The sequence below is a fragment of the Vespula vulgaris genome, chromosome 14 (assembly GCF_905475345.1).
Source record: "Vespula vulgaris chromosome 14, iyVesVulg1.1, whole genome shotgun sequence".
In the NCBI taxonomy this organism is placed as follows: Eukaryota; Metazoa; Arthropoda; class Insecta; order Hymenoptera; family Vespidae; genus Vespula; species Vespula vulgaris.
This window is the reverse complement of record NC_066599.1, coordinates 877,309-1,372,500: the sequence shown is the minus strand read 5'-3', so window position 1 is coordinate 1,372,500 and position 495,192 is coordinate 877,309. Positions and strand designations below refer to the sequence as shown.

General features: G+C 32.8%; 44 protein-coding genes and 3 long non-coding RNA genes across 87 annotated transcripts in view; 25 read left to right on the top strand and 22 right to left on the bottom strand.

Annotated features, from left to right (window-relative positions):
* LOC127068894 (dentin sialophosphoprotein-like) overlaps positions 1 to 16,139 on the bottom strand; it is a 16,827-nt gene extending 688 nt beyond the window's left edge. Inside the window, exons 1-7 of one of the 3 annotated variants that reach the window (XM_051005265.1) lie at positions 15,795 to 16,139; positions 8,176 to 8,379; positions 3,625 to 3,873; positions 3,301 to 3,449; positions 2,678 to 3,222; positions 838 to 2,598; positions 1 to 575 (exon numbers count right to left, since the gene is read on the bottom strand). The exon at positions 1 to 575 is cut by the window's left edge and continues 688 nt beyond it. In XM_051005265.1, the coding sequence (XP_050861222.1) occupies positions 512 to 575; positions 838 to 2,598; positions 2,678 to 3,222; positions 3,301 to 3,449; positions 3,625 to 3,862 (2,757 nt within the window). In that variant the 5' untranslated portion in view covers positions 3,863 to 3,873; positions 8,176 to 8,379; positions 15,795 to 16,139 and the 3' untranslated portion in view covers positions 1 to 511. Of the gene's footprint in view, positions 576 to 794; positions 2,599 to 2,677; positions 3,223 to 3,300; positions 3,450 to 3,624; positions 3,874 to 8,175; positions 8,380 to 15,794 lie in introns of all 3 variants that reach the window. The other 2 variants (XM_051005266.1, XM_051005264.1) reach the window with 2 other exon arrangements.
* An 18,712-nt stretch (positions 16,140 to 34,851) lies between these two features.
* Positions 34,852 to 36,831, bottom strand: LOC127068907 (uncharacterized). The gene is made up of 4 exons (XM_051005293.1): positions 36,785 to 36,831; positions 36,329 to 36,473; positions 35,620 to 35,720; positions 34,852 to 35,268 (listed from the first exon to the last, which is right to left on the bottom strand). Exons 2-4 carry the CDS (start codon positions 36,426 to 36,428, stop codon positions 35,014 to 35,016), a joined length of 456 nt encoding a protein of 151 aa, XP_050861250.1. The 5' UTR covers positions 36,429 to 36,473; positions 36,785 to 36,831; the 3' UTR covers positions 34,852 to 35,013.
* A 4,409-nt stretch (positions 36,832 to 41,240) lies between these two features.
* Positions 41,241 to 47,136, bottom strand: LOC127068902 (uncharacterized). 6 transcript variants are annotated; one of them, XM_051005284.1, is made up of 5 exons: positions 47,002 to 47,136; positions 42,773 to 43,470; positions 42,091 to 42,372; positions 41,582 to 41,999; positions 41,241 to 41,452 (listed from the first exon to the last, which is right to left on the bottom strand). In XM_051005284.1, exons 2-4 carry the CDS (start codon positions 43,023 to 43,025, stop codon positions 41,611 to 41,613), a joined length of 924 nt encoding a protein of 307 aa, XP_050861241.1. In that variant the 5' UTR covers positions 43,026 to 43,470; positions 47,002 to 47,136; the 3' UTR covers positions 41,241 to 41,452; positions 41,582 to 41,610. The 6 variants fall into 6 exon arrangements, with proteins under 6 accessions (XP_050861241.1, XP_050861240.1, XP_050861242.1 ...); XM_051005283.1 differs by lacking the exon at positions 47,002 to 47,136 and adding an exon at positions 43,998 to 46,160 and having other exon boundaries at positions 42,773 to 43,851; XM_051005285.1 differs by lacking the exons at positions 42,773 to 43,470; positions 47,002 to 47,136 and adding an exon at positions 46,852 to 46,981.
* Positions 46,912 to 53,397, top strand: LOC127068895 (uncharacterized). Of its 2 annotated transcripts, XM_051005267.1 has the most exons (4): positions 46,912 to 47,057; positions 49,583 to 51,820; positions 52,176 to 52,557; positions 52,633 to 53,397. In XM_051005267.1, the coding sequence occupies exons 2-4, from the start codon at positions 50,064 to 50,066 to the stop codon at positions 52,756 to 52,758; spliced, it is 2,265 nt and encodes a 754-aa protein (XP_050861224.1). In that variant the 5' UTR covers positions 46,912 to 47,057; positions 49,583 to 50,063; the 3' UTR covers positions 52,759 to 53,397. The 2 variants fall into 2 exon arrangements, with proteins under 2 accessions (XP_050861224.1, XP_050861225.1); XM_051005268.1 differs by lacking the exon at positions 46,912 to 47,057 and having other exon boundaries at positions 49,559 to 51,820.
* On the bottom strand, positions 52,897 to 54,889 carry LOC127068905 (coiled-coil domain-containing protein 124). Its single transcript, XM_051005291.1, has 4 exons — positions 54,737 to 54,889; positions 54,224 to 54,388; positions 53,820 to 54,094; positions 52,897 to 53,732 (listed from the first exon to the last, which is right to left on the bottom strand). The coding sequence occupies exons 2-4, from the start codon at positions 54,380 to 54,382 to the stop codon at positions 53,537 to 53,539; spliced, it is 630 nt and encodes a 209-aa protein (XP_050861248.1). The 5' UTR covers positions 54,383 to 54,388; positions 54,737 to 54,889; the 3' UTR covers positions 52,897 to 53,536.
* On the top strand, positions 54,510 to 55,641 carry LOC127068908 (UPF0235 protein C15orf40 homolog). The gene is made up of 4 exons (XM_051005294.1): positions 54,510 to 54,716; positions 54,981 to 55,071; positions 55,208 to 55,335; positions 55,427 to 55,641. The coding sequence occupies exons 1-4, from the start codon at positions 54,609 to 54,611 to the stop codon at positions 55,520 to 55,522; spliced, it is 423 nt and encodes a 140-aa protein (XP_050861251.1). The 5' UTR covers positions 54,510 to 54,608; the 3' UTR covers positions 55,523 to 55,641.
* Positions 55,642 to 55,790: 149 nt separating this feature from the next.
* On the bottom strand, positions 55,791 to 60,617 carry LOC127068901 (arrestin domain-containing protein 4). The gene is made up of 7 exons (XM_051005279.1): positions 60,537 to 60,617; positions 59,870 to 60,006; positions 58,531 to 58,655; positions 57,841 to 58,058; positions 56,792 to 56,938; positions 56,348 to 56,569; positions 55,791 to 56,259 (listed from the first exon to the last, which is right to left on the bottom strand). The coding sequence occupies exons 2-7, from the start codon at positions 59,980 to 59,982 to the stop codon at positions 56,068 to 56,070; spliced, it is 1,017 nt and encodes a 338-aa protein (XP_050861236.1). The 5' UTR covers positions 59,983 to 60,006; positions 60,537 to 60,617; the 3' UTR covers positions 55,791 to 56,067.
* Positions 60,618 to 63,853: 3,236 nt separating this feature from the next.
* Positions 63,854 to 117,021, top strand: LOC127068904 (neuromodulin). 2 transcript variants are annotated; one of them, XM_051005288.1, is made up of 4 exons: positions 63,854 to 64,018; positions 92,479 to 92,784; positions 93,840 to 93,973; positions 112,739 to 117,021. In XM_051005288.1, the coding sequence occupies exons 1-4, from the start codon at positions 63,946 to 63,948 to the stop codon at positions 112,889 to 112,891; spliced, it is 666 nt and encodes a 221-aa protein (XP_050861245.1). In that variant the 5' UTR covers positions 63,854 to 63,945; the 3' UTR covers positions 112,892 to 117,021. The 2 variants fall into 2 exon arrangements, with proteins under 2 accessions (XP_050861245.1, XP_050861247.1); XM_051005290.1 differs by lacking the exon at positions 63,854 to 64,018 and adding an exon at positions 91,416 to 91,488.
* An 857-nt stretch (positions 117,022 to 117,878) lies between these two features.
* Positions 117,879 to 119,120, top strand: LOC127068906 (zinc finger matrin-type protein 5). Its single transcript, XM_051005292.1, has 3 exons — positions 117,879 to 118,239; positions 118,388 to 118,525; positions 118,596 to 119,120. Exons 1-3 carry the CDS (start codon positions 118,113 to 118,115, stop codon positions 118,829 to 118,831), a joined length of 501 nt encoding a protein of 166 aa, XP_050861249.1. The 5' UTR covers positions 117,879 to 118,112; the 3' UTR covers positions 118,832 to 119,120.
* A 403-nt stretch (positions 119,121 to 119,523) lies between these two features.
* Positions 119,524 to 162,427, top strand: LOC127068892 (pleckstrin homology-like domain family B member 1). The gene is made up of 13 exons (XM_051005261.1): positions 119,524 to 119,896; positions 142,483 to 142,614; positions 149,235 to 149,408; positions 149,747 to 151,073; positions 151,144 to 152,215; positions 152,321 to 152,694; positions 152,784 to 152,934; positions 153,035 to 153,260; positions 153,380 to 153,545; positions 156,465 to 156,594; positions 160,645 to 160,809; positions 161,024 to 161,281; positions 161,406 to 162,427. Exons 2-13 carry the CDS (start codon positions 142,485 to 142,487, stop codon positions 161,592 to 161,594), a joined length of 4,362 nt encoding a protein of 1,453 aa, XP_050861218.1. The 5' UTR covers positions 119,524 to 119,896; positions 142,483 to 142,484; the 3' UTR covers positions 161,595 to 162,427.
* Positions 162,428 to 163,694: 1,267 nt separating this feature from the next.
* Positions 163,695 to 167,934, bottom strand: LOC127068898 (probable glutamate--tRNA ligase, mitochondrial). 2 transcript variants are annotated; one of them, XM_051005274.1, is made up of 9 exons: positions 166,724 to 167,934; positions 166,231 to 166,465; positions 165,941 to 166,136; positions 165,653 to 165,867; positions 165,338 to 165,557; positions 165,086 to 165,246; positions 164,819 to 164,979; positions 164,584 to 164,741; positions 163,695 to 164,506 (listed from the first exon to the last, which is right to left on the bottom strand). In XM_051005274.1, the coding sequence occupies exons 1-9, from the start codon at positions 166,818 to 166,820 to the stop codon at positions 164,426 to 164,428; spliced, it is 1,524 nt and encodes a 507-aa protein (XP_050861231.1). In that variant the 5' UTR covers positions 166,821 to 167,934; the 3' UTR covers positions 163,695 to 164,425. The 2 variants fall into 2 exon arrangements, with proteins under 2 accessions (XP_050861231.1, XP_050861232.1); XM_051005275.1 differs by having other exon boundaries at positions 166,645 to 166,785.
* A 15,298-nt stretch (positions 167,935 to 183,232) lies between these two features.
* Positions 183,233 to 184,971, bottom strand: LOC127068819 (uncharacterized). 2 transcript variants are annotated; one of them, XM_051005100.1, is made up of 5 exons: positions 184,663 to 184,971; positions 184,262 to 184,457; positions 184,119 to 184,156; positions 183,958 to 184,034; positions 183,233 to 183,754 (listed from the first exon to the last, which is right to left on the bottom strand). In XM_051005100.1, exons 1-5 carry the CDS (start codon positions 184,715 to 184,717, stop codon positions 183,734 to 183,736), a joined length of 387 nt encoding a protein of 128 aa, XP_050861057.1. In that variant the 5' UTR covers positions 184,718 to 184,971; the 3' UTR covers positions 183,233 to 183,733. The 2 variants fall into 2 exon arrangements, with proteins under 2 accessions (XP_050861057.1, XP_050861055.1); XM_051005098.1 differs by having other exon boundaries at positions 183,233 to 183,854; positions 184,663 to 184,961.
* Positions 184,972 to 186,499: 1,528 nt separating this feature from the next.
* LOC127068818 (transmembrane emp24 domain-containing protein 3) lies at positions 186,500 to 187,699 on the top strand. Its single transcript, XM_051005097.1, has 3 exons — positions 186,500 to 186,846; positions 187,031 to 187,276; positions 187,355 to 187,699. The coding sequence occupies exons 1-3, from the start codon at positions 186,676 to 186,678 to the stop codon at positions 187,580 to 187,582; spliced, it is 645 nt and encodes a 214-aa protein (XP_050861054.1). The 5' UTR covers positions 186,500 to 186,675; the 3' UTR covers positions 187,583 to 187,699.
* A 94-nt stretch (positions 187,700 to 187,793) lies between these two features.
* Positions 187,794 to 189,151, bottom strand: LOC127068821 (uncharacterized). Of its 2 annotated transcripts, none has more exons than XM_051005102.1 (3): positions 188,741 to 189,151; positions 188,438 to 188,659; positions 187,794 to 188,366 (listed from the first exon to the last, which is right to left on the bottom strand). In XM_051005102.1, exons 1-3 carry the CDS (start codon positions 188,748 to 188,750, stop codon positions 188,293 to 188,295), a joined length of 306 nt encoding a protein of 101 aa, XP_050861059.1. In that variant the 5' UTR covers positions 188,751 to 189,151; the 3' UTR covers positions 187,794 to 188,292. The 2 variants fall into 2 exon arrangements, with proteins under 2 accessions (XP_050861059.1, XP_050861058.1); XM_051005101.1 differs by having other exon boundaries at positions 188,438 to 188,664; positions 188,741 to 189,149.
* Positions 189,152 to 190,279: 1,128 nt separating this feature from the next.
* On the top strand, positions 190,280 to 219,542 carry LOC127069121 (uncharacterized). 6 transcript variants are annotated; one of them, XM_051005837.1, is made up of 10 exons: positions 190,280 to 190,423; positions 197,227 to 197,492; positions 200,291 to 200,375; positions 200,983 to 201,106; positions 208,164 to 208,820; positions 209,895 to 210,086; positions 210,172 to 212,854; positions 213,033 to 213,213; positions 213,295 to 213,568; positions 213,653 to 219,542. In XM_051005837.1, exons 2-10 carry the CDS (start codon positions 197,306 to 197,308, stop codon positions 218,006 to 218,008), a joined length of 8,739 nt encoding a protein of 2,912 aa, XP_050861794.1. In that variant the 5' UTR covers positions 190,280 to 190,423; positions 197,227 to 197,305; the 3' UTR covers positions 218,009 to 219,542. The 6 variants fall into 6 exon arrangements, with proteins under 6 accessions (XP_050861794.1, XP_050861792.1, XP_050861796.1 ...); XM_051005835.1 differs by having other exon boundaries at positions 210,172 to 212,914; XM_051005839.1 differs by lacking the exon at positions 208,164 to 208,820 and having other exon boundaries at positions 210,172 to 212,914.
* A 115-nt stretch (positions 219,543 to 219,657) lies between these two features.
* LOC127069123 (WD repeat-containing protein 61) lies at positions 219,658 to 221,917 on the bottom strand. Of its 2 annotated transcripts, none has more exons than XM_051005841.1 (8): positions 221,804 to 221,917; positions 221,258 to 221,367; positions 221,012 to 221,181; positions 220,692 to 220,930; positions 220,509 to 220,602; positions 220,291 to 220,384; positions 219,999 to 220,170; positions 219,658 to 219,805 (listed from the first exon to the last, which is right to left on the bottom strand). In XM_051005841.1, the coding sequence occupies exons 1-8, from the start codon at positions 221,807 to 221,809 to the stop codon at positions 219,713 to 219,715; spliced, it is 978 nt and encodes a 325-aa protein (XP_050861798.1). In that variant the 5' UTR covers positions 221,810 to 221,917; the 3' UTR covers positions 219,658 to 219,712. The 2 variants fall into 2 exon arrangements, with proteins under 2 accessions (XP_050861798.1, XP_050861799.1); XM_051005842.1 differs by having other exon boundaries at positions 221,461 to 221,898.
* Positions 221,918 to 222,127: 210 nt separating this feature from the next.
* LOC127069124 (uncharacterized) lies at positions 222,128 to 294,698 on the top strand. Of its 2 annotated transcripts, XR_007783335.1 has the most exons (4): positions 222,128 to 222,278; positions 222,389 to 222,436; positions 230,840 to 230,955; positions 294,335 to 294,698. XR_007783335.1 is itself a non-coding variant. In XM_051005844.1 (3 exons), the coding sequence occupies exons 1-3, from the start codon at positions 222,270 to 222,272 to the stop codon at positions 294,605 to 294,607; spliced, it is 330 nt and encodes a 109-aa protein (XP_050861801.1). In that variant the 5' UTR covers positions 222,128 to 222,269; the 3' UTR covers positions 294,608 to 294,698. The 2 variants fall into 2 exon arrangements, 1 of the variants encoding a protein (XP_050861801.1); XM_051005844.1 differs by lacking the exon at positions 230,840 to 230,955.
* LOC127069125 (uncharacterized) lies at positions 259,623 to 271,214 on the bottom strand. Its single transcript, XR_007783336.1, has 2 exons — positions 271,066 to 271,214; positions 259,623 to 260,035 (listed from the first exon to the last, which is right to left on the bottom strand). It is a non-coding gene; the product is annotated as an uncharacterized LOC127069125 (long non-coding RNA).
* Positions 262,291 to 266,055, top strand: LOC127069126 (uncharacterized). Its single transcript, XR_007783337.1, has 3 exons — positions 262,291 to 262,521; positions 263,472 to 264,104; positions 265,731 to 266,055. It is a non-coding gene; the product is annotated as an uncharacterized LOC127069126 (long non-coding RNA).
* Positions 294,699 to 297,979: 3,281 nt separating the features above from the next.
* On the top strand, positions 297,980 to 332,246 carry LOC127069064 (G1/S-specific cyclin-D2). Its single transcript, XM_051005740.1, has 5 exons — positions 297,980 to 299,774; positions 306,609 to 306,824; positions 323,464 to 323,626; positions 328,982 to 329,127; positions 330,346 to 332,246. The coding sequence occupies exons 1-5, from the start codon at positions 299,574 to 299,576 to the stop codon at positions 330,583 to 330,585; spliced, it is 966 nt and encodes a 321-aa protein (XP_050861697.1). The 5' UTR covers positions 297,980 to 299,573; the 3' UTR covers positions 330,586 to 332,246.
* A 4,341-nt stretch (positions 332,247 to 336,587) lies between these two features.
* Positions 336,588 to 358,546, bottom strand: LOC127069059 (DENN domain-containing protein 5B). 5 transcript variants are annotated; one of them, XM_051005731.1, is made up of 20 exons: positions 358,121 to 358,546; positions 346,263 to 346,372; positions 345,960 to 346,180; positions 345,660 to 345,854; positions 345,106 to 345,577; positions 344,870 to 345,006; positions 344,594 to 344,781; positions 344,126 to 344,513; positions 343,828 to 344,034; positions 343,712 to 343,720; positions 343,361 to 343,535; positions 342,995 to 343,259; positions 342,366 to 342,401; positions 340,974 to 341,238; positions 340,615 to 340,882; positions 340,222 to 340,534; positions 339,924 to 340,100; positions 339,614 to 339,824; positions 339,294 to 339,531; positions 336,588 to 339,224 (listed from the first exon to the last, which is right to left on the bottom strand). In XM_051005731.1, exons 1-19 carry the CDS (start codon positions 358,236 to 358,238, stop codon positions 339,342 to 339,344), a joined length of 3,945 nt encoding a protein of 1,314 aa, XP_050861688.1. In that variant the 5' UTR covers positions 358,239 to 358,546; the 3' UTR covers positions 336,588 to 339,224; positions 339,294 to 339,341. The 5 variants fall into 5 exon arrangements, with proteins under 5 accessions (XP_050861688.1, XP_050861686.1, XP_050861690.1 ...); XM_051005729.1 differs by lacking the exon at positions 342,366 to 342,401 and adding an exon at positions 341,900 to 342,010; XM_051005733.1 differs by lacking the exons at positions 342,366 to 342,401; positions 358,121 to 358,546 and adding exons at positions 341,900 to 342,010; positions 357,641 to 358,064.
* A 634-nt stretch (positions 358,547 to 359,180) lies between these two features.
* Positions 359,181 to 362,069, top strand: LOC127069062 (coiled-coil domain-containing protein 22 homolog). 2 transcript variants are annotated; one of them, XM_051005737.1, is made up of 8 exons: positions 359,181 to 359,343; positions 359,633 to 359,804; positions 359,932 to 360,232; positions 360,300 to 360,532; positions 360,640 to 361,074; positions 361,136 to 361,576; positions 361,653 to 361,839; positions 361,929 to 362,069. In XM_051005737.1, exons 1-7 carry the CDS (start codon positions 359,291 to 359,293, stop codon positions 361,770 to 361,772), a joined length of 1,755 nt encoding a protein of 584 aa, XP_050861694.1. In that variant the 5' UTR covers positions 359,181 to 359,290; the 3' UTR covers positions 361,773 to 361,839; positions 361,929 to 362,069. The 2 variants fall into 2 exon arrangements, with proteins under 2 accessions (XP_050861694.1, XP_050861695.1); XM_051005738.1 differs by lacking the exon at positions 359,181 to 359,343 and having other exon boundaries at positions 359,656 to 359,804; positions 359,884 to 360,232.
* LOC127069063 (28S ribosomal protein S27, mitochondrial-like) lies at positions 361,867 to 364,140 on the bottom strand. The gene is made up of 2 exons (XM_051005739.1): positions 362,946 to 364,140; positions 361,867 to 362,853 (listed from the first exon to the last, which is right to left on the bottom strand). The coding sequence occupies exons 1-2, from the start codon at positions 364,011 to 364,013 to the stop codon at positions 362,569 to 362,571; spliced, it is 1,353 nt and encodes a 450-aa protein (XP_050861696.1). The 5' UTR covers positions 364,014 to 364,140; the 3' UTR covers positions 361,867 to 362,568.
* Positions 364,141 to 364,265: 125 nt separating this feature from the next.
* On the top strand, positions 364,266 to 367,817 carry LOC127069061 (phenylalanine--tRNA ligase alpha subunit). 2 transcript variants are annotated; one of them, XM_051005734.1, is made up of 8 exons: positions 364,266 to 364,872; positions 365,013 to 365,353; positions 365,425 to 365,646; positions 365,801 to 365,916; positions 366,006 to 366,190; positions 366,259 to 366,620; positions 366,713 to 366,814; positions 367,035 to 367,817. In XM_051005734.1, the coding sequence occupies exons 1-8, from the start codon at positions 364,732 to 364,734 to the stop codon at positions 367,684 to 367,686; spliced, it is 2,121 nt and encodes a 706-aa protein (XP_050861691.1). In that variant the 5' UTR covers positions 364,266 to 364,731; the 3' UTR covers positions 367,687 to 367,817. The 2 variants fall into 2 exon arrangements, with proteins under 2 accessions (XP_050861691.1, XP_050861693.1); XM_051005736.1 differs by having other exon boundaries at positions 364,272 to 364,872; positions 367,014 to 367,177.
* A 738-nt stretch (positions 367,818 to 368,555) lies between these two features.
* Positions 368,556 to 370,190, top strand: LOC127069065 (partner of Y14 and mago). The gene is made up of 3 exons (XM_051005741.1): positions 368,556 to 368,799; positions 369,155 to 369,251; positions 369,353 to 370,190. The coding sequence occupies exons 1-3, from the start codon at positions 368,769 to 368,771 to the stop codon at positions 369,825 to 369,827; spliced, it is 603 nt and encodes a 200-aa protein (XP_050861698.1). The 5' UTR covers positions 368,556 to 368,768; the 3' UTR covers positions 369,828 to 370,190.
* LOC127069058 (xanthine dehydrogenase) lies at positions 369,970 to 378,716 on the bottom strand. The gene is made up of 25 exons (XM_051005728.1): positions 378,468 to 378,716; positions 376,835 to 376,979; positions 376,667 to 376,724; positions 376,489 to 376,585; positions 376,155 to 376,390; positions 375,838 to 376,082; positions 375,585 to 375,726; positions 375,339 to 375,506; positions 375,177 to 375,253; positions 374,894 to 375,100; positions 374,634 to 374,818; positions 374,418 to 374,531; positions 374,193 to 374,334; positions 373,793 to 374,089; positions 373,569 to 373,691; positions 373,079 to 373,434; positions 372,807 to 372,981; positions 372,529 to 372,720; positions 372,309 to 372,454; positions 372,048 to 372,225; positions 371,839 to 371,967; positions 371,509 to 371,751; positions 371,101 to 371,355; positions 370,807 to 370,974; positions 369,970 to 370,704 (listed from the first exon to the last, which is right to left on the bottom strand). Exons 2-25 carry the CDS (start codon positions 376,973 to 376,975, stop codon positions 370,660 to 370,662), a joined length of 4,119 nt encoding a protein of 1,372 aa, XP_050861685.1. The 5' UTR covers positions 376,976 to 376,979; positions 378,468 to 378,716; the 3' UTR covers positions 369,970 to 370,659.
* Positions 378,717 to 379,819: 1,103 nt separating this feature from the next.
* Positions 379,820 to 380,918, top strand: LOC127069066 (60S ribosomal protein L36). The gene is made up of 4 exons (XM_051005742.1): positions 379,820 to 379,940; positions 380,287 to 380,413; positions 380,499 to 380,633; positions 380,776 to 380,918. The coding sequence occupies exons 2-4, from the start codon at positions 380,288 to 380,290 to the stop codon at positions 380,860 to 380,862; spliced, it is 348 nt and encodes a 115-aa protein (XP_050861699.1). The 5' UTR covers positions 379,820 to 379,940; position 380,287; the 3' UTR covers positions 380,863 to 380,918.
* A 306-nt stretch (positions 380,919 to 381,224) lies between these two features.
* Positions 381,225 to 385,151, top strand: LOC127069154 (uncharacterized). Its single transcript, XM_051005899.1, has 7 exons — positions 381,225 to 381,854; positions 382,046 to 382,270; positions 382,424 to 382,635; positions 382,744 to 383,066; positions 383,163 to 383,411; positions 383,529 to 384,470; positions 384,643 to 385,151. Exons 1-7 carry the CDS (start codon positions 381,726 to 381,728, stop codon positions 384,837 to 384,839), a joined length of 2,277 nt encoding a protein of 758 aa, XP_050861856.1. The 5' UTR covers positions 381,225 to 381,725; the 3' UTR covers positions 384,840 to 385,151.
* Positions 385,152 to 385,421: 270 nt separating this feature from the next.
* On the top strand, positions 385,422 to 388,360 carry LOC127069157 (uncharacterized). 3 transcript variants are annotated; one of them, XM_051005903.1, is made up of 5 exons: positions 385,422 to 385,579; positions 386,658 to 386,877; positions 386,946 to 387,033; positions 387,124 to 387,354; positions 387,420 to 388,360. In XM_051005903.1, the coding sequence occupies exons 2-5, from the start codon at positions 386,663 to 386,665 to the stop codon at positions 387,531 to 387,533; spliced, it is 648 nt and encodes a 215-aa protein (XP_050861860.1). In that variant the 5' UTR covers positions 385,422 to 385,579; positions 386,658 to 386,662; the 3' UTR covers positions 387,534 to 388,360. The 3 variants fall into 3 exon arrangements, with proteins under 3 accessions (XP_050861860.1, XP_050861862.1, XP_050861861.1); XM_051005905.1 differs by lacking the exon at positions 385,422 to 385,579 and adding an exon at positions 386,089 to 386,169; XM_051005904.1 differs by lacking the exon at positions 385,422 to 385,579 and adding an exon at positions 386,249 to 386,381.
* Positions 388,361 to 388,439: 79 nt separating this feature from the next.
* LOC127069152 (calcineurin-binding protein cabin-1-like) lies at positions 388,440 to 401,785 on the bottom strand. Of its 3 annotated transcripts, none has more exons than XM_051005895.1 (20): positions 401,213 to 401,419; positions 398,874 to 400,453; positions 398,629 to 398,793; positions 398,363 to 398,551; positions 398,147 to 398,290; positions 397,869 to 398,049; positions 397,668 to 397,792; positions 397,401 to 397,593; positions 397,139 to 397,292; positions 396,891 to 397,038; positions 396,043 to 396,810; positions 395,542 to 395,926; positions 394,550 to 395,461; positions 394,180 to 394,456; positions 393,827 to 394,080; positions 391,961 to 392,124; positions 391,534 to 391,804; positions 391,022 to 391,150; positions 390,797 to 390,938; positions 388,440 to 390,373 (listed from the first exon to the last, which is right to left on the bottom strand). In XM_051005895.1, exons 1-20 carry the CDS (start codon positions 401,294 to 401,296, stop codon positions 389,265 to 389,267), a joined length of 7,374 nt encoding a protein of 2,457 aa, XP_050861852.1. In that variant the 5' UTR covers positions 401,297 to 401,419; the 3' UTR covers positions 388,440 to 389,264. The 3 variants fall into 3 exon arrangements, with proteins under 3 accessions (XP_050861852.1, XP_050861851.1, XP_050861850.1); XM_051005894.1 differs by having other exon boundaries at positions 388,441 to 390,137; positions 390,273 to 390,938; XM_051005893.1 differs by adding an exon at positions 401,704 to 401,785 and having other exon boundaries at positions 388,443 to 390,938.
* LOC127069155 (pyrimidine-specific ribonucleoside hydrolase RihA-like) lies at positions 391,653 to 393,832 on the top strand. Of its 2 annotated transcripts, none has more exons than XM_051005901.1 (6): positions 391,653 to 391,793; positions 392,359 to 392,439; positions 392,532 to 392,736; positions 392,817 to 392,988; positions 393,092 to 393,348; positions 393,422 to 393,832. In XM_051005901.1, exons 2-6 carry the CDS (start codon positions 392,378 to 392,380, stop codon positions 393,731 to 393,733), a joined length of 1,008 nt encoding a protein of 335 aa, XP_050861858.1. In that variant the 5' UTR covers positions 391,653 to 391,793; positions 392,359 to 392,377; the 3' UTR covers positions 393,734 to 393,832. The 2 variants fall into 2 exon arrangements, with proteins under 2 accessions (XP_050861858.1, XP_050861857.1); XM_051005900.1 differs by lacking the exon at positions 391,653 to 391,793 and adding an exon at positions 392,208 to 392,224.
* Positions 401,786 to 401,809: 24 nt separating the features above from the next.
* LOC127069159 (uncharacterized) lies at positions 401,810 to 403,694 on the top strand. Of its 2 annotated transcripts, none has more exons than XM_051005906.1 (4): positions 401,810 to 401,952; positions 402,880 to 403,014; positions 403,196 to 403,284; positions 403,379 to 403,694. In XM_051005906.1, the coding sequence occupies exons 1-4, from the start codon at positions 401,937 to 401,939 to the stop codon at positions 403,490 to 403,492; spliced, it is 354 nt and encodes a 117-aa protein (XP_050861863.1). In that variant the 5' UTR covers positions 401,810 to 401,936; the 3' UTR covers positions 403,493 to 403,694. The 2 variants fall into 2 exon arrangements, with proteins under 2 accessions (XP_050861863.1, XP_050861864.1); XM_051005907.1 differs by having other exon boundaries at positions 401,816 to 401,952; positions 402,677 to 403,014.
* LOC127069153 (nuclear pore complex protein Nup160 homolog) lies at positions 403,688 to 409,463 on the bottom strand. 2 transcript variants are annotated; one of them, XM_051005897.1, is made up of 13 exons: positions 409,161 to 409,463; positions 408,588 to 408,901; positions 408,376 to 408,487; positions 407,759 to 408,285; positions 406,850 to 407,653; positions 406,340 to 406,773; positions 406,041 to 406,262; positions 405,277 to 405,959; positions 404,804 to 405,148; positions 404,461 to 404,643; positions 404,192 to 404,358; positions 403,859 to 404,092; positions 403,688 to 403,788 (listed from the first exon to the last, which is right to left on the bottom strand). In XM_051005897.1, the coding sequence occupies exons 1-13, from the start codon at positions 409,243 to 409,245 to the stop codon at positions 403,690 to 403,692; spliced, it is 4,209 nt and encodes a 1,402-aa protein (XP_050861854.1). In that variant the 5' UTR covers positions 409,246 to 409,463; the 3' UTR covers positions 403,688 to 403,689. The 2 variants fall into 2 exon arrangements, with proteins under 2 accessions (XP_050861854.1, XP_050861855.1); XM_051005898.1 differs by lacking the exons at positions 403,688 to 403,788; positions 403,859 to 404,092 and having other exon boundaries at positions 404,421 to 404,643.
* A 75-nt stretch (positions 409,464 to 409,538) lies between these two features.
* Positions 409,539 to 411,373, top strand: LOC127069156 (solute carrier family 35 member E3-like). Its single transcript, XM_051005902.1, has 5 exons — positions 409,539 to 410,285; positions 410,641 to 410,793; positions 410,873 to 410,955; positions 411,030 to 411,168; positions 411,268 to 411,373. Exons 1-5 carry the CDS (start codon positions 409,794 to 409,796, stop codon positions 411,334 to 411,336), a joined length of 936 nt encoding a protein of 311 aa, XP_050861859.1. The 5' UTR covers positions 409,539 to 409,793; the 3' UTR covers positions 411,337 to 411,373.
* A 664-nt stretch (positions 411,374 to 412,037) lies between these two features.
* On the top strand, positions 412,038 to 413,879 carry LOC127069213 (ruvB-like 1). The gene is made up of 3 exons (XM_051005994.1): positions 412,038 to 412,352; positions 412,556 to 413,231; positions 413,320 to 413,879. Exons 1-3 carry the CDS (start codon positions 412,212 to 412,214, stop codon positions 413,871 to 413,873), a joined length of 1,371 nt encoding a protein of 456 aa, XP_050861951.1. The 5' UTR covers positions 412,038 to 412,211; the 3' UTR covers positions 413,874 to 413,879.
* Positions 413,880 to 414,027: 148 nt separating this feature from the next.
* On the top strand, positions 414,028 to 419,141 carry LOC127069212 (glycine dehydrogenase (decarboxylating), mitochondrial). Its single transcript, XM_051005993.1, has 10 exons — positions 414,028 to 414,804; positions 414,888 to 414,966; positions 415,620 to 415,755; positions 415,834 to 416,224; positions 416,334 to 416,854; positions 416,956 to 417,238; positions 417,328 to 417,977; positions 418,061 to 418,524; positions 418,598 to 418,743; positions 418,818 to 419,141. The coding sequence occupies exons 1-10, from the start codon at positions 414,604 to 414,606 to the stop codon at positions 418,923 to 418,925; spliced, it is 2,979 nt and encodes a 992-aa protein (XP_050861950.1). The 5' UTR covers positions 414,028 to 414,603; the 3' UTR covers positions 418,926 to 419,141.
* A 229-nt stretch (positions 419,142 to 419,370) lies between these two features.
* Positions 419,371 to 422,091, bottom strand: LOC127069214 (HMG box-containing protein 4). 3 transcript variants are annotated; one of them, XM_051005995.1, is made up of 6 exons: positions 421,947 to 422,091; positions 421,733 to 421,876; positions 420,540 to 421,075; positions 420,406 to 420,481; positions 420,117 to 420,302; positions 419,371 to 419,847 (listed from the first exon to the last, which is right to left on the bottom strand). In XM_051005995.1, the coding sequence occupies exons 2-6, from the start codon at positions 421,863 to 421,865 to the stop codon at positions 419,435 to 419,437; spliced, it is 1,344 nt and encodes a 447-aa protein (XP_050861952.1). In that variant the 5' UTR covers positions 421,866 to 421,876; positions 421,947 to 422,091; the 3' UTR covers positions 419,371 to 419,434. The 3 variants fall into 3 exon arrangements, with proteins under 3 accessions (XP_050861952.1, XP_050861954.1, XP_050861953.1); XM_051005997.1 differs by having other exon boundaries at positions 419,371 to 419,778; XM_051005996.1 differs by having other exon boundaries at positions 420,540 to 421,069.
* Positions 422,092 to 422,253: 162 nt separating this feature from the next.
* On the bottom strand, positions 422,254 to 423,476 carry LOC127069215 (U3 small nucleolar ribonucleoprotein protein IMP4). Its single transcript, XM_051005998.1, has 2 exons — positions 423,374 to 423,476; positions 422,254 to 423,219 (listed from the first exon to the last, which is right to left on the bottom strand). Exon 2 carries the CDS (start codon positions 423,187 to 423,189, stop codon positions 422,254 to 422,256), a length of 936 nt encoding a protein of 311 aa, XP_050861955.1. The 5' UTR covers positions 423,190 to 423,219; positions 423,374 to 423,476.
* A 1,168-nt stretch (positions 423,477 to 424,644) lies between these two features.
* On the bottom strand, positions 424,645 to 434,540 carry LOC127069073 (uncharacterized). Its single transcript, XR_007783283.1, has 7 exons — positions 434,391 to 434,540; positions 433,261 to 433,392; positions 431,734 to 432,392; positions 431,517 to 431,566; positions 430,976 to 431,309; positions 429,981 to 430,518; positions 424,645 to 428,599 (listed from the first exon to the last, which is right to left on the bottom strand). It is a non-coding gene; the product is annotated as an uncharacterized LOC127069073 (long non-coding RNA).
* LOC127069070 (zwittermicin A synthase ZmaJ) lies at positions 429,170 to 439,614 on the top strand. Of its 3 annotated transcripts, none has more exons than XM_051005749.1 (13): positions 429,170 to 429,886; positions 431,301 to 431,433; positions 431,539 to 431,817; positions 432,711 to 432,866; positions 433,201 to 433,427; positions 433,676 to 433,738; positions 434,463 to 434,673; positions 435,282 to 435,449; positions 436,818 to 437,014; positions 437,193 to 437,388; positions 437,630 to 437,990; positions 438,200 to 438,650; positions 438,903 to 439,614. In XM_051005749.1, exons 2-13 carry the CDS (start codon positions 431,301 to 431,303, stop codon positions 439,041 to 439,043), a joined length of 2,583 nt encoding a protein of 860 aa, XP_050861706.1. In that variant the 5' UTR covers positions 429,170 to 429,886; the 3' UTR covers positions 439,044 to 439,614. The 3 variants fall into 3 exon arrangements, with proteins under 3 accessions (XP_050861706.1, XP_050861705.1, XP_050861707.1); XM_051005748.1 differs by lacking the exon at positions 429,170 to 429,886 and adding an exon at positions 431,077 to 431,187; XM_051005750.1 differs by lacking the exons at positions 429,170 to 429,886; positions 436,818 to 437,014; positions 437,193 to 437,388 and adding an exon at positions 431,077 to 431,187.
* A 577-nt stretch (positions 439,615 to 440,191) lies between these two features.
* On the bottom strand, positions 440,192 to 461,820 carry LOC127069069 (uncharacterized). Of its 2 annotated transcripts, none has more exons than XM_051005745.1 (4): positions 460,728 to 461,820; positions 450,060 to 450,195; positions 443,907 to 447,226; positions 440,192 to 443,612 (listed from the first exon to the last, which is right to left on the bottom strand). In XM_051005745.1, the coding sequence occupies exons 3-4, from the start codon at positions 446,143 to 446,145 to the stop codon at positions 443,167 to 443,169; spliced, it is 2,685 nt and encodes an 894-aa protein (XP_050861702.1). In that variant the 5' UTR covers positions 446,146 to 447,226; positions 450,060 to 450,195; positions 460,728 to 461,820; the 3' UTR covers positions 440,192 to 443,166. The 2 variants fall into 2 exon arrangements, with proteins under 2 accessions (XP_050861702.1, XP_050861703.1); XM_051005746.1 differs by having other exon boundaries at positions 460,732 to 461,820.
* Positions 461,821 to 462,123: 303 nt separating this feature from the next.
* LOC127069071 (DNA polymerase interacting tetratricopeptide repeat-containing, protein of 47 kDa) lies at positions 462,124 to 463,908 on the top strand. The gene is made up of 6 exons (XM_051005751.1): positions 462,124 to 462,570; positions 462,643 to 462,814; positions 462,886 to 463,078; positions 463,164 to 463,444; positions 463,529 to 463,693; positions 463,771 to 463,908. The coding sequence occupies exons 1-6, from the start codon at positions 462,306 to 462,308 to the stop codon at positions 463,862 to 463,864; spliced, it is 1,170 nt and encodes a 389-aa protein (XP_050861708.1). The 5' UTR covers positions 462,124 to 462,305; the 3' UTR covers positions 463,865 to 463,908.
* Positions 463,909 to 465,077: 1,169 nt separating this feature from the next.
* Positions 465,078 to 470,013, top strand: LOC127069072 (uncharacterized). Of its 2 annotated transcripts, none has more exons than XM_051005753.1 (5): positions 465,078 to 465,203; positions 467,705 to 467,974; positions 468,185 to 468,373; positions 468,445 to 468,580; positions 468,705 to 470,013. In XM_051005753.1, the coding sequence occupies exons 2-5, from the start codon at positions 467,752 to 467,754 to the stop codon at positions 468,841 to 468,843; spliced, it is 687 nt and encodes a 228-aa protein (XP_050861710.1). In that variant the 5' UTR covers positions 465,078 to 465,203; positions 467,705 to 467,751; the 3' UTR covers positions 468,844 to 470,013. The 2 variants fall into 2 exon arrangements, with proteins under 2 accessions (XP_050861710.1, XP_050861709.1); XM_051005752.1 differs by lacking the exon at positions 465,078 to 465,203 and adding an exon at positions 466,905 to 467,044.
* On the bottom strand, positions 469,998 to 476,468 carry LOC127069068 (eukaryotic translation initiation factor 3 subunit A). Of its 2 annotated transcripts, none has more exons than XM_051005743.1 (5): positions 476,256 to 476,468; positions 472,597 to 475,284; positions 472,080 to 472,261; positions 471,849 to 471,997; positions 469,998 to 471,112 (listed from the first exon to the last, which is right to left on the bottom strand). In XM_051005743.1, exons 1-5 carry the CDS (start codon positions 476,302 to 476,304, stop codon positions 471,046 to 471,048), a joined length of 3,135 nt encoding a protein of 1,044 aa, XP_050861700.1. In that variant the 5' UTR covers positions 476,305 to 476,468; the 3' UTR covers positions 469,998 to 471,045. The 2 variants fall into 2 exon arrangements, with proteins under 2 accessions (XP_050861700.1, XP_050861701.1); XM_051005744.1 differs by having other exon boundaries at positions 469,998 to 471,109; positions 476,256 to 476,467.
* A 328-nt stretch (positions 476,469 to 476,796) lies between these two features.
* Positions 476,797 to 481,244, top strand: LOC127068834 (ATP-dependent RNA helicase DHX8). The gene has a single exon (XM_051005125.1). It carries the CDS (start codon positions 477,423 to 477,425, stop codon positions 481,008 to 481,010), a length of 3,588 nt encoding a protein of 1,195 aa, XP_050861082.1. The 5' UTR covers positions 476,797 to 477,422; the 3' UTR covers positions 481,011 to 481,244.
* A 249-nt stretch (positions 481,245 to 481,493) lies between these two features.
* LOC127068845 (dnaJ homolog subfamily C member 1-like) lies at positions 481,494 to 484,374 on the bottom strand. Of its 2 annotated transcripts, none has more exons than XM_051005152.1 (8): positions 484,209 to 484,374; positions 483,876 to 484,098; positions 483,653 to 483,754; positions 483,360 to 483,578; positions 482,913 to 483,157; positions 482,534 to 482,837; positions 482,233 to 482,451; positions 481,494 to 482,162 (listed from the first exon to the last, which is right to left on the bottom strand). In XM_051005152.1, exons 2-8 carry the CDS (start codon positions 484,029 to 484,031, stop codon positions 482,100 to 482,102), a joined length of 1,308 nt encoding a protein of 435 aa, XP_050861109.1. In that variant the 5' UTR covers positions 484,032 to 484,098; positions 484,209 to 484,374; the 3' UTR covers positions 481,494 to 482,099. The 2 variants fall into 2 exon arrangements, with proteins under 2 accessions (XP_050861109.1, XP_050861110.1); XM_051005153.1 differs by having other exon boundaries at positions 483,876 to 484,031; positions 484,209 to 484,367.
* A 733-nt stretch (positions 484,375 to 485,107) lies between these two features.
* LOC127068835 (NADPH oxidase 5) lies at positions 485,108 to 494,118 on the bottom strand. The gene is made up of 19 exons (XM_051005127.1): positions 493,230 to 494,118; positions 490,985 to 491,079; positions 490,765 to 490,876; positions 490,595 to 490,692; positions 490,323 to 490,443; positions 489,821 to 489,971; positions 489,483 to 489,693; positions 489,020 to 489,246; positions 488,666 to 488,854; positions 488,317 to 488,510; positions 487,862 to 488,183; positions 487,420 to 487,567; positions 486,911 to 487,071; positions 486,699 to 486,834; positions 486,393 to 486,607; positions 486,097 to 486,287; positions 485,792 to 486,001; positions 485,521 to 485,724; positions 485,108 to 485,397 (listed from the first exon to the last, which is right to left on the bottom strand). Exons 1-19 carry the CDS (start codon positions 493,368 to 493,370, stop codon positions 485,200 to 485,202), a joined length of 3,324 nt encoding a protein of 1,107 aa, XP_050861084.1. The 5' UTR covers positions 493,371 to 494,118; the 3' UTR covers positions 485,108 to 485,199.
* Between the last annotated feature and the right edge of the window lie 1,074 nt (positions 494,119 to 495,192).

The following is a 495,192-nucleotide window of genomic DNA, read 5'->3' as shown; positions in this document are numbered from 1 at the left end:
AATGTCAAACAAATGAAATTAATCAAAGAGAATCACTGTCAACGAGGACAGTTAAATGATATCACAAAACAAATCAAGTAGAACAAATTTAGAGCTACTTGAGTTTTCTTAAATAACGCATCTTTAGACAAAAACGATAATAACGAGGATTGATTTGAGAACAATCCAAAATAATAAACACTAATCGTCACACCAATTGCATAAAAGAACAAGCGATGAATACTCCTCGAATATATTTGATAAATAACGAAAGAAAAGAAAAAACATCCTATGAGTTTTATACATACATATATACATACACATGGAGAATCTGAACCTTCTTTGAACATCTCCTAACACAAAGTTCGATAAGAAATTTGACCGATCCACGTTAATCGAGAATAATACAAGATGTAAACACCTCCGATCTTAAATAATTAAGGGAACCTATCCGTCTTCGTTAATATTACCTAAGAAAATATAAATTATATATATATATGTATATAAAAATATTTTTTTCTGTAGCACATCTTCATTCGTATCCATCCTCCGTTAATTTACTTAAACAATCGCAAGACTTCGATTGAGTTATGTACCTAAAATAAAAAATGAATTCGTTAAAACTTCAATGCCGTAAGAAACGAAACGAAAACAAAACGAAAAAAAAAGACAAACGATAGGATAATGATAAAATAAGAGAAAGCTCTTAGAAGCATTAAAAGTCAGCAAAGGAAAGGAAAACAAAAGTTGTCGTCTTAACTAGAGGATTATCGATAAGGAAGAATGTTAATAAAGCGAAAAGCGGCGTAACTAACCCAAGATTACGTTAATATCTTGTTTTATCATTTGTAACACAACCGTTTATTCGTTGGATCCCTTCGTCCGATGCAGAGAATCATTTTGCCCGGTTTGGCATTCTTGAAAGTCTGGAGGGCCTTCGTGTGGGTTGCCCCGTCCATCGGTATGCCATTAATCGCCAAGATCTCATCACCGACCCTAAGTGTACCTTCCTCAGCTGCCTGACCACCTTCCATAATATCCTTTACGAAAATACCCATGTAACCCTTCTTGCTATCGGATCCTCCAACGATCGAGAAACCAAGTTTCTTCGTAGCTCCTTTTTCCAAGGTCACGGTCAATAAATCTTTCGAAAGGCTCGATACTCTTCTCGGATAACAAACCGGATGCGAAGTACGTTTCTTGATAACTTGAAATTTCCTCATACCAGTCATCTTTCTACCGGTATCGTCTCTCGCGTCGTTAATTGATAATTCACTTTTGGGTCGCTTTGTTGGAGCCTCTTCGTTCTTCGATCGATGATCGTCACGAGAGGATTCAATTTTGGATAAGGTGGTAACTCCAGGGTCAGATTTACTCTCTTGTAACGTCCACGCGTCGGAATCGTTTCGAGTACGAGGGACTCTGTCTAAATCGGCCCAAGTATCACCGATCTCTTCGCCAAATGCGAAAGTTGGTTCTCTAGCGATTTGTAGCTCGACGTTTCCTACACAATTACGTAATGCGTTTCTAGCCTCGGCTATTGTCATCCCACGTAACCTGCGACCACTAACTCGGACGATCTCGTCGCCGATTCGGAATAATTTAGATTTAGCTGCTTCGCCGTTCGAATCTAATTTTGATATCACGTAAAACGGTCTGACAGCTTCTCGTCTTTCAACGGAGATACCAAGATTGCCTGATCTTTCAACGCTGAGTTTCATGGTCTTCAATTCTCGACGTACCAAAGTTGACTTAGCCGGCGTCGAAGTTGTTATCGATCGTGGATTATCAGCGAAAACTGTTCTCTTAACCTTATTGATTCTATTGATCGATTCGTCTGAAGATGTTTCGGCCTCCAAAGCAGAACGAGATCTCTTAGGACTATAATATTGAATCGGACTCTTCAATAACAACGTCGACGAATTAACCTTCGTCGCCGGTGGACTGTCCTTGCAAGGAGACGAAGCGTTATCGAGAAGAGTCAACACGCTGGCGCTTCCAAATTTACGATTCCTCGAAGAAGAAGAAGAAGAAGAAGAAGAAGAAGAAGAAGTAGTTACGGGTTTCGTTTGTATCAATGAATTCTGAATGATCTTATTCGCCTGAGAAACAGCCGAAACGTTCTTCGAAGTCGTTGGAAATATCTTCGAGTATCGACTCGAGTCCATCTTTGAATCGTTTCTACCGTTAGAGTTGTCGAAGAAATTTAATTTGGTGCATTGCTCGTAATCCTCGAAAGTGTCCTCGTCGCAACTGTCGGTGTCATCGTCGTGTTCGGACATGACCAAGGTCGATTCAGTCTTGTTAGAATCGTTCAAGAAATGACGTGCCTCCACGACGGTATCGTTACCATTCTCGGAATCTTCGGTATCCTTCGAAGGTTCAACTTGGTTGATAATGGGTGGCAACGATAGATCGATACCGTGATAATCGTCGGAAGTTATCGAGAAGCTACGAGGCTTCGTCATTCTCTGAACGCATTGTTCACTGTCAGGAGAATCAGCACCTGCTCGTGTGCTATCAGAATCGTAACCACTCTCGTCGCAACCTAGACGAAGATTGCTCATAAGATCCTCCAAACCGGTCAAGGGACAAGATCTTTGTTGATCGTTCCTAAAACTGATGTTACAGATCATTGTCGAGAAATCGCAAAACATCGCGAAAAGCTGACAACGATTGATCGATATTTTTAACTTACCTATCCCGTTCATTGATGTTACCGAAAAGATTCCTACTCTCCGTTCGACTAAGTGTACTCGTTTTCAATGAGACATCGCTCCTTCTATTAATCCTAGACGTCGACGAAGAGTATTCCGACGTATCCTTTGAACTACTAGCCTTCTCCAGCTTACTCAAAGTCTCCTTTACCAATGCTGTTCCCTCTTGAGTCTTTAACACCTGCTGATTCATTAGAATAAAGTCGATGACGCGTTCCTGTTCCTGAAGATCGTGAATGCTACGACTGAGTCGTCGCTGTTTCTCTTGAAGCAGAGTCCCCCTTAATCTTTCTTCGTTATTATTCTCAGACTTGACTTGAAACGTAGCTACGTTTTTAATGGCTCCCTCGCTAAGAGCTTTCTCCATAGGATAATGGCTCTCCTCGTGGATCGTCACGTTTCTCGAGGTTGAATTCGAACTTAAAAAGTTACTTCTCTCTGTCGACCGGAATAGATTCTTCAAGGATTCCACTCTGGAGACTCTTTTTGGCTTGGGGAATTCCGGAAAGGAATGTTCGTTCGATCCCTAAATGAAAAAGAATTCTCTTTAACCAGAGCCGAGACTAATTGCCCTGAAAATTAGCGACGTTCTTAAGTTAATTACATTTTCCTTTTCCTCCAAGCTATCCTCGTATCTCTTTCGATTTGGACTCCAGCGACGTCTTCTACCCGAAACCGAAAGTAACTCCGAACTTTCCGATCTCTTCAATTGATCTAACCTTCGGCCTACTTTCCGACCCCATGTTGAAATACCTAGAAATTAATCGCGACTGTTACTTCGTCGTACTTTGAAACTTTCACTCTTACAGCTTCTTCCCTTAACATCTTATTATGACCTCTGATGTGATCTCTTTTTTAATACCAACTCCATTCAACTTCAAATCGTATTTTTAATTACGCTATTTACGATTTCGTTTTAAATTGATACCTTTACGAGTTATCATGAACGATTGCCCAGGTACAGTTTTCTCAGACTCTCCAGATTCTCCGCCATCCCTATCGAGTCTCTTCGATGAATCTTTCTTATCAACAACCAAGGACTTTTCATTCTGCTCGATAGTAGTGCCATTTGCGACCACTGTCTCGGATGTTTCATCTTGCGATATCGGTGTAGCTGATACCAGCTGAGGACAGGTATCCGATGCTTGTCTTTTGAATAAACGCATTTTGACGTATTCTGGAAAGAAAACCAAACTTGAAAAAATTGAAACTAATCCTGAATAAAAAGAAGAAAACGAAGAAATAAACAATGATTCCAAGATTATGATTAGAGCGTCAGAAGATCATCAGACTCTAGCTATTCCAGGCAGACTACGAAACAGCATAAGTTTGATGAAATCCTTATAAATGAAGAAACCACAGGTGTATCAGTTCATCGGTTCGCTTCGATCTCAAGTGGCTAAGATTGATAGACGATCACTTTCTCGACATTCCATCGACGTTTAGCAAGATAGCAATGGTAGCAGTAGCAGCACCAGCATCAGCATCAGCAGTACCACCACCAGCACCAGCACCAGCACCAGCAACAGCAGCAACAGCTTCCTACGAGCTCCGCCTTCTCGATTGGAAGGGCAAAAAGAAAACTTTTCTCTCGCTACTCTCCATAGCAATCTTATCACTATAACACGCTTACCGGTTTCATGAGTTTCGTCCTATTTTCAAGTCGCCAAGAAGTCGGAGAAGGCGAGATGATGATCGTCTTTATTATTAAACTAACTTAGCAGCTACACACAACTTGATCTAACATTTGATCGTAAACTACCTTCTTTACATATAAACAAATAAAAAATAGTCCTTCTATCTCGACTCGTCAAACTCCTCCTCCTTCTCCTCCTCTTTCGTGGCAATGTAAAAAAACAGCTCCAAGTGATCTTACAGGCCAGGCAAACTGGTTGCCTGCCGGTAAGCAAGTCAGAATTAGACGTCCTTCCGAGCTCACCTTTCCTCTGTGATGTAACAACGTTCGCTTTACGGAGAACCCTAATGCATTCTCTCTTAATCCTTCCCAGCATTTACTTTAAACCTATTCGAGACTTGATTTTACATTTTTTCAGGTATATATATATTTTTTTTATTTTATTAAATTTATTATACATGCAGCATTTTTTTTGTTTTAACAAAATTTACAATATGCCAAATATTTTAATCCCACTGTACGATTTATCGTTAGTTGTATAATCATTTTCTACCAATCTGTATATCTTGTGTAATTGTGTAAAAAAGAAAATAGATCTTAAACAAAAAATATTTGTTAGACATTCTGAAGCATGTATTATTGGTTCAGTTAATAACGTGACACTAACACCCCGACACCCGGTATATCGGTGGCAACAGACTCTCGATCCAAGAAAGGAAAAGGAGAGAAAGAGAACGAACAGGGTGTGGAAGCTGAGGAAAAAGTACTACTCTCGTGCCCACGTAGGACATATATATATATATATATATATATACTTTGCGGACCGTATAAGTGTATATCGCGAATATTCAAGAACTCTTATCGATATTTCCAATCGTTTTCGATCTCTTGCGAAGCGTTAAACTTACGAATAAAAAGCTTATTCGTTTAGATCGACTTGCGACCATATTGCCCATACTTGCTACCATTTATGGCAGTCTGCTTTATCTTAAAGAACGAAAGAAGAGGAGTGTCGCCAAGTTGCAAATGAAGTGTAAAATCGTAGAAAACTTGATCTTACCATATATGTATATATAAATATATACATATATACACACTAAAAACGAGACTATGTTAATGCGTAGTCAATGATCAAGTTCATTGACACCATTCTCATTTAGAGGATACGTCAACGTCTATACTATATACCGACCTACGATCCTATCGATCAAAAAATTAATCTTTACAATACCATTAATTAATTGTACGATATATCGATAATCATGATTAGATATAAAAAAAAAGGAATATCATTATTATAACAAATATCAAAGGAATGATATTCTTAATAAATTTTTGCAATAGATAAGTAATATAAAAAGAAAAAGAAAAAACATAGGAAAAAAAAATTACATAAAACACATTACCAAGATATCCAACTGAAAATTTAAACACGAAGGGCTGTAACAAATATGACGGACGAAAGAAAAGAAAAGAAAAGAAAAGAAAAAGAAAAACAAGAAAAAATAAAGAAAAAATGTTCACCCTAAGTTCTGAATCAATGTTCTCGCAAAAGATTATTAATTAAATCACGCAGGATATCCTGTGTAGTTGGTCGTGGCCAACGTTTAACCGAAGTTTCGCGATAGAAAAGCACGACGTTCACGATCGAGTGGTATCAATTTACAAGAAGAAGGTGGATGCACCCACGTTGTCTTTGAGAAAACGCAACGAGTTGGAACGAAGCCAAAGCCATGACGTGCACCGTAGAGGGGAAATTTTAGGCGTATTTAACTTTCCATTCATATGTTAGTTCTCCCTTCTTTCTGTCTTCCCCCATCATCCGATTTTTCCCTCCTCCATTTCATCGCTTCCATTTCCTTCTTCTTTTTCTTCTCCTCCTTTTTTTTTGTTTAAACGCCTGCACTTCTTCTTCTTCTTCTTCTTCTTGTGCTTCCTCCAGAAATAAATGTAGCGCAGGATGTTCGTCGTCTCTCATCGGCGGAAGTGCCCGCTTCCGGTCGTTGCCGCGTTTCCGTCTTTTCCACGGTTTTTTTTCTTCATTTTTTTTTTTTTCCATAATATCTCCCTCTCTTTGGTGCTCGTAATCGTTAACGGTTCTAAGGCTTGTCGACAAATTTTTTTTTAATTAATATTTTCGTCAATATTCGTATCTTCGCATGCGTGTTTTGTTAACGTGTCTTCGAAAAAAAAAAAAAAAAAAACAACTAAGTACCCATATTTGGATCACGATGCAATATTTTGTTTTCATTAAAAAAATCTTCCAAGTCATTAAGACACGAAGTTTTCTGTATTATTTAAATCTGATCGAAAAAAATATACAAGTAATAGATTAATGCGTTTTAGTGAAAATATTAAACGAAAGAAGAAGAAAAAAAAACAGAAAAAAATACGTTTATGGGACTTATAATACTGAAAAAAAATTACTCGAAACCTTCTAATAAAACCGTCACATAAATTTTATATCCAAGCTTCGGCAATAATAAATAACCTATTCCTATACTGAATGTCAGGACCCGGATTGACAGATATACGAGTTAATAAATCTAAAACTTATTTTCCTAAAGAATGATCGTTCTCTTCTAATAGATATAATAATTCCATAGGAAATCATACTTCCGTATTAATCAACGGTATCAACGTCAAGCTCAACCTACAAACAAATCAACCTACAAAATAAGCAACCCACGTAACTCGTATGATATTCGCTTCTATTAACGCGACGAAAAAAAAGTATAATGATGGAGAAAATATCAAAAAAGGATGAACTAAGCGTAGAGAAAACTGAGCGAAGGACTCGCCTAGTTCGAGATAACGGTACGAGATCATAGGTGATGCGTTAGATGCATTACAGTTAAGCCTTCTTATTTTATTCGATGATACTAATCGTTCTTCTATATTGTACATGTACTTATTATACTTAAGTAAACACACGTATACGTACGGTGATATAGAAAGAAAAAAAAAAACAAAATTACAAAGTTACAAAAAGAAACAAAAACAGAACACGTGCAGATACGCTTTGAAACTATCTACACGTTGGAGGAACTCGTGCAAGCGTTCTCGTGTTCACGGCCGAACACGATTCTCTTATTAGAACAAGGCAAGAGAAGGAGAGACAATGAGAGAGAAAGAGAGAGACAGAGAGAGACAGACAGACAGAGAGAGAGAGAGAGAGAAAGAGAGAGAGCAAGCTGACCGTAAAATGTAGGTGATCGGGTCTCGGTCTTTCTTGTGAACTTGGAGGAAAAAAAGTTAACCGAGTTGTTGCTACTACCTTCGAGTCACGCTACGTTTCTTTTCTTTTCTCTCTTCTTCTTTTTCCTCTTCTTATTTGCTCTATCTTTGATATCCTGGATTATTCTAATCACTCGTAGGAGACCATATTTGCGATTTAAATATCGATTGATCAAATGCATCACACCTCGATACGAGATATCTTACATTTTTTTTTTTTTATTATTATTTATGTAAGATCTTTCATATCTGTTTACTATTAGTATTTAAGAAAATATATATATATATATTATCAGTGGTATTTAAAAAAAAAATCGAAATTAAAGAAATAATCTCTTTCTCTCTTCTGTACACTCATATCGAGTAAATCCACGCTATCGAAACTAATGAATTCAAACGAGATATTTTATAATAAAATAATTGTTATATAAAAGATAATTGTGTCATAAAATTATATGTATATATATATATGTGTGTGTGTGTGTGTGTGTGTGTGTGTGTGTGTGTGTGTGTGTACAGAAATATTATATATAAATAAAAAAAAAAAAAACATTACTACATTTAAAATAAATCACACGAGTAAATTCGTAAAATATACATGTATACCTTAAGATATTCCCAAAGTGAAGAACGACTGAATCGATTTTTTGACCAAATTGGTAAACTCGTCTGGACTCGACGAAAGATCCTTTCAAAAAGTTTCTCGAGGACGTACGTACATACGAATTGGCCGAATGTATGTCAGACAAGTACTCGACACGCTCACGCTCGTGATTTTACTTTCTACGAGACATCGATCGAAGGAGACCGCTAAAAGAGAAAGAGAGAAAAAAAAGAAAAAAAGAGTTTATGTATAAGAAAAAGAGAAAGAGAGAGAAAGAGAAACATAAATTTTTATGCGTTCGTCCTGGTCAAGTGTGTACACAACCTTAAAAGCATTTACGTTAACGAGATGCAATCGGTACAACGGTGCTAGCTAGCAAGACAAGAGGAAACAGCTAACATAAGTGAGAATTGTACGTAATGTTAACGATGTTTAGTCAAGTAACTATGTACGTGTGTGAATATATACAAGTAAAGAGTGCAGTTTAACGGTCCCTGCATTGAAATTTTCTCAGATGAACGTGCATTTACTCGCAAGTTGCAGAGAGTATTCAAATCGTTCCTTCGAAAGAATCGATCTTTAAGCTTATCGATTTCTTTGCTTTAACTTTAATAAAAGTTACGAATAAAAATGTTTTTTGCCTATAGCTGATAAGTTCGCATATATAAAACTACCGGTCATTAAAATAAATAAAACTAAACTTGATAACTATAAAAAGATCTAATAAAAAAAAAAAAAAAGTTTATAACACTTCATATAGGATATTCTGTATTAATTTTTTATTTTGCTATTTATAACAAAACCCGACTATTATTTTTTAACGTGATTATTTCTATATTTACAGTTTTCTTTTTTTCATGAATAATATACATATATTAATTTAATTATTATATACATATATTTTTTTTCCATATCTATATACTTACTTCAAATGATTATGTATTATTTAAATGTAAATTATTTATATGAACGTGAATATAAAAAATAATGTATCTCTATGATCAATGAACTCCTATTCCTTGCAATAAATTTTTTTCCTATTCCCATAATCAATTTAATTGAAGATATATGCAGGTAATTCGTCGTACAAGCACATCGTATTTTAAAAAAGTAGTCGGCGTTCACGCGTCGCACGAATCCCGGATGGTATTTGAAATTCCGCGTGGTAGGAATCGTAACGTTAAAGATTATTACCCTTCTGCTCTCAATCGCGTTAATTAGAGTTAATTAGCATTCACGGACGGGTAAACTCGTAGAGAGGAACGGTTGGCTCGCGATCTCGATTGGCCGCTGCTGCGTTTCCTCGATGAAAAGTGCGAGCCATGGACTTTGAAAAGCATTCGTGGAATTCGCAGCAGTGCCCAATGAAAAATCCTTTCCTCTCGAGCACCACGAGTTCGATGCACCGATCCTGCACGATCGAAAGTCAACGTTATCACTCTTTCTCCGCTTCTCTTCTCTTCCCTGCTGATCAAATATCCTCATTGACATTAATTATTAATTAAAAAAAAAAAATGCATTCTTAATACACCCGGATGCAACACGTACGATCTTCTAAATTATTTTTTTATTATCGATCGTTTCAAACTCAAATCTCAATGAATTAATTCCCCCTTACAGTAATACTAACAGTAAAAAAAAAGTAAAAAAAAAAAAAGAAAGGGGAGCCAGTGATTAAGAAGAAACGATTTTAATGCAGTTGCATGCAATTCTTAAGACTTAACCTGCAGGTTAAAGCTCGAATAAAAAAGACCTCTGTCCTTTATATTTTTCATAGGAGTTCCTTAAACCAGAGAATTCCATAGTCGAATACAGGCATCTTATAATCTTTTGGTGGGTGAGGGAGAGAAGAAGAGTAACAATGCCGTTCGCAAGGAAGACCGTACTAAAGCGTGGGAGAATCGTATAAACCGAGCAAAAGGTATATAATCTAGAGAAGAGTACTATCGAGTAAGAGAAATACAGAAAAAGAAGGAGAAAGAGAAAGAGGAAGGAAAAAAAAAAAGACTCTAAAGGACAATCGACATCTGCTTCTGTGCCGCATCGGAAACCTTAACCAAGGGTTTTACGAGGGCGAGGGCAGGTTCCCATGGTTGGTAGGGCAGGTATATATACCTATACATGTACGTGTGTATATGTACGTGTATGTATATGTATATATATATATATATATATATATATATATATATATAAACTGTAGAGGCTCTATCAGGTGCACCAAAGCCCTGACCCCTGGCCGTAGAGAAACCTCTCATAAACTTCATCTTTTTCGTCGATTTTATCTCTTACCATCCACGAATGATAAATTTACTTTTTCGTTAATAACGATGAAATAAAAATTACTCCGTGTGATATAGAAAAAAAAAAAATTGATATCTTTCGCAAATGTTTCCTTGAAATTATACCGATTATATAGATTCATAAAATCATTTCGATTCGAAACGTACGATGAAATCAGTTGGAATCATGCATTTGACGAAATTATTTACATTTGATCATTCGACGATATGATGATACGATAAAATTATTGGGATTGTTAGAATACAAGGATTTTATCGAAGCTAATTTTAAGAAAAAGACGATACAAGTTTTTCTCAAAGAGCGCAGTAGATACCGCGTCGGGTAATTAGCAAGGTGTCTTAATTGCGCTCGTTAATAAAAAGTTTTCTTGAAGAATGAGAGATTTCTCGCTTGCGATGCCGACGCAGTTGTGTTCTCAAAGTTTTCATGATGATTTATTAACGATCCAAGGCAATTGACCTGCTTCTCGATCATAAGTCTCTTCTCTTCTGTGTCGCATCGTACTAGATTTTGCGAAGGTATTATGTTTTGCTAATGAGTATAAACCGATTTAGCAAAGGTTTTTGCTTTAACGATTATTTCACACGAAAGCAATTAGCCGATCGTTTGCGTTAAGTAACGTTTTACGTTAATCAATGAATGTAGATCTTTGTCGAGATGAAATTCTCTTGATCAATACGCTTCCTTATAAAATCTTATTAAGAGTTTAGTAATACTTGTTACTTGCATTATCTATTTTCCATGCGATATACTATGATCGATATATTTTATGGAATGATTAAACAAAACTTGTATGAATTACATATTTACGTACGTAAAGAACATTTTTTAATTAAAAAAATATTTTTCTTCTCATTTGAAACCTCTTAGACATTTTAAAAGAAATGCTTTTAAATAAATTTCTTCTTTAACAATTATTGAAATCATAATTGTTACAAAAAAAAAAAGAAAAAAAGAAGTGAAAGCTGTTATAATATGATTACTTATTATTAAAATCGAATAAACTAAAAACTGCTTTCATAGATCTGGTAAAAATAGGTCGACAGTAGCAATGTTAACGATTTCTTAGAGAAAGTATCATCGACCGGTATTTATAGTAAATTAATCGTTGAGAGGGAGGAGGAGGAGGAGGAGGAAGAGGAGTGCACGCGAAAGGGCAGAATTTTCTCACGAAATTTCCAACCAGTCGGAGACGAATTCACCTTTCGAACGCATCGTCCGCAAACGACTAGCTAACGAAAATGAAAAAAAAAAAAAGCTGCCAGCTGTAAAAAAGAGAAGCTTTTATCGAGCCAACCGGAAACGTTGTCACATCATACACAAACACATGAAATAAATACGTACACGTGGACACTGCATGTGCACGCTGCATGTGGACGACATTTTACTTTTATAAAACTCGTCAATTTCTTGACACACACGTTCGAAGGAAGCATCATCGACAAAAAGGAAGAGAAAAAGTGCAAATGAAGGATCGTACGAAAGAAAGAAGAGAAAAAACAAAAAGATGATAGACAATGAAGATCGGTCGAAAAATCTTTCCAAGGTGGTGATGATAGCGTCGTAGAGAATATTTTGTTTAATAGAGCCTCCCCTTCGAGTCTTTTATCGGTACGATTTATTTACAATTGTTCAATTTATAAGAAGGAGAAAGATACACTGATAAACAAAAGGGAAGAAGTATAATAATGAAAAGAGAGAGAGAGAGAGAGAGAAAGAGATGGATTAATAAAGCAGAAAGAAAGAGATACAGTTAATGAATAGATGGAACGAGATAGACTAATAAAGAGAAGAGAAGAGAAAGAGAGTAATTAAGAGCAAGAATGAGATAGAGTAATGAAGAGGAAGAAAGAGATACAGAATAATGAATAAAAGATAGAGAAAGAAGGAATGATAGTATGAGAGGAAAGGAGAAACAAGGACGCAGCAATATGAAAGGAATTGCAGAGAGAAGAAAAGAGAGGCAAAGAAAGAAAGAAAGGAAGAAAGAGAAAGACGTAAAGCTGCGAGGCAGAGTTCGTTGGCCGATTGTCTACCTTTGCCGTGAGCTCCTCTCTCTCTCTCTCTCTCTCTCTCTTTCTCTCTCTTTCTCTCTCTCTCTCTTTTCTTGCGGTCCATTTCGTTCGCTTTATTCACCACTATCCTTTGCCGTGGGTGTGAGTTTCTCTGTGAGAGTTTACGTATGTGTGTGCTAAGAAAAGACGAGGAGAAGGGAGAGATAGATAGAGTGAGAGAAAGAGAAAGAGAGAAGGTATATACAGGGCCTCCTTTCGTAGAGGGTGACGTCATCGATCGATAAAACGAGCAAGGAGCGCAGGTTGTCTCACGGATCCTCTCTTTCTCTTTCTCTCTCTCTCTCTCTCTCTCTCTCTCTCTCTCTCTCTCTCTCTCTATCTGTTTTTCTCTCCCTTCTACTTTATAAGGAATCTTGTATAACCGACGCGTGATTCGTCCAGAGTTTGTACTCTTTCTCTCTGTCTCTTTCGCTCGCTCGTTCGCTCGCTCGCTCGCTCACTCACTCACTCTTCTTTCTTATTATTATCAGAATCTAGTTTCACGATTATGTTCGTCGAATTAAAACACTATTACCATTTATCTTTTTCTACAAATACCTATGGAAAAGTTTGGATTTTCTAATGTTGTGTTGCATTACAAAGAGATCGATACAAAGATTTTTCTAATCTACAGTCATTTTCTTATCTAACGGTAATCGTATTAATCTTTATTAACGGGCACATTTTTTAATTATATATATAAAAATTGATTTAACAAATATATTAGATATTTACGATATGTATATTGTAACGAAATTATAATGATCCATAAGTGAACGTAACCTGATGCTCGCAGACACGTGCCTAACAAAAAATAATATATCGAAAATGAAATCGTCTCTCGATTATGGCCTTTCTTCCAAGAAAAATACGCTTGCAAGCTGTCAGCAAAATTAACGACAGGGATGAATGATTCGAAAAATACGTGCTTCAAATATCATCAACGTCCATGTGCTTTATAATCATTTTTATTACAAGTCCGATCATGCTAATATTAATTTCTCTAAAATAAAAAAAAAACAAAATACGTTATATAGAAAATAAAGATATTTATCTATTATCGTAATAGAATAATCAAAATAAGATTGAATTCGTGTGATCTCTCCGAGCCAAGGTGAATATACAGACAAACATTCGTATCGAATGTAAACAAACCAAATGCGTTATCAACAGCATCAGCTAATTCTTAAAAGGTCAGCTACATTTATCACAAATAATAATTTCGCAACACTATTTTAATTAACTATTGAATAAAATTATTTCGATCCGATTTATTCGGATACGAGAAAAGTTATTTTTCTAATGTATTTATCAAAGTTTCTGGTTTTTTAATGAAAAGTTTTCTACGCGTAAATAACTGCACATCTTTTTTTATACCTAGATACTACTACCTGAATATTACATAGGTATAATGAGTTGAATGATACAAATAAATCTTTGTTTCGGACAATGTTCAGGTAAAAGTAATATATCAGGTAAAGATCGTAAATATACTTAAAGTACTTTACGTAGATATACTAAATTATAGACGGTCGTAAAATATACCCATTCGTCACATTTAATCCCTTCGTTAATATTTCTTCGACATTTCTTCCAACAAAAAATTTCTTTTATTACCATTATTGAACTTACAATTGTAAGAGAAAGTGAAAGCTCTTTCTGTGTTACTTATTATTGTAAAATTAAATAAACAGAGAATAATAACAAACACATTTCTTTCGAGTTAACAATTTCTTTAACTTACAATTAAATAAAATCAAGGTCAAATTCACTGTTCGTAAAAATACAAAATTGAATGCAGATTTACCAAATAATTTTTTTTGTTTTCTTCAAGGAAAAATATTTGAATTTCCAATAGGGTCGTTAAAATTTTACTTGGAAGAGATCAGCCCGAAGGAGACTTTCTGAACGGACAACTTTTACATTATAAGGACGTATACCAACGGAGAAATGCAAGATACTTTTGAGGTCAGTCATTTTTCGTTACGACACGAACGTAATGACGGATTCGCTTCATCGAATTTTTATTTATCTTAGCATATAGCTACGATATAATTAGTATAACAAATTTACTAATTACGCATATAATGATGATGCAGAAATTCGTTCTTTAGATATATTTTGCTTATGGCCGTTTCAACATCGACAGTCTTTGGCAACCTCACGCTATTTAACAATAATTAAACACGATTAACATAAATTTACACTCTGACGTAAATTTCATTTAGAATTTTGGAGTATGTCAGTAATTTTTTTATGTAGATTATTTAAATATTCTCTAAATATATTAGTTAACGCTCTATAAAGCAGGCGTTTCATAGAAAATTAACTCGTTACATTGCGATCACAATTGAACAGAATTTTTACTAATTGGATAATGATACAGAAAGAAAGAGAGACAGCTCGTAAAAAGATCTTTCTTAAACACATTACTTCTTGAAGTAGAAATGTTGTTAACTTCGGCCACCATAACAAAAATTATACGAATGAAAAAACCATAGTCAATCGACGGAAAAAAAAACCGTAAATGAATGTCGTTGCACATATTGTTAATAGAAAAAAGAAATGAATAAAAATAAGAATAAAAGAAGGAAGAGAGAAGTTGTAACAAAGAAAAGTTAGTCGGTAGAAGGCTGACTTCGCGCGTGGCAACCACGCTCTTGCCATGAAACAAAGGTTAGAGCCGCGAGTTCCTCGTAAATCCTCGGCATCTCGAACTTTTTACGTTCATCTCGAAACAAGGCTCTCGAGCAAAGTTGTAAAATCGAGAGAAAAAAAGGAATAAAAGAAAAAAACCGATGGCCAACGACTGCGCTCGTTAAAGAAAAAAAAAAAGAAAGATTAGAACGAATCTATCTTCCTTTTTTTTTCTCTGATAAACGACGCTAATAACTAACCCAAATTAAACTAAGCGTACTTAGACCGGTTAAAAAAATTATGAAAATAATCATAAATTATTCATAGATCTTCATTAACAGAAAAAAAGTACATCATCGATCGACGTAACTTATATAGCGAAATAACAAATAATAAAAAAAAAAAATACGAACTAACAATAACAAATATTATTATTAATTTTTACAAATTTTTCGACGAAATTATAATCTCCACAAGAGAGAGAGAGAGAGAGAGAGAGAGAGAGGGAGAGAGAGAGAGAGAAATATATATATATAACATCATTATTAATGATAAACGTTTAGTCTAATAAATCGTTAAATCAATCGTACCATGTTATCCTAAGATCAAAATCCAAATATGACACTCACCTTCGACTTCGGGTCGAAAGAATCCTTGAGGGGTCTCGACGAGAACTAACGCATGCTCCGATCTAAATAACTCTTCTCTTTCTATTTTTCTTTTCGATGATAGAACGATCTCTGCCGCACAGTTAAAATAAACGTTGTCCGAATGATAAATGATCTAAGCAAGCTAAAGATCGACGATATGTAATCGTTTAGTTTTTCCTTAGAATTAAGTACAAACGAACGATCCGAAGCGCGCCACGACTTCGTCGAAACTGCTGAATCGAAGGAACTCAACCGGCCACGATGGCGCTGCTAGCGACATCGCGCACGTGTGTCCAAGTGGCGTTTGGGTGGGGGAAATGCATGGGATAGTCCCATCCCTCCTCCTCCTCCTCCCCCTCCTCCCCCTCCTCCTCCTCCTTCTCTTTCTTCCCCTCTTCTTCTTCCTCCTTGCTATTTATATTTCTTATATTGAAATTGTTTTTCTCTCACTTTTTATTTCTTTTTTTTTCTCCTCTCTTCCTTGTCCTCGAGAGTTCCTCTTTTTGTAACTTTCTCGAAAATCTACTTTCTAATTATTACTACTTCGAGGAAATGAAATTATTTTCTTATCGTTCACGAAAAAATCATCAATAACTCCGATAAGAGAATTTTAAAGCGTTATCAATAAGTTTTCCTTTTTCGTGTCCTTGAGTGGATATCGCGATGAAGTGTTCTGATATTTGGACCGTGAAACTGCACGCTTTCTTCATCTAAAGCTGATTTTAAGATGCAATGAAGTCTTCATTAAATACTGTTATATATTATGTTTATTAGGTTTCCGATGAACAAGGTATATAACCGTGAGTTTTAAGATAATTATATAATAAAGTATAATATGAATCGACGAGGACGAGTTAATTCGTTATGGAAATGTAATTGTTCTGGTAATAAAAAAAAAAAAATAAATAAATAAATAAATCATTTGGCTAGTTATGTCAAATATGAAACTCAAGTTTTCTACATTTTCTATTATCTTTTTAAAAATCTTCACGTCGCGTTAAAAAGTCTACTTCGTTTTTTAGAACGAAAGCTTGTTCCAGTATTAATTATCAAATAAACATCTAATATACATATGTTAGATAACATAGTAAAGACTTAAAATAAATAAAATAAAATAAATAATAATATATTTGGATAAAATTTCATTCCATTTTTTATGAGTGAACCCATGAAGAAAATCTAAAACTCTTCTCGATTAACAGGATGTAAGAATGAAAAAGGAAATCGACCTTTGAGAAGGAAATCGACGACATGATTTGATTCGATTGGCCAAGTCAACGTAGTCTATTGGTACTGGGACTACTCTAGCGCGAAAGAAGAAGATGAAGAAAAGGATGGAACAGGTTCTACATTCATTCACATCTCGCCGGGGACCTTGAACAGAAGAAAAAGCATTCCGTGCAGTTCCTACTACTATGGAAGAGAGTCTCATCCTGTATTCGACGAGCACTGCCCTCAAGCTACGAAAGAGCTGTCGTAAATGTCCAACAAGACGAACCAATAAGCTCGTCCTCTATTGGAAAGCTCTTTCTCTTCTTCTTTACAAACACAGGTAAGAAAGGTTCATGAAAAAACTATCCTAATGTGACTAAACAGAATTATGTTGTATAAAACTTTCTACTATTGTTCTCCTTTGTTTGTTATGTTGAATACGTTCTACCTATGCAAGAAAAAGAAAAAGAAAACAAATATCAAAACCGTTCGCAAATACAATTTTTAAAGTGTCTAAGCTATATCCGAGTTGTAAATTATTGTTTTTATCCTTTTTAATTTCTGTCATGTTGGTTTTTTCTAGATGAGTAAACGTTATCACAAGTTTTGAAGTGGGTTTAAAGAATTGTATTTATATATGTTAAATACATTTCGTGTGTTGTCCTATTACGAATGAAGTAAACAATTTTCATGCATTTCGATCACACAACGAATAAAGAACCACGATACAAAGAATGATTATTCTTCCACTTTTGTTGATATCCTATTATCCAAAGAAAAAAATGGAAGAAAGAAAAATATGGAAGAAAAAAGCAATAGAGAAAGAACACTTCAAGGTATCCAATATGACACGATAATCGTGAATGCTCGTGCGTTGCTCATTATTTTTAACGAGTTTCTCCGTTGCTCCACTTTACCAGAGTACAACAGGTGAAGTACACTGCGAATAAATTTCAATGCATCTTAAAGGGGAAGAACTTACGAATCGAGTATTTACATTATTCATATTCGAGCACGTGCGTACGCTATACATAATTTCTATCTTGATATAACGTTAAGAAAATAGGAAAGCCATACAAACGTATCAAAGGTACATATCTCAAGAAAAAATTCTGATATCTAATCGACTTGCACTTGAAATTTTCTTCGTACGTAAAAGTTGAACGAATGCAGTTCTTAGAAGACATGATTAAAAAAAAAATTAAAAAAAAGTAAAATAAAATAAAACAAAATGAATACCCTGTTTGTATAAACGTCAAGGATGATTACAAAAATACGACTCAGAACAAAATGAAAACAACATAGTTTACGTTGTTGCGAGAAAGAAAAGACAAACACGATAAACAGTTGTACGTAAAAGCTTATAATTAGTATACAAGAATAAAGACAACATTTATTCACCTGCCTTTCAAACCTAACTACATATGTATATACATATATTCGTATATTCATGGGTAGATGCATAATCACATGTGTACACATATATACGAGGAGAAGATTGGTTTATAGGAATTAATAAAAGTTAAAAGCATACAAAAGGATGACGATTCAGTCGTCGTCGTCGTCGTCGTCATCGTCGTCGTCGTCGTCTAAGGATAAGAATAAGCAAGTCCTTCGACGATTCTCTCGAGTATGGCTTAACGTGTGGTAAGCGTGTTATCTGGGGGCACTAATCTAAAACGTTTCAACGTGAGATGCGTGGGCACGTGTGTTCGAAGATCGGTGCTTAAGAAACACCTCTCATGAAAGAAGAGTGAGAGAGCCTACGCCTTTCTCACAAGGAACAAGTAAGTATGTATATGTAATATACATATATGTGAAGGACTATGATGAATTAAAGAACTCCAATGATTTTGACACTCTTAACGAATGTACTTGCACGAGCTCGACATTAATAATAATCCATTGAAATCTTCAAGGAGATCTTATATATATATATATATATATATATATATATATATATTTGTTCTTTTTTATCGTTCTTCTCATTCGACTGAATTTGTATGGATTCGCGATGAATCGAGTCTCGAACGATCGAAGCGATTACGAGACACCCTTTGAGACTTAAGACTCGCTTTAAGAGGATTCCCAAGGAGAGTTGTCAACGGGCACGATTTTGCAAGCGAACGATACGTAAGAGAATTCGAGAAAAAAACCTTTGATCTCCTTTTATAGCGAAGCCTTATAAATTTGATCAGCAAAATAAATCGATTAGAAATCCTACGCTTTGACTCTTTACTACTGTCACATTTTAATCAAAACGAAAAGAATTAAATTTAGATGGTTTCGAAATCGAAATTGAATTTTTTTTTTTCTATATCTATCTCCGATTTCTTTTTTATTTTATTTATTTAAAATTGCACAAATCTCACGAGTTTGTTAAAAAATTATCCTATATAAAAATTTATTGTCTCGTGCATATAATTACGTACGACAAAAAATACGACTACATAATTAGAAATATGAAAAAAATATACTTATATAATTAGATTTAAGAAAAAGAAAGAAATTACTAGCAAGAACAATAGGCTTTTAGGAACGACTACGACGATCATCACTTTGCTACTTGAGTACCTCGCAACGCCCTCTTATTTACCATAATTGCATGGAGTCTCGTGTAGGTTTAATTAGTCTGGTCATTTAATGCACGAGAACAATGATTGGTCGTAATGTCGCAGTTTTTCTAATGACACGTCATTATGTTACTTTCTTTATAAGGACTGCTTCGAAACATCAAACGCTTTGTATTAGGATAAGAAATGACACTTGATCGATATATTTGATTAGAACCCATTTGATTTTATTTCGAGGTAGGCTGAATACGTTTAACGTATTTCTCTTTTATCCGTTCAACTAATTTTCTTTCTGAGAAAGAGAGAGAAAGAGAGAAATATTAAGAAACGTTTGAAAGTATCTTACAGGGAATTTCTATTCTTTAGAATATTCTTAATCCTCTTTCCTTTTTCCTACAAAATCATAAATATTAAAAGAAAGTTTCAAGCAATATCCATCAAAGAGAAAAAGGAACGTTCTCATACCTGGTTCGAATTTTCTGAAGACAAATGAACTTTACCATTTAATCCTACGATTATCTCAATTATTTTTATAATCGTCGTGATTAATGATCCAACAATTAAGAGATTATATGACAACAAAACGAAGCTTTATAGAAATTTTTCTGGATGAATTTCGTCGACTTTAACATAAAAAAATTATCGTAACTTTCAATCCGTCGATTTTATCTGTTTTCTTAATCCTTTATTTTTGAAATAATTTGCAATAAATTTGCTAAAAAAAAAAAGAGAAAAGAAAATTTGTCGGGTCGATTATTTTTAAAAATAGCAATAGAAATTAAATCGTAATCCCTCGTGTTTTCGAATAACCTGTACATAACGAAACTTGAAATCTTGAAATTTTCTAACGGAATCGAGTAATCCTTTTATGAGCGAAAGCGATTATCCCTTAACAACGTACGCAACCTGTCGTTTCACTCAAGTACGCTCGTACGGTTTCCGTTGGCACGGCAGACGAACTATCAAGACAATTAATTTGTGGCTTTTTTCATGCAGCTGAAGCGCTAACCGCACTGAAGCACACGCACGCACCGGGTTAAAGGTGCAATGTAGAAAGAGGGTGTCACGAATGTGCACGTTACCGTGTTACGTTGCACGTTACATCCTGATGAACATTCTCACCTGCTCTACATGTAACGTCTGCTTGAGTAACAACATCTAAATGTATCGTCCCCGTTATGTTAATAATATTTATCGATGTAATTACAACCAATTCGTTTGATCATTCTATTCTATATTATCTCTCGAAAATGAACGATTTAATCGAACGGATTAAGAATCCTATCAGAACAAATTTGATTCTTTATTGATTATTCAAGATCGACGTATTTAAGATAGCAAGTATCGAACGTTGAAATAAATAATATATATTCTATACCGAACAAAATCTAAGATATATAACACGTTTTATATTAAATAAAATATATAAAACATCATCTCTACGTACATCATTTGTTTAATGTCAAAGATTTCAATCACGAATCGTATCTTGATTTCACTGAAAAAGGAAAAAAAAAATATTCGCGATAAACTATAATGTTATTTCTACGATCTCAAGAGCCGATCTCAGATGACAAATTATTAACGATCTAGCTCGTTCGGATTGATTTTCTTCACCGATTATGAGTTCTAATTCATTAGGACGATTATCCGAAGAAAATGCAAAATCGTAATGGAAACGATCTTGACTCGTACGAATAATTCAAGCGGAACGAGAACTCTTTACGGACGAGTTCGTGAGCACACGAGAGAGCTATCGCTTTTCTTTCGGAAAGTCTCGACTGGTAACTGTTCTCACTGTAAGAGGTGGCCTGGAGAGTCGCCAATCCGAGGTTGCACCCAAGCACGTTCAGGTAGCAAGGAGGCCGAATTTACATTTTATTCGTATTGCCGTAGCAACCTACGATGCATATTCCTATCGACCACACCTAGGAGAGGCGTCCCTCCGCCATCTCCCTTCCCCTCTTTCCCTTCCTTCCTTCCTTACTCGTTCGCTTGCTTGCTTGCTTGCTTGCTTGCTTGCATGCTCGCCTGCCCTACCCTGCCCTCCTCCAATCGCATGGCTAACTGTGCTTCTGCTAGAGAGCTGTTACTACTGCAACCAGGATCCTACAGGATACTCGATAAACGATTGTGAGTTTCGAGTCAATACTTCGAAACTATCGAAACTTTTCATTCTAATTTAGTTAAATAATTTTATTTTCTTTACTCAATCAGTACTCTAATACTAATATCATTCTTGTTATTTCTTATTAACGAAGTGAATAAAATTTATTTTTCCTTTGAAAATTAACCCGCTATTTACTTTCCTATCGTTACTACCATTTCTATTATCTCGTTCCCCATTGAGATTAATGATCAAAGTTTATGAACATAAGGATAGAAAGAGAGAGAAAATTGCCATTAAAAATCAGTACCTTATAAATACGAAATAATTTATGAAATGAAGATGACATATATGAAAGGATAATCGATAGAATCATGCCTATTATAATGTCAAATAGAAGGAATAAAAGAAAGGAAATAAAAGAGAAACTAATAAGATATCCTACTTCAGGGACTTCGCCTAACCGATCTCTCCTCCTCGAAAATATTTTCAGAATCTCCGTTTGAAGAAGCACTATATCCTATGTCTTTTGCATCCTACACATTTAATGGCACCCATGCGTTACTCGCTTCCTATCGTAAACTCTCCTTTCGAGATAGCCTCTAGACGAGGAGAACGGAAATCGTTACATTTAAACGATCGACAATAAAATTAGCGGAGTTCATAAACAATGAATTTCGATGAAACTTGAATGCACTCTATAGCTCGTTTCATTAATCTACCCCTAACATCGAAACGATCGTGTGCATAATACAAAAAAAAAAAACAAAGAAACTTACGATATAATTCCATTTGAGAGAACTACGTCAAATAATAACGGATATTCTCATACATATATTATATTCCTTCTCCATACACGTACGTATATACTTTGTCGAGTTTACGAACACTCGCGGAAAATATTAACGACCGAATCCATTGACTCGCGACGCCTTGAAGCAACAACATTGTAGCAGGCCGATCGTTTTCCGGGCGAGTGGATCTTCGATGGCGTCTCAGACACCCTGAGGGCCCTAAGACCCAGCACGAGCAACATTTGTCCTTGACTTCGCTGCACTCTTAAAGGGCTTCCTCTCTCTCTCTCTCTCTTTCTCTCACTCATTCTTACATTCTTTGTACCTCACACATTTTTTATATTCTCTTTCTTTTTCTATCTCTCTCATACATTTTTACAATCTTTTCCTCTCTTTTTCATATACATTCCCTCTCACACACATTTATTTTCTCACTGTCTCATTTTCTTTCTTTTTCTATCTCTCATTCATTTCATCGAAGAATAGAAAAATTGGCGACGTATAGAGAGAAAAGGTAGTGCTTAGTTGGAAGAAAACGAAGAGAAAAGCAAAAGGCAGCACATGTGCATGCCGCTTAATTGGGGACCTCCATGAAAGAAGAAGTCGAGGAGCGCGTGCCACATGCCGCGCGTGTCTTCGAAGGGGCCCTGCTTAAGGCCCCCAAGAGTCGACTTTACTCATCGAGAACGTCCTGCAACATTCGTATTTGACATCGTTGAACCGTGAAAATTTAATGTCCGGTCTTAGTGGGAAGAGGAGAGGTGGAGTGGCCTGGAGAACCAAGGAGGCATCTACTGTTACGATATGACGTGGCGGAAGCACGAGCACGAACTCAGTATTTCTCAACCGTTCTTCTAACCATTGCAAATTTATATCTTATTAGTATTTATGAAAAAAGAAACAAAAAAAAAAGGAAAAAAGAAACAACGAAGAAAATGTTTACTTTCGAATAGGCTATAACTTAAATACTGACTTTTATCTCCCTCTACATATTTAATGTATTTGTAAAAAGAGAAAGAAAAAAATATATATATATAAATATTTTTAATGAAAAAAAATCTGCCAGCTTGAACAAATTATATTATATTTTTCTATCCCTCATTCTGGTCCGAATCATTCATTCGTTATCTTCTCCTACTACCTTTTACTATCCCGAATATAATTACATGGAAACAAAAAGTAAATTTCTAGAAAAGTTCATTATTCTCTTTCTTCTATATCAGAGAGACACACTTCCTTTATTCTTCTTCTAATTTCGTAGCAATTTTATCCAGCCGACCATCTGCCAAATGGTTTCCACATTTTGTGGCTGCTTTCAGTCTCGAGCAGAACAAACGACCACATCGATCTACCTTTTTTAGGTATTCTCGAATAACCACGAGATTGTCCTTTTCTTGTAAATACATCTTCTTCTTCTTCTTCCTTTTTTAGGATTCTAACTTGAGAGGTTTCGCAAACACTTGTTTACAGATCGACGATGTTTCCAAGAGAAAATTTGAGAGACGCTGCACTAGATATCGCCCAGGGCCGTACGAATGCAACGACTGGTCTTATTCGTGGGTGGCCTACGGCGAACACGTTCCGTTTCATTCGCTAAATCGAATAAGTTCGAAAGAAGGGAGCTTCGAACTTTGCTAATTATGTCTCATCTTTGACGGTTAAATTCTATTATAATAATCGCTAGTCATACCCAATGAACAAAACTTATGAAACGATAATACTCTACGTTCACTAATTTTCTAAGCAAGGATATCTTCCAGTATATATGTATATCTGTATATACATCTTTCAAACGTTGATTCTTCTTCCGTTTCTCACGAAGATTCTAAGAAAAAAATCATCAAGGAAGAATGACTTTCGTAGAAATTGTAGACTGGACGAAGACTTTGCAATAACACCTATCACTATCGTCCATCCCGTTTTCCACGAACTCAGCTTTAAACAATACACGCTGGTATTATCTGTAGAACCGACCTAGACACATTCCGTGTTATCGCAAAATTGACGGCCGTGCCTAGCTCTCCTAACCACAGTATTTACCCACTCTTAAATCATGTCTGTCGATATTATTTTCAATTCGTTCGGATTTTCTTATGTTAGAGATTTCTCAAAGCACCTGACTTCTTCTAGAACAAATTTCGCGTGACATTGAAGTATCCCAAGTAGAATCGATTTTCAGTTTTCTTTGTTTTCGTCTTTTCTTAGAAATAAATAAAAAAAAAAATACAGTAAAGATCTTTTCTTTATAATAAGTTATTTTTATCTATGCATTCTATAGATATCTGGTATTTTATTATTACATCTCTAATCGTAGAATATGCCGACAAAGTTTCAACAGAAAATTCTGAAACACCGTATACAACGATATCTAACTGTTCTATAATGATCTGAAATACCGATTGCTAACGACGAATCGTTATTTAGTTTCACCTATGTACACATATATATGTAGGTGCGAATGTACCAACGTAACCTTTATTAAGTGCATCAATAACGTTATGCAAAAAGCTGCCGGAACCCGAATAAAATTCTTCATCCCACACTAGAATTCCAATGAACGACGAGATGTATAAATGCTGGCTTTGCATCGATATCATTGCTGCATAAAGAACTTCGAAATTTATATTATATACAGAAACATCAATATTATATATAAAGTATTTGAAAAATTACAAAAAATATATATATAAGCTTTTGTTTTTTTTTTAATAATGATAAAAAATATAAATCTTTAATCAAAACCTCTTTAAAAAAATAATAATATGTACATTTTTTTAATCAGATTAGTTCGGATGAATCCTGTAAACATTATAAACAAAATACTTCTGAAATTGTATCAAAATAAAATTATGATGTATATATAATGATTATGATAAAATTATGATAACTTAAAAAATGCGAACAGCTAGTGATATAACAGCAATTTTATTTTACGATATCATCGGATATTTAATATCGAAGAGTAAATTTTTGAGTTGGCCAGAATGTGTATATCTACGTTATAAATCAGCAATATTATATTTTTGAAATGCATCGAAAAGTGCAGCCATTAGCTTGGTAGTACTTACGTTACGTCATTCGATGTATCGAAAGTAATACCCAGTGCCCAGGTCTCACCACTTGGAGGTTGCTGCATACGGAGACCCACGGGCTAAAGACTCTACTATTAATATTGATTACTTTGAAACCAAATATTTATACAACAATTATATTATTATGGTTCAATAATAATTATTATAATTTGGAAAAAGAAAAAAAATCAAACGCGAAACGGATCAAAAATTTTTTTCTATTCAATCGTGATTAGACGAAAATTTATGAATCCGTTTGATATCGACCTGCTTACCCGGTAAGGAATAGAGCCCTTTGTACGGAATTCTATTCCCATTAAACTAACATAAACATATTACACATCTCTTGATGTATATTATGTTGAAATAAAAAATAGAAAGAGAAAATACCATACACATAGCCTATATAAAACTACGTAGTTTATTCAATATTATTTCATGATAAGAATATATAATATTATGAAGATATCTGTAATATGGTAATGTGAGAATTTCATACCATAAATCGTCAGTCACCTGTGAACATAAAACATCAAAAACATTTTATAATTAAACAAGAAGAAATCGAACTAATGTGCGAATTTCGTGTAAGGTCATCAGTCACCTGTGAACATAATTAAGCAACAAACAATTAAAATCAATATGCAAATTTTACATAATGAACAAACAACCTGTGAAAATAAGAAATTTATAATTTTATTACTTTCTGAAAATAAAACATATATTAAACATCGCATATATCACCTGTAAACATAAAACATTAAAAATATTTTATAATTAAACAAGAGGCAATCGAAATAATGTATGAATTTCATGTAATAAGTCATCAGTCACCTGTGAACATAAAACATTAAAAATATTTTATAATTAAACAAGAAACAATTAAAATCAATATGCAAATTTTATATAATGAACAAATAACCTGTTATTAATAAAATATATATTAAAATAAGAATTATTTTACACGCACGTATATACTCACACACACACACACTCTCTCTCTCTCTCTCTCTCTCTCTCTCTCTCTCTCTCTCAAACACGAAAAAAACACCAACAAAGAATGGAATCGAATCTTGCCAATTTAGATGATATTTCCTGAAACAGAAATAAACTCTGTTTAGATCGATTGAAAATTTTTTACATAATACGTTCATAATCTTCATCAATTTATTTTTATGTCATACACTATAAGAGTACGACAAATCTTGAAATAATATTTTCGTTAATATCCACTGATATATAAAAGGATATTTTGCAATATTTAATCTTGAAACGTGGAAACATCTTTCTGTAACAAAAAACTATATAAAAGGGCATGTGTGGAAAATTGTATCTACAATTCATAAACAAATATTTTCATAATTTTCATAATTCAATAAATAAAAAATTATATATATATATATATACATTTAGCCATAAATTGTAATACTGAAATAAAAGTAAAAAAAAATGTATTAAAATGACCATAAAATTAACACGAAATATGTCGAATCCTCGATGTATCAAAAAACTGTTTTATAATTGAATAAAAAAATGTTTCATATTTAAATAAAAAAAAATGAAATTATGTGCAAATACTTATATACAAACATATATATAAATATATATATATATAAATATATATAAAGAAAGAATTGCACAATAAATGGTGCATAACAAACTATTTAATACAAATACATATTGCAAATTATTCAAGACACGTTATGAAAAAAATTAAAAAAAGAAATATTTCACAATATTTATGAATTAAGTCGCGTAAAAAAAAAAAAAGAAAAAGTGAAAAGAACGAAAGAATACTATATCCTGTGTCGTATTATAAAATACATACACAATTTTGTATACCACCATAAACATATCCATAACGAGATCAAATCTATATTTAATCAATAGATTACATATATCTTATATAATTACGTTTATACTAACGCGAAGTATGCAGTTACATTGTATCTGTTGTATACATTACATCGTTTATATGTAAGACATTTTTTTATCTATTAACTTAAAAAAAATATAGTAATACAATTTCACAATTTTAAAACCATGTAGTTTGTATATGTATATAAAATAGTAATTAAATATGAAATCTGAAAAAAAGAAAATAAGATTATATATAAAAAGATTACACAAACATTAAAAACAAAATAGTTTTAATACATTCTTGCAGATTATTCTTATGAATTTGTTTTATCGCCACTGTTTGCTTTAACAGATCTTAACTTTCCTAACTACATCAAGTCTTATAGATTTTTAATCAATAATTAGAATCTATATAAGATGATGATTATATTCATACAAGTCATAAAATGACTCTTACAATAAATGAGCCATCCTACAATTTGTGATAAGACTATGTTGGCATTGAATACAATATATATATATATATATATATATATATATATATATATATAAATATATAATCATCAAAAAGTGAATATATATATACATAAAAAAAAGGTACAGAAAGAATTATTGATTTACTAATAATTACATAAAAAATTCAATATTATTTTGAAATAAAAATCTATATGCTTGAGTATCCAGGTGCATTCCTGAATGCAAACCTGTCCCTATTCTGATTTTCGCTCACACTCCTGAGTGTGATCAGCCTTTTCATTCGTTTCATTTATATACCAAGACATATGCATTTCTATTCGAAAAAAAAATGATATATATTTCTTATAAATTCAAAAAATAAATATTTCCTAAAAATTCATCGTCATATCATTCATTCTTCTTATTTCTTATGAATCTGTCATATATATGTATTTATAAAAAAAAAAATATATATTTCTTATATATCTGTGAACCATTTTATTTAATAATCATGTTTAAATAATTTGGAATAGAAATGTACATCCTTGACATATTTTGTGCACTCCTGAGTGCAAGGCTGTTATTTTTGTATCATATCGCTCGCTCAGCAAGATTTATACATTCCTAATTTAGAATGATTCAAATTTTCCTTTCATTCACTTGCACTCTATTTAAATATAAATATATTATTATATTAGGAGAATTATATGAAAAATATTATATGAAATAATCTTCATTTATTATTAAATAAATATTATTTCTTTAAAAAAAATAAAATAAGATTGGAATATTTAAATATTTATTGATTACATACTTTCATAAGTGCATTTTCATTTTGATCATTCGGAACGAGAAATGTATATCCTTACTATAATACGTTCATCTGCATTCCTGAATGCAGGTATGTACTTACTGTGAACTATCATATGCACTCCTGAGTGCAGGCAAGCCATTTCAATCGCTTCATTTATATACCAAGCCTTATGCATTTTTATTCCAAAAAATATTCATACTTCTTTTAAATACGTATAAATATTTATTAATAATCTTTCTATCATTCATTAATAATCTTCTTAATATTTCTTATAAAACTTTCATATATATATATATATATTAAAAATACTCCCTCTTCCTCTCTCTCATATATATTTATTAAATCTTTCATCTCATATTTATTTGTTGATAATTTTGGAATAAATATGTATACCCTTGACATATTTTAATATGCACTCCTGAGTGCTGGCTGCCATTTATATCGCTTCATTTATCTAGCAAGGTTTATATATATTTTTTATCAGAATGATTCAAATTTCCTTTTGATTCATTTGTAACATTTAATTATCATTCATTTATTATATATGGAAAAAAATAAAATTTTATTTATTTATTGTTACACAAGTTTAATATATTGAAAAAAAAAAAATTTCACCAGAGATCGACGTATTTTATATATTTCTTTGTTTAGTATCCTTATTAGCGCATTCATTCATTCATCTTTGATCATTCCGAATGTGAAATATATATCCTTACTATAATATGTTCATTTGCATTCCTGAATGCAATTATGTACTTACTATGAACCTTTCATATGCACTCCTGAGTGCAGACAAGCCATTTTATTCATTTCATTTATATACCAAGATGTATACCTTTTTATTCCAAAAAATATTTATATTTCTTTCAAATATGTAAAAACATTTATTAATAATCTTTGTATCATTCATTATATTTTCTTATGAAACTTTCATATATATAATAAAAATACTCCCTCTTTCTCTCTCTTTCTCCTCTCCCTCTCTTTTTCTCTCTTTCATATATATTTATTAAGTCATTCATCTCATATTCGTTTGTTAATAATTTTGGAATAAAAATGTATACCCTTGACATATTTTAATATGCACTCCTGAGTGCTAGCTGCCAGTTTATATATTCATCTGCATTCCTGAATGCAGGCATTTTGATTTGTCATCAAGTCTTGTAGATTTTTAATCAGAATAACCAAAATAAACAGAATAATCAGAATAATCAGATTAATCAGATTAATCAGAATAATCAGAATCATATTGGAAAAAGATAATGAGGGTGAAGATGGGGATGATAACGATAATGATTACCACATAAGAGTCATTTTGCAACTCGTGGTAGAGCTGTGTTGACATTGAAATATGCATATATCTCGTATATATGCATACGCATTATGAAATTATGAACATGAAAGAGAAAAAAATATGATTAAAATATGATTATTCTGAATTAAAAATCAACATGCTTGGGTATCCAAATGCACTCCTGAGTGCAATGCTGCTGCAGGCCACGGACGTCCACACAATATTTAACGAGCGTGACTCTATCTTTGTAACTAAAAATCTACTTCAAGAAAAGACTCTAAAACTTTAAAATGCAAGGACTCGACTTTAATTTAAAAAGAAAAAATGCAAGGACTCGACTTTAATTTAAAAAGAAAGATGCAAGGACTCGACTTTAATTTAAAAAGAAAGATGCAAGGACTCGACTTTAATTCAAAAAGAAAAGAGGGAGGGAGGGCTTGACTTTAACTAGAAAAAAAAAATAAAAATAAAAATAGAAAACGCAAAGGGCTTGATTCTACTCTGAAATGAAAAACTGACTCTACTTTTAAAAAGTACAATGACTCGACTTTACTTTAAGAAAAAATTGCAATGACTCTATTAATTAACAACTAACTGCAAAAACTTGACTTTAATATAAAAAAAAAAGAAAAATGCAAATTTTCACGGACGCGAGTGCGGAACACCGTAGCAAGGAGATGGAATGGTCCATCATCTCCATCCAGGAACAAACTACTACGAGCATAAGTGTCAACGTGGTAAAGGGTAAAAGGGGTTTTGATAAGACCACAAGCCATTAACGAAGGGTTCGACATATCGACCACCTTTGAAAAATGACTTATAGTCGATAGTTGCCCTCTTGAGCCACAAAATGTGGGGGCCTCTTCAGCACACAGCCACTTCTTGCTTCGTGCCCTAACCACTGCATTGGAGCATTCCTTACGTGCGACGCAAGATAAGTTTACGCATCAAAAAACGCCCTACCGTTCGAAGCAACGCACCCACAAAGATTGACATACTGCAGTGGTTGCTACTACAAGAACGAAATCGTCCCTGAGCTAAACCGACCTAATCCCGACCTGATCTCACTTTACGCAACAAGACTCAAACCACTCGTGTAAACGCACGCATCAAACGAGACGCAATGGTCGCAAGCTAAGGAGTTGGGAAGTGAAAACACATTTTCGCACGCAGGTTTGTTCTGTTTTTTCTTTTTTTTTTCTTTTTTTTTTTTTTCTTAACCTAACGAGCGGTAAGCGCTTGCGACGTAAAGTATCGATTTCTTCTAAATAGTATAACCACTGTAGTATGACAAAATTCGCGAATGAATCACCCCAAACGGCACTGACGAGTCCCAACGCGTATTCTCAACTGCGTTTTCTACTCTGCCTAGGTGCGTCTCGATTTTCTAACGATTTCTATTTATTTATTTATTTATCCGATTAAAAAAAATAAAAATAAAAAATAAAAGTAAAATATTCTTATATAAATATTCGAACTAAACCGTAAAGCTATCCTAGCCTGTGGACAATCAATGGACTCGATGAATCCACCAACCGTACACAATAACACAGGCACATTTAATCGAATGCTCCAGCAGATATAATATTCGTACTATTCGATGAACCTATTACAAACTAATATTAACTCGTTGCACTTAAAAGATGAATATAGTTTCGGTAAAATGTCAAGATCACAAGAATTGTAATACTTCCATTTTACTTATGCAGGTATATTCTATTTCTAAATAAGAAATATATAGATAATAAATATTTTAAGAATCGCGAAGTGCAAGAATTAATTTAAAACTAAGTATCGAACAAATTCAAAATCCTTTGCTAAGTTCAAAAGATATGGGATGTATCTGATGTTCTCATTGGGTGCAAAGTTTTTCGAACTGTTTGATACTGATATATCGCTTGATGCAAAGTGTCAGCAAAAAATGTAAGAAAAAAAAATTAAAAAAAAAATATATAAAAAGATGAAGTTCAGCCATGCTGAAGAATCGTAAAATTTGCTGAAACTTCACAAATCCCCGAAGTAAGGACTTCCCACTCCTGAGTGAGAATCGTATCCTTACCCGGTCCTTACCTACTTAAAATTATTTGAAACATTCGCTCAGAAAAGTATGCTACCTGCCTGCCTATGACCTATATTTAAAAAGTGCAAACATTCACACCAACACACACACTCCACGGTTCTCTCACACTCCACCAGGGTGCAAAAGCCTACACTAGAGAGCATGCCCCGGGGCACCTCCGACACCCTAGTTCAACCGCGTATTTTTTCTAATATATTTAGGAGTACGTACCAGTTGCTGAAATCGACTGCCAAGGCTAATGATTATTGCACATATGACTAAAGCAAAAATACTAGTATACATACTAGTATACATATAAATACTAGTAATATATACGAGTATTTAAAATTTTCCACAAGAATGTGGTAACTATTATGCAAATCGATATTAATATAATTATATATTAGATATATAATATATTTATTTAAAAGTTATCGCGAAACGATGTACAATGCACTTCCTAAAACGCACATACAAGTGCAAGGTACACCGTGCAATCACCAGCACAATGACAGTCGCTGAAAAGGAAACTTAAAACTAAATCCACACTGACCGTTTCTCACCCATACGAGTAACACCTGGGTTAAACGCATGGATGAGAACGCAGAAAGCATGGGGGGAAAAGGGGGTATTAGTATATTAGTGCTGAAAATCCTGAGCTAAAAAATGATTAATTTATAATATATATATAAAAAAATATATAAAAAAATATATAAAAATATATATATAAAAAATTTAAGCGGACTGTGACTCTAGAGTCTCTTTGCACGTCTTATTAGCAAGAGCTCAAGCAAGGATGGATGAAGGTAGGCGGTCACCACATATGAGTGTGACCACCACATATGGGTTTTACCACTAAAAGTGGTAAAAAAATAATAAGTGGCAAAAATAGTTTTGCAACCCCACCTGTATGCACCGCTTAAGGGCCTTTGAGCGACCCGCGGTAGGCAGTCGTTGACATGGAGGGATGAAATATGCACATAGCTCGTATATATGCATACGCATTATGCAGTTATGAAATTTCATTATTAAGAAATATATAATTTTAATAAAAAACCTCGGACGACTCCTTTCATTAAATGGCTGTTCTAATGAAAGAACGGGATTATAATCCACCACTTAACTGCCAGAATCTATCCGTCGCGGAAGGGGTTTGTCTTCTTGCTCATTTGTTGATAAATCGATATCTCGAAATATCGAAGTAAATCGCGATTAAATGGACTAAGTACGAAGCAATGCATGTAACGTAGACCACGTTATATGCTTTATACGAAATCGGGTAAATGAATGCCCGATTTCATTACTAATATCGCGAGCAAAAACGAAGAGAGAAAAAGTGCTAATAAACAGCACTGTAAATTAAACGACTTTGAAACAAGAAGACCCTGGCCTGAGCTATATATATATGCATATAATAATAATAATAATAAAATATTCACAAGAAAATATCTAACTAAACATAGGGACCACTCGTGAATAAAATCAAAGATTTTAATCACGGACACTTTTGCTCGTTTCGGACATGGGACGTCTACGAATACAACCAGTAACCCGTGCCGATAAGGACCTTTCATCCTCGGCATGATGGGCACCAGAGGAACTTTAAATTTTTTCACTTACTACTTAAGAAGTTCTGCGATGGCTCCAAAACACTCGTCCCCCTCGTAGGAGGTCGAATGATGTCGTGAAGTTGGTTGAAATTATTGTTGAATCGTTGATTGATCTGTAATTAATAAAGCACAAAAAATGATTAGTTATATGTTTCATATTAAAAAGAATATCTTCAATGAATGAAAATAATAAAAAAAAATATATAATTTGGACAATGAATGAGAAGTAATGATTACAATAAAGAAAGATACTTACGTGTAATTGTATCCAAACGAAGCTTTACATTCGTCGGTAAAGATGAAGAGGGTGAATTTTTAAATTCACACTTTCGACCATTACAATATTTATCGCAACGCAATCCTCTTCCACCGAATAGGTCGAAAGTGTGTTAATTATTCTAACAACGCGGCGAACATATGATTTTAACAAGAATATAACATAAATTCTTGTTTTTGATTTTACTAACGCGACCGAGAAATTCTAAACGGCGAACAACACTGACTCTAATTCGCGATTTTATTTTATGTTATTTTTAAAGCAACCTATTCGGTTGCAAAATAATCGAACTGTTTCGCACAAGCACTGACTCTAAGATCGCATTGCGCGCGATCTACAACTGAAGACCTGTTGAATAAAAATTGTTAAAGCAAGCTGTGGCGTTTACTTCTACAATTTTATATATTAAATATTATATATTAAATATTAAATATTGAATACTAAATATCATATATCATATTATACAAATTGTATGATCTAGAACTATGAATTTGTATTACAACTTGTATATGTTATAGTAATAATAATAATAATAAAAAAAAAATTTTCAAAAGATGTAACTGCAAAACTTGTGAACTATATTAAAATAAATGAATAGAATAGTAGAAGCAAACGAATCAAAATTCACGTTGTATCTATCTTTTAAAAATAGATATGATCGCGATAGGGATATGTTTAAAGAAGTATACTAATTGTATTGACACCAATAAATTAAATGGATATAGTATTATAATTCAACTAAACAATTATGATTCAGTAATATTAAAATATGATAATCTAAAAAATTAATTAGACGATCGAACGTATCTTGAATTGTATACTATTTAAATTTAAATCTATGTTACATATATATATATATATATATATATATATATATATATATATATATTTGTGTATACAGTATATAATAATTGCGACACATTATTTATTACCTTTCCTAATCGTTACCATTAATTAAAGATTTTTTAAAAACTTCCAATTTTTTAATGCATCGAAAATTAACCATTAACTTTAGATAGTGCTTACGTTGTTTAATATATAAACATCGTAAGCATTATGAATTACTGAATCTCATTGCAAAATTCCCGTAAAAGTAGCTGTATATGGAGATTCTTTCTTAAATTGAGAAAGAATCTCAACGATTAAAAAAAAGAAGCGAATACTTGCACGTTCTGAAAAATTTTCCGTATTACCAATCCACTCCTTTACTGCAACGATAATGTGATCGTCTTCCTCGAACCAAGGAATAATGTGAGACTTTCTCATTCTATTTAGATATCTTCTCTTTTTATTCCCAAGTTGTAGATTAGGTAGAAGGAATAACATCTGCAATTAAATTAAATTTCATTAAGTATTAAAACGTGTTATAAAATATTTTACGATAACGTGAAAATATATTCTTACACGCTACGCGAACACGTCGTGACTAGTCTCGACCGTATCTTATATTAAATTGTTAGAAGTCACCTTCCTTTCTCGTTCGCTTACCCGAGAGTTCGACCGTATTTTATTTACGTCTCGTTAAAGGACGAAATTCTTGGAATTCAATAAACGAAAACATAATATATACGTAACGATGTATTTACGATGAGTGTTATCTCTCTGTCTCTTTCTCTCTGTCTTTCTCGGGCTCTCTATTAAATTACTCATTATGTTAGTCAAAAGAAATAAACTTACCTGTATGTAAGACGAAGAAAAACAGCTATGTGTATCAAAAGCATTGTGTCTGCCTCTGTGTATGCGTAGGGCTCTTCTGAATTCGTAGAATTCTTGAAAAACTGAAATACACAAATGTATTAGTCGAGTATAAAATATATCTTATGCGTATATGGGTATGGGATGGATGACATTGTAAGATGATATACATATGTATATGTATATGAATAATGATGAGTATATTGCGTATATATGTACATATATGTGTATATATATATACATGAATATAAATACATAATGTATATGATGATGTATATATATGTGTGTGTATATATAAATGAATATAAATATATAATGTATATGAAATGTATATTGATGTGAATATACGATATGTGTGTATGTGTGTGTGTATACATATATGCGAATAAGAAAATCGAATATAACACGAAATACGATCAATGAAAAGTAATTAATAGAAAATTATTAATCGGAGCGTCGTTAAAAAACAATAGAAGTATCAATATCACGAAAATAAAAGCAGAAAATACGAAAAGAAGATATTACGTAATAGCTTCCTTGGGAACGCCGAGAGACCGATTTTATTTTCGCGAATATCTCTTACACGCGACGATGCCTCGACTTGCGAACACGGCTACGAATAAATCGCGTGTCCGACAATCGATTGGTATATTGAAAGAAGTTGTACGTTAGAAAAAATTATGCTAATTACCTGTAATTACGAGGAGCGAGACGCTTCGTGCAACCTGTCGACACACACAATGCAAAATGGCGACGACGCTGCCGAAAAATAGTTCCTTGCGCACGCGCATGACGTCATCACGTAATGGCCCAGCAAAGGATCGTAATTTTTCGATCTATTATTGAAAAATATCAAGATGTTAAAAAGACGATAAAGAGATACAAAAACTATCAAAACGTGTAGTTTTTAAATCAAAACCACGAAAATCAACGCTCGAAATGGTCTACTTATAAAAATAAAGCCAAAAACGAGCAAGAAAATTGAAGACGTAATACACCTCGAACGAGGCATCATTTTTTCTATCGCGAATATTTTTTAAACGACATAATACCTTGCATTGAGAATAACACACCATGTAAATCGCAAATTCCACTATCGATTGGTATATTGGAAGAAGATGTAGGTGAGAAAAAATATGCTAATTACCTGCAATTAAGAGGACGACGTATTTTCCCTGTCAACTTGATATCGTTTACGCAGCGACAACGAAGCTAATCGGATCAGCCAATCACGAGCCGCGATTATCGTATAGAAATCCTCCCGACCAATAGCGTTCCTTGCAATGTAATTAATAATATTTCCATTATTATTTTTAAATAAAAAACTTTATAAATACGATTTAATGGGATATAAATCAACGCGACAAATAGATAATTGAATTAAATTACCAAATAAAATAAAAGGATATTGTAATTTACATAAAAAAGAAAGGTTCATAAAAACTATCTTTATAATTTTTAATAAGCGGAAGTAATTGATTTGAGTTTACGTGGTATCCGGAAATAGGCAGGATCAGCCGACAGTAACCAATTTATATAGATACAAGTTCACATAGCAGTGATTAGAAAAAACAGAAAAAGACGAAATAATGGAAAAAGAAGAGAAAAAAGAAGAAAAAGAAATTAAGGAGATCATTAATGAGCTTCTGTGTACCATGAAAAGGTAAGCCAATTGTTGGGAGTATAAAAGCATTGCTCTCTCTCTCTCTCTCCCTCTCTTTCTTTTTCTCTGTTTTTGTGTTTTTCTCACTTGAAGTAGAGGATGTTATTCCTCGCCTATTGTTGGCAAGGCGGAACAGCCCACGCTGTCCGGTCCGTGACTTCGCCTCCTCGAACAAATAAATTCTTATCGTTCAAGGAACTCGTGTACGATGACGAAGTCGAGACTATTGGCTGGTTGTCGTCTTTCTTTCTCTCCTTCTCTCCTTCTCTCTCTCTCTCTCTCTCTCTCTCTCTCTCTTTCTCTCTGTCTCTCTCTCTCTCTGTCTTTCTCTCTCTCTCTCTCTCTCTCTCTGTCTCTCTCTTTCTCTGTCTCTCTCTGTTTCTCTCTCTGTCTCTCTCTATTTTTCTCTGTCTTTCTCTCTTTCTCAGTCTCTCTCTTTTTTTCTCTCTCTCTCTCTGTCTTTCTCTTTCTTTCTCTCTGTCTCTCTCTCTCTCTCTCTCTCTCTGTCTTTCTCTGTCTTTCTCTCTGTCTCTCTCTTTCTCTCTTTTTTTTTACTCTTTCTTTCTCTCTTTTTCTTTCTTAACGATACATTGTAAAACCATTGCATCGCCGCAAATTGATATTTATCGCTTTTTCGTAAAATATATGTAAATGGTACGATCCTAGGAACACATATCACAAGTTATTACCATTAAATGTTTCTTAAGGTAAATCAAATTTTGTTGAAATGATGTCAGATTTGACAGAGATTATGATAACAAATATACATACATGAGATAATATAGTTAATACATCGCTCAGCAGTCGACACGATAGAACGTAGTAAAAATAAAACTGAAAAAATCAGTGGTCACGATGAGTAGCTACCATCAGTCGCTACTGTCAGTCGTGAGTCTGCTCGATTTCACGTTCGTTACAAACGTCTATCGATAATGGCAGAGCGTGAAATAAGTACAGCACGATGTCCTGCCTGTCATTAGTCATTACATGTTCTTCATTCATACGTCATAAATACATACATACATATATATATATATATATATATATATACACATACACATACACATACGTGCATACAATCGTGCGTTTTCGTTCAAGTAAATTCAATGACACGCTTGTCGAACGTGAAATTCGAACTTCATCTTTTCCAGCCTTTCTTGTAATTCCTATTGCACGTGCAAATATAATAAAAACTACAAATAATAGTCGACACGTTTGTATATCGTCAAAGAGGAAGAACCTGCCTAGATTTATTCTTGGATAAGGGAGAAAAAAAAAGAGACAGAGAGATATATATAATATAAGAGAGAAAGAGTTGGAGAGAAAAAGAAAGAGAAAGAAAAAAAGAAAGAGAGAGAGAGAGAGAGAGAGAAAGATTTAGATAGAGAGAGGTGACTTGGATATATTAATGGTTGGTAAGAAGATTGTAATGTCTCGAAGGCAGCTAGATCGAAAATATCTATACAGACACGAACCTATTACCTGCCTTTCGCAATACGTCGGATAAAGTTGAATAATAGCGAAAGTGGTCGTAGCATCCTGCCGTGGGAATGCCAACTCGTTTCTCCTACTCGCGTGCTTCGGAAGCGCGATCGAATCCTTTTCTAGCCATGAAGGGTCGTTCTCGAGAACTATCGATATCGTTTCTCTCTCTCTCTCTCTCTCTCTCTCTCTATTCCTCTTCCTCTTTCTTTCTTACCAATTTTATATTTCCTTTTATCAGATAATAGTTAAGCAATTTTACTTCGTAATAATCTTACATCCAAGGACATGCACGTCTTGCTGATGTTGTTATTATTGTTCTATTATTTTATATCTTCATTCTTTTTCATTATATTATATTTTATTACATTATACTTACTAATTAGTTATCTTGTATTCGATCTGTTTTTTTTTGTTTTTTTGTTTTTGTTATGTCTCATTGTAGATATATAATTTTCTTCCTCTCTTTCTTTGTGTTTTTCTGAAAATTCATTTGAGGATCCATGATCGTCGTTACGTTATTTTCTTTCCATTTCATTTGAGATAAATTTTATTTAAATTAGTTCGTATAAAATCACGTTTCCACGTGATTGTAAAAATCTTCTTAGTTTCAGCTGCTCGAGGAAGAAGTTAGAAAAATAAAGAGAGAGAGAGAGAGAGAGATCTCAGACTCGGAAGCAATATTCCTCGTATTTCTCGGCCGTCGTAAAACGTAATGGTGGAACATTTCGCTGCGGTACACCTGAACGGAATACACTCTTCTGTTTCTCGAGCACCTGTTTCCTAACACCTGACATCGTCTTCGTCGTCTTCGCTGTCGTCGTCAAGATGGTTTTCTATTCCATAGGGGGTCCAAGAGGACGTAGCTAACCATTAAGTATCTTCGCTAAAAGAACCGATGCCTTCTTTTTCTCTTCTTCTAAACAACACCGACATCCTCGATCACGATAAACAAAATAGCGGTACTAATGTCTAACAGGTGTTTCACGTCCTCGAAGCTTCGATTTTATCGGGACTGTCATCGACGTGACCACGAACACGTCGGAGATGCTAATTTCTTTTCTTTATAAAATCTATGAGAATATTTGAAATTCTATGGTCTTATTCGTTGTAAATAAGTTTCAATGTTGAATTAGTTATTTTTATACATTACGTTTAATAGGTTTTGTTAGGTTTATAAGTATGAAAATCAAGGTGCTTCTTAGATATCAAAGAAATTGATATACGTAGATTATTTTAAGTAGTTTCAATCTGTTTCAAGATCTAAGATAATATCAAAAACACTACAAATTATAAGATTATAAGAGGGAAGTACGTTGTGTAATTTGTAATAAATGCAGTATTAATTACGTCTTGTAGATTTAGTTTATCTATTCAGTTTCAATGCAGTATTAGCAATATCTTATCTGGTCTAGATCCGATTTATTTTTTCTTTGAAAAATCTTCAATTGAATAGCGAGTTAATAAATCTCAGAATAAATTATATTGAATGGTTCTCTCGGTCCTAAAGAAAATATATTATAAATATCAAATAAATAAATAAATAAATAAATAAGTGAATCATAAAGGGTATCAGGACTTTCGTTAAATTTGCTAATTTCTTTTCTTTCTCGTGACTTTCAAGAACATTACAAATTCAAAATACATTGCGTAATTCGTAATGAATAAGTGAATAATAGCGTTAAAAAAAAAGTACCAGAAGTCTCGTAAAATCGTTTCACTTGGTGGGAAGCTGATTATTCCGAGGAAGATATTTGTAAATTAGTAATATCTACGTAAAATGTATGGGTCGAATAAACTGAGAGAATAAACCGAAAGGTCAGTCTTTTCGCGTGTAGGATGGAGAATGAGCGTGTGGGAAGAGAGTCATACTATTCTTATGTATACTTACATACGAGGAAAGACCTTGCATAAGTGTCGATGTTATTAAATGCTCACTTGCGTTGTATATAAACGTCGATGAGTGTTTAACGTCGCAACAAATCGTTCCACACTCTAAAGATGGCATTTCCTTAAAGTCTTTTGTCTCTCTCTCTCTCTCTTTCTAAAATCGTTTTTTTTATTTATCGGTCGACCGATTAAAAGTTATGATAACAAATTTTTCATGATCTGATCTTCAATCGTTAACTATCATTAATAATTGTATTTTTAATTAACTTATATTAACTTAAACGATGATAGTTTCAATTTTTATCATTAATACAATCGATATTAAATAATTAATAACTATTATTATCGATCAATATTAATCGTTAATCGAATGAAATATTAACCGATTGACACCTCCATTGCGCCTGAACTATCCGCAATTTCTCATTTCGATTTGTCTAGAGAATTGCATCTGCCAGGGGCACAAGTTTTGTTCTGCAATACGAATTGTTTTATTACACATCTGATTACATTATTTTATTACACCGTTATATTAACGATTTAATTGAGTCAAACAACCACGTAAACATATTCTTCATAACGTTCTCTTTTCTTTTTTATTACATAATTTAGAATATAAATAATTTATATAACGCTCGACAATGATCTTATATTACTATATAAATCGTAATATGTAGAAACTATAGCTTGCGACCTATACCTCTTTTTTTTCCACAACATTAAATAGATTTCTTCTATTTCTATCCAGATAGTATGACAGTATAGTGATTCATTCTACTGCTGGAATAAAAAAATCTAATGTTATCTCGCTGATAATATCATCAAGTTTTCCGATCATTCATTATTATGACCTCACAAGAAAAAAAAAAAAGAGAGAAAAAGAAAGAGAAAAAAGAAAAACAGACATACCTAAGTGATTATTTAATCATCGAAACAAACTAAGTTCCTCCGATACAATGTGGACTTTTACAAAGTTGTTCATCTCTTTTCATCCGTGGAGTATATGGAAAACTATTTCCAAGCTGCATCTGACAAGATACGTCACATTTGTATCGTAATACTGGATTATAGCATACAGAGCAATCCTTTTCATGAGGGTAATGATAAGGCGATGGCTGATAACAAAACCAATGATAAGGAGGAACACAACCAAAAGAGGGACTCAAGCCTAATCCCAGACTTAATTGTGGTACCAAACTTAATTGGAAACCTCCACCGAAACCTCCACCATAACCTCCACCATAACCTCCACCATGACCTCCACCAATATTCCCTCCATTAATACCTCCAGGAGGACAACAGTTTGACGAACATCCTTTACAGTTAGCTGATATCATTCAAAAAATTCAATTAGAACATTAACGTTGAAAAAGAAAAGAAAATAAATTAATCTTCGTAAAATTTACTTATTTACTTACTGCAATTACAATTGTCTTGACTTGGTGGAGTCGCTCCACCATTTGGACGCTCTGTACCAGTGTTGATGACATTGTTTAATTCAATATTCGTTGTAATATTTGTCGTACCCACGGCAGGCTTCTCACTACCTTTACAATCTCCATCTATACACTCGGTCTCGTACTCCGTAATGATCTGATGTTTATGTTTCGCTCTTCTTATACAATGAGAACACTTTTGATTGCATTCATGACTTGAAATAGCTTCGCAGGACTTAACACATATCTCCATGCAATGATGATCTGTTCGAAAACGATACGAGAAAAAATCATTTCAAATATTTTGCATCATATCGTATTTCATATTTTTGACATAAATAATAATAAAGTTGTAAGAGTTATATTTTGTTTTCTTTTTTCCACGCTAAAGGATAAAGGACAATAATTTTAATTAGCCTCGAATATAGATTGCAATTATTCGATATGACATGTTCGATAAAATTTAATTTCACGTAATTTTCAAATAACACACATGTGATATACATATATATATATTTTTTTTCCGATTAGAAACAAAAAATTTGTTGACTTAATTCTTAAATATTGAATATCTGACCAATTTGAAAAAAAAAAGAAAATTCTAATTCTAATCATTCTTTTTTGATACATGTAGATATATGTAGAAACAATTAGACATTTCTACCCATTTCCGGTGATATTTCATGATGATGCCTCTTCACTTTGTTCCCTTTAAAACTCGGATACTTAAGACACTTAATATATGTCCTGTAATTAGGATGTTGACAATCGAGAATTAACTTTTGTTCTTCCGATGTATTTTCTTCGGTGGTAGTAGCCTCAGAATCGGCTTTTACCGTATATGACTCGTTCCAAATGATACTCGAAAATATAACGAAGATTAAAGAAACAAGTACGAGTGCTCGACTGTTCTCCATCGTGATTTTAACAAAATGGCCTGCAACTCAGGCTCACTTGTCCCTTTATACTTGTATTTAACTCGAGACTGTGTAAACGAAGTTCGCTGGCACCATCGAGTCACATACAGTACCTGTCAGAGCCTTAGAAATGTTTGCACCGTGCGATGAGATACCAAGGAAAACGCGTTGCGTTCTTTGCTAATATTTTAGCACGTAAATTTTTCACTTAGCTTTAAACGACGTGCGCTACGACAACAAATTTGCACTGCTTATCGCGCATTGCCCAGCTTGAATCCACTTCTAATCTCTTCCTCTCTCTTTCTCTTTTTTCTACAACCTTCTTTCTGCTCCTTCTCTCTCTCTCTTTCTCTGTCTCTTTCTCTCTCTCTCTTACTCTCTGTCGCAAGTTCTTCGTACTTGAAACATCGTCTTTGGACATGTTCGATCGATATCATATTATTATCTATAGACATTTAATTCATTTTTTTTACATTACAAATCTACCGAGGCTAATCATTATCAAAATCATTATTATTAACGTTTGTCACATTTTGTAAATAAGGTCCATTACTGGAAAAGTCAGTCATTATCAAATTATTATTATTATTATTATTATTATTACTACGATCTATTTACGTATATTTATTAAATAGGTGATTAGCTTATATCGGTGATATCGGTGTTATTTTGTTACATTTATGTATCGCGTCAATGCTACTGAATTCTTTTCTATCCTCTTTTTTCTTATCAATAAGTGGTCTTCGTAGGACAGACAAGATGCAAACCAGCCCAAAGATATTTTTACTCGTTACAATGTACACTCCGCACGATGCGATAATGATACCTTTAACATAATGCGTTTATGGCATAAACACGAGCGACGATATTTAACGTGCAAAGTGCGCGATTAAAATCATCGTGCGTCGTATATTTCACAAGGACGAAAGTAGCAAGCACAAGTAACTCTCGGTACTCTCGAAGTAACGTTACCTTCTGTAGCTTCCCAATGGAATTTCAAGAAATATCAAAGAGATTATTAGACTCGTGTATTATTTATGATCGCATAGAATGCAATTTACAATCATTTACGACTACTGCTCTTTTAATGTAATGTCATTAAAAAGAAATTTTATTTTTCTACCGAATTTCGATAAATTTCTTTCTTTCTCTCATATTAGTCATCGTTTTTTTTTTTTTTTGAACATCGATCCATACGATGAATCTGAAGAATCTAAAAATATGTATTGAACGTAATACAGATAATTATTCAATTGTTAATCTCTAAACTTGTAAAAAATTCCGGCTGTCTTTTTATTTGTTTCTTGCAGAAAAAATTAATCGAATATACAAGTGTCGATTAATATTTACGATATTTAATATCGAATAGGTCAGTGACACAGATGTTCTTATCGCGATCAATGTAAACGAAAGGACAATGATCCGCTCGATTAGTAAATACAAATATGATAACAAAAGGGTTATATTTTACTTTCATTCCTTTATTGATATTACTAGCGTTTAGAAAGAAAGAAATAATATTACAAAAAAAAAAAAGAAAAAAGAAGGAGAGAAAGAGAGAGAAAGGATAGAATCTAATCCTTTGTGCAAAATGATATACTTCTCGAATGTACTCTTGGAGATATTAAATTGCAAGTTTAAACGAAGGCAACGATAATATTCTTAGGTGACCTAAAAACGATCCATCATCATTCGATCGTGAATATAACGGCACGAAACAACAGAAGTTACTTTGATAAATCGGTCACGTTCGTAACATATTCTTATTGGCTGGCTTATTGACCCTTCGATCGATGATATAACGTTCTACTTTTAAAAATATCTCATATATAATGATACATTCAATAAATAAATTTGTTTATTGATGGATAACGAAATAGATAAATACATTTTATGATAAAACAAAGTTGGGATTATTATCTAGCTCGAAGTACCGTACTAAAAGAGAAAATAATTGTCATCGTCACCTACCGGTACAAGGATCGTGATCAACATCTTGATCGTTTTAGACGACATCGTTTCTAAGACGAACAAGTCTTCATAAGGACAATATGATTTTAATTGAAATATATATATATATATATATATATTTAAAGAATCCCATTTTTCTACTTGAATTTTTCTAATTTTACTATCAGAGATTAGTATTTATCTTTCCAGATAATATAACAATATTGATATCTTCACAATATTTTGTTTATCGGCTAAATTTAAAGAGGATCAAAAGTTCCGAGATAACCCATAGATTTTAAAGGTGACAACAATTTTTTTAGAGAAACCAATATTTTCTGCATGAATCAAAAAATTCTGATATGACTAAATAATAAGGGAACGATTCGATTAGATCGTAAATTTCAAAGCTCAGCATTCTTCCAATATGTTACTTCAGAATCTTCGGGAATTAAGTTCAAATTCGAATGGTAATCATTATTGTCTCAAACGGCTTTCGTTTGATACCGTTCGAGCACAGGAAGTTCGTGCATACGTGTTGACATTTCATATCAAGCAACGGAATCGTAATAACATTTTTACGCGAGGCAATAATCGATACTGATCGATAGTTTTCGAGAGTTTTCGAGAAATGTAAAAGAAAATTCGATGAATGTTGGATCGTTCGATTCGACCAATAGATTTTATAATAAAAATTCCAGAGTATTTTGGAATCCACTTTTCCCTCGCACGAGTTGCGAGTTTCAACTGGAACGAGAATGAAGAAGGGGTGTGAGGGGCAGGATTGAGTCCCTCGATGCGAAGAGGAACGAGAAAGTAACGGGTTCCGAAGCAAGGAATGACGCGAACCATGCTTATGTATATTTCACATTCTCTCTTTTTCAGATACCTGATAGATACTGATCTTTCTTACAAAAAAAAGAAAAAAAAAAGAAATAAAAGAACTAAAAATATCTATAATAATTACAACGGAATCATATTTTTAAGCAAACTTTGTCATTTTTAAAAATGAATCTGTTCGATATAAGAAAAGATTTCGAAAACAGAAATGTTTCGAAGAAACAAGTATTATCTGGATTAAAGGAGCACAGATAAAGGAAACATAAAAATGCTGTAAAATATATTATATACTTAGATGATATACAAACGAAAAAAAAAAATGATCGAAAAGAAAGAATATATCATTTCAACTTGTACATTCAAATTTGGCGGTCAGTCCCATCGCTATATCGAAGATAACCGAACACAGCCGAAGTATGAAATCGGGCCCTCGCGAAGTCGAAGAGTGGGGTGGCGCACTCTCGCGTTCGATGCACGTTAGCAAGAGCGAGCGAGTGAGACGCGCAATGGCCGCCGTGACCCGAGGCGCGCGGCTCGTTGCCGATCGTCCTTAATTTTCCCGTCTCGATATCGTGCTTCCACGCCCACGAAAATGCGCGCTGTTACTTCGACGTTGAATCAGTCGGCACGTCTCTACGACGCGGTGAGCTTCCAAGCGTTTTTGTTTAATAATTTACACTCGAGATTATAGTTTTCGCAAAGAAAAGAAAAAAGGAAAAAAATATTTAGAGATCCTGATCGTCGTTGGTGGTCCAAGAGCAAGTATCTTCTGATTGGTCAAACGATAACCGACTTATCGATTTCTTTTTTCCTTGAAAATGATTAGATCGATCGATCGTTCGAGTGAAAATAAATATTCACAGTGTATGTGTATGTGTGTGTGTGTGTCCTTGCGTGCTTTTTTCTCAACGAACTAGAATTCTCTTGGTTTATTGGTCCGTTTAGAAATTGTTAAATATATATATATATATATATATACATATATATTTTATATATATATATATTTAACTCGATTTACGATCAGTGTGACACTAACCTTCGGAAACTGTTAATGATTTACTTTCCGTTACTTTCATTGTTACTCTATGAACATAGTATTACTACTACTATTACTATATACCACTACTTTAACTACTACTACACTACTCTACTACTACTACTACTATTACTAGTGGTACTACATTACTCCGTTAGTGATGTTTGTGTCCTCGTCGTCAGCGTGGTTGCCATTCTGGACTCAAGGTGTGTAGAAGGTTAAGTTTCAGTTTTCTTAAGCAATAAAAACATTGAAGAAGAGTACTTAATCATTCTAAAAGGGTTGCTATCTCTCTCTCTCTCTCTCTCTCTCTCTCTCTCTCTCTCTCTCTCTCTCTCTCTCTCTCTCTCTCACTCTCTCTCTTTCTCTCTCTCTCTCTATTTCTTTCTTTAGAGGTTAAGAGGGAAAATACTCTTATGCGTTTTACTACAGTCGCGTGAAGGTTCTCATAGATCACTTGACGTTCGTAAAAATTTATATTTGAATAATTATTTGATGGAAAATATTAAAATAAACAAAGGTAATTGAATAATACGTTCGATCTTTCTAAATAAGAAATTAAGGTAAACAAAAAAGAAAAGGAAATATTCGTATTATATATCGTAAAGAACTTGTAGTTAGTTCAAGTTGAGAACCAGTAATCGACGCAACAAGTGTCCGACGATGAATGAAGAGTGAGAAAAGCTCCCGGCGGTCAACTTTGATATCCGACGAGCGTGCTTTGAAGGTCGGATGCATTTACGAAGGGCAAAGAGGCTTAACCCTTCTCTTCGTTGCGAACAAAAAGCACGTTTCAACTCGAGCAACTCCAATTTACACACATATTACATCAAAGATTCAACTTTGACACTAGATGCTATCAAAATAAACAGTTTCAAATGTCTTATTTTATTCTATTCATAAAAACTTATTATTGTTATATCAAAGAAGTTTTCCTAATCTTGCTTATTCGTTTATTGTCAAATCGAATAAATTATATTATCTGATAGATACTGATCTTTCTTACAAAAAAAAAAGAAAGAAATAAAATAGCTAAAAATATCTATAATAATTACAATGGAATCATATTTTTAAGCAAACTTTATCATTTTTAAAAATTAATCTGTTCGATATAAGAAAAGATTTCGGAAACGGAAATGTTTCGAAGAAACAAATATTATCTTGATTAAGGGAGCACAGATAAAGGAAACATAAAAATGCTGTAAAATATATTATATACTTGGATGATATACAAACGAAAAAAAAAATGATCGAAAAGAAAGAATATACCATTTCAACTAAACAAAACAATTGATTTATTGAATATTGGTAATATATTGAAACTATGATATTGTATCTTCAATGAAAATAGATTTGAAAGATAGAAAAGTTATTGTAAAATTAAATAAACGCTAAGAGATAATAAACTGTCGATGATAAAATTGTCTGTAAATTACATAATAATAATTCTCATTGTTGTACGAAAAGAAAATATTCTTCAATGGAAATAAATTTAAGAAAGTTCGTAGAAAAGATTATGATAATATATCTTAACGAATATTAATAATTATATTAAGAATAAATAATTATTTATTTTGATTTCTATTCGTGTGACTAGAATTTTCTAAAATGAAAGTCGATCCATATGTATGTATGTATGTATCATACGTTTGATAACTGCAATATATATGATATGAAGAATTCAAGAATACTAATTCGAGACTCTCACTAGAGAACGTTAGAACCGCTAGTTCATATAATACGAGATTTCCAACTTTCTATTCTAAAAACTTTTCTTTCGTGAAAATGTATCTGATATGATTACAAGTTATTTATGTAAAGCATATTCGCAAAGTAGTATCGATTTATCGTAATACGATTTGATCGACTTGATATGGAGAAATCATTGATGAAATAAAAAAAAGAATAGGAATTCAATAGACGACAAAATTATTCAAGAAAGTAAAACGAAATAATTCATTGACGCGGAAGAGATCGATAATTAAAAAGAGAATTATTCGATTAATTGATACAGAACGAATCATTGATCGAAAAAAAAGGAACCAAGATAATTATTAGAAAATAAGTATTGATTACTAAGTACGATTAATTTACTAGAAATAATTATTGCTAAAAAAAAAAAAATAGAAGTAGAAAATGAAATTATTATAAATACTTTCTCGATTAATTGTCAGCCAAAAGGACAACACGTAAATTCTCGTATTTCAAATCTATCGTTAGGTAACCATTCATTCACTGTGCAATTTATCGATATTTTGACTACCTTTCACATAAATTTAAATACATATATACGCACACGTATCGGTATTTTCAAACATACGAAACACATAACGTTAATATTACATTATACGCGATACAAATATGAATGATACTTTTCACACACGATAAATACATGAATATTAATTTTTATATAAACGAGTTACGTGAATTACTTTTCAACGTGCTCGAGCGATAGAATACGTAAGAAATATTTAAAGTCTATTATACAAGAGAGACTATCATTTATATCGATGAGTCGACGCTTCTTTGTAAGAACAGCTACTAAACGTTAGAATACACTCAAACGATTATCTATTCATTTACATTAATTACCCTACTGATCACATACATGTATATGTGTAATAGAATATATATATATATATATATCACTTTTATCTTTCAAATTGACTATTTACTAGTGGAAAAATAAAAAGAATAATAATAATCCCTCTTTTTTTATTTTTTTGTTTAGACAGATTAGAAGACGAAGATAAAAGGCAAGAAATTTACGTCTAGATAAAATTTGAAAAAACTTTCAAACGAGGAAGTTTCTTTTTTTCCGAACGAACAACTGCAACTTATTCTTCGTGGAAAAGTTGTGTAAACTCGTTTCTTGCGAAAATATCTCTTACTTGAGTAATTGAAATAACAATAATAATAATAATCAAAGTTCGAAACAAAGGAACGGAAGAGCCTAAAAGATTACGTATCGTCTTATATATATATAAATCGCAAAGAGAATTTCGAATACCAATACCATTTGCGAATAAAAATCGTTTTCTCCGATTGGCCGAGCTGTTCGTTCAACGTAATAGGAATACATTAATGAATTATTAAGGATGTACGAACGATTCGATTAGATTCCAAATTTGGTCGTCAAATCAGATAAATAAATTCGATTGTGTTAATCATCGATCGAGCACAATGATCTTGACGATTTGAAATCATTCGAAATGAGTACGAAAGAGCAACCTATCGAACCAAGATGGTACGTGAAATTTTTCGAATATTGGAAAAATCGTAATCGAATTGGTCCGGCTACGGTCGAATTAGCAGATTGTGATTTCTTCATCGTAGCGCCACGTCGAACTTTGAGAGTATTAAAGCCAAGTTTAAAAGGTGAATGGTATTACGAGAACACGAGCGACAGACCTGAATCGATAAATGATAATTTTTTTGCTCGTTGGTCGAGAAGACCGCATTCGTCCAATCATTGTAGATGTTCTTTTCGACAATCGAGTAGATTGAGTACGAACGACGAAGAAATAATATCTACGGAATTGAATCGTATCAGAAATAGTCTTTACGAGACTCCGGAAAAATCAGCAAGAGATATCGAAGAACTCGAGCAAAGGGTATCGGCTAATCTCCAGAAACTTCAAATACCTGACGCGAAACTCGATAATAACAATGAGAGGAAAACGAAGGACGAAGTCGTCCTTGATTCTTCGAAAAATTTATCTTCGATTCCATCGACGAACGAAGAACAAAGAGCTAAGAACAAAATTGTTAAGGATCTCGAAAGGTATATCAACGTATTGCTCGAGGAAATATTAGACGACACGATTAAATATGTTGCTAATTCGAACGATCGTAAACTTACGGAATTAGAAAGATCGAAATTAGACGATGAACAATCGTCTTCGGAAGCTAAAAGGGAGGAAATTTTTAATGAAATTAGTTTCTCCTTTCATTCTGACGATAAGAAGATTCAAGAGGATGAAAAGTTTACCGGGGAGAGAACGAAGAACGAAGATGGATATATAAATCGTGCTTTCATTGGTTCGGCACACGATCCTGATTCTCTCGACTTTTATTTACGTACTCGTACGATCGGTACGGAGGTCATTTTAGAACAATTAGATTGTATAGATTCTGGTATAAACAGCGTAGAAACAATAGAATTTCAACCTGATCAAGAACCGAGTCTCGAGCAATCTCTTTTACGAATAATCGATGAGAAATTAGGTAGGACCCCTTTGAGAAATAGTTGGGAAGATCTGAGAACCAACGAGGATGAGAAATACAACGAATCTTCCCGGAAAATCATTGAAAACGAGGAAGAAAATAAGTTGAGCAAGTTGAAGGATGTAATCGTATTGGATGACAATGAAATTCAAGACGAAAAAACTATGGTCGATATCAGGCAATTAGAGGAATCTATCGATGATCCTAAATTTGAAAATGTACGATTGGAATTACAAAACGACGATTTGGAATCTTCGGAGAGGAAGGAGACGACGATCGGGATGAAATTGTGCGCAAGGTTTCGTACGAATATTGAAAGAAGATCGAAACGTAAGAAGAACGATGACAAAGTAGAGACAATTAATATTAGAAAAGAGACTACGCCTTTGGAGATGGAGGATTACAGAAAAAGATGGCCGAACTTTGAAGAATCGACGAGATTGTCTAATTGCGAACAAAATCCACATGATTATGTGATATTTCGAAGAAATCGTAAACCAACGTTAGTCTTTTTACATGGGTTTGGTTCATCAGCAGAGATATTCGAACATCAATTGGAATATTTCTCAGCTATGGGCTATCCTTGCATCGCTCCTGATCTTTTAGGACATGGTATGAGCTCTGCACCTGACCGCTCGAAGGATTATATGTTTAGCAAATTATTGAAGGATTTGGAGACGGTACTACATTATTACGCTTTTAAACCAGGTCAAAAGTGTATCCTGATAGCACATAATTATGGGTAAATTCTTTTAACAAATTTTCCTGTGTATGTATGTGCGTGTATGTGTGTCTATATATATATATATATATATATATATATATATATATATTCACACACATACGCGTGCAATATTTATGCTAAATAATGTCATAATTCAAAGAACATCGTGGACTTTCTTTTTAAACCGTTCATGGCTAGCTAGGTAATTACTACCTACACGTGCGTAACGTTTGAATAATTTTTGCGTGACTACTTCGTGGGCTATTGGAATTAATGTTTGATGCAATAAGAAATTTCTTCTTTTTCATTATTATCATCGTCATCGTCGTCGTTGTCGTCGTCGACGGCGGCGGCGGCGGCGGTTCTTTTACAGATGCAGTTTTGCAACAGCATTGGCTTGCAAATATGACAGCAATATTCATCAGCTCGTTTTAATATCCGGTGGTGGTCCAACACCATTGGCACCGCCTACGAGAGAAGGTGCTGGCCGATGCTTTCTAAGAGCTATTTTGTCACCTCTTTTGATGTGTGGCCTTCATAGAGATATACTGTATTCCGCAAGAGGTCGGCAACATCCTTATTGTGGTCCTGAACCAATCGAACAATGGCCATCTCATATGAAATACGTTTTGGATGGGATGGCTTGGCCCGAAGGAGATTATGTTTTCCATAGAAGGATTTTTACACCTACTCTTCTTATACATGGATTGAGGGACAACAAAGTATCACTCGTACAAGAGTGTCAGATGGAAAGGGTTAGTTAAAACACCCATAGAAATACATCTTTACTATTCTTTACTTCTTTCTTCTATTTGTTTGTTCTTTTTTAGACTATGCTGAAGGCTTTCCTCGAAGCTATTCCAAGTGCAGGGCACACACCCATGACGGATTGTCCTGATCAACTGAATCATATGATTCACTGTTTCATAGATTTATGGAAGAACAAGAACTGGTAGCAATATTAGTATTTCGATATTGTTAGTTCCAGCAGAGAATATAATCTCGAGTAAGCAATGGTCGTGCTGAAATATCAAGTTCTTTTACGGGTATCAAGCTCGTAGTTAGATGAAAAATTAGATAAAAGATATCAATAGTCCTCTTTCCCTTTTTATAATTTTCCTTTTGATTAAATATTTAAAGTGTACATACATACATACATACATACATAGAAAAGTTTCACGTGCGTTGTTGTTTCTACTATAGCTAATTTTACATTTTCGAAAAAAATCTTAGTTTGTGTAAGAGGACAGATTTCTGATAAAACTGAAACCTCTTTTTCGAGCTCTACTTTGTGATGCTTTTATTACTTCTCATCGAATGATACGACAATTGCGAAATTGTAAAAATACTTTTTCTACACCTACAGCATGATAAATGTGCCAAAACATATATATGTTAAGATATTTTGTTAGAATCTTTCCGTAAACTTCGACAAAGGTCTCTCTGTCAATAAGCAAAGATTTAAGATACCGAACGGAGGCTATTATAGATTCGCGCATAAGTTGCACCAAAGATGTTTTATATTATGTTAATTTTTTATATCCTATAGCATTTTGGAATATAACTTATTCGTTTACAATAAAACTGTGAACCAATTTTATCTGTTATACTTACACATATTACTTCTTTTTCTTTTCTTTTCTTTTTTTTTTTTTTTCTTTTTCAGACATTTAAGATAAGAAAGTTATATTCAGTCATGTGAAAGAACGCAGACTATCGATGAAGATACTAATATCAATTATTAAAAAGCTTTTGATTGAGTGGATTTTCAGGAGATTTCATCCACTCCTTTTTCAAAATCTGTTTCAATTGACTGAGCCTCAAAGTAGGATTTTGTTCCTTGATAATAGGCATCATTTTTTCTTCAAAACTTGCATAAGCAGCTTTCATACGTTTCTCGGGATGACGATCAACTTCCGAATCTTTCACGCTATGAAAATATAAAAATAATTTAACATAGCACGCAAACAAATATAAACATTGACGATGTCGTAAATTATGAATTTCCAACACTCACCTTAAAATGGATAATGCCTCGTCTATACCATGTGCACTTTCCCCTTCGATAACAATCCTATTCAAATTTTCTTCTATCGGTTTTTCTTCTTCCTTCTTTTTCTCACTTTTTGCAGCTTGATTGCGCTTCTCCATAGCCGCCATTATTTCAGCCTTTGTAATCTTGGCAGTAGGTTGTTTGCCTCCTACTTTTATAGTCGCCATTTCTTTTTCTAGTAAAGCTTTCACTTCAGCCTTCTTTTCTAATTGTTGCTGTCTTTTCTTCTCTAGTTCCTCCTATGTTCAAATCGATACAATATCGCATAGTTATTATGAACGTTTGTATCTTTTATGTAAACATTATTTTAAACAATTATTGAGAACTATTTCTTTTAACATGGAATATAACGCTATCAAAATACATGCCTGTTTCTGTTTCTTCTTTAATACTTGTTTGTCGTCATCTTGCCAAGCTTTCTCTTCAGCTTCCAAAGCTTTCTTTGTATTTTCAGCTTCCTTGGCAGCAGCTTTTCTAGCTCTGGCTGCGACAGCCTTGCTATTCTCACCGACGAATTTCTTAGGCATGATGATCTAATAGAAAAAAGGAATTACGATGACAGTTTGAAATTACGCGGGTAAAAAATTCAATCGTTGATAGGTTGGCAATACTGTAACACGCGCAGCTGCAGTCACCAAAGTTGTTGAGGTTAGAGAACGTATAATATCGAAAAGCATTATTTTTTTAATATCGAATATAACATATCAATGAATTAACGAACGTTCAATGAAATTTTATTATGAAATTACCTGAATGTGGACTAAATTTCTACGGTACGTGATTGTTAGCCGAGAAATGTCGAAACAAGGAGGCAAGAAAACTAAAAAAACTCAGAACATCGTTGGCGATGTAAATAATACGGTAAATCGTTCTTTGCTTACCAATTTAACACGAAGAAATCAGGATAACAAACTCTGATCGAGAATTGATCACCTATTATGACAATAACATAACATTTTCTGTAAATGCACCCGCCAACTTGAGCGAAAGTAAACTGATTTTACCAGATGTCGCTCGCGAATCTCTCGCAGAATTATATTTCCGCACTGACACGCGTTGTACTTGTAAATGTAATTTAACTTGTCAATTAAGAAATTTTATAACATTTTTTTTCTTGTTTAACAGATCACCACAGGACCTATAACCGTTAATAAAGATGGAAAAATATTAATAAAAATTCAAGCGAAACCCGGAGCTAAGCATAACGGTATAACAGGTAATAAATATACAATCAGGTTAGTTAAATGACTTACAAAGTTAAAATGTTTGAATATTCTGATCCTTAAATATGTTCATCCCTGTATAACCGTCATAAACTCTTTTTTCTAAACGATATTAATTGTGTATAACAGATATTTCAGAAGAAGCCGTTGGTGTTGCAATATCTGCACCTCCTGTACAAGGCGAAGCAAATACCGAACTCATCAAATATTTAGCCTCTGTATTAGGTTTAAGAAAGTCAGATGTAATGTTGGATCGAGTTAGTAATTGATTCTTTTCTATTTCTAGGTTACTTTTTTCTTGTGTATATATATATATATATATAATTTATGTAATTTATCTTTTTTAAGGGATCTAAAGGTAGACAAAAAGTGATCACTGCGACTGGGATTACAGTGGATGAAGCACTGCAAAGGTTTAAAAAGGAAATTGGTGATCAATCTTAGATCAATGTTAGGACTTGACCTGTCAACATTTTTTATTATATTATTTTTCTTTCGTCAATTCTATTCTCTATATAATTCATATCTGCTGTACATACAATATACTGCAATTTAAAAAATAGCTTAATTTATTTTATTAAGTTTAAAAATGGACGGATTTTGATGTATCTCATATATTTAAATACTACCTAAGTATTTAGAATATTAATAAAAAATGTATTAATATATAAAACATCTTTAGTAAGATTTTGTAATTAAATATTCAATAAAATTAGTTAACTATTTCATCAAGATCTCGAGTATTCCATTAAAATGAATCCAATGTTTGGATCAAAAAAATATTAATTTGATAATTCAGATCTTTCAAAAATAAAATTACGAAGCATTGTTATAAGCGTATTTCACCTTCTTCGATATCTCAAACGTCTAGAAACCAGAATCATCGTATTTTGGTTATTGCACACATTTTGATAACCTTCGCTTTGCATCCTGATTTCAAATTGGATAAAGGCAAAGGAATGAATAACATTAACGTACATTTAATACATTCATTCCTGTATCTCAAAAGCTTTGTCGTCGAGCCATGGTCTAAAAATTGGCAGCGTTGAAGGATAATGAGCTCCTCGTTTAGAAGGTGCAGTACCAGCTGGAGCTCCTTCCTGCCTGAGCGGATACGTGGCTAATACGATCGGTATCTGTAGTTTTATCTCCTTGTTCAAGCTCTTCGGGCTTATAACGAACTAAATTCAACAGAAAAATATTACATAAGATTTATAGCTTGAATCATATACCGAATATCATTTTATCCATAAGTATCTCGATACATACATAAACATGATACAGTACGTTGATCAAGTGACACCCTCTCAAATTAGTAGGTGGTAAAGGTGGAACATACATTTGTTCGTTCAACCATTCCTCGCCTTCGCCTGGTCGGATTTTTCCCCTTGAAACGCTAGCTAGTTCTCGAGTTTCACTCGCAAGTACCTTGCCACGACATAGATACTGAATCGTTTCGGTTAGGGATGCTTTCGTCGATTTCATCGTAACCTGTTAAATCATTTGATAATCGTATCAAGAAAAAAAAACGTGCGAAATAAAAATAGAATCATATTATTCCAATTAATTCAATAAATATCATCAGAATTTGTTTGTAATCATGATAATAATTTCGATCATGGAGAGAGTTCATTTTCATCATGTGCAAGCATAAAAATGAGGTTAGCTAATCGTTAAAGAAATAAATATTGAAATAATTATATAGTTACGTACCTTGCTACGATTGTTGACGGTAGCAGAGATTCCGATGGTTTCACCAGGTACATATCCGCCACGATCTAAACTTACTCGACATAAAACTGGACCACTCGAGACACAGGAGACGCCTACGCGTTGTTCGATCTCTTGCCTGGCAGGTTGCTAAACCACACGGAAAGAAAAATGTACTATTACATTTTTTGTTTCTAAGATATAGAGATCTCGTAAGTTGGTAACACTGGTACGACCTTATGGCGGGATATTTTGAAAGTTCATCGCGTTACACAACTAGAGAGAGCGCTCGAGGATCGAACGAGTCAACCGTAACGAGAAATACATAACAGTAACAATAATGCGGCTACGTTTCATTCTCAATGTCATGTGCCTACGTAACTATTATCTCATGTTGCTGCTGCTTATGTATTATTGTCGTTGGAACATAAACGGTGAACGTCGTTCCCTTTTCATATATATATACTATATATATATATATATATATACATATATATAGTACATTCTTGAATCGAATTTTTATTTGAATGACCCCGTTAACATTTTCAAAATAAAGTCTAACAATACGAGACAATAGTTTTACGTATGAATCAATAATGGATCAATTTGAATTAATTCTTTTTTTTTTTTTTTACATCAATTCTCATTTTGATTACCTGATTCGAATAAGTCTAATTTCTAAAATATCCTTTTGACTATTGTAATACGAAAGTAGCCGTATTTGCTTGTTTATAATCGCTTTCCATAAAGGTCAATGACCAGTATTTGAAACTCGGTTATGTTAATACGCTTGGAGGATTCGTTTAATCTTAAACATGCGAAAGAAAGCGTATATTTAATGTTACGAGGTTATCGACCCTCTTTCCAAGAAAATATTCAAGTTTTTCCTGCTATTAAGAGCGTAAATCATATCGGAATACTTTTATGGCAAAGAGAAAATAACATTACGAGAAATAACAAGTCTTTACGTCGAAGTTTATCATGTCATTTTGTTTTATCTTTATCTAATTGACGTTAACGAAAATATCTTTCAAATAAGATAACTAACTAACCGCTAAAATCGGTGGCTCGAGATTCAAATCGATTGGATTCATAACGATGAAAACCTGTTGATTTTTATGAGTCAATCCACCTGGTTCTCGTAGTGCAGCTTTGCAATAATATTGAACCCAGCCATGTTTACCCAAGAAGGTTGATGGTAAGCCCAAGGGTAAGCCCAATTTAAAAGGAAAACTGTGAATCCCTGGTGATAGAAGCGACGGTCCTTCGCCTGAATATTAAACACGAAATAATAATTAATACATTTCCAATTGTAGAGAGCTAAAAAAGAATAAATAATAATAATAAAAAAAAAATAAAATAAAATAAGAAAATAAAAAATATTAAAAAAAAAGTCCAATTTTAAAAAATTTCCTATTTTAGATAGCTAAAGGAAAATAAATAATAATAAAAAAAATATAATCAAATAAAATAAGAAAATAAAAAATATAAAAAAAAATCTTGAGCATTATATTGGAAACAGTGAATATTTAATGAGGACGTCAATCAATCCAGATTTATTGTATAATTTTGTTATTATTAATTCAACATTGTAAACATTTTAATTGCTTAAAAATTTAATTTTTAAATTCTGTCAATAAACTATAAAAAAAATTTCCAATGAAGCGGTATCCAATAATTCTATTTATTTATTTATTTTTTTTTTTCTTTTTTAGATGATTGATGGAAATAAATAGAATTACCTGGTTCGCCCAGAAGTCTCATTCGAAAATCTATATAGTTTTCTTTATCGTAGACCCTTTCAGCACGTTGACTACGAACACGAACGACCCCTTCGCCAACAACGTGAAAATGCAGTCCGGAGACGCTGAAATAACGCAATGAGAGAGAGTATGTTATTAAGAAACCTCGTATTTGTATGTATGTAAATAAGTACAATGCGTCGTCGAGTTTATTGTACCGTAAATTGCAAAGGAAGCATATCTTGTACGAACGTTGGCATAATATGCCGTCGTCGCCGGTAGTCTTATGCCTCTTTTGCTGAATGAGAAATTCCGGAAACGAGAAAAAAGAAATTTTACGTCATACGAAATCAAGTTCACGCTCCTTTCCGTTTCCGTTGTTATTTCATAATAATTATTATTATAACATGTACGTGCTCGTATACGATATAGTATACATTTTACGTATATATATAAATATATATATATATATATTTCTTTTATTATTAAATAAGTGAAGTATAGTAATGTGACGTCTCGATAAATATATGTATATATATATATAAATATTTTTATTATCAAATAAATAAATAATATCACGAAGTCTGACGTCACCGTATACGTATGCAAATATATATATATATATATCATAAATTTTGTAAATGTATATACCATATTTTTTTATTTTTAAATAGTTCGATAAAAAAAATTAGATAATTCTTGTATTAGTAGATCAAAGAATGACATTGCAAAATATCGTAAAGACGCAATAGAATTCGAACAAGAAACGACCTTTCACCCTAAAACAAAAATATTCGATCGAACATATCTAATTAAGATGCCAAAGACGTTTTCTATGTCTTTTAAACCGTTGTTGTACATACAAACGTATCGATGGAACGCGTGCAGGATTTTTAAAAAAGTTTTGGAAAACGCCAAAGGCATTTTAATGTTACAAGAAAGTCGCATTATACTTGGACGTTTCGAACGTTTCGACCAATCGTTCGCTTTGTACTTCATTTACATACATAAATACATAAAACATGATCGATTAAAATGTCCTTAGTATTTTTATTATTAACAATAGAAATACCACTCCAATTTGACGTGCATTTGGATATTTACTCATAACAAATAAAAGCAAATAGCTTTACGTTCGTTTAAATATCTCTAAAGATTACGATTATAATAATTAAAAACGAAGAAATTTTGTGTACGGATTTGATAGTTCTAATGTTAAAAAAATCGATTATCGAATCGAAGTTGTGAACAACGTCACATTGTTTTTCTTAGGATTTTTGAATTTATTATAGAAAAGCATGCGTGATAGAAAGTGAAACATATATATGGTATAACTTACTATGCCTCATCGTCAAGCTCGATAAGCACACGGCCGGACAAAAAATGACCAGGGAAATAAAGCAAATTGGTATTGTCGAAGAGTATTAAGAACTTGCTCAATTTACGCGTCATCCTTCTTATCGCGTTTCCTTTTTCCTTTTTTATGTATATATATATATATCTATATATATAGAAAGAGAGAGGAAGAAAAAGAGAGATAAATAGATAGATAGATAGATAGATATATTCTCGAGGGACGAATCAACACACAGGCGTTTACGTCACAACTATTTCTACGTCAAACATCAAGAATCAACGACATCGAAATAAACTGGTACGAAGAAATAAGTTTCTTTGATATGTAATAGAAGGACGAGTGAATGAGAACCACTGGATAGGAATCCTCCGAGCACGCCCATAACCTTGCCCACGTTTAACTCTTTCTCTTTTTTTTTCCGATGATTTTTCTTCTTTCAGAATAATTTACATTGTTTTATTTTTCTTTGGGTAAATGTAAATTCAATGAAATTTTCTTCAAAATGGCCGACATTTTTGTTAATAATAACCGTGTTATTCTCTCTCTCTCTCTCTCTCTCTCTCTCTCTCTCTCTCTCTCTCTCTATCTCTATTTATCTCTCTTTTTTCCTCTCTCTCTCTCTTTCTATCTCTATCTCTTGATCTCACACGATAAACGAAAAGAAATTGTATGCGCGTTCGTTGGAAATCTGTGACGATATTGAAACTTTCTGGCTACGGACCCAACTCGTAACACTCTCGTATAGCACACAACACGCACTCCTGCCCATTCTTGGTACTCACTGCTGTAGCTCACTTTCGCTCCCTACCTGTTCACGATCTTAGTTTTCAACCAATCAGCGAGCCGATCGTTCCCTTCAGGCGAATCCGAGCCCGATCGAGTTTCAACGAATCCGATTGCATGATTTTAACTTGATCGATATACTCCTTTCTTTTTTTTTTTTTTTTTAATAATCCTTTATTTTATTTAGATAAAATGTTCTTTTTATTGCTCGTCTTTGAAAAGATTTACAATTGAAACATTATATTCGTTTTTAATAAATTTGTTCTTTTCTTTCTTTTTTTTTTTTTTTCGTAAAAAGAACTACCAAGTTGTTGCTGAAAATTACAAAATTTGCATTGTTTGCAAATTAAATACACCGTTGGATGCTAACGTTACTCGATCATATATTCAAAGCTTATATTCGTTATTTTAGTAACCATGAAAAATAATTGTACGGCTATTTTCGAGTTACACGATGCGAACAAATTTAACAAGAGAGCTATAAGAAAAAATTATTTCGAATCGCTGAACTTCTTCGTCTTGTTTTGATAATTGATAAAAATTAGAAAATTAAATTTGTTGCATATTCTTTTTATAATTAGTTGATACGTATAAAATATTTCTTTGTATTTGATAGAATGAATTATTACATTTTTCTTTTGAACAAATCTAGTAGTGATGTGTAAAAAAGAGCTATTTTAAAGTTACATTATATATCGCGCATATAAAAGGAAAAAAGTAAAACATGCGTGATAAAGAATCGCGAGGGATAATCAGGACGAGGAGAGGTCGATATTCGTTCCAGAAAATGTGAAGTATACGAAGGAGCTGGCGCCCGTCTGGCAATAGTCTAGCAGTCTAGCCAATAACAAAGCTTCTGACGAATTATAGGTTAAAAAGATCTTACCATTAAATTTTTATTTGAAAATTTAATCCTTCTTATTTTTGCATTTGTTTCATACACAAAAAATGAATATATATATATATATTGCATTGATCAATAAGTAATATAGAAATTTTTAATAGTTTATATTTAAGTAAATATCACCAGCAGATATTTTTTATTGAAAATGTTTAATACTTTATATTTAAATAAATAATACTATTTTATATACAATATTTTGTTTATTAAAGATTCTGACATTACTTATTGGCCAATCCTATATATATGTATATATATCATATATTTGATTACATATTATTTTAATTTACACAAGTATGACGAAAATATAGGTTATTTTAAATAATTTGTATTACAAGCATCGTAATGATTGTCGTTGTTTACAATTAAACACAGCATTATTAATAATTCTATTCGTTTCCATTAAATACAATTTGAGGACTTCATAATTGGATGGATTTAATATAATAAATCGAAATGATAACAGTCAAAACGTACTATCGATTAATGAATTCCTTGACATTGCACAGCTTCTCATTCCTTTTTAGAAAAATAAATCGTTCTAAATCCTGATACACAAACTTCTTTGTTTCTGATCTGCAGTTCTATTCGCTCTTTTATTTTTTCATAACAATGAACTCCAAGCTATAAAAAAAGAAATGAAAAAATAGAATGAGAGAATCAGAACGATTATAAAATATTCCTTTTAACGATCGACGTCTTTCTAATATGCAAAATATTATTAAAACATAAAACGTAGAATAAATTATCAACAATCAATTATAAACGATCTTTCGGTATTACAAAGCTTCTAATTACATCAACAACAATAAGAAACATCGTTACGTTAATTCAACATTATCTAACCTTTTCTCTATTACCTTTTCTCTTCTATCGTTCTACGATCGAATCGCACTCATTCGTTCTATATAAAAATATACGTAGGAAAGTTTTAGAAACGTTTGTAAAAGATCGAGGTAGAAAAAAAAGGAAAAAAAAGAAGAAGAAAAAAGAAAGAAAAAAGAATTCGAAGAAAACTTTGCAATAGTAAAGATGGCGCCACCATTAACGGACATGGGAGAAAAGCGCGATGTGTATGTAAACGCGTGTATATGTGTACGTGCGTGCGTCGTGTGTGCGTACGTGTAACGGAAAAGAGAAAGATAGAAAAGGATAGAGAGGGAAGGAGTATAGGTTAGAGGAAGACAGAGAGATGAGCGCAAAACCGTTGGCGCATACACATAGAAGGTTATAACTTTTGAGTAAGCCTGTAGGACGAATCGGAGTTTGTAGTAGTGGTGGTAGTAGTAATAATAGTAGTAGTGTAGTAGTAGTAGAGAGTATTCGTGCAACGAAGGGCAGGGTCGTCGGCAGAGAGCGTCGTCAGTACGCCCCGTGTCGTCGACGTGAGTCCTTCGTGCTTTCGGGGGTTGCTCGTGAAAATTCTCTCCTCTCTCTCTCTCTCGCATACAGATATAGATAGATAGATACATAGACGTACACACATCCAGATCAGACACATATATATGTATCTTTAGCTACTCGTGTTCAGTCTCGTGCCGGTGGAATCAACGTACCTCCCCCTCCTCGAGTATGTCGGAGCCGATCCTGTCTCTCCTATTCTTCCTATAGTTGATCATATAGCTTGAATAAGATAAAAAAAAGAAGTGTGATAAAGAGATAAGCAATGTGTTAGGATCGAAGGTAAAAGAAGACGGGTTTTGAAGTATCCTCGAAGTCAAGAAAAAAAAGAGAGAGAGAGAGGGAGGGAGAGAGAGAGAGAGAGAGAGAAGACAAAAGGATACGAGGAGAGGAGACAGAACAATATAGTAAGGGGTAGTAATATAGTAAGCTACAGACAACGTCCTGGCCGTTGACCTTCGAGGACGAACGAAAGGAGAGGAAAAAAAGGAAAAACAATATCGAGACGGAAGATCGTCGTGTATCCGAGACAAGGAGAAAGGAGAAGGAAGGGGGGAGGAGGTACGTTCGTCGCATCTATCGTCGACATTCGTCGTCATTCGTTGTCGTCGTCTTCCTGGCTGTATATACTCTTCGATTCGGTCCGATCGAGTTTAGGATATTTAAGACGTAGATTAATATTTATCGCGCAGATAACAAATTGTTCTAGGTGATCTTATTAAGGCATATTATTATTTTTATATCATTATTACATCGTGGATGTTAACTGGTGAGCCGATTTGACGAGGAGTCGAGGGATAAAGGGGGAGAGTACAGTCGCGAAACGGGGAGTGCCGCCGGTAGTCGGTCGAAAGGGAGGTGGAGGGGGAGGAGGAGGAGGTGGTTGGTGGTAGTGGACGAAAAGAAGAGAATAATTTGAAGGGTGAAGAAAGGAGATAGAAAGAGATAGAAGAAGAAGAAGAAAAAGAAGAAAATGGGCTGCAACACGAGCAAGGAAAGCGTCCAGCCAGCTGCGGAGGAAGCGAAGGAGGATGTCAAGAATGGAGGTGAGTACTTCATCTTTCTTTTCCTCTTTCTTTTTCTTTTTCTCTGTCTGTCTGTCTGTCTGTCTGTTTGTTTGTCTCTCTCTCTCTCTCTCTCTTTCTCGTTTTTTAATTTCATTATTTTATATCTTTTCATCGCGAACACGCAATTTCCTCGTGGAGAGGTTAAGTCTGGCTTGCGTCTAGATTACTATCCCCACCACCTACCCACTCTGTCTGCTCCAACTTTTTTTTTTCTTTCTTTTGACTTTCAAAGCTCGTCTCTTATTTATCATCGAGATATTATTTGATAAGGGAGAGAGAAAGATAGAGATAGATAAAGAGAGAAAGAGAAAGAGAGAGAGAAGAGGAGAAGTTGTATAAATCACAAGGACGAATCGTTTCGTTTTATCGTTTTTGCTAAGTGTTCTTAGAAATGGCGACTATGATAGATCGTAATCGAAACTATCGATTCGATGCTTTGCTCGTTCGTTTTAACCTGTTTATTGAAGAAGAGGAATAATAAGGTTAATATACATATGATAATATTCGTACGAGGTTAATCGATATAATTCGTTGAAGAAGAGGATGACCGAAGTTTTTTGCTTACTCACTTTGTTAACAGAATTTTGTATGTAGATTTGCTAACACACACACACACACACATTGAGTTGATCAATAAGCAACAATCTTGAAATTTGTTGCAAAAAATATCTAACGTACACTGTTGTATATTTAGAAGGAAAATTCTGATATTATTTATTGGTCAATCATAATATATATTTGATATATAGATATCATATGTGCATGTATGTATGTATGTATGTATGTATGTATGTATGTATGTATGTATGAGTTCATTCATATATGTATTAACGTAAGAGAAAAAAAATGTTGGCGAGGAATACTAATAAGAAGAATAGTAAGAATAGTAATAAAATATAGTAGGTAATATATAAATCAATCTTAAAGAAAAATATCTCACTAAGAATAAGAAGAAGTAAGGGAATAATAAAAGTCGGAAAAGTCCGAAGGTCGTTGAAATAGGAAGAGAAGGTATGAGGATATATAGGGTGTCTGAAATCGGCGTGTCTCGTTAAAACGAACCTTAGCTCTGTCACGTATGACAGAATGTCGATATAAACGACGGCACGGTTCACAGTTCGTGGCACGCTCGTCAAGCTTCGTGATCAGCAGGATGCGTTAATTTAGCTTTGTAATTTTAGACAAAGAGACTAACACCTACGTATTATAAATTAAACACTCCGATGGACGTCTAATTGAAAGGTATTACTTTTCAACTATTCTAATCGTTAATTTAATGAGTGTGTAGGTATTTGTATATTTTATGTGTAATGCCACGTTATCTATTATTTTTGAATATTTCAGAAATTATACGAGTTAAATTCGGATTTTGTTAAATAATTTTTGATGTATAACATCCACATTTTAATGCATCTAGAATAGTCCAATGGTTCTTGACTATCTTAGAAACTATGAGAGTTTCTACGAGAGTTTCTATGAAAGTTAGGTTCAAGTTTTACCCCGAGAAAATTTTTATTTAATATATTTTAGAGTATCTTTATAATTATTGGGTCAATCTGTATATTATAAACGTGGGATTCTATTTGACGAATTTAAATTATCATTTGAGCTGTATTATACAATATGCTCCAATAATTATCAACGTTTTAATTAATTTCAGAGAAACTGATAGAAATGTTTAAGTCTTCTAAAGCAAACTTTGGTATATGATAAATAACAAAATTTTCTTATAAATAGGCTTTTACAATAATTTTAAAATATATTAGAAACTATGAGAGTTAGGTCCAAGTTTTATTAAGGGAACTTTTAATCCGATATATTGAAATTTATTTTCACAATTATTGAACTACGATGTATATTATAAATCCGTGATAAAATATCTATTAAATCATATATATATATATATATAGTTTCATGAATACTCATTATATAAAATTATATAAAAGCTTTCAGAGAGATATATGAAAGAAAAAAATGATGATAAGAATTTCAATATTATTACCGAAACATCTCAAAATTATTTTGGAATAAAATCAATGTTTTTAACTATATGTACTAATTCGAAATTTTTTCTTCGAAATTTTCTTTATTTAATTTTTAGAATTTTACCGATCGTAACGAAACTTGAATGTTTTTACGAGCCACGGGTGAATTACGACGTAACGCAATCTTAATGCGATCATCTCGTGAGATAAATAGCACGGGTGAGCTCTTCTACACGCTCGTATGGGGCTGTTTTTTCTTCTTTTTTTTTCCTTTTTTCTTTTCAAGAGAGAAAACGTTTCGATGACTCATCCCTTCACTCCACGCACGAACTTTTCCTTCTCGATCTATCGATCGCATCTCGATATGTATTCGTTTATTCGTTCAAAGAAAATCATGTAAAAAGTGTATTTTGTAAAACGTATTTCATGTGAGACACCATAGCTAGATATATAGCAGAGTTTCAAATTTTCCATCAACGATATATCCAAAAACATAACGTTTGTTTGCAAAGAAGATTGCATATAGTAACGACATATATATATATATATATATATAGATATATAGACACATGTATGTATATATATATATATATATATATATATATATATATATATATAAACATATGTGTATATAGATGCATCTCGAAAATGTATTGACATGAGAGTAATTGCGTTTGCGATTTTGATGCACGTGCACTGATTTCAATTACTTATTGACGTTGAAATTGAACGAACGATAACACAAAAATGTTATAAACGAAAATATCTCGATCGGATTTGTTAATATCTCTCTCTGTCGAGTGTTGGATTCGATGGAAAAAAAAGGAAAAAAGAAAAGAGAAAAAAACGTTGCACCATTACTTCGAAACATTTCAAACAAATTCGAATAATCGATTAAAAAACGAATACCTTTCATGAAAATAAATAAATAAATATATATATATACATATATATATATATACTATAGAAATATAGGGGGAGCCAAAAGTTCCTAGATGATATAAAAAATGTATCAATTTTTTTTCTAGCATTTTGAAACTAATTTCTTTTTTTTTTTTTTTTTTTTTTCAAATTGTTCCAAATTTTTTTTCCAACTTTTTTTTTCGAAAGTACAAAACTATAAGAGTTTGGAAATATTTTTTTCGTTCGTTCTCCTTAATATTATTCGATTTACGTACGTATAAGTCATTGCTAAGAGTGTGTAATAATGAAAGGACATTCTTGCATTCTTACAGACAGAAAGTTCGCGTGACCATCGAACGTATTCTGACTAAAATAGGTTAATGACCCAATCTTACACTTGCTTGACTATATAACACGTGGTTTGTCAAGAGTGAACAAGGTGATTGTGGAGACATTTACTCGTTTGAGACATCGTTCTAAGTTAGTACAGGCGAATCGACGAAATCCTGTTCGTCGAACTCGTAAACTTTAGCGAATCCTGCTGACGTTCAAGATCCTATTGGATGTATCCAACACGTTCATAGTATATACATAGTAAATACATAAATAGTACATATATATACATAGATACATACATACATACATATATAGAAACGTAGAACGTTTTGTGCTAGAACGACTTTTATCCAGGAATTTCCTCGTTGAAATTGTTATCCTAGTATAGATACCTACATATCGGCATATCGATTTATCGACGTAATCGTACTACACTTCGAGATTGAAAACCGATAGAGACACTTTATTCGATATGCCGAGTAGAAGAAGGAATTTTTTCTTCGAAAATCAAATCCTTCCTTGACGTTTATATGCAAAGAATAATAATCCTAACGGCGTTCGCAGAAATTATATATTGGACGTCTTATTATCTTATTTTTTTTATTCCTAAGAAAATTTCATTTTCCACGTAAATTGTATCAATCGAATCGTGCTGATCGCTAAAGAAAAAATGCTGAAATTTTATATCAAGTATTACATGAAATGAAATGTAATACTTGAATTATAACAATATGAGAAAAAATTTCCATAATGAAATTTATATTAATAGAACGATAGTAGAATAGTATATATATCGAGTGTTACACAAATGCAAGTACATAGATCGAATAATATAATATAAAAAAAAAAAATTACATTTAATATATATGAATAGATTAGATCAGATAATGTGCGATTATTTGAGTAACGGAGAAGACAAATATCTCGTCTCATCCTATTCCTCTTATAAGAGTCACATATAAAACATTAAACGTCTCTTCTGTTCCCTTTCAAAAGTACTCACGTATCCTTGAATAAGTAATGATTTCTCGTAAGTGCAAGGCTAAGAGTACTAGAGTACTAGTTAAGCTAATGAAAAGTTCTATCTTTCGTGCTGATTTCTTCTTTTTAGAACCGACTTTTCTCTATTTCTCTCACTAAAACTTACCCTATCTTTTTAAACCTTGGAGTTTTCTAATGAAAGGCGATTATCATGAAACAGTTTGCTACGATCTATAGTTCGTAATTACAACGTAGAAACATTAAAATAATTATATCATATCGAGAAATATTATCGCGATTTGAAATGAAAATTCTTTTCAAAATTAAATTTAAAATATTTGAGAAATATTTTTTATTGAATTGGGTGCATCGAAATAAAATCGATGAACGAAGCACGTATTACGCAACGAAAGAATTTTTTAAAAATTTCTGATCGATTATACATTGAAATGTTTATATATATAAAAAAAAGAACTGCCATAAAACGATTAAAAAAATGTTCTAAATCGAAGGAAAGCTCTTAGTACGCTCGGTTAATCCATTGTTCGGTAGTAACATCCATCAGGAAGAAAAACCATAGGAGAATGTTTATTCGATAAATCTCATTATCCGTAAATCTTTCGTTTACGTAGACATTTACACACACGAATGGACACTCGAGGAGAGTTTCCTTTCGATTACTTTGGAAAGGAACTAGTGCATTGACAAAAACATATGTATGTACGTTATCGTCGGTGAGTAAATTCCCGAACGAGCTCTTTTTACGGTTATTTACGTTCTCCTATTTGCGCTTCAATATTACCTACTCATTTATTTCTCATCTTTTTTTTTTTTCTTCCTCTTCCATCATTTTTAATATACCACAACCGATAATCCATCGATATATCATAGGTCTACCGAAAAATTTTCTTTCGCAATAAATAAAAGTAATTTTTGTTTCATTATTTTTGAATTAAAACGATATATTTTTACGTATAAAACATTAATGACGACGAATCAATTGAAACGAAAATTTTTATGTTATTTTTGTATATATATATTTTTTTTAGTTATTTTTGTGTAACAGTTTTCATTATTAATCGTTGATTAATAATCTTTTTTTATTATTATTATCTTCACATAATTTATATTTTAATTTGATACAAAGTAATGTATCATGATATATCAAAACCGTATAAAAATCGACCTCTAGAAATAAGAAGATCTAACCGATCAACGTGCGTCATAATTTAAAAATAACTATTTCATATTTTATGAGGTGAAAATATAAACGTGATCGATAAGAAGACGATTCGTTAACGAGATCTCAACGACAAATGGATCAAATGGTCTTGGCAAAAGACCGATAGTACTGAATTTAAATTAGCGAGAGGATATCAAGGCTCGAGAGCTGCCAAATCGGTACGTGCGAGATTTGTTTCGGTAACAAGAACGAATCGATCGGTCTCCCACGTCCTGAGCAATTTTCTCTGAGTTAGGAAAAAGCCATATCAATTTATCTTTCCTAGACATCGTTGACCAATAACATTACGTTTACGATATTACCCAACTCATACATAAACATATTTGATCTGACATACAACATTAACTTTATATAACATCACTCTATTTATTTTTTAAAGTTATTTCAATATTTTATTTTATTTACTTCTTTTAAATATTTTAATTAAAATGATACCACGTACATATCTCGCCATGTTCCTTTTCGATAAAAAATTGGAAAATATAAACATAATATTATGTTTGATCTTCGTTCGAAATTCATATTCGTGATAATACGAGGCGACGTTTACGTCGAATATGATGTAAATAAATAATTTTCCGTGATCGATCATATGACCTTTATGAAAATTTTATGACAAAATTGTCCTTTCGAAAGTCGAATTAAAATTTGTATTCTTTGATCATAGGATCAATTTTACAAGGATAACATCTCTTCTTTGTGTGTGTATATATATAAATATATATATATATATATATATATATATATATATATATATATATATGTGAACGTGCATAGCATCGTTTGGCACGCATACAATCATATGTATTTCGCGTTTAGATTGCGTGCATTCATGACCTCCTTTGCGACGTCTATGAAATACGTCGGTAAGTGTATGAATCCGGTAATAACGTGCCGGCATGCCGCCTTTTACGGAGTCCTCGTCAAAAATAACCGGAAGTCTGTCTAAAGGAAACTCGTTACGAGAAGCCATTTTTATCGGTTAAAGTACAAAATAATAAGGCAACCTCAAAAGCTTAAGCTTTTCAATTAGATTTAAACGAAAGGAATGCATATACATTTTTTAAATCATTTCTTCATTAATGATATATTGTATATTATTACATAAATATACAAATAAGCGAAACGAATTTTTTATTCCAATAAAAGTATCATCTACAAAAAAGAAGAGAAAGAAAAAAATATGAAATTTCATCCAGAAAATATTGCATCAAGCTTTAGTTTCAAGAGAAGAAAGTATAAAAAAGAAAGTATAAAAAGAAAGTCATTTGCGGCAAGTATTCGAGCATGGAAAAAAAAAAGAGAGGAAAGAAAAAGTGTAAATTACGAAAATAAGTGACGCATACCACGGCTTAGAAATGTTTGCGTTCGACGTGTTGCACCAGGTTCGAAATTGCAGAGGATAAGTACCGTCAGGTGGTTGCAACTGTTGCAAATGTGCACCTTTCTCTCTCTCTCCTCTCTCTCTCTCTCTTTTTCTTTTTTCTTCCTTTCTATTCATCATCTATCCTTCTTCGGTGGATCGATAGACGAATCGCTCAAAGCGTCTGCGTTTGAAATTCTATCAATTCTATCTTAAAATATAGTCGAATAAGAATATTCTGTTCGTAAGAGAATATGTTTCTTGTCGTTGATCGAGTAATCTTCGCTTGTTTCTCCTTAATTGTATTTTAATGAGAAAATCGATTAGAAATGTCATTAAATTTTTTTTTTTTTAATCATATTATATAGTAATCTTTTCGTACATTACATTCTATCCGCACAGAGTGGTTTAGAAATACCCTATAAATTTTTTTTTCCATCATTTTAAATATAAGTTTTATTTGAAATTGGATTTCAGTGTATGTGCGCTTGCGGATTACGAACACGTTAGAAACTTTTTAAAGCATTATGTAACTTTTTTTAAAAATTATATTTCAAACACATTCGTAACAATTTATCACATAATTCCGACACTTTCATGTTTGATATGGTTAGCAAATATTAGATGAAGTTTCGTTCACTCGATTGGATTCTAATCGGTTTACTTAATAGCCTTTTCCAACAAAATTGAGAACACGGCAAACTTATTAGTGCACTAAAAGAGATAGAGATAGAGAGAGAGAGAGAGAGAGAGAGAGAGAGAGAGAGAGAGAGAGAGAGAGAGAGAGAGAATGAGAGAGATGATGGTTATATCACAGGATAGAATGAAAAGTTATCCTAGTCGTCCTGGCTTCCAGTTCGTAAGTCGACTCTACTTAAGTTTCACGTTCACACGAAGAAGTCGGTGCCTACCTGTTTCTATTGTAAATAATATATTCAACTTGATATGTATATTTCGTGAGAACATTAATATATTAGATGTATAAGAATATATAGATATCTTTTCTTTGGGAAATAATTATATTCCAAAGTGTAATACCAGTCAATTTCAAATGAAGTTACACGCATATAATTTTATAAAACAAAGCTTGAAGCAGGTATGCATTTTTTATCAACATATTTATATATTTATTATATCTTATAAAAAATATATATATACTATTTCCACAATTGTGTGAAAGATCCGAAACGTCTAACCAATAATCTCCTCATAGATCATCACTTTCAAAGAATCCATATTTCCCCATAGTCTATTGAATGAAAGAATATCTTTTGAATTACTATATCTATCAATTTAATTAACCTTTTTTCTCATACAGTTTGGATTAATCATAGCTTGAATAGACATATACACACATACAAACTCACGAAGAGACAGTTTTATGCGATATATCTTATGATAGATCAAAAAGATCGAACGATCGATCAACGGACTCGGTCTGACAATAAGTAAAGTGAAGGGTCAGGGGTTAAAGGACGTTCACCCTGAACCACTGGAGATTCAGAAGTGTTACCGGCTAGTGCCGCCAGTTGGTAGATCAATAAACGAATGCCTAGCGAGCAGACGGTCTAAAGTCGAACGCCATTTAAATTATTTTAATTGTTCGTTCGCTTCATCTTCTCGTTTTATATATCAGATATTTCATTTTTATTTTTATATTTTTATATCTATATTTGTATATTTTTATATCCATTATTCTTACTTCTTTTTATTGGACAGTCGAAAGGTTCGAGTAAACAAACAAATTATTTTTCTTTGCTAGATGCGGTATAAGCTGATTTATAAATCCACGTAATCAACGATAAAGATCAACGTCAAATTATCTGAAAATAAATTTTCATTTCCTTAGACTTCCGCACGATTGCACGTATACGTGTGTATGTACATCAATGAACTCTACGGTAATGCGAATGTTCTGAATGCAAAGTAAGTCGACATCTCACGGTTATATACTTGAGAAAATTGCTTTGTGTTTGTGCACGCGTGTGCTTTTTAAGTTTATCGCGTTTCTTCGGAGTTACTAAATAGAATTAATTTCGTAAATGTCGAGATTAATTCTGATTTTATGGGATTAGTCGTTTAATTTTCTAACGAGTTCAGAAATGGATAAATGGTTTACAAATAATTCGTAATTATTCAAAGAAATTTTATTACCAATTGTATTTTTTTTTCTATCTCTTTCTGTGTGTATGTGGGTATGGATTTTTTTTTTATTTATGCTTGTAATTGAATAACTTTTTTTTTAAGCTTGACGAAGTGTTATAAATTTTTAATTATATAGAAAGAAATTCATAAGATATGTGAAGAATTGAAAAATAATGATTTTTGGTTCTTAACAATGTTAAAAATATAAAAGAAGAATTTTTGATTTAGGAAAAGTTATTTAATTTTAAAATATCTCAATATTTGTATGACTCTCTGTATGTAGGTATATATATATATATATATATATATTTATATACCTAAATTCAATTGGCGAAGGACATTCGATCGGTGTAGGATTTTTATGAGACAAACAAAAGCTCGAGGGAAGCCTTGGATCGAGGAAAGACGACTTTAGACCACTCCTATGTTTGAACAAACGGAGGTGTGGCATATTGGAACGTAGCAGTGAATATTAGAAAAAAGGAAAAGAAATGTATTGTTCAGGGAATATAAATCCTTCAGGAGTTTCGATCTTTCATATTCGAATTTATCGAAAAGAACTAGTAGATCGATAATTTAATTGCATGTCTCATGTGAAGGTTCTTATTTTGATCTATCTAATTGTATACTTGTTTACATTCATATTCCTATTTTGTGCAGTTAATTGGCAGAGAACTGTCGACATTTTTATTGTTCTTGCGTCATTCGTTAAATATCTTTTTTATTGATCAAACTATGACAATTATAGTAGGATGTTCATGTTAGTAACGTAATAATGGAAAGGAAAAAGATTAGAAATGATATATATTTTATAAGATAGAGACAGAGATAGAGACATTGATGCATCGATAGATGCATCGTTTGATTATGTTCGTACTCGAAATATACCTTCATTTTCATATATAAACGACATCTCATTTTTTATATATAAATAACTATTTTTTAAATGGCAGAAGAGAAATAATTCATATATGGCTTATCTTTGTTTTTTTTATTTATTTATCTATTTTTTTTTTTTTTTTTTTTTTTTATTCATTGAGGAAATACGTGCGAGATAAGTTTTTTTAGGTTATCTTTATACAAATTTAATATTATCAAAATATAATACGAACAATAGAATGTTGAAGGATCTATGATATGATTTATCATTTATGTATATATATGTATCATAGTTTTATATTTTTCGCACATGCAAATAAGAAGATAAGACGTAATACCGACCTACGGTAAAATAGAGCACGATAGTATCGAACGAAGTCATGGGTAAAAAGTTGGTTTTCTACCTTATCGGCCGTTGTTAAAAAATATTGACAAAAGTGAACAGAGATGTATTTCTGGTAGATGGTAGCATATATTCAGGCGTCTTCGAACTTGCGAAGCATCGACCGAGTTTTCGTCAATATTGACACAACTAGATTGCACCGGAGCTGCAATTTTTTTTTTACTCCCACAGTCTGTATACAGAATCTTTTTCATCTTAATTAGCCGCACCTACTGTCTTTCTTTACTTTTATCCGACGAAACAAAATCTCGTTTGGTTCGTCTTTGTTTCGTTTACTTTTCAAATTTTCTGCAAAGGCGACAAGAGATGAAATCGAAGTTAAACTTTCAATTAAAATTGAACGAATGTGAAAAGTAGTCAAAAAATATTTATCTAACTTCGTCGATCTCGTTTGAAGTTCTTGTTAGAACGTACACGCGATACATCACACTTTTCGGTTCAAATTCATTTGCCATAAATTTCTCCCGCCGAACTTCCTCTCCCAAACCGATTTTAGTTCCACTACTTCTGAACCCCCTCTCAGTTTTCCTAAAATGGCTCCCAGAGGTAACGTTCGAGCGATCGTTCTTACACCACGTATACTAACAATTTGCCACAACTTTCCTACGCGAATACAGCACTTAGCGAGAGTATCAAGTATAAGTAAATTGGAGCGTAATTATCGTGCTGAGGCCAACCTCTTCCACCGAACCTTCTCCTTCTTTCTTTGATAAAAAGAATCTTAAAAAGATAAAGAATATAATTTTCATGAAATCCAACGAATAAACTTACGATTACGTAATTTATTTTCAATCGAAACAAATAAAAAAAAGAAAGCAAAAAAAGAAAAGAAAAAGAGATTAAATAATCCTTCAATCTGAAGAACAATAAAAAAAAATATGGAGAAAAATAGAGTCGTTCTTTTTTTAAATTTCTTTCTCTCTTTTTTCTTTTCTTTTTTTCTTTCTTTGACACAAATAAAGATGAAAAGAATAGCTCGTCGCAATTCGTAACAATTCTTTTTCAAAAAGAACGAAGCAATATCTTTGCAAAGTGAAACGTATTACTCGCAAGATACTCGAAGTATATATGAACCTCTTCCTTTCTTGAGAGATAGAGAGAGAGAGAGAGAGAGAAAGGAAGACAGAGGGAGAGAGAGAGAGAAACATAGAAGCATTCATAGAACGTATGCAGAAGGCACACACGCCGTCTCCTTCTTTACACTCCCAAATTCAGTGAGAAATTTCAGGAACTTGAGAGCCAGAAATTCCATGCCTCCAGCGTCTGTGTATGTGATGTCGAATAGAAGGGGCTGAACTCGACCGCGGCATCGCCGATAACATTTCGGTTAACAACCATCGAGTAGATATACACACCAATCGTAAAGCGTATGTACGTAGATATATACAGACAACACATACACAGATATATATATATATATATATATATATATAGCTTCAAATACATTATTCAACTTTTGTGACTCGTCTAACAAGGCATAACTCTCATCTCTTTACTCATCCTTCAATAATTTTAATAACAGTTATAGTTACTTCGTTTAACTCATTATTATCATATATAAATATATAGTTTACGAAATGTTATCACGTAATTGTATACATTCTTAAAATGTAAATATTTAAATAAGTAAAGAAAGCCAGCTCATTTGTGTAAATCTTATTATTAATTTATATTAATATCTCCATTTTTCGTGGAAAAGATCTTATCGGAAAAATAAAATTTGTATTCCATAAAAACGTCTAGCAACTCGTATCGTACGATGGTATCGAGTCACCGTTAAAAGCTGATCGACACTATCCGTAATAGCCCTAGTGTGTCTATAATATAGGCATCGTATTTTTTTCTTTTCCCCGTTAAAAAGCATAACGATAGTTATCTTTTCCATGCGAGAATTAATAAAATTTTCAAGGAGAGCTATAAGGTATAAGGTTTTGCATGAAAAATGTCGGTATAATAGTTACGTAGAAATTAGCAATCACCTTCGAACGTCAAAGCATCGTCTGTTATCGTCTCATTGCATTATGCAAGCTCCATGGATACGTGATTGTTAAAATCACATTGATCGTCCTATCTCACAATCGATATAGATTTCACTCGACGATTCTCCAATTTTTAATATAAATATCGACGTTTTCTCATTTCTCTTTTCTTTTCTTTTCTTTCTTTTTTTTTTTTTTTTTTGTTATCGTACAAAATTGATATTCTACTTCGAATAATAACAAGATATTGACATATTGACAGATCATGCTGCTTTTTCTTTCTACTTATTTATTTTTAAAAATGCATAATTTAAAGTCAAAATGATCGACAAGTTGACTGCTAATGCAATCAACTCGAAACAAATTTTCCAATTTTTACCATATATGCACACGTAGTGACGTCGAAAAAAAAAATCTGATTGATGAATTATCAAGAAAATATTCTATGCGTTGTTTATTTCGAATAGAAAAGGAGGAAAAAAAGAAAAGGTAAAAGAAAATAAGAAAGAAAGAGAAATCGTAACATTCCAAGGCAATCAGAGATTCTTTTTACATTTCTTGTTTTTTTTTTTTTTGTTTTCTTTTTTTCCCTTGTCTTTTTTCTCTTATTATTGTTAACGTTTCCCCGAGGTCGACTCGACAAAATGAGAGGGTGAAAGCTTTGTGTGCAGAGCGTATTGCGATATGTGTCTGTGTGTCTCTCTCTCTCTCTCTGTGTGTGTGAGAGAAAATGAGGGTGGGGTAGGAAAGAGAGAGAAAGATAGAAGCTGCGTGGTGGTACTCGCGCGCAGGGTTGTAAGCCAGCCCGCTTATAAAAGGGGAGAGGGGGTACCTGCGATTCGTCAGTCTCATATCGGATCAGGTGCGGTTAAGGTGTACAGGTGACATATCGCTTTGGACTGCGTCTATCTATCTATCTATCTGTCTTTGTCTCTCTCTCTCTCTGTCTATCTCTCTCTCTCTCTCTCTCCTTTTTCTCTGTCTTTCTCTGTCACATCATCTTACATTTAAATCACGTCAGGTGAGCTTCGATTATCATTAATATTTTTAAATGTGTGTATATATATATTTTTAATGTAACTTTTTTGTTGTCTTTTATTTGAAAAATAATACCTAGTATCTAGTTGAGTCACGAATGGTGTTTAAGCCGAAAGGTCGAAGTTGAAGTTGATAAGGTGCTCTTTAACATGCGAAATTTTTATTAAGACTGCTACGATATCGATCCTATTTAATTAATTACTTGGTTGTGTACTTGCTTATTTATTTATTTATTTATTTATTTATTTATTTATTATGTTGTTTTTTTATGTATATGTGTGTGGGTATATATGGTGTCGATAATGAATATTATTATGAGATGTTAGGAAAGTATTAATTTTTTAACATTTCTTGAGATTTATACGTTATTGTAATATATTTTTTATAGTTTATAGCTGTAGTACGATATTAAATTTGTTTGTCGAGAAAGACTTTCTTAATGCATAATATCGTTTTTAATTGTAGTGTGAGATAATGAAAAGGATATTTTAGGACCACGTTAGAATTGAAGTTAGAACGATATCAGTATATGTATATGTATGTATTATATATATATATATGTACACATATATTCATATATATATATATTCATATATGTATATTTATATATATATTTATATGTATATACATATATATGTATGTAAGTTACGAGTATTGTTCGAAACTTATACAATTCGAAAGTCCTTGGGAGTGAACTTCACTGTTCAAGCAAAGTAACTTTCGTTGAAACGATCGATATATTTCTATTTCTATTTTTTTTTATTTTTTTATTTTTATTATTTTGTTAAAATTTAAAAAAGTGGAAACAATAGTCATAAAAATCGACGAGCCTTTCGTATTAATATAAATTTTCTTTGGTATTCTCATAATCTATATAAAAGGTGTTCCGTTTTATGGGTATATGTATATCTTAATAAATATAATAGTTAATGTTATAAAAAAATATTTTATCATCAATTTATATTATATAATTACAGATTATATAAATATATATTTGTTGGCGTTTTAATTTAAAGAACAGACTTTAAAGAGACTTGATTAAATTTCGTATCAAATAATTATTTATATTAAATCTACAGAATTCGAATAAAAATATTTTTTAATATCTTAAAAATAGATATAAATATGATAATGATAAGATTTATGTTCAGGCTGGTCATATATCTACAGATAAGTGTACAAATCGTAAAATCGTTTCATCTCGTAGTAATACGATGAGAAATTTTTCGTCGTCTGTTTACTCAGAGAATTGCTTCTCCTTGTTTGTATTTACGGCTCTATGGTTTCTCCAAGTTCGAAACGAGTTGGAGTTCGTGCCCACGAACAAGGGAATTAGTTTTTAACGTAATATTCTCTCTCTTTCTCTTTTTCTCTCCTTCTTTTTGCAAAGATTACCGAGAACAAATGGGATCCTCGTGAAGTTTACTATTCAAAGAAGCACAAAGAAAGTTCTGATTTTATTATTTATGCTCATTCTTTACCGATCGGCATACACGTTTAATATTCAACGATCATCGAACAATGCTGAGCTTTATGTATTATATTTTACAAAAAAAGAACAAAAAAGTACAATAAAGAAATTCCTCTTTTTATATGTAATTTTATGTTATCAATATTAATCGAGAAAGAAATTTTATTAAAGAAATGTTCGAATAATAGAAAAATAAAATCATACGTTTAGGATATTAGAATTTTCATAGAATGAGAATTTGGATAAAGATCTTCAATAATAATTCTATATTGGTCGATTATTAGAAATTTCATTAGAAGGACGAACTGGAAGAATATTCTTAACGGTGAGACAATCAAGGAGGCTCGAGAAACACGATCGTTCTTTGTAATGAAAATTGGCTGAGCACTCATCCCGACCTTTCAACGACCTCTCGAGCTCGATTTAATTGCCTTTTTCTCTCTTTCTTTCTTTCGTTCTTTCTTTATTTCTTTTTTTATTCCTTCATCTTCTTCTTTTTCCAATTTCACGACTCGAACGAAGTGACGGTTAACAAAAGATCGCACCTACGTAATCGAGAATGTTCGCGCGAAATTTTTTCCCCTCCTTACACTTCTCTGAAAAAGTTTTATATCGTAGATCAAAAAAAAAGAAAAGAGAGAGAGAGAGAGAAGGGGATAGGAGAGGGAGAAAAAGGTCAGTCGATTTACGATTAAACTTTAGGAATTATTTCGCATGGCGAATGTTACACATTGAAAACGTTTTACTATTTCCTACACGTTCTGCTAAATTGAAAACTTATTATTTATTTATTTTTATTTTTATTTATTAGACCGGAGTAATCGTTTAATAACAGAAAATATAAAAATTGCATATATGCATGTACATGTATCTAGATATATCTGTCTATGTATATATATATATATATATATATATATATATATATATATATATAAGATAAAAAAATACACAAAGAAAGAAAATGGCAATATATATATATTTTTTTCAAACGTTATAAAAAAGAAAATAATGGAAATAAAGTTTTTTAGTATACATAAAACTCGATCAAATGGAACGCAGTTTTGCAGTTTGTTGTGTGTGATATGTAAAATGAAAAGTAAACAACATAATATATACTATTTCTATCTTTATTTTTCTCGCGACAATATCGAAATACACTTTTCTGCAGTTTTAAATTCGAACGTCCACATACGAACGCGTACATATACGCATGCATATACAAATACACACATATATAGTGCGATGTTTATCACTGCTGCTTTTCGAGACTCGTTATCTCGAAATTTTATCTTGTAATTGGACGATAATATCGAACGATAACACGCTGCTAAACGAACGAATGGGCGGATGAAAGGGATCGTCGAGAGAGAAAAAGTTTCTCTCTATTCGCCTTTGACGAGAAAATTTTGAACAATCGAACCGTTTACTTTTTCAATAGTACCAAAGCTACGCTATATACAACGACACGTTTTTGCATATCCAGCTGACAATACATTATTTTAATCGACTATGTCTCTCTCTCTCTCTCTCTCTTTCTCAATTTTTTATATTTTTATAGTTTCTCTTTTATTTGTTGTGATCGTAATTATTACTATTGTTAGAAAATTACAATATTTTTATATTTGTCTCTCTCTCTCTTTTTACAAATTATTCTTCTGTAGTTCATCTTTTAAAACTCTATTTAAATTCAAATATTTCTCAAACTCGTTATATCTTGTATTTAAACTGCTTATACTTTACAATTATCTTTGCTACATTCACATGCTCCAAAATAAACAAATAAATTCTCTTTTCTTCCTTATCGTTGATTTTCGACAAGGTAGATAAAAATTGTAAACTGTCATGAGAGAGAAACTGTCAAAGAGAGACAGAGAGAGAGAGAGAGAGAGAGAGAGAGAGAGAGAGAGAGAAAGAGCTTATTATTCGAGTTAAGAAGAACAAATTGAAAACAGTTCCTTTGCGTGCTCGAAAATCGCTCGCGTGTTTTTAACGAGTGTCGAATGGATAACAAGAGAGAAAGAGAGAGAGAGAGGATAAAGAAAAAAAATGTATAATAAAAAAAAAGGAAAATTACGCTTTTAAAACGGGCCGAACAATTTTTGCAAGCTCGTTGCGGACGATATCAACAGTAACGACATACAACATACCACACGCAACACATCGGCTCGTTCGCTATTTTTATTTAACGATTTCACGCACGAATACGCTCGATCTACCTGAGACCTAATCGAGCTCGAACGACGTTCTTCGAATATGCACGACTTTTAATATCGTAATCGGTCTTTTATGTTTGTTGTATTCAATGAACAAGAAGAATGGAAAATGAGAGAGAGAGAGAGAGAGAGAGAGAGAGAGGAAGGGAGAGAAAAAGATTAATAGTTTTTGAAAATTAGTTTGTAAACAAAATTGATACAAGATGTATCGTTTTCTCTTTCTTTTTTTTTTTATTTATTTTCTTTTTTTTTTTTTTTTTTTAATTTTTACGCAATCAGGGTCATAGAAGTATTTTCTCTCTACGAAATGCGAGATGATCTTTAATCTCAAGGGAATATCGTAATTCTTTTAATATCTGATATACTAGATTTAATTAATTTTTGTCGGTCGTGAATGTCGCAATTTTATTTTCGAGTGGCAACAATAATTGTCGTTTAATAGCGAATTGCATATATTTTCTTATGATTATACTTTTAAATGCAATAAAAAAAAGTAAACTGGTAGATATAAAAATAATACTGATAACAATATCGTCAACTTGGGAATAACATTATCATAATATAGTTTAGTATAGCTTTTACATATCTATAATCAATCCAACGGACAAAGAAAGAAACGAAAGAAAAAGAGAAGAAAGATAATGTGTTCCATCGACTGTGAATCACAACCTGTGTGAAAGTAAAAATTTCTTTTATTTCTTTTTTTTTTTTTTAACTCGTTCTCTCATTTTTTATTTATTTTCTCTCTTCTTCCAGAGTCATAAACGCGATCGTAGATATATTCTTTCCGATCGCTTTTTTTTTTCTCGTAGAAGACGTAGAGAGCAACACGACCTCGTTTTTACGACAAAAATAACGGAATATCATGAAAAAGATAGGAAAATCGATATCTAGCTTCCCGTTTTCCTATTTCCCTTTCCTTTGTATCGTTCCTACGATAATACGCGCTATAGCCATTATAATGCGACATAACTTGCTTTACATATTTCATATCCCCTCGAGTCTTCTCTTCTTTCATCATGAAGCAGATTTCGTTCCTCCGAAAGAAGCTTTGTCACTTTTTAATAGGATTCTTCTTCTTCTTCTTTCTTTCTTTCTTTCTTTCTTTTTTTTTCTACGAAATCACGTTAAATGAATTAATTATAATCGAACGAGATAATTGCGGAACGACAATCGATGTTTCGGTACTATTCATCCAAATTTCATGAAATAGTAGTAATTGGCATGTTGAACGCGACGAATTAACAAGTCATAAATTAGTTTGAAAAAGAGACCTACTTTTTTACGAACCGGTAACGTTTGGGAATTTGTTAAATATATTGAATCGATAAGCGTATGGTTCGATTAACAACTTGTTTTCTCTTTCCTTCTCGATCTCTTTCCTCTCTCTCTCTCTCTCTCTCTCTCTCGTTTGGTAATTAACTTATATTTCTTTGAGACTTCCTTAAAAAAACCTGAGTATTTTATTATATTAATTATACTTAAACTCTTAAAAGTTATCATAGAGGGACAAATAGAAAAACGCAATATAATATTTTAAAAGTTCGTATATATCATTGTCTCGTTATTATTTAAAATGATGATAATTAATTTTTACAGAATTATTATGGAAATTACAAGCGTCGAATCAATATTATCAGTTGTCGAATCTTGAAAAAAAAAAAAGAGAAAAAAGACAATATTCGACGTATTATTAATATGAAAAAAGAAAAATTATATGTGTACTCGTATTAATCACATTAAAAGTTTCATTTAAATGGTATTCGAGATCGTTGTCTTATCACAGACATCATTTTAATCTTTTAATTATACGAGAAAAATATTAATGAATTTCAAATGATTCGAATATAATTGTCAGAGCTTATTATAAAACTTCATATGTACATATACACACAGTCGTATTTTGTATGTTCTTCTGTATACATATATGTATATATATACGTTCATAGAAATAACCTAAGGGATAAATATAAAAGAGTTTTATATTAACATTGATTTCAGTGACACATAATGCGATTTTCACTTAATTTCCATAACAAATACTAATATAGAATATTTTTCAATGTGTTGAGTAATAAATGAGAATATCTCAAAAACGAACGAATAATAATAATAATAATTATTAATGGCGTATTATTATTATTACTACCATTGATTAATAATTATTATATTTCTTTTAATAACATGATATGTATATATATTGATATTAGTTTTGTTCATGCTCATAATTAAAATAATAATAATAAAATTTATATATATATATATTTAAATATGAAATATAATAATTAAATTATTGAAATTAATATAATTATAATGAATTAAAACGAATTTTGAGTTCCAATCGGACGTATTTATTTGTGTGTGCGAACAAATATATTTTTAATTAATTGTCCATCTATTAATCATAGCAAAGTTAGTTCGTTAAACTTTCATTTCCAATAGACGATTGAAAAAGTTTTCTCCCTTGAGAAAATTATTTAAATAACATAAAAAAAAGTAAAGAGAAGGAGAGCTTACGCCTCTTCGAATAACGAAAGCAATTGAGCTTCGGTCATGCTCGATGCCTGTCGACCTTTGGATAAACTTTCTAGAAAAAAATCTTACTATAATAGTAAGTATAATAACTAATCTCTATAAGGAAAATACGGTAGACTTCTTTTCATATAACTCGAAGAGCTTATATTAGTTCTTGCGAATGAATAAACGTGTCAACTGAAATTGCAATATGATTTACAAAGGAGATTAAAAAAAGCACGATAAAAATTCATCCGAAGCAAGGAAAAATATGTTTGTCATTGTATAATACATTGTCTAGAAAATGTGTTATTATTGATTAAACGAATCGTAGATAATGACAATGTCAAGGATCATTTTATTTGTCATATTGTGTTTGTACGATGTTTTCGAAATTTTTTATTACGAATGCAGGAATATGACGTCGTGTCGATTAAACGAATCACGAGTAATAATAATAATGTCAAAAGAAAAAGGATGTCATTGATAAAATAATAAGTAGATTATTAACAATCTTTATTTTTATTTGTCATATTGTGCATTATCTTTTACAAATTTTTTATCTTGAATTCTCGAAATCTATATCACATTATTCATCTAATCACAGACAACTGAATAATCATAAGATTCTTATCATTGAAAAATGATCAGTAGAATAACGAAACATATCTATTATATATGAACTGACTCTTGTTCTCTCGTCTCTTATCAATCATTCTTTTTCACCGCTTATCGTTAGAAAGATCAAACAAATAAGAGAGAGAGGCAGAGAGAGAGAGAGAAAAGAGAGAGAAGAGAGAAAGAAAAAGAAATCATTTCTAATCTTGATTCAAATCGTACACGAGGGAGTCATTTTTAACTTTTACACTCTAAAATGGAATCAATCATTCTGTTCTTTGATTGACGTATGTCGCAATCTATCGAAATTTCTTTTTCTTTCTTTCTTTTTTCTTTTTTTTATAATAGAAAAAAAAGCTTCAATTTTTGCGTGCACTTTACTCGCATGAGCTCTTCGTCAAAGTACCGCAGAGCTTTCGCGGTGCTTTTAGAGTAATATCGTTTTGAGAATTTTTCATTTCTTTTTTCTATTTTCTATTTTCTGTACTTTTTATTTTTTCCTATGCAAGCCAAGCGGACGCTAGAAAAAAGAACAACAGAAATTTCACCTCTTCTCTTTCTCTTTCTCTCTGTTTCTTTTTTTTCCTTTCGTCCTCTGCATATTCATACATGTTTTTTAACCTTTGGTCATATATTTGCGTGCGTGTGTATTTGTGTGTGTGTGTGTGTGTGTGTGTATACGTGCGTGTATAGTAATATCGATAAGAGTTATCTTACGTAAGCTCGATATTGCATAAAAGAATAAAAGTTCATTTATTAATGCACCTTTAAAAGATTAACGCACGCGATTGCATTATCGAGAGATCGATTTATAAACCTTCTTTTCTATTTTTTTTTTTTCTGTATTATAGTGCAGATTCAACGACAAAAGAAAAAAAAAAGAGAAAGAAAGAGATTGCTCGGGGATATAATGAAGTTTAGTAGATAAAGTATCGATAACGATCTTCGAAAAGTTTAGAAAAAAATTTTTAATATAGTAATAGTAATAATAACAATAATAATAATAATAATAATAATAATACGAAAGATCACTTCTCGAGAATTAAAAATATAGTTGAAGAAAAATGGGATTATTTTTTTACGGTTAAAAATAATCTAAATCTTTATCGAGTCTCTTCTAAAAATGAACGAATGACCCAATCAGAGATTTCATTTCTGTTTTTTTTCTCTTTCTCTCTTTTTTCAATTCTTTTCTCTTCGTTCATTAATTAATATTGAAATAATAGAAGGATTAAAATATCGAGCGTTCGAAATATTCTCGATATTGCAGTATAGATTCTCTTTCTCTCTCTCTCTCTCTCTGTCTTTCTCTCTGTCTCTCTCTCTCTCTTACATTAAAGAGAGATTGTCGAGCAAGTCCTTTGTTCTCGAAAGATTTTGAGAGTCTCCATGTCTTGTTCGTGGGATATAACTCGAGATGTGTAGTGAACCACTAGTAGAAGACGAATCCACACTTGGTGACCACAGGATGGATAGTTTCGAGTAGAATACACGAGGGAATGGAGAAGAGAGAGAGAGAGAGAGAGAGAGAGAGAGAGAGAGAGAGAGAGAGAGAGAGAGAGAGAGAGAGAGAGAGAACCAATGTAATCCGCTTTGGTATAGCGATATAAAAGCTATCGAAGAGTAGAGAACCTTCCTAAATTCTGTAAAAACATTATCTTCGATAAAAATAATCGAATTTTAAAAGGATCCATTTACACGCAACGTTGCATTTCTTTCGTAGATATTTCATGAGACATCTTTCTTCTAAAAAAGAAAAGAGAAAAAGGAAAAGATGACAGATACTTTATTTTCAATAAATATCAGAATCTCTGGCAGGTGTTTAACGAAAGTTGGTCAAGCGTCGATAATGAATTTACACCGAAGTCTAGTAAATTTAACCGATTTACTCTCTAACAGTTTCGATTTATTCGTCCGTGACGAGTTATCGTGGTGCATCCCAAAACGATACTGTTGCGGGCTAATATGTTCGGGTAATAAATTTTTTTTTTTTTAGAAACATAAAAAAAGAAATAGTCGGAGACAATTTGACCCAATAAAAATTTTCGATAGGTTGATATCTTTAATATCGTTTTAAATTTATCCGAGATAGATTTAATCGGCATAAGTAATTTTCTTCGTTATTATCGTTAGTTGGAACGAGCAAAAATATTTCTTTTCCTAGTTTCTCATAATTTATTTTCCTTTTAAAACTTGTCCCGTGATACGTATATGCTTGGGTAGTTCGCAAAAAGAAGAACTTCATTTTGAGTTAGAAGAACGAGCAGGAAAACGTTAAAGATCGCGTAAAGTAAAATTTTCATTTAAAGTATTTTCTCTTTGAAAAGATATGCAAAAAAGAAAAAGAAAAGAAAAGAAAAGAAAAGAAAAGAAAATGTATTCAACAACAGACCACTAAGTCTTTTACCGTTAGAGAGCTACTAAGATCCCTTTTTAACTATTTACGTTTTATCTAGCTCGTTCGAAACTCCTTCCTCAAATATTTTATGTTGATACGGTGTATTATCCTCTTTAAGATCTTTTTTTATACCAACTGCATATGCATTCCACGTATCAACTTACATACGTACGTATGTATGTGTATATATATATATATGTAGGTACTTACGTAAGCGAACCCCTTTAGTGTTTATTAATAGCAATGTGAAACGACTTTAGATAATAGATATCTAATATAAAAACTAAGATTACGTAAAAACATGTCTACTGTATATATATATTTTTTTATCAAATTTTTCTTGTCAAACTTGTTAAACTTTTTGATATACCCTAAAGAAAAAACTTGGTTTTTATAAATTCGTTTGAAAGAAAGGATAGAAATGTTAAAAGAAGAAGTTGAAAGAATATAGAAAAAGGAATTGTTCGGAATTGTAATACATCTTTTCGATAAACTATGTTAAGTTCTACTACAAGGTCCTCCTACGTGAAACGTGTATTTTTACTTCCCGCTTAAATTCCGGATCACTGAGGTTGAAAGTGTCATCGGAGCGAAAACATTTCATTAAAATTCATAGCTATCGAAGTGAAGTCCGCCGGATTTCACGCAACGGCCGATCTTCCCATCGCGTGTTGTTGTGTTCGTCGTCGTCTACAAAATTTTCACGCGTTCCCAAAAATCTAGAGAAGAAAAAAAAATGTTCTTCCTACCGCGTTCTTTCCCCTTTTCTTTATGAATATTCATATGTATATTCTTTTTATTTACTCGACATGATTTCACATTCGAAAGGAACAAAGTTATTGTTTTGGACAACAACAATTGAAGAAAATTTATTTTCGTAAAAAACGAGATCGGTAAAGTTAACGAAGGAATATAATAACGATTTGCGAAGGATTGCTATTAAGAAATATTCCAAAAAAATTGCGATTTTGTAACACGTTTGACACGAAGTAGAAGAAAAAGGTATGACGAGGAAATCTGGATCAAGAGCTGACTTTTTTTTCTATTTTTTCTTCTCTCTCCTCTCTCTCTCTCTCTTTTTTCACCTTCCAAAAAAATTCGCTTATGTCAGAGACACTCGAGCACAGTCGCTTGGAGATTTTCTTCCTTTTCTATCTTTTTTTTTCCTTTTTCATTAATTTTTTATTTCTTTTTTTGTTCCATTTCTTTCGGTTTCTGGTAGTACTTGCACAGTATTTATGTATGATAGAAAAAGAGAATGGAAGTTTGGGTCGATTAATGGCTTTCGTCTTTAACGTGGCATCATAGGTTTTTATTAAATTTTTCAGTAAAATTGGAAGAGATCGGAAGAGATAAAGGGAGAGAGGGTGGAAAAGGGAGTTGTAGGGAGGAAAGCGAGATAGGTAAAAATCTAGGAGGATGGAGGAAATTCAATCGACGTCATTCCGACGAAACAAACGTCGCAACCAATCGAAATATCAAGTATTGTCGACTGTTTCCCCAGTGGAGAAGGTTTCCTGCAATTGGACATGACTCGAAATGTTTCGTTTTCCAAAATTGTCTGCTTCGTTAATTGAACCGAATCTCGATTGAGGGACGGCAAATTAAAAAAAAAAAAGAAGAAACATAAAGATAGAAGATATTATATTTTTTTAATATTTTCAATTATGTTTTACATAGCTTGTCATATTATATTAGATAGACGTTAGCGTGGGTTATTAAATAATGGAAGGGACATGGAGTTGAAAAAGAAAAGGAAAATAAAGGAGAAAGAAAAAAAATAGAAGGACAATCGAATAATCGTTCTAATCGATTATCGTCAAAATGACTGAAGTTTGTACGTCGTGACTAATTTGACTAGAATGAAACTGGAGATAATTCGAAAGGTCAAGGCTTTCTGTTGGAAGAAAGATGTGAGCGCGCGAGCGCACTCAACACGTCAAAAAATGGGGCTGTTTCGACGTTACGTAATAACACGAGAGAAGATAACTGGTGAGAGCTTTCGCAGCTAAATTCCAAGCTCTAATAGGAGATTCTTGATTGATCCACGAAGAAGAAGTTTCCTTGGTATATCGCGAGAACTATGCCAAAGAGAAATTCCAAAGAGGGCAAATTGCAAAGGAAAGTTGCTATATACCTGCGTGCCGATCTTTTTATACGTATTTGTATTTGAAATTTCTGGAACCTCCCTGAAAATTCAAAAAGCTTTCGTTCAATATACCAACATCGAGAAATCACTTTGAGATCATTAATATTATTTAATGAATATTTTCATTCTATGTGTCTGTGTTTCTGTGTGTTTAATTTTATTCAGTTTCCTTTTTGAAATAAAATTAAAATTTATGAGAAATATTTTACGATCATATACACATACATGCATATGCGAATATTTTCTAGAAAATATTTCTCTCTCTCTTTCTTTCTCTCTCTCTCTCTCTCTCTCTCTCTCTTTATCTCGATATACAAATATGTACATAAATTTTTTGTTATTATCTACTATTGAGTTCGCTCAAAGTTTATGTTGTAGTATCTCACTGGACATGTTATTGCGTCGAATATAATATAAAATTAATAAAAATATATCATGTTATTTAAAAAAATCATCGATGATCTTTATATTATTTCAAGAAAAAATATATTCACGCGATATAACTTTTTGTTACTTTTCGAATTGGACATTGATTTATTCAAATGGAATCTCGGATATATAAAATACATAGATGATACTAGGTACTTGTAATATAAACATTACCCACTAGTGATTTTTAAAATTGCAATTTTCCAAGGAAACTTTTCTGGTCCTTTGGCTATAGCAACCTATGTAATATTTTTCTGAACATGCGAGAGATACTCTACATCGTTTATTTAAGAACGTTACCTGTCCGTGTAGTATTAATTTTTTCGAAAATATATCCCAACGTGAAAGTTGCGTCTCCGTCTCGATAGACAAGGAGAAACTATAAAACAAACAAGTTTCTTCATTTTCCTGGAGGCTTTCGAAACTTATAACTATGCCAAGTGTTCGTATTCGCTCTGGCGAATATTAAAAACTTGAAAATTCATCCTACGAACTTTTCCGAGCTTTTCCGTGGTGACCGTTGTTTATTCGGTTACTTTAATGCCTCTTGAAATAAAGAGAGATAAAAGTTATAATAAATAAATAAAAACAAAACAAATTTTAGATATAATAGTAAACGGATTCCGGCTGAATGATAATCGGAGCAAGTTTTACGTTTTAACAAGCAAGCAACCTCCAATACGATAATCTTCTAACGTCAAAACAATTTTATCCTTGACTATAACTTCGTGTTTATGTTATATATATGTGTGTGTGTGTTTGTATACATATTTATGTGTGTGTGTTTATGTTCACACCCTATCCTGACGTGACTCGACCCTATAAAATCCATGAGTTAAATGCGAAGAAGGTGAAGGTGAACCTCGTTAAAGCGAAAGATGATTTTAATTGTATAGATATCACTTCTTCTTTATATATATTTATATATATATATATATAAAATTTGAAAAAGGATAAGGATCTTTTTAAAAAAAAGAAAAAGAAAAAGAAGCATTAGTCAAAAATAAAAATTTCATTCATTTAATTTTATAGATTTATTATGTAAATATTGTTATTGGAAAATCTATATGTAAAGTTTGAATCGTAGTCGATCGATCGATTATAATCGATAATCAATGATCGATCGCATAAATCGCTATCTAACGACAAAATAATCGAACTAATATAGAAAAAGTGCCCCTAGCAATAGGCAACACTCCAAACACGAATGTTAGTTGTGAAGCCTAGTCGTCGATCGATCATGATCCATAGTAAATGATCGATCCTGTACATCGCCATCTAGCGGTTAAATCGTCGAACTAATTTTTTTAGAAAGAATTGCCCCTGACGACAGGCAACACTTATTACGAGCGATAATCGTGAACTCTTATTTCATATCATTTGTAATTGTTAATTTTTTCGTACGTATAACGCAAATATAATTATATACTTTTACTTGAGGCACGTATTGCTTTTCTAATCTAGCAAGAGCCGATGGTAAAAGAAAAAAAAAAAATTATATTCAGTTGTCGAACGTTACTAAAAGATGAACTCTACTTATTTTCAACATTTTCATCTTCGAGCAGTTCAGTGCAAGTTCAGTCGGTCGAGTTCTCGTTCCCGACTGCCATAGTTTCACGTCTCGTGAAAGCAATCAAAAGATTGGGGTGGCGAGTCACTTGACACAAAAAAGAAAGAAAGAAGGAAAAACGAAAGAGAAAAGAGGAAAGAGATGGGAAAAATTCTATATTGCCTCTCGCTTTCTAAGAGAAAAAAATATTTGAACTCGTAGGCGCAAATGAGTTGAAAAAACAAAGTAACAGGCATCTTTCTCTCTCTCTCTCTCTCTCTTTTTCTTTCTCTTTCTCTCGCTCTTTCCCCTATCTCTCTATCTTTCTTTCACTTCCTATGACCCGTCGCTCTTTCACTCTTTTTCTTCTTTACACTCCATCACCACACCTCCGACATAATTTTATCTCGTTTTTCGCTTCAGTCGTGTGTCGTTCAACGGCAAATATAGTCGTAATTATTAACGCAAAATGTTGAATCGTGTCGAGTGAACTAAAAGCTCGTCCATACGGTCTAAAAATACCTCTCTCTCTCTCTCTCTCTCTCTCTTTTTCTTGCTCTCGTGAATAAATGCTTCTAAGTTAAAAAAGAAAAAAGAAAAAAGAAGAGAAAAAGAGAGAAATGATAAAGTCACTCGATATCACGATCGATAATAGCTCGGAGGTTTAAGTTTCTCACGGAGGAAGAAAAACGAGAGAAACTAGACTTTGGATTCTGCAAAAAGATCGAGAAAAAGAGGATAAAGAGAGAAAGGAAGGAGGAAAGGAGGAAAGGAGGAAAGGAGGAAAGGAGGATAATGAAAGGAGGAAAACGATACAAAGAAAAAGTCTCGTGTGAATTATTACTGTCGCACTGTAAGTGACACACGTGTGTATATCTCTTAAAATATACTTTGGTGTGCGTCGATGCATATGTAGGTGTATAAGCATACGCTCGTAATTACTCCTTTCATCTCGTTCTCTCTCTTTCTCTCTCTCTCTCTCTCTCTCTCTCTCTCTCTATCTCTATCTATCTCTGTTTCTATCTCTCTCGAATTGTACGTATTTTGGCGACGATATTTTACGAGCATTCGTATTGTGAAGCATTGAGAAAGAAAGAAAGAAAAAAGAAAAATGACAGAAGATACTCGAGAATTGGAAAGTACGAAACGAGAAGCAATTTGTGTCAGGCTCGATTTTTCTTTTTTCTTTCATAGCTCGTTAAGACGAGTAATTAACGACCACTGCGTACAGATTTCCCTGTTGATGAAGTTCGCGTTTATGACAAAATGTTTAACATGTTCCCTTAATGAAAACTTCACTCTAGTTTCAGCAAGAAATATAATTGCCTGTGTATATTAAAAAAATTTAATTGTACTTTCTACTTTTTTCTCTTTTTTCTATTTTTTTTTTCTTTTAATAAAATAATTATAAATTGATACAATCTAAAGTTATATGTGTTTGTGTATCAGCCATGTCTATGATTAATTACTTATTTAAGTTTGTCTAATAATTATCTAAGAAATTAACGAAACAACTATCAAATATCAAATGATGATAACAATAATGATAAGGAATTGTTGTTTCCCTATTATTACTTCTTACATAAGAATCTTATTGAACTTGTGTTTTATTAATTTAGATGTTACAATATTGTTGGTAATGAAGTTCAAAGTTAATATAATTAAAGATAAATAGTATGTTGGATCATTATGAAAAATAGAATCTTATATAATTTTTTTTTATATAATACATATATATATATATATATATATATATATATATACGAGAGAGATAGAGATAGAGATAGAAAGAAGAAGTCTAATATAATATTTATTTTAACTGATATAATATTTATTTTACTAGATATTCCAAAAGTAAACGACACTGAAAACAGTTCGAAAGAAACAAAAGCGGAGGAAACTTCGAAGGGAGATAAGTCCGAAGATAAAAAGGAGGAGGATAGTGAAAAAGTAGAAGAGAAAGAAGAAGACGTTTCGGATCAACATAAGGTTGAAGCTGCAACAAGGATACAAGCAGCATTTCGCGGACATCACGCGAGAAAGAGTATGAAAGAGACTGATACCTCGAAACAACAAACGGGGACCAACAAATCAGAATCCGAGCCGACCAAGGAAGAATTGCAACAGGAATTCCGTGCCGACGATAAAGGTAAATATTTTAATAAAAATATCAATAAATCTTCAATTGATTTTAATATTATTTTTCCAATTGTATTAACTATTTAAACTGTTAACTCGTTTTCTTTTTCCTTTTTTTTCTCTCTCTCTTTGTTTACCGCATAAGAACTTTTCCATGTTTTAGTATTTTTTCTCTAGAAGATAAAAAAAGTGTGTCTATGTATATATGTATATGTATGTATGTATATACGTATATACAGAGCGAGTAAAAAGTTTGTAAGTGGTTTTAAAAATCAATTATTCTTTTTCGTAAACTTTAGCTAACCCTTGTAGTTTAGCAATCCGAAAAAAAGGAAAACAAATTAACCTGAAATACCTCGAAAAAGAGTAATTGATTTTTAAAATCACTTACAAACTTTTGGTCACACTTAAGAACATCTGTGACCGATCTTGTATATTATTTCACATAGTTTATTTTGATACGGCATGATTATGCGATCATATGATAAAACATTTTTAATTAATAAAACATTTCTTAAAAAAAAAAAAAATGTATTTAAAATAAAATTGAAGAACGTGAGGTCAAGGATTGCTTATTTATTATCAAGAAATTCTTTCTACGACTTTTAAAAACGTATATCGATAAACCCAAAGGGTCGCTTTAATATCACGATTCTAAATCATACGATCAAGAATTCTCAAAGCGTGCTTTTCCTCAACACATTCGGAATCGAAGGAGAGAATTCAGCGCATCGTCGACACGTAGAGGTATAGCTATTGAAGATTCGAATCACGAGAATCGAACTAAGAAAGGACGCTCGATTCCTATTTCTAAACTCGAGCCAATTCCACCATTAAAAGATAGCTAACCGCAATTTCTTTTAGATCTTTTTAATTATTTATTTATTTAGAAATTAAATCTATACGTATCGATGAATCATTATAATAAAATAAAAAGAAATGTTGACACATTTAATATATAAAACAGAAATGTAGTATAAACGAATAAATTTTTGTTGAACTTCATTTTTGTTTACTCTCTTTTTTCTGGTTTTTCAATTTTTGTTTTTTTTTAATATTTATTAGAACTCTGCGACGCAGCAACAAAGATACAAGCATCTTTCCGTGGCCACATGTCGAGAAAGGAACAAGCCGCTTCAGCTCTCGTCAAGTCGGCGGGAGAAATCGTTGAAAATGCTGCTTCCAAAATAGAAAAAAAGGTAAGTAGTATTATATAGGATACATTTTTTTATTAATAATTTTATTAATTTATTTATCTGTTCCACAGCACATTTTTTAACGGCACGTTTGTTATTATTATTATTATTATTATTATTATTATTATTATTATTATTATTATTATTATTATTGTTATTTAATATTTTAAGTTGAAATATCAAGCAGATATTACAGGTATATATGATACGACATACACGCGTGTACAAAGGTTGCCTATCGTCAGGAGTACGAGAATTTCAAAATTTATCGCACTTAATATTTTAAATTAAGTTATATAAAAAGTTAAAAAATTAGATTCTATATATTTTTAATATATCCAATTTAATTGGTATATGTATATAAATATAAATTTTTTAACTATTAAAAGTTTATATATTACAATATCTCAAATTAAGTTGTTTCTGTTTATCAAATTACTTTATTATATTTGATGAATTATTTTTTATATTTTCATTATTATTATTATTAATTATTATTGTTATTGTTACTACTGTTATTACTATTACTATTATTATTATTATTATTATTATTATTATTATTATTATTTGTTATTATTACAATTTATAATTATTAATTTTCTTAATATCCTTTCTATATGCACAGTATAATAAATATAGGTATATTATATACTGACGTTATCACGAAGTTTGATTTATAATGAACAAGATCTTTATCGCCTCGTTAATTCAACGAAGACGCTCAATATATTCCACGCCCTCGGCACTGAGAAAATAGAAATTGCAGGGGAATCTCGTATACGAACTCGCTCTCCGTCTGTCTCTTTCGATCGGTCGATAAAAGTCTTTTTCTATGCAATCATAGAACGATATATATCCTCACGGAGTTAGAGCAGTTATTCTTCGTTTATTGTGAATCATTCATTTTCACATACAGGGTGTTCTATAATTTTCAAACCGTCGGAAAAAAGTTCACATTCGATTTCAAAATTTGTTCCAAGTGTTCGTATAAACGTATCACAAATGATTACTAATTTTTTTTTAATATAGAATTTTTGTAAATTAGAAATATTCAAATTTTGATACTGTTTTACTATTATATATAATACAAATAAAAATCGAGGGAAAAGAAAAAAATAATATATATATATATATATATATATATATATATATATATATATATACACATATATAAATCAATTCAATTCCAATAGATTGAGATTTATAGGACACTCTATATATAAGGGGCATTCTTAAAAGGAACGTATCTACGAAATGGATCGTATCTAGGATGCTGCGAAAACGAGCCACTATAAAGAATTGTGAGTCATTGATCCAATTTTCATTTGAATAATTGAAGAGAAGAGGAATGTGAATCGTATCGAGTTGAATAAATTAACGCGTACGATCGTATATTTTTTTTTCTTTTTATTAACGTAATTACGATTTCAATGATAATTTCAATGGGTTAGAAAGAGAAGATGAAAAGAAAATGAAAAGCTGTTACCATGGAAATACCTTCGATGCTCGAGCCAACAAATATAATAATGGGTACGTACATACATGCATATATGTATCTCGGGAAAATGCGTTTGAAAAAGCTCGGAAAGTATCAGCCTCGTGTGAATCGAAGCGTGTTGCTCGTCAGATAGGGAATATCAAGAAAAAGAAAGTCTCTGGAGTCATACGTATGCGTACAGTGATATCAAAAAAATATTTTTGAAAAAACTTAATCATTTCTCAATGTACGAACGTAACGAGGAATTTTAAATTTGTAACTGTTAAAGTAATTTGTTAATAATTGAAAGGAAAATAAAATGTACTTCTTTTCTTTTCTACTGTCTTAGCAAAAAAAAAAAAAAATGCGAAGCGAGTTTTGATTAAACTTATTATTGTTATTTACATTAAAATTATTTTCACGTTTCGTTATATGAGTTATATTTAAAAAAAAAGGAATATATATATATTAATACTTTTTTGACAGACTGTACATGTTCTATTTATCAGACTCGATAGTTTTAAAGCTCGTCGTCTTGTTTCCCTTGGTTATCATCATCCTTAGCGTGCTTCGAAATGGATAAACCAAGCATCTCGACTTTTTGCCCACTGCAACGCCCTTCATTTTCTAAGTGCTTTTGCTCTTAAATCGACGTTAATACATTCGACCTTACTTTTTTCTTTTTTTACTATTCTCGTTCTTTTTAACTCTATTTCTTTTTCTTATTGGACGGTAGACACGATATTTCATTCACGAACGAAGCAGCAAATCTCACTATCGACCTTTTCGTCCATTTCGAACGTGATCGGAAGTACTCACCACACATACCCATACATATATGTGTGTGTATGTGTGTGTGTGTATATATATATATATATATATATATATATATATATATATATATATATATATATATATATATATATGTACGTACACACGAGGATCGATCCCATCGAGAGAGACCAATAACGAGCAATGAGGTTTTCCCTTGTAAATTAGCTAATGGAAGCTCATTAAAATTTATGTCACTATTCAATAATTCTGTTCGAAGGAGATCATTTCTCCTGGGAACATATTTTCTTTTGTTTGTTTCTTTCTTCTTTTTTTTCTTTTTTTTTTCTTTCTTTCTTTTTCTTTTCTTTTTTTAATTTCCGACAGTTCTTCATTTTGATCCAATTTTTTTAGAAGTATATATTTTAGGCCTTTCTGCTTCACGAAATATTATCATTAGATAAAATCAGCCGATGATTATGAACGTGACCTAAATCGTACTCGTATGTATACATGCATATATCTAAATATAAATCACTTTCAACATTGTGAGCTTACGTTAGCTTATGTTTATGATAATGGCATTAATTGTAACATAACTAGAACGTAAGAGAAAATGTGTTATAAATTTACGATTTGTTTTAATTTTATTCATTTTTATAGTCGATCACAAATATTCATCTTTGTTGACGCGAAGTGTATGAAAATGCTTTTTTTTTTTCTTTTTTAAAAAGGATACTTTGTGGTCTAGTTAAAACAAGGAAATCACTTCGATTATCATCCTCATCGTCGTCTATCTCATATTCTCTTTTAACAAAGGAAATTGTTGCTCTCTGAAATTTCTTCTCCAAGCGAAATCATTTGTCAAGGACTAGAACGTGATCGATAAGGCTTCTCGATGCTTCCAATAGATGTTAGAAGAGACGTTCGTGATATTCCTTCTCTCACCTCTATCTATCTGATAATGGATAACACGAGATTCCTTTCCTGAGAATGTTGGAAAATGTATGATGAAAAAACGAGATGTCGTAATAGGATATCGAACAAAATAGTTCCATCAGTGCAAACATCTTCTCGATGATTTGCATAATGTCAATTCGATGAGATCCATGTACTTTAAGAGAGATTCGAAATATATTATTCGCATAGCAAAACGTTCGGATGCCTGTATTAATGATGTCCTTCTTTGCATACTTGTGTGAAGGTTGCCTATCGTCAGGGGCACACATATACAATGATACAAAAATTTCCCATAACGTAGAGTTGATGTCAAATGATCGATCCTACATATATATATATATATATATATATATATATATATATATATACACATACATACATATACATATACATATATGCATATATACACGTATGCATTTAGACCATTTGGAGATATTTTTTGAAGGACGAGTTCGAAGGACCTCGTTGCTGATATCGACCTCGTTCTCTCCAGAAAGAGCGAAGAGAGCACTGAAATATTCATGAACCATCCGTTTCGAGTTCCTTTTTTGCATCGCCGAGCATAGAAGCCGTTCGACAAGATTTCTAACGATGCCGAAAATGCTGCCTGCATAAAATCCCAATAAGCTTTTCTCGAGCTCTTTTACTCCTTCACTGATTCTTTCTTTTTTCATTCTTTGTCTCATAAATAAAAAGTTCTCTGTCTCGGAAAAACCTCACGAGATTTATACTCTCTTTTCCAAATTAATGTAATTAGGATCGATGTCCGTCCATGTTTCTTTTCCTACAGGAATGATCTTTACTATTATTCTGCGTCTTGAGGTAGATTTTCTTGAAACATTTTTCTTAATTAATAAACCTCTTTTTTTCTAAGAGAGAGATTAAATTAAAAAAAAAAAAAAATAGCTAAATAAATAAAATTGTTGTGGAAGACACGTTGATGAATCTATTACGTTTATTTCTAATAATTTTTATACCACAATATTGTTGTATTATTGTTGATATAATTATTTCAAAGATTTGAAAATCCTTGTGTCTTCTTTTTCTTTTTTTTTTCCTTTTTTTGATGAAACGTCATACTTTCCACAAATTTTCAAGAATATCAAGTTCCTAGTAAAAATATATCGATTTATGTTGATCTTAAATTTGATATTATAATTTACGATAAATTTTACTTAGACACGTATATTTCGTTTAAATAGTCGATCGAACGCCGTCTAAAATATTAATAAGTCAAGATTGATTATTCGAACAAATCTTACTTAAAAGTACATAGCTTTGACATAAAAGACAAACAATTTTTGGTCCAACACATAATTTAAAAGTTACTCGAAGCGGGTCTTTTAGAATCTACCACAGAGTGTAAAAAGAAACACGTACGAAATGAAAAATAGGCAGGTAGCGTTGTATTCAAGCTTGCAAGCTCTTTTCTTCTTTCATTTTGTCGATGTTAGTATGTATTTTTAAAAGTGCACGCACGAAGCGTGCTACGAAGATGAATTGCTAGATGCACGAATCTTTTTAAAGTGGCGAGAACGAAACGCTGGGATCCGTTCTCGTAAATTCATTTCATATATTTTTTTTTCTTTATTATATATATGTATTCTTTAATTATTTTTTTTGATTTATATCACGACACAATGCGGTGCGAATATAAAAATGTGGGTCACTCGTACGTTTTCGTCGATTAATTTCTATCAGCGTCGATTTTATCCACCTCGCGATCGATCGTTAATTCTCAATTTTTATTTGTTTTCTGATTTGTAAAAGTCAGTGGTTCTCACCCGATCAATCGCGTAAATAACGAAAAAAAAAAATTTAATAATTGAATTGATAGAAACGGAGCAACCAAATGAAAATTCTGGAAAGATTGGATCTAAATTATAAAAGAAAAATATCCTCTTTTAACATAATACTTCCTTCGCAATTTAAAGTATATACACATAGATAAATAATTCCCTTTAATGTACCACAAAACTTCTCTCGTATTCTATATTACGTAGAAAATTACTTGAAGTTCGGAACCACACGCACACAATCATATATGTATATATATATAGATATATGCATACTTACAGAACTCTAAATGAATACCAGAGTTGATTCTGCTTCTAAAAGAGATTAAGCTACGTAACCGAAATTATCGAACTACGCAATTTCCGAGAGTGTTCATGAAATTTACAAGTAAATTAATCCTTCGTTCAAAGTGACTTAACGTTCAATATATTCGTACTAGTAAGTAGATGTCGATTGGTTTTTGGCTTTCGAAATTTTTCATAAAATATTCATTTTGAACGAAAACAAAAGAAAAAAAAAGGAGAAAGAAAAAATGAAAGGACGTCCTGATAATTATCGTTTGTATTGTGATTGATAAGATCTTCTATAGCGGACGTTAACGTTATCGTTAACGTAGGTCTTGCAAGTATTCAACGAGAGAAGATCATAAATCATGCATCTCTCAAAGACAAAGACAAACTCCGTTAGGATCTTCTAATTTGCTTTGATAACGTGCCGCAGCAACGTTGATTGCGAACACGCTTCGTTATACGAACGATATCCCTCGTTGGAAAATCCTAAACTTTCCTCCTCCTTTACATTCTACAACGCTCGGAATGACAAAACGCTTTATCCTTTCTTGCTTCCTTTCACAATTTTTACCGTCTCGCGTCATCACGAAAATGAAAATGTTGATAAGATTATCACGGTCCTCACTTCTTTACGATTCCCTTTTTTTCTCTCTTTTTCCATTCTTACTACTAACGTTTACGGAACAAAAAGGATAGTTGAATATTATTTCATTTCCCTTGTTAATGTAAAATCGTTCTACCGAATTTTCTACCTTCTTTTTTTCTACTTTCTTTTTTTTTTTCATTCTTTTCTCCTCTTCCTTTTTCCCTTTCTCTCTATCTCTCTATCTCATTTTCTCTCGTTAGGACGTAATATAAATTCCATTAAAAAAATTATTATTATTACGATCAAAATTTTTCCTCCATTATATCGAATATATTTACTTTTAGGTTAACTTTATTAGGTTAACTATTATTTCTCTTTATAATAGAGTTCATGAAAAAAAAAAGAAAAAAAAAGAAATAGAAAAAAGAATAGAATAATTATAATCTCTTATATTTTTCGTCTGTAGTCATCATTTTCGATCTTTGTTTTTTTTCTATAACAATTATTTAATTTATCTTTTATCTCCGTCGAACTGTAATAATAAATTCGATAGAAAATTGATAGATTTAGTTTGTTTTAGATGGCGAATGTAAGAGATTAATCTGAGGAATTTAATTGGAAGATTAGAACAAATACATTAATATTTATTGCATCAAACGAAATGTATAAATCGTAGAAATCAGATATTCGTCGATATCAGATATCAATGCATTGAGAAACATAATCCATGGCAGGTATATATATATATATATATATATATATATATATATATATATATATAGAAAAAGATAGAAAGAGATAGTACGTAGAATTGAGAAACAACGTCGAACTATCCCATTCGAATCAAAACTTAATTGATACGCGTGCTCTACAACCGAACCGAATCTGATCGAATTCGCTTTTGTGGTCGAACGTAAATTGAATTTCTCTGTATATCGGTATTATTCAGAAGCAATATTCCTATTCAAACGTAGCACTACTTGTATATATATATATATATATATAGAATTTTTTAAGATTTTTCTCGAACTAGTCATTTATTTAATTTCATTTACTTTGATTATATAAGAATCAATATAGAGATCAGAATGAGTGTAATCTTTACTCATTCAATTATAAAATTTGGATATATTACGCTCCCTAATTATAGGCAACCTTCATACATATATGTCCGTAAGGAAATTCTAGGTACAGGCACCAAAATACTTAACAATCAAATCATAAATTTGAAAATGATTACGCCCCTTACAATAGGCGAATTCTCGTACACGTATGTATATACAAAAGTCTTTAATGCAGGCGCCTAAATTGCATCGTAGGCAACATTGGAAGGTACAGAATCAAACAGGATGCGGGTAATAAGAAACTTTTCGAAAACAAATCTGCAAGACTGTTCGCATGTCGACGTTAACTTTATTATTAAATTATCATGGCTTCCATGAAAGATCCTTTTACCAAGATCGTTACAAGGCTGTTCGTATTTTCACGCAAAGCTTCGCTTTGTAACTACTATTTCGCATGCAAACAATCCTTCTCTCTTTGATTTACATTGTCGATTGAAAATTTGATAGTCCTTTCGAATAGAAACAACTGACGAATCTAGTTACAGATTTTTAAGAAAGATTTCGATTGAATAAGATTGATTGTGACAGTAAATAGAGAAAGAAAGGAATATTAAAAAAAAAAAAGAAAAAATAGTGAACAAGTAACTTTAAAATTAAATGCGAACGTGCAAGGTACTATGTCCCTTAAGTAATCGATATTTCGTTTGAAAGTTCATGGAATGGAACATTATACCATCGAGTCGTTCTACAAGGTGTCCTAACATTTATCACTTTGCTTAAAACATTTTCTTTTGTTTTTAATTTCTTTATGTCTTTTTATCAAATTAAAGAATTAAACTGTTATCTCTTGAACGCATTACTGTCTTACTGATAATTTTTCATTGAACAAAAAACACCATTTATCTTGGAACAGCATATACTCGACTAAGGTAGAGCAAAATAAATGATACGATGTCTCTAATAATAATAACAACGTAAACATGTGTAAAAAAATCAACTCTTGACACAGATTGCAAAACTTCTTTCCATTTACTTTTGTAGAACATCGAAATGTCATTTAATCGGCAAACAACGTGTCCGTCACGAACTAACTTCGTTCTATTTTAAAAAAGTAAAGTCGAAAACCTAAAAGAGTGGTGTATCTCTATCTCTCGAGGGAAAACAGAGGTGAATCAATAAATAAATAAATAAAAAAGGAATTATTTTCTTATGTGAAACAAAATAATGTTATTATACTCTGGATAAAACGATATAATATCTTTTCGAAATATTTTGATAATTTCAGTTAACCGGTCACTTTTTTAGGGTAAATTTTTCAAAGAACCTGTTTGGCAATTTCGTAGGTTACTAGCTATTGCACTCCGCCCATCGAACGACGGACAACTTCCTCAAACATTGGTATACTTGACACGGGTCTTTGCTTGGTTACGTGTTTCTACGTAACCTCGATAAAGTGTCCCTTGAAAATAGCATCATAGGGCTGGCTATATTCCTTCAACGTAGTCGATATACATATATATACACATATGCTTGTATATATATATATATGTGTGTATGTATGTATGTATGTATACACATATACCTCAATATGGAATTAGATCGAGACGTATGTATGCGTATAGTACGTCCAAAAACGATATTTCACGTTACTCTTGTCACACGTGTGACTTTTTCGAGTAGGATATAAAAAGTTAGAGGGTAAATGTACGAAGATAAACTTCTTTCTTATTCGTCCGTCCGATAGTTTTAGAAAAAGTACTCTGTGTGACATGGAGGTCGTGATGTGAAAAAATATCATAGAATATTTGTTCGAATGAAGTAAATAATATATAATGAGAAAGATATTTCCAATATTAATAAAATAGAATATATATATAAAAAACAATATAAAATGAGATATAAAATATATAAAAATGTATAATATAAAATAAAAGAAAAGTAAGATAAATAGTAGTAATTATAAAAATAAGAAATCTAGGTCATCCGAGAATATCTATAATCATCGAATGATTCGAACGTTATTGAGGTTGTTTGATATTCATTATTTAATCAGGATAATGATCGTGACAAATTTGCGGACATTTCGTTAGCGTTTGGACGTTCGAACGAGTCAGAAACAATTTTGAGTTTATAATGAAAATCCTTATCGCGAATAGTATCGTCCATAATCGCTTTTAATTAATTATTATAGAATATGAAATTATTTAAAATACGAGCGATTAATGTACACAACGAAATCGCGATGAATATTTTCTTGAATATTTATCTAGTTGAGTAGCCACCATTTTTAAAAACTTTTGCACCAAAGCAAATGGCTTAACTTTTCGAGGATTTCTCTTGCCATGGAGAATCGAAAAGTTTGATATTATTTGACTTCAAAATAGTGTCTTCGCCATATATATATATATATCCGTGATAAAAAGAAATTAAAACTTTCATCGGAAACGGAATATACGCACATTCGCGTTTACGAGTTGCCATAAATTTTGAATTGATGTATGTCGAGAAAATAAAAAAGAAGAAGAATGTAAGAGAAGAAAAGAAGAATGGAATGATAGAAAAATTTTGATAAATTTACCGTCAAAACGTAAGCTTACCCGAACGAAACTCTGTTTGATTTATTATTCGGGCGCCAGACCATTTAATATTTTCTAATTTATATTCCCTCAGTGAGTATAACCGAATTCGAGGAACTTCTACTATCGTCGATTTATTGATTTCGATAAGACCGAAAAGGATCTGGCATATATGCATAATACAGCACGCTAAGGTAAACTCGTATAATTTTGTTTTCAAATCGGATACTCTCTGAAATCTTTCATTAATGGTCGTATCGATCTTTTCGATGATAATATTGCATAATTCTATTGTTTATAAGAAATATAGAAACCAAAGTAACTAGCAATTTTTTATGGAATTATTTTTAATAGTACGTATAGAACGAAAAATTATTTTTTTCAATCAAAAAATTCAAATTCTCTTTCAAAGATATATATATATATATATGTGGTGTATATACCTTTGAAAGGAAAGAAAGATCTAAGCCAATTTTTTTCTTCGACGCGTTCAATATCAATAAAAAGTCTAACTAAACGAGAGACATTAACCGTGAGCCAGTAGGATAAAGGAATAAAGAAGATAAAAAGTCCAAATGGGGTAGTTCCAACTGGCTTTAGCTCGACTAACAGAATAGAAAATTCCAATTTTCATGGTGAAAGACAGCCGGTAAGATCCAAGGAAGGAACGCCTCTAATTTTCCCAGAGACATTTAAAATCCTTCCGTCGTAAAATAATATTTATAGTATATCTTCTTGAGTTAGTCGATAAATCTTTTGAAACATTTCATGCGAAAAATTGGCTATTCGTAATCCAAAAAGAAAAGAAAACAAATAAGCAACAAATTTACTTTTTATTTTCAAAAGATTGATCAAACGTGTAATTTAATATAATTTAAAAAGGAGACAAATAGATAAACGAAATTTCTTATAATCTCCAATCGATTTTTTCTAATCAATTTCTTAATAGATCTTTTATAATGGAAAAAAGTTAACGATCGATCGATTAAGTATCAATTTCATCAAGTCATAAATTTTGAAATTACTGTGCCCCTAACGATAGGCAACCTTAATACACGTATGTATACGGTAAAGACATTACCGCAGGCGCCTGAAATCGTCCTAATCCATCATAAACTGTATCGAACGAACAAAATCAAAGAGAATGAAAATGAATGAGTATAATTTTCGAAAGAAAATTTTTCAATGCGTCACGTGCAGGAAATATTCGAATAGATGATATATGAAAAAAAAATATTTGCAAATAAGAAAGTACAATTTGCGATATTTTTCCTGCAAGAATGGTATTCGAAACAACGTGTAGAAGGAAAACAAGGGAAGGTAACAACGGTAAACGAATACGTACGAGACACGTTTGACTCTCTCGACCACTGATATTGCGTGCTACTCAGGACTACGTGTATATTTATACATGTGCATATGTATGCATCTGCATAGGTGTGTTGTATATTCAAAGTTTATCCGTGTTTCTAGCATTGTCCACATGAAAATGGCTTCTATGCATAAAGTGCGTACTAACGAACACGACTATAACCCAGATTGTATACATATACACTCTGCAAAATTTTAATCAGAGTAGAGAAAACAACGTAAACGTTGGCAATACGACTTTTCGTAATACTTTCTAGGCAACAAACATGAATTTGTATCATTAACATGTTTTACTATCACTAACATGAAAATTTATTTTTATTAGATACTAAATTAAATTTTACTGCATACTAACTTTCCTGATGAAAAGCGAATTTTCTTTTTCGTTTCGATAAACAGAAATAAAAGTGAAAACTTTTTCAAAGGGAATAATTTCCTTTTGGTTCAAACAGAGTACACCGAAATTTATTTTGATTATCATTTCTTTACGGTTCATAATAAGATGGAAAATAAAAATCTTTTCATTCAAATTTTTGACGAACGAGACTATTTTCGTAATCAAATGGCGTGCGTGATTAACATAAATTGAAGATGAAAAATTAAAAAGGAAAGAAAAAGAAAATCTTTTCAACGTTCGAATTAGATTTCGCGTATATAACAAATAACAGGTTTTAAATTTTCTGAATAAACGATCTGATGATAATAAGCGGAAAATTAATAAAATCTTGAGGAGTGAATAGAATAGCTTCTTGATTTGTGAAATCGTTTATTAAAAATGGAGCAGTCGTAGGAACACATTGCCAGGCGTGGGAATACATTAACGCTCTTTACGAATAGAGGAAAAAAGAAAGAGAAAGAATGAGAGATGTAGTGGTGAAAGAGGAAGGAAGAGGAAGGTGGAGTTTGCGTTAGTGCAACAGCAAGTGCAGTGGTCTCGAATCGACCTAGTTCAACCTCGTGCATTTACAGAGCTACACAGAGGTATAAATAAACGAGTACCGTGCATTACAAGTACCTACCGACAAGTAAAAGGCACCCCTTCTCTCTCCCCCTCTCTCACTCTCCCTCTCTTTCTCTCTATTCAATTGGTTTTGCACACTGCTAATATGTATTTTTAGTTACGTCGGGTGTTAATTCTAATCGCAACGTTGAAAGTCAAAACAATCGTACTTTCAATTCGAAGAGATTCGTCTAAATCATAAATAATATTGTGGGTTATTTATTGAATCGATGATTATGATTATGCGACCTAATTTATACAATAATTACATATATATATATATTTATATATGTATATATTCGATTGATAATTAATGTGATATGTATATATAATATTGATATCATAAATAATATATATACATACATTATAATACATACATACATATACATATACATTCCAAATTCCAATACCGCAAAACGATGCTTCTTGAATTTTTCTTCTTTTTTCTTTTTATCGACGTCGTAAACCAAGACGAATCAACGAAAATACGTCGATTGATCTCGAAACGCAGGAACCATTTCCTGTCACGTAAGGCGGATAGAAAGCTATGAAAAGTCGTGTACGTCCAAGCGATAGGATATCGGTCTGAGTAGAAGGATGAAAAGAGTTCGTCGTCGGAAAACTAAGAGGATTCTCTCTCTCTCTCTCTCTCTCTCTCTCTCTCTCTCTCTCTCTTTCTCTCTTACACCAAAGTCCGAAAGTACTCTTCGTGTCTCCTTTATCTAACGTCGCTTTCTAGATGCTGCACGAGCGCATTGCATTCACCTCCAAGCATCTCTACCTTTCTATAATATATAGTCCTTTATCTTTTTTCTTTTGCTTTTTCTTTTTTCTTCTTCTTTCCTCTCCTTTTTTTTCTCTTTCTCTCTATCTCTCGCTCTCTCCCTCTTTCTCTTATATTTTTTTGGCCGATACTCCAAGAAACCCAACTTCAAGCTTAGCTTTCTACTATCACTTCAAGCACGTACCTCCTCCCTCTCTCCCTTTTCATCAGCGAAACTACTCTAGTAAAAATAAAAGGAAAGAAATAAAAAAAGTTCAGATAAATCCATTGAATTTCTTTCGAACTATTCGAAATTCGTAATATATAATATATCGTTTTATCATATGGCAAATTGTGAATTATTATTTTTTCTTCCTTCCTGTCCTGCAAGATTTATTTAAAGGAAAAAGAATCTTTTCGCGTTCTATCTCCATTGGCAATCGGAAAGTTCGCGCTTCTTTTAAATAAATAATACGTGGGTAATGTCATTGGCGAATAAATTTAATATATTTATACGAGAGAGATAATGAAAATGAAATTCTTGTTTTCGTATGAAAATCCAAACGTAACCATCGCTTCATCGTTAGATTTATTATAAAAAGAAAATCTTTTCTTTGTCTCTAATGCAATCAAAATGCACGTATTTGTACAAATTAAATTTTTAAATATATAATAGCATTGTGTGATATTATGAAAGTGAATAAATTTAACATATTTATGTACGTGATAAAACAAATAAATTTTTCTTCGCGCGTAATAATTCAAACGTTGCCTCATTTTATATAAAAGATCGAAAAAAAAAATTTTGTCGCAATTTGAATGAATAATAAATAAATTAAACGTATTTATATACGAATAAAATTTCGTTCACGTTTAATATAGCATCGTAAAAAAAAAAAGAACAAAACCAAAGGAAAAAAAAAGAAACAGAAAAAGAATGAAACAACGAAAACGACATGTAAGAGAAACATTTTTCATACATTTTTTTTTTCCCCTACCAACAACAGTTAATGCAATTATTATTGCCGTAAATATTTAAAGAAATGTTATATGAAGGAAAAAAACGATGTAATGATTAAAGGGATTCCGTATGAGAGTCATACGACAAAGAGAATTTCTCTAATCTGTCGTTGTGTATACAACCAAGTGTAACACGAGAAATTTCTCGTAGCAACTGGGAAGAGAAGTGACGGGAGCTTGCGTGAACAGTTATCCTAACAGAAACATCGATGAGAAACAACGTTGAGGGCCATGCATGCAGCTGCAAACGCAACCTTAATTAATATAACAATACAGGCGAGCTTCGAAACTGGAGACTTTAGTAGATACCTAACAATTCCGACAGTGTAGAGAGAGAGAGAGAGAGATAGACCGATATATAGGAGTATTGTTAGGTCCTTCAACATCATCCTGTGTTGATCCAACGCAGGACGTGGTACGACTGTGAATCTAATGCGTATCTGTGTTCAACCAAATCCTTTTGATCAGTCGTTATTTCTCTAATCTCTTTGAACATGCTTTTGTCATGCCTTTTGTAATTGTAATCTTTGAAGGATTCTTTTTGTCATTTCTTCTTTGTGTTCCTTTTTTTATTTTTTTTTTTTTTTAATTAATCTTAAAACGTTCCTTGTGAGTTTAGATCATTCAGGGTGTTCAGATTTCATTCTTTGCGATCTAATCGGTTTATTAGATTTTTTTCTTTTTTTTTTTAATTTTTTCTCTTTTTTTTTTGTTTGGTTGTTTCATTCTCATATCTTTTATTATCTCAATCATTTTGAAAGATTTGCCTTGACTTAATTCTTAAAAAAAAAAAAGAAAACACCTGTGATCCGTCTAATGATTCTAATCACTTAAAAAATTCATTTTTTTAGAGCACTGTTTTGCTACAAAAGTCTGATTAAATTCCTGAAGTTTTCTTTACTTAAATTTATTTTCGTTTACTCGATCCTCTCGTTTAAAAGATTTGGAAATATTAATTCTCTTTCTAAGATACACTCGCAGCTATTCATTTTTCATTTTATTGCTACTTCGCTTAGAAAAGAGGATGAGAGGAAAAAAGTTAGAGCTGAACGTGGAATCGATCGATCTTCTATCAAAATGATTGATCGATCGTATAGACGACAAAATTTCTAAGTCCTCTTGCTTCCACAAAATACTTATCTTCTCCTCGTCCTTCGAAGTTGGAATCGCTTTTCGAAAAATATCTCGAGTAGTTGAACGTTGAAAAGTTAAGGACAGTTGGGAAGGACATGAAAGATTTTGTGGTAAAGAAAAACGTTAGCAGTCTCATGCAGGAATCCTCGGGATTTCTTTGACTGTTCACAGACAGCTGTCCTTGCGAGATGAAAAATTGAGAAAGAATTCGAGAAAAGCTAAAAAGATGTACATTATTATATTATAATAATTATTTTTTTCTCTTTGTTTATACATAATCCTTAAAACTTATTAAAAACAAACACTATCGTACGATAAAATTAAAGAGGAAGTTAACAGGCGACTTGTTGAAGGAGTTTTTGTATTCAGAAATAAATAAAACAGTGAAATAATGTTTATTAGATCGAGTGAAACGTGTCAGTGAATAATCAGACAATATTCTAGATATGAATGAATCATTTTTAATATATCTGTAACGTCAAATTAATCATAGTAGATCGAAATATTTTTGTGCGATACGCTGCTGATAATTCCAAGTAGAAATTGTCGATGTATGATTCGACAGTAGGATTTGATCGATTCAATGAATTAAATATTTAACGAAGATCGATAATAATCTATATTCTAAGATTCATAAATACTCTTTAAAAAAGAACTCGTAATCGTAATATCGTTAATAATAATTTAAACTCGATGTGTTAATTTTAGCAAACAGAATGGACAGTGCGCGTAATCAATATTACTGATAATTTTAATGTACTTAAATAGAAAATGTCAAAATATATGAAGGACAATGAAATTCGCTATTAAAGTTTAATATCAAATGTAAAAAGGATAATATTAGAGATTTCTGACGTGCCTTATCAAGAATCTCTCAGAGCTCATAACTCGAAGCTTCATTCTCCATTCTCAACGTACATCCTCAGCGTGTTTCGCCAACGATCGATCGTATATTTCGTAATGTCGACTCGAAACATTTCGACACGCGAAATCCGAGCTAAGCTGCGATTTTCATTTAAGTAGTTCCTCGCCGATCTAAAAATCCTTGCCGAGGAAAACGATGAATCCTCGATAAAACTTCATCTCGTTATTCGGCCATTTTTATTTTCAGAAGGATTTTCTTCACTGAAAGAATTCTTTTAACGTAATTAATTAAAATTCTATTAGACTGATTAGACTAATTAATTCCAATTCTTTCATTTATCGTACATTTATCGGAGATAAAATAAATGTAAAAGAAAAAATATCTGACGAATAAAAAAAAATATATATATATATATGTATATATTTTAATGATCGTTCGTTAAATATATTGCACGTTAAAAATATTTCATTTCTGATACATTATCCGGTTGGTTGACATTTCTGGAACTAGTTGGTTGACATTGACTGAAACTTAATTACCACGATTTCTTTAGCTACCAGTCACAATTAAACTCAAAATACGTGTTCGAAGGAAGTTTTGTTTCTAGGTTACCACTTTTCTTTCTCTCTCTCTCTCTCTCTATCTTTCTATCTCTCTATCTCTTTCGTAATCCAGTTAAAGAACTCGGATGTATTAGGATCTTCTTTCGATTCCTTTAGAAAGCTACGTAAGTTTCACATGCGACTTATCGTAAATAAAATATAGAAATTCTGAACTCGTTGAAAAGTCAAGTTCCTGTTTCGTACTTGTGTGACACACAGTATATTTATAATTATACCTAGATAACTACCCGTATGTGCTATACATTCTCAATGTTCATGTTCATTCTCGTTAGTTGCTTTCGACTCGATAACTCGTTCGAGAATTTTCCTTTCCTTGTTCACGTTTTCACGACGGGAAAGTGAGAATAGGAGGAAATAGAAGAAGAAGAAGAAGAAGAAGAGAGAGAAGTAGTGTAACCTCCAGACTAGTTGCTCGAATTAATTAAACAGAATTAATTGGAACCTCTTGAAGTTTCCCGAACTCAAGTTTTCCTTTTCCTAGGAGATTCGATTCGATCCGTTAACAAACCAAGCATCGAGTCGAGTCTTAAGTTAGTGTTAAAGAGAGTCGTTGAAATGGAACGTGGCCTTAAAAAAACAAACAAACAAAAAACGAAAAAAAGGATATAAAAAGAAAGAAAGAAAGAAAGAAAGAAAAGAGAAATAAAAAAAAGGAGGAAAAAAGGGTCACTCGTTGTGCTTTGTGCGAAAGCATGAAACCTTTTCAAAGGATTTCCAGGCTTCGCTTTCAACGTTCCTTCTATCTCTCTTTCAATAATTGCACGGCTATACAAACTCTATCCTTTTCGTAAAATAAATCTTTTTTTTTGTTTGTTTGTTCGTTTGTTTGTTTCTCTATTTTGTTCAAATTGATCGGACCTTGATGCATTAACGTCGTTTACGTTATTATGTAAACTTTTAACATTACGATCGTTAACGTTATCGTTGTAATATAATAGGATTTACATCGTCACCATCATGATCGGCATAAAAATTATTGACGATATTGAAAAATTATGATAGCGAGCATTATCGCCGGGGTATATGTCGTGATCATTAATATTATCGACAAAAATCAGAAGGTTGATAAAAAAAAAAAAAATAAATAAAAAAGAGAGAGAGAAAAAAAATCAAAGAACGTGAAGATAGGAAGATCATCGGCATTATCGTACATTTGATCATAAAAACGTCATATTGAACGTAGAAGAGAAATACAATAGACGATATAAACTCGAGAAGTGATTCTTGAAAATGATGAACAAACAACTCGTTTCCAGAAGAAGAAATCTAGCACAATTGTAATGCACATGACCTATAAGATAACTGAAAGAGACGAGGTATACATAAAACGTGAGCTCGGTTCACTTCGATCACCAGTTCAGTTTGCATTACAGTGACGAGAAATAATAGAGGAACGTACTAAGTCTCTTTCGATAGTTTTTCTTTCTTTCATCTTTTATTTGTTTCGTTAAAAGCTATAGATACATATATAGATATGTATGTGTGCGCGTGTATGTAGTTACTTACTTACTTACTTACTTCTTTACTTATTTACCTACATATTTCGAACACGAATAGGCCTGGCCTTTTCTTTTAAAAGAAAGAAACCATCATGTTCTTCCGACGAGAGAACCGAGAGAAGATTAATGCCCTTTTGACTCGTCGAAAACAGGGGTTGGTAAAGGGACGAAGGGAAACGAGAGGCAAACGAGTAGGGTAGTACGACGTGCCGATGCAAATGTGTTAGCGTAATTGTAATTTACATGTTTATAAAGCTCGTTTGCATGTGACTCGTCTCTCTCTCTCTCTCTCTCTCTCTCTCTCTCTCTCTCTCTCTCTCTCTCTCTATCTATCTATCTATCTTTTTCTCTCACTTTCTCTTCGTTCCTTCCTTCTTTCTCTTTTCCTCTTTTTTTTTTTTTTTTTGCTAGACGTCTTTTCAACGGAAACTCGTTCTAACGGGCGCACGCTATGACGTCGGCCATACTTCGTCATAATTAAATCTAAAAATAGAGGGAACGTGTAAAGGTAATGCGAAAAAAGAATGCCGATAAATTGGATGGCCGAAAGAGGAGGACAAGATTTTCATTAACACGTATCTCTCATCTTTTTTTAATAATACACGAATCCTTTTTAATAATGCAACCCAAAGTTCGTGTATTTAAATGATGCACGTATTAGAACAAGAATCCTTTGTAAATATGTACCAAGTTTTCTTTTCTTCTTTTTATTTATTTTTGTTTTTTTAGAAAGGATTCAAGCTCGTTAAAAGGATTTCGTTCTTCATTCCAAAAAAAGGGTTTTTGATGTGAAAAAGAAAATTGGGATCGTAATTTCGTCTTGTTAGATCCGATCCGAAAGGAAATCTTTTTAATTTGACGATACAAACGTTTGATACAATTTTATGACAACAGAAAAAAGAAAAAGAAAAACCTCGTGAATTCTTGTAATTCGATATAATTCTCTTCTTTCCTTTGTATTTTTCATTTTAGGTTGAAGATGCTGTGAACGAATTAGAGGGTATAGATCTAACGGATCCGGATTTGCACAAGGCAGCGACAAAAATCCAAGCGAGCTTCCGAGGTCATAAGGTTCGCCAAGAGGTTTCCGTTGCTCCAACCACCGAAGCCGAGGATAAGAAATAAGATGGCGGCCGGGCGTGTCGGCCATCTTGGGAAGAGGACCGAAAGTGATTTTTTCGTATATTCCCAGGGAGCGACGAAGGCAGCTAGTTTCTTGAAAAAGAAAAAAAAGAGAAAAAAGAAGGGAGGACAAATAAAAAACAAGGAGGAGGAGGAGGAGGAGGAGGAGGAGGAGGAAGAGGAGGAAGAGAAGGAAGAGAAGAAGGGAAAGGAGAAAGAAGAGAAAGAGAAAGAAGTAGAAAATGAAGAAAACCATGCTACAAGATCTCCTCCTTTAGGCGAATCGAGGACGACAAATTGAGCGGATCATTACGCGAACGTCGGATTAGTTTCACTTTCGTTCCTTCTTTTCTTTTTTTCTCCTCTTCTTCTTCTTCTTCTTCTTCTTCTTCTTTTCTTTTTTTTTTAATCTTTCTTATTCTCTTTTTTTTCCTCGCTCTTCCTCGCGAACGTTCGAAGATATTTTTTTTCTACCTGAATTTTCTTTTGATTTTAAATTCTCGAACTTTACAAAAGAGAAATTTCTGATTGCTCGACATCGTAACATGTCTGAAACAGGCAAAGAAAGAATTATTCAAAGGGAATAAAGAGATCGATGAAAAGTAAATGTTAGATCTTTCCTTTTCGTATTTATCATCAAAATAAGATGAAAAAAAGGAAAGAAAAGAAAATGAAAGAAAATGAAAGGAAGATAAAGGTAAAAAAAAACAATAAGAAAGAAAATATATATGTGTGAGCTTTCGACGTCCATATTTTTTCCTTATCCCTCTTCCTTCCCTCTGCCCCTCTCTTCTGTATCTACTCCCTAACGAATTCGATGCTGTACTATGTGAAATCAGTAGAAAAGCATGAAATACGTCATTCGAAAGGGTCATTAAAAGCTCGAATGTGATTCGACACGATCGAATACCGAATCTCCGTCTGTCTATCTGCCTACCTCTCTTTCTCTCTTATACATATATACATACAGTTTCAAGCAAACGTAAACGTCGTTGTCGTCTCTTTCCCACTCTCTACCTAACCCTCTTTAGTGGGCTTAGAGCAAAGCACCGGTATAATTATCGGAAGCGATTCTATTTCGAGCAAGGCTAGCGTATATATATATATATCTCTCTCTCTCTCTAGATATACATATTACATATATAGATGCATACATAGACACATATATGCATACATACATCCATACATACATACACACATACATACGTATGAAACCAGCCTAAAGGGATATGTGCTTACGCACCTAGAAATTTATCACAGCGATCTGTGTACGAGATGTAACCCGGTAATTGATTTACGCTTTGACGCGTGCAATCGTAATGCCCATTAATTCCTACTCTTCCTTAATCCTCTTCCACTTCAATCACTCAATCCCTTTTATAAGGAAACTGAGAAGGAGATATCCCAAATATTTTATCTGACTTATCGAAAAATTGCCAAAATATGATGAATATAAATGAAGGATAAGGAAAATGTAATTCAAATGACGATCGAAGCTCACCAAAATTTATTATTATTATTACTATTATTATTATATTATTATTAATATGTTGTTAGTACATAAGTGTACATCGACGGCAGTTATAAAATTTTAAAAAGCACAACAATCGGTCCTCGTATTCACCGAGCCAAACTCGAGCTTGAGAACAACATATTTAAAAAAAAAGAAGTAGAAAAAAAATAATAAAAAAAGGGATATATAAAACTCCTTCGAAAATAAAAAGTTTCTGGTCGGTCCAACACCACGTACGAATTAATTAATCGCGAAACTCGTTATAAACTACCGAGTTACGGTGTATTGCGAATTATAGAAACGTTTGATAATCCATTTGAAAGTTAATATATATATATATATATATATATATACATACGTACATACATACATATATATATATATATATATATATATATATATATGTAAAGCGTAATAAGCACCCTCATCTGGCTACCTGGCCATCCCTCTCTTTTCTCGACGAACTTATATACTCTCTTTATCGTATATATTATGTACGTATATTATTATTATTACCTTTATTATTATGATTAATATTATTATTATTATTATTATTATATTAAAAAGATAAAACAATTAAAATAATAATAATTAAGAATAACGACGAATTGATAACAAAAGAAAAAAAAAATAATAATAATGACAAACTATGGGACGCGTACGTGTGGAACACATTTTAATCGGTACATATTAATTTCGATAATTCATTGGATACTATTATAGGAAGAATTATTCGTAAATTCATTACTTTGTAATTTTTCTTCTGATAACTTTAATCGTTTACGAATAACGTATGTGTATGACGGGAAACATTGTAAAAAAATTTTCTTCGTACACGCACGTACGAACAATTGCCTATTATAAGGGGCTCTTTTTATCGGAATAATTCACCCGTTTCTCCGCTAGTTGGCGCTCCAAGCAATCGTTGACATCGATCACTCAAGATCGTAATACTTAACTGGAAACCACACGCGATAGACGTTTGAAAAATAAATATTAAAGCGAACGAGCTCGTTGCCAATGATCTATTATCACGAACAAATTCACGAATAATTCTTCTCGACGTATGTCCAATGTTTTTTATCGAGAAAGAAAAAAAAAGGAAGGAAGAATTGAAGGAAATAAAAGAATAATATTTCACCTGCGAATTTATTTTTCAACGACGAATAACGAAAAGCATATTTTTGCGTATTTCAATGCGTTAATTTAGCATATCTCGTTCCGACAACCACGAACACACACGTATATATACATATATGTGTATATCTATATGTGTGTGTATGTGTGTATGTATGTATGTGTGTTTCAAGCGCTTATAAATCCTCCCTTTTGCTGGATTCGACTTTAATCGTAAAGAAAAAAGGAAAAACGCAATTTACGTTAACGAGCGAACGTAGGTCGTACTGCCAAGCAAGCGATAAGAGTCAGTGTCATAAAATTTAATTCATTCTAGTCCTATAGCTTTCCCTATTATTTGTAGATAAACGAGCATGTAAATGATCGAGCAATGAACCAATGTTTTTAGCAGGCCTAAAAACGTATAACGCTAATTAAAAAGAAACAAAAATAAGAAAAAAGAAAAAAAAAAGCAAGCAGCTTCTTCGTTTCCCGAGCATTGAGATTATTTTTTTAATAATAATAATAGTAATTAACGAAAGAAGAAGAAGAAGAAGAAAAAGAAAAAGAAAAAACGAGAGATCATGGAGCCTTTCAGTGATTGGGCCCATTCAGCGCGTTAAATCGTTCTCGATTTTTCTTTAAAACCGTATTTATCGTGATTAAAGATTATACAGAGATGCACGAAGCGACACGATTACTTTTGAACAATTGTATACGTACATATGTATTTAACGATATCATGCTCGAAAAATAATACATAATGCGTCGTTAGTATTTCTGTATGTACGCATGTACAGAGAATTTCTTAAATATTCTCTCATCTCACGATGATGCTTCATCAAAAAAAGAAAAAAAAAAAAAAGATAAAGAACAGGATATTGAAAATTTCGTGGATTGAAAAAACTTTTTTGAGGTTAGAAAACGAATAGGAGAACGTACTCCGTAAAGATATTTATCGATATATCATCTTTCGAATAACGTTCTAAGCTTAACAAGAACGAAAAACGTGCTGAACTTTAACTTTCAAAAACGTACTCGATGTTTAGAAGTTAAAATCCAATTAACATGCATATTATAACTCTTTCTGTCTCTCTCTCTCTCTCTCTCTTTTTTATTCTCTCTTCTATCATGATTACGCTTTGAAATTTTTCATTTGATTTTTCTTATTACGACATGACGATATTTCGTCGTTGTAAACGAACGATTCAATAGGTAATCAAAAAATATCTCCGTAGTAATGTGTGTACGTGTACGAATCCCAAAAGTGCGATCATGCGAAAAATGGGGATTCCAAGTATATAACAATAACGCGACTCGTGACGCTTGATAAGAGAAAATACACCGAAGGTATAATAAACTTAAACATTTTCACACGAACAACTTCAATAATCGCTTATCTCCGACACGAATTACGAACTTGTGAAATGGGATTGATCGATTCGTTTTATTTGAAAGAAAGAAAGAAAGAAAGAAAGAAAGGAAGAAAGAAAGAAAAAGAAAAGAAACATTGCGATAATATAGAACGATTCAGCGTAATTTTTGGCTAATTTTATCGTCCTCGTGTAGCGAGATACACGATATCTCTCGACTTTAAATATTTCGGCTTTCTTAAGGGAAAAAAAAAAAATTCAAAATACATTCTACACATTTCACGTTATTTATAAATTATTAAACTATCGCTTGTGTAAGAAGCTAACCAAGAAGTGTTTGACGATCGTCGAAGATGTTTGTCACGTTAATCGATTAATATCGATATTGATAATATTTCAACTGTGAATTCTTGTACTTCTTAACTACGGTCGGTAAGGAAGTTAGCTTGAAATTTTCATGAATTTTTAAGATATTTCTCATATAACGTTAATTAACTTTACTCATTCTCTAATATTAAACGCTTCCAATCTTAAACATTTAAACAATTTGGCAAATCTCCCATCGAGAGGAGTAATGTATTTGTTGAAAAAAATAGTTGAGAAGGATTTCTTCTATCGTTGATTATGTACAGCTTAGATAAGAAAAAAAAAGGCAACAAACATTTTCGTCGATACGACGGCATTATCACATAAAACTAGATTAGCTACGCACAAAACGCTGCAGTATACATATATTACAAGAATGTAAGAAGAAAAAACAATTGTAATGTTTAAACGAGCAGTATCGTGTATGTAATCTGTTTGTGTATAAAAAATAAATATCCATTAAATGTATTATCTAAGGGCACGTTGATTATAAGATTACGTGTCAAAATTGAACTGCTTATATACGGAAACATTTGTTTTTGCTTCTTTTTTTCTTTTTTACATATATATATATATATATATACACATATATATATATATCTTTTTAAAATGCAGACTGGATTATTATAACGAAGTAGTATATTATTCGCAAAATTACCGTTAGATGGTGCTTCAAACGCTTCCGAAGTATCAATAACGCAGTTTTTCAACGAAACGTGTCGATGTTTATATATGTTGTTTAAATGTCGTGCATGTGATTCTAAGTACATTAACGTTTCATGTAAATAATTTAATAGCCTTAGTATATACATACACTTATATTCACTACTTTTGCTATTATAAAAAATTCGATAAAATGGGTAAAAGATATTACTGCGATTATTGCGATAGATCGTTTAAGGACGATCCAGAAGCCAGGAGAAAACACCTCTCTAGTTTACAGCATGCCAAAAATCGAGCAGATCATTATAGTTTTTACAAAGGTATTTAACATAATTTGGTAATATGAAACTTTTTCAAGGAATATTATTATCAAAAAAAAAAGATCATGGAAACTTAACCTATACGATCTTCCTTTTATTTTCTATAATATTTATTATCTTTATTTGTTTCGAAAATGATTCCTTTTAGATCCTGAAACAATATTGCAAGAAGAACAAGGAAAAATACCTTGCAAAAGGTATATGAGCAGTGGTAATTGTGCTTTTGGAAGTAGTTGCAAGTTTTCTCATTACGCACCGCCCTTGATATGGGAACTTCAACGTATCGGTATATAATAATAATAATAAATGCTAAAGAATGCAGAACAGATGATATTGATGTCTTTCGTAATTTAAAGTTGCAGTTAAACAAATGGCAGCATCACACTTCAAACCGCAAGGTGGATGGCCCAATTCAGATGACATAGTTAAAGAATTTTTTGTAGATATTACCAATCCGGATACAACAGAAGAATTTACTTATCCTATATGGGATGTACCACCAGAATTACATAATTATCCAAACTTACCACCGTCATTATGGCCTGTCACACTGGAAAGCGTTACCGATTCCAATTTTGAAGAGTGGAGTTAAAAATGTAAATAGCTCTCACGCTCTGCTTCCAATACATTGTATATATGCGATAACATATTAATTTAAGCGAAATAAGTTTACGTAAACAAGATAAAATAAAAATTAATTTCACTTCAATAAGCATCATCACCGTCATAAATCTCATATTAAAGGATTATTATAAAACGAAATATATGTAATTATAAATAACATTAGTAATTAATTACTAATATCATAAATATTATAAATAATATCAATAATATTAATAATGATATATTCAAGAAATATATTAATTTATCTCTCTCTCGAATACTGGTCGCATATATTTTCTCTTTTTTTTTTTTTTAAATAAATCTTAAACCCATTTACATGAATATTCATAAACTTAACAACTTCGGTGTACTATGTAACAAAAAAAAATCAATGAATCAAAATCAGTAAAAAAAAAAAATATATGTATATACATAAAAATTCCTTATCCATATTGTTCATTTATACAATACTAACAACAATTTGTTACAATAACATTAATCGTTAAAAAAAAAAATTGTGATAGTCTAGTGAAAACAAACGAATGACGCGCCATCTTACGTAACAAGATGGAAGAAGATCGGAAGGAACATCGGGATTGGTCGATAAGTTTCGCGTTTCCCGAGCGTCTACCCCCTCCACCAATCGCCGAGCGAGATCGGGCCGCCGCATAACGACTATGCGTCGCGGCACAGTAGCGAAGTGTCCGTTGGCACGAATGGATTTGGCGGTTCGTTGATATTTCTTAGTTTCTTCGTTGGCGCGTCGTTTCTCGTCGATAAAACTTGGTTGATTCCTTTATCCTTACTTTCTCGTACGTTCACCGATCACGTACATTAAGATTATGTGGTCGAAAAGTACGACTCGGTATTCGAAGAAGCGCCGATCGTCGTCCATCGTCCTTCTTCGTTTCTGTGTTTGAAGGAACGCATGCGGTGCTTCGATTCGTCCTGACGCTGCCGGGGCCCTTTCGCCGATTTTGCCCACTGGATTTTTTTTTTCGATCGTCTCTTGCTGTGTCCACTATCAGCTAACAGCTACTCTTCGTCATTGTCGGTGAGTCTGTCCTTTTTCTTTTTTTTACTTACATTTTTTCTCTCTTTTTCTTTCTTTCTCTTTCTTTCCTCTCTCTCTCTCTCTCTCTCTCTCTCTCTCTCTCTCTCTCTCTCTATGTTGCTCGTTCGTTCGTTCGCTCTTTTTTTTGAAAAGCACATGCGTCAACTTGTTTCTCGCGCGAGTTGTGTTACTCGGACAAAAAAGAAGATGATCGGGGTGGTTCGACGCTCTTGAAAAATAAAAAAGAAAGAAAGTAACAGCGTACGAATAAACGACCAATGAGAAACGTTCGAAACGATTCTTACAACTAGGTTATCATTAGATTAATTACTTTATACGCATGTGTCGTTTTTACGAACGTTTTTATTTTTTGTCTCTTTTAAATTTGCCAACGTTACTGACGAAGGAATAAAGGGGAACGTTATCTTGCATCAAAAGCGTTCTGTATGACGTCACACTTTGTTACCTACAATTATCTCATAGAATTTGATTGACGTTTTGTTTATTATAAATCGTTTGATTTGATTTATTGCGTGTACGTGTTATAATAAGAAAGAAAAGGTTATTTTATTAAATCGACGTGTCGTATGACAATAATCGTTACATAATCTATAGATATCAGTAATACAATAGAGAGAGAAAGAGAGAGAGAGAGAGAGAAAAGAGACAGAAGAAAGAAAGAGATAGAAAAAAAAAGCTCGAAAATCATTCAGTGTGTTCTCTTTTATGACGCATTAATCGTTGGTATACAAGATGGCGGATAGTAAGAAAAATGCATTTTGCGAGAGAATATTTATGAAAAACGATCACGTTTCTTAACAATGATCACAATATTTCGTGAGAATAATATTGAATGATTTGAATTGTAATTGAATCGTACGGTTCGATCGAACAGGGATTTACATGTGATTTTCGTACGTAACTAATTTAAATGCAGAATACATTCTGTCGTTGATTCGTACAGAAAATGGACATATATGTGTATAAGTATTTAATTAATAATTAAAGAGAGCATATTTTATATAACGTAGTAATATTTGATATGCTCAAATTATACTGTAGTTAAGAATAATGTGCTCTGTGCGTATGTGCATATATATGTGCATATTTCTTGCAATTAATATACTTATATATATATATATATATATATATATATATAAAATTTATATAAATGCATTTTATATGTACATATACATACACACACGTACATATATATATATATATATATATATATATATATATAACTATTATCACAAGAAAAATATTCAGTTCTCGTGATATTTGATAAAATGACTAACCATTAAGGAAACACGTGATAAAACGATATCAGTGTATCGATTGAGAATTTGTTCTGTCTTCTATAAACTTCTTCGTAAGGTTTAAACGAGTTATCGCACGTTTTTTGGCTCGAATACGTTGATCTGCGTCCTTGCGCGTTCCGTTCCGCGTGCTCGCGCCACGCGATCGAACGATTCCTTTTCGTAGAGCTTTACTAGGCGCCGATTTGAATACAATACCGTTCTTGGATCTACTGCGTTCACTGTTGCGGAACGTGTTACGAGCTATGAAAATCCAACCATCTAGACGTACACATACACATACACACACCCACACACAATGGGGAGTATTATATATATATATATATATATATATATATATATAATATGTTGAATATTATGAAAAACTGTCTTATTACATATACGTATATATATGTATCTTTTATAATTAATCGTCAAAATTTAATATATAAAACACACAAAATATGGGTGCGTATGTGTGCTTATATATACATTTGTAAAACTCGAATATTAAACCAAAAGTTGTTCAATATACGTACTTACGCACACACATACATACATATATTTCCTGTGATTAATAATCAAAGCTTAATTTATAGAAAACGAATTACATAAGTCATGATATATCGGTAATAATTTATCATAATCGTAATCGATTCGTTAAAAAATAAACGACAGAACAATTTCGTTTATTCGTGACTCGTTCTCCAGTCTGAGGGCGAGAGGGTTGGTAATAATAATCGTATCTAAAGGAGATTCGTATTAAACTAGGGGAGAGGAATGTAGTAGTAATAGTAATAGTAGTAGTGCTATAAGAAGAAGAACAACAACAACAAGACGAAGAAGAACTAGTAATAGTTCTAGTAGTAGTAGAAGAAGAAGAAGAAGAAGAAGAGAAAAAGAGAGAGAGAGAGAGAGAGAGAGAGAGAGAGAGAGAGAGAGAGAGAGAGAGAGAGAGAGAGAGGAGGAAAGAAACTTATATTGCATCGAAAGAAAGAGAGGCAACGACCTAGCAGGGAAAAGTAACATGCAGTCCGGTCACGATTCTTCGAGAAGGTCGTGACCTTGACGATATAGGCTACAATGCTACGTTTACCAGCGTGCATCGACGATATTTCGAATTAGTTTTCGATATCGAATTTATGATTGCCTTACCCCGATCCTCGATCTACATATATATTACTTGCGATACACTTACTCTTACATTTTCCTTTATCATGTAAATTAAATCTAATGGAAGAATTGAAAGGAACATCTGATATAGATGTTATTCTTATTTCTATTTTAATTTTGAAATAATTTCGATTTTATATGGATATCTATATAGAAACTTTTTAATTGCCATGTATTAGGATATATTTTTTATATTTAATAATTAAGGATTCAGAAAAGTGTTCATGTGCGTGTATATATATATATATATATATATATATATATATCTTTTAATTTTTACCTTATTTCAACACATTGATTATTATATTGTATGTGTAATAATATATACTGATAGAAAATAATAATGATGTATAATAATATTATTGAGACTGACTCATTAAATTTTGAAAAGATTCTCGAGCTTTTTTCAAAGAAAGATTTTCGAACATCTGTGATCCCCTTCACGATACAACAATACAACACGCGTGCACGATATCCTGAATGAAAGCGATTTCACTCTCGACCTTTTGTCCTCTCTTAGCTCTTCCTACGATCGATTGTCGTGTCGACGTATGACACACGCCATCGTTTCTCTAATTAATGCCATCAGGCAGTACGATTATTTACAACAAAAAATTCGACCCATTTACAGAACTGATAATCGATTATGAGAAAAATAGTCATATATAAATCATATATATATATATATGTATCATAAAAAGCAGGTCGATCTAAAGTTTAATTTCTTACAAATTTTCATTTATATTATTAACAATTAAATTAAATATATATATTTATGTGATATAATTGTTGAAAATAGTTTCGTAAATCCATGCTCGAACTAATCAACGATATTCTATATTAGAAATAATACTCAAGAGTCTACGCACAAACGAATCAATGATTTCGTTGACAGACTCTTGAGAGACGAAGAGAAAGAAGAAAAAGAAAAAGAAGCTGCTAAAAACGTGTCGTCTAGCAATTTAACATGATTTATTTCGATTGCCTTTATGCGGGCCTTATTACGTCACACAATTTCACTGTGCTTTTGTGTTCATTCCATTGGAATCTCTTTTTTAGTTTTTGCCATAAGTTAGGATGATCGAAATGGATGGAAAATTAAAAATTCGATTTAAAAAAAAAAATTATAATTTTTTTTAATGAATTTTGTAAATCTTTTTTTTTTTATAAATTCCTACATGCACATACACGATTAATAATAAAATTTCTATTATTTGTACATGTAAACGAATATTTAAAATTTTCTAATTCGATGATGTCTTATAGACAATAGTAAAATATCGATATATATATTGATCGACATAGTTTCTAATATCTTTTAAGGATAATCAAAATACATATACGGGAGGGTTAGTATAATAGAAGTTCAATTAAAATCAATGACCGTCAATGATTCGAAATGTTTAGTCCTCGTCGTTTGAAACGACGATCGTTGCTACGAATCTATATCGTGTTTATACGAAGCCATTTTTATTTTGACTAATGTGACAGACGTCAGAGTTGTATTATCAAGAAGAAAAATAGAGTCGTCTCTTGATCTTCTTCTCTTTCCCAATCGTTCATTGACGCTTACTAATCACCCTGCGATTCGTTTCTTCGTTTTTCTTTTTCTATTTTATTTTACATTCACTTCAAACTATTATAACTTTTTATTTTGCAATTTTTGTACTTCGCGAGATTTGCTCTGTCATACAACAATAATAATAATAATTATTATTATTACTATTATATATAATATATTTAGATTATATTTTTAACATATTAATATAACTATGATTATTATTTTTTCTTGTTTAATATTTTTCTAATTACGATTGAGAATCAGCATAATTGTCTTTTATTCGCAAAGATTGTTATTTTCTTCTTTTCAAATATTTTGTTAATCGAGATAATGGAGGAGAAGAAATAGACAAAAGGCAAAGAAGGAAGTAAAAGTTCAATATTTAGAAATCCAAATAGAGTCTATTAACGAATACTCGTTTAAAATTTGTTAGATAAGATAAATTTGATAGATTTCGGAGTTCCCGTATCGTTTCTTTAGAACTGCCGACGAATTCGTTTATTGTCCGTGGCTTTTAAAAGTGTCAACTCTCTTCGAACTTTCGCGGTTTTCTTTCGCAACACGACATTTCTGCGGTAAAATCTGTCAATAACCGTTACGCTGCGGTTTCAGGTGTTTAATCGAACAGGTTTAAACCCGATATGTCTTTCCTCGCCATTAGCAACCGAGGCCGTGCGTTGGTTGGATGGATACAACATCCAACGTTCCATCGTTGTTCCTTTTTCGAAATACCGATCGAACAAAGGACAAAGACATATTCCTAGCCCACTTTTTCTTTTTTTATTCTATTTATAATCATTGTCTTTCTTCGTCGTCGTTGTTATAGTAATAAAATAGTAATAAGAAAAGAAAAGGAAAAAAAACGTAGAATTTTTAAACAGACGCCATTATTATAAGAAATGATATAAAGTCATCATCGTTGTTGCAGATCGAAAATGAATCGTATCGTTTCATATATGTCAGGTTGAGCCAAAAATTCTTAGATTTGTATTTTTACGATTTGATAAAAAAAAAAAAAGAAATAGCCTGAGAAGTCTCGAGAAAGAGTAATTTATTTTTTTTTTTTAAATCGTTTAGGAACTTTTGTCCTAATGATGAAGAAATAGAAATGAATTTACAAAAGAAAAGGATATTTTGTAATGTTAATGAAAATTAAACACAAAAAAAATAAGAAGGATGATTCGTAAGTGATAAATCATGTTCGTATTAATGTTAAAAATCGAGAGATCGAAAATATTCTTTTTTCTTTTTATTATTAGCGTTCGAATAAGATACTTCATGAAAAAAAGGAATGAACACAATTTGAAGTCGTACGTTATGAGAGAAAGCCGAGTTAGTTGGACATCGAGAGCGAGCGTTCGTTGCAAATTTATTACGCGTCCGGGCCCGTGTTTATGGTGGTATTAATCAAAAGCAAGACTAACGGACACGATAAACAATGGCCTATTAGATTTTCAAGTTGAGCCTTTCTACAGTATATTAAAATTCCATGGATCGATCTATCTCGTCAGGTGCACGGGGATTAGTTTACAATTTCTTTCATAAACAAAAATAATTAGACAAATAATAATATAAAAAGGAAAAGCAATTAATCTTTAGCAAGATCAACGAAATAATATTTTTTCTAGCTCGCATAGATTATCAATGATCTTTTAAAAATATACTATTATAATTTGAAACTTGGGATAATTAATTGAATTAATTTTTTACGACGAATTTATTATTTATTTCTTTACGTGATCGTGACATTACGCGAATAATGTCAAATGTATTCCGTATGTGTAATATAATATTACTATGTACACGAATACATCACTGTTTGTATGCACTTTCGACTAGAATTATACAACTTGGCGAACATCCATAGATTTTCTATACGTCACCAAAGCTAACACCCACCCATTCATAACTTTTACCTACGTAGATACATATGTGTATGTCGGAAATACCTGTAAATACCATCTCGACGTAGTCGGCATAAGCTGATCTCCCCTTTTATTCCCTTCTTCCTCGTTTAACGCGCTAATAATTTATAGCTTCAGTTTTCTTTTTTTTCTTCGAATTATCAAAGGAATTACATTCGCATGGAATTATGTAATCATTGTATTATAAAATTATCGATGATTACGCTCGTTAATTGTCATCGTTTTCATTTTAATACTATCGTCTATATCATCGCAATAATATTGATGAATCCTTTATATACATATAATATGTGATTTTGAAAATTGAATTTAATTTTTAATAATTTTTTAATACAATATTTTCTTTTCTTTCTTTCTTTTTTTTCTCTCCTTTCGACAGATTGTAAAATTAGAAGAAGAATAAAAAGAAAGAAATAGTAATAATTATAAAAGACAAACAATGTTTAGTTGAGCGGGTCAAGATTTGATGTTGAAGTGCGTGCCATCATCATGGCACGTACAGAAAACAAGCTCTAGAATTCTTCGCGGACGTTTCCTTCCTTTTTCCCCGTTTTATTTCCCACACCAGCACCGATCGGCGATCACTCTCGCCGTTCGGAATGAGATCCAGTTTCGCTCTTCGTTAGTTCACGTTCGTGGCATCGGCAGCCATTTATGGAACGCCGAGGAGCGTGTTCGCTTAGTATTATGAGAGAGCTATGCATCGAGTCTACCTTGTCTTTTTTCTGTTTCTTTTTCGAAAGGAAACACGACTTTTTACTCTCATCTTCCTTTTTTCCTTTTTCTCTATTTTATTAAAAAACAAAAAGAAGATTCGTGACGTTTATATATAATATTAGTGATAACTGATTCTTTTCTTCCCTTTTTTCCTTTCTAGAATATAAGTATTTGATAAAAATTAAGAAAAAAGAGATTATGCAACGGAGGTAGTAAAAAAACTAAAGAAAAAAGATAACGTTCGCATAAAATTATTCCTAATCGAACGTAACGAAATTGAATTCTTCTTTTTCTTTTCTTTCTTTTTTAACATACGCATACAAAAACAGAATCGAAATACTTATATAAAATCTAAAGTATGTAGTAACGTATATATATGTTATTGATTAAATATATTACATTCATTCAATGTTATTTTTTTTTTTTTTTTTTTTTTTATTAACAGAGTTTCAGGATAAAGAAAACTACTTCGTATACGATAAATATGTCGATCGAATATATCGAGAAAATACATATGAACTATAGAGAATTAGTTATACTTGTGGTAGTACTCCTAGAAGCAAGTGCTTTCGGATATAAGCGAATATAAGCTTGGTAATCGAACCGAAGGAGATTTTTCTTATTCCGCATCGTGTTACGTGAACGGTCGGTCACTCGTAAGTCATCTCGCGGATAATGAAGCAGAACGATGGCGTAACGGTAACACGCATCGATTCCATAGTTATAAACGCGAAAGTTTTATGTGTTTACGAGCTCAACCTCCCCCACTTCGAAGTTCCTATCTCGAACAGATTGTTATTAAAACACATAAAATATATATATGGTGTATGTCTGTATGTGTGCACATATATACATTTTCTCTTTTTATTCTTCCTATTTTTTTTTTTTTGACACATACATGCATACATACACTACTCGTTTCTATTGTTTGTAAATATCGATCTTTTTCATTTGTATTATTCTTGCTACTTCTGTTTTTTATTATTAACTGTTTACGTAAATGAATACATACAAACGCCGCATATTCGTCTATTGTAAATTTTAATCCTTTTATTTGATTGTTTTTGTTTTCTTTTTTTTTGTGATACGTATATATACATGTATACAAGGAACTCTAGGAAATAACGAGCTTCTCGTATTATATATTTTATATATATATATATATATGTGTAAGATAAAGCGTGACTACAAAGACCTCGTGTTTCTGCTGTCCAGCTCGTAAAGTTTCTCTCTCCTCTGGTAGCGTGAAACTACGAAGTATGGCGATAACGTTGATATATACTTACATAGTTATGTATATTTCATATATATATATATACACATATGCACAACATAGTTTCGGTATAGCAAGAAAGTATATGGAACACACAATGTATATAAATCTTAACTAAACAGAGAAGTAATACGTGAAAGTACATATATATATATATATATATATATATATATATATATATAAGCAAACCATTTATAATATTTTCTTCGATTCTTGGTATTGAGATATGCTCGAGAAAGATTAGTAAGGAAGTCGAACAGCTTCCGATAGAAATGGAATCGTCTGTTTCATCGATAATCGATAATCGTTCTTGAAAAAAAAGAAATAGAAAGACGTTTTTCAATCAACAAACAGTCAGATATTTTTAATCTCGAAAATTATATAATTATACATCTCCCTTACGCGTATTACATCTAATAAATCGATTTTAATATTGATATGTCGTTATTAATACGATAAGATAATAAACTGCTTTTACGTCGTTACATATATATCCTTATTTTTATATTATGAATTTTACACTTTCATTAAGATACATATAGTAAACATATTTATCGTAATAAGTATAATACAAGAAGAAAATTTATACCGATCGTTCGTCGAACAGGTTAGCGATAAGAAAATTATCATGATCTCGTGTAATCTTAAGACACCATAGACAGAAAGAGAGAGAGAGAGAGAGAGAGAGAGAGAGAGAGAGAGAGAGAGAGAGAGAGAGAGAGAGAGAGAGAGAGTATAGTTTTAAATTTCTTAACGAAGAATTTATATTTATATTATTTTCATCGGAAGTTTTACTTTCAACTATGTAAATATATCGTATTATTGATGTGATATTAATTCTAACGAAGTATATCGAATAATATCGTATATTACGTTTATCGAACTTGGCTGAAATGATAAGAAAGAGAGAGAGAGAAATTATTAGCATAGGTATGGAATGAGTAGTATAATAAGATCGAGTTTTAATAATAGTTGTCTATCTTTGAATGAGTTCTTCTCTTCTTCTATTATTCTCTTGGAGAGTTGGACTTTGATTGGCTTTTGTTCGTTTAATATGATACGAGAATTTATGTATAAATATATACACGCATATACATACATACATATATACATACATACATATATATATATGTATGTATATATAAAGATAATAATTTCTAAAATAAAAACTGTTCATTATAATTTTTTAGCCAATAATTGTGTACTAATGTAATAGCTCATAATTGATTTATTATAATTTCTCTCGTTTCTTAATACAACTAATACATATTTCTAAGGAATAAAACGATATATGTACATATACACACACACACACACACACAATCTGTAAATATCGCTTTACCTTGAAGCAACCGTACTTACGGAATAATGGAAAGTCATCATAAAAACGGAAACGAACTGGTCGGAGAGAGATATTATCTATTAGGTCGTTTCTCGAAACAAGACTTGGAATTCTAATCACGTGGTTTAGAATAATTACAGTGAAACACATAGACAGAGAAAGAAAAAGAGAGAGAGAGAGAAACTCCATTTAGTTCTTTAAACGTTCTCATCGAGAGATTTCGAGATATTTTTATAATTACTTTTTCTCTTCTATTTCTTTCTTTCTTCTTCTTTCTTCGATCAGAACAAATTTTTTATTTTTATTTTTTTTTTATTTTTTCGTAGCGTATTAGAAAAGAAAATGAGAACAAATTTGCAGGATAAAGAGTAAAAAAGTGAGATAGAGAAGATAAAAGGAAAAAGAGAATATCGAAATACGATTCGTTGGTTCTTATCGTTCACGTCAGATCGCAATGTCAATTTGCGGAATAACGTTAAACAAACACACACGATGAAAAATACACTGTACGGGTCGAGCATTTTCTTTTTTTCCTATCTCATTCGTGTCTTTTATCTGTTCTTTTTTTTCTTTTCTTTTCTTTTTTCTACTCTTCTTCTTTTTTTCTTATACCGTAAAGATAGCGATTTGATTTATGATTTTAGGAAGCACTTAGACCTTATACCTGTATAATGTACTTATTAATGTACATATCCATATGCACTAATGTATTATGTACGTAACTGTGTGTATAAATATATGATTTGCGTAAATCCGTACGTATGTACATATGTACGTCTACATGTGCGGTATGTTTACTCTTATGATCTACGTAAATGTCTACAAATGTATGATTTACGTAAATATATGTATATATATATATATGTATCTATGTATTTATGTACGATGTGTACGTATGTTTATGTTGCTGCGGAGATCGATCATATGATTATCTCTCGTATGCTATATCTACATTGTTAGAATTGAATAATTCATGGAATAGGACAGGACAGAGACAGAACGAGTGTCGTTTCAAAGTGAAAATCTTTACGCGTGCGTCTGAGTCAGCCAGGTCGGTAGCATATTCCAAATTTCTAACGTGGTCTAATGCATTCCATTTTCTCTGAGGAAATAACGTGTAAAAAGAAACTTTCGAAGCGATGACACATCGTAAAAAATCTTTCTTATCTTTATCCGACGTCTCGATCCTCTTCATTTTGATCTTCTCTTGTATCTCTCTTGGATCCATTTCTACATGTAATTGTGTTGGTAGTTTTTAATATGAATTTCGAAGAGAGTGACGTCTCTGTTCTTATGTTTACACTGAATATGTTAAGTAACTATATTTATCGTGATTAACACTTTTCGTGAGGTTTCTTTTCTTTCTTCTTCTTTTCCTTTTTCTTTTTCCTTTTCATTAATACCTAATTATCGTAACGTAGTAATTTATCGTATTTGCGATGCGCGATTTCATGTTTCACTATTTTATTAAGTGTTTCTATGAGTAATTATAATTGTTATCGATAGTCATTGATTTAGTTTCTAATCTCTGATATTCTTAACTTGTTACACAGAGTAACCTTCTCTTTTCGATGTGAAATGATATCAGTTATAAGAATGTTAAGAATGTATCGAGGTTTGCTTGATGATTAATTATCATTGCTATCAGTTTTTTGATCGAGCAATCTGAGAGGTTAAAAGAAAAAAAAAGAGAGAGAGAGAGAGAAGTAGCGATAAAATGGAATTATTATAAATAGATTTGAGTGTTGTGAAAAATGAAGAATACTCGATAACGAGCATAAATTCTTTGCTTAACTCTTTGAATAATTCTTTCTTTTCTTTTTCTTCTTCCGTTTTTTTTTGTTTTTTTTTTTTTTTTGAGGGAGGGTTTCGTTTATACAGATTGAAAAGACGTGTGTACGAAAAGTTCATTCGGAACAAAATTAATTTTTGCATGAACGTTATCGCAAAATATTTAACGCGATACGCGATCCTCTTTCTCTCTTGTAGATTCTTCAACAGAATGTAACTGTTGATAAAGCTGTGCAAATATGTATACCAACGATCTCGCCTTGTACGACCTCGTTCGTATTCTGATAATTTCAATTGTTAAATTTCACCTTCTCGAAGGTGAGACCGCATGTTTTTTAAATTTTTAAATCCAACAAATTTGCATTCGATGTAGTACTTGCGTATCTACGTTTAATCGTTAATAAAAAGTTATCATTAAAAAATTATGTTAATTCTACGGATAAAATTTTACCGTGATTTTTATTAACCTTTATCTTTAAGAATGATAGTCCGAATGAAAAGTTTTGATTATTTGTTGTTTATTACGCGAAAAGAATTTTTTATGATCATTGCAAATTGTTGGACGAAATAAATCTATTATCTTTTATTTTAGAAACTTATATATCAACAAAGAATTTCAATTAAAATTTAATTCTTTTCCTTATTATTTAATATTAGATGAAAATTATACGAAATTAATGTGTGCAATATAGGCAGTAAATAAAATTACGGTGTTCGTTAAATTTTATGCATTTCACTTCTGAGTTTCTTACTTTCCTGAGGTGAAATTTCATTTGATAATAATCTTTCAGAATAAATTCGTAACCATAATCGGTGTTGAAAAGATTACAAATCTCATACAAGGCACGTCGCACGAATTACATAACAAATAAATTCTTTCTCTGACTTTATTTAAACAGCTTTTTTATTAAACGACGACCTATATTACGATAATAATAAAGTAATATACTGCTAAGACCGTACACGTGTTTATTTCGTACGTGGGATACCAGATAGAGAGTTATTACTTATAGTTATGACATTCTACGAATTAATACGATCTATAAAATTGTTAAGATCACAATTTTACATTTGGGCAGTTAGAAAATATCAATAAATAATATTGTTAATTGGTCTGATCTATAAATAATAATTATGATTTATTTTATATTATGATTTATTAAAATATTTATGCATGTTATTAATTGAACAATAATAATTATATATATATATATAAATTTATATTACTTCAGAAAAGTTTTTTTTCCAACGACATACGAGGATCAATGGACGATCGATGAATATAATAAATGACGATAACGTTAAACTCTTACGATCGAAAGAATGCTGTGGTCTAAGCGCCACAGTTATGCGAATCGTGTCGTATGCATGTCGAATCTTTTTTCCCGTGGTTGCACGTAACCATCACTACGTTTACGTTCCTATCACGAACGTCTAGATCGTACGGTGCCTATCACGGAAGTGGTCGATGATGGTTTAATAAGCCAATCCATATGCGAAAATTCCGACAGTTATCGGTATCTCGATCCGTGTGAAAAATCATTTGAAAAAATCCACGCTGATATCATTCGAGAAGCCATTTTGAATAGGCTATTTATATCAGTAATAAATAAAAAAAAGATTTACGTATATATACGTTCATCGTTTCAAGATTTTTATTCATTCATTCATTTATTCATTCATACATACATTCATTCATTCATTCATTCATTCATTCATTCATTTCTATTTATTACAATTTGTAGTTATCGTTGATCGTTCACAACGAAGATGAAATAATTTACATGTGCCTATTATACGATTAATTTTATAATTACTGTACACAATCGATTATTATGATTAATCGTAATGTAATGAATATGAAGTATTTAATCCATATACATATTTGATCATTACGATTAATCATATATACAATCAAAACCGTGATCTTCGTTCGTAAACTTCAAGTATCATTTATCGATCGATGATATTTTAATCGATTTAGAAAAAAAAACAAAAATTAATAAAAAATTAATAAAAAAAAAATCGATAAGATCTTATAATACTATGATACTAACGAACTGCAATAAGATATAAGCGTCTCTACTTTAGTGGGTCAACGCTCTTTTATTATTAGCACCAATTAACGCCAATACAAAGTTTTACGAGTGACGACGTTATGACGTCATCACCATAGACAAGTGCGTCGACATCACATATAAAGTAATAGTTTGTTTTGTAGTGGTACTCTTTCGTCATGAGTCACAATTAAACAAACAGACTATGTGCTTACGTATCTATGTCCATTCTTGTTTATAAATCAGCCCTCTGGCATTCTGATCGCTATGCGTTATCATCGCTCGTCTGTCTCTTATCGTTCCACGATTTACATTTTTCTATTTCGTTACAAGATCGATCATTTTCTTATTCGATCGATTATTTTCTTTTTCTTTTCTTATTTTTTTTGTTCCTCGATATTTAAAATACTTGGACGATCAGTTTAACGCTATCAGATCCGACGATCATCATTCTCATATTTATCTTTTGCTTATAAATTTTCTATGCAATATGGTTAAGATCAAATATTTCAATTAGATCATCGTTATATCTCAAATACGTATGTATAGATCATACGTATATAAAAGGAAGAAAAAATTACTCTTCCATTGGATATGTTGGAAAAAACAAAAAAAAAATAAATAAGAAATGAAACTTATGATGACATTTCCTTTCTAACTTCCCGCAGGATGCGAGTGTAATTCATCGACAATTATAATACGGGTATTAGCACGCATACGGGTGCAATACGTTAACCAGGTCAAGGCGTTTTCATTGTCGATCGAAGATGACTTTCGACGAAAGATCGTGACGATCGAGACGATCGAAAAACTTTCATTAAACGTAAAATATAAGAGATTCTATCGAATGATTTATTATGAGTATCATTTTTTACATTCACCTGTGCCTTGCCCATCATTAATATTTATTATATTGCATTATTACGTTTAATATACTTTCGACGTATTTAAATATTTGTCAGAATTTTTAAGTCGACGATAGAGATCGATCTTTTCATGAATTTATACAATTTTTATATTCCCGTCGTATATCTAAATAATTGTTGACAAATTTTATTAAATATAAATATTGAAATAACTGATCGTTCATTCGTATTTCTTACATTTGGAATATGCACAATTTTTAACATAAAACGAAAATATATTTTCTTTATTTTTATCATATTACGAGTTTATAGAAGAAAAAAAAATATATATATATATTTAAATTAAAGAAAATTGATTGGATTTAAAAAGAAGTTATGAAAATTCTTCTTTTAGTAGAAAGCATTTGCGTGTACGCCTACACACTCTGCCATGACATCCATTCGCACGCGCGTGTCTTTCTCCGAAACAATATAAAAGGGCTAGGAAGTAAACGGAAGAGAAGAGAAGAGAAGAGGAGAGGAGAGGAGAGGAGAGGAGAGGAGAGGAGAAGAGAGAAGAGAAGTAACATCCTCTGTTCTTCTCCTTCGGTCTATACAGATTTATTTACAGAAACGGTTTTAGTGCATCGGTAAGGCGTCAGGTACAACGCGTGTCGGTGCGTCCGGTTCGCCGCATATAGAACATCCGCTTCAGAACCACACACACACACACAGACAGACATATACACACACATATACAGAGAGAGAGAGAGAGAGAGAGAGAGAGATCATACATAAATACATCCTCTTTCTATCTCGTATTATGTAGTCTTTCTCACATCGAAAGTAATTCATCGTTTCGAGAAAAGTGGTTTCCATTATCAAAGGATTTATCAATCCATGCATTTTTTATTCTTGTTTAATTAATTAGAATGTAAATATTCAAAGATTTAACTAATCAATTCTTTTTCTCTTTCTAAGTTTCTATGAAACTTAGATCTCATGATCTTTGTTAATTTAGTTGGAGTTAATAGGATAATTGATGGAAATTCTTCTGAAAATTATTTCCTTCTTTCTTTTAGATATTTCTTCAATTAGATCTTACGATGAAAAAGAAAAAAAAAGAGAAGAGAGAGAGAGAGAGAGAGAGAGAGAACATTCTTCTGAAACTTTACGTAATATTTAAATAAAATAGATTCAGACGAATCTTTGAGAAATATCTGAAGGATATAAAAAAATAAATAAAATATGTATGTGGGATCTATTCGGATGGATCGTGATCTTTTTCAAACGTGACTTTGAAATCGTAAGCGAAAAATACCATGCGAAGAGTAAAGTCACGTAACGTTTCGATTAACGGATCCCCACACTTCTTTTCTCCTTCGTGATAAAACGCGTGTCAATTTTCTTTACACTTTCGGATGCATTCGATGCATACTAGACGCTTTCGCGTTCGTTTGACCGTCTCAAGTGCATACGCACGTGCAACCACGATCGGGTTTAGCTTAGAATATGTTAAAAGTGCAACGGGAAATGTTTCCTTTGTGTAAGCTAATATGCATACGTATAAATATGTACCTGTTAAATGCAATAGTTGGCATAATATTTAATTGGTAAATAACTAATATCTAATTAATTATTTAATTATCCTTTATTTATTCATTTTCTTTTGCTACAATAGAAATTTGTGAATTTAAACAAAATATATTTATTTATTTCATTCGCGTTTGTTTACTCGCTTTAATATAATACGAGTAATGTAAAGGAAAGAAATTTTTTTAAACGGAGTATTTATTTGTTCTATTAAAAAAAAAAAGAAACAATTAAATTATACGTATATAATGAGAGAATTCGTTGTAACTTGTCTAGAATCTTGATCTATGATATCTTGATCTATTCCTCTAATATCTTTTCTTTCTTCTTTTTTTACTTTTATATTTTTTCTTCTTGTAAAATTTATTTTGCTGTCGTAGATCTTCTCTCCTTATTCGGAGAAAACTTATTACGTAAACGATGATCGATATATCTCGAGTTCGTCGATGATCGTTCCAACTCATTTCCAAAGGAAAACGATTTTTAATGTTTCTCATTTGGTAAATGAGTTTTTAACGAGGCTGGTTAGATATCTGATTTTAGTGGGTTCAGGATGTTCAGATAAAATCGTGGAATACCGATGTTCCTTTTATCTGTTATAGAATAAGATGATTTATTTATTAATCGTACGAATAAACATGAATTATTTCAATGTCGAATTTATTTTTCTAAGAACTTCATATTGAAATATAAATTTATACCAAATAAAATACCTTTCTTTTTTTTTTTTTTTTTTTTTTTTTTTAAACAAAGTTTTTCTTTCTTCTTTAATACCTACTGATATATAATATCAGCTAAAATTTCGTATAATAATTTCTCTAAAGAAGAAAAAAAAAGAAAAGAAAGAAAAAAAAATGGAACATATTAAAATCGAATATTATTCTCGAGTTACAAAGAGATAAAAAAAAATGTCAAAGGACAGCTTAATTATATCTTTCTTTCTTTCTCTTTCTCTCTTTCTTTATCATATCACGTAACACTTGTTCGTGCGAAAGTTTTCTTGAGCCTTTAGAAACGAAAGGCTGTCGCGTCGGCATCTGCTTAGCAACCGTCTACCCTTCTCCTTTTCTTCTTTAGGTTTTTACTTAGCTTCCTCTTTGACTTCTCATTATTCTTATTCTCCTTTTCCTCTTTTCAACATGCCGCGTTGAACTTAACTCACGTTTAGTCTCACACTAACGACATGCAACGAATGCAATCGAATGCAAGCTCCGATGCAACGCATTCTTCCCCTTCAATTTCTTCGTATAAATAAATGATTTTTTTTTTAAATATACAATTATTCTTTTTCAACTCTTAACTGATATATCGCGTTGCACAATGTTTATATTCAAAAAATAGACAATTAAAATATATTGCATATTTAAAAGAAAGAAAGAAAAAAAAAAGAACAAGATAGGAGGGAATTACATCGTTGTAATTTTCGTTTAAATTTAATATAAAATTAAATCGTCGAAGATACACGGAGAATTATGACGGTGTAATTTTTGACGTTATATTAGATCGGTGAAGTTTTTCATTAAAAATTTCCCAATGAAATAAATTATTGAGGGATTAATTATAAAAAGTAATTATCATATGTCTACAAAAGTTAAAGTCTGTGGCAAAAGTTGTCAAACCTGAAGAATTACGTAAAGTTCGTGGCGACGAGAACGAATCAGCGATTACCGTTAGAGGAACATGTTCTGAGTTTGTGTATGTATGTACGTACCAATTAAGCTCACTTAATTCGGTGCTGTTTTTCAATCCGGTTTCTCGGCCTTCGTGATTTTTATTATACGCTCGCCAACACGAAAGTATTTTGCATTCTCTGAACTTCGACATTGAACTTTTCGAAGAGTTAAAAATCTTGCTGATGATTGTAATAAATAATGATGATTATAGGGGAAGAAAAAAAAAAAGAAAAATTTCAGATTTTTTCGTTTTGGTCCAATGTACTGAACGAAAAGAAGTAATTATATATATGTATATGCGTATGTGTGTGTGTATATATATATATATATATTTAGTTTACGTAATGCAAGGAGAACCAGTTTTTGTAAACATATACATATGTTTTTGTGTGTACATATATGTATATATACATCTATGTATATGCAAAATAGCAGGACAGTAAGTAAGCAAGCAAACGATAAAAAATTCGATAGCGGTCGTAGTAATCTAATGAGATAAAACAAAATATATCTAACGTAATAATTAATATGAAAATATAAAAGCAAATATACGTACGTGGAAGGAAATTTGGAGAGAATCAAAAAAAGAAACAAGAAAGAACAAAGTTTAGATGATAGTAAAAAGATTATAAATTATAATTGAAAATCTGATTGAAATGATTAATCATTGTCCAGTAGTAATCTAAGAGATCATTGAGACGTGGAATCGTCCATCTCCTTGAAAAATTCCTTGGTAGCACCTGCGGTGTGACTCCTCGTGCTCGGTAACTTCTACGCTTAGGTATGCTGCATGTCGTCTTTGCTTCGTCCTCAAAGGTAATTCCGTTCATCGTTCACCTGCGAAGCGGCAGGTGTGTCCCTCCCGAAGGTTCCAATTGTACCTCTACGGTTACGTGAAGTTATTACGAACCTTTTTTCATTATATTTTTCATCCTTGAGGATCCTCGAGTCAAATTTTAACAAAAAAAAAAATCAAACTATTGTTAAAAATCAAACTATAATTTATTTATTTACTTATAACATTTTGTTCTAATAATATTTTTAATTCCAATATATTTATATTCTGATAAATTTATATAATAATTTATAACAATTTATTGTAACAATATACTTATATATTATATTTTGTATTACCTAAATGAAATCATCGTGTGTGTGCGTGTGATATAATACGGGGTGAGCATAAGTGATTTTAAAAATCGATCGCTCCTTTGTCGATACCTTTCAGACTAATTTTCTCTCCAACAGATTGGAGAAAAGGTCACCAAAAAAAAAGTAATTGATTTTTTAAATTACATGAGCAACTTTTCGCCCAAGATGTACAAAATTAGGTATTGTGTATTTTTCTTTTAAAGTTTAAAGAAATAGTTTTAAGTTTTAAGAATAAGTAAGCATAATTAAAAATTTATAGTGTTCTCTAAAATCAATTAGAAATTATGAGAAAGCATTCAATCTTTGTTACTATAGTAGAATTGTATAAATATAAAAAAAAAAAAAAATAGAATGATCAAATTGGAAGATCTATGGTTTACGTAGAAATTGAATTCAGTTAGAAAGAAACAGAGAGAGAGAAGAGAATAATAGATTTATCGAAAAGAACGATAGATACGCGTGATAGGCACGTAATCGATTGGGAGGAACGAATGGATCGTGCGAAACGTATAAACGATAAAGTTTATTCGTTCCATCGGTTTACAACGATTGTCTTCTTTGCTGAACTCTTGGAATTTCATTGGGAAGGGAAGAGGTTTATTGATCCAACGCTTTTAGTTCATCGATCGATCAATAAGCTTTTCTCGTGGTCTCGATTTACAGATTCTTCGATATTTTACACATATACATACGCATGCGTGTATATGTGTATATATATATATATATATATATATATATATATATATGTATATGTATGTATATACGTAATATGTAAATTCGTTTTCGTTGAGAGATTTCAACTTAACTAAGAGACTTTCTAAACGACACGATTATTGATAACTCACTCTCTTTCTCTTTCTAATCTTTTTCTTTTCTATATATTCGCGCGTGTGTGTGTGTTTATGTGTTACCATATGTTCGATTCATCGCATATGTCCTATCTTATCGAGACATTTCGCACACACACGAACACACAACATAGATACACACAAGTTCGTAACAAAACGCGTTAGGAACGTGTACACGTTTGGAATTAATTTCAAAGAAGAATTGTGCTTTTCCAACACGAAGACACACGTAAAAGTACGTGCTTCAACCAGTACAACTGTTTTTACACTTGCAAAATTTCTTCCTTTTTTCTCTTTTCTTTTTCTTTCTTTTTTTTTTCTTTTTTTTTATCCTATTCAATGTCTCTGTCTCTGGCTAGCCTATTTCGAAAGGTAAAGAATACATAAACAGCGTGTTCTTCTTTAGAGATAAAAATGAGTACGCGTATTCAACCAGACAGACGATATTGCATAAAAGATGCATTTAAAATTACGACAACAATAAAAATAGACAACGAGAGAATATCAAATAAAAACAAATGCAATTGAATGGAACAAAGAAAAGAAAATGGATTAGAAACAAAAATAATATAGAATAAAGAGAATGCAATTGTGCGAAACGTGCGATGAAATGAATCAAAAGAGATTTGCTTTTGTAAAAAAAAAAAAAAAAAGGAAATCAAAAAATTGTTGAATGCAGCGAAATAAACAAGGAAAAAAGGAATAAAATTAATTGCTAAAATGCATTGAACGGATCGATTGAAAAGAGAGAGAGAGAGAGAAAATAAAAATGAAAAGAAAAAAGAAAAAAAAAGAAAAGTAAAAAAAAAGTAAAAAAAAAAGTAAAAAAAAAGTGAAATACAACGCGAGAAAGGAAAAAAGAGGGAAAAAGAAGTAAATGCCAATGAAAGCGACAGAAATCGATAGAAAATGAAATTGAAACGATGTTGATTAAAGGAAAGCGAACTTTCGCGTTCGGAACTAAGCGAGCTCTCTCGCGTTGCCAACGAAGTACGAACTATGCACGTCGTTTTATAGGGTTGTTCATCCCGTGTGAACGATCTTAACGAGTTGAAACAACTTTAATTAAGCGCATTACGCTAGACCGACCCGTTGAATTTAGCCTATCGCCGGTCTGCGCGACGAGGAAATATAACGTCTCTTCGTTTTATACGATAAGATCAATTTTCTAGCTCGCTTCTGTAAACGAAAAAAAGAAGAGACAGGCAAAGACAAACAGACAGAGAGAGAGAGAGAGAGAGAGAGAGAGAGAGAGAGAGAGAGAGAGAGAGAGAGAGAGAGCTTTTGTGTGTGTGTGTTTTAATAATAGAGAGTGGGTCAAAAAAAGAAAATTGGCCTAAAGATTGTCTCGAAAAAGAGTAATCGATTTTTAAGATAACCACTGCAAAAACTTTTGGTCCGTCCTGTAATATATTAAAAAACAAGAAAAAGAAGAGAGTATAATAACGAAAGAAAAAATAAGAAAGAAAGAAAGGAAAAAAAAAACATTTGATTTCATCTCGTCGAGCATAATAATATGATGATTGTGAGGCAGAAGAAATGTAGAGTTCAACGACAAGAAGACGTCGACTTTTGCAATGTTTGCAAGCTCACGAGATAAGCACCTGTTATCACGAGAGACATGAAAAAGAAGTTGGAATTTATGAGAACGAGTTGCCCTCTTTTTCTCTCTCTCTCCCTCTCTTTTTTTATCCATGCCGATTACCAACACTCTCTGTGTGTCTCTTTCTGAAACTTTACACATGTGTACATATGTATACATACATACACATATATATACACACACGTACATAAGAAAGTTAAAGACTCTGAGATTTACCTTGATGAGTTACGGGTCCCAGGATCGAGCATACGTCTCGAGAAATCGACCTAAGTTGTCATTTTGTTATATGGTCATGTAGGGCACGTACAGTCGGTCTCTTTTTTTCTTTCTCTCTTTCTCTCTCTCTCTCTCTCTCTCTCTCTCTCTCTCTCTCTTTCGCTCTCGGTTGGATTACGTCTTCTCGTATTCCATTGGCGGGTAATTTAAGTCGCGCGATTAAGTCAGCGAGCTTCGTTGGTATATCGATGTAAAAGGTACGGAGATGTACGAGAAGGAAGCCGGTTTTACTAATCGTAAGTACGTACTCGATAAATCGACTCGTTCGATCGATTAGTCCGAGATTTTATCTCGTAAATCTCTCGGCATTTTCTTTTTTCTTTCCTTTCCTTCTTTTTCCCTCCCCTCTTAAAAATGTCACTTCTCCTATCATTTTTTTCTCTCTTTCCTTTTTAACCGCTGTTTTATAGCTTTATTTATTCATTCTTTTCTTTTTCTTTTTCTTTTTTTTTTTGTTTCTTCTATCGTATATACATACGTATATCTTTTTTATCATCCCTCACGATAACCTCGAATGATTAATAATAATTTAATCATTCAAAGATAGAAACTGTCCGATACAATAGTTTAAACGTGTGAAACGAATTTAGAGATATGATAAAAAATTAACATAAATTTCAGTAAAATGAAATAAAAATAACGATAATAAAAGTGAGAAGAAAAGGAAATATTTCGATCTTTCTCACGTGTCGATCGGGGGTTGGAATTCTTACACACGTTCATGGCACACGCGAGAAATACCTACACGCCTTCTAATTTATCGTGACCCATGACTCCGAGACCAAAGTCTGTGAAGAATGGAAGAGACGAAGAAAAATAACTCAAAAAGGAACGACCGTCTATCGGTTGTGAAAAGAGAGAGAAAGAGAGAGAAGACCGGTTCTTCGTACCTTCTCTCTCTCTCTCTCTCTCTCTCTCTCTCTCTCTCTCTCTCTCTTTCCCCATTTGTATTCGCTTAACCTTTTTTTTCTGTCTCTCTCACTCTCTTTTCCCACGAGCCTGGCATAAGGCGCGGGCGAAATCGATTTGACGAGACGAGTCGTGATTTCGATCGAGACGTAAACATAACAACAACAACGATAGCAATAATGATACCAATCCTGATCGTGCGATACAGAATTTTTTTTCTATATGCTCTTTATTAAAAAAAATATATATATAATAAAAAATAATGTATAAATAAAAATTAAAGCGCTCATAAAGATTTTTAATAATTAGAAAACAAAATGAGAAATATTTGTCACGCAAACATGAGATTAATGAAAAAAAAAAATAATAATAATATATTATATAATTAATAAAACAAAAATAATTTTGTCTCTTTTAATAAAATTATTCTTTTTCAAACTTTGTATCTTTCTCATTCATTCTCTCTCTCTCTCTTTTATTTTCGTAATAGAATAATTTGCACACATTTTTATTTTATTATTAATAATTTATGTTTTCCTCGCATTTGCAGGCATGGCGAACGCCGGTCTTGAAGTACGAGAGGCTGGGCGGGCCTTGCGAGTTCAAACGGAAGCACCGCATCTTGTGTCCATGGGAAGCGGACGATTGTCGACGGCAGTGACCTTGCATCCTTTACCCGAAGGTAAAATCAAGTCACACACATATTTATATCTATATGTTAACTATATACATTGCACGCAAGCTATATACATTACTATGAAACAACAATGAAATTATAAAATAAAAAATTAGCCATGCATTCACTTACGTGACAAACGATTTACATATGTATATTCGAAGAATCGATATTAAAAGAAAAAAAAAAAATAGAAAGAAAAAAGAATAAAAATTAGAGTCAACGTATACGAAATAATTACAAAGCAATGATTAATTTTCATCGTATAATTTTTTCACGCAAGTCAAGTGTTTTTTCATTAAACTCGTGTATAGGAAGTTTTCGATTAATATCGATAGTACGATGATTAAACCAAAGTGTTATCTTTCGAGGTAGGGATGATAATGTCTAAGGAAAACGATCGCTCGTTTTCTAAAGAGTCTCGATGACGCTGCACATAAAGAAAATGAAATTCCATGGTGTTACTCGATTGACCGTCCATATCTCACTTCGGAAGGCGTGTCGTCTAGAGATAAATTCTCTCGATAGGAGGATCTATTCGAGAGGGAAAAAAGAATCGCGAGGAAGGAAAGGTGATATCATCTCGACCAGAAAAGAAACTAAAGAATTGAGAGGGTGGGAGGGTGTTAGAAAAAAATCCACATATAATAGCGTCGGCAGATAAGATTAGCTTTCATAATCGTGCGTGGATGTTTGTGCTCACGCACGTGTTGCACTTTTTTCTTTTTTCTTTTTTTTTTCTTTTTCTTTTTGCCTATCACGGATATAATTGCAACAAAAATCCTGATCTGCGGGTCTAGTTTGTAAATATGATGTCATCGGAAAGTGACATCATCTGAGATATTACGTGTGTATTCGAGTTTATTTTTGCGAATAAAAATATAAATAATAATAATAGTAATAATAATAAGTTCGTGGTTCGTTAAGAAAAATACAAATCTAAATAAACATTAATGGAATATTTTAATAATCAAAAGAAACATTGCATGTATATTACGTGAATAACGAAAAATAATAATTTTGCATATTTTTGTTCTTTTTTTTTTTTATATAAATGTCATATATTATACTTCTCTTTTCGGATAAATTTGATAAGATTTCGGAATTTCATTTTCGACGAAAAAATATTCTATTCTGTTCCATTCTAATCTATCTGTTTGATAATTTTTGATATATATATTTTTTCACGGATTTTCATGGACGTTGATTTAATTTGAAACATTCTAATCTTTTCTAATCTATCATCGTGTAATATTTTCAATGACAGATAAGTAATGATGGAGAGAAAAAGAGGGAGAGAGAGAGAGAGAGACGAATGAAATTTTCATCGAGCAAAATTAATTAGGTACTATCAGAGAGATTATACCCAGAAGGGAAAAGATTTAATTAGGATCAAATTTTCGAGGGACGATGGGATGTCCAATTTGTTAATCAAATTTTTCAGTTCACCGCTAATATAGCGGATGGTGAATTGTTGTACTTCGTAAAACGCGATTAGATTCGTTAACTTGATCGTCTAGCATAACCAACCGTAGCTTATTCATACCGCCTTCCCTTTTCGTTCGTGCTCGACTACATATTCCTGAAATAATCGGGCTTGCTAGAAAGGCCGTGCGTTGCTCGTCGAGTTCGTCTCATCGTTGAAATATTCCCTTTTAAAAATACATCGTGTAAGACGTTACGCTTTCGTCGTCTAGTCGTCGTATACTAGCACGACGCATTCACGTCGAACGTCAAAGCCGGAAGGAGGTTCCTGTCGAGAAAAAGGAAGAAGAAGAAAAAGAAGAGGAAAAAGAAGATCTCGAAGAGAATTGTTATTGAAGTCGATTTTGTTTGGGTCGAATATTAATTCAAATTTTACAAGAAATATCAATTATAAGTTTTTGATCTGATCGTTCGTTTAAAAAAAAAAAAAAAGAAGGATCAAATCGATTCAAAAAAAAATCTCAAGATACAGCGAGCATCCGAAATAAGTCCGTGATAAGACAAATGAAAATATCGAGAGAACGAACGAACCAAGAGAATAATGAAACAAGTTGATTTGCAAATCGTCAGTCCGACTAGCAAAAAAGAAAGAGAAAAGAATGTCGTGATAGAGCGAAAGGCAGCATTTAAAAGTGCGATAGAAACAATCTGCTATCTGGAAATTAATTTCAAAATTAATATACCTAATCATTCGTATAAAAGGGATGAGAAATGAAAGAAGAAGGTAGTATCCAAAATGTCGTCTCAAAGAAGAATATAAATCTCATGTTACTACTGCGATACATTGTATTCGAAGAAGAAAACAAAAAAGATGGAGAATCAGAGAGAGCTATAGAAAGAGAGAATGAGAAAGAGAATGAGAAAGAGAAAGAGAAAGAGATAGAAAGTGGTGTTGAGTTAGAGTTAGAAGGAGAGGGCGCTTTATGCAGCGCGCCATTTCTGAAAGAGCGTTCTTCTATGCACGTGCGTTTTCATGCGCGCGTATAAATTGCTCGCATGGAGGGTATATAAATGGCGTAAAGACGCTTCTCCGGCCAGAAATGAAGGGAAGAAGCGGAAGAAGGAGAAGAAGTAGAAGAAGAAGAAAAGGAGGGGAAGAAAATGGTGGATGGAGAAGAGGAAGAAGAGGAGGAGGTGGTAGTGGAGAAACGGAGGACACTAACCCAGCAAGAGGAGACCATGCTGGCTCATAAGTGCATGCCTCTTTCTCTCTCTTTCTCTTTCTCTTGCTCTTGCTCTTGCTCTTTCTTCAAGTTGTACAGCAGTACTTAAATATAGTCGCTTCGTGGAGAGCAGGGCACTCGCAATATAAATTATTGCATGAGTCAATCCTCAAAGTGCGCTCTTTCTTCCTCTTTTACCTCTTTACTTACTCATTCTCTATCCCTATCTCTCTTACTTTCTCTCATAATCGCTTATATGCACTTTCTCTATCTCTGTCTCTACATATATTTATCTTTCGTATCTAATTTCCTTCATATCTTATGCTCTTTTATAAATTATTATATCTTATTTTTCTTTTTCTTTTTTCTTGTTCTTTTTTTCTTTTCCTTTGGAAATTGTTACGATTATAAATTAATGCATTTTTATAAATTATTATTAATGTGTGTGGATATATATATATAATTTTCTTTTATATAAATTATTAGATAAATTAATTTGGCAATTCAATTTATTTGCACGGATGAATATTCCATTCATGTTTTCATGTTTTTTTCAATCTCTCGTTTTATTTACTCGTAATCTATACGTCCTCTTTTTTTATTTTTCTTTTTTTTATTTTTAATATGTATTTTCAGAAAAATCCAAAGATGTATATCTCCGATCTATTCTTTTCCAACACTTCCAAAATCGTCCAAGCTCGCTTGCTTCTCGTTTCCTTGGAAAAACATTGGGAAATGGTAACGGGGAATCATGGAGTAGTTACGAGTGAATCATCCTAATCCAAGAAACGTTTTCTAGTAGGGGAAGAGAGGTGATTCCTCAGAGATATTTCATTCTCATTTCCTTTGAAAGATTTATCGAATATAATCATTTCTTCTTCGGATTCTTTTTTGACTTGACCTAATTTCTTACTCGCTACAATTATTTTATATTTTTATACCGGATATATGAAAAATGTTAATTACTGATTTAAGATCTGGTCAAGTGTCAAATTTCTAAAGAAAAGATATAACACAAGTGAATATTTCAATGATTATAGACGAAGGAAAAAATATTTTAAAAAATGCATATTCGTGAAATGTTATATTACAATTATATAAAATCAGAAATGATATTTTATAAAAAAGAAAAAAGATACAAATTTTCTAATACACCCTGTACATTGAAAAACTTATTATCCTTCCTTCGAAGATCTAATAATCGTTCCTCGGCTCACTTTTCAAGTAATTCTTTCTTGTTATCTGACAACCGTGTCGTCCATCCATCTAGAGTCGTCTTTATTACGCAGCCCGATGAGATCCAATTGCGTTGAAGTCATCACAGTTTCGACGAGACGAAATAAACAAGACGACAACGGGTTAGAAAGTCAATTAATAAAGTTTTTCTAAGAAAAAAAGAAAGAAAATAAATAAAAGAAAGAAAGAAAGAAAGAAAGAAAGAAAGAAACGAGGACATTTACAGAACAAAAAAGAAGAAGAAGAAACTTGAATGCATTTTTCAGAATCATTAAACAAAAAAAGAATTATTACCATTAAATAACGTGTATTATCAAGTAAATATTTAATAATAATTTTATGAATGAACGTTATAGATAGAAAAACATTGCCATAATTTTGTTATTAAGTGACTTAATGAAACGACATGAATTATTGCAGATATTATGCGTTGAGTATTGAATATAATATGATTTAATATCGCAATTTTTATGAATTGAAAAATTAATTTCATGCATAAAAGAGGAACAGAATAAACTCAGGGACGAGAAGTACGAAGCTCGTTCGAATACAATAGGAACCAAAGCGAATTGGTTTGTCAGGAAGTAGCTTCCTGTTTTTAATGCTCTTTTTCTCTCTTCTCATTCTTTCTGGTGTTCACCTCGCTCATTATCGTATACATACGTATGTTGTTTGTGTTGTTTGTGTCTCCCTCCTTTTCTTTTTTTCTTTTTCCCTTCATTTTTAGTAGAATGAATAGAGCTTGTAACCTATGCACGATGCACCTTCGTGTTACACGATGTTATATGTATCTTCACATGAATCGATAGATAGATGGATAGATAGATAGAGATAGAAAGAGAGACAGAGAGAAAAAGAAAGAAAAAGAGAGAGAGAGAGACTCGTTGCTAGGTATACATGGTCTCCATGTGTATTGTGCAACCAAGTGGAACTTGTCCACCCCTTTTACCGATAGAACAATGAACCATCGAAGTAAATATTCAATGCGGGAAAATGAGAAGATTAAAAGCTTTCGATTTTATTCTACTGCTACCCTTTCGATTATGTCGGAAGATCGTGAAGATTATATTGTCAAAAGGGATGTTCCTTTTTCTTTCATCGTGAAAGAAATATTCTTTTTCAAACGATCCTTTTTGATTAACTGGACAATATATATATATATATATATATCAAAGAAATAAGAAGCATTGGAATTCTCTCGTCTTGTTTTAATAACTCCCAAATAAGCAGTATGAAAACAGTCGTGTATAAATTAAAAAAAAAAAAAAAGAATGTATAAGCTTACTTGACCGAGAAAAAAAATTATTAGCATTTTAATTAAAGGATAATATAATGCAAATTGTAGGAAATGTTTGAATTAAAGTTATTGAATTAAAATGAGGAAAAAATCATTCGAAGAAGAAAAGACATTGAAAGAGCTTGTCTCGTCAGATTCCAAGCAACTCAAAGATATCTTTCATTTCGTTTTAATCTATAATATAAAAAATAAAAGCTTATGAAATTGAAAGTATCGATCGAATTGATCCAAGAGGAATAAAAAAAGATTAACTATGTTTACCTGCATTTCGATTAAAAGTAAGATAAAGGTGTACCTGTGCGTACCCAAGGAATTTGTTAATTAATATTAATTATTTCAGATAAGAAATGATATAGCCCGAAGAAACAAAGACATTGAAACGAGTTGTCCAGTCAGATTCCAAATAACTCAAAAAGGTTCTCCCTTAGGTACGGATATATTTTAGACATGGTGGAGGACGGGTTTCCAAAAAGACTGAAAATGCTTGGAAAGGGAAGAAGAGAGAAAAGAGAAGTTGGAAAGAGAAAGAGAGAGAGAGAGAGAAAGAGAGAGAGTAGAACCCCGCCAAAACTAAATATAACTGCAGTCCTTTGTAGAATGCACTGCGATTTACTCGCGTCTTGCGAGATCGGAATACGCGCCGTGGACTCTGAATTATACCGGGCACCGAACGAGAACGAGATTTTTAATTTTTCTCTTTTCTCGGACGATTACCGAACGAAAGTAAGTGTAAATCCTCGGCTGTAAAGGCGCCGATCTAATCTTGGATATCCAAGGAATAAGATCAAAACGTATAAAGAAAAGAAATGTCTGAATCAACGTTTGCACGACGACGTTTGAAATGAGACAAAGAGTAATCGATTTAGAAATGCAAGGATTTAGAAAAGATATACGACCTTGATATTAATTATATAAATACATTCCGATAACTATGATTCAGTTGGTTGAGAATCACTGACAGACAACGATTAAAATCTATCATCTTTAGATATGATATATAAATAAACCATTAATTCGAAGAAATTATGATTTTGTTGGTTGTAACTACTGAGCTTGGTTGAGAACTACTGGGAGACATCGATTACGGTTAACGCGTGTTCCTCTCCGTGTAACGAGATGTAATAGAGCCTACCTAGCTCTATATAACTATATAGGTTCCATCGTGCCTGTAAACGGTGAACTCAGAGTTCCAAGGATTTGTTAATTTAGAAGGGAAAATAAATTCGAGTGGATAACTTTGGTTCTCGTTTCCTTTGAAAGATTTTCCCGTGAAAGAAAGAAAGTTTTTCATTATTAAAATTCTCCTGTGTTTTAATTAGAAATAGCTTTTCCTTTTTTTCTATTTTTTTTTTTTCGTATTTAAAAAGTTCTTTATAAAATGCCCTACTGAGAAAATAGAAATCTTGTGTGTAATTGGATTCTGATTGGTTGTTACTTCGATACAGGTAGAATTACTCTCGGCTCGAACAGGGATGCTGATATTCCAGTGGCTGGTACCGGAGTCGAACCCATTCATTGCGCGATCGAAAACAATAACGGCGTGGTCACTCTTCACCCCATAAATGGAAACACGGCTATCGATGGTGTCCCGATAAATTCATCGGTCAGACTTGCTCAAGGTAAGACCTTGTACCGATACTATTACACATATGTATATAGATATACATATATTCGAACGAGCCAAATTTGTCTTGACCCAAAAGAAAGCCTGGAAATAAGGGTACTTATCAAACGTTCACTTTTACTTTTTTTCTTTTTTTGTTTTTCTTTTCTCTTTTCGCGATTACCAAAGTAACACACAAAGAACTTAACTTACTCTTTCATCCTTCAAAATTTAATTATCTTTCAAACACACGCACGCACACGCGTATAAATTGTATTTATTCTAAAGATATTATTAATATCGACACATGACGATGTAACTCAACATCAATTTTATAATCCTTCTACCTTGTAGGTTGCATGCTGTCGATAGGGAGATCGAATTACATGCGCTTCAATCACCCTGCCGAGGCCAAGCAACTCCGATCGGTACTGCCACATTCAAGAATTTCCATGGCACCCATAAGCTTCTCTCTACCCGATAATCAACTTCAGGAGGGCTGTCACTTGGAAAGAAAGCCACCGGTTGCTCCAAGAAAGTCACCGAGGAATTCTTGTTCGGACGACGAAGTTGGCTTCCTTGGGAAGTTAACGAAATTTGAGATGTTGGCAAAGCAAAACAGAAACAACTGCGTTTCACCGAAAGTATTTCCAGCTGGTGGTATAACGACTAACGTTCCGGCTGATCAGATTTTAGGACACTCTAGAACGCCGAACTCATCGGCAAGAAACAGTTCGAATTTATCGAGCAACAACAATTCGCCACTTCAGAATCTAACGAATTTGGAGAGAAGTCGTTCTAACACGCCATGTTTCGTAACGTCATCCCCGAATCATCATTGCTACGAAGACAATCGTCAGTCAACTGATAGTAAGAATCACAGTAGATCCAACACACCGAATCAAAACTCGCCTATGCTCGATCACAATCGTTCGTTGCCTTATCAGAACTCGCCGACCCTAAATCGTAATCAAATACAGATGTTCTCAACGGCGGAGACTTATTTGAAGACCTACAAGCCATATTATCGGGACAATAAAAGCGAGAACGAACAAGGCAGTCAGAATTTCGTAATGCCGCGAAACTCGACGTCTCGTACGGATTTAATGTCCCGTAGTATGACGTGTCAGAGATCAAACGATTTAGATGATCTCGGTGTTGCTAGGGAATTCGACATGAGCCAGAGTCTGATCGTTACGAAAACTACCACAACGGAATACTTGCAATTGGAGAAATTTGGATCGAATTCGAGCCTCTGTAATGGTTCGGTGACGTCCAATAATCGTTGCAACAGTAACATTAGTAGTACCGGTGGTGTAGTTAGGAACGCCGTGGGTCCAAATTTTGGCTCGAATCCAAATATCAAGAGGATTCAACCACCTAGTCCAGCGTTTAACCGTAACCCCAAGTACAATGGAGAACAGAATAGGACCTATGGTCGAGTCAAGAGTCCAACGCCTAGCGTAGGTAGTGGTTGCTCGTTGGAGGAACTTCGTGAACGACAGATCGATGCCGAGAACAAACGTCGTGAGGCTGAGAATAAAAGAAAGAGGGCACAGGAAGAGAGATTGAGAGAGCAGGAGATCGAAAGACAGGAGAAAATGAGATTGGAAGAAATTTTAGCTATGTGCGCGGAATATGAAAGACAAAGTACCATCGACAAACCGAGACAGCCTAACAGGTAAATTTTACCGATGATTCTATCCTAACGATATATCCTTCCTGTTTAAACAATTCTTTTCTATTTGCAGAATCAAAACGAACGGTTCCCTTCCACGAGACAAGCGATTAGGAGGTGGCTACGTATCGCCGTACGAGAGTCCAAAAAGTCCATCGAAGAATCAACCGCACTTTTCCTTCGAAACCCCTAAACAACAACCGCCAACGAATAACTACGAAAATGTCACGGTACAAAATTCAAAAGTGATCTTTCAAAACAATACTTCACCCGGCGATCAGAAAGATCAAATCCCACAAAAATTGGAGAATCCAATGGTTCAAGATGCAACAACGATTCAACAAGCTATACCGAATAATAGCAACAACAATAATCAGGCAACCAAGTGGACGAACAATACGGGTGGTCATAGCTTTTCTAATTCGATTTCCCAAGCTCGTACACCCAATTACGAGAATATCAATTTCGATCGCGCCGGAGCTAATAATAATATCAATAACAATAATAACAACATCAGCGACGAACGAGAAAGTACAAAAGAGACTTCGACTTACGGAACGATTCAGTTGAACGGTACTAAGATTCCGACCCAACAACAAACTGCTTTGGCACAAAATTATGAAAGATTCGTCTCTTCCAATGGTAACTTGAGTTTATACGAGAACGTAATCGTATCATCGATACCACCACCTCCATCTCCAAACATCAGCAATACCAATCATCATAACAATAATAGTAACAGTAGTAATAACAACAACAACAATAACAATAATAACAACAACAATAATAATAATCAAAATCATTCCATGCCAAAGAAAAATGGTCAGCTATCGAATTCCTGTGAAATGATAGAAAATAAATTGACGATATCAAACGACGATCTTCTCGAGGCGATCGAGCAATTGTCTATGTTATCAAAATCCAAAGAAATTTGTACTACACCGAAGAGAAATAATTCCGAGAAGGATAACGCGAAATCGAACGAGGCAAAGGCTGATAAAGAAAGAAAGGAGCTGGAAGAGGAAGACAGAAAGAAGTACATCGAATTTTTGCAAAACGAAAAACAACATATTCTCAGTAACATGGATGCTTTGAAGAGAAGCGTTGCTGATATTGAAATTCAAGAGGAAGAAATCAGCAGAGAGGTGATTTTTTAAATTAATAAAATTTATTATGAATTTTTCTCTCTCTTTTTTTCTTTTTTTTTATTTTCATTACACCTTCAGAGTTGATAATAATGATTATTATAGTTGGAGTTGGAGAAGGCACTCTTATCAGCTGAGTACGAGTCTGAATCTTTAAAGTTGACACAAGAGGAGAGTGAAAAGATAAAGGTCCAGATGAGGATCAATGAACTCGAAAGAGAAATGGCTGAGGATAACACGACCCAAGCAAAATTACAAGCAGAGGCTAAGCAAAGAGTACAGAGAGCTCAACAAGCTTACGCCAGATTGGAAGAAGAATTAACACGTTCCACGGATGAAATGGGGGAGCAGGACATTGCTGAAAAATTGGCAGCTCAGCAAGATATCCTTGAGACTGAGAGGAAAGCTTTCGAGGATTTAGAATTTCATCATTTGGAAGAGGAAGCAAGTAAACTTGCTACCAGAGAGGAATTGCAAAGGTTGGAAAAGATTTTTAATTCTTTTTCTTTCTTTTTTTCTAATTTTCTTGCTTAATATCTTTTTTTTCAATTTCTTTTTCTTTTTATAGGTATTTGAGCGAGCTAACATCAAGAATAGAAGCCAAGAAAGCTCAGTTAAACAATTTGGAATCTCAACGATCAGAAGCTAACAGTATGGCGACGAAAGACGCCAGAAGTCTTGAGAGACAAAAGTTGGGTCATTTGAAACGATTGGAAGAGGTAAGAAAGCAAATTCTAATGATAACTCTTCTCAAAAAAAAAAAGAAAGAAGTAAATAAGTCTGTTGATGTAAAAACTTATTCATGTAATATTCTTTCAGGGAAGAAATAGATTGCGAACCATCAACGACGAACTCGAAAATTTAGCACAAAATTCCTGCGAAAATTGCGAAGAGAAACGATCACCGAGCAGGGAAGATTTCGACAGAATCTCCAGAGTCACCATTGACTCTCCCATAGTAAATAATCAAGGCAGCTTAGGTAGGAAGACTATAGAGTCCCTCAAGGAAATTGAGAGAAATCGACAGCTTCATTTAGCGAAACAAGGTCAATTACTATAGATTGCATAAGAACAATTAAAAAAAAAAAAAAGAGAGAGAGAGAAAGAAGGAGATAGAGATTCATTTATCTTTTAAACAAACTAAATCGATAACATCATTTAACAGGTAGCCAAGTGATTTCCGAAGAGCGGAGAAGAGTGGAGGAACTTAAAAGACGTGTCCAAGACGAAGTACGTTCTCAATGGGAAGAAAGAAAAATGAATTGTGCTTCGTTCAACAGCGTTGAATCGGGCGAAGAATCATCGAGCTATTCAACCGGCTTAACAGAGAGGTACCACAAAATATTTCGTAATCTTAATGTTAATCTTATCAAATTTCAATCATACAAATCAAGTTAAAAAAAAAAATGAGAGAAAAAAGAAATGAGGTCGTAATCATTGATACTTGAAAATTTTATTTCAACATCGTATATCGTCGATACTCCGCTCAAAATAATTTTATACTGATGAAATAAAAAAAAAAAATGAACAAATATTTGATATTACAAGGACATCGATGACGCATGTTTACCGTAGTTCAACATGAAAATTTGTCGATGGAGACCCTTCGAAGAATCTTATTAAATATTCTATATACGTTTTCGATCATCCGTATAACGGATCTCTTTCGAAACTCCTACGAACGATTTTTACGTTAGTATAGTGCGAGCTCTCGTGCAAGAATGTTTAATATTTAAAAAGTGTTGAAGTGTTTTTATCGGTGTAATCAGTGGGTACCTTAAATAGCAAGTATGATATTTTAAAAGAAGAGGATCCAAACGAGAAACAAATTTAATAGATCATTAATAACAACAAGATCAAGAACAGCAGATAATTCAGCATCGTTGTAAATATGCAAAGTTTAACAAGTTACAACAATTAGCTTGGAAAATGATCTCGACGATAACGATGACAACATATATAACGTGGCATCGTTTTAAGGAGACAGAGTTAAACAAGCTTGAAGCTTAGAAAAAAAAAAAAAAAATTAAATGATCAAGGATTTTGTAGAATGAAAGGAAGGATTTTCCTTAACGTAATCGGAATGTAGTTATGGCGAAATTGGAATTTGTTTGACTCGTGAGTAAAAGTGGAAGCCTTGAAAGTTCAAATTCACGAGGAAGGAAACCGATTGAACGTTACGATCACGATGACGAGCCTGATTGCTCTCGACAATAAAACGTTTTAGCGGGCCTCTTAACTGTCTCTCTTTCGCTCGTTCACGTACACGTATAACCAACAAGTCTTGATGTGTTTGCTATGGTGTATGTATATGTATTCTGAGTACTAACATTGCTACTCGAAGTGGGGCGTTATCATGCGATACGATATCTCTCCTAACTCGCTGTCTTTCTACGGCTCGTCGACGTTAACATCAACGCGCTTGATACGTCGTTTTCTATTCGATCTACACGAATACTATAAACTAGTATCACAATAATAACGTACGAGAGATAAAATACTTAGCATTGAGTTAAATTAACGAAATATTCGTGAAGATATAATTTTGCTCGGTAAATGTAATTATAGTATCAAGATTTTTCAATCGATCGCCATTCTATTTATCGAATTGTTTTATACTCTTTAATGTATTAAAGAGACATTGACTTTGATGAATTTTCTTGCTCGATTGATTTTTATTCTAATAAGTTTATAAATTTATTTAAGATAAAATAAAATAAAATAAAATAAAATAAAGTAAGAGAAAAAAAAGTGAAGATAGATATAAGTGAAATGGTTGGATCTTGGCAAGAAAGATCAAGAGTTTCGTTGATGGTGGATTATCAGTGGATTTTTAGAGATAAACTCTGATGAAAAAGTGTATGTTTTACGAGAAGAAAGAAAGAAAGAAAGAAAGAGAAAATAAGTTTCTGTATGATGCTCGAAGATGAACGGAAGAAACGTGGGCGAAACGATCTTGAACGAGGTTAGGCTGAGAGGGTGCAATCTAATCACTTTGTTCACGAGCAATCGTTATTACCTTGCTACTAAGGATTGGCTTTGTGAACATTGTTATAATCCCTTGGAAAATCGAACTCGCGATATCTGCCGGCGTTGTTTGTGAGTTTCATTCTATTTCTTATTTTCAGTGATCGTTTATATCTCGAAAAACGAGCGTTAGAATATTTGTATTACAGTGAATTTACTTTTTTCTCTTTTTTAATTATTTCTTTTTAATTGATTTTACTGCATAATACCGGTTCGATTTCTTTAAATTATTCTTCTAAATAGTACTCTTTCGTCTCGGTTTATTCATTTTTATTTTATTCATTTTTATTTTCATTTATATATATATATCGTTTATTATATTACATTATATTTCTTGTATAAATTTCATCTGATCTGTATACGTATATATATATATATATATATAAGGTATATAAAGTATAATTACAATAAAAATTTATATAAAAATTATTCTCTTAATAATCGTAATAATAATAATAATAATATATAAAACATATACGTATATATTCATATCGGTAAATACGTTCTATGGCATTCCTCGAATATTTCTAAAGAAATAGAAGGACGTAATAGTATGAGACTGGTAGTGACCTTGAAAGAAAGTCGCAGAAACGAGGGAAAATCAAGGATGACGGCATAGAACGAGATGCGAAGGAGTGCCGTTTACTCGTTCACAACACATTGTATGGAAGAATCAAACGCTATGCCGGTGGCACTCTGTCGAACCGGTCGACCAAGTCACTTTGTGCTTGTTAGGTTTTAATAATACCTGCCGCGACTATAGGCCTCGTCAGTAGTCTCGCCGGTCACGAGTAGAAGAGTCGTCCCAGTACGTTTTTTCCTATGCAAACCGGCTAAAGTTCACGCTAGTAGAGAGAAGCGATCCTCTCGTCTCCGTACACGTAACTTCGAAGGTAAACCGAGTCGTTCACGAAGAAACACGAAGAATATATTCTTCTTTTTCTTATTCTTTTCCTTCTTTCTATTTATTAAACAGGAGAAGTTAACGCGATCCGAACAACGAAATAACAAATTGTTTAATGAATTTTTCGCGGACGCGAAGAAAAAACAAAACGACAAAAGGAAGATCGTTGAAAAATTAGAAAAAGGAATTGTTTGATCCTTCTTTCGCCGATTATCGAACAACCTTGACAGTTTTATTAATGAACGATCGATCGTTTGATTTTCTTTCCCTTTTCATTTTATATATATATATATATATTTTTTTGTCTACTCTTTTATAGTGGAAGCGGCAGTAGCGACGGAGCAGACGGCGGAACCGGCGAGAAATTATCACCAAGCAAACTTTCGGAACTCACGTCGCCCAGTCCAGGACCGTCTAATAATTCCTACAGTTTGCTTCAAAATGATAACGTAAGTACACAAATCTTCAATCTCGAATCTTACCCGTACGATCCCTTGTTTTCCCTTATGGAATTTCGATTGGATAAAAGCTTCGTTAAAAGTTAAGTTATCTGATCGTATTTTGGATTAGAACGATTTTCTATGTTGCGATTAGAATCGTTGATAAAACTTTATAAAGATTAGCTACTTAAAATCAAAACTTTATCTACGGTATGAACGAGTCAATGACAGTCATTGACGAAATTTTTCGTAGACTACAATTTTTTTCTTCTCTCTCTCTCTCTCTTTCTTTTCTTTTTTTTTCTTTTCTTTTTAATCAATTACGAAACGCGACACGTTTTAATTAATTCGTTGTTAATTATCACGTTTCCAATCGTTGGTTCGTTAGAAAATCAATTTAGTTAGAGAAAGCTTATATGTCGTTAAGAGTATTTTTGGAATTTCACTAACGCGAGATATCGTTAAACGTTTTACAACGATCGAGACGTAAATGCAGCTTGGAAAACTACATCATGACCTAATTAATAGCTATTGCTCTGCTACATTTGCTTCTTGCGTAAGAGCTTTTTCGATCGTTCTAACGCGTCTTCTATTGTAAGGACAACGTCGACGCAAACTGTTTACTATGTAATCATCGTTTCGTCTATCTTATTTATTCAATTCTTATCGTTAACGAATGAATTCAACAATTTTCTTCTATTTCTTAATTGACATTCATTTTCTTATCTCAATTTTTTAATTAACTTAAATTAAATAATTTTTTTCTTTTTCAATTATTTTTACTTTTTTTTTCTTCTTCTTTTTTTCTCTTTTTGTTTTAATTCAAATTGATTTTAATTCAATTTTAATTGAAATTTTAATTTTTCTTTTTCATATTTACACACATTCGATGAAATAATCCTTCGTGAAATTGAAACACTTTTACTAACTTCGTTCTAAATATAATATTGCTAAATCGGGATCCATAGATCTTATTGGCTAAAGATAAATTTTAATCGTGTCAGGCTTACATTAACGAAGCTTCGATAAAGATAATACTAAATCTCTTAACGATAAAACTGTTTCTGTTTTCTTCTAATTCTTGCATAGATCGTCATATTTTTTATTTTCTGAATTCTGCAAAAAAATAATTTATAGACAGAAACGTACTTGTAAAACGTTTAGTCTATCGCTAGGAGCACAATTTTGTAAAATTAGTTCGACAAAATTATCACTAGGTAGCGCTGGAAAAGAATATTGTCTTTTATACACACGTGTGTGAATATTGCCTGTAGTTAGGATTGTTTATAAAAATTATTTTTTTTTATATTATAGTTATTAATAATTTTAATATTATAATTAACAAAATAACTACTTGATCTTTCAAAAGAACACGATATTTTAATTAATAAAAAGGAAACTTTGCTTAATTTTATAATAGCGAATAAAAATGCAATAAGATTTTTACCTAATAAATGATAACAAAGAGAGACAACTAAATGTTAAATAAAATAAGAAAATCTTATTTAACAGTTTAATCAAATACGAACATTTACAATTAATATCCAAATAAGAGAACAAAAAGAGAGAAAGAGAGATTGAATTTCGCAAGTAGCAGGCATTCTGGGACAAACGTTTTCGTCGTTTCGTGAGAAGAAACTTGCGTTACACGTGTTTCTTTTGAACAAATCGTAACTAGGCCACGGTTGTAATAACGGGGTGCTTTTCGAGCTCTGGACCAAGCAACCGAACCAGGGTGCATTAAAGATTAAAACTCTTCGAGAAATGTAATGAAAAGGTCAAAACAAAAGAGAGAAAAACAGAATAGCGACGGAATCATCATACGAGTTTGAGAAATAGGAAAATTAAAAATATCTCCGAGTATGCGTACGTCCAGACTTTTCATAAAAATATATCCTAGAAGCGATATCCTGCTCATAGAAATGTTTTACAAAATGAAATTCTTTTGTGCGAATTATATTTTAACCAAAAAAAGAAAAAGAGAGAGAGAGAGAGAGAGAGAGAGAGAGAAACGAGAAAGAATTCAACGCTCTTCTAATTCAATTTTTCCTTTTTTTTTTTTTTTTTTTTAATTCGTTAAAGTTAAAAGAATAACACTCGAGTGTTTCTAGCATATTTTAATAAAAATTTATTAGAATATTAATATGTATATTTATATATATATATATCATAAATATTTATAATATAAATTTACTATAGATTTATGTAGACAACTCTTAATAAAAAAAAAAATTACTGAAAATTCAGTAGAACAATGGAACATCGAAATGATGACGAGCAAATACGAGAAAATATCCAATTGTCTATATTTAAATGGAATTTCGAATTTGAAGGGAATTTTCTTAGAATTTCATTCGAATGCCTGGTTTACTTGTACTATTCATGGAATGCATTACTCTCTCTCTCTCTCCTCTCTATCTCTTTTGAATGCTGCGTAATAAAACGAGTAAACTGTTCTAGAAATCGTTTGTTTTAGCGAGAAAATGCTTATTCTATAGAACGACCACATAAAGAAACTCTCGTTTAATTTTACAAGGACGAAATTCGAAATATAGAGAAAGAGAAAGACAAAGAGAGAGAGAGAGAGAGAGAAAGAGGGGGAGGAAGAGAGGAGGACAAATCTTTGACGTGGAGATTGTCGAAGATATTTTCTGTCTCTGACATAAACGGCAGTTTCGATTTTGCTCTCGTTTTGTCTCCTCGTTTCATCGACCATCGTCAAATCTATTCAAAAAAATTACTATACCTTTTCTTTTTTATATGTACATATATATATATCGAATCGTCAAAATTAATTCCCATTAGAAAAATTAATTACGATAATTTTCGTAAAAGAAAAAGAAAGAAAAAATTAAATCAAATCAAGTCAAATTAAAATGTCTCTCATGTGGATGAATTATTTTCAAAGAGAAGTTAAAAGGAATAAATGTACTCGAAAAAATCCCGTAAGTGAATAATAAATCGTGATCTTACGATCAAAGTTATTATTAGCTCTTCTAATAGCTCTATTATTATTTTATTATTATTCTTTTTATCTATTTATTTATTTATTTTTTTTTTTTTCATTTTTTATTTCTCTTCTACTATTAAACCATGGAGAAATCGTGCCCGAAGCACGCTCTACTATCTATCATTATTTTATTATAATTGCTTTTATTTTCTTTTTCTATTATTAAATCATAATGTCATACTAACGATCAAAATGTCTTTTTTTTCTTCTCTCTCACTTTTTTTTATCTTATTTTTAAATCACGTCCAAAAATATAAGTGAAATTAAAAAAAAGTACTACTGGTATAATATGTAGTAGTATTGAGTTTCGTGTGTCGTCAAAGTTTATTAATGAGTCTCTGTACGAAGTGTGAGAAATTACGAGTAGCAAGAGCATTTTCCTTTGTATGGATCACTCAGGGGCCAGCTCATTAAGCAATTTTTCCTCATTGACTGACCTTACGCGAAGTCACGCTCTCTCTCTTTCTCTCTCTCTCTTTCACTCGAGTAATACGCTTGAAACGCATGAAATACTTCAACGAACGTCATGAACGTGACTTTTTACACGATTAAGTATTGAATTTTTCACGCGGAATCGTTAATAGACTCGTAATCAAATTTTAACTATCAGAATTAAATATAAAAATTCATTCATTCATTTCTCGAATGTTTTCTTTTAAATTGCGTTATTGCAATAGTTATATAAATAAATATCCTATTACATAATTAATAAATTAACTAACAATATAATAATAAATGACATAAAAAGAATATATATATATATATATATATATATATATATATATATGCAAACGCATATTCCTTTTATTATTTATATTACTGAATAAATATCAACAACATGCCATTCTCGATATTTATTCTTATAGATCATTTATTATCTGTTTTTAAATTTGAAATAGGTCGTGATATTTAATCGCTTTAGGATTACATTATATATCCGAAGAAACCTCCTGACCTATCGCACGCATACACACCCAAGCAATAAATGCGATTACATTTTTCTCTTTTTTTTTTCTCTCTTTTTTTTTTCTTTTTCATTTTTAACATAGATGAGAGATGATAGGAGAACATCGATGGAAGGGGAAAGGCTCAGTAACAACAGTGGTGGTATCGTTGACGGAAACGGAAGCCGACCTCTTTCACAGATCTCCAGTGAAATGGATACTATCGGGCCACTTCAACCTGTCAAACATCGAGAAAAGGCTAAACTACAGGTAAACGAATAAATTGTTAAGTTTATTCTTCTTCTTTGTATTTTTTCTTATTAATCATTGCAAGCAAAAAGATTATCAGATCGAAGAAAAAGTATTATCGATTTGTTAACTATTAAATACCAAAGCAATAATGGACAAAACTTATTCGATCCCCGTTATCGTTATCAGTGCACATTTGACTCATAAGACGATCATTTTTATAAAATCCTTTCAGAGGCCATTAACAAGATATCTACCTATAAAATCAGAGTCCCTGGATCTAAGGCATCACATAGAAACTGCCGGGCATCAGTTACAACTGATCGATGATGTCACGGTTAATACTACCAATTGCAGTGGGTATTTGTCTAAGATGAGTAAAAAGTTTCATCATTGGAACAAACGATGGTTCGTTTTCGATCGTAAGAGGAAGACCTTGACGTATTACAGTGATAGTAGCTCGAAAAAAGCACGTGGAGTTATTTACTTTCAGGTGTGAACGAACAAAAGAAATATAAAATTATTGTCAATCGATATTTTTTATACGTAATAACAATATGGACGATATTATATAAGTCGAAATAATTTTCTTTTTTCTTTTTGCGTATTTTATCCAGTCGATAGAAGAGGTCTATGTTGATCACATGAACACGGTGAAGTCACCACAACCATCATTGACCTTTATCATAAAAACTTCATCGAGATTGTATCATCTGATGGCACCTAGTCCAGAAGCTATGAGAGTTTGGGTGGATGTCGTTTTCACAGGAGCCGAAGGATATCACGAATTCGATCATGGCGTTTGAAGAACGAAAGGTGGAAGAAAACGCTTATAATAATTAATTTGCATTTTTGAAAGAAAAAAAAAAAAGGAAAAAAAGATAAAGATCTCTTGATAATAACCTCGGTCCTTCAATTTGGAATAATAAAATGAGAAGAAGAAAGAAAAAATAAATGCCTGTTGAAGATACGACGGAATTGAGAGAAATCAAAAGGATTATTAAAAATTGAATCCTTTTGTTATTATCGATTTTTATATCGTTCGATTAGAAAAGAAGATTTATAAACGAAAGTATACGAGTATAGTACATTTAATAATTGAAAAAGAAAAATTATAAATAAATCAAAATAAATTGTATGAATGATTTTTATTATGGGCAGCTGCTGAGACCGAGTTTATTATAGCAGCTCGCAATCGATGTACTTTCTACAATGATTTGATACAATGAAATTTCTTCTCTATTGCCATAATTAGCATGAGTTTTTTAAGCATGATTTTAGGATTATTAGCTTTTATGTGATCGAGTAAATCGATTCTTTTTTCTCTTCTTTTGCGTTCGTTTAAAAAAGAAAACATATATCTGAAACATTTTTAATATATCTCGGTGCTGCAACTTATGAGAATAAAATTCTTTCTCTCTCAAATTCGTACAATCATATATATATATATATACATATATATTTGATCTATCTAAATTTATATTAATTTGTTATCGTCTATAAGTTAAGAAAAAAGGTAAAAAAAAAAGAAACGAAAATGAGAGAAAAAGAGAGAGAGAGAGAGAGAGAGAGAGAGAGAGAACAAGTTACTTTGTCATTAAAGCAGATATATTAAAAAAAAAAAAAAAAAAAGATTTTTAGGCCACTATAAAATAATCCGTTTTATGCGCAAGTATTACTCATAAAATATGCAAGTTATAAATATAGTAGAAGTTCGTACTATTTAAACGAGAAGAAGCGTTTATTAGGGTCTCGTAGACTTTCTAGGCATTTTTAATCTAGTCTTCCAGGGTAGAATACATAGGAGGATACACGCCTGTACTGACCTTTATTTTATTATTATTAGTAATATTAATATTATTATTATTATTATTATTATTATTATTATTATTATTAAATTTTTTTTTTAATAAATATTCAAGATAAGAAAATATGCAATTTTTGAGGAACATTGTATATATAATTATACATCGCTTTTGAGGTATTTTGATATATCATTATTGCCATCAATCAGAAGTATATTTCATATCATTTGAATATTAAATTCGCGAATATATACACATTTGTTATATTAATAAAAATGTATCCTCTCTCGAAGTAAATGTAAAAATTTTTTATTTGAATCTGATTGAGATCTTCCCTTTATATCATCGATTTATATATTTTTAACATAGAGATACAAAAGTATACACTGATATATATATATATATATATATATATATATATATATATATATATATATAAGACGCATTAATAAATACCAAGTGTTCAATTTCATTGAAAATTCTTCTTGACTAATTGCTAATTAACTTGGTGTATTTGTTACGTGAATATAAAAGAAATTAGTTATATATAGGACTATATAAACTTAAGTACATATATTATATAAGTATAATAGACGACGACTGTGTACAAGTTTTCTTGAGAATACTTCTATCACGAGTTTATCACTAGAAAAACTTTCGCCCTTTTTTTTTTTTTCTTTTCTTTTAATTCTCTTTTTTCTTCAATTTACCATCAGACAGGCTGCACATAAGAATTTTATACATGGTAAATAGTGCCCTTATACATCATTAAGTAAATTAACATAATTTATCGACATTGTATTAAATATTGCATATTTGTATTTTTGGATATATTTAAGAATATGCGATTGTGTTCAATATTATCTAAACAATATATAAGTATCCGATCTTTAAAAAAAAAAAAAGAAGAAAAAGAAAACAAAAAAGTACATATGAATTTTCTATACTCAAAACCTATTTGTAGTATACCATTAGAAAATATAGAAATACAATTTGTTAAGTACTTTGATATATTTTACTTCGATAAAATACTGAGAAGAATTTTTGTTATGTATAACTTAAAATAACAAAAAAGAAACAATCAAATAATTAAAAATATAATGAGAAAAAACATCTGGAAAGCTTTATTCAAATCTTACTCTTAGTTATATACTAATGTTGCCTATCATCAGGCGATGCGCTTCCAAAATTAATTACAATATTTCGGCGCTAGATGGCGATTAAATTGAATGCTCGATCATTGACATATCCTACTGAAGACTACTTTTTTATATTCTATCATAAGAGATCTACATAACTATATTAAAATTATCTTAGATTTTTTATATTGATTAGAAAAGATCAATTACTCTGGTAATATTCCAAGAAGTTGTTAATAAATAGCTTTATGATTTAGTTATATCATAACTCTTATCGATATCAAATAAAAGTATTCGGCAATATAAAATTTATCTATCCGATGAAAAATATTTATATAATTATAATGAATTACTGATCACATATAATCTTCATGTCATATTTTATTTGTACTATTTTCATGGTTAGAAATAATGAAGAAAATGTGATATTAAAGTCAAATATATTAAAAGGATTTTATATAAAACATTATTATATACAAGAAAAGCAGCAAACTTTTGAATCATTATTAATGAAAAGTTCTTAGTTACATATTACCTTTTTTGCGTTTACTTACATAAAACTGAAAATATAGTTGAAAATATAGTTGAACATACTGTTCATTAATTGAAGTATTTCAATATGTTATGTGTTTTAAAGATTATAACACGAGCCTTTAAGCAGTTTCATCCAATATCTAATATCATTGTGTTTTTTCATGGAAGACAACGTTTCAAACGTGATTGTGTCTCATTTTTTCCCAAAATTTCGATCATTTCGACTACACTTGGTCCTTTCTAAGATAGAAAGAAATCTCTGTTATTTGTACATGCTTATTATATTATATTGTTATGCAGATAATGGTGATGAATACCTCTAAACCACTAAGAACTTTACGAAGCGTTTTCATCAAGCTAGGAAATGAAACGTCATTTTTCTCAGCAAGTTCTTTCAAGTATAATTTCAATATATCCGTTGATAAACTATTCTCATCAGTCTCAGTTAATTTCTTGTCCAAATTTTTAATAGCATCTGCAATTATTAATAACATTATCTATCAATGATTTTCACATATATTCTTTCATACAATTCTAGTTACAATATTATACCTATACATTTAGATGAAGTAATGTCAGGAAGAGAACTTGGTATAACCCATATAAACGCAAAATCAGGTTTTACAAGATCGCTTAACTTACTAATCCTATCTTGTGCCCATTTCAAAGTTGTAACAATATAATCTTCATCTAATTTAAGTATTTTATCTTTACTAAAAAAATAGAAATTGAAATTATTAATACATTGACAGAATAGGATAATATAAATTGTTCTACATAATAATACATGATTTTATAATCAATAAGAGAGGAACATACCAATTTGGAAATGCTTCTTTTACTATTTTTTTTACTCTTTCAACCAAAAATTTATAATTATTTTGATTGCTTAATAACCGTGATATTTCTAACTTATTAAGTTCTAATAATTTTTCAGGTGCTAATTTTGAAGAATTTGCATTTATCCTTTTAATATCGAACTAAAAAAGAAAAAATGCATGATATATGTGAACATTAAAAAAAGAAAACTATTTATACAGCAAGATCAATACAAAATTAAAACATATTGACCTGTTTAATCAAATTTTCATAAGTATATAGTTGAACATCTGAATTTCTTATGAAACCACCACCAGCTTGAGTAACATAATTTAATAATGCCAATGGAAAAATATTAGAATTTCGAAATGAATCGACTCTAATCCCATCTTGTCGCTTAGATAATTTTGAACCGTCGCTATTTAATATTAAAGGTAAATGACCATAAATAGGTGGCACCCAACCAAATGCTCTGAAATGAAAAAAAAATTAAGTGATCTGTCAATTATCCTATTGTAAATTTAATATTTTATATAAAAAGAATATTAAGTTTAGATACATTCTTACTTATAAAGCATTAAATGTTTAGGGGTAGATATTTGCCACTCTACTCCTCTCAGAACATGAGAAATTTCCATGTAATGATCATCAACAACATTTGCAAAATGATAAGTAGGAAAACCATCGCTTTTCATGATTATAGGATCACCTTCAACCTGTGTGATATCGTGAGCTACACGACCATAAATCAGATCATCGAATATTTCTATGTTTGATGATAGCTAAATAATATTAATAGAATGTAAGTAAAATTTCAGTAAAGAATAAGAAATCACATAATTATCTCGAATGTACCTTAAATCTAATACAATACGGTACTCCATTTCTTAATTTTTCATTGACTTCACTGTCAGTAGAATGTCTACATTTGTTATCATATTTAGGTACATGTCCATTTTTTACCGCTTCTCGTCTTAATAAATTCATTCTATTCTCTGAGCAAAAACAATAATACGCAGTCTTATTTTCAAGAAGAGTTTTTATATTTTCTCTGAAATTTATACGATTGGAAATGAATATATTAAAATAATACTTTCTATATTTTTTAATATTTTTCAATATTCTTTGATTATGAAGCATCATACTTATATATATCAAGGCGTTTAGATTGAAGATAAGGCCCATATGGGCCACCTCTCATCGGATCTTCATCTGATATAATTCCAACCCATATCAAGTCATCGTGCAATTTTTCTATTGCACCTGGTACTGTTCTAGATTGATCGGTATCCTCAATTCGTAAAATAAACGAGCCATTATTAGCACGCGCAAATAAATAATTGTACAGAGCTGTACGTAAGCCTCCCAGATGTAAGTATCCTATCAAAAATATATTACAACATTAAATTTTTACATACTTACTGATATAATTGATTATAATACAAAACGATCTTTGAATTATATATCACATGCATAAATAAATTAATTCTAAAGTAAAAATACTTAGCCATATGTTATGGTAATGCGAAAATCTACATATAAAAAAAAAGAGAACTAACCTAACAGCAATAATTAAATTATCCCATATTATCTTAATTATCCACATGCAACGTAATTAAGAATAAAAACGGTATATACCAGTCGGACTTGGAGCAAATCTCACTCTCACTTGTTGAGAACAAAAACGTTTTTGCACAAACAAAAAGTTAACAATTCGAAGTGTACCGCCATGCATTTTCTTAATAAAGTGAATCACATAAAATAAAAAGTACGTAACCTTATTAAAAAGTTACTAAAGCAAATGATTGTTATAGTATATTTTGATCAGAATAATACGCATAAAACAAAAAATTAATTTTTTTTATATAACTTTTAATATGTTTAGAAAAATGATTACACAGACTATTACACAGTATATTAAAAAAGAATCTGCGATTCGAAATCACATATCCGTAACACGAGTATTATTAACAATAAAATATCACGTTAAACTTTATATCCATAATTAATAAATATTAGTTACTATTTAAATTATTTCTATCATAATGATCAATTCAGTAAATTTATTTCTTTTTATACACACATTTACAATAAAATATGATTGGTTAATATCACTCGTTTCATTCCGTTAAAATCGACCAGTCAGAATCGACTTACTTCGCACTATATTCCACTCGGTTACACGATTCAAACCTAAAGGCTATAGCCAATTTATCGCTCGTAGCGTACGTGCCTTCAGAGCCAGATAAATAAATCATGAATAAGCAGAAACACTGTACTAATTATGTTTCTATAGTATCGGTACATGAGCTTGCGTAAATAAATTGAGATAAAGATTATTAAAAGTAATAAAAATAGTAATACAACAGATGAAAATAATAAAAATACATATGGTAAATTATACTTCTCTGAATATCGATTAATTCAAAAGTGTTTGTTAATTATTCTACTTATAATATCCGCAGCAAGCCGCCCAGTAGTACTAGTGCTATATGATTATATATAAAATTTCGTTATAGATTTTAGATAACATATATAATTTAATTATAGATTTTAGACATAATTTTTTGATAAAGTTAAATTATTTATCTGTCGAAATATAACTACCAATTTAAAATGTAATTAATACAACGTTAATTGAACTTTGAGAGAAGAGAGATTTTGGATAAATACAGAAGTATGCAGCCATTCGCCCGGTAGTACTTGCGCGATATATATATATACAATTTCCATATAGATTTTAGATAATATATATAATCTAGTTATAGAATTATCATATAATTTAGAAAAATATTTCCATATATCGCAAGTACTACCGACCCAGGTCCCACCGCTTGGAGGTTGCTGCATCTGGGGACCCGCGAGCTAACGGGGACTCTACTCTAAAATTCGCGTGACCGGCGTGATCAAATAATCGGCGTACTATAAAACGAAGTCCCCGGTAGGACTTTTAATCGCGCCCGACACTCCCGGGAGTGTTATAATAGCGGTGACTCTACTCTAAATTCGCGTTCGCGGCGTCCACGTACCAACCGAGAATTCAGGCGGCTAACAGGAGGAGGGTCAGTCCACGCTTACGGATAGCAATCCATACCGCTCGGCAGCACACGAACCGACACACGACCGGTCATTATTCGGTTTAGCAATCAAACGAAGTCCATTACCGTAGGACTTTTATTCGCGCCCGAGAACACCACGCTTGTGCCCGCCGACACAGGCGTTAGTGTTCTTCCTATCCTACCCGTATTCGCGTTTAACGATCGAGTATGAACCGACGATACATCGGACCTGAGCCGATATATCAAAATCCATGAAGAGGAGGAGAAGAGAGAGAGAGAAGAAAAGAAAACTGAAACATGCGCGCACGTGAAAATGAAAGAATTCGAAAGAAAAGAAAGAATGGACATCCGGAAGGTACAATGAAACACATGCACGTGTGAAAACCATGAAATTGAAAAGAGAAGATGGATATACAATATCGCAACAGCCGACTAAAACCAGAGTACGAAAATAGAGCTCTATTTTGCGATACTGAAAGAAGAGACCCGCACAGAAGCCCACGCCCATGAGCCCAACTCATGGGTCCCACCCGAGAGGAACTGGAATAATTAATCTGGAATAATTATTTCAATTATTACAGAGTTTTACGTTTCAATGAATAAAAATGACTGTGTACTTATTGCCGAATATACGGAAGATGTAAGAAAGAATGTAAAATGTGCGAACTTCGACTTTTAATTTGGAATTATATGGAAAAGATTTCGGAAAAGGTTTTGAAATATGCAGCCATTCGCTCGGAAATACTTGCACCTTATAAGATTTCGATATATGACAAGTACTTCCGACCCAGGTCCCACCGCTTGGAGGTTGCTGCATCTGGGGACCCGCGAGCTAACGGGGACTCTACTCTAAAATCCACGATCCGAGATGCCTTCCGCTTCGGGAGCTTCAGATTTCTCAGCAAACTGGAGATGTGTAAAACCCCGCTTACAGATCGCTCCACCGTCCACACCGTCGGCTTCAGACATCTCGAGACACGACCGGTCGTGTCTATATTTCGATCTCAAAATCAAAACGTAGTCCTCGGCAGGACTTTATCTCGCGTCCGCGAACACCCACGCGCGTGCCGGCCGTCACGCGCGTGAGTGTTTTCTCTAACATTCGCGTACGGAAGCAAGGAGACATACCCTCCCTGCATATAATAAATATTATATGCAGAGAGGTTCCATTAACTTCCGTGTAAAAATCCCACGATGATTGTTCCCTCGGTCACCTAACCTGAAACAGAATAAAATTAAGCAAGAAATAAATAAAGAGCAAATATTAAAAGATAATAAATATTAAATATAAATGCAAAAATTAAAAAGTTAATAATAAAAATTAAATATAAGTACAAAAATTAAAAAGTTAGTAATAAATAAATAAAAGAGCAAAAATTAAAAAGATAATAAAAATTAAATATAAAACAAAAATTATCTGCAAAATTAAATGCAAAAATATATTTATATTCAAAAACTTCCCTGTAAAAATTTAATTTCACGATGATCGGTCCCTCGATGATCGCTTCCTCGACGATCTAACCTGAAACAGAAAAAGAGTAAAATAAAAGATGAGAAAAATACAAAGAGAAAGAAGAAGAGAAAAAGAAAAAAAGAAACCGAGATTATTTGCGTAAGAGCGCGTGAGACAAGTATAATGCCAAACTATTTGTGTAAAATCAGAGTACCATAATTGATTTCGATTTTTCGTAGTGAAAGAACGAAACCCGCCTAAGGCCCACACCCGAGGGCCCCTCCCAAGGGTCCCACCCGAAATTAGTAATTTATAAAAGTTAATAAGAGTATTTAATATAATAAATAATAATATATATAATCAATAAAAGTAAATAAGAATAAATAAAAATGTCAGCAAACACAAATGCGATAGAAAAGTTTTCTGTGCGTTTTCTTAAATTATTAATTTATAATTTTGATATGTTCAATTTATTTATCTGTGAAAATATAACTAACAATATAAAATGTAATTGATTTTACGTTTACTTTAAATTAAACAGAAGAGATATTTTTGAAAAACATTGAAATATGCAATCATCCACCCGGTAGTACTTGCGATATATGATTATTTATACAATTTCATTAAAGATTTTAGATAACATATAATTTAATTATAAATTTTAGAAATAATTTAGATACAGATGTGAATATATCGCAAGTACTACCGACTAGATAAAAGTATATAACTATAAAGTATATAATCAATATAATAGATAAAGTATATAATTGTCAAAAGTCTATAATTAATAAAAGTATATAAGTAATGAAAGTAAAGAAGGATAAATGGGAATGACAGAGAAGATAAGTGCGACAGAAAAGTTTTCTGTATTCGTGATGCGTTTTTCTATTAATTTTATAACTTTATTAATTTAGAATTCTGATATATTCAATCTATGTATCTGTTAAGGTATGATTAGCAATATAAAATGTAAATGATTTAAATTATTTTAATTAAAATTTGACAGAAAAGAGATTTTGGAAAAAGATTGAAATATGCAGCTATCCGCCCGGTAGTACTTGCGCTATAGGATTATATTAGTTACAGATTTTAGATGACATATATAATTTAATTATAGATTTTATAAATAATTTAGACATAGATTTCACTATATCGCAAGTACTACCGACCCAGGTCCTACCGCTTGGAGGTTGCTGCATCATAGGACCCGCGAGCTAACGGGGACTCTACTCTCTAAGATTCGCGAGACCGGCGTGAACAAATAATCGCCGAACAAATAAAACGAAGTCCCCGGTAGGACTTTTAATCGCGCTCGGACACTCACGTGTGTGTCCAATTGACTCTACTGCAAAATACGCATTACCGGCGTATTATAATCTACATTTTAAGCAAATAAAAGCAAGTCCACGGTAGGACATTTAATTCGCGCCCGAACACTCACGTGGTGTTAGTTCAACGTTAACTCTACTCTACAATACGCGTTCCCGGTGTTCGCGAGGCAACATGAGCGAACAGGGACATCAAGTCCGCAACGGTATCCTACTGGGGATAACGTTGAGGCCGTCAGCCTCGGATGCCCACATCCCACCTTTAAGCACGACCGTCCGTGCTTTTCGTATTTCGAACAATAAAACGAGGTCCACGGTAGGACCTTTAATCGCGCCCGAACATCCACGTGAGTGTTAGAATAACGGTGACTCTACTCTAATTCGCGGTCCCGCGGGGTTGCATACACCTCACCATGGACTCAGGTGACTATAGATATAAGGTGGGTCAGTCAACGGACTGAACATCCTTACAAATAGCCATATACCATCCTCCTCAGTAGCACATAGACCGTCTCACTCTACAGTCATCCGGTGACCGTATCACGACCGGTCATTATTCGGTTTTAGCAATCAAACGAAGTCCATTATCGTAGGACTTTTAATCGCGCCCGGGAACACCACGCCTGTGCCCGCCGACACACGCGCAAGTGTTCTTTCTATCTTACCCGTATTCGCGTCTAACAATCGAATATGAAACAAACCATTCGACGATACACTGGACCTGCGCCAATGTATCGAAATCAGTGAAGAAGAGAAGAAGAGGGAGAGAAAGAGAAGAAAAGGAAGCCGGAACGTGCGCGCATGTTAAACCGACAGAACTCGGAAAGAAGGAGAGAAAAGAATGTCTGTAAGATGGAATGAAACACGTACATAAGTGAAAAAGATGGAAAAGAAAAGAAGAGAAAAACCAAAGTACGAAAGCAGAGCACGATTTTTCGGTACAGAAAGGAGACCCGCACAGAAGCCCACGCCCATGAGCCCAACTCATGGGTCCCACCCGAGAGGAACTGCAATAATTAATCTGGAATAATTATCTCAATTATTACAGAGTTTTACGTTTCAATGAATAAAAATGACTGTGTACTTATTGCCGAATATACGGAAGATGTAAGAAAGAATGTAAAATGTGCGAACTTCGACTTTTAATTTGGAATTATATGGAAAAGATTTCGGAAAAGATTTTGAAATATGCAGCCATTCGCTCGGAAATACTTGCACCTTATAAGATTTCGATATATGACAAGTACTTCCGACCCAGGTCCCACCGCGTGGAGGTTGCTGCATTGGAGACCCGCGGGCTAACGGGGACTCTACTCTAAAATCCGCGATCCGAGATGCCTTTCCGCTTCGGGAGCTTCAGATTTCTCAGCAAACTGGAGATGTGTAAAACCCCGCTTACAGATCGCTCCACCGTCCACACCGTCGGCTTCAGACATCTCGAGACACGACCGGTCGTGTCTATATTTCGATCTCAAAATCAAAACGTAGTCCTCGGCAGGACTTTATTTCGCGTCCGCGAACACCCACGCGCGTGCCGGCCGTCACGCGCGTGAGTGTTTTCTCTATCATTCGCGTACGGAAGCAAGGAGACGTACCCTCCCTGCATATAATAAATATTATATGCAGAGAGGTTCCATTAACTTCCGTGTAAAAATCCCACGATGATCGGTCCCTCGATCACCTAACCTGAAACAGAATAAAATAAAGCAAGAAATAAATAAACAGCAAATATTAAAAGATAATAAATATTAAATATAAGTGCAAAAATTAAAAAGTTAATAATAAAAATTAAATATAAGTACAAAAATTAAAAAGTTAGTAATAATTAAATACAAGAGCAAAAATTAAAAAGATAAAAATTAAATATAAAAACAAAATTACATGCAAAATTAAATACAAAAATATATTTATATTCAAAAACTTCCCTGTAAAAATTTAATTTCACGATGATCGGTCCCTCGATGATCGCTTCCTCGACGATCTAACCTGAAACAGAAAAAGAGTAAAATAAACGATGAGAAAAAGATAAAGAGAAAGAAGAAGAGAAAAAGAAAAAAAAGAAACCGAGATTATTTGCGTAAGTGCGCGTGAGACAAGTATAATTCCAAACTATTTGTGTAAAATCAGAGTACCATAATTGAGTTCGATTTTCCCTAGTGAAAGAACGAAACCCGCCTAAGGCCCACACCCGAGGGCCCCTCCCAAGGGTCCCACCCGAAATTAATAATTTATAAAAGTTAATAAGAGTATTTAATATAATAAATAAAAATATATAATCAATAAAAGTAAATAAGAATAAATAAAAATGTCAGCAAACACAAATGCGATAGAAAAGTTTTCTGTGCGTTTTCTTAAATTATTAATTTATAATTTTGATATGTTCAATTTATTTATCTGTGAAAATATAACTAACAATATAAAATGTAATTGATTTTACGTTTACTTTAAATTAAACAGAAGAGATATTTTTGAAAAACATTGAAATATGCAATCATCCACCCGGTAGTACTTGCGATATATGATTATTTATACAATTTCATTAAAGATTTTAGATAACATATAATTTAATTATAAATTTTAGAAATAATTTAGATACAGATGTGAATATATCGCAAGTACTACCGACTAGATAAAAGTATATAACTATAAAGTATATAATCAATATAATAGATAAAGTATATAATTGTCAAAAGTCTATAATTAATAAAAGTATATAAGTAATGAAAGTAAAGAAGGATAAATGGGAATGACAGAGAAGATAAGTGCGACAGAAAAGTTTTCTGTATTCGTGATGCGTTTTTCTATTAATTTTATAACTTTATTAATTTAGAATTCTGATATATTCAATCTATGTATCTGTTAAGGTATGATTAGCAATATAAAATGTAATTGATTTAAATTATTTTAATTGAAATTTGACAGAAAAGAGATTTTGGAAAAAGATTGAAATATGCAGCCATCCGCCCGGTAGTACTTGCGTTATACGATTATTTATACAATTTTATTAAAGATTTTAGATAACATATAATTTAATTATAAATGTTAGAAATAATTTAGACAAAGATTTGAATATATCGCAAGTACTACCGACCCAGGTCCCACCGCTTGGAGGTTGCTGCATCTGGGGACCCGCGAGCTAACGGGGACTCTACTCTAAAATTCGCGTGACCGGCGTGATCAAATAATCGGCGTTCTATAAAACGAAGTCCCCGGTAGGACTTTTAATCGCGCCCGACACTCCCGGGAGTGTTATACTAGCGGTGACTCTACTCTAAATTCGCGTTCGCGGCGTCCACGTACCAACCGAGAATTCAGGCGGCTAACAGGAGGAGGGTCAGTCCACGCTTACGGATAGCAATCCATACCGCTCGGCAGCACACGAACCGACACACGACCGGTCATTATTCGGTTTAGCAATCAAACGAAGTCCATTACCGTAGGACTTTTATTCGCGCCCGAGAACACCACGCTTGTGCCCGCCGACACAGGCGTTAGTGTTCTTCCTATCCTACCCGTATTCGCGTTTAACGATCGAGTATGAACCGACGATACATCAGACCTGAGCCGATATATCAAAATCCATGAAGAGGAGGAGAAGAGAGAGAGAAGAAAAGAAAACTGAAACATGCGCGCACGTGAAAATGAAAGAATTCGAAAGAAAAGAAAGAATGGACATCCGGAAGGTACAATGAAACACATGCACGTGTGAAAACCATGAAATTGAAAAGAGAAGATGGATACACAATATCGCAACAGCCGACTAAAACCAGAGTACGAAAATAGAGCTCTATTTTGCGATACTGAAAGAAGAGACCCGCACAGAAGCCCACGCCCATGAGCCCAACTCATGGGTCCCACCCGAGAGGAACTGCAATAATTAATCTGGAATAATTATCTCAATTATTACAGAGTTTTACGTTTCATTGAATAAAAATGACTGTGTACTTATTGCCGAATATACGGAAGATGTAAGAAAGAATGTAAAATGTGCGAACTTCGACTTTTAATTGGAATTATATGGAAAAGATTTTGGAAAAGATTTTGAAATATGCAGCCATTCGCTCGGAAATACTTGCACCTTATAAGATTTCGATATATAACAAGTACTTCCGACCCAGGTCCCACCGCTTGGAGGTTGCTGCATCTGGGGACCCGCGGGCTAACGGGGACTCTACTCTAAAATCCACGATCCGAGATGCCTTTCCGCTTCGGGAGCTTCAGATTTCTCAGCAAACTGGAGATGTGTAAAACCCCGCTTACAGATCGCTCCACCGTCCACACCGTCGGCTTCAGACATCTCGAGACACGACCGGTCGTGTCTATATTTCGATCTCAAAATCAAAACGTAGTCCTCGGTAGGACTTTATCTCGCGTCCGCGAACACCCACGCGCGTGCCGGCCGTCACGCGCGTGAGTGTTTTCTCTAACATTCGCGTACGGAAGCAAGGAGACATACCCTCCCTGCATATAATAAATATTATATGCAGAGAGGTTCCATTAACTTCCGTGTAAAAATCCCACGATGATTGGTCCCTCGGTCACCTAACCTGAAACAGAATAAAATAAAGCAAGAAATAAGTAAAGTGCAAAAATTAAAAAGTTAATAATAAAAATTAAATATAAAAACAAAATTATATGCAAAATTAAATACAAAAATATATTTATATTCAAAAACTTCCCTGTAAAAATTTAATTTCACGATGATCGGTCCCTCGATGATTGGTCCCTCGATGATCTAACCTGTAACAGAGAAACAGATATAATATTTGTCTATGTGCGTGTGAGAAAAATAGAATTCAGAATGATGAATGTGTATCTCGAAGAGCGGTTCATTCGAAAATCAGAATACAATAATTGAATCTAACTTTTCCTTAGTGAAAGAACGAACCCGCCTAAGGCCCACACCCGAGGGCCCCTCCCAAGGGTCCCACCCGAGAGAAGATAGAGTAGTTAATCAACAATTTAATCAACTATTTAAAATAATTGTTTAATTTAAAGTGTGCAGCTATACGCTCGGTGATAGTGCAATCCCGTTAGGTATTCTACCTGTAAAAGTAAGTAAAGAATATGCTATGTATTTAAATGTTCTTATCTCATTCCCATGTGCACTTTCAGTGGTCCTCACAATTGCCATATTTTATACGTTTCGAAATTATTAATTTAATACAAAACTTAACTTTATAAAACTAAAATTACGGATTTAATTGAATTTTAGGAAAGAAAAATGCGAAAAATTTATTACTTGATTTTAATAATAAAAATGTATAAAATATGTAAAAATTCTATTCGCGGACGCGTGGCAATGTGAGATGGGAGACGGAATGTTACGTAGTCTCAGTTTCTAAAAATAATATTATCATTATATAAGAGCATTTTGAGTGACAACATGGTATAATGAAAGTATGATTAAGAGCCATTCTCGAAATGTTCTGTCGAACCTTCGAAAATAACTCAATAATCTAATAGTTGCCCTCTTGAGCCACAATATGTGGGGGCCTCTTCGGCATATAGCCTCTTCTTTGCTTCGTGCCCTAACCACAACCATAGAACGCATTCGATAATTATCGTCAGTACTAAAGAACTACAACCGATCATTTTCTAAGACATAGAAGAAAACTAATGAATCTAAAGCAACTCTAAACCAAACCTGAAACGAAAAATCGAGAAAGCATCGGAAGGGAAACGAGAATTAATATATTAATTGCTGAAAATCCTAAGCTAAAAATTGATTAATATATTCTATGTTCTACGCGTTGTGATTCTACAAGTCTCTTTATCTTTTATCAATGACTCTACTTTATTCTTTCAAAAGCAATGACTCTATTGAGACTTTTCTTTTATTAACACAATTTCTTAATCTTTATTAAAAATGTTATGAAAAATCATTGGATGCTCCTTCTTACAAACAATTACTCTAATTATTATAAAATAAATTATATAATTTCGTTTGTAATCCAGAGACTATCCATCGCGAAAGTTTTCTTGCTTATTCATTATTAAAATTCGCGAATATCGCGATACTTTACTATTTTCGCGAGAGAAAGTTATTTCAAAATGCATTTAAATATTCGAAATTTCAAATAATTATAATTAACGCGTTTAAGCAAGAAGACTCTATCCTGATCTAATAAATAAATCAAAAAATAACGAACCATTCACGAGTAAATCTCCGAAGAAGTTTACTCGTGGTCACTCATTGCTCTTCTACTAATTAATTACAACCAATCACTCGTGCCGATTCGGACCTTTCGTCCTCGGCATGATTGAGTGATAGGAGGAATTTAAAAATTAACTTACTACTTTAGAAGTTCTGCGACGGCTCCAAAACACTGCACCGCGACTTAGGTCGAAATTGAGGGTGGATGATTCGTAGTTGGTTGAAAATGAGGTAGGTCGACATCGAAGTTGGTCGAGATCCTCTTCGGTGATGCACTGACTCTAATTCGCGGTAGATATTTATTAACGCACGGACACTGAATTTATTTCGCGAAACTCTATTATATATTATAAGAACAGTCTGTGCGACTGTTAGAAAAACAAAAACTTTTACGAACAAACACTGACTCTAACGACTGCATTGCGCGCAGTCTTTGCAAAAACACTTATGGTTTAAGTCGCGAAACGCGAACGAACAAACACTGATTCTACATCGCGATAAATTTATTTTAGCGATGCTAACACTCGATTACATCATTGCAACGCGCGCGACTGCAAAGAGGTTCTGAAACAAAAATACAAACGAAATAATTAGTGTCATTGTTATATTGAAAACTGTATAAACCATTCAAGAAATATGTAATAGAAAAATATATTTACTTTAAGTCTTCGTTGAAACTTGTACACGAAACCGCGTGCTGTGGGATCGGCGATGCGTGCTCGTCAAAATTGAAAGTAAATATGGCCCACGGACTGTCAGTCGTCCTATATATGCCTTCCTTGTCAACACGGGAGGGGAAATTGCCCCACTTCTCAATTTCGATCTGAAACAAAGTATATCGAGTAGAATACTGAAAGAATTAATGATGTACTTACTTTAACCCTTCGGTACTATTGCGGAAACCGCATGCTGCGGAATCGCCGATGCGTACTCATCGCAATTGAAAGTAGATATGAACCACGGAGTATCAGTCGGTCCTATTTATAATTTTCTGGTCGTCTCGGGAGGGGAATGTACTCCCACTTCTCCATATCGATCTGAAACAAAAAATATCACGTAAAATATTGAAAGAATTAGTGATATACTTACAAAAACCTTCGGTACTACTTGCGGAAACCGCGTGCTGCGGAATCGGCGATGCGTGTTCATCGAAATTGTAAATAGATATGAATTAGGGACCGTCAGTCGTCCTATATATGCCTTTCTTGTCAACACTGGTGGGGAAAGTGCTCCCCCTTCTCCATATCGATCTGGAAAAAATATATCGAGTAGAATACTGAAAGAATTAGTGATCTACTTACGATACCCCTTCCTTACACCCTGCGGAAACCGCGTGCTGCGGAATCCGCTATGCATACTCATCGAAATTGTAAGTAGATATGAACGAGGGACCGTCAGTCGTCCTATATATACCTTTCTTGTCAACACGGGAGGGGGGAGTGCTCCCACTTCTCCATATCGATCTGAAACAGAAAATATCACATAAAATATTGAAAGAATTAGTGACGCACTTACAAAAATGTTCGGTACTACTTGCGGAAACCGTGTGCTGCGGAATCCGCGATGCGTATTCATCGAAATTGTAAGTAGATATGGACCAGGGACCGTCAGTCGTCCTATATATACCTTTCTTGTCAACACGGGGAGGGGGAGTGCTCCCACTTCTCCTTTTTTCTCTGAAACAAAGTATATCGAGTAGAATATCGAAAGAATTAATGATGTACTTACAAAAATGTTCGGTACTACTTGCGGAAACCGCGTGCTGCGAAATCCGCGATGCGTATTCATCGAAATTGTAAGTAGATATGAACCAGGGATTGTCAGTCGTCCTATATATGTCTTTCTTGTCAACACGGGGGGGGGGAGTGCTCTCACTTCTCCATTTCGATTTGAAACAAAGTATATCGAGTAGAATATCGAAAGAATTAGTGATGTACTTATAAAACCCTTCGGTACTACTTGCGGAAACCGCGTGCTGCGGAATCCGCGATGCGTATTCATCGAAATTGTAAGTAGATATGAACCAGGGACCGTCAGTCGTCCTATATATACCTTTCTTGTCAACACGGGGAGGGGGAGTGCTCTCACTTCTCCTTTTTACTCTGAAACAAAGTATATCGAGTAGAATATCGACAGAATTAATGATGTACTTACAAAAATGTTCGGTACTACTTGCGGAAACCGTGTGCTGCGGAATCCGCGATGCGTATTCATCGAAATTGTAAGTAGATATGGACCAGGGACCGTCAGTCGTCCTATATATACCTTTCTTGTCAACACGGGGAGGGGGAGTGCTCCCACTTCTCCTTTTTTCTCTGAAACAAAGTATATCGAGTAGAATATCGAAAGAATTAATGATGTACTTACAAAAATGTTCGGTACTACTTGCGGAAACCGCGTGCTGCGAAATCCGCGATGCGTATTCATCGAAATTGTAAGTAGATATGAACCAGGGACCGTCAGTCGTCCTATATATACCTTTCTTGTCAACACGGGGAGGGGGAGTGCTCTCACTTCTCCTTTTTACTCTGAAACAAAGTATATCGAGTAGAATATCGACAGAATTAATGATGTACTTACAAAAATGTTCGGTACTACTTGCGGAAACCGCGTGCTGCGGAATCCGCGATGCGTATTCATCGAAATTGTAAGTAGATATGGACCAGAGATTGTCAGTCGTCCTATATATACCTTTCTTGTCAACACGGGGGGGGGGAGTGCTCCCACTTCTCCTTTTTACTCTGAAACAAAGTATATCGAGTAGAATATCGACAGAATTAATGATGTACTTACAAAAATGTTCGGTACTACTTGCGGAAACCGTGTGCTGCGGAATCCGCGATGCGTGTTCATCGAAATTATAAGTAGATATGACCCAGGGACCGTCAGTCATCCTATATATGCCTTTCTTGTCAACACGGGGTGGGGAAATGCTCCCACTTCTCCTTTTTTCTCTGAAACAAAGTATATCGAGTAGAATATCGAAAGAATTAATGATGTACTTACAAAAATGTTCGGTACTACTTGCGGAAACCGCGTGCTGCGGAATCCGCGATGCGTATTCATCGAAATTGTAAGTAGATATGGACCAGAGATTGTCAGTCGTCCTATATATACCTTTCTTGTCAACACGGGGGGGGGGAGTGCTCCCACTTCTCCTTTTTACTCTGAAACAAAGTATATCGAGTAGAATATCGACAGAATTAATGATGTACTTACAAAAATGTTCGGTACTACTTGCGGAAACCGCGTGCTGCGGAATCCGCGATGCGTATTCATCGAAATTGTAAGTAGATATGAACCAGGGACCGTCAGTCGTCCTATATATACCTTTCTTGTCAACACGGGGAGGGGGAGTGCTCTCACTTCTCCTTTTTACTCTGAAACAAAGTATATCGAGTAGAATATCGACAGAATTAATGATGTACTTACAAAAATGTTCGGTACTACTTGCGGAAACCGTGTGCTGCGGAATCCGCGATGCGTGTTCATCGAAATTGTAAGTAGATATGACCCAGGGACCGTCAGTCATCCTATATATGCCTTTCTTGTCAACACGGGGTGGGGAAATGCTCCCACTTCTCCTTTTTTCTCTGAAACAAAGTATATCGAGTAGAATATCGAAAGAATTAATGATGTACTTACAAAAATGTTCGGTACTACTTGCGGAAACCGCGTGCTGCGGAATCCGCGATGCGTATTCATCGAAATTGTAAGTAGATATGGACCAGAGATTGTCAGTCGTCCTATATATACCTTTCTTGTCAACACGGGGTGGGGGAGTGCTCCCACTTCTCCATTTCGATCTGAAACAAAGTATATCGAGTAGAATATTGAAAGAATTAGTGATGTACTTATAAAACCCTTCGGTACTACTTGCGGAAACCGTGTGCTGCGGAATCCGCGACGCATACTCATCGAAATTGTAAGTAGATATGGACCAGGGACCGTCAGTCGTCCTATATATGCCTTTCTTGTCAACACGGGGTGGGGGAGTGCTCCCACTTCTCCATTTCGATCTGAAACAAAGTATATCGAGTAGAATATTGAAAGAATTAGTGATGTACTTATAAAACCCTTCGGTACTACTTGCGGAAACCGTGTGCTGCGGAATCCGCGACGCATACTCATCGAAATTGTAAGTAGATATGGACCAGAGATTGTCAGTCGTCCTATATATACCTTTCTTGTCAACACGGGGTGGGGGAGTGCTCCCACTTCTCCATTTCGATCTGAAACAAAGTATATCGAGTAGAATATTGAAAGAATTAGTGATGTACTTATAAAACCCTTCGGTACTACTTGCGGAAACCGTGTGCTGCGGAATCCGCGATGCGTATTCATCGAAATTGTAAGTAGATATGGACCAGAGATTGTCAGTCGTCCTATATATACCTTTCTTGTCAACACGGGGGGGGGGAGTGCTCTCACTTCTCCATTTCGATTTGAAACAAAGTATATCGAGTAGAATATCGACAGAATTAATGATGTACTTATAAAACCCTTCGGTACTACTTGCGGAAACCGCGTGCTGCGGAATCCGCGATGCGTATTCATCGAAATTGTAAGTAGATATGGACCAGAGATTGTCAGTCGTCCTATATATACCTTTCTTGACAACCAGGGGGGGGGGGAGTGCTCCCACTTCTCCATTTCATTCTGAAAGAAAATATTTCGCGTAGAATATCGATAGAACGATATATATGATATAATTCTGCAGTTACATTAACTCTTTGTTTCTACTTGTGTAAAACGCGTACTGCGATAACTGTGCTGTGTACTCGTCGAAATACAAAGCGATACTGAACTTGCACTAGTCAACGTCGGTCAAAGGACTTACTTTGTTTTCTTCTCGCGAAGCCAAGTATCCCCACTTTGCTATTTAATTGTAAGAGAAAATAAGATATATAGAATGAAAGAAAGAAGAGGCTATATAATAATACATTTGCATGAACTCTTCGTTAATACTGGCAGGGATCGTGTTTTTTGAGAGCTGCGATTTGTAGTCGTCGGAGTACAACGGGAAAATGAAGTAGTACTGTCAAAATCGGCAATGATACGACTTTGTTTTGTTGTCGTGCGTAGCCGAATATCGGCAGTGTGATTTAATAAGAAAATAAAATGAATTAGAATATAGAATATGGAAAGAATGAATGATACAATAGTGTACTTGCTTTAACTCTTCGTTACTACTTACAAGAATAGCATCCTGTAAGATCTGTGATGTTTACGCATCGAAATACAATGGCAAATTGATCCAATAATTATCAAAGTCAATCAATGTTTCGTTTTGTTGACGTCACCCATGTTTCAAACTATCGCTTTAACAACGATCACATGTAAAAATTTTAACAGAAAAAGAAGTGAATTTATTATTTGTTCACTGTGTTCTCAGATGTGTAATATTTAACTGAATTTAGTATTGTTTAAATATTGCTTTATTCAACTGCTCGTATTGTTTAAATAAATATCAATTTCTCGACGCTTAATTAATTTTGAAGCTCGCAAATTAAGAGTAGGAAGAGCTTCGGTCGGAACATAGAGGTAGTTGATCCAATAATTGTCAAAGTCGATCGATGAATCGATTTTGATGACGTCACGACTAACCCAGAACCGCCATTTTCAAACTTAAGTTTAAAAAAAATTGTTATATAAAAATATACTTACTTCGTTGATACTTGCAGAAAAGAATTTTGAGAAAGCTCCGATCTTTATTCGTCGAAATGCGAAAAGAAACATACAAGGTCAACCACGAGGCCGCTTTTAATTATGTTACAATAACCTAATATCGCGAGTTCTGAGATATTAACATTTCTGATTAATGTTATTTTCTGTTTATCGCGTGTTACGAATTGTGTAACGTTTAACCGAATGCACTATTGTGTAAATATTAGTTTTTTTAAATATTTAACTTCACGGACATTATAGATCGTTTAAATAATTTTTAATCAATCGAACATTCAAATTGTTTAAATTAAACCGTAGGGTAAGAATTTTGATGTTCACTCGTCGAAATATAAAAGAAAACTGGTTCGGAAATCGTCAAAGTCGTTCGTCTATACTTTTTAGTTGACATTGAACACAGTCAACTATTTCGAGTTATAATTTGACTCTTGTGAAATATTAAATGAAATTTTAATATTAACACAATTTTACGATTGTTAATTTAAATATTGATTATATTCTGTTTCTACATATATACATTACATTGTTAAAATTAATATACATATAATACATAAAAGGATTAAAAGGTTTCTGAATATCTTAAAAAGCTTTATTTTTATACATAAGCTATTCTCTAAAAAACACCGTTTCTATATACGATTTTTTTCAAAGGAAATAAAGCTTTTCCAAAAATTCATGAAAGCCGTGTCCTCGTTAGAACCATGAGATGGAGAGACACTCAAAATTATTTTATTCGTTTTCTTATGTTTTTGCCATATGTACATGTAGATGTAAAGTACAAGATCGTTTTGATTTAGAATTTGACATCCAGTATCATTGCCGTTTCTTAATGTAGTTATTTGTATTCTTCTTGTTATAATTCTAAATCTCCGATAAATAGGTTAACATGCATTCTCAGTCACATATTATTGGTGTCCCATTTTCAAGAGGCTGCCGATTGAATTTGACTTTTCCAACATTGTGGTGCTAATTCATCCAGTCTATGATCTAAGAAGTTAACACAATTTGTTAACTGAGTTACCATAGTTTCTACCGCACGTGTATGAGAAGAAGTCATATTAGGTAAAAATGATTCTACCATCATCACCTGCAAGCATTTACTACTGTTTATCTCAGGTGCAAGTATAATTAGAAAACATTTAAAACAACTTTGCATAATCATAAGCGAATAAACGTAAATATATCGTTACCCGTTTTTCTAAATTGGCAAGTTTAGATTTGAAAGCATCTAAATAACCAGGTGGTAGGCTCCGTTCTTCTACAGGACCTAAATTTAGAAATGAAGAAAGACATAAATTAATACAGTTACATATATTCTTGATTCATTAAACACAATAATGCTACAACTTACAAAATTGATGTACTCCGACAACATCAATGATAAAAGGCCTGTAAACCATTAATTTTCTCTCAGAAAATGAACATATTGTACATTTCTGATTTATTTTATGCTATTATTAATCTAATTTTTGATAAACCATCAATTTGTTATACTTGTCTTTGTGGGATCCTCTAAGCAAAGAAGACAATGGTATCAAATTATTATCGTGTCTTCTTATTTTTAATACTTTATTATTATCTTTTTCTATACCAGCCCAATAATAAATAGATATTCTTAATTCATCCAACGTTACTCCAGGTACAACAGTAAAACAATTTAAAGTTGTTTGTAACGTATCGTTTTCTGATTCTAAAAACAAAAATAATAATATATATTAATTAATATAAAGATAAACAGTATATATTTTACAAAACGATATACTTCAATTATACTTAACATATGTTAATTTTATTATCTCGTAACCTTTTTTGTTTAGAGATCATATGTTTGTATAATTATCTTTTACATATATATTTATATATATATATAAAATAACATATAATCGTAAACTTACCAATTTGATCGTACCTACGTATCAATATCCACATATTTATTTCACTCACACCCATTTTGTTTTTTTTTAAAATATAATAATAAAATAGTGTAATATTCAGAACGATATGTTACACCGACAAATTAATGTATCAACGAGTTTAATTAATTATTGATACATTAATTAAAAATATTTACAATACTTTGGAAGATATAGAAAAATATTTTTATATATAATAATCTTTAAACTGCTTTGAACTAATAACATATAGTCAAAGTTTCAAGAGCGGAAACTAACTTCTAGCTTTTATCTAATCCGCATGAAACACGATTTTCTTTTGTGTCGTATCGCGGATACGAGGAACGTACGAGAACCGATAATATGAATCAGAATGTACGAAAATACATAAATTTATATGTATTTTATATAAGTATGAAAATTTTCATATACATATATATATATATATTTCTCTTTATTCGTTGTATGCATATGTGTGCGTGTGTCTACACAATCTTTTTCTTATCATCAAATCTGTCCTTCCTTTTTAATTTTCCCTTTGACGAATTTAAAAAGAACAACGAATTTAAACTTAAGAAATTTTTCTTAAAAGCATTTCGTAACTGATTCTCGTCTCGCATAAAAATTTAAAAAGCGATTGGATCTAGATAATTTAGAGAACAAGGGTCTGATGAGTCGTCAGATTAGATAAATTATGAAAGTGACTAATTAAGCTGGATACTGCATACTTAAAACGTCGTTTCGTATTTATAACATCCCTTCGAAAAAATATTTTATACGATTTATCATTATAAGATTCTATTTATTAATACAATAAATATTCTGGGAATAAAATTGCTTAAATATTCAATTTCAAATAAGATATTTTTTTTAAGGGGAAATATTGTATTAGTTGACTTTTAACGTTATCACCGTCATGATTTTTTTCTTATTTAATCTTACCTAGACTATCTGGGTTGACTGATTCGCCTCCCTAACTGGAAAGACCCTTTGCACCCTTAATATACACCCTTCTACAAACAGTAACGAACGACGAAATAACCCCTTAGGCGCCACACGCAAACCCTTCCATGTAATAGCAATAGCTTTGAAACGCATTTCCTTATAACTTCTCCGATCAAATACGATAATCTTACGATATAATCGACTTTATTATTCTTTCAAAAAAAAATGTCATTCTCATTTTTCAACTTAAATTAAAAACTTGTTAATCATACAACATTCGTTAGTAACATCACACAATTATATTTACATCTTCTTTATTATTATATCTACTGTTGAAAATTACTATTAAAATATACATAATATTCAATTTTGTAACGATCAGAACAATTATACTTATCGCTAATTGCGCGCCATATTTGATTTATTTATATCCCTATCAAGGAAGTAGTTGTATTCAAAATTTGAAGATAATTGAAAGGAGAAATAAGACGAATGAAGGTAAAATTTTATTGATGGTATTTCGTATAGATTAAATTACTTTTCGTATGAAGATTATTCCGTTTAAATTCATTCTCTTCTTCTACAATAAAAAAAAAAAGTAAAATTAATTGAATTCTTTCAAATATTTCGATTTATTTATATTTTGACTTATCTTGCTTTTGTAAGATTCGATATATCGTTTTTTTTATTTTCTTTGTATAAGAAGCTCTCTCTCTCTCTCTCTCTCTCTCTCTCTCTCTCTCTCTCTCTTTCTCTCTCTCTTTTTTAAAGCGAACGGTCGCAGAACACGAATAATATAGATATAAAACATAGGTGTGTTGAATCGAAGATGCTTTTTGGTCACGTGTCTCAAAATGACGTCATAGAAAATGGACGTGTCTACAGCCACTTCCGAATTCGAGATGTCGCGATTCATAGCGTCGACTAACATCCGGCCACGTTAAAATAGATTATTTGAAGTAAATTTTGTCTGGGAGTCGACTATTCCGTCGCAAATACGATTTGCTGAGAGAATTGTAGTTCGTAGAAGGTGTGTGTAAATGTGTGTTTAATAATAATTAGATAAATTAAATGAAACGGAGAATGGATTACTGGTCGACATGGATGCTTATTGTTTCAATACTTTTTCACACTGTTTTACTTACGGGTGGCGTCGAGTTAAGCTTCGAATTGTCTGATAATGCAAAAGAATGTTTTTATCAAGAAATTGAAAAGAATGTTTCTTCGACGCTTGAATTTCAGGTACTGTATCTGTCCTTTTAACGAAACTTATTTCGTTTTAATTTTCATACGTATATATATTTGAAAATTACGTAAGTTAAATCAACGTTTAACAACATTCTATGATATACATTAATGTATTTACTTAAGATATTATCATTACTCATATTTACTGCAAATGTCGATCTGTTTTTTATTGAATTAGGTTGTGACCGGTGGCCAATATGATGTAGATGTTACATTAGAGGCACCGAACAAAGAAATCATTTATAAACAAGTAAAAACACAATTTGACTCTCATCCATTCGTACCAACTATGTCAGGAGTATATAAAGTATGTTTTAGTAATGAGTTTTCTACGTTCTCTCATAAGCTTGTATATATGGATTTCCAAGTTGGAAATGAATTACCACTTCCCGGTCTTGGAGAACATGTCACTGTTATGACTCAAGTAGGTATAAGAAAGTCATTTAAATCACTGAGATAGATACAACATAATAAATACATTTACTTTTCTGTTACTCTTTAGATGGAGTCATCGGCACAAGTAGTGCATGAAAATCTAAATAATATTCTTGATTACCAAACGCATCATCGATTAAGAGAAGCTCAAGGCCGTAAACGAGCTGAAGATTTAAATGAACGGGTCTTATGGTGGTCCTTGATGGAAACCGTTGCTATTATTGTTATTTTTATAGGACAAGTGTACATTCTCAAGAACCTCTTCACAGAAAGGAAACCCTACCAAAGGATTTAGCAAGATGTAAGAAATTTTTGTTACTTGTGGCTGAAATAAAAAGGCAACATATCCATCTAAATAATCTGGTCAGTGGTGATACACACTCGAGAACTTTGGATGTTGTCATGATTGTTAGTGGAACACAGATATCGTGATGTGTCTTTTCTACATCTATGCCAAAGTTAAAGACTTGGCAAGACAAAAGAAAGAATACAACATGAAAAAGATGTTTGTTTTATTTTATTTTTTTTTCTTTTCTTTTTTTTTTTTTTTTTGTATATTCTGAAAGAGGATTGCTGTGAGATACATGCGTCCTTAGCACATTAATTTATGAGATATGGAACATTTTCTCGCGGGTGTCGTTAGAACTATGAGCCATCAAAGAAGAAGGTGCAAGTGTTTGGAATGCCATACATTTTAGCACTGTAAACTCCTAAGTTGTAGTTATATTGACATAAACGGTACAAGAGACACTGACGTACTTTGTCAAGTTTTTCTTACTGTGAATGTGTAAAATAATAAATTAAAATGTTTGGGCGCAAATCTTTCTTGTAAAAGTATAAACCTTTTACCTTTGTAAGAACATTGTAATGGATAGATAAAAAAATAACAAAAATAATACAAATTCAGGTACTAATGTACTGATATCTATCTGCAGTTCGCACAATACTTTTTTTCTTTTTAATAAAGTACTTATAAATTAATAATACTAATAAAATAACAGCGTGTCAAGATATCGGTGGTGTAATTAAAGCAGTTGATTCAGCACATGGACTTGGCCAACCACAAAAAGGATAAGTTCCTAAGAATTAAAAAATGAGAGATAATAATATAGAATAATATATGATTTAAAGATAACAGAAGATAACTAACCAACGAGAACAGGATAAAATGGTGGTGGACTGCATAGAACCGGTGGAGTTGGTAAAACGTTACGCGCTTCATATTTCAAACCACCAAATCTTACAGAGGTAGTAATTTTAGGTTTGACTTTACAAGGTGAACCAAATTTTGGTGGACATTGAATCCATGGGGAATATTGTCTCCAAATGGTACAAGGTGAACATGGAGAATAAGGAGTACATGGCATGCATACTGAACTATTATAAAGAAAAAAAAAAAAAGAGAAATTTTAATGAAAATAAAAAAAATATTAAATTTCTATCATAGACTTACCAATTGTCATTGCCTTGACACGTTATTGGCATTTTTATTTATTTATTTTACAAATTCACAAGAAGTAAACACAGAAAATTTATTTTCAAAAAAGAAGTCAAAAAGCACAAAATAATTAACAAACAAATAAAATTTCTTTATAAAGCGAGTAACTTCAGGAGATATTGATTGTTGACGAGTATAATGAGCTCGAAATAATTGATATATAAGCATTCGTTTACATATTATTTTGTGAAAAATGTTACACCTCGTTCATTTTTTCGAAAATTTCTTTTTTTATTCATCAAATTTGAATTAATTTCACGAAACTATTTGACGGTACAATTTGAATGTGTGTGAATAGGGCCGAGATATTGATAGGTAGGTTAGGCTATGAATCTACTCTCAATGCGTATTGATAGGGACGGCTAACGCTTCAAAGAGGCCCTGTGTATATATGTGCATATATATACATACATATATATATATATATATATATATATATATATTATGTTATGTATATGTATAAATGTATGTATACATATGCACTCTTTCGTAACTCGTAGCAAGGAACGCGCTTGAAATTCGAAAGAAGCCCGTCGTTCTATGTAAGTAGATATATATTCATGTACATGAAGTTTGTAAATGGGCCATTTATTTTGAGCTCCGTACATGACAAGTTTTCAACGGGTTTCTTCGACGTTTTCTTACTCTGCTTTATACACTTCTCAGAAAATGCGTTTCAATTTTCGTTTTCTATATCACCGGGCTATCTTAACCTCTTTAGGATCGATTATTTTCTAATATTAAAAAGGTAACTATCTAATGTACGATCGAAGTTACATATTAAAATTTCAAGTAAATAGTAAATTACAAGGAGAAAAAGATAACTTGAGAAACATTTAGAATACGTAACCAACAAAATAATTAACGATATTACATACTTGACGAATATTTGAATTCCCAACAAATTCAAATATACATATACATATCAAATTGTTTCATATTCGAAATAAACCTTGATATAGTTATCGTCCTATAGAAACGTTAATTGGAAGATTTTATGAATGAAAAGGGAAAGTTCGTAAATTAATAAATATCTTATTTGTTCCTTTTTATTTTCTTTTTTTTTTTTGGAGGGAAAGAAAAATACATCGAAAACGAGTTACACGAAGGTAGGCGTAGGGTGTAAAATACGATAGCGACGGTAGTGATGCTAAGACTGAAGTAGTAGTGGTTAAATGTATGTTCTTGTATACACGATCGCATATGCGCGCGCAGGAGTGTAGTGGGGAGGGGGGAAGGTCGCGCGCGGGAATAGCTGTTGCGAGCTGGATAGGAGGGGGGAGGTACGGTATCGCGACGTTCGCACGAAGCGTGTTGCACGAGTTTTCAAACGGCTACGTAAGGAGGCAGGTCGTTCTCGGTTCCTTTTTCTCTCTGCCTCCTTTTTCATCGCTACTTTTACGTGTTATTTTATTATATATATCTTTTCTCATTTCTTATTTTATTCTTCTCTGGAACATCGATCGACAGATTTTTGGATCGAGCAACGTGCATCAAGTGCAGACTTTTGTGAGATTAGAAAAAGAGGATCGAAGAAATCAAAAAGAGTGATTTTCGTTGGTTTTCATCATCATCGTCGTCATCGACGTCATTTCTCATCGTTTGGTCAACATCGTTCCAGTCCAAACTTCGAAAAAAGTAAGTTTTCCTTTTATTCTATTATTTGAACGATTTTTTTTTTTTTTTATAGATGTTCGATCGTCCTAACGCGTTTGTTCGTTTTATATATTTATTCGATTGATTTCGTTCATAAATAATATCTGTATATAACGTGGAAAGAACAAAGAATATTTCGATATTTCCTGTGATTTGTAAAATGCATCATGGAGAGTGAAAAACAGTAGGAAAACGCGCCAAGTATATATCTATAAGAAAACAAAAGAAGATAGATTGCACGTTACGAAACAAAGATGGTCGACCTGTTCGCAAATGCATCGAATTGTAGGTATTCGACATTAATAGTAATTTTCTTTGTTTATTCGTATTTACAGGAATATAATAGTATTAGTAAGAAAGTTTGCGTTCGTTGACCTGACACTCATCTAGATTTAAGTATACTCATAATATATGAAATCCATTTATATCAGTCGATCGAAGAATTGATTTTATGGTTATTAATTATAAACGAATGTGTGTTTTATATATATACATAATGACGTATTAAGTCCATATTTTAAGATTACATTTTCATCGCTTTCGTCGTTAATATACGCGATATAATATTCGTCGTACATTTTATTTCCAAGAATTTCCTATATAAACACAGACAGAAAGGTCCTTCGCATGAAATCACAGTAAACTATTAGTCATAATGTAATTATAATAGCTTTTTTCTATTTCTTTTTGATTTTCTTATTTACAAATTGCGACTCTTAAATTACGACTCCGTTTCATTTGAATGTTTCGTAAACGATAAACAAAAGTGATATTAAAGGACGAATACCAAAACATTATTATTGTTTTTAGAACAAAAAATATTTAACAACGGTTATTGAACTTTCTATTGTTCTTTCGATAGATAGACATTGTAACACGAGATCGTCCTTCAACACGCATTATCATTCGCAAGAATAATTTCGCATAATATATTTCCAAGCATATCGAATTACTTATTTAATATTTTTATCATTCTAAGCTGGTAAAGATAAATGATAATCATTGAATTATTTCTTTTTACAAGGATTTCGAGTCAACCTGTTGAATTTTATAAATAATAAAAAGAAGACATTTTTAATCTCTTCCAATGGAAACCATCTTTAATCTCTTAATTCCTTTTAGCTCAGAAAAAAAGTTATGTCCATGATTAATAAATCGAGTTGAAGTAATTAATAAATGCGAGTTAACTAATTCAAGCTAATTTCCATTGCAGAGATTGATGCATTATAATTGCAAAGATCGTAAGAGATTACTTATCTAATATACATTGTTACATGATTGTAAATATCAAATCTTTTCTCTCTCTCTCTCTCTCTCTTTTTTTGTAACGTTAAACAAAAAGATTTTAATTTTAAGTTAAATACAATGGAAAATGGGATATAATAAAATAGGAATATAGAAATAATAAAAAACGTACGTATATACGTTTTGGATACGTATATGCGAATATAAAAAAATATATATATATTATACATATATAAATTCGCAATGTAGAAGTACGGTCAGATTTTAGTTTGGCTTCTTTCTATCGCACGTGAAACGCAACGCTCTTACGATCGATCTTACGTCCAAGAAACAACTCGGTTTCATCGTCGTCGACATCGGACGACGACGACGACGACGACGACGACGACGACGACGGGTCGATGGCCCGTGGAAATATAATTATATATACATCACACACGCCAATGACGAATACAACGATCACGTCAATAACTTGAATATACATATGTTTATATGTATATATATATATAATACTATCTATGTAATGGGTCATAGAAATGATTAGAAACTTTCGAAATCCTATTAATCTCGTTTTCTAGATTAATATATATATATATATATTTGTATGTGTGTGTATGTATATATAAATTAAATAACGAATTTGAATTTTATAGTAAAATTTATGGATAATAATATAATTTATAGTTGTATCTCTCTCTCTCTCTCTCTCTCTCTCTCTCTCTCTATCTATCTATCTATCTATCTATCTATCTATCTATCTATCTATTTATTTATCTATAATATATATTTATATATGTATATATTTCTTCCTGTATCTATCTATCGATCTATCTTTCTTTTTCACACATTAATTTGGATTTTATATAAAATAAGAGACTCGTTCTCGTTTCGTTAGCTTCACATTGAAAGGAAAGAGAGAAAGGATGAGTTTTAAGATCTTCTTTCTCTCTTTATTAAAATAACCTAGGTATAAGTATAACTTATGTTAGAGCTACCCTACCTATATCTTTTTCTTCTTACAATCAAGACTGGTTCCAGTTATGGAGCATGGAACGCACACCGCAGACGTGCTCGGTAAAGCAGCTACATGCGTTTGCTCTCTTTTTCTCTCTCTCTCTCTCTCTCTCTCTCTCTCTCTCTCTCTCTCTCTCTCTCTCTCTCTTTCTCTCTCTTTCCTTTCCTCCTTCTTTCACGGAAATTATCATAGAAGAACGGACGATTTCTCTGTAAAATTCATCATTTACGATCGGTGCTTGGTTTTCTTTCTTTCTTTCTTTTTTTCTTATTTATTCGTAATTATGTACATGAGAGAGAGAGAGAAAGAGAGAGAGAGAGAGAGAGAGAGAGAAAGAGAAAGCTACGATTTTCTCGTAATTAAAGCGATATTGATCGATGAATTATTATTTATTATTATTATTATTATTATTATTATTATTATTATTATTATTATTATTATTATTATTATTATTATTATTACTGTTTTTCTTCCTTTTTTTTCTTAACTAGAAGCGAAATTTCATAGCAAGCAATTCGTTTAAATCGACTTCAAGAAGAAATTCTCGATTGCGATTATAATTATTTATTTCTCAGTAACGAAAAGATATTTCTTTTTATTTTTTAAATCGATGAAACCTTGTAACATCTTTTATATGAAACCTTTATAGCATATGTGATTTCTCTTGTAGAAATGTAGTTATAATATTTATTTAACGTGATCGTGAAATTAATTAATATAAATAACTCGAGATGGATAATTTCTATTTGATATTTTAGGAATAATGAAAAGCGAGAAAGAAAAATTGTGAATCGAATTGTTAATTATTGATTTACGAAGGTGAATTAGATACATACATGCATACATATGCACATACGTACATATACATACATGCTTACCTTGAAGCGTGAAAAACAAATTAATCCTGATGTACCTTGCGATAAATTAGTTCACCAGCCGTGCAGTCCTAATTACTGTTGCAGTTAAGAGGAAGAGAAAGAACGATAGAGTGAGATAGAAAAGAAGTTAAAGAAATGAGCACGTTTGTATTTACAACAGTGGGAGGATTTCGTAACGAGCGAGGAATTCTTATGGCGCTTTTAAAATGAAAAGAAGATGAAGATATACTTTACTTAAGAGAAAGAGAGCTAGAAAGAAAAAAAGAAAGAGAGAGAGAGAGAGAGAAAGAATAATATGAAATTAACTCGCGACCCAGATCATTCTCTTCTTTCACTAGTCTTCAGCTGATTTCATTTTTTTTGCGTGACATATAACATGAGTTATACGCGTGTCGTAAATAACAGATTTTTCTTTTTTGTTTATCGATCTTTTTTGTCCAGATCGTTTATAATATATACGCATACAAATATACATAAGAAATTATCGAAATGATAGATAAAAAAGAAACCATATTGTTCTGTTTCTTTTTTATTCGCTCATTCATTAATTCATTCATTCATCGTTCGGTTGAAATTGGACAGTGTAAAAATGTTTTAATGCTTATGTAAAATAGTTTGATGAGATACATATGTACGCGTCTCTATGGATTGGGGAAAAAAATTCGTCGAGGATTTCCGATAACGATGGGGAGAAAAAAAATTGAACGAGTTGGACGAGTTTCAATGTATAAAAAAAAAAGAGAGAGAAAGAAAGAAAGGAAAAAAATAAAATGGAAAAAGAGAGAAAAAATCGTAGAAGGGTGATTCAACGAACGAGTAGGGAGAAGATTGAACAAAAAATAAAAATGTTGAAAGAGGAGGATGTATAAAAACGAATATATAAAAGTTGAATTATATAGGTCGAGAGTTAATTTTGCATCGTTCTTTGGTCATCGATTATTCAATTTAGTACATTTACAATATCGCATATTGTATTGTACTTTTATATAATGGTATTTATATATTTGTCTCTATCTTTCTTTTTTTTTTTTCTTTCTTTCACGTTTTACATTTATGAACTTGTATGCATTTTTACAAGTATATCTTGTAAAAATCAAAAACGTATTTGAATATCTTGCTTTTTGTTAACAATTTTTTTTTTATTTCTGTATATATTTCTATCTCTTTCTCTCCTTTTTATTTTATTTTATTTTTTTTATTTTTATTAAGACAAAGTAGTATATATATCTTCTCGTGGCTTTCGATTCCCAGGATGCAGCGAAGACGGACGGTCTCTCTCGGTTGGAATTACCGTGAACGTATTAGATTTCTATTTCCGCAAACTGGTGTGTGTGCGTACGCGTGCATGCGCGCTCGATCCTCGATTTAAATTAGTTGAAATTAATCAAAGCACAATATATATGCCTGTGCGTATATTTATTTTGAAAAAAAAAAAAAGTTCTCTTTCAAAATGTTTCTTTTTTATTATCGTTCTTTTCGATAGATCGATCGTTATAAATCAAAATTTAATAGAGAAGTATTTTGTAACAGACATACGTATTTTATTTCTATTTTTTTTTCCATTTCTTTCTTCTCCTTTTTTTTTGTTATTTTTATTTTCGTTATATTCCCTCTCGAGAGTTATTTCGATTTTATTTATACATGGATTACAACGTTCGATGATGCAGGTCAACATTCCAGCTACGTTTACTTTTATAGCGATCTCGTCAAACCGGTCGGCATTCTCGCCAAGGATTTTCCCATTTTTGGGTTGGAAGTTAAAAAAAAAAAAAAGAGGGAGGAAAGATAAAGAAACGAAGGAGAAAGGGAAAAAGTAAGGTCTGGCGCGAATGTATTTTAACTTTCGATCGATATGGCATTTATCGATAATTTTTTCAGCGTTGACTCAGAAACTCACGCACGCAATGATATTTATTCCTTCTTTTTGTTCGTTTACGTCGATTTCTCACTGATCTAGATCATGGTTACTTAAGTATCATAGTACGATAATGTTATCTGTCTGATTGCAATAATAAAATAATTAACATACATAGATATACAAAGCGATCAAATACATACAATAATACATAATACGTAATCGTGTGATTATAATAATAATGATTATGTAAATTTCACTGATGGAGTAACGAAAAACTTGTATGAAAAAGAATCTCGATTCGTTCTCGTAATTAATTTTATTATTATTAACATTTTTTTTAACTTTATGAAGTTATAATTTAACTCGATTAAGGATCACAAGTATAACAGCGGACATAGTACTCGACACGTAGCCATTTCCCTTGGACAATCGATCGGAAGTTGTAGGAGAGCGATTCTCTTCTCTCTCTTTCTCTCTCTCTCTCTTTCTCTCTCTATCTCTATCTCTATCTATCTATCTATCTTTTGCCTTTCTCTATCTCTCTGTCTCTTTCTTTCTCCCTTTCGAAGTTGCACGGCTATCGCTTGGAGCTATCGTACGAGCACAAGTGGCCGCGTGCAGAAAGTGCAAATGCAACGACGGAGAGGGCGCAGTAAACCTCCCCTCCTTCTCTCTCTTTCTCTCTCTCTCTTCCCCTACCCTTTTTTTTTCTTTTTCATCTCCAACAAAAGCTCCATCAGGAGGAGGAAACACGCGAGGGAGAGAAACGCGAAACGCTTCAACGTTTCATTCGCGTAGCCGCTAATAATGAATCCGTGTGCGTCGGCTTGTTCTTTGTGGGTTTCATTTTCTTTTTTTTTTCTTTTTTTTTTTATTTTTCTTTTTCTTTTTTTTTCCTTTCTTTCGTTCTTTCCCTTCTTCCTCCTACTTCTTTCTTGCACGCTTGCTTTTTCCTTTACTCTTTATGCGTATTTTTATGTGTATATATATTCTTTTTTTTTTTTTTCATTTCGATATGTACAATATCGTGTAATTCTTATTCTAGATATTTAAATCTTCGTTCTTTCTCTTTTGTTATTCTTGTCAGAAAAAAAAGGATTGTCAGAAATGAAAAGAAACGAGAGAAAAATTTTCGTCTTTTTCTCTCTCCAGTTTGATCTCCGAATTCTCCTGTCATTGTTCCGATTATTATTATTATTATAATTATAATTATTGTTATCATAGAAGAAGAGAAGGAGAAATGAGGAAACTTTCTTCGTGTGATACTCGAACGTTCGTGAAAGCGAGAATAATGAAAGATGGATTTACGGTCGTTCTCGATCGAAAATCATCATCCTTTTCTCTCTTTACGGATCTTATCCGCTCGTAGAATTTTCATTTTGTCTGATCGACTTTCATTCGTTGAAAAGGGATAGATAAAAGATCATGGCCGAATGTCGACGACGATGATTATCTCTTTTTCTTTTCTTTTTTTCTTTTTTCTTTTTTTTTAACATCAATTGTTCGAAAAAAGATTGCACCATTTTATAATTTTATGTAATGATTCTTATAGATTATTATAAAAAACTTTTATATATAAGATAATTTCATATATCCATGTATAATGAAGGGAAATAATTATTTTTTCCTAACGAAATATTTTTTTTTTCTTTCCTTGGAAGAAATCAATTTCTCTCTTGTTAATTTTGGCATCATTTTTTTTTTGTTTCTTTTTTATTTTCTGGAAATAATTTGGTAATATTCATTTTCCTTTTGAATCTAATGCATCGTTGTAACATCATTGTTTTAGAAAATAATCGCCGGGAATGTCCGTGCACGGTAAAATAAGGTGTCGCCAAGGCGCGGCCAACTCAAGGAGCGATACGTAAATGAAGCCAAATGAGAGAGGAATGACGCTTCCAATATCGAGCTATGAGAAGCTTCTCGACCAAGTTCGAGAGCTTACTCACGAGACGAGACTGTTGCAACGAGACTTGCATTCTGCTCTCTACAACGCGAACATCCCGGCAGACGTGAATCACAATTTTAATTACGAGAGACGCGATTGTAAAAAAGGTAAGTCGAATGAAATCCGTCAAAAAAAAAAAAAGAAAAAAAAATGCGAGATAAACTATATAGAGAAGATTTTGAAAGAAGTTCATAATATGAATCTATTCTATAGTTTTCTTTTTTCTTTTTCTTAAAAAAATGTATATTATTCAATATGTAAACTACGACATTTTTAAGAATTACCCTCTATATGAATAATATGAAATTTATAATATTACTTGAAATAATATATAGCATGTATACATTTGTAATTTTTCTTATATATATATATATATACTATTTATTTGATGTATACTATTTATACTACATGTACCATACTAATAGTATAACATATTATTAAAATCTCTATTTAACATGATATCTTTTGTGAAAAATTCTCGATCTTGATCTCGATTTTTTTATTATATTCGGAAATATCTTAGAACGAATGTTAGACATACCATTTTCAAAGAATTTGCCGCGCATCCGCGATTACGTCGCGTTATCGTCGCCTAGAGAGAAAAAGAGAGAGAGAGAGAGAGATGCGTGAAACTCGATTTAAACTATCACGAAGAGGATCGTGACACGTGCTATGTCTAGCGCACGGCGTCTGGACGTTGAAGAGACGACGATGGCTTTGGATCGGTGCCACGAGAGCTACGGTGCTACGGTGCTTTCGACGAGAAAGAAACCGTCTGAAAGAAAATAAAAATATATTAGATGAATCTCGGAGATGTTTGAAATAAAACTAAAAGTTGTAAACAATTCTAACAGTTTCATATAAAAATATAAAAATGTAATAATACAACTTATTTTAATAATTATTATAGAGAATGATTTAAGTAAAGTATTACGAACTGTTTTCATTAAAATCGTTTTATCGATCTGAATTTTTTTATTATTATTATTATTTTTTTTTTTGAACATTAAACGTTACCACGATATTAATTAATTAATAACAACGACTATCCCAATAATTTTTCTCGATTCGATTTCATTCATTTTGAAAATGTTTCTAACGATTTCGAACGAAAACGAATTTGTGAAAACACTTTACGTGAACCACCTTGTAAATATATCTATATTTTATATATATATATAAATTAATTAATTGTTACATATTAATAAACTAATGATACAAATAAAAGTAGAAGCAGCCTGACAGTCTGGTCTTTTGGCTCGGTGACAATTGAGAAAGAGAAAAAGAGAGGATAAAACGTTTCTACGAATTTTGCGCGCAAATCTTTCTTCTCTATCTAACTTGGAATACATACGCACACAAATAGAAAATCCCATTACTATTTCTATTTTATTTGGCACGTATAAAAGGAAATTTAGGTATGTGACATAATACTAGAGGTGAAAGGTGAAAAGAGAAAGAGAGAGAAAGAGAGAGAGACGTATTTCGAGCAAGTAAACGAGATCTTCGATACATTCGCGTGTGCGAAATGTTTGTATGCGCGAGCGACCGAGATAAACAGTAGATAGAGACATGCATAATGAGAGAAAAAAGAGGAAAAGAGAGAGAGAGAGAGAGAGAGAGAGAGAGAGAGAGAGACAAAGATATATAGATAACATTGCGTAAAGTCTTGAAATTAGAAACATAAGAGACAGAAAAGAAGAGAATCGTTCGAACGGGACGAATGATGATACATTTTTCTTTTTTTTTTTTCTTTCTTTTAACTTCAATTATCTCTCTTTCTCTTTTTTCTCTCTTTCTTTCTTTCTCTCCCTCTCTCTCTCTCTCTCTCTCTCTCTCTCTCTCTCTCTCTCTCCCTCTTTCTCTCTCTCTCTCTCTTTTTCTCTCACTCTTTCCCATTTGAGTTTAATTTTTTTTTCTTCTTCAAATTTGTTTTCTCCTATCAAGTACAATTTTAGCGATGACTAATTATCGTCAGAAGAGAGAAAATTGAAGGAGTAGTTAACGAGAGCTAACCTCGTCTCGATTCAAAGGCAACCGCATATAAGAGCATGAGAAACGTGTGCGACCAGGCATCGAAATAATTTTGGTTTGACTCGAGTGACTCAAGTTCGAGGGCAATTCGCATGGATTTTCTCAGTGAGTGCTCATTATGCAGCGTGTTATGCCACGTAGTTGGCGAAAGGATTTCGAAATTTGTGCGAAAGGAATTTCTCTCTCCCTCTCCTCCCCCTCCTCTCTCTCTCTCTCTCTCTCTCTCTCTCTCTCTTCGTATTTATCAAACGCGAGCAATGTTTTATTTAAAGAACTCAAGAGGGTTGGTACTTGATCCTCTTCTTCTCGTAACCTATGTATGTATGTATATATGTACATACGTAACACCATTCAATTATATAAACACGTGCGAACGAATCGTCTATCAGTATATTCGAGCACTCTCCACATTATTTTTGCATCCTTCTAGCACGATTTTACATACAATACGCTTTTGTCGATCGTTTCTAACGAGTATCAAAATGTATAAATGAATAGTTAAGTCGGGACGGTATATCTTTAAAAAAATGTTAACTCTTCATCCTCTGTAATTCAATTTTCTTTCGAGTTCTAAGCTAAAATTATATAATGTTATGTTGTAGTATTACTTATAATAGTATAATTATACTATTAATATAATATGTACTATATATATATATATATATATATATATATATATATATATATATATGGTAAATAGTATGTGATATATTGAATATTATATATCGTAATATACTATTAGTATAATATACTACTATATATAATTATATTATTAGTCTACATAGTATTTCATTATCTTGATCAAATGTTTAAAATATTATTATTATTATTATTATCATTATTATTAACAAAAATACGATATATCTTTCAGGAAGAATCCTGACAGATAATATAATAAGAAAGGACGAAAAAAGACGTAGGACTGAGGATGGACACGGTTCTCTCGTCGAGTGCAAGTAAGTATAGAATTTAAAAACAAATATGTATTTTAAAATACAAAACTCATGGAAAAAAAGAACTCGCAACTCTCTCTCTCTCTCTCTCTCTCTCTCTCTCTCTCTCTCTCTCTCTCTCTCTCTCTCTCTCTCTCTCTCTTTTTCTTTCTCTTTCTCTCTGTCTTCTTCGCCACCGGCGTAACACAGAATGGAAGTTGTATACAATAGCTTTTACTTCTGGTTTGATGGCACCAAATATTGTGCTGGACGCTTCTTTGCTCTTCCAACGTTCTGAAAAAACTTCTGTGATCGTTAGCTTTCATCTTCTCCGCAAAAGCTGCAGCAGGTTCTTCTTCTGTCGCGTCTACCACATTTATCTCATGTTTTAACGCTTCACTTTTCATTCTTCTTCCTTTGTCTCGCTTGTTTCTAAAACTGTTTAGCATTTTACATTGGGATATTTAAACGGAAACACTTGTTTATTTTCTACTTTGTTGAAACATTAAAACAAAACGTTCTCTGCTCTTTAACAATATATTTATATACAAAAGTTATTTAAACGATATGTAAAAAAAAAAAGAAAAAGTTGATGTAAATAATAAAACAATTTTTTTTTTTATTTGAATAGCAATCTCAGACTTCGTCCACGATTTCTATCGAATTTGGAGAGTGTCGACTATTTTCGATCAAGCGACCTCACCAGTCGACTTTTGGCCCAGAGAAGCTACGAGCACGATCGATTGATCTCGCAGGTAAGCTGTAGCACAGTGGCTGGTGTGTTAGTAAGCGTTTGGTTCCTTTGAGCCACGTCTCGTGCAAGCAAGCAAGCAAGCAATCAAGCAAGCAGCAAGTGCGAACGTGTAAGAGCTTCGTTAACGAACCCTCTCTTTGTCCACACGCACCATCATCGTACAACCGAGCTTAGTAATTCAATGTACAACACTGTTGGACCAAGTGTAAGCCAATTAACAATCAATCACCTACATATATGTGTACATATGTAGATATATATATATATATGTGTGTGTACATATATGTCTGTATTATGTATATATATATAGTTCTTCTCTATTTACTTTTCCAATTTGATCTGGAATAGAAAGTCTTCATCCTTGTCATTTATTTCTTTACAATAGAAAATAGATTGCTAATTGATTGGTAATTTGTGTCTGAAGGAGTGAAAGTTAACTCAGAAATTGGCTACTTTCCAAAATCTAGTAGTCTAATTACTCGATCGTGATTACCACATCAAAGGGACATTTTAACGTCCATTAAGCAACAGAGCTAAAGATTATCGTTTATTTATGCATAGCTTTACGATCATCGTCATCGCCATCGTCGAGGGAGAATTAAGGAGTCAAAAAAAATTATCTATGGCAGAGCAGATTAAAAACGCAACGTCTCTCGTATGTATGAGACATATGTGTACATACATATATATATATATATATATATATATATATATATATATATATTCATATTTCTGACTCATGCGAGTCATTATCTCATTCAGCTTGATTTGACAGATGTGATCTAGGAAAAAGAAGATAGTACTTCTTTCTGGAATCGAATTAATAATCGTTTTATCAGTCAGTTATAAATATCTTCGTAATTAACTTTCTTGGAATAATTGCGTTTTTACAGACTTATGATTTTCATTCCCTTTTTTTTTTAATTTTTTTCTTCCTTTTTTAATTTTTTTTTTGAGGTCAGTAAGAGCTCGCATTGTAGGGAACACGTGTTGGTATCTATGAAACTATCAGCAACGAACGAGTTAATACGTTGCATCCGTAGTTGCTTGCTTGCTTGCTTGCTTGCTAGCTCGCTCGCAACGCTGTACTTTCGACCGCAGTGCAGTCGATATTAATGCAACGAAACGTACAACGTTAGATTAGAACTGGGAATCGATATTAAAGTTATTTCTTCAAGCCGATGATTTAGAAGTAAGAGATTTTTTTTTTTTTTTCTTCTTTTCTCGCAAGTTTTTCATATTCTCACGGTGTATCCGTTTAAGAGAATACTTAATAGTGCGATGCTTTAACCTTAACACGACCTGACCTAATCTGTCGTTTAAAGGTTACGTAATTGTACTATATATAGTTTTGTGTGTGTGTGTGTGTGTGTGTGTGTGTGTGTATTTATGCAAACTGCATATATGCAGTGCATTATAAGGTGTGACATTTTAATGAGGAAACACTTGAATATTTTTCTGACTTATTAATATAAAGTTTATGGGAAATAGCTATTTTGTATTTTAAATGTTATAAATATTCTTTGAGATGCTTTTGAAAGTATAACTCGTTTAACACTTGTATATTCATGGAAAATTTATAATGCAACAGAGATAAAAGATAATTGTGATATATATATATATACATGCATATATATCTATGTACGTGTGTCGGTGTATGTTGCATATATAAAATGTGACATTCAAATGAGAAAATTTGAACGTTTCATTGTCGTTTACTAATGAAAAATTTATAGGAAATTCTTTTTTATTCCAAACGAAAAACTTTCGAAAGTTTAAATGATCTATCTCGTGTATATTCATAGCTATTTTATAATAGAACAGATTTGTAATTGTGCTGCAGGATGTGCCATTTAAATGAAAAGTCCAATTTTTTTCTGCTTTTAAGCTTTTCTGATTAATAAATAAAAAAATTTCATTCCTTTTTTTATTTCAAACGAGAAACCAGTGAAAGTTCAAATGATTTATCCTATGTATATTTATAGAAGATTTATGATACAACAGATTTATCATAGTGTCATATATATTATATAGGATATGCAATTTATATGAAAAAATTAGAAAACTTTTCTCTGATCAATGAATAAAAATTTCATATAAAAAATACTTTCTTATTTCGAACAAGACTCTTTTAAAACTTTAAATGACTTACCAGGCATATTAATAAGATTGCATGAATTATAATGCAAAAAAAGAAAAGAAAACAAAACAAAACAAAAAGAGAGAGAGAGAAATAAAAAAATTCTTGAGTTGTTCTCAGTATCATTATCACCAATTCATTCATTTTCATGAATGTTATCACAGCAACATTTCGAAGCTCAAGTTCAATGCTGTGAATTGAGTGCGTTCTCTCGAAAACGTCCAGTGTGTATACTTACTTGCCCTTCCGCGTGCCCTTCACACATACACATACATATGCGTATGTATGCGTATATATACACACATGTATATATAGTATCAAGTAGGAGTGGTAGAAAATTATGGGGAAATCGTGAAAGAGAAAGAGAGAGAGAGAGAGATTGAGAAGAGGAGAGGAGAGGTACAGGAGGAAGAGAAATTTCATTGGCGAGCATGCGCCATACTCATGGGGGAAAGATCTGTGGGGGAGAAAGGGGGAAAGGTTTTGCCACCACTCTGCTTGCAGGGGATGTTATTGATCAGGCTTTCTCTCTCTCTCTTTCTGTGTCCCCTTTCAATCCAACAAATAGCCTGAAACTGTTTATCCCCATAGGAAGAATACTGATATTCATAAGTAGCTGCATTTCTCTCTCTCTCTTTCTTTTTCTTTTTCTTTTTTTCTTATCTTTTCTTTTCATAATATTTGTTTAATCGTAATGCTTAATCTTTTATTCTTTGTTTAGATCCGATCGTTTTAAGAAAAGAAAAGAATTATATTGTTTAATAATTTTCTTTAATTTTTTTCTTTTTTTTTTTTTCCCAAATAGAAAAGATTTACTACTGAACCGGGAAATATTTTTCGTGGAATGTTTGTTCTCTTTTCGTAATCCTTATCTTTTTTTTTTTTTTTCTTTTTTACTTCTTTAGTATAAGAAAGTTTTATTGAAGGATCAGATAAGATAGTTTCTAAGCATTTACTAATCTTCAAATAAAGGAAAGTATAATTCAAATAATAAAAAAGATCTATCAGGCCGAAGAGTCTTTTAAGTGGAATATTATTTTCAGTATCTTTTTACTTCTTTTTCTTTTCTTAAGAATCGAACGGATAAAATTTGAATACCTTAAAGGGATAAGGAAAAGGGTTGAAGAGGCTGCAGATAGAGCAGGGAGATATGTACAGAAAAAGAGAGAAAGAGAGATAAAGATAAAGAGAGAAAGGAGATCGAGTGTAAGAGAAAGAGAGAAAAGTAGAGTACGAGCGAGAAAGAAAGAGAGAGAGAGAGAGAGTGGGAGTCGTCGGGAGGAGAGAAAGAGAGAAAGAGAGAGAGAGAGAGAGAGTGAGAGTGAGTCAGTGATGGCGCACAGCAGCCAGGCCGAGCCCAGCTGTTCTTCGATCCCCTAACCTACGTCAGTTTATATCAGCCACTTAAGCTACGTGCATTCGAATTCCGTTTTCTTCGTCGAAGACTATTACGTTTAGTGTGTCGATAAAAAATTAAAAAGAAAAAGGAAAAATCATTTTCCTAATTCATCCGATCAAAATAGTAAAAATGATTCATTTGCTCGTTATTCTTATATAAAAGGAAGACAGAGAGAGAGAGAGAGATAATAATTAATCGAGTTCGTTGATCGACATTCAAAGTCCTTCAAGCTATTTCAGTCTGAAGTTACAGAGACGTTGCTGCGTTTCTTTGCGGTCAAGCTCGTTATCGTATTCGACCTTCCACGCTCTCGATCCTTTCCGTTATGGACGACTCACTCTGACGGTTCTTTTGAGTCACTGCATACCAGCACAACTGGTGGGCTTTTCCATTCCTTTCAATTTAGTCTTCTTCTTCTTCTTCGTCGTCGTCGTCGTCGTCGTCGTCGTCTTCGTCGTGTAGAACTCCGACGTTCGAGTTGAAACGCGTTGGTGCTAAAACGTTTTGTGTGTGCTCGAGTTGAAAGGCGCATGGTTTGCTATTGGTTCGTGAAATTGCTTGTTCAATCGTAATTATTCAGCAAGGATTCAGATTGTTCGATATCTTGAATGTATTATTTAATTGTACGAGAAGTACGTGCAGCAAGCAGTTCGTAATCGTTGAGAAATAATGAATTTTAACAATTGAGAGATGAAAAAGAAGTTTCGTTTTTGAACATTAACGATATAATTTTTGTCAACTCTTCAAGTTATATTTCCTATAGGATCTCATGGAGGATGTTGCGTCGAGCACGTGGCCCGCAAGTTGCATGCTTGGCATACAAAGACCATCGTAAAAGCGTAGCTTGAACAGCGGCAGCTGCTGCGTATGACTATAAATGGAACGTGAAGAAGGGACATCGATGCGTGTTACGTTCAACGAAGGAAAAAGTAATCTGCGAGAAAGATCGTCGACGATTTAATTATCAAGACGACGAAATTTTATAATCCGATCGATTGTCCTTAATACTATTAGAGAGAAAGAGAGAGAGAGGGAGGGGAAGAGAGAGAGAGAGAGAGAGAGAGAGAGAGAGAGAGAGAGAGAGCTACAGACACACGCATGCACACAGATCAGCATAAACAAGGTGTGAAGAGGCTATAAAAGGGGGTTGCTGAAATGGCAGAGGGACATTTTGAAAATCTTTGCTTCGACGCATGCGTCGAGCCCCAGTCCGGCGTCTGATGGAGCACGATGAGATTGAAGAAGGAGAAGAGGAGGTGAAGGTGCTAGAGAAAGCTTCGGAAATTGAAGAGACGCAGATTTGTGATGTTACTACGAACGAGTCGATTCAAACAGGACGAGATTGGATATCATCGTGACGTTTAAATCAACGTGTCCCGATTGAATTTGATCGTACGAAGATCATTTATCCGGACATTATTTTTCTTAATACGAGACTCGGGGAAATCAGGTTGATGAAAGATGCCTGGAGAAAATCGTGAGGATCGGATCAATCATTCTTCGCTAGGTCTACCAGGTGATACTCGTCAAGGATCATTAAGTTCATCGCCACGTCGATCAAACAACACTATGATTCCTTTGCCCCGTTCAACGAAATTCGTGTCATCGAGCAATACAGTGAATCCAAAGACTGTAAAGACTAAGAGAAATCGTTTGAGATTGATCATGGAGAATAAGGAAGCTTTTGATGCTATCGAGAAGGAAGATCAAGAGGATAGATCTTACGACGATCGTTTTGGAAGAACTTCGACGATCTTACGATACTCCAAAGTCACACGGGATACTTATCGGACTAGCGATTGCAAGGTGATTGTCCTTATAATGAACGACGTGTCCGTGGTGTTTACGTAACATCCTCCTTGGATTGCAGAAGTCATTTCTTAGTGGAAAAATAATCGTGTGTCTTTTGCGTTAGATTACGAAAACGATTTATTAGATCTACGGATTGATTATTTTCGTAAACGCAGGATTTAATTTGAATATATATATATATATATATATATGTACGTAGATTTCAGTGATTCTTGAAATATATCAAAAAGTATTTTTTTCTTGGCACGAGGAATAATTTTCAATCGATTATACGGTCTGAAGAAGCTAAAAGCGGCTTATACCTGGGCCAATGCTTACTAATTTATGAGTACATTGCCCGTAAAACAGAGATGCAACAATTCCAAGCTTACTTTCGCCTTTCTCGCATCACTGATTGGTATGCTCTGTTTTTTCGTCCTCTTTTTTCTTTTTCTTCTTCATTTTACTCACAGAAAAGTCTCCCTCGATAGCTTCGTCGAACGACCAGACTATTTTTAATAGCTCCTTTTTTCTATTTTCACGAACGTTCGGAGACGAGTAAACTCCGTGATATATTATTCTCTGTAATACTCCAATATTATGCGAATGAATGAATTTGCAAATAGAAACGCAAATGAGTTTCATACGATAGTCGTATTTCTTGATATTTATAATTGGCCCAGATTAACTTGTTAAAGTTGTTAAAATGTTACTTTTCTTTATGAGAAACTGTATTTGTACATATAAACATGTATTATGCCGTAACGAATGGCTCTTGTATAGGTATAATTTTGTAATCATTATCGTCATTCGATGACGGTAACAATGGTGTATAAAATCAACATAAAATGTTGAAATAACGTTTTATGCGAGAAGAAGAATCGTTCGAAGTACATACATACATACGTACGGGATCTACGCAACGTAACACCTGTAGATGGTAAATCCAAGGTCAAGCGCGGCATTTAAACTCACATTTCAATCTCCCGCCAACTCCAATTGACCACTTAACAACTGCGCGTTGAATCGTCGCTCACGGAAATTGGACTTTTTTTCTCGATTCTTTTCTAGCACTAGTTGAGTAAAAAGAAAGTAAATCGCTCTATTTCATGCAATTTTCTCCCTTTGAGAAAGTTCTTATAACTAAGAAGTGAGGAAAAAAAGAAAAGAAAAAGAAATAAAATGTAGAACGAAGTTGTGATTTATCTAGCGAGTTTAGACAGTCAACGAGATTCTCGTTGATCGTTCCAATTGATTTTCGTTGTTAGAAAATTTCTTATAATTGCTGAACGGTTGCACAGCGTTTAGTATCAATTAGTGGAACACCAAGAAGGAGTGATAAGGATTTAGTCAAATAACAGGCAATTTTCTACAATTTTAACTAATTATTAACTATCAGAATTGTTTACGAGGTTTGTTAAAAAAAATCATATAACGTGAAAGTTATAGTATACTATTACTTGGTATAACATAATTATCTGCAATTATATTATACCACGTATATCACATTATACTAATTATAAATATACAAGTATATGACTCGAAAGTTACATGATAGTATAGACGGTGCAAAACAATTTATGCGCATAGAAAAAAAAGAAAAGCAAAAAAAAACAGAATTACCTAGGAAATCAAAGTCGAAAACTAAGAATCATTATTAAATACCAGTCCCGTGTGAAAGACTGTAAGATACTAATAACTCCATAATGAATATTCGCTTGCCCTTAGGAGGACGTGGAGGTGGTAGCATCTAAGAAAACTTGGGGTTTGTTACCGGAGGAAAATCAAGAAGGAAGTGGAGGAGGTGGAGGTGTAGGAGGAGGTGGAGGAGGAGGAGGAGGAGGAGGAGTGGTAAGAGTAGGAGAAAGAGGTGGATTGGTAGGGGATCCTCATCACTCGTACGAAAGATTCGAAGTGGAAGACTGCGTTGGTAGTAGCGGTTTAGGTAGCAGCAGTAGTAGCAGCAGTAGTAGCAACAATTTGGCTAGCGGCAGATATAATCAGCAAAGTGTTAGGCGCCCCATTCGTATTTTTGAACGTGGTAGTACGGCCCTGGTTTACCCCGTGGTCGTCGCGGCGCACGAGCCAGAGACAAGCTGTTCGAGACGTCCAGCCGCTTCAGCGGTGCCGGCAGTGCCGGTGGTGGCGGCACCCACGACGACCACCACCACCACCATCACGGCTGCCACGACGGCTACAACAGCGGCAGCGGCCGTACGATCAGTAGCCGCTGCCAAGAACTTGCTCATTGATGCTACTGATGCTGATCTACGTGGATCTACTTACCTATCATCCAGTTTTATCAAGGATACTAAGAAAGAGGATGCCATGGAACCTGAGATCAAAGAAGAAGATGAACGGAGATCGTCCGCCTCCAGTCCTGAGGTAAATCTCTCTCTCTCTCTCTCTCTCCTCTCCTCTCGCCCTTTTTCTTTCTTTTTCTCATTTATTTGTATACCGTTTTATCCTTTTTGTCTACTATTTCTTTGTACAAACGCGTGTCTTCCTTTCTATCGTCTTTTTCTCGCAGGCTTCTTTTAAGATTAAAACCTTGTGATAAACCGTGCGATAAAAGTGTGTATTCAAGGGATAATTCTTCTTCTTCATTTCGCGTGTGTGTGTACGTGCATCCCTGTGTGTGTATGCGTGCGTGCGTACGTGCGTGTGTGATCATCTTCGGTTTGCTCTTGAATGATCTTTTTTAAGTACTGATGCATTTTTTTTTTTTTTTTGGAAATTCATTTTCATGGTCGTTTCATGGAGTCTGGAAAATGAAAGAGAGAGAGAGAGGGTGCTGTCGAGCTGCGCCTCGTGGCGCACGTACATTCCGTATATACACGTTCACTAACGTAGCACGTATTGATTTTACTCGAGCTCTCGCTATTTCTCTCTCTCTCTCTCTCTCTCTCTCTCTCTCTCTGTCTCTCGTCTGTCTCTTTCTCTCTCTCTCTCTCTCTCTCTCTCTCTCTCTCTCTCTCTCTCTCTCTCTCTCTCTCTCTCGCTCTTAGGCTCTTAGTCTGTCTTCCTTGTCTACTCTCTTTTCCCTCCCCCATCCCTCTCCCTTACTTACACACAAGCATGCATTTCCCTTCGGCGTATTCCTCTTCCTTCCTCTCTTTTCGTACATGGACAACCTTTAAGTTATTCTTCACTCTTACATTCGGCTCATCCTCTTCTGCGGATGCACTTTGGAGAAATGAATGTGAGTGAGTCATACGGTATGCATTAAAAAAGATAAAGAAAAAAAGAGAGAAAAGAGAAGGAAAGAAAAATTGGAAGAAAATTAAAAAACAAGTAATAAAAAACGTGTAAACGATGACTGCTAAATTTTTTTTCTGATTGATCGACGTAGTACTGTCCTCGTGACGTCAGAAAAAAGAAATATTCTCGATATATAAGAAATTGCGTGTGTCGTATAATTTTGAAGTCTCATCGTTGCGTGTATCTGCGTTGTTGCAGTTTTATGTGAGGAGAAACAAATGTTACAACGAGGATGGCAGCAGCGAGGAAGAAAACAAGCCAGGTAGTTCCTTGCAAGGTCATGGATTACCCTCATCCTACAGTGGAACTTGGCCCATCAGAAGAGATATATGGGCGACCCAACAAATGGGATTTTCCAATCAACAAAGTGCATCGAGCTCTACCCATAACGTAAGCTTCGAACGACGTCGTAATCCGAATATTATCTTTTCATATAAATCAAAGAAAGGATTTCACGAATGACGTTGTATTGCAGGACATGGCAAGTGTTATGAGTTTCTCTTCGAATTCTGGTACAATGCTTGGTACTTCGACGGAAATGCAAGGTCATCGTAGATTAGGGGCTAAAGTTGACGTCGTATATAATTTGTTAAGCATGCTAGGAAGTTCCGAAGGTCGAGAGGACATGAGCGCGACTTTATTATCCATGAGCACTTCTATCGACAGTTGTCTCGTCATGAGACAATCAGGTTGTCTACCTTTGCTCGTTCAATTGATTCATGCTCCTGGACAAGATCCAGAAACGAGAGAAAGGGCGTCCCGTGCATTGCACAATGTGGTACACGCCAAGAGCGATGAGAGAGCTGGACGTCGAGAGGCCCGAGTTCTCAGGTTTCTCGAACAATTACGAGATTATTGTCAATCGTTGAGAACGTCGTTGGAATCGGGACAGGCACCGGATCTTGAGAAACATCCAGGACCAACGATAGCGGCCCTTATGAAATTATCTTTCGACGAAGCACATCGTCATGCGATGTGTCAACTCGGTGGTCTCCACGCTGTTGCCGAATTAATAGAGATGGATCACCTTGCCCACGGCAGCGAATGCGACGATCAAAATTGTATAACTTTGAGAAGATACGCGGGCATGGCACTGACGAATTTGACCTTCGGAGACGGCAATAACAAGGCTCTTTTATGTTCCTTTCGAGAATTCATGAAAGCGTTGGTCTCGCAATTACGAAGTCCCAGCGACGATCTCAGACAAGTAACTGCGAGCGTATTGAGAAATTTGTCATGGCGTGCCGATAGCAGCAGCAAACAAACGTTGAGAGAAGTCGGCGCTGTTACGGGATTGATGAAAGCCGCGATGGAGGGTAGAAAAGAGTCCACCTTGAAATCGATATTATCGGCACTTTGGAATCTATCTGCTCATTGTAGCACGAACAAAGTGGACATATGCGCCGTTGACGGAGCACTCGCTTTTCTCGTTGATATGCTGAGTTACAATGCCCCGTCGAAAACTTTGGCCATTGTTGAAAACGCCGGTGGTATATTGAGAAACGTTTCCTGTCACGTCGCTGTTAGAGAAGATTACAGAGCTATCGTGCGAGAAAGGGGTTGCTTGCAAGTGCTTCTGCAACAATTACGATCGCCCAGTCTGACCGTCGTCAGTAATGCGTGCGGAGCCCTTTGGAATCTCTCGGCTAGGTGTCCACAGGACCAACGTCTCCTTTGGTCCCTGGGCGCGGTACCCATGTTACGTAGTCTCGTACATTCGAAGCACAAAATGATATCGATGGGTTCCAGTGCCGCTTTAAAAAATTTACTCAGTGCCAGGCCTGGATGTAGCAATCTCGTCCAGTTGGATTCAACCGCGCGTGGACTCGGATTACCAACTTTACCTTCTCTCGCGGCCCGAAGACAACGAGCTCTAGAACAAGAGATCGATCAGAATCTAGCCGAAACTTGCGACAACATAGAACCCAGTACTTCGCCAACGAACAAGGACGATAAATTCACGTTCAAGGTCGATCACAGTTTCCTCGCCGTTAATACCCGTGGATTACGTTCTTATCAATTGTACAACCAATCGAGTACATCCGGGACTAAATGCAACGGAGTTTCTAGAAGCGAAAGTAGAGAATCCATGAGGTCGGTGACCAGTACGCATTCGGATACGATATTCGAGAGGGTTCATCGACACGTCCTAAACGGGATGTCACCGACCGAGTCGCAAGGTAAACAGTCCTTGTCGTTACACGCTGCGACAGGATTCGATAATGGAATACAAATGGATAATCCGAAGGCTACTTCGTCCGAAAAGAAATACACGTTGCGCTACAAAAATGCTATACCAGAAAATCTCAGACCTACCGATATCGGATTCGGTAATGTCAGCGAATTACGTTCGACCACTTCTACCATATCGTGGTCGTCGGTGCCCGATCAAGAAGCCGTTTGCTCGCAAACCCTATTGCATTCCTCCGTCGAAGACAATGCGTCGTTACTCAATCAGAGCATCTCGTCTACTTCTAAATTTAACAGCCAATCTAGCGTCTCGGAAGAAACAGAAGTAACTGTTTGCAAGAATTCCGAATACCGATCGGACGTTCCCAAATCTAAATCGGAAATCTCTTCGCAACTATCCTACGTACCTGACAATTTTTCGAGCAATCAGTGCGACGATTACGATCGCATGTACACGGATAACTCGTTGTTACATCAATGCGATCCTCTGAATTCCATTCAGAGTGCGATCTCACCGACGTTGAGTCATAATTCCGAAGAATCTCTGTTTCGAAATTATGCCGAAACAGATCTCGATCAACCGACGGATTACAGTATACGATACGCCGAACAAACCGTAGAGGACGACGAGAAACAACATGCCGCTTATTTCGTGACCACGGAACAAGGTCTTATTCAAGAGGACACGATTAAGATGTATTGTACGGAAGGTACACCGCGTGGGATTTCATTGAATTCGTCGCGAGCTGCTTCCTCTTCGGACCTGCAGGAAGATAGTAAAGTGAAAAGTTTATCGAGGAAATTGTTAGAACCTAACAAATTAAACGATATCGAGCACAACGAGAAAGCTTCGTCGTCTTTGGTGGATATCGAGAAAGTCGATTTACGTTTTACGAATCAAGATAAGAAACAAGACTTCGATGCTACCAGTAAATTTATAGAGAAACAATGGCAGGAATCAGTACCAGGTAGTTGTCAATATAATAAAGATAATTCTACGAAAATAAATCCAACGGACGTTAAAATAGGTAAGAGCAAGCTCGACGATGAAACGTTTGTGTGCGTCAGACTTTAATACCTCGTTTGATCTTTATCGACGTTATCTCGTTCGTATATGCATGTACAGATATATTTTTTTTTTTTCAGATAAGCACGAGATACCAATTAATCAAAGCATCGCATTCGATACCGAATCCAAATCCTCGAAAGAGTTATTTCCGAACAAAGCTACTTCTTACGTGGGAAACATTGATCAAGCTAGCGACGTGGACGAAGACGACGAAGATTTACTTGCTGCTTGTATCAACATTGGAATGCAAAACAATAGGTAGAAAATATATGGTTTCGTTCAACTCGATCACGAGTATCTTTATAATTTGATTTCATTGTTTCTTTTTGATTGTCGCAGACATAGGCATTCCTTCATAGGAAATAGTTTCGAGAAACTCCCAAGAGCAGAGAGTAATTTAATGAGATATCAAACCAGTATTGCTTTGGATCAAGTAGAATCCAATGATTCTATTGGTTCTGCTACTGATACTTTCAATCTAATACAACCAGAACCTACTGGAAAAGCACTGCCTACAAATACTTTGAGAGAGCATTCGTCGGCTTTGTCGGATACGACGAAATCGTTCAACGACGATTTATCGATAACCAAAGAAGACCAAACGGAATTGGAGGTACGTACTCTCTTCTACCGAACGGAAAGGATAACGCCGTACGAAGCAAGGTTTCTTACGTATTTATTCGCTTTATTATTTTAGGAATTAAGCGACAAAGAAAAGTCGATGCTTTCTCAAAATACGCAGAAACATTCATCGAACAGTAACGTTAGTGAAGTTAGTGTAACGGATCACGATAATTTCTCTGTTCGTACTATACCATCGACGATAGATATAACTCTTAGCAGTAAGGACACAAGCACGTCAAATATCGACTACTCTTTGCAAGAGAGATTAGAGTCTTCGACGAAGGAGCGCTTTAAAACATGTAAGAACGTTGTTTGCCTTGACAAACGTCTTAAAACGGGAGAATCCACGAAGTGGAATGAGACGTTGTTAAACGAGACGGAAGTTTTGGAAAATATATGCGAGATAAGGATGAAGAGTACTGATTCTGAAAGCAGTAACTCCATCGATTCCGTAGAGCAATCGGAGCATGCACTGTTAGAGCTGTGCATACAGTCTGGACTTCCTAACACAACTGAAAGTATTACGGGAAAGCGTAGTGGCATGATCAACAAACAGCAGAAATTGAACGACGAGTCTTGCGCTCGTTTAAAAACTTCCTTCAAAGACGAGCTTAACGACGACGCGAGGGACGACGTTGACGGGAAGGGGACGTACGTCGTTGACAAAACGACGACCAAACGAGTGGAAGAGGACGTTTATAGGCGTCAACGAGATCCCGACGCCATGATCGCGTCGTTGGATCGGCTTACAGCTACCTTGGTGCAACAGACCGAAGCAATAAGAGAAAGAGATTCAAATACGATGAAGCAAAGTATATTAAGCGATACGTGGAACGAGGATTCCCCTAACGAAGTTTCATTTCCGAGTATCAGCATCAGTGCTCCTATGATCCCTTCGTTCAAAAGCGACGTTCCAGATGGTCAAACCACGACCATGTCGGATACCGCGGAAGACGATGAGGACGAGCACGCGAACATGACGGATTCGAAAATTATTCAACAGGAAGCGATCAAATTGGCAGAAGCTGTTGATGCCGAGGTGAACAAACAAAACGAAATGGAAACAACGAGTATGACGTCCATCGATCTCGACGCTATCAAGCCACCATCTTCGATGGGAAGTTTGTTGTCACTGACCGCAAGTTACGCCGGACCTATGGACAATACGGAAAGTTACGTCAACAGGGACAGATGTTATTCGACGTCTCTTCCGCCTGTTCAAACTAAGAATCAGTCGCCCGTCGACGCGCGAAATTGTCGCAAGAAATCATTGCCTCTTGGTGTCGTGGCTAAAAGAGCATTGAATCAGGGACAAAGTCATACGGGTAGCTTAGAAAATCTATTAAACGATTGCGTACACTCCCATTTGGAAAATGTTAAGCCACCTTCTGTAATGGACGAATTGTTCGACGTTGGAGATATGGAGAACAGTATGTTGAGCGTAGCGAGTATTACCTCGGAAGTAGCGGATAACAAGGATCATGATTCGCATTCTTTGTCGGGAAGCGATCCGGTATTTGACTTACTCAAGCCCGTGGCAAACGTATTGTCCATCACGTGTATGCGATATGCCGAAGGTATGCAATCGAGTGGCAACAACAGTCTCAGCGAGTATTTAGAAAACATCAATCCTCCGTCTCTCTTCAACGAAGTCAACGAAATGGATCGATCGACGATGGAAGGAAACACGGATACCCTTTGCAACGACACCCTGTGCATGGACACGGAATTGCGCACGGAAGAGGTGCCAGCTACTTTGGTAGAAGCCATCGACGAAGGTGAGAACGATACCGACGAAGGAGTTACCACCATTTCCTCGGAATATTGCGTGAGCAGTTCGGCCGAGTCGACTCCGAAGAAGAGATCGAACAAAAATCATTTAACTCCCAAACAAAAGAGAAATCTAGCGAAGGAGAGATACAAAACGTATACGATCGCCGCTGAATTCGTAAAGAAGGAAGAGGAGAGACGCAAACAGGAGGGCAAGCCAGGAGAGACACCGAACAAAATAACCACCCAGGGCAAGTGTTCTCCTTTTTCCAAATTAACACCCAAGCAGCGGAGACAAGAGGATAGGGCACGCTTTCAAACCCAAGTACTCGAAAATCCCTTTCCCATTATCAATGCCATTGTAAGCAACAAAGAAGAGATTGATCAGACGTGTTGTCGACAAAAGGACGACGCAGAAGTTGGAGACCCAGCGAACGCTGCTAAATCTTCCATTCCTACGCTTACCAAATTACCGATGCCTAGAGCATTAAGAAAGAAGCGCGCCGAAAATCAAGAGAACAAGGAAAGATATCGCACAAGAACGTTAAATGATTCCGAGTGTATGCAAAGGGCCGACGACTGCGATGTCGAGCCAACGACTAACAATTTGGAGAAGGAAGGCAACGCTGACAACGTCCACAACATCGCCTTGGAAGAAATTAATAACATGTTGGAGCACAATGCTACTATCGTATTAAACACCTTGAACGAGTCTAGCAAAACCCATGCCATCTCTCTCGGAGAAGACGTTTTATTGGATCAAGAAACTCTAAGTCTGGTCTCGAACGAATCCGGATCGGAACAAAGTCTAAGATTATGTTTCGTCAATGGAGTTTCGAAGAGATTGATGGACACGTATACTCATCAAGGAGACGTTTCGCAAAGATTTCAGCAGAATGCACAAGAGGAAAAGGATAAATCCGACGTGGAACATGCACCGGAAGAAAATGATCCTATAGAATCAGGTAGCGATAACGGATCTAATTGCACGGAGGAACAATGTCAGGTAATTAAGCGTCCGCGTATAATTAAGCCAGGAATGGGTAGTAGTAGAGACGTTAGCGCGGATTCGAACGCGACGGACAAGTCGGAACCAGGAAGTCCGAAAGCTATTCGCGGAAGAAGAAAAGCCTTGTATTCTAATCCAATTACGCGTAAACCGACTCCACAGTCGTCTCCGTTGAAACATCCAACTCCCATTAGTGCTATTCCCATCGGACGTAGTAACACTTCTCCTATTGTTAGAACCACCAGGGCCACTACTCTCAGGCAAAGTAATAGTCCAGGTGTAACTGCTACCACAACGAAAGAACCTTCGAAGACAAACGCCAGTCCAAAGATATCCTCCGCCATTGCCAGTTACGAAAATAAAATAAAAAATGCAAATGCTGCGAGCAAAAGGACGTCGGTCCCGAACAAGGGATCTTCGTTGACATTCACGAGATCCAACAAACGTCATAGTACGCCTGCATGCTCGTCGAGTAGCCAAAACGAATCCAAAGTTGAAGTACCAACGAAGCAATTGGAACGTCAGGGAACATTCACCAAGGACGAGCCAGAAGTGGAAAATGCGCCGACGGTATTTTCACCGGCTTCGCCGATAAAAACGAAAATTGCCAAGCCGATAAAAGGAACGTCGAAGATTCACCCAGCCGTTGGGAAATCAAAAATTTCTGTGAGAGCTCATCAAACGTATCAGACGAAGGGTGTAAAGGCAAATGGCGTAGAAAAGCCATTGGTATCGAAGGTCGTGCCAACATTAGGTATTCCCAAGAGCAATATCAAGGTAACAGGCACGAGTAAGGCTGTTGTAACCAATAATCAGAACGCACCGCAAAACGATAATGGAAAAGTCTTTCGAAAAATAGGACCTTTGGGTCAGAGATCTAACAGCAATTCTAGCATCATATCCGACACGTCGAGCGGCGTACAAAATCGCAGATTGGCGAAGGAAGCGACGAGTAAAATCGCTAGTCTGTGGAAGAAGGTAGAAGAGAACAAAAGTAAACAATTGTCCGATAAGTCGGACGGGAGAAAGTGGATTACGCCTGGTAGCGTTACGGGAGAGATAGACGGGCAAATTATTTCGAGCAAACCACCCGCGTTTAGATTGTTCCGTAGTTCTACGTTCGAAGGAGTTCCTCAAGATGACAGTCATAAGGTGTCCATGCAAAAGTCCAGGTCTAAACAGCCCTCGATAACAAACGTTCAAGCCAATGGAGTCAAGTATAGAAATTCTTGCGACTTGAGCGGTATGAACGCAAACGAGGCACCCTGTAAGATCCCTGTTAAATCGTCCAACAATCCTACCACGTCAAGGAAAGACAACGTCGTGCAAGGTGATAACACCGTTATTTTACGTCGTCAACAGGGAAACGACGCTGGCATTGAAATCGACAGTGCAAAGCGTATGTCGCGACTTGGCTCTTTTATAACGGTAGATCCACCTAATTCGGACATAGCACAAATACCAGTCATGTCCGGCAATGGACGTACACCGGCATCAGCCATCGTACCACCCTTTAATTACAACCCTAAAGCAGACATTCCTTCGCACATAGTTAAGGCTAGATCGGACGATGCTGAAGGAAAATTTGAAGTAACTGATAGTCATCAAACGGAAATAGTCACGGCCTCTTCGAGAGTAACGACGGTATAGAAGAACATCCGAGTTTTGTAGCAGTAATTTTATTGTTGCAAACCTAGTCATTATAAACATTGATCCATTTATTTCGCAATCACGTTGCTTTAGTATTTTAGGTATTTCGATTGATTTCTTTCTGTCTTTATTACCTGAATTATTCGTGTGCTCGTATGCAACGTATTTATATTTTGATACGTTTCTCAAATTCTATATATAATATATATATATATAGAGATTTATCGTTATATTGTTTTACTATTTTCGAGATCGTACGGTGATTCGTTTTTTTATATGTAAAGAAAATGGTGAGAGAGAGGTATAGTAGCAGGAAATTCCACAATCCATTCCTGTTCGAGTTTTATGTGTGTTGTATATAATATAGTATGACATAATTCCATCAATACGAGTCAGTATAAAATTATATAGCGTCTATATTAGTAATTACGCGGGATTATTTATTCCATTTTGTATATACTAAATGTGATTAAGAACTGTAGAAAAAAGTTAGCAATGTATGTTATACAATAACACTGGTGATACGCTACTGTACATCTTTAATTAGTGAAAACGAAGAGAAAAGTTAGATCTGTATTTTGTTTCCATCATAGTTAATATGTACTCATTTCGATGAGCGCATCGTCTAATTACTTTTGAAGACTGATAGTGACATGAGATATATTTGGGCAAAACTTGATGTGTTTTCAACATGCAAGAAAATTATAGTAAATTAGTCATACAGTTTATATACACACGCACACACACACACACACACATATGTATGTATGTTTGTATGTGTATGTAATATGTATATGAATTTAGTGGTCTACATAATGCTAAGGTGAAATTATTTGTGAGAAGACAAAATTTTATAAATAATACACCCTAAGTTTCTAGTCTACTTCTACATAAATTTACAGTCAATACAGCTTCTATTTTGATCATATGTCTTATTAGATAAATTAATTCATATTTAAATATGTCTACCAAATCAAGTTATATCATCCTTTTTAAAGGTATATATATATATATTATTAAAATATGCACAGAGATCTATTGCATATGGATTCATGATATTTGAATATAATTTATTATTTTTTTTTTTTCCATACGTTGATATCATTTTCTGATCATATTTTTTCATTATTTAATATAATTACGTTCTGTATTGTGTCATCGTTCCTTCTTTTGCGAACCGCAGTTCCATTAGAAGAAAAATGTTTGGCGTAGTATGGAAAGTTTTTCTTTCTTTTTTTTTTTCTTTTTTTTATATCTATTAAATGGCATTTATAAGTATTCAGCCCTGTTCCAGTTCAGGTTAATTAAATTTAACCATTCCAACTCGGATAATCAGGGTCATTTTTATTTCTTTCTTAAAATCAATTTTCTCTGCATTTTGCATATTTTTCATGATCATTGTGTAATAAGTCTCTTTATTCTTCTTAGGCGATAAGTAACATTTATTTCTGTTATATTATATTTTACATTTGGCAGGTATCTAAGTATAATTTGTATACTATTAAGTGCTGCATAATAAAATTTCTAGCTACTATCTCATGTTTTTCATTATAAATATTTACTATTGGATATAATAAAGAAAAAAATTCTTCAAAGTCCTATCTCGTAAAGGAATCGATTGGTAAAGGGGGGGGGAAAAAAAAACGTAATAGATAAATTTTTTTTTATTTTCATATATATATATATATATATGATTCAAATATGTTATATGGGACAATTATAAAGATTGATTGATTTATCTTCGGATACTGATGCAATAATATTGTTCTTTTGTGGATTATATTTTACTGCCCATACCTGTTAAAAATAATAAGGTATGATTATCATTCGATTAAATCTATAGTTTATATATAAGACAGTTTACTTGTAATTATAAAGAATGCTATGGTACGCGAATGTATTTGCAGGCATATACATATTAGTGATAGTTAAGTATATAAATATCTTTTTAGATAATGAATATTTTTCATTATTTATGTAATACTTATACCTGATCATTATGTTCATTAAATGTATGCAGACATTGACGTTGTGCTAATTCCCAAACTTTAACTGTGTGATCCGAACTGCTAGATACAAATCTTTGTCCGTTAGGTGCAAAAGCTACTCCAAGTACCCAAGAAGCATGACCTGACATGGTTCCTGCTAGATTGGCATCTTTTCTATAATAAATATAAAACAAATATATAATTTTTAATTTTTAGAAAAGCACATAATAAGTATTAACATAGCACAAAGTCTATAATGATATTGTTAGTTCTTAAATTTATTTGGAAACTGACACATCGTATAGTTTCATGTGTCCGTCATCCGATGCGGTCAAGAGTAATTGAGAATCAGGAGAAAAACATAAGGATCTGATAGGCATTGCATGACCTAAAAAATAACTTTTTAATATATCTTTCTATAATAGAGAAAGAGAGAAAGAGAGAGAGAGAGAGAGAGAGAGAGAGCGTAGAATTAATATAACAAATGTTAGTTTTTACTTTCTTAAATGTACCTTCCAATGTGCGGAGAACTTTACCATAAGTAACATCAAAGATATTAATGATACCATCTATTGCACCGCTAGCAATATATTTACCATCAGGACTCTAGAAATAAGAATCGATATAAACTTGCTCTCTGTAATCAATGTAATAGTTCCTATACACACACAAATAATTTATTTTAAAGTACGTACGTAAGCGACACTCAGTGTGAATTTTCCACCTCTTGTATCTAAAGTTTGCTCTTGTTTTCCGCTTTCTGTTCCATATAGATGTATTTTACCGGCATGACTCCCAGATACAACAAATATATCATCAGGAGAAAATACTACTGTCCAAATATCGACCGGACCTACTTCTATACTAGAGATTTTTTCGCCAGACTCCAAATCCCATATCTTTAAACTTGAATCAAGCGAACTTGATGCACACTCTGCAAATATAATTACTAATTATTACCCGATATTGTATTAAGAGGAATAAAACATTTTTTTGTCATTTAATTAAAACGTACTTAAACCATCCGAACTCACAGCTACTGACACGACTCCAAGAGAATGACCGGTTAATTTATGTTTTAGTTGTAAAGTACCATCTTTATGTTCCCAAACTTTAACGGCATCGTCCACAGATCCCGTGACTACGTATTCGACCGTGCCTTCTTCGTTCGATTGCATAGAATCTCTGTAGACATAAATTCAATATAATTTTAACGAGGTGATAGCATCTGACAGGAACATTATCATTTAAAGAATACTACCGTGAATCTTCGTTATCAGGATTCACTTCTTTCTTCTTCTTAGGACATCCCCAAGCGCAGGTCCAGATACTGTCTTCGTGTGCATTCTCAGTTTTATTAATTAAAGAATACTAAAATGATATATACGATATATATACGCACCATAATTAATATATCAAATCTATGATACACAAATATGTAAATAATCACAAAAATATTCTCACCATTTTCTTGCAAACTTATTTATGTATGTACATATATTGTCAAATATTCTTTTAGAGGTTATGCTTGATTATATTTTATAAATATAGACGAAACATAAGAAAAATGTATTACAAAAGTATTATGTTTTGAAGTACTCAACTTTGTAAATGGTAATCGAAAAATATCGATTTTTATTTCATAAAAAATGTCTTACAAATTGAAACTTAACGCAATAACGTGATATCAATTATAGAATACGAGTTAACATTTCTAAAGATATCGAAATAGAAGAATATTTTCAAATTACTCGGAACGACATAATACAAATACAAAAGATAACGCCAATACGCTTTTTATAATTACATTCATTAAAAATGTATCCTTATTGAAATTTTTACTTGTAAATTCGACAAAAACACAGTGCCCCTTTTGAATCTTTCGATAGATACAACACTGGAAAATCCTTTAAAATGTTATCGGTCGGACATCTAGCGGTAAAAAGGACGAATCAGTTTTTACCTACGATATATCTATTTTCAATGGAAACAGGCCGTTTAAAAAATTATCTTACCGATAGAAAAGCTTCCTTCGCCGCTAGATGGCGAGTCAGTCTCGATTATCGAAGAATCAAATCTAACGGATTCCTTATTACTCGGTTTAAATATTTTGAACCAGTAGCCATCTTGGAAATTCGCGCGCGAAGGAAAATCTTATCGAAGGAAATCGTTTTATCTAAAATTCCTTTTTCTAAATCGTATCGTCATTTTTATCAAGCATCTAACGAATTTTCCATCTTCGGAAAAGTCGATAAGGTATAAATCAATGAACGATGTCGCAAGTGAGTTACATTTTTTTATTCGCACGAATGTTTACCGCAATGAACATTGAAAAATATCGATGGAATTACGCACGTAGAACGGTCACTAATATATTCTCTTTCTGTTTCAGGATCCAAGCAGAGTGTTGATTCAGTATCCGATCGCCGTCCACTACGAAGTAAGTACTTACATATTTGATAATTCGAACGTTAATCTTGTCGTTATATATATTTCTTTCTAATAGGTTATACTTTTTTATACCATACATACGTACACACGTATATACATACATACGTATATGTGTACTGTGTATAACCATACACACGTACACACACACATAATCATATTTATCTTAATAAAATAACCGTTGGGAATGAAGAAAGAATTTCGAAATAGTAATCTCAACGATTTTAGGTTACGTCATATCGTAATCGAGAGATTCGAAAGTCTCTCTCTCTCTCTCTCTCTATCTCATTCTAATAACGAAGCAACAGGTTCAGTTTCACTTTTTATCTCGGCTGCAAACGAACAGAGACAAATTTATGAATGGAAGATGGTGAAGAGAGCAAAGGCGCACTGAATTCTCGTTAGATTCGAATCGTCCGAGTCGTCGTCAGAATCGTTCGATGTATTCGAGTCAAATCAAAAGCTCTCTTAGGTTACTTCAATAAGTCCATCCATCCATCCATCCATCCAACCATCCAACCAACCATCCAATCATCCATCCATACATCCATACACTCGTCCATACATTCATCCATACATCCATCCATCGCATCTATCTATCCATCGCGCGAACACACACAGCGGTACCGGGTGAACAGGATGTGGTGCACCACAAAACTTTATTGCTCGTTAAATTGTAACTTACGTTTGACGCCTTGACGTATATAATCAGTATTCTACCCGTTTCCGCGACTTTTTCTATGTTCCTTTTTAATTTTTATTATTTTTATTACCTTTTCTTTCTTTCTTTCTTTCTTTCTTTCTTTCTGTCTTTCTTTTTCTTCTTTTCTCTCTCTCTCTCTCTCTCTCTCTCTTTTTTTTCTTTTTTTCTTGTCAACCCCCGTTTCATTCGTCATCCCTCTTTTTCTGCTCGATATAATCTTGTATATTTATGACGTAGATTACTAGCGTTTCCCTTATCCATCTCTTCTCTCTTCTTATCTTCTTGGGTATACGAGGATTTTTGATAAAAAAAAAAAAAGGAAAAAAGAAGAATAAATAAAATAATATCAAATCGATATTCGCCGCGTTAGGATCATTCGGTAGAAGATTACGAGTAAAACGTTTTGATTAACGAACCTAAAAAAGAAAAGAAGAAAAGAGAGAGAAGAAAGAGAAGAGAGACAAAAATCGTGAAACATTCTTTTTATCTGTCTAATCTGATTTATTTTTATTTATACTTTGCTACATCTAATTGGAAAAAAAAATAAGGAACGAACGAGCGATCATATATAAAATAAAGAAAAAAAAAAGAAAAGAAAAGAAAAGAAAAGAAAGAAAGAAAAAGAATGTCCCAGTAGAAGAAGACTTTCTTTTCATTTGGTTAATATCTATTTTACTCTGTCGATAAAAAAGAAAAAAGAAAAAGAAGAAGAAGAAAAAACGATGGAAAAAAAACAATCGATAAATGTCCGCGAAAAGTTATCCACCGTCGATAATAGTAGGAACGACAAAAAATATTTCTTCGACTTTTTTTTTTCTTCTTTTTCCTAACGAAGATCGATACGTACGAACGTTTCTCCTCTTTTGCTTTCTTTTATTAATTTATAAAAACGAAGCGTAATGGCAAGCTTTCTCGTGTTTTCTCGCGAATCGAGTTTGAAGAAAGAAGATTGAGAAAATTCGTATTGGTGCAAATAGGTGCTTTCTTTGAGGTTATTGTTAGAATTTCCTCGATAAGTCGCTTCTCTCTCGTTGGTACTCGGAATGGGATTTTTGCAAGGTGGAATGCTACAACTTCCTTCGAACGGGCGTCATCGACCTAACAGCAAAAGAATAAGAATGCCAAGCCTAGGATATGCTCCTGCATGGTAAACAGACGCATTCACAGAAATCTCCACTTCCTTTCGCGCGCTAACACTCTCTTTCTCGCTCCTTCTCTCTTCTCTCTCTCTCTCTCTCTCTCTCTCTCTCTCTCTCTTTCTTTCCGTCTGTCTATCTTTCTCTCGTGGCTTAAGTGGCTTAAACTTAAGCAAAGAAGAGGTAATACTTCTTATCTATTTTCTTTTATCTCTGTTTCTTACTGCAGCTGCCCATGCGTTGCTTCTTACTTTTGGCCTCTATTCTAATTCACAAGTTTGGTGATTTTCTTTCTTTCTTTCTTTCTTTCTTTTTTTATACTGTTTCTTTTCCCCTTTAAGTCTCTTCTTTTTCAAGTTTTTGTTATTGGATTTATATGTTATATTCGTTAGATTTATGTTATATTCTTTATACATTTACATCTATACGATATCGTTCTATGTTTGTCAAAGGAAAAAAATGGAGAAAAAGAAAAAAAAAAGAATCTTCTCTCTCGTTCTTTTCTCAAAGTTTTCTCCGGAAATGAAACTTTTGTCGAGCAACAACGCGTGCTTCCTAACCAACGTTTCGTTTTAATTTAAGCAAGGGGTAACTACGAAAATTAGTTGGATATCGCGATATCGTTCACGTTCCTTCCTTCCTTGTTTTCTTTCATCCTTTCTCTCTTCCCTTTCATTCTTCTTTTTTTTCTTTCTTTCTTCCTTTCTTCCTTTCTTGCTTTCTTTCTTTCTTTCTTTCTTTCCTCCTTTCGCTCCTCTCGAATTATCTTAAGGAAATCGGCCGAACCGCTCGCTGCGGTTCTTCTGCATCCTGCAAAGAAAATTACTTTCGTTGGAATTTCGACGACCACACAGGGGAGAGGGCTCGCTAACGGATGGAAATCCCTTCGAGAGGGTCTTCGAATCCTCTCTCCCTCGACAAAAAAAAAAAAAAGTAAAGAAGAAGAAGAAAAAAGAAAAAGAAAAGAAAAGAATGTAAGATTATAATGTCTACGAGAAATTAACAATTATGATTTTGTGTATCACGAAAAAAAAAAGAAAAATGGCGGAAAATTACGGTAAACTCGATGGTAACGATAACAACGAACAAAATAGATAGTTTTTTTTTTTATATATATAAAAATCATTATTTATCGAGAGTACAATTACAAAAGTAAATTCTCTCTTTCACTTCATTTAATATTTTCGTGCGAATTTAATACAAAAACTAACGAGATCGTATTCGAAAGAGTTAAGATGGCGGGACGATAGATTATAGAAACGAACGAAAGAACAAATAAAATAGGATATTTCTAGACAAGAAACAAGAAGAAAAGTAAAGTAAAATAAAATACGGATTCATCGATTTCGTAAAAGATGATCATCAATCGTTCGATAGGACTTTTAATTTCTTTCGCGTCAACGTCTAATAAAAATGAGGTTATTTTCGATCGAGGAAAGAAATATGGCGGATGATATGGTATACGTAAGTAATAGCTGCGTAATAAAAGGGCGATAAATGTTCGTAAAACTCGTTAGAAGTTTGCGAGGATATTGTGGCCTTGTAGTGTCTCTCTCTCTCTCTCTTTCTCTCTATCTATTTCTCTCTCTCTCTCTCTCTCTCTCTCTCTTTCTCTATCTATCTCTATCTTCTTGTCGGCACGTAGAAAAGAAAGAATTCATCCTGTGTAGACACTTTGAACGCTGTTAGCTCTATAGGCTGTATGGTCTAGCATAGAACAAGGAAGGTTCCAAGAATTCGTTTCTTTTTCTACAGTCGACAAACAGCAGAGAGACAGGAGCGTCATAAAACGGTTCCAGTTCCCACGGGACCATACTCTCTCGCGCCAAGGTTGTTTAGTTCTGGTACTGAAAGAACGGCTTCCTTAGATCCTTAGATGCTGCTGGAAGAAAAGGAAGGTAATACTCTCGAGAAGTTAGGGAGGGGGAAAGCGAGAAAGGGAATACAGAACTTCTTCTCTCTCTCTCTCTTTTTCTTTTTCTTCTTATTTCTTTTTCTTTTTCTTTTTCTTTTTCTTTTTCTTCTTCTTCGTTTCTTTTTTTGGTACATTAATTTTCAACCACCTTTGCCTTTGTTCTGAACTTCAATTAATTTTTGTTTGATATCTCGTCGGGTCTTTAATTGTCTTCATTTGTGTGTACACACAGAAAATTGCAATAACGCCTATATCGTTAAATAATTAGTTTAATCGTTACTTTTTCTCTTCTTCTTTTTTTATTTTTGACATCTCCGTAAGCATCGTTATTAAATTAAAAAGACGTCTTTGCTATTAGGATCAGCTGATCGCATATTCGTCGATTATTATCCTTAATTAATTATTTATTTCCTTCTTCTTCTTCTTCTTCTTCTTTTCTTCGACGTCGTAAATATTAAGATATTATTGCTTTACGAAGACGTCTTCGGAATAAGTTGAGTCAGGGTGAGTCCTTGGAAATATTCGTATTGGAAAAGTGGAGGAGATGGAAAGTTCTCTTCTAGTTGTTTCAACTTCCCTGTAGTATTGTTACTCGGTAGTCAATAGTTAAGCACCATAATACCGTTTGCCTTTTTGTTATGTCAAGGAAATGGCGAAGGGCAGTGAGGTTATTTATTACATTACCTTCTTACTTAAGGAAGTCTGGGCTATTGCACCCGAAGCCAGTCCATTGTCGTTCGGGAGAATTGCAAGGAGAAGAAGCAAGCTCCTTTAGTTTTTAAACAGGTAGGAGATTCACATCCTCGCGAGACAATCGTTTCTTCGGTTTCGTTAGTTCGAGGCAACTAGAGGCGACTAGTTTACAATTTTTCGGGTTTCTTTTCTTTTCTTTTCTTTTCTCTTTTCTTTTCTTCTCTTCTTCTCTTTTCTTTTTCTTTTTCTTTTTCTTTTTCTTTTTCTTGAAGGATTGCCAAAAGTACGTAAGTCATCTTTAAACGTAAATTATTCTTTTTCGTGAGCCTTTCAGGCTTGCAGTTACGCTTGTTATTTTACAAGACAGTTTTTTGGCCTTTGCAATGATTTTTTTTCTTTTCTTTTCTTTTCTTTTCTTTTTCTTCTTCTTCTTCTTTTTATATATATATATATATATTATCCGAAAGACACATATGAAAAGAAAAGAAAAGAAAAGAAGAAAGGACATTGGCCTAAGGAGTCGTAAAAAAATATCATTTACAAATTTTAGGCCCGTCTGAAAATTTATGTAAAAATTTATGCCTCGTCTTGAGACTTTCGATCTTTCACCATCTTTTTACGTCTGTTTTCAACTATTGTTTGTTGTAACCGTTCTTTGAAGAAAAGTATTTCTTCACTTCTCGATTTGATAATACATTTTATCTCGAATGGGATGACTTTTTTCTTTTTTTTTTTTTTCGATTTAAAAAAAAAAGAAAGTACGAATTTGTTCGAATAATCGTTATCGTTACACTTTTCGAGAAATAATTATCGAAAATTAGTCATTTAGTCGTTTGGACGAAAGCGGACGAAGCAAGGTTCGCGAGCTTGGCGAAAAACGCGACGAAAACGTCATCCTCGTGTGACACGTGCACGGAGAGAGAATCAAGGCGAAAGCAAAAGAGAAAGAGAGAGAGAGAGAGAGACCGGAAGATGAAAGTTCAATGGCTGATCGTCCTGAAGGACTCTTTCCCACGGTTTAGCAATGAGTTCCTATTTACTTGAGCACCGACATCGATCTTTCTTTCTTTCTTTTTTTTTTCTTTTTCATTTTTTTCCTTCTCATCCTTTTTTTATAGTCACTGTTTTAAGTAGATCATTGTCGAACCTGTAGAAGGATTGAAGGTCGCAAAACAAAAAGAGGGATGAAAAAGAAGAAGAAGAAAAAAAATGGAGCAATAGATTGCTTCTAATTTCTCTTTTTTTATTTTTATCCTTAGTACATTGTTATTATTATTAATTTATTTATTTTTATTTTTATTTTTTTATTTTTTATTTTTTTTTTTTCGTTGAAATAGATATTTTTTTTTTCGTTCCGACATGCACCGCTCTCTTTCTCAAATTTTAATTTTTCGTTGCCCTTCTTTCCTTTATTTTCTTTTGATTTGTGCTCGCGTCCTTTGAGGAGGAATTTTTTTTTCCATTTTTATATTCCTTCTTTTTGTTTCCGTCTCGTCGTCGTTCAAAAAAATTCGGATGACAACGTGAGCGTAAAAATTCTCCTCCATGTAAGTATTTTTCGAAGAGATTCCCGTATACACAATGTACCTTCCACGTTATGTATACGAGAGTCGCATGAATTTTTATGTTCGACTACGATCTGCATATAATGACGATGCTGATTGGGCCGGACGTGGCGCACCTCTTTATCTCGATTTCTTCGTTTCTTTTTTTTTTCTTTCTTTCTTTCTTTTCTTTTCTCTCTCTCCCTCTTCTTCTCTCTTTTTTTTTTTTTAACTACAGACACACATTCGAAAAATAAAATTCATTAGTCGTTATAATCGACACGCATGCACCGAATGAATTTTCTCTCTTTTCTTCATTTTTTTTTATTTCGTTTGCTCTCCTCCCTTCTCTATATCTCTGAAAGATTTGACACGACGAAACACGTGCATGGGAGGGTTTATCGTCTCGCCATTATTATTATTATTATTATTATTATTATTATTATTATTATTATTATTATTAAAAAAATCGTTCTCTCTCTCTTTCTTTCTCTCTTACCTCCCGCCTAGAGAACACATTAAAAGTTCAAGATGGCGGTGTCATATGGCGCCAGAGATATATGTATCTCTATACACTTCATATATTATAACGAGTGCTCTTCGCGAGAAAACACAAATAAACAGAAATTACCCGTTTACAGGACTACACAGGGGTAGAGGATTATATCCTATATACATACATATATCGGATTAGAAGTATAGTTTAGTTTGGTATCTCTCGACTTGGTCATAATTTAGAAAATGTTGAGTGTTACTCTTTTTCATGAGAATTTTCTTGCTCTTTTTCTTTTTCTTTTCTTTTTTTCGTTTCTTTTTCCACCACTCATTTTTTTGCTCCACCAGTTGGAAGAACATCTTGGCAAGATGCTCTCTCTTGTAGGGATCTCGAGAGGAATCCTTCGAAAAGTAGGACACTTTTCTAGGATTTCTCTCTCTCTCTCTCTCTCTTTTTTCTCTTTTTATTTTTCTTTTTCGAAGAAAAACGTTTGAAGTTACTGCGACACTTGTTCACCATTTACGAATGCTGATATTTTGTTTAAAAGATCTGTCTTTACGATTGTGCCACCCATTAAGATTTTCTCAGAAGGAGCTAATAATTTTCCTCCAAAATATTTTTTTTTTATCCGATATAAAATAATTCACTTTATTCTCTCTCTCTCTCTCTCTCTCTTTTTTGTAAGAGAAAAAGATCACTCGACAATTTCGTTAATCGTCAATAAAATAATTAAGTTGTCTTTTATTTTACTTGAAAAAAAAAAAGGAAGAATCGCGCACGACCTATGATAAATTAAATAAAATACAAATGTCATTCTGTATCTAAAAAAATGTATAACATACCGTAACAGCGTGATACGCATTATCCAAAACAATAAAAAAAAAAATTAAAGAAACAGGATGATTGTCACGTTTATCTTTATGATCAAACAACACACGTCATGCACTATCCCACATTATTAACACCCTTTTGAATTTTCCACGCGTTCGATCCACAGATTATGGTTTCGATATCGCATAGTCAGACTCGGACCGTCTCGAAAATTCCCACAGAAAATATTACAGTAGAACGACCACCGTCAATGAAGCTCCGTAAAGTGGCACGAAATAGAATAAGGGCAGCATGCCTTTCGTGGGTTTCACGGGATGTATCACGGGAGGTTTCACCATAGTAATTGCATTTATACTATATAGACACTACATATATGGAGGTAGGCAGATGTTTCTCTCTCTCTCTCTCTCTTTCTCTCTCTCTCTCTTTTTCTCTCTTATTCTATGGGGTCGCGTGACGGCAGAATCTTTCTCGCGATATCTCGTGGTCCTTTAATGGCCCCCATAACACACACATAAAAACACACGAGCGAACAAATAAATACACATAAACGCAAACACATACATATGTATGTATGTATGTATGTATGTATATTAACAGTGAAATCACGAAAGCAATACGATCGTTTATTAATCGTCGACAGCCACCATGATCGATAACCTCCACGATTATCTCCCGTTATCTTTGGAAAAGAGATGATAATATCGTGATACGGCAAATGGTTTATTAAGCCAAACCTTATGTGTAAATTATTTCTTCCTGTGTTAATCATTTCTTTCTGTTTCTCTCTCTCTCTCTCTCTCTCTCTCTCTCTTTTTGTTTCTTTGATAATTTTAATTAGGCTTCGGATTTAAAAAGTATATATAGTCTTCTTACATTATGTTTGGGGAAAAACAAAAAAAAGAGAAGAGAAAGATAGAAAAAAAAAAACTAAGAAAAGAAAGACTACACGAATGACCATGATTCATGGGGAATTGAATTTGTTCATCTTTTGTTCTCTTTTTCTCCATATCTCTTTTTTTTTCCATATATTTTGTACATATATATGTATTATTATTTTTTTTTTCCTTTTTTTAGGATCACTACCTACATGGACGATCGTACGAACGATCAAGTTTAATGAGAAAATTTAATGAATTAATTAACAGATGAAGATAACAGCTGTTCAACGTGACATATTTCAACATCACAAAGTGAGTCCCTTTTCTTTTTGTCCTTATTTTTAACTTTCTATAACCAAATTGATTTTCGTGTATAAAAAGGAAAAAGAAATTATTTAATAGGTGAAAGTTATAGTATGGTGCGATTATACTGTACTAATTACCACTTATACTTAAAAATCATCAAATAATTTTCGATATGACGTACCATATACGACAAACGTAACTCTTTCCGTGATATATTGATTTTTAAAGTTTTTCTTTAATCGTTCATGCTTACTACATTCTCTTGTGAAAATTAAATTATATGAACGTATTAAAAAATCTTATAGATACACATATGTGTATATATATATATACACACACCTATATTTAAAAAAATTTCTAAAACCATACAACAAACGATATAACATTAAAAACTCGAATTCATGGGCGATATTAAAATACCCATAAAATTATTACGAATTAATTTTAGAATGTTAACCACACTTTTGCATATATCAGAACACGATTAACGCTTAAGTGCGAATTAGAATGAATGAATGAAAGAGAAGAGATAGAAGAGGGAAGAAGAGAAGGGAGAATTAAAATGTCACTCGAATCAGGTTATTGCATGATGTAAGGTACCCCATAGGATGGTTGTGGGTAGTTCTGGAGTGTTAAGCACATTTTGCATATATCAGGACATGTTGATCTACGCGGAAATGCGAATCAGACTGAGTGAAAGAGTAAGAGTAAGAGAGGAGAGGTTGAGAAGAGGAAAGGAGAGGAGAGGAGAGAAGAAGAGAGGAGAGAAAAAGAGAGGAGAGGAGAGGAGAGGAGAGAATCGAGAGAGCCGACAACCGTTCTGCCTGTGAACGGAAGACGCCCCGGGTAGGCATGCCCAATGAATTCGTCTGCGACCGAATGGTAATGTTACTGCGTGCGGTCCTTATGTCGTGTCGGCTTGAGCACGACAACTCTCAAGAGAGAGAGAGAGAGAGAGAGAGAGAGAGAGAGAGTATGAGCTTAGCTAAAGTGAAAAAGAGAGAGAGAGAGAGAGAGAGAGAGAAAGAGAATTTCTCTCTTACATTGTCTACACACACATATATATATATATTTATTTATATATATGTGTGTACGTATGTATGTATATATGTACGTACGTACGTATATAACCCAACAGCACTGCCGTTTGCAATTTGTTGTCTGGGCTCCAATTTGCCAAGTGAGTGGCCGTGGGCGCTACCACCGTCGCTTCCGACGGATATTCGGCGTCGAAAATTGCCAATTGTTTCAATGGAACTCGATTCGTATTGTTCACCAACACTCACACAGTATCTACATATGTATGTATTTATATTCTTTACTATAAGACTTCACGCAGAGAGACTTTTAACGTCAGATAAAGTCAGGGATCCAAAAGGTTCCAAAAAGGCTCACTCCTTCCTCTTCAATCACCGATCTAAACTTTTTCCTTGATTTTGAACGTATTTTCCAAAGAATTAATCGCTTTTTTTTTCTTTTTTTGTGGAGATTCTATTATCGAGATATTCTATGGGATATATACTTATTATCAATTAGGATAATCGTTCATGGTACTTGTTTTTAGATAGTTATAAAAATGGAATGATTGTTGTTCTTCTTTTCTTCGTCTTCTTTTAATTTTTGCGAAAGAAATTTCTTTTCTATTTTCTTGTTTTTTCTTTTCGTCGTCGTTCAATAAAATTTTAAGATTAGGATTGGAATTTTTTTTAGAATTTGGATTAGCTTCTCATGTTGTCTATGTCAATGTTTGAACTCGTTAGAACTCGTTCTCGAATCGGAGAGACTCAATGGGGTTATTTTATTGTAAAATTTATAAATGAAATTAATCGTAAATAGTACTTGTTTTGGGATCTATCCAATTTTTTATTCAAACATTAGGATTAGGATGGCTTAACATTATCAACGAGTTGAATCTCGTGTTAGATAGTTCTAATTCGATAGATTCCACAGGGACATTTTATATTGGAATTTACTACTTTTGTTACGAGATCGTACAAATTTTTCATTCTTATATTAAAAATTAGAATTATACCTAGCCCGCGTGTGTGTTCGTGTGTGCGTATGTGCGACTTAATCCTCTCTATTTAAATTGAATGTTAACTTTTTTGTTATTTTATTTGCGAAAGGAAAAAAAGGAAACGTAATATTGTATGGGACTGGAGTTTATATTAATGTATCTTCGTTACGTTCGCGAATGATTTATGCTAAGCTATGTAGCAATACCGATGATGATGGTATTACCTTCTTGAGAATTTATTGAACCACAGAAGCGTTCGTCTTAATCCAACTCTATCGTCCTTCTCTTGACTTCTCAATCAAGAAAGAAAGAGAGAGAAAGCAAAGAGTAAGTTAAGTTAAGTGAAGTTGAGTTAAATTAAGTTAAGTTAAGTTTCCTCAAACGATCTATGGCATTTGGTAGGAAGGCCATGCTAGGTCAGACAAACGCAGAAAGTTATGTTGATTATTAATGCGAGAATCCAAGCCATTCAAACTGAAGAATAACAACAACAACAACAATAGCAGCAACAATAACAACAAAGATGACGACGACGACGAGGACGAGGAGAAGGAATACTAGTCTCTTCGATTCTATCAGCAAAATATTTCCATTTAATTGGACGGCCAACTGGCTATCGGCGAAACGTAAAGCTACCTTTGACACACTCGTCGTTAGGCTCGTTCATCAATCTGGATGGTGACTAGGTATTTTTGATATACTCGTGTCACGTTAGAATGTTGATAATTAAACGTTATCAAGAGAGATATATACGGGTACAGATGTCGTATGGAACGATCGGTGAAAAGAGTTTTCAAGATTTTTATTTATTAGAAAATTATAAATACGTATGTGGGTATATTAAAGACAATATACGTACATTGATATTTTCCATGTCAAAAGTTCGTATTATCCGGAACAAAAAAGAAATTAGCCGACATAAAGAGTCTCGTGAAAGAGTAATCGATGTTTAGAAAATCATCCGTGAACTTTTGACCCTCGTCACCCTGTATATGCGCGAACACGAGGATTCTTCATGGAAATTCGTAATGACAAATACTCGTATATGAATACACGTATGCTCATAGAAATTCATAACGTTCAATGTTCGTGTAAAGGTTCATGGAAACGGATAATATAGAATGTTCAATGTAGAATATAGAATGTAGATGGTATAGAACGGTAGGACACGCGTCCGATTTGAATACACAGAGAGATAAACGAAATAGACGAGGAAATCGGATTGTAACTGTTATCCGATCAACGAACTCGTCCACCTTGATCGTTACTGTAAATTCATTCGTATTCTATCGGTAAATGACGATAGATAGTCTACGTGACCAGGTAATACCTTATCGAAGGACGGCATGAAGCTGCTTCCGTTTCGAGTAAAATCGAAGGACGTCCTAGCATTTACGTACAAATGTATGTACATGGATATAAACGTGTACGTACGTACGTACGTATGTATACGTCTATATGGTATATACTTGTTACACGTGATCTACCGATGGAATTCTTCTAACGCTTCTAACGCTCATGAGGAAAGAAACGGTTTCAACGGTCGACCCCTACGATCCCTAAGGCCATACATCACTATATAACTTCGCTTATGTACATAGATACATAGGTATATACGTATGTACGTACGTACGTATACGTTTACGATTTGATGGCAAGAGTTGGTAAGAACATTACTCTGGTGCTTCTTCGACGAGTAACGACTTGAAGAAGGAAGGAAAAAAAAAGGAAAAAAGAAAAAATGCTCTACAATTAAGTATCATGTTCGTGTCGAAATGTAGCGTGACTTGTGGTTACCTGATGGTACGCCCCACAAAACGCTCTTTGTAATGCATACACAACCCTATGAAATAAACTCTTATCACGAACCTCGGAGATACCTCAAAGGCAACCCTTTTGGCTCTTTGAACTTGCTCGAACGATGTCATTTATTTTTCTACTTTTGAAATTATTATTAAATAAATTTCCATTGGACGTTTAAGACATCCGATTCGAAGAGGAATAAGGGAATTGCGTCGTCTATCGATTAACGACGCGATTGCAGTCGTCTCGTTTGAAGAAGAGAAATTTCAAGAATCGTTCGCGGACGATTCGCGGAGCGATTAGAAGAAGAAGAGAGTTACAAAATAGAAGAAAAATTGAAAGGGACCGATTCAATGAAAATTGCAAACAAATTCGAATTATCGTGAAGCGATTGATCGATTTTCTGAAAGGAAAAAAAGAAAAGGAATAATTTGAAGAAAATTCGTTGCTTTATTAACAGAAATCCGTGGATCGTTTGAGAATGAAAATACAGGTTAGTTCGTTCCTCATCGGTGGATAGAAAATTACGAAATAATTCGTCGATCGTCTTGCTTAATTAACCGAAACGGGGTGAGCCATCGTCGTTATTGAATAATTTCATTGAAAGTGTCTGGAAGACACTTCGTTACGGTTAATGAAGTTCTGTTTAAGTTCTCTTGTGAAACGATTCTACAAGAGAAACGAACGTTCTCTAACGTTCGTTCGAAACTGGAACGTAAGGGAAAGACGTTACGGACTGAAGATTTTCAAGCCCACCCTTCTCCTTCAGTCCAGCAATTAGAGTAATTTAATTATTTAAGACATCTGGTGTATTGCTGTTGGCGAGAAGAGAAGAAAAGAAGCGAAAAGGAAAGGAAAGGAGGGGTGAAGGATAAAGAAGGAAAGAAGAGGAGTTGGAGTGGGGGTGGAGAGTTGGAAAGTTGGGGTTGAAGTTGAAGTTGGGGTTGGGGTTGTTGGACGCGTGCCATACGTCTAGAAAAGAAACCCTAACTCCTTAAATTCATGGTAGAACGTCGAGTATGGTTGCTATCTTAAAATCTTCCTTTCTACGTTCATCGAAGACGTTTGATGCGTTTCTGCGATTAACATGTATGTATTATGTATATGTATATGTATATATATATATATATACGTGTATATAGGTATGTACCTGAGTTATAGGTCTGATAGGTGGTGTATGGCACGCGTGCAGCACGTGCGTTTACTCGCAACCGACCGGTGGACTTGGATTAATACTTATGCACTGCTGAACAGAACCGTAGAAGAAGAAGAAGAAGAAGAAGTAGAAGAAGTAGAAGTAGAAGTAGAAGAAGAAGAAGAAGAAGAAAAAGATGGTGGACAGAAGACATACGAGTACATCGTGACACGATGCCTTATGTTCAAGAGTGGTCTCTTTCGAAGGCACTCACTGGAAAGCTGTCATTCCATGGAATTTCAACGTTCTGTTTTCTTTAAATTGATCACTATTGTACATGGACGTTGGTTTACTCGTTCTGCCAACAGTTTTCTAACGTTGTGTGTATGTGTGTCTTCTTTCTTGCTTTCTTTCTTTCTTTTTTCTTTTTCTTTTTCTTTTTCTTAACTCTTTGTTAGATGTTTTTAATGATAGCATTGTTATTATTGCAATTCGTCGTTGTTTATGACAGGATACTTCATATTATCTACTCACGATAAATTTCTTTCATGGTACTCGTGATAGTTTATAATTGTTCATAATACTTCGTAATAGCTCGTGTAAATTTTTAATAATTCATAACAGCTCATAGTAATACATGATAGTTCGTGATGCAAAATCGTCTGCGTAACAAAATAAAAAATGCAGAAAGAAAGAAAGGAAGATACTTAGCAAAAAAAAAAAAAAGAAAAGAAAGAACTACTGAATCCATCGATCTGTAGAAAATTTCGCAGGAGAAAAGAAAATTATTGAAATATTCGTATCAAAAGATTCGTTGGGAGAATCAAAAGATCGTTGAACGATTTTACGTTAGGACGTGAGATTACCGTTCTTTCTCTAAAGATCAAACGTCTTTGCCCCCCCTTCTTGTTGGAAAAGGGACCGGGAGCATGTGTAGACGAAAAGAGAAAGAAAAAGAAAGAGAGAAAAAGACAGAGAGAGAGAGAGAGAGAGAGAGAGAGTATATATGTATATCAAAGAATAAGAGAGAGAGAGAGAGAGAGAGAGAGAGAGAGAAATGCAAGAAAGAAGAGAGCACGTGCCATAGCACACCTGCGTTTTCAGGGATATGCCATAGGTAAGTCGGGCACCTGGCGAGACTCAGACAGTCTCTTTCTCTCTCTCTCTCTCTCTTTCTTTTTCTTTCTTTTTCTACCCTCTAAAGTAATACTATTCTTTGATGCAAGAAATATTATCGAGAGAAAAGGAAGCTAAAGAATAAAGGGAGGAAGGGCTGGAGCTTCCTCGTAAGGGCAAGGATCGTAGAAACGATAAACGAAGTTGATGAAAGCGTGAACGTGTGGGATTCGATACACTCGTTAACAATCGAGAACAATCGAATACCAAATACTTTCTTTTAAACCTCATGATGATTCACAATGATTCATAAGCTCCTTTATATGACTATTTAACAAGATGGTGAAAGACAGAAACAGAGATAGAGATAGAGATAGAGATAGAGAGAGAGAGAGAGAGAGAGGAACAAGTTTTTATCAAAGTAAATATTGAATTTATTTTCTTAGAATTATTATCAATTCTATTTGTTAGCTCGATAGATGATTACAATAGCAAAGAATAAGAAAATTCAGGCTTGTGTTACGTATTAAAATACGATGGGCAGCTGTTGGCTTATTATTTGGGATCAACGTCTTCGAGTTCCCATCAAACGAGCCTTTTTCCTTGTTGGTAGTACTACCTAATTCATTTTTTTTTTTTTTTTTTTCTTTATTATATGCATGAGCCAGAATCTAAGAGGGGGAATTGAAATGTATGAAAGTTTATCTGGTATTTGAAAATGTGGTACCAACAATTTTGAATCGTGAACGTGTATTATGTTTGTTGGGTCGTATTCAGATTGAGTCTCAATTATCTATCATTATAATCGTATAATTCATGATATTATTGCGTAATTAATAATATGATTTATGATCAGAGATTGACCGAAGGAAGAAGTATCACGTTTTAACATTAATACGATTTTTTAAATATATTAATTTTCTTTTTTTTTCAACATTATGTCTCGTTGAAGATGTAAAGAATGATTTGCATCAAACGAATTCTAATCCTTTTCCCACCCTCGCCTCTACTCCTCGTTAAGAACCAGAGCGAAGATTTAGCGAAGTTTTAGAAAAAAGGAAAAAAATAAGGAGAAGGAGAGAAAAGAGAGAGAGAGAGAGAGAGAAAAAAAAATATGTTGGAGTTTCGCGATGTAGAGTATGAAAGCATTTAACGTATGATACGTTATTTCTTAGACCCCCACTTCAGACTCTTTTTTGAAACCCTCCTGCTGTGAAATAATTTCAAACAAGAAGGACAAACCGACTGCGAGAGGTGAAAAGACGTTACGTATAGTAGTAGTAGTAGTAATATTAGTAGTAATAATACTAGTAGTAGTAGTAGTAGTATTAGTAGTAGTAGTAGTAGTAGTAGTAGTAATAGTAGTAGTAGTAGTAGTAGGGTAGTAGTAGTAATCATCCTCGTCGTCGTCATCGTCGTCAACGTCGTCTCCTTCGTGGTCGTCGTCGTCGAAGGGCTCACCCTTAACATGACAATAAGACATCTGCTTGGCACGAGCTTCCTAAGGGTGCTAGGAGTATAGCAGGCAGTATGTGGTAGGGCCCACCCTTAAATGAAATCGCCATGCTCCGTCGTGGACGATAATCTACGATGCGAGGAGACGCCTGAAGAGAAAGAAAGAGGAAAGGAACGTAATGCTTCTCCCGAAGAAAACGCCAAGGGTTCGTGCATTGATCTTCGTCGTCGTCGCCGTCGTTGCAAACACCTGGTCTGGCTGGCTAGCTTGCTTGCTTGCTTGCTTGCTTGCTTACTTGCTTGTTGGCTGACTGGCTGACTGTCTGGCTGGCTGACTGTCTGGCTGGCTGGCTGGCTGGTTGGCTAGCTGGTTGGTTGGTTGGTTGGTTGGTTGGATGGTTGGATGGTTGGTTGGTTGGTTGGTTGGTTGGTTGGGTTCTTTGCTCGTTTGCTTGGCTGACTGCATCGCCACGAGTCGTCGTTTCTCGCTTCGTTTCATATCCACATTCGATTGACGTCTCTCCGTCATCGTTTAGTACATTATCCAAGGTTAACAGACGAATACTATTACCTACGTTGAAATTTCTTTTCGACCATCTTTGAAATAGTCCGATTCTATCGACTATTTGTTAAGATCATTCTTTTCACGTAGATTGACTTTGACATTTCATTTGATACTTTTTTCTTTCTCTCTCTGTCTTTTCTTTTCTTTTTTAATAATAAACCTGACGATAGATCAAGCGTCGATAGATAAACAGGAGCTCTGATGCGTGTATAGTTTTATTGATTTATGATCGATAGATACGATTACTACTGTTTAATGATATTAATCTTACTATCTTCACGAGAAAGGAAATAGAAAAAGAAATGATTGAAAAATGAAAATAGATATTTTGGATATTTATAATTCGGATGTTTCTCTTTTAAAAACAAAAGACACAAAAATAAAAATTACTGTCGACGTAAGTCGCGGCACAAGTGCCATTATCCTCGAACACAATGGACATTACCTTACGAACAATGAAAGCTCCTCTCACACGGTTGTCTCGCATTCTCGAGGCAAGTGCAAAAATTGGAGGAGGCTCCTTTTGCTGCGGGGTAGCCATATGGCGTGAATTTGATTAATTGCCTTCCTTGGCAACCACCGCCGTTGGATCTTCACCTGCACGCGCGAGCGCATGCAATACGACTACGATGCGTTATGAATGATCAGACGGGGAGAAAGAGAGAGAGAGAGAGAGAGACAGATAGATAGCGAGATAGAGATAGATAGAAACACCATGGAACGTTATTACGTGGAAGACGAATCGTTTTCACCAGAATGCATCACGTAGACGACGAACAGAAATTGTTTAACGAGTTGTTTGACCAACCTTCTACGATTGTGTCTTTGCGTTATGACAACCAACCAACGATCGTTTTCCTTATCAGAAACATTTATAAGTCTGGTACTATCCATAGTTTATGATTCTACGTGAGAGGAAGTTTGATATCAGAGGCCTGATAGAAATATTAACACGTTGAATAATAACGCAGTAACTCTGCTACTCGCGAAATCGATCGATTTCGTAAGTTTTCTTTTTTTTTTTTTTTCTTTTTTTTTCAATATCTTTTATAAAGAAATACAATTTTTGGGGGAAGTTTCATAATGCAGGAATTATAATTATTTTGTTATTGTAGTCGATCATTGAAATTTGTTATATTATGTAGTCGATTTACTCGATTGAACGATGGGAAATCGTAGATATTTATTTGGATAAATGGCAAAACAAATAAATCGGACGATTAATTAAAGGAATGATTAAGAATTATATATATAATGTAAGAAAAAAGCCATTGGAATTTTAACGTCGAGAGCAAATGATTCAAGACTCGTACTTTACAACGTTTTACATTTTGACGAGTCATTTCTTCGTCTTCGTTTCTCTAGCTCTATATATTATACCTTACAGTAGATATTTACGATGAAATGCATGAGTATGCAAACTAGATGCACTATTCTCTCGCGAAGTTTTCAAAGGAAAATCCCGACGTTGCATTCCGTTAGAACAGAGCGTAGAGTTTAGCGATAGTTTTTGATTCGACACGTTCTCCATTGTGTTTATTTCTCGACCGCCATAAGAACGCCATTAACTCTGCTAATATTTTACGTAGAGATTGGACATTGGTATGAAATTATACAATGGGATGATGTTTCGAAGAGATAGGCTAATCATTTCATATGATATACAATGATTTTATTTATTTGTCTACTATAGATAAATAAATAAATATATATATATATATATATATAGCAATTTTAGTATTAATTTTTCTTTTACGTTTATTGGATATTTTTTTAAGATTAAAAAAAATAATATCTCTTTATATCTCAGCTTTCAAATAATTTCATTTTTCAAATTTACTTACTATATCACTTGCAAAATAATGATCGCGTATCTTTGAATACGTTATTTAAATATAAAGAAAAAGGGAAAGAAACAAGGCCGTTTGAAGTCGATTGAGATATCGTCTGATTTCATATAAAAAATAAAAGAAAATTGAAACGCCATGAGAAGAGAGAGAAAGAGACAGAGAAAGAAAAAAGGTTCTCATTTGGATCGAAATTGGACATACATTTAGGTCTTTTAGCTTTCGTCGAGGTCTGTTTGGTGAGAAGAAGAAGAAGAAGAAGAAGAAGAAGAAAAAGAGAAAGTAGAAAAAGAAAAAGAAGAAGAATCGTGATGGCGGGGGAGTGATGGTGGGACAGTGGGGGGATGAATGGAAGGGGATAGAGTCAGCTCGTTAAAGAGATAAGCTAAGGACAGACGAATCATTAGAGTGAAGGAAACTTGGGCCACCCTGGCGTGCGTTCGCTTCGAGCGTTCGCTCGATCACTCTTTGATCGACGATTTATTATTACATACATATATACATATATACATGCATACGTATATTCATACATATATATATATATATATATATATATATATATATGTTCATGTTCATGTGTGTGTTTGTGTTTAGAGAAACAGTTCAAATGTTGTGTGGTCATTGCGCTAGCATTTAATCATTGAAACGTTAATATAATGTCGCGATAACGTTCACGATCATGAATAATCCCTATTACGGGTTCAGTCTTTTATCAACCGGAAGTTGTTTCATTTTGACTATTTTTGTTTTATTTATTTATTTTAATTTTTGTTTTGTTTTTTTTTTTTTTTTTTTGTAAGTATAGAAGCTCGTTCGAGACCTATCTATTTTTATTAATCTCTTGAGTTTTTTTTTTTTTTTTTTTTTTTTTTTTTTTTTTCGCGTAGGTACATGTATATATCGAAATAATTTCATTTAAAAAGAGACAAAGCGTACAATTAATATCAACACCGACGTTTCGCTCTAGACAGGACATTTAACGTCTTCGTTCTGTCCAACGTGTCTATTCCAAGCCACTCGAAAGCGTTGCCATGCACAACGCGACGTTCTATGAATAATACGACGAGTAAGAAAAACGGAAAGAGAGCCTTGAGAGAATGAGGATTTCTATAATTTTAAACTAAAAATCAGACCTGAGATTCGTCAGAGTCTAAGAACTCGTTTTCTATGTACATATTTATCTATTTCTCTCTCTCTTTCTCGAGAGAGAGTGAGCGACTCTACTCGTATTACAATAAGTAGATACATAAGTGTCCTGTGTCTGAACTCTAATGTTTTTCAAACCCGATTAAAATATTAAATCATTTTCTAATGAAACTTTCTAAATATTTATAACAGTATTATCCGATCGTCGACAAGATTTCTTTATAAGATCACTAATTTTAATTATAAAATTAACGAACAATTGTAATAATTTATAAGTCCGCTTTATCAAAATCGAATTGGCTGTAATAAAATCATTGATAATGCGACGTCGTGATTGATCTAATCGTTTAATTATTAACTTGTAGAAAACAAAGTAATATTTTGCATAATTTAGATAAGCACGATTTTAAATGATCATTTTTCAAAGAATGGTATTTCAATAGGCATTTCGATACGTATTTTCTACATTTCAAAATATTCTTCTTCGGTTTCTTACAAAGGAATCCAATAGTGGAGGATAGATATAAGTAATCACTCGAAAAACTCACAGAACGAAGTTAAAACCTTACAAATGGTTTTCAAGCCTATCCAGACGATTTATACGCCATACTGTCGTAAGTTCATAACCTTCGTAGATCCCTTTAATGTACCGACCCTCACGGCTTACCGTCTCTCGTTCTTGCATTCATTGCTCTTACACATACGTATGTATCTACATACGTACGTTGTACTTAAATACATACACAGATACATACAGATACACACACACACACATACTGAAAGAGAGAGAGAGAGAGAGAGAGACATACAGAGATAAATTTACACATATACCAAAATAGAAAGGACGTCTATGTGCGTACAAGAAGAGGCCGGTATTAGTCAAGCGAAAGATTCATTATGACGTACAATAACGAGTTAAATAAATTTACAATTCTAGTGGCAAGTTTCTTATTGTAAAATAACCATCTCGAATATTCATTTGATCTAATGATTTATGTCGATCTTGTTTCTTGCTTTTCTTTTTTTCTTTTTCTTTTTCTTTTTCGTAGATATGAAAAATATTCGTTAGGAGAGATTAATAAAAATTAGAAGAAAATTTTCTTCGTCGCAAGTTTGTTATCATTATCATTATTTTACAGTAGGTATAATTATTCTTTTTCATATTCTGTTTTTTTTTCTTCTTTCTTTCTTTTTTTTCTGTTATCTTATTGTAAGAGACGTCAGTCGCATTATTCATCGTCTATTTATATTATTTTTATAAAATAAAACGTTCCATTTCTCTCTTCGTTTCGTCGATATCTCTCATCCGATGTATCTCATTTCTGATCTCATCTATGATCTCATCTAACGATAAATAAATAAATAAATCTCATTGAGAAATTGAAAGCAACGATCGATCGATCTATACTTTCGTGGTCCTTCGGTTCGATTCCTCTAAGAGATTAGAATAACGATTAGAGAAGTGGAAGGACACGTCTCCTAACTGGATCCGTGTTGCTTGTGTTGGACTTTTAGAATGGAGTCTCTTATTCGGTCGGTCGTAAGTTTGAAATTATGATAGGAGAAAATGAAGATATCGGTGATGATGATGGTGATGGTGATGGTGGTAAGCAGGAAAGGGAAGAAGAGAGAAAGAGAGGAGAGACAGCGAGAGAGAGAAAGAGAAAGAGAGAGAGAAAGAGAGAGAGAGATAGAAAGCTGGCAGAGCGAGAAACGATGAGAGAGGAATGCGGTCTCCTTGGACCTCAGAAGTTTCATCCAACACAAACTCAAACTCACTATCTATCTCTCTCTCTCTCTCTCTCTCTCTCTCTCTCTTTCTCAATCTCTTTCTCTTATTTAAAAATTGTCTTTGTCTCTCTGTCTCTCTCTCTCTGATTTTTAAATACTATCTATCTCTCTTACTCGTTTCGATATTCCTTCTCTCGCTCATTTTGCAATTCTATCTATCTCTTTTACTCATTTTTTATATTCGTTCTCTCTCATTCATTTTTACATTCTCTTTTCCATTCACACATTTCTATGCATTCATCTATTCATTCATTAATGTGTGTGTGTGTGTGTGTGTGTATAGTGTAGTTTTCATCAGCACACTTTTCTCTTCGACGCTTTAAATTTGAAATTGATCGGTATCGAGGCTAATTCGCGATATTACACCTGACATGTTAGTACCCTGCCGTGTAAATGATGATTCTCTAGCTAAAGAATCGCTTCGAACGATAGATTTATCATATACAAGGATGTACGTAAATGTATTCATCTTGTATAGATCGTATATGTCTGTCTGTGTGTACAGACATACAAGTCCACGTATGGGTGTGTGTGTGTGTGTGTGTGTGTGCACGCGTGTGTGTTGATCGGTCTCACTTGCGAGATGCAAAGGCGTCAGTGGCTTAAAGGCTCTCTGAACCTTTTCAGGATGCCTTCACGAAGGTGCAACGCGAGGAGTCGACAGAAACCAAATCGAAAGGTTAGGGTCAGAGCAGCTCCACCTTCTTTTTCTTCTGCTTTTTTTTTTCTTTTTTCTTTTTTTTTTTACCTCCCTTTTTCGTCGTCTTATTCTTGCAAGTCACACCCACACGTACATCTACGTAAGGAATATTGTATAGGCACATATATAACGTGTGTAAGTGTGCGTCACCAATTACAAAAAAGCGTTTCAAATATTTTCGTCATCAATAACGAAATTTGTATTAAGCAATGTTACGTATAATTATCATAATCTAGATCCATTGGTAAAATTATTATATACACATACTTATCAAATTCTTCGAAATTTTGATAGGTAAATATACAATCGATCGATAAACACGTGTGTGTGTGTGTGAGTCATACTGGTCTAGGTCACGTCGTTCCTAGAACTATTATTAGTAAACAATTCTTAATTTCTTTGTACTCGTAAGAGAGGAAAAGGTCGACGCTTTAGTTAGTTTTAAACTCTCATCTCGTTAACACGTAAGTTACTTGTCTTGTGATATAGAATTAACCGTTTGATCAAATTATTCGAAAGAACGCATTTTATAAATCGTAGTCGTATTATATAAATCCGATCGATATTAATAATAATAATAATTTCAAATTCGAGTATATGCACGTATATATACATATATATCTTTTAAATATGCGTCCAATTGTCGTCATTGAAATTATTATTAACGTTACTACAAGTAGTAGGTATATTTATAAAAGAATTCCTCGCGAATTTATTCGTTTTCTTTTAATACGAAAATATATAAAAGACAAACACGTAGTACATTGATAGATATATCGTTATCGAAAATAAAAAAAAAAGAAAAAAGGGAAAGAGGTTCGTCAAATAATCATTAGTCGTTAGAGATCGGTCATTTAAACAAAAAAACAAAAGAGATTAAGTACGGGAATAAATTTTTTTCGTATCTCATACATATGTAATTAAATCTCTTTTGTACGCTATACCTTATGTAGAATGAAATTTTTTATGTTGATTATCGGGAGAAAGAAGAAAAGAAGAGAGAGAAAGAGAGAAGAGAAGAGAGAGAAAAAAATGGGATACAAGCGTGTTTCAAGGGTGGTCCATCGAAAAAGTTGCTTCCGAAACATCGAGACACTTCGATCTCACGTCGACACGCTTGAAAACGTTCGAGATCGGAAGCGTTTTGATCCGTGCGCGTCCACTCGCAAAAGCAACAAGTTTACAACGATCGAATCATCGATTGCTCGAATGCCACACGTCTCTCGCAACATCCAACCGCTGGACCAATGCACCATTAATCTTTGATACCAATATAAATATTCAGAGGAATATACGATATAAATAATTGACTCAACTATACACTCGACTTTAATAATTAACGAATATATATTTTCATTCATAAATACGTATATTTCAGTATTCACAGAACATTTGCAACGATATATATATATTTTTTTTTATTTATTAATAATATATTATTTGTTAATAAATACGTACGCTCATCGATACATGCGTACACGCGTAGAAAGATACGTAGATAAGTATACAAACGTTTACAAAACGTGCGATAACAATACATCGGTTTGTTCATTAATGAATTCATTCATAACGGCTTCATTCATAAGCCCCGCATATTGACAAAACACGTGTTAACAATACATTCATATTTCCATTAATGAATGAATGAATGAATTCATTGATAAACTCGTATATTCATAAAACGTGGGTTAACAATACGTTCATATTTTCATTAATGAATCAACATGTTTATTTATTCGCTTACACGAAACAATATGATTACGTAAATGTACAAATATTCCCAGATTTACATTCGTAAACGACGCGTCGAATACTTTCATTAACGAATCGACGAATTCATTGATAATCTCGTAATATTAATATAAGCGCGTATTAACGATACACGTTTATACCTCGGATTAATGAATCATTGATAGAAACGTACATAGATATAACACGTATATACATACATACATACATATATATATATATATATATATATATATATATATATATATATAATATCACAAACGTTTTAAAAAGATTCTAAAACGAGAATCGTACAAAAGAAAAAAGAAATTCGCTGAGATATCTCGAAGCAAGTAGGATTGAAATTGGAAGGGTGGTATGTTCGAAAAGGAGGAGAGACAAAGAGAAAGAAGGAAAGAAAGAAAGAAAGAAAGAAAGAAAGAAAGAAAGAAAGAGAGAGATAGATAAGATGAAAAAGAAGGAGAGTGCGAAAGCACGAGCGAGCAAGCGAGTTGGGGGCCCGACGATGCGGCAGGTACCTACCCCGCAGGCATTCCATCAAGATGCTATCGAGAGTACTCGGTGGGGAGGAGAAAGAGAAGAAGAGAAGAACAGAAAGAAAGAGAGAGAAAGACGGAGAAAGAGAGAAGAGGCCGGCGAGAGATATTAAAGGATGCTGCGCCATGGTGCCGTCGTTCCCAAGGCACGAAGGGATCACGGCCGAGCCTGGTGCACACAACTTTCTGTGTCGGAGGCCTCCGTTGTGTTTTTCAAGGCGGCTCAGGCGGTGGGCAAAAGCGAGGACCAAAAGTGGGCCCCCAACCCTCGCACCCATCCAAATCCCACTATCTCTCTCTCTCTCTCTCTCTCTCTCTCTCTCTTTTTCTCGGTATCTCTTTCTCTCTTTTACTCACTCTTTTTTATTCACGTTCTTGCTCGGTCTCGTTTCTTTACGGTATTCGGCTATCATTCAACTTCCTTATTGTTATCATTTTACCGTTTCTTTCTAAATTATCTTATTTCTCTTCTTACAGTTTCTTCTTTTTTCTTTCTTTTTGTTTTTTCTTTTCTTTTCTTTTCTTTTCTTTTCTTTTCTTTTCTTTTCTTTTGTGCGTACGCGCGTGGGCGTGCGTTTTCTCTCTTTTTTTCCTTTTCGTTTGTTTAATTGTATACTCAATTTATTTTCGGCATACATATATGTATGTCCATGCTTGAATTTTAATTCGTTCTGTAAATATTTGTTAATTGTTTCTTCTTCTTCTTCTTCTTTCGACTCGTGTTTTTTTCATGTCGAATTACAAAGATCTTGTGTCAGATTTGTTTTATCTGGATCAATTTCGTTATTCGTCGTAAAGAAATTAATAGAGGTCAATTTCAGTCGTTTGAAAGGTATTTAAATATTTCATCATGTTTCGTATAATACTATCTCGTATCTGTTTTCAAATAATACTATTAGTCCGTTTAGAAAATTCTAATCATTGTGACAATGTTCTTAGATATATATGTATATACATGTTATATATCTACAATAATATACATAGTTCGATGAAATTTCATCCATGATAGCATGTAATTTTGTTTGTTTATGCGATAGCCTTATGTGATAAATTTTAAGGGCTTATATTTTCCACATAGGTCAACACCATAAATTTCTCATTCTCATTCTTTCTTTCTCTCTCTCTCTTTTTTTTTTTTCTTCATATCCAGTAACTTTAATAGATCGTTCGTCGATCTTCCTCGAAATTCTTATCTGAATCTGTTTTTTTTTTTTTTTCATTCTTTCCCTCTCTCTTCCTCTCTTTCTCTCGTTTTCTTTTTCTTTTTATCACGAAATATTTGAGTTTGAAACGAGTTCGTTCTCTCGTGCATCCTCCAGCGATTGGGTCCATATCCAGAAAGAGAGAAAGAGAGAAAGATTGAAATTTTTCGTGTTCTCGTTAACGTTCGACCCAACGAGAAAATATCTATATACGTATTTATGTATGTTTGTATGTATATTCTTATCTGCTACGTCCTTGAGAATATTATTACGAATCGTGTCCGGTCGTTGGTCGGTGCTTGCTGACACGGATGCGCCTGCCTGATAATAATTTAGCATTGACATCCAGACGCGATATGAGTTTGTTCTTAAAATAGTTGTTAACGAATGTGATCGTCATTACATATGTAGGTCCGTATGTACGTCAACATACGTAGGCATATTATTTTTATATATATAAATATATATAAAAATAAATTTTTAATAATATTTTTATTTCTATATTCTAATATTTAATTATATATAATTTATATTAGAATTAGAATATTTATTAAATATATCATATATATAGTATGTCGACATAATATTTATTACATACTTAGAGATCTACAGTACAAATTCCCATACGTATTAATTATGAATCAATGAAAAATATCTTCGGAGTATTTACAATTATGCAAATATATCAAATATACGTTTCCAAAATCATTGGATTTAACGAGATCTCGTTGTAAGGGTCGGACAATTTCATATCCAAGCGAATTCGCGCGAATCAAAGATCGTTTAACCCTTGTACATACATACATACATACATACATGAATGCATACATACATACATATATACATAGGTACTTACACTTGTAAGTGAGTTGGCGAGAATCGAAAGGAAGCGGTTTCCAAGGTATACGGAGAAAAAAAGGGCACGCTTGGCTTCTTCCCCGTGTGCTTTAAAGGGCAACGCTTATACACATATTGGATTAAAGGTCTGCTGGTACGTCGAGAGAGAGAGAAAGAGAAAGAGAGAGAGAGAGAGAGAGAAAGAGTGGTAGGCGGTGGCGGCGGCAGCATTGGTATGGGGTTGGAAGAGAACGAACGAAGTTAAAGAAGAAGAAGAAGGAAGAGAAAGAGGATGACGAGGAGGAGGAGGAGGAGGAGGAAGAGGAGGAGGAGAAGAAGGAGGAGGTGGAGGTAGTTTAGGTTGAGACAAGAAGGAGGAGGGAAAGGTATGCGGTACGGTTTTGTGTACGTTTTATTTTCACTGTATGCGTTCACGTATGTATGTATATAATATATAGGTATATGTATGTATGTATGTATGGATGGATGGATGGATGAAAGTGTATGTATATATGTATATATACGTGAACGTTAACCAGTAGGTACGACGTACGGAACGCGTGTACAGGGTGCTCGAAAAGTCATCGACGATCTTTGCAATCGTTCCTTCCGATCGATCTATCCTATCGATCTACCGATTGTATCGTTTCTATTTTGAAAAGTAATGTTTCAAGTAATTATTCTTTGACTTTTCATGGATATTGTTATTCGTTTTCTTTTGATTTAGACGATTATGAGGGGTCAAGAGAGAGGAAAAAGAGGGGAGATGAATTTGACAGAAAAAAAAAGAGAGAGAGAGAGAGTATAAGAGAAATACGAAAAGAGTAAGAGTAAGAGAGAGAAAGAAAGAAAGTATGAGAAATGAAGGGAAAGAGAAAGAAAGGGAAGATGAGTTTGAGAGAAAGGAAGAAAGAGATAGAGATAGAAAGTGCGCGCGAACTCGCGTATGTATGCGTATAAAAGAGAGAGAGAGAGAGAGAGAGAGAGAGAGAGAGAGAGAGAGAGAGAGAGAGAGAGAGAGAGAGAGAGAGAGAGAGTACGAAAAGCCGCTTTAAAAGATGTGCGTAGTCGGAAAGAAGGTACAGGTTGTTAACGGATTCCAGGTAAGGATTTAATTTATTCAGGCTTGGCCTCTCGTGTAAAATGCCCTACTCGCGAAACGGCGCGAGTAAAGGGCGGTAAGCGTGATTCGAACTTTCTCTCTTTCTCTCTCTCTCTCTCTCTCTGTCTGTCTTTTTCTCTCTTTGCTTCTCTTCTTTATTTTGTTCATTTTTCGAAGGACACCTGCTATTTCTTCTTGCTACTCGCCAAAATAAACAAACCTATTGATATTAATCCTCGTTAGAGTATCTCGTTATACCTTCACAGGTTATTGCACTTATCTCTCTGTCTCTCTCTCTCTCTCTCTCTCTCTGTCTCTGTCTCTGTCTCTCTCTCTCTCTCTCTCTCTCTCTCTCTCTGTCTGTCTGTTTTTGTTTCTGTTTCTGTTTCTGTCTCATTCTCCTTTAGCGCGTATTTCATTTTACGATTTGTTCTCTCCGTTTATTTTATTTAGGATTAGTTTTACTTTTAAAGAGTATTTCTTTTTTCTTTCTTCCTTTTTCTTTTCTTTCGCATATATTGTTCTTTCGTAATTTAATCGTTTGGATTAGATTTTTCTTTTTTTTTTTTTTTTATTTAATCGTTTAGATTCACGCGTGACTTTTAAAGTTCTTCCTACGGCTTGTAAACGATGCAAAAGATTCTAAGTCGATCTGAAGGTTCTTAAATGATTCTTTTTCATTTAATCAATTTACTTCTTCTCGCGACGTTTTTAGCTCGTACCGTTTAAGCCTCCAGTTTTACGATCTGAAAAAAAAAGGACAAAAAGAATATTAGCCGGTATTTATGATACGATTTTTTCTGTTGTTTGCACTTTGTATCTCAGACGCGATTAGTTTATTTAATTTATCTTCATTCCATATCGTACTTTTATGTTTAATTCCAAGTGCTGTTCTAATCTTTATAGACATAGTTTGTCTACTTTTATTATAGTAAACATTCTCTCTCTCTCTCTCTCTCTCTCTCTCTCTTTCTCTCTTTTATAATTTCTACTTTATCATAGTCTACTCTTTACCAAGTTATCTTACTGATTTCATAAGTTCATATCTATACTCTTAATCCAACTAATCTTTCCTAATTTTTACCTTAATTTCTAAAATGCATAAATGTTTCTTCTCCCTTCGTCTCATTATCTCTTCATGAAAAAAAAAAAAAAAAAAAAAAGAGGAAGAAGAAAGAAGAAGAAAAAAAGAAAAAAGAAAACATCCTTAAAGAGAACACCCTCGATTTAAAAGTAAAAAGAAAGGATAGGGAAAATGGATAGAAATGGAGGGAAAAAGGAGGAAAGGATTTTCTTTTTTTCTTCATTATTATTATTTTTATTTATATTTCGAGTCGTTCGCGAGGACGTGAACGCCCCAAAAGCCTCGAGCAGTTGCATCAAAGTTGCAGGCACTTAATCGGAATCTCCGTTGCATCTTGTACGCAAGTCGCACGTCACTCTCGAAGATCGAGAATGATGCAGCAGCATTCTCTCACTCTTTCTCTCTCTCTCTCTCTCTCTCTCTCTCTATATATATATATATATATATATATATATATATATATATATCCTTTCACCGCCCTCCGCGAGTCGCGCCTTATATCTTGCGCGTTCGTACCTACATACAACGCAACAACGATCACTTGTTATCGGCGACCTCTAAAAAGAGAGAAAGAGAGAAAAAGACAGAAAGAGAGAGAGAGAGAAAGAGCAAGAGAAAGAGAAAGAGAAAGATAGAAAGAGGGAGAGAAGATAGGTGCAAACTCGAACGTGCACTCACGCAAGTGTACTCGTCCTTTCCTTTTCTTTTTTTTTTTCTTTTTTTCCTTCCTTTTTTTCATCTCCATCTTCTTCTTCCTCTTCTTCCTCTTCTTCCTCTTCTACTTCGTCTTCTTCGTCTTCTTCGTCTTCCTTTATTTTTTTCTCTCAAGCCTCGGTGATAATTATCACCGTGAGAAACGTCGAGTACGCGTATCCGAAGAAGAAGAAGAAGAAGAAGAAGAAGAAGAAGAAGAAGACGAAGAAGAAGAAGAAGAAGAAGAAGAAGAAAAAGAGAGAGCTATCTCTTTCGCAAGAGATAAGCGAGAGTATCGTACTCGACTCGTTTCTTTTCTTTTGCATGTCTCCGCATATGCGCCCCTCCCCCTCCTCTCCGCCCTTATACGTGTGTATTTTATTGTTTATATCTCATCTTGTTCGGGTCTCTCACAAGAGATCTCTTTTTATAATTTTTATTTTTTAAATTCGAAAACCCGTCGTAGTGCAATCGTTCTCTTGGACCTTCTATGTTTGTTTGTTTGTTTGTTTGTTTGTTTGTATGTATGTATGTATGGTTTGTTTTTTTATTTATTTATTTACTTACTTATTTATTTGTTATTTTATTATTATATACATCATCTCTCGATCAGCGTACTCGAGATCACTTTCTTCTTTTTCTTTTCTTTTTTTTCTTTTTAATTTGGAAACACGTCGAATCGTACGATCGTCTTCTATACGCGTGTAAATGTGCGTAAAGTGCGTATTAAGTTTCTTAGTTATTTATTTTTTTATTGTTTGTATCTCATCTCGTCCGGCAAGATGTCATTCTTTATGTCTTTTTATTAATTTTTTTTCTTTTTTTTTTTTTCCTTTTAAATTCGGAAACGTCGAAGTACGATCCTTCTCCTTCGTGCGTGCATGCATACGTATGTTTTATGTTTTAACAATTTTTTTTTTTTTTTTATTTTTAAGTACGGGAACGTCGAAGGCCGATCGATCAATCGAAAGGACCACCAATCGAGCGAGCGAGAGATCGTTTTAAGAATTTTAGTATAAAACGATGGTCGTCGATTCGTTATGAGAAACACCGTTCGTTGTTACATAACTCGTTAGTTAAAATTGTCGATCCTTCGATCCTCTATAATTCCATTTTTTCTTTTCTTTCTCTTCTTGTCCCGAATGAAGAAAATTATTTATCGTAAAATTTGTATTATGACGAGTCGTTAAATTTATTCGGCAAAACATCAAGTCGTTGATACGAATGAAGAGAAAACGAAACGAGTGTTCGTAGTTAAATGATCTTATAAAGAATTAAAACAAATATTTTGTAAAAATTACAAAGAAAGAAAAAAAAAGGAGAACACAGACCGATATAATAATATCTATCGAGCGTGGACACGCTTTAAATATTAAGTTAAATAACAACGGGGAAAAAAATTACACCGTCGTAATTTCTTTAATTTCAAAGACGAACAAAAACTCTGCGAGATATATATATATATATATATAATTTATCGGAAGAAAAACAGAGAGAATAATAAAACCGAATAACGTTAGGGGAGATTTAGAGCGGGACATTTTTATCGATCTTATCGATCGACAGAATCGATCGATAGCTTCGATCCTTTGGATCGAGCCCCCGAGCATCAAAAATTTAATGTTCTCCATAACTTCATTTTTCTGGGCGTAAAAAGAAAAGCAGTACTCCCTTAATCTCGGCGCGTCTCAACCAGGAAAAATGCATCGATCAATGCTACGTAACACACATCGAGAATGTAAAATGGTGAGAGAGGAGTAAAATGGGGTGGGTTGTAAGGGGGATGAGAAGGAAGGAGAGCGAGAGAGAAAGGGAAGATACGGTACATGTACTCGTAATAAGATAAAAAAAGAGAGAGAAAGAGAGAGATAAATAGCTTGAGACGAAAGAATGAGAAAGACAGAGAAAGACAGAGAAAAGAGAGAGAAAAAAGAAAGAGAGAGAGACAGACAGACAGACAGACACACGAGGAACCACGGCGGAACTCATTTTAATTAGAAGGACCCCGTTCGCTTTATCGAGTTATTCTCCCTCTCTTTCTAACGTACACACACACACACAGCCAGAGGCAGTTACACACGACACACTCTTTCTCTTTCTTTCAGACCCTTCCAACATCCTTCTCTTCCTCCTCTTCCTCCTCCTCCTCCTCCTCCTTTTTCTCCTTCTCCTCCTGCTGTTCGTCGGGCCCACATCCATGAAGCCGCCGTGGAATGCGGTTCTACAGGCCCATGGGGTTTGCACGGATCTGTAGTTGTAGTACACGAGGTCTATACGCGAGATCTATACACGTTTCTATAGGAACTAATACTAATAAATGTGTATAAATTTGTGTGTGTGCGTTCGCGTGCGTGCACGTGATTGTAGGTGTGGTGGCGAGAAAAGGAACCGGCACTCTTCTGAGAGAGTAAAAGGAGACCTTGTCCTCTCTTCGAAAGCTCACTAATACATATACGTATATAAGTACATACGTACAAACATATATATATATATTATTCTACACTCTCATCTTCGCGTAGTGATATCAACATTGTCACCAATACCATCGTACATGTGGTATCATGGTAGACTGTGCACCGTACTAATACTATTACCATAGTTTTGAGAGAGATAGAGATAGAATAAGAAAGAGAGAGACAGAGAGAGAGAGAGAGAGAGAGAGAGAGAGAGAGAGAGAGAGAGGGATAAGGATTCTTTCCTTCTCTTCGCTGATGAAAGAAGGAGGGGTAAGGAGAACGGGACCTCCATGGAGGTAGCCACAGTCCAGGGAGGTCCTTCTTCCTTCCCAAAAGCTCTTGCAACGAATGGTGTGTGCTGGAGGAACAACGGGGGGAGTAAAGGGAGAGTAAAAGAGAAAGAGAGAGAGAGAGAGATATAGAACGGCTCCTTCGTAGGATCAAAGGATATATCGGGCCTTCTTTTTGCTTCGATCGTACTGGCCCCGAATTCTCCGGATCGAGTTTCAGATTCTATGCTGGAAACGCCTGGACCCAAATTCTCTCTCTCTCTTTCTCTCTCTTTCGCTTGATCTTTCTCGATCGGTTCTTCGAGAGAAACCGATTTTCGATCTCTCACTTTTCGACTCGTGGCCATAAAAATTTTTTAATAAAATTCGCCCATTATTATTATTATTATTTTTTTTTTTTTTTTTTTATTGATTATCCAGACTGACATTCGAACAATATCAGATCAGCTGACATTTGAATCGTCGAGAGTTCGTAGAAGGTAATTCAAACGTCAGCTGATTTCTGACACGTGATAATTATCGATTCATAATATTCTTTTAATCGACACACACACGCATATATATTTATTTATTTATTTATTTATTTATTTATTTATTTATTATAGATGATTTAATCTAAATTAAAATATTTTTAAAAGAAAATATTTCTAAAAAGAATATTGTTTCTTTTTTTATTATTATTATACAGTCATACATAATACTCGTTCGAAATAGATAGAGATAACTGGTAATCATCAGGTGAATCCCTTGATCCTGTGATATTCTCGATGAATAAACAGGATCCTCAAGTTCGTGTTTTCTTTCTCTAACATTCACGAACTCTCGTTTATGCTCGTTTCCGGTGCATTCAGATCAGCGTGAGCTTCATGTAGCGGGATAACAATGATATGATTACTTTATTCACATACCTACTTCGAGTTACATTGCCATCCTCCATAGACTCTTTCGCTCTCTCTCTCTCTCTCTCTCTCTCTCTCTCCGTCTCTCTATTTTTTTTATGAGAGGGAAAGAAATAGACATAGATAATGTAGAATCACCGAATAATAAGATTCTTTTTCGAGATCGAACATCTGAATTTTGCATGAAACGATCCTTATTAAAATTATAACACTCTGTATCGTAATAAAATAAGATCGATAAGATCCAACGATAAATCAGACTTTCTAAATCTACGTTAGGATCGAACGACAGAGAGAAATTAAACGTGGATTAATTTTTCCTTTACTTTTTGTCAACTTTTCAACATCCTTCTTACGTTTCCTTGCAAACTAGTAAAAAAATATATCGTAATCTTTCATTCGAAAGACCTATTATTCAGTATTCGAAACATTTTCGTAAATTTCTTCGCAAAATAAATTACCCAATCGATTTCGACGAGCTTTTTTGTAAACTTTGTAATATTTGTTTCTTTTCTCTCGTATTTTTTTATCTTGATCTTTTCTTCTGTACAAATTGTGTGGATGCTTCGTATGAAAATACAAAAAATAAGAAAGAGAGAGAAGTATCGTTTCTCTCGTTGAAACAAGACGGTAGTCTCAGGGAACTCGAACTTAAGGGAGGAGACGTAAATGAACTGACCAAATAAGTCTTACTCTTACTTCTTTCCACGAATCGCTTTCGGCAAAGAACGAGAGAAATTCAGAGAGAAAGAAAGAGAGAGAAAGATGCCAAGGTGTAGTTACATGCAAAGAACGGAATGCTTTTCTCGCTCGATGTAGAATCTCTTGTAAAAGGATGCTAAACGCTGTCTCATTTATATATATATATATATATATAAAGAACATATGAAACAAAACAATGAAATATGCAAAACGATTATAACTAAAGTTTCTCTTGCAACGTCGACCATGATCCACACTCCTTCACAGATCGATCGAATTTTCAAGGATACGTTTTATCCAGATATAAAACATTAATACAACCATATAAATAACGATAACAATGATAAAAATAACAACGACTGATACGTCTCAAGAATAATTCTAATTGATAATCGATCTCGTTTAACCTTGACCTTCGTCCATACTCCGTACATTGATTGAACGAAAAGGTAGAGTCGGTGAAGAGCTGCGGCGGAAGAAGCCGAAGACGAAGAAGAATATGCGCCCGCAGGAATTACCGAACGAGGAGGATGAGGATGAGGATGAGGAAAAGAAGAAGAAGAAGAAGAAGAGAGAGAGAGAGAGAGAGAGAGAAGGAAACAGCGATGAAGGAGAAGACGTGAGTGGAAGAGAAAGGTAGGGCTCGATGTGGATGAAAGGGCGGAGAAGCCGTCCAAGGTGGATCGAAAGTGTAGGGCCTGGTGGTCTAAATGCGCCGCTGTCGCGCCATCACTAACACCAACGCCAATAAACACTAACACCATCGAGAAAGAACGTTCTTTGGCCGAAAAGAATATCGCCGGGAGGAACAGCACGCGATTCCGTGCTTCTCGAATTCCTTTTCCTTCTCTCTCGCTCTCTTTTTCCCTTTCTCTCTTTCTCTCTTTCTTCGCACTATCTTTCTTCTTTATCTTCCTGCTCCATTTTGTTGAAAATATGCAACGAAAACGAGAAGGAGCGAAGATTCTGGCTCGAGGCACGACCGAGGAGGACGATTATCGGATTTGCAAATAATGAGACTATGGAGATATTCAAAGGACACCGACACCTTTTTTTTTTTATTTTTTTTTCTTTCTCTCTCTCTCTCTCTCTCTCTCTCTCTTTCTTTCTTTCTTTCTTTCTTTCTTTCTGGTACCATCGTCTACACCCTCGATAAATCGGCTTTCGTAAATAGCTTCGTGAGAAAATATTCTTTTACTTCGGCTGAAATCTTTTATCTTCTTTTTTTCTTACCCTGTGTTCTCTTTTTCATTTCTTTTTTTTTCTCCTCTTTTTTTTCATTTTTTTATCTCGTTCCCTTTCTCTCTCTCTCTCTCTCTCTCTCTCTCTCTCTCTCTCGGAGTATTCGTTAATTTTCGGGATAAGACTTCTGATAGGATTAATATTTAATTGTGACTCTGCAATCGCGCGGATCTATAAAGAAGAAATATACGATTAAATGCGAACAAATTTGCTTTGCTATTGAAAACGACAAAGAGGAAAATACGTGCACATACACACACACACACATATACATATTTAAAAAAAAATCATCAAAGTAGATTAAGCGTACGAAGGATCTTTCGTCCGTGGAGAAGTTTGTCCATTAAGACAGAATCGAAATAGACGATCTGAAGCAAGTTTCTGAAGCAAGTTTCATAGAGTGCAAAAGAGAGTAAGAGAAATAGTCAGAGAGAGAGAGACAGAGAAACAGAAAGAGAAAGAGAGAGAGAGAGAGAAGGAGAATGAGTCAGACGCTAATAAAATCGACTAGAGGCAAAGAGAGACATGGTGGTGGCAAAGTGAGGAGGAGGGAAGGCGTTCGTTCTCTCGTGCTCGCGGGCATGGGAAAAGGCCAGCAGATTCATTGACTGCGGGGGCCTCGAGTTAGCACGGGGTCTCCACCTCCCATTGTTCCATTAACCACTTCACGGAGGCCGAAGAAAGTGCGAGAAAGAGACAGAGATATTAACCTACGTATATAGGCGCGCGGGTGTACACTCACATATACATATATTAGGTATATTCGTACGGAGAGATAAACGTACACACGTCGTATTTAGTTAGTTTTACGTATACGTGTATATGTGACTTGTATAAAGCATATGCATATAAGAACATATTCGTTTACATGTAGATGGAAGTCATTACATATATGGGGAAAAACAAATATATGTATATATATATATATATATATATATATATATATTTATACGTAGATAATACAAATTCCTATTTGGTTAGCTTTACGCTTATATATGTATTTGTATCTATATATATACACACACATATATATACATGTATGTATATGTTGTTTATATTTATAGGTGTGAATCTAGAATAGTTTAGGTGTATTTCTCGCAAATCGCTCCTTTTACACACACTCGTGTGCTTGTATGTATATAAACGTTCGCTATCATCCTATCTTTGTCAATCTTTCATATAATTAACTAAATCCTCTAACACTTCTCTCTCTCTCTCTCTCTCTCTCTCTCTCTCTCTCTCTCTCTTTCCTTCTCGTTTCCTTATTCTCTTATTATCGCGAGCATTTCTCTTTCCTCCTCTTTCTCTCTCTCTCTCTCTCTCTCTCTCTCTCTCTCTCTTTCTACTATCTTTTTCTTCGTTTATTTTAGTAACTTTCCTTATGTACGTAGAATACTTACACATATGCAAGTACGTATGTATTTCTCTTTCCTTTTAATTCGATCAAAATTTCTAATTCCTCCGCCAGACGAGGAGGATGTTGCCCTCGTCTTTCATTACCGTCAATCCTGTTTGCACGTCCGTCATCGTGTCACTTTTTAATAAACATTTTTCTTCTTCGTCGATCTTTGTACGATTTATATCTTTTTCTTTTTTTTTTTTTCTATTAAGATTATCGATCTCTATTATGGATTTCTAATCTTCAATTTATCGACAGTAATATGACAATAATTCTATCAGATATTGATTAACAAATTTTTTATTTATTCTTTCGAAAAAAAAAGAGAGAGAGAAATAGAAAAAGAAACAGAATGGAGTTACACCGGTACGATATAAAAATTCCAAATTTGATTTTTCATTCTCAAAAGTTACTTTCCTCGTCTTTCTTTTATCTTTTTAAATGTTATAGAAGAAAATGGATGCGTGAAAGCTAGTTCGATATGAACTTCCGTTTAAATTCAACGAAAATAAGAATAAAAATAAAAATAAAGGAAGGAAGAGAATTAATAAAAGAGAGAGAGAAATAAAGAGAAAATAAAGAACAAAGAAGGAAACAAGGATAACGAGAGAGATAGTTGAAGTATTTGAATATTTCAAAGATCCGCACTTGCGACCCAGATCTTTTTTGGCTGTGACCCAGATCTTAACTTCCCTATCTTATTCGTGGTTCAATGACTCGCATGCTAAAAGTGATACGCTAATTTATCGTTTAAAAAAAAAAGAAAGAAAAAAGGAAACAAAGGAATAAAAAAAAAAGAAAAGAAAATGTCTACTCGTTTTCGACAAATGTCGTTCGAAAAAACTCTCTCTCTCTCTCTCTGTCTTTCTGTTTTTCATTAAGTAACTTTTTAATAAGAAAGAGAGTCCATATATAATATCCGTATATTATCTGCATACACATTAAGTAATTTTTTAATAAGAAAGAGAGATGGATATATAGATATTTGTACGCATCTCGATGACGCTCTTTTGTCTTCCAAAGATGGTGGAACAAATCAGCTGGGATGTGTCCGGAGAGTCAACGGATTAAAACGAGTGTTGCTTGTATCTCTCTCTCTCTCTCTCTCTCTCTCTCTCTCTCTCTCTCTCCTTCTCCTCTTTCTTCTTCTTCCTTTTTTTGCGTCTGCTCCCTCTTCCTATCCTCATCTTCTCTCCTTCTCTCATTCATCGCGACCGTCTCATTGTCAAGCAGCTTATTTTAAGCGATTACGTGCTGCCAGGATCGGTCTGGCCCTACTCCGAGACTCGATCGTATTCCTCTTCGATATTACGTATATATCTATATTTAAAAGAAGAAATAATAATAAAAAATATGTGCGATTTTTTTTTTTTTTTTTTTAATTTAAAAAAGTAAAATTAAAAACTCGGTACACTTGAATCGTTCCGTCCTCTTCTCTTCTCTTCTTTTCTCTTCTTTTCTTTTCTTTTTCCCTTTCTTTCTTTCTATCTCGATCGAGCGAAAAACAATTTCTATTCGATTACATAATATCACAGAATTGTATTTCATAAACATAAACGCATAAATTCAATTTCTTTCATCATCATTGAAATATTCGTTGTTCGATACGAGACAATCTTTTTTCTTTCTTTTTTTTTTTTTAAACTATCCTTTTTTTTTCATCCAACTATTTGTATCTAGCTATACAATCATACATTCATTCATTTATACGTCATACATACATACATACATACATACATACATACATACATACATACATACATGTAAAATTATTCGTTCAAAAAATCAGTCATCTCTTTTTTTCTCTTCTCCTTTATTTTCATTCATCGCAGCTTCTCTCTTTCCTACGTGTATATATACGTATATATTGTATACATAGTACATACATTGTATACGATCGGTTCCGAAGAATCTTAAAGGTCCTACGACGAGGAGAGGAGAAAGGTACAAACCGAAAGCGATACCAAGCAGAGGGAATATACGGTAGGAGAGGACGTTTCGTATTACGCAAAAACGACTTCCAAACTTCTCTTGTGCAACGTCCGTCCGTAGGAGAGCGCCGGACGAAAACTAAAGGATCGTTTCAAGTTTCCACCACGGTGGGGATATTTAATTTCAAAGATCGAAAGCCGAATGTGTGCGCGAAATAATCTTTCTTTCTCTCTCTTTCCCTTTTCAGTGGACCAACCAACGCGAATGGCGGATCAGTCATCTTGTTTTTTTCTATTTTCGTTTCCGCGGACTTGTCGATTATTTAATTCCTCTTTCATTTCTTTCTTTTTTTCCATTCTTTAAAAATTCTCTTTCGTTTTCTTTTTTTTTATCCCTCTAAAATAATCGATCGCTTAATCTGCGACAACTCTCTCAATCTCTTCCTTCTCTTTCTTTTCTTTTTTTCTTCTTTTTCCGATCGCTTACACGTTCATTCATTTTTGTAAACCATTCGGTCCAATTTCATTTCGAGATTGTACCATTGCAAGACCGACTTGTAAAACTGCGAGCCTAACTACGAGTCCTTGAGAAAAAAAGCCTCAGATTTTTTATACGATCGAGAAAGCTTTGACTCATCCCATGTGGGTGATCTTTTAATCGAAATAATTTTAATGACGTGAAGATAGATCGATAGAAAGGGAAAGAAAGAGAAAGAGTTTTAAATAAATTATGTCAATCGAGAATACATGTTTTTTGATTCTTGGAAGAGACCAAAATGGAGTATGGTCTCTTGGTTATAGCAATGATGATGACGATGGTGGGGGTAGTTGGATCATGGAAGATCATTTCCGTGATCTTGTTTAGGTCGATTGGTTTGCCAGATCGATTCGGCTTCTCGATGTTAAAGTAAAGCGAGCGACGAACGAGACGATAAGAAAAACGCAGATGCGATTGGCTCGACTCAATCTTCGGGTCTTCGTGATAAAGAAAGAGCCGCACCTTCCCCCATAACCTGTTTTTACAGAGAGAGAGAGAGAGAGAGAGAGAGAGAGAGAGAGATCATGGACCGAAATGAGAGAGGATCATTTGTTTTCTACATTCATACCTCGAGTTTCTTCCTTCTCTCTTTTATCTCTCTTTTTCCTTTGTTTTATCGTCCATCTCTTTTCTTTTATTTTATTTGTTCATCTCATCACTATCTCTTTCATTTTTATATTTCTCGCCGTAGCAAATTTCTCATATTATGATCTCACGTTTGTACGTTTCATTCTTTAAATTCTTCATTAAAAAAAAAAAGAAAAAGAAAAAGAAATTAGAGAAATCTTAAATTTATTTAATACGTGTGCGTGCGTGCGTACGTGTGTGTATATATATATATATTCCATATTTCAATCGTAAAAAAACGTCATACAATAGTATGTTAATAACAGGATTATAGGGAAGAAAAAGATAAAAGAAGAATTAAAAATCTGCTCGAATATTATCACTCATGAGATATTCGAACCCGTTTTATTTAATTCGTCTTATTATAAATGTCCCATACTACTATCTATTATTTCATATTTCGTTTTAACGATTGTTATCAATTGTTTCATTGTTGTTAAATTGGGTTGGAATTTTCAAGAGATATAAATAATGTGTACGATCTTTGTGCGACGATACGTATGAGTCACGGTCTCTCTAGGTCACGTCGTTCTTAGAATCAATGTGATCTATATCGATAAATAAACAAATAGTATCCCAATTCCTTTGTAGTCGTAAGAGAGAGGAGAAGGTCGTGGCTTCAGTTCGTCTTAAACTCTCGTTTGGTTAATACGTATATATAATTTACTCCCGAGTAATATAGAATTAATCGTTTAATTCGACGCAACAGAGTACGTATTTTATAAACGATCTTTTTAAACAATCTTTTATCCCATACTCTTCCTCGTTCATTCATCTAATTCTTTTTCACAGAAACATACGCATATATTTTCTATCATACATATTTATTAATGTTCGTTAGATCTCTCTTTCTCTGTTTCATACTATTTCTTGTTCACGTATCTCATTCTTTTTCACATGTACGTTTTCTATCGTTTATTAATGTCCACTACGTTCTTCTCTCTCTCTCTCTCTCTCTCTATTTCATACTCTTTCCCGTTCATCTATCTCATTCTTTTTCATACACATACACGTACGTTTTCTATCATTATTAATGCTACTACGTTTCTCTTTCTTTCTCTCTATCTATCTCTTTCTCTTATAATCTTTCTTATTCATCTATCTCATTCTTTTCACACATAACAAATCCATACATACATATATTCATTCATACATATATATATATACAAAGAGAGAGAAAGAGAAAGAGAAAGAGAAAGAGAAAGAGAGAGAGACTTTCTCGTCTACTTACTCGCTATCATCATTTTCTCTTTATACCGTTTTCTCATTCCTCGTGCAAAAGGGCGGCGTTTGTGGTCCGCTTCAAATATTAGCCGTCCACTCGGTGGTATGCGTGATACCCCGGAGTGCGCTTAAAATATTGAAATAAGCCGCTCTCGTACACCGCCCTTCCATTCCCTTTCTCTTCCCCATCTTTCGTCTCCCTTTCTCTCTCTCTCTCTCTCTCTCATACTCATTTAATTCCGGTATCCTTCTCATACTTCTCTTTTTCTCTCTTCCTCGTTCTCCCCGTACGATCGACATTCCGTGAAGAGAAGAGAGACACGGCGATTCTCAAATATTCTCATCTCGATTCTCGTTTATTGTCACTTGGTCTCTTTAACTGCATAATCTCGTAGCAAGCGAAGGATTTTCTCGAATAAGCTTCATAAATTTTTAGGTATCCTCAAAGGAGCAACGTGCAACAACCAACGTCTCTCTTTCTCTTTCTCTTTCTTTCTCTCTTTTTTTTTTCTCTGTCTATCTATCTCTTTCTCTTTTACCGTAATGGAGATTGGAACGAAAATCCTGTCACGCGTCTAACGAGATACACCCTTCTTTTATCACGTTGTCGCATACTTTATTATTTTTCGTTATTAATATTTCTCTTTCGGACTTTTAGGACCGACGATCTCTTTCGGTATTAAATCGTATGTTTACCCTCTCTGCGAATGTTCGTCTATAGATATATCGTTTCTTTTGTCTATTGATTAATAACGATAGCGTAGAATTCTTAAGTCGTCTTGTTTGTAATCCATTTTATATAGAATTTTATAATAATTACGTATACTCGCAAAAATTCATTTACGACAACATATCTATATGATATAATAAAACTTTAGATAGAACTTTAGTTGAATTTAATCGAATAAAAATTAAGAAATAGATATACGTATCGTACGAAGAAGAATAGAAGCGTAGCAGCGACAATAACCATAACAACAACGACAACAACAACAACATCGAAGACGACGACATTGATTGGTAATAACATCGAAAGAAGAAGAAATGAAAAATAAGAAGAGAAAACTAGGTGAAAGAAAATAATAAATGCGAAGAAGAGAATATCTCTCTCTCTCTCTCTCTCTCTCTCTCTCTATATATATATATATATATATGTGCATAGATAAATAAATACACATATATATATACGCACAAATATATATATATAGATGCATACATAAAAATATATAATATATGTACATATAAATATATATATGCGTACATAAGTATATATAATATATGTATACATAAATATATATATATATATATATAAATGTAGTCGATTTGTATTCCCACGCGAGGAATAGTTAAGAACATCGTAGCCATTAGGCTCAACGTCTATCTTCTAACGCGAGTGCTCCTTTATCGGTAGGAAACATAATAGATAAAGAAGAGAACGTTCTGGCGACGCACACGTTTACGAGCAGTTCGATATGTACTTTTTTAACGCGGTTGCCCCTTGTGTCTCTTTCCTATCTCTCTCTTTTTCTCTCTCTCTGTCAGTCGTCGATGATAAACTCGAACGTGTTATCAAACTTTATTAAAACGAACGAACGAAGGTAAACCGAGCTGAAATTAAACCGTCCACATCGTTTCTTTTTTTTTTTTTTTTATTTTTTTTCTATTTTTTTCTTCCTCCCTTCGCTATATCTTTCAATATGCGTAATATACGTACGCATGTAATTATTAGATATTCTTCGAAAGAGTTATACCTGTTTTCGATTTATTAGATTCTTTAGTCGTGTATTTCTTTTTTTCTTTTTTCATTTTTTTATTTTTATCGTATGGACACCTGAAAATGAACCTCTCAGAAGTTATAAGAAGAAAAAGGAAGTTATATTCATTTTAGTTAAATATAAATTTAAAGATTCGGAGATCCACGAAGATTCATAGATATCTTTACTCTTCACAAAGATTCATAGATAATTATATCTTTAGATTTATTAATTCATTCAGTAATTTATTCAATAAAATTATTGTTAACAATAATGCATTAAACGGATAAAATGAGAAGGAAAATTACTTGGAATATATAAAACACTCGAGTGTATAAAGTTTCGATCGGTTAAAATTGTCATCGATTAAACGTAAAGTATGTGGATATGTATATCTCGAGTACGATATATATATATATATATATATATATATATATATATATATATATATTCGTGAATGATGTTAATAGATTCGAAAAGAGACCTGTTGATATGCAGAAACGCGTTTCGATAACACGAGATAATACAAGGTATCATCGTTTCAATTCGATCGTCTAATAAAGTCATCGTAAGTGTTATTATTGCATACCAATCACGTGTTCTATATTTGTAGCTATACATGCATACATACATACATATATATATATATACTCATGTATTGTATAATAATAATATTTTAAAAGAAGACTACCATAGAGACTACATTAAGAGAGGAAATAAAAGATAAATTAATTTTACATGGATGAAATATAAGAAGGATTAATACATAAACGTCGCATAATCCGTTTATCGAACGAGATACATACTTACGTACCATCTGTTCGTCCAATCATTCGACCAATCACAAAAGAGAGAGAGAAAGACAGAGAGAAAGAGAGAGAGAGAGAATGATATTTTCTTCTTATTTTCTACATTTTTCTTTTTTTTATTCGTGTTCACAGACATAGATATATCGTAAGTTGAAATATTACGAGGGTCGGCCTCTCGATCGATCGATCGATCATATCCGCCATTACTCGAGATATCAACGTAACCAGAACGGAGTGTCAAATCGCCCGAACGCACGTTCGTACACGTCCAGGAAAGTTTAATTAATCGATTAATCGAAAAGTTTGTCAATGAGAGAGAGAAAGAGAGAGAGAGACACGTAACTCGTTTCGTTACTCGTACATTTTTTTTCTATAACAATACTTGATACTTGGAATAATAATTATATAACATATCATATGAGAGATAATATTAATACATAAATAATACAAAACTCTTTCTTTCTCTCTCTCTCTCTCTCTCTCTTTTGATATCACGATATCGTATGCGTGTAGTAGGAATCAACTTTCAATAATTACAAAAGAAAAAATGAAAAAAAAAAGAAAAAAACGATATATCAACTTAAAGAACCAATCAATAATCTCATTGCTATCGCTACTACTATGTACATATACACGTATGTTCTACTTTTCTTATCGATCGCAAACTACGAGTGACGTAGACATTGTTACAACAGCGAGTAATAATAATAGAACATTGTATACAATATAGTCATAAAAACAACAACAACAACAACAAAGAGAAAAAGAAGTAGAAGAAAGAAATTTTGCTTGAAATCTTGCAGACGAAGATACATACATATGTGTGGGAATTTATTTCGCATGAAATTCGTCAAAAATTATCAAAATTAGCAACGATGTGTGTGTGTGTGTGTGTGAGAGTTCAATCGATGATGACTTACATATACGAACAACGTTATGTAACGAGTTTCGATTTAAAAGCAATAAAGCACGTAGGTATATCGATGATCGTCATTGAGAAATCATTCCATAAATGAAATTACTCGTAAGGGCCACGAGATAAGCTGTTGCAAGCGAGAGTTTACCGAGTAGTATCGCCAGAGTTTGCGTTTGTACTCCGTTGTATCATCTCTTTCACGTGTTTACATACTATATATTATACTGGGTGAATCAAAATTACTTACCCTCTTATATAATCCATTTTTACAATTTGAGAAAGAGAAAACCTTCGAAGAACGATTTGATTCGATGAGCAAGAGTAATATGTAATTGATTTTTTCGAAAGGACTTAATAATTTTTTATTCATTCAGTATTATACTTATATATAGGGTGTTTCGTCCGACACGAACGTTTGAAACGTTTTTGTTACTTTCGACTATGATGGACAATCTTGAATAAGATTCTTTGATTTTTTTTTTATTCGAATATTGATTAAATTACGATAGTATTGGCTATGTGTATGTAATAACTTTTTTATAGAAACTATAATTTATGATTTATTTAAAATGTGTTTGTTGTCACCTTGTATATATATATATGTGCGTGTATATGTATACGCAAGTATATATACCACGCCTTGTATTGCAACATTATAGTTGATTTTACTCCATATTTATTCTAATACTTTTTATACGATATCCTCCGTATGCGTACATACCAGCCGCACCTGATTCCAAGATTTACTTTATTTCTTGAAAATAATCGTAGATCGATTTTGAAAACTATTTTTCTTTTTTCTTGATCGCATTTTTGTGTTATACCTGCTACATCTGCTACGAATGGAACGCGTGTATACATAGGTACGCTTAGATAAAAAAAATATTTAATCAAACAAGATTCCGTTTTAGATTCCGACTTCATTCCCGTTTTATTAAGAAAAAAATAAAAAAATAAAAAAATAAACGTTCAGTGCATTTCCTTTTATTAATACATTATTTGTATAAATCATGCACACACATATATATATATGTATATATATGTACGTATATACATACATATACATATATATATATATGTATATATTTATGTATAAGTAAAAGAAGGATTAACAATCACGCTAACATATGCGTTACATACTTAGACATTTTCAAAGAAAAACATAAGAAATATACGCGTGTATACATTAGAGAATCCCTCGAAAGAAATAAAAGCTATAAACCAGGGAGGAAGAACAAATAAATTCGTCGAAGATTTAAAAAACGAGAAAGAGGAGAAGACACCCCCACGTCAAATTACAATCACCCTTATAAAACGATGTTACGTATTAAGAGCGAAAGAAATAAAATGGTGGGAGGTTGCACCTGCATCATGAAATTCCTAACGTCCAGCGAGTTTCAGAGTTGCAGCAGAGACTGCATGTATATATATATATATATACACGCACACATATATATAATATATATATATATAAATATATATATATCGTGGTATTTGTAACTTTACGAACGCACGCATATAAATGTATTTACGCGTATGCACATATACACAAACGGAAAGAAAGAGAAGAGGAAGCCGGTGAACTATGCAACTCACGAACTCGAAGTGGGAGAAGAGAGAGAGAGAGAGATAAAGAGAAAAAGAGAGTAAGAGACGAAAGATAAAGAAAAAGAGAGATAGAAGATACAAAGTTGATCTCGCTTCAACGCAGAAGAAGAAGAAGAAGAAGAAGAAGAGCAAGAAGAAGAAGAAGAAGATGCAGGAGGCAAGAGTTAAGTAAGAGAAGGATAAAGAAGGATAGAGCTACCAAGAAAGAGAGAGAGAGAGAGAGAGAGAGAGAAGGTAGAAAGAACAGAACGAGCGCGAGAAAGATGAAATGAGTGAGTGAGTGAGTGAGTGAGTGAGAAAAAGAGAAAAAGAGAAAGAAAGATATATATATATATATATATATATATATATGTTATATATGCGTCTCACTCGTTCACAGGCGCATCCATTGACGCCTTCGCTCGAGCATTTATGAATGAATCCCCTTCCAAGATAGCCCTTTCCTCTTACGCTTCGTGCACATATGCAAGCGAGTGTGTACAACGGCTGAACATAGAAAGAGAGATAGAGATAGGGATAGAGATAGATATATAGAGAGACAGAAAGAGAGAAAGAGAGAGAGATAAGGAGGGAAAGAAGGAGAGACGGTCCCTCTAGCTTAGGCGGATACGACTCCGACTGTGAGTTTATACGTTCTTTTATGCGCTTCTTTACGTGTGCGCGCGCGTATGTGCGTGTTATTTCTGTCGTGTGTGCGTCTTCTTTTTCTCTTTCTTTCTTTCTTTCTTTCTTTCTTTCTTTCTTTCTTTCTTAGTTCGTCCATCTCTTTTCTTTTATTAGGAATCTCTTTCCTTCTCGCAAGAAAGTTTATTTCGAGTATGGCCCGAGATAAAGTCGATTTCATTCATTAAAGTTTTCTCCGTAAGCGAGGGGACACGCTTTCACTACGATAAAGAGGAAAAAGGAAAGAGGAGAAGAAACGGGGAGAGGGGATGAGGAAGAGGTGGAGGAGAAGGAGGAGATGTTAAATGTTCGGAAAAAAAGATGATGATAAATTATATGGCACTGATATTTGGGTCTCTTATGAAATTTATGATATAGTACGACGTGGGGGAAGGGAAAGAAGACGAGAGAGGCGTGAGATGGAGGAGTAAGTGGGGAGAGGGGAGGGTTAGAGGGTGATAATGGCGAGAAAAAGTGGAGATCGTATCGAAATGGGTGGGATTACGTAAACGCGGGAAATTTAAGATTTCGAAAGACTCGTTCTCGATTTATCCTCCTTTTGTATTTGTATTTTTATTTGTATTTTTATTTTATTTTGAATGGGTATATGTATCTATGTTTTTTTTCTTTTTTTTTTTTTCATAGGTATTTTTATACATGCATGTGTATGCGCATAGAGGTTTATATATATATATGTTCTTTTCTTCTTTTCTGTTATATCGTAAGCGACTTTTACATGTTTTTACGGTTTACGTTGAGGTTTTATAGATCATCGTGAAAGCGCGAGAAATTCAAACGTACTGACTCGTAAGAGCTCGTTGTTCTCGATTTATCTTTTGTAAAATTAAGAGAAATAGAGTCGAGGAGATAAAAAAAGAAGGGGGGAGAGAGAGAGAAAAAGAGAAAGAGAGAGAGATAAAGAAAGGAGATGAAAAATGTTCGTACTTTATGGTGCACGTGCTCGATTTTTTTTTCTCTTTCTTTCTTTCTTTCTTTCTTTCTCTCTTTCCTTCTTTTTCTTTTTTTCCTCCAGTTTCTTTCGACATCACAGAACGGAAACGCGTTCTCTCTTGTTAGAATGCACTTTCGTACGAGCCTTGGAAACTTTCTTTGCGTGCTACTCTCCAAAAAGAAAACGAAAAAAAAACAACAAAAAGAAAGAGGAAGATAAAAAGGAAATATGTAAAGGAAAGAAAAGAAAATAGAAAAAAATAAGAAAGAAAGAGGAGAAAGAAATGAACAAAAAACAGCAAGATATAATGTATCTGCATTTTTGTCAGTCTGGACACGTGTTCTCGCGACGTGGAATCAGCTTCTTTGCGTTGGTCCGCATAAACTCAACGTATTACGTTCTCCTACGCTTACATACTCAACAGCTGTTCTCGATTCTTTCGTAATTTTTTTTTTATTTTTTCACTTTTCGTTTCTTTTTTTTTTTTTGTTTAATTTCTCCTTGCTCGTGTTTTTCCTCTTCTTTTTCTTTTTTTTTTAACGTCGTCCTAGCAATCGTTTCTCGTCGAATCGATTTTGCTACAACATTATTATATTTTTTAATACGTACGTATACTCGATCAGTATTTAAATTCGTCTCTGAACGCGAGTGTTATTACGTATTCATTACATTGTTCTTTTTTCTTTTTTCTTTTTTTTGTTATGATCGATCAACGAGTCTTTTATCAAATTTGCTAACGATCCTATTTAACGTTCCATGCAGTTTTAGATTTTATTTGTAAATATTTTTCTATGCGTTATCAATATTTCCTTAGGATCTATTCAACGATCGATCCAATGGAGATCTTTATCAAACTTTTCTAAAAATCCAAATCTAATCGATCTAATATCGATATCTGAATATTTTTTATAAATTCCCTCCTTGCGATTTACGTAATCGATTCCCGATACGATTACATGTGTATTTAAAAATGATCTCATTGAAATTTTCAAAGAAACAAATTATCTGCGATATACGATAATCTTTTCTTGATCAACGCACACGCGCGCGATATTTGTCCAACTTTTTTCTTCACTTTTAACAATCCGATTTTAATTCGTACGAAATTATTACAATTAAATAATATCACGCGTGTGTCCTAATAATTCTAACATCGACGTGACTGTTTCTTTTATTTAATAGACGATCTTGTCGCGATCTATACGTACGAAAACACACACGCGAAAAACATATACGCACAAACAAACACACACACACACACAAGAAAATTCCATCACGACTTCGATCAAAGCAATATATTCGACGTGTCTCTCGTCTGCGGCACTCACATGGTAGGTGGTTTAATCCGATTTGAATCATACTCATTCTCGACACGTATGAGAGTCGTTGCGTGTGCAGGAACGATGTCTCGAGTCGGCTCTAACAACTGCAAAAAGATCGATCGATCGAACTAATTGCGAGTAGTATGACGCCTTCCTCTTCGATCATTCTTATGCAAACCGAATGTGCGGTTTACGATTGGTAAACAAAATTAAGTTAATCTTTCATGGTTTTCTTCGTTCGAATTTCTTCTGTCAAATTTAATAACGGGGTTGTTTTCGTGTTGGAAAAAAAGTAAAGAAAAGAAGAAAGAAAGAAAGAAAGAAAGAAAGAAGAAACAAATCAAGCTTGTTCATATTTGTTCATTTCCATGAATTTTTATCTCTTTACGTCATTACGGTTCATTATCGTTATTATTGACCTTTTTTAATTCAATCCAATATTTAAAAAAATTTTGTTGATCATTTCGACAATCGAGATCATTTGGCAAATGAAGTATTTAATATTTGCTTTAAATTTATACTTTTATCTTTTCCATTAATTAGCCTTTAGTTTTATTACGTTCATTATTCCGTTATTTTTCTTTCTCTTTTCTTTCTTTCTTTCTTTTTTTTTTTTTTTATCAACCTTGCATGCTTTTATCTCTTTTATCTTTATTAATCAAATATTTATACACACACACACACACGTATATATATACAAATGATTTTTTTCATAATAAAAATCGAATGATTGCACGATCAAAAATTGTCCGATGTACTCGGATATAAATTCGAAGGAAAAGGGATATCTAAAGGTCGATAAAATTCACTAATTGGGAAGAACAAAAAATAAAGGCTAATTGGGATGCGTCAAGTTCGATGGGGCGTTAATTGGAATTGTTTCAGCGAGTCCTGTCGAGGAAAAAAAAAAGAAAAAGAGAGAGAGAGAGAGAGAGAGAGAGAGAAAACCTTACTATCCGAGTGAATTTAATGGTGTCGAGGGAATCGTTAATGGTCTCCCATATGACGGTAGAGTTTTCCATTCGAAAAGTAACAATAATATGGCGTGAAGAGAAAGGCGTGGGTGGAGTGTCGAATACATGCAAGCGTTTTCGCACGAAGAACAAAAGAGAGAGAGAGAGGAACTTGGAGGGTGACTCGTCGAGTCTCCCTTTCCATAGTCTGTCTCTCTCTTTCTCTCTGTGTCTATCTATCTCTCTTTCTCTTTTTCTCTTCTTCTCTTTCTCTTTTGCTTTCTGCTCGTAAATTACGATACATTCCAGTCGATGTTCCACGGTGATAAGTCACGGCCGCCAAATGTTTCGTCGCCATCGGGCATTATTTTCGCCCCGTTCCTCGATTACCTTTAGATATCGTGGCGCACGTAAGTACTTATGCGGTACTTGTTATGGTGGATAACCTTTTATCGAAAGATTAATGGGATAAATATAATAGATTTCCTTTACGAGTTCACGACAAATAATATTAAATAATTCTTTATCGAATTAATTCGATATATTCGATCAAAAACGACTCGATCTTATTATATATGCTTTTACGAATATTATTTACTTCTGTCGTGTGATCAAATCACTGTCGATTAGAAAAATTATTGAAAGAAATCATATCGAACAAATTTAAAGGAAAAAAGTATATACATATCCTGTCTAATATGTATACATCATATTACATATGTTAATACTCATCGAGTCACGTAATAACAAATCTAACTTTTGTCATAACATGAAATAACGATCGAATGTAATAATTATGAGTCGTCTTTGTCGAATGCAAAAGCGTTTTTTAAGAAGAGAAGTTCGTGCTGCAGTTGTCGATGCAACACATACTTCATGAGAGTCTTCTAATACCTCCATACGATTGCAGTTGCAGCGAGAGAGCTCTTTGTCCCTTTTCTCTTCTTCTTCTTCTTCTTCTTCTTCTTCTTCTTCTCCTTCTTCTCCTTCTTTTCCTTCTTCTTCTCGTTCCTGACTGCACGCCGTGAAAAACGAGACTCCGGATGTGACGTCATTACATTCCACGGAATTATTTACCTCGAAATCGCGGAAGTAACGTGACGTTCATTGTAAACACACGATCATTTTATTTAAATATTTTCTCATCTTTTTTCTCCTTCTCTCTTTCTTTCTTTCTTTCCTTCTGTCTTTCTCATTCCTCTTTACTAATACAAAAAAAAAAGAAAAGTGCGAAATAAAAAGCAATAAGAGAAGATGGGCGAAGGGCCGAAAAGTTAATCGTACATTTCTGTTCGGAATCATTAAATTCCCAGCTTAGCTCGTCGGCGAAAGAAAAGAATGAGAAAAAAAGAAAGAAAAAAAAAAAAAAGAAAAAAAATCAGCAATCGATTTCGCAAAATCGTTTGGGACGATTTTTGAGCCACAATGTAGAGTCAAAAAAAAAAAAAGCCAAAAGGAGAAAGAAGAAACAAACAAATAAATCAAACAAAATAGAAAAAAAAAAAAAGAGAAAAGAAAAGACATTGTCGACTAGTATGCTTTCTTTTCTTTCCTCTCTTTTTCGTTTTCTTCTTCCTTTTCTTTTTTTTCCTCCCAGTTCTCTTTCTATCGTCATTACATACGGGGAAAGCGGCTGGTTCGGGCAAAAGTAGCTTTTTATTTGAAATTTGGTGTGGCGTGTGCAGGGTGCAACCGTTCGACCGGTTCCCGAAAGTAACGCGATGCAACTTTATTGCCGATACGTACTTATCGTATCTTACAACTCGAAGGGAATCCGATTAAGGAACTGAAACGCTACTTTAATTATTTATGATTCTTGTTTGCTCGGACAGGCGATCCTCCTCTCTTCTTCTTCTTCTTCTTCTTGTTTTTGTCCTTCTTTTTGTTTTTGTTCTTCTTCTTGTTCATTTTCTTTTTCTACCTTCGTCGAGTCCTCCGTCGAGATAGAGAGAGAGAGAGAGAGAAAGAGATAAAGAAGGGCGACGCACGTTTCACGACATTCCAATGCCCAAATAAATTAGGAAAGATACGATGATGAATGGGAAGTTGTTAAATAAATATTGGCTTGCCGGGGGAGCGAGCTTCGAGCGACGAAATTTGAAAGAAATGCTGAAGAAAATTTTTCGATTCATTCACCGAAAAGCAGATCTTCCGTTCTAACGTTTCTGTTCTTTTCTTTTTTCTTTTCTTTTTCCTGTTTCTTTTTTTTCTGTCTCTCTCTCTCTCTCTCTCTCTCTCTCTCTCTCTCTCTCTCTCTCTCTCTCTCTCTGTTTCTCTCTGTCTCTTCTTCTCTTCTCTTTTTTAAATCAACATTGTCAACACGAAAGAGAAGAAAGAGAAACGGGAAACAAGTTCCGATGCTCGTCGATCAATTCTGAGTTTTTCTTTTTTTTCTTTTCTTTCTTTTCTTTTCTTTTTTTTTCTTTTATTATTATCGACACAGAATGTTCCTAAAAAAGTTTCGAACTAGTAGTTCCTAAGATATAGGAGTTCGTAGCTGATTTTTCAAATAATTTATTCCTTTTTATCTCCTTCCTTTTCTTTTTCAAGATTGTTATAAAATCGATCGAGTCTCAGTTACGAGATCTCTAAATGGTCTTGAAAATAAGTCATTGAGTTTTAAAATCGTTTAATCTTAATGATCGTCGACAAATTGTAGGATTGTAGAGGGAAGAAAAAATTGTCGAAACGAAAGTGGTGGTTGTTTTTTTTTTTGTTATTTATATTCTTTATTTTCTTTACTTTTTCTTTTTTATTTCTTTTCCTTAGCTATACAGTTTACCACGCTTATGATCCTTCGATTAATTTTCATTTCGATGACGTACATTCGTACATACATACATACATACATACATACATATATACATACACGCCGTGAGTGCCTTCACGTTCGATATAATATATCATTTACTTAGTTAAGAACCAGAAGGGAAAGGGATTTACGGGTTGGACAATGACAGGTCCACACGGTGCGAATGAGACACACGCGATCTTCTGATTTCCTCGAAGGACACGATCCTCTGCAAGATCCTTCCTTTTCCTGATTCCTTTCTATCCTAACTAACAAACGCGTATGTACTTCGAAGCATAGTCTTAACAAAAAAAAAAGAAACCATGAAAGAAAGGAACAATTTATATAATATTAATCGAACAAAATATTTCACAAAAGACACAAGAATATCCAACAAATAAATATAAATATTCCTTCAACTTTGCTCTTTACAATATCGTTATATTCCCTGGAATGGCGAACCTATGCTCGAGCCGTATTATTATTCAATCGCTTATAACGATTACAAAAGATTACGATTATCAATGGAAAATCGTGATGGGAAAAAGAAAAAGAAAAAGAAGAACAAAAGGAAGAACAAAGAAAGGAAGAAAAAAGTAGAAGAAAAAGAAAAAGAAGGAAAAGAAGAAGAAAAAGAAAAAGAGAAAAAGAAACAGAACGAAACAAAATAAAAATACTTTACACCACACACAGGCGTTGTTGTTCGTCGTGCATCGAGTAATAGTGGGTGTGGGAGAGTATGCGATACGGTGCACCCACGTGCACCGTTCCGCGCTAAGCTTGTAACTCACGAGACGCGCGCGTAAAGAGGAGGCGGAGGCGGAGGCGGAGGTGGAGGTGGAGATGGAGATGGAGATGGAGATGGAGATGGAGATGGAGGTGGAGGTGGAGGTAGAGTTGGTGGTGGAGGTGGCTGTGACTGTGACGAAGGAAGAGGAGAAGGAGGAGGAGGAGGAGGAGGAGGAGGTGAATGGGGGTGGGAGAGGAGGAGAAAGGCACGCGTGTGTGGGATCGAGCTAGCCTTCGAGACGCGAGCCAGACGCGACTCCCTTCTTTCCTTCCTTCCTTCCTTCCTTCCTTCGTTCGTTCGTTCGTTCTTTCGTTCGTTCGTTCTTTCGTTCTTTCGTTCGTTCGTTCGTTCGTTCTTTCGTTCGTTCTTTCGTTCGTTCGTTCCTTCCTTCCTTCCTTCATTCTTTTCTTCTTTTCATTCTTTTTCTTTGCTCCTTCTTCTCCCCTCCCTTCCTCCACATTCTCATCATCCTCCTCATCGGTCTTACCTCGATTCAAACGCCGACCTTGAATTCGGTGCATATGCATAATATGTCGAGTGCATCGTCGCTTCTCACCGCGACTTTGATTCACCACGGGAGAAAAGAGAGAGAGAGAGAGAGAGAGAGGTTGCCAAAGTGAAACGTTTTCATGTATGTACATAAGTATGTTGTGTATGTCGAGAGAAAGACTTTCAATTTTCCTCTCTTTCTTTTTCTTTTTCTTTTTTTTAGTATTTCTTATTTCGTCATACACCTTTCTTTTTTATTTATAAAGATATCGTTAATGAAACTTATGAATGTATCGAGTAATCATTGATAAGTAAAAGACCATCGATATTCGTTAATAACAATTTGATTGAAGCGAAAAAGGAAAGAAAAGGAAAGTAAAGTCGTATTCGTGTTTCGAAATAAGCACGAGTTATAATCAGCAATATTATTAATTTAGCTTTTCCTACGGTAACCACTTCCTAAGAATGTAAAGAGCACTAATTGCTGTTATCAATACGCTATCGCTTGTACTATCGAGCAGACGTCGGCCATATACGTATAAACATACGTGTGTAACGTACCGTGAACGCCCTACGAGTCTTACGTTACATATTCCGATCAGGAACGGCCTGCGAACTCGCGATTAGTGTCATTAGTATCTCTATTAACGATCGACTATCGTTCATCCCTCGATAATAATGTTCGGTATTCGCGTGTAGACGATAATTCAATTTCTATATATGTAATATCGTGCAAAGTGATTAGATGTATATCTGAATTAATGCCTGTATCAAAGTTTCATTTCCTTTTTTGTTTTCTATAGACGTATGAAAAAAGAAAGATAGATATTTTACTCGGGTCGTTTTAAAGAGACGTATCACTTCGATGAAATTTTATACGGGGAAGAAAGAGGAAAAGAAAAGAACGAAAAGAATTCATTTCTATTTATTCAATTGAAGATAAATATATATATATTTTTTTTTTCCTTTTACACAGTTTCACGTACACGAAAAGATACGATGTATATTTCTTTTAATGCACTCCCACGCGAAACTAATTTACAATTCGACGTGTGTTATTCTTATACGTTTATCTCACTCACTCGTATGGCGTACGAAATTATTTCTTCAAAAAAATAAAATTTTATTTCGATCGATGATCGATGATATTTCGACAAATGTAATTCGAATAAAACGTATGACCGAGCGTTCGTATTTACGACGAATATTTAAATGAAAACGTGAAGCAAGAAAAAAAGATAAATAAATTATCGAACGATCGAATATAATTCGAGGACTCTTCATTAACATTTTAAGTTAAGCAAGGAACACGAGCGACGACAATGCACCGTGGCGTAGTAATCAAAGTCAAAACAATCGGGCGAGCGTCGATAAAGGTCACGTAGGCGGCAGCTGATTCCATTCACAAATACCGTACATAGGCGTCCACTACGCTCAGTTCTCTGAATCGTGTTTCGAATTTTTAATTCCACTACGACCACAGAAGAAATACATAGACGAAAGGAGAGAAAGAGAAAGAGTGAAAAAGAGAAAAGGACGAAAAATTTTCGTAGAAGTGAAGAACGATTTTTCGACATTTTCTTCTTTTTTTTTTTTTCTTTATTTTTTTTACATTCTTTACTCTCTCTCTCTCTCTCTCTCTCTCTCTCTCTCTCTCTCTCTCTCTTTATCTTTCTCTATCTCTCATTCTTCTTCTCTTTCTTTGATTAATATTTACGTATATACGAGATAAAAAATTGCTTTTTATATCAGCAGTTTTTTTTTTTTCATTAATGTTGCTGACTATAAATAGAAGTTCATATCGAACGATTTAATATCGAGAACGATTTAGTTTCTAAGACGATTGAAGAGTCGTTGGAAGAGTCGTTGGAAGATATTAAAAATCGATTACACCTTTGCGGAGACTCTTTATCGTCTAATTAAGTCTCGCAGTGTTACGATCTAAGCACGTAATTTGCTGGGTTGAAGAGAAAAAAAGAGAAAGAAAGGAGAAAGGAAGATCAGCTTAAAAAATGTTCGATAAGGTTTAATCGGCTTTTGAAATCGTTCGAATAATCATTGAAAACCCGAGGGTGTAACAAAATATATGCGATAAATAAGAAGCAACGAATCTATAGATTGCGTTCTTTATTGACGTTAAATATTGTATAGTTGCAATAGTAGGTAAGTAAAAGCTGCTGCTTATTGTTTGCTCGATAAATTACGTTATAACGCATATTGACGCGCGTAATACATATGAAATAACTTTGACGTACGATAAAAAGTGAATGCGTACATTGACTAAGACACGCATACACGCTTACACGTTTCGTAATGGTATTATCTTAATTCGTTCACGTTATGCTCGTAACCGCAGGATACGTTTATCGAGTGAAAGATTAAGCGAGGGAAAGAGAAGAGGGTGGGAGGGAAAGAGGGAAGGAGGATAGAGAAACGTGTGCGTAGAAACTTGCATGGCATGTGTCGGAGGATATATAGTACGTGGATATATCCTCCTAGGCCTCCAGCGAGAGAACCTACGAACTCTACTCGAGGTAGATGAAAAAGAGCAAGAAGAAAAATAAAAGGAACGAAAGGAAAAAAATTAAAAAAAAAAAAAAAAGAAAAAAAAAGAAACGAAAGAAAATGGATTCTAAGTGGGAAACAGATGCTCTAGCGGATTTCACAGGAGTACGAGCGGTCCTTTAAATATTTTGACTTTTTATGTTTTCAAGTTGGATCTCTCGAGAGAACCTGCTCTAGTCGTACAACCGATATTTTTTTTCAAATTGCTGTTTTCTCTTTTCTTCTTCTTCTTCTTCTTCTTCTTCTTGTTCTTCTTTTTAATCGTACAGGTATAATAAAACTCTTATATCTTGGATATAGGTGTATATTCTCTCTGTTAATCAAAAATTAATATATAAAAGATACAGGTAACGCGCATGTTTGATCGATAAGAAATGTGTAGCGTATTTTCTTCTTCTTCTTCTTCTTCTTTTTTTTTCGTTATACCACTTATCCGATTAAGAATTCATACTGTAATGCACGTAATCGATTATTATTAGGGTTCTTATCGCTCACGTTTATCGATCAAACCACGGTTGAACGGTGATAAGGAGTGTCCTGTGTCGCAAAAGCTTTCTTTATGTATGCGTGTGATTTCTAATACGTGTGTATCGAGTAATGAATATATTATAGTTCTATAATCTTTATTATATATATATATGTATTTATTTGCTATGTATTTATATCGTGATATACAATATATGTACGAGTATGTTGGTACTATCGATTCGTTTAATCGAGTTGAAAATCGTGATGGTACGTTAAATGTATAAGAAGAAATGCAGGCTCGTGAGAAAGTAAATGATAAACGTGTGCGTACATACGTGTAAGTTATTACACATAGAACATAGATATATACGTACGTATGTATATGTAGTAAAGGAGTAGAGCAACGCGAATTCGACACCAAAGAGTCTGACATATTCGGAGAAGCTACAGCGTCACGTGAGCCCTCGTCGGTGGGGATCGAAAGGCCACCATGAAATAGGGTCCACCAGCATGATCGCATAGGGCTTTACAAGTTTCTAAGATAGGTATATATACATATTTCGAATTCTCCCTCTTAGTTTGCCTCTCACTAATTTATCTCGTCGAATTTGAATTTTCCTTGCGTTAAATACCCTCCCTTGAAAATCGTCGACCTTTCGAGAACATAAAACATTAAAAAAAAAAAAAGAAAGAAAGGATTGTTTGTCAATTTCATTTTCAAAAGATAACGATGCGTTGGAGTTTTAATTGTAATAGATACACGCATCGTAGGGACAATAGTTTTTAAATAGGAGAAAACCTTCTTAGGAGACATTAAAAATGAATTACTCTTTCATCAAAAATCTTCGGGCTCGTCATTAAGGTTTTTTTATCTTACGAGTTAAGGTCGTAATTTTACAATCCGTAAAGGAGATTATCTCGAAAGGTTAGTCGAGAAAATGTAATTAAATTTTAATATACCTCTTGATAACTATTGGACCCTACACGCCCTGTGATACTTGGTAATTGAAGTTAGCTTGAAAGTAAATGGGAAAGTTTACCAAGGTTGTATAAAGGTGAAGAAATTTTCTCTCATAAATAAGAAGAAGCGAATGAGAAGGATAAGGGATAAAAAGGAAAGAAAGAAAAAAAGAAAGAGGAAAAGAGATAGTTCGAACAGGTAGATTTTCGGCTTCTTATATACGGGCTTAGGGTTTTAGTTTGGCAAAAGGTTCTCTCTCTCTTTCTCTCCCTCTCTTTTTTCTTATTATTAGAAAGTGACAGCTATGTTAAAGGAATTCCAACGAGTAACGTTAAACTAGAAGACCGTGTTGCTTGGTGGAATCTATCGGCAACGATAGAAGGAGATCTTTAAATTTACTCGAGTTAAGCCGAGTCTCCTGTTCGAGCCTAGATCGAAAGATTCGAAAGATTCGATAGAACGAGAGAGAGAGATCTCGATGAGGATCTCAAAAGGAACATTTTTACCTCAAGAAACAAAAAAAAAGGAAAAATAAGACACTCCTATTATTTTAAACCGACAAGACACCATAGATTTCTTTAAAGGCAAAGAGTAAAATTAATGGAAAAAATCGGTTTTTAAGAAAAACGAGAGGGAAAGAAGATAAACGTCCTTAAAAATTGTTCTTTCTTCTTTTTCTTCGAAGGAACAAACGAGATTCGTTATTACTGTGTTTCATTTGTAACCACAAAAAGTGGACTTGTCAGAAATCGTGTAAAAATTCACGACACAATGTAATATCTCTTGGAAAAACCTGGGTTGAATAAAACGGGATTTAAATTTTGTTAGTAGAAACGTGCAGGACTAGTCTTTTCCTCTGCGTAGGGTCAGAGAGAGTAAAACTCGGAAAAAGAAAGAAAGAAAGAAAGAAAGAAAGAAAGAAAGAAAGAAAGAAAGAAAGAAAGGCAGAATGAAAAAAGGAGATAAGAAAAATAGAGGGAGTGACAGAGAGGAAGGGGAGGAAGGGGTGAGACGATGTGGGAAGAGAAAAGAGAAGATTCCAAGAAACATAAGAGCAAAGTTCCTCCCTGACGTTTATATGTACGTTGGAATAGGTTGTTGGGTCCTTCGAAACCATCCCTTTTGGCCTTTTCAAATCTTCTGGACTTTGGACCCGCTTTTTGCTTTGCTTCTTCACCAACCCTCCCCCAACCCTCCCTCGATTCTCCTTATTTTAACCTGCTGCCCGCATCCGCAAACGAATCTTTGCTTCTTACTTTTCGGACTTTTTCTCTCTCTCTCTCTCTCTCTCTCTCTCTCTCTCTCTCTCTCTCTCTCTCTCTCTCTCTCTCTCTCTGTGTCTCTTTCTCTTTTTTTTTTTTGATAATATTGTAGGTATGTAGTATGGTACAGTGGTACTCAAATAAAATTTGCTCAACAATTTTATATATCTATGTATAATAGAAACAAATTTTTTAAATAATAAATTCCTTTCGTTGTTTGATCGTAAAATTAATTTAACGAGAGATACAGTTGTTACTCGTTGTTATTATTTATTTATTTAGTTTTCTTTTTATGATATATATAGATGATAATTAATTAAAATGAATTTGTCGGGATTACGAGTATGTATTAGTAGGTGAAGTATCACTGCACCGTAACCAAACGGAGTAGTAAATGAGATACGTCGAGAGGAAAAGAGTAGTATTATTAACTTATGCGGGTCTTCCAACGCGTGTATGTATAATATGTTTGTATGAGTGTATCTACATCCGTTAGATTCTTCTTCTTTTTCTTTTTTCTTTTTTTTTTTTTTTAAAGAACAGACCGGGGGTAGAGCTTTGTGTTCTTCGTGAATGATTCTACTACATTGTTGCGTGAGAAATTGAAAGTAACAGACGATTTAGAGATAAATTTATTCGTAATTTTTATAGTAAAAATTAAAAAATGAACGAAAAGAAAGTGAAGCGCGTACGCGCTCTGATTTATTAATTAAAGTGCAATTTCTAAAATAAAGAAATCTTACATTTGTCAGGTACCTACATACAATATTATTTTTATATAATAAATCTGTCGAAGGAAAAGCTTGTAATAAAAAACAAAAATGAATGATATAAAACAAAACAAAACAAAACAAAACAAAATGAAATGAGAAAATTAAATAAGTAACATTTAAATAATTAAATAAACATATGTTATTAAAAGGTATAAGATAGCAAAAGATAAAGAGATAAAGAGATAAAGAGAGAGAGAGAGAGAAAAGAGATCGAAGAAAAGTTAGAAGAGAGGCTGAGAGTTTTCCAAGAACATAAATTCCCAAGAAAAGAGAGAAACGGACGTGAAAGAGAGATTTGGACTGTTCCAACGGAAGAGTCGTAGATCTATCGCTAACGTGCGAGACATGGCTCGCATGAAGAGCACTCGTCGTCTTCACAACGTGCCTTGGGAAGAATGTGAAATCCAAACACAGTCGACAGAGAAAATAAGAAAGACAGTGTGTTCGCTTCGACGACGATGATGACGACGACGACGACGACGACGACGACGACGACACCAACGAGTCCGAGTCTCTTCTTTTATGGTTAAAGACCTGCACTTGTTTTGTCACACAAAGAAATGTATACGTGGAAAATATTTCACTATTTTCTTTTTCTCTTCTCTTTATTTTCCTTTTTCTCTCTTTTTTACTTATCAAAATTATTAAAAGAAGAAAAGAAAACGAAAGACAAAACTCGCATCTTAATTTTGTCAGAAGTAAAATGTTTTGTTTTTTGTTTTGTTTTGTTTTGTTTTGTTTTTATCTTAGAAAGAAATAAAAAAGACGAGTCGTATTTAATAGATCAGTTTTAGTTATGCATATATGGGAAATTATCTGTCTTTTAAAAGTAACATTATTAAATATTAAATATTAATACAACAATAATAATAATTATTATTATAATATTGATAATAACAATATCGACGACTAAATTAAATTATAATTATCTTGTACGTAATCTTACGCACACAAATCATTATCATTATTATTAAAACAACTATAAATATTAATAACGAAAGAAGCTCTCTTATCTCTTCTCTCTAATTCTACTTGTTCGCGTTATCTCTTATAAGATAACAATATATATAAATTAGATATTTTGTTGTCGAGGGGAGAGGAAAAAGAGGAAGGAAAAGAAAAGAAAAAAAAGAAAAGAAAAAGAAAAAGAAAAAGAAAAAGAAAAAATAAACGTGAAGGTTTCGTGTTTCATTCAAGTTCTCGGTTCACTTTATCAGCGATGGCGTCTCTGATCTGCTTACGGAAAGTGCTTACCTCTAGGCTTAGGTACTCCAAACTAAACATCTTGTATATTTTACGCTTACCCACGAAGTAGAGATTAGAAAGAGAGAAAGAAATAAAGAAAGAAAAAGAAAGGAAGGAAGAAAGAAAGGAAGAAAGAAAAATGAAGGAAAAGAACATTTTCTTTCTCTCTCTTTCTCTCTCTCTCTCTCTCTCTGTTTCTGTCTCTCTGTCTCTTTTCGTTTCTCTTTCTCTTTACTACGAAACCAATTTTAAAACCGGATCGCGACGAGAAAGAGAACGAACGAAGGGAAGGATATTTAAAGAATACAAAAAAGAAAAAAGAAAGGAAAAAGGAAAAAAAAACATATGCTAACTGTCAACGAAGACAGTCGATATGATTTACGAGGAGCTCGTAGATACGGTAAAGAGGGCAAAGCCGAGCGATGATTGGCGCCGGCGCCTGACTACCTCATTATCATAGTGCATAAGAGCTTATGGCCTTCTAGTTGTCCCGTATGTCGTCTATTTTTTTCTCTTCTTCTCTTATTCTTTCTCTTTCTCTCTCTCTCTCTCTGTATCTCTCATTTTCTTTGCAACGACGAACCATGGAAACCATATCTTTCGATCGATTTCTCAAACTTCTTTTTTTTACTCGAATAATTACGAATTAAATCGACTTGTTCGAAAAAGAATAACGAGAGAAAGGAAAAGAACGAGAAATCCTTATCGTACTATCGTTTTCATTGGATCGAAATTTTTGGCGGGAAAAGAATGATCTCTATGAATGAAATCGATTCATTCAATAGTTTTCATGAATGGAGATTTCGGCGGGAAAGGATTTTTCTTTTTTTTTTTTTCATTCATTGCCTTTACAAGAATAATCAAGCGATCGTTAATAAATATTCGATCGTCAAAAAACTTTCCTTCAAAAAGAAAAGAAAAATTAAAAAAGAAAACAACGTAATTTAATTTGGCGAGAGATCTTTGAATCCTTTAAATTTGAAAATTGCTTTAATCCACGTAAATTCGAAATTATATGAATGCAAATATATATACGTATATATCGCGATAATTGTTATTATTAAAATAAATGAGAGTATTCTCTTATCGGCCATCGCTGTTCAACCATGTTAAGATTAATCGATGTTATTTGGCGTTAAACGTGCGTATCGTATATGCGAAGTCCTGAATTCTTAAGATTCCAATGGTTAAAGTAGCACGTATGAATGTAAGAACAATTAAGAGCGGGAAAGATAAGCTTGCATCGTGTTGTCTCACTCGCACTCACATACGTAAATACGTACGTACGTGTATATATGTATATATGTATATACTTACATACGTAACTTGCTACATAGTTCTTTTCTCTTCTCTCTCTCTCTCTCTCTCTCTCTCTTCCTTTCTTTCTCAATCGCTCGTTCACTCTCTTACGAACCTTATTCAATTCGCAACGACATTCCGTAGCAGTACCAAATGCGGTGAGTGCCGTATTCTATTTCTTCTTTGGGTAGATCGGTGCGCGTTTCGATTCACAAAATCAATTACAGGTTGTTATCGACTACTCAGAACGCTGTCGATGTTTTTCGAAAGGGAACGGGGGAACAAAACTCTTCGTTCGGCTTTTCTTGGTCGATCTTGGTCGAACTAATTAAACTGAGAATACGAAAAAAAAAGAAAGAAACAAACAAGAAAGAAGAACAAAAGAGAGAGAGAGAGAGAAAGAAAAAAAAATATTGTAGGAAAAAAAGTGAGAAGTGAGAAGGAAGAAGTTCGAGATTAAAAAAAAATAAGAAAAAAGAATGATTTAAACACATCCTAATTGCAAGCGTTCGATAATTTTCCAAGTCGTAGGTGAAGTGAAGAGAGATGGGAAGAAGAAGGAAAAAAAAAAAGGAAAAAAAAGAAAAAAGAGAAAAAAATGACGCGAAACGTTTCGCGAGTGTCAAGCGTGAAACGACGATAAGCGCATCCCAGTTGTTACAAAAGATAATCGACAATAATGACAAGAAGATTATAAATATTTATAACCTACGATATATATGTATTATGCTCGTATAAACGCTTATTGTGTCCGTGCTCGCGTGCCCATAATCGCGATATATTATTACCGTCATTATCGGCGCGCCGTTAACAAGATTGTCCCCGGCATTTTAAAATCACTGCGAGCGGACGGTCATTATGGGCACGAATTACGGTTCATTAGGAGATCGATCAAGCACAATCATTTTGTGTCCTTTTATCGTAGCCCTTCTCTCTCTCTCTCTCTCTCTTTCTTTCTCTTTCTCTCTCTCGGTAAAACGTAATCGGACAGTCTTAAGAGAGTCGCTAAAAAATTGTCGATTATATTTAAAGAAATGTTTACTTATATATATATATATATTATTTATTTATTATTTTTTTTTTCGTATATATAAGTTGATATTCTCATGGAATTCTAGATAAACTCGTTGAAGAACGAAGCATTCGGGGCGTGTTTCCAACTCGCGTATCCTCAGCATCGCCAAATAAAGAGGATCGAACCTCCGCGGAAAGAGTAACCCGGTGTGCATCGCTCGAGCCTTGCTTTTTGTCGTGGAGGAGTCGAGAGAACTACGGAGTCCAAGCCTCTTTTCTCCTTCTCCTCGTCCTCGTCCTCGTCCTCGTCCTCGTCCTCGTCCTCGTCTTCATCTTCATCCTCACTCTGCTCCTCCTCCTCCTCCTCCTCCTCCTCTTCCTTCTCTTTCGTTGACTCCTTCACGGATTCCTGTGGCTCTTACAGACTCTTTAAAACTTACTGCTCGACGTATTCGATTCGAGATAATGACGTTTCGAAGACGTTCGAACGATATAGAAAATCAAGAGACAACGTGTACCTGTTGGCGAATTTGAATGTTCTTTTCTTTTTTTAAGAAAATAAAAAAATTGATTTAGAAACGATTATTACTACGTCGAGGTTTAAGTTTATCCACATATTTTCTTTTTCTGTGTAGAAATAGAAAATTTTTTGTTTTTCCCAAAACTTTCCAATGGACAATGCGAGTATTCGTTCCAAGAAAAATGAAGTACCAACGATCATAAATACCGAATTAGTGGAAAAAGACAAGAAAGGAAAAAGATAAGTAAACAAAAAAAAGGGAAAGGGAAAATTTATCATCGAAGTTAAATGTACGTGTTTGGAAGATTAGAGATCGATTACTATGTCAAGTCTAACGGGTCTCCGGATATCCTCGGACATGTTCAGGATTTTTATTCCACGTCCATACCATGCTTACTTACCTTACGAGTTTATTTGAAATAAAGCTTTGGAAATTTTCTCATCGTTCGTGACGAGACTAGGATCTAATCGGTGGCTGTCTGGATTTTAATCCTCTTTGTTTTCTCGATTATTGTCTGTTATTGTATAATATAATAGTTGTGATATTATTCAACGAAATTTTTATTACTATAAAACTTATTCTCCTTATCATTTTACTATTATTAATATTATTATTTGCGTTACATTGAAGAAAATGTAATTTGTTGTCGAAACAACAACAACAACAACAACAACAATAATAACAATAGATAGAATACATACGAATGATAGACAAATCTCAATTGTCGATACAGTTGTAGAGTTTTAAGATCTAAAGAATAAAAAGATATCTAACGATTTTAACAAACGTATATAAGGTAGACAAATTCCAAGCGATACTCGTTCGAGAAACGAAAGATGTAATACATAATTTTGGTAAACTCTATTAACCATGGACGATCGTATCTCTGAAAAAAAAGCCACAGAGAAAGAAAGAGAGAAAGAGAGAGAGAGAGAGAGAGAGAGAGAGAGAGAGAGAGAGAGAGAGAGAGAGATCCATTGCAGATTCCAGGCGAGTTCGGTGAGCTTGAAAAACCATCTTGGTCTCTCTGTTCATCATTCGAGTCCTTCTCGATTCTCCGTCTCTTTCTCTCTTTCTCATGGTATCCAACACGTCCAATTCCAAGGCTTCCAACCAAGTCTTCCCTGTCCCGATCCTTTCCCTCAGTCGTCCCATTCCGGCTAATAATACCATCCGAGCTACCAAACCCGGACGCAAACTTGTACGCTCAGGGCACAGGTGAATACCTGCGAATACCTGTCCACTCTCTGTTCAGGTGTAATCTTCTCACGAATAATCTCTATTGGGATATATGTATGTATGTATGTATGTATGTATGTATGTATCACATCTCTTTCTTCTCCGTTATATCTTCTTCTATGATCGATATATACTGTACTACCTGTATATACTGCCAAAACATTTTTTCAGATATATTGTATATAATACATTTGAAAAAATGATATATATATAGTGTGCGTCTATTTATTTATTTATTTATTTATTTAATAATTTAAACGCGTATGTCGTTGTTGATCCAAATTACGAAATAATCTGTGATACTCCTTTTTCTGTTTATTCGAATTAGAAAGCCTATTACGTACACGATTACTCTTTATGAAATAATTTGCGATATCCTCTCTTTTTTTTATTTATTTATTTATTTTTTTCATTCGAATTATCAAACGTATGACGGAGCAAATAATAATTGTGTAAGTTTCGATCAGTATCGTTCTCGTTTGGAACAATTCGAATGAAGATTTTATAAATGTTCCGACTACTGTTTAATACGAATACCAATGTAATGTTATTCGGTAAAGAAATACATAACACGTAAAAAGAATGCGCGAGGATTCTATACGATTCGGTCCTTTGGATCTACCTGTGCCGGTCTCCTTCAATAGATGCTTATCTACCGAAGGTCTTCTGTAACCTGGATAAGCAATTTTCGTGTAATTAAATACTCCCTCGATCAACGTAACGCATACCGCGTGAGAGCAACTAAACGGTCTCCTTAATATCGCGATACATTTAATTAAACGAAATGGAGAGGCAAACAGGAGAGTAAAAAATCCAACGACCGATTTGTTGCACTTTACAAGCGTCGAGCAAGAAGAAATCCTTTTAATGAAACTTGCTTCAAAATGAAAGAGACAGAGACAGAGACAGAGAGAGAGAGAGAGAGAGAGAGAGAGAGACAGAGAAAGAAGATCATATTCATTTTTTCCTTTTTTTTTTCCTTTACCTCGCTTTTATCGAAGTCAACTCGTATAGAGTTTTCTCGTTTGGGTTAATTATACACACACGCGCGCACACACACATATATTTATTCATACATTTTGTAAAATGTATATATATATTTTTTTTGTGTAATATATATTTTATTTAGTGAAACCGTATCGATCCAACGCAGTTAAACAACGTCAACAAAAATTATTAATCGCGTCATATCTTCTCGACGGATCTGTACGAATAATGAAACTTTATCGAACATTAATGAACTGTAAATGAACTATTGTATCTCAAATTTCGTAATTAAAATAACGCTTAAGATAATAGATGGTATCATAACGGTAATAAATCAAAACCGACGAACCGAAACGATGCGATTAGAAAAAAAAGAAAAAAAGAAGAAAAGAGGAAAAAAGAAAAGAAGAAAAGAAAAACAATATCCCAATCTTTGTTTACTTCTTTAAAGTTCGCTCCACCTTCAAAATAATCTTTCGTAATCGTTTTGATTAATTACACACCCCCTCGATTTACTACCCAGTTGGATTTGCTTGACATTTGAAGAAATTCGTCGATTAAAAAAGATCGCATATTTGCTACGATAGGAAACTCGATGAAAGAAACGTGTCAAGCAATGCGATTAGCTTGATCAACGATGCGTAAAAGAAAAAGAAAAAAAAAATAATAGTTGTCGCGTTACAACTTAACAACATCCTGACACTGGCCTGAAATAATAGGAAATGCAACGTGCGCTTGCATATCTCGCGCGTGTGCATGTATATAAGTGTTTGTGCATGTATATAAATGTGTGTGCATATGTATGTATGTTTGTAAAAGAGAGAAAGAGAGAGAAACTTTACGACAAATATCTTTCTATCTCTGTCTCTGTGTATGTTTCTCTCTCTCTCTCTCTCTCTCTCTCTCTTCACGCATCGTCCACGGCATAATTATTGCACTCTAATGGGTTTTTACAATTACTTGGGCAGTATACGAATGAACGTTCCTCCTAGGGTGCGATAAAACTTTGCCACAGAGAAATCGCACGCTGCTGTTCGAAGTGATCATGCAACTCGCATGAGACTCGTTAAAAACAAAAAGTGAGAAAGAGAGAGAAAGAAAAAGTGATAGTAGTAGTAGTAGTAGCAGTAGTAGTAGTAGTAGTAGTAGTAGTAGTAGTAGTAGTAGTAGTAGTAGTTGAGGATGTCTCAGGAGACAACCAAGAACAGCTTTCGAAGGGGCGTCGACGGTAAACTAAAAAAAAAGAAAAAGGAGAAGAAAAAAACGCTATTTCGTTGGTTAAATTCTAATTAGATCGAAGCAGGACAGAGAGGCAATGACGACTACGCTTTTTAAATCCAAACGAATCGACACACGTTCGTCCATCGTTTCTTCCTTCGAACAATAATCTTTGATAAACTTTTATCGAAAGTGCGTATATGGGTATAGCGCGTGTGTACGCGTGGAATATAATTGGGAATACAAATGTTAAATTTCGTATAAATATGTTAATAGGACTTGCATTTAAGTATGTATACGCGTGCACGTGTCTATGTGTTTGTACGCATTTATTTTTTATATTTCACGGAGTGAGAACATTTTAGAGGCTTGTATGTGTTTATTTTTTTTTTTGCATGTATTTATATATATATATATATATATATATATATATATATATATATATACAAAAAAATATATATATAAGGGTCAGTCATTTAAATGAGAATATTTTAGAAAATCGTATGTATTTATTTTTGAGATATACCGGCTGAGTCATACATATATTTACATAAATGAGAACATTTCGGAAGCTCGTATATATTTATTTTTTTCTATATATGTATATGTACGTATGTGTGTGTGTGTGTAAATATATATATATGTATAGATACACACACATATATATAATAAGAGTGTATATATTCCATAAGCACGTTAACGACAGTGGCGATGATAATGTCGCGATAAAAAAAGAAATGGACGTGGAAGAGTCCTCGAGAAGGTGACGTCATTATCAGCTCACGTACCCTTTGACCTCTTCGCGTACGCTCATTTCCGTTCATAGGAATACTTCACTTCGACGTACACACGCTGCTCTCATATGCACTCGGCGACACCGTTTTTTTATTTATTCTCTCTTTTTCTTCGTTCTCATTCCTATACTTGTTTTTTTCTCTTCTTTCTTTTACAATCTTCTTTTTAAGCCTTATTAAGAGTATAAACATACGAGGGACCTCCTATACATAAGTTCATCAATGACTGACCCTATGTATCATATATAAAAAAAAATACATTTTATTTTCTAAAATGTTCTCATTTAAATCTCTGACCCAATATGCATGTGTGTATATATATATACACACACGCGCGCACATATATATATATATATATATAGTGTGATTACTTATTGTATGTAAATGAACGACACACGTAAATATTGCGATTATCTATATAAAATGAATATATCTAATAAATGACTACACACACATATATATATATATATTTGATATATACACATATCTATAATATATACATCTTATCGCAATACATAGTACCTTAACGTAGATATATTGTAGATATTGTGATTACGTGTATGAAATGAACGATATATTGTATATATCTACGTGTCACAATACACAGTACTGTAATAATAATCTTTGTGATTCTCGCATTGCCCCTGTCACGCGATCCTTATCGCGAAATATACGTGTAATTAGCTTTTGCTCGTAGGCAGAACGGAGGTCTCCGAGGTTCGTGCCATTGACGTGCCGACTCGAATGAATCGCGCGTAAATATCGTCATTCTGAAAACGGCTTAATTGAAAATGAGAACGCGTGCCTCTTCTTTCTTCTACGTACATATGTACATAACTACATAGATACGTATACATACATATATATATATACACGCAGTTGTATATACATAGATGCATGAACGCCCGTACGGATCTATGATGCATTACGTTATTTGATTTCGATATGAAACGTAAATCGATTTAACTCGCACATACTCACATACGTAAACACATTTATACGGTAATACCTGCATATGTATTATGTAAGATAAAACATATTATATCACGTTACGCGATATCGATCGAGAAAAGAGTAAAATAAAAGAATGGAAAAAGAAAAGAAAAAAAAACGATTGCATATATATATGTATGTGTATATAAAATCGTTCGTTATATATCGTTAGACTGATCCGGGTCAAGGGTATTTGTACACTTTAAGGGAAGCTATAAACAATGATATGTTGCATCGTAAAAGGCTTATCAATTTCATTCATATATGCATATATGTAATAAAAATACGCTGCGAAGCATGTAACACGAGGAGTTTAATATTAGTTGCTCGAAATTGTTCATTTCGTCGAGGAAATCTATAAAATTTCCATTCAATTTCGTATCGTCTGTTTTATCGAAGAATCGAGGATAATCAAATATAGGATGAATCAAAAGTTTTGCAGGTTTGCGATACGCAAAAAAAAAATAAAATGAAATAAAATAAAATGAAACGAGCAAAAAAATTAAGTCGAAGAAGACTTATATCGAAGGAAAGATTCAATCGTGATCGATTTTGGAAAATCGTTTATAAAAACTTTTGACCCACCCTGTACACTTTACGCTAGATAATACGTAATAATATGCAGTAATACGTAGTTGATTTTAACGAGTGTGTATGGTCGATGATGGTGGGTACATAATAAAGAAGATTATTACACGAGTTAGCATGTAATTTAACGAAAGATTAAAAATAAATTGCTAGGATTATCGTTCGCCTATTTACTACTATGTTCTACAGAGAAATGGCATAAACATTCGTGATAACGTTCAACGCCCAACAAACACGTATCTACGAAACACCAACGCGATCTAAAATTTCATATATTAGTAACTTATAGTAAAACTTATCGTCTGGAAAATAATAAACGATTATTGCTATAACAAAAAAGAAAAAAAAATACAGAATAAAGAGAGAGGGGGGGGGGGGGAATTTTCAAAGAATTTTTTTTATTATATCGATCGGAATAAATGTGATCGATTTGTTATCATCGATTAGATAAGGGATTCTGATTAATCGCGATCGTTATCGTCGTCCGAATTAATCGAGCATAACGAATTAGAGATTGGTGATTTATAAAAATTCCGAAAAAAAAATAAATAAAAAATATAAAAGGAATGTTATCGCATTTCTCAAAAAAAAAAAGAAAAGAAAAGAAAGAAAGAAAGGAATAAAGAATGAAAAAATATAGTATTAAAAATTGGAAAGAATTTATTTGCTTCGGGGAGAAGACGATTTTCTTTGCGTAAGATTTTCATAAAAATTATTCAGCAAATTAATTTAATGTCAAATAATTTTCGTTGAAGTAAGATTTAGAAGGGAGTTTCTCTTTAGTTGTTCCTGCGAGAGTTCCTCCGTTCGATCGTGTTAAATACAAACGTCAGGAGTGTTATCGGAACGAGCTGCGATAAGTCGAGAACTAGTCCGGCTAGTTTAAAGATTTCAAGGAAGCAGGACTGCAACGTGTCACCTTGTCGTTGTCGTCGTCTAATGCATTTTCAATTCGACCGATTTATTAAAACTAGGATCTTTTCACTTTTACATAGAATATAAACACAGATCGGGTCGTAAATGTTCTATTATTAATCGCGAATTTCGAAGAAAGACAATTAAATATTATAATACTCGATCGAATGAAATTGTTAAGGATAACGAATGAATGTTTGTGGGCTGTATAAGAGTATAAGAGAGAATGTTAATCAAGTTATAATTATGTATTAATTATATATAAGGGAAGAAATTAAAATTGTAGAAAAATAATATATCCTTAGAAAGAAAAGAAGAAGTATGATATATTCGGAAAATTTTCTTTTTCTTTCAATCGTTTATACGCTTTGAATACAAATGCGTGCAATACGTTATTAGATTCGACAAATAAATAAATAAAGGAATATATATGATCACTTAGAATACGTGCAACGAAGAAATTGGAAAAGATAGACAATCACGTCGCGCGATGAATTAGACGGTAAATATTCATCATCGTCAAAAGTAAAATTGGCATTTATTCTAGTTGTTCTTTTGCCGGAGGATACATTATGAAAATCTAATTGTAAGAAATAGCCGCAAATAACTACCTACATAGAACGGAATAAAAAGATTTAATAGGATCTAACGCATTCGAGATCAAAGATAAATCAAGAAGGAAGAAACCTAGGTAGATTAAACGAGTAAAGGATTTCCTTTTCACTCTTCCAATGATTTATCTTGAAATCTTTCCACCTATTTCATTTCTCACACTAGATCGAGATCCTATAATCGGAATGATTAGAATCATCAGAATGATATTTTCTTATTGGTATTCTTATCAAATTTTCGTAAAATCGAATATTCCAAATATTTTCGTTAAAATCTCCGAGTTAGAATCACGATCGTAGATATTGAATTATCTCTTTGATTTATATACGTATTCGCTGATATAAACGTTCACTTTTTTCCCAGCCCCAAAAGAAAATAAAGAAAAAATTCAAGAAACTACGAATTAGAAACATGTTTGGTAGAATCCGAAAGGATCGATAACGATATTTAAAATCGTCTGAGCAATTTTCACTCGGTTAGAAACTATCCTGTACAGAGGGAGATGCGTACAGGCGCGTCCTGCACATTTATTAGTTAATAATATCAGATTAATTTGATGGAAAAAAAGGGAAAGGAAAAAGGAAGAAACATTCTCTTCGGTTCCTTTCCTCGGACACGGACTGAAGCTCACACGTTAGACACATACGTATAGACGTACGTACATACGTACATACATACGTACATGCATACATACGTTCATACATTTATACAACGCGTACATACAGATACATACACACACATATATATATACTTGGTATACGAGTTAATTTTATCGTCGATTCGATTTCGTGCTCGTAGTTAAGCTATACGATCATGGAGGCAGAACGAAGAGAGTTCCCTTCGAGTGTTCGAGGTGAGTCGAATGAAGAAGAAGAAGAAGAAGAAGAAGAAGAAGAAGAAAAAGAGGAGAATAAGGAGGAGGTGAAGATGGAGGAGGAGGAGGAGGAGGAGAAGAAGAAGCTTACCAGGCGTATCGTAAAGAGACGGGTAAGCACCAGCCGGAACATTCATGCTCTAGTGAAATTAAATACTAGCGACTTAGCTTCCCTAGAGGCCTTCGAGGCCATTTAAATCTCTCGATTTAATTTCTGGCGGGAAAATTGAAAATCGTTGTTTCGTATAATCGATCCATTTTCATTTTCATTCTTATGACCGATATTAATCCGATATATTTGACAGCATATAAATAATGACATACATACGACCTATATAATTAATAATTATATATATATATATATATTTTGATTAAAAATGATATAATAAAAAAAAGGACAAACAGTACAATATTTACAGTGTGATAAAAGATCCACGCGATTTCATATTTGTTATTATCGAAATTTATTATTATTAAAACGAATCAAAAAAAAAAAAAAAAAAAAGAAGAGAAGAAGAAGAAGAAGAGATCTATGTCTGAGCAGTCTTTTAATAAAAATCATTGAATAAAAATCTAATAAATAACATAGATACATAACATAGATGGATACACGCGTATATATAAAACTATGATCGATCTTTAAGATTCCGAAGGAAGAAGGAGAAACTCGATGAAGATCCTCTCTCTCTCTCTCTCTCTCTCTCTCTCTCAGGGTCCCAGGACTATCTCGTCATCCTGTTTAAGGTTACTCATCCGTATAGGGAGCGAGAATGAGCGTAGGTTGGTAGTAGTTGAAAGGAATATGTGTAACCAAAGCGAGTTAGTCTAATCGTAAGGAACGAACGAGGACGAACGACGTTTCTTCTTTTATTACACACTCACGAACACGCACACGTACGCATTCATCTACACGCGTCTCTTCTTCTTTCCTCTCTTTCTCACTCTTAAACGTGATCGATGTCACCCATAACGTACATTACATATATATATGTACGTATCTATAGTCATATATATATATATATATACACACACACACACGATACAATACATATAAAGATGACACGTATAGGATGGCCTAACCTATACGGAGCACATCCGGTCGTGACTCCGAGTCAAGAGCACACGCGAATTACACTTTGGCATTGTGCGATAGTAAAACGATGTAGTAAGCCGCGTAGTACGCGTAAACGAGAGAGACAACGGGGAGACGCATAAGCCACGAGTTTCGTTCTCGAAGGACATTCCCACTCCTACGCAGAAAAGAAACTTCGATCTCGTCTCAGGATCCAAGACTTTCTCGTTTCTTCTCTTACGTCTCTTCTCTCTTTCTCTTTCTTATGTTTCTTATACATAGATTGGTCTCTCTCTATCTCTCTGTCTCTTTCTCTTTCTCTTTCTCTCTGTCTCTCCGTCTGTCTGTCGTCTATCTCTTTCAAGAGATTCTTGTATCTCTATCTCTGTCGCTTCCTTTTATTCGGCTACTTTGTATCTCTCTCTTGCTCGTTCTATATATTTGTATATCTTTATCGTTTTCTTTCTCTTTCTCTTTCTCTATGCTTTGTATGCTCGAACATCGATGATAAGTGTATATAAAAAAAAAAAGAGGTTAGTAGAGATCTACAGGATGCGTGAATTTAACGGTTCCCATGTTTGCCTGGTAATATCAGAAATTTTTTACCGATCCGTAGATATATATATATATATATATATATATATATGGATGTATGTATTTAGTAGTTCGGCTCGAAAGTAACGACATTTTCAAGCGAATCGACCGTTAAACGTTTGCCGAGAGTATATAATATATATATATACATATATATGTACGTACGGACTCATGTATATATATAGGTAAAGCGAAGACACTTTTCGGCGACACGCGTTGACTAAGAGACAATTTTTATGCGTATCTAATAAAAAATCTTTCCTTCTTTTTTCTCTTTTTTTTTAGAAAAAAAAAAAAAAGGAAAATCCCTACGAAAAGTGAGATTTCCATATCGTCGTATCGTTCCTATTAATGGATAATATTCGAGAGAAAAAAGTTTCGAACGACGATCGTTCTTCGATCTCCGAAAATCGTTCTAAGATCTTTCTAACGAGATTTAAGGAGCCAAAAGCGGTGTTGAACGCCAAGGAACAACGTGGAAGAGTTGTGTTCCGAGTTTTCACCTCGTGCGAACGAACGAACGAAAGCGAATGGGACCGGACTCGACCGAGCTGCCCCTGAGGCCAGTGCCGGATCCTCTCGTCCAAGTACCCAAGGTCATCGCATAGCTACTTACTTACCTATACCTACGTTTTTTTTTTTTTATCTCGCCGTAATAATTCGTGAACGTTCTCACGAGAAGGAAGTTTCTTCCTTTCGATATCGTACGATCATCCTACTCGCGTGCCTTCCCCTCCGCCCTTCCTCCCTCCCTCCCTCCCTCCCTCCCTCCTTGTCTCCCTTCCTCCTCCTCCCCCTTCCCCTCCCCTCCCCCTCCTCCCGCCACCGAGGATTTTAACTCTTTTTCCCTCGTCGTTTCTTTTTCCTTTTCTCGAATAAATTTACAACTCGATGACGAGGTTGAATTCTTTCGAGGAACATTTATGTTCTCCCTCCTGTGAAAACTATAAAAGTTTTAACCTCGATACGAGATAGAAACGTTGATACATACGCATATGCGTGCACGCACGTACGCGCGTAACGCGTACAAAGAGAAGAATCGTAGTAATCTATGACGTCGTAGAAAATAATATACGACGATAGATTAAACATATATGAAATAAATGTGCGTTCGAGGTAACGTGCAACAGGTTTAACGCCACGTTGTCATTTCGTAAGTTTTTCACACGGCGCTTCCGATCGCTAATAAACGCGAAACGAAACGAGTCGTAGCAATCTCGTTGAGACCGACGAATAAAATAAACTTCCCACGATCGTTACGAGATCGTTCGTTCCTGTAAATGGAAAGAAAAGAAAAGAAAAGAAAAGAAAAGAAAAGAAAAACTCGAAAGAAGGAGAAAGTAAGGAGTGGGTAACCAGACGGAGAAGAGACGTCCCTGAACGTCGAACGGCAGCGCGGCGGCCCTGTTATAGTCGAGCAGCTCGAACCAGTGGTCCCCTTTACACGATGCAAAAGACACGATGAGACGAGGAGTAAGCAAGAGAGAAAGAGCGATGGAAATGAAGATAAAGGGTCTAAGAAACGAGAGAGAGAGAGAGAGAGAGAGAGAGAGAGAGGGAGAGACGAGGAGAGAAAAGTTCCCCCTTCTCCCCGTTCACCGTCGCGCGATCAACGAACTGGCGCCGATATTGGACGGAGCGGTGGTGGTAGTGGTGGTAGCGGCGAAGAATGGTGGGGGGTATTCGGTCGATCTCGTCTCTCGTGGGCGATGGAGGAGGGGAGTTAAGTCCGCGTCACGTGACCAGTCGGCTCGGGTCTGGCGCCTGGCTGGTGGGGGTAGGGTCACGTGAGCCGCCTGTGGCGCCGAGCGAGACGGTAGTGGCGATGCCGCTCGGTAGTGGGGGGTTAGGGAAAGTCTCGGTGGTGGGGGAAGTCTATCGAGCCGTTACCGTCGATCGTCGAGCTAAGCGGCATTGGCATTCTGACCTGGTAAGTCGCCAGTGTCGGGTCCGTGAGATACCACCGGAGTGTTGTTGTGAGTGAGCGACGGAAGCACGCTTTTGCATCCGTCAGGACATTTAAATAACCATAAAGGTTACGGGCTACGACGAATATACAAACCGTCTGAGGGAGAGTCAAACGCGATCATCTCCTTTTCGTTCACGACGCGAGTCTCGTTTCTCGTTTCTCGCGTTCGCTTTTTTTTTGTTTTTGTTTTAAATCTATCGAGTACGCGATACGCGCACGTGCCGCGTTTCTCGAGCGTCGCATACACGTCGTACACGCAGGCGCGCTCGAGCAAGCTTGCGAGCTGAGTAAAAGGAAGAAATAGAGCAGGATTTTTCTCGATAATCGTCGAGAAACGCGCAACGCCCACGCTTTATTTATTTATTTCTTCGCTAGAGAAAGAAAGGTAGAGAGAGAGAGAGAGAGAGAGAGAGAGTGGGAGAGAGAAAGACACAGAGAAACACGAAGAAAGAGAAAGAGAGAAAGAGCGTGTAAGTGCGAGGAAGAGACAGAGGACGACGTTCGAGGAAAAGATCAACGCCCGAGGATACGACGAGAGGTTATATATACAGTACGTACATACATCTTTCTCTCTATAGAGAAACATCGTTCGACGACGAGAGGTGTAACCGAGAAGAGAAGAATCGAAAGAAAGAGATCGAGAGTTCGTTTTCTACTTACGGAAGAAAAGAAGAAGAAGAAAAGAAAGGATAGACATACGTATCTCTGAACGTCCTCCTGTTTCTCATTTATTTTCCTGAATTTTTTTTTGTTCTCTCTCTCGCACACACACACACACATATATATACACGCATACACATCTTCTCTCTATTCGTTTACTCTTTATCGCAAATGATATTCCTCCGTGCATCATCCTCGTCGTTTATCATCGATCTCTCGTTAAACTGTTATACCAATCGAAAATAAAAACGCGAGAGTACTCGAGTGTTCTGCATATCCGTTTTAAAGTTGTTTACCAAAGACCGAAGGCACGTCTATATTTTCCTTCTCCAACCATACGCGTACCCACGCTTTTTTATATATATTTATATATACGTATATATATATATATATAAATACGTACATATGCCTGGTTCTTCCTCTTTTTTTCCGTTTTTTTTCTCTTCTGCTACGTCGCTGTGTGTTGTATTGTGATCAGTGCTAAGTGCCGTTTAACCGGGAAAGAAAGACAAAAAATCTCTCGGCGTACGAGAAATAGATAAATACATAGAAAGAAAGAAAGAAAGAAAGAAAGACTGAAGTCTCGAAATAATACTCTTCGGTCGAACTTTATATATATATATATATATATTTTTTTTATTTTTGTTGCTTTCTACGAGAGGAGAACATCGGCTATAGTAGTATACGTGCAAAAAGGACAAAGTGAACAGAAAAAGAAGGACAAGAGAGAAATACATAATTCGTGAAATTCTTCTCTTCGAGATCGGACGGAAAGAAAGAAGGAATAGAATTATAAATACGTACATATCCTATACGTAATACCAAGTTGTATAAACACAGAGAGTTGTATTTGAGGTTAGAACAAGCCATGGATCTACTTTGTTGCGAACGAACGAGCGAGACAGAGTGCAGGGCGTATGCCGATCCAGCTTTGATCGACGACGATCGAGTTTTACAAAATCTTTTGAAGACGGAAGAGAGATATGCTCCGAATAGTTCTTATTTCGAGTGCGTTCAGAGGGACATCTCGCCGCTCATGCGCAAGATCGTCGCCGAGTGGATGTTAGAGGTAAGTAATCTAAACCGTAATCGACAACTTTTTCTCTCTCTCTCTCTCTCTCTATCTATCTTTGCTTAAGCGTTTCCGGTCCACGTGTCTTTTCTCGTCTCGTAATTATTATATCTTTTAACTCTTTTCTTTTTTCTCGAATGACCGATCCACTTATCCTTTTTAATTGTTTGTTTGTTTGTTTATTTATTTTACGATTAATCCATCGTTTTCAAAATGGCGGAGAAAAAATCGTCGTTTAGAGTTCCCTTCGAAAATAATCGTCGAAAGAATTTTCATCCAATTTTCTTTCTTCTTCTTCTTCTTCTTCTTCTTCTTCCTCTTCTTCGAGTTCGAGTTCGGACATTTCCGTTACAAAATGGACACCGTCCGAAGCACGAGGCGATTAGAAACACCGTGTGAGAATGTCTTCCCATCGTTCTCCGTCTCTTTAGCGAAATCGTCGATGACGTTCGTGATACCCAAAGAATGCGATTTCGTGTGAGAAAAAAAAAGAAAGAAAAAAGAGGAGAAAAGAAAAAAGAAACGAAAAGCAAAACGATGCGTTTGCGCTTATGCGTTTTATTTTTCTCTTTCTTTTATTTTCATTATTTCGTTTTCTCTTTTTTCTTCCTTTATTTTATATATATATATATTTTTTTTTTCGATGGAGGTTAACCGACCACTTGGTTTTTTCGTCTCCGAGGTTAGAAATTTACGCTGTTGCCGAATTTAAACGGAAGAGTTTTTACGATAATTGAACGATAATAAACTTTCTAAGCCTCGGTTCATTTTTTTTGTTTGTTTGTTTTTTTCCTTCAACGAAGAGGACATCTTTCTTTTCTTCTTCTACTTCTTTTTTTTCATTATCGTCATTTACGTCATGACAGTCGATTACTTTTTTTTTTCTTCTCTTTCTCTCTCTCTCTCTCTCTCTCTATTTTTTTTTAAATTATCGCTTTTATTAAATAATATTTCTTTCGTAATCGAGAATAGATTATTTTGACGTTTTCCGCTGTCATCTCGATTCAGGTAAATTCCAATAAGCGATAAGACAAGGAAAAGATACACTGCCAAAGATGATTCGTTGACAAAGTTTTTTTTTTTTTTTTATCGCTGACGACGATCGTCTTTGCGTCGACAAGGCCGAAATATAATTTCGATAATCACCGACTTTAGAAACGAATTCTCGATCTTTCGATATAACACAACGTTTCCAAGCCAGATTTTCTATTTTTTATTCTTCTTAACGAATTACATAAACAATTACAATATGTGTATATATATATATATATATATCGCCGAGTTTTCGATAAAGTGGAAATATTAACGAATTAGTCGTTACGAAAGGCGAGAATTTAAACGAACTTTGTAAGACGAGGGTTGACTGAGTAAAATAAAGACGATAAAGTTCACTGAGATTAGATAATCGTGTTGAAAAGAGAGTGAGAAAGAGAAAAAAAAGTTACTTCATATATATTATATTAAGCGTAATGGAAAGTTTTAAGTATATTCGATATAATTTCCTTTAATTTTAATAATGACTGTTTGTAGCCATTTTTATTAGATAAGAATTAGCAAAGGGAAGAAAGAGAGAAATAGTGAAATTATGTACGTATATATATATATATATATATATATTACATATTAAACCGAGAAGTTTCATCTAATTTAAAAAACAAATGTTCTTATCGAACAATAATCCTCGGGAAGGCTTCGTGCGTCTATACTTTGTTAAACCTATAACATAATATAAATACATATACATATATACATACATACATACATACATATACATATATAATTCCTATCAAGAATTCGCTTCTCGACAACGTGTCCGAACTTCCTTCCGTTTACAAATATGGTAACAAATAAGTTCCTTCCCTTCCGTTCGAACTCACGAATCGTTCCATATCTTCTACTTTCATTTCAAAAAAAAAAAAAAAAAAGAAGAAAGAAAAAGATCTTTTATATATATATACCTATAATATATATTACATACATCATACATACATACATACATACCTACACATAGAAACACACATACATATATGCATATATATATATACTTCTCGTGCGAGAAGAAAAAGAAGACGAAGGAAAAAGAATCATGGTGGTGCGTGCGACCGTAGCCGGCTCCACGCTGCTTACTTGGACATTTAAACTAGGGGCATTTAAAAGGCTGACTGGCTGGCGGCCTCAGGCACAGCAGCCAGCCGCCACGTTGCGTTGCCGGCGCTCGGCTAAGCGTCAGCGAATTCCAGAGTCACTCGTTTTCTCGACTACGATCGACTCCACTCGGCTTTCCTCGTCTCGCTCCGCCCCTCTTCGCCGTCGTTCGTCTCTTCTCGCGTTTAGCTCCCCCCTCCTTGTCCTCTTCTTCGTCCTCATCTCGTCTTCGTCTTCGTCTTCGTCCCGAAAGGCGACCATCCGAATCGAACCTGTCTGTACGAACTTCCTATAAACGATTCTAACGCTTCCTTTACGAGCAAAACTTTCTCATATATGCTCGTGTGCGTACGATCGTTTCTAACGAGTTTAATACAATATTTCTTCTCTCCAGCATTTCTCTTTCTTCTTCCAGTACTTTTTCCATTCTTTTTTCTTTCTTTCTTCAACTCTGCAATTTTTGCAACCTCTAATAACGAATCACTTTCTCGTTTCTCAAGCGAATGTGATATCTACCTATAATCGACGCCATGTTTCCTTTTCTTCTTCTTCTTCTTTCTCTCTTTTCGACTTTTTAACGACGTAATCAAACATGTCGGAAATCAGCCGAGAATCTTTGATAATCTTGCTTTTGCAATAGGACGTTCGCGAGAAGGTTTGATGTTAGACGAGCCGTGAAATGGATAGGAGGATGATAGAAAGAGATACAGAGAAGATATCTACGATGTGTAATAGGATAAAGACAGAGAAGGAGGGGTGGTGGGGGAGACACATACATTAGAAATTCCAACTTTCGTTTTGCGCAACCCATCGCGGACGACTACGAGTAATTGCAACGCTCGGGTAGGTTCCTAAGGGTGACCTTGAAGTATATATGCGACTCTCCGACAAGTCTCGAACGTGACTGGATATACACTGTGCCGTCTGTTATTTCTCCGTACGGATCCTTCTATGTCATTTAGAATTAGCGGGAAGATTAGATGGAATAACAGTTAATAATTTAACGATAAATTATTTCCAATCGCACGTTGCCGTTAACGTCTCTACTATTCCTATATTATTTTTATAGATTAACACGAGAAAAAATGATCGGAGGACATCTCGTCCGCGTGTCTTTCGTTCGGTTCTTCGGTGTCCGTCTATAAATTATTTCCAATCGTAGGGATTAGGAAAACGGCGTTTCTACGTTATAAGCATATATTTTTTTTTCTTTATAGATTTGTATAAAAAAAAGGTGGAGGATGTCGTTCCAGTTCCATTAACGTTCCTTTGTTCGTTGCTTAGTTCCCAATATACAAAGCAGGTATAAAAGGAGCGAGATCTCGATCGACTTTCTTCAAGGTTTCTCGATAGTCGATAGCAAGAATATATATTCTCGTAGAGTTGTATTTTTATCGGAGGACGGAACGTGTCTCCTCTTTCTCTCCTTACTTCGAAGAAAGATTACCGAAGCTATACTTCAACGCAGCTTTCGGTTGATGTTTGAACAGATGCGCGATAATCGACGATTTCGTACCGATTTCGTGATCTTTCCTATTTGATCTCTCTCTCTCTTTTTCTTTCTTTCATTTTTTCTTTTTTTCTTTCTTCCTTCCTTTCTCTTTTTATGAGTGGAAAAAAGCAACGACGAACGTGGAACATTCGGATATCGACGGTCGGAAATAATGATAACAAAATTTTTATTTCCTTTCCTTTCCTTTCTTTTCTTCTTCGTCGAGAAACTGTATTATACACCATTGAAATTGAACTTCAAAATATAGTTTTCTTCTTATGCTCGAGAGTGTGAAAATTCCCAATTAAAAAAGAAAGAGAGATAGTTATAGTCTAGGGTTTTAATTAGCTGCTATACGTCGTGTTGCGTGGGGGTAATTTAGAAGGGTAAAACATTGGTCACGCTCAATAAGTCGACGTGCTTCGTTCCTTCGTCGTCTTTCTTGCGTGTGGAATCACCTTGAGGCATCGAAGCAGAGATAATTCACGATCGTTCCATAATTTAAAAGTACGTACATGCGTATTTATGTATATATATATATGTATATACACACACCCGCTCGCGCCAAAGCACTCTTTTTTCATTATTGTAAGACTATCTCCGGTATTCGACAATGTAAAATGTTGTTTTTCTTCGTTATCTTGATTATTTAATGCGTGTGTATGTGTATGTGAAAGAAAAAGAGAAAGAGAAAGATAACAAGATGAGTTTAAATGACACGAAATACAGAGTGGGTCAAAAGTTGTCGAATGATTTGAAAAATCAATAATTATTTGTTTGATAAATGCTTTAGCCTCTTGATTAAGCTCGTAGCTTTACGAGTTAGGCTTGTTCCTTTTGTAATATGAAAAAAAAAGAATGAAAGGAGAAACAAGAATTAATCTTAAAAAAAGAAAAAAAAAGTCTTGAGAAAGAGCAATTGATTTTTAATAATCACTTAGGAAAGAAAAGGAAAGAAAACTTTTCTTTTTCTTTTATTTCGTTTCCCACGCAAATTATAAATACTTTAAGAACGATGGATATACATTCGCATGAGTATAATATATCTCTATGTTAGATCACTTTTCACGATTAAAGCGCACGTGCTTCTTCTTCTTCTTCTTTTTCTTCCCACGTATCACAGCTCGGGTCTTTAAATATAGCGTTCGTGTCATAATTTCACCTTTAAAAAATTCGTCATCTGACAACGATCTTACTACATACTTCTCTCTATCTTTATTCGTAATTTGCTGTATACGTATCGTTAATTAATTTTTAAATCCATCTTTATTTTATTAACATACTTTGGATTTTTAAATAATCCTTTTTTTTTTTTAATTTGGAAACATTGACAAACATGTATTCAATTTCGCAACTTTGAACCATAATATTTACATCGGAAATACTCGTATCGATCAATCGTTTATTCTCTCTTTTTTTTTTGCAATATTGTAATATACTATTAAATAAGTATCATGTTATTAAATTTGAATTAAATATAAATGTGTGTGTATAGAATAAATTGCGATATATCATGATAATATCTTAATAGAGCTAGAGATATTTAAGGTGATTAGTTTTATTCGACGTTAATCTCGATCCAATTGTTATATTTATAATAATCTGGATATACACCGTAGTATTCGACTTTGCGATGACCTTGTTGAGCCCTGCGAAAGTCACGTTTCCATTTTTAAATGGAACCCCTATATCCTTTATCACATATTCTTGCAGCTAGCATCAAAATCGTTTTCAAAACTCTACCTACACATTTATTTTCTTTTGATTTATCGTATAATAAATATTTGGCATCATAATAATAAATAAAAAGAATATCGTTAATTATATACATATATAATAGATAGATACCAATGTAATGTGAAATCAATTAAAATATATATAAACCATAAAAAAAAGAACAGACATTAACATAGTAATCAATAAATTAGATTAAATAAATTTATTTCTTCTTCGTCACGAAGTTTTAAAATTCGCAATAAAAAAAGAAGAAAAAGAAACCGGATTTCAGATTATGTCTTATAGCGAAGTATATTCTTAATTAATAAGGATATATATATTTTTTCTGACGAAAAGAAATAAAAATCGGCGTCCTTAATATTCGTGAGTTTAGGATATACACGGTGTCCTTAATCCCTCGTCTCTTAGGATACGCATATACACGGTGTCGCACGCTTTACGCTCGAGACACGGGCAATAATCTCGAGTTGACTGAACGACAGAACGATAAAGTTAATCTTCGAGCGTAAAAAGGGTCAAACGTGGCCGAGCGCTCGGCATTAACCTTTCGTTGTGGTGCACGCGATATACATCGACAAATTTTGCAACGTTTCCCTATTACCAATATACAGGGTGAGACGTGAGTAGACAAAACTCGGTAGATATTCTAAATCCACAATTTTTTACTAGCTTTTAATTAAATATAATATTAAAATCCTAACTGCAAGTTTGAACGATTTATCGAAACGGAACAATTGATTTTTAAAAATACCTAGGAACTTTTTGCTCACCCTGTGCGCGCGCGTGTACGTATGTACGTATGTATATATGTATATTTATCGTCGATGTTCGTCTCGAAATAAGAAATTTAGGAGATCGAGCATAACTCGTCGACGTTGAGGTCGACGACACCATAGGAAGCATCGTGAAACCATATCCTTGCCGACCTTCGCACGTTATTACGAAATCGCGCGAAATATTTTTCTTTCATTCAGTTTTTTTCGCACTTTAATTTTTTTTTTCTTTCTTTCTTTCTTGTTTTAAATCAACGATCGGTTCGATCTTTGGACGCTAGGTAAAATAATCGTTTTCTGTCGAAATACGTATAAGTATGTATGTACATACGTAGTCTCGTATAAATAATGATATAATTAAAATGGCGTAATTGTAGAAATATTTCAATTTTTATATCTTTTCATTTTTCCTTCTTCTTTTATCGACATTCGTTCTATCTTTAATAGCAATATACGATCGTATACATATGTACATGTGATATAATTGTCTATCGGAAGTGTCTCGTTTTTTTTTATTTTTTATTTTTTAGGAAAATTTATATCCAATTTTTCCGTCACATTTTTTTGTTTCGATCGATTCAAACAAATAGAAAAAGAAGAATAATTTTAATGGAGACAATTGGAATAAATAATAGGAATCGTCAGATCTATCAGGCTTTAATGGAATTTCTTCGATGGTTGTAGGTATGCGAAGAGCAAAAGTGCCAAGAGGAGGTCTTCCCCCTATCGATGAACTACGTCGATAGGTTCCTGTCGATTTGTCCTATCAGGAAATCGCAGCTGCAACTATTGGGAACGACCTGCTTACTTCTCGCTTCGAAATTGCGAGAAGCATCGCCGTTAACAGCCGAAGTCCTTGTTTTCTATACGGATAACTCCATCACTCTTGATGATCTCTGGGTAAGTGGCGTATCTTTTTTTTTTTACATCGTAGATTTTATCGCGTCTAATATCGAAACATAAATCGTCTATTCATTTTTTCTTTTTTATTATTCTTCCAAAAATACATACGTATTACGTTTTTATTATTACTTAAAATATTACTTAAGATATCTATATAAATCTTTTACCTTAATAATTATCCAACAAATTGATATTAAAATTAATATATACATCTTATTAAACGATCATAGGTTTTATAATCTATTAATTACAAAATTGTTTGTCAGTTTCAAAAAAAAGTTCGCAACAAAATTTAATCTATAAAAAATATATATATAAAAGAAGGAAAAAGTACTTTCGTATTGATATTCTCAAATATATATTCTTCATGTCATTATAGATCGAATTAAATAAATCTATAAATGAACGCGAATGAAAGGCGCTTGATCTTTAAGTTTCATTCAATCCTTCCTTCCGAGAAGATCTTTGTTCTGATCGTTAGAAGGGAAGACATTACGTAAACACCGGTTTTCTTAACGTAAATCGATCGGTTTCTGACGAGTTCGTAGTAAGATTAGATTTTTATTTTTTTTTCTTCTCTTTTTTTGCTTCTTTGCGAGTAAAACGTGATATCGTAGCAATAAGGGTATAGAGAAATAGAATGTTAAGAAGATATATGTCGTCTCTTCTACAAGCGTTTCAATATCGTCAGTTTCAATCTTCTTACAGATTCAGTAGTATGTTACTCGATAGTTCTTGGTCATATGAGAGTATAACACTGTGTGTGTGTGTGTGTGTATGTATATATAACGTAACGTAATACGTAGTAGTTCCATACGAGATTCACGTAGAAATATTTTGTCGTCTTTTTGCTTCTTCGGATACAGGTTTAAGAGTGTGTATGTGTAAATTATAACATCATCTTGAATATTATACAATTTTTGCTGAGACGATTATTACTGTTATTTAAATAACGTGTGTACGTGTAAAAGAGAGAAAAAGAGAAAGGGAAGAGAAAATATATAGAAATTAGTTTCGTTGTTAGACATTTACACATCCATGTGTATTATTAGTTTTGTTATATGCACATTTTTACATATAAGGAAGATAATATCTTTCTTATCGATATTGTTAAGTGTTGCTAATGTAAAAAGAAAAAGATAGATAGAAAGAGAAGTATGCGCTATGGATTTGGAAATTTATCGCATAACCTTTGAGCACCAAGATGCGAATCAAAATCGGATATATTATGTAGATATGAATACTTCTAAGCAGTACATAAGAGACGAGAGAGAGAGAGAGAGAGAGAGAGATCGAGTACGCGAGAGATTGTCAAGAGTCGCTGAAAATTAAATAATGTTACTATCAGTCCGTTATCTATTTAGGCTTGCTCGAGCTATCACTTGTTTGCTCCGAGTTGGTCTGTCGCATTCTCAAAAAAAAAAAGAGAGAGAGAGAGAGAAAGAATGAGAGAACAAGCTTATATTCAATTTTGGATATTCGAAAGAACTTCAAATGTTTTCAACAAGTAATTTAATTGCATTCCTAAAAAGAAGAAAAGAAATAAGGAAGTACATAAAAAAAATAAAATAAAATAAATAAAACAGCAGGTGTTCTCGATCGAATCGATAATCGATTATTAAAACCGGTGCCACTACTAGTCTTTCTTCTATCGTTCTCTCTCTCTCTCTCTCTCTCTTTCTATGCGCATACGTTTCGATAAATCGAAGTTGAAACGCGAGCCGTATAATTCTACCACTACATACTTCTTTCGGGGTTTGTAACATTGTAAAATTTGAAACGTTTACAATCACACTAAAGTTTAGATTCTTTCGAACAAAAATAACCGTAAATTTCTCTTATAAAACTTTCATACGATTAGCATATCGATCGGGATGATCGATACGATTTTTAAAGAGAATACAACGAGTCTCACGGGCGCGACGCAAACGATTTTTGAAAGCAAAGATTTCGATATTTTCGAGTGGATTTTTTCTAACGACCTAAAACATCTTGACTATGTTTTCTTTTTTGCTTTATATCTACCCTATACTACCTGAAACTCGAAATTTTTAAGTTTAGAAGTATTCAAAATATAATCTACAATTATAACGTGTGATTGACTTGGATATAAAAAATATTACAACTTTCACACGCGTTATATAATTTTTCTTGTATAATAGATAGGAAGGGAAAAAAAGAAGTTGGGTTACAGAGTATATTAATATCGTATCGTTCGTTTTTAATCGTTACAAAAAATAAAAAGAAAAAATAAAAGAGCTCAATAATCCTTACTCAATCATTCAATTAATTATTAGCAAGAAAAAGAAAAAAACGAAAAACAAGATACTGTTGTTAAAAAATTCGTATAAATTCACTTCAATGAATTCCACTCGTTATCAACAAATTTGCACTTTGGCCAGACATCGGCGCCATATTGAAAGAAGCGGAGATATGCAAAGTTTGCGGTTTTTTAAAATGACAATTTATTAGGAATCGAACAGCACGAGTTTTCTCTCTCTTTCTTTCTCTTTTTATTCGTCCGTCCGTCCGTCTGTCTGTCTGTCTGTCTGTCCGTCTTTTGCTTCCGTCAGAACATATGCATCGAAATCTTTCGAAACAACATCGGAGTCTACGAGAACCGGTGTTGATGTGGAAGAAAGAGAACGATTTAATCCAGTTTGTGCTTCGCAATGGCGACGACGTTATCCTTCTCGAACGATCCAGATAAAATAAAACGAATTCCACAGCCACGTGGCTCTTCTTATCCCTGGTACATCGTTCGAAAACAGAACGTGAAAGAATGAGAGAGACAGAGAGAAAGAGGAGAGAAAAGAAAAAGAAAGCTAAGTATGTAAACGAAGAGAGAGAGAGAGAGAGAGAGAGAGAGAGAGAGAGAGAGAGAGAGAGAGGGTGGAAAAGAGAGAAAGAAAAAAGATCAGATTTGCAAAATCACTACTCCTTCACCACGCTCTTCCATAATACATATAAACATTTTCTATCATTCTTTTTCTTTTTTTTTTCCTTTTTTTTCCTTCTTTTTTTTCTCTCATTTCATTCAAGATGATTTCCTTGGTTCTCGATTTACTCAGCCCGTTAGCCCAGATTTTGTACGAACGAAGGAACGATAAATTCCATTTGCGATATCGATCGTAAACTGTACATATACACGTAGTCACGCAGAGACACACGTATGCACGTTACACACGAGTTTCTAAGGAATTCAAATAGATTGTCACAGTACATACATACATATATACATAGGTAACTTTACGAATAAACATTGAAGAGAAAAAAAATATTAGGTAACACGACGACTGTTGTTTCTCTATCGTGTAAAACTTGTGGATTTATAAATCGTAAAGAAAGAAAGAAAAAAAAAAAAGAAAATAATAAGAAAGAAGAAGAAAAAAGAACAAAAAGGAAAACAAATAAAAATGTAAAACGTTCTAAAGGACAACCGGTTTTTCTCTAATCGGTTCTAAACGACTCGTGGAATTTTTCTTTTTCTTTTTTTTTGTTTGTTTTTTTCTTTTTTTTTTTCTTAATGGGCCATTGTTGTGTGCAAAGACAGTACGTTAAACCTGTCGAGGATTTATGTTACTAATACTAACGTAATATAATCACGCGTCATTATCATCGAGTTGTCATTATCATTCTGTGAACATCACTGCTATTACGTATTTCTTCTTCTTCTTCTTCTTCTTCTTTTTCTTCTATGGGTTTTCCACGATATTACTATATTAGTACGCTGGTTACTATTACTATTACTATTACTATTACTACAGACGCTACGATCATTATTATCTGTCAGCTGTTTTATCGTTCCTCTTTGTTTACTCACTCGACCTGATTATATCGTACTATTGCGCTCTAGGCCTACGTGACAGATTGTATATTGAACACTGACATTCTTTTTTATTTTCATTCTTTTTCTTTTCTTTTCTTTTTTTTTATGAGATCAATAAAAAGAATATATATATACCTCTACATATGTCAATGATCATTTTTTCAGGCTAAAAGTTTTCAAAAAGAGACTCCTTTTAGACTCCTAGTTTTATTTTCCAATTGTAGAATTACTATATACATCTAGGAATTTTTTTATTCATTCCTGAATTATCATAGAAAATTTTGGCGTTCTCTAATCAGCGGATTCACGGCTTGTTTAACGAGATAATAAGAGAACATTAAAAAAAAGAAATTTTTTTTTGGGAAAGGGTAAGAAAAAAAAAAGAAAGAAAACTATCAACAGACGATTTGCACCGTCGAGCATGAGTTAGTAACTTTATTGGCCTAAGTTATGTGATGTGTGTCGTGGCTCGTGCTGATGCATGTGCACGAGTGCGTGGTGCAGGTGCACCAACCAACACACCTCCACGCCTATACTTGCCACCTTCCTCCCACCATTTCTCGATGATTAGTCATTTTTTCTTTTCCTTCTCTCTCTCTCTCTCTCTCTCTCTCTCTGTTTTTTGGTTTTTATTATACGATTCGACGAGCACGAGCCAACACTTATGTATATATGTATATATTTATTATATGTATTGCCGGGTGTTCGAATAAGTTAACATCGCTTACGATGCGTTCGAGTGTGTCCGTGTCGTCATTTGTATTTGTGTTTGCCAACAACATTGCTTCGCTTTATTGCCCTTGCAGGGTAAGGGAATTGCCCCGAAAACAGCAATTATCCTTTCAACGTTTCGACTGTTTTACGCGACGATTAACATCACCGTCTTTCTCCCTTCAATTTACCATTGCACGTGTGTGTGCGTGTACGCGTATTTGTGTGTGTGTGTTTACTAATTGATATAAAAATAAAATTCTATTTCAATCGATCCAAAGTCAAAATCAAATTAACAAATCCTACTGTTCGATTACAATTGGAATAATTTGATTATTACAAAAAAAAAAAAAAAAGAAATCATTGAATAGGTAAAATACAAATATTAGTTTGAAACATACAAAATTACTACAAACGTTTGATTACAAAGTAGATATATGAAAAGCGAGAAAAATTAATTCTGAAATAAAAAGAAAAAGATTGAGTAAAGAATTAAGAAACAAACGATTAAAAAAGAACTCTTCTACGTAGTGTTGTAATAAAACAAAGATAAACGATCAAGAGTCATTATCGTCTAATTATTTATTTTAAACTTATTATACAACACGTACAGATATGTGTACACATGCATACAGAGAAAGAGAGAGACATTTGCAGATATTTCAGCCGGCTGGTTGAGAGGGCCACAAAAGTAGAGAAAGAGAGAGCAGGTGAGAGCCAGCTGCGTCGTCGACGACGTCGTCGTCGTCGTCCTCGTCGTCGTCGTCGTCGTCGTCGTCGTCGTCGTCCTCCTCCTCTTCGTCGTCTTCGTCGTCGTCGTCGTTCGTTCGTTCGTTCGTTCTTTTCCTTCCAATTCTCCCCTTGTTGCCTTTCTCCCTTAGTCGCCCTCCCTTGGACCTCAAGACCCCTTAGAAAGCTACTGCACCAAGCATATTGCCAGCTGCATCTGAGTTAAAACGTCCTGTGTGAATATGCACCATCCTTTTCCACTATCATCGTTATCGTTATTATCATTGTCATTGTCATTGTCATTGTTATCGTCATCGTCATCGTCATCGTCATCGTCATCGTCATCGTCATTTATCCCTCCTCCTTCCACTTCTCTTTCTCTCTTTCTTTTTTTTCCTCAGCACGGAAGTCGGAACACATACTTACTTACTCGCGAATTTCTATGAGCGAGAAAGAGAGGAAGGGAAGAGGGTGAGTTAACGGCATGCCTCCTTCGAGAAGGGAGCCAGCTGGAAGCCAAGGTTCTCCCTTTCTTCTCTTTATTCTTTTTCTTTGTCTCTTCTGTATACGTGTATATGTATGTACGGGTTTTTCTTTTTTTCCCCTCTCCTCCTTTTTCTTTTTGTTTTTTTAAAGGTTATTGTTATAGTTAAGAGAGAGAGAGAGAGAGAGAGAGAGGACAAGTCGACGGCCACCAGTCTTCCGTTTTCTTCAAGACTTTTCAATTTAAAGGTTCGATTCAATTGTTATGTACTTCTTTTTACATTTCGTTGTTTCGTTGGTTCTGAGGTCATTGGAATTGCGGTTGTTGTTTTTGTATTCTTTTCTTTTCTTCTTTTTTCCTTTTTTTTTCATTCGTTCGTTCGTTCACTCGTTCATTCGTTCCTTCCTTCGTTTGTTTATCGGTGATCAGGAAAATAGAAAGAATTGCAATTTTTTTTTAAACGATAAAATATATAAGATAAATTTAATCGTTCGTCGAGGTATCAATCTCGGATTGTAATTTTCGATTTATCATAGTTACATTTTTACAATTATATATTCGATAATTAGGTCGGGGAAAAGGGGGTATCGAGACAAAATAGATAGATAGGTTGGTCTTGAAAATAATGCTGAAATCATAGTGATCATGGTGATCACCGTGATTATAACCGTCATCATCATCATCATAATCGTAATCATAATCATCATTCCGATCGTTTGGTTCGTCATCAATGTAGAAACCAAGTACTTGTCTCTCGAGCCAAGCACAACACACCTGCCCTTTGCAATTAGTATCGAGCACGCGAGCAGCATGCACGTGCTTGCACCTTTTCTGAACTTCCTTCCAATTTCACTCTTATCTCTGGACGTATCTGGATATTAATTCCGGTTTACTTTTTCCCTTTACGAGAGGATTTTTATTCGTCGAAAAATCCGCGTTCTCGACGCACCGCATCTTTATCTTGCACGCGCGTATGTGTACCCATGTGTCCGTATATTATTTTTCTTTTTTCTCTCTTGAAATAAAAAGTAACAAGTTGCAGTATCATATGTTGCAACCTGTTGCTTAAAGTTGGTCGATATTCTCTTGCAACAGGTGGTTACTTACTTTCTTTCTTTCTTTGAATTTTTTTTTCTTTCTCTATCTCTTTCTCTCGTTTTTCTTTATACCAAGTGTAATATTCGAATCGAAATTTTATATAATATAATTAAAAAATATTCGAAATAATATATATATATATATATATATATATATATATATATGTATTGTTATCTATGTATACTATTTTGAACGATCGTGATCTGTTTTATAATAGAAAGAAAAACGATGTTTTTTATTTCTCTTTCATATTTTTTTTGTTACGTATCTCAGAGTTAGGACTACTTAATTATTGATAAAATAAATAATAAATATCTTTAAAAGATAATAATATCCCTTGCGGGTCGTAAAAAGCCGACTTAATAGGAGTTGAGTGTTGGCCTGACAAACCCAATCTCGTAAAAACCCACTTGTTACGGGAACTTCAGAAAGAAAAGCCGGTGTCTGATTAAATAGGAATTGGAAGAAGGTTGACTGTTAAACACAGATCATTGGGTGCAAATTCCCTGAAGGCGACCGACTGCTAATGATTATTATAATAGCAATGATAATAATAAACAAGATATCGTTTTCGAATGATCATTTTTTCCTTTTCTTTTTCTTTTTTTTTTTTTCTTTCTTTTTCTATAAACGTTAAGACGTTTTCTCATAGATTTCATAAGCGATTTTTCATTGAGTATACGTGTGTGTGTTTGCTCACATTTTAGACAACTCGAGACCTTTGAAAGTTACGTTAGATCGTTCATTAGAAAGGACAGCAGGTGGTCCGGCAAAAAATCGCACGATTCTTTCGTAGTTACGCAAGGTGAAGGTAAAAAAAAAAAAGCGTACCTACTCGAATCCCGTTGCTTTCCTTTTACTTTTTTATTATTTTTTTTTTTTTCTTTTTTTTTCGGTCGCGACCGTTCGTTACGAGGATAGAGGATAGATGTACGATGGGGTTTTATCGAGGAGAATTCGCGAGACAAAATTTATTAGCCGAAGAGAAGACCGGAAGTAGCTTTCTTTTTTTCTTCTTCTTTTTCTTCTTGTTAATGTGAATATTAAATTAAATATCTTATGGCGAGGTATGGAGACGGGTGAAATTGATAAAATTCAAATCGTAACAAAATGACGAGTACGATAAAAGTTGACTTGTCTCCGATAAGAGACACTCTAGCCTTTCGTTTCTCACGTAAAGAAACACCATATATGTGTGTGTTATGTTGTATATCTGTGTACCCCAAGTAAAGTGTTATATAATATATAAGCAGATTTATATTTTATTCTATATATATATATATAAAAAAAAAGAAACAAAATAAATATAAGATGCTATCTGTTACATTAAAATGTTAATTAAAAATATTTTTTTTTATCTCTACAACATATAACGAATTACGTTACGTTTGTAAAATTTAATATTAAATTTTAATATTAATATTACGAATAAATTCTTCTCACGAACGTTCGAATGATAAAATAAAACAGTCTTTTTTTTTCTTTTCTTTTTTTTTTTTAAATCGTCGTTCTCGCAAGAAGTCACGCAATACCTTGACAATTTTCGTTCTAATTCCGAGCTTTACCTTGCTGATTTTTACGGAACGGAACGTGACCGAGAAATTCTATTAAATTTTTTCCATCGCCATACCTCTTTTGCAGAAAGACCGAACGAGATTCGACTTACAAAATGGCGATCGACCATTTTTTTTCTTTTTCTTCTTCTTCTTCGAACTCGTCTAATACCTTTCGTAGATTCCTAACGTTACGACGCGTGCGTGACCGTGATCGTTAAGAGTCTAAACCGAAATGTCGGCTTTCTAACAAAGGTATCTTCTCTTTTTCTCTTTTTCTCTCCTTTTTTTTTATATATCTTCCTCTCTTTTCTTCCCTTTTTCTTTTTTATCACGCAAGTAAAGAACTTTGAAATATAATAGACGATTAATATCTAATTAAAGAAGTTTGTAAAGTAATCATCCGACGTCATATTGAAAATAAAAAAGGTACGATTTTTTTTTTTTTTTATTGTGTCCTTAATTCAAAATCATGAAAAGTTGCCCGATTCTCCCCCCCCCCCTCTCTCTCTCTCATTGTAAAAACCTGATCGTAACTTTGTGAGATACATACATGTATGTATGTATTATATATACATACGTACGCATTAACGAATTTTGCGTTGTAGGTTTTAGAAATAGTTTTACGGTGAGGGCATCGCTCGGGGACGCTGACCGACTCGAGGCCATTTAAAAACCTGCCTTTCGAAACGAACTTTCGAACTTCTTCTTTTTTTGCCTAATTTAGAGTCAACTTTCAGGAAGAAAGAATAAAAAAAGAGAAAGAAAGAAAGAAAGAAAGAAAAAAGGATTTCTTCCATCGTAAATATTAAATTTTATCGGACGATTTTAATCAATTTATTTAATCGAAAATGATTTTGTATCAATTTGAAAAAAGATAAAAATCCATTTGTGAAAATGAATATTGAAACTAAATTAATTTATCGATTCAGTATGGACCAGTTTGTGTATGCGCGCGTATTCTTCATAATTATTATTAAAAAGTCAGGTTGCTTTTGAGTCAAAGCCGGTGCCTTAATTTGTTTCATTGGTTGTCCTTTTCTGTGCCGATATACCGAGGCCGCCTTTTAAAAACCCAACATCCGTACTTTCTAACCTCCAAACTAATAGACAAGCCGGCTAGTTTCTTGATAGGCGGCCTTGAATTCTCTCGATGTGACGTATCGATACGATCGAATTTATTCGTCTTAACTATCTCTCGAGGAATTTCTGTGTGAACAGTTTCTTCAATGATTTCAATCCGAATTATTTTGTCATTTAAATTCAGTTGATTTAGAACAGATACTTGAACATTTGAGAAGTAATTTTTATTAAGAATTAAATTTCATTAAATTAAACGTTCATTCGATTGCTAGTCGAATTATTAGTCCTTTCATCGTTGGATGTGACGTATCGATATAGTACAAACACGGGGTAAACTTTTTTTTTATTTTTTAATAGAAAAATAATTTGATAATATTTGGCAGCTGCGAACTTATTTCCACTTATTGTTAGCTTTCTCTCTCTCTCTCTCTCTCTCTCTCTCTCTCTCTCTCTCTCTCTCTCTCTCTCTCTCTCTCTCTTTTACTTGCGACCGACGAAATAAATTTAAATTTGTGTGCCTCGTGCGGGTACCCGCACTTAAGAATAGACTCGCATTTACGTACGTAAAACGAAGCCTTCTCGGAATTTCTTTATGTTTTTCTTTTCTTTTTTTAAACGTTCGATTGTAATAAAACAGTCCATTTATTAGCACGTTAAATGTTTATTACGATCGACTTACAACGGTTCGACCAAATCGATCGAATTTCCTATTATTTTTTTCTTCGTTAGAAATTTTATTTAATGTGAAGACGATTATTAAAAAGAAAAAAAAAAAAACGTCCGCACATCGTGATTAAATATCAAGAAAATACATGAGATTTCATCGAGAACATTTCGTAACATGCACTCTATATATTTGGTGTAAACACGTTATATGGGCCATTCTGGATATACTTTTTACAATTGTAAATTGAACAAATAGGAAGTTTGGCATGCACGTGAATATAAATAAACAAATATATATATATATATTTATTTATATTTATATTTGTATAGACATATAATGTATACACGTATGTATGTTACGTATTTACATATATCGGTACGTATATCCATATATCGCATGTACACATGTCGGTAACCGGAGCAGATGTACTGCCGCAAAGGCAATTCCTGGAAAGGGCCCGGCAGAAGAGGACAATGGCGTGCCTCTTTATACACGTCGTGTAGGAGAGCCGAAGAACGACGAGGCGCCTTTTCAAGACCCACCTAACAAAATAAATACCTCGTGGTGCATACGCTAAGAAACAGAGAAGAAGTTCGATCCGATCGAGATCCATCAAAAAGGAAAAGGAAAAAGCAAAGGAAAGAAAAAAAGAAAGGAAAAGGAAAACAGATGGAAAATATTAGATAAAAAGTACGAGAGAAAAGCGAGTCTTTCGAAATCAAATTTGGCGCCGGTTTAACATCGGCTACAGTGGCGCCGCGATTTATCCATTCCTGAACTAAAACACCTATAATACTACTATAATATAATAGGTATGTACATATGTTAGTACGTGCCACGATAATTACGAAAGTGACCTGTATGAGCTATGACTTGTCGAATAAAATATGATGATTTATTCGAGTTAAGAAATGCGTTGACCACACGAGTGTGTTACGAAGACAGGTGGGACGACACACTAAAGACGGAGTGTGACCTAATTGATAGACGGTTCGACCATTGGAAAAACTATATCTACTACTTTACAGGTTAGCAATATCTGCAATCGTATTGAATGAAGAACATAGAGTACAATCGATTACAAAAAGAGAAAAGAAGAATCTGAAAAAATCATCTATTATATTGCTTCCATTGACCTACTCGTGTATTGTGTACGATTTTAACAATTTTCGATTCAGTACGATTACATTCAATCCTAATCGAATTTGTATTATTACGATCTTACGCTTTCGTATTTTTAATGATTATAAACAATACTGACTCGATAGAGGATATCCAAAAAAAAAATCTTTTTCTCATTTTTTTTTTTAAAGAAAGTCAATAGAAATTACAGAGAGATAGAAAAAAGGGAATCGTAGTAACGAGAAAGAGAGGGGTGAGAAAGAGGAGGGGGTTATGTTCCGGTCGAAGGTTTCTTATAGGCGATAAAGAAGGTTCGGGTATGTCTGGTAACCGGAGCAGATGTGTCCCGCAAAAGGCCGTTCCTGGAAGTAAATTCGAGTCTCTCTTTCTCTCTTTATCCCATGTCCCTCCCTGTCCCTCTTTTCTCCACGAAGCCGCCACGGCGGCTTGGGAGCACAATGGCGCTGCTAAGTTACATCACGGACACACGACGCGACGTAAAACGCGAAGGAGGAAGACTCTCTCTCGCTCTCACGTACACGTGAATAAACTTTCTATCCCTTTCTAACTTACAATCAGAGATACGTATAGATATCGTATATAACGCATACAAATATATTTTCTAACTTTCTTTCTCATTCACATTTTTAACATACAAAGAAAAACATTATATCTATATCTTTCTCTCTTTCTTTTTCGTACATATTTTAAATACTTTTCTTTCTCTTTCTCTCTCTCTCTCTCTATATATATATATATATCTTACACATAAAAATATATTCTTCATATATATTTCACTTTACATATATATATATTGATATATGGGTTTGCTTCTTCCCTCTCCCCCTCTCTCTCACTCACTTTTTCTTCTTAGCTGCATTTTTAATCTCTGCTTTCGTACTTTAAACCGTGGGAGTCGTGATTCCCATAGGACGAAGGGCCCCAAGTCCGAAAGACTACGCCACTGGTGGGCGAGGAATGCACGGACGGTGATTCTGGTTTTTCTTGCCAGTTATGCCACGAGAGAAAGAGAGAGAGAGAGCCTTAGCCTTTGTAATACTTTATTTTTGGCCGGAATGGTAAACACCTTGCTCAGAGGCGCCGCCCTTTTCGTTCCTTCGCCCTTCTTTTTATTTTTATTTTTATTTTTATTTTCTCCATTATCTTTTCTATTCTTCCTTACTTCGTGCTCTCTCTCTCTCTCTCTCTCTCTCTCTCTCTCTCTCTCTCTCTCTCTCTCTCTCACTTTTATTTCTTTAAACTTCCCTCTCTCTTTTCTTTTCATTCAACTTTTCTCTCATTCAGTTTCATTCAATAATTATTCTCTCTTCTTTTCTTTCATACATTTCTTTTTTTTTCTAATTTTTCTCTAATTCATCCCTTCTCTCGATTCCTTCATCGATTTCTCTATATCTTTAACTTTTCTTTCGTAAAAGGAGAAAAAGAGGGGAGAGGAAGAACCTTGTCTATTCCATCGATTCCTCATTGCAAACGAAATAAATCGAGAGGGCTTGCCTTCTCGGAAGACAACCAGGTAGCGATGCCCCCCTGTGTGTTTGAACATATCGTAATAGAGTAGTAGTAGTAGTAGTAGCAGCAGTGTAGTAGTTATGTGTAAGAGAGAGAAAGAGAGAGAGATAGAAGTCCTCCTTCGGTAGGTCGAGATTCGTTTCCCAAGGATGATTTCCAAGTTTCTCTCTCTCTCTCTCTCTCTCTCTCTCTCTCTCTCTCTCTCTCTCTCTCTCTCTTTCCTTCTCTTTCTCTTACGGAGAAGATTTATCGAGCAGGAAGAGGACCGCTCGCTCCTTACACAAGATGATCTTTTTCATTTCGATGTATTTTCGTGAAGGCTCGGATCGTTAACACCGATTGCTAACACATATGAAAATATGACGGAAAGTCTGTTTGGATTATCATCGAATTCAAGGGGGGTGAAGGGATGATTTCTTTTCTTTTCCTTTTTTACGATTTCATTTTCTACCTGCTTGAGAATACCATCATATTCGTGTTATCTATTTAAATTAGAAAGTGAGAGGTTTGATTTTACGTATAATGCCGATTTACGATCGTGGAGGAGGTTTTCTCGTTTACATTTATGTAATATTACATTCGGTGTAACACACGGTTATGTTATAATAACGTTTTATATTATTCAGAAATGATTCTTTAATAACGCGTGAGTAGAATATCTTTGTTTATACTTCAACAATGTTCATCGACGTTATTATTTAATTCGATATTTAATTCGATTGAATTTTTGATTGTAATATTACAAAGATAACGTGATCGTCGTATTATTTCAACGTGGCTTTCTTTCTTTCTCTATCTATCTATCTATCTCCATCTATCCCTCTCTGTTTTAATCGTTACACTCAGCGACCACCACCTGTCGCACTCTCTCAGTTCCGATTCCACAGGTGACATCTGGAAAATGAACGGTAGGTAGGCAAGCAGGTCGAGACGGAGGAGGGGGTGGGGGCAGGAGGTAGACACAGGCAGCGTGAAAATGAAGCGAGGACAAGGGTGGAAATATTGTTGTGTGTTACGACGTACCACGCGGATCCGGCGTGTAATTAGGAACGTAATTATGGTCCGACGGTAATTTAACTGGATTATCGTTTCGTGATATCTCGCATAGATCGATTCGTCATTAAGTATAATAATAATGGTAATAATTAAAAAGGAGACTATAAAAACAAACGTCGTGTATGAAGGAAATTAATGAACGATTTTTATAATTATTTTTTAGGAAAGTTTTTTTGTCATTTATATATATATATATATATTGAAGTATATTGAAGATATATATATTGAAGTATGTGTATATTTACAATTGAGAGACATACGTACGTATCATGTCTGCTTTTTTATATTATATATTGATGGTACAATACAATCCATGATATACGTAATAATGGATTACACATATTTTATATATATATATATGTAAATCATGATTCACAATTTGATATATCAAAGAAATATCAAACTATTTACTTCCTGCGTCGCGAGGGTTACTTGCTCCCACGATTCTTTTCATCATCCACAGTGATTTCCGTTTTGCATGACGAAGGACGATCGCAAAGGGATGCCAGAAAGAACGAGAGAGAAAGATAGAGAGACAGAGAGAGAGAGAGAAAGAGAGAGAGAGGAAAAGAGAGAGAGAGAGAGAGAGAGAGAGAGAAGGAGTATGTGAAGTTTTTTTGAGAAACGGGATGTGAGAGGGCAGGTGCGAGTTAGGCGAATACTGTCGCATAAAAAGGGTCCTAAAGGGTGGCGGGTTATGCGATAACAGTAATAGCGCATATATAGAAAGGATACTCCCAACTGAAATAGCTATAATGATGCATAGAGTCTATGTGAGAACATGCTTTCAATCCTTTTTCGATTCTCTCCTTTCGTTCTTTGTTAAAATCTTATTATTACATTATTATAATAATATAATACGTTATAGTTATATACGCGATATATATCATAGTATATATACAAGGTGGATCGAAAGTTCGTAAGAGATTTTAACAATCACTCTTTTTCGAAACTCTAATTTTTGTTGTTTATCATTTAGAGATTGTTAAATTTGAACATAATTGTAATTGGGTAATTGGATAATTGATCTTTCGAAATTATTTTTTGGCCGATCTGTAGGAACATTTATCCCTAGTGTGTACATAATATATATATATATATATATATATATCAAAATTAGAAAAATATTAATAGATACTTTATCGAAAAAATATAAAGATATATAAAAAGAGAGTGAAGAAGGATAAATAAAATAAATTACTGGAAATTCGTCGTACTAGAGGATAAAAGTCAGTAGAGAAATCAACTTCCGAGACGCCTCGTCGCGTACTCACGCCTTTGTTTCATTCACCGGCTACGACGAGTTGCGTTACGTTCTCGTACGCACTTACTCGCTCGCTCACTCACTCACTTACTCACTACTCACTCACTCACTCACTCACTTACGCACGTATGCACGTAAGCACGCACGCACGCATGCGCACTCGAGCGCAAAACCCCGACGATCAAGGATGATGGCCCGATTAAATGCGAAAGGAAGAAAGAGAAACTACCAATATTTCTTTCTTTCTCTCTCTCTTTTTTTCAACTTACAAAGTTTTCTTACAAAGTCCATGGAACTTTATCACTGTTACAAAATATTATATATTATACGCAGTGCATACATGCAATAATTTTATAATACGATTAATCGATTAAAAATTACAAGTAACGATTCTTACGATTCAACGATCATCAAGTTTATTTCTTTTAGATCAATTACGTATATGTTATAACAAAAATTGATCCGTTTTCGGTATATATAATCGGTATATATAATTTTCGAAGAAATTCTAATGACCATTCGTTATTGTGAAAGGAAGGTTAGTGGGCGAGGTCGAATCGTACGAATATAATACGTACAAAAGAGACAAAGAGAGAAAGAGAGAGTAAGAGAGATAAAAATAGTATCGAAATAGAAATAGAAATAGAAATAGAAATAGAGATAGTATTATTTACACGTGTATTTAACATAACGTAGAATATAAGTGTAGAAAAGAGAAAGAGAAAGAGAGACAGACAGACAAAGCAGACAGACAAAGCAGACAGAGAAATAAAATTTCTGAACGAATTTAACGGAGTTCCATTGGAGAACGATGACGACGATGAAGACGAAGACGAAGAAGACGGACTAAGACGTTGAAGGACACCATCGTAGTACTCTCGTAGTACTCGAGCTCGTGTAATTTCACGCTCGAGGGACCGGCATCGTACTACGGTACTACTACTATACTATACTATACTACGAGACTTACGCGAGCGGATGCACCGTATCCGTACCGTATCCGCCGCGTGTTCGTGCCTATTAACCGAGGAAGATCGTAACTTTCGAGAAAGAACTTCTTCTCGATACGATCTTCAAGAATCATTTTTTAAGACGTTTTAGTATAATAATTCGAAAGTAGAAGGAAATGGGACGTTGGTAAAAGAATATAAAACTTTATAATTAATGAATAGGTATACGTTGATCTTCGAAGTTCTCTTTTTCTTTTTTTTTTTTTATCATAGAATATTAATATATGTTTATTAATATTTATTATCGTATTTACAAAAGATAGAACGAAAAGGAGAAGGATTGATCCTCGCTTTTTATTTCCCCTTTTTCGCCTTTCTATTTTATCATTAAATCCTCTGATATAAGAAAAAAGATTAATCGTGTTTATTTATCTTTTTCTCTTAAAGAAAATAGTTCGGGAAAAGTTTGTATCGAAAATTTCCGATGGATTTTCAAGGAATTATCGATCCTTCCTTTCTCCGTATTTAATTTCTTCTGAATTTTTCTTTTTTTATTTCAGAGGTGGGAACAACTCGTAGTGTCGAAACTGAAATGGGAGCTTTCGGCAGTGACACCGGGCGACTTCCTGATACACATTCTCAGCCGACTACCCGTATCTGGTACCTGGGATCATATGATGATCTTGAGGCACGCACAGACCTTCGTAGCCCTGAGTGCGAGAGGTAAATTAATAAAACTCGATCATAATTCGATTTTAAAAGCTATCAAATTCGACGCAGGCCATCGATCGTCTCTCTTCGGAATCGCTATTTCGTTCGTACGACAATTTTCATTATTCCTTTTTTTTTAATTCTTGTAAATTTTCATTTCTATCGGTATTTATCAGAGATTTATATAGAAATTTATCGTTAAACCATTGATCTCTGATAAACATGATTGGTCAGACATTTTGATCGTGAGAACCAAGAAGGTAACAATCGTAGGAAATTCATTTAAAGAACGTTAAAGGTCCGATCACGTCGAGGGCTGAACGCAGAGTTACGTCCATGGAATTCGTCGTGGAATTTTTTTGTCGCTTTTCCATCCTCCTCCTTCTCCTCCTCCCTCGTCTTTCAAGCTCTCACCTCTTCCTAAGGCCCCTAGCCAGGCCCCTTATCGCCCTTCGTCACCTGTAATTCGCCTCTCGAAGGAGAAGTACGATCGATCGTATTGCTTCCACGTAGTAGGAAAACATCAGGGGATTTACTCCAGAATGACTACGACTTCTCTTGAACCCTTCTTCTTCTTCCTCTTCTTTTTCTTGTTCTTAAACAAAAAAGAAAGAGACTATAATAGATACCTATGTTAAAATAATCGAAAGTATAGAAGGAATTCGAACGGATGACATATACATACATATATCAAAATAATATACATAGACAAATTTCATTTATTGTTCATTATAATCCAAGTAATTATCAAAATTGGATTATAAGAAAACATGAAATTACGTGTACGTAAGATACATAAGAAATTTAACAAAATAAAAGGCAAATAAGATAAATGAATGGGTCCCGATCGTTGAGTCCACGAGATAATAATATAAAAAGAATACAAAAATAAAAGAATAAGGAAGGAAGAAGAAGAAGAAGAAGAAGATAAAAAAAAGAAAGAAAGTTATCGAAAGCAGAGGATCGAAATTTGATTTACCAAGGAAGAAGATCTAGTGTTTCTCTCTAACATAAGAAAAAGTTTGAATTATCGGAATCCCGTTGTTCTCGCGAAGGATCGATCGATCGAGAAGGATCCCACCGAGATCGGAGATCTTTAAATGCCTGAACGTGTCTCGTGAACTCGTTTCATATCTCTCTTTCTCTCTCTCTCTCTCTTTCTGTCTCTGTCTCTCTTCTGTTCTCTTATTGGATGCCGATACGAACGAGACGTAGCAAGCAACACAACAGAGAAGACAGAGGATCCCAACGCACACGTACGTACGTCTCTGGTTGGCCGGTTGTTATTACAGAGGCTCTGGTAGCAGAGCCCGCAAAAAGGTAGGACCTTCGTCCTTCGTCCTTGTCTGGCCGGTTGGTCCAGTCGAAGCGCGTGGCGAAGAGCCGTTCAAAGCGAGCAAAGCGCGCACGGCCCTGACGAGAGAGGAACACGAACGACGTCTTGTCCACTACGTGAGTTCGAGGCCTTTCGTTTCTCACGAACCAAACTAGGTAGTCACCAATAAGAGAGAGAAAGAGAACTTTCTTGGTCCAGAAAAAACGATTACGAACTTCTCTCTCTCTCTCTCTCTCTTTCTTTCTTTCTTTCTTTCTCTTCGTTCGTTTTACATATCTGTCATTTTCTCTCTTTTATTCTTTTCCATTTTCTCTATCTATTTCTCGTTTTTTTAATCTTGTTTTATTTTTATTTTATTCCTCTTCCTGTCTCCCCCGCCCCTCTCTCTCTCTCTCTCTCTGTGTGTGTTTCTCTCTTTCAAAAAAAAAAAGAAAAAGAGAGAGAGAGAGAGAGAGAGAGAGAGAGAAAGAAAAAAGGAAAAATTATTCAAAGCTCTCTTTCCAATCTTGATCTTTTCTATTCACGAATGTACATACAAAATTGACAACTTTGACCTGAACTCTATAACTCTCTCTCTTTCTGTCTTTCTCACTTTGTCTCTCTGTCTGTCTTTAACGATAAATAAAAGTAGAGAAAAGCTATATAAACGTTTCGTCTTTCTTGCAACTCTTTCTCTCTCTAATAATTATTAAAAAAAAAATCAGCTTAGAAATATCAAAGTTAGGTCGTTCATTCAAGCGAGATAAAAAGAGAGATAGATAATAGAACGTTAGAGCGAGAAATAAAAGTATCTAAGGGTGACGGGGATCAAAGGACGGAGTGGACTCATTCTTGTTGCTTCGAGGCAAGTAAGGTTAACCAAAGTGGAGGGATGCTGGGAGTATCTATCTATCTGTCTCACTCTTTCTCTCTCTCTCTTTCTCTTTCTTGCTTTCTTATGCAAAGCTGACCACACACAGTGCATCTTGGTGCGAGCCGTGAGAGCATACCGAGAGATCTTTGAACAAGTAAAGATGATTTTAGTAATCACGAGGTTCAATGTACAATTACATACGTATAACGAGGAAGTCAATCGATATATAATTATTAAACCAAAAAAGACAAAGAAAAAGAAAATAAAAACGATATTAAAAATACCTCGTACAGTGTTAACAAAAAAAAAAAAAGAAAAGAAAAGGAAAGAAAAAGTTCGTTCGAACAAATACTTCCCGGAATAATTCATTGCAATTGTTTAAATAATAATATTTATACGATGCACTTGAGAATATTGTTACTTGAATGTTAACAAAAAAAAAAAAAAACCGGAAGAAGAAGAAAAAAAAGGAAACATTTCTCATCGTATTTAATTTGTCCTCTCTCTCTCTCTCTCTCTCTCTTTCTCTATCTTTTTTACAATAGTACGAGTCAACGAAGAATGATATTAAAAATACATCGAAAATTATCGTTTTAATTTTGAATACATCTTGTTACAATCGTCTATTAGAAACAATCTACGACTATTACGATTTTGAATTTAATTTAGGAACGATCATCGAAATGATTTTCCGAGGCGAATTGTTACGCGAGAAAAGCCCTGCTCGTGATGAGTTGTTACACAACGTGATTAGCCGGATAATTGATCTAATTGCATCAATGCTGGCTCCCTCGAATGGCCGGAACGTTCGTAACGCTTCGTTTCAAGGTCGATCGTACCAAAGGCGCTAAAGAGGATGCTGCATGCTCATCTCTCTCTCTCTCTCTCTCTCTCTCTTTTATATCTCTTTCTTTCTCTCGTTCGTTCAATGTGATTATCGAAGAAACGAAAACGACATTTCACGTCGCGACGAGCCAACTTCCTTCTCTCATAATATCTCTCTCTCTCTCTCTCTCTTTCTATCTCTGTATAATTTTTTTTCTGTCTTTCTCTCTCTCTTTCTCTCTCTTTCTCTTTCTCATTCCCTTTCTGTTTTTCTATCTCCGTTCGTCTTGATTCTACTTCTTCTCTGGTTCGTACATACGTCGCAGCATCGACGCATTCCTTCCTTATCTCTCGCTTCAGCCTCATCGAAGTCTTGCTTGGTTGAGCCCTCGTTAGGCTAATTCCACCGTGAGATATGTGTATTCGGTTTCTACGAGGAAGAAGATGCTTCAAACGAGCTTGTAACCGTGATTAAATATATATATATGTGTGTGTGTATATATATATATTTATTTATTTATATATGCAAATGAAAAATAAAAGAAAATAATAATTACGAAGTAAACCAAATTTTTCGAACGTCGAGATTTTTATAGCGATCGTATTAGAAACGATTAGATTAGATGTCGTACTACAAAAAGTTATATGTACTAGATCTCTTCAAAAAGATATTTAAAAGAAATTCATAAAATATTTCATATGAAATAAAAAATCTACGATCTAACTCGTAGAAAAGGAAAAGAGAGAAAAGAAAAGAAAAAGAGAAATAGAAAGAGAGAGAGAGAGAGAGAGAGATATAGAAAAAGAAAATTAAATAACAACGAATAAGATTCAATTGGAAGAGCGTACTTAAAATATTATAGAAAGAGAAGTAGAGGAGGGAATACACAGATTTTTTTACTTTGGCTTCGTCAGGAGGTCGAGGTAAACCACCGGAGAGAAATGTGCGAGATGATGTAATCGAAATAGCAGACGGGTGTGAAAATATCGAATCTTTCATATCTCCTTCATTCATTCCTTCTAACTCTTCTCTCTCTCTCTCCCTGGTCCTTTAATAATCATTATTAAAGAGCGATGCTAGAAGTCCAATGCGACGTGATAAGATAACTCGAATGATATTCTACGTAACTACGAACACATACGTTCGAATGAACGATTCAATATTTCTCGTTTCTGAATACGAGAAATCATGAGATACAAACGTGTGATCGTGCGTAATATTACCATTGCCGACGAAACGATCGGAGTATAGGGGGTCTTCTATATAACCAGTTCTAAGAACTCTATTGCACCTTACACTCGCGAGAATCGATGATTAAAACATAAAATCTTCAGACCGGTATTATATTGTAATCTCTAAAGAAGACAGCTAGGACGTTTCTAATACGTATATATTTATATATTTAAGTAACGTTAAAATAGTAGTTAGAAAGTTGACTAACGAGGAAGGAAAATTCTCGACCCGTTCTTTTTCTTATTTTGTTTTCTTCTTCTTCTTCTTTAATGACGAATCGACGAAAAATAAATATCTAGAATGTGATATAAATCATTTCAAGAAGAAACATTGTTTCTATATTTCTAAGAACACGTTATCGTCTTACGAATCTATGTAAGCCGAGTACCTGCTATGATTTATGAACAAATCGGCGAGGATTATCCTATCCTTAACTTTCTCTCTTAAACTTTACGAATGATTATACTTCAAGGTTTCTAATATTTCGAGGATTTCACTTTGTTCCTGTCCTGAATTAGAAGCGTTAAAATAGAGAAAGTGTGCAATCTTTGTCGAAAAGAGCACAGAGTCAATTGTAAATTTTCTTCAAGTTAGGTAGTATCCTAAAAGAAAAACATTTCGTAGATCCTTTTAAAGGGATCATTGAAGATCCTAAAATCTTTTGTCCATTCTTACCGACATTCCTTACCTTTTATGACGATTCACCTTCTCGTCAGTTTTAAAGGAAACAATTCGTTTCATTTTCAACGCTCGTAAAAGTCGAAGGATTAGTGTTAAATCTTAACCTACAACTTTTACAGGAAAATCCGTGAATTAAAATTTTCCATCAGTTAGATTGTATTATATATTCTAATTTCACGTTTAGAGAGAAATAATTTTGTAACATTAAAAAAAATTTATTTGCGTCGATAACGATAACTTTGGAGTAGTTTTGTATCGCGCGTCGATAAAGTAGATCGCGCGATTATCGAGACACGAGTTACCGATAGCAGTTAAACATTTTTTAACGTTGAAAGAATTTCTTTTTATAAATATTTTTTATTGATTATGTATACATATTCGTTAATCCTCGCTCGAATTAATAATAATATTTTTCTTACTTCTTTTTTTTTTTTACAGAGTACAAGTTTTCGATGTATACGCCTAGCATGATAGCAGCTGCGAGCATCGCAGCAGCACTTCATGGACTCGATTGGACTGGAAAGAGCGGTTTCGGATTAGCCGGTCTTTTCGATGAACTTACTCGCATCACAGCTATCGAACAGGTTTGTACGCTCTCTTTTCACGATTTTACGTTACTCGAGTTGGTTTTTTAAAGTTACCCGCGCATTTAATCGAACATTACGGACGCCATATTAATCAAGATGGCGATAGCCGATGCATACAAAAGTATTTTCCCAAGTTTTCCATAAATAAATTTCCAGGTTTCTCACGAAATTTTTCCTTTAATTTTTCTCTAATGTTATACGATTAATATTCTATTATCTCAATTTTATAATTAATAACAATTAATCAACGGATTACAATCGGATATTATAGAACGATGTTTCGAGATAAATCGTGATCGATTAGTTTAGCGGGTGTTTTTGAAATGGAAATCACGGAGTACGACGATATAGTGACCTTCGACCTGGAGCACAAGCTGCCTTAGAAAATTTATTATCAAAACGTTTGCGTGAGAGTTGCTAGACGTAGGACAAAAAGTTGGTTGAAGAGAGGGCGGGGGAGTTGCAGGCAAAAGAGAGTACGTCGATGATGGTAAAGTAGCAACAGCAGCAGTAGCAGCAGCAGCAGCAGGTGCCGGGCACATGTTTACGCAAAAAAAGGTCGGCAAGATGGGTCGAAAGAGCGGAAAAGCTAAGAGAGAGAGAAAGAGAGAGAGAGGGAGAGAAGATACACATTCGTAATAAGTGAATATAAATAAACTGCACGAATGAATGGACCTCGGCATGAGGTCCATGGCCTCACATGCGAGCACATGTTTTTCGGCGTTGTGTGTCTTCTGTTTTCAAAAGAGAGAGATGATAGTCTCTCTGTTTCTCTCTCTTTCTTTAACCGTCTTAGAGCTCATCTGTCTCCGGTTTCATTCATAATCTCGAGACGAGAACGCAAAAATCGAAACTGCGACCCCGATCGGCACGACTCTCGGCCTTTCTTTCTTCTTATTCGTCCCTACGAAAGGGATTGCAACCTTTTTTTTTGCATCACTCTGCCCTCCCTCGATAGTCTCCAAATCTTCTTGCGAGACACTGACCTAAGATAAATTCTACATGTGTATACATACATACGTTAAGAGCATTTATAAGATTTATGAAAATTGAAAGCCTAATTTCTTTTTTATCAGTTATATTAAAAATCAGACAAATTATTTTCGATAATGTATAAATTTCTTTGATGATTCAATTATGATATAGAAGATTACAATATCAAACTTGGATGCATGTAACGAGTCAAATCTAATCGAGATAATCTCTCTTTTGCAGGATTATTTACGAGGATGTTTGGAACAGATCGAAGAGATGGTTTCACAAGTACAAGGTGGTCACGTAAACGGCGATGGTAATGCTAATGGCGATACCGGTGTCGATGGACATCAAGTAGTTTCTATGAGTGTTTCTAGTGGACAACAAAGGCCATTGGGGGAACAAACTACATCACAGGAGAAGGTAATCGAACATGAAAAGGCAGGTACGCCGACTGATGTCAGGGATGTTCATTTCTGAATAAGAAGAACGACGACGACGACGATTACGACACCAGCAACAACGGCTGCAGCAACAGTAGCTGCAACAGAAGTAGATGCAGCAGCAGCAGCAGCAAACGCACACGCAATAACGACAATACCAACATCGACAACAATAACAATGACATCGATAACAATAACGATAACAACAGCAACGAAGTTAGATACGTTATTGAGACGTTAAAACAAACAGACACTACAGAAAAGAAACGTAAAAGAAGATTGAAATAATAATATCGTCGTTGAACTTCGTCGTTTATCTTCTCCTCTTTCTCAAAGAAAGAAAGACAGAGAAAGAGAGAGACGTGCATCGCAGAAAGATAAATAACTAGGTAGGGATAGATAGTTAAAAAGAAAGTGACGCCATCACGAGACTTCGTAATTATGTAAAATGTTTTTCCTTTTATTTTCCTTTTTTTTTATTTTTTTTATTTTTTTTTATTTTTATTATAATTATTATTTTTTTTTTTTTTTTTATTAAGGAGTGGGCGTGCTGTGGGGGAAGGCAATGCAATACGCTTTACGCATCATTTATTAAGTTTTTTTTCTTTCTTTCTTTTCTTTCATTTTATTTTTTTCTCTTTTTCCTTTTTTTCCATCGTTCGTGTTTAAGGATCAATTATCACTTAATATTTAGTTCGATGAGAAACAGATAGATAAACAGAAAGGGAGAGGGAGAGGGAGAGAGAGAGAGAGAGAAAGAGAGAGAGAGAGAGAGAAAGAGAAAATACACAGTAAAAGTATAACGTTGAAAAGATTTCGCATTAATTATGAGAAAGGGAGAGAAAATGGATCTCCTTTTTTTCTCATAGCGAAATGAAAAAAAAATCTTTTAGTCATGTCGAGTCATTTTAGTGTTCTTCTCCTTTTTTTGTACATAGTTGTAACACTGCATATATATATATACATATATATATACCCACATATATATATATGTGTATATATATATACATATAAATGTATATGTATAATAAGCGAATATAAATATCTTTGTGTGTGTGTTGTGTGTGTGTGTGTGTGTGTGAGAGAGAGAGAGAGAGAGAGAAAGGGAGAGAAATAGTTGCGGAAATTTATTCTTATCAATCAAATCAATGACGAAGATTCTTTTATTTTTTTTTTTATTTTTTAAATAAAAATTGTCAGGTAAAAAATTGCACGTAGTATATACATATACTTATACACACACACTTTATATATATATGTATGTATATATATATATATATACATTTTCCGTTCCTTTCTTTTTGCGACACGTTTTCTATTTTAAGTTACGTTGAAATATTCATCCGAACTGTAATATCGATATAAGATGAGAATGATTTTTTTCAATAATTATATATATATATATATATGTGTAAAAATATTGTAAACGTATAAATATGGCGGTGCGACCATTCGCTTATTCCACTCGGTTCCTATGAGCGGTTGTGCCAATCCTGCACACATACACACACACATATATATATAAATATAACGAGAGAAAGAGAGAAATTGAATGCGTGTGTCCCGTGTGGGAATGAGAGAGAAAAAGAGAGAGGGGAGAATGGTAGAATTAAAAAAAAATTTAGGGCGAATTCTCGTGTGTGTAAAGAAAGAAAGAAAAAAAGAAAGAAAAGAAAAGAAAAGAAAAGAAAAAATAAAATGGCCCAAATTTATACACAAAATGAAGGTTCCAAGCGAAATCATAGGAAATTTAAATAATCGGCCTTTGAAAAAAGGGGAAAACTTTTTTTAGCTATCATTTGCTTCCATTTGATTAAATTTTTTTTTTTTTCTTTTTATCCATTTCTTATTTTAATTTATATTTTGCAAACGGAGAGAAGGTCGAATTTCAAATGAATTAAAAAGAAACTCGAGGAACCTTTTTCGCCGCATTGTGTAAAATAACCTCATTGGTAAACCGCTTTACTTTTTATTTTTTGTTTTCATTTTGTATCGTGTTTGTACATATGTAAGTAGATAGATAAAATACAAAGAAACATATAAAAAAAAAACAAGCGCCGCGTACGCGCTTAGAAAGTAAATGTAAGATGTTTATAAGATGAAAAGGAAAGAGATAAAAAAACGAAAAGAAAAAAAAACGTGACCGACGCAAATATGTAAATGACATAGAAAAAAGGAAAGAGTGAGGGGGTTGGGGGGAACCGCAAGTGCCTTCGACAATTTTTACGAAGAGAGAAAAATATAGATTGATAAATAGATAAAAATAAAGAGACGAGTAAAATACGCGAGACATTCGAAAAGCGATCAAGATTAATCATTATTATCTAATCGTCACTGATTTTGTCTGCATTATTTTACCGAAGAAACGTTAAATAATTGATATAAATTAGTACTTAACGGGTCCAAAGTATAAATAATAAAGAAGTATATATTTTCGGAAATTACGAATGTGTCGAACGGAGAGAAGATAGTAAATGAAACGATAGAAGTCGAGAAAGAAAGAAAGAAATCTATGATAAATGAACGAAATAGAAACATTGTTATAAGAATTTTTCTCACGTTCCTACCGAATGAGCGAGAGAAATCTAGACTGTAATCGAATTAATCAGAAAGAGACGAAGAAAAATCGATAGATGAAATAAATACGATCGATAGATAGATAAAATAAACGGGTTATAGAAAGGTCAGTGCCACGAGAAGCAAATTAGTTGAAATAATGATTATATATATTAATAATGCGCACATATGCACACACGTACACGTACATATATATATATATATATATATATATATATATATATATATATTATCGATAACCAAATCTTAGTACAATTCTAGTAAAGAAATCGAGTAATATAAGAGTGCCTTTGACGAAGTTCATGGAGAAGAAATAAAGAAAGATATGAAAAAATACATACGCAAAGTATATAAAACACGGAAATATCTACGAGGGCAATTCGAAAAGATTGTGAATTTTTCAAATTACCCTGATACTTATACACTCACATGTGCGATGTGTTAAATCGAGATTAATAAAATAAAATTATACATTTTCCACATTCGGTCATATATTATTTTCATATTATTTTCTTTTTCGATATAACAATAATTAATAATAATATAATAATAATAATAATAATAATAATAATAATAATAATAATAATAATAATAATAAACATAATAATAATATTATCATCCATGATTAATCAAAAAATAAAACGAAGAAAAAGAAAATAATGCGCTTTATATTCATCGATGTGTACCTTATTAATAATTGTTAACGCGTGAGCATGCGTTTAATGAAAATAATAAAAAAATATAAAGAAAAGAAAAAATTAAAAAATATAGAGATTGATAAGAAATTAAAAGTAGGGCTGAAAGCAAGCAATGAATGGAAAGAGATGGATGGATGGATGGATGGATGGATGGATGGATGGATGAATGAATGAATGAATGGATGGATGGATGGATGGATGAATGGATGGATGAATGGATGGATAGATACACAGAGAAAGAGAGAGTACATAGAGCAGACACATATACACATACACACGCTCGTCGCTCTGTCCTTTTTAAAACCGATCGTGCGGGAAACGACGGTTCTTTAACGGGTCGAACTTATTCCTGCACTCGACGTTGTAAGCCCTATATGTACATTTTATATATATATATATATATATATATATATATATATATAACTATTATTATATTATTTTATTATATTATATTATTATTAATATTACTATTATCAATCGATATTGTTATTCACTAATTGTATACGCATATTTTTCATCTGTTGTGTCCTATTTTACTCACAAGTGCATCTTTTCTCATGTACATTTTTTTATTTCTTTTTAATTTTTTTTTTTTACCGATAAAAAGTTCCGCGCATCAAGAGATCTTTTTCTCTTTTTTCCTCGACCCCCCCCCCCCTATGTTTTTCTTTTTTTTTCGTTGCGAATCATTGTAATTCTTTTGCATTTTTTTTCTCTATAATCTGCATGCACTTTTGTATGCATATGGTTTTTACACACGATGGATAGAAAGCAGTATACACGCATACACAGACATACCATTTTACAATTAAGCTCGCAAATGAATACCAAAACTCTACGATTTATTTCTTTTTTTTTTGTCTTTTCCTTTTTCTTTCTTATTTTTTCTCCTTTCTTTTCTTTTCTTTTATCGAAAGCAAATGTAATTTTCGATGGATATTTCGAAAATATTTGCGCCGTAGTAAAGATCGTCCACGTCCTTTAATTCATTTTTCTTCTTATTGATTGCACTCGTCGATCGTACTCCCTGTTTTTTCTTTTTTTTTTTCTTTTTCTGCATTCTCTCTATCCGTTCTCTTCATCGTCATCTTCGTTGAAATTCACATGAACACTTTAAAAAAAAGAAAAGGGAAATGTCTTCTCCGAAATTTTTACCAACGTTTTGATAACAACAAAGAAGCAGTTTTAAAAACGAAATAAAAGTAAAAAATGAAAAATTGAGGGAGTGCTTCTACGAAAATGATCAAGAGATGTTTTCACGTTATAAAAATAATTTTTTATTATTATTATTATTATTATTATTATTATTATTATATTATTATATTAATAGCAGGAAGTCTTTTCTGTTTATGATTAGAGAGCGAAAATAGAAAAGATATGAAAAGAAACGAAGACAATCTGCGCGTGCACTTCACACGATGCACACACAATTACGTTTCTTTCTATATATATATACACACACACACACACACACATTATTATCGTGTATCGTTAAACACGTATTAAAACGAGACACGCGACTTTTAAACTATACGAAAACGAAAGGTAAAGCGCAATAGAGTACCACTGATATACCTCAGATCCCACATTTCGCTCGGAATACGCACACATAACGACTATATATATATAATTATAACTATATATGTGAATATACATATACATGTATAGTTTAAAGTCTCTTCGAAAGATGATAATCATAAACGATAATGATGATGATGATGAACATTAATAATGATGATAATGATGATGATGATGATGATGATGATGATGATGATAATGATGATGATAATGAACGATGATGGTAATGATAATGAACGTTGTATGAAGAATGAAACGGACACACTTACACATTATTTTTAAATTCTAGTACGTAAAGATTTACATTTTAACGAAAAAAATAAAAAAATAAAAAAATAAAAAAATAAAAAAATTAGAAGAAAAAAGAAAAAAAATTAATAATAATAATAATAATATTGCAAGTTGTACTACGAATAAATGGTCCTCAACACGTTTGTAAATATATATATATATGTATGTATATATATATATATATATACACGCATATATACATATATATACATATATATATGTCCAGTGCGTTTTGAGACGCACTAAGTCGATCGAAAATAAAGTATTCGTATTTTATACAATAATTTGCACGTTGTTGTTTTTGTTGTTTTTCTTTTTGTTTGTTTGTTCGTTTTGATTTAATTTAATTTAATTTTATTTTATACTTGTAAATTATTTAGATTACGAAACGAAAGTAAAAAAGTCATTGATTAATTTCTTCGTATACTCGATTAGAAGAATTTAGATAATTTATATTTTTTCGACGATCATTTAAACAAATTACTTTGATCACGTAACGAAAAACTTCATTGAACGTTTTAATCGAAAAACTACTGTGCGCTGTGTCGTTGACTATATTCTTTATAGATCTTAATCGGTAGAAAAAAATAACAGATTAACAATTAATTTAATAATGAAAATAAAATTTGCAAAGAAATATATACAAGAATTAATTTTTCGTTGAATAGTATAATAGAATATTACGTCATGATATATCATTGAACGTTTTTTTTCATAGACCACCACTTTAACGTCGTTGAACGTTTTTACCGTAGACCGTATAGTGTGCTATCATTGACTAAATTCTTCGTAGACTATTCTACTATCATCAATCATTTCTTTTTTTTTTTTTTTTTAGAGATTTAATTAATCCATACGAGGGTGGTACAGCAGAGAAAATAATTCATTTAAATAATTAATATTTTCGATAACCATTTATTCTACTGTACAATATAGTATCCTATTTCGTATTTACGTATATACAAACATACGGTATTTTGTTGTAAAAGTTACCTATACGTTACCATCGAGTTGCACGTTCTTTCATCCAGTTAGTACGCGTGTAATATGACGATGATGTATTCATTTTCTTATGCTACATAGTACTGTGTGCATATATATATATATATACACACACACAAAATGGGGAGAGATGAATGACAATATTTCATAATGATCGATTACAGTTCCCTTTTTATCTGAACAAACGAGATAAAGATAACAATAAAAATAAAGTAAAATAAAATAAAACAAAATAAAAACGAGCAAGAAATAACGTTATCGAATTGGCTACGATTAATAAGGAGTTTATCACGTAACTTTCTACGGTTTTATCGGATTCGACAAAAAACGAGAAAGAATAAAGACCACCATCGTCGTCTCCTTTTGTTTATTTTTCTTTTTTGTACTGATTGATTAAACTCGTTTCAACGCGTTTCAACGGACAATAAAAGTAATTGTTTTCAATGCGCATCATATACCAACTAACTCTGCTGCTGCTCTCATCTTAATTAACATATCCTAATTACATCTTATTTTTTCAAACTCCTAATTCACGAAGAGGATTATAAATTCATACAATTTTCTCTAGATCATCTGAACTCGTGAGAATTTGTGTATAAATTTTTCTATATATGTACGTCATTCAGCTATTCCTCGAATAATAAAGCCCACCGATGATGATGATGATGATGATGATGATGATGATGATGATGACGATGATGATGACGATGATGATGATGATGATGATGATGACGATGACGATGACGATGATTATGATGACAAAGTCGTCTATCGTTGGGAGAATTTATAAAGATAATGTTGTATGTACTAAGAATTTTCTGTAAGGTACTGAATATAAGCTCAAACTATTATAAATATTCTTCTCTTTTTTGTTTATTTCTTTCTTCTTCGAGTTTATATTATTATGAAATGCTCGCAATTCGATTGTACTTTGCGGTCTAGTTATTATTAAAACGGTACAGTATTATCACTTCACAGCGAGTACAGAGTGTGAAAGTATGCTTGCTGTGTGTGTATGTGTGTGTGTGTTGTGTGTGTGTTATATACATATATATATATATAACTTGTAATTTTTTTTTAATCTATAAGACTTAAGATGAATTGTGCATACGTAGTTTATTGGATTGATGATATTGAAAGAATTGCCAATTATTCTTTCTTCTCTTTTTTTTTTTGATTTTTTCTTTTTTCTTTTCTTTTTTATTTTATTTTTTTTTTTTTTTTAACTGACAAAGATCTTTTTGGTCCTTCTCCATTGGATAAAATCAAAAGAATTCCAATTAAAAATTATAATTCGAAAATAAATTATACGACTTTATCACAGCAACGTATAGAAAACTTAATCTGACGCAATGTAATAAAATATTAAATATGTCATGGAGAGAAAAATGTTGCCATTAAATCTACATAAATAAATTATAATATCTCAGAGAGCGTGTTAGATTTCTAATATTTCTTTAAAGTTATTTATTTTAAAGTTAGGAGGCCTTTTATATCTTTTTTTAATTTTTTTTTTTCTTTTTTTATTGTACTGCGCGCTATCCGAGATATTTCAATTTATTAATAATAAATTATTAACAATGTTTTACGTCCGTAAATGCACAAACATAGCACAAAATCATAACGAAAACTTGTTGCACGATGTCTTTGTGTTTTACTTTCGTTTTTTCCTTTCCTTGATTTTTCGTTACTTTTTTTTCTTTTTTTTTTTTCTTTTAACGTGTATAATCAAAGCACAGCCAGTAAAAAATAACGTGAATACATACATAGACGTCAAATAATCGAATTGAGATCTTGGACAATTTTCTATTAGAGGAAGATTATTAAGAGCATCATATTATTTAAGTTAAAAATATAATAACACAAGATACTCCAACGTGGTACTATACAAATGTCATCCAAATATTTTTTACACAGCACTTGGTTATTTTACATGGACAAAAACGTAATAGTTAAAAAAAAAAAATAATAACTATAATTCTGTTTAAATAATGGCAATAATATACACGGCATTAATTATATTAATAAATTAATAGGATTAAAATCTTTGGTTCATATTTCGTTCGTACGTATGATGATTTAGAGAAAGTTCATTCGTATATCCCCATTAATAATAACTGCGATAAAAGGAGTTGAGTAAAAGTTAACTAGATATCACTTGTCATGAATAGTACGAGCATTGAAAATAGCATGAGAAAATTCATGCTCTCTTCGAACTTTACATTCGGTAAATACCATGCATCTCTCTCTTTTTCTCTCTCTCTCTCTCTCTCTCTCTATCACTTCTTAATAATTTCTCATCTAAAAATTTCTATTTTACATTCCCCGGTAACAGTCTTCGATTTTTTTTCTTTTTTTTTTAAATATTCAATTTTATATATATAATATCGTAATAATAAAATTCTTTGCATCTTTGCAAATTATTTCACCGACTTCTATACTCTAACACCGGTGTGTCTGTCTCCCTATCGTCTTTCGACTTTAACAGTGTATAAAATGAATGCATAACATCGTGTCACATTGGTTCAGCCTGTAGAAACAAAGAATGTGAATTTATTTTGTTTAAAAAATGTTAATTAATATAATAGTTTGATCTCACCATTTTTACGAAGCTTTCATCCAAAATACACACGGAATGTATAACAGATTAACATATACTAGATATTCCATGAGTCAAACTTTTTTCAAGAACAATATGGAAGTCGCTAAGTGGTTCAAGAATATGTATAAGGAACGACAAGAGAGTCGGATTTCTCAAAAACGAATTCTCTTCGTACATATCTGCTGTAGAACGCGCTTCGCTCATCGGACGTAACATAGAATGAAGCAATTGTTCTCTGAAATAATATATTTCCATTAAAAAAAAAAAAAAGCAAAAAATATATATATATGTATTATTTATATAAAATTTATTTATACCTTGCTGCCAAACAAATGAACAACTGAAACTTTCCATCTTTTCCTAAAGTTTGACTAAATATATTAATCTGATCTATAAGATGACAGTAACATCTCAAGATAGTAAACCTCTGATTACTGTCGAAGTGTATCATTCTACTCCTATTTAATCTCTTTGAGTATTCATCCATTTGTCCTAATAAAGATATCTCAAAGTTTTCTTTTACTCGTACTACAATTTTAATTGAATTAACAGTTATTACGTTTAATCGTGAAATATTTATTTCAACAACAAAAAAAAGAGAAAGAAAAGAAGAGAAGAGAAACTTACACAGATAGTCCCAAACATAAAAATTTCTACCAAATATTCTTTGATTTTTAAAACCGAATAAAAAGATTTGTTCGAGGGAAGGTACGAGTCCGCTCTCTCCACAAAGTAAGGCAGTTAGAGAACTATCTTGGCACTCTCTTCTGTAATGATATTTGACAATCGCATTTACAGCTTCTCCTAAAATAATAATATTAAAAAAAAATAAATATATTTTGCAGTTTAATTTATTTACATATTTTATTAATTGTAGAGAAGATTTTTTTTTATTTGCGGGAGGTATACGTTCACTTGTGCTTACCAAGCATGTGTTGCAATTCAACTTCGGATAATATAGGTCGTCTGGGTATACTTGGAGATCTACATCTTGGAGGAGTCGAACACGATTCAACCAATTCTTCATTATCAATACTACGTGGTACTAAAGCACCTACTAGCAATCTTTCAGTAGATCCATCGTCTATGCCCCTACCAAGCCATCGCCCACAAGGGAATTTAAATGTATGCCCTGTAACTTCGTTTCTTACCACAACGTGTTCTACCATCCATTTAGGAGAAAGACCAGTATTGTCATGACCTATTCGCAAAGTCGACAGGACACCTAAATTTTTATGCTAAAACATAAATAATATATATATATATTTTTTTTTCTATTACAAATTATCGAAATTATAATACGCTAAGTAATACCTACGTGAAATACAAATTCTAGAGCTCCTTTAGGAATTGGGACAGGATTAGTCTCACACAATGTACCAGATATAGCAATCCAACTATTGGCAGAAGTTGTAGCTGCGCTTGCCTTACGACTTGGAAATATTACAACTCTATATGGTAACTTAGTAGTAGGATAATTATTTGTAAAGCAAAAATAATCGACCGCATTTAACGTCAATAAATGATATAAAAACTGTTCCTTCTCTTCTTCGCAGCGTAAAAATGCTGATCGTTTATATTGACTCCTAAAAACACATTATGATAAAAATTAATACAAATAATTTATATACATATACGTATATATATTTTTCCCTGGATTATTTATAAAGAACATACCTTAAAAGTGCTGTATCAGATAGCAGTGTTTTTAAATGTCGAGATAGTAATTTCTTTTCTAATGCTAGTCTCACCCATGCTCTGGCGTATCCAATGTGCGTTTTAATATCCGTCATTGCTTGAATATTTCGAATATCAAAAATCAAGGATTCGGGTAAAGGTCGCAAATGCTCTGGTCCGATAGCTCTTCTTTCTCCAGGAGATTTGTGCTTATCCGTTCCTCTTGTCGGCGAGACATCAGTCTCCAATGCCAGATTTGATAAATCTAACAATTATTAATAAGTTGCTGTTACTATCTATATATAAGTTTAAACATAAAAATAACACAATATACAAAAAAACATTATTATTTTCAAAACAAAAAATGAAACCAGCACTCCTTTTTAAAGACTACATTGTTTTCATTACTATATTCCATTATATAAGGTGATACGTGATGTGTTAATTTTAATCTTAATTATAGATGTTTTGTAGGAATATAAGATACAAGCAACATGCCTCGTAGGATAAAGATTTTATATATTGATCGATGAAAAATAATAACTTAATGTACACAGGATACATAAACATCATGCTGCAATTAATTTGTAAAACACTATTACTTTTTAAAGTAATACGGATATACACGACAAGCGATACGTAAAAAGATAAGCTAATAAAGTATACAGCTAACAAATGAAGAATAAATGATAGCTTGAGAATAGCACATACGTTAAGATTACAATGATAATTAAAAAAAAAAAAAAAAAAAAAAAGGAAGAAAAAATCATGCAACAAAAAAATATATATACATTTAACAAAATTATTAAATAATAAATATTTTAGAAAAGAAAGATATACCGTCTGAAAATAATTATATTACAGGATAATTAGTATTGTTAGTCAAACTCGAGTATTCTTTACGGCAAGCCAATAACAAGGCTTACCATTGAAATTCTCCTTGATATAGGAAGTAATCTCAAAAATATTTCTGCTCTTTAAAGATGCGATTAAACGATCCGGTAACCCAAAAAGTTTATTTGGCGATTTCTTGGGTACTGATAAAATAAAATTAAAATTAGATAAAAAAAAAAAAGACGAAAATACAAAAAGTAAGAAGCTGCTAGTAATTATTAAGTGAAAAAATATCTTGGAAATAAAACATTGATTTTTTGGAAAGCGGAAATTCATCGGTTGCACGAAAGAAAAGGGAGAAAAATAAACAAAAAATAAATAAATAAATAAAAAATAAAAAGAGATCAAACTGTGCGCTAACGTGAAGAGTATAATGAAAGAAACGACAGCTATAATATTTTTTGTTAAATCACTTACAACTAATAGTGCAGGGTATCTACGAATGAGAAACTAATTTCTACTTTAATAGTTTATCTTAAATATGTTTTGGACACGTACAATCGAGACGTTTCCGCAGTACGCACCACGCTAAGGCTGCATTTCCGGAACATTATAAAATTCAGCAATTTTTATAAAATAATATTTATGTAAAAGAAGTGTTCGTTTATCGTTTATTAACATTTCGTAACATTAAGCGTATCACAGACGAGGGTGCCATAACTATATATATATGTGTATATAATATATATATATATATATATATATATATATATATATATGCATATTTTGAAAGCAATCTAAATATAGTATAGCTCCCAACAATCACAGATTATTTTCAGTTATCGACACCCTTTGTGCACAGTAATAATGGTGCGACACATTATAGCTGTATATATAAGTAAGCATCAGTGATGCAGCTACATAAATAAACATTTTTGATCCATAACAGTATCGATAAGTAATCACAGTTTATAAATTTCAATTAGTAGTTTATTTCTCCAAATTAACTTTTAATATCTGAAAACCTCACAAATATTATTCCGACAGTATGTTAATACAAGCATCACTGATAAATATAAAGAGTTTATATTTAACAGCATCGGTATTATAATGTAAAAACAGTTTAAAGTTTTTGTTATTTACAAAATAAATTAGTTTGGTAAACATATAAATCAGACGTAACTCACCAGGAGAAAGAAAGTTGGGATCTATAGTTTTAGTTGTATCATTACATTCTTCCAATTCCTGATACATTGTAAGATAAGACCAAAGAGCACTTTTGCCCTGTTTATTTTGTAATCCATGACTCCATATCCTTTCCAATAAATCACAGAGACTAGCTACTAATGTATTTTCTTCTACGTCAGAGAGAGATTCACTAGCATGCCCAAGAGCAACAGCTTCAGAACCCATTTTTTCGACCAACATTCTTTTGGTTTTAGATTTACAATCCTTATCACCAACGCAAAATAATATTTATAAGTATATGAAATAATCCAGATGGTATTGTGGATAATAAATGACCTTTTTTCTTTTTCTTTTTTTTTTTTTACCTTGAGCAATTTTTCAACAAAAGTCCAATTGGCTTGCGCTATCAGTGCTGGGCTCATATCCGCAGAGAGCTTCGTTTGTGGTCGTGGAGATTGAGATTCTTGAGGTACTGTTGTTTTACCATTTGAATCTATAGATTTCATTTTATATTTCCACTGTGTCTGTCCTTTTCTACTACTGCGGATAAAAGTGTTTTTAAATTGATCATATTTGCAACACAGATTTTAAATATAAAAATGATGAGAAAGTAAATTTGTGAAAAAAAAAAGAGAGAGAGAGAGAGAGAGAGAGATAAATAACGTGTGCATCGAATAAAAAATATTACATACACAATCGTAGAATTAATTTCTTACCGAAGTATACTATCGGAATGGCACAAAAATAGAAGCAACGATATAATTAATAATCTTATTTACATTATGTACCAGAGCAGTCATAAATTATAATATTTTCATATAGAAGAATTTACCTTTGAGCAGGTTCTTTGTTCAACGCGACCGTATCTAGTAAAGGAAAACTCCTGAAGTATGCAGCTCTGTGTGGAACAATCTCGGTCGGTGGGTTGGTTTCAAAATCTACGTTGGTTAATCTCTGCTCCAAAACTTTTTGAGTTTCGGTCATGCTCGTGCATGTCTCGTAACGCGTCGATCTTATAATAGTTTCGCCAACTTTTTTCCTACAACGAATAAAACATATAAATCCTTTCAATGAAACATACAAATTTCAAAAGAGATCGTTACAAAAGTTTCAACAAAGATGACCCTTACTTTAAAAACGTAATCCTATCGTCGAAAACTTTGATATTATAATCGAGTTCGCTCCACGTTGACATAACTTTACTATCTACCAAGGAAGCAAACATTTGCGTTTCTAAAAACCTTGATAAAAATGGTAGATGTTGCGCAGGTTGATCGGATAAAAACGTTGCTTTATCAAAGACATGCATACTGTCTCTATTATTCAACCATTCGTCTTTGTCTTGACTTGGTTGAATAACAAAATGTTCGTAACTACAAAACATTTGTACAAAACGATTCAAAAAAATCTCTCTAATGGCGTTATTAAAAATGAGAGTTTCTTGATATTCCTCTTGGGGAGTGAGTATTTTTTCGTTAATAGTATCCTCCACAGAATCAATATCGTCTACATTAACACCTATGAACGTACATAACGACATGAATCAACATTGCACAAGAGAGATCACTTGATTCAAGTTACTCCAATTCTACCTTTACCTGTTCTCTTAACTATATCAACAATTCGTTGAAAAGCATCTGTTTGGGGTGCGGAGTCAGGTCTGTCCCAATCTAGAACATCATGTAACGAATGCTTTCTACGTGGAAGGTGAAATCCAGAACCAGGAAGAGTCAAGCTGCTAGTCATAATGTCACCATTGACATAGTTTACGAACATATTATCAGTCCTATAAAATATTTTATCCTTACAAATCGAGGAACGATGACAATTATCAATGCCATAGAAAAGGGCGAACGTGAAAAATACTGACGTACTTTCCCGTTTGTGGTACTTTGTACTTATTTAAAAGTGCTCTAATCTCAGCAATAAACTGCATCTTATGTGGAAATACAGGTAACTCCTCCGGGAATTGGCTACTTTGCTTATCTATATCTACATAACAAAGATTTGCCTGTAATGAAAGAATTAATCGTTTCTACGTGATTCCCCTTTATCACTGTTAACGGAAACAACGAATTAGTTTTATAACGAACCCATGAAACATACTCACTTCGCTAGCAATTTTTAATACGCCACCTTCGCTCTGAGCATGCAATCCCATTATAAATGGAACTGGTGCATCTAAGAAATGATGTAGACTGGCTGGCAATATAGGTACATAAACGTGTTGCCACGAAAAGGGAAATAGAAGGGCGGTTATACATTCGGACACGACCATCAGTTTGTTAAAGTCCGAACTTCTGAGTAACACTTGATTCTCCAAAAGGACGCAAGTGAATAACTGTATGACGCAGTCAGCCCCTAGCCATGTAAATACATCCTTCAAAGGATAATCCAACATGGGTAATTCTTGCGATGGCATAGGCTGATGTATCACCAATTCTAAGGGAACCTTAGCTGGCTCATCGTTTGGTATAAAAAATTTTAATGATTTTCCAGGTAATGGTACCGGGACATTGTACAAAAGATTGTACACGTATGACTCTAAACTAAGGCCAGGTCCTGGATGCCTAGGAACACATCTGGACAAAATTTTATAAAGAAATTTAATATCTCTCCGATAGTATCATTTTAATGGTATGGCAAATGTTAAGACAAAAGTACTTGTATAAATTAGTCAGGAACGTTCTGGCCGCATGAAGATAGGGCTGTTGACAGAGCAAGGAAATTGACTTGGTTACTAATAATTTATCTTTGGTTGAATCGTAATAAGCTAAAGCTGCACTCGGGGAGTGTGCTGACAATTTAAAATGACGTGGCAAGGATCTAGTATTATGTCCCTCCTGGCCCTTTCTCGCCCTGAAATGAAAAATAATTTTCTTCTTTTGATATTCCACATTTTCTCCAATGCTTATTGTTGTTAATATGCATGAAATGTTATGAGGCATGAAAGAACTAACTTACGTTGGCGGTGTACCGTTCTGACCACTACTTAATTCTGTGATATGCATCGCTTGCAACGTTTGCATAGCAGCACATATCTTACGATTACGACATTCTTCGTAGAATACGAGACTGAAACCGTACGTCCTGTGGCCATCTTCTTTGGTGAGGACAAACGAGTGAAACGTCGGCTCGACTGAATGTTTCTGTGTTCGAAATCTCAGACCGCTTGGTAGGCAAAGCTAAAAAGATTATTATTATTTTATTATTAATTTTTCTCGTGGTTTCATTATTATTTTTCATGTAAAGTAAAATGAAGTGTACCATACAAACTGCATGCTCGTCGAATGGATTCCATGGTACTGAGTCCGGATAATGTCCTAAAACTTTGCTCTTGTATGCTCGATCCAGAGGTGTGCATTGTAAAGAGTCTCCTGTAATAAAAGGAACAAACAATTATTATATTTATTTGAAGTATACTACATAATATTTAGATATATATATGTTTATTACGAATCTTTTAATTTTCATGTTAAGTGTTGCAAAAAAGCAACTTAAAACAACAAACGTATTCTTTTTATAAATAATAATAACAACAAAAAAATGAGAACTTATGATTTTTTTCATATGGAAACTCGTTAAAATATCTGACTTGGGCGTATCGCTTTGAAATTTTGAAATAAAATTGACGTGATGAAACTGCAAGAGAAGGAAAAAAATGCATCGAAGTATTTCCACTTTGCAGACAACGATCCACCGACTAGACGAGAGCTACTACTTAACGACGACTAAGAAGACCATGACCCGATTACAAAATTTTTAAATGTATTTTTAAATAAAATGAACGTGATCTCTCTCTCTCTCTCTCTTTATGTAGATATATATATATATACCTCCTTTTAAGCTTCGCTTGCATCCCTTATTTTCATCTCGAAAGTTGGAATACCGACGCAAACAAAACGAGAAACTTCTCCGTCTTTATGATGCGCATACCACTACGCCATTACTACTACTATTCTACTACTACTACTATTACTACTACTACTGTAGTACTACCACACTGCTAGAGACAAAATCATTACTACGTGAGACAAAAGATTGTTATTAAAAGAAATAATATTTGAATTTGAATTGAATTTTATAAAAGAAAGTTTATTCAATATTTTCTCCTCTTTTCTCTTTCCTTTTTTTCTGTCATTAATTTTCTCTCCATTAAAATTTAATGGAAGAAAAATGAATTTAAACGTCTTAATGAGACAACTTCATTAATAAAATAGTAAATTAAATGTTTCTTACAATTCGCGCCAAAATACGAATCAAGATTGAAGTTATCTTCTTGGCTCTTCCTACAATTGGTTAAATTGTTTATATATACATATGTCATAAATGGATATACATATATACATGTTTATATATTTCGATTGGATACAAATTTGCTGACTAATATCGAAACATGTATATACTCTCGCGTTTCGAACTTCATACCCTTTAACGCATTATCATTCGGTCGAGGCATAAACTCTCACGCTCGTACACCATCCGAGAATATTCTCCTCGTAACTCCGGAAAATTACTGTCTAGCAAAACCTGCCATACCATATAGATGCATACATATATGTACATGCATATGTACAGGTTATTGCCGCGAACATAAGCATATCAAGATATTAGAAGATATATCGATAAAATGATACAGTTATATTCCTGAAAATGTGCATATACGTACAATTTACGTTTCGATTTTTCGATATGAACATCGACTAGAATAGGAGTCTTTCGAATGAGAAGAAACAAAATAAAATATTTCGATGGCTACTATACGTATTTCATCGCTAAGAAAAATTCATATTTCGCGCGCTTTTTGATCAGAAGAATTAAGTGAACGATATCACTAAGTGGAATTCAAATTTTGCGGGCTTTGCTTTAGGTTAAAGATCAAGAGAAAAATTAAGACAAGTTATCATTGAATATACGATAAAAAGAAATACATAGGATATGTTCCAAAAAACACACTCGCACGCGTAGAATTAATGATTCCATTTTATAAAATGTAAAAAAGAAAGAAAAAACAAATTTTCGAATCGAAACAAACGAAAAACAAAGGAAAATATGAAGAACTTCGATGTCGACTTTATATAGTAGAAAATGAAAAGAGAAAAAGAATTCAAATTTCGCGGGGTTTGTGGTTAAGGAGTAAGGGCTAAGGCAAGTTGTTATTGAACGTGGTACATATCCCCAGGCTCGACCTGAATGAGACTGTTGACGTCTTGGCAAGCTTCCAGCTGCTGCAGAGTACCTCGCGCTCGGCGAATACAAGAGTACTTCTGTATACGAGGTTAATCGTTCGCGATAGAAGGGAGGGTGGTCACCCCTCTTCGTTACCGAGAGAGATATCTCGGTTTTCTCTCTCTCTCTCTTTCTTTCTCTCATTTTTCCCTCCCTTTTATGACGAAGACGAAGACGAAGACGAAGACAATCGTCGTTCTTACTGTTTTTCCTTCTCGGATCAACTTTCCTCTACCTAACCTCAAACAAAATAACATCAGAAATATTTCATTCTCATGATAACATTCTTTTGTACATTTCTCCCCTAGATAACGACACGATTATATCTCTTCTTCGATTTCGTTGCTCTCCTGTCCCTTCCTCTCTCATTCCTCTTTCTCTTTTTTATTTTACGTATCAGTATCTGACATAACATATTTATAAATCCTCGTATTTTACGATAGATAAAAAAATAGATTTAATACGTCAACGTGGAATAGTAGCATTCCGTTTGAGAACGAGAAACAAAACAATTTGTTACGCAATTTCATCGTGACAGTTCGTCGGGTATAAAACATGTTTGTATCATAAAAAAAAGTACCGTTTTACGGTTTTCATTCTAACCTTAAAAACACAACAGTTTTATTGTTATTTTCGTACGAAGGTGTTACTATACTTCATTGTCAAAGTGTTCTCGATTAGTGAAACAAAAGTAAGCGCGTGTGCTTTCGTTTATTACGACGACTTTGCAAGAAATCTCAAAGCTTCAGTCGTGTTATTGCGTCTTTAAAAAGATTTTTAAAAGAAAGAAAGAGAGAGAGAGAGAAGCAATTGGAAGAGTTGCTGGAGTAGCCTACTTTTTCAAAAATACTATACGTGTGCTAGTCGGTAAACTGAGAAGGAAGAGATCGCAAACCGAGAGATATGCTGAGTTTCTGGGAAACCGTAATGAAAGAAACCCCTGTGTTGAAGCGTCTCGTCTTTGTGCACGGTTCGCTGTAATGAGCTATACCTCTCGCATGGATGACGTCTTTGTGTGAGATACGATGCGTTTTGCTATCACAAAAAAAAGAAAAAAAAAGAAGAAGAAGGGAAAAGATTGGAACGCAATCTCCTATTTTCGTCCTTTTTTATGTAACCCTTAAAGGCCGCGTCACGGATCAAAGCTCAAACGAGAATTTTCTTTTAATATTGATAAAATTAATTCTGACTGATAACACAGATTTTTTTTATGTGTAGATATTTACATAGCTTACTATGACGTTGAAGAATAACAAATTATTATTATAAATTCGTTGATCGTATGTACGTACATAAATTCTAATCGAAAGAGCACTATACGAGATGAATTCTAATTGAGCACCTTAATCGAAGTTATCGACGGTTCCTCGGGTCAATCTCCGTTTGAAAATTGTGTCCAGGACGAAACGGTGATAATCGGATGAAGCGAACTAACTCGGTCGTTATCGAAATCATCGTTTTGCTCTCATTTACGTAATAGAGAGAGGGGAAGAGAGAGAGAGAGAGAGAAAGAGAGAGGGGGGTGAAAGAGAAACTCTCTTTGGGGATCTCGTAACTGGTACAGAAAAAAAGAAATACATTTATTAACGTTGATAATAATCTTCACGATCGAATAAAAATATTATGCAGCGAATTTCATGAATTTTTTATTTGAAAGAAGAAAGGGGAAAAAACAATAGAGAACGAATTTCACCGATCGCGAAATCTTGATATTTTATTTTTGATAAAATATTATTACTAATAAATAAATATATATATGTGTGTGTATAACAGTTTATTATTAATTTAAAAAATTTAATTCCTCTCGAACGACACAAAAAAACATACGAATTTCTAATCGTTTTTCTTTCTTTATTAATTGTCTTTTATTATTACTTCGTACGAAGTAAGAATCAAGCGCGGGCAATTTGAATAACGCGCGTCCTCGTCGAGAAGAAATTATGGACCTTAGCGTCGTCAATGCGTTTAATTGAGCGGACAAAATTGCACGAGAATTTCTTCTGCCGGTTAAGTTAAACGACCGTCGCCCATAGTCGTTCCCAAAGGAAAACACCGCATCGCATTGCATCACGAATGATTTCAAAGCAAATAAAACTTTATTTATTTTCTTTTAATAATGAGAAATAAATCGAGTTAGAAAAAAAGAAAAAAGAAAAGAAAAAGAAGAAATGTTCCCAATCAATTACTTGTCTTTTTTTAATTTCTTCCCAGAATACATATTCCTTTTGCAAGCGAACATACATCATAGAAGGGGAAAAAAGAAAAAGAAAAAGAAAAAGAAAAAAGAAAAAAAAGGAAATAGATCGTTTGGAATAAAGTTTCTCACGGTACAATCGAAAGAGAAAATTTTCCTGAAGGTTTCTTGGCTTAGTAGCCAAGAGGTATTCTAAAGGACGAAGAAAAGGTTCGCATAAAGGGCTCTTAGATGTGGAAAAGCAACGATAAACGGCCGATGAACGAACGAACGACCCTATGCCAGCTCAAAGTATTGATTCGAGAGCGCGTTGCACGCACGAGGAGGCGTCGGATAACGAACGTTTTCGACGAACGTGACCATGACAAGTACGTTTCGTATGCGCATAAGTGGGTAGAGAGAGAGAGAGAGAGAGAGAAAGAGAAAGAATAGTATATATACTATGCAAAAAGGGAGAAAAGAGTAAGAGAGAAAGAAAGAGAGAAGAAGGGAATAAGAAAAAGAACTAGAATTAGTCCCAGACAACGTTCTCAAACATAAAATCCTTCTATCTTACACGGACGTGTGCGTGTATTTATATACATATTTAAATATGCATATTTTAGTCTTTCTTCGATTCAATTGCAAAATAAGCAAAGAGAGTCTATAATAATTATTCAAGTCTCTCTATGAGAAAAACTTTTTGCTAAAGAGAACACGGTATTCCTACGTCAACACCATACTCTTTTTTAAAAACCATCCCATTTCGACTCTTCCTTTTTGTTTTGTTTTTTCTTTTATCTTTACTCTTTCGATCCCTCCCACCCTCTACCTTCCTTAACCTTTTAATTTCTTCTACTTTTTCCATTATATAAATTATAAAATAATGTTTCAGGAAACACGTTGCTTTTAAACTTTAATAAACACGTGCATTCATACATGCATGTATACATCCATCCATTCGTTCATATATGTACATATGTAATATGTACAACATATATGAAAAGGAGCCAAAACAAAAATACAGTAAGCAATATTCGTCCGAAGTTCATGAAAATAGGATCGAACACCTGTTGTGAGATATGGAAGTAAGAAAAATAAGAAACACATCCATTATTCTCATTCACGATAGAAAAGGAACTATCTAAAAAATTCCAACAATACATTTTTTCCTTTTGAAATACATAGTATCGCTTGTGTTTGTCTATGCAAAGAAATTCTCTGTCTCTCTCTCTCTCTTTTTTATTCTTCTTTCAGCAATCGAACATTATTAATATCAATATTTTTTTTTTTTTTTTTTTTTTTTTTTTTCTAATCCAACAACGCTTCGTCGCAGCCTGAAACTCTTCCCGTGGTTAGCAATAAGCCTCTTGTCTTGCTCGAATAAGCTTCCTCTTTTTCCCCTCTATCCTATCCCTATCCCCTCCTATACTCCCCGTACCTCCTCCTCTTTCACCCCTTCCTGTTGTTGGTACGTGTATGATGTCATCCTACACACGGGGTCATTTCTACACGAAGGGGCATACAGCCGATGTTATACTTACACGCGTACTTAAACAACGGAAGTATGCTTACAAAAGCGAATAATACACAGTAAAAATATAATATAATCTAGAATAGATTAGAATATTAAAAGCTTATTACTATTTTTTATCGTACCTTGAAAAAAAAAAATATATAAAGAAAAAAATTTCTACCGTTTTATATAATTTATTTCATTTTGAAAATCGCGCGTATGTGTGGACGTGTCACGTGACTACTTTGCGACAAGTCACGTGACGCGACGAACAATGGCGCTACTTTTTAAAATTCGATACTATCCTACGTATTTTCCCCTTTTTATTATTTATTCGTTTTTCTTCAATATTATTATGACTGATCTTTATTACGAAATACTGGCTTTAAATCACGTGACATTTTATACCTCTAGTAGGAACTTTTTATATATCTATAGCGATTTCAGACGGTAAAAGCTGAGTCTAACGTTTAAGTTTAATCCGCGGTAAACGGCCGACAAGTGGTCCGTTCCACTTTTAATTCTACGTTCCCATGCCTTACGCTATGCTTTAAATACTTCCGCGTCTGATTTACGATCGTACATACAGGATATTTCATAACGAATATGAAAAGAAAAATTTTTTTAAATGATAAAATTATATTAGAACGTAATTAACGTTTATAAGATCTTTTTAAATATATTTTTTAAAGTTTCCCTAAATTGTATAATATATATGTATATATATATATATATATATATATATATATATATATAGTATAAAGAGTTTAATATTATAATGTAATAAATTGTATATTATATGTATAATATATTGTATAGTATGTACATGCGTGTGTATATGGCGTGTAAAAGTATACGACATACGAAAAAGTACAAAAAAAAAAGAAAGAAAAAGAAAAAGAAAAAAAAAGAGGAAAAATTAAGTAAAGTATTATAATATCGAAGCAATATCGATCTACGAAAGTGCTCAACTGGAAGCCTAATTTGCCGTTAAAGTGGAGGAATAATGGTCACTGTATCACTGGATTTTGAAAGACGGACAATTTCTTCCGGACTCTCAAAGCCTCTTAGAATCTAATTATCGGTGAACTAAAGCGATGATGATGGGGCAATGGTGGTAGTAGTAGAAGGAATAAAAAGCTTGCCAAGTAAAATGAGGGAAACTTATTTTTCTCCTGCATTAGGGAGATGCTCGAATACAATACAGTTACAATTTGCAATGGATGCTGCGCTTGCAATTAAAAGATACAAAAATATATAAAAAATTAAAGATAAGTAAAAAAAAAATCATGGCATGTAATAACTTGTTGTCAGTCGATATACATATTATATATATATATATATATATATATATATATATATATATATATATATATATATCGAGACTATCTCGTGTTTTAACGTAAATAAACGTTTATCGAAAAAAAAAGAAAAAAAAAAGAAGAGAAATATATAGTAGAGAGAAAAAAAGAGACTACCGATAGTATAGCTCTCCTCCCTCTCTCTCCCTCTCTCTCTCTCTCTCTCTCGCTCTTTCGTTGACGAGAAGGCAGACCGTGAAAATAAACTCTGACCTTTTTCTCAAGCATGCGTGATCTCGTCGATGTTTTTATACAATACACATTATGAAAGCTGTGAGAGACCTTAATCAACGACGAGAGTATAGCAGAATCAGCAGTCATTACAATAACTAGAAAGCTACTTAAATACCGGAGATGACACCGATGAAAATATTGAGAACGCCTTAATTTCATTGTTTTCACGATGAAACGCCAGTTTCATTGAGATATAACAAATGAAATATTCGATGACTCGTTCCATTGAGTAGGCCACCAATTAATTAATATCTCAGAATTTTCAGTATTTTCTATCTAAATACAATTATAAGAACAATAATAAAAATCCACTCGTGTCTCACTAATCTCACTAAGAAATACTATAAAACGATTAAATAGATATAAAACTAATAAACAAGAATTGGATAGAATTTTTTATTTGAAAATAAACTAAAACTTAGAATTAGTTTTGTGCCATTTCTTTAGATACAAAATACATATTACAATACAAATTTCAATATTACTTATCGATGCGATTCAATGAATGAACACGCTATTATTATATTAATAATAACCAAACAATGCAACAATGTTTGAAATCTTCTTATAATATATACAAAGCAAACAAATTCTGATATTACTTATTGGTGGTCCGAGCCAATTGTTCTATTTCTAAGTAATCGATAAATCAAATCGTTAGACAAAAAACAATTAAAAAGAAAAATATTAACAAAAAGAAATCGCATTCATATCGAAAACGTATATATGCTACCATCGATATCGTCCACAGTTCAACAAGCAATACTAACCAAGCATAACCGAATTCTTTTTTAGAGATGTCCTCCATCGAGAGTCAATAGAATTGTGAACATGTACATATACCGAGTGACCAAGCAAAAGCAAACATTCGAAAAAGAGAGAAAGAGAGAGATAGAGACAGATAGAGAGAACATCATAGATGTGTACTACCCATACAAATGTTCTCCCGATATTCCAATTAAACTTGTCACTGACAATGTCGACCAACATTGTCGAACACTTGGTCATCGTATCGATCAGTTTTAAGCGATCTTTCCCTTTCTCCTTTTATTATTTCAACCCTTTTTACCTACATTTACCTTGATTAAACACGGTAGCCTCCGTGACGTTCCTAAGAATCAATAATAATTTAAAAAAGAAAATAAAAAAGAATAAAATCTATAACAATCATGGATAAATTTGAAGTTACAAACTTCTGTAACTTCTAATAACTATGGTATGTTATCGATGTAGACTACATCATACTGTATACTAATATCCAGTATTATAGTATATACTATTAGTATATATTACATATTACATATTATTATAGTATGATTCTAGTGTATTAATAATATACTATATAGTATCATCAAAATATATACATATACTAATAATATAATTACACTATTACAACTAATATTATATACAACTTTCACGTTATATAATCCTTTTATAAACACAAAGGAAAATTGAGTTATAGAGAATTAAAGAAAATCTCCCTTCTAACATTCTCATCCTTTCTAAACCAATAAGAAGAAAACAAAAAATATTAAAAATAATCCACTAGTTTCACCTGGACAAAAAAAAGAGAAAAAAAAAGGAAAGAAAAGGGGGAAAGCCGAACAAAAAAGAAACTTTTCTTTCTTCGAGTTTCTACCATCAATGAATAAGATCACCGGTCGTATCCTTTGTGGACCATCGTATAAGAAAAAGAAAATGGTATGTGTGCGCGCGTATGGAACATCTGCCAGGGCTGTTGGTCAAAAGTGCGCAGCAGTATCTTTAGAATCTCAGAAACTCGTTCGCATATGTACCAAGAAACCTCGTGCACTTACGACGTCGAAAAGAAGACGAAGAGACGAAGAAGACAACGATGGCGCCAATCCTTCTGCATTCTATTTTTCACGCCTACGACTCATAACCCAAGTTATTTTTAGCTCTACACTCCGACTTGCCCACGTAGTAAACCATACAGAAATCTTGCAAAATAGAGAATCCTAAGTTATGTATAGAAAATCCAAACTCAATTAATTTTTGACGATGCCAATCTAAAAAACAATTTCTCAATTCGTTTCATTTTTTTCGGGATAAAATTTAAACGAAAATTAGAGATCAAAAGTCGAGGAAGAACGATTCGACGTTAACGACGGGGATAGGTTCATTATCGCCCTTTTTCATGTCGTTCTTGCTATTCCTATTCTTCTTATTTTTATCTTTATTCTTATTCTTATTCTTTCATCGACGATATAAAATAAACGACCTTTGTTCGGCTCAATGACCCAACTCATAGTCAATGAGTCAACTCGTATTTACGCATCATCCGTATATATGTATAAAATTGTTAAAAAAGATAGTCAAAGTAAAAATATAAGAAATTTCACTTACGAATGTAGATGTTTACATTTAATTATTACATCTAACCTTATCGTGAGCGGTAGTATCATAAAATCGTTGAAAAGAATTTTATTGCGAACTTAGGTATTAACTTCAATATTAATAACATGAATATAACCTAAAACATATGTCAATGTATCCTTATATATACTGATTAGTACGGAAATATTCGAGGTTATATATATAGCAAGTCGAATGTGTTGTCAAATATAAACCAATCAAAACGCGTCGTTACGTCATCCTCCTTCCCGCGCGAGTATCACAATGGCGCGAAATACAAAACAGCTTTTTCGTTAGAAACGAAAAGAGGACTCCTCCTTCTTGCGAAGAGACACTCGATATCGCTTTTGAACGGATTTTCTCATGTGGGATAAAAAGGAGAAGAGGAAGGAAGGGAGAGGAGGAAAGGAGGTAGTCCCGCTTTATGTAAAACGATCCTTTCGGTCCTCTCTTCCCAGAAAACTGTCCCGAATGTGGAGCCGACGGGTACTTTCTCAGGAAGATCCGTTGGTGCTTCCTGTGCATTCATTGTTCGTCTAACTACTATTGAGAATTTCACGGAAAGAATGAAAATGACGACGATGACAATAATAAAGAGCAACGGGATCGAGAGGATATCAACAAAAGAAGCAACATAAGAAGTATTTTACGACGCATGAAGGAGATCCCTCTGACGTCATTCGCGAGATATCAGATCCACCATCTTTCATATTTTATCCTGATTGGTAGGGGGACATTAACAAAAAAGAAAAAAAAAAAAAGAAAACCAGAAAACAAAATGAATAGAAATAGATAGAGATTCATTTGTAGCTTGTTAAAAATGATACATTTTGTCGCGAATCATCGATGTATATTTTCGATGAGACAGCAAATTCGTTCGAGTCTTAATGAATGATCGGTAATGAAGTGTAAGGAAAAGATAAACAATAGAATTACCGATAAGACAGACACGTATGCACGAATATCAACGCGACATAATCGTCCTGCTCCAGCGACAAGAGATCTCTAATCATATCATCGATAAACTCATCAATATGTTATTGCATTATAACCGCGAACAATATGTTATCTTTTCTGACTCGACACGGGATATTGCTTTAGATTTCGTCTAACAATTATCGTAATCATCTGTATTACGTCATTATCTCTTTAATCCACGGAGAGAGTGAGAAAGAGAGGGGATCTATCGAAATTTTTAATACGTATCAACACGACATAGTTTACATTCGAGGTAATGTTATAAGCAATGAGGATTATAATTCGAATGGGGCATCAATTTCCCGCCAAAAAGATCAAAGAATGCATTCGAATAATGGCGCCCTTTCGAAAGAAAAACGCACATTTATTGCGTTCCACGCGAATTAGATCGGCACGAATTTATTCTAAGATTATCTTACACTTAAGCACTCTTATGAATTTATCAGATTTATCGATGACTTTCGTAACTTATTATCCCTGTAAATCTTCGTTGAAAATGCTTTTCTAATCTCTAATAGACGATGTTATACATTTTCATGCATGAAAATACACGAAGACGACAAATATTAGCGACTGGTAAACATCGTCTGCAGCTAATCAAAATAACGATAGGATCAATGAGACATATTAATTTTTTACAGACTGGCCTTGGAACCACGTGCTGTATCATTTCAGTACACTTTCAATGGTAATGATATTGCACAAAGGAAAACAAAATGAAAAACATCTCTCTCTGTCTCTCTCTCTTTCTCTCTCTGTCTCTGTCTCACCTACCTACCTTCTCACGAATTCAATTCAATCACAATTCAAGTGCGAGACCACTTTTCTCATCTCTTTGTTTCTTCGAAAGCAGCCGAATGTTCTACGCCCGTTTCAACCAAATCCAACGTCGTCATTAATTGTAAACATTCACGAACGCGATTAGAATCCGACTATAATTCCAGGCGGACTCCATCACGCGTTGCGCAATCACGCGACTTTCGCGAGACGGATTTTGTTCGAGGACTATAGAGAACACATACACGCTGAAGTAAAAGAGAAAGAGAAAGAGGGGAGGGGTGGAGGAGAAAGAAGACGATAGAGAAAAAGTGGATCGTTCGACGAATCTCGAAGAACTTCGTTTCGTTGAGACGGACGATTGAAAGTTCAACAAAAATTAAAACAAATAGATAGAAAATTTGAAAAAGAAGAAAAGAACAAGAAAGTCTCGTATAATAACGATATCGAAAAGAAAAAAAGAAAAGGGAGTTTGGCTTACCGAAATATTTGTCTGGTTCGAGACCCGAATCTTTATCGAGACCGCATATGACGAAATAATCGGCGAATCTCTGTGGATGTTGTTCGGGTCCTCGAGGTATTCCCAGGCTTCCGTTCATCCTCTCGATCAAGCCTTATTGCAAAGTTAAAACGGCGGGTGGTGACAGAGATGTTTGGCCCGCCTTCCCTCGAAATTAGAAAAGCTTTACCCACCCTCACGAGAGCGAAAAGGGCATCGCGGCCGTTCTCTCGACTGCTGTCATTTCTTCTTTGACTCGTGGCCTCGAGAGAGACGCACACACACACAGCTGATCTTGACGCGTACGGAAAAGCACGGAACTGCACGGGAGCACGCACGGTTCTGCGACCGTGTCCGACAGATTTTCCTTCTCCCACCTTCCTCCCTATTGCTTCCCCTTTCACGTTACCTTCTATCCCCTCTACTCTTGAAAGCACAACTACTATTAGCCGCCCGCCTATCCTTCGTTCGGCTTCGTCTCCTTCTCTCTCACTCTCTCTCTCTCGCGCGCGCACACTCGATACATTCGCATTCTCTCCATCTTTGTCTTACGTTTTACCAGAGATTGATCTTTACCTCGTACGCTCTGAAGTTGACGTCGAATCCTACAAATTACGGCAACGACCAATCCCTGCGGTCTTATCGTTTTATTGGTTGTATCTACTCGAATCAAAAAAACCCCGCCAAATTTCAATCTCATTTTTTAACCTACGAGACAATTTTGTAATATTACGTTTCTTTTTTTTTCTTCGGTATCTAACGTAAATAATTTTAAGTAGAAATCGATGTTTAGATAATAGCCACGATGGAAAACTGAAAAACAGCGATAATATTTTGGATTTTTCATATCTTCGTCTTTTTGAGGATTTATCTTTACTTGCCTCTTTATATTTTTTTGTAAGTAGATATTTTCAATCATCGTAAATTTGATAAATATTTATTAAAGTTAAAGTACGAGCATATGTTTCGTTTGATCGTGTATATGATATGTACGCACGATATTAGTTTTGTAAACGTCTCACGCCACCTGTCTCTTTGCTACAAGATATATATATATATATATATGTCTCTCGTGAAAGGTTAGGTTTTTATCATTATCAGATTGAGTTCTGTATAATAAAACATTACTTTAGAATTTTCATTTTTTTACGTATGATGGAGGAAGTAGATAATATAATTATTCATTCGTTACGTCAAATAGGCTGGTAAGTCGAATATAACAATCTTAATGTTTTTGCTTATTCTGTCACTATGTATAACAAAAAATGGGCGTTGATTTTATTGATAGTAATAACAAATCTGAATTCATTGTTTCCTGGCACTATCATCTTATGTATTAATACGTCCAAAAATCATTTCTGCAATAATAGAAAAAATATGCATACATTACTTAGCGATAATTTGTTTATCACATTTAATACATATATTGGAGTGTTTCATTTTGCAAAATGTTTTGCATTTATATTATATAAAACACATGAAAATTGTTTATAGTGGTATAAAGGAAGAAGTAACAAATTTAAGCGGTTTTGACACAGAGACTGTAGTAGAAGCAACGGTAAAATGCTTAGATGCTATAAGACCAGGACTTGGATTGCATACTACTTTGCCTCCAAACATGGCTGCACGTTTTCGTTTAGGTGCAACATTAGCACAAGCATGTACGGTAAGAGATCACATTAAAAACGGTATAATTATTTAAGTATACTTAGCATTGTTTAATTTGTATATATCCGTTTCTTCAGCAAATAAAATATTTGTCATCTGTACTCATACTGGATTCATAAATTTAGGACCTTGGATACAAAGGTGATATTGGTTATCAGACATTTCTCTATAGTTCGGAAAATGATTTAAGAAGGGTTTTAATGTTTTTGATTGAAAAATTACCTAAGGAAAGTGATAAGACATTAAGCGAACCAACCAGTGAAATCGCTTTGCTAGAAAAATCTATAGCATCTGTTATATCACAAAGTTTTTCCATACCATGGTTACCACATTTCTGCCACAAAAAAGGATTCAGAAACAGAGGAAGGGCAAGTGTACCTTATACATCTGTAAATATAGAAGTACCATTATCTGATGTAGAAGAAGGTAAATTTAGAATTTGTCTTTTAAAATCGTAAATTGCATTTTTCTCTGCATAATTTTTTTATTACAGAATATCAAGATTACTATTTACATTATATGCAACCAGTGCCTAATCAAATGCAAACTCAACAATGTTTTCTACCTTCTATTCTTTCGCACAATGCAAGAGCAATTCATTTGCAATCAACAAATATTAGAGAACGTATTGACTGGTTGAATGCCCAACAAGAAAAGATGATGCATGTATCGAATCATAATCAATCATTTAACAGAGTTACTCTAAAAGAATCAACAGTATCTAAGGTAAAAATACTTTGAATTTTTCAAGCTTTCTTTTAAATAAGTATAAAAAAACTTAAAAAACTAATTATATATTTTTTTAACATTTTCTTATGAATATCTTCATATAGAATTCTCAATTGAATGAGGCTGATGTTGCAACAGTCGATGTTACAACAGCTGATGTCACTCAGCAAGAATTTGTTTCTAAGAAAGAAGAGACACAAGACTTGCAAGTTGAAAAAATAAAAGAAGAATGTGAAAATTTTAAACGTGATATAGATAGTTTACAAGAAGAAATCAAAAAGTTAACTGTAAAAGCAACTCAAGTATCTATGACTTATCAAAACGAGGAAAAGGCATTAAAAATTAATGAAGAACAAAAAAAGCTTAAAGCAAGAGCTTATGAGTTATATCAAGATGGAGAACAGAATATACATAAGCTAGAAGCTACTATTGAAGCCATCACGAATAAATTATTACATTTAGCTAATCAATGGGAAAAACATAGAATGCCATTAATTCAAAAATATCGAGAAGAAAGAGAGAAACATTCCACAAAAGCAGTAAGTATTTCTATCAATTTTAGTATAAAAATAAGTCTATTGACATTTTCTTTATATTTAGAGCGTAAGCCAAAAGAAACAGGATGAAATCAAATTACTCAAAGAAAAAGAGAAAGAGCTCGAAGAAGAATGTAGGAACAAAGACCAATTGTTCTCACAATTAGTGGTAGAAGTACAGAAACTTCCGAAAGAAGTTAACAGATCGGCATACACTCAACGAATTTTAGAAATAATAAATAATATCAGAAAACAGAGAGACGAGATTAATAAAGTTTTGGCAGATACTCGTGAAATTCAAAAAGAAATTAATACGCTTACTGGCCGCTTAGAAAGATCATTCACAGTGGTAGATGAATTGATATTCAGAGATGCAAGGACGAACGAAGCCTCCAGGAAAGCGTACAAATTATTGGCGACATTACATTCTGATTGTAGTGAACTTGTAAGTCTGGTCGAAGAAACAGGTGCTACAGTACGTGAAATAAGAGATTTAGAAGAACAGGTAGTGCATATATTTCCTACGCAATAAAAATGATCTTTTTTTTATCGATTATCTAATTAATTTTTTTTATCGATAGATCGACACAGAATCTGCTAAGAATGTCGGCGCAAATCTAGAGAGAATAACTGCTGATTTAAAACAAATGAAACAAGAAACAGCTGCATTAACTGCACAACTCCAAAACCGAACTTCATGATCACATTATATGTGCAATAATAATACAAATTATAGCACACTCATAATCACATAAAAATACGAAAAACGTAAGAATTTATATATTTATGAACTAATTCGTTTCGAGATAGGTTTATTAAAATTTTGTAAAGAAATTGACATGAAAACGTTGTTACAGAATATTCAGGTGAATATTAATCATTAAATACAAGACTAAATGGACAAATACTTTTATAGTTATGCAAGCCTTGTACACAACTTTAATAACTTAGTGTTATTCATGGATGTATTAATTATAAAGGACGCTGTATAAATATGCTGCAAAAAATGTGCCTCAGCCTGGAGCACTTGACATTTAAATAATACAGCTTCCAGCTCCAAATATACAATGGAAAACAATATGCACAAGTGCTCAAGAAATATTGTTGTTACAAAGCCTAATCTTTTTTTAGTATAAAGTTCAATAGTATAAACTTTCATATTCCTTGTAAACATAAAGCTTTGAAAAAAATTCTAATAATTCTTTGTAATAACTGCTGAAAAAAAGTTGTTTTTAAATAAGCATGTACAAATGATAATACATACAAAATGAAATGTTATTTACGATGATTATAACAATTTTTTTATGCATTTTCTTTATACTAAAATGTTAAAAAATGATTCGTTGATTAAATATTACTATAAAGTGAATAACCTATGTTTGTGTGGTTTTACATTTCATTCTTAAAAAGTTTTTCATTTATTTTTTATCTCTACTGCATTTTTATGTTACATAATATTCACCTAATCTCAATTAAAAGTTGATAATATCACGAAGTTTAAATATTTGGTGGTATATAAACTTCTTGTTCGACTAATTTCTTTAATTTCTTTACTATATGAGGCTTTTTCGCTAATTTCTCATCTTCCTTCCTAACTATTTCTTGTTTTTTCTCTATTTCTAATTCTATCTTTTCCTCATTTTCGAAAAAGGTTAATAATCTCTCCTTCTTTTCTAATTCCTCCTTCATCTTCTTTATATTTTCTAATCTTAATTGTTTATCCAACAATGTCTGTTGTTCCTTCAATGTTACTTCTCTATTTTTTTCCCATTCAAGAAAGATCTACAATTAAGATATAAAATATCAATAAAAAAAATGTATTGATTAAGATACGAAAATATATTTCTGTAATAGCAAAATGATACATGTATTACCTCTTTTTGTTGAGATATATCTGTTTCAATACATTGATTAACTGCAGACTTAACTTCATTTTCTATCCTTTCTAGAAAATTTTCTTTATGTAAATCCTTATTCTTTAATGTATCCAAAAGAACTTGTAAATTCTTTAAGTCTTCTGTTACTTGATCTTCAGGGATATTTGCATTATCTCGTTTAATCAAATCAAAAACTTCTTCATGAACAATTTCTTCATTAATTTCAGTTAACCACTTGTTTATTAGTTCTCTTGCTTTATCGTATTTTTGATATAGGATCATTCCTCTTAACTGACAAGTTCTTCCTAAAGAATTATTCATATGTCTTCCTTGAAATACTAAGGTTTTACCAACAATTTTCAATGGATCAATAAGATCAAAATGGTCATCAAAATATGGATTTCTTATATAACTAACACGTACTTTAATTTCTTCTTTAGAATCGTCTTCCTTAATTTCAGGAATTTTCCAATCACTAGGATTTTCTAAGTATCTATGACAAGAGTATACAGATAATGCATTGGATATTGGATGACCTGAATCTTCTTGAAGCATCAACAATCCTGCTACCTTAGCTGCTGAAGCAAAATCCTTGTCTTTTATGAATTTATCCATAAGTATATTGTAACAAAAATAATCAGGAAAAATACCATAATTTAATCTGTCATTTAATATTTCAAAAAGGTCATCGATATTATTATGACTAAGAAAAAATCGTATAACAGCGTGGTGTGTAGATTCTAGGATATTACACGCTTCAGAAGATAATCTTAATTTGTAAAGCAAATCGATAAGTTCGTTTCCTTGCAATTTATCTTTGATAATATTAGCAAAAATATCAATGTCAATTGCACTAACTTTTCCAACATTATTAAACTTAGATTCAAGTTCGAAATACAAATCTGCAGGTTTTATTTGTTGCAATATAGGCGAATCGAGTCTGCGATCCCATGCTTCTTGACACTGATATGCTTCTGTAAGAAATAATCTTTTCTGTGTTCTTGAATTTCTAAGTTTTAGGAAAGCATTCTTTCCAAATTTCATTGATTTCAACATTTTATTCATTGCTTCGATTACTTTCTCATAATTATACGTTTCAAACGTATATTGTTAAAGAGGTTAAAATGCATACACTACTCCACACGTTCTATTATAATCTACAAAGTCTTGATGTATAACATACACATATAGATATATGACATGTTTTCTTACTTGAGCGTAGCTAGCTCCCTCTGGTGTTTATAGAATCAATTAATTTTCACAAATGGCGTCTTCGATAATTTGAACGTGTGACCATCGATATATCGTTGAATATAAAATAAATTTAATTTATACGTCAGTACAGTAAGATTCTGAATTCAGGATCGTTATCTGTCTTTCAACGAAAATACTATTTGCGATATATCGAAATTTAATTCGATACAAGTATTATCGAGTAAATTTCAGTGCGTTCCCAACATTTTTTCTTTCTAATTAAACATTAAAATACTTACATTTTACATTGCTAATCATATTTCGAAAGATGAATAGATTAGATAGAATTCTAATATGATTTCTTCAGAGAACGCACTGAAAAATTCATATACGAAAGGGTTATAACCTACAGAAGCTTATATACCGATGTAATAGTGAAGACAATGTTTCCCTATTACGCTTGTAGTTCATATTTTGCCCATACCTATCGCTGAAGTCATATATGATAAGAGCGAAGGTGATGAACAACCTTAGAAGCACTTTTAACGCGAATTAAACGTTCAATTTGTTAGAAATTAATATTATAAAAATGGCAAAAGAACTTGCTGACGATATTTTGAAATATCTAGATGAAAATGGTGAAGTTAATTCATTAGATTTAGCAGAAATTTTTAACGAGGATCATCAAAAGATTGTTGGAGCAATTAAGAGTTTAGAAGCTCTTGGAGATGTAAAAGAAATTTATTCTACATATTTTTATTAAGTATTAATAAAAAATGTTTTTAATTAAGCTTGCTCTACCACTATATGTTAAAATATATTTGATGAAAAATTAAGCAAGCTTTTACATATTTCTTTTTCTTTTAATAGTTAATCAATACAACATTAACTAGCCAGCAAAAATGGGAAATAACATCAGAAGGGCAACATGTAATAAAATATGGTAGTCATGAAGCTGCAGTCTATTACTCTGTACCTGACAATGGAATATCTCGATCCGATATCGACTCTTCTGTTCCTTTTGCAAAAATTGGTTTTTCCAAAGCACTTGCTGCTGGTTGGATCAAGCTTGATAAATCTGATAGTACAACTATTGTTAGGAAAGCAGTACCATCTATCACGGATACTATACAAATACATTTGAAAAATCTTGATAGTATTCCAGAAAATATTAAGAAAGAATATAAAAAAAGAAAATTTCTTCAAGAAACGTAAGTCTTTTACGATATATGAAAACTATTATACCTGGCTGCTTTTATAAAACTTTTCTTTTTTATAAAAGTATTATAAAAAGCATACTCCTTAAGAAAGGCCCGAAATTTTCTATACAAACTGAAAAGTTAGAAACAGACTTGACTGCGGAATTGATAGCAAATGGTGCTTGGAAGGATAAGAAATTCAAACCATATAATTTTGAAGCACGTGGATCCTTCCTAGAAGTTGGACATTTGCATCCTTTGCTTAAAGTAAAAAGTGAATTTAAAAAAATATTTCTGGAAATGGGGTAATTAGAATATTTATCAATATTAGTAAATATTTTTTTACAAAATGTAAATTTATAAGATTATGACATATATATGTTAACTTTTAGTTAATATTATACTAATACATATATTTAAAAGACACAAAAAAGTAAAACTTGACATTATATTTTTCAGATTTACAGAAATGCCTACAAATAATTACGTAGAGAGTTCATTTTGGAATTTTGATGCCTTGTTTCAACCACAACAGCATCCTGCACGGGATGCACATGATACATTCTTTATTTCAGGTACTTGTCTATCAGGACAATTTTGGTTTGATTATTATATCAAAATACATAATAATTTACTTTGCAAAAATAACCATTTCTTAATTTAGAACCAAGTCATAGCGATCGTTTTCCTCCTGAATATTTGGAAAAAGTTAAGAAGGTTCATAGTGAAGGTGGTTATGGATCTCAAGGTTATTGTTATGATTGGAAAATAAAGGAAGCCCAAAAAAATTTACTTCGTACTCACACAACTGCAGTTAGTGCACGGATGCTTTATAATCTTATGCAACAGGTATATTTTGACAGTAGTGATTATAGCTATGTCATAAAAATATGATAATAATATGTTTTTCTTTTCAGGGAAAATTTAAACCTGTAAAGTACTTTAGTATTGATCGTGTTTTCCGAAATGAAACTTTAGATGCAACTCATCTTGCTGAGTTTCATCAAATTGAAGGTGTAATAGCCAATTATAATCTTACTTTAGGCCATTTGATTGGTATGCTGTATGAATTCTTTAAAAAACTTGGCATCACCGAACTTAAATTTAAGCCAGCATACAATCCATATACAGAACCAAGTATGGAAATATTTTGTTATCATAATGGTTTAAAAAAATGGATTGAAATTGGTAATAGTGGAATGTTTAGGCCAGAAATGTTATTACCTATGGGTTTACCTGAAGGTGTCAATGTTATTGCATGGGGTTTGTCATTAGAAAGGTATGTGCAAGTAATGATATTGAACTAGTGATATTATATATATAGTAAAAATCAAGAAATTACTTGTTTAATTAATATCCATAATTTATTAGGCCCACGATGATTAAATATGGTTTAAATAATATACGAGATCTTGTTGGACAAAAGATTGATTTGGAAATGGTATACAATAATCCATTGTGTCGATTATATAAGTAAATATCATTTTTAATATTTTTTTATTGTTAAGCTAACAAATTTATTATATATAAACATCTTTATATATATATGTATGTATATATATATTGTAATACTTTTTAATTTTATTTGATAAATTTACACTAAATTGACAAGAAAAAAAAAAAGAGAAAAAAACCATTATATTAGAACAGATTAAAGTTTCTTCCTATTCAGCTGAAAAAATTATGTTGACAGAGATAGTGCTCAAATTAAATCATTGAAGATAAAATCACAAAAACCATTGGATGCAGATATTTCAAAGATAGAGGAGAATCAAAATCAACACCATACATCACAGATAATACATAATATTACAAGGATTGAAAAGCAGAAACTTATTATTTTTTGTGATCCACATTATCCTATATACTCTATAGAAAAGATCTTAGATCTTGCAAAACCTTATTTAAAAATAACCATGTCGACTCACATACATTCTTCTGTAATGGAATTACCCATAAGTTTACAAAACTTCTGTTTAAATTATCAAAATGTTGATAGAGATGCTCTTGTAGACATAATATTAATTTGGAAGGTCATTGGCATTGACCCTATTATGCAATCATCTAATATGTTTGAGTTAAAAGGTGAAGTAAATATAGCACGTTATTTGAATCGTTTAATCGAATGTCAAAAGCCTAATATATTAATATATGAGAGTAATGGTCCTTTATATGCTAATCAAATAGATTTTCACTTAGAAAAAATACATAGTATTTTGCATGAAGTTTCAAAAGATCAATTATATAAAATTTTCAAACATTCACCATATGCATTAGGAAAAAATCTTTCGGTTGTAGACATTGTTTTAGATTCTATCAAAAAACATAAATTGAGAAGAAAATAATATTATATATTAAATCCAATAAATGTCGACTTTATATTAAACTATCTTATTTAAAATATTGTTTTGTACTATCTATTCTCAGTTTTTTTAAATATTTTCCTACAAGTATAAACGATTTATATATTCTAATCTTTCTATTCCTTCGCCTTTCTAATCATGTATATATCAAATTATTTACCTATGTAATGTTTTACGTGATACATGGATTAAAATAGATTAATCCTTCGACGAAAAATCGATTCTACGATCAGAAATCGAGCATGAGAACGAAGAAACTGAAAGTTGGAAAAAATTATGTCCTTGCTTGAATCTTCATTTTTAAAATGAGACCTTATTCATCCAAATTTTTCAAGATTTATGCCTGTACTCATTGTTCACGTAAATCATTATAAACTCAGGAGAGATGAACAGCCTTAATATAAAAATCATTTAAACATTAGATCATATATCATTAAAAGTGTTACAATTTAATACGCATATATAAACAATTCGGATTTTTTTTTAATGATTAATCGCATATCATTGAGATAAATAAATATTTTGTTAGAGATCCTTGTAAATCTATGAGATTTTTTTCTTTCTCTAAACAAAAATGCGAGATCGAAATAATCGATATTAATTGTTTAAATGTTATAATCGACCATTCAAGATCGAAATAAATGATGAAAAATAACCTCTGCTATATGACCGGAAATATATAATCTAACAATGCCAATACATACTATATATATATAACGTCCTTTCATAAAAATATTTTAATTATCAGATTATGATAATTACGTTATGCTATCATAAATTATCAGATTATATATAATACTACCTTTTTTATTGATATATATTACTCTATAGAATATTATAGTATATTACTACCATTATATACCGTAAGAGATCTCGGACCTATGTAAACAGAATTTGAGGAAATATATTGACATATGAATTCTCCAAAAACCTCACATATACCAAATCAGTGGTTACAATAAGTACAGTTAGTACAGTTATATCATAACATGAGGATAGTAGAAAGTTTTTAGAATTATAATAAAAATAGTCTGAACACACACTACCAGTCGTGTGGAATAATCATGGCGTCTACTTATATAAAGGATGAACAAGGTTATTATGACTTTTTTTTATATATTATTGAATTTTCGCATTATATTTTACAAAATCTTTTTGCTTGTAACCTCAACAATTTCTTCTATTCTTTTCTATATAATTTTTTTTTTACGAAACTTGTTGCTTTTAACCTCAAAAATGTTTACAGTTTTCCTACATAACTTTTTATATCATTATTTATCCAATGTGTAAATTCTTTTTAATTTTAATTTTTTGTTTTAATTAATGTTAGTTTTTTTCAACAAATTTACTAACAATTTAATAAGAATTTAAAACATTAAATTTATGTTCTTATTTGTTCAAATCATATTTATAATTTTTCTGAACATTGTATCTTGTATTTGTCTTATAGGCGGAACATTTATTCCAGCCAGTCAACGTCCAGATGGTACATGGCGTAAACCACGTCGTGTAAAAGATGGATATATACCACAGGAAGAAGTTCCATTGTATGTGGTATATTTGAATAAATTAAAAATAATAAATTAAAAAGAAATCTATATTACTTATTCTAATATTCTAATATATACTAACTTTTATTATATTCTAGATATGAAAGTAAAGGCAAACAATTTATAAAGAACAAACCTATTTATCCAGTAGGAGCAAGTCCAGAGTTTATAGCTCAACATAAAGCTAAACAAGAAGCTTTGGCAGCTAAAGCAACAAAGTGTGTAATGTGTACACAACCTAAATCAGAAAATAAGAAGAAAAAGAAGAAAAGTAAAAATAAAAATACAGAGATTATAATAGAAGAATTATCAAAAACTACTATTTCTCAAGCTAAAGTTGAAGATAAAGTATCTGCATTGAGTAATGAGGTAAATAAAACAAATCAAACACAAACAGTTGTTGATACAGAAAAAAGAATAAAGAGTCTTCGTAAAAAGATAAGAGAAATTGAGGCATTGGAAGAAAAAATAAAAAGTGGTTTATTAAAAAATCCAGAAAAGGAGATTTTAGAAAAAATGCGAAGAAAGAATGAAATAATGAAAGAAATAAAATCTTTAGAAGCAAAAGTATAAAATGCAATTGTTTGAGATATTTGTATGAATCAAATTGTGATGTTTATTATTTTCTTATCAAAAGAAATATATAATGTATGTATATTAGTATCTAATAATAGTAGCATGCATTTCGTTTATCTTTTATAATAATTGCAAAATAGTGTTATGTTGCATATTATATTTTTTATTGCAACTTGCAATAAATAATATTAATGTAATTTACAAAAAACATTCAATTTAAAATAGATATATATCTGCATGAAAGAAATCACCTTGTAATATACATTGTATTATGCGAATACATCACAATATTTTCCACCTTGTAAAACCATTAAAACTTATTGAAGAATAATACACCTGTAACACTAGTAAAATATACAACCAGAGTTTTGTAATTAGATATAAGATTCATATTGTTAAACATCAGACTTGACACAATTTTAAATTAAAATATCTTAGATTTAAGAAACATATTTCTGACAAAGCATCGTTAAGACTGGTGTACCTTTTACATTACACAATTTTTATAATGTCCTGTGACAAAGTTATATCATAAATCAATGATTATATTATATATATATTCTCAATATTACTTTTTTAGTACCACCAATACACCTTTTTTTATATAAGTATATACGTTAAATGTGTTAAATACAATAGTTATCATATGCAATAACAGTAACTAAAATCAAAGAAATTTTTTAATCATGGTACGATATATACGGTAATATGATTATAATACGTTTAAAACAAACACTTTAGACAACATACTTCATATATCACAATGATGTATGGTGTACAGATATTAGATATAAATATATAAAATTTTTTTTTTTATAAAAATTATGGATTATGGAATTTTATTCCATTGTACATTCAGATTGGGTTCTGGAATCTGTAAAGTAAAAAAAAATATATATATATATATATATATATATATATACTTAAATGTATAGGATAAGTAAAACAAAGACACATATCATTGACATTATATTACCTTCATTATTATGTTGTCTACACATGCTGTACGAATACGCGCTGCAGTTGCAGGAGAATCTAATCTGAAATGACCATAAATATTCATATCTTTACGTGCAGCTTTAATTGCTTCTTTAATAGCAAAAAAGACAGATGATGCCAAAAACAGAGGTGGTTCTCCAATAGCCTGAAAATATATTCAGATATTACAAGTTGAAAAAAAATAAGAAAAATATATATATATTGAATATATATAAATAAATAAATAAATAAATAAATAAATAAATATATATATATATATAAATATACATACTTTTGAAGAATAAACAGTTCGAGGATTAGGAGCACCTTTCAATAATGAAACATTAAATTCTTGTGGTATATCAGCAAATCCTGGTATTTTATATGCTCCAGGTCCTCTGCTATAAAGATATCCAGTTTGAGAATACATCAATTCTTCTAATGTAAATAATCCATAACCTTGGGTAAAAGCACCTTCTATTTGACCTATGTCAATAGCAGGATTTATACTTTCTCCTACATCCATCACGATATCTGTCCTCAGTATCTATTTTGATATATACGACCAATTAGTTTTTATATATTATACAATTTTATATATGCACTGTAGAATATATTTAAAAGAAAAAAAACTTTGGACAAAATAACTATTAAAAATTAATCTAATAAATGATATGGTTAAGTTAAAAACGATACATACTTGGTGATCACCTGTAAGACAATCGATCACTACTTCTGTACAAGCAACGCCGTAAGTAAAGTAATTATAAGGATTTCCTGAATTAGTTACAAAAGAATAGCCAATGTTTGGAGTTTGGTAGAATCCAGTTGCTGAAAGACTGATTCTACTCAAATATGCCTTCTTTATCCATTCCTCCCAAGTGCCATTTGGATTATCATCAATTATAGGTTTCAATCGTTTCATAATATCATTGCATGCGTACTGAAAACAAAATATAGTTGTGTAAGTAATTACAAAGTACATTAAAGGAAAATATATTCATATATTTTATGATTTATATGTAAATACCATGAGAGCCATGCCATTTAAATCAGATCCACAACTTGCAGCAGTGGCAGAAGTATTTGGTACTTTATCTGTAGCAGTTTCAACAATATGGATCTTTTCTGGATTCACTTTTAACACTCTGCTTGCAACCTAATATTTAATGTATTTGATATAGTAAGATTATATTATTAATAAATTTACATCAATTATAAATAAATATTAATAAGTACTTGAGTCATTTTCGTATGTAAACCTTGTCCCATTTCAATTCCTCCATGACTAATTAAAACAGAACCATCAGTATATATATGAACAAGTGCTCCAGCTTGATTTAAAAATAAAGTAGTAAATGAAATTCCGAATTTCACAGGTACAACAGCTAATCCTTTTTTCTTATATCTATGATGTCTATAGAACAAATTAAATACAATATTAATAAATAAATATAACAAGAATATAATAAAATATAACATACACACACAGATACGTACTTATTAAATTCTTCAACTGCAACTTTTCTTTCATTATAATGAGCAGAACTTAAACATTCTTTCCAGCAACGATCTAAGGTACAACGAAGAAGCTGTTGATTATAGTGAGTTAAATCTCCTTCTTTATACATATTTAATTCTGCTATCTGTAAAAAAAATTATTTTTTTAAGCATATAATTAAGCATGTTTAATAAGTATGAATCTGTTTAAATGTAATACCTTTATAACATCAACTTCTAAAAATTCAGCAATATGTCTAATAATGTTTTCTGCAGCAAACATGCCTTGCGGACCGCCGAAACCACGAAAAGCAGTATTAGAAGGTAAATTTGTTTTACATAAATAACCATATGCATGTGTCACTGGTATTCTGTAGGAATTCTCAAAATGAAACATTGTACGTTCTAATATCTACAAAATAATTGAAAATATTATTTATTATATAAGATATTCATGTGCCTTTATTAATTTCATAATTAATATGCAAGATTATTTACTGATGCAGAGAGGTCAACAGAATATCCTGCATTATTATATATATGTATTTCCAAGACATCTATCAAACCATTTTTTTTAAATCCAACTTTATATTTGAAATGGAATGGATGTCGTGTGCCCATCATCATCATATCTTCATCTCTATCCAGCATGCAACGCACAGGTTTGCGCAATCTGCCAAAAATTGAGAACATATATCATTTTATTTTATGTTAAAATTAACATACAGATTTTATGAATTTATTTTTAATTCCTTTAATAACGTACACACCTATGTGCAGCAAGTGCAGCTGGTATAGCAAGCATATGTGGACGAGATTCTTTTCCTCCAAAACCACCTCCTAGTCGTTTAACACGGACATTGATTCTATTTAGATGCACATTTAAGACATGAGCAACAAGCTTCTGTACTTCAGAAGGATGTTGATGTGCACAAAACATTTCTAGTTCATCTTCTTCTTTTGGTATAACAATAACAGCATTTGTCTCTAAATAAAAATGTTCTTGTCCACTTGTATGTATTTCACCTTCCAATATATAATCAGTTTCTGCAAATGCTTTTTTTGCATCTCCTTTAATAATACGTTTTGAAAAATCAGAGAAGAATGAATTATGTTTAATAGCGTCCTAAAAAAATAAATTATAACATTACAAGCCTCAAGGAAAAATTTAGTTGATACATACACATTCAGCTATATATATGTAAAAAATATTAAGAAAGAAGAAATATATAACGATTGTTATATTTTATTATTACTAACCTCTATAGATATAATTAAGGGTTGTATATCTTCATATTCCACAATAACGCTTCTTGCAGCTTTTTGTGCTGTAACTTGATCAACTGCAACGATTGCACCTATAACTTGTCCTTGACTAGTGACCTGAAAAAAAATGATACATGTATTGACATATAATGAAACATATATCATATGTTTCCACATTAGATAATTTGTTTTTAACATAAATTTCACTCTCAAATTACCTTATCAGATTTAAATACTTCATCATCATATACAATAGGTCCAACCCAACGTCTATCATCAGGAATATCTTTTGCAGAAAAAAATGCTTCAACCCCTTCCATCTCAAGAGCTTTTGATGGATCAATTTTTAAAATTTTTGCATGTGATCTTGTTGACAACACAAGACTTAAGTATAATTCTCCATTAACTGAAGGCATGTCATCACAATAAATTGCTTCACCAGTTGCTTGTTTAAAGGCACTGGTATGAACAATTGGTCGTCCTAATAAATCAGTATGAGCTTGTTCTTCAGGTACCTATATATATTCATACATATAATGATTTTGATACAAAAATCTCAGCAAACATTATTAACAGATATTTATATATTGAATTAATAAATTTTTTATATGTACATACAATTTGATAATATTGTGAACTTTTTGGTGGTTTATAATGGAAACATTCTGATGCACTTATTATTTCACTTGGAAGTGGCTCTATATTTGACGAATTTATCGATAAACATTTAGTTATATGTAAATATCCTTTGAAAAACAAACTGAAATATGATATAAATGTATTTATAGAAATAATAATTTTTTCATTATTTATTGTATATATAATATACTTTATATAACATACCTTAGTGTAAGAGCACGACGATACATTATCATTCCACCAGGAGCATTGTCTGATAAATCATTTTCTCTAAGTAATGAATCATATACAATCTCCAATATATTCTCATCCCATTTTCTAAAATTATAAAAATTATTAATTATTTCATTAATTGCCCATTATGTACAAAACATTGAAAATTATTGAAACTGATAGATTTTAAATACTGATTTGACAAACCTATTAATTATATTTTTACACGTCTGAAGAGCCATAGTAGTGGTTGGCGCCTTTCCGCCAAATGATAAATATGCTTTTTCTATTATACGAGTTTGATCTTTAAAAAATACATTAAAAGCCATATTCACTATTGCTATGTCATCATCTCGCCTTCTTGCTTGTTTATAAGCAATAAAATATTGATTCTAAAAAAGAAGATACACATAATCTTTTATATTTTATATATTACAACTTTTGTAGTAATTTTAACTTGTTCTTACCTTATAAGAAAAAGGAATTATAATTGAAACAAGAATTTCTTCGGGCTCTACAATATTACTCCGATAACCAGTAAAAAAATTTCTATCTAATAGTACTGTCCTGCATCCTTTTTTTAAACTATGCAGAACTAATTTTACACCAGCAGCTACAAATATTGGAACTAAATCTGATACAGGACTTCCAGTTATTATATTTCCAGCGACACACTGCACATTATAATATTATTTAAATCATAGATACTATGATCTTAAAAATTTAATAAAAAAAATTATAAAAACTTACAGCTACATTTCTAATTTGTTTACCACCAAAAAAATGTAACATTTTTACTATCTCTGTAAAAATTCTTGTCTGAAAATCTAAAAGAATAATTATATTAAATATATGAAAAAAAAATATATATTTTTCTTTTTTTTTTTTTAATATTTAGAAATAATAATTCACCTGGTTTTATTTTGATATAATGCTTAAGAGCATTTTGTAATTCATTCAAAGTTATACTTGCACCAATTGTTAATGCATCATTGGATTCTGTAATCTCATGCAGCTCTTTTATTTGTGTTGGGTGTATAATTATTGGATAAAGGAAATGTTTGAATTTTACTTCCACACCTGGAATGTAACTTAAATATGTAATATAGTAACTATGTTATATATGAAATTAAAATAAAACGAAGAAAAAATACAAACCAACTTCTGTATTTCCAACTACAATTTTGGCAGATGGATACTCATGTTTAAGAGTAAGTAATTGTGTTAAATTTATAGGTCTAAACCAAGTTACATTTTTTCCTTTTAATATTAAGTATTGCTCATTAAGATAAGAAGAGACCTATAAATACAAATATTGTTATTAATAAAATATATTGAATCTCTATAAAATTAACTCATAAACTAAATAAATGCAATTAAAAAGAACTATTGAATTTTCAAATAACTTTACTTGTAACTTTGGTGGAAATATTAATTCTTGAGAAGGATCATATGGACAGAAATCTTTAGAATTAAAAATCTCAGTAGGTTCAGATGAAAATGCTTTCTTGCAGCAAGCATCTCCCATGGAACAAACTCTTTCACATCCATTTTCTTTAGGTATTTGATTTGCCAACTGTGCTTGTTCCCATTCTTCAGTGAAGGTTCTAAACCCTTCTATAATTGGTCGATATCCTGTACATCTACATAGATTACCTAAAAATTGTACATATACAATTTTTTATCAAATTTATATTTCATTATACATTAATTAATAAATGTTTTTACCTTGAAATGCAATTTCTAAGTCTTTCATTGTAGGTTTTGGTGTGTTTCTCAAAAGAGTATACATAGACATAACGATACCAGGTGTACAAAAACCACATTGGGAGCCATGTGCTTTAGCTATTCGTTCTTGAACAGGATGTAATTTTGTTTTGATGCTACCAATTCCTTCCACTGTAGTCACTGCCAAACCATGTACAGCACATATTGGAAATAAGCACGCATTTACTGCTAAGTGACTATTAATATATATAAAAATTAAGAAAATAATATTTAGTTTTTAATGTAATTAATATTGTCTCAATATTTTATCTTAAATGAAGAAATAAAAGGATACACAATAGATTTAGTTCTATGATCGTATTTTGAAATCATGACTGTGCATACTCCACATCCACCTTCAGCACATCCTAACTTGGTTCCAATTAAATGTACTATATTTATATAGTTAAGGTTCTATAGTTAGTGTTATGTCATATATTATTCTCTTTATATATTGATATTAATAAGGATACATTTATTGCGAAGATACCACAGCAAAGTCCATTCTGGATCTACCTTATCATCTAATACCTAAATTAATTAAACTTGGTAAATCTAATATTACATTATAACATCATTTATAATATTTTTTGTTTTATATAATTTATATTGGTTGTTACTTAATTTAAGATATAATTTACCTCTTTTCCATTTACATAAAAAACAAGAGTATTCACTGTAAGCTGCTTATATTCATCATTAGAAATTCCTCCATTGCGTATTTTCAATTTGTGATTGGTATCATGTATAGTGTTCACTGTTCCATTTATAGCACGCTTCATTATTCTATAAAAATTATATTTTTTATAAGCAAAGTTATGCCAATATTTTTTATCTATATTATAATGTTAATATTTCAACCTTGAAATTATCCTGGATTATTTTTAATTTTTAAAGTAATTCTTATAGTTTATTAAAAATTTAATACTAAAAAAAAATATAGTACCATCATATAATATTTAATAGATTTTTATTTTCATCAATCTTTTTATAATTAATTTGTATTATTAGTAATAATACATGTATTGTGCTTCTATTTTTACTGTGTTTTTTGTGTTTTATAAACTTCTGTACAAAAAATATTTGCAGGATATTTCAATGTGAATACACAAATTTGGTTATTTATGATTTTATGTTATGATGATATATGTTTTTATGCATTTATATAAGAATAATATTTGCAAAAAAAATATATGATTATGAATATGTAGTTCATCTTGAACAATTCATATTTATTCCCTAACTTTTTTTGACTTGGATCAAAAAAAACATGGCTTATTACAGATCTACTTCCTTAAAAAGAAAGATATATAAACTACAAAAAACATTTTTTTTAAGTATCTCATTAATTAATCATTTCTTGACATTATATCTTTGTACTTTTTTATTCAAAATAACAAGATTGATCGATTGACAAATCAGCCAATAAGATAAAATCCATGTTTTCTACTTATTTTAAGTTATTCCCCTGATATAGTAATAGAGTAATGAACAAACACTTGTGAACCAGATAAAAATAAGATAAGTTTATGATAAATGTATTAGAATATAAAAATGTGTAATTTCACAATGTGTATTTCATTTATATAGACTGCATAATATAATTGGCATTATTATTATTATTATTAGTTTATTATTATTATTATTATTATTATTATTATTATTATTATTATTATTATTATTATTCACAATTGCAGTTTCATAATCATTCTTTGTAATTCATCTCTGTTATATAAACCATTATCATTTATATAGATATAATAGCTTGATGAAAATTTGTAAAAATTGTAATCTTTAAATAAATATATATATATTTTTCATATTTTTTCAAAATAATCATTTTGATACGTTTCAATTAAATTAATTATAGTAATGATAATTTTAATAATAGATTCAAAACAAATTAAATGGTAAATTATTGAATGGAAATAATGAAAAAAAAAAAAAAAAAGAAGTGCATTAATTTATACTGACGATGAAATAGAATCGCGTAATACGCGCATATGAGCATGCGCCCAAGAGAAAGACTTGTATAAGAAATTTGTATTTAAAAAGTATTCTACGCTGATTACAATATCATATTTTTCATTGATACGAATAAATAAAAAAAGATGTAAAAGGAAAAATTAAATCAAGAAAGAAACTTTCTTACAACAGTTTTCAATTTTTATAGCGACATTTAAACATCTTATTTCATATTCTATTATATATATCGTAGTATATTTAACTTATTAACTTATGATAAATTCTACGAAAATATAATAATAGACTTACCTTTGATAATTAAATTAATACTTGCCGACGTACAAATACATAAAATAATTTACTATGAATAAAATAACTACGAATGATAAAATATTACAATGGTTTTTTTATACATTCATAAACTTGGTATGCACAATATATTAAGTTCACCGAGAGACTGACATGTTAGAGACTGTAATTGTAATATTCTCCCTACTTTAGCTTGATTGATTAACGTCCACAGCTCGACTCAGAAGTATCTTATGTTTATTACTGTGATACGATAAAATATTACGATATAAGATAGATATGTAGATTATATCCATACTGCGCCTTTTAATCAATATCATTGAGTTTATCGTATCTTTTTTCAATACTTATTTTTAACAATTTCAAGAAATGAGTAAACAAGGCTATCACAAAATTATCGTGTTTTTTGTATAAGTATTATTTTCTATTGTCATTGCGTATGTTACTACGTAAACGATGTCGACATTCTCCATATGATTTTTCTTTTTGTATGTACATATACATACAATCTCATAATCAATTTTTTATATTCATATATATACATATATATATATTCGTATTTTATAACATTCCAGTTTGTTATATAAGTAAATGATTTTTCATTTGACATTAACTCAAATCGCGTTTATCTTACTAGACTCTTAATATCTCTGATATTTTATTTCTTTTCAAAGATTTTATCATTTCCTTTCGATAACGTAATACGTAAAATACAGATAAATAAGAAAAATGAATCAATAGATATATGACTTATGCATATGCCGTGATATATAATACATAACCATAATACGATCTAAAGAATTATGTACAAATTTGATAAAATTAATAACCTTCTATTTTCATGATTATTATCACTTTCATTTCATATTTTTTTCATTTCATATGTTAAGAATCTACAATAAGACCAACAAAAAATGTCTTTTTTCTTTTTTTGATGTAATTATCAGTGAAAATAATATTAACAATATAGGAAAAAAGTAATTCAAATAATTTAAAATTGAACATTTATATATGATAAAATAAGTTATTGAATAATGTTATATATATTTTACTTTAAAAATATATATATTTATATAAACATTCTTTAAAAAATCTTTTGTAAATGAAATAATCATGATAACATATTCCATAAAAAAATTACAAACATAGATGTGTTTCAATAATAATATTTTTCTAGTAACATTATTCGTAGAATATCTAGTGAAATTTCTAATATTTTATATAATAATTTATATATTTTGATTACTTATTTTAATATTTAATAAGTCAAAGTTAATATCTAATAAGTCAAATATAATTAATGAAACATGTGATAAATATTTTATGAAACTTTTTAATAATATTTGATAGTAGCAAACAAAAACCACAAGGCAGTATATGCTTTAAGGGAAAAAATGATTGGTAGCACTGCTATGGCTCTTTGTCTTTCTTTACTTCATGTCCTCGCAAAAGTAGCTCGTTGAATAAGTGAAGGTTTGTGTTGATATATCGTGAAATATCTTGATCATCTTCTTAATTGGATATTAAATCATTAAATTATTATATTGTGTTCATTTATTACATTGTTGATTTGATAATATTGTTTTACGACGATTATAGTATAATTATTAAGAATTTCAATAAGAGCGTTGTTTAGTGTAGATTTTCTTTTAACGATAATAATTGATATCTCTTCTTTGTATAATAGTTTATAAAAATTATTCTATATTCGTTAGATTTTTTATTTTTATTTTTAATTAACGGTTATTAAGAATAAAGACATATTGTTTAGCTTTATTGTGTGTTCCATTATCCATATAACCTGTATATTATTGGATAGGATGGCTCCAAGATATGAATTAGCTGTTGGCCTCAACAGGGGTCATAAAACTACTACTATCAGAGTGGCAAAAAGCAAAACAGAGAAAGAAAAAACTGTTATTCTACGACCATCCAGATTGAAGGGGGTATAAAATACAAAAATATATGAATGTGTATTGATATGTTAATTAATAAACTACTATATAACTAATAATTAATACATAATTTCAGAGACAAACAAAGCACAGCAAATTTGTCAGAGACTTGATACGTGAGGTAACTGGACATGCTCCATATGAGAAACGTGCAATGGAATTGCTGAAAGTGTCGAAAGATAAGCGTGCATTAAAGTTTCTGAAAAGGAGGGTAAGAAATAATTTAATTGATTATTTAGAATTTGATTGATTAATTACTATTACATTTGTTTAGAAAATGTATTACATTTATTATATGAAATATATATTAATCTATGAAGTATATGTTTTTTTACTTTCATTTTCTATTTCAGTTGGGTACACATATCCGAGCCAAAAGGAAACGTGAAGAACTTGGAAATATTCTTGTACAAATGAGAAAAGCAGGTGCACATCATTGATTCCATAAAATTAATGTATCTCATATGCATTATTAAAATATATCTTTAATTCCAAATTCTGTTTTATTACTGATATAAACGAACATTCTTTACTTTTAAATCAAAGTAATTAAGATTATAATTTTTTATGTTTAATGAATTTATAACGATCAGTCATGGTATATATATATATATATATATATATCAAAAGTTTAAGTAATTTATATGACTATTGAACAGTTGTAGAAGGTGTGAGATAATTTAGGTTATTTGTAAAAATGACGCTATAAGTTTTTTATTTCAAATTGAATTTTTTAAGGAAGTATTACGAAATGTATATTTTATTTCTATAAATATAGTTATAAATTGAAAGATAGGACGAACACTGCATATCGATAAATATTTTGGTAAGATTACACAAAAAGAATTGATTGGATAACGAAAAAACATTTCAACCAATCCGATAACAGGAAATCAAGTATAGTGGAATCTTGCGTAAAAGTTATGTTATGTAGTCTAATTATTGTCATAATAAAAAAGTATTAAAAACCATTTATCACGTTACAATTAATGAAACTTTATGTGAAAGATTAAAGAATATAATTTTTATATAGATGTTTGGTTAGAATTGTATTAAAGTCAGTTTGCCATTGATGATCATAACCATAATATCTCTCTGTTATATTTTACGTATACGACGTTATATGCGTATTGAAATATATAATTATCTAAATTTTTTTCTCGTGTATCGGTCAATTTTTCTTATGTATATGCATATAAACATGTATGAGCACGTGTTTAATGTTAACATGCATATTCAACGTTACTAAAAAGGACAAGTTATAAAAACTAATGAACGATGTAGAATATTTGATATTTCCATTATGGAAGACGTAAATATTTATGAAAAGATTACTCCAGAAGAACTTATTAATACATCGTGTTCGGAAAATTATGGAAAGGATACTGAATTTGTGATATTGGATAAATGTATCACTGTGGAAGATAACATGGTAACTGTACAAGTACATTACTCCATCATATTGATATTCTATCCAATTCAATTTAGTCATTTTAATAGTATTTCTAATACAGCAATGAGAAATGATAGGAATTTGTTTCTATTAATTGTAAATAAATCTTTAACATATATATTATATATAGATCCATAATAATCAAAATAAATTAAAAAAATGTTATGTAGGTAGTCGGAGAAGAAATTGAAGTAAATGAAAATATGGATTCACATCAAAAAGTTCCTGAAGATTGTAACTATCATATAAAAGATATACCAACATCTACTGAAGAGAATATTAATACAGGCAATAAAGAAATAACGGATTGCGCAGAAACTTGTTCTATAATTTCTTCTACAGCTTCTAATACTAAAGAAGATTTAAGTAAAAATAATGATAAACAATCTTCTATGGTAAGTACATTATGCCAAATTTTTTTTATAAATATAATATAAATATATGGATTATTGTAATTCTTTTAATCAATTTTTTTGATCACAGGATAATTTTTTTTAGTATATGCACTATCTTAAAATCTATATATTATTTTTTATATGTTAAAATAGCTACCAAATATGGTGAAGGAAGAATCAACAATTGAATATTCTAGTAACACTGATGATGAATCTCAAGGTGATGATGAAACAATTGCAACATTTGTTACTGCAGCTGGCCAACAATTAGCACTTTATGCGGTTGAGGATTCTGAGGATATTTTTGCTGTCTCTCTTTATGATGAATCTGGTGAACCTCCAACAAATTTTCAATTTCTTATGAAGTATGTATGTTAAATGTACATTTAAGTAATTATTCATGTAAATCAATATAAAGGAATGATTCATTTAAATGTACCAGACATCTATTTATTAGACAATTATATTTATAGAGTAGATGTGGAAAGATTAATAGGTGAAGGTGCTGTAAGAACAGTAAAAAAACCATCGCAAATAAAAAAACATTTATTGACTATGCAATCTTCGATGCTGTTTTCGAAAGAATGTCTGTTAAATCATGAAGCAGAAAATGATATTGGAAAAAATATAGTTCAGAATAACTATCAGATAAAAGAACATCAATCCTCATGGATCAGGAATTCATGTTTATCAAAAGAAATTGATGCAAAACTTGATGTTCCAATAGATATGAATGCAAAGTCTGAAGACTCGAATGTAACATATGTAATGATGGATAATTGTGCTGTGAAATTAGGTATGTAACAATATCTCATTCTGCATATAATTATTAATTATTACATTCTATAATATTTTATCTTAATTTTATATTGATTTTATGTATATTTTACAGGTGATTCCTCTGTTGATGAAAACATAGAAAGTAACCAGGAAGTGTTAGAACAATCAACAGTGCAATATATTTTGTTCGAAGACAATGAATCTGATTCGGAATTAACATTTGATGAAATTCAAACAACACTTCAAAATATGAAATCTGAACGACAAACTTTTTCAAGAAAATCATTCAAGAAAACAATAAAAGTAGAAGATGAATCAAGTAGATTAGGAATATCTTGCTCTAAATCTATTATTTCTAATGGTATTATATTTCCTTTTTTAAATTGACAAATATTTTATAAAATACGAATATTGATTACATAAAAGATTTTATATATTTAATGATATATATATATATGTATATATATTTTTTTAACAGGCACAGAGTTGCATACAGATAGATTAAATACAAGTAAGGAATCAGTAGAATGTAGTCAATCCAAAGTAATACATACGGAATGCAAAGCAAAGAGATCTCGTAAACAACAATTAACTTCAGTAAACCGAGAAGATTCTGAAATAATCATACAACCGGCATCTTTGCCAACTGAAAACAGAAACGAGAATATAAAAACAAAAGGTAAAAAAAGAAGAATTACTTCAGAATCTGTATATCACAGAAAAAAAAATAATTCAAAAAATTTAATGAGAATGAAGCAAAGAGAAATTGAAATTATTAATATAGATCTTGATGAAGAAGAAAGCATGTCACCTATAAAAAAGAATATTGTTGAAATAACTATAGATGAAAATAAGGATAAATACTCTAGTGACAAAGAAAATGATGTCATAATGGTAGGAGACTCGGAAGATGAAGCAAAAGAAAATGTTTCTAAACTTACAGGGACTCTTTTGCAATGTGAATTTTGTTCGAGACGGTTCAGACAAAAACGAGCTTTAGATACTCATTCACGAGTCTGTTCTAAATCATCATCTGATGTAATTAAATTAGATCCTCAAAAACATAATCATGTAAATAATGTTGATAAAAAAAAAGACACAAAACTTTATGCATGTAAAATATGTGAGGAAAAATTCGAAGTGGTTGTTGCTTTAGCTCGCCATGTACGTTTAGAACATTCACAAAAGAAAAAACGTATATCTAGTAAATCTTCAGGTGAGCCAGATTCTGAGGAATCATATTCTATGGATATTACTAAAGAAAATGTTAGGATACATAAAAAAACAAAAAGAAAAAAAGATCAAAGTATGAGTTATTCATGGGAAACTAAGAAATTATGTTGCAAGGATTGTGGAAGATGGTTTTCAAGTGCAGCTTCGTTAAATGCTCATTATCTACAACATGATACAAAGAGACCAGGTAAAGTTATATAAATTTTTATATAATCAGATTAAAGTTAAATTATATTTGTTTATATTTTCACAACTTAATATATATATATATATATATATATATATATATATATATATATGTATAGTGTAAATTTACATATGAGCATAACCTCTTTTATGTACCTTTTAACCATTAACAGAAAAGCAAATCCGAAGATGTCAAATTTGTAAGAAGCTAATAAAATCAAGAATACTTTTTATACGTCATTTGAAAATGCATAGTAATGTCAAATTATTTACTGGGATGAATACATTACAAAAGAAATTACGAAATACTCGGCAAGCAGCCCGAAAGATTACAACACTTAGAAAAAGAGGAAGACCACGGAAACTTTGATTGCTTTCAGTGTTATACCATAAAAATAAACAGCCTTTATGTTAAGTAACATCACTGTAGTATTGTCGATATTCTTCTATTGAATTGTCCTTTGAAATGTATGTAACATAATATTCCTATATCTGGAGTATTTATGCGTTTTTTCTAGGACAATATTAAAACATTGTAATTTTAAATAAATCAGTGGATGTTGGCATTAGCATAAATTTATCAATATTATTATACTTTTGTGTTATTTTTTTCAGTAAATTATATAAGTATTATAGTAATATATATTATACATATTGAACATTTGTGTATATATGAATGATTATACAATGATAAAAACAAATCATTAATTTATAATTATTTCATCGTAATAATGTTTATTACAATGTGATTGCATTAATTTTTGTTAACCTATCTTAACGTATACAATTTAATTGTTTTATATAATTATATTTATATTAAGTATTATAATATATTAATACGCTAAAATAATAATTTGGTTAATAGTTAAATAATAATCGCTTTAATATTAATCGCATGAGTAATGTAGCAAAAGTATTATTCTCGACGAAAAAGTAGTTGCTATTTTCAGAGATGGCGTTTCGACTTGTCTCGATCGTGTGTTACGTGCGAGTGACATCGGAAGTGCGCATGATATAGTCGCTATGTATCAAATGTCGAAGACGACATCTACCGACTTAGTAAACAACTAAGTTTAGGTGTGCTCCTGATATTGACTACATTCCATACATGTACGTATAAAGACCCTTGTACATATATTTCCGAAAATTAATAACAAAATGTCAATAATTAAAATAATATAAATATTTTTACATATATAGATGACTCGATAAAATAACTATTTTTATGATGTTCTTAAATGGAAAAATATCATAATTAATATCACAAAAAAATATATATATATATATAAGATGCAAGAAAAAGAGTAAAAACTATTAATATAATTATATTTTTAATATATACGTACAAGTAAATTAAATATTTTTGATTCAATTCCAGAAGAATTAATCAAAAATAGATAAACATGGAATTTTTATCTCACAAACACTTCTTACTTCCGTGTATGATATACATATTACATTAATTCAATTTATTTTTTTTTGTCATTAGAAAAACAAAAATATTTTATAATTTTTTTTCTTTTTTTTTTATAAAAGCATGAAACAATAATATTAATTTTAAAATTAATTTATTTGATTCTTGTGTTTATCTAATTTTTTGTTAGTAATACTACGGGCCGATTTACAATCTGCGAAAGAGAGATTTTATGATTAAATTGTTTTTATATAATTAATAGAATCATCTATTAAATAATATTTGTGTAAGTAATATGCTTTATTCTGAATTATAAACATACATGTATTTATTATAAAATCAATTGCCAAAGATGGTAAGTGTGATCTTTTTTATGGCTTGGGTCAGTTTGACATTTGCGCGATCAGCGATACGTTCTTGATATCTTTTTAATCTAAATAAATAATTGATTAAATAACTTGAATCGATTAAATACTGACTGTTTAATAAGTTTTAAGTGTATGTAATTTTTTTTTTATTGAAACCTAATTGAGATTAACTTTTTTTTGGATTCTTTGTAATAATTTGTGAAGAAGTACAATATTTTATTCTCCGTACCTTAGATAAATATCTACCAAAAAACTATGACAGTAATACGTTACAAATAAACAAACAATTCGGAGGATCTTATTTAAATATAAATATTTGTATTCTATTAAAGACTAACAAGAGAGTATTATTAAAATAATTAAATATAGGTCACATTATTGATCACAAATTTTTAATTTTTTCTAGAAACAATGGCGTTGTTTGAAGATAGTTGGAAAAAAGCAACTGAGGCATTAGATAATGATGCTTGTAACATATGGTTTGATAAATTAAAAGAAGCTTATTCAAAAGAGAAAAGAATTTTTCATAACTTAGATACGCTTTGCGAGAAGTTGAATCATTATTATGAGATAAAGAATAATTTGAGGAACCCGGAAGCTTTCCTTTTTGCATTGTTTTTTCAAAAGTAAGATTTATAAGTTAAAAGAAGCAATTAATGTTTCAGTTGTATACAATGGATTGTTTTTGTTACAGCTTTGAGTATGATCCAAAAGTTGCAGATGAAGAAATTAAGAATTTAGAACATTTCATTGTATTTGCTGAAGAAGCTGGACTTACCAAGGTAAGAAAGAATATATATATTTAATTATTTCATTTTACAGAGAGAAATAAATGATTGAAAACACATAATATGTCTATATATTCTTTTTAGAATTCAGTATTAAGAGAAGAAACATGTGCTTTACTTGAGATTGCTGCCAAACATAGTACAGAAGCTCATAAAATTGGAGGTGCATTTGGTTGTGAAGATATTCATTACTTTCTAGATTTAGATATGGCTGTTTTAGGTTCTCTGCCTGAAAATTATGCAGAGTATAAAGGAAAAATTCGTAGAGAATATGCTTTTTTAAGTGAACCTATGTACACTGCATTGCGATTAAAGGTACAGTATTTGTTAAATTATTACAGCATTTTATTTTGATATAAATTTGGTTATACTTTATGCAGGTGTTACAAAATTTTGTACAAATTCCCAATATTTTTGCAACAAAAGAGTTTCGAGAAAAATTCGAAGCACAGGCACGAGAAAATATACAAGCTGAAATAGAATTATTATCTTAAACTTCTACAGAAATCAAAAAATATGTTGTGTATGCCAAACTTCAATGTTGTGAACATTTTATGGTCCAGGTATATTTTCAATCTAATTTAAGATAAAAAAATATCTTGGAAAAAAATGTAGAAGTTTAATTTTTATTAATATTAACATATATCTGTAAATAGTACTTCTCTCATGATATTGAAGTACACAAAAAAAAATTTTATTTAAACGAAATCAAGTTTTTAATCTCCTTATTTTTATGTTGCTCTGCAACTTCTCATTATATTTATTAATATTATATAAAAATGTATTGAATTAATTTGAAAGTATTATCTTATTTTCTAAATCAATCTACTCAATTTTTTACATATAATTTGATATCCTTGAGCTATAGAAAGTACCAAGAACATATATTGTTCAAGCACATATGTGAATGCTTTTAATGTAAGCATTAGCTTGAAATAGTAGTCTAAGAGATAATATGTTTATGATTTGATTTATAATTTTATTTATAGTATGATGTGAGTTATAAAAATATATAAAAACTTGATATTTATGTATACATTATTTAATATAGTAAACAAAAAACTGATATTATATTAATTAATATATAATTAAAATGAATCTGCTATAACTTAATTCCCAACTTACTATTATAATAAATGTTTACAATAAATGATTGTATCGATTTTAAAAATTGGGCTATAACATTATATCATAAAAACTATGCTATTAATTACTCATAAACATGATTTATAACTAAAATAAGATAGAAAAGTCTTTAAATGTAATTGTAAATGTAAATTGTGCTCAAATTATTGCTACAATAATAACCAATTATAAAATATTGATAAGTGATTAATTTTTTCAATTTGAGGTATCCCTTAACAGTATTTTTTTTTATAGGTATTTTAAACATTTATTTCGTTGATTGATGTACTAGAAATATACTTAAAACGAATTTTTGATATTTCTTTCAATATATAATAAAAATTTGACTTTATTACTGCTACAAGAAACTATTCAGTCTTGTTAAAAATTTGTGGGATAAAATATAACTCGGAAATAAATATGTATAATAATAAATATATATATCTTATTCATATACATAAGAAGATTATACATAAGCGTATAAATTTCAATAGTATAGGTCACATAGAATACTGACATAAATATGAATTTTTAACAAATATGCATGAACTCTTTCTAATACATTTTGATGACGTTTTTGCATTTATGGTATGTACATTCGTATGAAAATAAACAATTAATAAAGATATGAATTTTATAAATATATTTATTCACAAAGGTTTATATAATACTTTTGAATCCTTCATTAGCAATGTGAAGAAAATTTTGAGTTATATATTCTGTAAAGATTTTTTCGTGTTTGTACATGTTGTAACATTTTAATGACTTATAAGATTAGTAAATAATTTATGGATCCCAATCTAATCTGGATTACCTTAAAAATGATATTCTTATATAATCTATTACGCTTATTCAGTCTTTACATAACAATCATCTATCTGATTGTAATATATAATTTTTATTTTGTTAATGAAGGATTAAAAAGTAATTGAATTTTATTAAATAGATACTAATCTTATTTGATAGAGTTGTGCTAATTATTTTTACTTAATTATATAATTTATGCAACATGTACATAGGTAACAAAAGATGAATGGAAAAATTTATTACCTCATGATAAAGCTGTTGAAAATAACATTATTGTTACTTATCAGAAATTTTTAATCATCCAATGTAATGATCTCTACACTATCATTTGCAGATTTATCAACTTTTTTGCCAGATTTTCCTCTTGGCAGATCATATAATGTCATACAATCTGAATTTGGTTGTCTCAATGTTTCAGAAACTTTTTGTGGAACAACACTTACTGCTGAAGAAAGATTTTTTGGAAAATCTACATTTGTCTTTATTTGACTTTTCTGTTGAGGTATTATTTCTAAATGTGAATGTTGCTGCAATTGAGACAACATAGAAAGTGCTTCTGCAGAGGTTGTTTGTGGAAATGAATTTGATAATGGATTTGGTACATCCATTATAACAGATTTCGGTTTTGTTGAAGGCCTTTTATAATTACTAACTTTGACATTTGACCCTTTTACTCCAGATTGTGCTACTGGACTTACAGATATCCCACTTAGTTCAGTAGGTATATAAGACGTTTGTCCTAATGATGAATTTCCTGTCATATTATTTACCATGTTGGGAAAATTACTTGACATAATCGGTACATTTTTATTAATAAGCTTCTGTTTTCGTAAAGAACCTTGTACGTATGTGTGATGATATGGTCTCTGAGAATTTTTTTTTGATAGTAATTTATGTTGTAATGAAGTTCCTGATCTAGATGTAGGTAAATTCATTGGCAGTGATGGTTTTAAATTTAAAGATTGACTTATTGATGCATGTGCTACTTGTGGTACTACACTTGAATTTGATGGACTGTTATTTTTTAAAGGTGCATGCGATAGCGAAGAATTATGTGCAGGTTGAGGCTCAGTTAATGATTTGGAAACTCGAATTTGGGGTGCAGTCATTTGTTTTGGTGGACTTGTTTTAACTTGCTGGATAATAGATGGTTTAAGAAGTGAAACCTGTGTTGTTGAAGGATGAGAAATAGTTTTAGAAGCTTGTGAAATTTGAAGAGATTTAGGAATATGAACAGGTAATGCATCAGTTTGTGGACTTGGCCTACTAGGTTTGCTTTTTTGAGGTAATGACGTACTTACTGGAGTTATAGATATGTTAGGCCTATCTTTAGTTACTGATGTGGTTGTAGTTGTTTTAGTCGTTGCTTGATGATACGTTGGTGTTGATCGCGTATTTTGAACTGTAGAATTACTTAAATTCAATAATTGCTGTACTGTTAATGTGTTTATATTATTAAGATTAGATATACTACTGGGTGTAGTTGTATTAGAAGTGGATGTACTCATTGTTTGTATATTACTAATGCTGGGTACAGTAGCAGTAGTACTATTTGCTAAGCTGCTTGTTAAATTAGATAATGATGAAAGGTTCGTTTGATATTGTCTAAGAATGTCTTGATAATTTCCTACTTGGTTTAAATAAGTCATGGCTGATAAAGGATCCATCATGTTACCACCTAAACTACTAGCAAGCATTGCTGATAACATATTTGGATCAATCAATGGATTCATAAAATAAGGGTTCATTAGTGCACGATTCCCTGGTGTACCTATATAATTAGCAAAAGTATTCTTAGAATTAAATTGATTCATAATGTTACCACCTTGCTGCATTGCTTGTAAGTATTTGTTAACATTCGGTGGTCTTCCCCTTGGTCTACCTGTTGATGTTAAGTTCCTGTAGGGCTTACGATTTTGGGATGCTTGAGGTGATGTTGAATTAATTTGTGTTTGAGATGTAGTTGCCTATAAAAAATAATAATAATAATAATATATAAATTCTACATTTGAACAATATAATTAATTAATATAAAAATTATAAGGATTACCGGGCTTGAAGAAGCAACTGAAGTTTGTGAATTATTACTTCCTGCATTATTTGTTGCAGCTATTTTATTTGCTAATATTTGTCGTTGGCAACATTTAATAGCCATTTCCAAAATGTTTCCATCTAAATTCTGAAAACAAAAAGCTTTTTTTTATGAAAGATTTATTATTTTATTTTTTATGAAATTATTTTTTTATGAAAGATATTTTTTTTTTGTTTTTTCCAAAAATATTCTATAAATTACACATCAATAAATATTATTTCCCCATATTTTTTATATTTATTTTTTAAGATGCCTAAAAATTAAAAAATATATGCAATTATATATAATATGTACAATTGTATACTTGATATGCAATGTAATTATTTTGAAAAATAATAGTATTATTATATATAATAACAAGTATATACGTGTTATACTTAATAGGAAATTTTCTTATCTCAACATATTAAAATTCTTTCTGTTATCTTTAACTTGATAACAATAGAAGCTTATTATTGATGATTACTTACTTTGTTACCAATGTAGGTTTTATAAGTATCTATAAGTAATGAAGCAAATGCTTGTACAGTTGGTTCTTTATTTTGAAAATGTTTTTGAATTTGCTGATATATTTTATATACATCCAATAAAACTTGAGTTCTTGAATCTGTTCTTATAAGGTGCACGCTATCTATTGTACTAGGTGATCCCATTGTATGTACTCTACTCCTCAAAGATTGTAAACAAAGAGTTAAAGCTTGACGAGATAATTGCTCTCTTTCAGAATCACGTAAGTATTTCCTATATAAATCATATTAAATATATTGTAACTTGTAATAATTAAACATTATATATAAAATTTACTTTCTTTAAATTTTTTATAGTAATGAAAATCATTAAACTTATTAGATAATATATAGTAATATTCTAATGGTTACTATCTAAAATAAATCTTACTTGTCAGAATCTGGTATCTTTGCAAGTTGTATACACAGTTGCATTAACATTCGACTATCATTTGTTTCTTTTAATACTTGCATAAGTAGTGTTACACATCTTGACATATGTGATGCAAAACTTCCTGGTCTATCAATTTCACGATTTGGTATATGCCACACACCCTAAAATATATAGTACATAAAATTTATAAGTACTTGTTGACAAAGTAGGAATACTTATACTAAAAATAGAATATATAAAAATAGTCTAACAAAAAGTGATGTAAATACAAATTGTATAATATATATTACTTATATGTTGTATATAATGTAATATAACGAAATATTGAAAATATTAACATAAAATTCAATTTTTCTCCGACCTATTTACAATTTATATATAAAATATTATTTCAGGGATTGTTCAGGATTAATAATGAAGATCTATTACATAACCTTTATAATAATCCTGTATTGTAAATTAGCATTTGATATTAGGTAAGAACTATTGTTAAATATTTAAATGCATTTGGATATTAATTATATTGAATAACACTTTTTTTATTTAATAACAATAATGTTATACGCAGATATGTGACTGCACGTAATAGTGTTATAATAGATACGGATCCAGGCAGTGATGATGCATTAGCAATATTATTAGCACTTACATATGAAAAATCTAATTATGAAGACTTTAAAGTTTTAGCAATAACATGTACATATGGTAATACATATTTAGAAAATGTAGAAAAAAATGTTCTTAAAACCTTAGAAATAGCTAATAGAAGTGATGTAAGTACAACTTAGTTATTAAAACTTTACAAATGCTTGTACTTGTAGGAAAATAATTTTATATTTACTTATTTTTTTAGATACCTGTCTACAGTGGTAGTCAAAAACCACTAATATATAATTTTACTGCATCAAATTATTTTGGTAAAGATGGTTTAGGAGATTTTAAATTTGACAGAAATATTACTGGTAAAATAAATAGAACGAAGCATGCATCTATGGCAATAATAGATATGGTAAAACAATATCCAGGTAAATTTATTTAAAAGAAAATAAGGCATGTAAAAGATAGCTACATATTTCTATTTTATTATTTTCAATCTTAATGAATTTAAATTTAATGATTTTTTTTTAGATGAAATTACCATAATATGCTTAGGTCCTTTGACTAATATAGCTACAGCTATTATTTTAGAACCAAATTTGCAAAATTATGTTAAAAATATATTTATAATGGGTGGAAGTGTAGCAGGAATTGGTAATTTTAAGCCTAATGTAGAATATAATTTTGGAAAGGATCCAGAAAGTAATTTTATATCATTAAATTCTACAATCAAAATACCAGTCATACTTATTCCTTGGGATATATGTTTTCCATATAACATATCACTGGTAGGAATTGTGTATTTTATGAACTTAAGTTATAATGTAATTTCACAAATAATTGTTTACTACGATTTTGTAGGAATGGCGTCACAATGTCTTTGGTAAATTGAATTCTACTATGGTAGATTTTTTAAATAAAGCAGAAAGAATTGCGCTAAATTCTATGGTTAAATGGTGCCCAATAGATGCAATTGCTGTTGCTACTATGATATGGCCTAGTTTTATATTAAAATCAACTCTAAAAAATATATATCCTATAATTGATGGAGCAGGACGAGGTTCTGTTCTTGTAGATTATGAAGAATCTACCGATAGAATAAAGAATGCTAAAATAATTCAGGAATATGATATGGTAATGTTCAAAGATAAATTACTACATTATTTTCAATGATTAATAACATCAAACATGACTAAATACATATTATAATAGTTCTAAATTTATCTACATGGTATTTAAAATAAATGAAAATATAAAAAAACTTACGCTAAAAAAATTGGTACTCTTCCTATCCGCGAAAAGTCCTTGAAAGCTTTGTCCAGGATAAAATTGACAATTGTATGTACCCAATAATAAATCTTTACATTTAGTAGTATCTTTAGCTGTTCTATTGTTAAAGAAAAAATGAGCAAGTCGATAAAAAGATTTATGATGTTCATTAAACCTTAATATGCACTGTTCCAACCCTGCCAGGCAATACGCGATTAAAGTTGCTACTTCTTCATCAGTCATATATTCTTCTGTAATTTACATTAAAATATGATATTATTAGTTAAGAATACAATGGGAAATTAATAAATATTTTTAATATAAGACTTTTTTATTTTAAATAATTTTACCTTTTTCTATGATATCACTATCTCTCTTTTTTTTCTCAATATCACTTTCAATAGAATCACTATCACTGTCACTTGAACTATCACTTTCAGAACTATCTTCACTACTACTGGATTCATCACTACTACTTGAACTAGAATTATTTGTTTCTGTCGTTGTTGTTGTTTGTGTTGTTGTAGTACTTTCTTGAGAGCCTCTTCTACTTAAAGTAGCTTCTTGTTTAGGAGCAGATGTATGCACTTTCTTTTTGTCTCCTATTTTATCTTTTGTTTCCTTATCCTAAAACATAATAATTTTATTGCAATTAATTTAATTAAAAACTTAATTATAAGTCATATAATTATAATACAAATATTAAGAATAATAACTTACAGTAGTTTGTAAATCTTCATTTTGAAGCCATTTTCCTTCAAATTTTCTTGTATCGTCATCATCAGGTAAAGATTGTTGTGTTTCTTGGCTCATTTCCATTGCTTGTTTCATAAGAGCATCCATTAAATCTTGCACATTTTCACTTTTTTCACAAGAATCAAATATGTTATTTGCTTTGGACATCTCTAATATGTTTTTTTTATTTTTTTCCATTTTTGATTGTATTTTATTAGTATCAATATTTTTTACCGATTCTCCTCTTTTCTTTTGATATTTAGTTTCATTACTTTCATCACTTGATAATACCATAATATCATCTGTTACCTTTTCCTTTTGCAATACCATGTCACAAACTTTTGTAATTAAATCATCTATTAAAGCTACAACATCCTGCATCAATTGAAGATGAGAAATATTCCCCAATTTTAATCGTTTTGTATTATCATTAGACTGATTATCTAAAGATCTTTTACGGGTTTCGGATTTTAATGTTTCAGTAGTTCGATTGCCATCAAGATTTTTATCTTGTATGTTTCTATCTATAATTTCAATTTCTTCAATACTGTAGGAACGTTGATTAACGTTCACAACATTTTTATATGTTTCTGATAAATTATCAGGATCCTTTCCAATAGTTTTAGTATCAGCATCTGAATCATTTTCTTTCTTTTTTTCACATAGTTTTGATTGAAATTTCATAAAAGGTCCTTCAGAACAGTTTTTAAGATGCCATTGAAACAATTGTCCTAATGATTTTTTTAGAGGTTTACCTTCATGTTGTTCAAGATATTTTAATATACTTGCATGAATTCGATAATGCACTTCTAATGCTTCAATAGAAAGGTATTGTGGATTTTTATGACTAATTCTACGAGGATACTCTGCATTATTTTCATATAATAATTTACTAGCCTAAAATTAAGTAAAAATATATATTGAGTGTTAAAAACAAAAGAAAAAATTATAAAATATATTGGTAAATATAAACTGACCTGTGCATAACAACTTAGAAATATAGGTGGATCTTCATTTTTTTTCTCTGCAATTTTACCAAGCATATATTGACACAACCATCTTTCGTCCTGTATTTTATTAATGTTGTCAATTCCATGACATGCCATAAATAATCGATTGGATGATTGAAAACATTGCTCTGCAATTTCCAACATTTCCTCTTTTCTATTTTCTAATATTTCAAATTTTTCCATACTTAAAGTATCAGTCTCTTGTTTTAACAAACGTGAACAAAATGAATGAACCATATAAACAAAACTTCCATATTCGGTCCAGATTATTACATGATTGGGTGCTAATTCGGTAGCGTGTCGATAACTGGATTGAGCTATTTTGGCTTTCATTAATAACTTATCTTCACTTCTAAATAATAAATTAAAAGTAGATTCAATAATGTATATATGTATTATATTAATACCATATACTTTTTACAGACAAACTTCTATCGTAATTGTAATTATAATTGAACTAATACTTACATAAGCCTATAGTTGGTTAACCAAATGTCTATTATAGTTCCTGTTGACATGGCTAAACCTGCCCAGGAATTTAATCCGGATGGGCGAAGACATAAATCTAGTAAGTAATATCGCGCAGCGAGTGTCCATTTGTTATTTTTAAAATAGAAATCACCTAATAAGTAATAAATAGAAGATATAGAATGTGGTAGGGGCTTGTTGACACATGGCATCTTTTCTTTTTCACCCATTATATAGTCTTTCATTTCTTCGATTATTTGGTTTGGATCACTTTCTTGTGGAATTAATCTAATTATTTTTTTAAACAATAGTTCTGTATCTAAACTTATAGCAGCAAGTCTTGGAGATTCTAATATCGGCATTTGTTTCGGTTTATAAAAATCGAATAATAATTGTGCTCCTTCCCATGTTAATTCCATTTGAGGTGCTCCATGCTCCTCGAGATGCTTAGGTTTGGATTTATTTAATCTATTTGGATGACCATATAAACAATAGAAAATTTGCTCCAAATATTTAGTAAGTTTGCTTTTTATAGTAGAAAATTGTGGAGTTTCCAGTTTTGGTATGATCAAATTCATTGTAAAGAATAAGAGCTTTGCATCATGAAAGCAACACCACGAGTGTTTGCCTATAAAATCGTGAGCAATAAATAGAATCATTATGGAAGGTGGAATACCATCATCTTCATCATCCGATTCAGAATTGTGTGAATTATGTGCTTTGTTTTTATAAGATGATTCAGACTTTGCTCTCTCTTTATCTTCTTCACTGTAAAATAAATATTTTTATATTTTTCTATAAACAATGTATTTATAAAAAATCAATAATATTTGAAACATATAACTTACTATTGCAAAATATAATGTAATAGAATCCAGGGTAAGACAGTTTCAAGTGGCATCTCTAATGCATTTTCTGGTATATCCAATTGATGACATACTATGTGAACTAAATTTTGCACTAATCTTGAAAGACAAGATTCTGGTAAATATTTTACTGAAAGTAAAAATCAATGCATTTTTATATTTCAAATAAACGAAAGGTTAGATATAATAATTTATATAATAATTTATATTGAGATAAAATATTTTCTTACCTACAAATACACTTATCTCTTTTGTACAAGCTTCTAGTTTTTCAAGACAATTTACGACAGAACGTGTCCATTTTTTTTGTTCAGCATCTTCACAAGCATTCAAATAATTTTGCCATGATTCATTGAGACAAGCTTCTGCCCATACATAACATTCCTGAAATATCATTAATACGACTATGATAAATTACTATGTATATTATTGTTAATTAGAAAAAAATATATACATCATTGTTTCAAAAAGTTATTTATCTAATAATACAACCTCATAATGTTGAAGTTGCCATAAGCTATCTAATAAGATAGCTAATTGTTTATCTCTTTCAATTATATTTTGATTGGCAGATAGTAATTTATGTTTCTGTCTTGCAAATTTGAATGTATCTTGTAAAACGCAAGACAATTCCGCATATTTTTTTTCATCATATAAGTGTTGTATTTCACCAAGTTTTTGACTCCTATTATAAAAAAATATAATAATACATTAGAAATTTTATAGTCTAATTGTAATGTAAGATAACTTTGTAAATACCTCTGTATAGACTTCAGTTTTTTTTCCACTATTTTAAGACTGATTTGAGAATTACATTTACAATTTGGTAATATAAGGCAAATATTGTGATTTTGACCTTCCAATTCTCTTAATTGATGCAGCAACTACAATATGTAAATAATTATGTAATAGAAAAATTAATGATATCTAAGTTTTATATATTTTTTTAAAATTTCTTACCAACTCTAAGGTTTCAATAACGATATCTGTGTCACCTTGACATAAGAAGATAGTAGCTTTTAGCCATAGAACTCTTAATAAAATGAAAATATTTTCTTGATGTAAAAGGTCTCCTCGAATACTAGTAAATATTATATGACCTAATTCCTCTGAAGGCATGCCAGTACCTAGTTTGTCTAAACTATAATAATATTGCAATGTAAGTTAGGAGCATATTATAGTACAAAAATAAACAAAACTAAATATATATATCATTAATAAAAATTGAAATTTTTTACCTTGATGATGCTATAAGATCAGGCTTATTATCTAACCATTTATCTGTATGAAGCTCTCCGAATAATAGTGTCATTTCAGCATCTAATTTTAGAATATTATCATCTATATTTTCATCAAATGGTGATGGATGTGGAATATGCTCTCTAAAAAACAAAAATAATAATACTGACATTGTATATATACTTTTATCATTAGTTAAAGCATTTTTTGTATACCTTGTAAATAAATAAGCTTCCAAATAAATTTCTGACAATCCTTTTGGCCATTCTTGAGTCCATTTTGTACATATGAATTCTGTGAATTTTGCTATGATTATCATTAAATTATTCTTGCTACTATATTCATTAATAAATGCACCCACATCAACATTTTCTAATTCTGTTCCAAAATATTTTGTTTGTTGACTAAAATAATAAATTAATGAAGATATAGAAATGTCTTAAAAATGCTATTATTTTGTAATGAATAAATAAAAGATTACCTTGTATCAGGACTTGGTGATTTAGAACTATCAGAACTTTTTATTCCTTCTGCAGAAGCAGTATTATTTTCTTGATTTACAAATAATTGATATACATCCATTGTATCCATAGTATCATCCATACTTTTTGTAGTATCATCTTTTGTTAATTTTACTGTATCTGATCTAAAAAGAAGTAATAAAAACTGTAAGTTGAAAAGATCATTAATTTTTTATATAGTGGAAAATATATTTAAAGACTTTACAATAACGTGCTTGGGAATATTCTTCTGAGTGTTTCTTCTAACTGAACGTCATCTCTTTCAGCTTCTCTTCGATTTGAACTACGTACTCGCGCCGATCGTCTCATGCTACTACAACTCCAAGCCCATTGCTGTAAAAAACACAGAGCACTTCTACGTCTTTTTTTTACTTTTTGAACTTCGTCTTTTCCTTCTGTTTTTTCATTAGATTTCTCATCTATCTTAGGTACTTCTGCTAGATTTTCAGCAGGTTTATCATAGATCTTATCATTGGACTTGTCGCTTTCTCTATCACTGGACTTTTCATTGATTATTCCATTATCAGTACTATATGCATCACCCTTTGCTTTTTCAACTTGAGGTTTTTCACTATTACCTTCAGTTTCAGACATAATTTGTTCATCTAATTCTGTATTTTTTGTTTGGTTTGGTTCTTCAAATTGTAATACCTCATTTAAAACATCTAAATCTGAAATTCTTAAAGGATCTTCATCTTCTATTATCTGTATATCCGTTGAACATGATTTTTTATCTTCTTCTATTTCCATATCCATTGCTGTGTTTGATACATCATTAAATCTTCCATTAATTTCAGATCCTTCAAATGTGTTATTTACTATTTCTTCTTTGTCAATTTTCATATTTTTATCTATGTCATTTGTTGTGCCATTTAAACCTGGGGATTGTGATTCTTGCATATCTGTATCTACATTAGTTTCTTGGACATCACACTCATCATCTTTATCTATGGCTTCGATATTAGGCATATTAACTATTAATTTAATTCGACTTACAAAGCTTAAATCACTTTCAGTAATGTATCTGTGCATATCTAATAAACTTTCTCCAATATCAAGCCATGTATAATTAGTTATAGGTTTCCTTAATGTTAATTCTGGCACAGGTTTTGGAATAAACTCTGATTTGCATACTTCTGCCCATTTCTCTGCCACTTCTTCTGCTTCTGCTAGTAATTTATCTCCTATTATATGATTGTACTCTGTATACAGTGGTGGATCTAACCTCCAGTCACTGTTATACAATTTATAACATTCTTCTAAACATGGAATAGCTTTGAAAATTTTATCTCTGAAAGCTAAGCCTTTAATGTAATTTGGATCTCTTTCTAATGCTACAGAAATATATAAAAGACAATTCATGTAGTCTGGTACAGCATATAGGGCAGTTATAATGTTATCCAAACATGGCCAATGGTTTGAATTACATTTCAGTCCTTGTTTAAAAGATGAACAAGCTAATTCTAAATTAGAAATTTTCATAGCCATGGTACCCATTCTATACCATAATATTACATCGGAATCATCTAAATTAGCTGCTTCCCAATAATTTTCTATGGCAGCCCCATAATTTCCCCATACCGCTTCAATAGCTCCAATATTTTTATAACACGAATATTTTAATGACAACATAGGCCTTGATCTGCCATCTGATATTTCAGGTTTTTCAACTTCATCCAGCAATTCAGTTTCTAAAAGCTCTTTAAAAATATTCAAAGCTTCCTTATGTTTATTTTCTTTTAATAATTCTAAGGCTTTATTGTACTCAGTAAGTGCTATTTGTTCCTGAAATAAATCAAGTATATGGATATATGTATGTATGTATGTATGTATGTATGTATGTATGTATGTATGTATGTATGTATGTATGTATGTATGTATGTATGTATGTATGTATGTATGTATGTATGTATGTATGTATGTATGTATGTATGTATGTATGTATGTATGTATGTATGTATGTATGTATGTATGTATGTATGTATGTATGTATGTATGTATGTATGTATGTATGTATGTATGTATGTATGTATGTATGTATGTATGTATGTATGTATGTATGTATGTATGTATGTATGTATGTATGTATGTATGTATGTATGTATGTATGTATGTATGTATGTATGTATGTATGTATAACCATTGACAACTAAACTATTCTTTTGATTAAAAAATAAGATAATTAGATGGTTATTTCATGTTCTTCTAATGAAATATAATCAAATAAATTATAACATGCAAAGGGACAATTAAATATTAGGATTTCGTAAAGTATAAAATATAAAAACAATAATGTAAAGTATCCAGATGACACATGGGTAATGACTGTCACAAGCTGGATAAAGCTTTTTCGTATTTATAATGAGAAATAAACAATTAGGATAAAACCTTTCATTTAATTGTAAAAACAACATAGAGGATAATAACGTATTTAAATAAATAAAAGAAAGATAATCATAAATTGATATAGCATCTGTGAAAGATACAAATAGCTTTTAAAGGTTATGTTCTTCGCTAAAAGTAATTAAAATGAAAAAAATTTACTTGAGCTTCTTTCGTAATTGTAGGCACATCTTCTTCTTCACTTTCCTCGCTTGATTCTTCGTTAAGTGCCGATATTTTCATCATTTTCGCCTTTTCTTCGAGGACCACAATTAATCGTATGAAACATCAACAAATCAGCCGGTTTTTTTCGTCGACTCCATATTACTATACCGTCTGATCGTTTGAAGGTTATCTTATCTGGACAAACTAAAAGATAATATTGTGAATAAATCTCATCAAGATAATTCGTATTTTCTTTTAGATCACAAATATATAACATATTTTATTGAAGAAAATATATATCTATCGTGTCATATACGCACACATGGTATTTTATAGTAATTTTTATTTATAACCATCACAGAATATTATTAATTATTGTGATTCCATATCGAATAAATTGATAGCAGAATCGTGTTTACAAGATTTTCATTTCAAATACTTCATGTACAAACAATTAAAGTATCTGTTATATATACATAAATACATACTCTGATTTTTCCATCTCTTAGAACACTTATCGAACTTCCAACTTGTTTATCTTTTCTCCGGCAGAAGATAGGAAAAGTAAAGGCATGTGTATATATTACAGTGGATTGAACAATGAATTCCAAATATATTATAAAGTAATACGAGCAGTTGGTATGAAGAAAGCAACATCCTAAATAATATCATATGTGATTAAGAAATCATTAACAAGTTTCATTTCTTTTTTTACACAACGATGTTTATGTTTTGGGGTAAGTATTCTCAATGTATCTAAATTGACAAATAAAAATCTAAAGATAGAATTAAATTACTTTGTTAAACTTTTTTCAATAGTTTTATATATATATATATCGTTTTTTCATATTTATACATTGCATTTAATAATTATTTATGACTATATCTTGAAAAAGGATTATATTAATAGATTGAAAATATTTTTAAAAATAATTTGATTTTTTTTACCATTTTTATGTAATATCAATAATACGTATATACATTAATACGCATATTGAAATTTTTAGATATTTCTCAAAAACGAATTTTAATATTATATAGATGAAAAAGCAAATAAAAAATAAAAAAATATATGTATATATACGTGTAAATTTAAAAATAAGTGTGTACTGACTTCTGTTGTAAAAATGTTCGCATTTCTGGATGAGGATTGGCCATTGTTATTGGCGCGAATTATATACAATTTTAATTATGTGAATTAAAATGGTTCTAAAAGTATATATTTTCTATGGAAAAATAATGTTAGATTATAAAAATATGATTATATTCTTATGTACACAGCACGTTAGAAAATATTTTTAATTATTATCATGAAATTAAAATTATAAAAATGTAAATTAAGTTATTCATTAATGATATTGATAATATATATATATATATATATATATATATATATATATATATATATATATATATATAAAAAGATTGATATTAAAATAAAGATAAAATAATAATTGACAGCAAAAATAAACGTAATCGTTTATATGTATAAATCCAGATTGATAACATAAGGATAAATTTAATGAAAGTGTATTATTGTTGTCACAAAGTAAAAACATACAAGAGGTTAGAAAATGTAATAATAGTTTTTTAATAAATTCGTATTATATCTATTGTATAATATCAGTGATAAGACATTGATATCAACAATATATACATGACAGGAAACTGGACCATAGATGAAGAACAGTCTGTGGATAATCAAAGCTTGCTTTCTTCTGAAATTATAAAAACCGCAAATATTAGAAAAAGATCTGATGTACCCACTTATTACTTATACAAAACACATTGGCGTAATGGTAAAATACTTTATATATCTGTTTACAAATATATAAATACACAAATTCAATATATACAATTTTGACTTCTAAATTTATGGTTTCTTATTGTTTTATACTTTTATTTTTATTACATATTACTATTACTTATATTTATAATATTTTTTAATTTTTTAATTTTTATATATTTATTATTCTACAGATGCTGAAATACAGCGACATTATTGGACAGCATCTTTTTTATTGCCACTTGGTTCAATTTTTGTACTTGCTCTAGTAGTTATATTAATGGTAAAATTTGTGATTTTTTTTTTTTTATTAATAGAATAATTAATATTAAGACATCTTTGTGATTATTTATTAAATAAATGAATCTTTATCATAGGTACTATTTAAAAGATGTCCACATATTGTTGCTGCAATTGTTGCTGGGATTCTTGGAATTATTCTTATATTTGTGACATTAGTATCACTTAATCATACACCAACGTATTCTTGATAAATTTTTATCGCTTCATATAAAAAAAAATATATTATCAAATACATTTTTTTGGTAGAGATAAAGACTGAGTAATGAAATTTCAGATAATAACAATTGGATCTGTTCTTTTTGAAATGTAATCAAATATTTGAATCTAGATATTATATAAAATTGTGATTGTAAATCTTGTATGCAAAAAAATTAATTACTTACTGTTAACATTTATTAAACATTTTGATACGTATCATGTCTTCTGAAACGCGGTTTAATGTTTGTATGTAGTTATCCAGTGTTTCTTGTAATGTTTGATAACTCTATAATTTTTTAAAAGATAAATATTAGTATAATCATGCATTAATAAATTTTTAAAGAAAATGAATATACCTCAACATAAATTAGATCCTCCTCGCTTGCATGTTTGAGTTCAAATAATAGAACTTCCAATGTATTAAATGGTAACCAAACCGGTGGAGCAGTAGCTAATAATGAAGTTTCCAGCCCAAAATATTCTTTTCCACTACCTAATACTGCGTTTATATAATCTATTGCAAGTTGACTTGCTTCCAATACACGACCTGTATTTATCATCAGTCGAAGTAATTCAGCAGAATTTCTTTTCTATAATAGAGATACATTATTAATATTATTTTCTAATAACACATTATATTAAAATTACATTATAAAAAAATATTAATATTACTAATTATTAATAAATACTTTGTATGACATTAATAACCACTCTGGTAAAAATGCTCCATCTTGAAGTAGTTTTCGAGAAATTGATTTATGAAGATCAGTACTTTTATCCTTTTCATGTTTTTCTAAAAGATATTTTAACAAGCTCCATGTAGTATTTACAATATTAGAATTAGTTACTCCCATATCTGCAAACAATACAATTATTAGAAAGAAATGTAATTTTAATGTCTCATACATATACACATACCATGTGCTGTATGATTATTTATATCAAATTTAGCATTTACCAAAGATATCATTTTGTACAAGCCAGTCCCAAGCTTTTGGATCTTCATGTTGACTTAATCTTATGCACTGAGATGTTAAGCTTTCAAATATAGAATTTTTAGGTAAGTTGAAAACATCACATAAGTGTAAAGCAGTTGTATATAAACCAATACTTGATAAAATAACATTAAGTTCAGATGGACCTACAAATTTTGATAATTTTTTTTTTTGTAGCAAATTATACGAGTTTAATAATAAAAAGATAAAATAAAAAATGAAGTTTATAAAAATTATTAATTTTTATTGTAAAAAAAAAAAAAAATGATTTCATTTTATGTTAATAAAAAGTAATTGTAATCTTACTTGCATGTGCAACAATATGTGTTTCTGATTTCATTTTAGATAATTTCAATTTTGCATCTACTACATAATATTCCTTTTTTATATCAATCAATTCCAAAACTTCCACTTGCTTTTTTATTTTATAATGTAGTATCTCAGTACCATCTATATCTCTTTTCTTTTGCGGATTCGGTTCATCCAAGAAGCTTTGTTCAATTACAGGTCTAACTATCCATCTATATTTTTCACTCACCAAATGTAAAGCATTAATACATGCTAATAAACATTGTGCTTGTCTCGATATAATTGGTGCAGAATGAGACTCTTGACTTAAACGCATTGCTTGCTCATACATCACAGATGCAGCTACAAAAATAAGTTTATATTAGCAAACAAATAACATATATGACACTTACAAACATATTTTATTTGCTGTATGATGGATTAACTAATTATATGCTTTTGATATATATATATTATAAAATAAAAATTACCTTTCCTCATATTCCCTTTATTTACATGAAAGCTATATAAAAAATTATAATAATTATTTTCCATTAAATCGACACTTCTAGCTCTGCCTTCTACTATTCTTTCTAAATCTTCATACATATCAACATATGGAAATGATACTAAATCGATTAATTTTTTTCTTTCAAATAGAGTTATGATCAATTGTCTCAAACAATCAACTCTTCGCGCCGCATCAGGATTTGAATTTAAACAATGATAAGCTTCAATGTGGTGACCCAAATTAAGATGTTGTATAAATAATATAGAATGGAGAGTTGGTAAATTATGATCATCTTTATCAGCTACTGAAATGGCTGTTTCAGTGAGTTCAATTATACAATCTGCTGCATTATGTTCTTCAAATAACTTAATAACTTTAAGATAGTATTGAGCTAAAGCATTATTTTCTGAAGTTACATTGGAACTCAACAAAATATCAGCTAAGAAAGAATCTGTTAAAATTCCTCCTGAAGCTCGTAAAAAATGATCACAAGCTTTCTGTGACTCTCCCATTTCTAGTAAAGCAACTGCTAATATAAATTTCCTAGATGCACTGTTCCATTCACACCATGTATTGAGAAGTCTAACATATTCTTGAACTAATAAAAACTGACAACTAGAAAGTAACCATTCAGGAAAAATAAAATTTCCTGATATTGGCCATCTAAGCAAAAAAGTTAAGAAAACATGTTTGATTAATTACAAAAAATTAACATAATAATGAACACAACATGAAAAAGGATACATAAGTTGTGCTATAAGAGTAATATGTGTCAACATGCCATAATGCCATGGTATTAAAGTAGAAGGATCCATGTTTGCATTAGCCATTAAAGTGTGTGCATGTTGTGCACCAATACTACATATAAATAATTCTAATAGAGATAAAGATCGAAGTTGTCTCTGTCCAGTATTTGTTTTCGAATCCGCAAGAGATAATATTGATAAACGTTGAGAGCTAGATTCACTAAAATATTTCTTAATTAATTTAAAAATCATACAAAAATAGTATGTTAAAGAATTTTAAATTGATAATATACTTACAGTAACGATTGTGCAGGTGAATACATAGCAGTGCATTCACATATCCAAACGACGACATAATATGCTTGCATAAGTACAACTGTTCTTGGAGCTAGAGATGATTTAATGGAATGCAATGATCTTGAATCAAATAATTCAGGTCGAAGTAATACAAATTGTTGTAAAATTAATAAGCTTCTACAAATAGAAAATCTAAGAAGTGTAATTTGGGCAATACTTTCTGATATTGCAGAAATACCCAATTGACTTCCAAATAAATGATTGACATTCAATAAAATTTTAGAAGCATTTGGACCATTATTTTCGAGTTGTAATTTATTTGGTTGTCCTAGATCATATGTCAATGCCTCCAACAACATAGCCATTGCACTAGAAATATCCTTTACATTTGCCAATTTACGATAAAGTTCTGATTGGAAATCGTAGTTAGACAACTGATAAAATAATAAAAAAATATTACGAACAGTTAAAAAAGATATTAAAAATTATAAAACATAACAATACACTTACAGGATCTTCTGGTTCTAATATTAATTTTGATATCATATCATCAATAATAAGATCTGGACTTTTCAAATGGTACAATTCTCTTTCTATTCCAGTTTTAAGCTCTTCAGATAATTGTTCTTCCAACATTACTAAACTTGCCATTAAAGTGATCAGATCTTGACATATGTCCTCATCTTGTGATAAAACTGGTGTTGTTTTAAAACGGGATGTGTATGACTTATCATTACAAAGCATCAAATGTTCTAATGCTTCCATTGGTCTTAGCAATGAAAATGAGGACTTTTTTAACAGAACTACGCCAAAAACATTTGGTAGCAATAGTAAACCTACTGGTCTTGTTCCATTTGCATGATATTGAATAACACATGAATAAAATTTAGACCAACAACGATTAGCAATCTCCAAATAATCTTCGTCCATCAATTCATAATCCATAACTTCAGCTCGTATTTCTGCTTCTACTGCCACACAAACTCGCTCTTTTAACATTGCTGGTGACAATCTCATATCAGCAATGAGATTTGATTTTCTATAAATACTAAGTGCTTTGGTAATATCCGTTAAAGAAAACTGTCCTGGGTGAAAAATGTAACTAATGTAGGCTTGTCTAGGATCTGTACCAGGATCGCTTACTATATAGTCTCTATCTGGTGGTTGTTCTAAGATTACAGTTTCCCATTCAGAATTGATATGCACTCCATTTACTGGTAAATGGGCATGAGTTACTGCAACACTATCCATATCTTTTGTTCTCCATACAGCCCATAAATGTGTATCAGTAAATGAAAAATCTACAAGGTGTTGCTGTAAATAATATATATATATATATATATATGTGTATATATATATATAGAAACTGTCTTGATTACGAAGTTGTTATAAACAAAAAATATTGACAGTAATACATACGTCTGGTGAAAACAAAGTACACAGTCTGATAAATTTAAATATACCATTTTCTTGAACAGGTTTGAGAATACTAAATTCACAACTTGCTCCAAACTTTAAAAAAGTTCCTAAATATAATTCGTTGTTAGAACTCAAACTTTTTCTTAACATATGACCTTGAATTCCTTGAGAAGCAATACGATTATCAATTGCAGTATTAGTTACTGCTATACATTGATTTCTATTACAAGACCACATACGTATATTGCCTTCTCGGCATAAAGCAAATAAATATATATCATTGCCATAACTATGTATAACAAGTGAAATAGCAACATGAGCTTCAGAATTACGACCTCTGAAAGCAGTAGCTATACCACTCAGAAATCTTGGCACTATGGAATCTTGTTTTAAATCATTTGAATGTACAAGACCTGTAACTATATCCAGTCTTAAAAGTAATATAGTTCCTGAGTTATAAGCAAGAGCAAATAACGCTTCATCTTGTAATGTTAACCAAGATGTTGCTGCATGTGATACTGGAGCATCTGTATGAATACAAATAAAAATATATTTATTATATGAATTAATCAATTAAATATATTAATTATTCAATAATAAAATAAATATCCACTTACTTGTATTTCCGGCACTAGTGATGATATGAAATGTATGTGGATCACGCGCACTTTGTGCAGATGCTTCACTAAATATTGATTGAACATTAATATCTGCATGATGTTCTTGTTCCTATAAAAAAAAAAAAAAAAAAAATTTTTCGATTACAAATAAATTATGTAATAATATATAAACTATTTGTTCTTAAATTTTAGTGATTATAAACTTTTACCTGTTTATGAATTTTATCTGGATGTGAAAATGAAAGTTTATGTACACTAGAAACTGTTACTACCAATATAATAACAGAATTTATTGTCTCATGGATAGAGATACCATCTAGAATCGGAGTACCCGTAAATTTATATCTTACTCTGTTTTTAACAAGATTGACATCTAAACTTTGTTCAACTAATTCAAGTACATCATGGGATATTCTCCAATAAATAAAACGATTACGTGTAAAATATTTAGAATCATCTTTATAAGAATAACCACCAGCTCTTTCTGGTACCTTTATATCTTGTAGAGTACTTTGACTTCCACCTAAAAAAAAATATTACATATATTGTTTCATTCACGAAACATCAGAAAATATGATGCCGGGTAGACATAAAATATTGTGGTTAGGTGAACTTGTAAAAAAATTCTCGAAACAATTGTTTATAAATATAATAATCGTATATAAATAAAAGTATTACGTATTTGAAATTATCATTTTGGTATTTGTATCAATTTTTATATTTAAGTTGTATAAATATATAATACTTTTATTGAGATATTATTCAAGGTTATGTACGCTCACCTGTATTCAAAATAATTTCTTTCCATTTTGTAGGTAAAGTTTGATCTGGAACCACTTCTCGATATCCTAAAGAATATTCTACCATATTTTAATTTTAAATATACAACAAAAATCTTTATTTTTTTATTCACATCACAACATTCACACAAATTTTAGCGGGTATCGAACGCGGTACTTTCCAGTAAAATTTAAGGTTGATACACAATTTAAAGTTCATTCCTCAAAGTAGAACGAGATTGGTTTTTTTTCTATTATTTATACTTGACAGTAGAATGATGTAAAATACATGTGAATGCGCCACGTAAAAATTTTTCAAGTGATCTTGTTTAAATTTGTAATATTTGCAATTGCCCTTTATTTTTTATATAGACTTTTTGTTTTATGCAGCCCTGATTTAAAAAGTTTTCTAAAAATAACACTGGGGGCGTTTCTATCAATTCAATCTCAATCAAGTTAGAAAATGCTCCTTAATGATTTGTGCTTAGCATCGTTATCTGTATGCAGATACGATTGATTTTAATTAAAAATGTTACCGGCATATTCAATGTTTATGAGATTTAACTTAAAAATATTAAAAATTTAATTCATCTTGATTGTGACATTCTTTTAAAGAATAATACGTGGTGTGTCAAAATGAATAAAAAAGCTGTCGTTGCATTTTATTTGATATTAAATATTTTCTTTTCCATTGTTATTGTATTACTAAATAAGTGGTTATATATCCATACTAAATTTCCTAATATTACATTGTCTATGATACATTTTATTATTACATTTATTGGTTTACTTATTTGCCAGAGAATGGATGTTTTTTGCGTAAAGAGTATTGATATCAGAGAGATGTTATTTATTGCCACTACATTTTGTGGATTTGTTGTATTAACAAATTTAAGTCTTGCTCACAATACAGTTGGAACATACCAAGTGGCTAAAATGCTAACAACTCCTTGCATAATTTTAATGCAAATACTGTTTTATAAAAAACACTTCAGCATCCTTGTAAAATTGACATTAATTCCAATTATTATTGGCGTTATAATGAATTTTTATTATGACATACAATTTAATGTCATTGGAACAGTTTATGCAACATTGGGAGTATTTGTGACATCTTTATATCAAGTTGTACGATATATTTTTATTGACATTTGTAGTTTTAGATAGTGAACGAGAAAGATTTGATTACAGTGAATATAATCAATATCTTTATTGGATGGAACTTTTACCACAGTTGGAAGAATATACCAAACATATCAAAAGTACTTAATGATAACATCTGTTTTTTCTTTTTTTTTTCTTTTTTTTTTATTTGGAACAAATCATTATTCCAGCTGTGTTTTTAAATAATTATTAAATGCTAAACCAAAAGAATATCAGTTTGATTTTAGACATTCATTTCAAGTAAATCTAATTGCATCTATAATGTTTGATACTAAAAATATATTTTGTAGATACAAACCTCTTGTAATTTCTGTTTTAGTTAATTAACAGAAAACAAAAGGAGTTTCAAATGGATCCTATGCAGTTGTTGTATTATCAGGCTCCTTTATCTGCCATTATGCTGCTTGTTGTTGTACCATTGTTGGAACCAGTTGAACAGACACTTAGTTACAATTGGACATTTTGGGATATAGTATAAGCTTATTAATATTGTAAAAAAAAATTATTTTTTTTTAGGACAATTTATATTTCATTGACGATTATTTTTTCAGTTTATGGTTGTATTGTCTGGTGTAGTTGCATTTTTTGTAAATCTAACATCCTACTGGATAATAGGACAAACCTCACCTTTAACGTATCCTTGTATTAAGATTAATCATAAAAAAAATATTAGTATAATATTATATATACCTTCATTTATAAACTTAGATATAATATGGTGGGACATTCAAAATTTTGTCTTTTACTCTTGGGTGGAGCAATTGTATTTCATGAAACTTTAGCAATGAACCAAGTAATTGGAATAACTTTAACATTGACAGGGATTATTTTGTATGCTCATGTTAAGGTGCTTACCACATAACTTATATTATGATCCATGTATTATATTTTTTAAAAGTGTATATATATATATATATTTACATATATTTTCATATGTCACTTTTAGATGAAAGATAATCAAAATGTTACCTCAGAACTTGCAGTAGAAGAAAGAAAACCTCTGTATAAAGTGTAATTTTGTACAAATAAAGAATATGTTATAAAGTTTACAAGTTTATACGATATATTCATGACAAAAGAAATTAATTTTCTTTAAAAATAAAATAATGAATCTTTCGATGTAAAAAAAGAAATTTAATTTTTTTTATCTTATCAAGTAGCAAAAAGGGTCAACGTCGCACCTAGGGCAAAGGATTTTGGCCTCACCAAACTTAATGTAAATTATGCGGCGATCGGAAAATAGGCGATAGGCAATAGGCAATTTTTCCCAGGTGCATCGGACCCGAAATTATAATTTTCGTTGCAATTATATATAGAAAAGTATCGTAATTCGTGCACTTGTGAGAAAATTATAACCTCTTGAGCCATCTATGTTTAAGTTAGTAGTACAAAATCATATCGCTAAAAGCGCCATTTATTATATGCGGGAAATTTGAATAAAGTTAAATGTAAAAATAAAATATTAAATATCTCGAAATGAGATACAAAGCAATTAAACAGTGTTATGTGTCTATATATTAACAGTTTCATTTAGATTTACTCTTATTTTTATAAATATTAATTTACATGGGAGAATATACAAGTTTTTAAAACATTCGAAATAACATCAATTTTAAAATAAGAAGCAAATTGATATACATCTCTTTAAAATGATAATAATTGTGTTAAAAGTTTGACGTCAGTCGATTTTTCTACTTGCAATATTTTATTTAATTTGTATTGCCATAGCAACTATTATTTTGTAATAAAATATAAAGACGTTGATAGAGGTTAACGATCAAATAGGTGATTGCATCTGCATCGATATAACTGATGCTAAGTACAGACTGGTACCAACTGGTGTGATCTTGTTTGATATTTTTTTTCTTGGTATATTAAAGTTATTATATTATGAAGATCGAGGAAGTAAAAAGTACAGCAAAAACGCAGAGAATTTCTGCTCATACACATATTAAAGGTTTAGGTCTTGACGAAAATGGTACAGCTATTCAAGCTGCTGCCGGTCTTGTTGGCCAAGAATTGGCTCGTGAGGTTAGAATCTTTTTTTCTAAATTTATATATTTATATGAAATTTCTCAAAAAAATTATTAAATAATATTATTATAAATTGTATTAAAAAGTAATTATATTTTTTTCACAACTTTTTTTATTATTTTGCATTCTATAATAGTTTTTTTAGTAAAAATTATTTTACAATTTAAATAAATTTATAGAATTTATATATTCCTTTACAGGCTGCTGGAATTGTTGTTGATATGATTAAGTCAAAAAAAATGGCAGGCCGTGCAGTTTTGTTAGCAGGTCCTCCTGGTACTGGCAAAACTGCAATTGCTTTGGCTATTGCCCAAGAACTAGGAAATAAGGTACCATTTTGCCCTATGGTAGGATCTGAAGTTTACAGTTCCGAAATAAAAAAGACAGAGGTTCTTATGGAAAATTTTAGAAGAGCTATTGGCTTAAGAATCAAAGAAACTAAAGAAGTATACGAAGGAGAAGTTACTGAATTGACTCCTATTGAGACTGAAAATCCTATGGGTGGTTATGGGAAAACAGTATCTCATGTTGTTATTGGTTTGAAAACAGCTAAGGGAACAAAACAATTAAAACTTGATCCCTCTATATATGAATCTTTACAAAAGGAAAAAGTAGAAACAGGAGATGTAATTTATATTGAAGTAAATAGCGGTGCTGTAAAGAGACAAGGAAGAAGTGATAATTTTGCAACAGAATTTGACTTAGAGGCAGAAGAATATGTTCCATTACCAAAAGGAGATGTGCATAAGAAGAAAGAAGTCATTCAAGATGTAACTTTACATGATTTAGATGTTGCAAATGCTAAACCACAGGGAGGACAAGATATAATGTCGATGATGGGACAGCTTATGAAACCAAAGAAAACAGAAATTACAGGTAAAATTATTTTTTTCTGAATTATTATAGTAAAAAATTTTTGTATAGAAAAAGTTTTTCTTACTAATGCATACTTATATAATTTTAGATAAATTACGAAAGGAAATAAATAAAGTAGTGAATAAATATATTGATCAAGGAATTGCTGAATTGGTGCCAGGAGTATTGTTCATAGATGAAGTACATATGTTAGATATTGAAACATTTACTTATCTTCACCGTGCCTTAGAAAGTGCTATAGCACCTATAGTTATATTCGCTACAAATCGTGGTCGTTGTGTGATCAGAGGAACTGAAGATATAATATCTCCACATGGAATACCTTTAGATTTATTGGATCGATTGCTTATTATACGCACATTACCTTATTCAAGAGCAGAAATAGAACAAATAGTAAAATTGCGAGCAACTACAGAAGGATTACAAATAGATGATGAAGCATTATCTACTCTTGGCGAGTTGGGAACAAAAACAACTCTACGATATGTGGTGCAGCTTCTAACTCCAGCAGCATTGACAGCAAAAATTAACGAACGTACAAATATAAAAAAAGAAGATATAAAGGAAGTAGGTGCATTATTTTTGGATGCAAAATCATCTGCTAAGATTCTAACACAAAATAAAGATAAGTTTATGAAGTAAATCTTATATTCATATTTTCTATTCATTATGTTAATTATATCCCTGATCTTAATCCATCTTCTTACATATAAATATTATTATGCTATAAATTTATTATAATTTTATAATATTTCTCTGAGGCATAGCGTAGGAATATACTATATAATAATTGTATCTGTAATTATAGACAGGATTCAAGAATAAATTTGTATTTATTCTTCTGATTATTGTTCATTTAGTTAGAGTTCAAATGTTAATATCAGCAAAAGTATATGTTCTTGTTTCAACATTGTTTTCCTCTAATGCAGTAAACATGAATTAGTTTTGATAAAGTATGTGCATACAAACTATTTAAACTAATAATCTTTAAGATTTTACTTGATTGATAATGAAAGTACACTCAGATACAATACATTAAAATTTAACAAGGTTCTATTATTGAAATGAAAAGTGTTGTTTATAGATTTCATTCTAAAGATATGTAATGTTACAAAGATAATGTTACTGTTTTGTAATGTTACTGTAAATGATCTATAACTCAAGGTTAGAAAAGTTCATATTGTAATCAGTGATTGTGACATCATTTGGTGATAGCAGTTTACGGAGTATAAAATCTCTCTACTGTAATGAATTTTCTTAGTTTCTTCATATTGTTCCATGTTGTTGATAGTGCTAACACTTCATAATAATAACATAATAACTACAGTGCATAGACTACAGTAATATTCACATTTTGGTATTAAATATTAAAATGTATTGTTCTTTGAGAGTAACACAGTGTTCAAAACAATTGTGTAAACATAGTAAAATATCATTACATATACATAAATATAATAGTACTACAGCAACAAATATTGAAAGGCTACTTCCTCAAAAAGATGAGTTTCAAAACAGACATATTGGGCCTAGAGAATATGAATTAACAAAAATGTTGCAAACTATTGGTTTTAAGGTAAGATATATATGTGACCTTAATAGAAATTATTATATATTATAATCCTTGCAAATCTATTTTATACATACAATTTATTTTAGAATCTTGAAGAATTAAGCAAAACTGCTATACCAGGTCATATTCTTCATACTAAAGATTTAAATATTGAACAGCCAATTAGTAAGTAATTTTTTATAAAATCATTAAAATCTTATAAGAAATAAATTATTATAATAATTGTAAATTAATAGTCACACATATTGCTCTATATTATATATTACTCTATGCATATTATCAAGAAAACTTTACAAAACGTGAGAACTCACGAGACTACTATTGTGATAACTACGAAAATGTGATAACCCTTCGTATATCGTAATCGTAAATTAAGAAACACAAGATTTTTATAGTATCATTTAAAAAAGTACATTTATATTGTGATTATATTATTTAAATGTATCATTGTTTTACATATCAATTTCTGTAATACACGGTATATGTTATATACCAAAAATATTATTTAATTAACATACATATATATATATATAGTAGTATAATATGCGTGTATGTGTGTGTGTATATTTATTTGAATGAAACATATCAGTTTTTCTTGTGACACATGTTGCTTATCTAGAGTCATAGGTCAATCTCGTGATTTAACTTAACATTCACGTGATTCTTTCAACACAATACTACATTTAAATCGTGATTATCTGTAATGTTTTTATTACACATTTTTTTTTTTTGTATTATTTAATAGTATTGACTAATTCTTTGTACTCTTAATCAGATATTATAGTAAATATGAAATTGTATATTAAATCTTTTTTCAGCTGAATATGAATTAATTAAAAGAATAACAAAAATTTCGGAAAAGAATGAAGTGTGGCGTTCTTATATTGGAATGGGTTATCATAACTGTTGTGTACCTCATACCATAATGAGAAATATTTTTGAGAACCCTGGATGGTAAATTAATTTAAATCCAAACTATGCAATAAAACATATTTATGATAACAAAAATTGATATAATTTATTCTATTAAAGGACAACACAATATACACCTTATCAGCCAGAAATTTCTCAAGGTAGACTTGAAGGCTTATTAAATTATCAAACTATGATATGTGATTTGACTGGAATGCAAATGGCAAATGCATCTCTTTTGGACGAAGGAACTGCTGCAGCAGAAGCTTTGGCTCTTGCTCATAGGCAAAATAAGAGAAAAAAATTATTTGTGTCTGATAAAGTGCATCCTCAAACAATTGGTGTTATCGCTACTCGTGCTACTTCGCTTGATCTTGATCTAGAAATTGGAAATATTTTTAATATTGATACTAGCAAGAAGGATATATCTGGTATTCTTTTGCAATATCCTGATACAACTGGATCTATCTATGATTTCTCTGAAGTTACAAAAAAAGCACAAGCTGATGGAGTATGTGTATCAAATGAATTGTTTGAAACATAGAAGAATCTAATAAATATTTCTAAGTAATATATGTATATGGACATATAATATTTATATTTGTATTATATATTTTTAGACTATTGTTTGTGCTGCCACTGATTTATTGGCATTAGCTCTAATTGAACCACCAAGTAAATTTTCTGTAGATGTTTGTATTGGAACAAGCCAAAGATTTGGTGTACCACTTGGATATGGAGGTCCTCATGCAGGATTTTTTGCCTGCAAAAAAGAATTTGTACGTTTAATGCCTGGTAGAATGGTAGGGGTCACAAGAGATTCTAATGGGCAGAATGCATACCGTTTAACTCTCCAAACGCGCGAACAACACATCAAACGAGATAGAGCAACTAGTAATATCTGCACTGCACAAGCATTATTAGCAAATATGTCTGCAATGTATGCTGTGTATCATGGTCCTGAAGGAATCAGAAATATTGCTTCAAGAATACATAATTTGACAATAATTCTTGCTAAAGGTTTACAATCTGCTGGGAATAAAATAAATAATGAGTATTTTTTTGATACTATACAGATATTACCAAGTATTCCACTAAACGTTTTGAAAGACAATGCCAGTAAAGCTAAAATTAATTTAAGGTAAATATTTTTCTTTTATCATTATTTATTTTTCTCTTATAAATATTTATTTATTTAATTAATATTTTTTGAAGTTTTATAAATAAATATATTTTTTGTAGGTACTTCCCAGATAAATCAATTGGTATATCTCTTGATGAGACAACTACAATACAGGATGTGAATGATCTCCTCAAAATTTTTTCTACAAACATGACAGTTGAAGAAATTATTAAATCTAACTCTTTAAATAATCAATCCTTGGATCATTCCTCTTTTAAACGTACTTCTTTATATTTACAACATCCTGTATTTAAAACTCATCATTCTGAAACCAGAATAGTAAGATATATGAAGTATTTGGAAAATAAAGATGTATCTCTTGTGCACAGTATGATTCCTTTAGTAAGTATATTACTTTACAATGAAATTATGTAATGATAATATTTAATCATATAAACTATTACATATTATAATTTTAAATTATATAATAGGGTTCATGTACAATGAAACTGAATTCAACAACCGAAATGATGCCGTGTAGCTTACGAGGATTCACAGATATACATCCTTTTGCACCAATAGAGCAAGCACAGGGATATCAACAATTATTTTCAGAATTAGAAGAAGATCTTTGTGCCATAACGGGATATGATAATATTAGTTTTCAACCAAATAGTGGAGCTCAAGGTGAATATGCAGGTTTAAGAGCTATACACTGTTATCATGAGTCAAGAGGAGCTAACCATCGAAGAGTTTGTTTGATTCCTGTATCTGCTCATGGAACAAATCCAGCTTCTGCACAAATGGCTGGCATGCAAGTGAAACCTATATTTGTATGCAAAGATGGTTCTATTGATATTGTACACTTGAAAGAATTAATAGAAAAATATCAGGAAACATTATCATGTTTAATGATAACATATCCATCAACAAATGGAGTATTTGAAGATACCATTGGAGATATATGTACTTTAATTCATAATGCTGGTGGTCAAGTATATCTCGATGGTGCAAATATGAATGCTCAAGTTGGTTTATGTCGACCTGGAGATTATGGTAGCGACGTATCACATCTTAATTTACACAAAACATTTTGTATACCTCATGGTGGAGGTGGTCCTGGAATGGGACCAATCGGTGTGTACGTAATTGATCATATGCTTTTTTTTTCTTTCTTTTTTAAGATAAATATCTTCAAAAAATAATGAAATTATATATTTACAGGAAGAAACATCTTGCACCTTTTCTTCCAAATCATCCTGTGATAAATTCTATGGTTAACAATGTAAAAGCTTTAAGAGAATCTGGTGCTGTATCAGCAGCTCCTTTTGGTTCGTCTGCTATACTACCAATCTCATGGGGTTATATAAAAATGATGGGACCAAAAGGTTTACGTAAAGCAACACAAGTGGCTATTCTTAATGCAAATTATATGAGTAAGAAATTAGAAAACTATTACAAAACACTATATAAAGGTAGAGCAGGATTAGTTGCCCATGAATTTATCTTGGATGTACGAGACTTTAAGAAGACTGCAAATATTGAAGCAGTAGACATAGCTAAAAGATTAATGGATTATGGTTTTCATGCTCCTACTATGAGTTGGCCTGTAGCAGGGACTTTAATGATAGAACCAACTGAATCAGAAGACAAAGCTGAACTAGATAGATTCTGTGATGCTCTTATTTGTACGTTTTATATACAAATACCAATATAATATATTAGAATATCACATTTACTTGAATATGTATATTTTTGCAGCCATAAAAAATGAAATTAATAATATCGAAAACGGCAAGTTTGATATAATTCAAAATCCTTTAAAGAATGCACCTCATACACAATTACAAGTTATTGTAAAAGATTGGGATTTACCATATTCTCGAGAAATAGCTGCTTTCCCTGCTGTAAGTACTACTATTTTAAGAAATCGCTAATTAAAGATTCAAATTAATGAAAAATGAATATATTGTTATTCCAGCCATTTGTAAAGAAGAGTAATAAGATTTGGCCTAGCGTGGGCCGAATAGATGATACATATGGAGATAAAAATTTATTTTGTATCTGTCCACCTGTTGCATCATATTAATTAGGCTTCAAATATTTTTTTTTTTGTACAGTTATTTATAATAGATTTACATAAGTATTTATTTATATTTTTGTACACATATAGTATCATTTGTATATATGTGTATATATATATTATATATATACACACACACATATATATATATAAATGTATATATATATATACATTTCGTTAAGAGCATAACTTTTAAAACTGATAATTGAAATAAAATTATATATTTTTGGAGATATGAATGTAATGAATTATTTATATATATAACAAGTTCTTTAATTATAGATCTATAATTACGATCGCGTCTTGTACCTTATGTCTTGTATTGTTTTCATTGTACATGATAAAAAAATGTCTTCATATATGAAGACTATATCTTTAATTTGTACATTTTCCAATATTTATTCGTCTATAGATATTGTTAATTCTATTTTCATTAAAAAGTAAAGAAACGTATTATTGATTTCTTTATATTTAGTTATTTTCCATATTTACACGCGTTTCCATATACATCTATATTACAAACCAGGCATAAGATATGCGATATTGTCAAGCATTTGTGATAATGTTTCGTGTTGGGCTCCATTAATTTCTGGTACCTGTTGTGTAAGACATATCAAAGGACCTAATGCACAGAGCAACGAATCCAGTAATACTGACAAACTACCCGAAACTGCTATTTGACCATCATGTTCTTTTAAACGTTCACCAATAATGGTTAAACTTTCACCAAGTAATTTAAGATGTGCCGCGACATCAATGGGCTGGGTTCCAATTACTTTGTACATTCCTGTACCTATTATAGGTTCATTAACCAAATCTTTCCCACTTTTATTTGTTGGAGGTGACACAGGCACATTTCCTATAACAGAAGGTACGCCTAACTGGAGAGTTTTTTTTGAAGAGATTGGTTTAGTTTCTTTTCCATTACCTGTAATGCAAAACAGATAAATACATTAAAATATTATAGAACTGCATTTGGGTCACTATAAATACTATTTATATACATGTAAAATATTCATAGCCTGATATCTATAAAATAATTCAACGCTATGCTACAAATAAGATCTGATTCAACAATTCTTTAGCTAATGCACGTGCAATAAAGCAGATTAAGATGAGTCGTCTAGCATATAAATTTAACAACATCATAACAATTTTCATTAACAATTAATTATTTGGAAATATCAATTGACCCACCAAGTTTATTTATGAACTTTTTTCGAGAAGCAGGTGGTGGCATTTTCCAAACAGACTCATCTTTATTGGTAGGCACAGAATGAGGTTTTGCTGCTAAACGCTTCGCGCGTCTACGCCAGTTATATTTCTCCAGGTTTGGCACTGTGGCCCAAAGTTCACCTAATCGTTTAGAAATTGCAGCAAAATCTATAAAAAGCAATAATCAATAAAACAAGAGTACTCTAATAAGACAAAGGGCTATTTATACTATGCTTGTACAGAAGAAAAAACTAAGAAAGCGTATGCATACCCATATAAGGACATTGTTCCAATAGTTCTTGCCTTATTTCTTTAGCCCATAACATATAAGCAGTAAATCTTGTTTTCTGAAAAATTATGAATTTATACACAATTTATTTTCCAACTATTTCTGTTTGTACATACCCCTTTATCTTTACGTTGTGCCTTCATTCTACCTATTATTTTGCCATCCTTAATAATTAATTTTTTTTTACATTTTTCAAGCATATATAAACTATTTGCTTGAGAAGGTGTTTCCTGACCTGGTGGTTCTAATTTTCTAAATCCGGTTTCTCTGTCATCAATCATCAGAGGATCTACTTCATCGTCGCTTCCAGAGTCCATGCTATACCGTTCATCCTCGTTCAACCCAGTGGGATCATCAGAATCCGATGCTGATGACTGACCTTCATTATCAGATATTGGTTCTGCTTTAACTCTTTGTTGTCCCGAATGTGACCCTGAATTTTTTCTTTGTCGTCCAGCATGAGTTTGTTGAATTTGGTTTGGAGATAGATGATGTTGTGCTTCATACTGTTCCAATAATTGCGATGCTTGTAACTGTGTTTTCTGTCGTTTGTATTTATTTTCCGAAAAGTCATCAGGTGATTCAAAATCAACGAGCTTAGAAGATTTCTTTCTTACACGGCCACTTCGGGAAATCCCTGTGACCTCTAGATCTGAAATATAAAGCAGACTGCACCTTGCCAAGAAAAGAATAGGGTCCAAAATAATTTATAGCATAAAACTATATGATAAATTACCTGCAATTAAAAATACTACTGCTTTGCAAATGATAAAAATACAAAATACTAAGGGTGTGAAGGTACTTTTTGTGGTATTTATTACTTGGTTTTTATATATATGTGTAACGAGAATTAATATAAAAAATTAATAAAATTATGCTATAAATGTACGTGTAAATCACGCCAAACGCAATTTATTTATGAGCAAATCTATTTATGAGCTATCAAACAGATATTTGTAATGGATGTTAAAGCTATACTACAAAAAGTTACATATACTTGTATTATATAATATTATTTTTATCATTTTTATGTCCAATGCATTTTCTTTTATGTTAATATGATATTATTTGTATTATGCAAATATAAAAAATTTAACCACGAAATGACCATACACCACTTTAGTTTGTTTACATTCCGCTGCATACAGAAGCGCTACTAACCAAAATACGACTCTGAGTAAATATTGCTAAAGAATCAATAAATTTATGCTTCATGCACGCATATCGTGCAAAATACTGCAAGCAATATCAGCAAACAAGCATTCAATCTACTTGACGTTTTCTAAAATAATATATTAATATCTCTCACCGTCACTTTTCTGACGTTTTGGCGACACGAATACATCCATTGTACCAGCCTTCCGATCGGAAATCTTCGAATGCTTCTTGCGCCGCGATGACTCCTTAGATTTCGCGGGCTTTCGAATATTGCTTTGCATCATGCAAAATAAGCCTAAAAATAATAATATCTTAAGGATAAAATTCTTTTACTATTTTTACGATAAAGCCTGTTATATACGTACAAGATTATTTACTAATATTGTTTTTAAAAACAAGTGCAAAGGATACTAGAATCAACGCGCATGTCATCTTATGTTCCGGTTTGGCGCGTTATTTAAATCGTATCCGATGTACATGTGTCCTTCACGAGATAAATATATATTAAAAGTAAATATATATTAAAATAAGTATATATAAAAAAAATTTACAAATTATTAATTGTGACGTTTCGAAATATAAAAAACGTTTTTTTTTTATTAAAAATGTAAGCCTTATATTGTATACAGTAATTCGTTTTTTTTTTCTTTAACCTTATTTTATATATTACAATTAAATTTCGTCCTCCTGTTGCCAGCCATCGTCATTAGATAAAAATCTTCTTTTATGCGTGGTATTCATATATGGTCTTAATGCCCATTCCGTATCAGCAACATTGGCTGCATCTAATGTTCCTAATTTGATTTCATACAATTTTAATTGGAACCTTGGTCCAACTTCTTTCAGCTCAATATCTTTTCCATTTACTTTCTTATAAGTGTGATGGCGAAAACATATATAATCATCATGATTGGCAAAAGTAATAACTCTTTTACTTTCTTCTCTTGGAACAGGGAATAAATATTTGAGAATACTCATTATTCTATTAGCTAACTTTGTTTTAAAATTATGGAAAATCAAATGAGGATACTCTTCTGACATAGTTCCAATTTCTGGTATATCATGTCGCATAATAACATCTGATATAGTAAAATATGCAGTTGGTCCATAAGGTAAATGACATATTACAAGAGTATCCGGAATGCCTCTATGTTCGTGAACAATTACAAAATCTGTTACATCATTTGCCCGACACGCATGTATCAATTGTTTCATTTCATAATTACCACGATTCATTCTCTGCGAATTAGGTAGAATTAAACGTAATTCTTTCACAAACATCTTAAGCCTTGAACTAGGATCACGAGAAGTTGTAACAACGATTTTTGGATTTTCAACTCCTGCCCAACGATATTCGTCATCCTCGTGGGAAGCTACAGTTCCACCTACTTCTGTACTCATAGTCACTGCTAATTCTGGTCCTAAATCTTCCCATTCTATCTTTTGTTGTAACGATAAAGCACTTTTTCGTAAATCTGGATGAATTGGAATGTTTTCTTCCAAACTACGTTTCAACTTATCCTTTTTCTCTTGAATACTCTTCAATTTATCTTGAACGGACTTTCTATAAAGGTATTCTCTTCGAAGTCGTGCTTGTCTCCGTAACATTTTAATCTAATATCTTTTTATAGAATTTTACTATAAAAAAGAATATTTAAATATTATGATAGTTTTAATATTTCTTTATAGGTTATGTTTAAAAATTCACGTGTGCTTTTCTAACGTATGCTTCTGTGAATTCTATAGAAGGTAATAAGAAGAATAAATTTTATTGTACGTCCTCTACACTCACGTGTTCGCTTGATAATAAACTGAACTGAAACAGAGAACAAAAATGAAGGAATCGTACGTGCTCTCTGTTTTGTAGTGACTGCTTAGAGTCAAGTGACCTCTAGTTTTACAAATAAAATCAATAGACAACCGTATTTATTATGAATATTATTTCAACTAATATCTTTACGAATATATATACTAATCATTGTATATAAATAAAATAAAATATATCTCTCATTAAGTGCTTGAAGATTTATGCATTTTTCAAAAGAAAATAAATATAAAATATATTGATAAAAAAGAACCCTATATTTCGATATAATAACAAGTTACCGACCGAATCTTAAGACTCACTTCTTACCAACTATCGTTAATATACAAAATTACGTCGATAAAGAAAGAAAACTCTAATGAAATTACCGACAATGAAGAAACCTCTAAAACTATTTGTTCTGTAATTACCATCTGCAATAATATTTGTAAATCGTAATTATTTACTGAATAAATCATTTTCATAGAATCATAGAATAGATTATTAATATGATTAAATTAATAAATTTATTACATGTAGTATTATTAAGAGATGATGCCAACATTATGAATGTGTTAACATTATATGATCAATATGATAAATATCTTAGCTTCGAATGATGTTTATATCGATTAAATCCATCGCTTTGATTATATATCATGCGTTGCATTCGGTTTTGCACTTTTAATCTTTTTATTATATATATATATATATATATATATATATATATATATATATATATATATACACAAGCCGTTCATATCGTCAAAATAAAAAAAAAATTAACGCGGATGTGATGGATTAAAGAATTCAATATTGATTGTTCGACAGTGTCTGGGTAAGCGAATAGACATGAGCTATTGTTCCCGCCACTTGACTCAATTAGACGGTCAATCGGAGTTACGTAACACGCAAATATTCACCTATCTAATGCTCGTGTTACTACTACATAGATATAAGAGACTAACGATTAACACCCTACCTTGAACAACGATTTAGCCAATGAATGAGCGATGTTGTCGACGATACATCACACATCATTGATGAGGATACTTTTACATTTTCGTCTTGCTTGTTTTTTCCTATATTAAACATGTACGATAAAACATGTCTTCCTGTCTTCTTGCTACATTATAACTTCTATATATGATATGCGTATGTATGTATATGTGTATCTACCTTGCATAAAAAAAAAAAAAGAAGATTGATACATCAATGTCGATGTTTCATAAAGACATAATCGCTATGTAATATCAATTAGATTTGCTTGTTAACGATGGGATCTAATGAAACTTCTTTAGTTTGCCTATACATTGTATATTAAAAAAAGTAGTCTGTATTTCGAAGGTTAAACGAAGAAATAGACCCTTTCATAGATTTCCACTAATGATTTATGTAACAATGTTGAAAAGGATAAACGAATTAAAAAAATTCCATCGTATATTCTAATTTAGAGTTTTCCAAATCTTTATGTCCCACTTTCGAATACGACATTGTTTTTCTCAGTCCAGTCGAAAATATAATAATTGTTGCCAAGAGTTAATCGATAATGAATTCAAAACAGATATGCGATGTAAATGTAGATCTACAAGCTGTGAGGAAAATACGAGATAAGTATTAATTCTCAAATGTTATTTTTAATTAAATTGATTTTGAATTATTCATCCAACGATTCTCAATGAGTAAAACTTTCCTATTATGAATACGTAAAGTACTCTCACATATTTTAATATTTACGACAAATTTGGAATCTCTGATTAAATCTATTTTTTTAAAACACACATTTAAATGACCAACAGTAGTCATAATAATTCAATTATTACAAGATATTAATCAATTCAAAGAAATCGATGATTCATGAAAGAAAATAAGATATATGTATTATACATGTTTATGTGTATATATATATATTTTTTCATCGTAGTATCGACGTGACACATCTAAAGTACCACGCTTATTCCATATACTTTGTTTTTGTTTTTTCTTCTTTCTCTCCCTCTCTCTCTTTCTCTCTCTTTCTCTCTCTATCTCTCTCTTTCGTGGTATTTGTCGTTGGCTTGGAAAAGATCATGAATGATTGATAAGTAATGTAAGATGTATCATCTTAAAAAAAAAGAAAGAGATATATTCCACAATTACATGTAATGCAAATCTGCAAATATGAGATTCTTTTTCCATCCGAAACAATTTTCATAATTTAAAACTAGACATACATATCTAATTTGAAATCTTATTCTTTGATGACTATATTGACGGCAATTTGATATTTATCGTAATTGGATACGCATCCGTAATTTTGTAGTAATGTATTATAGAAGAATTGCGATCAACAACGTTGTATGTGCTATGAGATAACTATTAATTAGACGTAAATGATTGCGAGATTGAAAAATATAAAAAAATATAAGAAATCAAAAGAAAAATAGAAAAAGAAAAAAAGCCAAGTATAATAATTATCAAGTAAACTTTCGTGAATTAATTTTTGCCCTTACGTAAGATTTGAAAGGAATGTAAATTAGAATCTAATGTGGGACTTGATACATTGAGTGTGTAAATCTTAAAAGGTCGTTATTTTTTTTCTGTCTCATAATTTACACATACTTTTATATGTATTGAAAATGGGAGTAAAAATAATTGATTATAATATATAATAAAAATAATTATTATAAAAATAAAATTAATTATTAAAAGATAATAATATTATAAAGATAATTAAATATATACGTATATATATATATATATATATATATATATATATATATACACACACATTTACTTGATTTCTATTAGTTGCAATGCACGTGTAGATCGAAATTTGTTCAAATATTGATTTTCTTTTCTTCTTTTTTTTATTCGTCTTTCCTCTTAAGCGATATTTCAATGACGGTGTTACGATTTGAAGAAACTGTTGTATACTCGAAGGAAGTTGAATGGAAATCCCGAAAACGTTCTCGAGATTGGAATTCCCATCTTGTAACTCGAGCATAAATGAGAACGTCTTTTTCAATAGAATTTACATAGCTTCATTTTTTCTTTTTTTTTTTTCGTATTTTTCTAACTAATATTTGCGTTTGTCGTATTTTCCTTTAACCGTAGAAAGAATAACATTACGGAAAAGATTGCTTTTAAGCGGAAATATAACATATAAAATATATCTTAATATATCGGAATAAAATATATTGTTGATAGTTTTAATGTTAATCGATAAACATTGTTTGATTTTAAATGTGAAATTTGTTGAAGAGTTCTGGAGTATTACAAATGGTTTCATCGTTGAAACGAACGGATTCTGTTACCTTGCGGAAAGCTAAGGGAGAATAACAAAAAAATAATAAAAAGAGATACACGTACATATATATATATATATATATATATACACGCATACAAACAGACACATACATGTACATGCATACATACATATATACATAATTGTTCAAGGGAAACTGTTAAGTAAAAACTTAACAATTCACTGGCTCTCGGTCGAGGCTGTCCTCGTTCTTATTTTTTTTCTCGTGAAATTACGAAGTGACTACGTAAAAATTATATTACGATTAAATTCCTTTGCTGAAATATCGACAGAATTATATATTATTCAAGAACGAGTATTGGTTTCTAAACTGTGTCTGATCAAGATATATACTGATATACTTTCGTAACGATCATAACATTCGTAATGTTTATAAGAGATGTATCATTAAGATATACGTGACTCTTCTGTAACAGCAACAATAACAATAATAATGATAACTATTTAGTACACGTAAATATTTAAATAAGACGTTTGAACGCGTCAAAGTCGAGAAGTAAACAAAACGAAGTAAGCGAGTAACCTAATCAATCTTACTGTAATTGTAGAACTTATATTTTCTGTCGCAAACAAGAATCTAAAAAAAAAAGAAAATACACATGATTCTCCGAAAATGAACACTATAAATCGTCACGATGAATCTTTAAAGATCGTAAATATTATCTAAATTGTAAATAATTATTTTACTTCTTCTTCTCTTTCTTTTTTTTTTTGGAGTTATCGACAAATATTTTTAATAGCCGTGATTATAAAATTATTATTACTGACTTTGCACTCGCCGATAAAAGAAACGCATGAACGACTGTCGTGTGAGCCATCATCAAATACAATTACTCATAGCTAACATATGTAAACTATAGAATAGTTGTATATCTATATACATGCATACATACATACATACATATATACATACATATATACACATGTGTATACATATTCATCTTAGAAAGATGTCTTAGATAATTTTACATCTGATATCTACGACTACTGTGTTTGTTTTATCTCGGAGGTATCGATTGTGAGAGACTTTGACGCCTGCACGAGAATTATCCAAAGATGATATCTCCTTCTTGCAATAGAGCTGACGAGGAGAGTTAAAGTCATTCACTTTCTCATTGTTGATAAAGTAGTCTTATCCAATAGTAGTAATACCAGTCGTGGAGTAATAGCGATAGTAGTACCAATAGTAGTAGTAGTAACAGCACTAGTAGAAGTAAGCATAGATTGGTGATAGCACACTTAGTATCTACTTAGTAAATATTTACTTGATATAATATTACACTTCTATGTTCGGAATAAAAGTCATATGCTTTAACATTTTTATGTCAAAAATATTTGTAGAGAAAGACTATTAATTGATTTCCAAAAGTCATTTTCGGCTTATCTTGTTTAATGTTAAAGGAATATAAACATTAAAATATTCAAAATTGCTTAACCCAATGATTAGTGATTATAACCTTTAGAATCGGTGCCTTCTTGTAAGGAAAATAATTAAAAAACTTCATCGATTACTTCATCGAATTTCATCGAAAGAAAAAGAATTTCTTCTAATCAAGCGAATCTTTCGACGTAGCGATGAAATTAAAGTTTCAATGTATAAAAATTGGCGAATATAGGAATGTTATTTTCAATCTAATCTATGAAAGTCAAAGTTCACTTGAGATTTTTCATCGTTGGAAATAAATTAATATCTATCATTTTTAAGACAAAACGATCGTCGAAAGTTTTTCAAACTAATAATACAATATTTCTCAAGGTTTATACATGAAAAAAATTTAATACGTCAATGAAAGAAATCTTATCGCAACTTCCTTCCTCTTAAATCATTCTTCTTTATCTTTTAAAATTATCGCGAATTTTCAAATATCTTTGACTGATAATCATCAGATTTCATTTTCAGTCAGACCCTGAAAGAAAAAAAAAAAAAATATTTAGATTGAAATTCATTGAAAATAATTCAAAGTTAGTTAGAACAATTATAGCAGAACTTTGTCTATAATTTTTAAAGAAGAGTTATAGAAAAATCTAGAGTAGAGATTCCCAAAGTGTGGCTCGCGTAAAATATTAAAATATATGTGAAAATAGTTTACATATTTATATTAATAGAACATGTCGGATGAATAATTGAAAATCGATTCAAATAAAGATCACAAGAGAATTAAATATTTTGTATTCAGTTGTTTCTCATAGAAAACTAAACTATACGAAATCAATCTATGCGTAAAGATACTATAGTAAATCTATACGAAATCAATTTTCAATTGATAATTATCAATCAACTTTCGAGAGTAATTACACTGTCAAGCGAGACGTACAAATTTATATCGTTTTCGAAAGTGGGTCTCGGCTCGTAAGAGTTTGGGAAGCCCTGCTCTAGACAATTCAGTAGGGTTCATAGCAGGGAATTGTCGTGTTCATAGAACGAAAGAGTGCCAGCACCGCAGAGAGTTGGAGCGCTGCTGCGAATGTATAAAAGCTGGCGAGTTAACGGGAGGATACAGTTCCATCTCGGTGAGCAGGCTGATACCGATGCGCGGAGAAAGACCTGAAAAGAACGACGAGCACGAGGACGTATTCTACTATATTGCAGCAAATTTTTTTTCTTGCTCCTATCCAACTACAAATTGCTGAAATAAGAGGAGAACGATTAAGAAGAAGATATAGAAGAAGAAAAAGAAGATAATAGCGCCATTTATTGGTGGCGCTCAAATGTGCCTCATTTGATAAAGAAAGATAGAAAGAGAGCGAGAGAGAGAGAGAGAGAGAGAGAGAGAGAGAGAGAGAGAGAGGAAAAGAGCGTTCGCGAGAAGGAGAGAGAATCAAGTGAAAGAGGAAGAGAAAGATTTTAACACAAGAGAGACAATCGGGCTTCCCCCATATTTTCCTCTCAATATAAATATATGTGTGTGTATATGTATATATATATATATTTCAGCTGCGTAGAAAACTAGTTGAAAGAAACAATTTTGTTTCTATGCTCGAAAGAGCACATTGTGAGATCCACTCGTGAAAGAAAAAGTAAAAACGACGAAAATATCTACAATAAGTGAAAGTATACAGGAGTTTATATACGGTGTCATAAAATTGTATGCAGATATAGAATCGACAGATCGTTCTTTTAATAACAAAACAAAGAAAAAGAGAGAGAGAGAGAAGATAGACATTTTTGAAAGAGTATTAATCATATCAACGTGGTGAGTATCGAAGATATCTTTCGACGATCTTTATATGACTCGATTAAGATCTACAGTGTGCCTTGTTACAAATGTTTAGTGTCACATTACATACCTGTGTTCATGAATATATGTTCTAATGTTCCTTATAAGTTTCATTTTTCTCGAGTACATTTTACACGAGCGTTTAATTTACTTTAAGATAGTCTCGCAGTAAAGTGTCAATTAGTCACGTTATAGTATATATAATTTCAGTTTTAGAGATACAGCAATGTAGCGATCATAATTCACGTACGCGACCAGGTTAGATAGTTTCTTGAGACTTCGTAAGCTGTAAAAAATTTGAGATAAGTAAGATATAAGTATAACATTTACATGTGCATAATTTCTGAAGTATTTCGTCCAATATTTTACTATTTATAAATACCCCTCCCTGTTAGTTAATCCATTGGTTGATCAACTTTCTTGCTTAGAATATATAACGTTTACATATGTATTATTTCTGAAGTATTTTGCCAATATCTCACGATACTTTTCGTTGGTAGTTGATACACTGGTTGACCAACTTTCGTATTTTCTACAAACGATTACGTAAACGGTCGATCTATGCCATAGTCTCCACGATTATTTCGTAGTCATTTCACTCCTTGCATCTACAATATGTGATCGTTTTGTTGTATCGTTAACTAGTTAGATTAAATGTTTTACGAAATATTTCGAAGATTCAAACGATAAGTAGGATCATTTGTGAAAATCAATCGACTGATCGTTCGTCCTGTTTTCTACTATATCCTCGTATGAAATTTGATATGAGAACGCGAACAGAGAATAGAGAAACAGTAATAACAAAATATATTTCTTCTTACTACATCACGAGATATAATCTTGTATTACGTGACCAATTAAAAATAATCCCTTGAAAATGACTAAACACTTTTTTTTATCTTTTGTAATCTATAAACTGAATTAAATACATATTTTTCTTGTTGCAATAAATCGTTTCTATATACGTACTTCTTTAACAATTTCACAACAAAAATTACATTGGGTAAATGGCATATGTTTTTCTTTCTCTTGCTTCCTCCTTCGTAATGACTAGAAATCACTTACCAAACGTTTTTTTTTCCTTTAATGTATTTATGGTTGATGATACGATGGTTAATTGCAATGTAGCAAGATAACGCTCCTTTTTCTTTTTCTTTTTTTTTGCAGTAACAAATTGTAGGATTCACAGAACGTCGTTTCTTTCGAACAGATCATTATTAGAATGATCGATGTGTTTCTTCGATCTTAGATATTTTTTACACGTTAAAAGTATCGGTGTAAGTGTTCACTTACGTTTATCATATTCATTCTCATAGAGAAACTAACATTTTTATTACCTTAAATCACAATAATATTCTCTTTCAATGCCATTTTTGATGTCTGGTTCTAGATGGGTACCCTGCAACAACAATCAATTTTAAAAGGTCGCCAAGTGAACGGGAACGAAGAGGTGGAATTACTTCACAAATTGTTCAGCGAGACAGCACGTAGACATGTCGATAATATTGCAATCATTTTCGAAGGTGAAAATGATAAATGAAACGAAATTTCTAATTAATGAAAGATCTCTTTTTTTTTGTAATAACATTTCGAACTTCGTACTGACCTTAGATTTTTTGATTTGTTAGATGCTAACGGCGAGGTACGGGAAATGACCTACAAAAAGTTAGATAAATTAACGAATCGATTAGCAAGAGCATTAGGAAAATATTCCGAGAAAGTTAGAATTGATGGTCAACCTTTGGTAGCCGTTTGTATGAGACCAACCGAAAGATTACCAATAATTTTATTATCGATATTGAAAGCTGGCATGGCTTATTTACCTTTGGACCCTGAATTCCCATCGACGAGGTTGAAACACATCTTGCAGGAGGCTGAACCAATGGTGGTGATCCTCGAGAAAGAAGGTGAGCAATTTTTAAGATAACCTTCGATTCATTCGATATATATATATATATATATATATATATATATATATATCACTGAGTGGGAAGACCTTGAAGATTTTGATGGAAAAATATCGCAGCCTGAGGCTATTAATGAGGAGTGTGTTCTTTCCGCTATTCGATTGATCAGGAAACTACTTCCTGTATTATTTATTCAGAATAGCCTTGATAGAAAGAATAAACGAGCGGTCATTTAATTTTTTTCTTGTTTTTCTTTTTTTTTTCATTTCTTTCTTCTATCATAAGTCCAAGATTCGATCAATACCGAAACGATATTGCTCAGTCAACTTCGTCGTTAATTATTCGTGTAGATGTTTATTCAAAAGAATGCAAAAAGAAATTAAATTAACTAAACAAAAACTTAACGAATAGTCTTAATTTGCATTAGACTATTTGTTAAGCTTACAACGTAGCCTCCTTTGTCATGGTCAATCTCTCTCAATGATAGATCCTTATCTCCTGATATTTCCACGGCTGATGACGTATTATACTACGTTCTTATAGTTTTTCGTAGTCTTTGTAGTTTGATTTTATTTCTAAAAAAAAAAAAGAAAAAAACGTACATATTTATTTATATAAATACGGAAATTTGTTTAATTGAGAATTAGATCCTTTATCGTTTCTACCATTAATAAATTTTTAAATTATTTTCTTCGTATTTCATGATTTCTCTGAAAAAGAATTACTTATATAGACTAATTGCGATAAGTTTTTATATAATATATGCATATATTTTTTATATTCGGAGTTTCGTAAAATACCATATGTTAACATGTAAAAAATAGTATAAAATAGTATAAAAGAGAAGAAAAAGAATATTGGAAAGCAGTTCGGTAAAAATCAACAACTTTTAGCGGATATTTCGCTATATGCCGGGACGATAACGAAAACTTATGAACAACTATTGGACGAAGCTCGAATGGAAAGCGACGACATTTTGGAATATGAAGAGAATTCAAAACAATTGGCTATCGTACTCTATACTTCCGGTAGTACAGGAATTCCAAAAGGTGATAAAAAGCTAATCCTTTTTTTAAACTTCAAGATAGGCTAAAAGTTCCTAGGTGATATTAAAAATCGATTACACCTTTCGATACCTTTTTATTTGGCTCGTAGTTTTACAATTTAAAAAAAAAAAAGATTATCCCAAAGGATCTTGAGAAAGAATATAATTGATTTTTACAAATCATTTAGAAACTTTTTTGACCCTGTCTTTATATATCATTATCTTTCCTAACAACAAAACATGCAATTTGTTATGTACTATTTATTTTGCTCATCTCATAATCTCACGAATGATACCGTTAAAAAAAAAAATAAATAAAAAATAAAAAAAAAATAAAGGTGTCCTGATACGCCACTCGACTATCTTGAATCGATTGAACTGGCAATGGCGAGAATTACCTTATTGGACGGAAGAGAATCGTTGCATCTTCAAAACGGCTTTAACGTTCGTCGACAGTGTACCAGAAATTTGGGGTCCTTTGTTACAAGGTCGTACATTGGTCATTGTTCCCAGGGAAGTAACGAAAAATCCTGAAAAATTCGTACAATCTTTGGAAAAGCACAAGGTAAGAGTTAAATCCTTTTGCAATTGTTATACATACGTAGAAAAGAAAGATAAAAACATATTTATGGAAATTATAGCAAAACATAAGAGATATATGAGGGTGGGGTGATGAAGAAAAAAGACAGGAAAAAAGTAAAAAAAGAAAAAAAAGAATAATATAGACGTAAACAGTAGGAAACATGAAATCATTCGTGCCTGTTTCATCACCGATTAATATGCTGAAAAAAAAATCTACATTTACATTTTCAGATTCAACGACTGGTCTTGGTGCCATCTCTCCTACAATCTATGCTGATGTATCTTAAATTACAGGTAAGATCGATTAATCGATTGATCGATCGATTGATTGATAGATTGAAAATTATATCAAAAATAGTTCCGAATTTTAAAAAAAGTGAAAATAAAGAAAAAGCAAAAATGAAAAAAAAACAACAAGGTCGCTATTAGTTCACGCTCTCTTGTTTCTAATTCTTGTACATATTCTTAATACTAATGAAGTAGCGATACAAGGACGTCATAATAATTCATTGAAAATATTACGTAAATAATAACGCGTATAAAACGTGGGAAGTAAGAAATAAGAGAGATAAATAGATAATATGCGAATGTAAATCTCGATTAACATTATCAATTATTTGCCATAAAATATATACTTTATTGGCTCTTTTAAAGGTAATAAAGATCATTCATAAAATTTAATCGCTATAATTATTGATCGAATATATTTGAAGAATTTTGTACTCCTTATATAAAATGACAAGTTACAAAAGTGAATTTATTTCGAATTACTTTGCATAGGAGGAAAGATTTTATCTTGAAAAAGATTTTATCTTGATCTTTTCCTGATCTTCTAGAATAAGCAAAAATCAATTACTTTATTTGCAATTTTCTACAAAGGAGAAAAAGATTTACCGTGATCTATTCTACTTTTTCTTGATCTACTAAAATAAGCAAAACTTGTTACCTTATTTGCAATTTTGTGTAGACGAGAGAAAGATTTTATCTTGATCTATTTGACTTTTTCTTTATCTTCCAGAATAAGCAAAACTCATTGCCTTCTTTGAAACTTTGGATTTGTTCCGGTGAGACATTGTCGATTTCCTTAGCAGACCAGTTCTTCGTAACCTTTCATGATGATAATAGAATGTTGGCAAATTTTTATGGAAGCACTGAGATCATGGGGGATGTCACTTACCATATAATGCGCGATCGTAACGATCTAAGGATATCAGAGAAAGTACCCATCGGTAAGTTTCGCTTCTTCTTTTAAATTTCTTTTTTTCGTTTTCCTTTTTTAATCTAATTAATTTTCAACGACAAGCTATGATTAAACGACAAGCAATTCTCTTCGTTCTGTATCGTAAACAAATAATTTTGAAAAAAAAAAAGAAAAGAAATTTTTCTTTGATTTTCTCTAAACGATACAATATTTTAAATGATTCGATATGTTTTATCGATTTTCGTAAACGTTCATATCGTATTACATTTCTCTTTCATTTCCATATATGTTTATTATATATTTTTAATAAATTTATATTATGTTTTTGATCATTTTTTCTCATTCATGCCTGCTTTCATACAAGTTACTATACTTATTATAATAGAATTAGAATATTTGAATTAGTAGAAGTTATGTATAGATACACACACGCACACAAATATACAATATCTATTTAATATAGATATAGATACAGTTACATAGAAATTATATATATATATATATGTATGTGCCTATATGTATAACTTATAATAGTTAGAATATTCAAATATATATTCATATATATATGATCTATAATAATTCGACGTGCAAAGTAATAATTTTTTTTTAATGGAATTTTTTCTATTTTCATTCCAGGCAATCCTTTAGATAATTGCATGGTCTATTTAGTTAACCAAGATATGCGTTTGGTGCCTCAAGGAGAAATCGGCGAATTGTTAGTAGCTGGTAGAAATTTGGCAGCTGGCTATTTGCGAGATCGAGAATCTCATCGATTTATGGATAATCCATATGCGATCGATCCAGGTTGGTTTTTTCCATCGATTTTTGAATACGTATTTTTTTTTCTTTATTTATGCAAGGCGAGCCAAAATTTCCTAATTTTATTGATTATTAAAAATCAATTACTCTTTTATTCTCAGAGTGTAAAACTACAAGCTTAAGTTTTAAAATTACAAGCGTTAAAAGTTTCGAAAAAAGTGATTAACTTTTAAAATCACATAAGAATTTTTGGCTCATCCTATAAATCTCTTTTAATTATAATCATTTATCAACATATTTTTTTCATAATATTTACTAAAAATATTTGCTGCTTTTATTTCACTATCCTACTAAGTGTCATGCATTACTACAAGTAAAATATTTTGCGCTTATTACTATTATATTTATCTTTTTTTCATAACAACATGGTCTAAAATTTGCTTTTTTGCAACAGTCATATGTCTTGTCCAACATACGTAACAAATTAATAGATTCAAGCTTTTATATTTCTTTCTCTCTCTCTCTCTTTGCTCACTTTTCCTTCATATTTCCCTTTCTCTTTTCTTAGTAACAAGTAATTATATAAGACAGCATGATATTTACGTATGTATAATAGATGTTAATTAAATTCAGTTGAAGTTTGGAACTTTGTCGCAATCTATTGACACTCGACAAGATAAGATAATTTTTTTCATTCGATTTTCTTCGTTCTTAGATCGAAATACTCTTCAATTATAATGTTATATCAATCAATTAACGTTCGATCGATAATAATTCTATGTGATTCAATAAATAAGGATTCTATCATATTTCTGTGATGGATGTGAAGTCATGGAATATTATATTAACATTCACACACACACACACACACTATACATATTTTCTGTAATACTCGTAATCTCCTTTCTCTGATTTATAAACAATCAAAAAAGGGACACAGTAAAAATGAAACCAGTTGAAAAAGTAGAGCATGAATGCTCTAGATAAAAAAAATAAGAAGAGTATATTGTAAATGTTCGAGAATTTATTAGATAGTATTAAATAGTAATAGAGAAAGAGAGAGAGAAAGAGAAGGATATGAAAAAAAGCATAGAATGGTTAGTTAATTAACTAGATAGATTTCAATATTTCTGTTCGCTGTGAATCCATGAAAAGGAAAAACGAAGGAAAAATCTTCTAAAAAAAAGTCTCGTTATATTTAATTAATTTTGTCGAAGCCATAATTCCGATAGATCTAACGTAATGCTAATGAGCAGTTCGAATGGTGTTCTTGAAGAAGACAAAAACTTGAAAGTATATTTATTTATTGCTAACGCTACGAGCAAACAAACGAATGGGAGTCACGAATGAGGTAGCAAAGGCAAAAAGGAACTCCGATTCGCCATTTTCGAATAACGTTTGTTTTATCGACAGAATACTCGAGAGTTTTCCGGACCGGTGATTACGCAAAAATCGTTAAAGGGACGATGGTTTACGAAGGGCGCGTCGATTCTCAAGTCAAAGTTCGGGGTCATAGGGTCGATCTTTCCGAAGTTGAAAAAATCGTTTCGAGAATGCCGGAAGTCGATAAGGCCGTAGTACTTTGTTACAAGCCTGGTGATTTGTCGCAGGTGAGAAGAAATTCTTTTATATTTCTAACTTTTTCTTAATCTTTTTATCAACGTCGATCGACGTTTTAAATCGATCCCTGGAGATCGATCTCATACATTTCTAATAAGAGAATCGATAAAAGCTGATTGCAAGTGTAATAAAAAGATATTTTTTTTTTTTATATATATATATAAATAGGCATTGCTAGCGTTTATAACGGTAAAGGAAGAAACTAAGATCGGTAGTAGGGAGATCGAAGTTGCCTTACAAAAGAGAATGCCACTTTATATGCAACCTCAGGTTATAATCGTTAATCACATACCGCTTTTAACGAACGGTAAAACCGATCGTCAGATGCTGTTCAAGCAATATGAATCATCGAAGCTCGTTAATGGTAGGTAATTCGTATTTTTTATTTATTTCCTTCTTTTCTCGTGTTTATCTTTGAATGCAGACACGCGATTTCATAAAGAGCTTAAGAAATTGTAGATACTTCGTAGCTCTGCATCGTCGTTACATTAATCATTCGAGATAAAGATCCATTGGTAAATGACTTTTTAACAATCGGACGATTAGGACTTGCTTGGAAAACTTAATGATGATCATTCCTCTCGACCTTTTCTCGACGTGTTTAGAGAACGACGAAATTGCTAATTGCGATTATACTGGTGTATCAGAAGAGGATCTTGCGAAAGCCAAAGTATTGTTTCCCACGATTGCAACCGTAATTGGTGCGAGCAATCGAGGAACGGTAAATTTGGATGGCAACTTTTACGAACTCGGTGGAAATTCTTTGAATTCTATCTATACCGTTACGAAATTGAGGGATCAAGGTTATTCCATTGGCATAACGGAATTTATCACGGCTAAAACATTGGCCGATGTTTTAAAACTGTTGAAGACTAACATCAAGGACGATACTTTAAAAGAGAACATTGACGAGGAGCGACGACATTTCGAGATGTTGAACAATTCACACAAAGAGGATGCGATCAAGTACGTATCTTAGTACTTTGTATACACGGACTATTTTTTTATATATATTTCATGACTTACACTTGGCACCAAATTAAAAGTTTAACCAAGTTGGTTTCATGCGTCTGAGATTTACAGAGATTAAGTAAACAAGGAATTAAGGATATTTTCTTATGTTTTTTCAACGAACGACTTTTATAACATATTTTTCTTCCCTTTCATTATTTCAGAATAATCACAGAAAGTTTCTATTCGAAAGCCGATTTAGAGCAATGGTTGATAGATGACATAAGCAGAGAGGATTATAGAAAATTGATGGAAAAGTTATGGGTGCCATTGGTCGAAAAAGATTTAAGTTTCGTCGTAAAATCGTCTCAAGACGATCGAGTGATCGGCGTTAGCTTGAATTTTGATCTATGGGACGAGCCAGAAGTCGAACTTGAGTCAAAATTGACGATAGTTTTTGATTTTCTCGAATATTTAGAAAAACCAATTAGGGAAAAAAAATTACCGAAAGGCAAGGGGCAGATAATACATAATTTTATGATGGCAACGCATTCCGATTTAGCACCAGCGGAAAATGTTATAATTATGGGAGAAATGGAAGAATATTGTTTGAGAGTTGCCAGGAAGAGGGAATACGCTGGGATCTTCACGACGAATACGAGCCCTTTGACGCAGGTAATTCTTTATTCTCAGTCGATAATCGATACCTGCAAAACTAACTAACTTATCGACAGATCCCTACCTAATAAGGCAATTTGAAAAATTCGCGGCTTTTTTAATTTATTTTTTTCGTTTCACGATGCGTTTCACTTTAAGAATGAAATTTATAAAACAAGAAAAGAATTTTTTTCAAATTGCTCTTCTATATAAAGAAAAAAAAATAACAAATTTCCAAAATGACAAATTTTTTTTCTTTTGGATTTTTAGCAACTTGCTATAGACGTATATGCGTATGAAACGATGTTGACCTACCGAGTGAACGAATATATAGCACCGGATGATTCAAAGCCATTCGGTAGGGCACCAGACTCTCAAGTGGCAATTTGTTCATTGAAAATGATCGACTAGAAAGATTGTTGCAATTTATTGCGTGTAAATAGCTTAGGACTGCCCTGGTACGTGTACGAGCGACATCTTGCAGAGATTTTCACTACTTTTTTGTGAAATCTTCGCGGTAATACATCCTATATTTTTTGGTTAATATTTTAAATAAATAAATAAATAAATAAATAAATATACGTATATATAAAAAGATCGCGGACAAAAAATACTTATGACAAATACGCATCGCATTAACTATTAAGATTATGCAAAAAAGTAGATAAAGATGGCTGTAATTAATATCGTTTGGATTTAATTTTTTGTCATAACCAAAAAGCTGTTTTCATAGTTTCAGATTGATTTTCTTTCATTCCCAAAAAATTCCTTTTTATCAAATACAAGCAAAATATCGCTCTTAATCTGTACACAAATATGTATATATCTATATGTATATCTAGGTAAACGAATCTATGTCATATCCTTTTTCTTTTTTAGTCAAACTCGCGAACACACATATTTGATAATTTTTCTAGACGCTAGATTTAGAGATTAAATTATTGTATCTTATTTAAATATGTAATAAAAGAAAAACAAATCACTCACCGAGTTTCATTTTCAAGTAGATCCTTTCTAATCGAACACACGCAACTGTGATCCCAATATACTCGTTATACTGAAAACTTTTAAAAAATACATATATATATATGTTAATGCGTCCGACGCGACATCTATGGCTATTTTTGTATATACCCGCTTCTTTCAAATACACTAATCATTAAATTCGACGTACCAAAGATTGAATCTTACAAAAGGATAATTAATTTTTTCTTATTTTTTAGATAATAAAAATTTTTAACATCACAATAGACAAAAGAATAATCATAGAACGAATTTAATACGATTTCAGATGAATTCAAACGAATTAATACTCTTGAAACTTTTGGTGTGCCAATTTTTCGAAATGCAAAATACAATTCAATTATTTACATAAATCATAATTTCAAAGAGCAATACATTCAAGTTATTTGGTGTGTTTAGTGATATCACTTATCTACATTTATACATATCTATGTACAGTATACGCACATACAGAGAGTTACGAGCATGTAACTCACATAAACCCGCATAAACATATTGAAATACTTATTAGAAAATGATAAGCTGAGACGAGCATATAATATTTCGCAAAAAGCTTTTATTTACACATTTGTTCCTCTTTCTCTTTCTTTTCTTTCTCTCTTTCTCTCTCTCTCTCTCTCTCTCTCTCTCTCTCTCTTTCCCTCTTTCTCTCTCGAGTACTATGTTAATCTAAAATAGCAATAAAATTCCACTAATTCGCTTCTCTCTCTCTCTCTCTCTCTCTTTCTCTCTGTGGAATGTTTTTCAGATAATAAATACAGATTTCTGTTATAAATTAACAAATGAGAGCGTGTTGTTCATTGGAATTTACAATTGAGATATAATGTCAAAAATTCAAACTGCGCACAACCTACCGATAGATTTTTTAATCGTTTTTTCATGTAAAAATCTACCGTGTGACAAATATATTTATCATCAATTATGAGAGCCCGTGTATATGTACCGTATTTACAATGTCAATATAAACATACAGACTGCACGATTGCTTAAGCCTATATATTAATATACGAAAGGAAAAGTAGAAACTCCTACTTTGTACCATTAGGTTCTGAGAAGGAAAGTAAATAAAAAAAATACAAAAAAAAAATATATATAAAAATACAAAAATAAGAAAAATAATCACTGGCTCGTATGTAAATTCAAATTGTCTTACTTATTCGCTTGTATTTGATCGCTAAAAAATTGATGATATATATATATATATATATATATATATATATATCATATGTCTAACTTAATGCTAAATCTTAATAACAAATTAAACACATGTTCAATGTTTTTATGACTTAAACTAAACCCTCTATAGCCTCTTCTATAAAAGTATAATGTTAAAATTACACAATGCGCCAATACTATGACCATGCACATTCTGATATTATTTCTAAAATAACTCTTTTTCTCATTGATTTCATCACATGACCTTATTGCAACTTGGCAAGAGAAAACTTAACGTGAATGCACGTGTGTTTGCAATAGCAATAAATATTACGTGAACTTCTCCTATCTTTTGTTTTTATTTTTTGCATGATCAACAATTGACGAATCTTCCAAAATATAATATATAAGAGCATTGATGATAAATGCATTATATTTTATAAATAACTTTGACATGCGCTAAAAGGAACATCGATATCAAAATTGATTGTTCAATTGATATTTTTTAAATACAACTAATAAATTTTTTATCAGGGCTCAAAGAGGGTTGTTGGACGATGAATGAAATGTACATTCGTATCGATCGATCGATTAAATTATCAATTATTGATATTGACTGTACAAACGGTGTATTCTTTTTTCGTTTGGCTCGACAATAATTAGCTTTCAATAAGAGAATAAGTCTCCTTTTAGAATATACCGTTTTTGAGAGAATCGCGTTTTTTTTTTTCTTTTTGTAAATAATAATTTACGTTTGAGAAATCGTGATAGACTTTTACTTTTTTTTTTTTTATGTATGGGTATTCTTGATTGAAAAATATATCTCCCATTGAACATCAGTAAAGCGGACGTCGTTTTCAATACACGCGAAAATTTAAAGTCGGCAGATGTGTGATTTACGTATTATATAGCGCCATATTGAACAAAGGACAAAATATTTTTTTCATCGACCATCTATTATTATTATTTTTTATTTGTATTATTATTGCTATTATTATTATCATCGTCATCATCGTTATTATTATGAATATAAATTACCAGTATATAAACAAAGAAAAAAAAAGAAAAAATTTAATTGTTTGTTCTTTCAGTCCATTCCACACAGCCGAGTTTAATATTAATCGGATAGAGAATAATAATAATAACAATAATAATACTACTAATAATAATAATAATAAAAAATAAAAAAATGATAAAATATATATGAGAGTAAAGTTTGCTTCCATTTCATTACGTCGAGGGAGAGACACCGTATAGCTTTTCATTATTTTTTTTTTCTTTTCAATCACACGTATTTATCATCTTATTAAGTACCAAGTGCCTAATTTTAATAACGTTACGACTCGAAATACCCTGGACTATCCAGATACATGAATCCCGTTTTCATGAACGAGAATTCGCCGTATACTTGTTTACTTGTTTGCTTTCTTTCTTTCATTCTTCCTTCCTTTCTTTCTTTCTTTCTTCGCCTATTAGAAGATAGAAAATAAATATAAGTACATTAGAGTAGGGGTAGCGGCTCGACTCGCAAAGTTAGATGATACGCGTGTTAATAAGACGTGATGATAATAACACGTAAAAAGGAGAGGAGCGAGAAATATATAGGAATGATTTTTTTTCTATACAACAAGGGGGAGACAATATCTTCTTTTTCGCGATAATACAGAACAGCCCAAAAGTTCCTACGTGATTACAAAAATCAATTACTCTTTTTATTTTTTTTGAGACTTGTGACAGGTGCTGGTTTTGTAGTTTGACGAGCTATAGTCGTAGTTTTACAATCTGTGAAAAAGAACAAAAAAAAAAAAAAGAGAGAGAGATTAACCCAAATGTCTCTAAAAATGGTAAAATTGATTTTTAATATCGCCTAAAAACTTTTGGTCTATCTAAGGACTTTCGTCCCTTACCCCTGCATGATGAAACGAGAGTAGTCCAAGAAAGTTTAGTTCGCGAGGTACAAATCGACACTCGCGTAGAGCGCACTGGAACACTTTTCACGTTTTTCCTTTTCTTTTCTTTTTTTTTTCGATGACGATGACAACGCGATACCGCGTTTCGCAAAGATATACAAATTAAAAAAAGTACTCGGACATTATACGACAATGTCGACGAAAAAGCGTCTTACGCTTTTTACCTAACGATCATTAGTTCTCTCAATTGGCATGTGTGTATGTGTGTACGTGTGTGAAATGTATATATATATATATATATATTTCTATATATAATTAACGCGATATATTCATTTGTTCGAAAAAGTCCATCGAATTATCGAGCCGTTTGACGTATCCAGCTGATAAACGATGAAATAGGTTCACTAAGCTGCATCATCGTAATAATTTAGCACGACGACGAATCTCTACGTATTGTTGTAGAGTTGATGATGACTCGTCTGATGTTGGCTCGGGTGAGAATGTTGCAACGAGTGTTGATGCTGATGTTGATGCTGGTGTTGCGAATGCTGATGTTGATGTTGAATATTAGTATGCCTCGCGTTAAATCTAACGCTACCAGCCAACGAACTCCCTCTACCATGAGTTCCCACCATACTCTGGCTATCAGACAACTCGTCTTCTTCCGCACCTAAACTTCGAAACCTGACGAAGCCGTCTTCCGCCACCAGCATCGTAGACCCAGTTGTCGGAGCTTGCTCGTGTAAAGCTGGAACAGGTGTATGCCTGCCCCGACTTTCGGAATTTCTCAAAGTTTGCACACCGTTGCCATGACGACTCAATGATCCCCGGCCTTCATGCGGAAAATGACCCATCGTGCCGGACTTGCGAATGGAATGCCTTTCGAAGGTACCTGGAAGTAGCAACAACAGTTAACCAAACTTATACTTTGTATAGGAGGCAGTGATAATCAAGGTGGTCTAAATCGCCTCAGGTATTAAAAGACATATTATCTCGCACGCTATTTTAAAAATAATTTCTTACGCAATTATTAAACTCGAGTATCAAAATATGTATACGACGTTAGACCCGACTTTCGTAATTACCGAATCATAAGCCATACGACGTATCACTATAGCGGTAATTTAAATAAAGTTGAAGCTGTATCTTGAATGAAAATCATCAATGCTATTTAATTAATATCTACCTGATATGTTCAAATGTTCGGGCAACGTGTTAAGTGGAAAACTGTCGTCGTAGACTTGTTTTCCAGTCCTCATGGTATAATTTTGTATCGCTTGATTGGTGCTGCATATCGCTGGATACAATACATCGTCCATGTTCTCCGTAGACGTGGAACTCCCACATGGGAAGAGGGCAAAACCCGAATGAGCTGGATGTTGTTGGAGTTGTTTCTCTCGTAGGGGATACTGCGAGAGACTAGCGACCCAAACCAATAGCCCACAAACGGAGAGTTCCAGTAACCTGACGGAGAACTGCCAACCCCACCAGAGCCAAGGATAAGGCTGAGAACGTTCACGTATGCCAAATATACCGTAAAGCTGAACAAAACCCATCAGTATGAAGAGCATTGCTGTCGCTGTAGTCGTCGTAATGGCCGTACTCAATGCCACGGTCGAAGGATCGATGCCAGCGACCACGTGATTGACACCAGCAGTCTTATTGTTCGTAATGTGTATTTGCGAGCGTACGACACGATACACGTAAACATAACAGAGGCCGAGTGTAACGCAGACAATGATGTAGATACACTGACAAACTAGGGGCAATATCTCTGCTTCATCTCGATAACCTAACACGTGAGTGGACACGTGGAGAGAGACGCAGAGAACTATGTGAACGGTTGAGAATAAAACTAGGGCAGCTGGAGATAAGAGTTTGTTGTTCAGCGACGGTGCCTCGGAGCATCGGGCTAAATACAGCACGAGCGTTGCAAAGGCTGCCGACAACAACGGTGCCGGTAAGTACATTAAAACCCGTGACAACGGTTCCGGCAAAGAATGGCCCAAATTGTAGGCATCGTAGAACAGATGAAAACACCTCAGAGTACAGACGGTCGTCAAGAGAAGATGAACGGCGAGGAAGTACGACTGGGTAAGAAGATTGGTAGCTTCGTTGAAACGAACGATCTTGTAGATCGAGTACAACGCCATCAGGGTAAACATGATGGCTGCGACGTAAACGTGAAGAGACCAGGCGATTTTCCAAGTCGATTCTAAAGGATGCGTGTCTATGTGAGGTACCAAAGAATCACCGCCCTTGTCGTTTGGTTTCTTCGACGGTGGTGCTGGTGGTTGAGGTTGAGGATATGGCAGTCTTTCTGTATCGACTATCTCGATATTATCCGTCTTGAAACCGTTCTCCGTTCTCAGGCCATGTTGATAATCACCGTCGTTCTCCTGTCTTCTCGTATTTGGCAGGTTGAAGATAGTCGGTTGAGTAACCTTTCTAAACGGATCGACCGTACTCGTCATCGGCATCATAGTAGTCGTTCCTGTAGCGGTTGTCGTCGTTACTAACATCGTCGTCGACGTACTCATTCTCTCGGTCGTTATAACCAGTGGTACGTTCTGCAACGGGCTCTTTGTAGCAAGTGGTTTCAAAAGAATCTCGGGAATGTCTTGTTTTCTACCATTGCTACCGGAAAGAATGCGCGATATACTTGGATAATGAAGAGTCGGTACGAACTCGTTCGAGTTATTTCTCTTCTCGTTCTCGGCGAAGTCAAGCCCGGATTTTGAATTGGCGTTGCTCGTATTGATGGCTTTATTTCTGGAATGCGAGTGTCTCTCTGGACCATGGGAAGCAGGCACTTGTACTAGGTCAGGTGGCCTGATTGGTATTCTCTCGTGCGCGGGGGTAAGACTAGGGGGTGGTACGGGCCTTCTTGCGCCAGTATGTACGTCAGAATTTGTCCCCCTAAGCGTTGGCTTGTCGGCGAATGGATGAAGGTACTCCGGCGGCAGGGGTGGTGTAAACAAGGCTCGCGAAGGCGGTGCATACGATGGTAAATCGCGTATGCCCGAGGATGCTGTAGCACGAGGTACTGGAATTCTTATAGAATGTAACGAGGGATTAATCGCAGAGGTTGTTATAGCTCTAGTCGTCGTTGTCGTCGTTGTCGTCGTTGACTTAGTCGCCGTTGTGGTCGTAGCGGTGGTGAAGGTTGTTAAAGGCGACGGTACGGTCGATAAGGTAGTACTGGCTGAAACTTGAGCGTCATAAGCAGGTACGCTACGTTTCGTGGTGGCCGAACTGTGTGCGACCTTGATAAATATCGCAGCGAGATTCTTCTCTAACGCCGTATGATCTAAGTTGAAGATAGGACTATTAGGGCCACCGTCACCGCTTGACAGGCAAACGTTCACACAAAATTGCATGGTAATTAAGAATGACGAGAGAAGCAAGCGCATCGTTCCTATCATGATGCTCGATAATGTTTATGCGAGCCCGCGAACGTCCAAGTATTCTGGTCGAACGCCGGCTCATTCCATAACCGGGAGAAAGGAGTGCCGACGAAGAGCCAAGGTGATGGTGATGGTAGCGTAGTAGTGTAGTTATAGTAATAGTAGCAGTAGTAGTAGTGTAGTAATAGTAGTAGTAGGCAGCAGAACGACCTAAAGAAGACGACGGTGGGGAGGTTTCTCGAAATAAGGACACTTACGAGGACCAGTCTTTGCGATTACTATTCTATTCCCATTTGCGCCTTCCTCTTTTATTGACGCATCGGAAGAGCGAAAAAGATCTTCCTTTGAATTATTCAATATTTTTCGATCATGGGCTGGGAAATGAAAAGAGAGAGAAGGGCCAGTCCTTTTCTTACCTACCGAGCATCGTCGCTCTAGTATTCGTAGGTATTATAGTCATTTTTAGAATCTCAAATCAGTCAATAAATCTTTCATAGATATTTCTACATTCTTAGACATATAATTATATATATATACATATATATGTATGTATGTGAGTGTCTGTTCTTCTCAGTCATTCGTAATATCTTGACAGGTTAATAGCATTCGATTAGCCCGTCACATTTTGTTCCACATTGACTGGTATTAATTTGACCACCAGACTCCAATATCACTCGAATATCTCCCAGCTTTATCATAGCCCGATCAATTCTTTTACTCGAATTGAAATCATCCGATAGGGATGAATAAAAGATCTTGGTAGAGCACTTTGTTTGACTCCTATTATAATGGCATGGCCGAAAAATTATCTTTCCGAAGAAGAAAGAAAAAAAAAAAGAAACTTATTTATTTCGGTCTGCGGGAGACATCCTCGGGCCTGGTTTTCTTGATCCAACGTTATCTCTATTCGAGATCATCACAGATAAATATCCTCGAGGAACATTCGATTCCAAATATCAAACGGAGACTGATTTTCCAATATTCGGCGAAGGTGCAGAGAAGAAATCCGTGATATTTTTTCATGCTTCATGCGCGCCTTTTTTGTTAACGAAATGAATGCGGTTTACTTAGTCCTTGATCCACATTAGAAAGCCGATACCTGAAAGATGAAAAAAGAACAAGAGAAAAGCAATTAGATAAGGTTTCTAAACAGTTCTGCTTTTATTTAGTTTTACTTATTTTATCCTGTTTTTTTTTCTTTTTTTTTTTTAATTATTTTTCGTGTCATCGTTATTATTATTATCATTATCATCACCATCGTCATCGTCATTATTATTATTATTATTATTATTATTATTATTATTATTATTATTATTAACTTCTGTCATTATAATCCTTTTCGCGAACATACCTATGTAAAACGGAACACTAGTCGCCACCTTCCCATTAAAAAGCTTATAATGATAGGATTCTCCGCTAGTAACGTGATATTGCAAACAGAATCGATTGTAAAATGATCCATAGGAGTGTTGTAGCGTGGAATATTGTTTTTCGAGGGATAATGATATCGTAGAACCGATGAAGCCTTACAATTCATTAGTTACACTTGTAAGAGGAGTACAACGGCAGGAAATTTAAGGGTACCTCTCGATGAATCAGTCTTTTGCCGAGTACTGTGTTCTCTTTTTCCTTTTTCCTTTTTTACTCTTGTCCTGTATTTTCTTTTTTTTTTTGTATTCGCAATGATCAATCTCAAAACAAATAGAAGATAGTTGTTAACATGTAGAAGTTCTCATGAGATTATTACATGCTAGGAAGAAGAAACTAAACTGTAAGTACGCACGCACATGCTTGCTGTACAGGCACATATAAATATAAGTTTCCAAGTGATGTGCGCAAGATTTCTTCGATGCTGGCTATCTACTCGTGCGTTACTTACCACGATGCTCGGGTCAAGAATGTCGTAATCGACATTCTCTGTGGAAACTCGCTTCTGATTGGATAGCTATGCTTTTCAAATGTATGCTCTATACGCAGAAAGTGTTAATACCTCGAAAGATCTCAGCAAGTTTATTACTATTTGTATCTATACACGATTACAAAATAATATGTATATGCATATGATGTACGTGTGTCTGTCTGTGTCTGTGTGCGTATATACATGCACTCATCATATCAGACGTGTATGAAAAAGTCCAATTCATTCGTGAGAACGCAAGAGTTATATACATACATCGAATAAAACCGATAAGAATTAAGAGTATCCTTCGATCAGGTCAATCAACCAATAATATTGTTCGATCGTTATCAAATACGAAGTTTTAACGCGAGTTATCGCACAAAATCCTCGATAATACTCTATTGGGAGTATATGGATTAACATTTTGCACACACCGACATTTTTTTCAGATCACCTACCAGCAACTCGAATATATTTTATTCACGATCAAGTAATATATTATGTATATCATTTCAACATAAAATGGTACAGCGTTGGGAATAATTATTCTATTAAAATGATACAAGGTGGGTAGGAAAAGTGATATTAAAAATCAATTACTTTTTTTTTAAGATTTTTTTGGGTTTGTAAATTAACAATTTGAAACAAAAAAAAATTAGTCTGGAAAGTCACGAAAAAATTGATTTTTAAAATCAGATGTATTACAAAAGAGAGCTCCGCGCCTTAACAAAATCGCACGTGCAATCCCAGAGATAATTAGCACGTTTTATTTGGATATATTTCTCATTCCGTTCATTGTTTTTTTCTCTCCCCTTACAATGGATACACACATATGTATATATATATATGTGTGTGTGTGTTAATATATATTAACAGGTACAGATATGCGTATCTCGAGGATACAAATATTCCAACAAATTTTGTACAAGTTTTACTTAAGGTTATCTCTCAGTAATTACCCGCAATCTTTATGAGTACCCTTAAGAGGAAACGTTCGAGTTATTTGTTATATTTACGATGTGCCCTTAGAGTTAACAGTCGGGTGCAAAGGGTTAATTAAAAAATAGGTTGAATAATATTTCTTTGAAAAAATCTCTTTATCATAAAAAAAAGTTAGAAACCAGCGCACTCTTCTGAGAGATTATTCTATGATGCACGACGTAAAGAAGTCCATTGTATATAACTCGCACGATCGATCGCTTGGCATGATGCCACTACTGCTGTGTGCCGTCTCTTCTCCTTCCACTTCTACTCCTTCTTCTAGGTATTCGCACATTCCTTTCCCACGAGTTACGAATTTACTTTCTACGATATTCTTATACTCTCTTGGCGAGCAACGAATCGGATAAGAAAAAAAGAAAAAAAAAAGAAAGAAAAAGAGAAAAAATTGACATGTTCGGATGCTGCAAGAATCGATAGGATAAGATTAACTCGCGCTAGAGATATCCTATTCGATTTTTTTTTTTTATTTACTTATTTTTTTTTCCTTAGATTGTCTGCGTAAGTTATTCTTATACGTATCAGTAAGCAATAATCGGATTAAAAAAATATATAAAAATAGCCACGCGTTCGGATGCTGCATGAATTGGTACGATAAGCGCTTAACTCGCTAGTATTATCCTAGTGATTTTTTCCCTTCTAAATTGTATGTGCAGCTTATTCTTATACATCACACAATTCCCCAACAACGTATCGGATAAAAAAAAAACCTAATAAAAATATTAATAAAAGAGAAAATACGAATGACGTTCGATAGGATAATCTTAACTCGTTAATATGTGATGATAAACATATATCCTAGAGTAATATTTTGTAAATTATTTAAGTAGATCAAAGAATCACTCATTCATAAGAGGACTTTACTCCTAACCATCTTATCAATCTTGAATATTAAGATAAACCTTAAAAATGGTAAATAAACAAAGAGAGAGAGAGAAACAATGAAACACACTACGAATTAACTTGTTTTAAAGAATATTAATGAAAGAGATAAAAACTTGTCACAAAATAAAAAAAAAACAAACATACTCACATTTTTTTTACGACCAACAGCGGTAGCTATTATGATCGGTGAACAATGAACGATGCCCTAATAATAGGACGTCGTTAGGACGTTGGAAGGAAGCGAAGTAAGTCATTGATCCGAACTATCCCGTCGTCTCTCGAACCTGCAACAGGCCGCATAAAATGAAATTAATGTAGTAATAATCGTCCCGAGTGTAAAAGATAATGCCTTCTCTCTCTCTCTCTCTCTCTCTCTCGCTCGCTCTCTCTCTCTCCCCTATCTCTCTTTCTCATATTGCAAGCCAGAGTTGCAATGGCGACGTACCCTGCCACAGTTAATACCGTAATAATTGTTCTCCCGGGCGACTTATCGCGATATTAGCCCAGCTACCACTATTCTAATTCGGTGTATACTCTACGTATATTCTCTCGCAGGGATTGCTTCTCCTGTGAGATCGATAATCTCGCAACGCGTTTCCTCTTTATATATATATATATATATATATATATATATATATATAAATCTCTAACAGTGTACGACCCTGATATATATACACACACACCCCTATGTACACGAATCATTCATATTTAAAGTTATGTACATGCATATACGTACGTACGTACGTATATACATCTGTCTGATTCGTTTCTATCCTCTTTTAACTCGACAGAGAAAGCGATAGATAGATAGATAGATAGATAGATAGATAGCAAGTAAAAGTAACAAAGTACAGTAGTAACTTTTGACGAGCAATCATAGTAGAGAGTTTATTATACATGTCGATCCCTTCTTTACCTATCTAATGAACGTTTCCATTTTAAAACATCAAGGGGTCACTAAACGCGAGATACCAAAGTATAGCATTGATCGTGCGCTACATGTACACATACATAGGCAAAGTATCAAGCAATATCATCGAGCTTATATGAAAACTACCCTCTTTCAGAGAGGGAGAGAGACAGAGAGAGAGAGAATTTCACGGCCTCTATTTTCAGTATTATCGTTCGTACATTCGTTTTGATGTAATACCGGTCGAATGATCGACAAGCTATCGAACGTTGTTAATAACGAATTACATAGAAATAACAAAAATGAAGATGTGCTTCTGGTTGAACTCGTGATCCTCGATCGTCGAAAAGGGATGAATGGATGAATGGATGGATGGATGGATGACTGGTTGGTTGGCTTGTCGAATTTACAAAAGGAAAAAGAATCAAAGGGGAGCAATTAAAAAAAATAACGAGAGTGAGAAACAGAGAGAGGGGAGAACTGTTCCCCCATTCTCCATACGAAATCTCTCCCTTTTAGAGAGAGAGACCTTTGCATCACAGTCCAATCAAAGCGATGCATTGGTCTACGAATGCTCATTCACATAGAAATCAACTTATATATAAATACGCGCGAGTGTGTGCGTGTGTACATTGTACATACACAATCGTTTGGATCCTTCCCTTGTTAGCCATCATTTTAAACATTTGCCATATCACGATCGTCTAAGCATTTCTTTACCTTGGGATCGTTAAAGACTAGAAAGACGGTTTCTATTGTCATAGAAGAAAAAAAAAAAAATAGGTAGTACAGCAACGAAGAAGATGAGACCCTCCACTACCTTTCAAATTACGACGGCACAGATTAGATACCTATAAGCTCGAATTCTCGACTCCCATATCTTCCCCGTTCCTCCTCCACCTCCTTCTCCTCTTCAATAATCTCTTCGCCATCCTATCCTCTCATGAGTATGCGTCATTCGATCGTCGCTCGACTACTAAACTCTTCTCTCCTCTCTCTCTTTTTCTCTCTCACTCCTCGATGTATTTTCTACAGTCTAGACTGTCCCTTCCCATATAAAAGAGCCATGAGTGTACACACCTCGCATATCTTCACGATTGCGTAGTAAAACAAACTAACTAGGGAATTTTTATGCGTTCGAAATATCCGGATAAAAAAAAAGGAAAAGAAAAGGAATACGTCTTTTTTTTCCCTCTCTCTTTCTTGCCCTTCTTTGTGCGATTATAATTTTCTTATTTCTCCGATTAAATTACATGGTGAATTATACGGTTTGTATATTCCATTTAAAAGACAAACTTTTCTTTACTTCTTTCTTGTTATTATAATACTCTTATTTTTCTCGATTAAATTATTTATAGAATAAGTTGTTCCATTTGAAAGAGAAACTTTACTTCTTCTTTCTTTCTTTTTCAATCGAAATTATACATTTATTCGATATTATAAAAAAAAATATGTATAAATTACAAATACATTTATATTTATTGGATTATATGTTCTATCATTATTTATATAATTAGAGATTGAAATAAATTTTATATTGGAAAAGATATGAATATTAATAAAAATATATTTGCTTCAATGTAACAATGGTCGTTAACGATAACAGTCGACGGACCCTTTTTAAAAGCCATAAGAAAACACCATGGGTGAAACTGGATGGCGTGCGTGCATGCGCGCGTGTACGTACGTACTTACACACAAAATGCAGAACGACAGCTGCTTAGCGGTGTATATAATAGCGCCAACACTAATCCAACGATGTCCATCAGGTTGAAAAGAGCGTAACGTAGAATGCAGTTATATTTTTTCTGTCCTTTTTTTTCCTCACCCTCCTTTCTTCTCCTTCTTTCCGCCCTCTCATACACATAACACACGCATATGTGTATATATCTACATGCATGTATTTTTTCTCTCCCTCTCTCTATCTTGCATTCCGATGTAAACGCGGGAAATTTAAAAAACTTTTCACGCCCCGAAGGAATTACATTTCTCAAAATTCACGAAGAGATAAAGAGAGAAAGAGAGAGAGAAAGATTATCTCTTGCATCGCATCATCACCCTTCGAGAATATTAAAACTCGGTCTTTTTAAATGCCGCTCTCTCTCTCTCTCTCTTTCTTTTTCTCTCTGTACGATGTTTAGATCGTCTAGAGATATATTTTTATCTAATAACAAAAATCTAAATTGTCCTTTCCGTCTGTTAGAAACGATGCGAAGCAGTACGCGCTTTTGATTAACCGTACGATAGAAGGAAAAGATGCCAAAAAAGAGTGAATGAGATAAGACTGTAAGATAAAAGAGAAAGGAAAGGAACTATAAGAAGAAGAGGGAAAAAACTAAGGTGAGACAAACTCAATGAACAACTTCGATGTCTTAACTTAACCATCGAAATGCCAAAGAGGAGTAAAGCTAGAAACCATAAGACGAAAGAAAAAGAAAAATACTAACGTTAAAATGGAAAGGTACGCAAAAAAAAGTGAGACAAAATCGATGAATAACTGGGCTGTCCCGACTTAACAATGGAAATGCCAAAAAAGTGTGAGACAAAAAACCATAAAATAAAAAAAAAGACATTAAAAGAATGGACAAAAAAGACTAACTTGTGAAATGAAAAAGGAACCTTAAAAAAAATGAAGCGAGGAACATTTTTTAGAAACCTTCGACGTTTTAACTCAACCATCGAGATGCCAAAAAAAAAGAAGATAATACCAAGAAGATAGTACAAGAAAAAAAGTACGGGTCTTAAAAAAATGCAAAAAAAAAAGGACTAACTTTAGGGAACACACAGATATATATAGAGAAAAATAAACTGAATCAAAATTTATGTAAAATTTCAATAACCTAACTTAACAAATAAGATGTCCAAAAAAAAGGATCAAACAATAAATTGAAAGTGAGAAATCGGTTCTATTATCTGCTTTTCTATTAGCATATTGCTTCGTCAGATTGATCAACAACGATGGACTATTAAAGACGTCTTCTTTTTCCTCGCGAGAAACTCACTACTACTGCTAACACTACCATTACCACCAGCATCACCAACCAGCACCATCGACAACAACAGTAGAGCAGTAGAATTCTATCAGCACCAGCACCAGCACCAGCACCAGCAGCACCAGCACTAGCACCAGCACCAGCACCACCATCACCATCGACAGAGAAGGCTTTTCCTCGAGAGCATCATTCATCGTGGCCAATGGAATGTGCAGCTCATCCTTTCTCATTGCCCTCGACTCTTCGACATTTGCACTCACCTCGATAGAAATGGCACTCTCCTCCGGCGTGGCTTTTATGCAGCCACCACGTTCGATGAGGAGAAGAGGCCAACGATGTGCTTCAACACAACACCATCACGGTTGTACGCGATGGTTGGAAAGGAGAACAAGAGGAAGATCTCTCGTTTTGCTCGCATCCAATGCAACCTTTTCTGGGTGTGCATACATTTATGTGTACGTGTGTATGTGTATACACTATATATATATACATATACGTGTGCGCATGGCGAGTAAACAAAGGCAATTAGAACGAGTAACTCGTCTCATAAAACGGCGAATTTCAACGCTTCTTCGACTTCTCTCTCTCCTCTCTCTTTCTCTCTTCACGAAAAACCTTCGATTCTTCAACCGAACAAAGCAATGTAACTCTGTTCTCTGCTGTATACGTAAGAGAACTCGGAACGAATTCACTTGGGCAGATAAAGATGTGTATATATATATACATTTATATGTATGTATATATGTGTATATATATATACACACGAGCCAGGAAAGTTGAACGTGCCTGCCAAGAAGCAGAGGTATTAGCCACCGAAACACCTACTTTTAGGTACTATAAGAAGAAACCAGATGCTGCAGATGGACGCGAAACAGACTTGGACTTGTGCTTACAATGGACTTCCCGACCCTCTCTCTATCTCTTTTTATCTCTCTCTTTCTCGTAGAAGAACTTAACCGATCGAAATTTTCCTAACCTTCCCTTCCCATCAGCCCCGTCTCCGCAAGCATATCCTGCTCTTTCTTCTTTCTTATCCCCTGAAATTCAAGGAGCACGTGGAAAGGTGGAAATGAAGATATTCTATAACCCAATAGTAGGATTCTTTGTTAGAAAAGACATTTGACGTCGTGGTCTCGAGAAAGGTGGCACGAAGAAGCCGAACCTAATGCGATCAGGACAATTTTCATGTTGAATTTTTTTCTTCTCTCCCCCAAAGGCTTTTTATAGTTTGCTCCTCTTATTAACTCTACCCGCTCGTGTATACATAATATATAGAGAGAATTCTTTGATAAATTATTAAAACAGGCACGTGTGAGTGTGTGTCTGCCAGAGTATCTTTTTTTCTTTTTTTTTTTTTCTTCTTTTAGTTGAAAGAGTCTCGTTTGCCAAAGACTGCATCCTATCGAATAGAAAAGTAGTTTACCTTTTGAAAAGGTATCCTTCGTATCCTTATTAGACGAAATTCTTAGAAAACCCGATTGCTGGGTTGCGTCTGCCTCGTGGTACATCAGAAGCCACTTTTCATGTAAATTTATGTACGACGGAAGCCCTATTGTATCAGGGATACAACACAAGGCACCCACGCATGACTCCTCGCATTGATATGACTGCAAACTAAAGTTCGAATGTACGTATTTACTAAGGAAAATGATAATAGTAGCTGGAAAAATCGATGATAAATACTAAGTAAAAAAAGAACACCCTCGATATTACGGTACATCCTGTATATACGATATATTGGCTCGATATTACGATAGAAAATACGTATCTAATCGATCGTAGATATAAAGTACACATATATCCTTGAATCTCGGTCAGTAAAAGTGATCGTGTTGTGGACGAATAGGCGAGAGTAATGAGAGGGAAAGAGAAAGAGAAGAGGGAAAGAAAGATAAAAAGAAAGGAAAGAAAAAGAAGAAAAATCACAACAGGTTCGACCTTAAGTAGTTGGCGATTTGCATGCGCGACAGGTGCAGTGCGAGGTCGGCGTATTACGTGTTTATTTCACGTGTCTTGCATACTTAACGCGCCGATTTCAACGGATTAGCATAATATATTGCCAAGGAGCACGTGATTGGTCGAATTTTCTTAACACACGAAAGAGCGTAGAATTGCGAGTATATTGTGAGAAAGAGAGAGAGAAATATATATATTATAAAACATACTATATTATTTTACTATGTCAGATTATATATATATATATATATATATATATATATATACACAAGTTATTATTACATATATACAGGCTTGATCTATTAATTTATTATATGTTCATTATGCATCAAAAATATGAATATTGCAAAAGAAGTAGAAAGTAATTGGTTTACTACATAAATATCATAATGTTACAATATACGTATACATATAATATATATATAAAAAATACGATACTAACAAATTATTCAAATAAAAACTATCAGAAAGATATATAAATAGAAATAGAAAGATAAAAGAGATAGAAATAGAAATAAAAAAGGGAGAGAGGAGGGCGGGAGGGAAAATGTGTGGTCACTGGTCAGTCGTATGAAGGGAGATAACGAGAGATAAGGGGTCGTCGAGTGACGTTCGATAAAGTGAAAACAAGTGAAGGAAACAGGAGAACAAAGAGCGATGATCGTTGTACTTTGGAAAATAGGAAGATAGAAAGAGAAAGAGAGACCTGTCCGTTTGGAAAACAACTAGTCGATGTTAAGAAAGAAACGATATAGAGGAGGGCAATGTACCGTGCGAATGAAGTTTTAACATAACCACAGCGGACACATACCTACATATGTACAGTGTGTACATACGTAAGGAAATAGCGTACACGCATATATACTTCCTCGCAATTCGAAGGAATTCCGATTACGATCCCCTACATATGTATGTAAGTATGTATGTGTGTACGTATATATGTATGTATGTTTAATGAAAGGAACGATCGTAAAAGAAAGCGCGTTTCTTCGTTGGTTCTTCTTCTTCCTCATCTTCATCTTCGTCTTCTTCTTCCATAGCAATGAAAAATTCTTATACGAGCTTGGTATTCTCAATATAAAGTCTGCGTTCGTATATCCATTCGTGTGCAGAAGGGCGCAGCGTACAAGGGAAGAGAGGCAGGAGGAACAACACACAGAAGGCAGGATAGACGACTCGCAGAGGGGTGCACAGACTGCAGAGGGTCAGGGACGCAAAGGGACAGCGGTGTGCACGCTCCTCGTAGCACGCGCTAAAGTAAAGTCGGCTTACGGGCTTAAAGTCTACGGGGTTATCCGCCAGTAAAAAGAGAGAGAAAGAGAGAGAGAGAAAAAGAGAAGGTACAAGAGAAAGGGCAAGGGACTCTCGCTTGGTCAAGATTCACGCTAAAGTAAGAGGAATTACGCAGGCATAAAGTTTCACATCTACCAGCCAATAGACACCTGTATTTTACAATATCGTTAGAGTGCAAGGAAAACAGGTGAGATAAAAAAAAGAAAAAAAAAAACAAAAAAAAATATTTCAAAATTCGATTAGAAAAATCACCTGTTATTTTTGATCGATCGTGAGAAGGAATAAGAAAACAAATAGTAGAGTAGATAAAATGGCGGCTATGGTGATCAACGAAATACGCATGTTACTATATCGAAAGACAAAAATAGCAAAGGAGCCATAAGGATTGAAGAGAGGTGAAACGAAAAGAGATAGAAAAAGGAGGAGGAAGAGGAGATAGAGATGAAGGTGGAGGAGGAGATAGAAAGGAGACACAAGAGAAGACCTCCGTCCAACGCGCGCTGAGATTCCAGTTTCTCCGTTAGCCAAGTAGTCGAGGATGAGGATGAGGATGAGGATAAGAGAAGAGAAGGGAAGAGAAGCTGGTATATACACGGCCACGGCCTAACTCGTCGAGGTCGGGTCGAATAATAAAATAAAAGAGTAGAGCATGGATGGGGTGTAAGGTGGTTTGTAAAGGTAGAGAGAAAGAAACTTTTCTCTCTCTCTCTCCTCTCTCTCTGTCTCTCTCTCTACATAGCATAAGGTACGACTACGGTGGCGGTGAAGGTTCTGCCGGTGATGCTGCGGCTACGGACTACGACTGCTGCTATAACTATAGCTGTAGCTGTAGCTGCTGCTGTTGCAGTTGCTCGAGGAAGATGCATCTACGGAATCGAAGAAGAAGAAGGAGAAAGGAAGGAAGGAAGGAAGGAAGGAAGGAAGGAAGGAAGGAAGGAAGGATGAAAGAAAGAGAGAAGGTTCCGGCGTTGCCACATGCTCACTGAATTTCTGAACCACCTCAAATATATAAAGGCTGCCTTTATAAGAACGTCATTCATAATGCTTCAAAATTCTTCGAAAATTTTCGATAACTTTCTTTCTCTTTCTCGCTCCTCCGCCCTCTATCTTTTTTCCTTTCCTTCGACTATCCTATGTATGTACCTCATTTTCTTTTTTTTTCTCTCTTTTTTTCTTTTTTTTTTGGAACTAAACGTGCGCGTTTAATTTATGAGGATCACCTATAAAAGAATAACGATCGATTTTATTGGAAAGGTTCGTCGTAAGTACGTACACCTTGCCTTTTCATTTTCGAACCAGTCAATGGTTCCTTTAAGAAGATTAAAAAAAAAAAAGAGGATTTTCCATTTACGATCTTTCGTCGAAAGGAATAAGAGTTAATCTATGTGGGATATGAAAGGAAGACGAAAACGAAGAAGAAGAAGAAGAGGAGGAGGAAGAAGAAGAAGGGGTTGTAAAAGAGGAAATGAAGAAAAGCGATCTCCCATGGTACGACTAGTAACACGTCGTTGCCTTTGAATGGACTCATTTGCCCGGGAAATTTAAATCAAATCGAACGGATTACATTGTCACGATTCGTTAAAGCTTATCGCTCGCTGGTGCTGCTTCGAATCAAAAGGATTAGTTCATTTCCAGGCTTCTCCAACCCTTTGGCACCGTATCTCCTGCTTAATTAACTAACGTAGCGTAGAAATATAATGACAGAAATGAGATACAACTTTGAATGCATATAGAGAAAACGTATCGCTGCTCTGTGCTCGAGTTCGTACGCGAAAGTTGACTATTCGCAGAACAATGAATAAAACTAGAGGATATGAAAATAAAAAAGGAATAGAGAGAGGCGGGGAGGAGGGGAAGAGAAAGAAAAAGCTCATAGAAAAGTTCAAGTTACGAGAGAATGTAGTAGGTCCTATACATGCACATTCTCAATCGCTCGCAAGGACAAATAAAAAAGAGAGAACAAGAGAAATAGAGTAAAAGAAGAAACAAGAGTAATAGGAGAAGAGTAATATGTTTAAAGTCGAACAGGAAAGGTGTAAACGTATCGTCGCAAAATAAAAAAGGAGACGAAGAAGACGGAGAATAGTACGAAATCTTTTTACCTTGCGAGAAGAGAGAGCCCCATTTTAGTTTGCTCCATGAAACTATTTTTCTCGACGAGTCGATAACGTCGTGTAATGGGAACGGAGGAGAAAAAGGTTAGGAGAGAAAGAGGAAGAAATAGAGAGAGAGAGACAGAAAGAGAGAAAGAGAGAAAGAGAGACAGAGAGAGAGAGAGAGAACAGAAAGACAAAGCTTCCCATCAAGCCAGAATCGACGTATGTAAGTGAGAAAAGGAAGGATGGAGAAGGAGGAGAGGAGAGAGAGAGAGAGAGAAAGAGAGGACGTCGGATATCGAAGCAGGTCGTGGAAACTAAAGGGAACGACAGATCGACCGACCTATCGACGAGCAATCTTCGTATAAATTCTTCACAAAGAGAGGTAACGATAGTTGGAAAGAGAGACAGGTAGAAAGACAGACAGACAGACAGACAGACAGACAGGCAAAAAGAAAGAAAGAAAGAAAGAGAGAGGCAAACAGAGAAGGGAACAATGAAAAGGATGAACCTCGTGCTCGATCGATAATATAGGTTTTAAAAAGGAATCTATCGATATATTGTTATATCCTTAAGAGATTTGTCAAAAAGATTTGTAGGTCATAAAATAAGGGAGACAGACACCTGTTAGATTATCATCTTCAAATATCCTCTTTTTTAAATTAAAGAATAATTAGGATTGACGATTCATAAAGGAAATGGGAAAGAAAATGAAGATTTTTCTGTTCTGTTGAACGTCGGTATACGCCCAGGAAAGATGGAACGATAAGTATCGTGTGAATGAGAGAGAGAGAGAGAGAGAGAGAAGAAATAGAAATGAGATTTATTCGCGCGCTCGAAAGAGTTAAAGGAGAAGAAAGAGGGGCGCGGACAAGGGCGAGACGGCGGCAATGTAATGCCGCGATGAGAGGGATTCGTCCTCGTGCTACTATTGTAACTTTTACACGAGGAACAAAGGTTCTTTTAAAAGAGGAAAGAGATAGATATAAAGTTATATATATCTATCTATCTATACATATGTATATATAAAGGGAGAGAGAGAGAGAGAGAAAGAGAATGGGGGTGGCACGTGAGAAAGCGTTGAAGGCCGGACGATATGACTTTAAAGCGGGTAGACATCACCGCGACATCTTCTGCAAAAGCGGTACTGCCGAATCTTTCGAAATTGATCGTGGCTCGTAACGCGCATACTCTCATTACCAGCGAACTACCATGTACGTGTCGGGAACACGATAAATGGACCTTTCCCTGGGTCCTCCTCCGTGCAAACGTTTGAAAAAGAAGGAAAGAGAGAAAGGAAAAAAGGAAGGAAGAAAGGAAGAAAGGAAGGAAGGAAAGAAGAAAGGCGAGCCCGACGTTTCAGTCCAATAATCTTCTTCGTGTTGGATAATAAAATTGGCGTGGCACGCATTTTCATTGCGAGGGTGCGTCCGATCTTCGTAAGGTCGGTCAAACACACGCGCGAGCACGCGGTTAGTATCGAAAGATAAGATAGAAGGAGACAGAGAGAGACACAGACAGACAGAGAGAGAAAGAAGTAAAGAGAAAGTACGTAGACATCAACTTACCCACTTTTTGATGTATCTTCGGTACGAAGGGTAGAATCCGCGATGTACTGGACGATAAGGCAAAGTGATATAATATAATCCAATCCCGTCCTCCGCACCTCGGGGATCGCTGGAGCGAAGAACGCTCGATAATGGCTGGCACACATAAGTAACACTAAGGATGCACCAACAACGGTGCTTATCTTCTTCTTCTTCTTCTCTTGTTTCTTGCTCACGCACTTTTCACCGACAGACCGCGACGAACGAAACGGACTAACGTCCGAACGGTCTCCTCTCTCTCTCTCTCTCTCTCTGTCTTTCTCGTAACACCGATCCTATGTCGTCTCTTTCTTGCACGATACTTTCGATGAAAGAAGACCAGACCGACAAAGATACAAAGAGAAAAGGAGTTGCTCTCTTTTATCTATCCTAGGCCCACGGTGGCCATTACGTTTCTCGCATCGTCGTCGCTACCACCGTTGCGAGGGTACAAAGCGAGAGAGGGTGGCTGCTGCCTGGCTTCCTACTTGGCCGGGTGGGAGCGAGAGCGCAGACGGCACCGAACGACAGACAGAAATGGGAGGGAGAGAGAGAACAGACTGTGATGAGAAAAGGAACGCGCACGATATACCCCCTCTCTCTTTCACACTATCACACAAACGAACCACGAACGTATTCGACGCGCCCGCTACGAGGACGTGAGAGCGACTGCTCTCGGCAACTTCGCGTGTCGTCTAATCGACCAATCATTGAACGCCTCTTACCGAGCGCCATCTTGCCGTGAATCCTTGAGTGATTGGACAAAGAGAACCCGCTTTCGGAAAGCCGAGAGCAACCGAAACTTTCCCCTTCTGCCGCCTAAATATAATATCTGATTGCTCTTACTTTTGATACACTGTTTTCGTTCTCTCTCTCTCTCTCTCTCTCTCTCTCTCTCTCTCTCTCTCTCTCTCTCTCTCTCTCTTTCTCTCTCTTGTAGTCTCCTTACTCTTGTTTACTTTAGTTTTTATCTTTTCTTCGATAATAATTTTGAATTAGACTTCTCGATACGATGGTGTCTCGGTGTTTACATACGATTAAAAATATGACAAAGTATTTTCTTTTGTCCTTCATTCGATATATTTATCTATTCAAAGTTTTAACGTTTTTAAATGATACAATCTTCGAATTAAAAATCTAATCTAGTTTATATAGTTTGTTTAACGACCGATGTCCTCTTTTATTTAATGTTTAATATATGCGATATTGTTTGAGATACGACTTAACCCTTATTGCTGTCACAATAATTCTTATTTTATTCTTATTGTAATAAAAAAAGGAATGTTAAAGAACGTTGGATATACGATCAGCGACATCTTATGAAATGTTTTGAAACTAACCGCAAGGAATACAATCTTCTACCTTTATTTCTTGTTAGCCAGCGTAACGGAAGTAGTTCTTTTTAGAAATAGATATATTCTGAAGTTTGGGCGATCAGAATTGTTCTATTTTATTCTTTGCTTTATACAGAACGATTACTTCGTTACTCTCGTCAACATTTACTTCATTTTATACCACAATTTTGATAAATATATAATACAGTAATAAGTAGAAAAAACTATGGATAACAATAACAGAAAGAAAATTTGGACCTACGACGAACGTTTGGAGCTTGCTACTAAATTGGAAGGGCAATTGGATGATTTTGTAAGTCAATTAGAAAAGAGAACTTTTAAGGAGGGATACACCGAAGAGAGTATGTTAGAAGAACTAGAAAATCACCCATTCTTCATGAAGAAAGCTCCAGAACCCGGACAGCCGCTATCTCCCCTTGTGGAAGGATTACAACAACTTAAATATTCGCCGGAAGAAAATACTCCTGAACGTTTGTATTTATATTGAAATGTTCTGTGAATATTTAAAATCATTTCTATATAGATTAATTTTATTTTTACAGAATTAGCTAAAAGTTATAAAGATGATGGAAATTTTAATTTTAATAATGGACAATATCGTATGTCTATTATAAGTTATACGGAAGGTATCAGAACAAGATGTAAAGACCAGGAATTATTAGCACAACTTTATAATAATAGGGCTACTGCACATTATATGCTTCAAAATTATCGGTATAGCTGTCAATATTCTTAATGAAATACGATATAACATATCTTATAATTCTTTCGAATATATTTTGTAGATGTAGTTTAAATGACAGTAAACAAGCAATAAAATTGAAATCGGATTATGCTAAATCTTTGGAAAGAGCTGCCAGGTGTTGTTTACGCGTAAAAGATTTTGACCAATGTAACGAGTTATGTGATAAAATCTTACGTATTTTCCCAGAAGAGAGAGTCATATTGGATTTAAAAAGACAGATTATATTGTCTGATGTAAAATCATTGTTATAAATTTACTAAACAGATAAGTTAACTTCTACAATAACAATTAAATTTATATTAACCTAATTTTTAATAGAAAACCTCCTACCGAGATCAAAGGAAACAGAAAAAAGAAGCAGCAAAACTTTCTAAAGAAGAAGAAGAATTGTTATCTACCATCAAAAGTAGAGGTATCAAATTAGAATTGCTTGATGGTGACAAAATACCAAACTTGAAAGATTTGGAATCTAAGATACCAGAACTGATGCAAAGTAAAGTACATTTAGATGGTAACAACAAACTTGTATGGCCAGTAATATTTTTATATCCTGAATTCCAAGAAACTGATTTTGTACAAAATTTCCATGAAGATATTACGTATGTTTTTATCAATTATAAAAATATTTTGTTACATCCAACTATCGAATAAAAATTTATTTTTTTTTTTCAATGTATTTCTAGTATAAAAGAACAATTAGAAGAATTATATTTTTCCCCACCACCATGGGATACTCAACATCTGTATAACCCTGATACTGTAGCAATATATTTTGAAGGAAAAGATAAAAATTCTCTACATAAAGTGGACATTTCAAATACACTTGGAAAGATATTAACAGATGAACAGTAAGTTTGACAATCGATAAAAATTACCTTTTAAAAATGTCTCATTCTCTAAAATCGTGTTAATATAATTTTTGCAGATTTTTAGTTCGCGGTGGGACACCAGCATTCCTGATATTTGTAAAAGACAGTAAAGCCGAAGCTCGTTATTTGAAAACCTATCACAAAGAATAGAGATAGTACGTTAAAGTAAATAAACTGGGTTTTATCTTTTGCAAGTCCTTGTTTTTTTTTTGTAGCCTTTTTCATAACAACAACATATTTCATATCAAAATAAAACAAAAGTATTTTCGAATGGACAGAACGAATTCAAAATATTTTCCTGTGTCTTTCCGAAAGGTCTGACAAAAATTTCAAGAAATATTCTAAACGATAATCGGCTTTCGAAAGAGATCTACTCAAGAAAATAAATCTACTTCACTTAGGCCTAAAGAATGTATCCATTAAAAAAGTAAATAATTTTATCAAATCGTAACATCAAATAATTCAAAGAAATCAAAGTCATAGTTTTACTCGAAGTACAAATAAAAAGATAAACTAAAGAAAAAGACGAAAAATAAAAACTCCAAAGAGAAAAAAAAAATTGGAGATCAGTTGTACGAATAAAAAGAACATTAAAGGAAGGTGGTGCCCTCTGTACCACCTGACGAAGGTAGACAGGTGAGCATAAAGAGAAAGAGCAACAGGAGTTGAAAATTCAGTTCTCGACCTACACTTTGGATCGCGTATGCGCGTCGTCGTCGTCGTCGTCGAGTAAGAAAGACGCGTTGTTTCGAAATATTTCCCGATCAAATTAGCCGGTCTCAAAAAATCTAGTCGGTAAATTCGTGATATACGAGGAAAAAATTGAAAATTAAGAAAAAAAGGATCGCGTTTTTTGTTGGATCGAAGGTCACTCCAGGCAGAATTCAAAGAGGAGAAAAAGAGAGAGAAGAGATTGTCGTGAAGTTGGATATACCGCGAGAGAAAAACGGAGCGAGACGCAAGCGATGCTAAAACGATGCAGGCAATACCTTTTATCCTTTTCTTTCATTTTTTTCTTCTCTCATTCTCTATATCTCAATTACGCCATTATTCTCTGGTCTCGCTTAATAACTATACTTATTTCTTTCTTTCTTCCCTGGATTAAACACGTGGCTTCCTTTACTTGGCAAAAATTATTTTTCTCACGATTTTTTTTTCTATCTCTTGATATATCGTGTACTTAGGTTAGTTCCAATTATCTTCGAAAATTTCCTGGAAATTTTTTGTTGATAATAATTAATAACATATATGCGTACGATCGATTAAAAGATCATTAGATATTTTCTTTTGCAATTATTAATTTTAAAAGCGAATATTAAAAATACCTCTATATCCTCGATGATCTTTGTGATTAATATAGAGAGGAAGGAAACGTCCTATTCGATACAACAAGGATGCCATATTGATTCGATGAGGATCACCATTGGAATTTCCTCTTACGAAGAAATCAAATTCTTTTCAATTGCAATGCGAACTTACGACAGTACATGTAAGTATCTTATAAATTATAGACTTCCGCGTGTGTATTATCCTAGTTTGAAATCAGGTTATAAAAAAAAAAACAAGTCAAAGATAAAAGGAACTTTTAGTTTTCTTTTTTTTGAAATCGGATATTCGATGCGGCTAGAAGTTTCGAAAAGAGAGGAGAGGGGGAAAGAGAAATAAAAAACGATCGAGTGGCGCGTTCGACTCATTTTTCAAATATTTACTATCTCCCTCTTTCTCTCTTTCTCTCTCTTTTTACCTGCTAAAATAAACAATTAATGTTTTCTTTCGGCAAAAGATTTACAAGTAAAAGTACGAATGGACTGCGTCAACGATTTTATATATATATATATATTTTTTCTTTTTCTTTCTTTTGCTTTTTTTTCATTACAATACACATGTTTATTTTCGAACTGTGTATAGAAGTTGGAGTATTTGCTTGTCCCCGAGGAAGTCGAAGTAAATACCTTTCTGGTGACGACAGGGAAGAGAATCGCGTGTCCTAGTTTCGTGAAACTCGATGGACCACACGATGCATCTCTCTCTTTCTCTCTTTCTCTCTCTCTCTCACACATTCACTCTTTCTGTATACGGTATCTCGAAGCAAGTGTTCGAATAATACTATGTCCATGTACATTATACGTACGCACACATATTTACAAGCTTATATATGTATGGTTCTTGAGGAAGAATTGCGTCACGCGTGCCACGCACTCTTCATGAGAAGGATACAACAGGAGCTAACCGGTTGTAACGGCGAGTCGATGTGCAAGTATATCTCATATATATATATATATATATATATATATATATATATATATATATATATATATATATATATATATAATGTGTGAATAGAAATAAGAAAAAAAGGAGAAAGAGAAAGAGAGAAGAAAAAATCTAAAATATCATCAACGTCCAACAGAATCATATTACGTTACTTCTCCAACGAGATCACCTTCGCTCTACTAACCGAAGAAATGTCCGACCATTTGACACACATACTTCATTTGTTTCTTTTTTTTTATATCTTTTATCTTTTGCTAGAGTCTAGCTTAATCCAGTTAGACGATCCCTTTCCTTCGAATTAGACGTTTATTGTTAACTCCGTTACTCTTTTTTCTGACTCTGTACTCTCTGTATCCTCCATCTTTGTTTATACAGGCTAGTTCATAATTCGTTCTTCGTTTTCTTCATTTTGCAGTTGAAAGGACGCAACAGTCTAGGAGACAGGAAAGAGTGCGTTATCGAGAACTCAAAAGTGTTCGGAAGTTGTGCGTCGTATCGTCAGAAAAATCAGCAAGTGTTTTAAAGACGAAAAGATCGTCGTGATCGAGCGCCAAAAAAAATCGTCGTTAAAGAGGGATTTCTCGTATAACCGAGTTTCGAGAGAGATTTTGTCTGTTGACGGCCAGGAAGAGGAGGCACCTAGAAAGTGCCGATTATTTTTTGAAATCGTGGAAGGGAATAATCGAAAAACGGCGAACCATTACGGAGGCATTCAATACGCAAGCTCGTACAGTAACGGTCGTACGGCAGCGAGCTTGTATAACAACAATTGTTCTTCGACCACCACTTACGGTGGCTTCGTGCAGCATCAACAACAGCAGCTTCACGAGGATTATCGACCAATTTATTTTTATGTCGCTCAACCGTACACGATACCGTATACGTTCGCGAAAAGACCGAGACCGAATTCTTCTCTTCTTAGATCGGATAACAGGTCCAATTGTCGCGTTAAATTTTCCAAAAAACTCGCCAACGTAGACTTCTCTCAAAAGGTTAAACAAGGGGAGTTCTCCAAGAGTCTCAATCAAGTTCATTTCGCCGAAGGACAGGATCAAGGTGTGCATTTTATAATTCTATGCTAAATGTAATTGATCTAGGGAACGAGTAAATTAGAATCTAGATATTTTACATTGAACTCTTCGGGTCCTTAGTTCAACTTTTTCACGAATGCTTAGTTAAATTAGAAATAAAAGAGCTCGTGGAAGCTACATGAATCATGATCAAGATGTGATTATGTATCAAAAAGTTACTCTTAGATTGGTCTATATACAAGGAATGTACTTTAACTTGTAGAACTTTAGAGATGTGTTAGGAATTTTGTTATCCACCGTTCGCATGTGTCCCCGCGGTCACTCTGTAGATACTTTGTTCTCTTAGAAAAGAGAGGGAGGAGAGAGAAGAGAGAAGAGAAGCGACGATTGTCATTTCACTTTCAAAGCGCTTTCACACTGTCAGCTTTTTCTAGCAGACCGGATAATTGTTGCGAAAGCGGCGACATAGTTTCAGTAGGATAATTTAAATAGTGGACTATCGCCGAAGAGTGGTTCGGCTATACGTCCACTTTAATTGAGAATGTACATATATAGACTAAAAAAACGTTGATCTTTTCTCTCTCCAGAGAGATGCAACTTTCAGCTTCGAATCGATGCCTATATCTACTTTCTTCTACATAAAAAAACGTTCTCTCATGGTATATACCGTTTTTACATTTCATAGGATTTCCGCATTTTTATAAACCTGGCCAGACACCGCGCCATCCAAGAATGACGTCGATGTTTCGAAGGGGCACCATATTCGCAACTTTTTTTCTCTCGTTACTCGGTGGTGGATTGGTCTGTGCTGCTCTTGTTACGCAACACTGGGTCGAGGCTCGACCCTGGAGGACACCGAATCCTCAGGAGAGTGCAGGAAGAGTCCATTTGGGTTTGTTGCAAGGTAAAAAGGAATTGAACGTTGCTTATGGCTGGAGGACCTATCACGTATCAGGTAAGAGATCTTTCTAAATAAATAGATAATCTTTAAAAATACACGTTTACATGTAAGAACGTGTTATATCTATACTTCTGATCTATACTTCTGAAAAATAAGTATAAATATTTGATACAAAAAAAAAAAAAAGAAAAGAAATAGCACTATTTACCATTAAACAATTTCAATCTAAATTTTAATATGATTCTATGTTAATCATTACTTCAGTACCTCAAATGTTACGACAAGATCCAACAGTGATGTCCTGGGGACTTTGGATAGGAACTTTAACTGCTACTTCTGCTGCGTTGATAACTGCTGCCTTTGCCGCACTTTTAGCTGTGCTAAACACGGCAACCTCACCGAGATCTAAAGCTCTCTCTGTACCTGGAGTTTATTTTATAAACATTTTAGCGTGTAAGTTCTAACGAATACGTTTGCGCGTCGTCCGAGTTCTTGAAATGTTATTTTTCCGTACGTGTTTTTAGTGATAATGTGTATAACGAGTGTTGGTACATGGTTAGCACAATATTACACGAGGCTATACGTCAATGTCCTACCAAAGGAAGACATCGATAATATGTGGACCAGTGAAGGTTCGGCCGAACTTGGTTACTCATTCTGGTAAAATATTGAAACTTTTACGATTTATTTTGATATACAAAAAGGGAAAAAAAAATAAATAAATAAATAAAAACACAAAGTAAAACAAATAAAGAATCAAGCTTATATGATCTGTTTTTCTTAGGCTCGTTGCAACCGCTGCTGTTGTACATCTTATTAGTATCGCATTAGTCGGTTGGGGTTCCGGAAGAGAAAAAGACAATAATTTGGAACCGATTCCTGCATTGGAGGAAAAAACTGCCGCAGCAATAATGCTCTATTAGTTTTTTTTTTTTTTTTTTTAATACCGAACAAATGCGCAGTGTAATATTTCTATTTTTTAAAGAAGGTATGTATGAGAGAAAGAAAGAGAGAGAGAGAGAGACAGAGGATATCTAAATGCATTCACAAAATTATATTCCAAAAGTTCCTAAGAGTAGGTATTTTTCTTGCCACGTGTATTATCCACGTTGAAGATTATGAAATTATATCGTAAAGTATAGAATGGCTGTATGTCTGTAAAATGTACTTTTTTGTTTCTTTTTCTACGAGGCACGTAGAGCCGATCTCTTGCCGAATGAGAGAGAGAGAGAGAGATTGTGAAATTGCTATTTTCAGAATGACAGTTATGTGACACACGTCAATTAACAGTAAATCCTAATTAATTGATGATTCTGTTATTATCAATGGTCTAATATGTATTTTTTTCGTACATAATGTTTAATTGTAAATGCTTTAAATTTGGAAGCTGATCACCGTGAACATTCGATCAAACAAAGATTAATGACGAATGTTAGTTTGTATATATATGTCTATATACATACATATATATATAGCTTTAACTTAGTCCAATGTGATCCTTTTTTCAAATGAATATAATAGTCGTATATCAAAAAAAGATACTCAATAACTTCATATGTATGTCCAGATCTATACTATAATTAAATATTTTATTTAATAGGTGATCAGAGGATCTGAGCCACTACTTATTTCATTATAATTTTATATTCAAATATGATCTGGCTGATGCATTTTTTATTTTTTTTATTATTATTATTATTTTTTTTAATTGCAATATATATATACCAATAGCAAGCACTATTTTATTGAAATGTTTTTGTAGTGCGATGCTATATGTTGTAAATAGACACGAGGAGATGAAGTTTTTATCGATATATTTATTATGCAATACCTAAGTGTTTTAGTATACTCTTTCAGGCGTAACAATTATTGCATTTTCCATTCTAGTTAATAATACAATACGACAATAAAGATGTAGACGCGATATAGGACTTGTTTTTTCTTCCTGTATGTTTCGGTTACTTCTTTTTTTTTAATTAAGATTCATTGTGTCGTTAATAGTTAACGCCAATCGTTCTCTTACAAGAGAACAAAACTTGATAACTATTAAATCTAAAAAATAAACGTAGTCTGCATATTATTTGTATATGTTACATCACTTTTTATTCATTTTCTCTCCTTTTGTATATTCTCTTATTATATAGTTGATAATAGTAGTTAAGGAAAGTTTATGAACGATCTGTTGTGTGTGTGTGCATTTGCTTGAGATGAACTTTTTCAATAAAAAGAACTTCTTTTTTTTCGCTTACTATTTTTAAATAAGAAAGAGAGACTTAACTCTCTCTTTCGTATCAAATCAAATGGATCGGTGATAGAAAACTTGCGATTAATTAAAAATGACCTCGACGAAGTTGTATTACTCTTAAAAAACTTATTAATGCGACGCTATGCAGCCGCATCATCGATTATTAGGATATAAGGAAACTTTTATTCACGTTTCTTTTCAGCTTTCTCGTTCGTTTCGTATTTCTTTTCTTTTCTTTTCTTTTTTGTTATGTAATTCGCGCCATTTACGTTTGTATATATCGTTACATATTATGATCCAATTCTGGTAGGATTTATATTTAATGGAGATTGCCCATAGGACTCACTCTTTGTTCTGCATATCAATCCAATAAAATATTTTCTTCTGCGATACGAAGCCATATTTTCAAAGTAGAAATAATACATATGTATAAACAGTAAATGTTCTATGTAAAAAATCGTACGAATATAATCATATTCCGTGAGATTTAATATTGTATTTTCCCTGTATCTAGATATTACGCTAACGCGTTGTTATCGATTATACATTTGTGCTTTTCGATATCAACGCGCGACGCTCTACGATTAATTATTATCCATTAAAATGAAGCAATATGTAAAATAGCAAGATATTATGCAAGCTTCGTATCGATCAGAAATCTATGTGTATACTGTTGATTTGTGTCTTGTATTATGATTATCGTCATTATCGTTATCATCATTATCATCATCTTCATCATTATCATTATCATCATCATCATTATCATTATCATCATTATTATCATCATCATTATCATCATCATCATCATCATCATCATCATCATCATCATCATCATCATTATCATCATCATCATCATCATCATCATTAACTTCATTTGTCTTCAACTCCGCCGGTCTACTTTTGTCCAATCATCGTCTTCTGGAAGCCGCTTTCTTTCCTCTTGTCTACTAATTGAAAGCATGTTTTTGAAATGTCACTTCGCTGTTTATATTATGTATATAGAAACCCGCCCAGAGATCGGCCAGCTCGGGATTAAAAATTATTTTACAATCATACAATCCTTTTTTTTTTAAGAATGCATTTAAATAATAATTTTAGTACAATTACACACTGAAATATAATATATCAAAAATGAAAAGTATTAGCTTTTACATTGGCTTAATGTTAGTGTACTTTTTTTCGATAAAATTGAATAAAAAATCTATCGTGTTTATCAATTTATATTAGAAAATGATAAATAAAAACCGAGATGGTCGATAAGCGGGCATCGATCTTAACGTATTCAATATATCAAACTTAACTAATTCATCGTGGACTTATATCTAAATATATATGATGATGAACATTACCCATTACAATTTCATGAATATTCATTATATGCAGGATATATATATATATGTATATCTCAGAATTAGCATGTAATAATCGACATTGCCGCCAGATTTTATACACGATTAGGATCCGTTGGTTTTTTTTTTCGTGAACACAAAAAAAAAGAAAACAAAAAAGAAATAAAGATGGAATTAAAAAAATAGTGGCAACGAACAAATGCAGTCTCGTTCATTTCAATATAATAAATCTTATAATTATTAAATATCAAAAAAAGTTAGAGTATATAAAATTTCGCTTCAATGATTACATGCAAAAAATTCTGAAATATACTTTTGTTGTAACAATGCTTACTTATCATCTTGACGTCTGGTTGGTGGATCTTGAGCATCTTGAGCTGCAGAGTCTCTGCTACGCCAATCCATATCATTACGACTCATATCGTTTTGTCGGTAAGGACGACGAGGTCGAGGACTGTCAGTATTACACAGAATTACTCGTGACTGAAACGTGAAATAATCGTCCATGTTAATTGATGTTACAGCAATAACAAAACTGTTTATTGTTACACAACATTTTACTTACCATTCCACGATCTCGAAAACCGGCTTTTTCTGGTCCTTTATCTAATCTCTCCCTGTCGCTTATATCTCTCTCAAAATCTTCTTTCCTCCTATCCTTTCTCCATTTATCTGAATCCCAGCCTCTCAATCTAGAGTCGTCATTCCTTTCAGCTTGAGAAGAACGCCAATTTGAAATTTCAGCAGCTATAATAAAACAATGTTGTACGATTAATAAAATATTGATTATATAGTAAACATTAAAAAGATGCAATTTAATTATTGGAGTGACACACAAACATGTTCTTCGAATAATTAATAACGTTTAAAAAAACGCAGTGAGAATTTTTTTTAGAACATGGGAATCATCCCTATGAATCACTAAGTAATAATAATAATAATAATAATAATAATAATAATAATAATAATAATAATAATAATAATAATAATAATAAGAACAACAACAACAACAACAACAACAACAACAACAACAACAACAACAACAAGAACAAGGGCATATAATTATTAGAAAAAATAATTACTAGGTCTAAAGCCATCTCGGCCATCTCTAGGTGGACGATAGCGATCATCCGGTCTTCGTTTCGTTAACAGTTCCTTCTCCTTTTGCTTCTGCTCTTCCATACGACGTTCGATCTCAGCTTCTCGAGCTCTGGCTATTTCAGATTGTTTTTCAATTTTGGCTATGCGTTCGGCCTTTCTTGCTTCTTCCTCGGCACGTTTCTTTCGTTCCTCTTCTTCCCTCTTTGCTCTCTCTTCCTCCAAACGTTTTTTCTCTTCCTCTTGCTTGATGCGTAACTCCTCGAGACGTCTTCTTTCAGCTGCCTCGGCTCGTTCCTTCTCCCACTTCATCTTACGTTCAGCTTTGCGTTCCATCTTACGTTTGAGCAATCTCTTAGCACGTTCCTCGTTCAACATCTTTTCAAATTCCTTTAGCTTCTCCATGTAAATACTCTTACGTTCGGCCAAAATCTTGGCCAAAAATATATCGTGATCTTCCTTCATTCTTGCCATACGCTCTCTAGTCGCTACAGCTTGTTGTCTCTCTTCGATGGCAGCAGCAATACGTTCGGCCTCCTGCTGTTCCCAACGTTTCTTTGCCTGTTCCATCTTATCTTCGACAGCTTTCTCCAATAAAGGTATCTCTTCAAGACGTTTAGCACGTTCCAAATAATCGATCTTTTTCTCTTGAGATTTCAATTTTTGTTGCATCTCTCTACGTTCTTTCTGTAATTCTTCCGCTTCGCGGGCGGCTATCTGTTCAGCGTCAAGTTTCTTGATCTCGTCTTCGTCGAGTTTTTTCAACACCTTCTGCCCATGACTGGTCTGCGAAATCTGTTGCATTTTCTCTTTGAGATGTCGATCCTTGATCTGCTGGATCTCACTTTGCTGACGTTTCCGTTCACGTTCCTCGCGTTCTTGCTCGAGTCTCTTTTGTTCAGCCAATATTTGCTGACGCTGTAATTCCTCTTGACGTCTCATTTCTTCCTCTTCGCGAACCGTATTGATGTGCTCGATGTATTCCTTCCTTTCTTCGATGATCTTGTGTCTTCCTAATATCCTCTGGTGTTCCTTCATTTTAGTTTCGTGATAATGGTTAACCATCGCGCCACGAAGCTTCTCACGTTCGAACTTCTTCTTGTTTGGATTGATCACATTGATCGCACGATGAAGAACGGTAGCCATGTTGACCAGCTGACAACGAATCTGTTCCGATGGCATCGCTTGTAGGACTGGGCCATCCGGATGATCCTCTCTTTGAGCTTCCGAAAGATCAACGCCAAAGTGTACGCACTGTTTGCCATGATCGATTCTTATCTGCATATCGTTGTAACGAACGCAATCGACCAAAAGCCGTTCCAAGTGGAAGTTTGTTGTGAACTTGGCAAGTTTCAGCAATCTAGCGAATTGTATAGTCTGATAGACCTGAGATATTTGATGAACTAGCCGAACAAGCGTAACGTCCTGTAAAGCGCGTATATACTGCGTCAAAGGACTATTCTCATCGGCTTGCAACGTTCGAATGACTGAATCGACTCTACTACAAAGTTCCAGAGGATGGAACTCAACTTCCAACCAAGAATATAATTCCTGTAGTTGGCTCGAAGCTAGATTGACGATATTCAATCGGACAATGTCTTTCAATAAGGAAACTCGCGTCGGTGGTTGTGTTAATCCTAAAAGTGTCGCAAGCTTTTGAGCTTTCTCCAAAGGACTCTTATCAGTTTCGATAAAACGATCAAATTCAGGATGTGCCGATGGCAATGGTATAGACAAAGTGGCTAGCAATACGCGATTAGCCATTCGTTGTTGTTCCTCCGGTGACATATTCTTTTTCATCTCGCGCGATAACTGTAATAGTTTAAAGAGAGCTGCTGCATGGAATAAATAATTACCTGCCTTCCAAAAGACCATAGCTAATTTTTGATAATAGTTAGCCATCGTTTTTGGAACAGGAGATTTCTTGGATAGATTCATCATACCATGCACGTCCTCGGACGATTTGAATGCTTCTTGCCAAAGTTCCATTTGAATCGCCGAATCTAATTGATTAAGTCGAGTTTCCAAATTCAATTGTTGAGTTTCTGCTTTGTTCATAGAGACATTAGAAACTAATTGTGGAAGTTTACATATCTCCTCTAGATGCTTTCGTAATTTTTCGCATAACTTTCGAAATTCAGTCTTACGATTGTATTCAAGACAAAATTGGAAGGCCATACGTGCTATATCGTGATACAAACTTTCTACATGAGCATTGGTTCTTAGCAATTCTAAACACTGGCAGTATGATTCCCATAGAAATTTCACCCAAGGTGTAAGAATTGTTCGATCGCTTCTATCCTGTGCATCCTCTCCGCTTACGGCAGAAAGTAAAATACTCTCAGGCGTCGCAAGATTATCCAGATCATCTATATCAATGACCGCCTGCTGACTTTGTTTCCTTGCTGCGTTAGTTTTCTCTTCTGCCATTCGTAAATAACCACGAATTACATTTTCTAAACTTCCAACATTAACCGATTGAAACATGTTACGATATTGAAAAAGGCCTTCCTTCGCTATATGAGATTTTTTTAATTCTACGCAAAGATCTAAGTACTTGAACATTATAGGTTCCAGTACCGATTCTGACCAATTGTATGTCCATTTTTTATTTCGGAAGACTTCTTGCAACGTGTCCAAAGCTCTGGCTGGTTTGCCAACTTCAATGAATTCTGTTAAAGAAAAAAGATAAATAAAAGTAAGAATATATATATACATAAAATATATATTTTGTAAAATTATTAAAACTGCACGGAAATATACATTTCATTTCATTAAATAAAATAAAATTTCTTGAATTTTCATTAATTAGGTTAAATAAAAACATCCTTCTATCATGAGATAAGAAACACGAACAAATTGAATATTGTTTGTTAAATATAGATTTTTTTGATTATGTAACAAAGATTATATAAATACATAGCATTGTATGTTTAATACTATAAAATATCTTTATTATATATCACATGTGCATCGGTGGTGCGTGCATACACACGTACGTACACACATACACATGGTTCCACACGAAAGTGTATGTAACGTAAGCTTATCACACACATATATATATGTATATATATGTATACGTATAGAATATCTCGGAATTTCATTGCTTTTCACTTATACTATAATGTATATTTAAAACGAATAAAATATTTAAGAAGTAATTAAGTACGTATACGATCGACGATTGATTCGAACATAATGAGAATAAAAGAATGCTTTTAATTTCATTCAGATTATTATAGGAACTTTATATACATGAGGACGAGACAAAGAGTATTCTAATTGATTAATTTCGTTTTAATAAAGTCTCGTATGATAAAGAAATTTAGTGACAAGGTTATACGGAAAGAACGTAACGCTTTTTTTAATTTCACTTTATCAATACTTAGCCAACAACCATGTCGTTGCATACATATGTTGACACAGTACATAAAATTGATATATGGATATAAGTTGAAAAAACATTGAGTAAACTACTATTACTTCAAATAATTTTAATCACATTAAAAGATAAAAGAAATTAATTGTACAGAAAAAAAAAACGATGTGAGAAGATAAAGTAATAAAAATAAAATTTTCATGCAGGTTAAATCAGGCTATCAGCCATGTCATGTCTTTAATGCTAAAAGGTGTTACATACCGTTCGCCCTTTTCAGTGCGTTTTCGGGTCTTTGCCCATATCGCGCCATGTTTGCACTATAAATACGTTTTAAACGTATATCATACGCACTATCTTAATAATTAACAAAATTATTTTGCATACACGGTTAAAAGTACAAGCTTTCCAAAGGCGTAACGTTCAACGCCAAGGACCTCGATCGCGTGTTCCGGATGAAAGGCGGCCACTATAGAAAATGGCTTCCTTTACTATGCAAATCAAATCAACTTCTATTATATTCTAATCTTATAGAAAAAGGTAATAATCATTTTTTATAATCCTAATGAAATATGATTGGTTTAATAATGAAATAAATATATCGACCAATATTACATTGAATATCAATTTATCATACATATATTCAATTTTCTTTCGAATCATAAGTACGCTTTAAAGGTCTGCATTGATTGGACGATTCTCTATAAAGTATCAGATTGTCCTATTATAATACATTAAGACGTACGTATATATGACATTTTTATTCGACGTTAATTTTAATGGATTTTAATGAAATATTTTTGTCAATCGAAAATAATAGTTAAAAATAATTGTTGTATCAGATAAAAAAGTTAGTTAACAGTGTTTTTTACGATTGTTGTTATCAGTATCGTTGCATTAACGCGACGTGTGGTGTTCTTGTCCATCTGCATAGTTCGATCTAGGTTATACTTTAAATTACAAAAATAAGACATTGTTATATATCTCTTTATACTTATATTAGCTAAACTATCAACAACGAATAACAAAGAAATGATTAATAAAAGAGTCGTAAGTAAGGAAGTATTGTAAAAGGAAACAATAGCGGTAATGTTATTGGAAGGTTCTTATTCGTTTCCGTTATCCGATTGGTTCGTTGAGGGGACCAATCACATCTATCGCGCTGACTCGTTCATTGGCGGACTAAGCTGTTTACGATGACGTCACAATATGGCGTCGAAAGCGATTTCGTGCGTCGATCGTAGAGAGAAAGACACGAAATAATTTCTGTATTTTCGTATAAAATCGTCGTATGCGTATATTAATCTTTCATATACGGCCAAAGCGTTAAATTATAGAATAATCTTTATATTTTTACTCGTACGATTTACAATTACTACTACGATATTGTTATTATTAGTGTTACGATTTTTCTTACGAAGAAAAAGCAAAATGGACGAGGTTACGAAGTTGGAACATTTATCCTTGGTGTCAAAAATTTGTACAGAATTAGAAAATCATTTAGGATTAAACGATAAGGATTTGGCCGAATTTATAATTCATTTGTCCGAAGAAAATAATACTTTCGAAACGTTCAAGAAAGTTTTGATCGAAAATGGTGCTGAGTTTTCGGACTCATTTATAGCGAATTTACTTAGGATAATACAACATATGAAACCGTGTGCTCCTTCTAACAAATCTGCGACAACTAATCAGTCCAAACAGGACGAATTAGCACAAAAGTTTCCTGCGTTAGCTTTACCGAATGATGTCTTGCAATCTACGCAAGATGCTGAGAAAACTGATAAAGATATAGTTAACGACGTTCTAGCATCTTTAGAGGCATTAGCGCCATCTAATTTGAAAAATAATGAAAATGGAAAAAAAGATGATCATAAGCGAAGTAAACATAGTAAAGATAAAGATTCAGAAAAGAGTAGAGAAAAAAGAAGACATAGGTCTAGATCCAATGATAGGAAGGATAAAAAGCGTAGATCTAGATCTAGGAATCGTTCCAGATCCAAGGAAAGAGAACACAGTAGGAGACGTAGAAGAAGATCAAGATCCTCCAGTAGAACATCTAGATCGCATGGTTATAAGGAATCAAAGAGTTCAAGGAATCGTGACAGATCTAGATCAAGATCTTTGGAAGAACTCTCAGTTGAACCAGAAGTTGGTCAAATATATACGGGAAAAGTAGCCAATATAGTACCATTTGGTTGTTTTGTTCAATTAGAAGGTTTAAGAAGAAGATGGGAAGGTTTAGTACATATTTCACAATTACGAAGAGAAGGCAGAGTAGCTAGTGCCAGTGATGTAGTAACCAGAGGACAAAAAGTTCTTGTTAAAGTATTGAATGTGGGTGGGCAAAAAGTTTCCTTAAGTATGAAAGATGTTGATCAAGAAACGGGTAGAGATTTAAATCCAGTGGTAGCGGTCAATAAAATTGAGGAAGATGAAAAATATTTGAGGAATCCGGATCGTCCAACATCATTATTAGAAATTCAAGGTACATGGGATGAAGACGAGACATATTCTAGAAAGCGTGTGCAAAGATTATCATCTCCTGAGAAATGGGAAATAAAACAGATGCTTGCTGCATCTTGTATAGATAGAAGCGAATTACCTGAATTTGACACAGAAACTGGAGTTCTACCCAGAGAAGATGACGAAGAAGAAGACGTAGAAATTGAGTTGGTGGAAGAGGAACCTCCATTTTTACATGGCCATGGTAGAGCACTGGGAGATTTGAGTCCTGTACGTATAGTAAAAAATCCTGATGGTTCTTTAGCTCAAGCTGCAATGATGCAGAGTGCGTTGGCGAAAGAAAGGAGAGAGCAAAAAATGTTACAGAGAGAACAGGAAATGGATTCTGTGCCTACCGGTATTAACAAAAATTGGATTGATCCTTTACCAGATGCGGAAAGCAGAACACTTGTTGCTAATATGCGTGGAATAGGTATGCAAACACAAGATCTGCCAGAATGGAAAAAGCATGTAATAGGTGGGAAGAAATCTTCATTTGGAAAGAAAACTAATTTGACATTGCTTGAACAACGTCAGACTTTACCAATATACAAACTTAGAGATGATCTAGTGAAGGCTGTGACAGATAATCAAATTTTAATTGTCATTGGTGAAACTGGTTCAGGAAAAACAACTCAAATCACTCAATATTTAGCAGAAACAGGATTTACTGCTCGTGGTAAAATTGGATGTACTCAACCAAGAAGAATATCTGCCATGTCTGTTGCTAAAAGAGTAGCTGAAGAGTTTGGATGTCGTTTGGGGCAAGAAGTAGGTTATACCATTAGATTTGAGGATTGCACTGGTCCAGAGACAAGCATAAAGTACATGACAGATGGTATGTTACTTAGAGAATGTCTTATGGATTTAGATTTAAAAACCTATTCTGTAATAATGTTGGATGAGGCACACGAAAGGACTATTCATACAGATGTTTTATTTGGACTTCTTAAACAAGCAGTTGGTAAAAGACCTGATTTAAAGTTAATTGTAACTAGCGCTACCCTTGATGCCGTTAAATTCTCTCAATACTTCTTTGAAGCGCCAATTTTTACTATTCCTGGAAGAACGTTTGACGTAGAAGTAATGTATACGAAAGAACCAGAAACTGATTATTTAGATGCTGCACTTATAACTGTGATGCAGATACATTTAAGAGAGCCTCCTGGAGATATTCTTCTGTTCCTGACTGGTCAAGAGGAGATCGATACAGCATGTGAGATCTTATATGAGCGTATGAAATCGTTAGGTCCTGATGTACCTGAATTAATCATTTTACCAGTTTATTCAGCACTGCCTTCTGAAATGCAAACCAGAATTTTTGAACCAGCTCCACCAGGTTCACGAAAAGTTGTTATAGCAACAAATATTGCTGAAACAAGTTTGACTATAGATGGTATTTATTATGTTGTTGATCCAGGATTTGTGAAGCAGAAAGTTTATAATTCGAAAACTGGTATGGATAGTCTCATAGTAACTCCTATAAGTCAAGCTGCTGCAAAACAGCGTGCGGGCAGAGCAGGTAGAACAGGTCCTGGGAAATGTTACAGGCTTTATACCGAGAGGGCATATAGAGATGAAATGTTACCAACACCTGTACCAGAAATTCAAAGAACCAATTTAGCTACTACAGTACTACAACTAAAAACAATGGGAATTAATGATTTATTACATTTTGATTTTATGGATGCACCACCAGTAGAATCGCTTATCATGGCCTTAGAATCCTTACACAGTTTGAGTGCTTTAGATAATGAAGGTCTTTTGACACGTCTTGGTAGACGCATGGCTGAATTTCCTTTAGAACCTAATTTATCTAAAATGTTAATTATGAGTGTACACCTTCAATGTTCGGATGAAATATTAACTATAGTTAGTATGCTGTCCGTACAAAATGTTTTTTATAGACCAAAGGATAAACAAGCTTTAGCAGATCAGAAAAAGGCAAAATTTAATCAAGCTGAAGGTGATCATTTAACATTGTTGGCAGTTTATAATTCTTGGCGAAATAATAAATTTAGTAATGCATGGTGTTATGAAAATTTTGTTCAAATGAGGACACTGAAGAGAGCGCAAGATGTACGAAAACAATTGTTAGGTATAATGGATAGGCATAAACTCGATGTAGTATCCGCGGGAAAAAATACTGTTAGAATTCAAAAAGCAGTATGTTCTGGGTTCTTTAGAAATGCTGCCAAGAAGGATCCTCAAGAAGGTTACAGAACTTTAGTAGATAGTCAAGTAGTGTACATTCATCCAAGCAGTGCATTATTTAATAGGCAACCTGAATGGGTAATTTATCATGAGTTAGTACAAACTACAAAAGAGTATATGAGAGAAGTAACTACTATAGATCCAAAATGGTTAGTAGAATTTGCTCCAGCATTTTTCAAATTTAGTGATCCAACTAAACTTAGTAAATTCAAAAAGAATCAAAGACTTGAGCCCCTATATAATAAATATGAAGAACCCAATGCCTGGCGAATATCTAGGGTTCGTAGAAGACGTAATTAAATTATTTGTAAGTATATACTGTTGATATAAACTTTTTGTATATAAACGATCTGTAAATAAATAATTTTATACAACATAGAGAAATCATAGCTATTAGCAATCTCATTCAAATATAAAAAATAAAATATTAGAATGTTCAAATACGCAAGAATTGTAATATACTTTTGAACACATTTTTATGTATACCTATTACATAGCATTATATATAAGTTGTAATTATATGGTATAGAGAAAAAATGTATATATTTCGAATACGTTCGCATACGTGTATTATTCAAATAATGTATAATAATTACATACGAATTTGATTTTAAAATGTGAATATGAAAAAATCGTCAAATAGTACACTTTAATATTTTTTTCTTAAAAGTTTTCATTTTTTAAAACGATATATTCGATAAATATATTATAAACTGTAGTTGATTAACAGCAGTTTGATATGTTACTAGAGAAACCCTGTAGTTGGGACAGCAAACTACTTTATTTCTGTATGTCATAAACTCTTTATTAATTAGATCGCACGTGTGATGAATTTATTGTGTTTATGTACATATGTATATTTTTTATGACTGTAATAATTATTTCATTTTTAAGAATGGAAGATTTCGAACTTAAGTATATCTTCAATTTAAATCTATATTATAGGAATATGTCTTAATTTTGTATCTCTTCAGTCTCTCTCTCTTAACGAAGTATTAAATTTATTAAATAAATACATTCTTGATATATAGGCATGGTAATGATGGAACGGTTTAATGATATCTTGCCAAAATGGAAGATTATCATTTTATATGATTGTAATGGTATTACAAGTATTTTGATAAGTTAAAGATATCGTTTTATATCACTCATAAAATTGGACAATTTTTACCTTGTAAAAACGAATTACGTTTGAACGTTAATGAATCCAATACGTATATTGCATTTTTTATTATCTAATGTGTCATTATTAGATAATAAAAAAAAAAACAGATGGAAAAAACATTGTCACAAACAAATTTCGAGAAACGTTTTTCTGTTTTTACACGGTAACACGAAATATTACACATTTAATGAAAAAACCTTGTGTACGTTTTTCTGTGAATCAAGTCACGACTGTTGCTTTTTCTTAATTAGTTCTACTAGTTGTCGATATCGTGCTTGGCATTCCTCCTAAAAACGACGATATTAATGCTATTAAATTTAAGAGATTCAGTAAATGAATTTAATAGAATTTGCCAACCTTTGTTTTTCCTGTGACAGAGGCTGCAATTTTTTCCCATCTATCCATCGATGTTCCCTTAGGGTATTTTATAAGTGCAGATTCTAATGCTCTTTGTTGTTCTTGAGTCCATCCTGTAATAATATTATCATTTTCATTTCGTGTTTTTACTTTTTTTGGTCGATCTGCTATCCCGGCATCTTCTATACATTCGCCAGGTTTTATTCCTTCATTTCTGATCTAAAAAGTAAATGTAAAAAAAATTAAACGTCTAATGCTAATATTTTTTTTTCTCGAGGAATCATTAAAACATACGAGATACCTTTCTAGCCATATACGTAACTTCTGCAACTGTACGATTCATTGTATCTGCGATTTTTTCCCATCGCTCCGACGTACCACCAGGATATTTTTTAACGAGCTTTACTAATTCTATTACATCGTCGTCGGTCCATAATCCACCAGTTATTATAGGTTTTTCGTAAATATGGCTTGTATCATTGTTGTCTTTTTTTGATATCACTTTCGAACTGCTATCATTTCTCTCTTGAAGAGGAAATCCCGTTTTTCGTCTTCTTGGACCACGTGGTGTAGTATCAGGCTCTGCTTGTTCATTTTCTTGAGCTCTGTGACATAAAAAATTATACTGCACGTAACACGTTAAATTGAAAAAATCAGTAAATATAATAGTAGGCACTCACAATGCCTCTTCCTCTTCTTTCTTTTTCATACGTTTTCTTTCTTCTATGATCTCACTTACAGCGCGAATAATAGATGGTACATACACGACAGATGCAATCGTCCATCGTGGCATTTGAAATGGAAGAGTGTTCCAAATGCTTGGAGTTGGAATCTTCTCTAAAATGTCGGCTAAATCTGGAACATCCATTTTACCTTTTCTATTTTTTTTCTGCATTTTCTGGAGCTTACTACCGAGTACTTGTTCCTGAAATACATGTTTTTTTTTTTTTTTTAGATGCAGAAAAAATAGAGTTTGATGTAGATTTGAATCAATCGTACTACCTTATAGAATATCATATCTTTCAAAAAAGATTTGTGAACTTTATAAAAAAATAAAAAGTAGGTTTTTTTTGAAGGTAGAACAATATACAACACAGTTGTCCTCTATTTTCAATATACATACTCACATAAGTATACCTCTTTTCGAAATATGCAGCCCATGCTATTAAATACTGTCCAACTGTAATCACCATAAATAAAATAACACTCATTTCTATCAATCCCATTTTTCTTACATGTCGATAGTAATATACAGCTGACCGCCAATTTGGCAGGCCATTAACGAGAACGTTATCATATTTTTGTCTCTTTCCAGGATCCCTTAATACGTCATATACGGCAACCAACTAAAAGTCGAATAAATTTTATAATATTAAAATTACATAATTGATATTTCTACTTGATTTTAAAATGTACTTACTTTTCTAAATTGCTCTTCTGCATTTTCTGCTGCATTCTTATCAGGATGCAGCTGAAGGGATAACCGTCTAAAAGCTTTTTTAATTTCCGAGGCATTTGCCACCTAATAAAAAGAAATAATTGTAACAAATTTTTTAAGTATATATTATTACGTATACAGTGACACATCTAATGCAAAATATTTTTTAATTGATAGTAGGACAAGTAAACGAAATATGTTTTACCTCAGATACACCCAAGAGATCGTAGAAATTTTGATTAACTTCTTCGACAACATCGAAAACTTCTAATTCATCATTATCCCATGCGGTAGATAATGTAAAAATATCAAAAAATTGTATGATTCCAAAAAATATTAAAAGTACTCTCATGTTTACCATCTAAATAAACACATAGCTATTGTCAACACTATAATTGATAATGTATACCAATGAGAATTAGAATAGTCTGTAATTTGAAGTGCCAAAATTAACGAGATTAATTTTTTATAATAAATCGTTTATAGAAATAAAAATATATCAGAAAGTTATGAGATGTATGATTAAATGATAACGTACTTAATAAAATAAAATAGGTAATTATATATTATACTTTCAACAATAGGTTTTCTCCGATTCATCGAATACATAAAAATATTTTCAGGAACAACGATTCGGTGCCACGTTTTCTTTTAGCACTTACTACTTTTGAAAGAGTAATCACTATGTGCCATAATTAGATAGCAAACTAAGAGGTACAGACAATAACGACATTTAGGCGGTTCGTATCAAAGTGTCGCCTCTCTTTTCATTTTAATTTTCTTGAATTATTAAAACATTTTCTTTTATCGATCGGTAAAACAGATCACGCGTATTATCTGCAAAAAATGTTTTATCGACGAAAGATAAGCGTATTGAATGTATTCGATAAAACTATATATGCAATTATAATTAATTATTATATATAATATTATATATTAATACGTAATTTAGTTTTTAAACATTTTTACTATATATCAACGTATATATGACAATGTAATGATGATAGTTGAAGCTACTTGAAACATTTGAAGATCGTAAAATTGACAATAAACAATTTAATGAGGATATTTGACGTAAAAAATAAAAAAGAAAAAAATACGCTTCCAGAATAAAATTATGAACAATTTCTTAAATTAAAAAAAAAAAAAAAATAAAGTATGACAAAAAAACAAGTGAACTTTCTGTTAGTCGTGTTATTCATTTGGACGGTACACGAGTTAACTAGAGTCATGGAAGATATAAAAGAATAATCCGATCGATCGTTTCGAAGGTTAAGAGATAAGGAATACTTAAAGTGATAAGTAAGAATAATTTATCAGAATAAAATAAGTGAAACTTATAAATACAACGATATGTTTGTTCTAGAAATCGCCCACATAAATTCGATTACTTAAACGATACAATCAGGAATACGAGAGCGAGATATCGATCGTGATTTTAAAAAAGTAAAAAAAAAAAAAAAAAAAAAAAAATAGAAAAAGAAAAGAAATAGACGAAAAAAAAAGAATAGGAAGAAGAAATTATAAAGTTAAAAGGATTCCTTTCGAAAATTAAATCCAAATTGATCGCATTTGTATCGGAGAATCCTCGCCAGCTGAGGCGGGCCGCAATAAAATACAGTAATTTTGCCCTTTTTTCTATCTTGAAGTTGCTTGAACACTTTGTCCCAATTTGGACGGCCAGCGGTCGTTCTGGTTTTCAATCCTGTGATGAGATCTCGTTTTTCCTAAAGAGTAAAATAAAGAAGAAGAAGAAGAAAAAAAAAGAAAAAGGAAGAAAAAAGAAAAAAAAAATCGTTTCATCATAGTCGTTTATAAGATTAGATTTATCAAAGGAAAAAGAAATGAACCTTTTCGTGAAGCAAATCCATTGCCAGTTGCAAGCCTACAGCCTTCATATCGTTCTTTTGTAACGCACTTGTAATATACATGTGCATTTCGAGAAAACGTTCCATGGCGATGCCTAATTCAGCTTGTTCCATTTCGAGTTGCGATAGTAAGTTGACGAACCATTCGAAGGAACGTTGATCTCGATTGATCCAGAAGAAATCGACCTATGAATCAAGAATTAGATCGATATTTTTTTCTAATCATTTTCCTTTCCTAATAGTTTTTAATCACCTTTCGTAGATGCATCACAGTAGGCGGTATTTCGCTAGCCCAAGAAAATTTGCATTTAGGACAAGTATGCCTAGCTTCCCAATATCGATGCATGATCGATTGAAGGATAGAAGCGAAGGGAGTTACTCCGATCCCAGTTGCAATTAATACTGCGTGTTGTGCTTGGAATATATGACTCGAGGGTGCACCGTATGGACCATCTAAAAATATCTGTATCACGATTCATTATCGGTACGTTATCGGATTATTTTGTAGATGACATTTTAATAAATTCTTATAACTAATGATCGAATAAATCGGTTCACCTCTAATGGTTTCCCTACTGGATAATTTATAGTTGTATTCGATGCCGTTTCGATTCTAATTTCTATCGTTTTTGTTTTCTCGAATTCTTTAGTTTCTTCGAATATTTTGTTCAATCTTCCTTCCTCTGCAATTTCTTGCCCGATCGAGGAAGCTGGTGAGTTAATATTTTTCTGTTCTGTGATCGTCGTAGCTGAAAAAAAAAAAAAAATAGAAAAATATCAGAGACAACTGTTTGTTTGCAACAATTATTCTCTATAAAAAAATAATTCTAATGTTTTTTTTTTCTGAAGTTTACCGTTCAAGTTCGTTCTTTCTTCGTATTCACAATTTTCAAGACTCGGCGTTTTAAACGCAATTATTGTGGGTTTCGTTCTCATGTATCGAAAACTCTGAGCTAGGGATTTGTTTTGTGGGCTTAGATAAGCTATGCCTAAAGATTTCATACGAGCTTGACGTATCTGACATTCGTCGAAACTCTTTTCGGATTCTGATCTCCCATAATCGCGTAATCTATATGTAAAGAAAGTAGATTATTTACAAACTTTTTAATAAAATATTTCTCAATTCGCGATGACATTAGCTTAATTTAATCAATACTTACGCGATCAAACGTTGTTTGTTCTTATATCTCGTTTGCATATCAGGAACTGAAAATGATTTTTCTAATGGCATTTTAGTGGTCAATAAAAACTGACGTAATTTCGGGTCCTTTGTCATTTTAATCACCTTTGGTGTACCTTTTTCAAACGATTAATCTTATTAATTTACGTAAGATTTTAATGCGAAAAATCGAATTTGGTGTCATCGTCTTACATTCCGGAGTTTCCAAAAATGTTCCACTTTCGTTGATCGATGGATTTGACGAGGATGAAGCATTAACGTCAGGAACGAAAACGAGGTTGTCGATACCACGTGAATCGGATAACGAACATGTATCTTCTCTTTTTTCTTTGCCTAATTTAATGTTGAGAAATCTGCAAAGAGTAAAACGATCATTTTTAGGAAATTATTAAAATCTATCTAATTTAATTAATTTATTTATTTAATTTATTTTATAATGTTTATAACACCTAATTTTAGGCAACACTTTATATTCAGACGCTCCTTTCGATATACAATACGTTTATATATGTATGTACTACATGTTGCATAATTCTAGGGGCTCAACAATTTTACTAGTCGGTAATAGCGGTTGCAATACTATCCATAGGTAAGAAATTTTGTAAGCCCCTATGATAGGCAATATGTATAACGTTGCAACTGCTTTTACCGACCAAGTATAAAGTGTTGCCTGCTTTCAAGCGCAATATTAATAAACTCACGATTTTTTACGTATAAGATCAACGTTGTTACTGGCACTATCGACGGATAAATCGTCGCCTCGATGGAGTTTCATGTGTTCCCTCTCAAAGTATAAATATAGGCTGTTGGTCCATTCACCCACAGCTCGTATGTGAAGCCATATATAATCTGTCAAGAAAGAAAACACAGAGAAGGTCGATGAATATCACAATATGTAGATTATGTCGGTCATTATGCGATTGAAATTTATTCTGGACTCGTTTCTTTGTCTTCAGGACCTTGAACTGATTTCGTTTCTTTCTTTTGTTCGTTAAATATGTCAACGTCTTGTCGAACAAGAAATTCGTTCGCGTGATAAAAGTAAATGAGATGGAGAAGACAAATGATCCATTAATTATTCGCTTAAATATCTTACGTCAAATTAGAATTAAAATTAATTAAAGGGAAACGATCATTAATCACCTTCTTGTTCCGGAGCACTGCTGATTGTGAATGGATGCCATTCGTAACGTGCAATCACTGGTATATTGACGAAAACGTAATCACCAGGACAAAAGTCAAAATTTGGTGGCCGTTTGATCACCAGATGAGTCACTTTCGAAGGTAGCAAGAGACCAGAACTTATGTAAGTCTTCCCACGTTGAGAACGAGACCATGCGAGTCTTCGTATCCTTTCAATGAGATAAATCGCTCCTGGGCCGACGAACCATTTCCAAAAATTAGGCCCATGGAATATCATTAAGATCCAGAATGGTACGTAAAGTAGGTGCGACCAATAGAAGATCTGTTAATCACATAAGAGAGAAAGAGAAAAAAACGAGAACATTATTTTCATTAAGAAATTGAAAATAATAAGAAAATTAGCATTGAATTTATCTTTGTTCAATTTATTTATTTATTTATTTATTTTATTTTACCTCGAAACACCCGCCACGTCTTACAAATGGCAACGAACAGACGGTCATTATAACGAGTATGACGATTAGGGCGATACCGGTAGGATTAGCACAACCTCCCACCAATCCGAATAATTTTGGCTTGCTAGTGAAAATCCATTCCGTCATAGTAAAGTTCGCCCTATTTAATATTTCGTCGTTTACAACAACGGTACCTGAAAATGATGAAGAGATTTCTAAAGAAAATTTCTTTTTTTCCCTTTCTCTATTTAAAAATAAACAAAACATCAAGAAAATTTGACTCTAATTGTTTCCAAGCGCCTCGTAGAATTTTTATCTTTTTCTTTCTTTGATCCTTTCTCGTACTCACCGAAATTTAAAAGATGCATGAGCGTGTGAACGACACTGAACACACCGATCAAAACCCCAGTCATCTTGTGAAGATATATATGGTGATCCAATGGGAGTATCGATGAGAAACCATTGGTTCGTAAAAAAGTTATGCATTGTCGTAGCATCAGAACGAGAACGAACGAACAGTTAAAGTTCAAGCATTGACCTGCGATATCGTGAATACTTTGTTGTAAAATAAAAGAAAATCACTTGTCGCAGGAACATTGAAAACGGTATCAATAACGCGAATTACACCGTTTGTTTTGTTCCATTCCAAAATAATTAAAAAAAAGCTGATTGTTTTTAACGCTAAAATTCTGCGTAATGTTACCGCAAGCACGTGCCAGGATCACGTAGCCATTCCATCGTCGATATTGAAAGATCCTCGACACGAAGAGCGCTGCGTTTACGATTAGAAAGAGCGAGATGAACGCTATGTAGACGTAATTATTTTTTATGTAGGGCTTGGTCAACTGATACGGCCGTAACGACGTTAGAAATCCAAGGAAAGATTTTTTTTTATCTTTCGGTTTTGGCGGGACCAACCAACGATCTATGCTGCAACATAATTGAATTTTATTCAAACATCCGGTCAAACAACTTTTGATTTGAGAAAAATCATCGTTTTTCCTTTTTTGTATTATTTATCAAAATTTTATTACGATCAGAGAAATTGATAAACTGTCGTAAGATAATCTGATCGTCTTACCATCTTAACGATCGTAGTGAAATGATATGAAACACATCGTTTCTAGGTCGATTTATTGGATCATATAGATAGAATCGATACGAACCTAATCGATAAATTTTCCAACAATCCTTCGTGTTTCTCCAATTGCTTTTTCAATCCCTCGAACGTGATGGCACCGCGATTACAGGAATCAGCATCCTCGACCAGTGCCATCGTTAGATCCTCGATCTGTTCGTCACTGAATTTCATTCCGTTTTCTTCCATGCACGCTCTCATCACATGTTCCAGTTCTCGATGTTGAATGAGACCGTCGCCTTTTAATTGAAAAAATTTTTCCAGATAAAAGAGAAAAGAAAAGAAAAGAAAAAATGTTTTTCGAAAAAGAATTTCTTCTCTGCCAAATCGTTATAAATAATTTTTAGATTTTGCGAGATGACCAACCATCGATATCGTAGACTTTGAAAAGAAATTTGATTTTGTCGTCGGCAGATTTTCCAGCAAATTCGTGCATGGCGTCGATAAATTCTTGAAGCGAGATAGTCCCAGAATTGTCCTTGTCGAATATTTGAAAGACACGTTCCGTGAAGAACGGCTGAGAATCGATTTCATTCGTTAGACATTTAGTTTAATCTAGATCGAATTATTTTAGAAAATTTATCGTTTGAACAGGGTCGCATTTATACTTTTGAAGATCGTAGAGGCAACGTCATTACGACAATTTATTTTTTCTCTTTTTCAATTTTTTGGCTATTTTTTCTTTTTTATATATCGTTGTTTGCGAACGCAGAAAGGTTTGAAAAAGTGACAGTATAGATAAACGAGGACCCAGTTTGCGCCTAACGAGATCTTATGCTAAATTCGACCCTGAATCGGAATACATTAGAAAATATTATTCATTTCTTCGTTTCGTTCAAAATAATCTACACTCATGCCTCCTGCCTACGTTCTTCGATGTGACTATCTTCTTGAATTCCTCATGACGTATTTCCTTTTGATTGCCCACTGTCTGTTTGAAAATATTCTCCAACCATTCCAGACTACGTTTGTCGAAGCCGGCTCGTGGTCTGTCGAATTAATGAATTATAAAAATTAAAAAAAGCGTTTGAAAAATTAAGAAAAAGAAACCAAAAAAAAAAAAAGAAAAGAACTGAAAACGAATAAAAGGACTTCGACAATCAATTCGTTTCAAATGTTCTCGTCGATCTTGATTCTTACCTCGGATTACTGACGTTGTAAATGAACTCCATGATTTGCATCGAAGTTACATATCCAGAATTGTCTTGATCGATCAATCGAAAGAGTTTCTCTACTACCTAAAAATCGAGATTAATTTTATTTTATCGAAAGAGGCGGAGAGAGAAAAGAAAGTCCGATCATATTCTCACCCCTTTAGCACAGAACAATTGGACGAAACTGGTAAAGTTCAATGGTTTCTCGGCGCACAAAACGAACGCTACGCTTTCGATTTGATCGATGAAATCGTGTTGCTTTTCGTTTCTGAAGAAAAGAAAAAGAGAAAAAAAAAGAAAAAAGAAAATATTAAGATAACAAAGAAAGTAATCGAAGAAGAAACTTCTATCGAGGAATATTACAATCTACCCTTACGTTAATCTACCCTTCATAAATTCGAACCACTCGTCCTGCCTCAATAATTCGTCTCGATCCTGATCGAACAGCCCAAACAATTTCTCGAGAAAAGTCTGGAAAACAAAAATGAGAAGAAACCAAAATCAAAACTATAACGAAAATAAAAAAGTCGTTCTTCTTCGATCGTGACAGGAAGACCCTGTTCCAAATATAAAAATAATTTTGTGCAGGATGAAAGTAGTACCCAATCTTTACTCGCGGACTTTCATAACACACGGATTTAGCCTTTTATTATATTAATTATAGTCGCTCTCTGAGTTCTCGTATTATACCCTCGGGCTTACATTTTCCACGATTACTGTAAAATGGGTCATTGCCAACGGTATAATCACCGTCTTATATGTCATTTCTCTCTCTCTCTCTTTCTCTCTCTCTCTTTCTCTCTCTCTCTCTGTATCTCTTTCTTTTTCTTATCTCTTGGGAGCGAGATGGAAATATTGTATAAAAAAAAAGGAGACTATAATAATCATTGCATTTTCATATTACAAGATCTAACGATCGATAATGCTTCGATTGAATTTTTAATAAAAAAAAAAAGAAAGAAACAAAAAAGAAGTGGAGTAACTCGATCTTACTATTAATGTATCTTCTGATCCAAGGATCATTGATAATGATCCACAGAGGTACGGATCCGATGATCCAACGATAAATAATCGATCGTTCGTGATCGATATTTTAATGGTATTCCTCGGTTTATTCGATAAATGATCCATTTCTTTTTATCTACCGATCGAAAGATCGAAAATGTTTTAACCGAGATAATATCAAAATTATTGATAGATTATTACGTACAATCTTTTTTGTTCGGTCCTTGTTTAAAATGACATGATTTCAATTAGACGATCTATTTTTTCTTTCTTGTTTTTTTATAATCACAAATCGTTTAATTAATTTAAGATATGATAAATGTTCATTGAGACTTTTACAATAAATTCATAATCAAAAATTAAGATAAAAGTGAGTGTAAATTAAAAGTATGTAAAAAAAGAGAAAAGTAAGATAACAAAAGATACGAAACAGGGACCGGACGAGGAGGGAAGGGAACAATTTCCGAGTGTTTAAACGCTCATATCGTAGGATGTGATTTAGACTTTTCGTCGAGCAATTAGGAGAAGAAAAAGAAAGAAAAAGAAAGAAAGAAAGAAAGAAAGAAACGAAGAAGGAAAGAAAAAAAAAGGGATAGACAGATAGATAGATAGAGAGATAAAACGCCAGAGGCACCACCAAGCAAGGCTTTCGAGCCTTAGGCGAATGAGCACCTTGATCGAAAAGTAACCTGGTCCTTCGATAGTATAGTCTCTCGTTTCCTTCGATTGTGTCGTCATGATCGCCTCAGGATTAACTAGATATTTCCTACTACTGTTGCCGTGCTTCTGAGAGATATCTCTGACAGAAAAAAACTGGTATCTCTCTTTCTCTCTCTCTCTCTCACGTCGTAACAACGATTTGCTGATCGATTAGGATCGCGCGTAGCTCGCCCACGAATCACTTTTGTTTAATACCGTAATAACATATCTTTCGATATTCTCTCCTCTCTCTCTCTCTCTCTCTCTCTCTCATAAAATGATTTATCGCTTGGCTCTAATCTCGATAATTTCTTTTCCTTTTTCTTTTTAGAGCGACTCTGCCACTTCAATTTTGTTTTGCGTGCGCGCGTTTCGTTTTGTTGTACAGGGTGGACCAAAAGTTTCCTCAAAAGTCGACTGTACTCTTTCTAGGCAAAATTTTTTGTTTTTCCTTTTTTGAGCTTGAAAAGTTTACAAGCCCGATTAGAAGCTCGAAAGAGAGGTCTCGAAGAATCGCCATCGATTTTCGTAATCACCTAGGAATTTTTTTCGACATATTTAGAAACTTTTGGCACGTCCTGTATTTTCTCTCTTTCTTTTTTTTTTTGGATTTGCTTTTTCTCTCTTTCTCTCTGGAAGCGTGCCCGTCACTTTGATTTCGTTTGAGAAAGAGATCGAGAGAGGTATCGAAGCTCTTGATTGGGAGGATACAACGTAATTAGTAGGTGACACTGCAATTGTAGTTGAGATGGTAAATCGATGTATCATGCTCGATCAAATCGTTCGATTTCTTTTTCTTTCTATCTCCCACTCTTCCTTGCATGATCGCTTACTCTACATTGACTTTATTCGTCTTCTTTTGAATTCTTTTTTTTTTCTTTTGAAACATATTTATCAATTAGTATGAACGTATGTACCTGATCTTGGAACAATTTCCTGAATACTTCTTTCGTGTAACGATTGTCCTCATTCAACAATTCAGAACATTCCTTCAATATTGCTGTTCTTCGTTTCTCGATGAGGCATTCCTCTTCCATGCAACTTATACTCTCTTCCATGGTCACTTTTTTGTCGCTGTGCTTGTGGTTGCCCTTTCTTTTTTTCTTTTTTTCTGTCTTCTTTATCTCTTTTCTTTTTCCTTTTTTTTCCTTATAATAAAGATCGTCCTTTTCTTTTTATTCCCCCCCACCCCCACTTCTCCTTCCGTACCCGAAACAAGATAATTAGCACGCTCTCGAAAATACGAATAGATCGTCACAGCTTATCGTGATTCGAGGACATTTTTTGACAGTGTTTCTACGTAAGGATTTAAGAAGAAAATGAAAAAAAAAGAAAAGAAAAAATCTGATAAAGGAAAAGGAAATAAACAAACGTATTGTCTTCGTTCACGACCTTCTACTTTTGTTTTTGAAAAGAATGAAAGAAGCAGAAAAAGAAACAATGACGATAACGATAGCAACAACAACAACAACAACAACAAAAGGAAAAATGAAAGAAATGTAAACTTCACTACGAGACAAACGTAAGGGGGAGAAGAGGTACATATACTACTGATTTATATCAGTGTCGATTAATGAGAAAGAAGTAAGACACACATTGAGAGATTATTTCGAACGTTTTTAGAGTTGCTCAATAATTTCCGCACCCCTTAAAATAGCCGGTATTTCCGCGTTGAAGATGTACAACGTAAATATGTAAGTAAGTAAGTAAGTAAGTAAGTAAATACGTGAGAGAACGTTTTCGTTCGTTCGCGGCCGACTGGAGACGCGTAAACTCGTTAAATGAAAGTCGACGTGTTGTGGAGAAGTTCGAGGATCGAATACATAAGCTTATGTGTGTTTGTTCGTTAATACGTGTATGCGTATGATCGAGAGAATACGTGAGAGATAGCTAGAGAGAGAGAGAGAGAGAGAGAGAGAGAGGTGGTGAGAAAAGAGATGAAGAAGAGAAGGACAGATATATTATGTGTCCCTATGCCAATCCAGATCATACGTGGAGATGAAAGAGACAGAATACCTTTCACTTTTCGACCATATACATCTCTTTCTTTTCAATAATAATGTAATTATTATATTATAAGACGTATGAGAGAGAGAGAGAGAGAGAGAGAGAGAGAGAAAGGATAAACCAAATTAGTGTCAGAATATCAGAAGCAACGACTCTGTGTTTTATATACGTGAGTTTTTATTAATGAAAGAATTTGATGATCGTCAACTCGATCTTATTTATTTTACTATATTATTTGTTATCTATATTTGAGCATACTTTGCAAATATTAATGTATCTGTACTTTATCTAAGATCGATCTTTTTTTTCTCTAGTTTACATTCATATATTCAAATTTATAACTACATTTGATTTAATATCATTCCTTTGGAAGATTATTATTTTTATATAATTCATATGCAATTGCTCTTAGTTTTAGATTCAAATTCGTTGAATGAAATGGAATTGAAATAATGTAGAATATACGTGTGATACATAGTAAATATGTAATAAACGTATCAAAGTTTTGATAAGTGTAATCAAAATGACATAGCAAAAATTATTTACACTTGATTCTTGACAATGAATATCACGAGACTAATTATGATCTTGATTAACATCTTCATTAAAATTACAATCGAGCATCGTCAAGGTCACCGTACTCATCGTCATCATCATCATCATCATCATCATTATTATTATTAACCTTCTTTCTCTTCTTTTTTTTCTTTTTCTTTTCTTTTTTTTTTCTTGTTTCGTGGCACCTGCAGGTGAGCTGACACAACTTTGAGAGTTTCGGTATAACCGGATTCCATCGTAAATTTATCGGTGAAACGGGCTTGGTACTCTTTCGGTTTATATTCGAATCGTATTTTTGATCACAACTCTCCGACA

Bases quoted from the DNA above. Each gene is read 5' to 3' on its own strand.
- LOC127068907 (XM_051005293.1), bottom strand. From the start codon at position 36,428: ATGCGCGTGCGCAAGGAACTATTTTTCGGCAGCGTCGTCGCCATTTTG. The intron at 35,721-36,328 runs GTAATTAGCATA...TGTGTATTTCAG, and splicing joins CTCGCTCCTCGTAATTACAG to TTTTTCAAGAATTCTACGAA. The intron at 35,269-35,619 runs GTAAGTTTATTT...ATTTAATTGCAG, and splicing joins TTTCTTCGTCTTACATACAG to ATGTTATTCCTTCTACCTAA.
- LOC127068902 (XM_051005284.1), bottom strand. From the start codon at position 43,025: ATGGAGAACAGTCGAGCACTCGTACTTGTTTCTTTAATCTTCGTTATA. The intron at 42,373-42,772 runs GTAGAAATGTCT...GTTTTCGAACAG, and splicing joins TGAAATATCACCGGAAATGG to ATCATCATTGCATGGAGATA. The intron at 42,000-42,090 runs GTAAGTAAATAA...GAATGATATCAG, and splicing joins TCAAGACAATTGTAATTGCA to CTAACTGTAAAGGATGTTCG.
- LOC127068895 (XM_051005267.1), top strand. From the start codon at position 50,064: ATGAGTACGAAAGAGCAACCTATCGAACCAAGATGGTACGTGAAATTT. The intron at 51,821-52,175 runs GTAAATTCTTTT...GTTCTTTTACAG, and splicing joins CTGATAGCACATAATTATGG to ATGCAGTTTTGCAACAGCAT. The intron at 52,558-52,632 runs GTTAGTTAAAAC...GTTCTTTTTTAG, and splicing joins AAGAGTGTCAGATGGAAAGG to ACTATGCTGAAGGCTTTCCT.
- LOC127068905 (XM_051005291.1), bottom strand. From the start codon at position 54,382: ATGCCTAAGAAATTCGTCGGTGAGAATAGCAAGGCTGTCGCAGCCAGA. The intron at 54,095-54,223 runs GCATGTATTTTG...ATTTGAACATAG, and splicing joins TAAAGAAGAAACAGAAACAG to GAGGAACTAGAGAAGAAAAG. The intron at 53,733-53,819 runs GTGAGTGTTGGA...ATATTTTCATAG, and splicing joins GAGGCATTATCCATTTTAAG to CGTGAAAGATTCGGAAGTTG.
- LOC127068908 (XM_051005294.1), top strand. From the start codon at position 54,609: ATGTGGACTAAATTTCTACGGTACGTGATTGTTAGCCGAGAAATGTCG. The intron at 54,717-54,980 runs GTAAATCGTTCT...CTTGTTTAACAG, and splicing joins TTGGCGATGTAAATAATACG to ATCACCACAGGACCTATAAC. The intron at 55,336-55,426 runs GTTAGTAATTGA...ATCTTTTTTAAG, and splicing joins CAGATGTAATGTTGGATCGA to GGATCTAAAGGTAGACAAAA.
- LOC127068901 (XM_051005279.1), bottom strand. From the start codon at position 59,982: ATGACGCGTAAATTGAGCAAGTTCTTAATACTCTTCGACAATACCAAT. The intron at 58,656-59,869 runs GTAAGTTATACC...GCGTTATTTCAG, and splicing joins GAGCTTGACGATGAGGCATA to CGTCTCCGGACTGCATTTTC. The intron at 58,059-58,530 runs GTAATTCTATTT...TTTAATATTCAG, and splicing joins GAGACTTCTGGGCGAACCAG to GCGAAGGACCGTCGCTTCTA.
- LOC127068904 (XM_051005288.1), top strand. From the start codon at position 63,946: ATGGGCTGCAACACGAGCAAGGAAAGCGTCCAGCCAGCTGCGGAGGAA. The intron at 92,785-93,839 runs GTAAATATTTTA...AATATTTATTAG, and splicing joins ATTCCGTGCCGACGATAAAG to AACTCTGCGACGCAGCAACA. The intron at 93,974-112,738 runs GTAAGTAGTATT...TTTTCATTTTAG, and splicing joins CTTCCAAAATAGAAAAAAAG to GTTGAAGATGCTGTGAACGA.
- LOC127068906 (XM_051005292.1), top strand. From the start codon at position 118,113: ATGGGTAAAAGATATTACTGCGATTATTGCGATAGATCGTTTAAGGAC. The intron at 118,240-118,387 runs GTATTTAACATA...GATTCCTTTTAG, and splicing joins TCATTATAGTTTTTACAAAG to ATCCTGAAACAATATTGCAA. The intron at 118,526-118,595 runs GTATATAATAAT...CGTAATTTAAAG, and splicing joins ATGGGAACTTCAACGTATCG to TTGCAGTTAAACAAATGGCA.
- LOC127068892 (XM_051005261.1), top strand. From the start codon at position 142,485: ATGGCGAACGCCGGTCTTGAAGTACGAGAGGCTGGGCGGGCCTTGCGA. The intron at 153,261-153,379 runs GTCAATTACTAT...ATCATTTAACAG, and splicing joins GCTTCATTTAGCGAAACAAG to GTAGCCAAGTGATTTCCGAA. The intron at 153,546-156,464 runs GTACCACAAAAT...ACTCTTTTATAG, and splicing joins TCAACCGGCTTAACAGAGAG to TGGAAGCGGCAGTAGCGACG.
- LOC127068898 (XM_051005274.1), bottom strand. From the start codon at position 166,820: ATGCATGGCGGTACACTTCGAATTGTTAACTTTTTGTTTGTGCAAAAA. The intron at 165,247-165,337 runs GTCAATATGTTT...TTTCTTTTTTAG, and splicing joins ATGAAAATTTGATTAAACAG to TTCGATATTAAAAGGATAAA. The intron at 164,742-164,818 runs GTATAATATTGT...TAATAATTGCAG, and splicing joins TACTTCATCTAAATGTATAG to ATGCTATTAAAAATTTGGAC.
- LOC127068819 (XM_051005098.1), bottom strand. From the start codon at position 184,717: ATGGGTGTGAGTGAAATAAATATGTGGATATTGATACGTAGGTACGAT. The intron at 184,157-184,261 runs GTATAACAAATT...AATGGTTTACAG, and splicing joins AGAGGATCCCACAAAGACAA to GCCTTTTATCATTGATGTTG. The intron at 184,035-184,118 runs GTAAGTTGTAGC...TTCTAAATTTAG, and splicing joins TGTCGGAGTACATCAATTTT to GTCCTGTAGAAGAACGGAGC.
- LOC127068818 (XM_051005097.1), top strand. From the start codon at position 186,676: ATGAAACGGAGAATGGATTACTGGTCGACATGGATGCTTATTGTTTCA. The intron at 186,847-187,030 runs GTACTGTATCTG...TTATTGAATTAG, and splicing joins CTTCGACGCTTGAATTTCAG to GTTGTGACCGGTGGCCAATA. The intron at 187,277-187,354 runs GTAGGTATAAGA...GTTACTCTTTAG, and splicing joins ATGTCACTGTTATGACTCAA to ATGGAGTCATCGGCACAAGT.
- LOC127068821 (XM_051005101.1), bottom strand. From the start codon at position 188,772: ATGCCAATAACGTGTCAAGGCAATGACAATTG. The intron at 188,665-188,740 runs GTAAGTCTATGA...TCTTTATAATAG, and splicing joins TGTCAAGGCAATGACAATTG to TTCAGTATGCATGCCATGTA. The intron at 188,367-188,437 runs GTTAGTTATCTT...TTTAATTCTTAG, and splicing joins ATTTTATCCTGTTCTCGTTG to GAACTTATCCTTTTTGTGGT.
- LOC127069121 (XM_051005835.1), top strand. From the start codon at position 197,306: ATGAAGCCAAATGAGAGAGGAATGACGCTTCCAATATCGAGCTATGAG. The intron at 201,107-208,163 runs GTAAGCTGTAGC...GCTTGCCCTTAG, and splicing joins ACGATCGATTGATCTCGCAG to GAGGACGTGGAGGTGGTAGC. The intron at 210,087-210,171 runs GTAAGCTTCGAA...GTTGTATTGCAG, and splicing joins CATCGAGCTCTACCCATAAC to GACATGGCAAGTGTTATGAG.
- LOC127069123 (XM_051005841.1), bottom strand. The intron at 220,931-221,011 runs GTACGTTTTAAT...TTATATTTGCAG, and splicing joins TGTGAGTTCGGATGGTTTAA to AGTGTGCATCAAGTTCGCTT. The intron at 220,603-220,691 runs GTACGTACTTTA...TCTTATTTCTAG, and splicing joins TCACACTGAGTGTCGCTTAC to AGTCCTGATGGTAAATATAT.
- LOC127069124 (XM_051005844.1), top strand. The intron at 222,437-294,334 runs GTAAGTACTTAC...TCGTGCTCGTAG, and splicing joins CGATCGCCGTCCACTACGAA to TTAAGCTATACGATCATGGA.
- LOC127069064 (XM_051005740.1), top strand. From the start codon at position 299,574: ATGGATCTACTTTGTTGCGAACGAACGAGCGAGACAGAGTGCAGGGCG. The intron at 306,825-323,463 runs GTAAGTGGCGTA...TTTTTATTTCAG, and splicing joins TCACTCTTGATGATCTCTGG to AGGTGGGAACAACTCGTAGT. The intron at 323,627-328,981 runs GTAAATTAATAA...TTTTTTTTACAG, and splicing joins CGTAGCCCTGAGTGCGAGAG to AGTACAAGTTTTCGATGTAT.
- LOC127069059 (XM_051005729.1), bottom strand. From the start codon at position 358,238: ATGAACGGAAGCCTGGGAATACCTCGAGGACCCGAACAACATCCACAG. The intron at 346,373-358,120 runs GTAAGCCAAACT...CTTTTATTACAG, and splicing joins CGAACCAGACAAATATTTCG to GAGACTCTTTACAATGCACA. The intron at 342,011-342,994 runs GTGAGTTACGTC...TTATTTTATCAG, and splicing joins TCCCAACTTTCTTTCTCCTG to TACCCAAGAAATCGCCAAAT.
- LOC127069062 (XM_051005737.1), top strand. From the start codon at position 359,291: ATGATGGAGGAAGTAGATAATATAATTATTCATTCGTTACGTCAAATA. The intron at 359,805-359,931 runs GTAAGAGATCAC...TCATAAATTTAG, and splicing joins CATTAGCACAAGCATGTACG to GACCTTGGATACAAAGGTGA. The intron at 360,533-360,639 runs GTAAAAATACTT...ATCTTCATATAG, and splicing joins AAGAATCAACAGTATCTAAG to AATTCTCAATTGAATGAGGC.
- LOC127069063 (XM_051005739.1), bottom strand. From the start codon at position 364,013: ATGAATAAAATGTTGAAATCAATGAAATTTGGAAAGAATGCTTTCCTA. The intron at 362,854-362,945 runs GTAATACATGTA...TCTTAATTGTAG, and splicing joins ATATATCTCAACAAAAAGAG to ATCTTTCTTGAATGGGAAAA.
- LOC127069061 (XM_051005734.1), top strand. From the start codon at position 364,732: ATGGCAAAAGAACTTGCTGACGATATTTTGAAATATCTAGATGAAAAT. The intron at 364,873-365,012 runs GTAAAAGAAATT...TTCTTTTAATAG, and splicing joins GTTTAGAAGCTCTTGGAGAT to TTAATCAATACAACATTAAC. The intron at 365,354-365,424 runs GTAAGTCTTTTA...TTTTTATAAAAG, and splicing joins AGAAAATTTCTTCAAGAAAC to TATTATAAAAAGCATACTCC.
- LOC127069065 (XM_051005741.1), top strand. From the start codon at position 368,769: ATGGCGTCTACTTATATAAAGGATGAACAAG. The intron at 368,800-369,154 runs GTTATTATGACT...TTTGTCTTATAG, and splicing joins TTATATAAAGGATGAACAAG to GCGGAACATTTATTCCAGCC. The intron at 369,252-369,352 runs GTATGTGGTATA...ATTATATTCTAG, and splicing joins CCACAGGAAGAAGTTCCATT to ATATGAAAGTAAAGGCAAAC.
- LOC127069058 (XM_051005728.1), bottom strand. From the start codon at position 376,975: ATGAAGCGTGCTATAAATGGAACAGTGAACACTATACATGATACCAAT. The intron at 375,101-375,176 runs GTAAGTTTTTAT...TATAATGTGCAG, and splicing joins AACAAATTAGAAATGTAGCT to TGTGTCGCTGGAAATATAAT. The intron at 371,968-372,047 runs GTACTTATTAAT...ATTAAATATTAG, and splicing joins TACATACGAAAATGACTCAA to GTTGCAAGCAGAGTGTTAAA.
- LOC127069066 (XM_051005742.1), top strand. From the start codon at position 380,288: ATGGCTCCAAGATATGAATTAGCTGTTGGCCTCAACAGGGGTCATAAA. The intron at 380,414-380,498 runs GTATAAAATACA...ACATAATTTCAG, and splicing joins GACCATCCAGATTGAAGGGG to AGACAAACAAAGCACAGCAA. The intron at 380,634-380,775 runs GTAAGAAATAAT...TTTCTATTTCAG, and splicing joins TAAAGTTTCTGAAAAGGAGG to TTGGGTACACATATCCGAGC.
- LOC127069154 (XM_051005899.1), top strand. From the start codon at position 381,726: ATGGAAGACGTAAATATTTATGAAAAGATTACTCCAGAAGAACTTATT. The intron at 382,271-382,423 runs GTAAGTACATTA...ATGTTAAAATAG, and splicing joins ATGATAAACAATCTTCTATG to CTACCAAATATGGTGAAGGA. The intron at 383,067-383,162 runs GTATGTAACAAT...TATATTTTACAG, and splicing joins TAATTGTGCTGTGAAATTAG to GTGATTCCTCTGTTGATGAA.
- LOC127069157 (XM_051005903.1), top strand. From the start codon at position 386,663: ATGGCGTTGTTTGAAGATAGTTGGAAAAAAGCAACTGAGGCATTAGAT. The intron at 386,878-386,945 runs GTAAGATTTATA...TTTTTGTTACAG, and splicing joins TTTGCATTGTTTTTTCAAAA to CTTTGAGTATGATCCAAAAG. The intron at 387,034-387,123 runs GTAAGAAAGAAT...TATTCTTTTTAG, and splicing joins AAGAAGCTGGACTTACCAAG to AATTCAGTATTAAGAGAAGA.
- LOC127069155 (XM_051005900.1), top strand. The intron at 392,737-392,816 runs GTAAGTACAACT...TTATTTTTTTAG, and splicing joins AAATAGCTAATAGAAGTGAT to ATACCTGTCTACAGTGGTAG. The intron at 393,349-393,421 runs GTAGGAATTGTG...ACGATTTTGTAG, and splicing joins TTCCATATAACATATCACTG to GAATGGCGTCACAATGTCTT.
- LOC127069152 (XM_051005893.1), bottom strand. From the start codon at position 401,296: ATGATGAAAATATCGGCACTTAACGAAGAATCAAGCGAGGAAAGTGAA. The intron at 398,794-398,873 runs GTAAAGTCTTTA...ACTTCTTTTTAG, and splicing joins ATATTCCCAAGCACGTTATT to ATCAGATACAGTAAAATTAA. The intron at 397,293-397,400 runs GTTGTATTATTA...ATGATATTTCAG, and splicing joins GGCAACTTCAACATTATGAG to GAATGTTATGTATGGGCAGA.
- LOC127069159 (XM_051005906.1), top strand. The intron at 403,015-403,195 runs GTAAAATACTTT...ATTATTCTACAG, and splicing joins CAAAACACATTGGCGTAATG to ATGCTGAAATACAGCGACAT. The intron at 403,285-403,378 runs GTAAAATTTGTG...TCTTTATCATAG, and splicing joins CTCTAGTAGTTATATTAATG to GTACTATTTAAAAGATGTCC.
- LOC127069153 (XM_051005897.1), bottom strand. From the start codon at position 409,245: ATGGTAGAATATTCTTTAGGATATCGAGAAGTGGTTCCAGATCAAACT. The intron at 408,902-409,160 runs GTGAGCGTACAT...ATTTTTTTTTAG, and splicing joins AGAAATTATTTTGAATACAG to GTGGAAGTCAAAGTACTCTA. The intron at 406,774-406,849 runs GTAAGTGTATTG...TTATTTTATCAG, and splicing joins TATTAGAACCAGAAGATCCT to TTGTCTAACTACGATTTCCA.
- LOC127069156 (XM_051005902.1), top strand. From the start codon at position 409,794: ATGAATAAAAAAGCTGTCGTTGCATTTTATTTGATATTAAATATTTTC. The intron at 410,956-411,029 runs GTATCCTTGTAT...TTATAAACTTAG, and splicing joins GGACAAACCTCACCTTTAAC to ATATAATATGGTGGGACATT. The intron at 411,169-411,267 runs GTGCTTACCACA...TGTCACTTTTAG, and splicing joins TTTTGTATGCTCATGTTAAG to ATGAAAGATAATCAAAATGT.
- LOC127069213 (XM_051005994.1), top strand. From the start codon at position 412,212: ATGAAGATCGAGGAAGTAAAAAGTACAGCAAAAACGCAGAGAATTTCT. The intron at 412,353-412,555 runs GTTAGAATCTTT...ATTCCTTTACAG, and splicing joins GCCAAGAATTGGCTCGTGAG to GCTGCTGGAATTGTTGTTGA. The intron at 413,232-413,319 runs GTAAAATTATTT...ATATAATTTTAG, and splicing joins AAAGAAAACAGAAATTACAG to ATAAATTACGAAAGGAAATA.
- LOC127069212 (XM_051005993.1), top strand. From the start codon at position 414,604: ATGTATTGTTCTTTGAGAGTAACACAGTGTTCAAAACAATTGTGTAAA. The intron at 415,756-415,833 runs GTAAATTAATTT...ATTCTATTAAAG, and splicing joins ATTTTTGAGAACCCTGGATG to GACAACACAATATACACCTT. The intron at 418,525-418,597 runs GTACGTTTTATA...ATATTTTTGCAG, and splicing joins ATTCTGTGATGCTCTTATTT to CCATAAAAAATGAAATTAAT.
- LOC127069214 (XM_051005995.1), bottom strand. From the start codon at position 421,865: ATGATGCAAAGCAATATTCGAAAGCCCGCGAAATCTAAGGAGTCATCG. The intron at 421,076-421,732 runs GTGAGAGATATT...TTTATATTTCAG, and splicing joins AAAACGTCAGAAAAGTGACG to ATCTAGAGGTCACAGGGATT. The intron at 420,303-420,405 runs GTATGCATACGC...TGCTTTTTATAG, and splicing joins GGAACAATGTCCTTATATGG to ATTTTGCTGCAATTTCTAAA.
- LOC127069215 (XM_051005998.1), bottom strand. From the start codon at position 423,189: ATGTTACGGAGACAAGCACGACTTCGAAGAGAATACCTTTATAGAAAG.
- LOC127069070 (XM_051005748.1), top strand. From the start codon at position 431,140: ATGTGTTTCTTCGATCTTAGATATTTTTTACACGTTAAAAGTATCGGT. The intron at 433,739-434,462 runs GTAAGATCGATT...TTTATCTTCCAG, and splicing joins TGATGTATCTTAAATTACAG to AATAAGCAAAACTCATTGCC. The intron at 435,450-436,817 runs GTTGGTTTTTTC...TTTTATCGACAG, and splicing joins TCCATATGCGATCGATCCAG to AATACTCGAGAGTTTTCCGG.
- LOC127069069 (XM_051005745.1), bottom strand. From the start codon at position 446,145: ATGATAGGAACGATGCGCTTGCTTCTCTCGTCATTCTTAATTACCATG. The intron at 443,613-443,906 runs GTAGATATTAAT...TGCTACTTCCAG, and splicing joins CGAACATTTGAACATATCAG to GTACCTTCGAAAGGCATTCC.
- LOC127069071 (XM_051005751.1), top strand. From the start codon at position 462,306: ATGGATAACAATAACAGAAAGAAAATTTGGACCTACGACGAACGTTTG. The intron at 462,815-462,885 runs GTATAGCTGTCA...TATATTTTGTAG, and splicing joins TATATGCTTCAAAATTATCG to ATGTAGTTTAAATGACAGTA. The intron at 463,694-463,770 runs GTAAGTTTGACA...TAATTTTTGCAG, and splicing joins AAGATATTAACAGATGAACA to ATTTTTAGTTCGCGGTGGGA.
- LOC127069072 (XM_051005753.1), top strand. From the start codon at position 467,752: ATGACGTCGATGTTTCGAAGGGGCACCATATTCGCAACTTTTTTTCTC. The intron at 468,374-468,444 runs GTAAGTTCTAAC...ACGTGTTTTTAG, and splicing joins TTTTATAAACATTTTAGCGT to TGATAATGTGTATAACGAGT. The intron at 468,581-468,704 runs GTAAAATATTGA...TGTTTTTCTTAG, and splicing joins GAACTTGGTTACTCATTCTG to GCTCGTTGCAACCGCTGCTG.
- LOC127069068 (XM_051005743.1), bottom strand. From the start codon at position 476,304: ATGGCGCGATATGGGCAAAGACCCGAAAACGCACTGAAAAGGGCGAAC. The intron at 472,262-472,596 runs GTAATTATTTTT...GTTTTATTATAG, and splicing joins CCGAGATGGCTTTAGACCTA to CTGCTGAAATTTCAAATTGG. The intron at 471,113-471,848 runs GTAAGCATTGTT...GCTTTCAATTAG, and splicing joins ACCAGACGTCAAGATGATAA to TAGACAAGAGGAAAGAAAGC.
- LOC127068834 (XM_051005125.1), top strand. From the start codon at position 477,423: ATGGACGAGGTTACGAAGTTGGAACATTTATCCTTGGTGTCAAAAATT.
- LOC127068845 (XM_051005152.1), bottom strand. From the start codon at position 484,031: ATGGTAAACATGAGAGTACTTTTAATATTTTTTGGAATCATACAATTT. The intron at 483,755-483,875 runs GTAAAACATATT...TCTTTTTATTAG, and splicing joins ATCTCTTGGGTGTATCTGAG to GTGGCAAATGCCTCGGAAAT. The intron at 482,163-482,232 runs GTTGGCAAATTC...CGTCGTTTTTAG, and splicing joins CTGTCACAGGAAAAACAAAG to GAGGAATGCCAAGCACGATA.
- LOC127068835 (XM_051005127.1), bottom strand. From the start codon at position 493,370: ATGGAAGAGAGTATAAGTTGCATGGAAGAGGAATGCCTCATCGAGAAA. The intron at 491,080-493,229 runs GTACATACGTTC...TTTGTTTTCCAG, and splicing joins GGAAATTGTTCCAAGATCAG to ACTTTTCTCGAGAAATTGTT. The intron at 490,877-490,984 runs GTAAGGGTAGAT...TCTTTTCTTCAG, and splicing joins TTTATGAAGGGTAGATTAAC to AAACGAAAAGCAACACGATT.